General features: G+C 37.9%; 14 protein-coding genes and 1 long non-coding RNA gene across 30 annotated transcripts in view; 10 read left to right on the forward strand and 5 right to left on the reverse strand.

Annotated features, from left to right (window-relative positions):
* The first annotated feature begins 11,328 nt into the window (after positions 1–11,328).
* LOC124158672 (proton-coupled amino acid transporter-like protein pathetic) lies at positions 11,329–131,271 on the forward strand. Of its 3 annotated transcripts, none has more exons than XM_046533891.1 (10): positions 11,329–11,637; positions 113,317–113,405; positions 118,460–118,546; positions 120,034–120,184; positions 121,634–121,755; positions 122,220–122,304; positions 122,396–122,671; positions 123,924–124,111; positions 127,571–127,737; positions 129,936–131,271. In XM_046533891.1, the coding sequence occupies exons 1-10, from the start codon at positions 11,635–11,637 to the stop codon at positions 130,262–130,264; spliced, it is 1,497 nt and encodes a 498-aa protein (XP_046389847.1). In that variant the 5' UTR covers positions 11,329–11,634; the 3' UTR covers positions 130,265–131,271. The 3 variants fall into 3 exon arrangements, with proteins under 3 accessions (XP_046389847.1, XP_046389846.1, XP_046389848.1); XM_046533890.1 differs by lacking the exon at positions 11,329–11,637 and adding an exon at positions 112,769–112,849; XM_046533892.1 differs by lacking the exons at positions 11,329–11,637; positions 113,317–113,405 and having other exon boundaries at positions 118,459–118,546; positions 119,990–120,184.
* LOC124158674 lies at positions 65,773–138,784 on the reverse strand. 2 transcript variants are annotated; one of them, XR_006864853.1, is made up of 2 exons: positions 138,699–138,768; positions 65,773–66,324 (listed from the first exon to the last, which is right to left on the reverse strand). It is a non-coding gene; the product is annotated as an uncharacterized LOC124158674 (long non-coding RNA). The 2 variants fall into 2 exon arrangements; XR_006864854.1 differs by lacking the exon at positions 65,773–66,324 and adding an exon at positions 137,133–137,452 and having other exon boundaries at positions 138,699–138,784.
* On the forward strand, positions 134,243–135,314 carry LOC124158673 (cysteine-rich PDZ-binding protein). The gene is made up of 3 exons (XM_046533893.1): positions 134,243–134,375; positions 134,692–134,963; positions 135,041–135,314. Exons 2-3 carry the CDS (start codon positions 134,775–134,777, stop codon positions 135,152–135,154), a joined length of 303 nt encoding a protein of 100 aa, XP_046389849.1. The 5' UTR covers positions 134,243–134,375; positions 134,692–134,774; the 3' UTR covers positions 135,155–135,314.
* Positions 138,785–138,864: 80 nt separating the features above from the next.
* LOC124158671 (kinesin-like protein KIF23) lies at positions 138,865–146,844 on the forward strand. Its single transcript, XM_046533889.1, has 3 exons — positions 138,865–139,770; positions 140,572–142,368; positions 145,746–146,844. The coding sequence occupies exons 1-2, from the start codon at positions 138,954–138,956 to the stop codon at positions 142,332–142,334; spliced, it is 2,580 nt and encodes an 859-aa protein (XP_046389845.1). The 5' UTR covers positions 138,865–138,953; the 3' UTR covers positions 142,335–142,368; positions 145,746–146,844.
* A 6,581-nt stretch (positions 146,845–153,425) lies between these two features.
* Positions 153,426–160,408, reverse strand: LOC124158675 (kinesin-like protein KIF23). The gene is made up of 2 exons (XM_046533894.1): positions 157,739–160,408; positions 153,426–154,238 (listed from the first exon to the last, which is right to left on the reverse strand). The coding sequence occupies exon 1, from the start codon at positions 160,287–160,289 to the stop codon at positions 157,755–157,757; it is 2,535 nt and encodes an 844-aa protein (XP_046389850.1). The 5' UTR covers positions 160,290–160,408; the 3' UTR covers positions 153,426–154,238; positions 157,739–157,754.
* Positions 160,409–175,777: 15,369 nt separating this feature from the next.
* Positions 175,778–254,585, reverse strand: LOC124158676 (6-phosphofructo-2-kinase/fructose-2,6-bisphosphatase 2). 6 transcript variants are annotated; one of them, XM_046533897.1, is made up of 10 exons: positions 254,416–254,585; positions 200,084–200,209; positions 197,108–197,268; positions 196,434–196,568; positions 194,339–194,492; positions 193,305–193,408; positions 192,710–192,928; positions 190,577–190,811; positions 190,037–190,164; positions 175,778–177,728 (listed from the first exon to the last, which is right to left on the reverse strand). In XM_046533897.1, the coding sequence occupies exons 1-10, from the start codon at positions 254,489–254,491 to the stop codon at positions 177,651–177,653; spliced, it is 1,416 nt and encodes a 471-aa protein (XP_046389853.1). In that variant the 5' UTR covers positions 254,492–254,585; the 3' UTR covers positions 175,778–177,650. The 6 variants fall into 6 exon arrangements, with proteins under 6 accessions (XP_046389853.1, XP_046389852.1, XP_046389854.1 ...); XM_046533896.1 differs by having other exon boundaries at positions 197,108–197,271; XM_046533898.1 differs by lacking the exon at positions 254,416–254,585 and adding an exon at positions 246,316–246,459 and having other exon boundaries at positions 197,108–197,271.
* On the forward strand, positions 225,247–267,788 carry LOC124158677 (tRNA pseudouridine synthase-like 1). 3 transcript variants are annotated; one of them, XM_046533902.1, is made up of 9 exons: positions 225,876–226,058; positions 254,874–255,002; positions 255,431–255,568; positions 255,648–255,818; positions 258,487–258,730; positions 263,571–263,677; positions 264,132–264,255; positions 264,787–264,900; positions 267,645–267,788. In XM_046533902.1, exons 1-8 carry the CDS (start codon positions 225,985–225,987, stop codon positions 264,805–264,807), a joined length of 1,008 nt encoding a protein of 335 aa, XP_046389858.1. In that variant the 5' UTR covers positions 225,876–225,984; the 3' UTR covers positions 264,808–264,900; positions 267,645–267,788. The 3 variants fall into 3 exon arrangements, with proteins under 3 accessions (XP_046389859.1, XP_046389858.1, XP_046389860.1); XM_046533903.1 differs by lacking the exon at positions 264,787–264,900 and having other exon boundaries at positions 225,247–226,058; positions 267,645–267,737; XM_046533904.1 differs by lacking the exons at positions 225,876–226,058; positions 267,645–267,788 and adding an exon at positions 254,645–254,795 and having other exon boundaries at positions 264,787–264,896.
* On the forward strand, positions 267,667–268,392 carry LOC124159661 (dual specificity protein phosphatase 1B). The gene has a single exon (XM_046535569.1). It carries the CDS (start codon positions 267,667–267,669, stop codon positions 268,390–268,392), a length of 726 nt encoding a protein of 241 aa, XP_046391525.1.
* Positions 268,393–271,470: 3,078 nt separating this feature from the next.
* LOC124158678 (serine/threonine-protein kinase ULK2) lies at positions 271,471–310,998 on the reverse strand. 3 transcript variants are annotated; one of them, XM_046533908.1, is made up of 21 exons: positions 310,527–310,998; positions 309,966–310,058; positions 309,810–309,860; positions 309,486–309,518; positions 309,372–309,408; positions 309,045–309,095; positions 299,868–300,008; positions 299,230–299,303; positions 296,212–296,372; positions 294,906–295,255; positions 292,946–293,080; positions 291,241–291,310; positions 286,513–286,951; positions 285,495–285,587; positions 284,637–284,862; positions 280,034–280,318; positions 277,025–277,173; positions 276,161–276,500; positions 275,055–275,203; positions 272,687–272,822; positions 271,471–272,349 (listed from the first exon to the last, which is right to left on the reverse strand). In XM_046533908.1, exons 1-21 carry the CDS (start codon positions 310,614–310,616, stop codon positions 272,276–272,278), a joined length of 3,177 nt encoding a protein of 1,058 aa, XP_046389864.1. In that variant the 5' UTR covers positions 310,617–310,998; the 3' UTR covers positions 271,471–272,275. The 3 variants fall into 3 exon arrangements, with proteins under 3 accessions (XP_046389864.1, XP_046389863.1, XP_046389862.1); XM_046533907.1 differs by having other exon boundaries at positions 280,034–280,282; positions 291,241–291,379; XM_046533906.1 differs by having other exon boundaries at positions 291,241–291,379.
* An 8,215-nt stretch (positions 310,999–319,213) lies between these two features.
* On the forward strand, positions 319,214–353,513 carry LOC124158679 (active breakpoint cluster region-related protein). The gene is made up of 14 exons (XM_046533909.1): positions 319,214–320,869; positions 321,121–321,403; positions 328,115–328,408; positions 329,033–329,239; positions 331,761–331,880; positions 332,017–332,139; positions 332,778–332,960; positions 333,074–333,262; positions 333,860–334,052; positions 339,304–339,506; positions 340,155–340,321; positions 340,512–340,651; positions 347,455–347,716; positions 350,183–353,513. The coding sequence occupies exons 1-14, from the start codon at positions 319,503–319,505 to the stop codon at positions 350,484–350,486; spliced, it is 4,035 nt and encodes a 1,344-aa protein (XP_046389865.1). The 5' UTR covers positions 319,214–319,502; the 3' UTR covers positions 350,487–353,513.
* A 12,687-nt stretch (positions 353,514–366,200) lies between these two features.
* Positions 366,201–373,029, forward strand: LOC124158682 (derlin-2). Its single transcript, XM_046533912.1, has 6 exons — positions 366,201–366,578; positions 366,666–366,731; positions 366,806–366,973; positions 367,206–367,328; positions 369,522–369,685; positions 372,498–373,029. Exons 1-6 carry the CDS (start codon positions 366,486–366,488, stop codon positions 372,622–372,624), a joined length of 741 nt encoding a protein of 246 aa, XP_046389868.1. The 5' UTR covers positions 366,201–366,485; the 3' UTR covers positions 372,625–373,029.
* On the reverse strand, positions 373,026–377,329 carry LOC124158681 (protein phosphatase PTC7 homolog). The gene is made up of 6 exons (XM_046533911.1): positions 377,232–377,329; positions 376,902–377,142; positions 376,569–376,751; positions 375,814–376,012; positions 373,851–374,107; positions 373,026–373,724 (listed from the first exon to the last, which is right to left on the reverse strand). The coding sequence occupies exons 2-6, from the start codon at positions 377,125–377,127 to the stop codon at positions 373,675–373,677; spliced, it is 915 nt and encodes a 304-aa protein (XP_046389867.1). The 5' UTR covers positions 377,128–377,142; positions 377,232–377,329; the 3' UTR covers positions 373,026–373,674.
* A 154-nt stretch (positions 377,330–377,483) lies between these two features.
* LOC124158680 lies at positions 377,484–404,323 on the forward strand. The gene is made up of 5 exons (XM_046533910.1): positions 377,484–377,640; positions 377,744–377,938; positions 384,034–384,164; positions 399,290–399,838; positions 401,203–404,323. Exons 1-5 carry the CDS (start codon positions 377,585–377,587, stop codon positions 401,406–401,408), a joined length of 1,137 nt encoding a protein of 378 aa, XP_046389866.1. The 5' UTR covers positions 377,484–377,584; the 3' UTR covers positions 401,409–404,323.
* A 9,774-nt stretch (positions 404,324–414,097) lies between these two features.
* Positions 414,098–427,063, forward strand: LOC124158683 (probable cytosolic iron-sulfur protein assembly protein Ciao1). Of its 2 annotated transcripts, XM_046533914.1 has the most exons (8): positions 414,098–414,357; positions 418,840–419,002; positions 419,196–419,480; positions 420,242–420,350; positions 421,986–422,163; positions 422,663–422,798; positions 422,891–423,029; positions 426,645–427,063. In XM_046533914.1, the coding sequence occupies exons 2-8, from the start codon at positions 418,850–418,852 to the stop codon at positions 426,917–426,919; spliced, it is 1,275 nt and encodes a 424-aa protein (XP_046389870.1). In that variant the 5' UTR covers positions 414,098–414,357; positions 418,840–418,849; the 3' UTR covers positions 426,920–427,063. The 2 variants fall into 2 exon arrangements, with proteins under 2 accessions (XP_046389870.1, XP_046389871.1); XM_046533915.1 differs by lacking the exons at positions 418,840–419,002; positions 419,196–419,480; positions 420,242–420,350; ... (2 more) ...; positions 422,891–423,029; positions 426,645–427,063 and adding an exon at positions 414,776–416,758 and having other exon boundaries at positions 414,103–414,357.
* Positions 427,064–466,439: 39,376 nt separating this feature from the next.
* Positions 466,440–576,716, forward strand: part of LOC124158684 — a 141,067-nt gene continuing 30,790 nt past the window's right edge. For 2 of the 3 annotated variants that reach the window (XM_046533916.1, XM_046533917.1), the window contains exons 1-3: positions 466,456–466,678; positions 519,462–519,557; positions 576,712–576,716. The exon at positions 576,712–576,716 is cut by the window's right edge and continues 332 nt beyond it. The gene's annotated coding sequence lies outside the window, so the exon portion shown is untranslated. Of the gene's footprint in view, positions 466,679–519,461; positions 519,558–576,711 lie in introns of all 3 variants that reach the window. The other variant, XM_046533918.1, reaches the window with a different exon arrangement.

Raw genomic sequence — 576,716 nt, forward strand, 5'->3', positions numbered from 1 at the left:
GGATTGCCGTCACCTGAGCGCGATGTACCGCGGGCAGTCGCAATGAGGGAAAAAATTTCGGGTGACTAAACCTCCTAAGCTGAAGTTCACCCTATCGTATTTGCTGAGATTTGCAGAGGAAGACGATGACTTGGCAGCTTAAAGTGTTTACGCGAATAGGGTGGTTTCCCTTTTTTATTGCCTAAATCGAAAGATTATTTTTCTCCTCCTGGAGTACGTATTTCATGATTTTATATTTTAAAATGACGATATCTATTTTTCGCAATTAAATGAAAAGGGAAATTTTTCAAGCACGCGAAAACGCGACGGCTAAGTAGAAATGCTGAGAAAAGCCCGTGTGACGTCATTCTGGTTTCAGCTGCCGCCGTGTGAGGCCACCTTGGTGCGAGGCTATGAGCACCGTATCGTATTTGTTACCGCTACGATGCATGCTGCTACATAGTACGTAGCAGATTACCCTGCTAGCAGGTAGCGCTTGGCTTAAATATGGATTATTAATATCCTATCAAATAAAGGAAACTTACCGACCATAGGAAATTTTAATATGAGATTATTAAGAGATGTTTCCCTGAGCTCCGTGCCTCAAGCAGGCACTGGTAGATATGCGGCAGGCGGATAGATATGCGAATTCGTTTTTCCCCCGAACCATAAAGGACTTTAATAAACGCTAGTCCCAACTTCGTTTGAGCACTTAATTTTTTTTTTTTTTTTTTTTTTTTTAAGCTGTAAACGGCTGGTGTCCTAACACCCCCTGCCACACGCCTTTTAGGCGGCTTGCGGGGTATTATGTAGATATAGATGGTAATCTCAGACGATGTGAAACTCCTGACTACTCGTATAGCATCTAGGTGCCTGTCACGTCACGTGGGCACCAATCTGGCCTTTTTCAAATGATATTAAAATTGACCATTAGCACTCGTCTAAACTGGGATTTATAAAACCAAATAACTTGTATATTATGAATACATTAATGTTGGGCAACGAATCGCAATCAATGCCTTTCGTTTTCTTTGATGAAGGAAACTACCCTATTCGGAGGATCCAGGCTAGAATCCCGGAGGAGGCAAATTATTTTTCTTTTTCATTTAATTAACAAACTCTTTCCATTTCCTATTATCACATAGAATACGGGGTTTACAGTGCTCTTCATTTCTTTTGAGTATGGCGCAGCTACCTTGCGCAAGCTGTTAGTATTTTCACTAACGTTCTAGCAGTTTCACCTCAGTTAAAATGTTCAGCAAGGCTTGCATCCCCAAAGAAGTTACCTCATTTTAACTGATCCCCACAATGCGCTCTTCCATCACCTGCGTTGCTCTGAGGAGTGGAGGAACGAGTGGAAGAAAAGACAGGAGACGGCTGACAATGAGACATGAACGTCCTCTCGCGTCTGCCTGTCTCGCCACACAAAAGTTTGGTGAAAAGGAAGTGAGGAGCTGGTGGCACTGCAGGCAAGATGAAGACGGGGGGAGGAAATGTGGAGGGGAAAACATGGAGGGTTGGGGGGAAAAAGAGACGTAAGGTGCTTAGCGACAGTTAAGTCCGGTGCTCAAAAGTGGACCTGTATAAGATTATTAACTCTCTGTAAGGAGAAGGTAGATATGCTATTGAGTGAAACCTAAATTGCCCTAAATTGAATGTCAGGATCGCCTCTCTTTACAGTGATTGACTTCTTTTGCTGTGAGACTTTGGCATTATTAGTTCATTTTTAATGTGTTTTTCTTCTTATTTTATGTTGTTATTGTTTTTTTTTATTGTCACTTCTCACTGGATGTTTTTTTACATTGTCTCTTTTTATTTGCCTAATGATGTAATAATATTAAATAATAACTTTTGGGCTATGTCGCCGCGTCAAAAGTTTTTATTTAACATGACGAGTAACCACGAAAGTTTCAACGAAGAATGAAATCATAGTACAGGCTTTAGATTACAGGTGGTATTTACTTGTCATTTGGACATTAGCCTATTCGCATTATTGATTAAATTAAATTATTCATTAAATAAATAACTGATACCTCCATAAGCGGTCGATTTTCTCTGGAACCAAACTATTTCCTACATGAGAAACAATTCCTCCTATTTTCCAGCAAATATTTTTTCGACCAACGGCAACTCCCTATGCGATCAGAACATTTACTTCTTAAAATATTTAGGATATCGACATAGATATTTGTATCTCCTATTCTAGGAACTAAAAGAGAAGACAGTTCTAATTAGAATCGAGGGTATTATATTTCCTTAACCACTCATTATCCCGCTTCCTGGATAGCTCTATAGAAAGAAGACGCCCCTTGATGGCCGGCAACCAGATGTGCTCCATCCATTCCTTCTGGCTCTGGCATTCGCGAATGAAATTAATCGAAAAACTCTCGGCATAAAATCATAACAATAGCATTGATCAACGGCCTATTCAATGGGGAACATGCATGAAATTTGTTCATCAAGTCTCGCTGAATAGACAATTTTCTCGCGAGTCCAAATATATAAGCCAAAACTCACCTAGTATTCCATAATTGCCAGTAAATGCTAATTAGAAGTGCTCGAATATCGCTTGAAGTCACGTGACCTGAAACTGCTTCTGACGTCATCGGACGGTACACCATTCACTTCGCTAAGAGAGTGGAGCGGTAGAGCCTTGAATGCAAGATATCGAAGTAAAAATAGCAATAATTTTCGCCAAATTTGCGTTTGAGCCCCTGCAAAGACCGATTTTCTAACCACTTCCTATGTCTGTTAACAGTGGATACCGCACCGTGACGTCACGCTCCGATGACGTCGTGTTTTCAAGCCGCCGATGAAGATTAATTTTTAAAGACTCATAACTCAGCTAAAAAGCATTATTCATCTGCCAGATTTTCGGCGAGTACATTTGAGTAAGGGACCTTCTTATTATAGTACTTTTTAAAAATTGTGCATTTTCCCCATTATTACCCATTCCTGTGAACCCTATATCTCCATACGCCGCTAATTATATTTTACCCATTCGGTGGCTGATTTGGATAAGTTTCATTGCATCGCTATTTCAACCTCGGAAATTTTACGTGTTTGGAATGGTTAACTGCACTCAAATCCCAAGGGAAGCAAGAAGAAAGCGATCCGCCCAACTTGAGGACAGGTTACGCTGACACACTTGAATACATTTGGAAATCCCGCATATTCCATCATATTTTTCTGATGATCGTGCTGTTCTAATACCACCACCAATCACAATTATTACTAAATTATAACATTTTCTAACTCTTATTTGCATGGTAAATAAATGAAAGTCATTACGCAAGTTTCTGTACCACAACATGAAATTTGCTCGCTCAAACTCACCATACATTCCCAATATGTGAGCCTGACGGTTGAGAAGGAAGAGATTTCGAGGCGTTCCTGGTTCAAATCCCAGCGAAGCCGTTCAACGCCCTTTCGTAAAACTCCCAACGTTACAGCGCCGCAGAGGGTAAGGAAATGACCTCTCTAACAAGTACTATATGAAAAATATTCACGATTGAAGTGGGTAAAACACGCAACAATACTTTTGTTATATCCAAAATAATTGATATATTTTTAGGACATGATATCAAAGAGTAAAAATTCAAATTTTATTATTTCGTCTCGCGATCTGCTTATGGCATTCCACATATTTTACATTAGCTGTTAAAGAATGGCGTAAGCCATTTCAAACAAACAACGGCGAGGGTTTTGAATTGACACTTGAAATCACAGCGATATCACCATGTCTACGCAAATTGCGTCTCACTCAGATAAACACTGGAATGAAAACTGCTTGGCAAGTGGAATTCCTCTTGCGCACGCAAGCGAGTTTTGTCCTGTCCCGCGACTAAGAGCATAATGCTTACAGAAGTATGTAGAGACGAATGTGTCTCGCGTTCCTACTTCACGTGTTTACGGGAGTTGATACCACTTGCAAGCCATTCAAATCCATAACGTAGTTGTTATACTCTCACAAGCACCGAGCTAAGCGTTGCCTTGCGCAACAGGGATTGACTAATTTTGAAGACGAAAATATTCTACGCCCTTGGCGCAGACTTGATTTTCTTATTTACACTTTCTTAAGAAGGGCTGTACTTATTAAAGCATAGAATAGTTAGATTCCTGATTTAAATTAAATAAATTTAAGCGAACAAGATTTTCCCCTAGAACTAGGGTATCCTCATTCACAATACACAAGTGTGACCAGTGGCGTAGCCAGGGGGGGTCCGGGGCGTCCGCCCCCCCCCCCCCCCCGAAATATAAAAACACAATTATTTTCCTTCATAAAAGAAAACAAAATATTGAATAATCAGGAATTTACAAAATGTTTCTTTCACAAATTAAGTTTTTTCGATTATGAAAAGTGTTAAAATTAGTTTAAAACCCATTACTTAGAGCCCGGTTTTTCAAAAAAATTTCCCCCATGGTTTTGGACCCTCCCCCTCCCCCCGAACGAAATTCCTGGCTACGCCACTGAGTGTGACTCGGACGGGAAGAATTTTCTATGATAATCATAGACGAAATGAATCCTCCGTTGGTCCACTGGGTAAATTGCGATGAGCCACTCGGAGGTATGGTATGGCACATCATTGAAGGAAGCGATCGAGAGCTGAGGCCATTTGCACCACGAGATAGGGAAAGAAGGGTGGAGGGAAACCTGGCGTCTGCATTGGCCAGCTCGAGGGACTCGATAGGACACGAGGGACACTTCGATGACCTAAGTGATGTGCTTCAAGTGCCCTCCATAAAGCTTAAAAGCAGGAATCGGACATTCCGCGAAAAATCTCACCCATCACCGGTATTGGAACCCGGATCCACAGGATGGGAAGCCACCACACCAAACTGATCCCGAAACCGCTTGTTAATTATTTAAAAAATAAATAATTATGACCTAATTTTGGAGAGCAATTTCAGCTAGTGTGCGGCTCTTAATGAAAAGATTAGTTTTCGCTTGTTATATTATTAATTCTGGACCATATGCGTGACAGCTTTAAATTCGTATAACTGAATTTAAAGCAACATGTCAGCAATACAATCAAAGCCCTTACAGACTGTTAGCATGCTATTAAAGGAAAACCAATTGGCAAATTCTAGAATACCTTAACTCTCACACAGTGATTCAACCCTAAGGTTATAGTCATAGATAACCATGGCAGGGGGGCTGTTCCTTTTCCTGACCACACTCGCTTTGAGAGGATTTTATTTTCGAGGTGTCCGAAATGTAAACCCTTGTATTTATGGGCACGGAGAAATATAAATGAGAATAAAAACAGGATTTTACGATTAAAAGAAGTTGAGAGTTGAATTCCCATACGCATAATCGTGATAATTTTATAAATGTGGCGAAAATAATCTTTTAAAATTCACGTCAACTAACAAATTTTTTGACGTACAAAGGCCTCCTAAAATAACCATCAATATAAAAATTTGAGGCATGGCTTAATTTTTAATAAAAAAGGACACGTTTCGGTGGCGGAGTGTTTTTGATAAGTTATTTTTGCGCCAGAGAAGACGAATTTTTCCGCATTTCCACATTTATAGATGTAGATCTCCACGGCTATCACTATTTCGCATGCGAAAAGGGGGATATGACTCTATTTAAAACTTTGTAAAAACTTTATTGCCACACCACCAAAAAAAGCACAACTTGACCTATTTTTAATAATAATTATATCATCTTTTATTTATTAGTATTATTTAGACTATATAGATACTTTTATATTAGACTATTTAGTCCTTTCTTACAATTTACTTGTTTAAGCAATCACAACCACCCATGCTCTGAATGATGGTTAACCCACCCAAGCGGCATTCGAACCCGGGACCTCTAGGTTGGCATTCGAGGACGTTACCCCGGCTCCACCGAGGCCGGAAAACGAAAATTTTTCATAAAATTTAACAATCAAATGCATACGAACATCCATAACCTATATAAGGGCGACCTACCCGGGTGGGACTCGCACCCGCAATCTTCGGTTTGGCCGGCGGGGACTTTACCCCGCCGCCACCGAGGCCGGCTTAAACGACAAACCAGAGACAAAGGGACGCAATAGTAAGGATTCCGCGGAAATAATATCATTGGCTAGGGAGGACTTTATGAATAGGAAAGAGGTGATGAAGGGATCGCTGTGAAAAATTGTAACGAAGGGTCCGAAATGGAGCGCGACACTTCACGGTGCGGAAATGTGAACGGTGTGGAGGACGAAAAAAGACTGAAGGCGGTCAAGATGTGGGTTGGGTGGAAAATAGAGAAGATGGAAAGGTAGACGGAGAGAAAAAGGAACGTGGAGGTGCCGGACATGTGGGGCGAGGAGTCGAAGAAGTCCATACCTCCACTGCACAAACGCTCAACAATCGCCCACCGAATCAAATCCGCCCATCTAATAGCCCCAGTAGAGGACGGAGCGAGCACATATATACTAGTGGGGAGGATATACATAAAACCGTGTTGGCTAGAAGAATTGAGGAAGTTGAGAGTTCATTGAATGAAAAGAAATTTGGATCATTGTTAAGTTTCTGGATAGATGCCGTCTCCTGTTCCTTATAGTTGATATCACTGTGCAAAATCAACATAATTTTGTAAAGGTGGCGAAAATAATCTTTTAAACTTCACATCTAATAACCACATTGTGTTAAGTTCAAACCCCTCATAAAATCAAAATAACTAAGAAGATAATTGATAATAATATACTCATATTTATCGCTTCCTATTCATAAATCGGTCGGGGTAACTTGTGAACTGTTCCATATGAATCTATCTAAATCTGAAGGCTACCTTTAATAATGGTGTAAAATCAAATCACATCGGCACTCCTTCAAAGATGATATCAATTGCTTTTTTGGTAAATTCGTTGCAAATAACACATATATCATAATCTATGACTTGTTTCTTGCATCAACACAGAAAAATGTTGATTAAAACTTTTATATTAATGTCTTTTAAAATAGACCCGTATAAATGCCAACGTGGTGCTGAAAATGAAAAAAAACTCACCCCACATTAATGCACTAAGCGACTTAAGAGTTGATTTCAACAGAATGAAAAAATGCTGATACAAAAAGTACAATCAAAAAATCATCTTAATTCTATGTGCTCGAGTTTTGATTTTCATTAACAATGGACATTAAATAACAAAACAATAATTTCATATAATGTATGCAACAAATTTGAAAGGAATCATCAAGAACTCGTAGCCATGGCAACGCAACAAAACACTGCTAAAATCAAAACAAATTCTCATTTCCTACTTTTCATAAATATTATTTAAGAATACTGCTAAATGTACAGCACTGGTACTGTATGATTTTATGATTTCCCGGCGGAAAATGTGGGAAAACTCTTCTCGGGATTCCCACCGGGTTAAATTATCCACATTAGCCAACTTTCTAAGCTCCGACTCGGGGCTCATCTTCAGTGCTCATCCAGCCCTGAGGATGTGAAGTAATTTCATCTTCAGAGCTAAAAATTAAATTTTAGAGGGAAGTTCCGAAAAGAGAGACCAGCAACGGCCACGAATCACCGGGCAACAAACCCAAGTTCGTCCAAAAAAAACCATCATCATTACTACAAATTTCTTAATCAACTGATTTAAGCTTCGTGATGGCCACGTGCGGTCGGCTCCAATTTCATTCGCACCGCCACAGCTTTCACGAGCGATTGCGGGAGTAGGTGATCTTGGCGACGCACGCGCCCAACATTTTTCATTCGAAGAGAACGAGGAGAAGAAGAAGAAATCGCGCGAGCAACACGTGGCAAGAGCCGAGTGTAAAAAGTCCCCGCGCTCACGACGAAAACGTGACGGAGCTCGAGGTAAATATTTACGCCGCTGATGAATGAACGCTCCCACCGCGAGTAATATTTATTGCACGAGAGAGAGAAAGAGGGCAGTCACATTCAATTATGATAAGAGAAAATTTTGAGTTAGAGCCGTATTTAGACTGGGCGCTTAAGGTAGTTGGTTCAAGAAACTAAGTAGGTGTACACAGGGGCGCAGCTAGGAATTAAGGCTAGGGGAGGTTTCAGGAGCAACTTATACTGGGGGGTCTGGGGGTTTGGCATACCTGCCAGGGTAAGCGGGAGGTGCAGGGGCCCTCCGCCAGAAAAAAATTAAGATAAATGGTTCAAAATGGTGAGTTTCACGGCCTTCTGAGGGATATTATATTAATCCTCACACTATTCTATAATCCATTTAAATAAAATAGATTAAACTTATTGAGATAAAAATGTATGTTCGAAATACAGAAAAATGTAGATCAAGGGAATAAAAACACATGTAAAATAGATATTTTTTAATGCCTGCATGTGTCTCAAATATTAAATATTGCATCTGAGAAAATTATGAGGTAAATTCTACAAATTTGAGATACTGGTAAATATTTTTCAAGGTACACTCTCTATACCAATCAGAGAGCAAAAAGTGAGTTTTAAACGAAGAATACGCGACGAAATACCAGGGGAACGGTTGTCACTTAAAACGGGCGTGGTTATATTTATTTCCATCTGAATATCTGCATATTAATACCGGTGCTTATGGCGATACTTATATAAGCAGAGAGAAAATGTCGCTTAATGCCACAATACATTCGTCTTTTTGGCATAAAACTGATATTATGTACGTTATACTTCAGGAATCATGACAAAACAAACCTTAAGCTCATCACTGGAATAATTTGTATTGAAGGAACAATAAATCCGTGTTAATAGTTAAAATCATTCACCAAGAACTACAATATTTACTTTGGAATAATTAGAGGCGAAAAGGAAAAATTCATAACCTACTGAGGATGTTAAAATAAATAACAATGATGTACGTTCTATTGATGACACATAAATTCTTGAAATAAATAATTTATTCCCAGGATGCTTTACTGTCCAAAATGCTGGAGAGAGAATGGAAGAAAACAAACTCAATAAGACGGTATGGACAGCTAACATTACAAATTGGTGACAGGAACCAAGAAGACCCCATGATGCCTAACTTTATACCAAGACTAGACATAATTTTTACTATTAAAATATCAATTGAAGTCGGAAAGAACAGGAAATAATGTCACCCACTTCACAAGCAGTTTTATGACACGAAAATTCGTTGTCGACCTTTGCATCAATTGACGTAGATGAAATCCGGAAGAAAAAAAGAAATCGTGCACGAGGCGACAAAATAAATGAAGAAAAAAGAATATTGTGCGGGAACGCTAAAGCGGAGACCTTTCCAATTTACCACAAAGTAGATGATACACAGGAGGAGGAAATGGATGGGAATAGGGACCAAGAAGACCTAGCAGAGATGCCGGGTAAGCAATGACAGACGTCCAAACAAATACGCATAGAAATGAAGCGGGGAGTGTATCTATAAATATCTATTGGAGAAATGGGCTACAACCAGCTGAATCCAACAAGGAACGAGAGAAACCTCACGAATGAAGAAGATACTTTGGAAGGGAACGCTGTTAGCGATTACTATAAAAATTTTCTACCAAATAAATTAGGCTTACATCGAATCGACCAAAAGTGGCCACAATATTCACAGTGAAAAGAGGAAATACTAAGGTGGAGAATAATTCAAAATAATAAAGAAGAGGAAATTGTAATTGGCTCATGGTCCTGCTGCTATGTCCATCACGAAGGGAATTAATTATGCATTTTACAGACATATGGTGGAAATGGCATTCGCCATACCTATAGCCATGCCACTTTGAGTTTTAGACCAGCAGTCTCAGGAAAGTTACGGATCCATCGAGGAAGTAATCAAAAGGTGCTGAAAACCTTTCCTCCAGCAAAGAGCTGCTCACAACAGCTGAAATTTTGATCATAAAGATTAAGTGGTGCGGAGTAAAAAACAAACAACCCGGCGGTACCGGCGGCGGCGACCGGCTTTTCGTCTGAATTTATAGTCGCAACCCATAATACTTTATACAATCGAAGCCTTCAATCTCTCTCTCCAATCGATGAAGGATCACGAAAAGGTTCAGGCTAACATATAATCCTTGGCGCTCCTCGTCCCTCACCTGTTTTCAGAGCACCACTTGGGCTTGCTCGAGATGAATCTCCTGAGGTGCGAACCTTATTTCGCACGCCCCCTTCGCCCAGCTCCGAAGAGGTCCTCACAGTCTCGTTCGCATGGGGCCCAAATATGGAGGGCCATTTACCGATGGAAAAGGCAAAGGCATGGTTCGCGCCCTTTTTTTATGGCTTCCATCCCTACCGCCTCCAAAGCATTTCCCAGACGTGCGTCCGACCCCCCTCGAGTTCCAGGACAACAAAAGAATTGCTGCGACGTCAAATCCTCGACGTAACAGTGTTTAGGAGAAAGAGGGGTACGTAGGAGAGCGTATGCTTGAGTTCACATGGGCGGAAAACCAGGCGGAAAGCGGACGGCGGAAAAGCATCCACCAGATGAAGTGAGGCGACGGGGTTATGTCCTCACCTGCCAAACAAGTTGTCACTGGTTCGAGTCCCGCCTGAGTAGGTTGCTCCTACTCACCGAATGGTTGTTCGTGCACGTGTAATCGTTAAATTTGTTGAAAACCCCGATTTATGTGCTGTTTTCGGTGGTGTGGGAATAAATAAAAATGCAAATAAATAAATAAATTCGTAGGGGTAAATCCACACCAATTGCAGCCTATTTCATATCACAGAGAAAATTACAAAAAATCGGTAGTTGCGTCTCTTTCGGTGGAATTTCTACCTTTTATTAAATATAATTCGCCTGGAATTACTTAAATTACCTTCATAAACTATTAGAAATAAATCAACAAGATATTCAAGATAAAAACATTAGGCCATAACACCTAGATTCCACTATTAACTGGGTTGTAAATGCTACTCCTCGGTGACAAAAGTTGCATCACAATCATGCATGATACATGTATCTAGATATCTAGTTTCTGGCTGAAAATCCGTAGCAACAAGAATAACCAAACTTCATTGGACTGATAAAGTTACACCTGCCATCAATTAGAACAGTTTCATTATATACATGCATGCGATAGATATCTGTTTTCCTAATGAAAATCCATCGCACAAAGGATGGAAAGAAATCATATGCGACGAACGAACGGGTAAAAAACATCGACGGGACGCGAAAAATCAATGTTACCGCACTCACAATTATCAAAGTTTGTTCCGGAGTAGCGAGCGCGGAAGGGGATAAGTGTCGCACCGTCTAGATGTCGCGGCGGTCACATGAGGGAAGAGGGAATATGTATACAGCACGATCGCTTCGGTATATACATATATATGTACAACACGCATTCGCATTAGCACGCGTGAAAGAAGAGAGGGAGGTGGCAGTGGAAGTATATAAGAGCATAGAGAGAAGAGAGGGGGTGGTTTGAGGAGATAGAGAGAGAAGGAGAGCAGAAGTTGGAAGCGTTGCAAGGAACGGAGAGGGCGACAGACGAAAGAAAATCATCCGCGCATGCGCACGAGAGCAAAACTTCTTACGAGGGGCAGAGACGGCCGTGTGGTGCCGAAGATATCACTCTGTTGGTGGAAGGCGGCTGGGTTAGACCAGACTGTGGGGAAGGAGTTTTTAATAACACACAATCTCACACACCCACACCCCACAGACACGTACTACACTTTGTGCTCCATTTCGAGGAAGCAGGCAGAGCCGCCGCGTCTTGCTACAAGCGGGACGCAACAAAGCCGAAACCATGGTGAGTGTTCTTTTTTTATTTACTTTGTAACCCACGCCGAAACTGAGATATTAAGTACATTTCTAACACAATATAACGAGGAATAAACTTGAAGAAAAATACGCCGCGAGGCGCGCGAGGAAAAAGTTCGGCGACCGCAAGAGAGTTCGATCCCTCTTTTCTGGGTCGCGCAGGCGTCCCTCTAATTATTTTTTCTATACTTTTTCCTCAACCATCTTCCGGTCATACGAAAAGGGATTCGTATAAAATTTGGCGCGGTAATGGCGCAAATATTTTTTCACGACAAATCCGCGCGGTGAACGAGCTGGGCGAGGGAAACAGGTTTTTTTCCTCTTGAGTTCCCGAGCACGTGTTAAGTTTCGGGAGGCAAAACGCACCGGTCCACGCGCCACTATCTCGTCTCCGTTTCGGACGACGAATAAGGAGACGGCCAGCCGGCGCATGCGTCTCGCCTGCAGCCGGTTCCGCTATCGCGGAGGCTGAGGACACCGGCTAGCAGTCTCGGAGGGAGCACGAGTTTGAATCTCACCGAAAACTGATTGGTACTACATCACGACTATAATCAAAATTTGTTCGCTAGCCTGCATATCCACGTTATTTTATGCGCACCCGTTAACGTGAAGCAAGATCTAGGTTCAATCAATGGCGCCCGAAGTACACGTCGATTTGTTGTTCACTTTCTTCATTAAGTACGAAGTGTATAGTCTTTCCCCCTAGATCCGAGATCGAATCACGCGTGAAGTTGCATAATGACGCGTGAGTTAATGCCGATATAGCATTTATATTTCTTAACATAGGCTCATCATACGTAATGTTGGAGTTCAAATCCAGGCAGAACAAGAAATTTCTTTGCCATTCGATACCCTGCATAGTAATCAAAAGTGTAAAGCACCTCCAATCACAGAACCTAACGATTGGCCGTTTTCACCCTTGAAAACATTTGCTAATGAATGACTCGTTGACTACAATCTTTCCAAAACCTACACACCAGTTGTGACTTGATGTAATATGTCTCCCTAATCGGTTACATCCCGAAAAAAATCAAAATGCCGGGCATTCTTTTCTGAGAGTCTACATAACATTTCGACATAGCCATTGTGAGCTTTCTCGGCCGCTTCTCCCTTTGAACATTGTACCCTCAAGACACATAGTCAGCCATTCCACTGTCATTCCATTTCTCGACGCAACAGAGCGTTTTTCTTATTTATTTTTTTTTGTTGAACGACACACGATGCAAAGTGCTTTAGAAGCTGGACGAAATCGGAGCGAAACAACATCTGGATGGAGGAGGACACAACGGCTGTTGCGACATGACTAGAATGGAAAAGCAAATGTCCGCGTCCAACTACCGTGTGATTCCTATCAATCCATGCGATGCGTTGAATAAAATTCCTTCGCAGCTGCGGGTGAAGCCACTTCAGTTCTCTAAACCCTTATAGAGAGACTATAAAAGAAAGGGCATTGGAAGGGTAGCTCATACATCGGGAAATGGACGGAAACTTCTTGGGATTATAAATTAAGGAAAAAGTCCCCGCAGCATTTTGACAGGCAAAAAAACCTGACTCTACAGCAACCGAATCATGAGAGATTTCCGAACTCGCATAGCCTCAATCTGATTGGTTCATGGCCTATATTTATTTGCGATTCTGAATGAAAAATACAGAAAGGCCTCTGGAAGGTTTCTGTTATTTTCTTAATGAAAGACTCTCAGAGAAAAAACATAAGCCTTTGCATGATCAATAATAAAAATTATAGCAACAAGCCGGCACGAGAACTATTCCAGATGGGATATTTTTTGCATTTTCTATTTTAATTCAACACGTCATATTTAATAGTTCGTGAAGTGAATTCGTAGTAAATACGTCACCACGCGTTCCGTTTGATTTATTGAGAATCTTTGATATTTTGAAAACATCTACTGTGTGAATAGCTAGAGGGTATTGCCACAGCTTATTATTTCGCAGTACATTTTTTTTCTATTTATATAAAAAGCTCCTTTCTTAAAACCGCTAAAAATAATATTTTATCCCCAATTTATTAAGTGTTAGCAATTGCGTTGTGAAAATTTACTCTTTTTCACGAAAAAATATGTTCAACCTGAATCAAAACGCACACAACTGAGCTACCACGTACAAAATTTGAAAGCCCAAACCTTATTACAATGAAATCAAGATTCAGTGAAGATCCTGCGGCAATTGAGCAAGGAGTGATTACCTTTAGCCTTTGTAAAGAAAGGCGGTAAATACAGGGAAAAGCAAACAATTGACAAACGGTCGGGCGACGAAGCCATGCGCTTCTAGGGGCAGCTGACATGCTGGTCACGCATTTTGTTTCTTCCCCTTCACTTCGAAAGCCTTTTTTCGGCGTCCTGCCCGCCTACTCAGTCGGTTTCTTCAAAAATAGGTCAGAGTGCCTCCCTCAACACAAGTCCCCAGTTGCATCAGCTGGCATTCTGGCTCGTGGTATACACAGAACGCGCGCCAAATTCGGAAACGGAAGTAGTAGCAGCCACCCCGGCATTAGTTTTCCAGCTTATCGTAGCGGATGTACGGATTATCACGGAAGTAAAGAAAGACAAAGAATTTTAAACACGAAGGCTTCGTCCCTGCTGGAATGAAGGGGAGCAAGGTCTTAAAATTACCAAGGAAGCGAGGAATTTCTTTCGTAATTCGGTGAGCAGCCGTCTGTGAGTATATAATTATTTCCAAAATCGATATCTCGGTTGTTAAAATATGATTTAAACATCATCAAGCTCACTGGATCGTGTTATTTCTTTTATTTTTAATGAAATCGAGGAAAGACTTGGCGTCTTTTCAACAATAGTTGTACAGAATTTTACCGTCGGATCTGTTTAGCAAACTCTCATTTTTGATTTCTTAGAAAAAAAATTGTCCAGTCAAACAGTGATTGAATCCTTAACCATTAATTCCGAGGCGATCGCAATGACAGTTCATTGCAACCCGGTTTGAAACACCTCTCACAATGAAACTGGCTTTTTTACGATGCGTATATTTTCTAAAATGCCTGCACTTCTATTCATTTTAACACTGGAAGTCGCATTTACGTGCCCTTAATCCATTCGCTCACAAATTAGCGTGAAATGAGACATTCTTTAAACATATTCAATACCACATTGTTTCGAGCGCCAATTTTCCTGTTTGTAATTTCGAATTTCCTCCTAATTCTGGAGGATTAAGCACATCACAGTTGAAGCTTACTATTCCTTTTTGATTTGCGGCGTAAGTGGGGTTAGTAAAATGAAAGAAAGGCAACATTTACCACGAAAATACTCAGCTGTCGTCGTAAACAGCGAAGTTCCCGGGAGCGTAAATGCCCCTACACACACGCGTTTATGTTCCGGCACTATCCACGTGGAGGATGCAACCCCCGCGGATGCTGGCGCCCCGGAATAAGAGGGAGTGAGGAAGATGGCCGGTTTTTTTTACCGCCGCGAGTTTGGAGGGGAAGGAAGATGTTGAAAGGAGGAGTTTGACGGGCAACTCACTCGTGGCGGATGCACTTGTAGTGGATGCTGCACGTGAGGAGCTAGATCACCTGCGAGTATCGCCGGAAAAGCTACGATGATTCTCGGGAAAGAATCATTTTAAATACGTAACAATTTAAGTCTCAGATAACGTTGCCGAAGATACACAGCTAATAACTGGAAACGAATGACGTTTCCAGTTTCTTTTCTTTTTGGCATACAGTTTCGTTCATTGAGGAAAATACTTTCTCTCCTTGTCCAGTAAAGTCATCATTAATTCGGAAATCGGTTTACCGCGGGTATCTGCATCGTTCGGATGTTCCACTCGGTGCTCTACGACTTGTTTTTACAATTTCGTATCATAGCATTCGTCATAATTATCTTCTCTCATACTTGCGTTTTTTTCAAGCGAATTCCATATCTCCAACTGTGTGTAATGAGGCAAATTACTATCTTCTAGTTAGCTCAGGCTTAACGAAACAACAGTCTTTGCCCATTTGAGATATTATGAACTTGAGATATTTATTATTATTTCCCATTTTGCATTATGGCCTGCTGTCTGTGTCTCGATTTACATATTATGCCTGTATAACCTTCCTACACCCCCACAGTCTTCACTTTGAAGTGATCCCACAGAACTACCTATGCTTACCAATCAATCCGATACTCTCGTTAAAATTTTACAGAGGAATAAATCATTACATGAGGTTCTTTGTTGATAAACTTAGCAATTACGAGTGAATTCGGCACTCGAAGTCTAGGGAACTAAGCAAATTCCATGAATTCAGGGTTCATACTTGTATCATCTGTTGCTAACGGTTGCTAACTGTAAGTTATCGGTGTTCCATCAATATCCACTTCAATTCCATCAGTCAATCTTTGCTACCTATTAGCATTTTCTTTCGACACTTTTATCACTTTCCATTAAACAATAACGGGTGTGACGTCTTCATTCTATTGCTTTTTGCCCTCTGGGAAAAATTACTGTCGTACTCTTAGAAAAAAAGAACAACATACGCCCAATCCAAGATGCGCTCCCGAGAATGCGACAAGTGTTTTGTGCCCTGCCTATTGACCTTATTAGGCTTCATTCATTTTGCAAGCAAATTCATTTCAATGGAACTGCATCTTTCAGACTACCCGCGAAGAAATTCTCATCAAATACACGTCCTTACTTCAATGCTACAAACGCCCATGTCATTCGGAATAAATCCAGAACATTCAGTTTCGCAAATGAATAGTTAAAGCCTGAGTTACAAAAGCTCATTTGATAATATTATTTGAATAATGATTATTAAGAAGGTACATTTCTATGCAGATGAAGTCTTACATTTGAAGTTCAGTGATAGAAAAGGTAATAAAGTTAAGACTCAGGAACTGATCATCGTTTTCAAAATTCGAGAAGTAAAATTCATTTTCATAATGTGTTAGTTGCATGTGATATCTGAGCCTTAACCTGAATAATGAATAATCTAGATAGTAGAATCAGATAATATTACCTAAGAAAGGCAGGAGAGCTAAAAATCTCCCATTTACATTGGTTTAATCAGCAACTTCAGATCACTACATTTATGAACAGGGTGAGGACTTTCATTATTTTTTTAGGAGGACTTAATTACAGTTATACAAAATGAGAAAGGGCATCCAATTTACTAGGCACCTTGCTACAAATTATCTCTCCTATAGGGTCAGGAGTAGCTGCCATTACCAGAACCGCTTAATGTAATCGTAGTAATAAGTAAATCAAGTAAATAAGCAAAGCTACTTTGGACAGGTTTCACAATGCAAATCTCTCACATTATGGGATATTATGAACTCGAGATATTTGTTATTACCTCTACATATTAACTCCTGCATTACGACCTGCTGTCTTTGTTACATAAAGTTATACAGTCAGATATGCATGAGCGAAGTTAAAGTTTAATGCTGGGAGGACCGGCAATAATGCCGGGGGTTTAGGGGCTATAGAATACCCCCCAGTTTTCCGGAGCCCATCCCTGGAAAATTTGTTTAAATTAGTCCCTGAAAATAAACACGTTTAGGACTATCTAAGACTATTATGTTTTGGCAATTCTACATGTTTCGCACTTTTTTCTTACAAATTACTATTTAAGTTGGGGTCTCTAAACTCACTTAAGCTGGCCAGGCTCTCTCTCCCCCCCCCCCCCCAAAAAAACTCCGCCTATGCAGATACGATACCCACAAACCTATGTTTTGAGCACTCATCGAAGACTCTTATAAACTTTTTTGAAATCGTACGATCACAATTTTGAATAGAATGGAGAATGTCCATGCTTAAAAATTGATACTGCGAAGAAAATGAAAAAGATACGAACACACAACTTTCAAAATAAGCCGTCTCGACTTGAGTCACAATTTGCGTCGGGAAATAATGAGTAAGTCTGCGCATGTCCGGGACGTTTGGCGCGTAAAAATAGCGGGACTCGACGTTGAGTGGAAAAAAAGGAAGAGTAAAAGACCGCGCCGAAGCCGTTTCGCTTAGTGAAATCGCTGAGCATGGATCTGGGATGCTTTTACGGACTTCCCGACGGGGAGGATCTAGTAATGTGACGGAGCGGAAAAAGTGGATATAACACGCGCGCTCCCGTTTACATGACCCGACGAAAATGGAGCAGGGGTGAAGCCAGCCGCGAGATTTTATGCGATCCGTGCGCCTCCAAGCCAGAGAAATTTAGTGATGGTTCGAAAACCGCCAAAAAACACCAACTACAGTTTTCAATCCAAAATCGTAGAGAAAAATGTTGGAATGGTAAATATGTAAATAACGAAATCTTAGGAAGTACGTCACGAAAGCAGCTAGAAATTTAAAGACAACAAAGCGCCGAGTTGAAAAAATGTTAAGAGCTGAAATGCCAAAGGGAACGTATTATATAAATCGACTTTTAAGAATTGTCGAGCCATGTCAGATCAACATACTGGAAATGGGATGGTTAAATGTCCAATCGATACTTATGAATAACAGGCTAAAGAAAAATCGCTATTTGAATTTGAATAGTTGAATTTGAATAAAAATAGAAATTACAGAATTTTATGAAGTGCCTCACGAAAGCAGCTTTATACTTGAAGGCAATATAGCGCTGAGCTGAAAAAAATATGCAGAGCTGAAATGTCAAACTGAATTTCCGAGACAGATAAATTCACAGTTTTCCACACTGTTTTATGACGCGCATTTACGGAAATTTCATGTTTATAGCGATACAAATTTGCGAAAAAAAATGTTTGAAATTTCTTTTAAAATTGATGTTTTTGTTTCATTTGCTACAAAATCTTCTGAAGCAGTCGTGAGAGCGAAATCTATTTCGACGCTCGTCTTATGCGGCGGTAGAATTATGAGAGCACGTTGGAAGGTATATTTTTTTTTTTAACTGGTCAGGATGTTGGTTTTATCCATTTAGCCTTCGACGCGAATGATATTAGGTAACTGATTACGTCGCAGACTAAGAGAACGTCAGCATAATAGGATTACCATCACGTGCTGCTTCGATCGAATTTGTTCGGGGCACCGCCATTAACTTCGTTGAGCGTACTCTTCTCAAGAAAGAGCAGCAGAAAATTCCTCAATGAACGCATTCCACCTGCATTTACCCAGGAGCGGTGGACGTGTTTTTCTTATGTTTATTTTTCTCCTTTCCCCCTTCGTCCGTGCCACCGACCGACCACCTGTTGAAGTCGCGGTAGTCTCCGGGAACGGACCGCATGGGTCTGGCTGGTTCCTTTTACGAGTCCTCGGAACCGGAGCGGCGCGGCGGTGGCGGGAAAGATTTCTCCCGTCAGGTATTCACACGTACATAGGCAACATGCCAGCGGACGCAGTACCCAGGTACCTGCATCCATTTCAACGAACACATTTCCGCGCAACGTGACTCGCGAATGATATTGATACTTGGAGGTTAATCATTCCAACATTGAAGAAAGGGAAGGTACAGTGGGGAGATCTAGTGTTGGCGAAAAACCTGCAGACATAGATTAACGCCAAGAGAAGTTCATTAATGCGTCCAAAAAATGACTTTGCGGAGATTTCAAACCTGTCAATCGATTTTTTATATATTGCGATCGCTGCACCTCAAATTAAAAGGTTTTAAGTATTTAAAATGATTAAAATGTTAGAAAACATAAACAGTACCATAATCATTACGATTACAGCCGTACTGTAACTTCCTATTCTTCCTTCCTTTGATATGGTTAATCCATTTCGTTCTTCTTTGCATAACGTTAGCGATATGGTTACAACAGCTTATTAGTGCTGTAATTTTCAATGAGGATTGCAATTTACCCGGATCAACTCATGCTCCTATGGGTGAGAAAGGATTGTTCCACCCCCAAAATCTCACTAAAAAAACTCGTGTTACGAGGAAAGATACGCAAAAATAAAGAAATTTTTGCGTCCTGGACGGATCGGAATGCGGTTTTTTGCATTCGCTTGCAAAAATTATTTGTAAAAAAGTTACCATATTTTCATTTGGGAGAAACCTTTAGTTGCACCAGGTGTTCGGAGGGTCGTTTTCGACGTGGAATTGTGATTTAGCGCCTCAAAAAACACGCCTCCGATAATTTTCGGGTTGTTTTTGTCGATATTGTCAAGAAAGTTCTAGGGGATGACGTCCAGGTCCAGGTTCTGGTGCACCAGGTGTCCGGGGGAGGTTCGCCGATGCCATGTTTGAATTCAGCGACCCAAAAAAACCCCGGATGCCGCTTGTTTTTCCTTTCCCGCATGAACTCTGGGACAGTTCCACGGAGATGACGTACGACGGTGTTCCTGAGCCCCAGGTGGTCCTAGTGTCAATTTGAACATCATAATCGTGATCAGCGACCTCAAAAACCCCCGAGTACCCGTTCCGGGCCAGTTCTGACTCTTTTCTACAAAGTTATTACGTTTTCCAAAGGGCGTCTCAGAAAATGCATTTTCCGAGTGCATTTTGGCCTGCAGCAATGCAACTAAAGGTTTCTCCCAAATGAAAATATGATAACTTTTTTACAAATAATTTTTGCAAGCGAATGCAAAAAACCGCATTCCGATCCGTCCAGGACGCAAAAATTTCTTTATTATGGCCTTTTTTCGCGTATCTTTCCTCGACTATAGGTAGCGGGATTCATTCTAAAATTCCACCGCCGCACAGTGGTCTGGAATCGAAATAAGCTGGACAAAACCTGAAAATCGATTTTTTTTTGAGTGCGAAATTTGAAACTTTGCACAGTTGTTGTCAATACAATAGTGCATTTTTTGACGCAAACCGTTTTTCATAGATAAATTTTTTAAACAAATAACTTGGCCTCAAAGTTGAACAAATTTCGCAAAAATTGCCCCCATTGAATTGTTTTCGAAATTCAGCTTGTTAAAACTAATGCCACACCTTCTGTCGTTATTCAATAGAAACAAAAATGTACAATATTATTATGCGGTTTATTATTGTTAATTCTTGGCAACTTTCACGACTCACATTTCAATACTCTATCGATTTTGTTGCATATGTGGTGTAAATATCTCGAGGTAACTCGGTGATCCTTTTTTTATAATCCTACACGAACACAAAATTTCGACGAAAAACAGGGTCCGCCATTTTGTATCGTATCGACCACAAATAATAAAACTGAGTCGTGAAAGTTGCCAAGAATTAATAATAATAAACCGCATAATAATATTGTAAATTTTTGTTTCTATTGAATTTCGACATAAGGTGTGGCATTAATTTTAACAAGCTGAATTTCCAAAACAATTCAATGAGGGCAATTTTTGCGAAATTTGTTCAACTTTGAGGCCAAGTTATTTGTTTAAAAATTTATCTATGAAAAACGGTTTGCGTCAAAAAATGCACCAGTGTATTGGCAACAACTGTGCAAAGTTTCAAATTCCGCACTCAAAAAAATCGATTTTGAGGTTTTGTCCAGCTTTTTTCGATTTCAGCCCACTGTGCGCCGCCGATATTTAACCCAGACCCTCAAGAAAGCCGAAAAAATAACAGCAACGGAGTATCCTTCTCTGCTGGTTTTCAAAGATTACGATCCCAAAAGCTATTAACAAAAATCTAGGCAAATCACTTTCTGAGAAATCGTAAAACCTTGTATCTCAAGCCCAATTCATAACTCCAAAGTAAGTTTCAGCAGTTCGCAAGTTTTCTTTCCCAGCCAAAAATGTTATGCCGAACCAGACTTCCTTAAATTGATATCTCTACGACTGTATAATGTAAAACAACTTGCCAATCTTATCAATTCTAACTTGGATAAATGATAAGTTTGTTCGGGATACCTGTTATCAATCTCAGCGAATATTTGAAAAAATGTCTGAACCAAACCATTCTATGTGTATCTTCAAGGAGCTCATCACCAACTGTACCTGTATTTCGTAACGCATGAGTTTTTTTGATCTTAAGCTCTCACCTCTTGGCAGTTTTACGGCACGAAAAGAACATTTGCCTTCCTATCTCAAAATTGAAAATGTTTCCCCAGTATTTTCTGAGGCACAAAATTTTTGTATTTCCTATTCAATAAAGTATCCAAAATTGTCTACTCTATTTGCCGAGAAAACTCCACCATGATAGCATGGTTTTAATGCGGTGAAATGCCCGCATAAGTACAAAATACCGCCACTCGAGCGAACGCGATGCGCCCTCTTCATTGAGTAGACTTGGAGCGCTATCAATTACGGCTTCTTAATCCCGAGCAATTTCCAGCCATATCGTATATATTTCGTTGAATCTCTCTGAGGAACAATTCCATTGCTCGATAGCTAAAAAGGAATCGCACTTAGCTTGCTGTATTCAATGGAAGGAATATATCATTTACAGATGCCAATATATGATGGCCTTCTTAAATTTATGGTTACAATCAATACGAAAATCTTCCCAAGGTGTCGTTAGAGGTTATTTGCAAGGAGAAGTAGAGTAAGTATTCGCTCGAGGAACTTCTTCCATCTCTTTTGTACGCATTTATATTGGTACGCTGACCCAGTTTCTACATTACGGTTACAGATTCATTCATCACTACTCGCTTCATCACACCTCTATATTGAACATTGAATCCGAAAATTTAAAGCGTGCAAGGAGTTTTTTCAGGAGCACTACTACCAGCCGCGAAAATGCATTGCATAATTGCTGTGGGTAAATGTTTTCGCGATCTCATTTTTTTATTCCAATATTTTAATAAACCTCACAGCCAAGTAAGGACGAATGAACTAAAAAATCACCCTTCAGATTGTAGGCTTTTGCAGGTAGGAGAACTGCAAGTGATACCGCAAGTCTCAGCTTCCATCTCCCCTAGCTTAGTTTCCCAACAATTCAACAAATTGTCTTCAAATTAATTTATTTACGACTGCAAAAATGGTATAACTTGTCAATCTCATCAATTGCGTATAATATTAATTCCATTTAAGTTCATTGTCAATAAGTAAGTCAAAAGGAACTATAAAGCTGGCAAATAAGAATTGTCAATTAGATTTTTCAGAGAAGACGGATGACGTATTGATCATCTATAGTGAGGACCCTCGGCTTCCACAAAACATTCCGCACTAGCTGTTCTGCATAATGTATCCATCCCTAAGAGATTGAGGCAAAATCCTTTCTCGCAATATTTTCTGGAATTGCAAAATAGGCAGAATTACTTCTTTTTAGGAAGATGGAAAGAAATTTTAGCAGGATTTGCAGAGAATCTTTCAACTGTAGCTCTGCGTGAAAACTTTCGTGGTTTTTCGTCATTATAGTCAAAAGCTTGTGATATACAACTCCACGTCAATGTAAGGGTAGCCATTACGTTCCCGGCCAATTCTTGTCGCTTTTTCAAGGGAATGTAGATTCTCAGATTCTAAGATTCCCTGGAAAAAGTGACCAGCCTCGGTCGAGGAATGTTGGGGCCAACCAAAACAGCGACGGAGAGACGTATCCAAAAGTTTTTAACTGAAATATTTCAATTGATTTACCAACATACACCTAATATAACGTTAACTGGCAGAGGAAGTCGCGGGTTCGAGTCCCGCCTGGGTAAGTTACCCCTATACAGGGCACGGTTGTTTGTGTACATTAAAATGTTAACATATTAATAACCCCGATATAAAAGGTCGTACAGAGCTGTTTTCGGTGGTATAGTAAAAAATAAAATAAAAATCCACCAATGCAATCGAGACATTTGTCAAAACTTCAATTTACCAACGAAACACGTTTCCACTCAGGAGCATTGACTTAAAAAATACTCATTGCTCTTCCGAAATAATGGTGAACCAGGAATAAGTGAACCTGCTACGTCAGGGAGCAGACTCATTTTTTTCAAAATGCATTCACATCAACTCCGTTATCCATCCGCACGCGCTTCTCTGGGCAGCATTGGAACGGAGTCCGCAGTTCATTTGCGTGAGAAACCGAGAGAAGCGCTATCGCTCATCGAGATTCATTGTGTAACAAGCTTTTCCCATGCAAATTAAAGAACGGCCTTTCTTCGTCAATTTCCATAACGTCCATCCCGCATTCGAGGCGAGCGGTGACGCAACCACCATTGACGACGCTTCCAACGGCTGTCTTGACGTTTCTCGTCACTCTAAGCTCGGGTATTATGCATCCGGAATATTTTACGCCCTTAGAATAGCGCAATGTCACCTCACATAATGTAAGGACCTCTCCTGTCAGCTATAGCATGCACAACTGTCAGGACTCGTTTCTGTCAGGTTATAATAATCATGGTAGCGCTCTTGAAAACACTAATACGACAGCTTCAACAGCTCTCTTTATTGTTATAGCTCCGCCACAAAGTAGGGAAAATTATTCCTTTGGTACAAACGGTCTATATAATAGTAAATTTAAGCATATTGCTTCCACAACACGAGTAAATTTCATAATTAAAGAGGTAGATTTTTCATAAAGTTGAGCACAATTAAGAAGTTCTATATTAATTATAGAAAATAAAATAATAAAGTTACACTTTCAGGACATGCAGAATTTCTTAATTGTGCTCAGCTTCATATCTTTACTAATTATATAAAATAAAATAACATATTTATACCTGCAGGACCTGAAGATGTAAATATGCTATGAGTGGTGCATATTTAAGTTTACGAGTGAACCTGACAAATTTTTGTCTGAAGATTTTCGCAGCTTCTCTTATATAGCTTGTTAGTTCCTTTCGGAAAAGGAACCTAACAAAGTTTCATTTTCTTATTTTCCATTAAGGAAATTTTTCACCTATTTAAGCCTGAAGTTAACAGTTATATTATATAATAATTTTCCCTAATAACTGTATCTCAATCTCCATGTCAATGGGAAAACAAGCTCTGAAAATGGTACTAACTTCGGTCTTAAAACTCAAGGGAGTAGAGGCAATGGAATATTAGGTTCGCCGAAGTCCTTATGTCATAAAGCAAGAGCACTGAAACGAAAATTGAAGTAATGGAAATAGAAAGGTTGTCGCCTCGTTAACGACCATCGGCGAGAACGTGTCGTGATAATAGTGGTAATTAGCGGATAATTAGCATACACGCGATGGTGCTATTTATACACGCATTAGCATACATACGCTCTGCGAAAGGAAATGATTATGTAAAGAAGATGCTATCAGTGGAGACATCAATGGAGACGATACCAACATTTCCATTGCTGTCACATTCAACGCGTAGTGTTGTCCGCTCGACCAAATAATATCACTTGACCGATCTCGCTATTCGGTTGACTTGAGTTATAGCACTGGAAGAGACATGTTTGCTCCGACAGATGCAGTCTTTTATAGGCTAATGCAATAGGGAATGATTCACGAAGGAGAAAACACAAGCAAATCCAGAGATCATGCGAGCTTAGTCGGAGCCGTTCTTGTGGACGTACATCGACGAATAGACGAGAAGCCTGAGGGCTTTTGTAAGCATGTTAACCCAGTGACCAAGTGCTATTAAGTCCACTGAGACCCAACAGAGATGAACTCATTTCCCTCCAACTGTCATGGAAGAGATTCCCATACATACCATATAAAAATGTCCTGCTGCGAAATAATTTTGTGCATCTGGAATTCAACTGCAAATATCGAAATGTCAAAATTGGTTAGTAACCAATACATTACAACTGTGACAAATCATCAATTATTGCAACTGGTAAAATAGCGGTTAAGACGCTTACGTGGAAATTTTCTACTTAACCCTTTATAACCCAATGTTGCTTCTAAGCAACATCAAAAATGTTTAAACTTTCAGCTATATTCAGGAGATATCTAAACTAAATATTATTTTGTTGTGTAAATTTTAATGACGAAATAAATAGCTGCCACGATAATTATCATTTAGTGTAAAATTTTCAAGTTTTCAAAATGAAAAATCTTGAAATTTGATTTCTCCCAGAAACAGCTCTGGGTTAGAAAGGGATAACTACCTCATATACCCATTTTTGAACTGAATTTTTCATGTTAATGAAATGAAAAACTTAGTTGTATTCAACAATTTTTTTTACAAGTTTCGACGCAGCGGCGTCACTAGCTAAGATACCTAAAGATGGTACGTAAAAATAAATTGGTGGAATGCGACATCGTTTTTCATTTCATTAAAGGTAAAATTAACTTCCACAAAGCTGAGCCTGACAATAATGAATTTTTCATCATCAGGCTTAATACGATATTTTTTCCTCTATCTGTCCGTGAAGGTTAAAGACCTATATTTACCAGCAGATCGTTGAAAAATAAATTAAGAACTCGGGTGGTTACCGATAACTAGAGAAAAATGAATTTTGGACCCAATGTAAAAAAGAAAGATTAACCGCCGACGACTCTCAGACCTACGAAAAAGACTTATCTCAAGGTGAGCGAGTGTCGTCTGCAATTGAAAAGATCTTATTTCTCTTGGGGTGCTGAAAAAATTATGACTTTCGGGGGAATTTTTCTCAAGTTTATATCTCACGATCTTACAACTACACCCTTCAATTAGTAGTAGTTATACTGTTTCCCACTCTTGATTTATGGGCGAATAGCCAAAATTCCGTGAAAGCTCTGTGCCTGCACAAAGTGCCCGAAGAAAAATATTACTATATCAAAATTAGGAGGCCATAAATTGGAATGCGACGATCACTATAAAATATGTACGAATCAATTCTTGCTTGAAATTAGATTTAAGCCCCCGTGAAGTGGAAGGCATATAAGCCTGACGGCATTCACTAAAATTTGAAGAAAGAAAACGGAGACGCCTATTTATCTACATTTCCAGAAGTATAGATATGGTGAATATCACCTTAAATAGGTGATTAAAAGGGAGGCGATAAAGGAATGATATTTTCAAAATGAATGACAGCTATATTGGACGGTTGTGTCCCTTCTCGTACACCGAAAGGGCTTAGTCAACAATACCGATGATAGGCAAGGGATTTGGACGAAATCACCACATTGTCCTGTAGCAAGGGATAGCAACACCCATTGTCTTTTTTTTTTAGCACGCAAGCTCCAGATCCGGATTTCCCACGAGCATCGACCCATCCGAGGCGTCATCGAGCTGTCTCCGACCTCAATCGCTATAATCCCAAAAAATCCACGCGTCGCGGAAAAGGTACGAAAGAAAGGTGAGGGAGGAGGGGGGGAGGGTGACAGACTTTCACCCCGCGTCCATCTCGGGGAGGGATCTCCCTCCCTTCTCCCACCTGCATATGCCTTTCGCGGAGATCGACATGGGGCTCGCGTGTCTTCGCGATCGGGGAACCCATGAAGGAGCCAGACAAGTGATTTCCAATCGGGGATGACGTCCAAAAAAAAGCACACTCGCTGCCACGGAGGAGTAATGGCTGGCCTTTGGTTTTTTCAGCACATGGTAGGCCCCTACTGGTAGCATTTTGTCTTCCTTACGACCAAAAATTTCCCAAAATAAAACACAAAATACAGATAAATCATTTGATAAAACGAACCATATGAAGTTCGAAGAATAATTATGAATGTTAGCCCGAGTGCATCACTTGAAGACCATTGATTTTAATCTAATTCATCATACTAATTTAGTGCTGTAATAAAAATTACTCAACGCACGTGAAGTCAAAGGCCAGCCATTGCTCCTCCGTGGCAGCGAGTGGATGGAATTTCATCCTTAAGTAATATCAATAAATGTGGTGCTAAGTTAAAGGGTGGGATACATCCATGAATATTTCATGGTAAATTTCAATGCACCAAATAAAGTGCATATTGCATATAATGTTTTGTAGAAATTTGTGCGCTAATTTTTCTAGGTAAATGACGAATTCGCCCCAGCCTAATTCTGTTTAGCTTGCATAAGACATCTCTACATATCATTACCAAAATATACTAACCCTACTCTAATGAACCAATTTCAATCAAGAAATATCGATAATTTATAAGTAATAAGAGACCTTCATGAAAATAATGCCAAAAGAAACTAGTCAATAAATCTTTTCGAAGCTCATTTGATTGTTTAAATTACTGTTTTAATCCAGGGATGAGGCAGACTCTGTATTTGATTGTGTCTCTTTGATGTGTCACTCATTTGCAAAAATGATGTGAATAATTCAATTTATAAGTTTCTATTTTTTGCACAATGTGCATACCTAATATATGTGATGTGTTGCGAATCGATAGGTCCGAAAGTGTTGGGTACCCAAGTGCCAAACTTGGACTTTGGGTGGGTGAAAAAACCAACCTCATGGGTCGTATTGTGGGTCGTAGCACATGAGCTACACTTCATTTATATTGCACACTTCAACGCCACTGGACGTTGAGTACTCAGGCAAGGGAACGAGGGCTATCGGTTATGCACTGGCCGAGCCGTTTTTTTTCTCCAATCCAATCACCGAGCACCACTCGATATCTCGCCGGCCGATCCCATTTCCTCCCCCGCCTCAAACACCCTCCTGTCCCAGTTACCACGAGATTCAAGTCCCCCTTCTCATTTTTCTGAAAAATTCCATTTTTCTCTCCTTGTGCATGGAAAAATCCTAAGTGTCGTCGATATCGCCGCTCTAAACCATAGACAGCTCTCAAACTCAAAAGAACAGATAGTGGAATATTTGCGTCGCAGAGAGAGAAAGGAGATTTGCGTGGAGGGCATCCCATCATTTAAAAGTTCTCGATTACAAACTCCAAAGCATCCTTGCATATGTACTATCCCAATACTTTAACCCCATTATCATCATCATCACTGATCAACAATCCAAAGATTGTTTGACGGAGCTCTCCAGTGAATTCTCCTATCAGCTAATTTTTCACACCTACGTATTTCTTCTCTTTCACGTCCTTATTTACCTGTTCCATATATTTTATTCTAGGTTTTGCTTTTCTGTTTTTGCAATCTACTTGTCTTTCGACCATTTTCATCATCAGACCATCATGTCTAAAGGCCTGTATGGTTATTCCGTCTTCATATCAAGGTTTCCATGAGGCTTCTCTCCGACTCTTCTTAGAACAACACTCATTTTTATATCATGGCATGATGGAACTCTCTTGACTTAAAGCCAGCCCTCTATTAATGCATGGAATAATAAAAGTTCTTAAATGAGGATTTGGCCAATCGTAAAAGCTATTTTATTATCAATGTATTTCTGGTTAATTTTTGCATGTAGCATTTTGCGAATCATTACACCTGTCCCCCATCCCTTCAATTCCATGCACATTTCCTTTGGTGTACATTTTATTCACATCCTTCTCTTCCCAGCCTGCCAAGCATTCTTCCTTATAACACGGCTTTTTCCGTTCCCCCAACAACGAAATATGTTTGGGATAAAAACCTAACTTCACGGCTTAACTCGACTTATTATGAGCCAGAAAGATTAGTTACATATTCCTTCAGTCACACCCATAGGCGGATTTTGGGGGAGGGCACGGGGGCACCTACCCCCCCCCCCCCCACATCTGGCGCTTAACAAATAGAGAAGATTTTTAATACGGTTATCATTACATACGTTTTTTGTGTATTATGAAGCCTCAATCATTTAATTTCATATTAATTACTTTCATGTTAAAATAAAGGGAATATTTCCTTCAGTAATTCTTGTATGTTGTTTTTAATCTCAAATATGAGAAGACTGTTTGCCTGTCGGACCTTTGTCCCCACACCAGAAAGAAAATCCTGGATAGGCTCTTGGTCACACCACAGAGCACGATTCAGGATCGAAATCGGTTGTGGAGGAATTACGATAGTAGTTTCTCGATAGAAAAATCAACCATCCTTACCGAAGGTTAATTTCAAGAGAAATTTGCGCTTTTTCTCAAGAAACGCCGAGTCCTTATCTCACGTCGGGTTACGCTATTTAAATGTGCTGTTAACCAACGAAGGATGATTTCGAGTTTTTAACTCTATCGTTGCGACAAGTTAAATTGTCGTGAACAAGGCTCTAATCCGGTTATATTGGATACTTAACGCCTACGTCGTCGCCTCCGCATGAATGGTCCATTCACGCGGCACCGAAGCGCACTGCAAGCACTAAACACCAGTTAGATAGATGGACGCATGGAGTGGAAGTGACGAAGGGGGGTTCTCGGAGGTTAATGAGGGCACGCACGGACAAGCGAGGAACGGCTGGCCGCACTACACGTACATCGCGGTCCGTGAGGGAGGAGTCCACCATCGCGTGCGGGGTGGTCCACCACTCGACCTTATCGACTTATTCCTTCCTCCCCGCCCCCTGTCATCGCATCCTATCGCATTACGTCACACTATCACGATCCCCGACCCTCCCGAAACCTGTCACCATTAGAAAGTCACAACGCGTACACAGAGCTAAAGACGGCATTAATGACATAACGCTCCCCCAAGAGCAGAACACTGGTGAACAAAAAAGCAACACGTGAAAAAATTGTGGATGTGGCGGTGGCGTGTGGGTCGGTGGCGGATACATATGGGAAGTACAGGGGGCGCTCGCCCCCTCGCCCCTTTCGGGGTTGCCCGCATTGCCGAACATAACAGAACCACAATTGTAACTTTTTATGTCATTAGATGGCATTGTCTTGAATATGCGTATAATCAGTTTGAATAAAACTCTCTTGCATTTAACTCGATTATTTTTCATTACGATAAAAGTATAGGTAGCTCAAAATATCTTCTGCGCCCCCTCCCTTGACTTTTTCTTCTATCCGTTACTAGTGTGGGTACTATACGGATCATAAACATGTAAAATTAAAACATCTGATGGGTAAAGAATAGTACTGATACGGAGGGTTCCGCCGTGATTAAATGGATAAATGTTTTTTCCGGGTTAAGGCAGCGTTGATTCATTTTAGCGGACGAAAGGTAAGACCCCAAGAAGGGAGCTAGAATGCACCCGAACTGTCGTCCGTTAAAATGAGTCAAAGCGGCCTTAATCCGTAAAACATTTATCCAAAGAATAGAACTCTTTGAGGCGAATGCTAAAGATCAATGGACGGATAGGGTACAAAATGAGGAGGTATAGCAAATAGTAAGAGACGAGAGGGTACAGTGGTGTAGAATAAACCAAAATAGAACCCAGTGGATGGGACAGAGATGCAGTAAAGAAATGAGGAATGTTACGCGGACAAAATCGATGAAAATTCGTTCGAGAAAGCGCATATGTATTTCTCGTTCGCAAATATTTGTTTTTACACCATTCAAAGAGAGAAATAGTTTCTGTCGCTGCGATCTATGCATCCATTGATATTGCGGAAATAGTATTTTGGAAATTATTTACGCCACAATAGCAAATCCCGCAGAAAAATGCATAGAAATTCATATTTAATGCAATCTACGAACTATAGAGATGGGTACTCGAAGATTTATTAAACAAAGGAAGCTCAACGGCGTTAAGTACACATCAAAATTTCTCATTTGTACGCTAGTTATTATCGGCAATGACGAAATATACTACACTTGGAGTCCTCATACCATTACTTATTACTCTCCTCTTATCGCGATATGAAAATATGATGGTATTTTATTCATAGTGTTCCTAAGAGGAATAAGGTCAAAGCAAAACGAAGAAAAAAGAACTAGTAGAAAAGTAGCCCCAATTAAGGGCATTCATTATTTTATAACCGCCGAAAGACGTTATGAAATTTAAAAGAAGAGTAATTTAGAGAGGAAGTTTAATTAAACATGAATAAAATACCCACATGGGCTTCCTGTGTTATTGCATAAATAAGAAAATTTGTAAGTACCTGCTATGAATAAAATAACCCGTCAAGGGGCTCTCTCCTTAATCCGGAAAAGGTTTTTCGTTTCCCGAGAAACTAGGAAAGGCATACTCATTATTCAGAACTAAGAAATTCCTATTTTCGGCTGCTTTCAAGAAAAAAAAGTCCCTTCTGCTTGAATTCCACGCTCAAAATGTGTTTCGTAATCTCCACTCAACATCGCGTCACCGAAGCATGGTTGCTCTTATATTTGTCCAAGGTACCGCTCTTGTGACGCTATCACATCGGCAGCTGAATGGATCGGGCCTACGAGAAGTTCGAAACAAACTGGGAGTGGGAGGAAAAGAGAGCATTCAAGGTAATGATAAAAGGTGTTGCGTACAACGTTAAGGGTTTCGACCAAACGCTTCGACAGATGGTAACACGAGAGCATTACGACCGCAAAACGGTTGATGGTTCGAATAAATAGAAAAATGTGCAAAGAGATGGATACTTCTCCTCGCTTAATGATTTGCTGTTTATTTTAACAGTTGGTATTGCTGTAGATAGCTTATTAAGCTTAGAAAGTAATATAATAAGGGGTTATAAGTTAAACCTTAGAACAAACTAACGTCAAGTTCACTAAAGGTTGCGTAAAATCGGAAACCTTCCTTAACAACAAACAACCAAGGGAAATTTAGATATTATCTATGCATGTAGTAAAAAGACTAAGAAAAATTCATACATGTAGAAAAAATAATACGCACGCCACAAATTTCATTAACTTAGTATCCATAGATTACCTGTTCTCCATAGAATACGATCAGAATACATACTAATTTCCTTTCAAAACTTCGCTCAAAAGACATTTTTTACGACTCTTGCGTCAATTATGTGTGTCGATATAGGCGATAAAACTCGGTCATTTCGTAACTCAAATCGATTTCATAATTTTTGGATCCGAAAACATATTTTTCGTTTTCTACTGATAGATGCCTTCCACTATTTTCAGGCTAAAATAATTATCTCTTTTTATTCCTACGTATTTCTTGTGAGAGATTTCAGCCTTCTCAGTTACTGTCGATATTTATAGGAGATATATAATTTTTGTCGACGGTTTCTTCTTGCGAAACCGCTATCCAAATATAAACATTTTCTCCGAAGAGAGGCTATGACCCGAAATACACATGGCTGTAACAGAGATCAAGGAAAAAATGAAAGTATTGATTAAGTGTAGCGATATGCAGTTGATAGAGCCTTAACCGATGATTGCTAAATGATGATGTTTTTCATAGATACGAACCTCCTAAGCCTACGTATTACTAGTTAACCTACCAATTAGCGCACATCTCCATTTTTGTCCATTTTTCAAACGTCTTTAGATCAAAAATATCTACATAGAAAACGGGCAAAGACAGTTGGTGACACAAGTCTCTACCTACTTTCAATGGCGCCACGGAGAATTTCCCTTACATCAAGCCATCGTTGACATAATAATTGTATTTTCGAGTTGGTGGTAAAGTTCTAGCGACACTGTACTTAATTTTCAAGTGCGTGAGACAGATGTGAACATTTTATGAACCGTTTGAACCGAAAATATTTTTCTCGTCCGCTTACAGTAACCTTAAATTAAATTACGAATTTGGATCAAACTTAGTGACCGAAAAAATTCATTCACTGTCCCATCCTTGATTTCCGAGCATATTTTCTTTGGACTAAAAAAGGATGAAGAGTTTTTCGAACTCGTTTTCGGAGGTTGAAACCCTAGCGATCCAATCCCGTCTGAATTTTCAATAGTCGCACGACAGCCAGACAGTCGACACGACGAGAGTTCACTTGGGTTAGGATTGGGGGCCGCAAACCGATATCGGAAGGACCACGCGGTTTGTTCACCATAGTTACCCTCACAAGGCAAGGAGGATTGAGAGAGGGTATGGTAATGTGATGGCAAGAAATGCTTTCGTGGGCAGGGGGAATAGTTCGGAGCTAAATGAGAGAACAGCAGAGAAGATGAGAGGTCAAAGCTGTGGGTTAGTTCGAGGCTAACAAGCTTCCACATCTTGTCGCACACTGCTCAAGTTATCAGCGGTAAAACACAGATATTCTTAACCTTTTATCGGAGAGGGTTAAGGAATGGTGGTGACGTCACTCATTGCCCTTGACCTTCCATTGACCATGGGAGCTATGGAGGATTCCCATTTTCATTCATCTTCGGTTACATCATTTACTTTTCCAGTAGGGTGTAACTTTCTAGAGATATAGTATTATATTTCTGATTAGAGGGGCAAGTGGATGGCAAGAACGGAAAAGAAAGACCTTGAATGAAATATATGGAAAAGGAAAAGATGGATGTGAAAGAGAAGAAATACGCAAATGTAAAAACATTAGCTGATAGAAGAATTTATTGGAGCGCTGCCCCAAACCAATCTTGGGATTGTTGATCAGTGATGATGCTTTTTAAGTAGCTGAATATAGATACCTTAGCATGAAATACTTTTTTCACGTCCATTTTATCAATATATCCTTTCATAAAACAACGAATTTTGATCAGAGAAATTAGTGGCCCAATTTTACGACGCAAACCCATTCACGGGGGATATTCTTCACAACTGGGAAATTTTTCTGCGGACGAAGACAGGATGAGAAAAACTTCCGAAATAGTTTTAAAGGGGTTGAGAACCCAGAATTCCCATCTCGTCCCCCTGAATACTCAATGCGTGGAGACAGCGATACAGACGATTCGACGAGGAGTGCGTGGCGCAAAGCGATATCGGGAGAACCACGTGGTCTACCCCACAATAGGGCAAGGGAGAGAGGGAGGGTGATTGGGGGTGGCTTACTGCGACGACAAGGAATGCTTCGTTGACAGGGGGAAGAGAGTTCGCAGCTAAATGCGGTTGGGGGGGGGGGAGGTGAGAGAGAAGATGAGAGGTCAGAGTGCAGAGCGGGGCCGTGCGAGGCTAACGAGCTTCCCCATTGAGGGAAGAGGGAGGCAGCCCTTATCTCCTCGGTTGCCGCCTGCTTGGGCAACCCCCTCGGGAAGCCATCCGCCGCTGCGATAGATAGATTCAACCCAAAGCGTCGCGCCTTCTCCCGAGGAGGAAAACACTCGTGCTCTCCGCCTTTCCTCCGCGACAAGAGCAAGCAAAGAGGGAGGTCTCTCGAAGAATGTCGATTACGCTCTATTTAAATGTCCCGTCCCCGCCCATACAGACCTTTGCCCCCACGGTTGAAGACTCGTTTGTCGCCACGTTTTCCACCTATTTTCGCTCTTTCTCATTCATTCTCGGTTGTCGACGGCAAAGTAGGATGATTTTGTACACATTACGCGGGACCGATCTATGTTTATGAATCTAATATATTCAATGCGAAAATTTTATCACAAACCTTACCACTTGATATACATTTAGGCGACTGTTATTTCGTCACGTCACGATATGACTTCCAACAATAGTTTTGACGATACAAAAAGTTATAAAAAAACTTTTGTCTTTGACTTAGATCAAATTTTTTATTAAATCAGTCCTAAAATTTTCTAAAAAACGACCTCTGGAGTTTACTTCAATTTTAGGCCGATAACTTGAGGTTCAATTTCGTTCATTCTCCCATACAAAATAGGCTTGAGTGGTAGGTTTCTGTGAACACAATAGTCCTGCTTGATTCTACAAAAACGGAAATACCTTAATTTCCTCGCTGGAATGCTCAGGCCTCTAGTTGGGGGCAAATTCGTTCATATTCCAAGCTTCTGGCGTTTGATTAGGTATAAAAAACATAATAAAGTATTATAAAATAGCGGTCAATACGTAAAATGCAAATGTTAGTTCGATAAAAAATTCATATTAAGATAATGAGATGGCTTAATTTAATCTATGGACTTCAGTGTTGATGATGGGCCCTGAAAAATCGAACACTGCCGATAAATTGTTAATTTTCATTCTTGTAGAATGAGTATTGAAATAAATACGTGCAATTTTCCACGATTATAAAATTTATTACGACCTATATTTCAATGTTACTACATCATATTCAAGGTGCACATCACTACTGACTGTGCTACTGATCTGTACTACTCTACTGTACTGCTGATCATTGTTACTCCTCCACCTTGAAGATGTTTTTGTAACATTGAAACCTTTGTTGAAGTTATTTTGGGTTTCCCACCGGATAAGGTTCTCCATCTCTGCCGACGTTTCGATGGTCGTGTTGACGATGGACGACACGACCATCGAAACGTCGGCAGAGATGGAGAACCTTATCCGGTGGGAAACCCGAAAAAACTTCAACGACATCATACGCCGGGAAAATCTCAGATCTTCATTGAAACCTTTGTTTTAATAATTTTTATAATCGAGAAAAATTGCGAGTCCCTCTGTTAACATGGAAAAATTCCTCTCCATCACGCCTGAATCTTCGGATTTTATGTAGATGAGTACTTTCAACGGTTGACCCCTGATAATCGATGGAAATCGAGGACCATAGACAATTTAAAATAATCCATGCTTGCCAATGGCATCGGAATTATTTTCACGCCCTCGATGGGCAAAACCATGCCTGGCGTTCGCGATTAATCGAACCGAGGAACAAGCCAAGCCGAGGGAGGATAAGAACCCTCGGGCGAGCGATCATAATTGGACGCGGACGTGAGCAACCCCTTCCAATTCGTCCGCTACCCTCCCTTGGGATTCACTTCCACAATGCCCCACAAACAGTCGTAACAGCGCGCACGAGATCCACCCGCCCAATGATATCGAGTGCCCCCGTTTATTATTCATGGCATGCCCTAGTTATCGAACTGAATGGCAACGGAGAGCTTCAATAACACATAAAATCATTCCCACGATGTTATTGACGACGGTGGGGCGGCCGAGAGCTCATCGTCCGACTTCGAAGCGGACTTTAATCCTTCCGTGGATTGGCTCTTTTCCATTGACCCCTCCACCCCCCCCCCCTACCAAATATATCCACGACCATGACATCGACGTGCTGCTGAAATCGGGGACGCTCTGCATACTCCACACGAGGATAACAACCGTTTGACGCAAGTGCTTTATTTGCCATCAAGTATTTGCCCTCCCCACTTCTGAATTTTCATTTTTTACTCGAAAGTGACATTGGTATTGAATTCATATCGATGTCAGCAAGGATCGATTCAAAAGGCAAGATTCTTATATCTATCTACGTATTCGATGCAGTTCAATTGTCTCTTAACTACTTGAAATCTTGATTCTCATGTCAACCAAACTTGCGACCTATTTTTCGCATTCCCACCGAGATCTACTTCCGTAAAATATTCTTTAAGTACTCGCCTGCCAAACAAGAGGTCGCGGGTTCGAGTCCCGCCTGGGTAATTAGCCCCTATCCAGGGCATGGTTATTCGTTACGTGCAATTGTCGGATTAGTTAAATACCCCGATATAAAATGGCCTATGAGAGCTGTATTCGGTGGTTCGAGGATGAAACAAAATCGTTGTTGTTTTCACAATGCCATTTTCGAGAGTTGAGGGCCCAGTTGATTCATTACTCCAAATTTCAGTGTGCTTAATTATTATTTTTCCTGTTAACTTGATATTTCTTATTTCCAGTTGCAATTGATATTGACCCAAGTCATATCCAATATCATACGTTCCCACTATAATTGTCGTGCTCCAATTTTGGAACCAAACCTGGAGACACAAACCCATGGCAAACACGTGTCTACAGTTTGAATGGAACTTCAACCTAAAGACGCCAGGTAGAATATCGGCTAAAATGTCGTCAATCTCTGACAGACAACGCGGCGAAACCCCGAAAGATGGAGAAATTCACGAACATCTGCCATAATTTTGGAAATAACGAGCTAAACCCAAAAAGAACTGGACTCTTCATTGGATAAATACGGACATGGGATTAAGTACCAAAAAAGTATAATAACCCTGTAGAAATATCCCCATTTACGCGATTGATGACACGTCGGCTTAGAAATTAAAGGAATCCCACCCGATGCACCCTCTCCCATTGGCTGACAACGCTGGAAGCAGCCTCAAGCGATAGTTGTAACTGAAATTGCGTCACATCGCTTAAAATAAATACGGGGGAGCACCGCGATATTTTTTCGCCGACAATGCAAGACGGGGACTTGTACCTTAGAGAGCATCGAACCGAAATGCATTGACGTCTTCGAGCAAATTGGCTCCGGGCCACCTACCACCCTCGAGAACTGCAGCGTAGGGGGCGCCGCTGTGTCCTTTCCCCTCGTTCACTTTCCTGCTGGCTCGAGCGTGCAGATGCAGAGCAAAAGATAGCCCGTAATCACTGCACCATGAAGACTCTTATCTTTTCCTTTCCCTTCCGCCGATGCTACCTCCTAAACGGGCTTCCTTTTAACCCTTACCCTCTCGCCGGCACTCCTTCAGGCATTCACCTTATCAACAACTTTCCTACCTCCCGCCTAAACCAGAAAAGACTTTTTTTCTCTCGCTCTCCATCCTGCCTTTTTCCCCTTTTCTTCGAATGCTTCCGGCCAGAACCTCTCTTCCGTTAACACGTTGCCCACTTTTCCACGCCTTTTTCACGTGTATTTGATTCCCTTTCGGAATCCACGACCAAAGTGAGATACCGCGTTATCTCATCCTTTCGCGCCATATGGCGAAATTGGCGCGAAGTTAGCGTCATCCGGTAAACGCCTGAGTGCTTCGGACCACAATATGGAACGGTGGATAGCGTGAGATTTCGATAAGCCACGGAAGAGAGAATACAACGTGAATCGCTGTTGACGAAGGTCGAGGTTAGGTTAACAGAAGCGCTTAAGGGATGGTATGTATAAGGAAAGGCAATCGATGGGAAGTGCTGTCATAAATCAATACTTTGAAACTCAAAATGCTTTACCGGGTATATAGGGAATAAAATTTTGAATAAAATATCTGCAAGAACCACTTTACAAGGCAAAGCTTATTGCTAATACGAATGCATTTAAACGGTGCATCTATATTCACAAATTAAGAACAAGTTTTATATCTCATTAAGTTATTCAGAAAATCATAAAAGCTTTCTTGCGATTAACCATATAACAGAGCCCGATTTACTATACCTGAAATTCATGCATCAGTTTGTTCAAATAACTTCACCACGTGGAAGAGCCATACAAAGGGAAATTAATGAAAGGTCGATGCGATAAAATTATTGCGAGGATGATGTCAAAAAGAAGCCGGTTAACAATTAATCGGTACCATTGTTTTTCCGAATTCGTTAATGATACTAAGCTGAATTCGCTGGCATAGATGCCGCAAAGTGGCCCACCCCTTTCGAAGAATGTAGTGAAAGAAAATAGTAGGCCATTTTGCATGCACAAATAATTACTTTGCATTTATACTGGAATAAACTAGTAATTCTAAGGAAAAAAAATAATTATCATCTTCACTGGAGTCAACAGAGCAGTCGCAATAAATGAAAACAGTAAAGGAGACATTTTCCCTTTCTTAGGTGTACCCTATACACATTCCACTATTGCAGGTTTGAAAACACTTTCGCACCATATATTCCAACTTTCTAACCATTTTAAAACTCTATCGAGAGCATAAGTAAGAGCGGCTGGTGAAACATAATTGAAAAAATCATACATACGTAGGGTAATTGCTAAGGAATCCCGAAAACTCGTGAGTAACGAGGAAGCTTGTGGACTAAAAGGGATCATTATGACAACAAAGCAACTGGAAGAGAAAACGGATCACTCACACAAATTCCACAGTTTTAATTGCAGCCTTCGTAACTCATAAAAATTTTTCATTTAAGTTTCTCTTACTTTCATCCATCTCTGCACTGTTTCCTAGAAATTTTAATTATTTTTCCAACATATTTTCAAAATCCGTTTATTACGTGGCATATAAATTTCTCCCTAACGGCGGTATTCTATTCAATAGTCGGGCAAAAATAATTCTTTTTTCAAAATTAAAATGAAACTTTTAAAAACATAATTAAACTGTTTTATTCCTTCTATTACCGACGGGTACGCGGACCACACCTTCACTAGTAACATATGGTTGCACTTTCACTGTGCCAAACGAAGAAAAAATTGTCAAAAATCACTTCCTATTTTGGGCATTAGTTTTTTTGCGCTTAAAACGCGTATAAAGTAAAAAAATAAATTGTTACTGACGTTTTCCTGCATAAACCTGTACATAATATACGCGCCGTAAAAAAATATAAAAAATCTGATACAGAAATTGAAGGAAAAATTACTATCCTGCTTATTCAGCTAACCGAAGTCCTTTTTTTTTCAATAGATATCTACAAAATACTTAACGTGACACCTAAAATTACCCATAGATCAGTAATCAGAGTAAAATTGGGTAATACGTAAATTTAATTTTTATATGTAGATTAAGTCAGCTCAGATCTGAAACGGAACCGTTAGTGCCGCTCTCTTTAATGATTTTTATTACCAATATGTCTCGATTATCCCCGCCCGAATTGACAAAGCTTGCGTGATACCCATGGAAAATACATATTAGTACGAATTCTGTAAACATCAATTAATATTCCAATAGCAAAAGTTAAAAGTAATAGATAATATATTTAACTCCACAAAACGGGAAACTCGATAGATTTCTAAAGAAGAGTGGAATCCAACACAATAGCTTTCACTACTTCACGAATTCCTATTCAAAACAAGGTTTAGGTTCGTCCCGAATCACTTAATATGCTCTAGAGAGAGCTCAGCTATTGATTTCCACTGCATAGTTCGATTTCGTGCAGAGGAGATGATACGGAAGACATTCGCAGCATGGGACGTGGGGAGACACGTTGGTCTTGACTTGAAGGTAAATAAATAATCCCACTTTTTTAAGCGAGTATCTCTCACCATGGCTTTGCGAGTAGAGCTTTACTTCTTGATTTATGGCGACAACTTCCCTCACGTAAATAGCACTCTTCGTGCCATCTTCGTCTATCGTCCGACTATGAGGAAAAAATAAGATACAAGTCCTCTTCTATACCGCTCGTTGTTTATTTTTCCGCGCACGATGAAAACTTACCTACTCGAAACTCCCTTTCGTTTCTTTTTATGGTCTAATCTCATCCATTTCCTCCGTCACTCACTTCTCACGGTCGCACGGCTACTTCCTAACTCCTTGTCAGAGGATCTTTACGTGTTTTGTGCATCTGCTCGAAGATTTTTTTTTACTCATTTCCGACATTCCATCTTCCTCCTCTTCCGTTTTCCTCCTTTGGTATCCGCTTTCCTTTGCTTTCGCTTAGCCACACACGTCGCGTCGCCACGACCATTCTCTCATGGTCCGGTCAGCCCCTATCCATATCGGACGATGCCACACAACAAGCGCGACAACTTCCGAGACGGCAGAAGAGCGAAGGGGAAGGAAAAAGAAAGATCTTTGAAGTTTAAGCACATTTCCGACCGGTTCGCGAGGGAATCATCTCTTGCAGCGACCACCACAAACGGTGCGAGAATCGCTCTTAAGTTTCCGAGACAACTGGTCGTTTGTTCCATTCTGCTTTCGGGAAATTACCGCGTGGTTGCTTTAATTGACTACGTACCGTACACGGAAAAAAAAGTTTAGTTAGAACAATCGAAATCTGATGAAATTTATCAAACTTTTGGGTTCATATGGCACATTAAAAAATTCAGTAATCATTACCAAACCAGTTTGATAAATTCTATCAAACTGATTTGGTAATTGTTACCGAAATGGCTACAGCAGTTCGATAAAAACTATCAAAATCGAAAGGGTAATAAAATCGACGTAGCGTGCACATGTGAAAGATTTTCAACCCAGAAAACACTATTATGATTGAAAATAATAAAATTAGGAGTTTGGCGTAAATTTCTGCAAAAAAAATACAAAAAAAAAGTGGAAAAATAACAAGCCTGCATGAAGCATTGAACGTGGGCCCTCCGCGTGGTAACAACGGACGCTAACAACTAGTCTAAATCGGTTTTCATAATAATTGCTAACTTAAACGCTATAATATATTATTTTTGTAACTATTTAACCTTTGTTTTGAAATGTGAATAAGGTGTGACTACTGTTTCGCTTTGTATGCTCATGAGGAATACTTGATGCACACAATTGCATTACGTAGTTACTCCATATGAATATCTAGTGCAGATGCGCAAGAAAACTTTATTTGCAGGCTTATTACATCGATGTAGAGATGGCTTTAACGTGTTGGGTGATATCCTTAGCATGGATTGGGTCTAGTATCACGGCTTTTATCACATGTTATTAAACATGATCGCGAATGATTATACCTCAGGAATACCTCTAATTAAAGTTTTAATGTGTCGAAATACACACACATCTCCTTATAGCTTTAATATCTATGATAATATGCGATTCAATCAATGTCTTTGATTCACCAGCTAACGGGTAGTATTGCAATTTAAAGCAGGAAAAAACAGAAAAATGAACGTAAACAAAATTAAAACGTTATCGCCATCACAAATAATGAAAACAAAATCATTTCTACCAACTTATCTTTTATGTAAGGCCTGTTTAAGAATCTTTCAACTGCAAATGTGCATTGGTATAAACATAAGAGGAACGATAGACCGTTCGATAGATTACGAAACACTTGGTAAATTCTATCAAACAAAATTTGCATAGCAATGTAGAGTTTGATAATTTTTACCAAACAAGCAATCACCTTCGTAAAATTAATCATAACTTCGATAAAAGTTATCAAACTCAGAATCGTATTGAATTAATTCGGTTATTTTTACGAAACTCTTCCGTACAATTGACCAAATTATGCAATACCAAAATGTTTGATGAAATATATCAAGAGCTCACGCTAGCGTTTGGTAAAATAAATCAAGTGCTTAATAATTTGCATCAAAGTTTAAGTATATTTAACAAAAATACTCCCTATCACGCCAGTTCGATAGTTTTAATCAAATCTTTTTTTTCCGTGTAAGAAATGGCTTTTTTGAACATGCTTTCCATATTTACTGCAGGTAATTTTTTCCGCAGTGTATCACCTTTTGGCGATGAAATTTACAGGCAAGTCTACCTCAACTTCACCCCACAAGTTTTAATTATTTTTTTTATATAAGTGTCAAAGTTACATCGAGTGTGGGGTTTATTCGACGTCTTTGACGAATTTCTTGGTCACATTTGTTGAAAAAACATTTTACGTATCAGACACTTTGAATACTATCAAAACTCCGAATAAGTCTAATAATTTACTCTGTGATCAAAATCACCTTTAGAAAAAATTTGGGCAAAATTCCAAAAAATATTATTCTGTCTTCGTTTACCTCGCATTCAAAGGTAGAATTGATCTAGCCTGTCATCGATTAAATTGAGTTCGAATTAGAAAGTAATTTGAGGATATGATGTCTTGCAACGTAGTAGAGGCAATATTTCCCTAATATTGAATTCAAATAGAAGTTTGGGGTGAATTCAATAATTCAGGCGAACTTCCTCAAGCTAAACGCTGTGATATTTGCAATTTGGCACCATGTTAAAGTAGCCCCAAAAACTATTAAGTGACCCTTAATGCCAAAGTAAGTTTGACAGTACTATAGCATTGTAGAGACAGCAGTTCTGAGCTGGGAGAGCCGCTACTTCCCTCCCTTAATACGAGAGGCGACAGATGTTAATTAAAATGCAGAAAACATATTCACAGAGAGGACGAATATAAACGTGCAGCATCGTACCAAAGAGTTTGCACATTTTCGAAAACAAAAATAGATCGTAAAGTCCCATGTCCATAATGCTAATAGCCAATTAAAAGGCAACCTCCTCCAATATAATTTTCGAATGTAAGGCATCCATCACTGACCTGAAGGAGCTCCCAGGACGTGTTGAGAAACGTACTGGGTAAAACAAAAAACGTGCCATTTCCCCGTAAACTCTATGGAAGAAAGCGATCCAAGATTTTCAAGTGAATTGGAAAAAACGGAGGCCATCATGGACCTATGTGATCACCACCTCTAGAGACGTGACATATAACTACTTTTGTGGTCACGTAATTTAGGGTAAGCCATGCATACAATTGGTAACGTACGAAATCAATACACGTTCGACAACCGGTAATTACCAATACTGCGGTCGGGAAACGAGGACGATGCCGTTTGATTTGTTAATTTTGCGAACATCGATCGTAACTCGTAACGATAATTGAATCAATCAGATCGAATAATACACGCCACGAATAAAAAGCAAATACAATCAGAAAATCAATAAAATTGGATTAATAATAGATAAGATAAACAATCACTTCACGTGGTTACCGAGGGGGAGGGGGGAAATGCCTTTCCCTGGGCTACATCGCGCTTCCAAGATTTTTATTTATTTATTTTAGGGTGTACGAAAGCTTAACTCGGGCATTGAACCTCGGAATCTTCGGTCAGCGGCACAACTCAACCCCAACTTTCCAACACGCTCGCCGTTGTCGTCAGCACCATAGAATCATGACCTCCCTTTAGGGTACCTATTACCACCCATTGCTACCCTATACCCGTTAAGAGCAGGTATTGTGTGTTTTTGCGTGAACATCAACCGTTTTAAAAGTTATTCTATCATCTGGATATTTCAGAGCACTTGAATTTATTTTTCAGTGTACTTGGAGCGGGCTTTTTTCAACAATTTCCCGAGTCTCAAAAAATGAATATTTTACATCCGAGAAAATATTCAAGGAAAATTTTCAAATTTGTGGATTCGAATTCAACGTTTAGATGAGAATGACAACATAACCACTCTTGGAATGTGGAACCTCACCGGACTGATACTTCAGAACATTAAATTTCACAAAAATATCATATTTTATTCCATTAAAGCCCTTGAAAAAGATCGGAAAATTTGAAGAAGAACATCATAGCGGGATGGACAAGATGAATTCATGCAACTGCAAAGTTTCCGAATATTTTTTTCTGTACGCTAAAATTCCATATGTGATGCGGGAAAATGTTGAAAAGGCCCAACTCTGTTTACTCGGCAAATATGAAGAGGAGAGCGATAGCAATACGTCGTCTAAACTAACAGTACCTCAATGCGACTAGTTGCGATATAGTTTCACGATCTAGAACTGGATTTGAATCAGCATTTGGATGCACTCCAGGGATTAAGAATATTTATGTTAAAAAAACGACTGAATCATTGACGAGCGCGGGGCTCCCCTGGCTATTGTTCAAGGTCCTTCTCCCGCTCCTCTTCGTTCCACGTTCCTTTGCGGGCCAACACTTCCGGGTTGGGCCACACTTGCTACTCGCTCATTGTCAGGCACGCGTCATTTCGAAAACTCATTGAAGAGCGATGTACGATATGGAGGCGGCCTCCTCAACACGTAGCGTAATTTTAACAAAGAATCAGTGGTCGCGAGCTGACTCAGCACGTCATTATGGCCGGGCATACCTGTGCTTGGGAGAGTCTCGGGTTAATCAGCGTCAAATTAGGATAAAATTTTTGATCCACGTCTTTGCAATTTATCTAGCCCGGTGAACCTCTCCAAACTTGCTGCAGTAATTTGTGAACTAGATTTGTTAGCGGTGTGCGCATTGGCCCGGAAAGCCAATGGTCCGTGGTTCGATTCCCGGTCCAGGAAACTTTTTCCCGTGGTAATTAATGTGAACTTTCTGCACCCAAAATATATTCCACGGGGAAAGGAACTGGCCACCCTATCCTCAGCATGTATTATTCACGCATCTAAGACTTAGGCCAGTTAGTCCGGAGTGAGCTCTGCCCTAAAGTATCCAAAATAACCTAAGTATGGGCGGTATCACTTTAGTGACACGAACATCAAGGTGAGAATGACAACATAATCATGCTTGGCATGTGGCATCCTGCCGGAAAGATACCTCAGAACATTGTATACAAAAAATATCATTTTTATTGCATTCAAGCCCTTAAAAAAGATTTGTTAAATTTTTTTTAAGAAAACCGTCATAGCGGCATAGACAATATATGCTCATGCTATTGTACATTTTCCTAATATTTTTTCTGTACACAAAAAAACTTTGAAGTTTTGATACAAAGTATGTCTTCCATTACTTGCAAAAGCGAGGCAATGTAACCTGGAAATATAAAATAAAACATTCACCAGAAATGAAATAGATATAAAATTTTAAAATAACAGTTTTTTTCTCGGAAACTTGGGTCCTCTCTTTAAGCTAGCTTTAAAAGCACACGTACAGTTTTAAAAGCATTCCATACAGTTTCAAACTACCCGACCGAGGGCTGTTCTGTGAAAAGCAGAGTGCTGTAAATGTGATGCATAGCACAAAAAATTCTTAGCGAGATTCGGGTGCCATAACGTGTGTGCTAACTTTGCAAAACTTGAGCATTTCTGCACGCAAGAAAACACCGGGAAACGTTAACATGTCGGCCTTAATTACAGCCCACACGCGGTAGGTACCTACTCAGGCATTACAATAAAGATTTCGTTAGTTCCTAACTTACGATGATACTACTTCGTGACCTACTCCAAATTTACACAAGCGTTGCGCGTAATCTCAAAAGTAAGCCCTTAAACTTTGGAAGAAGCAACAACTTGGGCTACCCCTTAATCGCCAAATGCCCTGGTAACCGGATTAAATGCATTCTCCAAACGCCGGCCTGTGTTTCAGGCACTTGGTCGCCCTCGTAAAATTTCATTAATTCTTATTAATCTCTCGCAGAGCTACAGCACAACATTGTTCCTCACGACAAATCTCGTCGCATTCATTCGTGTAATCCAGTTTAATCCTTTGCTTTTGCCGGGAATGTTTTAACCATACGTGCCTAATTCAGCCAGCCGAGGGAACAGCGGTGGGTAAGATTAAATAAAAGGTCTTGAACAAATGGATCGATGCGGGGAAACCCAACACATGCCTCGCAAATGGCAGAGTTATAACATAACCTAATTCCACTTCTGGAAGCCGTATTATTTCGCCAAGTAGGATTAAATGGATGATAGCGGACGCCCGAAAACGCAGAATGGGATGGCGAACTCGACTAATGCAGTTGCATTTGCGGCTAACAGAACCACGAAAATGCAGTCGAGAGCTATTATTTAAGCTAGGTTTCAAGTGCATGGGTATAGAAAGTTATGGCTCCTGTTTTTCTTGGTATGTGGATCGATACGGTTTAACTTTCCGCTAAAAGCTGGTGACCCAAATTTCAAAAGATTTAAAAGTAAATATCTACGCTGAGTTACACTTGAATTCAAAGGAAAAATGAATCGAAAAAGGAAATAACCCATGCCAACGAAAAAAAGGTAGTGAATGGCATGGGTAGAATGTAATCACAATTAATAATATGAAAAAAATTAATAATTTCTTAGGAGTACTATACTAAAATATAAAGGAAATTATAGATACCTGTATATTATACATAGTTAGGAAAAGTAGTGCAAATTTTAAAGAACGAAATAATTAACGTCATCGAGCCGTTTTTGGTACGCCAAATTGAAAAATATCTTTTTTGCACCATGAAATACCCGGGAGGTATCTAATCAAGTAACAGCTAATCCGATGACCAACAAGTATTATTAAGACACTTTCTTGTCTTTCTTAACTTTCTATACACTTATCTTCTTCTATCAATAAATGAAATTCACAAATACACGATGTTACAATCTCGTACAAGAGCAGTAATTGGTTTGAAAACATTCTTCACGTCAGCGGTGAGAAAATAATTTCTATTTTCTTAGTCAAAAGTACACTTTGACAGCAAAATAATTTGATCAAAATTTAACCCTTAAATATGAAGAATAAAAACATAGCTGAAATAAAAATGTACTAATAAATATGCGCTTCAATTCGTGTAAAATACCGTTGAATTATCCACTGTGAGTAAAGTAATCAATAACGGTTAACGAAGACCTCAAGACTCGAATTTGGGAAGTCAAACAAGTCGAAAAGTTACGGGATCGTGGAACTGAGCCCCAAGTCCAGAGCAAACGGTGCAGGTCAGCATTTCGGATCAATGCTCGCGTTGATATAAAAAAAATAATAACGCATGCCTCGAAGGTAAACACGCTACATGGTCACGCCAACCGACAAATTGAATCGCGTCGTCCATCATTTTAGCCGGCGATCCAGAAGGGAACGCCCTAGCCGTTGGCTGACGCGATCGTACGTACATACATATATACTTTTTTTATCGCTTCATTGGCTCTATTGGGGACATTCTCGCCGACGCGCACGAAACGGAACCACTGTCACCCGAAGGTGACGCACAACTGGTGCTCGGCTAGATCAGATTACGTCTAGATGCAGCGAACATGGCCCTTCAATCTTTTACCCAGCGTTTGGCGTTCATGCGCACACAGAATTACTCCGTACATTTCTCGAGCGGTGGGAGGGAATATTTTATAGTTACGGCAGTCATATAGCACGCCCCTTCAATGTTTCATCGTGCCAATAAGGGTCGGGCACGGCGAGTTACACCATACCTTTCTCGGCGGGTTTCAGGGAGTAGTCTACAATAATACTCTCCCACCAGTCGCCTCAATAGGTGCGTTAGGCATCAAACGTAAACCTGGAAAATCTGTACCTGAGATTACTGAACATTTAGGTGCATGCTTTTAAGAGACTTGATGTCTTCACCACGACCCAACGTTAATAAAAAATCTTTTATTGTCCAGGGGAAAAATTAATTCCTCTACCAATCCGCTTGAGAATATATCTCCCTTACCTATTTCATCGTTTTCGTAGGATATGGAAATACAGCACGGTAGTCTCTGGTTACATCACGCATCCTTCAACCTTCCTTCCCGACTTTAGTGCTCAAGTACTCCGAGTCAGATCGCACCTTCTCCCACCTTGCGCCAAACGCGTACCCTGGAATTCGTTATGCGTTCCTGCGAAAGGCAAACGTTGGATCTGTCACAGTAGAGCAAAAAGATTGTTTCCAAGAGGAATGAACTGCAATACTGAATGCATATAAATGTAGCCGTGTAATAGACTCGGTTGAGGAAAAAATTATGATTCTGGAGTGTAGAATGAGACCAAATAAATGAGCATTTAAGTACCTGATGATGGTAGTAACATTCGAAATACCTTGAATTTTAAAATAGCTGAAAAAGGATGTATCTTCCGTGTTTTTGATGTAGGACTTCACGACTAGGAATGTAAGATATTATAACTCGTGGTTCGAATTATTTTTAAGTACAAGGAGATCTTGTAATTTTGACTTATACAAAAGGTGGACGGTTACGATGGAAAATATATGAGATCCTCGCCAGAAAATCGGCGGTCCTTTGATTTTTCCTTTTTCTCATTATTTGTTCTCATCAAAGGCTATGGCGTGATTTTATAAGCTAAGTCTGAAATTCGGTCAAGGTTGTTATTTTCGGTTTCAAAGGGAAAGAGACAATCAAAGAAATTTTACTTAATGGTTGTAGTTTCTCCATTCAGACAAAAGTTCAAGGGCAGATAAGAGACACGTTGATTCCCAGATGCTGTCACTCAACAGTTACCATGGCGCCAAGAAGATCTCGCACCTATTGCCTTCGGTGCATAATTGAAAATACCCGCCGTGCGCTGATAACGGCGACACGATCAGTATGAGACGCGCTTGCCACTCCAGTTTGAGAATCAATGGAGCTGCACATCGTCCAACGTACGTGATTCGCCGAACAAAATGTAGTGCACCAATTTGACCCAAGGACTGGCTATACCCTTAGGGAAAAAAAGAGAGAGATTTCATCTTAGACCGATGCAGCGAGAATTTAAAAATTCTGAAGACAATAAACCTGCGCAAGACTTCAACCTCTGCGTGACAGGGAAGGGTCATTATTCATTGAATCACCTATGATAGCAAGTATTCGGGGTAAATTGGTACACTCCATTATTTGAATGGTGCATGCGGTTTTATTTAGAGGAAAACTCTTATCTGCACTGAATTTAACTCTAGCGATGAAGAAAAAATGAGAGATGAAGAATTGAAACAGGCTTAAAAGAGGGTTGATATCGGTCAAGAAAGTCATTGAAATTTCAGGGAAAGCAGGTGATGGCTAGCTAAAACATCGAGAGGTGCAGCAAAAAGATGAAGTCCGTGTAGAATCTGAGTTTTTCCCGGCGTATGCTCTGCCGGAATATTTCTCGGGTTTCCCACCGGGTGTCGTATCGGGTTGTAGTTCCCAACGTTTCCATGACTAAGTCCGTCATCGTCATCAGGGGTTAATGATTATCCCCTGATGACGATGACGGACTTAGTCATGGAAACGTCGGAACTACAACCCAATACGACACCCGGTGGGAAACCCGAGAAATATTCCTGCATGATGTCCGTGCTTCAACGGGCGGAGCAGTGTTGCGTCCAAGCGGCGCTTGGTGGGCGTTTCCGCCGCCGGTACAGCCAACTATGAGCTACTTGAATTTATTTAAGGAACTACACTATTGCTTGAATTTATTTCTATATATATAGGACCCTGGAAACCAAGGGTATAACGGCAATTTTTATAATTCTTATCATCTTCACTTATCTCCATTTTTATACCTCCACTTGTGTCCAAATTATAATTATTTCACTCGATGAAATCAACCGATTCGGCTTTAACTTTGTGAAAATACATATTTAAATGAAAAATAAACAACCCTGGTAACTTTTCAGTGGAAATTTACCAAGATTGTTTATTTTTCATCTCATTGTTTCGCTTCCTTGTACGCACATGCCACAACAACAAAGTATTCGCAGTCCCGTGGTTCTAGTTTTGATTTTCATATAGTGTGCAGCCTCACGGAGCGCTCTTGTTATATTTACTCTGAGACTGCACCGAAGGAATAGAGTTAAAATAAATCAGCTAGCGTGAAGCTATCTTTCAGTAGAATCGGGGAAGGAGGGAAGGGCGTGGACTGTCATCTTTATACTCCTGGAAGAGGGATCTCATCGTGGGCGGAAGATATAAACGGCGCAGGGTGGGAAGGAGGCTGATGCAAGGATCGGGCGAGAGACACGCCAGACGACTAGACACAAGGGGGTAGGGGCGTGTCGGAATACGTGAAAGGGAAGAATACAGGAGAGTGAACTCGGCACGAGCGAGCTCAGCACACGAAGAATTCCAATTCCGGCTGCTAAGCATTTTTCCGCTCAGGGAACATGCAAAGCGTGCACATTACAGCGGCATTCAGAATTGAATGATATCTTTATTCCAAAAAGAAAATAGCTCCACGATGTCAAGGTGATTTGCATTGAAGTAACCCCGACACAATGAACTTGATGCCATCCGTGCTTCCAGGAGAAAAAATACTTGCCCGTTGTCAGACACAATCAATAAAGTCCTCGTTTCCAACCCTTGTACTACCAATTTTTTGGTATTGGTATTGACTAAAACCTACTGGTTTAAGGATAACCCTATGTGAGACATACATGTTTCGTTGGTCGTCTAAGTATTAGCCTACGTTTTTGACAGTAGTAATAGTTTCAGCTCTAGTAGCAGTACTAGAGGTAGGTCTACGGCTTGTTCATTTGCACCACTCATTTTTCAACACAGGGTCGAGAAATTGTTTACTTTGCAATCGACAAAATCGACTTTGATGAAGGTCACGTGTATTGGTTTCATAGCACTCACAATAACTCTGAGTTTATAATGAGAATAATGGTATCGTGAATAGAATTGGCGTTGCGACGCGTCGTTGCCTAGAACTTTTTCTATTCCTTTTCCCGTTCATAGCCTTCTCTTTGTAAACCAATATTTTACACGGTGTATAAGGATACGCCCAACCCACCACTTGCCGGTTTAATTCTTTTTTTTAACTCACGCTTACAGTTATATTGAAAGAACAATAGCAATGCAGTTAATGCCATGCTTATTTAAAGTAATTGAGATTTTCAAGCCTTACATCATGCTAATAATAGAAATCAGATATGAATTAGGATATAATACAATTTTTCGTTAGTTTTTCATGATGACAAATGTTTTTTTCAATATGCATTACAGATTTCTAATTTTCGAAAGACTAAATGAAGCGCAATTTATAATTGGGAAATCAAATAACAAGAAAAACAGATACTAACTCTCCAATTGGCCCAACTCACGACGATATATTCGCGGATTAATATCAGTAAGTACCATTGGACTTTTCTGTAGTTGTCTTTAATGTTGCAGCACAAATTTCACGTTGACAGGTTTATCTGAAAAATTCTAATGAAAAGGCAATAGCCACATAAAGAGATAAGTGCATACATTATTGATTCCTTTCCCTAATCACTCCAAAAGGATTAATAATAGACACCAACGTGAAATATAGAGCAATATTCAGATATACCCTTAGGAATCACTTGCATTTTTTCCGATAATACCAGTGTTTACGTACCAATCGTCAAAGTGGTATCATAATGATAGCCTACGCGATCTAATTTGCAGCAAAACGCTAAACGAAATGATACGCAGTTGTCAACAGAACGATCAGACCACGTTCCGAAATTAACACCCTCCATTCAACGCAGGCGACGTCACGCGAAGCTATTTCCATCCGAGACGAAGTAAATTGGTACCGGAAAATGAATTCTTCCGTTCACGTACGGGATAGAGCGACTAGAACCAACACTAAGGGTAGCTCTAATACAGTGGAACTTAAGTCCCGCCAAACTTAAAGTGTAACATTGATAAAATCTCGGATTTATCGTCAATTGACTCCAAAGCCTCGTATATAACGTCAACAAAATATGTCACCAAGCAACAAAGGACAGTCCATTAGAAAATTACAGATTTCCTTCAGCAGTGGGACTTCATTTCAACGTGGAATTGAAGTTTTGAATTTTTATTAACATACTGTATTGTGCCTACATAATACTGTATTCGTTACATAAAAACACTTGATTTTGATGACTTTTTTACATAAAATGTAAATAGCGCAAAACTATTACACGTAAATTTAGTTGTATTTACCAATAATCTGATTAAAGTATATAATTCATAAAAATCGTAAGTATTTAATTTCTCTTGTTTTATTGATCAATTAGCTAAATTAACCTTTCATAGTATCACTCTGATATAGCGCCGATAATTTTGTGGTCCCTGAAATGACGTCATAACCATGTTATACTGTAGTTCGTGTAGCACCGAGAGAATCGCTTATCTTAATTCAATTCCTTCTTCTTCTGGGACGCAATCCAAATTACCGTAACTTAAAAATAAACAAGGACACGTCCCCATCGTGATGATTAAATGACAGAGGAAAACGCCCATCCATGTTTTTTTTTTCTTGTATCCCACGCATGCGACCAGTTTCGGAGTGTTAGCCATTAATAATTGAGAATCCAACCTACACGACCACATCCGACGCTCTCAGTTTTTGGAAACAGGTGTATGTGTAATGAGCTGGGGAATTCAATTTCCTCCAAGTCGGGATGAGTCGAAATGAATCTAAGGAAGAAAACATTCAATCTCTTCATATGAAGGAAAGTTATCGTAATTATTTGACTTTAAATATTAATGAAGTGAGGGGTAATGAACCAGTGGAATAAGAGATTTCACTTTGATCTATTCAGGTATCATATCGAAAAAGCAAGACGTAATTCGGTTGAAGACCGGATAGTAAAGAAACTGAAAGATTACCTTAACGCTTGCCTTGTAGCATATACCAGCGAGTGAATGTGGAGTTTTAAAAGATTATATCGAGAGAAGGAATCAAGAAGACGCATCACACACTCCAGAGTGTATTTTCTGTTTTTTTTGTAGATGTTTTATTCGTTTAAAACTTAAGTCAAAAAAATTGTCATTCACCAAAAAACTTTAAAAGTCATCATCCTTAACTTTTCAGGGTACGCAGAGGAGACCCTTTTTTCATTTTCCCGGATATCAAATTAAAAAATTTACATCTAAAAAGATATCGAAAATTTCATGTTGAAAATTTAAGTTTTAAACGAGTACTAGGTAACTAAAAGCGGCAGGTCCAGCGGTAGAAGCACGTTCTCATAAAAGCATACAAAAATTTAAGAGATCACATCCCATTATGAAACGCTGCACCAATCATTCACCCCTAACAGCTTAATAAAAATTCGAACAACACCACGGTAGGCTCAGCTAGTGAGTTTATTGACTTCCCATTTAAAGCCACCGGCACGCCCGCTGAAAATAAGCCTAATTAAAAAAAACCTTCATCACGCGATAAATATTACGCTAGTTGCCAACGTAGCCTAAATACCCCTCTATTTCCGTAAAAAAATGTATAATTTTCTAACTGAATGGGCGACCGACATTTTTGACTACCCTTTCTATGGTTATTTTATTACAAGTCCGACGTACTTTTGTTTATAATTGCGTCACAATTTACGCATTTCAGGAGGAATCAGATTATGGTAAAACTTCATTGCTGTGAATGTAAAAGTAGTGAAAAGGCTGTTTTACGCGGGCACGTAATTATAAAATCTGACTTGTGTACGAAGGCCCAGTTAAAAAGCGTTGAATTGTTAGAGAGCATGCGATAATGCATGGACATGAAATGGAAAAATAGACACAGTCATAATTTCGTCGGTACATTCGCGTACCTGCACACCACAGTGAGAAATTAATGCAGTCAAACATGCGCAATTGTTGGCCCCGTGGAAAACAGAGCGAACACCTTTGACCAAATTAGTGATATGTCAACATATAAATATCTGTGGATGACTCACGACTAACACCTCCCCAATAATTAGCCACTTATTCCAATCTTCTTCTCTTTCCCTTCTTCCAATGCTTATTTTCTCCATTCTTTCGTTCATTATCGGCCAGTGACCTAACATCCTCGGTCACTTCTAAGGCGGCTCGCTGAATAACTTTAATTTACACGCATAATGTTATATCCGTTTTTGCCCACACCCATTTCCTGATTCTTTCGTGACTCCCGTAGGCGGGAATGAAATTAGCAGCGCGACCGAAAAGAAACAATAACTGCGCAGGTTGTCATCACGCCGAAGGAAAATAATAAACAAGAGATCCAACCCTGTTATTACATCCCACACTGACCCATATCCGCACGATCGGCCTCCTTTGTTTTTTTCCATTCAACTCCACGCCTCCCAGTACTAGTGAGGAACCTCCTTCCTACCCCATCCATCCACCACTGCCATCTATCCTTATCTAGAAAGGAAGGTATCGCAGTCAAAGTTACGCCTCGTAGCTAGTTCCCCTTGGATTTATGTTACCCTGGTGGACAGAAGGGGTTTTCGCCGCTGACGTCTGGAAAAATGGACGGACGTTAGGATGACACGTGGAGAGATGTCTCGTGCGGAAACAAGGGCCACATCTACGATAAAATGCCCGGGAGCTGCGACAGCATCCGCGGAGTGACGGAGGACCATGAGGCGAACAATTTTTCCATTTGTCGGAAACAAAAATAAGTTTCCTTCCCAGACTGAAAAACTCAAGGAAAAGTCTCCGGGAGGATTACGACTATTAAAGAATTGTCCGCAAATCAAATATTAGTTTGATTTAACTATACAGCCGACGGTTTAGCAATGACAGCTTTAAGCTCAGGGGTAGAACTCATAACGGGGGTCATATAATTTATATGCGCACAACTGGTCATGGGGCCCGAACCCGAAATGAGGAAATAATACTAAGCTGCTAACTGTCCTCTGCTTACAGATATAGTAATACTTGCTGTCTATATACTATCGTGCTTATTTAATTTCACATTTATTTCAAATGTAAAACGACTTAACCTGACCTAACTTTGATCGTATTTCCACCCTTATAAACCCCCTCTATATTCCTCGGTCATTACTGCCGATCTTGACCGCAGCAAAATCTTGAGATTGCGAAGGAAAGCCTTCGCGAGTCTTCCTGTCGGTGTCAAGGGCCTTGGAGGCGTTGTTGGCGCACCACGTGGCAGATAATGAATGAACTCACGTGTCATGCCCACCGCCTTCGCAACCTTCCGCTCTCCCAAGAGTCGCTTTCCTACACAAGGTTCCAATGACTACCCTGTGGTCTTGGCGCTTTAAAGTTACCGCCAATAGAGCCGGATGTACGATGGAGGGAATAACATTTACCTGGGTAGTGTGCAGGATATAACGGCCCAAGTTGTACTTCCACGAATTTGCACCCTTCGTACAAGCCGACTCAAGGGTTTTTTATTTGTAAGGAGTGAATTTTTACAAAAATTCACGACCGTGAACACTTCCTTTTTATGATTAAACAATAAGGAAACACTAGCGTGCCGATAATTTCGCTGCTATCTCTCACCAAGCATCATTCCGTGCATAACACATAGTTATATAACTGACTTCTGGCTGTAGAAAAGAAAGTAAATTTACACAAGAAAAGTGCGTGTGATTTTAATTGTGTATCTAAAGAAAACTGATTACGACATAATTTCGTTACCCTCCTCGGTAATTTCAGTATCACAGCGTCCGTAATGGCTTTTGCACCGTAATGATCACACTTCATTTTGCTTTTCCGAATTTTACTTGAATATTAGTTTAATTAGATCAATTAGGATTTAAATGGAAGCGAGTATCTCGTTTCTAAAGCATCATGCTACAGTGGGAATGGTGAATCAAGCTATGGTTTACAGATTATGTAAAAGTACACGAGTTTAACATACGATTTTAATTTTTCTTGGTGAATACTTGTGACGAATATTTCACTTGTGTGAAATTGGACTTCCATAAAGTAACAGAGACAAGTCGTCTCCCGAAACGTCGGCTTACATAAAAGTATTAACCTGGCTGAAAACCCGAGAAATATTCGTTACACGAGTTTAATTGGATGCCATGCAGCTGTTTCAATAAATGAAGGAAGCGGGGTCTTAATCAAATCTTGCGAGAAAAGCTTGTTGCCATGGGAAACGAGGAGAGGCGGTGTTTTGTTCAATTATGGAAGTCATTATGATTTCAATTTAATACAGCCAGTTGTACGTACAAGATTAATCGATTTATTGATCAAGTACGTAACTGCACAAAGAGTTTGGTAGAAGTCCATGCGGCACGCTCCCTCAGCCAGTTTATGTCGCACACAGGATCTCCGTAAAATGCACAGAAGAATGTTAAACACGTTTCGCATTCCTGCTTTTGATTTTCTCTATTTGGAGCGTATATCTCGGCGGAAAAATTTAGCTTTGTTCGAAGTGGACCCGTAATTGGAGCAGTCAGTCTCTCAATCATGAATGCGAGATATGCAGGAGAAACTCGTGCTGGTGATTGGAAAATATTTTCAACCATGCATTTTCAGAGTAGAATAAATGAACAACTAAGGTATTGAGGAACATGGAATTGTGGATGATATTATGGTGATATGACCGTTCTTAATGAATGCATTAAGTAAATGGGAAAGCGCTGAGTTCGAGTTATTCAACGATATGCTTCACATAGAAGAGTTTAAATGTATGAAAATTACATCCTAAAGTTAAAGATAAATATTTCATAATTAGAATTAGATGCAAGGGCATACCCAGGATCATAACTAGGGGAGGGCAAGCCACGGTGTAAGGGGGGGGGGGGGGCAAACCAGGTTGTGACATTGGTTTATGAGATTATTTCCTTGAAAAAAATAGCTTTATTTTAGTCGCATATCTTATACTAATACATATCATTTTTCGTGGGTTTAGAGAAAAATTGTTGAATGCTTTCGTTTCAATTCAGTACTGGTTTTGCTTAAAGATTTTTCCGATTTTTGCTTCTAGGGGGGGCAGCTGTCCCCCCTCCCTGCCCCTCGCTGAGTATATATGAATAGTTACTCCGTATGGTTACTCGCATGGTTAGATATGAATAGTTACTCCGTAATCACATCAGCCGTAATGATGATTTTAAAAATATTTTTCGTACGGAAATATCATTTTTTTAGAATACCGCATTCCGTTACATTTACGAATGATTAAGTATATTCTTCTTAGGAATCTATTCATTTTACGTAAGTACCTATCGATGCATTGACGGATCGACCTAACTCTTATTCCTCCTAACTCCTAACATAGCATTAAATGCACGTCAAAGCTCACATAAATAAGGCAACAAACGTTTTCACGTTTATTAGTATTTGGTATAAAATTGGTATCTTTGGAATGTCTTATTGAGATTTTTCGGCCGATTGATTCAAACTTGCCAACGTCACCATAAAATCCTTTAATAAACTTAATTTCAGTGGCTGGTACTGAATTTTGCTATAAAATTCTTGATGGATAAATTTCACAACTTCAAAGTAAACACGGGGAAATGAAAACCCATTCATCTCTAATAAAATGCGATAGAGAAAACTCCGAAAAATGGTCGTTTAATGCCACCCGTAATGCATACGAACTGAACTTCGTAAACCATTTTCATTTTCCTAAGCAGTGAGTGCGTGTCAGAATGCTTCTATAAAATATGCTGGAGAACCGCTGTATTTTTTCGCAATTACCATCTGCATGGGCTTTTAAAACGACTGTTTTTCACCGCATGATTTCCGCTTCGCTTCCACTGGAATGCAATTCGAGTGGGCAAGGGCGGAAAACAAAGCTTTGATCTCCCTCCCCACCTCCACAGACTCCGCCCACACTCCTCAGCACAATCGGGGCGCGTACGGGGTCCAACAAACCTCTCGGGGCAATGGTCACAAGAATGGGTAGTTGGCCCGTCAGACCTTCGGGGAAAACCCATGCACGAAAAGGCGGCCCAGGACACGCGGTCTTTTTCGTCTTTTATGGTCCGTGAGGTTCGCAGAAATCCGGCCAGCGCGAATGGAGGGAAAGGCGGGAACAAAATGAAAGAGCCCGAAAAAGAAAGAGGACACGACGGCGACGACGAAGATGAGGGTATTTACTGTTGTATTTCCGCCCAATTCTTCACTTTAAACATGTTCGTGGCGTTATAGGAATATGCTTTGGGGGAGGAGGGGATGGGATGGCCTGGAGTGACTACCCCTCGCCCAAGCACCAGGGGTGTCCGGGAAAATTTTTGAAAAATGACATACCTGGAAATGCATTTTACATCGTTTTGGTACTAAAAATTTAACTTTAAACAGATGCAGTTATTATACGTCAAAAATAGGCTATGTTTTTAAATATTTTTTTTTTTAATTTCTCTGAGGCTTTGGGGGGGAGGATCTATCCCCTCATCCCCCCCGAAGTTACGCCGCTGCCGTCGAGTATAAAAGATTAAAAAAACATGTACTTTAATAAGCTTCTCAACGATATTGTTTCAGAGACATTGATTTCGTTTAATTCGTTGCCTCGTATACCACCCGGGATTGGAGACGGAAAAAACTTGCCGCTTGAAATATTTTTTTTTCATGACTTCCACTCTATGATAAAAAAAGGAACTGAATAGTTTGAAAATTAGTAATAATTGCAAAAAAACGTCCAATTTTTGCTTACCATGAACTTGACGGACTCCAGACATCGAGCCTTACTCCATGAGAGAAAGCAGAGGATGTCATGAGAATTAACAATTACTTATGTCGTGTCTTATGGCCGACAAGGATTTCTTTCCGGAAACTTAAGTGCCAGAAATATTTTTAGGGCACGAGAAGCCGTGAGACAGCAAAAAAAAAGGAACAAAAAATGGGGCAAAACTCAATTGCAAAGACCATACGATAAGTATCTGAACGCATTATGGATTTAATACGCAAATATTTAATGATTAAAATATTTAAAAAATCAAAAGATGTCACCAAATTACATTTAAGTCGAATACCAGAAAGTTGGAAAGGTGATGCGTTCCTAATTTTTTGGGGTATCAGGTTCTAGCAGGCTATACACTGGGTAGATTTGATCTCCTGAATGAGAGAGATTTAAATACTAGTATATGAAGTCATTACTGCTGAGAGAGAAATGACTGCTGGACTCGTTTGTATAAAATTCCTTCTTTACAGCCATAGCAAGTGACTACTTGGCATAATCAAGAGCTCCAAAATTATCTTGCGCAAACTTAACGGTCGCTTTTCCCTCACGCAGTTCGTTAAATTCACGATAAAGTTTTCTTTTACGAGCCAGTAAATCTGCCAAAGTAGAAACGATTGTCATTCATTCAAACGCGATGACCTGACAAGCAAAAGCCGCGGGGTGAGAGAATAACGCCTCCGACGAGGGAATATTTCTCAGTGTCAAGGTAAAGGTCTCTGTCAGTGCGGCGCGAAAAGGTCGTAACAATTGCATCATCTAAAACTCGAGTCTGGGAGAAAAACTTCTTCCCCACGGCTGGAACTTCGAAGGCATGGTTGCCGACCGGAAGGCATTCTTCATTGCCATGGAGAGTGAGCTACCATGGTGTACCCGAGCGGACTACGACTACTTCATTTGGACGTTAACTCAGCGCATTTCTCAACAATAGAAAGATAAGTTCATCTCAAAAAAATGCTAGGTATTCCATTGATTTCTCGAGGAATTTTATCCGAGAGTTAGACAAAGGGAAGATGGATTGATAATTAACTGAATAATTCATGATGATGCTCTCTAGCAGTGGTCACTTGTTCCTAACATAGAGTTTCTACTCTCAAGTATTCTCCTCACGATACCAACTTGTTCAGACTGTCTAGTTGATTACGAATGTTCCATAACGCAGACCTTTACCTTAATTTCATCTGTTCTGAGACTCTGTTCCATCCCATTCCCTCATACAAAACGGATCGAGTCAGTATTTTTTTCTATTTTTCTATCGCCTACGGCGTAGAAGTTTTCCTTTGACAGTCAGTTCTGCTGGTCATATTTTAGCCATCTCAAAATACGTGACGCCCAAAGCCTGCCTACGTAAATGGTGGAAATTTTCTGAAAAATGGTGGGATGGAAAGAACTAACATTAAAAATATTAAAAATTCTTGATTGATGCTTAGATCAGGGGTATTAATTACAATACTATGAATCCAATAAAATGAGATCTCATTATCCACGCAGAAATTAATTTTTTCATCATTAACTGTTATCATCGCTAGAAATATTCCCGTTGCTCGGGGTTCCGATAGTTCTACCTATATGTATATATAGGGGTTCCGATAGGTAGAACTATCGGAACCCCTATATGATGTGTACTAATTTAATTATACCGCGACTAGCCACGGTGCATACCCGCAATGCACAAATATTGTCCAGTATAGTCCTCAAATTTCCACAGAGGGAATGAAACCTCGGTAGCTTAACTGGCTAAAGCACTCGACCGGAAATCCGGGTTTGAATACCTGTTTAGGCGAATGATTTTTTTTCTCTGTGGAATTTCCACACGCTATGATCTGGAATTAAAAAAAATAATTTCCAAAGGGTACAGATAAAATCAACAGATTTAGGCGTTACTTGGTGGAACGATGAGATATTCATGGTTAAATAAAAACACAGTACTATTCCACAACCTTACAGATAAAATATGAGCTGAGACCACAAGGACTTCGAAAAAATTCTCAAGCTTTCCTCAACACCGAAGAGAACAGCTCCGATACGAAAAGCGCTCTGGCTATCGGGAAACGAAATGCTAGCGGAGGGAAGACTTCCCAGAAAGCTTAGGGGAAGTTTTTAGCGCGGCCAACGGCCTTCCTGTCTCCGACCCCGAAGAAGCCCTAGCTAGTTATTCCATCACTCTCTCTGCCTTGTGATCCACTTTCTTGACTGGTGATTCTCAGTCAATATCTCTTCTCAACCCCGCAACCCCTTTTAAGAAAGTGACGACAATCATAGGCTCCAAAATCTCCCGAAAGCACAAGTTTACGATAAATGCCAAAACATTCGCAACTCTATAATGCACTCTTCGAACAAATTGTATTTTGGTTACTCATTACAACCATAACACATTTGATTATTTTTGGAAAGGTGAGCAGAGGGAATGAACTCATTGAAAATAGAATTAGGACATTGTTCTAAGAGATATGATTATAAACACCTCCACAAAATGTATAAAATAAAGAGCCATTCTCGCTACCACTTGTATGTGCTTCTAATTCGATACCACAGTTAAAATATCAAACACCGAGTTTTAACGGTTGCACATCCTCATGAGGTGATTTTTTAAGTAAGATATTTTCTCCAAGAATCTTGAGTATTTTAAAATTTAAAAATATAAATAAATACCAACGGTATCTTAACTCTGGGTTCTACTTTACCTATACAGCAATTTCGAATTTCAAACAATTATAGGGTAACCAATGATAGACACAAGGAATAAAGCTCAAATAGCCCGGTCAAAGTAGACATTGACCCTTGCATAAATTCCCATCAAGCTCAAATTTTACAGGAACGTTAGGAATACCACTCTAATGACATCCTGAAAAGTCTCCATCGATCCCGCGTGTGCAAAAACTTTTATTCAAGGTCAAAAGTCACAAAAATAGGTTTTTTACATTTTTTGGCCAAACAGGTAGTTCAACGATAAACATTACTCAGACCAAAATTGTAGATCAGGAAATTATCTAAAAAATTGTTATCGCCTTATTTTCTATAAGATTCACCATTCCTGAGAAAAAGCCATTCGAAAGTAAGCTGGAACTGTATTCTCCGTAATGTGCATTACTATATTGTTGCACTCTCCGAACATTATTGCACAGTTCCAGCTTACTTTCGAATGGCTTTTCTCAGGAATGGTAAATCTTTGAGAAAAAAAGGCGATGACAACTTTGTAGATAATTTCCTAATCTAAAATTTTGGTCTATGTAATTCTTATCGTATAAATAACCGTTTGGCTAAAAAAAAAGAAAAAAATCCATTCTTGTGATCTTTGACCTTGAATAAAATTTTTGCACTCACGGGATCAATGGGGACTTTTCAGGATTTCATCAGAGTGGTATCCTTAACGCTCATGCAAATTTTCAGCTTTTTGGGAATTTATGTAAGGGATCCCCTATTTTTTGGGCAAATTTGACCGGGCTAAAAGGCGAATTCCGGTGATAATGTTTTTTGGTGAATCTACCAGAACCCTTAGCCGCAAACCAAATTGAGGTATTGGTGGTTGCTGAGTTCCCTAGCACACACTCAATTATCCGCCCCCTAAGTAGACTCGTCTAACCCTACGGAGTAGTAGTCGGTCGGGTGATTCGCCCCGCAGCGGCGTCGCGACGCTCGGCAATGGCGCCATGCTTGGACCCGCGCCAGCAGCGCCACCGAGATGGACACATGCACCACCACTCCGCTCGCCATTGATTCACTTGACTCGGCGAGTCTGTACTCGACGACGAATCACACGGAGAGAGAGAGAGAGGAGATGTGACGGAATTTTGGCGCCGCGCAGTCATCGACGTGAATTGACCGTCCCCAGATGCGAAAGGCTGGATTGTGAGGGCGGGGATAAGAGTAACGAGAACTGTCGATAGCAAATGGGAGATATCCCGCACAGCATTCATCTTAAATCTACAAAAAGAGCAAAAAGAAAACCTTTTAAGAAATTAAACAATGAATATAATTTGATCAAAAGCTTTGTTTTGCTTTTGAAACAGTGAATATACTCGAAGAAAATAGAAGTAAACAGTGAATATACTTTGCATACATGCATGCAGCTGAAATAATTACTCATTAATGCTTATTTAAAGTAGTGAATTTAAGATTCCCAATGAAAATATCTCAGCAATTAATTCGCAGAATGTATACAATGTATACATTTTGCACAAATATATTTACGCAACTGACTAACCTGCATTTAGATGAGATCTTCTGTTCGCAGCTTCTATTTTATCACTCCATTAAAAGTCATCAATTAATTATTCAACCCGCAATGGTCATCCTAGAAATTTTTTATTGGATAACGATGCTAAAAATTCCTGAAAAGTACTGTAGATAAAGGATTTCCTCATATCCACTGCGTTCAACTTCATACCACTTTAACTTGAGAGTTTTATTATCTAACTATTACCAATTACGGATTCAATTACATGCCTCCATTGAATCCCAACTCATTTATGGAAATGTATTCCACTTTGGAATGGCCAAATGGGATCGAGAGTCTAAGAAAAAATTCCACGGTAATTTCTGCTATGAGGACTATAGAGAGGCAAGAACAGTTGATGTTAATAGTGACAATTGTGAATTTTTCGGACATGACTAACTTTTAAGAGAATGGCCAACTAGGAAACACTTTAAGTGTAGCCCACCCGAATGTTTGCGCTTCGCTCTCTTTGCTCTTGAAGTGCATGCCTATATCCGAGGCATCCTTACCGCACTTCCTGAGGAAAACGGTAAGTGTTATCGAGTTTGGCATTCGTACAATGTACGACTTTATCTGAAGTGCGCTAGGAAAACGACCGTAAACTCTTAGACGCAGGTAGGTACAACGCCCGAATTTGCGTTCCCAGACATCTCCACTCCGCCGCTGATGGAATAAAACAGAGGCCATAAAAGTGGTCGTAAAAGCATCCTCTTTCCGAATCGTCCCATTTTTTAAAGCACCGCGGAACCGGAGAAACATTTACAGCACTGAAACACCAAAGCAAGTAAAAAAAAAGTGGGTCAGCGAAGTATGAAATGGCAAACAGGCATGTCAATGTCAATTATATTAATATTAGTAAATATATTGAACACCTATCCTCATTAATTAACTCACTGCTGCTCCGCAACGAACGTTTTACTAATGTTATGAACCACCTGAATGTGACTGTTGATATATTTCAACCGTACTCTTGAAGACGTGAAATGACGAGAAAAACCGTTCACTTATTGCTTAAAAATGGAACGAGCTAATAAACATTTCAAAGCTAAAAATTCACTCTGACATGTTGGGAAAATAAAGCTTACAATAATATAAAAACTATAAATATATCCAGTAAGTCCTTCGGATGATCATGCGATTCAGAACAACAAATAATTCAAATAAATTGCGCCTTGACAAATGTGAATACCAGAAAGCAATAAATTAACTAACAGGAACTAAATTATGATGCTTACATTAATCATTGATCTCAGAGTGCGTGCAAATTTAAACCTGAAGTTAAACTACTACTGCTGACAGCGTTACTAAATCTGAACTTAAATATTGAATGCTGAAATACCTCCTCTCGAGCAAATATCCCAATGAAATTTTTAAAAGTTTGACATGGAAATTGTTTCTAGGAAAATAAATGCTTATATATATAAATAAAATATGCTTATATATAAATAAAATATGCTTTTCATGGAAATGAATTTTATGATTATAGTATTTTTTTCAAAAAGGTAGGCCTCTTTCACTGTTCAGAACTAATTTCAAATATGCGTAGCATTTATTTTTAGAATGAATCAACAGACAAATGAAAAACTAGTAAAAATTTCAGCACAGAGGAGTATAAGCTCCGTTACCCGGCTTAAATGTTGAGATATCAAAAAAGGCATGGCTCTAAGTGCGTGGGGAATGACTTGATAGATTTCCTCCGCAATTAAAAGCTTAATTGCACTATTATTTACATTATTAGTTAAATGAAATATAGTAATATTTCCTCAGGATTAACAAACTCTCCAATATTTCCACAAGATCCCCACAGCATATTGCAATGTTTCATTCAACTTATATTAAGAACTTCCACCAAATCGCGCCGCATATATACAAAATAACATTTACAAATATTTTAATCTATAATTTTCGGGATGCAAATTTTGCTTGTATTAAAAGAATTACAACGCTTTTCGTGAATAAAATTTTAGCATTCCATTTTAGTATTCCGTTCGCGGAATAGATTAATCCCTTTCGCCCTTTGCGAGGACAGAGGCGAGATAAGCGTCGTATCTTTCGCAGGAGGAAGGTACAGTGAAGGAAGAAGGGAGGAGTATGCAGATCTTTTTCGTGCTGCGTCTTGGAAACGTGTCCGCGTGATTGTTGGCGTGCGTTGTCGCAGCGGAGGGAGTCGCAAATGCGGGACAGCGTGGGTGCGGGTTAAAGCAAAGAGCACAGAAAGGGAAGGATAAGACGAAACGGCGACGCAGGAAAACTATGAATAGAAACGAAAACCAAAGTGCGCAATCTAGTGGGAGAATTCATCGCGTGCGTGTAGGATCAGGCTGCTAGGAGGCGTCCCGAGTCACGACCATTGATTTTAAGGCGTAGGAATCGAGCTAGATAGTTTTGACCGGTACGATGGATTACGACGATGGATGGATGGATCATGGAAAGTCTGTTCGCGATGGTATAACTACGTATTAAAATAACGATTGCATAGAAAAGGACTCCAAACAGAACAGATGGCGTCTTCCGGAATGAATCATGTATTCATAGTCCTAAAAGAGGTTCGTCTTCAATGTCACTTAAGTTTCACAATATTTTCATTCGTCTTTCTTATTAGTTTCCTGATGTTGTAGCCAAACTTTAGCAACCGTGCTTAGCTAACGTTTCGTATTATTTCCAGAACTACATCAGGGCCACACTGGGCTCACTATTCACAAAAATGTTTTGTTAATATTTGGAAATTGATGGAAGTAGGATAAATTATTCCCACCAAACCTCCAACTAAGTTAAACTACAAATTGAATATATTTCCTAATGCCTTATTAACACCATAGCACACTTAAAACAGTAAATATCAGGAAAATTAGACAGAGAAAAGCATGGATGTAACACGAGAAATATAATTTGGAAGCATCTGCCATTTCAACTACTAAAATTACCCTTGCCGTTAAATTAAAAGATTTCTATCCTCAGTTTTCCTCCAAAAGAGACTATATCGAAATATATCCAAATTTATTTCGAAATAGTCCCTCCTTAATTTTCCATAGAAAATTTTTACTAAGCTACGTATACGTTGTATTTCAATACCTTATAAACCACAATTTAAGTCTTTATTTCATAATTTGATTGATAATTTCATAATTATCTTGATGACATGTAAACAGTTAAAACCTGGGTTCATACATAAAAATTCTGCCCTGCATTCCACGTTAAAGTTATGTATTTCTAAGTATTTAAATGTGGTCCCACAAATTTAAATTTGTATTCATTATCCTAATTTCCAATTAGTCGTAATCCAATAGGTGTTACTTTGCCTAGGAAAATAGCAAGTTTTTCTGGATTCACGTGAATATCTTGATACTCCTCAATCATCGCCAATGATTCTCAACGGATCGTTTCGTGCGGATGACCTCTATTGCCGGTCTTCTTGGAACGAGCACTTGCCTAGCCACTGAACTGGATGGCTCGTAACTATTCATCATGAAGTAGGTACATGCAGTTTTCTCGCTCGAGCTTAGGATGGAAAACGATATCGTTCCCACAGCGTTTGCTCTAGAGGAAACTCAGTGGTGTAGTATTCATCTAGCTGCCCAACTACCTATGGCCTTTCTTCTTGTGTTCCATTCTTTCTCCCATCTTCCTCCTCCACAGCATTCCCGCAGCAGTCCAAAGGGAATTGCTCCAGGCAATCCAGACCGAGGCATTTCGGAAGTTTATCCTCCGATGCTGTGCCCCCGGGGGGTCTCCAAACTTCCTGAGAAGAAAGCAGAGTATCCGAACATGAGTTCACTGAAAATACTGCGAGGTCTCCATTCGGAAAGAATTTCCACCGCCCACCGGTAACTCTGGCGGTTCGAGATACTTTTGATCCCGATAAGCTTTTGATTGCATTAGGGTTCCCAGAGGCCATAACCCTGTTGTTCTCATTCCACCAGTGCCCTGAGGGAGACTTGAATCAAACCGCGTAGGATTTCAGGTCGCAGATCTAGGCTTGTTTACTAGGATATCACCCACCGCAAAAATGCATTAAACTTATGGGAAAAATGGTCCACAATTTGTTTGCACCCGTACGAATATAAATGGGCAATCGGAATAAATGTTTTCACGAATACATTACTTAATAGGTACTGAAGGGCACTATTAATGTAAAGGGGCGAAAAAACATATGAAGGAAAAGTGATCACATACAGCCGTCTATTTTTCTCGTAATAGAAAACAAGAATCTTGCATTTGAACGGAGATGACCGGAATATTAAGAATTTCCCCAGCATATAAAATCATGTAAAACATTTCGTCCTCAAGCAACTAAAAGTTGAAGTGAGATGAAAATATTTAATCAGAATAAACATGTATTTCAATTGCATCGAGAGGAGGTAAAAACTATGTACTTGTAACCACACTCATATCCTACGAAGCTAAAATACTCAATTACACCTACATACTACCTCGATAGGCGTGTGAAAGTGGGTGCTAGGAAACCATACGTTAAAAAATAATACTGAAATGCTCGAAAGAAGTTCCACCTAGTATTTATTAAAGTCCTTTATTGTTAGTGGAAAATACGAATTCCCATAGCTATCCATTCTTCAAAATATCTCTCCTAATTCATTCTGCCGGACCTGGAAATATAGTGACTACTATGATGTTCTCCGTGTCGCTCCGAAAGATATCTATTCTCAATATTGCTCAAGCAATCCAAGCCTAGCGCTTGTAGGTAACCTAGACTGTTGATGTCGCCGAGGGTTACCGTTGCGACATGAGGTACGATATACCCTGGATTCCATTTCCAAACGTAGGTGCAACTCATTTCCATTTAAGAAAAATTTGTTTTTCGGTTGTCGCTCAGCGATTTCACTGCTTTTTGATTTTCATTTTCATTAAAGAGTTGGTTTGGTCTTCAGTGAATCATTCTGGGCCTGTGTGTAAAGAGCAAATCTCGCCATAGTTGTGAACGCTTGGAGAGGCCCATCTTATGATCGCATGAAATACTAACATTATTAAATTTTATTCTAGAAAAAAAGTAAAATGGATTTGTTTTCCAAGAAAAAAATATTTAAAATATTTATACATTTCAAAACCCCTAAAGGTATTTGTAGATAATTCAATGTTTTCAAATCACTGCTAAATACATGTACGATGTTTTCAGCAAATGCACCATTAAACCGTTTTTTTTTTAATAATTACTTGGCGTTTTCTTACGTCATCCACGCAGTAAATTAATCATTATTTATAAATAATATTGTCCTGAATAATTTTATAATTTATTTATTTTTTTCATTTTTCAGGTGAGTGCTATCGATGACCCTTAGCCAGAGGCTGGAATTTCTTAAACGTGTGTGTAAAAAACGTGAGTAAAGAGAGGAAAAAAAGTAGCGAGTAAGGTAAAAAAAAGTGAACATTACACTCCGATGGATGGTAAAATTAAGAACCAGTGGCCATCGTATAAAATACTTTTAGACGGAAATATGCCGCGCGATCCCCACTTATTTCTATTGTTCAAATCCCTAATTAATAATGTTAATAACTAATTAGTGCACGCCAACACAAGACTGTCGACGAAATTGCAAATTGATATTGAAACTCATGGAATAAATTCTAGGTACCTGCCAATAAATAAAAGAGTTGTATTCGGAAGGACAACTCCAACTCAGTGCATCGCTTTCGCGGATAGAATTCTCGTTTTCGGATATCATTCGGACTAGTTAATGCCAGAACTACCTACTCAAAAATTCTGAAATAATTGGCTTATAAGAGGGCAGGTAGCTGGCATCCTCTTCAGTAAACACGTGTACCCATCATAGGCATCACGTGACGAGAAATTTGCACATCAATGAGCCCTGGAGGAAACATTTAGCACGTATAAAAATGAAATGCAATAAATTGAAATATTTTTAACCCTTAGTAACGTAGCGGGGATTTTGCCGTATTTTTCGAAAATTCGAAATAGCGCTTTTACTGCGCATAGATCACTGGTGGCATACTTTGGTATTCTCTTTCTGTACTTTTTCTTCGACCAAGAACACTACCGTCTGCAATTCCTTAATAAAAATTATTCAAGTAATTATCAAGAAATTTGCATGTTGATATGCTTTATTTTTGTTTATAAATGAAAGAGAAAAACATTTAAAGTGCTTTTAATTATTAGAAGTTATCCAAATGCGTTAAATACTCTAAAAATTTTAATGTATGTTTAGGAAACCAAAAATATTATAGTGCGGTAAAAAAGCCGTAAGCGTGCACTGGCGCTATCCTCGTGGGCGCGTGTAGCTAAGGTTTAACTTTATTCACCGTTGGGAGGTCACTGAGCTTCCTATGAATGAATTTTCTTGACACCCAAATGCTCAGCAATAGTGCACCATTTCGCTTATCGTACGGAAGTCACGTGACACAACACCCACGTTACCACCGAGACGCTCGAGGCACAGAATAGAGACCTACGGAATGTTGCTGTTAAGAGCGAAGATATAAAATGTTTCCCAAGGTACCTGGTTTCTAATTAGAACCGTGAAAAATACGTATACGTAATTATACGTTAAAAATACGTAATTATACATTGTCATTAGAAAGTTGTGAGAATATAAAAGCTACAGTGTCCTAACGCGTATTAACAACATTATATTTGTACAGTACCGATCGAAAAAAGTTTTTTTTGGCTTCCAACTGTGCCTTTCAACCCGTATCTTTGACTAATTCACTGCAGTGAACTATCTGGGAAGATGGCAGCGTTATTTCTTCAGGTTTCCGCTAGAGGGACGGACGGCCACAGAAGCATCAAAGGGACCGCTAGAAGTGACCATTCTGATTCCGTATGTCTCTATTCTGTGCTCGAGGTATGTCACTAAAGTAGTGACGTCACCCGCTCTCTATTAATCCTTTGTTTATGCAATTTACCAGCCAGTTCTTTCGAGATTCCTATTCCATTTTTCCTTAAGATACACTCGGGGGATAACGTTATCGCCCCTTAGTTCGCAAAAAGAGAATTTCTAGCTCTTACTCCCAAACCTATCGTGTTTTCCTTATAGCAACAACCTCCCCTACGGTGGCTTTGGTGGAATAACCCTCAAGGAAATGCTTCTAGCCGGCACGCGATTGCGTGACGCGATCCGGGCCGAAATGAATTATCTCGTCCCCAATTCCGGATTTCGGGAGGGCGATTCATGAGTATCTGGACACACCTTCGGTGTCGATATTGCATTTGTCCACCACTATTTCTCCCGCCACGTCTCTCAATTGCAGTATTTTATAGCATTAATCCACAACTCACTCAGTGATAGAAACCGAAAGGTATGTTTGGATAGGTGAGGGTATAGTTTCACCCAAGTCAGTGACCCAGAGTTTGTCACAAGTTTATGGTGGAGTGTTCTCGGATTTCCACCGGGTGAGTTGAATGTAGGCCGACGTTTCGATTGCTGCCTCAGCGTTATCGTCTTTATGCCCTGACGATGATGGCAGATGCGGCCATCGAAACGTCGGCCGACAATCAAATCACCCGTTGGAAATCCGAGAAGACTTCACCAGCTTCATACGCTGGGAAAGAACAAGATCATATGTAACTGGTGTATCTTTACACATCTAGGGTAGCGTTACAGGCAGAGTTATTTTATATGGGCCACCCAAAAAATGTGAGGATTTTTGTTTGTGGGTGTGCAAAGGAACCGAACGCGGGATCCAACATATCACCGTAGCAAACGTAATAAATAACTCATTGAAATAGTATTTAGTTTCCTCATCTGATATATACATCTATTAAAAAAAAAGTTTTTTTTAATTTTAACTCGAAAGGATTAACTTCACCTGCCCCACTAATTCAAAACGAACACTCTTATTTTCTGTTTTTACTTTCACCTCTGGTCATCCAATAGCTCTGATAAATCCCGTTTTCTATATTTGCAGTTAAAGTAAGGATTTTTTAAAATCCATATATGTAAAATGAAAATAAACAAACTAAAAGAGACGGTAGTTGATGCATAAATTACCATGAAATTATGTCGATGAAACGTAATTTGTAATTAAGATTTTTTTACGGATAATCTTGTAATTACTCCAGCTTTCCTGATGTTTTTTGTTGGATCTCAAGTTTATCCCATTTCGGGACGTATGTCTCTGTAAATTTGGGGTGAACGGCTAAATTCAATTTCATAGATCAAATGAAGATGGGCAGTTTCTCCACGAGTTGTCTCATTGATTTTTCACGACATAATCAGTTTTTCCGCTCCATCTGTCGACTTCATCCGCCCTACTTCTCCTCATTCCAGGGTACACGCGAACCCAATCTTTTCCAGACAGCCTCCTCTTCGCTCGGCCAAGTTTAAGGATAACGATAATGATATCTAAAATGACTGCTATCGGACGCCATCATTTTCAGGGATAGCAGCAACTTATAGGGATTGCCATCACTTTTCCCATCATCTGTGACGGTCACGTTTACTGTCCCTAAACTCGTTTTCAAAATGCCTGATTAGTTAGAAAAGTTAGATCGCAATGGCACGTTACATGCACTGTGTTGCTACCGTTATTTTGAATACTTGATACTTGAAATCGTTGGCATGGAAATGATGAGCCCAATAACAGCGGGATTGACCGTTTGATAAGGTAAATAATAGCTGTCGCTGTTATTTTTCACGTCATTTAAAAGCACCGGCTACCATGATCGCCGCAAATGGGTATGAGAAAATGACCTTATATTTCCCTCAAATACCAGCGGCGGCCGAAAATAAGAGCAAAAATTGAAATTTCTTTAAATTTGAAGGAATATTTTCGGGTTTCCCACCGGATGTGGTTTTGGACCCTAACTTAATTTTCTTGTTTAATTTACTTTTTTTGATTCTCTATGAACAATATTATAGTCATTACATTTTGGTAAGATTATGTGCTTAATAGGGTAGTTTCCTTCATCAAAGAAAACGAAAGGCATTGATTGCGATTCGTTACCCACCATTAGTGTATTCATAATACACAAATTATTTGGTTTTTGAAATACCGGTTTAGACGAATGGCAAGGGTCAAATTTTATCCTCATTTGAAAAAGGCCAGATTGGCGCCCATGCGATGCCACTCCACGTGACGTCACAGGGACCTAGTTTCTATACGAGAAGATAGGAGTTATACATCGTCTGAGGTTACCAATGCATGCATGAGGCACAGAGCTCAGGGAAACATGTCTTAATAATCACCTACTAAAACTGGCTAAGGTCGGAAAGTTTTCTTCGTTTGATAAGGTATTAATAAACCTTTTTTAAGCCAAGCGCTACCATTCAGCAAGGCACTCAGCTACCCGCTGGCAGCCTGCGACGTATCAGCGCTAAGCCTCGCCTCAAGGTCACCTCACCGGGCGGTAGGGGGAACCAGAAATACGACGTACGGAGATATTTCCCGGCATTCATACTTGAGCGTCGCGTTTTCGCGCGCTTGAAAATTTTCACTTTTCATTTAATCGCGAAAAATAGATATTGTCATTTAAAAATCTAAAAGCGTGAAATACGTACTCCAGGAGTAATAATCTTTCGATTAAGGCAATAAAAAAATAATAGGAAACCACCCTATTCTTAAAACGTGCTCGACTGGGTTGAGTCAACAGCTTTGGGCTGTCAAGTGAAGCGTTAGCGTAAATAAACGTCGACTTCCTGGCGTGAAATAATCAGTTTCATTAAATTTACGATGAAACTGTCTCCTGAGCCCTAAAAAGCATTAATCTTTTAAGAATAACTGCTAGTTAGATGCATTCGCCAAGTCACCCATACGAGTGGTGCAAAATCAAGGTCAATGTGTAAAATGAATGTGTACACACATTACTCTATCGAAGGACTTTAAATTTCGATTATCTTATCCATTTCAATTCGACAGTTATTTCAGCGGGTGAGAGTTTACTTAGAGCCAGCAAAACAGGTATTTAAAGGCCTACACTATTTACGCTATATTACCGTTTACAGGCTATTCAGTGGCAATTTACTTTTAATGGCTAACGGCCACAAAAAACTGTTTTTTGCAAGTTAGCACTTTTACAGCAGGCGTGCCGAATGAAAGGATAATACCACTCTATTTAATTGCCCACCAGTGAAACCAACCATACTTAATTTGTTTCAACGACTGACTAAACCAGACGGATTTCGCTGAATGGAGTAACCGCAAAAGAAAATGAGGGCTGAATTACAAAAAAATAAAATCTAAAAGCGAATCAAATCAATCGAAATTGAAATGATTACGTAAACAGGGGCAACCACAGGAACCTGTCTCTGACACTTTTCAAAGATGGCTTTCCGGCGCTGTTACCATATTAAATAGCCGGTTTTATTTTATGGTCACACACGTAATTGCTTTGGTTATACGTATTATTGCTTTTTTAACTGTAGGTTGTTTCTTAATAAAATAAAAGGTCGGAGGAAGGAACACGCGGGAATTGAATGCTTTGGGATAACACTGACATTGAAATTTGGCGGGCAAAAATGTAGGCTTAAAAGAAGTTTTATTAGGAAACTATGGATACGTGGCTTTGATGTATGCTGAGTGTAAAGGCAACACCAAGCGACGAATTTCCTCACTTTGTGCAGAACGTGATCCAATGAGTAGTACGAGGCAAAAGTACGATACATTAATGTAACTATGGAATTTTGATAAAATTACCGTGATTTTAATAACCGACCTTCTGGATCCTTATTTAGATATTATCCTCGTGTAAGTCAGACAAATGCATATTCTAATAAAATGCATGTGATCATGGTTATTTTTATTGTAAAATCCTGAAAGAAGAAAAAAATTAAGAAAACGGATCGATAAACTCAAGTTTGCATTTATATTTTATGGAAAATTTGACAAATAATGACCAAACAGTACATTAGTCACACTCTGGAAGTTTGATCAGCCTAAAATGAGACTAGATATTATTCAAGCAGCATAATACTTACTTGCAACATAATAATAATACTGAATGGGATTATCCTCGTCTTTTATGCCGTACGACACTCAAAATTTTGCCGAACTCAAAATGATTTTTTCGGACCTCTTCCCATTTTGTTTCTTAAAGATAATGACAAAAAATATCTCTCTCAAATAATCTGAGAGTGAATGAAGCCTTTCAATTCATCATTCATAAAATTTCGCGTCAAAATTCATCGTGGACACCCTCAACATCAATTATTAGTAAGGTTTATTTTTCATAGCATATTCCTATAAACCTTACACCGTGCAACGCTCACTCATGGATGATAAAGATATCTCACGTGTTTCCCATTATCGATTTAATATCTTAAAGCGCAACAGTAAGGAAATTCTCGCGTGAGGAGGAAATAACGGGTTAATGTATACCGATCTTCACCCGCTTTCATCAATTAATTAGTCATGCTCCAAATTTAAAAAAAAATCTTATAAAATTACAATTTTTAAACCAAAAAAACGCAGGTAGGTGTCTTTGATAATGCCGATAAAAAATTACCGTGAGATAATAATAGCAAAAAACGGGATATCAGAGATATATTCTTTCGGTGACCCATTCAAATCCATTTCAGCCTGATCAAATCAAAATCATATTTATATATTAAGAATACTGATAAGCATACTATTTCTGACTCATTTGATATGCCACATGATACCCAAAATCGCGTGACCAAACCTCTTAGCATAATTTTCTCATCAAGTTCCGAGCCAAAGAACTTTTTCCCCCCCGAATAATTTGCTCGTGAAACAACCGATTATACTCCTCACTTATACAATCCATTTCAACTTTCAACACCTGTTTATAATAAGATTAATCTAATTCTTCATTCAGCCTTTATTTGTTCTGCTAATACACATTATGGCGTGAAGGATACGATTTTATTTCTTAATCATACGATATCCTCCTTGAAAGAAAAAATCGCAGATCAACCCTATTTGCATAAATTTCCTAATTTCCTTTGACACCAAAAAAGTGTCAGTCACGTAATAATTGACGATCTAATTCTCACAGTATCCTTGAGACATGTTCTAATTTTTTCGTCAACACCAGTTTATGGTGAGGATCATTTATCCATTGTATTTTTTTACATATCCTTCAGTTGCAAAATCCGACCAAAGATCAATAGGACGCGGAAAATTGTAATAGGGTTTTAAAGTTCCAACTCTTATAAATGTGTTAATTGTCGCAAAAATTATTTAAGTAGTCTAAAAATAACTTGATTAAATTTAATTTTTTATTAGGTCTAATAAACCATACTTCGCCAAATAAACGAGTCCATTTGTAACGATCTCCTAGATACTTCAAACATGCATGTCATCGCAATTGAATAAATATCGAAGCTCATTTTATACATGATTCCCTAATGAATAAATTTAGTATCCATGCCAATCTCTGACATAGGCAGATGCAGCAGAAAATCTGTAGAAATTGAAAGAAAATTTATGAGTGTTGTACATTTAAAAAGTTACTGTCAATTTCAGAAAACAAAAAGCACTTAACAAGTCATAAATTATTTCCTTTCAATATACATATTACAAAAAAAACGTTGAAAAAATGATCGTTACTTAAATACTTTACTTCAATTTCCTCCCTCATCACATTATACAGACCTCCTTGAGGAAAGAATTCCTGTCGTGACCCCCCAATATCGATTTGATTTCATTACGGAAGAAGAGCATTCGCAGTGGAAAAAATGTATGCTAATATAACTGCCTGTTCTGATCCTTTGCATCAATATCTTTGAAGGGGATGTATGAAAAATATCTGATGAACTCTTAATGTCATAAATCCATCAGGTGCGAATATAAGTAGTCCATATGAAAACAGTGACAGTGGCGCGCGAGATTAATAATCGAGTGTCTGAAGAAAATTCAAAGGATGGCCAATGTATTTCCATAAAACTTTATACAACCACCGCACTATAAGCTGTTATTCTATGCTACCACTTTATTAATTCAAAGGATCATGCGAAGTACGCTGAAGGCTATTTTTTTTAAACACCCGTCACGGAACATCAAACCCGAAAACTGGCGGGATTAAATATTTTTCCACGTCTTTCTCACCGATTTCCGAACTAAAAATGTTTCACTCGGATAATTGAACCGAGAGAAAATAATATTTGCAAGCAATTCTCAAACATCTGTTCCAGCTTTGGCATCAGACACCTGTAAAAGAAACTGCGAGTTGGATTTCTTCTCTCTTGTTGTTCCAATTTTTGATCGTAATAATCACCTCCTGTGAGGAGGAAAGGAAGGGAAGGATGCTTAAACCGTTCCAACCATTAAATGCGCGCCACGGAGCATCATACTCGTAAAACTTGCGGGATTAAATAAGTTTCCGAGACTACCTCACCGAGCTACGAAATAAAAATGTTCCACTCCGATAACTGAACCGAGAGAAAATAATACCTGCTAAAAATTACCAAATATCTGTAAAAGCTTTAACATCAGACACCCGTAAAAAAATGCGAGCTCGATTTGATCTCGCTTGTTGTTCCAGTTTTTGATCGTAATATAAACCTCCCATGAGGAAGGGTGTATAACGCGTTCCAACCATTAAACCACTCGCCACGTAGTATCACACGAAAACTGGCGGGATTAAATAATTCCACGACTTCCTCTCCGAGTTCCGAAATAAAAACGTTTCACTCTGATAATTGAACCGAGATAAATTCGAATTTACACACAATTCTTAAATATCTGTTCCAGCCTTCACATTAGACGCCTGTATATAAAAACTGCGAGCTCGATTTGTTCTCTCTTGTTGTTCCAATCTTTGATCGTAATATACACCTCCCTTGAGGAAAGAAGGAAGGGAGGGATGCTTAACGTGTTCCCCAATATCGATTCTATCCCGTAAAGGCGTAAGGAAGAAGAGGGAGAAGGAATTCCCGCAGGGAAAGAAGATGTGTGTGTGTCTATGTGTGGGTTAGAGAGCTGGCGAAGGAATGGGAAAGGTCCCCACACCTCTCTCCACCTCCATCCCTCTCAAGAGTTAGGAGACGCGAAGAGGAAAATGAGAATTATTCATACAGGCGGGCCATAAGCGGCCGTCGGACCTGGAGGCGTGTATACAGTATAGCGGTGTGGGGGGCAAGAGAAGGAGGAGAGGAAATGAGCGTTCGCAGCGGCGAAGAGAGAGAAGAAAAAAAAAGAAAAACTAACTCCACAAGATCCCTCCTTCTCCTTCTACCTCCTCCTCACACCAGACGACGACACACTCCTTCTGCGATCCACTTTGAATGGAACAAAAGAGATGGCAAGAAGACGGGGGAGAGGGTGGAAATAAGGAGCGCGTGTGAGAGGAGCCCTTCAAGGAGGGAAGGAAGGAACTCTCCTCTTTTCTTTTTCGAGAGGAGACCCCCCGCCACGACATCCGTCCAACCGCTCGCCGGGCGAAGGAAAGAGACAAAGAGGGAGGCCGTGGAGCGAAAATTCCACTCCCAAGATTTTCCTAATTTTCACGAGAACATTTCTTGAAATTCCCCCTCGGATGGCTGACTTTGGCTGCAATGCAGTCCTCTCTCTCTCTCTCTCCGTTCCTTTCTCGAATGCGTTCCTACATCTATTATTTCAGTCCTTTCTAGAGAGCTAGAATCCCCGGTTTCAAATGATAGCAGTAACAGAAGTAAACACGAAAAAAATAATACTTTCATATTTTCAAGGAAACTGGAATACAAGAAGTTTCTTTCATCATTTTTCTGAAATGGAGAATATGATTTCCTCTAATGGACGATGTAATTTAATGTGATGCCGGCCTCGCTGGGGGCGGTGATGAGTCTTTAGCTCCTGGCGTGATAACTAAATCAAATTATTACTGTAATTTATATGGGGTTAGCCGATTGTATTCAACTATTCAATACCTTTAACAAACGTCCAGAAAAATAAATGATAAATGTATGTGCTTGACGTTGAGAAGAATAAGTGACAATTCTTATAAATGGAAAAAATATAAGATTTTCATTTAATCGACGAATGAAATTCAAGAACCTTTTTTTCATTATGTTTCTAAAAAGGATGTGATTTTTCTTAATGGATAATGCAATTTAATTCACTGCAATGCCGTCCTCTTTGGTGGCGGGGTCGAGTCTTTCTTAGGCTAGGTATCAAACCTAAATATTGCGAAGTCGAATCCCTCTTGGGTGAGTTTTTCAAGACCTTCATCATGGTTGTTTTTAATTTTCCACCTTAAGATGAATTTTCCTAAATTCACGAGGTTAAAGAATTAATCAACGCATAATGAATAAAAAACTGATAATGGCAAAATACTTAAAGATGTTGGTCCTTAATAGCATATATTGAGATGCAATTTATCCCAACGAAACGGGTGTTCAGGTGAATATTATTCGTAAAAAATTAATATCTATTCGTGAAAATATTTCGAATACGGCAATTGAGACAGTGCAGTCTAAACTCTAATTAAAATATTAAGAAGTCTATTTGATTATCTTTTCATCGGTGGGACAGCATTATAACTACTTTTAGTCCATCCTAGTTAAAATTATTTTTTGCAAAAATAACATTTCAACTGATTCATGATTAGGGGCTCTAGTTTTCGAAAGTTGAAGGAGATTGACTAAACAAGCGGGGGGAGGTGGTGTAGTGATTTCTGACATCAGAGAACCACGCTGGGGAGAGAAAAACCTGAGAAGGAAAAATATCCATTCATGGTTTCGTAAATTTTCTGGAAAATTCCTTCAAAACTCTACCACCTTGATGTTAAAAATGACGCTGGTATCCAGGCGTGTTCCTTTCCCGCCATCAATTCAATGCCTCACCATCATCTAAATTTTCGTTTTGCCCTCGTCTAGAGAATAAAAAAGAATTCACCTTAAATAATCGAAAATGAGTATCTACAGTTCACTTTTCACTTCGATTTTCTTTCACAACTTCCCTTACATCCCAGGGAAAGACATTTCACAACTACAGTTAGTTGGAGTCCGTTCAATGAAAACCTCTTCATTTTTTTCGTCTGAGCGTACGTTACCTAATTTCAAATTATCTTACCGTCAACTACCTCCAAAGTTTGCCTTAAAAACTCATTTTTAATTCAGTTCCTTCTTAAATCAACGGCATCGGGGTAAGGGAGGGAGGGGACTGAGGGAATTCATCGTCATTATCTCACCCCAGGGTAAAATGTTGCAACAGTCTTACCAGAGGGAAGAGTTTTCTCAGCACTGTTACTTCTTCGAATCATGGCTCCATTCATAATACAATCGAACATACAACCTTTATAGTGATGCTTGGTTTGTAAATAATGATCTAAATGTATTTTAAGTCCCCAAGAAATAGCTTTTTCTCGAAATGGACCCGTATGCGCCTTTAGTTGTCTTAAAATAGAATAAATAATATTGAAAAAATATTAATTGGATATTGATGAATAAAATATGGAATATTATTGACCCTTAATCCATTATTCTGATAAGAGATAACCAAGACCAATTGGTTCATATTTCCATTAAGGTCAGATTTTTTTCGAAAATTCTGAACGAAGTAATACGCAATACTACATAAAATGGAAATATACAATTTTGTGGGCACTTAATTCTGGAAGAGCCTGAGTAAGCAATGGAAATCATTGCTAAAGCTTCATTTATCGATTAAAATTAACTTTAGTGTCAAATTTGCTCGATTCATTATTAGATCCTCAGGATATTTGAATTCAATCCGAAAAATAATTATTTATTTATGTTTCGACTTAAATGTTTACTCAAGTGATGGTATACCCTAGGGTAGATTATCTCATTAATAAAAATAGTCTATAGAAGAGCGGATTTAAAGGTACATTTGATACTTCTGAAAAGGAGGGCAGGTTTCATTTTCTAATTTTTCGGGTGCCTGGGTGATACGTAAATACTTTCAACAAAACAGTATTTTTGAAAATTTTCTTTTGTTTTAATTATATGTATACTTAAAATGTACACGCTTAAAATTTAACTGGTGAAATGAAAACTTGTGTTGAAAAACCCAGGATTATAATTGTCATTTTCAATTCTCCCATGAACTCGAGGGGAGGGTCGCCATACCTCTAATCCCCACTGAATTCCTTCGCGACGAGTATGATTATTTGTTCGTTAATAAGTATGGCATATCAGTTCGAATGAAAATTCTCCTATTTATATTTTTTTCTAAACGCTTAAAAGAGTGAGAGTATTCACCGAAAGATTCAATAAATGTTTGCCAAAATTTCAGCCTTCAGCGATTTTCCTTCCTTCCACGCGGTCGTAATTTGCAAATATATGCCAAATTCCCAATTTTATCCCGGAACGAAAAGAAAGTCATCGAAATATCCAACTTCAAAGATGCAAAGAGATGATTCAGAGAGGTATCCAATTGCTAGAGCATAAAAACTAAGGGAATGAAGGCCTCGCTGTCTCATCAAAATGTCAAATTTGGAAATGTCAACGTCAGGATATTCCGAGAATGCAACGTATCACATACCAATTATGCCGATGCCAAAACATTCCAAATATTTAAAAAATGTAATTATCAGCGGATTTACAAAGGGTGGCCGGAAGAAGAAGTGGCAGAAATTGAAAAAAACTGGTATCTCTATCAGCGTGTAAGATAAAAACAAATGTATTGCCAAGGATAATTAGGAAGGATCCCTCGACAGAAGATGATTTTCTGAAGGAAAATTACTGGTGATAGCGATAAGAAGGTTAAGTGGTGATGGCATTTAAGAAGAGCGCAATAATGCAGCAGCTCATCCTAGACCCTTAATGAAATGGGAATGTTGGAATAAAGCAAGAGCTTGAGGAAGATTAGTTGATGCCTGGAATGGAATGGCGAGGGAATGCGATAGCGGGAGAAAATGAAGGCAATGAGAGAGGAGGTGTAAATGATCTGAAAGGAAGCTCGATTGAGACAGCGAAGGAACTGGAGTGAGGAATACCAAATTTAATGAAAGAACAGCCTAACTTCAGTGTGCGAAGTCTCGAGCTGTACACATCATATGACAGTATAAAATTTTATTGAATTTGTGTTCCTTTTGCATATTATATCACAAATGAATATAAATGCTTAGTATGATGAAACTATTAAAACGATAAAAATTAGGGGCATCAAGGTGAAGCTGGAGAGAATTAAAATGAAACTATATTCTTTGAGACATTAGAGTGACATTCAATACCCTGTTTCCACGAATGCATACAGTTTCGGAGTGACAAGGTGTAACACGGATGATGCATCCAATTTATGATTGAATCTCTTTTAATTTGATACTAGTAAAACTAAGACGTTATCCTAAATCATAAAAGTCCCAAAATTCCTATTCCTGCTAATGTAGTGATGCCTCTACTAATCTAGTGCTGCCAATGCAGGCGTTCACCAGTTGCAAACAAAATGGGCATCAACGATACCGTAAAAAAAGGATTGAAACTTGTCGAACCTCATAATTGTCGAGGACGTGACATCTCTAACACGAGTCTAAATTTGACAGAAAATGTTTAAAAAATTTTAGAACACACAATCCTTGTATCGAGAACAAGAGAGAAGGCTTTCCTGAGTGATTTCACACGTAATTCTAGTATGCATTGTGAAATTATCATCACTAACTCGTTATTGCAATGATTTAATTGACTGTGTCTCTTAATATCCACCAAAATGTCGTTTTAAGTGAGGTCTTTCTTCAAGTGATGACGTGGACGTGCTAATACGAGGTAAAAATTGCATCGTAAAAAAACAGAAAAATTGCTTGGATAATTTTCCAAATAACTGCGATAAATGATATCGCACATTAGTGTGGTTTGCGTGAAAATCCCTTGTAAGTGGAAACTGCGAAGGTCCTTCATTTAAATTTGAGAACCATTGCTCTTTAGGAGTGTCTTTGAGTCACAGCTACGGAGGCCCGTCACCAATGACCGAAACGCGTCGCGTATAACATCCGGACGCGTCGACCTCACGCCGCCGCCGTCGCGCAGACAAATGACGGACGTGAGTGGAACGCGTGTCGGCGACGACGCGAACGCGCCGTGGAAAGCGGAAGGGACGCAAAAGACCAACGACCGCCCTTTGGCTCTCGTCCCAGTCCGGAAAAATCGAAGGTAAATAAGAGAGGAGGAGGAGGAACGCTCCTTACTCACTTCACCCCTTCTCCTCCCGTACACACAACCAACCAACCAGCCAACCAACCTCGCCTTTTCATATAAGGAAGGGTTCGGGCCCGCAGCTGTAGGGAGAGGGGCCAATCGATATATTGCATAGTGGGTCACGGCGGGAAGACTTTTCCTAGGCGAGTAGTGCAAAAAAAGGAAGAAAGAAAAAAAATTGGACGCACAACATTCCAGGTGGCATCTCCAGGCGTCCTCATCAATGGATTCCCAAGGAGCTCTACGTTAGGGAATTAAAAAAAAAACTTAGAAAAGGCCGCGGAAAAAAATTCGTTTTACGTGCTGGCATTGAAACTCCATTGTCTCTTTCTTGAAGATCGGGCGTAAACTAGGACTGCACTCACATTTAATGTGGTCCATAAGACCTTTAGCAACGTTAATTACCCCTTACATTACGTCGTGGAAAAATAGCACTTAAGGAAATGGATGAAATGCATGAACTTCAACACATACGGTAGTATAAATTATATTAGTGAAAATATATATTGTTGTGACCTTGGCCACAACCCCCTTACGTATTTCTTCTCTCAATCTCCACGGTCCATATTCATGACATCTCTGTGATTGATAGACAGATTTAACAGTATCATAAATCGGTGGCGGACGTCGGCTCGTTACTGCATCAATGGAATAATTTAATATGAGCTTTTACTTTACGCAATTCGATTTTAAATTCCCATTTTGAGGTATAACGCGCATAAAATTTTATCAAGGAATAACATCAAAGCGGACGAGATGAAGAAAAGTCGACGGGTGCATGCTTTCAAGACATTATTCTTTCTGCATCCTCCACAGCACCGAGGCGGACGGGAACATTAAACTGCCCTGAATCACGCATTAGGCCCATGAAATTTGACGCAAAAAAGAACTGAATAGTGCCAAGGGTAACATCGGTACCTTATCTCACGATTACAAAATACGGTAATTTCGCGTTATTGCCGAACATAATGCTATTCACGTCGGCTTACCAAGAATTTTTAATAGGATATTATTTTCTGAATACGAATTCTTCTGCCCCAAAGCAATAAAAAATGCCGTGAAGATATTAATACGAACAAAAATGTATTATTTAAATATAAGCTAGGACAAAACTACGTCCTGAATACAGAGTCTGGATCCAAAATAATTCGTGAGGGGATAGTCAAATTTTGCGGCATTTTGGAATTTAATTTTTCCATTTTCAAGATACAACGCCATAAAATACAACTAATTACCTCCAATAATTGCGACATATTACTCCCTTTGACGGCATTAGTCCTCGTAAAAATATGATTCTAAATATTATCACGCAAAAAAAATCTCCTAAAAGGAAGTTATGTCACGTACTGACTATTTATTCTCCATGTATAATTATTTTACGCATATTTTATCGATAAGTTGACCAAATAGTTATATAAGGCCTACATAGGCCTTATATAACTATTTGCCTATATAGGCAAAGTTATCTCCAATGATTCCAGAGGTTTAAAACTGATTATAACTCCAGTTCATCTTAAATAAAATTAATTACTTTTAAGCCACCAATACGAAATGTCGTTGGCGGTATTCCAAGAGCAAATAATTTTGCATGTCATTCAGAAATTAATATTGTACTCTTAGCATCGTGGCGTTTAAGTCCGTCAAAAAATGTAGTCTAGAAACAGGCATTTAACTAAGAAAAATACGTTCCCGGGGAATACTCAAGCCATAAAAAAATTAATCCCATTCAGAGATCGACAAATCTCTACGATCATTTTAATAGATGGAGAAAACTTTACTCCGTGCAGCATTGTGACATGACATGCCTAGTTATTTATGACAGAGCTCCTCTCTCGTTGCGTCGTCGGGCACTGAGTTTTCATTATTTTTTTCCCGCTACAACATCCGAAAACCCTTCCGACCAACGGACTGATTTCCTTTCCGACGCCGACCCGCGGCGAAAAAGGGGAACAACAGAAGGTCAAAGGCATGTGCTGCAATCAAGGATGTGGGGTCGATAAGCCGAGGGGAGAAGTGTGCTTCCACCCTCTCTGAGCGAAATTCCTTACCCTTTCTCAACGGCAGGGGGGGGCACATGTGGCGTCTCTCCAAGAACAATGGGGAAACATTAAAAAGAGGGAGAGGAAGGAGTAGTTTTCTCGCAACCTTCTCAGTAGGTGCGGAAGCGAGATCTTCAACCATGAGAACCTGCAAATAAGAACGAGGAAGAATTCAAGCATTGTCATAGCTTTACGGTCTCTCTCCGGAGAGAGAGAGAATGAGAGAAAAGCGATTAATCAGAGAACCTTCTATTTTTATCGAAAAAAAAAGTTTTCGGGAGAATGTGCGCGTCTTCTATTCATTTCGCAAGTTTTCCTAAGACGAGATCATCTTGCATCTGTTATTTTTATTCCCAGAGTGGAAGCTTAATGAGTTCTCGACTCGCGATAGATGGTAAAAGACGGGAACGTTATTAAATCCGTACGGAAACGACGCAATGGGAAATCCTTGACCGGCTAACGACACTGCTCTGAACTCAAAACTATAAGAGATGTCGAAGAGGGCAATTAAAATTTTAAGGCCCAGATTTTGTGATCAATGCAAGCAATACACCACGTCAGTTTGCAGCGGATCCTGAGAGAGGCTATGGGAGTCTATAGCCTCCCTCCCTCTTATTAACCCACACCCTGCCGAGCATATCCATTTTAAACTACATAAAATGATAAGTTTTTTCAGATGTCGAATATACATTCAGGAAAGGTGAGCCACGAAAATCCAAAAGGTCACGCATAACTAAGTAGGTGCGCCGCGGGACCAAATAAATACGAGGATGCAATATATAAAAGAAACTTCGCATGAGATAAAATTACTAATAAGTACATTAATGTTTAAGTTAAAAACTAAATTCTTTGCAAAAATTATTAATGAGGCAAATGCAATCCTCGAAATTCTCAAAAATTTTGTAACCTCCCGGACCCCCAACTAGCCCACCCCCCTTGTCCCTATCCTGGATCCTCCACTGCACCACGTTAAAATGTTAAATCGAAATATTACTTCGCAGGTATCTGAAAATACGGGATCGCATCGCCATATTTAAAAAATAATATTTATCAACGAAAAGCGAAGTTTTTATAGTAGATTTATTTTTACTTATTGCACGACGGAAAAAGTAGAAGAATGGACGGAGGTAATTTTCTTTCCATACAACGAACCAAGTAGATAACCAAAGTTGGACTAGCAATCAGAATTCGGGATATAGACGCAATAAAAATGACGCCGTGAACCCTGGACAACCCTCATGGCCCTTCAAACCGCGATAAAACGAGTATCAGTCCTTCAAAATCCGGCAGTAAACCACAAGAAAGCTCGTAACGCCTGTGCTTCCTTTGGCCGTGAAGGTCGAAAACAACGATTTGGAGAATCCAAAGAAGCACGATATCGACCAGAATCAGGGAGAATGTGAAAGGTCAGAGAAATAACTTCTTGGAATCTCAGATTTTTTTATTCACCTCCTTTCTATCTGCATACATTTTTATTTTCGTGCAGCTGGCGCTTTGTTCATTACGAACTCGAGGTACGTGCCGAGTTACAAAATTCTTTACGCAGGGTGTTCAGCAGTGCGTTATTATGGGTGATTTTGTAGGCGCCATCATGCTTTCCGCTTTTCCCAGCCCATATTAAATCCCCTTCCACGTTCCCACCATCGCATGATGCTACGCTTTTCATCTTCCACCTCACACATGCATTCAAACAACCGTAATAACAAAAAAAAAAGAATTGCGCCTCGCGCTTGAGTTATCATCCACGGGTGCAAAAAGAATATACTTTTTTTAGTGGTTTGAGGCGTAACGTGGTGAATTCTGTAACGATTATTAAAAAGCAGAAGGACCATTGAAAAAATTTTAGGAAACAATCACGGATTATCCAGCATTGAATCGTCACGCAGTCACCCGCAACTTTGGTAGTTCTGTTGAGAATATTTTCGAATTACTGCCTGCAATATATACTTTTTCGGCTAACTATAATAATAGGCACTTAATGAAAACCATGTACCAAATACTCCACTTGGGAAACATTAGCTCATCAGGCCAAAAGAGGTCATGTTACAGTCACCAAATGGCACACTTTTACGCCCAAAAGTTTTTCATTTTCTGACCGAGGTTTTCGCGCTTTCAATAAGTCATGGCGAAGATGTACTTCCATACGGGTCTATTAATGCACTTATTAAGAAGTATAGTTGTCATCAGGTGGAAAGCCAACAGGTAAATGATTGGTTTTGAGTTCTTTGGTCATTGGAAGTTTTGGTGAGCTCAAGTATGTTTGATACAACGTATTCACAGAAACACGCAACAATCATTATATATTCAAAGTAACTCTTTGCCGGGAGAGAAGGGGATCATAAAGTTGGAGCATTTTATTGCCTAAAATATGTACTATCATTTGCAAAAGTCTTGCAACAAATCGAGCGGCGCCACTTTCGCTCCATTGTCGATTTCTGGCCACCATTAAGATTGAATGATCACTATCTAGGTATGAATCTTCATGGTAGCTCGGGAACGACTCACGAACGGGTCATCGTGACACGGGAGTGAGACGTAGGAAATCATTACGATGTTCAGTTGAGTAAACGAGCGTAGATGTTATTAAGTCGTCGCGGCGTTTGAGATTATTTTTGTACCCGTAGTTGACTGGAGTAGATAATTGAAAATATTTACCCGTTAAAAGAGTGGTGAGAGTTACCTATGACGCCTGGCTTCCACTGGTAAACCCCAAAAGGCCGGCTGGGGGCACGATTTCGCCATTAGGAACACGGAAATCAACTCGCTCGTAACCCTTTTTTTAGGGATTCAACGTCGTTCAGGAGACTTTATATTAAGTTGTTGAAATATTTGTTCGATATAGAAGAATTAATAAATGAAAAAAATTAACTGGCAATTTTCCGAAAAAAAACACGAATCTGTCGTCTCCACCATATTTAATTGATTGGCATTAAATAGTTCTTTACGTCAGCTAATAGGTCCTGCACCTCGTCTTGCCCTACATCTTTATCCCAAATTTATCAGCCAGGGATGAGGAAGTAGGTTACATGGAGTAAAACTTGCAGGCCGTAAGTGATTCTCACGTACTTCCAAAATAGTGAAAATAGGGCCAATTTGTAGCCCTATCATATATACATGTTGATGCCACAATTTGCTTGAAGAAAATACGCACTAGAAAAATAGTTGATAAACACCTCAAGATAAGCCTTTCCTATATTTAAAAATAAGGGCCGTGGTGCGTGCACGATTAAGGATTACCATTACATAGGTTATTCCTAGGATTGTACTTAGTAGATCAGCTGGTCTCACATTCTGTCCCTTTCCAACAAAATTACTGTATTAAAAAAACACTGATTGTAGAATACTGAAGCTTAAAGTTTAAAAGTAAAATTCTTCACTTAATTTATATCTTTTTCTATCTCTAAGAAAAGTTTCCGTCACTGCTCATTTACGAAACGAAAAAGGCCGTAAACTTGTTCTGAAAAACTTTACTGGAGAAATTAACTTGGTAGGAAATGGCGACAAGTTGATGACAAATAGGCAGCATACAACATAGGCGGGCAGCATAATCGCTGCAAAATATCATTCATAATTTTCTTTTTAATCAGATAAAATTGATCTTTTTAAGAAATTACGTATATGGAACCTTAGATTATTACGATAGTTCTCATTCCAAAGGTTAATAATGTTGAGCAGTTACGGACCTGTAAAGGAAACCATATAGCACTAGGAATTACATTCACCAGTGATTCTGAGTGGAGTTCCTTCAAGAAAACGCAATTGATTCGTCCTACCGCGCTAACTACGCATGATTCCCGTCGCACGGTCATTTAAATTAGAAATTGTTGCAAAAAATGCTCAAATTCAACAGCTGGTACCCTCTTAACACAAATTTCAAAAATAAAAAAACTTTAAAATAAAATACGGCTTTGCGGAGGATAAAAAATTTCGGCCATGGGAAGGAATGGAACGCGGGACCCTCCTATCATCAGCCCGACTGTTTACCCACTGAGCTATTACTAGCTCAAGGTCATCAGGTCGTAATTTTGATTATTTGTTATTATTGTAACACTGAGCTCCTTCGTGTGCTTCTCCTATGGCTTCTCACTTGAACGAATTTGATCAAAATAATCACTTTCTCGGTATATTAGTCTTTTATTCGTTTATATGATTATAACTTGAGCACGGAGGCTTTCGCATACTCTATGTTTCGGCTGGTTAGTATATACAATAGGAATATAATGATGTTGTCGCCTGCGACTTCGGTATGGTGTCGTCTTTTTAAGTTATTATTATTTGTTATTATGTTTCAAACTCGGTACTTGTATTTCTAATGAAGCAAGCGTATACATTCATTACAAACAGAAATTCTGTTAGGATTTGCTTACGTCCTTCTTACTCGACTTGAAAGGTTTTATGAAATGAGCTGCAGTTCCACTGATGCCTTAAACATAAAACGTATGGCCAACAAACACATTTCCTAATACAATTTAACCTACTTAATGCAAGTAGATAATTCAATTAATAATGCTAAGTAAGTATCCTACATTATCCCGAATTCATCAGTGTATATGTAAATGATTGCATCTAAATAAGATAACTTAATCATCAACGATATAGCAGCTTAGAGTTGTTATTCGCATTCACACTAATTCAGCAGTAGAACATATTATCAAACAATACCTGTTGAAATCCGACAATCATTAAAAATGGGACTTTTAGCTGGAATTAAGTTTTCCTCGTCATACTTTGAATAAGTGGAAAGGAATACATCTTTACCGATTGACGGACGTCGGAGAACTCTGTTATTACTTACGCAACGATTAATGCCGATCAGCTTAACTAATTCATATTTTACGTGTTTGCTCAGATATTTATATGATGAAACACTGGGAATTTCAAAGCTGCCTCGTATCATATGTCGTAGATATTGTATTAAAACATCAACCCGAGTCGATAGATGTAAACAAAAGTCTACCATGTTCACAGTGAACGACTCGTGATTTCCAGCTCTCTGAAAAGAGCTGAGATCACTCAAAAAGAGCCAAGCTACCAACTTTTTAAAATCTCTCCGAGGAATTACCTTCGATCTTTCCGACTGCATTAATTGCTACAATGTGTTTGGGGGAATATCATGAACATTAATTTCACTTAAATGGAAGCGGTCAAATCCCGAGACTGAAAAGGATGACAAAATACCTCAACCACCCAATGACCGGTTCTCCATGCATTGAACCATGAAGACTAGTATTGGATTGTTGCATACACTCGAAAACCATACAATTTCCGGGCACAATCTTTGTGGAGCGAAAGTGGCGCCGCTCGATTTGTTGCAAGACTTTTGCAAATGATAGTACCTTACTGTATCAAGATAAAGGAAAAATTAGGCATAAGTGTGCACGGCATGTTTCTTTCATCCTTCCACACCCTTTTCGAGAAGTCCATGAAACGTTGCGCGAAGGGCCGAGATCAAACTGAATAATGGAGGAATTATCGTGACGCTAAGTGCAGATAGCCGCGAGTATTTCCTTCTGATGCAGGCTATCATTTTACTCTAATTTTACAGCCTCAGCTTGAAAGAGAAACACAAATTACAGCGGAAGCAGACTGGAAGGGGAGGATTGGACAAAATCACAAAGCTGAAATTTAGGACAGAAAGCATTTTTGTAATCGGTCTAGATTCTTGGGCAGATGGCGTATTCCTCTCACCATAATGCACGCGAAATAATGACTGCAAGGCTGAGAGATATGAACAAGGATAAAGATTAGATGTTTTTCGAGGAAAAAAGTCTTTAATACGAGAAAAGTTGGTTTTATTTTTCAAATCATTAGGGCGGTTAATAAACTACCAACTTAAAGCGGTCCCAGCTGACCATATCAGTAATAAATAGCGAATATGCGTTATATTTTACCACTAGTTAAATGATACTAAGTACTACAATTGAAGGCCTCCTGTTTTATAAGCCAGCGATGACGGGCAAGAAAATTTACCGCCAATGGCAGTCCAAACTGAGAGGAGATTAGGTTCTTGGTGCGTGTCGGAATTGAGTGCATATGTGAATGCTCATTATCGCCAAACAAATAGAATGACACCAAATTTTGAGCTATTTTTCAAATATTTGAAGAAAAGTCTAGTACATTAAGACTGATTAGTGCGTAGAAAGCTAGTATGTAGCTTAGAAAGAAAGAATAAATCGTAGTAGCTGCAATAAAAAGATTCCTATTGAATTTAGTTTATTCCAAAACTGCCTGATTCCTTTAATTCATTAGTGCGTCACGTCGTTCGCAAAATTGTCACGACGAGCATTAGTGCCCTTTCAAAAAAATCTTTATAAAAAGACAATTACAACAGTCATAAAATTTGACGAAATTCCAAAAATATAAGTTCAAAGAATACCCATAATCAGAATTGGAAATGGTAGCAAAAATAAGTCTTTCCTAAGTTTATCTACATTATAGCAGAGCGTAAGTGAATATACAGTGACGACAATTGCACTGCGAACGATGGAAATTCATTAAGAGCATATCATATGCGGCACGATGTGGTGGAAGTTCTTAATATTAACTAAAAGGGACACTGCAATATTTCCACTGGATTTATTTTAACACGACGCGTTTCTGATAATGTTGTTTGTAACTACGAAACGCTTCGTGTTAAAATAAATCCAGTGTAAATATTGCAATGTGTCATTTAACTAATAATAAGAGCATATCACATTAATTCTTTAGACACGTCATAATACTCTTTTTCAACGAATTGCAATGAGTCATTTAAATAATAATACCCCTTTCTCACCCAAAGCTGTTTCTGGGATAAATCAAATTTCAAGATTTTTCATTTTGAAAACTTGAAAATTTTACACTCAATGATGTTTATCCTGGCAGATAAATATTTCGTCATTAAAATTTACACTAAAAATAATATTTAGTTTAGATATCTCCTAAATACAGCTGAAAGTTTAAACATTTTTGATGCTGCTTAGAAGCAACATTGGATTATAAAGAGATAAGAGCGTATCATCTTAATTCTTCAGACACGTCATAATACTCTTTTTCAACGAATCAATTCCTCCCTTTGTTCACACAGCAATCCCTTACGCGGTTATCTCCTATATTAGCTTGGCTGCGGTAAGGAAAGGGGCCGTACCAGCTCTCTTGGTCCGCCTAAAAGGCCGGAATAATTAAACCACTGGAGAGAGAGCTTCCCTTCAGACTGAACAGAAGTGTGGCGCCAAACGCTTGGGGCATAAGAGATTCCTTCTAAGTATTACGCCCGTCGCTCTACAGGGAAGTGCACCGCAAGCAAGGGAGCACAGAGAAGTTGTTGAACTGCGATCTCAGGATACCACAATAGCCGCACGGAGAAGGCAAAACTAGTCTCTCCGAAAAATGAATCGTCCGCACGAAGAGTAGAACGGCGGTCCTTCCCGCAGTCCCGTGGTTTACCGGAGAGGGCGCTGGTGGGCTGGCGGGGGTTGCGAGATTGGAGGAGGGGGGAGGGTAAAGCCCCGAAGAAATTGCTCCCAGAGATTTCTTCGCCAGATTGCTTCTCAAAAACTTCTCGCATATAACACTCTCCCGGTCGCAACCCACCCACGCTCAAAAAACAAAGTAATCTCGGAGGCCTTCCATTCGGAAAGGAAGGTGAGCGGAATCTTTTGACATTCTTGCACGAAGTCGCTCTTAATTGGAGGAACAAAACCCATGATTACGTCGTATCGTTTTAGTCACCTGTATGCGAACTTTATATAGCTACCTCCTACCTGCGTGAAAAATAATAGAACTTTTCTACTTAACTAAATTAAGTGTATCAATAACGGGGAATTTTTATTTAACTTCATAAAAATCCTCACAATTAAGGGCTATGTTTCATTGCTTAGGCATCATCTTCAAGTCGTCAAAAACGTACAGTAAGTTCAAAATGATTTAATAATATCATCTCCGATCGCTATACACATCAAGTACGAAATTTCTGTCATAAATTTCGAAGTGTAGGTACTTGAAACCGTGCTTTCTTATAAATTTGGAACCCGCCCTTATAAATTAGGAATCATAATACGATAATCTGATATGTGTTTCATTATTGAGAGAAATAATTCATAATTCCAACTGTGAAATCTATGAATGCCCAGTGCCAAAACTTCCATCGACACACATTAATCTTCATAATTTACCTTTTTGCCAGTCCACATACGTCATATATCCACGGAAAACTAAAATTTAATTAATTAGCATAAAATAATCCAGTTTCTGCGAAAAAGTAAAATGAAAGTAGTGATAAAAATCCTGAATTCCATTTTCAATAAACTAAGATATAAAATATTTCTCTAGCCCATTTTAATAGTGACCGAAATTATCTAGCTCTCTCGTAGCCCATGAACATGTCATTAGCCGAGTATTTAAGGCATGTCCTTATTTTTAAATTAATAAATCCGTCAAATAACTTTTTTTAAATCATTCAGGTGACATTATTCAAATTCGGCGAGAATTCAGACCATTTAAAAAAGAGAGGAAGTACCCAAGTCGAGATGTGGAAATGGAAGATATTTGAAAATGTAAGCAGGCCAAAGCTAAAACAATGAAGTACACCCACTACGAATATCGATGAAGGTAGAGAAGATTAAAGAATACATTTTTGGGGAGTATTTGAAGTAAAATGTTGACAGCATAAGAATTTGTTCGTCAAGAAGGTGGTGGGGAAGGGTCTAGGAACAAGATGACTAATATACCTTCCACAAATTTGAACGCTATGAGTAATTATGAAACAGCGAAAGGAAATTACTGCGAAGAGGGAAACGAAAAACGTTTAAATATTGCCAAAGGTCAGGTATTCACGGTTAGGAAGGCCCGATGAAGTGCCTGCTGTGAATTAGTATCGATCGGCGTTCCATTGCTACAAATCATATCTGCTAATGCGATAGCAACCTGAAAACGATTACAGGCATTCATTCCATTGCCGACGGTCCATATTAGATCACTTTCTCAGCAAAAGCATCGATACATGATCGAAAATGCTTTAGAAAACAACAAAAGAGTGACAGTCCTAGAGTGCCAGTGACCACCATTTCTACATTCGTTTTTCTCACTTATTGTTAAATTGTAGACCTTTGAGTCTAACAATGAGCCAAATATACATGCCGGTGTGATCAGTTATCCTTGTATACACAATGCATATATTCAGCGTTAATTTTAGCATTGGCGTCGCCAGCATCAACACTTTGGGGGGGACCAATGTCCGGGTGGCACCCCCCCGGGACAGGACAGCGGCCGATCGGGCGGGCTTGCGCGCCTAGTGTGTTATGTATGCAATTAAACAAAAATATTACGATTCATATGACATTTTTTAAATACAATTTAGGGAGAGGGACAAAACTGACTTTTCAAATACAGGGGGAGACGCGTCCCCATGTCCCCTATGGCGGCGACGCCCGTTAATTTTAGCATAAATTTTATATAATTTAAAAAAATTCCCATTGATAATCCTCAATCCGTAAGGCAACTCAAAACATCCCGATAAACTTTGAATTTCAAATCTGTCCCTCCATCTATTGCTAGATCCTTCTCCTTCCCATGTTTCAGGCTTCACACGCACTTTCCCGCCCCAAGCGTCTACACTGAGGACTAAGTTTAGATTTTAAGCTTCTTCGCAGCTGAGGGGATTAGGTGGAGGGAATTGGGTGTGTGGGGGAAGGGCCGGTCGAGTCGCACGTGCGACGGTGGCGCCTTCCGTATCGCAGGGGCAACTGCATCACGCCGGCGGCGGCAATTGAAGCTATTAACGTGCCCCAACACCACCGACAGCAGCTAGTATACACGAACTTGTCGGCCCGGCTCGGCGGCGAATGCGTAAAATCCAATTTAACTCACCCGTGTCTCCCTACCCTGACAACTTTAATTAATACATGAGCGCTCACATGAGCGCTCGACATCCAATGTATGTCGTCGACATACGAACCCAAATGCGCATCTCGTTACCGTTTAGATAGAAGCGGAACAGACAGACTCTTTATTGGCACGGTTTTGAGTACAGTCAGTGCTTAATTTGTAACATTTTCGGTACCCGAACGTATACCAACACATTTAATCCGCACAATTTTCAAATATAAATCCCACCCCCTTCCGATTTTTTTTAACTTGTACTAAAAGTTACAATTAGGAAACTTTTTTTCCAAATATTTAAATAAAGATGAAATTATTTGACACGACGCAATTTTCCCTGAGAGGTGCCGGAACGCCGAACGAACGAAAAGCAAAGCATTGTAGAAGAAAATGTTTCGGAAATATCTAATTGCTGTACATCATCGATTGCCGTTAAAAAAATGCGGCACACGTATTTGCTAACAAATTCTCTAATCATAGCAATGCCTGCCGACACGTAAAACAACCGTGATTTATAATTAGAATATGGATGTATTTTTAATAAAAATTAAATAATGGAAACAATGATGTTGCAGTTCTGACGTAAAAAACGAAATAAATGCGCCTCGTCAATAATATTTCTGAGCAATAAAGAAATTTATGCTGAAATTTGAATGAAAATAAGCAATCAGAATGGAGGAGAAGACAACTGAAATAGTTGAAGAATTGTAAATATAATATGTGTGTGCATAATAATTGACCAATCTTCACTCAACCTACGCATCATAATTTTGTTTTTAATATCTCAGAACGTCATTTTACCTTCATAAAACAGTATTTTTTATACAATATATTATGTAAGGAGTAATGTCGCATTGGTTAAAATAGCGTAGCCCGTAATGAACTCCTTAAGAGATTCGTAGGTATTTGTTTTAATAAGAGAGTTCATTTTTATACCACGAATACCAAGCTAAGGAAGGGAATACTCAAATAGAATCGTTATGAAGGCCTAGATCTTAACAGGTTCAGTACATTTTTAGGGGAAATAAACCCACTCTTAAACACCGATCGTAAAGGGAAAATCAATGGGAAAGGTAATCGATGATGGCCGGTGAGGAGATACCAGAAGGATCTTGGATGACAAGGTTAGGAATAATAAAGTAACATCAAGGAAAGCAAAAAATAATGGAAAGAAGGACTGAAAACAATAAATTCTCAGATAGTCGAGTGCTTTTAGGGCCTAAGTCATCTCACCATTGCGATACGGATCTTTTTTTTTCTCTTCGGGTCAATCCTTGCGAGGAGATGAAAGAAGTTTACAAGTCATTCTCCCATCTCCGTAAAAAGAAAGTGAATGGAGAAGGAACTCTCGCTCCGAACTTGAACGAGGCACGGAATTCGCCGCGCGATAAAAAAAAACTGATGGGACTTGTAAATGCTAAATTTACAACTGCGGGCACAGGTGTGGCAAGGAGAACAAATCTGCTTCAAATAGCCAGCGGGAGCGATTTCGCCCACTACGAGGTTTATCTTTTGGGGTAGGTCAACGGGACACATTACAGCGGTCTCTGAAGTTCACATATTTTTCACGCAGAATCTATTCACTTCCGAGAGTTTTCTTTACCACAAGTATGGCGGATGGAAATTCCTTTCATGAAAACTATTGTTTTAATGACTGATGTCACAGAGTAACATGTTTTTGGCTGTTTATACACTGTGCTTTCATTAAAAATGGCTCCCTTCCTGCTGCACTGAGGAACGAAATAACAAATCCTGCAGAATCTCGGGAGAAAAAATGGCTAGAAGTCAGGGAAATGAAAAAAATACAGAATGAAAATGGAGCCCTTTTAGTTAATACTAAAAACATTCTGAGGTTAAAATTCGCCCTCAGGTTCAAGGACGATTTAAAAAGCCAATATCTTCGCTTTTCTTCGCAGAGAACAAATTATTGAAAAAACTATTATTTTCTTGAATTATGAGATGCCATGCAAATCTTAAAGTATTGATGACTGAGGTCTAAATTGGTACCTTGATTTTCTCGCTCATGATACATAGCTGAGTGTCTTCAACTTCAAAGCGTCTAGAATCACACGCCTTTAAAGCTTATGCGAGGTTGATGTGAATGCGTCAAACAACTGGTCAGAACTTAATGATAACAATAATGATGGATAATAATAAAGAGTTAAAATGAATAAAGTTTTTATTTCCTTTTTCTTTGATTTATAATTTCTTTCTCGCCCCATTCACAAGAAGAATATTTTATTTACATAGAAATATTGAGCGAAAAGCAGAGAAAAGCCAGCAGACATCTAAAAAATATTCTTTCTTCCGTACATGATATAATATTTTACAATAGGTTCCGTATGAAATAAATGCGCAATATTTTTTTCATTGGTGCTAGGACGTCTTTTAAACAAACGTTTCTAGAAGCTACTTTCTGGAAGATCTGATCATAGGAATAGGTTGGTCTAGGATACAAGTTTGTCCCAGTAATTACTCGCAAAACAGTAGCTAATTGTAAGCCATCCCAGTCACCTTGATTCCTATTTTGTATCCCAAATATTGAGGAGAGCCATTTTCTAATCAAGTGCCGACGTTGGGTGAAAAAAGATGTGTCTTATTGAACTCTAGTTTGCACAGAATATATGGCCCACTATGCTGACAACAGCAAAAAGTCTAATAGCGATGAATCACACGAATCAAACTGAATCACACGAGTTGAAGCTTATAGAACTTGGGTCTAGTCATCAATTTCAATTCTGTACCCGCAAACGAGTTATTTTTTCGAGGGATGGCAAGGAGCCACGTTAGAATAGAATCCATCGCAGCACTGTAGCCTCCCCTGTCAAAATATCATCTTAAATGCGCACACTATGTACAGGCAAAAATCTAAATAATTAACTAGGTACTTGAATATGACAGTGACATCGGTGACCAACAAAACATTGCAGATGACCGTAAGAATATTAATTGCATACCATAGGCGTAGCCAGCTGGATGGAGACGATCTCCCCACCCAAAAAAAGCGATGCAGTTGGTCAAAAGACTGCAGTCTAAGTGACTGCATCGCTTTTCCATGGACTTTAATTATCTAATTCAGAGCCAGAAGATAATTATTGTTATCGGTTAAATGACCCGCCACCTAGGGGATCTCAATTCTGGCTGTGCTTATGGCACTGACCTAGATCACTCTAAAATTAAGTTACTAATTCACTTCAAGAATTTCATTATGGTCCTGTTATATAGAGCATCAGGGGTTTTTTGAACCATTAACACAAACTAAACGTAAAAATCTCCACTAGTAATCCTTATGAATCATTCTTCCCTCTTTCCCAATCGTTAAGAGCATTCAATGAATCAAACCTACAGGTGCTGTGAATTAATAGCCATGTTTGGTCCTCAGACCCAAAAAGCGATTTGATTTCCCGTGGACTTCATTCTTTTGGCGGCACGCGACAATGGACACCGGGGAGACACCGACGACGACGCGCCGTGGACGGCCACGTGCCTCCGTTTGGCGCAAGTGGTGCCGCTCCTCCACCACGTGGTCCCATTCCTTAATTCGCCGTCGTCTCGAGTGCGTCTCTTCCGCCAAAGATTCCTCCCCTCCCCAAAACAAGATAGCCAGGAAGGACTGCGCTCGTCACAAGTCCCAAAATAGGAAAATCATTCCTTTCTCTTTATAATCTGATCGTAAAATATATTGAAGCCAAATTGGCTTCAATCTTGCTGGGTATGACAACGCCGCGAAGAAAACGCATCAACAAGCTCTAGTCACAAACCACGAGTTACAGTAAAAACAAGATACCATGATTTTTAATGCCTTAGACACTATCATAATAAGGAGACAAAAATTCTGAGGAACGGCATGCCTCCTGGTTAACTTACACCAGCATCCACACATGCACAACATCATCCATGGGGATTAAAGTTTACTTCCACGAACATGCAATGCGCAACATGTACGCTACGTATGGCACATAATCTATGAGATTAATCTATATCCCACTGAAGGCAATCTGCCAATGATGCGAAAACATAAAAAAATACGCTGTTCGAAATACTAGAAAACTTCAGAATCATGCATTAAGGGATACACAAGTTAGTAAGCTACACTATCACTAAATTAGCCTATTTCTAAGTCCAAACGCTGCCGTTATAGTCTCTTATCGATCGCGGAAAAAACGACACTCTATATCTGTTCCAGATTTTATCTCTCTTATTTTATTTTTTTGATCTGATCTACCTTACCAAGTTGGCGTTCGTAAAATATAGCTAACTCCGTCGGAAAATAAACTGCTCTAGAATTTACACTATATTTTTAGTCCAGTTTAAAATCCAACGCACTTATCAGTGGTGAAGCCAGGATTTTGAAATGGGAGGGGGTGGGTTTACCGGAGATTTCGGGGCCCTTTCGGGATGTATGGAGAACACCCCAGGGCAAAGGAGGTCCAGGGATCCTACCTCGACATTTTTGGGACTCTTGATGTTGAAAACGTGATTTTTAGGACTCAAAAACAGTAATTTTGTACGAGTACTTAGTAAAGTAAAGAATAAAAATTGGATGAAGTAAAAGCTTTAAAGGTTCAAGGGGGTGGGAGGTTGTAACCCGGAAACACCCCCCCCCACCCCGAGGCTACGCCACCGGTACTCATACTTACATTTCAGCATATGGTTCGTGTAACGAGCCAATAACATTTATCTACTCTCTGATGGAGGAAAAGTTCTAAGCTCCATTAAAGGAGTAGGTACAGTCACTTTCAAAAGTCGGTCCACATACCTGGCGCAGCCGTCTCTGTCATTCTCCGAAGTCGACCTTCGCGTATTGCTTACGCGTTCCTTGTACGCTGGGGACCGATTTGATTTGATCGGGTTGTGAAAATGGTACACGTTGACTACTTAAACCCTCGCCAAGAGCCCAAAGCACGATTTCAGAGGTAGGAAGGTCCCGGTGAACCCTACCCCCCCCCTCACCAAAGCCAAACTATTCCACCATCGAAGATAGTGGAGAAAAAGAAGAATTTAAGGATTTTTCTGGCGAGTAACACATCGTCAGAGAAAGTGAGAGGGACATCCGAATCGTTTAGTGAATTTATACAGCACATATAGTACAAATAAAAATTTCAGAACATTTCGAGCATAATACTCCAAATTTTTTTCTCAACATGGTCTTGATAAAATACGAAAATATGTTACGCCAATGTTAATATTGTCGTTTGCGTCACCGCTACTATCATGCTCGCGTTCACCCGTTGCGAAGGCGAAGGATTTTCAGACATTATTCTATGTTTACAAGTTAAATATCAGTTACTCCCCAAGTTTAAGTTCATTCGGAGTGCGGGTGGTGCCTACATTTTGAATACCGTAACTTATTCCCACCCTGTTAATATAAAAGAAGAAGTATTTTAATTTTTTACCTAGAAAAACCACCGGCAAAGAAATTGTTTTATGAGAGAAGATAATTTTTTCATTATATTTTTCAGATTAGCAATCGGATTACCTTAAAATTGCTTTGAAGATAAATATAATTTTTCAGTGAAAGATGTAGCGAGATATTTATGGGCATTGAGAAAAATGGCAAGCTTTCACGCTGCAATGCGTCGTAGGAAATGTTGTCTTTTTCTTTTTGTGGAATACTCGTATAATAGTATTGTTCGGTGTTTTTTTAAGAATAATAATGCGAGCAACATCAGCCTGTCATTATGATTGTGAGTCAACCATTTACGGTGGTCATGAAAAAACAAAATTTACCCGCCCTTCTGAAATTATAAAGGGAGTATATTTGATTGTTATGAAAGGTATCTTGATAATGTTGGAGTACGTGAAAGAATTTACGAATCACCCCGCCTGCGCCCCTCCCAACTTGAACGTACCACTTAAATCAACAGTAACGGCCATTCGTACTCGGGCCCTTTCATCCTATCCATATCCTTACCTTCATCCTCCTCCTCCCCCCGTACCTCAAATCTCTCCTCTAAGGATGGCACTTCTTCATATATTTTCCTCTCCGTGCATCTCACCTTTTCCGTTGTTTTTCTTATACTCACATCTCGGTTGCCTTCATTCTTTTCTTGTCCCTCTTTCGCCGTCGTCTAAGTTTCCGCACCGTAAATCACTACATCACAAGCTTTATATTTGGTAGCTAATACATATCGTTTTTATTAATGCGAAGTCATCAGGTACCCGACGCAGTATATTATTATCGGATGAAAACTATGCATGCGTAGTTTTTTGTTTGTAGGATAATGATCAGTATTTGTTCACCCGTAAGACTGCCACAAGGTATTCATTGCGTGAGTGTAAGTTCTATTATTGGTGCGAAACCACTTATACATAATAATGTAGAGGACATTGACATGTATGATATCACCAGGCGCCAATTACGACTGACTCTAGCTGGAAAAAAGAAACAAAAACCGGGAAAGACTTAGTTTGACCTCTCAGTGAAAGGGTGAAAGTTAAAACATACACTAAATGTGCCTTAAAATGGTAAGAAAGAGGCAAACAAGTCATGTAATTAATGTTTCCGAAGGTTTTTTACCTATCGGAAATATATTTATGATAACTATTTAGACATTCCTACTTTCGATGAACACGAATAAATGTGTTAATTACTTACTAATACCTGGAATAAATTAAGCATTATTTAATCATTTTCTTAGGGAAATGTTAGTAACGACTGGAATAAATATCATAACGAATTAAACGTAATGATTTAGCGCACATAAGTATTTTTATTTCTCGTATGACAAGACGCGTATAAATCTGTGGGATAATATATATCCCAAGAAAATGCTTAGGAATGGAGAATGCGCCTATTAGTGCGTCTAAAATACTAATATATAGAACAATATGCATTGATCGTGTTTGGTAATAATGTGTTAAAGGTGTAATCTAGAATGTTATTTTGGAGGCAACTTTTAGAATACTCTTTCATACGTAAATTCCGATTTTCGTTTCTTCCATATGTGCGTTGCGACGCAGATACGTCTCGGTATTTTAGAGTACAAGCCAGACTACAGACCATCTGTCTCAGAATACTATCACGGTGAGAATCGCGTGACTGAGAACTTATGCTTCGCCTGTGTTCTGGCACCGGGAGTCGGGGAGGTCGGATTGGTAGAATCTAGGAATAGAGAAGAATGCCTCGGTAAGATTTTACGGATCGTGAGGGTAAGTCAAACTGGCCCATTCAAGGCACAGAAGGCATAAGCAATACCCGAAGTTCGAGCGCGGCGGATAACGTAGTTGCTCGCGCTGGCCGTGGGGACCGACTTTTGAAAGTGACTGTACCTTAAATGTCTTCCTTAAAAAGGCGAGCAGTCCGCGCGCTTTTATAACTCGCTATTGTGAAGAAAGAGCATGACAAACAACTTGATCGGCATGCTAGTCCGCTTGACCTAATTTTGTGGATTCTCTCCGTTGTACACACCATGCCGCTCGCTGGTAAGCTCTTATCTGTGTACATATGCGTTGCAGAAGTAGAAGGACCGATGCCCTCGCCGAAATGTTAAACCTAATTCATCATAACTATTTTTTTGCCTAAAATTACCCCACTACAAATTTCCGTATTCACGAACACGTATTTTTGGCAGGAGCGATTAATTGTTTGTCGTGAAAAAACTTTACCTTTTCCGGGAAACTGTGGATTTAAAACTTTTAAAGATATAGCAGGTGCTAGGAAAATATATTTCAGTAATTTGCGGAAGTGAGACCAATTACAGTCACTATTTAACAAAAAAAAACAAAAATAAATAGATTTAAAAAAATAACTGATCGAGATAATACGCCTTCTAACAAAAAATATACTCTTTTCCCAATATGTGCTTTCATTTTTCTTTGTTTTTGCTGTGAAAGAAGATGGACCACCTCGGGATCTCCCGTCTTAAGTGGTATAATAAAATGACATGATTACGGCAAAAAACTTTAATAATAAACTTATCAAGGAACTGGATGGTAGTTTCTTGATTGACGAACTACGATCGTAAGAGTAAAAAACAAAGAAAATAGAGCTGTCTCAACTGTGATAGATATACAACGGGGTGCACAGGCATGAAATAAATAATTAGACATTTCCACCTACGCCTTGTTAAGCAGAGGAATGAAGTAAATCACAGTTTGATTAAGAAATTTACTCTGAGGTAGGTTAAATTGTTTCTCTTGAAAATCGGAATCGTGGCTCGATTCCAATTTGCTATATCGCAGGTGAAAGTTCTTCGAATTTTGGAAAACAGGACTCAGAAATCCATTCAAACCTGCGCTGCAGTCCGCAAGTAAAATTTGCAAAGCTACGCTGGAGGGCTACCTTTTTCTTTTCTACGTGTTTTAAAAACAGATTTTTGAAGTACTTTTTTTAATTCAGCCTCTCCAAAAGCGCTTGCATTATTTTAAAAGATACGTCAATAAACCGATACTTGTAGTGAGGAACGTGCGATATTGAGAGGCGGCCGTATGTGACCAGCAGAGCTGTGTTCTAGAGATAAACCAGCCAGGTTTCATTAGAATCTTAAAAAAAATCTTTCCGTTGATCTATATCTTCTATATTATTTCTACTGTATAGATACTTTTTTCTCAACTTATACGCAACCAAACTCTACAAATGAGGTACCAAAATGCACAGGATTTATCAGAGAACATGCGACGGCATACCTTACTTCCTAAATATTGCTATTGTTTCCTAAAATTGGTTTTTAAATAATTTAAAAAAAACAAAAACAAAAACCGGTAAATATTCCTGACGTTAACGGCGCACAAACTGATACATTTGTTCATTTGCAACAATATCTCGCATTCTTTAAATAACTTTTATCAAAATGCGGATTCCACATTCAAGTCTCCTGTTGATACGCAAGTATGAGTCATCATGTGCGTTTAACAGAGGATAGTATAATTACTTCCAATGTTGTGTTTAAAGAGGTCCTCTGACCTCAATTTGTACATGAACATTCCAATTAAATTTGTACATAAGGCCCTGCCTTTTTTTTACATTTTAATATTAGAAACGCGCCTATCCCTCTGTGGACCTGCATTGAAAAGAGTGGGGGAAGCCAGCTGGGAGCGGGCGCATCACGCTCGTTATGACATATTCCGAAACACTTACTCCCGCTGGAAAGCGTAACAAGGCCAACCTTATCAGGACCCTTTGCTCTGAACCCTACACTTATCCCAAATGATTTATGAAATTTATGCTACGGTGAATATTACGAACAGGACTCTTAACAAACCTGAAAAGTCTAGGAAAGCCGTAGAATTTCAGGAAATTTTTTTTTAAAAGTCTAGAAAAATAAGTTTTCAGTAAAATTCATGCAGTTATTTCTCCTCACTCTTTTTACGCATGTGCATATCTTCGATATTTGAATATCACATTCTCGAAATCTCTTTCGGTCGGTGCTCAATAACTGTAATGATTAATTTTAACCTCGTGAATTTACGTGATTTATTTAAAGGTTATAATTTTTCGACATTGGACCACGTTCTTCTCACGAGATGATGATTATTCCACATTAAGAAATAGCAGCGTAGAGCCAAAATAGACAAGAAATATCGGGGAAATGCTGCTAAATGTATGAGTGGTCACTCGGTACGAGGAAAGGGGAAATCACACGCATATTTTTTTCACCAAAACTCCATATTGCCTCCCCTTCCTGCTTCTCTCTCTCAATTTCCTTCCTCCTGCGTAGCATAATCGGAATTTCCTCGTTTTATTTTTGTCTGCCCTACTAAACCTCATCCCCGCTTGACGCTCCGTCTTCTTTTTTTTTAATTTTTTCTGTATACTGTACCCTAGCGGGCATTAACACGGGGCTTCAGCGCATAGTGACGCCATGAAATCCAAAAAACTGTGGCCGTATCCTCGAAAAAAAAAGCTTCAACTGGGATTATCACCGAAGAGACGGCATATTCTTACTCTAACGTCTTTGGTGATTCACGTTATCGGTTTTTTCTTCACGCTCACGCAAGGTCGAGAGGCTTTTCTCTTATGTTTTTATTCGTAGCTCTAAAAATATAATTCCCCATCGTCTCGGCTATCCCTGAGTCAGACGCGTCACAGGTGGGTAAATATGCCCACCTCGCCGCTGAGAGAAAAAGAGGATCGGTCGAATTAAACTTGAGCTTTGCAAAGCATTGTTAATTAGAATTTTGAATGGATAAATTAACCTACATCCATTTTTAATTCAATAAAAAAAATATTTACTCTAAATTTTGAGCTTGTATTTTTTTTAATGTCTTATCAATATTTTATTCCTTTCGGATGAAAAAGGACTCACAATCCGAAAAAAAAGTTTTCCTTTTCAAATTATGATTGAGCCTCCCAAATACTAACTTCGATAGCGTACTAATACATACAAAAGTAAGCTATAGAGGAGCGGTATATGGAAAAGATGCTTCTACAGGAGCCGTAGGCATAAAATCAAGAATTAGATCCTTCCACCTGCACCTTGTGATCCAATTTAATGTTTAAAATCTTTGGAATTTACAGATTCGCAAGGACTTCAAAAATACTGGAGGAAGAATGTGTGAGTAGGCTTAGTGCAACTGGATAATTTACCCTAAATATTGGTCGGATAATTACATTACGCCCTAAAAATTTATTTTCCCCGTTTTCAGCACCGAACGTAACAAACTCGACTCCGGTAGTCAGTTTGCTTCACAAAATAATTTCACTACCGGGTTCTCTTTCCCCTTAACGATCACCGTTCATGAATATAAATTAGATGCAAATACCCTATTTGACTCGAAATTTCCCAATCTTTCGATATGGAAACAATTTCCGTGTTTAACGGCTCGTTAAAGCGTCCTCTTAGTAATCTTTTTGCGCACTTGTTTCAGATTCTCCTCCAACCAGTTTGAAAACTCCAAATTGCCTTTCAGGTATTCAGATCGTCATACTCACGTTTTCCCTTGATCCCAATAGAATGCAAATTTATGCTAATTCGAAAATTGTATCCAATGATGAAAACTAAGTGAAAAATAATAGATAAATTACTACCTTTGTCCATGCTACACACTGCGGTACTTAACAGGCATTTTAGGCATCCCTGACAATGGGATTATAGCGATTCCTAAAAATTTTAACGAATAAAACAGATTTTTTAGGGTCTCCAGACATACTCAAAGGAAAGTATTTCGATTATTAGCCCGTTCAGAATAGATACAAGAGAGTGACAAATGTTGCGCAGTAACTCAAAGAAATAGAAATTTATTTGTTTCGGAAAATATTTGGTCAACTGTTTTCTGGTGTTATCATAGCTCATTTTCCGTAATGGATATTTCTAGTATTTCCAAAAGAAATTTATCTTCTAGCGATACGCGATCTTTATCTTTAAATGGCACCCTTATAAAATTTAAAGCGTAAAACTATTGCATTAAGACCTCTCCGTCCGTCACAATTGTGTACAGAATTGAAAACTACAAAGAATGAATTATCTAAACCATAATAAGTGATTGCTACACATGGTGAAGCGTAATATTACGTAAACACAGCGAAAAAAAAATAGGCGAGAGCGTGGCTCAGATTGTGTAAAGAAAATAGCGGAGATGATAGAAAGTGCAGCTAACAGATCGAAACACAGCGTATCGCAAATAAATAAGGCTGAGAGATATAGAGACACCGTTATGAAGAAGATAAGAGCAATCAATCCTGTAACCGTTAAAGCGTTGCCTCCCCCTTACCGTAATCGCAGTAGAATGACTCAGAACCCAATAATGCGCTGCATCTCGGAATTTATAGCAAGGGTGGGTAGCCACCTCCGCCACTTCTGATAGGGGAACCTTTGGCACAATGCCTCAATCTCTTTATAGACAGACTACCAATGCATGTGCGCCTTCAATCGCAATGGTGGAAAGATTTACCTTATTGCTTTAAGAATTCCACCACGGTGTTAGAGTTCTCTGTTTTATGGTACCACTGAGAAACGAAGTAAATACGATTTTTTTAAATAAAAAATGTGTCCTTGAGGATCGTTCACCACAACTTGGCCCGTAATGACCCCGAAAAGTGAGTGAAATATACTGCCAATCACAGCAAGGATCGCTTATCCATCGAGAAAAAACTAATAGGACTTTCGGTAAATTTTAGGACCAGCGAAAGAAATTACTATCTTCATTTCTTTTGGCTTGCAAAAGAGAAAGTTGAGATTAATCAAATTCCTACCGGCAGCGTCAAGTCGAAATACGCCGCTTCAAGTTGTTGCAAACTACAAGACTCTCACCTCAAGTTCTACTATCTTACGTCACGCCAAGCTACGACAAGTAATTTTTTGCGAAGGAGGCCTCTGATCTTATGCGTTCAAGAAAGTTAGGGTTTCCACAGTGTATTCCTTGGGAATTTTGGAAACGAATTGGAAAATTTCTCTCCTGACGAAATTTGTTTATTCTCATAAAAATGTATAATAAAACTGGTACATAAATGTCTTTAAGACGAAAACAAGAAATACCTGGCCAATTCTCCTTGCTATTCTAAGAGCTATTAGATTTTTTAGAGGGCGCATCACTCCAGCTCAACTCATCTCGTTTCCTAGAATACTGCTCGTTTAGAACTTACGATATCTTCTCGACATTTCCGGGGCATATAGATAACAACCCTTGTCAACATATTCCTTTATCTCAAATATGAATACATTACCCCATAAAATATATTTATAGCACATTTAAATACAGAGAGGTTTTTCTCTAATACTCCGGAAATTTCAAGTAGATAGCGTTGAATTTTAACTGTATAGTTTTATTTATAGTGTATAGCACTACATCTGGACCGGTAGAGCGGAATCTTACTGATATAGCAGAGGTATACGATAGCTATGTAAGTTTGCTCCATAGCCGACCTACACTGCTGAAAAAGTAATAACTGAACTACGTATAAAATCGTTTCAGGCTTGACTTGGTGGATATGCGAGATGTCCTTGATAAAAACTACGCAGATAATTCGGCAGTGGAGTTTTATATTAAACTATGGAAATTAACATTTGCAGTTTTTATCATGAATAACTGAGAACAATTTCGTTGAACAGTCCCCAAACGTTTACATGTAAATGTGATTGATAAAACTTAAGAATTTCACATATTACGTACCTATATAAATCAAAACCTCAAAAAATTATTTATTATCAATATAACTTATATCTGGAAAATGGATTTCATACAGTCACGGTGGGTCCACTACAACGTAGAGTCTTATCTTGTTATTTACCTATCGCTATCTCCTGTTACGTTCTTTAGCTACATCTATTGATTGAAGCGACCGTAAATTAAGGTCATTCGCACGATCGAGAAAAGGTGGGCAGGTAGTTAAGAGAAAGTTATTTGAGAAAGGATGGGGAATGGAACGTATCATTGGCTATAGCTTAGCCATAACTAGGCAACACACAGCCTACAGCATTATGTCACAACCGATGCGAGCAAAATCTTAAGATGTAGGTAGGCTTTTATTTTACCACTAAAACTAAACTTTGTAACCTAAAATATTGGACCGGGGGATAATCGCTTGCCTCAACGGGATCCTAAATCATTCGAGCACAAACATAGTGAAGAAGAGGGCTTCACAGTATTCTGGGATAATTAGTCACACCATTGCTATGCCAAAACAACCTTACCGCCAAGAATATTTTCTCTCTCACATTTACCTTCACGTTTTCCTGGGCGTCATTCCTCTCCACCAGTTGTTTTGGTTTTATAATGAAACACCTCTTTGCGCCTACTTGAAATTTACAAAGTGCGTAACGGTAATTTGGAGTGCGTGATTTTCGATTGGAAATCATTATGATGAACTAAAAATTGAAAACGATAAGAGTAAAAATGAAGCAATGGCAATGGGGTCTTTGGCAATAATAAGTTGGGTAGTTTCTAGGGACTAGACATTTTGTTAAAATTACTCTTTTTACCTGTTAATTTCAATTAAATATTTCTTCTCAGATTCGATTAGGCCGAAAAATCCTTCGATTCCTCAAAACCATTTGGTTACACGTGTTCATGTTTCGCGCGGGTCGATATGCATGCATCATCGATAACCGCGTTTAGAAACGATCGTGCCTCTAAAGGTGCGTTTACAGTGTGTAGCATGTTATGTAAAACAAGATACATGTAACATGTTTTACGAAAAAGTTACAAATCCGTGTAACATTTAACATGCAACATTGTGTTATAAAACAAAATACGTGCAATACGTGTTTGGTTTCCCACTTCGTGTGGGAAACCAAAAACTTGGTTGTAACGCGATAACAATATTTTGTATTACAACACAATGTTACGTGCAACATGTTACACGGATTTGAATTTTTTTCGTAAAACATGTTATATGTAACTCGTATTATATAACATGTTACAGAGTGTAAACGCACCTTTATTCACTTATAGCTATCCGTTACTCTTTCATCGGGACCAAATCGCATGAAAATTTTATTCTGGAAAACTATTACTTAGCTATTTATAATCAATTTTTACTAAATTCGCTATAAAAGTACTACTGTCAGACCACCAAATTCTAACACTAGTTCTGAATCCACACAGCACCCAGCGCAGCACCCGTACAGATTCAGGAGGGGACGACTTTTCATCAGCCATACCATACGCTACACTGGGTTAAAAATACCTACTTTAAAAGCTTTTTTCTTGATATATTATCACATTTTGACCACATCAGCTGCGCGAAATATTCCCATTCATTCAACAAGCCCACCATTTGCGTCACCTTTATCATGACCTTTATCATAAGGTTTTTGATATCTCGGCGTCTTTGTGAACTCGAAGTGTGACCCTGCCGGCAAGGACAATATGCCATCTAACAATTCGAAGTCTCTGGGAGGAGGCGTTTCGATTCGTCACGTTCTCTTCGGTTTCTGGTAGCTGAAACTGGTTTACACCGGAATCTTACCAGCAGGTCAACATTTCGTCGGCCGAGGTGGCGCTTTTCTGAATTCCGCATCCCATTTCGGATTCACAGGAGATCAGATTTGTGTGTTGACCTTAGCACTGACTCCTAATCCATATGACTTGCATCGAAACGAAATAAACAATACTGAAGTACATTTTTAGGCTGAATCAGAATGTTTCCGAGTGTGTTTTCACCAGCCACTCGGAGATTTCTTATAGCTGTCTCATAGAAGTCCGAAGCACATTCCTCACCTGGGATAGAAACGGTGGAATGCGACATTAGTAACAGTCAGACAAAACTTGATACTCAAATATGTTCCTTAAATATGTTGCTTAATTTAATCTCCTTGGTCTTGTAATTTTCTCCCCATTTAATGTCCCTTTCATCAAGATAAACCATAATTCCTCTTGTTTATATAAGTTCCTCTCTTATAGATGCCTCCTGGAACATACGTTTCGAAATAGTAATCGCAATTCATTCGCTTAAATCGAACAACTCTCCTTCACAATCCGTCTCCTACCGAGGCATCTGTGCCTCAACATTATATTTTTCTCTGCTTTTTGATCCCAAGAGATGATTTATATTGATAATTAAACCTTTTACGAAATAAATACATGAGTAACTTTTCAAAAATATCAGTCAGCCGTTGATGAAACTCACCTAAGATATTTTCATTTTCAACTGAATATATATTGGTCGCAGTAATAGTAAAATAAAACTATCTCAGCTACATTTTATTCACTAATTTCCTCTATTAAAATTTGGCCGACCCCAACATGCTTAAGTTTTGTTATAAATTACCTCCCATATGAGCAAGTGGCATCAAATTCATCAGAACGGAAATATTTTAGCAATCACAGAACATACTTTGAACTCGCCAGCATGAAAAACTGCGAGGCTAAATCATTTATGATCTAAATTTGGACGCAAAAATAACTGAAAACAGTCGGCGATGAAATCACTAATCCAGTGAGGTTATTTTGTTTCAACTCCAAAAATCTGGCTTAGTTCTCTCGTTTCTTTCTTTAAGTGGAGTAAAACTCGATTATTGCTAGAAAAATATAATTGGATCATTTCATCAAAATATTCAAAGCGGCAAATATAGTAAAGAACCAAGCCACGGTTAGCATCAATCGATGAAATAATTACAATAAACCCTTGGTCCTCAAACCTCGAAATAACAACAAAATCAACTCAACGATGTTCTCGAGGTTGCAAACGTCAAAATATTCTACTTAATGGCTGTCTGTCATCGAAGTCGCTTGCTCCATAACATAGCGGAGCGAAAATGACGAACGTGAGTCGAAAATTCCGTTGGCGTGGGTCTCAAAAAAAATTTCAAATATGCCAAGACGAAAAGCCAACACGTGCTTGGCTGACCAGCACGGATGCCACGAGGAGAAATGACAATGAGCCAGATACCTTATACCCACGCTAGATTTTTCCGCGAGAATTTAAATCATCCATGCAGTACGCTTCGAAGTGATCCCAGCACATTTTTCTTCGAACCAAGATATCGGACGATCGTCCGGAGAATGCAACTAGGGAGGAAGACCATTGAGGAGAAGGCCCCTACAAGGTCTCAATCGGTGATTTATGACCGTGACGTACTTCTTTTGTTCTCTCCCACGCTACCCGGAAATTAAAAAAATAAACTTAGAACCAGCCCTCTCGCCTCGGGAGTTTTCGTCTCTTACTCCAGGGGTCGTCAACCCACCATTCCATAAGAAAAAAATAAGTTCAATGGCTTTATTGACGTGACTGCAATAATAACTAGACGTAACTTAACCTCAAACCTTGTCAATATGAATATTTATGGAACAACTTTGAATGAAAGTCAGCGATAATGGCCAAAAGTTCTCTTTCTTCAGACAGGCACCGCCATAAACTAGGAATATGGTATAAATTCCGGCGCTACTGTAAAGTGTCTCTCGGAAAATAAGTTACGGGATAAAAATTGTTAAGCAATGCTTTCTTTTGTGCATAAAAATCTGAGAAAACAACGATTTCGCATTTTCTTAGATATGCTCAGCTAGACTTATAATTACTGGTACACCATGGAATAACCACCTATTGAAATGTAATGTCTTGGTTATGTAAATGTAGGAATACTTCAAGAAAATTATACGCCGATCATATAAGCCAACAATCGAAAGTTTTCTCTGGATTGGAAAAAGGGTAAGAGAATCTTATCCAGCACATAGCCAGTAATAAAGGCAATGGAGTAAGAATTTTTATCTTCATTGTACTCTCCCTTCTCATCCTCTACGGAATCCTTTCGCCGTGGCCCCGGCCAGCATGACTCTGCGTCCAGCAGATGCAATAAAGCAATTTATCTCACTTGAGCTATCTCACTAGTTGAACTAGGAGCTGGATTCTGACAATGTGACGTTATTTGCAGCCAACGAAACAGCATTAATATGAAGAGACAAGGCTGAGTAATCTCGAACCAAGGAACGAAGGCAGCGATATCTGAGAGCCGCTCAAAATTATCAAAACACTCGTCATTAATATGCGAACTCAAAGCAACTGCAACTCGTTTTCGAGTGATCAAAATATTGAGCAAGTAAAATTAGGGAATATCGTAAATAAAATTACTAAAGCATATAAAAACTGAGTGCCCCTCCACATGGAGGCACGCCAATTAGATGACTGAGGAAGTTCGAAAGCCACTGATCTGACTTTGTTGGATTAGATACCTATTTTCAAACCCGTCATCCTGGAGATAAGGTTATTGAAAATTTGAGAAGGCGAGAGATAAGGCGTCACATTTAAGTACCAAGATATTTGACCCATATCCTTGGGTAGGCATGTTCTTGCACTATCAATCGAAAAGCTAGGTTTATACCCGTTATCTTCAAATATAAAGTGCAATGTAGAAATATCGAAACTACAAATGCGATCATGCGAAATGTTTCCGTAGGAATGGAATAATAGCCAGTCATATGCACCAATAGTAAAATTATTAAACAATCCCACGAGTTGAAAAAGGTGACATTTTTTTCCACGAGAATTTTGTATTTAATATTAGGTACAAAATTTTAGTCCGACAGTTGGGAGTAATATCAAATCAAATTCATAATCCTATAATTTGGCGGAATAGTTTTATGTAAAATTTACAGATAGATACGAATATCTATACAATGCTTAACAGAAATACTTTACCATGTAAAGGGATACGTTTCCAATTTTCCTTTTAACAAATGTGTGCTTGGGAAGATGGGAGAAACATTTTCATGGGAAACAGGCAAATGGATATCCATAGTTTATGAATATTCCAATCACTGCCAATCATATATTATCTAGAGGTAAACTATATAGGTAAAAAATATCCAAAACTATCCAGGTATTAACTATCAATGTACGCGGAACACAATTACTAGGGGTTCACTTCACTTATATCCCGTACTCAGTTTCTAATAGGTCCATAGATTGATCGGAAAGCAATATGAATTTCACAATACGACGATATCAAGTCTTCTGGTATTTCACCGAGTGTTTGTAGTCTGAGGACGACAGTTTCACAGACGATCCTGCCATCATCATTAGAGGCAGTAGTTGAGAATTATCACAACAACAATCTTCCGCGAGAGCCTCCGCGTATTCCTGAGCTTCTACAATTGGGACTTACATTTGAATGATGAGTTAAGCCTGAATCACACGATCATTTTTTTTCGCCAATCACTATCGAGATCACTTTTCCCGTCACGAAAAGCAATCGCTCTTGTGATCATTTTTCTGAATCACACGGTCACTCCCGCCGTCGCTTTTCGCATCATTTCCAATATCACAGCTCGTTGTCATAGGATCCACATCAGAAATTATATAAGCGTGTTTGTTTATTTATGTCGTTCTCACAATTGCCAAACGTTGCGCTACAAACGCTCCATAGGGGAATGCGTTCCGATTGGCTGATATGGGGTTTTAGTGACGGTTTTATCGACGGAAAAAGCGACCGGACGAGTGATGAAAAATAGCGATGGGAATCCTCATCGCGATCGCGAAAAACAATTGCCGCCGACGATCATTTTGCGCAGTAATCGCGATAGTGATCACTTTCGCGACGAAAAAAAATGATCGTGCGATTCAGGCTTTTAAGGAAACTCGTAATTTTTCACATAGATATTTACTTCAAAGGGTGTCAAAGCTGGTCAAATAGTCGTAAACAGTGGCAGTATAAATAAATCAATATTCAACCCTGAAGATGAGTGCTGAGACGGTACTTGAAACGTTGGCCGATATCAAAACATTAACCCAGAGTGGGAATCCCGAGAAAAGTTTACCCAGTGGCAGTATGCATTAAAAAAGTGTTTTCCTGTATTTATTTCTTCGATATATTGTTGTGTTGTCAACGAAACTCTGTATACGAAGGAAACAATTTATGAAATATGGCGAGCTGAGCTAGCTGTTAACCGCTGTTTACATTTTGTGCGTTTCGTGATGCTTGTAAAATAGAGCATTTCTACGCTCGCAGGTATAATGGAAGAAACAAGTTCCGGAATACCCGATTCAAAGGTTACTTACGATTTCATCTTTCATTGACGTTTGCTCTCGAATAATTTTAAAACTTTAATTACATTATATCTATTCACTCACGACATAAAATTGTTAAAGTTAACCATTATTTCATTAATCAGACTTCTCATGCTATAGAATATTTAAGTTCGCTTGGTGTAAATACTTTGGAAGGGTTTGATTTCTGCGGTAAATACAAGACAGAGGATACCTACCTATCTAGATTGCACCCTAGGATATAATTATAAAATCCTAAAATCCTTCTTTCCGCTCTAAACCTAATTCAATTATTTTCGAGCCAATGGTCAAGAAGACCAACCTTTCTCTCCATAAGCACTGGTTTCCTATGTATTAAACTCCTCTTTCCTCCAGTCGATTTTTACGAGACTATATCCCTCCATTCTATGGGATAACTCAATTGGTTCCCAGAGAAAACAACTTATGTCTTGTTCTTTTTTCTTTCGCAGGATGAGAACCATGCCACAGAGTTACAGACATTCCTTCCACAAGATGGGAAGATTACCATCGTTCCGACGTCGGGAGAGGCCAAAGCCAGGTGGGTATTAGACGGAGCTAATGGGGAAATTGGCCCGATAACCACCTCAGCATGAGTTTCGTATTCAAGCCCCGAGGGTTTAATAGTTGGCACACCCCACCCATCCACGTTCCGCTTTCCATCTTTACCCCGTTCATCTCATCATCTCAGCCGGTGTGAAAAAATCCTTTACCAACATCATTTTGAGAGAAACCTGTAGACTCAAATAGTATATCTTCTTAAGTACTTCTGTACACTTAACTTACCAAACTTAACTCTTAACACACTTAACTCATCTGTACACACTCAAAAAATTAATAACCTTATGTTTCCTTTCGGTTAGTTTGCAAGGTTTCTTCAATAGCTGATTAAAATAGACGGTAGATTTCAACATAATACTCTTAAGGTAAAATACTCTGATACATAGTAAATTAAACAAAGAAGGAAAAACTTATAGGAAAATTGAAAGATAAACTACCCCTTTTATTTAATTTCACGGAATTTCAAATTGGTATTAAGCCGTGTATATTGCATATTCTTCTCTTTAGCTTAACGTCGCTCTACTGTAAGATGTCTTTCGAATGTTTCCACCTCCGTAATAGTAAATTCACAAAAACTAAACCATTGCTTTAATCTCTCTAGGTCATTAATAAAGCCACTCTCGTCTCACCTCTACTATGTCCCCAACGAACACGGTAATCTTCAGTTATCCCCCCAATATTTTCTGGATCAAGCTCCGTCGACGAAAAAAATTCCGGGAGATTATGAGAAAATTAATCACCTGATTCTCGCTACAAACCCTCCTCGAGGAGATTAAATTTCGACCTCTAACCCCAACGGGAGACCCAGGGCACCTCTCTCGATCTTCGCACGTATCTCATTAGGGAAAGACCAATAAATTTCACCAAGGCCCTTAACGCACTCGGCCGGGGGCCACTTAGAACCCTCGTTGGATACGCGGAAATACGGCTAATGCGGCCCTAAAAAGCCTCCGTTAAACATCAAGGAGGAAAAGGTGCAGGTTACCCGAATCCCCTGACATTACTCAGGCAATTTTTTCTGCTGCCTTAACCCACACAATATTATCGGCTCAGCTGCTTTTCCGTTATCTCGAGAATTTCAATGAAACCATCAAGTTCAAGGGTAAATAATCGCTTCATGCGCCTTCAAAATATTTATATTTACGTGATTATTACGTAACGTGTCATGATAATAATGAAAAGTATTTCGAAAAAGAATGCAATATCATTTTACCTATTCAAAATAACTTCCACAAAGTGTAGCCTGAAGCTGCAAACAGGGACGCCGACTTATAAAAAATATTGGGGGGGCCCAAACCTGGAAATTTTATAAATAGTGAGTTTTAAGTTTTTTAAGCATTTTAGAAGAGTTGTATGATCAACATTATAACCCTTATAACTACAATCTAGATATCTGGACACTCCGAGGAAAATCGACAAGCCTGACACATTTTTTCCTCACACCCATAACGAATTATTGAGGGGGCTCGGGCATGACCACCTAGATACTCAGTATCTAGGTGGTCATGGCTCGGGCCCCCTCAAGCCCCATGGAGTCGGCACCACTGGCTGCAAATAAAAATCATCAAGATAACAGTAGCAATCGCCAGAGTGGCTTAGCCGTTGATAAAAGGAACAGATGCTGAATAACGTAAAAAAACTCCGGTGGGCATGTCCTAAAATGCATTCCTTCGACGACCTAGAATAAAAGGTTTATCTTTGTAGGCATGCATTGATTATCCCAGCAAATGGCTTCGAGTGTCTCAGGAATTCGACCAGCTCATCGCATATACATACATTATCAATGCTATGAGCGTTTCTAATTCATAACTCATGGTAACTACCGAGAAAAATACGACATTATAGGTCAAATTTAAGCCTGATTTTCGATAATCACAACATGACGGAGCATGCAGTCGAACTTAACGTTAAGTGATAGTTGTGCTACTGTGTATCGGAGACAAACGCTGAATGACCGTCACAACTACTATCGAGAGAGGTAAAAAAAATTGCTATTGGCAAAATGCTTAACCAATTTTTATAAATCTTGCATAAAAACACTTAATATTAATTTTACATGCGCTGAAAACTCATTCCCAAATTCATACGGGAGAATGGATACTCAAGACAGCTAGAAGCACGTCATGCCTTCTTGAGATAGAGAGCGAGGGGTTAGTTTGCTATCGATTTAAATTGATGGAGAATAATTAATTCAGAACCCTCGCAGGTAACTGAAATTCTCTTTACCGGTTTTTGACCCCAGAAACATGATACAGGATTCGATGATTTGTTCCCTAATCGGAGCGTAAAGTGGAAACCATATGCGACTGCGGCGCAGCGGCTTAGCTCGACAAACGACTACCAGGTGTCTCAGCAGCTCCATCACGCACTTCTTCACTCGTGAATTTATTTTTAATGTCTTTACAAATTTCTGATGTCGCAGTGGAACATTTCTTAATGGTATTACATTCGAACATGTCCAATCGAAAAATTAATTCAGGGCAGCACTACTGGCGCATGCACACTGCTTAGTGTGGGCTTAATAACATTGAAGAAAATGAGGAAATAAAAATGATGGAAAGAGCCCATAATCAGAGAGAAATACTCTAAATTAATCACATAGTTATGCGAGACCATTTCGAATTGTATTAATTCGAGATTCCTTGTATTAAGATCCTTGATAGATTCCTGCTATTCTATCAAGATTAATGTAAAAAATCTTCCCCGCGAGGACATAAAATGCTGAATGAGGGTTACTATCAGTGGCTAAAACCATGATCTTCCAGGTGAAGGTCGGCTTGATTGATGATGACTGAGCTGAGCACGTACTTAAGCCCGTGACGGGTGAAATGCGATAGGGGTGATCGCTGATAACCAGCTTCGGCTAACACATCAGAGAAGAGGGCGAATCATTTACGCAGGGTCGTTTTTAGCTTCCCAAATATTAGGGATACACGAGAAAGCATACATTCTCCTTTAGGAAAGATACGCTAAAAGTTTCATAAATATTTGGATTCATATCACTTCCTAGTCAGCGACAGATTAAAAGGGAAGAAAACCATCGCCCCCACCAGTTCCTGAGAAGATAAAATAACGATAACCATTAATTAGATTTCCGAAAGCAAGATTGTAATTTGCCGCTTTAACATGCAATACCTTTGGAATCCTCGTAATCATATCATCCCTCTTAATATTTATGGGGAAATCTTCCAGAACCCACGTTTCGTCGACAGGTATTGCGTACTTCCCGGGTGCCTCCGAAAGTAATGACCCCCATATACAACAGCAGTCTTTGATAAGACCTTCGGTCGACCTTCTGAGGCAAGCACGGTTCCTTATGCTTAAAATGAATTTCAATTTTTTTTTAAATTTTAAATGTTTGGATGCATCTGAAATCGGAAATACATTTCTTCAGAAAATCGCCTGACACGTATTCACCGACAAGAAAGGCTAGGGTTGGTCCTCCGCATTTTCATCGATTGATTTCCTCTGCGTGTTGCTTCGGGTTATCGAAATACCAAGTAAAATGTTTTTGAATTATTTTTAAGAAACAAATCTGCACCAAAATGTACCTTATTTCATACTCAGGTGCCTCATTTACGAGGGGAACTACCACCCACGCAAAAAATTAAGCATTCATTCTACTGTATCCCAATGTAATAGCACATAACTGTCAGTTTTCACAACCGGATGTGACTAGAATCTTTTGATTCAATTTTGTAACGCTATAATGGCAACTATCTAAAAATAACCCAGATAAAATGCTACCTGCCCATGTCAGTGTCTGTCAATCGCTCTACATATCCCATCCGAGTCTCTAAATGAGGCTTCGCGTGAAAAACTTAAAAAGTCAACAAGTTCTGATAAAAAAAGAATACGTATCGATTAGGAGTACAAAATTCTTGTCACCCACTTCCCTCTAGTCAGTTCACGTTCGACAGTCAATAAAGGAAGGGAAGTTACTCGCGACAACAGATTCCGCGATTCATCGCCGAGAACACAGGTGTCTACACGCGGATATCAAACGTGAACAAATTATAATTTACTTCGATATTCACGCGGTCGCCTGCTATGTAATTCGAAAGGTAGTAAAGATTGTACCACACGAAACTTTATGTACAAATTGCATCCCGTAATCTCCAGTATATACTACCAGGGACTTCCCCGGTGGCCATGACCGTCAATTCTGAAATGGTCCCAAAGGACCCGCCACAACGGAAACCTCGTATGTACGTAAAGATAATTAAATATATCAATCCAGTAAATCAACAAGTGAATTGATTACGTGCGCTTAAAATGGCGAAGCCTCAAGTCCTTACCACGTGAAGTGACGACAATTTTCATCGCAAACGCCCGTAATATTTTTTGTACTATCCAATTTTATTTTCTAAAACTTTTAATAACTAATCCATTTTTCCCGTGTGTCCCGTAACAATCAACTCCTTTTTCCATTAATCTAAAGGTGGATTCTTTATATCCTGCTTCCAATTACAAGCTTCTCCTTTATTCCTCAAGGATCAGGTTCTCCTCCCCATCCTTCACCAAGAATACGTTTGAAAATACAGTAACTATTGTTTTTCAAACAGACAATCGTGTTCTTTCATTTACTTTCAGTGCTTTGATTTTTGTGCGGCTGAAGGCAGCCTAGTGGGGATGTGCTTGACACTGATCGGAATCATTCCAGACAGTTGATTCCGAGTGGTTGCAATGCGATTGGAAATAGTTGTATGAAAAATTTCACTCCAATGGCTCATTAAGAATGCTCACTTAGTCGTAAAACTCTTTTCAAACATAACAAATTTCGTTCGCAGAATCCAATCAGAATCGACTGTTCGAAATAAAAACAGATCGGAGTAATTTCGACCAGAGTCAAGCAAAGCCCCCCAGGACAAGTTCATAATAACCCCTACTTGCAACTAAATTCTAAATTTTCATTAAATAGATTTTTAATATTCTAAATTATAAAAAAATCGATTGGTAAGGAGTTTCTAAATTCAATCCTAACAACCCTATTTTTGTTACAATTTTGCTACAATTTCATTTTTTCCTTTTCAGTGAACGGAAATCTCTAGCAAATGATGACCTCGGAGGGAGATTCAACCCATTCACAAGCAGACAAACTCCAATAAAATCCAGAACAACGTAAGTACAAACGACCAACTTTAATTCTGTGACGCTATTATACAAATTAATGAAACACCCACTTTCACCAGAATGCGACAAAAAACTTAATTTGTGCATGCGTAGTAGTGGAATTATTTCCGCAAATAATGCTTTTTGTAGGCAAAAAATAAGATTCCTTGTCACTACATTATGCTAGAAATATATTTTTTACTAGGAAGGCTAGAACTAAAAATCACATAAAATTGAGAAGCACCTTATCTTGTTCCAAACTCAGATTTCCCTATGCCCTACATTCATTCCCAAAATTAGGCTTCCCAAACGAACGTAGCCGATGTTTCTTTATGATAAAAATCATTTGACTTTTCATTTGCCATCATAACAGTTGAAAAACACGCCGATAGCACTCTCACTCGGCCTGGGAAACGCGCCCCGGTGTATTCAGGGTCACATACCCTCACGGCGGTGATTCCGACACCCAACACTTCCACGAGGTTCTTCAGGGACGGATTGATGACTCTTAAAATGCAGCGACCTTCGGGTGTGCAAAATACATGGTTAAATTGAGTTTAAATCGCCCAACAACTAAACTGCCTGTATCGTGCGATTTTCCTCAAGATTGGACCCTCAATTTGAAAGTGCATCATAAACACCTTTTCCATTACAATAGTTAGTACTGTTTCAAACTCCGCGAGGAAGGAAAACTATACATACGCGGCAAAAACACGGAAATCATCACTTGGACCAGAAGACGCCTGGTGGAATCCTGGCGAAAATGTCGCCACCTCTGACAACAAAACGCGGCGAAAACCCAGGAAATGAAGAGATCCACGATCTCATTTTTCTGTAGGCAGAATGAAAATAGGCGAATGGGTGGAATTAAGAAAAAAACATGCAATAATTAGGCGTGTAGAGTGATGAAAAGAAGTATCAGGAGGTCACGAGGGAAATATATAAGAGGATGGACGAGTATGAACAGTGGTTAAGGGGCGCTGTAATAGAAAGAGGAAAATATATGCACAAATTGTAAACATCATGATAAACGAAAGGAAGTCTTTTCTTCAGAAGGGAAAGATCACAGGAATAAATTGTGCAACATTCCACATGCATTGTTACAATGAATTTTTTTGGAATTAACCATTCCAGACATTCACTGCACCATAACATATAATTAATATCCTACACCCCTCATTTCGCTATATATTTAAATGTTCTCTTAAGCGTGTCCTTCCAAAGGTTTTTATTTGTAATCATGTACATTCACCAAGTTTGACACCCCTGAATTTTAATTTAAAGTAATCACCAACACTCCTCCACAAACTTTTTTGTACATAATTATGATGAATTTGTGCTTCAAAGTGACTTGCTTCTAAAAATAAATCAGAAAAAAAATGTTGCAAAAAGATTCAAATTAAATAAGTTTGCCAGGTGTAGTCACTGCCTGCAAACCTCCTACCATTTCAGGGGTTGTCTAACTGAAGCTTGGTGGGGCCAATGACTGCTTACAGAGACACTGAAACGCTGATCCACATACTCAAGGCAAGTGTTGGGACTGGGATCCTTGGAATGCCGTATGCTTTCATGAATGCTGGCCTCTCAGTTGGTATCTTTGGAACTGTTCTCATCGCCCTCATTTGCACACACTGTGCTTATGTCTTGGTAAGTAAATAGGTTCAGGAGCTTGGATAGTTCATTAATTGATGTTTTTATCAGTATTTGTGCAATCCAAGGTATATGGTGAGCTCCTCTTGGGATTCCAAGATAGAAAATTCAAAATTCATTAATACAAAAGGGAAAAATTAACTTTGATAAAAATTTACAATGATAAATTTTGAAAGACTAGGCTGTAGCTTATTCATTCTGGATAACAGTTAAATTACAGAATGGTTCTAAATGGAGATACTAATTATGCTGCAACAACAAAACAAAAAAAATTGATAGGAAACCTTTGTACTATTTTAAAATGACTACTTCAACAATTTTGAATATACTTTTCCCATCACGAGGTTTAGATTCCCAGATAAAAATTTGGCAACAAAAAAATAGATAAATGGATTTAACATACCATATTGCGAAATGAAATGAGAAATACTATTACAGCAGACTCCCGATTATCCGGCTTGCTGTTTATCCGGGATGCGGATTATCCGTGCATGATTTTTCACTCTCGCTCAATGTTTTCCGCGACTTTTATAAAAAAATAAATTATCGGGATGTGTGCATTAATGCTAGGCTACACCGGGCTCATTATTTCCGTTAGAATCCCATTCGTAAAACGGAAGCGATTGCGTGATAGCTGCATTCACGGTAACACCGTGTTCCTGTTTTCCAAGCCTTGCAGTGCGCGACCGCGCTCCGTGATCACGGATACATGTCCCGCAGCAGTTGCAAGCCGGGCAACTTGCGAGCATTAATGATACGAGTACAACCATGTTATCGCCGGTAAAAAGATCGCGAACTGGTGAAGAAAGGTCTCAATGAGTCCGGGAAGTAATCTAAAATAACAGATTAACTGCATAAATAATAATAATATATAGTTTGTTTCAGGTAAATCATGAAAATTGCTGGATAATTTAAATGAAAGTTTGGGTTATCCGTGTTTTCCGATTATTTGTGCCGTCTCTCCCCATCATTAGCCCGAATAATCGGGAGTGTGCTGTAATTACAAAATAATATCCCATAAAATTTCATGAATATCGAGTGCCTGTTTAAACAAAAAAAATTCTGCTAAAAAATTGGGGTTGGTAAAAAATTTCTTACATAATTTTCCGGGTCAAAGAATAATAATTACTCCTTAATTGGACCTATATGCCATATATTCTGCCGCTCTGTAATGAAATTCACAAATTTAAATGCTTTCAGCCGTATCTTAACATGTAATTATGGAATTTGGGGGCTGTCTTCAACCAGAGAAAAGCTGGGTAGCTGTAAATTTTATGTGGCCAGAGAACTCATCTAAACAAATAAGTTTACGAACAATGTAATTCTTACAGACTATAAATGAATATTATGTTCATTTCAGTTTTGAAAAGGTGGAAAAAGTCACATTTCAAAATTCTTAATTATACAGATGCTGTGATATACTTAATTATTTTAAAAAATTTCCAGGTAAAATGTGCCCATGAGTTATATTATAGGCATCAAATTCCTATGTTAACATTTGCTGGAATAGGAGAAACAGCTTTTACAAGAGGACCAGAGTCAATGAGGAAATATGCAAGGCTGTGCAAGTGAGTGTGAACATTATCCCTCAATTTTGTATCACCAGTAAGGAATTTTGTTAACCATGTACTAGGAAACTGACCAAATGTGTAAGAAGTAGTACGGCTGATGAAATTGCTAATAGCAAATGAATCTATTTCTCACTCACTTTATCAGTACCCTACATTGAGATAGCGTTCCCATAGGATCAATACTATAAAATAACCCATACTGGGAATATATATCTCAAACTAACTAATCAATCGATCTAATGACTATCATCTTACACTCTGAAGATTTAACTACAGTAAATGAATGATATTCAAAAATAAACTAAATGAATAATGAACATGAAAGAATCCCTTTAAAAATAAAAGAAGTTCATCATCAATATTGCTTATATCCACTGCTCTTGGTGAAAATTATAATTGCATTTGACTCTATTTTGCTTTTCCTGCAACTAAAATAAACATGAATATATTATTTTTTACAGGTTAACAGTAATGACGATGCTTTTTCTGACATATTTTGGAACACTGTGTGTTTACTCTGTTATTGTAGGAAATAGTATTCAGCAGGTACTTACTATTTGCTAATATATAATTAATATTTCCTGGGTTTTTATTTAATCCATTGATCACAGAAGAAATTTATGGCATCATATTTCAGGTCATAGAGCATTACACTGAGTCTGCTATGGATCCCAGGATTTACATTGCTGCCCTACTGGTTCCTCTAATGTTCCTGGGATTTACGCCCAACCTTAAAATGTTGGCACCAGTATCTTTAGTGGCAAATTTATGCATGGTGGTTGGATTAGGAATCACTGCCTACTACCTATTACAAGACCAATCAGCACTTGAATATACCCCTCTCATAGCTCCACTATCTGGATTGCCACAGTTTTTCAGCATAACAGTTTTTGCCATGGAGGCAATTGGTGTGGTAAGTTTATTTTTTAAGTGCTTCTTTACATTAAATCTGAACGAATTCAGATTTTTTAAATTATTTTAAGGAGAAAATATTCTTAGGCATTTGAATATAATAAAATGGATATTTGAGGCATGACTTCGTGAAATTGCTTCATGTTGAATCGGAAAAACTTTGTAGATTTCACATAGATAATCTATTTGACTATAAAGAAAAATATCCCACTGTAATTCCTTAATTAAGGTGGCAAACCTGTGGCACCTGGCACAAAGTGGCATGCAGAGCATTTTGGAATATAGTGGTGGGGGGGCACCAAGGGCAATGGGTTGGGTGGTCATGTAAGTCAAGTGAGCATATGTACTCCCATTTCATATACTTTAGCCCTAAATTGCCAAAAGATTCGCCACCCCTGCTCAAGGGTAAAAAGGAGGACACAAGTAGCCACAAAACAAATGTTTTCTCATCAATCAATGTGAATTTGCTTGTTCCAAGAATCAAATTTGTATATGAGTGGCTATGGATTATCAGCCAGAGACAGATCCAGAAAAAATGTTGCAAGGGAGGAAGAGCCAAATTAGCACTCAATAATGCATGCATGATCCCCAAGTGGTAATGCAAGGGTCCCCTAGTGGATATGTAAGGAGATTTTCTGGTGGCACAAAAATGAACACACTGAATCGGTGTGTCTCATTAAGAAGCTCTGGAACAAACAGCAGCTCATCAACCCCATCATTAGGAGAAAAACTTTCTTTTGGTTTTAAGGGTATAAATTACCCTTTACCTTTGATATCCAACTATGTCCACTGCATGGTAAGCACCTACAGTAAGTTGCATTTGCCTGCAGTTGCCTGTATTTCCTAATAACTTGGCGTGAGAGACCTTCATTTATTTTTGTATCAGTGATTGCATTTGAGAAAAAAACATGCCCAAATTCGAACAAAGAGCCCATAAAGAGAGATAACTTATACAACACTGAACTTTCAGTAATTTTCACTGCAAACCTTCAAATTGAAGTCCTCACTCTGAGGAAGGTGGCAAACATCCCAGACAATTAGTATTACTACATGTGTAAGAGTTCATTTTCTGAATCTTGTACCCACCATGGAATCCTAAATGTAACTAGAAATTTATTGGGAACACTTCTAAAACAATTGATAAAAGAAAAGTACAAATTTATATCATTTCTCATGAATGTAATGAAGACTTAAACAGTGTTCAACGTTTCCATACTATGTAGTTACAAATGATGTGTAACTGTTCATTACAGATGATGCCACTAGAGAATAGCATGAAGAACCCTCCTCATTTCCTCAGGATATGGAATATATGTGGAGTGTTAAACATTGGTATGACTTTTGTGACAATTGTGTATGCAGCAATTGGATTTATAGGTTATGTTCGGTATGGAGAGTTAACTCAAGGAGCCATTACACTCAACCTCCCCACAGAAGAAGGGTAAATATTCATTAACATCAGACAAATTTTCTAAAATTTTTGGAAAATCTAAGGGTGCATGTAACTTAAACTCAGGAGTCAAACATAATATAATCTTATGAGTCTTACATTTTGCTGAAAAAGAACTCATTATCATTAGTCAACTTACAGTTTTACGGTCAAGGCCTGGATTTATGTCACAAATAAACTATCAGAAGCTAATAACATCGCAGAGATTTAAACTAATTATGTATTCAGTTTTACAATAGGGTAGTTTCCTTCATCAAAGAAAACTAAAGGCATTGATTGCAATTCATTACCCACTATGTACAGGGTGGGGCAGAATGGACTCCCTGATTTGACGGGTGAATTGTGAAGAAACTAACAAAGATAGTTTTAAAACGTTTATATTTCCCAAAACTACATTCAATGCCATTTTATTTTTATTTGAATTTGAAAACTTGTTCATCCAGGTGACGACCTTGGCGAGCGATGCACATATTGAGTCGTTCAAAAAAGTTTTCGAAAACTCTTCTCAGCATATCTTCTGATATTCCAATGATGACATTTGCAATTGCCTCCTTAAGAGCTTCCAAGGTCCTTGGTCGAACTTTGTGAACCTCAGCTTTGAGATATCCCCAAAGAAAAAAATCGCATGGGCTCAAATCCGGGGAGCGAGGGGGCCACGGAACATCGCCTCGTAATGAGATCAGGCGGCCGGGAAACTGTCTTTGCAGGACTTGGCGTGAACGAAGGGCGGTATGAGCCGTGGCACTGTCCTGTTGAAACCAAAAGGCTTACGTGTCATATTGCTGACCATACTCTTCCATTTTAGGTTGAAAAAAGTTCTCCAGCATTTCACAATAACGCTCAGAGATAACAGTAACAGTTAAACCTCGAGATTCAAAAAAGTGAGGCCCAATATTGCCTATGGAGGACATGGCGCACCAAACTGTCACTTTGGGGCTATGAAGAGGTCTTTGGTGAAGTTCATGAGGATTTTCAGTTGCCCAGTACCGAAAATTTTGCTTATAAACTGTGCCGGAGAGGTGAAAATGCGCTTCATCGCTAGACCACAGAATAGCGTCGGGTTGCACAGAGGTTAAAATTGCATTGCAAGCATCCGTACGTTTCAGTCTTGTGGACTCAATTCTTGAACGACCATCATCTTGTAGGGGTGTAAGTGACAGTCAGTTTCTAAAATTCGCCTTACTGTTCTGGACGATATTCCAAGGGCAGCAGCATGTTTCCGCGCAGAGCGCGATGGGTACTGCTCAATGGATGCTCTCACTGCCACGATGTTTTCAGGTGTCCTAACACTTTTAGGTTGCCCGGCTGGTTTTCTAGGAAGTGCAGATCCTGTCGCCCGCACACTAGTGATCCATTTCCTAATGGTTTTTGCATCAGGAACCTTGTTATGATGAGGCAAACCAAACTGCCTACGAAAAGCCCTCTGCGTCGCCAATACACCATTATTGTTTATAAAGAACGTTTCTATGACAAAGCCATGATGCTCACCAGACCACTTCATGGCGATTACTAAAAAATGGCATCGCTTCCCCCACCAAACGACACTACTCCCACCCCGCTAACACACCTGCGCACTCTACAGTGATTGTCTGAAACTAGGGAGTCCAATCTGCCCCACCCTGTATTAGTGTATTCATAATATACAAATTATTTAGTTTTAGAAATCCCAGTTTAGACAAATATTAATGGTCAATATTAACCTCATTTGAAAAAGGCCAGATTGGCACCCATGCGATGCCACTCCACGTGATGTCACAGGGACCTAGATGCTATACGAGCAGATAGGAGTTTTACATTGCTTGAGATTACCAATGCATGCATGTGGCACAGAGCTCAGGGAAACCTCTCTTAATAATCACTTATTAAAATTGCCTATGATCGGAAAGTTTCCTTCGTTTGATAGGGAATTAATAATCCTTATTTAAGCCAAGTGCTACCTGCTATCAGGGTACTCTGCTACCTGCAAGCAGCCTGCATCGTGGCAGCGCTCATAGCCTTGCACCAAGGTGGCCTCACTTGGCAGCAGCCATGAACAGAATAACGTCACACGGGCTTTTCCCAGCATTCATACTTAGCCGTCGCATTTTCGCTGGCTTGAAAATTTACACTTTTCATTTCATTGTGAATAATAGATATCGTCATTTAAAAATCTATAAGCTAGAAATACGTAATCCAGAAGAAATAATCTTTTGATTAAGGCAATTAAAAAAAAATAGGAAACCACCCTATTAGCAGGCTACTTTTTCCCTAAAAAGGTCACAAATTATCAAATTTATTATTCTTAATAATAAAACAAATAGAGAAATTTGAAGGATTACACAAATGCTGTATGATTAATTGCCATTTTACGCCACTATTGACTGTATTAAGACACTTGCACATGTAAATTTCATATGAATTTCCCATGTTAACCATTCACCTTGACGAGGTTTCGAACCTGGATTTCAAATTTGATGGTCCATATACTTAAAATATCCAGTCCAGTAAAATCCATTGAAATGAATTTCAAAGGATGTTGACTAAGGGGTGAAGCTAGTAGATACTTACCAGTAGTTGGGATATTAAGTAGAATGATTATTTTCATAGCTAATGTCATCTGTTGGTGCAAAAGCCATTCATTTGCAAATATCCCATAGCAGTCAAAATAATCACCCCGATCAGTCAGTACTTTCTCATTTGTCGCCATATATCTTCAGTGTTTTATTAAGACGTTCAGTGCAATACGTGAATGTACATCCAGGTTGCAATGCTAAGAAACTGAGGAATACACTTTGGCATCTCTAAAAAGACCATATTTAGAGGAGCAGAAAAATTCATCCCCTTTTCATGAATGTTTGAAAAATAAATTCCAGGTTGAATGTGCCAAAATTCCTAATTTTGCAGGAAGTAACAGCAGATTAGCCAGTGGCATACATATCTTTGCCAAAATAATATTTACATATCTTTATCGAGTCACGCGTAAGTGCATACAATACATGCAAATTCTGTGCGAAACTAATTGCTATGACTAAGACTCAAGACTCCAAAAATAATTCCACTTAGTCAGCAGAAGCCTTAAGAGTTTTAAAGGTTTGATCAACTGACATGAGTATTGGGAATCTGGGTATGGCACTCAGTCAAGGCAAATTATTTTGCACCTCAGGATGTCCATGAAATTCCTTCAACTTATATTATAATGGCCACCTTAACACCCCATACTATTCCTAGATAAAATGGCCATCTAATTCATCATATTGATCTGGCTCGCTTTCAATATTCATACTTTTGCATTAGATTTGATGACATGAAATTTAGTTCTTCAACATATTTTAATAAATAGTTATGAGGAAGAATTTAATATTCCCAGCTTACACAAGTAATTATGATTGGTAGCTTGTGTTTCACAGGCTATAGAATGGGATTCATTTATGTATATGCTTGAAAACTAATGTCCTTTTTTTCTCTCTAAAGCCTGGCACAGACTGTGAAGATTATGGTGGCAGTGGCAGTGTTTTGCACCTATGGACTACAATTCTTTGTTTGCCTTGAGATCGCATGGGGGTCCTTGAAGGAGAAGTTTGCAGACAGGCCATTAATGGGAGAATGTATAGTTCGTGCCAGTTTAGTTGTGGCTTCCAGTAAGTATTTGGCCAGTAATGGGTTCTTGCAATGTGAAAGTGTAAAATAGACCATAGTACAACTTCAAGGAGCATTATGCAAAGAATAACTTTTGTTCCGGAAATACATTGAAATAACTATTGTCTAAGTTAATGCATTTGCCGCTGAGTTGATTTCCCTTCCTAAGTTCAGACTGGTGGGAGACGCTGGTATATTTCTTTCTGCATGGTGTGCCCACATGGTGAGTTTTGCATAGGCTCATATTCTAGCCACTGCTTTGAGGTGGCGCCGCATGTGGGGGCATTCCACTGACAAGCGAGGAGAGAGGGAAAGTGGAGGAATTGGGGTAGCCATCATTTGGATTCTCTAAGAGTTAGGGGCTATGCTGGAGGACCTTTATTTCAGGGTGCCCTCAGCATGGTGCTGTAAGACTTGGAAATCATTCGCCTTGACTAGGTTTCAAACCTGGATTTTAAATTTGATGGTTCATGTACTTAAAAAATCAACACCTACTCCAGTAAACTCCACTGAAATGCATTAACTGAGATTTGCCCACTGCCGGGGCTTGGGACTAATAATTTCTGGGTTTTTGCAAACTATATTTTGTATTAGACTGAGGTCTGTTCGATGGAGCCACCTTAGAGTGTCATCCAATCCAATTTTTTGTCAACTTTAATGCAGTTAAGAGTTTCACAATTGAGAAACTCTTTTCAGAAGTTTCAGAAGGTAATGTGGTGTAACGCATGAAATGTATGCATTTTTCACAAAATTGCAAACCTACGGAGGTAAAGAAGGGTCGAGTTGTGGATGGTCATTCATTTTATGTTGCACCATTCAGTTTGGCGAGAATGTGATCCACCGGTGGGTCACACTCAACTTCTGGTCAAATCACACAGGGTCCATATATTGTATGAATGCACCATGATTTATGTCTCCAGCTTCTCATTTTGCTATACGGCAACGAAATGAAAAAAAACTGTGAAATTGCTATTGTGCAGGGAGGAAGTCGAATGTGACCCACTGGTGGGCCCTCTGCAAATATGTTAAATACCCTTGGGTAGATATGGCTGTCACAGAAGTCAACATTTATCTATTCAGATAAGTCCTTCTCTCCTGATTATAAACAAATTGAGTTTTTTAACAGGCACTCCATGGAGCTCTGGGAAAACCATGAATTTATGCTCCCATATACCTGAAAGTGGTTCTCTGTGTACGTAAAAAAACTCAATTTTGAAACAATTAATGATTATTATGTTGATGAATTCTTCTTTGGTTCTCAGCCAGGTTAATTCTGTCGTAAAAGCTGACTTTTTGAGAGACGACTTGTCTCCCATCTTCAAGGCCGTGTTACACTTTGGAAGTCCAATTTCACACTGAACCTACATGACCATTTACCAAGGATAATTATCGGCTCAGTGTGAAATTGGACTTTCAAAGAGTAACACAGCCTTGAAGATAGGAGACAAGTCGCCTCTCGAAATGTCGGCTTATACAACAGAATTAACCTGGCTGAGAACCCGAGAGGAATATATGTACCAATAGTATTCACCAAAAGAAATTAAAAACATTGATAATTATGTTAATCGATAATTCATTGATCTAATGCGCAATAACATCAACAATGAAGCTTAGATTGATCACATATTAAAACAGCTTAACTTCAAATCTGGGTATTATGCTGGCAAGCTGACTGATCTATATTTTGTTGGCTCACCTTTCCCTAGATTTTGAAATTTTTCGATAATTTTGAAATATCATCTCAAATAATTAGAATTATGTGTATCCCAAAGTATCAGAAAATACTTATAAAGTATTTTAAATAGAAGTAATTTTCATCTTATAATTAAAATATGTATTATAATGCAACCTTAAAATAATATTTGTGTTCTTTACTTGTACACATAAGTATTACACTATTCATATTGTAATGCGTAAGCATCGCATGCATACATGTGCCCATTATGCCCTATATACCAGCATGGCCCCATACAGTAGTGCTTCCATAGGCATCGTGAGCAGTGGTTAACCATTACTAGGCTGTCAGACAGTTTTAATGCATTGAGCCATAGCCATAACTGCCGCAGGTGAAACTAAGTTTGGCCGAATCATGGCCATATTTTGTGTGTTAACTGGTATACATTTTGCCAATTAAAATAAATTTTATTAATGAACCCTTGACCTCTTTTCTAGAAAGTAATTAAGTTTTCCTTATTTACAGTTATTATAGCAGTAGCAGTTCCAACGATTGGCCCTTTCATGGGACTAATTGGAGCACTTTGCTTCTCAGTACTGGGCATTGTACTTCCCGCTATAATAGAGACTGTAATGTACTGGGACAAACCATCCTTCATTCCATACTACGAGAATGCAGATGAATTTTCCTTGCCATTAGATTTTAAGCCAAAAGATGGACATGGCCTAGGATATGGAAAATGGGTCTTGTATAAAAATATATTTATCTTGATTTTTGGCTTTTGTGGAATATGCACTGGTTCTTATACCTCCGTACTGAACATAATAGAAGAATATACAACAAAAGAATCTTAGATATTAATGATAGAAGCCTTTGCATTTTTGCAATAAGTTTTTGGACACTGGCAACCATTTTTAAGATCTTGAACTCAACTACAATGTGATATTTGGGATTAAGTAGGCCAAGGAAGTTGATTTCCTGGTTTATAGAAAATTACATAATACTGGAAATGATAATCTGAAATCTCTAACGAAGGATTCAGATAACCACTGCCATTACATCATCCACACAGTACAAGCAACAGGAATAAATAATACATTCACAGTGCCTTAAAAATTATTGACCAAGAGAGGAAAATGCAAAGGTGACCAGAATTACCACAAAGTGTGGATCAAGAAGTCATCGGAATTTGCAAAGATTCCTTTTGCTTAACTTAATACATTAAAGAGGAGTACAATAATATTTCCAAGGATGATATTAAAATGATCACTCCAAAGGTGAATTGTGGTCATCAACTAATGGCAATGTCTTCCATATAGGCATATTTTGAAGCCTAAATTAAAGTGAGATATGCAAATATTCCAATTGAAATCTAATGACTGAACAGAAAGCAAGCTTGGACATAGATTTTCTGCTTTTGGATATTTAGACAAAACATTTATTGGAATCAATTCCAATGTACTGTACACTTGGGATATTGCATATCAAGAAGCCAAGAAGATATATCATAGATGCTGTGTTATAATTTTTCATAAATACAAATTAACACTACTCTTCATGAACGTTAGTTGGGCAAAATTTCTCTCGATTGTTACACAAACTTTCTCTTGATTGTTTGACAAAATTTCTCTCAATTATGTGACTCAACAGATGGTTCTGAATTGAGAATGTCCAAGTCCTGTATTAGAAATACACAGCTCTGTAGAAAAATGTTTAAGTTTTTCATGTGCAAAGACAAAGAAAACCTTCAATCATTTGCTCAGGTTGAAGGCTTTGCTTAGGCTAATGTATTTTTGTAGAAATTAAGAGAATTTTGTTATGAAACTTTTTTGGAAAAAATAAATAATTTTTCTAAAAAATGCACGTGTTCTTTTCATTAAGTCGAATGCTTCAAAAACAACGCATTGATATGATATGCATAGGGGTAAAGTTGGCTCATAATTTTACATGGTTCTGATTCATAGATGTCTCCATTGCTTCTGCCTTACACTGCATTAAAATGTATTCTAAGACATTAATGTCACTGGCGTTCCAATCGACATCTACCACTCTTTCTGAAGGCGCTGATTGGTCTAGATTGGGTATTTCAAACAAATGAAGTTTAAATCCTGATATATTTTACTTTCCACATTATCAAACCACTTAAAAAATAACATCTCCTCATTGAAAAGTTATGAAAACTCCTTGAAGATGTACTTTGAATGCTGCATGAAATCTTGTCACCAACCATGGAGCCATCTTCATATGTAGTTGGCTAATTATATGCACCACTTATATGTACTTTTATGTACTATGGATACAAACGAGTCTTTCCAATTCTTGCTGCCACCTTTAGGTCAACGCCACAGGCACTAGCAGACAATTGCTGTACTACTAGTAAAAATTCATTAGCCACATTAGTTTCGTAAGTAAAAAACATCGTTGATGTTTGCAGTGACGTACTTAGAACACATCATCATTTTACCCTAAGTTTTTCACCCAATATTTGTCCTCAATCTTAATTGAGTTTATAGTTTACGAACATATTTTTCATGAATATTAACAAGGGAAATTAGTGGACTAATGCTCCAAAGTTGAATAAAACTATATTGTGCTCCCAGCCTACTTACTCAGCTCTACAAATGACACCTTAAAGCCATAGTTTGCTCTACCTTCTGTGATAATCCTTCTCACTTATGTAAATAATCAAGTATGTAAATTGTTTCAGTTAAGCATCATGATTATTTCAATAGTAGGTTAAAGTGTCTCTGCAACGAAAGGTAAAGGTAAAAGGGGATGTAAGTTAAGTAAGAAAGTAAGAGCTCAAGGAGAAGGAGAAAATATATGATTAGTTCATCATACTGGTTACAACAGTATGATTGCCAACTTTTTTTCATTTAATAAGAGATCAGGGGCTCAATTAAATTTATTCATGGAAAAACCTCAGATTAGACAGACTATGTTCACAAATTTTTTGTATGCATTTCCAGTGTTTTTATTTTCCAAAAGAAACCTGATCCTGAAACGACATTTCATGAGGTGTAGCACACAGGGGCGGATCCAGGATTTCTTTCTGGGGGAGGCACAAGCAAGGCCGTGTCCAAGATTATGATCTGGGGGGGCACAAGGATACCCCGTAATACGAATGAACACAATGATAACGGGACCGTATTAAAAATCTTGCATATTTTTTAACGTTGGGGGGGCACATGCCCCCGTGCCCCGCCCCTGGACCACCTATGGTAGCACACAACCTAAGTGAACTGAAAAGTAATGAGCAGCCTTCCAAAATATATGACTATCACAATAGCAAAGGGAGCATTAATGAAAAAGAAAGAATTGAAGATAGGAGCATGGATTAGGGGAGTACAAAGGCTAGAAAGGTCTTAAATGGAGTGTAGTGCTGTAAGAGGCAGAAACATGGATACAACTTGAGGATGAGGATAGGCTTGAGGAATTCCAGATACGATTTTAGAGAAGAACAGGTTAAGGTAACAAGGAGAAAAGGAATGAAAAGCAAGTCATGGTAGTTGAGGAGAAGAAACTGCTAAAGGAGATATAGAGACAGAGGGTAAGGATGGTACGTACACAGAATAGTAAGAGAATGCCGAAAAAACTGTGACAGAAGGAAGGATGTTGGGTCACTGAGGAAGAAGAGGAGGAAGAAAAGCAGCCGTGGATTTACCACTCTCCCCATATATGTATCAGAAAATAGGTATGTGCATAGAGTTTACTGTAAAGATAGCTCCAGATTCCTATGAAATTAAGCCATCATGCAAGTACAGATAAGCTGATGACTGTTTTGTACTCTGACCACATGGACTTGTCCACAGCTATGAACACCTCAACAGCTTCTATACAAACATAAAAAATATTAATAACAATAATGCTAATTGAAGGTGATTATCCGGCATTATTCGACCAAGTACTAAATGTGAAAAGAGATGGTTGCTCAGGCCCTCCAGTCTTACGGTGCCCACAAAGGGGGAAAACTGGGAAATGAAATACGACAGAAATGAACTGGGAAGACAGGGAAACATCAGGAATCGTTACAGAATGGACATTCAAATTATTTAAAAATTTATTGAAATGGTTGATTGTCATTAATGTTCATAAGCGTGGGCGCTCAAATTATTGCCTGTTCGACGCCTGAACTCAAAGTTGGTCGTCGTTAGCAAATCGGGATCGAATCCAATACCCTTAGATGAGTTCTGTTCTTGCTCTACTGATGGCAGAGCTGGCTGCAGGGGTTAAAATTGGCATTAGTGGCGCCCTTTTGGAATCCAAATTAAAATCTAGGCTCCAAAAATGCCTCCGGGAACGGCAAAGAGGTTATTCCGTCTGGGAATCTATCCACTGACAAGCTGAGTGTGACGGGGATTTTTAGCTGAAATCTTGTCATGCAATACGATCGCGGTAACCACGCGTGTTCTGTCACAATATATACATATAAGAAAATAAATAATTTTCATACTATATGACCATTATTTATTTATCCCAATTAAATAATGTCTATTAAAAATGTTTTACCCTCATAAAAATGTGAGTCTCTAGTTTAGGTATAATAACGAAATGAAAATGGCGAATTGAAAATAAAGGAAAGGAACGTCGAAAAAATTGTTTTTAAGAGGGAATAAATTGACAGCGAGTAAATTACATAATACCATGGCGGATATCTGCATCCTATTCTTAAATATTGTAAAAAATTGAAATATCGATAGATATCTTAACTTTCACACTTGAAATCGTAAAGTACACTGTTAAAAATTCGTGAGAGTTCCGCTATTTAAATTTCTGGCGGTTATTTCACTTAAGCGTTACGCAGCTGTTTAACATCAGCAATCTTATAAGCGCATTATTTTGTTTAGGACAAGCATAAATACTTTACTAGTAATACAAACTCTGTGAGGACAAGTTAAAAAACTACATCTGCAAGTTCTATTAAGAAAATATTGGAATTAAGATGGACTGTGGTGGTTAACGGAGGTAAACGCACATTCTTATTCATTAAAAATTATGAAACGTGATTTGCAAGTTTCAATTACTTCAGGATACCTTCTTTAAATGGAACCTTCCCTTTGATCTATAGTATTTTTTTCACAAATTTCTTGTACACACTAGTAAGAAGTAGGGTAATTCGACCAATTTTTAGTTCAGTTACGGTGATGTTATCATGACTGTGTTTCGGTCGGCGATGCCTTTTTATTGATGACAAAACAACGCCCTTTGGATTATTTTGATTTCCTACAGCCAGCCGTTACATTGAATGTGGAGTAATTACCAACCAATCTTTTTGTTGCAGAAATAAATGCTCGAGTTCGTTGAATTCTACAATTGGCAGTTAGGTCATTTTTTAAACGATTATATTCAATATTTGCATTGAAGATGGTTTGCGACAAATGTGAAAAGAAGCTTGGACGTGTGATTACTCCAGACCCATGGAAGTCGGGTGCCCGAAATACCTTGGAAAGTGGAGGGCGAAAAGTGGGTGAGAATAAGGCTCTTACTGCCAAAAAAGCACGATTTAATCCATACACCGCAAAATTTGACTGCTGCCGCATCTGCAGGCAAAAGGTAATGAAAGACCTTAAGAGTTTGAAATGGAAATTTACTATCACTGCATCGATATTAATAGTTCACTGTCTTTTTAGGTACATCAAGTTGGTTCACATTACTGCCAAGCTTGTGCCTACAAAAAAGGGATTTGTGCTATGTGTGGAAAAAAGTTAATGGATACGAAAAACTACAAGCAATCATCTGCTTGAACTATTATACATAGTTGTATCATTTGAAATGAAAATTCGCGCGAGGAAACGTGTAGATATTTAAGCCTATAAGAGTCGTACTTGCGTGTTGTGATGTGTGACACTCTTTCGAAAGTTCTGGATGATATTACATGAATTCTACTAGACTTCCGGATCTGCTGTCTTGGTTATTCTCTTTCTCACAAATGTTATTTCCTGAAAAAGTGTGGAGTGATAATTTACAATTAAGTATGTGGGCTGTTTCGACCAATAATTAGGAGTTTCAAAAATTTAGTGAATGGTAAGATGCAGCAAGGGGTGAATTTGATTTGTTGGAAACATTTTATGATGTTAGCTACTTGTGTTAAACACAACTACGAGCCAAATGAAAGATTATTAGAAGGAACATGATGGAGATAGAACATTGGTAAGAATCCCTGCAGAAAGATGTGAAAAAATGCAATCGGACAATTTTAAGTTATTTATTGTACATGAAAAAACAAGGCTTTACTTCCACCTCACATCATGAAGGCAAATTGAGCTTACAGTACTCACCAGTTGGATTTCAAAATATGTATTTGTGAGATATCCATGGCCAATAAAAAAGACATGCATATTTTCAAAATTCAGCCAGAGAAGGCATTGTAGAAGGGCATACTTTCAATAAAAATTTTGAGTAATGGAGAAATAGTATCTCCTTTATGAAAAATTTAATTTTGCTGCCACAGTTGACCACTGAATATTTTAGAATGAAATATTACTTAGCGGCAATTAAATCAATGCCAAATTAGATATATTTCTTTACATTGAATGTCATCTGGAGAAGCATCCACATGTATAATAAAAAAAATACAAAATAGATTAAGGGGGAAAAATATCCCACAATATAAGATGTTGTATTCAATAATTTTGTCATTTTTTATTTGACAAATTTTCCTACATCATCAACATTGGCACTTGATCTGTATTTACAGTATCACCAACTTTCCACATGTACAATGACGCATTTTTCTGGACATTTTCAAATCATTTCTCCTAATAAGCCTCAGTTCAGAGCATAGTTTTCTATTTATCTTGACACTAGAACAACAAGATTGAGCCAGTGAAATTTTATCCATCACTCGATTCACCAATTTCTTTAGAAGAATTTGGCCTTTTGTAGCGTTTAATCCACTTAAAAAGATCTTTACATTAGTCCAGTCAGGAATCTGCCAAGCGAATGTTTTAGGAATATTTATTAGCATAGAACCATGGCATGTCATAAACAAAATGGCTCGCTCTGCTGTTCTAGTGTTAAAATATCAATCGAACTTCACCATCTAACATAAAAACTTCTTAGTGCATTTATCACTGAACTCATAGTGGCGCATCTTAGGGGGGGCTGAGGAAGCTATATATTTTGGGTCGAAATACACTAAATAAAATCAAAAGTTTTGGAGGTAGCTACTTTTGAGGCTGTGCAAAAGTATTTAGTAATATTTTCCTATATATTTACCTACTTTAAAGAATTAAATACAAGTTAGCCCTAAACTGGCACCAATTTTACATGCTTTTGGTATGCTACAATCCAGTCCCATACCCAGAGAGGGGCTATAGCCCCCCCCCCCTTGGGTATCCAATTCACACTAGATAGAATGATAATTTTCTTTGGATTCCCACTACTGCCGGGAGGTTAGCCTCCCTTGTCCCTATCCCGGATCTGCCACTGACTGAACTCACAACCTCTTAATTGGAAAAGTCAACAAGAGATGCTGGCAATCATAGGGTTTCAATGATGGCAAGAATTTTGTGCCTTTATATATAATATCCAATTAACTTTCTTCAACCCTTCAGAATTTAGAGTAACAGCATTGAAACTGCCAAGAAAACCATGCAAGACTCCTGGAAATCTTGTGATCTCTAAAGGCCTATTTACATAATGTAATAATCCATATGAATTACTGTCTAAATGCAAGAACAATTTTGGTGGAAAAGCATACAATATATATAAATGCATAAACCAAATCCGAACATGTTTATTTTCTGTCTATGCATTCATACAGGTTGGGTGGCTACATCGTGCATTTTGGCATTCATTCCCACCTTCATACATTCAGACATTAAATCATATGTTTATGCATCAAGTAACCACGCCGTAACTTAGGCCTGGTAACATGATACATAAGACATACAAGCCTAGGACTTAACATACCCAAATTTTGTGAGAACTTGAGTATTGTACTGACTTTATGTAGATCATTTCTACATTAATAATAATATGCTAGAATTTCGGCAACTCTTCTTTGACAATATCTATTGCCCTTCTGGCATAGGTGGAACCTGTATTGAGAAAGGATTTGAAGGGACATAAACATTTGGTGAGAGTAGCTATGATAAAACTATGGCCCTAATATAATTACGTACATAAGGACCTTGGATAAAACTCAGGAATGTGAGCAATTACATGATGATTAGATTTAACTAATGTTAAGCCACAGCCTGCACTAGCAAAGCGGACCTGGGGAAACGCTTGGAGGGTAATCATAATGCTCAACAGCCAAGATGTAAGGTAACTGGTAGTCTTGTCATTTCCTGATCTTTTCAAAGTGTACCTCTAATTGTAAGATGGAAAGGAAGCCTCAGGAGTTAGCAATGGAACATGGTGGGCATACGTTGAGGCAGGTTTTCATACGATGAGATGTTGATTGGTCAAAGAAAGGAAGGTTTACCGGCAATGTCAAGCACACAATACATGAAATGAATATGAAAGAGAAATCATTGGAATGATTAAAATCCAAAGAAATAATATGAGGTCATAAGCGAAATTTTCCACAAATGGCATTTCAATATTCATAATATAACTTTCACCAACCTTCCAGAATTTAGAATAACGGCATAAAAACTATATATATAGTATAGCAGCGAATTTACCGCAGAGAAATTATCATTGTTGGCGAAGAAATAACCAAAACCAGTATTGACGAGAACTCTTTTCTTAAGTACTGATACCGAATAGAGACAAAAATTGCTAGATTACGAGTTCCATCCGCACATATATTCGTCAAAAAAATCACCTCTCACGTTGAATATTTCAGGTAACCCAGTCACGAAAAATATGTCTACCTTTTGGTTCATTATGCACCAACTTCCCACGTTGTTTACACTTTAGTGGTTGTTTTTAAATGAAAAATATATTCTCGAGATAAAATGCGAACGAAGTGTTATAATTAACCAATTACCAATCCATTGTTTCTCCCATTTAAACATAAATTATAAACGTTTACTGTAAATCGCATATGCAAAGGTGCGATTCCTCCATGGTTAAAACAAAAGTCGTCAGAAAACCCCAGGGTCTTCAAGGACAAAATCATGGCCCTTATGTACACCATGGACAAAATATTGCGGTATTAAAATTGCGTAGAAACTCTTTTCTACGATCTAAATTTGTCTATTTATCCGTAAATTCTGGTAATGATTACGACTTCATTAGGCCATCAAAAGTGGGGGGTTTCTAGAGGGGCATTGAACAGGGAGTTAATTTTTGAAACCATTTGAAACTACCAAATACTGAAAATATTACACTCACCATGATAATTGAACTCCTATTTCCTGGAGTTTAATCCTTGTCCTTGGCTTGGACATGTTTAAATAAAAATGATGTCAGTATTGTTATGCTTCTTACTCCTGTCACATGTTCCCTCCTCATTTTTGTAACAAATTACGCAGCGACAGTACCGACGTCCAACGGATAATTCTGGAACTAACGACATGCCAACCGCCAAATTGTTTTGAAAGTAGTATTTGTGTTCGATGGTAGTGTTCTCGTTTCGAGCCATCAAAAATGCATAGGAAGACACCTCGCAAAGCCAGATCGTCCGAAAAGGAGCCAGTTGAAGTTTTTTGTCGAATTAAACCTATCGACAATGGTGTTAAGTGCATAAAAGTGGTTGACACGAAAACTATATTGGTGACACACCCCGAATTACTGTCAATAGGTCAGTGTCCAGCACCCGCTAATTGCAAAGAAATTCAGTACGAATTTCGGCAGGTTTTTGATGAAAAGTGTTCTCAGAAAGATGTGTTTGACCGAGTTGCTTTCCCACTTGTTCGAGGGTTGATAAATGGATGCAATGGGCTTTTGTTTACTTATGGCGTTACTGGCTCCGGCAAGACATTTACTATGAATGGCAACCCCAGGGATGGTGGAATACTTCCTAGAACTCTTGATGTTCTGTTTAACAGCATAGCAAATGTTCAAGCTAGGAAGTTTATTTTTAAGCCGGACAGATTGAATGGATTTGATGTTCAAACTGAAGTAGAAGCAAAAGTTGAGTTCCAGAAGGAGTTGCTGCAGCAACAAAAAGTCCCGAAGACTCCCAGGAGAATACCATCAAATGAACATCTTTCAGATCGTGTGCCAGACTTGGCTCGAGTAAAGGAAGTAGATGAAGATTGTTTATATTCTGTCTTTGTGTCACATATTGAAATATATAACAATCACATCTATGACTTGTTAGATGATTTTGTGGGCGATGGTCGGTCAAAGAACCCACAAAGCAAAATTCTGCGAGAGGACTCGAACCGTAACATGTTTGTCCATGGTGTTAATGAAGTCGAAGTCACATCAACGGAAGAGGCTTTTGAAATCTTTTACAAGGGTAAGTTCAATACATCCTGCATGGATCACAGGTTGCATTGATATGTTCATTTTCGGGCCTAGTGTCTAAAGAAAATGCGTTCCTTTCATGCGGTCAATGTGAGCTGGACGACTTTTTTTTTTCAAAAATTCTTTTATCTACCTTCCCATTGACTTTTCCCTAACTATTTTTTTTACCAGTTTTGCACCCTTTAAGTTAAAGATTTATGAGGATTGGAATAGTTGAGTTATGAAACAAAATTATTACATATTATTTTTAGTGTTAAACTAACAGCTTTTGTGCATAATAATCATAAGATGGTGCTGTCTTTGCTTAAACTTGAGGTGGCTGAAATTTTCATTTAATAAGCATATTATATATTAAGCTGATTACTATAAAATGGGGAGTTATTTTTTTCAATCCGTGTAATATTTAAATTATATTGGCGTATAATACAAATGCAGATATTATGAAACTGAACTTTATATATTTAAGTTACAATCCAACAAGGTTTTTATCAGTCTTTCTACCAATTATGAGTTATGTCTTTGTAAATTAGTGCTGTGCACAGCACTTAATGGGATGCAAAACGTTTCTGAAGATCTGATTGAGGTGTAATAGATGTATACTTATAAATGAATGTCACTATTTTACTTTTAACTGGCCATTCAAAATCTTTCCTGATATAGATCTCTGATTCATGATTGATGACATGTACCAGAACCTTTGCTGTGATTATGGTAGCCACATGTAATACTTCACTTTCAAATGTATTTTGAAATAAATTAGAGCTGATGTCATGTTATTCATTTTGTTAATCAGGTCAAAAGCGGAAGAGAATGGCACACACCTGCCTGAATGCAGAGTCTAGTAGATCTCACTCAGTTTTTACACTGCGTCTGGTCCAAGCTCCACTGAACAGCAAAGGAGATGATATCCTTCTAGAGAAAAACATTGTGAGTGTCAGCCAGCTGTCAATGGTGGATTTAGCAGGAAGTGAAAGGACCAACCGAACGAACAACAGCGGCCAAAGGCTTAGAGAAGCTGGGAACATCAACAACTCACTCATGACATTGAGAACTTGTTTTGAATTTCTTAGGGAGAATCAAGCCAATGGTACATCTAAAGTAATACCATACAGGCAGTCAAGACTTACTCATCTTTTCAAAACCTATTTTGATGGTGAAGGACAAGTGAAGATGATAGTCTGTGTCAACCCTAAAGCAGATGACTATGATGAGACTGTTCATGTCCTGAAATTTGCAGAGATGTCTCAGGAGATTCATGTCACACGACCTAACCCAGTACGACACGATCTGGGCTTCACCCCTGGAAGGAGGAAAGCTAATAACAATGCTCGAATTGAGAATGGTGATTGCAGGAATGCCATTTGCCATGACCTGGGTATGGTGTACTCCCTTGGTCCAGCATTTCCTCCATTAGAATCTATTGAACCGGAAAATGCTGATGCAATAAAGAGCTTGATTGCCTTCTTGCAAATGCGCCAAGAAAAAAGGAGCATGCTGGTGAATGAGTTGTTAAACAAACAGCAGGCTTTTCGTAATAGGCTCATGAAAATAGAAACAGAAAGTGTTCTTGCCAGGCAAGAGGTGATGACTGTGAAAGCAACTTTGGAAATGGAGAGGAAGAAGAACACTGCTGTTGAAAACAAATATGTTGATTTGGAGTCATGTTGTTCTGACTTAGAATTCAAAATTCATGAAAAGGATGAAGAAATACAAGCTTTAAAAAATGAATTGGAAGAAGTAAAAGCAAGTTTGAGTAATAAAGTATTGGAGAAAGAGAAGGAGAAACAAAGAATCAAGCAGAAAATGCTGCAAGATAAGCAAAAGGCAAGCAAAGACATTCAACAGAAGCAGAAAGAGTTGCGGAATGAATTCATGACCCAAATGCGTGTGAAGGATGAAAAGCTTCGTCTAGTTAAGGAAATCATTGCAAGTGAGTCATTAAATATGCCTTCTCCTGGAAAGATTACTCCCAGCTCTTCAGAAGGTGATTTACCATCTGCTGCCTCGGCAAAAACTCCAAAGCCCTCCACCATCCCTCCAATTTCTTGGGCACTTCCTGCTGATCAACCACCAGGAACTCCTGTTGCCTCAACTGGAATGACTACAGATCGGCCTCACCTTCGCCACCGTCGCTCTAAATCTGCTTCAAGTACTAGTGGTGTTTGGCTTGCTCATTGCCCGGTTGTTAGTGCAGTTCCCTTGAGCACTGTACTACAGCCTAAGATGAAGAAAAAGAAGTCTGTCACTCAACTGACGGATATCAAGGATTTGTCAAACTCAAAAACTTCCAAGTACTGCCTCACGACTCAAGAGACTGATTCTGGAGGAGAAATTGAAACAAGATTATATAAGGGAGATGTAGTGAGCACCAATGGTGGTGGTTGTCAGGTGGTATTCAGTGATGTAGAGACTCTTAAGCAGGTGTCTCCCACAAGGATTTCAACAAAAAGGCGTAGTGGTGAAGAAATAGCAAAGATCATAGCCATGCACGATGATGCTGCTGCTGGAAAGCCACTGGTTTCTCGTGAGGGTCATGGAAAAAAACCAAGGAAGTAATTTTCCAGCCCAGGATTTGGAAAACTTTTTCAGGGTAAGATATGTTTTGATGATTAGTGTTTACTTTGCTCTTAACCCTTTCACTGCTGTTCGATATCCGAAAACCTTCTCCTCACATGCTGCAAAAATGTTAAAATGCATTTTGTTGGGCCATGGAGCAGGTACTTCCAGGATGGGCATGGTATGCCCTCTATAGGGTCACTAATCCAGAACCCTTTCCTCGACGAGCTGGCCCTTATCTTTGACCCCTCCGAGCGTGGGGTCTCCCTCCCGAAAAGTGACCGCTCTGACTGCAATTTGAAAATCAACCAATCAATCCGATCATCAAAAAATGATTGTTTGCATTGCACTCCTGCCAATCAAGTACGTCTTTGAACCGTGTTTCTGCGATGAAAAATAACGATTTTATTAACTTTACTAAAAACATGGCTGCGGACCACAGGAAAATGGCCATTTTAGCAAAGTTAACAAAATCGTTATTTCTCATCGCAGAACCACGGTTCAAAGACGTACTTGATTGGCGGGAGTGCGATGCAAACAATAATTTTTTGATGATCGAATTGATTGATAGATTTTCAATACGCAGTCAGAGCGGTCACGTTTGGAAAGGGAGGGTCGAAAAGAGGGGCCAGCGAGGGTGAGCTCGTCGAGGAAAGGGTCTCAGATTAGGGGCCCTTCAAAGTACTTCCGCGGAAGTGCTGAGTGCATGGTAGGGAGGAAGAAAAAGTACGTTCACAGCAGTGAAAGGGTTAAAATCCCTGTTTCTCCATTTATGGCAACTGAGCTTTGCTTTCCAAAGAAATTACTGAATATATACTTTATTGTGCTTGTGACTCAAAAATTTTAGCCAATTGATGCCCATACATTCTTATTTTACCGGCACTTGTGAAATGCTCTGACCTTTCATGGGATTTTGTTACCCCCTAAGTACGTGACATCCAGTTGTCCTGAGTTAGGAAAAAAGGTGAAGTAAATGGCTACAAGTTCAAAGCATGCAATATTATTGCAGTAGATGCCAAAAAATCTTATGGCACTCTGGAATTCAAATCTTTTATTGATTCAACAATATTTTGAATAACTTTAGGAATGAGCTTATGAGTAAGGGGATTTATATTTTGCTTTCAAATGATTGCTGTGTTAAATTAAGCCAAATTTTACTTTACTCAATGCCTGGTGATAAGTTGCTTAACTGAGGCAGTTTCTCTTTTTATTCTGTTGTTTAACCTTTGAATTAATACATTAAATGCCTAATTCTTGAATATGTAGAATCCTATAACTATATTTCAACTCTCCACTAGGAGTAATTGATAAGCCTGTCACTTGATCCTCATTAGGGTCATATCATAACCCCAAGAAAGTGAATATTATACTCCATCATCAGATAAATGAAAATTTTTTCATAGGGAAAATTTGTTCATGTTTGCATAAAAAAGAAAACAAAGCTATAGATTTGGTATTGTTCCCAGTTAGGGGATTTTGGAAATAAAAAAAAGGCTCTGAAAAACAAGTGATTTTTATTGATGTAAAAACCATCCATCTCTGTGCGTAAATCGGGGAGCGTTGCAAAATATTTTTCTTTCTCTGAAGGGTAACCCACCCCCTACACTAGAGTGCATGGCTTATTTTTTAAATTCAACTGGGATTCTTGATTTCAACCTTTTTAAATGCACTAGGTGGAGAAGAATCAATGTGCTAAAATATCATGTCGATTGTTTAACTTTTAGAGGTCGCTCAAAAGCTTTAATTGTCATAATAATTAATTTCCTCAAATCGACCGAGTATCATAAATTCTGAGAATATAATGAACAGTTACAGATCTTCTGTTAGGGCCAAAATTCACCTGTTTTTACATTTGAGCTACCATATTTTAGGAATTAAATATTTTAACATCCAACGCAGACACTTGGTCCTACGCCAAGTAAGGCATTCTCTTTGGCAGCAGTCACAGATTGTTAATTTTTTTTTCAAAAGATTGAATACACCACTTGCTACAATTTACTCCGTCTATATAGAAGTCATGTGCGTACTTCTATGCATTTATCATCTAGGTAAATTTACAAAATTATGCTCTGCTGACTGGGAAATTACGTTGAAGCATGACCTACTCATTGAAAAATTTTATTTCTTTTAGTCATAATAAATGCTCATAGCCTAATGGACTACAATTTTAATTCTTACAGAGTTGTTTCATGAGTCACAATTAAGTTACACCTTACCTTATGCTACATCCTAAATCTGTCCTTGTAAAACCCTTGTCCAGAATAGTGGATGCCAGTTAATGCATCTAAGACCAAATGTCCTGAATCGCAATATTCCCATTATCAATGTTAGATCAGTCTAGTGTCCTCAGGTTTCTCTCACAATATTTTTAGTCTGGTCATTAACAATAAATTTTAATTAGTTTCTTCCTCTCTATTTCCATCTAGTTTAACTTCCTATGAAAAGGAATTGATGTACATAGTTTCCTATGTTTTAGCATGCCTTTTTTGGAAAAATTGCTCCTCATTCATAAATACCTATATGTATTTCACATCCTAGATTAAAGGTCCATATTTGAAGCAATGCCATTTTTTGAACTGCATGATAGTTTTATGAACTTTATGCTCTCAGGTCTTTTTCAGAATTTCTAAATTACTTTCTTGCAATTTTTCATTAATACAGCATGATATGGGGCATAAAACAATAAGTAACAAATTTCCAGTACATATAGGAAAGTGGAGTAATTTACAGGGATGAAAATTGTTGAAGGTCACATTGTTTTTTTCTGGGAAACTTGTAAATCGAAATTAGATTGTTTTGAGTGTGCATTGTAAGATTTGAAGGCAATAGAGAAAGAATATTTACTGGCCAAAGAAAGAAAATAATGGACAGTAGTGCTCTGAACTTCATGGTTGAGTATTTTGTTAAAATCAATGTTAGAATACAATTAACATAATTTGAGAGTAAGAAAATTTATGAATTTGGTTTTTATTAATATTTATAACTTTTAACTAAGGTTAGATGAATCTATTGTTGGGGACAGTCAATAAAATTACTTGGTGCATAGGTATAATGTATATGCAATAACTTTAACTTACGTAATGCATAAATCAAATTAATCACATTTCTGAGAAATAGGTGTTTCATATACCTATTGCACCTTATTTGGGGATTTTTTTATGTAACTGACAAGATATATCACCACCCCCAGCCAAATGCTCTTGAGAAATTACCTTATGAGTGATTGTAACCTAGTGGAAGATCTTTCTCACTGACATAATACTCAGTCCACCGCAAATCTCCATTTTCCCCCATATTATCTTGAGTCACCTGTAATGAGCACTATGCATGACAATTTTATTTTGTTAACTATTTTTTAGCCCTTAATTTGGATTTGGAATGTTTGATGGTATCTTTTTCTATTTTTTGAAGGTTGCTGCCTTGCTATTTGGCTAAAATATACTCCCAAGTTTTGCATGGATGTCTTGCTATAGTTTTTGTATGACAACCACTGATGAATGGATTAGCAGTGGCCCACCAGAATATACTATGAGAAGAAGTAATGCATTTAGTTGAATATTATTTTTTTGGTCTCTCTTAAGTCCTGTTGATGGTGATTTCCCTCATGTTTTACCACAGATAAAAGTGCTCTCTTTTTTTATACATATTTTTTGCCGTTTAAGTTAAAACACCTAATTCCAATGGCTGTGAAGGATATTTTAAATATAAAAGATTTTAACAGAGTTGATGTGAAACATCCTAGTAATCCTGTTTATCTGTAGCTTAAGAAGAAGATTTATCAGATTTTATTGGGTGAATATGCTTAAGTGAAATTTGAAGGCTTGTAATTAGCTACAACCTTGTTAAAAATCATGAAAACTATTCTAGTATAATTTCTTAAACTGTCGAATATGTATTCTCATTCTGATGATAGTGAAACCTAGTGATATGTTTCATAGTAATTCTTTTGCTGTCTGTTTTTCATTATGGTGATGCTAGTTATTGTAAGTAACCTCATCACCACATTATTCATGTAATGTTGTATTTTATTAATGGTTACAATTTGCTTTTTACAAAGTGAGTAATTTGCTTCATATCATTAGATCCAAATCTGTTTCTTGATGTGAAATAATTATATTTTACCAATGGTTTGGTGATGGTATGCATAGTTAATGTTACATCATTAGTTGTTGATGGTGTAAAATTTAGTTTCATGCTTCTAACAGAAGTTAATGAATAGTGAACTACTTTCAAATTACCCATAATTATTGTTAAGTAGGTTCACAAAAATGTATGTTGCTGCTAAGGAATAAGAAATCCTCTATTTTCAGATTTTATGAAAATTCTGAATAATGTGTTACTCTAATTGCTCATAATAATATTGTACCTTTTACAGATTTTTATATGTTTCAAACTGTTTTTTACCATGGCTATTGAATGTTATTGCTAATGTATTCAATGTCCCCCATTGGAATTATCTCCGTCCAATAAATATTTTATTTAAGTTCTTTAATAAATTCTAGAAAAAATATGGAATGGGTGTGCAGTGATTGTTAAATCTTTACTCCTCTAAGGAAATACAGTCTTAGTATAATCTGAATTAGATTATGTAAGAATAGGAATAAAATCTTTCAAATATGTAGCAAAAAAATTACATATACAGTAGACTCTCGTTAATACGAACAATGTTATTACGAAGCACATCGTTGGTCCCGACGAAAAGGCCTATCCAAGTGACAGGAACAGAAACGTTATAAACGTTCCTGTTTATATATCCGCGTAACTTAATCGCTTTTATCACATCCGGTTTTTTTGACGATTCCTGAAAGAAACGTTCATACGAACTTCGTTATTACGAACCTCCGGTTTTTCGGTCCCGTGAACTTCGTAATAACGAGAGTCTACTGTATGCATTCATCAAAAATTTGATTAGGTTAGTATTTTGTATACATATTGTCATGTCCTCTCGTGGACAGCTGGACAAGGGGGACTCAGACTCGGGATCTTGACTGGCGCTGAGTGATTCCAGACTGCAAAAGGTGGTCCTCTCGGGGGGACAGTATCGGTGAGAAAATAATGATACAGAGTTTGCTGCAAGAAGTGTATTTTGAGATTGTTGGTAGTTGAACAAGAGTGATCTCCTCCCTCGGATACTCCAGGTCAATCATTGAGCTTCCCTTCCACGGCCCTGTGGGCATCCGCTATGTGAGCCCTGACTCTTGACAAAACGACTTTGAGTTAATGAAGCATGCCCTTTTTAAGGCATCGCGGCATCCGACTACCCTCCCCCCCTCCGTGCGTTCTAGAACTTTCTGCTGGCACGCCATTCTTTTCTGGAAAGTGATATGCACCTATAAACAAAAATGCATTCCCCACTATCAGCAAAATCAGCACAGCCCAGGCATAGTGGCATTTTTTCAGAACAGCGCACATGCACTGACTATCAAAAATGCATTTCCCGCCAGGGGTGCAGCTAGGATTTAAGGCTGGGGGAGGTTTAGGTGCAACTAATACTGGGGTGTGTGGGGTATGGTATACCCACCAGGATAAGCGGTAGGTGCGAGATTAATAAATTGAGGAAATTTAAGATGTATGATTAAAATGGTGAGTTTTACGGCTTTCTGAGGGATATTTTATTAATATATACGCTATTGTATTAGTAATATCAATCCAATTAAGTAAAGTGGATTAAACTTAAAAATTTCTCTGAGCTCTGGGGGGGGGGGTTTTCTCCTCCAAAACCCCCCTCGCTGAGCCACTGTTCCCCGCCTTCATCACAATCAGTACATCACAGGCATAATGGAAAATTCCAGGGATTCACACATTAACCAAGAAAGGTGAATAAGACGGGCCAGAATGAAGAATAGCCAGACATCAAACAAAGAGGATGCATAGATCGGGAATGGAATTAGTCAAAACAATAGACATGCATCAAAAAGAGTGTGAGAATTTAATCGGGATATCTTAGAAGGTAGGACATGGAAGCCATGCCAGTCAGGCTGCCTTCAATGAGGGACTCAAACAGTGGGTTAGCCAGGAACTTTGTTTGGGGGTAGGGGGCTCCAAGACCAGGGGAAAATATTTGAAAAGCTAGGTTCTAAGTAGAGGGTTTTAAACTAATTTTTCTTATTTTTAAAAATTTTTTTCATAATCGAAAAAACTTAATACACCAATGAAATCTTATTAAACTCCATGACTTTTAAATATTTTGTTTTCATTTATGAAGCAAAGTAAATACAATGTGCTTTTATATTTTGGGGGTCCAGACCCCCTCTACCCCCTTCGCTATGCCACTGGACTCAATTTTAAAAAGAGGAGATATTTTTAATTGCTGATTTTAATTATTGCTTCACATCAATTCTGGAACCCAAAGGCTGGTGTGACCATTATCTTCAACCAACATGTCTCTACATTTTCACTGTGAAAAACCAATCAAAGCAGTTAGTTCAAGGCAGTTAGCTAACACCATCCAATAATTAGTTCTCAGTTCTCAGCAGGAAAAAATTCAATTCCTTATATAATTCTCAATTGTCACGCATTTCTAAAAAATAGGAGAAGTTGAAAAATTTGTCATGAGAGGTGCACCACAACCATGGGAAGTGACATCCTTAGGCATACTGGATTCAAAGGATTTTCTCATCACTAGTGTTAAAAGAGAAGGCCATAGCACATAAGTTCAGGGGCGCAGCTAGGAAATTAAGGCTGGGGGGGGTTTTGGTGCAACTAATACCGGGTGTATGGAACACCCACCAGGATAAGCGGTAGATGCGAGATCAATAAATTGCTGAATTTTAAGATAAATGGTGAGTTTTACAGCTTTCTAAGGGATATTTTATTAATCCTTACACTATTCTGTTAGTAATATCAATCCAATTAAGTAAGATGGATTAAACTAAAAAAATTCTCTGAGCTCTGGGGGGGGTTGGGGGTTTATTCTCCAAAACCCCCCTCTCGCTGTGCCACTGCATGAGTTTGAAGGAAAAGTTTTGTCCAATACCTTTTGGGCACAGTCTCAATTCAACTTTGACTACCTAACTGAACAGTTAACATTAATTTATTTCTTAAGTAGGTACCATGCAATATGTTCTGAAAAAGGGCAAATGCGATTATTTACGTGAGCAAATAACTTGGAGGAAGAAAGTCGACAGAAGTGGTATAGTGTGGGTTGGAGAAAAGGAAGAATGGTAAGAGAGCTAAGAGTTAGGAAATGGGTCGGGAGGAAAGGTATGGAGGATGTCATGAATTATCTAGGTGTTTAGCCCGTAGTCACTACATATTTAAACATTCCAGTTTTCTTTTCTTTCAATTTCTGTAGTAGTTATGTAGAAAATCAGGCAAAAAATAATATAGAAAGCAATAGCTTTGCTTTCTATTTTTAACCCCTTGCTCTGAAATGAGTCGAGCTCATCATGATGCCAAATCGTGCAATGACAAGTGTAGTTTGTCCTCTAATTTTGATAATTTTAGAATTATTTAGGGGAACAATAATATGTAACATTTTTAAAGTTTTACAATGCTAAAACATCCATAATGTACATAACGAACTTTTGTTTCATGAAATTGAAAGGATTAAAGAATTTTATATGAGTGACAATGGCTGTGATATCAATGTTAAATAATCACTTTTTATTTCATTGTTCTACGTTGATTACAAACTACAAAATATCATTTCATTACCTTCTTTTCCATTTAAAAAAGAACCGCTGAAAAAATAAATAGAGGATAGGAGAATGATATTCAGAAAATAAATTTAAAAAAGTGGAAGATGTTAATCAGGCTGGAAAGCAAGCCAAGCTTTTTTTTATGTCACCAGCAGGTAAGAAAACTGGATAAAGTAAATAGTGGCTAAGGCTGCAGAAGACACTGACTTTTGGCTCCAGCTGACCACGAGAATGTTAAATGCTACTAAAAGTCATGTGAGTATTTAAGCCTAATCACCTCAAAACTTTTTTCCCTTAATATCACAGTGTGATAAACAAATGCACAGGAGCCATTACTGCTCATTTAACAAGAGAAACTGAACCTGATTAATATGAATCAATCCCTTATCTAAGTTTTCATGGCCTTAACAAAATCTATTAGATTAATTACTCAGTGGGAGCTTGGCAGCATGAATTCTTTCCATGTTATGTCTTCATGCAACTCAAAATTTGGGATTAAAACTCACTAACTATGATTCAACCTAATAATTCGAACATTTTCAATTTCTTTTCATGGTTCTAATTTTTTCATATTTGTACCTGTCAAGAAAACCCTCAAAATAACATAAAAAAAGTCCAGATAAATATGAAGCCATTGGCAAATTTTTAAACTTTAGCACAAACTTTACGAAGTTGGCTTTTATTTCACCAAAAGCATTATTATTTAATTGAAACCTGCCCTCTTTAGGTTAATGAGGAACATAAACTTTTCGAGTCTAATTGAGTGTATCAGAACAAGGTTTTTTGCTGGAGCAGTTATGTTTTTGATGGACTAAACTAAAAATTAAATCAACTAATGAGGCCAGATTAACATTAAAATTTCTAACTTCGAAGCCCCTACCTCATTCATCGAAAAGAATAGATTATCCACTTACCAGGCTTGCACTCACACAGATGCCATCATACCAATTATAGATCATGTCATCCCTGTTTTCATCAACACATCTCTTTTTAAACATCATCATTTACCACTTCATTATCATTCTCAAATGGGAAACTGAGTTCAAAGGAACTAAATACTGTCCAAAAAATTACCTGCAGCAATGAGTATGAGAAATCATTAATTTCCTGGATCTTGAATATGATGCGTAGTCTATGCTCAATCAAGGTACTTGCCACCCATGGAGCCCCAAAAGCCACCATAAATAGTGCAAAATACCTACCTCCTTGAGGCCCAATAACCTGTGATTTGACCAAGAATATTGCAAGAAATAACTATGCGTATGTTTTAGCATTAATATAGGGGACACTCTTGCCAAATGCATGTTTTTATAAATCCATACTTAAAATCAAGTGAATACAAGCTTAAGATACTTTTACAAGCAAAATGGGGAAGATTTGAAGAGAAGGACTAAAGAACATTGCATCTAGTGGAAAGGAAGAAGAATGGACACCTTGGAGCTAGACAGGTACATATTTGGAGGTGTCGACCAATAAGGAGCACTTCCCGGTGAGAACAGTCACTGAGGAAGGAGGACATGAGAAGACTGGAGGTGTTAGAGATGTGTTTGGAGATGTATGAAGAAGGCAGGTGAATAAAGAAGAAAATGAATGAGGAGGTGCTAGGCATGATTGGTGAGGAGAGAAAACTTTTGAGAGGAACCATGATCAAAATCATGAACCACTATCAAGGGTTAGGGTAGAGCAAGTAATAAGTGGAGAAACAATGCTGAAAACTATGTAAGATTTTATACTTTCCTGGCCAACAGAATATTTAAACTTTTCTCAGGATTCCATGCGGGTAAGATTTTCTAAGAGCCCCGATGTTTCGGGTTCCGACTTGTTACCCATTCTCACAGCTACTGAATGAATATTTGAAGTGACCATCGAAGGGCAGGATTGGTCGAGTCCACGTTGTTGTCGCGGAGGACTGTGGACCGACGTAGACTTAGCTCTGTCAATCATAATTCCTGTGAGAGTTCTATTCCAAGAGCTGCTGATCGAATATCCAGTGACTCCGTTGGCATTTTTATTTTCCAGTCTTCTCTATAGCCTCTTTAGTTAAACGATCCCAAAATTTATTTGATCGCCATAAAACTCTGGTATCATCCCATCCTTATTTTATGGTCCTAATCCAGGCTATGCTCGACCATAGCTGATTTTTCTGGTTGACCAAGTCAGAAATGCTTTTGGTGTTCTTTGAGTCAAGTAGATATTGTTCGCCTAGTCTCACCCACGTAGACAGCACCACACTCACAAGGGATTTTATAAACTCATGTAGTCATAAGGCCAATCGGATCTTTTACACAAATGAGGTGGTCTCTTAAACTTGACATAGGTGAATGGATGGTTTTGATGTGATACCTCCTCAAAACCCTAAAAATTTTGCCCATTATCGTAGAAACAAAGGGCAAAAAGGCCCTGGCTGTCGGTTTTGGTTGGTCCTCCTTCATAACCAAGCTCTTTGCTGTTTCGGAGGACTTTCTGAAGGCCAAGGAGATCTGCCGCTTTCCTTACCCATTCTGGTGGACCGTATTCTTGAGATAGTCCAATTCCGCAGGAAGACTCTCCGTGTTGAAAATTGCTCTCGCACTATGTATAAGAGTGGAAAGAACAGCTCCGCGTTGAGAAGGATGATGGTGACTACGGCCATTGAGATCTCTGTGAGGGTTTACAAAAGACACTATGACTCAGTTTGTCATTTTCTTTCTGATGGATAAGGACATCAAGAAAGGCAATCCTATTATTCTGCTATATTATCTCGCTATATCTTCAGCTTATTAAAACAACTTGTCTGTTTTAATAAGCTGAATATCAAAGATTTCCACCATATCACACTGAACACTGTATCTTTTATTCGCTATATCTACTCAACTCAAAGAATGCCAAGGGCATTTCCGACTTGGTCAACCAGATAAATTACCCATGGTCGAGCATAGCCTGGATGAGGACCATAGACGAGTCGGAATCCGAAATGTCGGCGCTCTTAAAAAATATTACAGCACAAAATCCCGGGAAAAGTTTAAAGATGCTGAAAACTTTTAAAGGGAATAACTTTGGTTGGCAGGGAAGGGAGAGAAAGATAATAGGGATGGTTAATGGATAAAATGGAAGGGAATAGACCTCATTGAAAATAAAAGAGGGAAATGCAATATGGGACAAAAGACAGGCTGGGATAATCAGCAAAATACCTCACTTGAATAATAACAGTGATAATAATCAATATTTTGCTTCATCTTTGGGCCAAAATTCATTCATTATGGTCCCTTCATCATCAATTAATGCTGTAATTCATTGATGAGCCAATAGACTAGGCTAAGTCATCGGTCAACATTCTCACTTACAAGGGGAGACCATGTACCTGGTTCCGCCTTTTTCAAGGCTATATTTTTTTAAGGCATTCGGAATATGTATGCGTATAAAGCTTGATAGAGTTGACAATAAATAAACACCAGAAATAAATCACATGAAACTTGAGTCCAGGCCAATAATTCCCATTAAATAATATTTTATTAAAAACACTCAATGAGGAACCAAGGATTGATCGATGAAAAATAGATAAAAACAATAAAAATAGGTTTAACATCTAACAATAGGTATTTACAATGTCTCCAACACTACAAAATCACAAAAATCATGTCAATAATATTTCTAAAGTCAGTGAGGCAGAGTGATACCTCTGTCAAGCCTCAGTGGAGAATTACAATTAAATGCCATGAATACTCTCAAAAAATATAAAAAAGAAGGCTGCTGTTATAAAAAATATATGGTTTAAGTAAGGTATGGAATTAATGCAAAAATTAAAATATTTTCCTTGGTTAAATATTTCACTCAATCAAAATTATTCGCTTGAAACTTAGGAAGAAAGCATTTATGATATCTTTAAATGAAAAACTCAGTGATGACTTCCAAATTACTTTAGCTTAGGAGTATAAAGCATTAACTTTTAGTGATGTAAACACATAAGTACACATTCTGAGCAAAGTAGGTATGGTAATTACCACTCTTTCAGGGAGGAAAGAGCTGAATCACCTGCCAAGAATACACCATGAATATAATTCATGCCATATGAAAACCACATTTCAAAAAGTCATGGCCACGCAGTGTAAGTATTTCAGAGAGTCCAATGTCTTTAAAAATGAATATATTAAGGTAAACTTGACACTTCACAGAGATTGTTGTGAAATTAACCTAAATACACTGCTCCAAAATCTTTAAGCTGAATCAGCAGAAGAAAGAGAGAGAGAGCTGTTTTTTCCACACAGTGGAAACACCAGAGACAATCCTGAAAAGGGAAAAATTTTATTCTCTTTAATAAATATTATTGATTCAATATTTTGGAAAAAAAATGCAAGGAAAAGACATTGCTTTCATATGCTAACAAATATTAAACTTTAACAGAAAAGAAGTTCTACTAAAGAGTTCATAGAAAGAATACCCATGATGATATCCATTTCTTTAGCGAGTTTTAAAAACAAACAATAGCAGTGACAATACCGCATTTAAAACCTGAACTTCTGACATAGATTCACAAAAAATGGAATACATACTAAAGTTAATGTGCAAGCTTTCATTTGAGAAACTGAAACTCCAGTAAATACGCAGGTATATTTTAAATATACTGACCACGACAGTATATACATATTTATATCATCCATAATTGTGTAAGTGTACTGGTGAATGCGAGAAAAACATACAAGAACTCTTGATAATCTCTTCTTACCTACTCTTACAAGCACTTTTTATCTTTATGGCCCTTACTCTTTCTTGAATCAATTGGACAATTGGCAACCCTCCCTTCTAACCCAAACTAGTCCCACCTAAGCTAGTTGCATTTTACTCCCTTGAAATAATAGTAGGGTTATGCGAGACTCTCAACCACCAGAGAATCTTAGCAGTTGAGACGAGACTTTTGTTTATCGGCAATGTTGGGACAAGTCACACTTTTGGCGCAGCAAGAGTCTTGCCTGGGTCAAGAGTCTTGAAGAGACTCAAGAAGTCTTGCTCCTTCGAGATTTCATGGCACCTGTGGAGACTCCCGGGTCCTCACAAAAAATTAAACACAAAGAATATTTAAAGAAATTATATATATTTTCAAAACAAATAATATTAGTAATAAAAGATCGACATTGACAATTTAAGCATTTGTCATTATTTAACTAACCAAAATTGACAGGTGAAACCATGAACGTTAGTTACCATAAATAAACATTGCAAAAGGGTAAATCAAAATTCTATAGAATTATAATATAGTCTCTTCTTTTTGTTAATTTACAACTGAATGTGTCTTTCTAGCTAATTTACAAATGAATGTTCCTTTTTTATTATACCTATTACTGTAAGTAATTAGAAACATTAATCTGTCGCCCTTTAATATGTCTATGTATCAAAATTATAAGTAAGATTAAGCCCAGATAATGGTTTGTAAATAAAGGGAAACGTCGGCAAAATTTTTATTTCAATTATAAGACATAAACTCCAAGATTCAGTTTTAATATTAAATATAGAGGTCAGGAAAAGGTAATAAAAAACTTTTCCCATCTCTTGCTGGGAACTCCATTAGCATCGTGCATACACATTTTTTTTTAATGGATGCAGGGGATAATTCATTAAATGAAATATATTTATAGTGTGTATAAATCCATAAAAGTCGTTAGGGATACCTTAATAAACTATATTATCGACTGATTGTGGTATTCATTGGAAATTCCTGCCTAGCCCGGAAGTCTTGACGGATGTCATGAAGTCTTGAAGGGGCAAGACTTCTAGAGTCTTGTCAAGACTCCCGACCCAGGTGAGACTCTCACCACAACAAGAGTCTCATCTCGACAAGGCCTAGAAATTCAAGTCTCGTCTCGCGACTCGCACAGCACTAGGTAACAGTCTATTCTTCCATTATTTTCTTAAGGCACTCTGGAGGCTCAACAAGAAATTACATGTGCAGAAGAGCGGGTAAATATCAAACAATATCCATGATGACTATTTTGAAAGGTACACGATAAATTTTTGTTATATAAGAACCACTTTAATAGAAAGATAATCAGGGAAAAATTATACATGGTTTCATTCCTACATGTAAGGATGAAAACTGCCAAGTTCTGTACAAATCTGTCAAAGTCGAATGCATGCGTAATTAGGCTTAGTAAAAAACTGACTTACATAACATTTGTAGACTTAGAAAAGCTTTTGATAGTGTGGATCGGACTGCAATACTTGCAATCCAGAAAGAAATTGGGGGGTGGTAATCCACAATTCACATACTAAGTAGCTGTGATAAAATCTTGGCCCAGCAGTGAGGCAAGAATACAGAAAGTAGTGACACATAGGTTTTGACTATCACCTGTAATTATCAATGCCATTGAGAAAGCTATCAATGAAACCAAAAATAATGTGCCAAGATTTAAAATCCGCACTGAAAAAATTAGCATACTGAGATCTGCCAATGACGTGACAATCATAGCTGAGACAGACTTGAAGAAAATTCTAATAATTATGGATAAAAGAAAGGTTAAGAAAAATCAGAATATAAATGCAAAGAAAATGAAGATATTGGTTCACAGTAGAAGAGAAGAGGTCAATACCAACCAGAAACTATAAAAACGTAAACTTGAAAAGGTAAAGGTTCTGCTGGTTGGGTAGCCTAGGGACAAGCGATGGATGAAGCAAGAACGAAACATTCAGTAGAATAGCCCAAGCAAAGAAGACATTCTTCAAAAAGAGAAAACTAACAGTTGGGAACGTTAGCATTGAAGGTAGGAAAGAATTCACTAGGACCTACACATGGAGCATAATTATTTAAGGTAGTGAGACATGGATGATTACACCATTTGGGAAAATAAGGTTGGAAGCTTCAAAATATAGTGCCACTGAAGAATGGCAAAAATAACAAGTATAGGTCGTGTGAAAGTTCTGAGAGGAGTAGGAGAGAAGGGAAGCCTTGAAGAAAATCTTGGGAAGAAGACATGGACAACACAGTTTAATGAGAATTATTGTAGGACAGGTGGAATGGAAAAATAGCAGAGATAGGCCTTGGATGAGATACATATAGCAGATGATGAAGGATATAAAGAATAAGATTCATGTAGGTGTTAAAATATTAGCAAATACGAGTGTTGAGTGGAGAGCTGGATTAAACCCATCTTCAGATTGATGACTGTTGATGATGAGAACGTTATGCAATTCATCCCTAAGTATCTACTAAAAACCTATGCTTGGTTAAACATTTCATGAAGATGTGATCCTTTTCTCTTATAGCATACAGAACTTCCTCTATCACCTCACCTGATAAGCTGGTTTAAGTGAAACCTTTTTTTTTATCAAAATCAAGCTTAATACTAACTGCAGCAGCTCATTTTACTGCAACGTAACACTTATATTTACACACTCATTCTTAAAAATGAAATCGTATACCGTCTTATCTTGACAGAAAAATTTTCATTACTAACTTCTGACTTCTTTTACATTTTTCAGAGTTTGACAGTAATACTGTCAATGATACGTCAACTAAACATCTTATTAAAAATTGGTAAATAAAAATGGAAAATCCTTCCCAGTAAAAAAAATTTTTCTAGCTCATTTTCTTCCTGAAACTTACTATTCCATTGAGTAATGCAACAGTAATCCCATTGATCAACCATATGCCTCAATGTCCATCATTTGCAGACCTATCAGAAGCTCCTAAAACAATATGATGCATTTTAAAACTGAATCCATTAATTATGTACTATTTTTCTTTTTTACTGAATAGGTAGTGAGTTTTAAGAAAATAATTGCACACATAAGTACCTTTCAAGAGAGGACTTCATCTTCTAAACCTTTTCCCATGGCCTTCGACTGCATACTTGCACCTGTCAGCAGCCCGTGGACCCCCAACCAGGAACGCAATATCCTCATCACTCCTCCTCTTAAGGGGGGTGGTCTTTGTAGGTGACACTTGGCGAAGAGTTTCAACTTCATTGAAAACCACCTGAGCACCTCCACCATTAGTAGCTATGATATCTCCCTTATAGAGTCTGGTCTCTACCTCACCACCAACATCAGCTTCTGTGGTAAGGCAATATTTGGAGGTCTTGGGATTCGATAAATCCTTGACATTGGTGAGCTGAGTGACCGACTTCCTTTTCTTTATATTCGGCTGCAGAACAGTGTTCAGGGGCAATGGTCCGGTGACAGGACGATGATCCAGCCACATGCCATCTGCATTGGGAGCAGAGAGAGAGCGGCGATGGCGTGTCATGGGTCCCGCATTCTCTGATGCAACGGGGCTGTCAGAAGCCAAAGCCCAGGACACTGGGGGAACAAAACCTTTCCGAGGGTTGTCATGGACAGAGTTTTCCAAGGATGAAGATGATGAATCATGCTGAAGGGGTGTGGCTAATGTCTCATTTGCAACTATTTCCTTAACCAGACGAAGCTTTTCATCCTTCATCTTCATTTTGTTTTTATATTCTGCTTTGATCTCCTTCTGCTTCTGATATATTTCTCTATGGGCACGCTGCTTATCTGAAAGCATTTTCTGCTTGTAAAGCTGCTTTTCCTTCTCCTTTTCCAGCACCTTCATGTTGAGACCAGCTTTCACTTCCTCCAATGCATTTTTCAAAGTTGATATTTCTTCATTTTTTTCCATGACTTTCCACTCCAAATTTGTGTTTAAGGACTCAAGGTGGACTAATTTACTGTCGATAATAGATTTTTTTCTTCTTTCTGATTCCAATGCTGCTTTGATGGTAGCTACTTCTTGTTTAACAAGCACATTATCATTTTCCATCTTGATGAGTCTGTTACGAAAACTAAGCTCCTTGTTGGTGAGCTCTTTTGACAATGCCTTCTTTTTCTCCAGACGCATTTGCAGAAAATTAGAAAGACTTTTCAGCATATCAGAATCATCATGTCTCTGCAACTGATACGGAGGATATTCAGGGCCAAGAGAATATACGATTCCTAGGTCAGGAGAGATGTCATTTCCACAATTACCGTTCTCATCTCGAGCATTGATGTTGGCTCTCCTTCTACCAGGAGTGAAACCCAATTCATACCTCACTGGATTGGGTCGGACCACTTGAATTTCCTGAGACATCTCTGCAAATTTGAGGACATGAATCGACTCATCATAGTCTGCTACTTTCGGGTTGACACATACTATCATCTTCACCTGACCCTCGCCATCAAAATAACTCTTGAAAAGATGGGTAAGTCTTGACTGCCTGTATGGAATTACTTTTGAAGTCCCACTGGTCTGATTCTCCCTCAGCAATTCAAAACAAGTCCGCAATGTCATTAGTGAGTTATTGATGTTGCCCGCTTCCCTAAGCCTTTGTCCACTGTTCTTTGTCCTGTTGGTTCTTTCACTACCAGCTAAATCAACCATCGACAACTGGCTGATGCTGACAATATTTTTTTCCTGAAGCACCTCGTCTCCACTGCTATTTAGGGGTGCTCGTACCACGCGTACGGTGAAAACAGAGTGGGATCTACTCGATTCCGCGTTAAGCAAAGTGTGGGCCATTCTTTTCCTTTTCTGGCCCTTGTAAAACACTTCAAAAGCTTCTTCTGTAGACGTAATCTCTACCTCGGTTACACTATGAACAAACATATTGTGACTGGCATCTTCTCGAAGTATCTTGCTTTGAGGATTACGAATCCTGTTGTCATCACCGGCACAATCGTCCAGAAGATCATAAATGAGATTATTGTAAATTTCAACATGAGATACAAACACTGAATAGAGACAGTCATCATCAACATCGCCAACTTTATTTACGTCTGGAATTCGAGCGGCTAAATTTTCATTAGAAGGAACTTTCCTGGGAGTTTTTCTTGTTCTCTGGCGCATTTCCTTCTGATAATCTAGCATGGCGTCAACATTACTCTGAACGTCGAATCCATTTAAACCATCAGGTTTAAATACGAATTTTCTTGCTTGAACGGAGGAAATGGAATTAAATAGGACGTCAAGGCACCTGGGAAGTATACCTCCATTTTCAGGAACTCCATTCATAGTAAATGTTTTCCCCGAACCTGACACTCCATAAGTAAAGAGTAATCCATTTTTGCCACTTATTAAGCCTTCCACCAAAGGAAATGCAACACGATCGAAAACCTCCTTTTGCGAGCATTTTTCATCAAAAACATGCTCAAATGTGTACTGAATACCACGAGAATTGCTTGATGAAAGACCACGATTGTTCACCTCAGGGGTTGTGACCAGAATAGTTTTTGAATCCAAAACTTTAATGCAGCTTAATTCACCGAATATGGGCTTCACTCTACAGAACACCTCCACCGGGTCCGTTTCAGAAGATCTACGGGCAAGAGATTTTTGAAACGGCTTGGACATGTTTAATATCAGTTATCACAATCACTTCGAAATACTTCCCCACAGCTTTGAATTCAAAAGCGAGTCCCCTCCGAATCTCTTTAACGACAAAATTCGTGATTGGTCGTTTTCGCCGAAGCCAGCGACACGACAGGGGCGTGGTAGAAGTAGAAACAACTTAAGAACGTATTTCGTTATCAATGGATGGCCCGGGAATTCGTGATTTGAATTTCATCCCCCCCAACAATTTCCTTAAAAATCCACCTTAAAATTGGAAGACATGTGATTTGATGAGTGTCTCATGGATCCTTCCGTTAAAATCCCTTCAGCATATTCATTGAGATTCCATATCGAATTCGCTCGAAATGAGGGCAGTTAGGCAGGTAAAAAATGAGGACAGCTCACTGAAAAGTTAAGCTATAGCCAAATGTTTGTACCCTACCATTTGGCCTTAACAAAGATTCTTTTTTTAATTGAGCTAATTCAGCGAATTTGAAAATAAATGATCCATGATATGCTTTTCTACTTCAATATTGAAGGTTGAAGACTATTTCTATTTACAACTTAAATTGAGAATACATAAATGTATATGAAAACAATGATGACACGCAGCCACACTATTTTTTACCGTTTACTTACGACAAGTATCTCACAATGTGCACTAAATCTTTTTGTATTCTCCCACAGGCTAATGGCTGGTGCACTAATAACTCTCACCACTTACATATTGAGGCAGCTTAGAGCTTCATGGGTAGAATGTAGATTTTTGACTGTTCCATTAGCATTTTCTATATTGAAATGCTTCACTTAAAATAATTACTAATACATTTCTGGAGTAGCATACTCTGCCTATTCTTCTATTGCTTCTAGATTTGACTCCCGTATTTTCATTGCCTAATCTGTTCATTATTACTCATAAACTTCTTATGTTTTAATCAGCTTCCTTCCCCATGCAAAACAACAATATAAGCTTTCAGGCAAACCCATTACAAAAACAATGGAACTAACAGCTAGTACTGGCATCTGCTTTCTACCAGCAGAGTTCATTACCAACTGCACCTCTGAAGCCACTAATCTTACTGTATATCATAAGCAGCTTCCATTTCATCCAGTGCAGATCCTCTCACTAGCTTTGCTGGCGTGCATGAAAACACATAGAAACCCAAGGGGCAGTGATGTAAGCAGGAATATGCTTTGGGGGGGGGGGAGGGGTTTGCTGGTGCGGTGTTGACCGCCCCCACACAGGCAACTCAGCCAGTCTGGGAAAATTTTTGAAAAATGACTTGCCTGGAAATACATTTTACATCATTTTGGCAATAAAAATTTAACTTCGAGCAGATGCAGTTATGTCAGAATGTCAAAACTAGACAATATAGTTTTAAATATTTTTTCTCTTAGGCTTTGGGGGGGGGGGATCTATCCCCTCATCCCCCCCCATAGTTACTCCACTTTTGAGAGGTATCGGGCTGTATCTGGGAGAGTCGGTCGAATATGGCCCCCACCAAAAACTTCGAAAGTTGAATTATTCTCGGTAGCTTGGTGGTCTGAACATCTAACCATAAAGCAAAAGGTCCATAATTTGATTCCCAGCTAATGTGAATTTTTTTCATGCTTTTTTGGCCATCATTTTATCACCATATGCCACCACTGGGTCAACTCCATTTTTTTCTGTTCCTATCTCTCTCTTTCACCTCCCAGTGAGAAATGGGTGGTGGAATCCACGTGGAACCCACGTGGAATCCACGTTGAGTGGTGGATATTTGGTGGTGGTGGATATGTGGTGGTTGGACCCACGTGGAATCCACGTTGATTTCAAGTGGATTTGTGGTGATTATCATAAAATGTTAAACAGAATTTCTAATTTGTGGAACTTAACTCTCTGGTGACATTGCGTCATTTATCATCCTCAAACCACGCTAGTTATGTGAAAATGTATCGCACATTCTATTTTTATATAATTCGTGGAAAGGCAGCCATGAGAGCACATGAAAAATCGTAGACACATATATAGAAGGTTTAGATATAGAGTGGTTGAGGTTTTAATGGTTTTAGGACAGCACCAACTGCTGTTTTAATTTTTCCACCAAATTTCCACGTTGATTCCACGACCAAAAACACGTGGTATCCACGTTAATTTTCCACGTGGGTTCCACGTTGATTCCACCACCCATTTCTCACTGGGCTACAACCCAGATAACACGGCATTTGTATTACATCTGTATTACATCAATAATACACAAAAAATACGTGCCCAAATACATATGTATAAGATGGAATACGATCGTATTACATCGGTATATTTCACGTAGAAGTGGTTCAAAAGTCCCTATGGATGTATGTATTCGTGCGTATTACAAATTGGAAATCTGAAAACCCATACATGAATTATACATATGTATACAATGGAATACAATCGTATTACGTCTGTATATTTCACGTAAAAGTGGCTCAAAAGTCCCTCAGGATGTATGTATACATGCGTATTACAAATTGGAAATCTAAATATCCTTACATGTAATATACATATGTATCTGCAGGCCCCCGTACACGAATTATACATGTTGATTTTCTGACCCACATCCACTTAATATCAATATGGATCAAACGGATGAATAAGGAAACCAGAACATACAGTAAATAAAACATTTATTCAAAGAGAAAAATAAAATAATACACACAAATAACAAGTGTGGCCATGAATATTGCTAACAAGCATTAAGGGCCAGCAAACAGTAGGTGAAACTTAGTTAAAACAAATGGCACAAAGATAAATCAAGTACAAACAATGGTTTGAGTTGGAAAATAGAAAAAAATGTTAGCACGGAACAAGCGCTGTAACCCATTGCACAAGAAGAAACCTGAATTCAGGAAACCAACTCTGCACAATTAGCCACTTTCTGAAAGGAGAAAAAAAGAAGTCAAGTTTAAAAGTCATGCAAAAATATATCTTTTTGTAAGATCTGAATAGGAGCTCAAGGCCTTTCAATTTTATTTTTTTTCAATTCATATAGGCAGTCGGAATTCTGTGAAGTCTGTAATTTTAGTTCTAATTCTGTGTTCTGAATGCAAATGAAAGTTTGGCTTCTCTGCTAGATTCCAGACATAAGTTTTAAATTTTTTCATTTACCAATTATGTCGAGGTCCCAGCTAGCACAGATTTGACCTTGTCTTTTGAGAAATCAAATATTTTGGGGAAATGCTTTCATTTTACAAAATTAATAGCCTTTCTCTTAAGAAGAATGAGAAATATGAGAAAAGATAATATGACTACTTTTAAATATAAATTAACTAGGAAAACGTGAATCCATTGGTATGCTTATTTAGTACATGATACTAATATATTAGTACCATGATTTAGTAGCGGATGACTCACACAGAAAAAATATAAACTTGTGATATCAAATTTTCAAACAAATAAATTTCATACATAATAGATAATTTCAGGCTTCACTTCAAGAAACCTCTCCGTAATCCATTCTCCTCTTGTCCAGGCCAAGCTATTTACATCGTCGCCTGCTGGGTATGCGCGAAAGAGCATGAAAAAAAAATTACAACTAATTAATTTGGCCCGTACGCACCTTTTTATAACATAACATGACAAACTTTCGCATGAAAATTACGTATTTATCTTGTGTTAATAATAATGACGAAATGAACCTTGATTGACTGCATTTCAAGATGAAAGAAATATTACATTTTGCTTTAAGGGAACCGATATTACACGACCAATACTTCTTGTTCGTTAAATAATTAGAAGTAGAGGGCAAAACCGGTCGGAACCTCGAGGAATCTATTAGCATAGAGTAAGTATATACTTACTCTATGCTATTAGTGACAAGGCTACGCTGATAAGTCTAAGGTCAAAGATGTTATGACTAAAGCATAGGATAACTAGGAATGCAAGAACTACAATACAGTAGGTTGTGGTAATAAACAGCGATAAAACAACTTACACGTGAACGAAAACATTCCCTTAAACAATTTTTTCTGCTCTTAATTAAGAGAAGAAAAAATGTAACTTCAGCCGCGAAGCACGGAATTACTATACGACGCATAATCTATTAATTTATACGTACAAGATTGACATTACTATGTTTACCATATAACTTCAATGGACACCAGTCTCCTCGATACATAACTCAACAAAAAAGGAAAACAATAGCCAAACATAAACAAAATAATTACCTCTATTGGCGCAATGTGTTGACCACATTGCGCCAATAGTTGTATTCAAATATACTCAAATAACATAATTAATGTAGTCTATGTAGGCGTACAATACAATAAAAGATAAATCATACCTTACCTTAATAATCCAGTGACAGGAAACTGCTGGAGCTGGCTTGCACGAATCGCAATAACGTGTGGGATTGAAGCACATTTCCAGCAAGACATAGCTTGGCTTCGGGTTGAGCACACCATCCACAGGCACCGGTTATTGTGGATTAAAACACTATGGGTGCTTTCCATTCATGCGACTCATGAGTCGACTTGTGTCGGCTCGCGGCATTTGTTTATTACTCTCCTATTCCTGTGCGTTACCGTTTGTTGACTTGTGTCACAACAGTCGGCGACACACACCGAATGGAACACGAAAACCGCGACGCAAGTCGACTTGTGTCGACGTGTGTCAATGAATGGAAAGCACCCTATGTCAATTCTTCCAATAAGTATAATAATACAAACAAATATAAAATTAACTATACATCAGTAGCTAGTTAATAACGGATTTCCTTTTGTTTATTAGCGTAGATGCCGGAGTTCCTCCAACAGCACGATCTCGTCCCAGATAACACGGCATTTGTATTACATCAATAATACACAAAAAATACGTGCCCAAATACATATGTATAAGATGGAATACGATCGTATTACATCGGTATATTTCACGTAGAAGTGGTTCAAAAGTCCCTATAGATGTATGTATTCGTGCGTATTACAAATTGGAAATCTGAATACCCATACATGATTTATACATATGTATACAAAGGAATACAATCGTATTACGTCTGTATATTTCACGTAAAAGTGGCTCAAAAGTCCCTCAGGATGTATGTATACATGCGTATTACAAATTGGAAATCTGAATATCCTTACATGTAATATACATATGTATCTGCAGGCCCTCGTACACGAATTATACATGTTGATTTTCTGACCCACATCCACTTAATATCAATATGGATCAAACGGATGAATAAATATAAGGAAACCAGAACATACAGATAATAAAACATTTATTCAAAGAGAAAAATAAAATAATACACACAAATAACAAGTGTGGCCATGAATATTGCTAACAAGCATTAAGGGCCAGCAAACAGTAGGTGAAACTTAGTTTAAAAAAATGGCACAAAGATAAATCAAGTACAAACAATGGTTTGAGTTGGAAAATAGAAAAAAATGTTAGCATGGAACAAGCATTGTAACCCATTGCACAAGAAGAAACCTGAATTCAGGAAACCAACTCTGCACAATTAACCACTTTCTGAAAGGAGAAAAGAAGAAGTCAAGTTTAAAAGTCATGCAAAAATATATCTTTTTGTAAGATCTGAATAGGAGCTCAAGGCCTTTCAATTTGAATTCTGTGAAGTCTGTAATTTTAGTACTAATTCTGTATTCTGAATTCAAATGAAAGTTTGGCTTCTCTGCTAGGTTCCAGACATAAGTTTTAAATCTTTTCATTTACCAATTATGTCGAGGTCCCAGCTAGCACAGATTTGACATTGTCCTTTGAGAAATCATATATTTTGGGGATATGCTTTCATTTTACAAAATTAATAGCCTTTCTCTTAAGAAGAATGAGAAATATGAGAAAAGATCATATGACTACTTTTAAATATAAATTAACTAGGGAAAACGTGAATCCATTGGTATGCTTATTTAGTACATTATACTAATTTATTAGTACCATGATTTAGTATCGGATGATTCACACTGAAAAAATATAAACTTGTGATATCAAATTTTCAAACAAATAAATTTCATACATAACCGATAATTTCAGGCTTAACTTTAAGAAACCTCTCCATCATGGATAAAAAAATTTTTTTCCCTCAAACCTTACCTCGGTATTAACAATTCCACCTGGTCTTCTGGCTTTGCTTCGTCGTCTTTTCCGTAATCCATTCTCCTCTTGTCCAGGCCAAGCTATTTACATCGTCGCCTCCTGGGTATGCGCGAAAGAGCATGAAAATAAAATTATAATTAATTAATTTGGCCCATACGCACCTCTTTCTTACATATAATGACAAACTTTCGCATGAAAATTACGTATTTATCTTGTGTTAATAATAATGACGAAATGCACCTTGATTGACTGCATTTCAAGATGAAAGAAATATTACATTTTGCTTTAAGGGAACCGATATTACACGACCAATACTTCTTGCTCGTTAAATAATTAGAAGTAGAGGGCAAAACCGCTCGGAACCTCGAGGAATCTATTAGTGACAAGGCTACGCTGATAAGTCTAAGGTCAAAGATGTTATGACTAAAGCATAGGATAACTAGGAATGCAAGAACTACAATACAGTAGGTTGTGGTAATAAACAGCGATAAAACAACTTACACGTGAACGAAAACATTCCTTTAAACAATTTTTTCTGCTCTTAATTAAGAGAAGAAAAAATGTAACTTCAGCCGCGAAGCACGGAATTACTATACGACGCATAATCTATTAATTTATACGTACAAGATTGACATTACTATGTTTTACCATATAACTTCAATGGACACCAGTCTCCTCGATACATAACTCAACAAAAAAGGAAAACAATAGCCAAACATAAACAAAATAATTACCTCTATTGGCGCAATGTGGTCAATGTGGTAGTTGTATCCAAATATACTCAAATAACATAATTAATGTAGTCTATTTATGCGTACAATATAATAAAAGATAAATCATACCTTACCTTAATTATCCAGTGACAGGAAACTGTTGGAGCTGGCTTGCACGAATCGCAATAACGTGCGGGATTGAAGCACATTTCCAGCAAAACATAGCTTCGGTTTGAGCGCACCATCCACACGCACCGGTTATCGAGGATTAAAACACTATGTCAATTCTTCCAATACGTATAATAATACAAACAAATATAAAATTAACTATACATCAGTAGCCGGAGTTCCTCCTACAGCACGTTCTTGACGTTCTCGTAGTCTCGAACGAAATGCCGAGCTAACTGTTAACGAGATTATCACTCCCACTCACTTCCCTAGCTTGTTGCGACAGAATTGAGAATTTAATTTTTTTGTTTAAACAGTTAATTTAAAATATTGTTTAAAAAATTAAACTTCGCTTTTACTTTTGCGCTGTGCAAGAACTATTTTTTGTATTTTTCATGTATTGTGAACCATTTTCCATGTGTATATTTCGCGGATGGAAACTGAATTTTACATATGTAATACGTCTGTATTTCGCGTGCATTTACAAATTAACATAAATATGGTCGCCATACTACCCTTGCTCACATCGATCAGTATATGATTTATTTTTAAGCTTCCTGGGTATAAATTCGAATGGATGAATGATCATTGAAATGAGGAAATCTGGCGTTTGCAGTGAACATATTATTTCTGCAGAAATGTTTCTGAACATTTTACTAGACGCCACGAAAATCCACCTCTCAAAAATTACAGGAAATATACATAATGTATATTTTGTGTATTTTTGACCACATTTACATATGTATTTCCTCTGTATTCATACATATGTAAAAGTAGCAAGTGTTACACGATATTTACATTTGTATTTTTGACCACATTTACATAAGTATTCAAATTTCAAAAATACAAATGTATTTATCGTGTAACACGTACCACTTTTACATATGTATGATTACAAAGGAAATACATCCAATAATACATATGTATTACACATGTTATACATAACAAAAATAAATATGTATGTGACCCATGAAAATACAATATAAATACATTATGTATATCCAAATGTGTGCTGTTGGGGGTAGTCTCGAACGAAATGCCGAGGTTTACTGTCAACGAGATTATAACTGTATCACTCCCACTCACTTCCCTAGCGACAGTGAGCCGCGGAATTGAGAATTTAATTTTTTGTCTAAACAGTTACATTAAAATATTGTTTAAAAAATCAAACTTCGCTTTTACTTTTGATCTGTGCAAGTACTATGTTTTGTATTTTTCATGTATTGTGAACCATTTTTTCATGTGTATATTTCGCGGAAAGAAACTGAATTTTACATATGTAATACGTCTGTATTTCGCATGCATTTACAAATTAACATAATTAGCCGCCATCTTTACTACCCTTGCTCACATCGACTAGTATATGATTTATTTTTAAGCTTTCTGGGTATAAATTCGAATGGATGAATGATCATTAAAATAGGGAAATCTGGCGTTTGCTGTGAACATATTATTTCTGGAAAAAATGTTTATGAACATTTCGCAAGACGCCACGAAAATCTACCTCCCAAGTATTACAGGAAATATACATAATGTATATTTTGTGTATTTTTGACCACATTTACATATGTATTTCCTCTGTATTCATACATATGTAAAAGTGGTACGTGTTACACGATAAATACATTTGTATTTTTGTGTATTTTTGACCACATTTACATAAATATCCAAATTTCAAAAATATACAAAAAATACAAATGTTTTTATTGTGTAACATGTGCCACTTTTACATATGTATGAATACAAAGGAAATACATTCAATAATACATATGTACTACAGATGTAATACATAACAAAAATATATATGTATGTGACCCATGAAAATACAATATATATACATATGTATATCCAAATGTGTGTTGTTGGGGAAGTTGTTTGCCTCCTCTGTATTAGAAGTGACATTAGTATACTGTATCCTAAGTTCTTGAAACCTGCTCCGAACTCGCCATTTGAATCTACACTAATATTCATCTATAGTATATATATGCTTTACATTATACCATGATTATGGCAATGATATCTTATTATTTGGATTATACCGGAGCAAAACAATCGATGAATTTATAATAGAGTTTTTAACACGACATTTGTGAAATTATTACGACTATCCTATGACTAATAAAACATACTTAAAATCAATTTACGTAATACGAATTTAGGACAATTCAATATTTCATACGTCCGAGGTAGGATTGCCCTGAATAACACCACTAAACTCTCACTCTCATTCAAGTGTAGCTATTTTTAATACATTTATATATTAAAATATCTACGCTCAGCAACATCTACAATTAGTGAAGCAGATGACGGGAAAACGTCTTGTAACCATGGTTTAAAAACAATATACGTCAACACATTTTCAGCCCAAGTATCCAATTAGATAAATGGTAGAAAATATGTAGCTTACTCGAGAGATAATATATTAAGCGGATGATAACGACAAATATGAAAAAAAACATTTGCACACAGACAGATAACATTACCTCCAACTCGAAAAGGTACATTCCGAAAAGAGAACCTGAGAATTATATGCTAGACAAGAACGATGTAAATTACGTGATATATGCAGTTAAATATGCATTAACACTACTTGAACGAAATTAAACTACGTCCACAACGATAATGAACATTACTGTTCGCACGGCAATGTAAATACATAACATATATTACAGTATGTTATTATAATATATATTATTCCGTCGCCTGCTGTGGTCTGCTGTTTACGCGGGGAAACTTTTCGTTGACAACGGTCGTCGTAGTTCACAAAACTCGCGGCGCGACCACGGGCGCGATATTCGAAATGGCTAAGCGAATAGCAACAATGCAATATTTTTCACCTTAGCAACCACGTCAACAGTTATAACTGAATTGCCCTACAGCAGTGTTTGGATTAACCAGATCAACGCTAATAATTTTCTCAGAACGTGTGGACGATCATTTAGCTAATAAAGTCTGATAGCTAATAAATCCAGAATCCGAAGTCATCGTTTTGCCTTAGGGGAAGGATGGAAAACGCTAAACCTGTGAGTATTAAATAATGAAATCATAATACCATTATGTTTTTTGGAGTACCTAAATTATTTTCTTATAAAGAACAGACAATTATACAATTTTCAAAGTTAATTAAGTGAGCAAGAGATGATCTGTTTTATTCCCATCAATCTACATCTACATCATGATTTTCTACGGTGGCTATTAATTATAACTTACTGTTGGGTATATACAGACAAATGACTTGAAAAATTACTAATGACTTTTAATGTGACCGCTAAGTTTCGTCTTTCCATGTGTTTTCTTGTTCCTCTGCCCATTTTTTTAAGATAAAGAAAAGTGTTGTTTGTCTTCACCATTTGTGCATTTTGAGGAGAGCATGAAGTGCTTGACTATCAGTACCATTCTCTCTTCAATTATTTTATCAGTATTATCTAAAAATATTGTTCTTTCTTGTATATTCGAGGGTTTCGAGCGAGCGCTAAAACGGCGAGCAGAAAAAATATCTAGTGAAAAATCTAGGCTAGTTGCTGCAGCAAGCAAAGTGCAAAGATGGGTTCAAGAACTAAGAAGAAATGAGAGGGAAGAATTTATCAATGAAGAGAGGAGTTTTTCATCCCACCTGGAATCAGAAATTCAAAGCGACAGTGGAAGTGCTAATAGTGCCGAATTTGATCCCCTTACCTCAGGTGAAAGTGAGCAGTTGAACCCACAAATCAGCAGTGAAAATAGTTTTGATAACATTGAGTCTCACCACAGCTCTTCAACTTCAGGTGGTTATAGTCATTTGCCTGAATCACAATTTTCTGGCATAAATATGCCTGACCAGAGTTTTAAAAAGGATGGTAGTAATGGTAATATGGATGAAGCAGGGATATTTCATGATGAAGATGACAAAGTAAAATATCTACTAGAATCTTTGAGAAAGTGGGGGTCATCGGGAGTTCCTATGAGGAAAATTGATGAACTGTTGTTTTATCTTAAGCCTTTGTATCCTATTCTGCCTTCTAGCTATAAAACTCTTTTCAACACACCAAAGAGCATCCCAATCAAAAGCATAGGAAATGGCAAATTGTGGTACAGAGGAATTCGTGAAAGTTTAAATAAAATTTTGACTTGGAAATACCTGCATTCACACCAGGAAATTATAATAGATATAAATATAGATGGACTCCCTCTTCACACCAGCTCTAGAACCGAGTTTTGGCCTATTTTGGGGTGTCTTGCTGGTAAATATCAGGTGCCTTTTCCAATCACAGTTTTTTGTGGTAAAGGTAAGCCTGAAAATTTAAATATGTTCCTGAATGATTTTGTGAAAGAGGCTGGGGAGCTCATGGAAGGAGGTTATGAATATGATGGAAGGATTTTTCCTTTTCGCATTCGTCACTATATTCTTGATGCTCCGGCCAGAGCTTTCGTTAAACAATGCAAAGGTCACACTGGATATGCTGCATGTGAAAAGTGTACTGTGATTGGTGAGTGGGTGGAGGACCGAGTGACATATGCAGAGCTTAATTGTCCTCTTCGCACAGATGAATCTTTTCAAAGAAGAGACCAACTAGAACACCATCTTCATGCCCCTGGTGCAGATATTGATGATCATGATAATGGTGAATGGAGAACTCCATTGGAACAAATTGGAACTGGTATGGTTTCTCAGTTCCGATTGGATAGCTTCCATTTAGTGTACGGGGGAGTTTTCAAGAGGCTTGTAGGAGCATGGATCTTGTGGCCAGGTCCATGGAAACTAAATAGAAATGCATTCTCTGAAATTTCTGACAAACTTGTGTCAATCAAGTCATGCTTTCCATGTGAATTTAATAGACCCCCAAGAAACCTTCAGGAGTGGAAACTTTATAAGGGAACAGAGTGGAGACGCCTTCTCTGTTATGATGGCATGTTAGTTTTCAAACATAGAGCATTTAATGTGAACATTTACAAGCAGTTTTTACTTCTCCATTGTGCCATTTTCATTCTAGCAAGCCCTTATCATGTCCAGCAAAATGAGAACATTGAGAAGGCAGAAGAATTGTTGGAGGCATTTATTAAGCATTGTGCATCAACCTATGGCAAACGTTTCATCTCGTATAATGTCCATTCACTAAAGCATTTAGGAAATGAATGTCGTGAACATGGCGCTTTGGAGGAATTTTCAACATTTAAATTTGAAAATAAATTGAAATCATTGAAAGAATCTCTCCGATCTGGCCACAAACCACTGCAACAGCTAGCATTCAGGGAACTTCAAAGAGATGATAGGAAAAAGATTCTGAGTGAGCCACAAAATGATGTTAAATTAATCCATAAACTTAAAAATCCCTTTGAAGATGTGCCAGGAATCCAGTACAAAAAGTTAAAATATCATAGGATAACTTACAATACAAAAAGAAAGTATGATTCATGCTGCAGAACAAAGTCCGGTGATATTATTATCATTAAAAATATTGTGCATAGTCAGGAAGGAAAAGTGATACTTGTTGGAAACAAGTTTCTTTGGCAGGATGATTTCTATCATTATCCTTTAAACTCATCTAAGTTGGGCATACTTAAAGTTAACAGACTTGATGGCAGAACATTGCACTTTGACTTCAATGACGTCCAATCCAAATGTGTTTTACTACCTGATGATGATGACGGATTCCTTTGCATTCCTCTTCTTCATTCTTTCTGACATTTATTTCATTTTGAGGTAAACTAACATGTATCATATTTGCAGCAGTAATTCATAAATGTATGAATGCCAACAAATTTAAATTATCTATTAATCTAATTATTACTTATGTCACTATCACCTTTTTTCAGTTTGTGGTGGTGAAGTTTCAAGGTGAGGATGTTGATGGTGTAGAGTTTTTTGCTGCACCAACTAAGTGGATTAATTTTTCTGAAAAAGATGGACGACCTTCAGCAAAAGAGAAAATACAAATATACTGGCCTCCACAAAGTACTCCTCCAAATCTTGTAACAAAAATGGCAAGGAAGGAGACTGGTCCGCAGAGTGACTGGACTCTTCACTCAGCAATTTTGAAACGGTATTATGGTAAGTCAAGGCTAAGGTTGAGTTATTTCTTTAAATCCTGTTTGTATTTTCTTATCTTTTAATGTCTGGATTTTAATTGCAGCCTCATATCTAGAAGCAAGGCAAGGGGCAAGGCTTGCTGAAGAGACGTCAAACCTTGAGAGTGACGAATGTGGCAAGAGGAGGAGACAAAGAAAGAGGAGATATGATGAATCATCCTCTGATGAGGATGAATATAGTCATAATTCAAAGAAAGTGAATCCACCGCCACATTTTTTTGACAAGGAAATAGCAGTTCCCAAATATCATAAGAAGGCTGATAATAACCAGCCGTCAACTTCAACTGCTAGTGGAAGGAGGAAGGCTGAAAGCACAATTCAAAAGACAGGAATTGGGTGTAGTAATGAAAAAAAGGGCGAATCAATGGAAAATGATGAGCCAGTTAATGCAAAAAGGCAGAAAATAAGAAGCAGTAATTTTCAGCCTTTCTCTGGTGAAGACGTAGCTGCATGCACAAGAAATTGGCAGAAATGATACTGGCCAACCCCTACAAAATGTTGATGATTTGCAAGGTAACCTTAACATTTGCTTTTTTAATTAAACGAATGCTACTTTCCACATGTAATTAATGAATAATATTTCAATTTTATGTTTTAGGTACTTTGGATGTTGTTCTCAGGGAACTAAGAAGCCAGAGAAAAATTATTAGTTTGCTAAACAGCAAAATGGACATCCTGGTAATGAATCAGGCCCAGACAAATAGAACATTAACTCCTGCATTGAAGAGAGTCGAAAGACCTCCTAACCTGCCACCCTTTCCAGTGACATCTCACGTCAAACTGGAGAAAATGGAAAGATTCCTGGACAATAAGTCAAACTTTGCTGCTACTGTATGTATAAATGTTATGTATTACATGATTTAATTTCATAGACCAAACGACTGAAAGTTAAAACTTAACACATGTTGCTGATGATATTCTGCTTTTTTATTCAATTTCAAATTTTAATTTTACAAATTTGGTGATATGAGAAGGTATACCTACTCTGATATATATATATACATATATATTTCTATTATTAGATGGACTACCTAAGCTGCTATGTACTGCAAAATGATGCAAAATCTATATCTGTAATGATGGGAAAAATTATGACAAATAAACTTGCAGTAGAATTCAATTATAATGGCAAACCTCCAAAAGAGGCATTTAATAAACTTCGCTTAAAAGAAGTAATTCTTGGTGAGTAGCTAAAGATGAAAGAGATTAAGTTAAATAGCTTGCTCATTATTGGGTAAATATCTGTTGATATAAATATTTAATGTATGCTATAGTGAGCTTCAGTTTATTTGATTATCATTTTTAAATCGTAACAATAAGATTATTTTTCATCATCCTTCAGAGAATATCTTACCCTTTGCATATCATCAGGATGCCACCATGATAATCAAATTTAATGATATTTAACCAGCATACTCTTTTCCTTATACATAATTCAATGGCATTCTTACAATATTCACCAATAAATTTAGAATTTAAAGGGACAACAATTCTTGATATATGCTGCAAGCTTTAAGTGACTCAACATATATATTCTCCTCCGTTATTCACTTCAGTTTTTATGGTCTAAGTAAAAAAAGGTTTTCTTTTCAGGTGCAATTCTGTTGAAACACCCTGAAAGTGATCTGGTTGTGGCTGAGTCAGCCATTAAAAATTGGCTGAAATACGCTAAGAAAAGGAAGCAGGAAGGTGACGACGATGAAGATGATGAATATGATGACGAAGATGATTATGATGATATTGAATTGAATGGAAGACTTTAAATTGTTATATTAAATTTTTTTAGATTGAAACTTTTAAAATACTTTACTAATAAAGTGTTTTCTCATTTTTGAAACATTTAAATTTAAACTTATTATTTACATTAAAACTTATTTAAAAATTGATTAGATGAACCAAATCATGGCAATACACATGGGTGAAATCATCAATAAGAGCTATCTAAAAATTGTTTGGTTAGAATTCTTAACTTCCTGACCATTCTATATGTATTCTCTAGCTTATACCATTCCAACTTTGGAATGGTATAAGGAAGGACATTAGCTATAATTAGCTCCTGTGTATTTGGCATATTTGCATGGTACACAGTACCAATACGTACAATCCAATGCAACAGGTACATAGTGGTCGAGGGTTTAATTGTTTTGGGGGAGCACCTACGGCTATTTTAATTTTTCCACCAAATTTCCACGTGGGTTCCACGTTGATTCCACCAAATTTCCATGTGGATTCCACGTTGATTTCACCAACTTTCCACGTGGGTTCCACGTTGATTCCACCAAATTTCCACGTGGATTTCACGTTGATTCCACGACCAAAAACACGTGGTATCCACGTTACATTTCCACCTAATCTCCACCGTAATTTCCACGTGGGTTCCACGTGGATTCCACCACCCATTTCTCACTGGGCTTATATTTGATATAGTATTTTTTAGTCTTACTATGACACAGTAAATAAGTTCAAGCTTCAGGATAAATGAAAAATTCAAATGACATCCAAACGTATGTAATTAACTTTGCTAAAATATACACATGTTAGCAATACAATGTTAAACTACAAAATGAATAAAATGAGAATTCTTCTTTTTTTAACCAAATACAAAGCACCCATGATTGATTATGTGTATAAGTTGAGAAAAATGATATTCTTCACTCTTAAATCATAGATTAAAATGATACAGAGATGAAGTATGAACAATACAATTTAAGTTGTTACACAACACATTTGGAAAACAAAAAATAGAACTTCATTAATTTGGGTATGATAACAAGTTTATACTCATGTTTATCATCACTCAAAAATGTGCACTTAATAAGAGGTGATAAAAAATAGATGACGTAAGAGTCAAAAGCATTACAAATACAAAAAATCACTTTTCAGCGTACCTCGATGTACATTCATACAAGGGTATGTCAATATTAAATAACTCTTATCACTAACAATTATTACAGGTTTCCACCCAGTAAAGAGGATAAAATAAATATGTATTTTTCCAAAGCCTCTATCTTTGATGGCCTTTTTTTGTGCATTTTATTGAAAATTCTTTCATATCAGATAAATATTGTACCTAAATTTAGATTGTTATCACAGAAAAGTAATACCCATGAAGCAATACTGCTAAAACCACTGCGTCAGACTGAGTCTTCACAGTGAGTAACAGGGAACATAAAGAAAATAATTAACTACGAAAGTATAGTACATAATTATAAACACAAAAACAAACACAGGCAACATAAATATATGCATATATATTGACTCTTAGATCAACGTCAAAATACATAAAAACATCCCATACCACTAAAATAACAGTTCATACCATGAAAACTAACTCTTCTAAACAGACAAAGTGGGTATTTTTCAAACATCAATGCTGAAGGAAACATTATAAAACACATAGGGAATGGTGTTCCGAGGCTCAAGTCATCTATCACAGCCCACATAGACAATTACAAAGTTATTTCCTTCAAACACAATTCTACCTAATACATAGTCTGATTGAGACTTACAAGAAGATCAAATTGTCAATGTAATAAAATAAGAGAATTTGGAAAAATGTCAGTAGAAAAAAATGGAAATTAGATCAATAAATAAAGTGTCTTTGCAACATAAAGGACAGTATTCTCTTCATATCCAGTGATGAAAGACACCTCAGGCAGTTTTGCCTCACCTTCAATTGTAATTCATTGGCATTTGTTAAATGTATGCATTACATAATTGAATGGTTAGACCAAAATTATACCATCAACCTTAGTAGCATCTACTGAAATAATAAATTACTTACTGATAAATATCATCTACTAATATGCAATGACATAAAATAGGTAAATAAAAAAACAATACCTAGTATATGATTTGATATATATCTATATGACAGAACTGAGTCATTCATAAAAAAAAATTCATCAAACTTAAATACTTACTTAGAATAAAACAAGCATGCACATTTCATCCTGAGATGCAGACGCAAGCAAGCACCATCATACACCATCACAACTTTTCCCAGAAGACAACATACTTGAATCACAAAGCATACATCGTATTCTCATTTGCGTCACATGCATCAGCTGTAAAACTTGATGACAGATGACACTACCCATATAGATGGGCAGCCATTCTTGGCACAAGGAATATTAAGAACTCAACCACGAGTCTATTAAGCTGGACAATCCAATGAAGCTCTAAACACATCACCAAGACATACAAATATGCACACACAGACACACACTGAAACAAGCCAGATTTCAATAATTCATCCACCCATTAACAATAAATAGCATCAATATAGTCTAATCTTCAAAAACATTTAATATCTTTGAATTTGCTCCCTCAGCTAAATCTCATCAAACTAATGTCATATTGTCATCAGTATCCATCACAGTTGTTTTCCACATAGTTGTTCTTTTTCTCCTTCTTGAATCTATCTTCCAAAGTTCCAGGAATCTGCAAAATACATTTTAAAAATTATGCATACATTATACATAATACATTTTTAAAAAGTTACTGAAGAGGGTAGATTAAGATTCAATTAGAAGATATGCTTCCTAAAGATAAGGTTTAGATAACATAGTATAATTATAACATTGTTTGGCAACCATATTAGAGTTTAAACTTAGTTTTGCCAATAAAAATAATAATACTTACTTATACTGGCCAGGAGTAGAGAACAATTAATACATCTTACAATCAGACTTCACATATAGGTGCAAAGTTTAAACTTTCTTAAGGCCTGTTTAAACAATACATTAACACAAACGAGTTAATGATAGTTTGCGTGAATGATTTATTTGGACCAGAACCAAACATGTACAAATGCATGAACCAAATTAGAATAGGTTCTATTTTCCATTCATGCATTTGCAAACGTTGGGTGGTAACATGGTACATTTTTGTGTTCATTCTCACGTTCATACTTTTAGACATTAATTCATATGGGTTAATGTAACGTGTAAACAGACCTTTAAGCATTTCTTCCTTATTTCTTCCCAATAATTTGACCAGCATTTCATATTTACTCACATGATATTTTAAGTCATTTTATTACAACCATAATGTCTTTGTGGCATTACTTTCCAAAACTTTGTTTCAATTCCTTAAAAATGGAAAATGAAAAGTGGATAAAATAATTTTTACCTTGCAAAATTTGGAGATCGGTTAACCTTAGCCAATTATATACTACATATCAACTAGGCACTCCAAAAATGTACTGAGATTTATATTCAGCTTTCTTATTCCATCCGACTGATCCATAACCACAATGTGACTACGGTGTTTAGACAATTATGCACCAAAATAACTTAACTAATTTATTTAGATATTTATTTAAAGGAATACCACAAAAAGCAGACCCGTGTCCACTTTTAGATAAGGGGTAGCAATACACTAACAATGGACTATCACTACTCACCAATTTCCTGGTCAGGGGTGCCTTACCCTGGTAACTCAAACCCACTATCTATTGGTGCCAAATCTCTTTGAGTTCAAAAATTATAAGGTTTATGTAGTAGCTGATACAGCAAATAATTTTTGACAGACATCGATTATGATAATTTTCCATTACTCTTAAAAAAACACACTGTCATAAGTTGAAGTTTACACTCCTTATATCGATAGTATGTGTACCTCTGGTACAAATACTAAAATTAAGCAGAACCGCTATTCCGAACTAACCAATCAAATGCATTTACCTACAATGCCATAATAGTTATTAGCAAGACAAACTTCCACTTTGTACATATATTTCAGGATATTCCTGCAATATCTGTTTTATTAATAAACAAAAATGGCTTAACTCAACTACTGTGTCTGTAAGGTTGCAGGGTCATACTACCCCAAAACTTGATCAATTACATACTTATAACAGGGATGCACCTTGTTCCCTTTCTTCTATATGATTCAACGATGTAAATAAGGCTATATACCACATTTCCATGGTTGAGAAACATCGGAACTATCCTGTTTGCATGAACAAAAATTCCTATATTATTACACGTAAAACATTTCATCATCTCAAAGCCAGCGAGTGAGCTACGCAGTGCACTTTTCTATGGTGCAATTGCCTCACTCTTGTTGGCAAGGTTGCACACCTGCAACTCCATTAGGACTCGCATATGAGGTGACAGCATACTAGCTACTGGGGGAGCGAGGGGCAAGAATGCGGAAAAATATACTTGTTTGCTGTACACCTTTACGTAGATTGCTGACCTGACTATTATCGTAAAAGTAAAAAAAAGACTAGTGTAGTATTTTTCTTGTCCAAAGATCTATACACTATATCTTTTCGTAAGTAATTCTTCAGTCTCATCTGTCCCTCCATCAGTAAATGATGGAAATACCAGTTCTTTGTTTACAACTAGAGTGGAGACCCTGACTTTGTATCATCCTGACTTAGTGCCATCCAAATTGTGTACTGCTGTTGGATTAATGATAGACATTTTTATGCTTTCGCCTTTGAGAAGTATGAACATTGGGGGCAATAGCTTCAAAACCTTCTTGGTATACCTAAACATTATTGGCATGGAATAAATAAAAAATTACAGAACATATAATCATGTTTATAAGCACAAATACTTATAAACAAGTTTTCGTGCACAACTAAAAAGGGAATTCATCTCGAATATCCACATGGAGTGAGGATAATGTTGCAGTTAAAAGTATGTATTCAATGAGAGATCACAGAGTTCTTTTACAAACAGTAAACTCCCAGGCTGACAATGGGGAGAGGCAGCATTAATAATCGGAAAACTTGGTAAATCCAAACTTTCATTTCAATTTCTTATAATGTTTATGATTTATGTAAATCAAACAATATATTACTATTTATGCACCTAATCAATAATTTTTCATTGCTTCAAGAGCTCAATGAGACCTTTCTTCACCCAATCACAATCATTTTAGTCTATACATAACTTTTAGTCGCACCCCCACTGCTCCGTTTACTTCAGGAAACTGTCTAAGCAGGCAATTGCCTGGCTGCGATGCAATCATGTAATCCCAACTCCCTTTGTCTCTTGACTTTGCCTGGTCATGGCATAAACATGCCAGACAAACTCTAGGGTTCTTCTGGCTGTATTTAACCGCATGAGAGGCCACAGCTATAATTTTTCACTTGCAGTACTACAAATACAATTGGAGATCGTAGGTAACATTTCCTTTATTTACAATTGGCTGACCTATGAAAGAATCTCCTAAACACTTAACCAGTGACGTGCAATTCTTGTTTCACTACCAGTGAGAGACCACACTGGGAGACCACAAAAGATAAATCAAAAATTCATAAAATCTTGCAATGCCATTTTTATTGCTTTGTTTAATTTTCTTTAAATTCTTAACTATTCCAAAACTTATATTAAAATTTTTACATTCCCAATACAAACCAATTTGTCAGTAAAAATTGTTATTTGAAGCAGGATCAAAAAACTGATGCCAAAAACACTTGAGTTATAATTATCATATTTATGTATCAATATTTCGCCAGATTTAAAAATAAGGCCTTAAATTTTAAAGTTGGAAGGCAAAGTAGTGCGTAGCCATGAAATTTATTCCGCTTATTTCTTTTCTTGATGTAATCTGCTGACGATAAATATTACAATTTTTCACGAAAGCACACACAGGCTTTTTTCATTGGAAAAATAAGAAAGTGGTTTTCCGTGTTTTTGTATGGCGTGAAAAGTCTACTTATTGTCTACATTTCAAACATTTCAACTTCTTCAGCCTCTTCCTACGGTAGATGGAGAATTTGTGCAGTAATTTATCCTACCTGTCTCAGGAGTCTTACATTTGACATTCTCCTTCCCATATGGAGTCTAACGAGATCCCCGCCATTGATTTAATGCAATTAAATTGTGTCATATCTCTCTTATCTTTCTCAGACTGCTGAAGCACAAAAGAGTTGACAAAGGAAATATATAATATCCTGAAAAATACTGCCATTGGCAACCTCCCAGATATGTATCTACAGTACATTTTGTCTAATGTATCTACTCCACCTTTAGTTGGGTTGTAAAATGCAATTACCACTGGTTTCCCTGACTCATCACCTACCCTGCAGTGCATAATTGAAACCAAGCAAATAGCCTTGTGTATTTTTGGGGAGATTGGATATTACAGTCTTGTTTGCTGAGAATCCGTAAAATGAAGAGCCCATTACGCGTCCTTTGGATGACACAAAATCACTAGGCCCTTTTATTTCTTTGATTGTACAAACGTATTACATAGCAAAATTCGCTCATCAAAAATCTGAGACTAATAATCAAGAGGCTCAGTATCCCTACCTAGTGATGTAATGTAATCCTTCGAACCAGGTTTCTGAGTAACGGTGTTATGGAAGGGTATACGAATTTTCCTCTTTGGCCAGTGGAGAAATTCACCACTATTTTATTCTAATTATTGATAACATCTATAAAAATTTTAGCATTTAAATAACAAAATGCGTGATATTTCCAATAAAAACTATATTTCATTTGTTTTGCATTCACCTTTAGTAACTACTTGAATGGTCATTCATTCTAACTCAATGAATTTTAGAAAAATTAAGAGCTTAACCAACATTTTGTGCAACTAAAGATGCTTCCTAACAAAATATTAATTATTCTTATGCTTAATAAATCACTAAGAATTGTTTTTAACAACTTTTTGAATCATTTCCACCAACATTACCTCTATTGATTTTTCTAATATTGTGACTCGCGGTCTCACAGACCGCTAATAGAATTCAATTGCAATTTTACAAAAATTAATGAAAGGAACAGTAAATTTTAAGAGTGGGATGGCCTTTTTATGCAGAAATATGAAGCTAACGAGAAGTATAGATATTTTGAAATATTAATTTTGAAAATATTCATATTTTTAGAAAAGCAGCGGTCTCTCAGACCGCACATCACCGGTTAAGGGTTTATTAATCAAGAGCTAATTACCACTGCTCATCTTCTTTACACTACAGCAGATGGCCACGTAAATTTGAAACATTCCTTTTCAGCAAGTAAAAAGAAAATAAATTTTTTGACGGAAATTGTAATGGAAATAATAAGCCTCGTGTATCTTTGCATCAAAATGTACAAATCTTGCCGCTTTTGCGTTGAATTTTATTTTTATAAAGATTGCAGAAAACATCAAAATATTAAAAAAAAAAAAAAAAACAAACTGATGGGATAATTCGCAACATAAATAATCTGCGCACAGATAATCAAGAGTTTTTTGTACTTGCTTTATGGTTAGTAGTTTTTCTTCCACAAAAAAGTAGTAACAATTTTTTAATCAATAAGAAATTCAATTCAATCTGCACCATAAGCTCTAGTGGGAAAATCACTGGCAAACTTTCACATGAAAAATTATCATGTGTGAATGCTTTCACGGAGAGGGGGTTAAGTTAGCTAAATGATGAATTCGTTATGTAAAATTGATTGCAACTCTTAAACTTACAAGCAGTTATGGCCCTAAAACAAGTCCATAAATTAAAAGTAATATGTACTGCCATGTTCACTCCAGTAAAATGTACATACATAATGACTTGGGTCCAACGTGCAAAAGAAGCCTTAATTAGTCATCAATATTGTTGGAAACAACTGGTGACAAGGCAGTGTAAACTTAGGTTTCGTTCACATCACCTCTAATATATAACATTTTTACTTTTTCTTCTCTTTCTGTGTCACTAATTTGTTTTTGCGTGGATTCTGTTAATTCATTTTTCACCAAATAGTTCAGCCAAGGAATTACAAAAAATGAAATGACCACTTCCTACCTAAATTATACCACCAAATGATATTCATGGTTACCATTTGAATAAAAATAGCAGTGAAGAAATATATGTCTCAACATTTTGATGAAAGCAGAAAGTACTCCATAACTGTATACAAAGTAAACAATTTAAATTCTTATGCTTGAAATAAAAAATAGTATTATGTATTCTTAATATGGGACATGATGGGGGATATTGTGTACAACCGCATAGTATACAGGTCAGAACACCACCCCAATTTTTGGATAACCAACCACAGGGATACTAACAAAGTGTATGAGGCAGTCCAAGTTCAGACACATTCATGGGTATTCACAAGATATTTCAGAATTCAACCTCTAGGGAATAGGGTGGTTTCCTATTATTTTTTTATTGATTTAATCGAAAGATTATTACTCCTGGAGTACGTATTTCACGCTTTTAGATTTTTAAATGACAACATCTATTTTTTGCGATTAAATGAAAAGTGAAAATTTTCAAGCGCGCGAAAACGCGACGCTTAAGTATGAATGCCGGGAAATATCTCCGTACGTCGTATTTCTGGTTCCCCCTCCCGCCCGGTGAGGTGACCTTGAGGCGAGGCTTAGCGCTGATACGTTGCAGGATGCTAGCGGATAGCTGAGTACATTGCTGGATGGTAGCGCTTGGTTAAAAAAAGTTTATTAATACCTTATCAAACGAAGAAAACTTTTCGAACTTAGCCAGTTTTAATAGGTGATTATTAAGACATGTTTCCCTGAGCTCTGTGCCTAATGCATGCATTGGTAACCTCAGACGATGTATAACTCCTATCCTCTCGTGTAGAAACTAGGTCCCTGTGACGTCATGCAGAGTGGCATCGCATGGGCGCCAATCTGGCCTTTTTCAAATGAGGATAAAATTTGACCCTTGCCATTCGTCTAAACCGGTATTTCTAAAACCAAATAATTTGTGTATTATGAATACACTAATGGTGGGTAACGAATCGCAATCAATGCCTTTCGTTTTCTTTGATGAAGGAAACTACCCTATTTATTTGCTTGTGCTCATAACCTATAACATATCGTATGAATAATAACATCCTCTTACTCCTTAGAGATTCCCCATACAACCTCAGAGAAGTAAGAATATATAATTATATGTATATGCAAGCAGTTGAGAGAAAAAAATCATCGAGACCATGATCATTATTGGCAATTAAAAAAACAACCAATTTTAGAATTCTATCAGCTAAATTTACGAAGGGGTTACATCATACATCATTCACAGAATATTCGATCATTGGCCATTGCTGAAGATGAGGATTAAGTAATGAAGCCATAACTCTCATTTATGCACAAAAAAACATCAGAATATTAAAAAAGGCAACACAGGCTATTTAAAATAAGTCATACGAAGCAATTCCTGTTTAATTGAAAACTGTTTCATGTTAATTGTTAATGAAAGGCAATATTCCCATTGAAAATGCAATGATGATCTTTGCCATAAAACATATTTAAGAGGCAATGGTACATCTTTAACATGACTCAGCCTAGAGGATCCTCAGTGTCAGGATTCCTTCTCATCTTAATTTATTACAGCTATGGAGGGTAGAAGAGAAAAAAAATTGAAAACTGCCTTCTAACTATGCCCAGGGTAAAAGATTATACCATTATTTTGCATTTATGTAAATTAATGCAAAGAAATTCATCTGAAATCGAAAATATTTCTCAAATTGAAATAGGAAATTTTCACTGACGAGCTAACAGAAGAACCCAAATCATTGAAGCCCAAAAATGAATATCTACTGAAAATGACTCCAGAAATTAGTTATTTCTTAGCAAATCACTTGCAAAGGGTATGGTTATATAAACTTTAGAAGAATACTAAATAACAAGAGGTATTTAACAACAAAATGCTTTAATAAGTACATTTCAACATCCTAACAGGCTCTGATAAAAATAACCATTTTGGAATGTTAAATCTCGAACTCTAAAATATAATATTTCCACAAATATCTTTCATAAGTACAAAATCCACGAACAGTTCAGTCACAACTTGTTTTGGCATACATCATAAAGGCCATAGTCAATTATTTGGTCAAAAAATTATTGCATTTGAGCAGAGAAATTGCAAATGATTTACACATCCCAACTCTCTCTATTGTACTACAAAGAAACACCTCTATCAGAGTGATATATCAAATACTAGTAAAAATAATAAACTCAGCCTAAACAAGATGGGGGACCATCACTACAAAAGAAAATATGCCTGAATATACATGCAGGCAAAAAATAAAGTGAGGCTCATGAACTAACACTACTGTGAAAAGATCTTTTTCCTCTTTCATTACAATTTTTATCCATGTAACTCTTCAAATTTAAAAGTGTAGTTAAACCCAAGCAATCTTTGTAAGTACTATGAGTAGCCTTAACTTTTTCTCTCTCAAATTTTTATGATTATGTTGATCAAGCTAAAGTGTAACTATATTTTCACTACATTTAGTGGTACAGACAGACATGTGGTTTTCAATTAATTTAATTGAACACAAAGTTCACATGATCCAAAAGTTTTCATGCGAAGAATTCAACATGATACCACAGCCATAGCATTAATAATCAAAGCCTGCGCATTTTGAAGTTTTAAAAATGGAATTTAATTGCCACTAACACTAAGCTAAATTCCGTAGCAAGAGCAGTCCAATTGGATAAGAAAAATTAACCACTTATTTTATAAAATACAAACAATAAGAATTCAACAGGGAGATATTTTTACAGGTAGTGAATAATCAAAAAATAACTTGGAAAAAATTTGTACTATGAAACATGCAAAATATAAAACAGATCATGCTATAATAAAAGATATTTACAATATTCACCACTATGACAACTAATTAGAGTAAATTCCATAGGCCATCATACAACCCACATGAGTGACTACAGAAAAAGTATATTCAACAACTGCTAACTACTTCACAAACATGGTTAGGAAGGAATCTAGCAAAGCATACTTAAGGTCAAGCTAACTCTACAGCTCTTGTTGATAAAAATAAAATAATTAGCTTACAGTGTTTATGCAAGCTTTCACATAATGAAGCACATGCTGAATTATGACAGCAAGTAAAAATGCATACAAAATAAGATAATAAGAGATCAAGAGGAAAATCAAGTTACTGCAATGATTTTTCAAACACAAATATTAACTAAATCCCAGCATTTTGCCTTTATATTTTACTTCTGCAACGCAGAAGAAATCTAAAAAAGTTGGTTTTTTCTTCTAAAAATTAAGTACGAGAAAGAGCATGTACACAACAGATTGTCTGGCATGCACGTTGTAGCAATATGCCAATGATAATATTTTAACAAAAATGGCATACATTAAGTCTTACTAAAATGGCTTATAAACACTTGTAAGCCAGGTACATAAAATTTTAACAAGAACTCATTTCATATGAGTAATTTATTCTGCAGGACCATAGCAATATGGACCAATTGCTTTGAGCTTAAAGCTATATTGCATCAGTAACAACGTGCAGGTGATTTTTTCCAACAGCTGAATCAACCGACTGCAGAATAAAGCAGATGGAAAATGTAAGTTAAATATATGCAAAATTATGGCAGGAAAAATTTCACATTATGCACAAAAGCATGTTGCTATATAATAAGAAAAATAGGTACTTAATCACAAAAAATTAGGCTCTTTACTATGTCATTTTAAAATTTTAAAGTCCTTTCACCAAAAACCCATTGGGAAAACCATACAACAAATGAGCATTGCAAGCACACTTATGTGAAGAATATTACAGAATTAATAGCACTGATGAGCATAGGGACTTTAAATAGACATAAATAACACATCAATGTCACAAACAATGAACATGTAAAAGATAGGTGCCACATTCTATTACCAAACAATTAGGAAAAGAGCACTACATAAAAAAATAAGTTATGGCTCTGGTTATATTTTCTCCCAAATTGTTTTTCTGTCGTTCACAAATTTTGAATCTTACCTAATTCAGCAAGAAAGACTCCGTACCAATTTGAAAAATTACAATCACTGGGTACATGTTTACAAATGCTTGATTGTAATGCAAGGAATACTGTACCAGTAACATGAAGGATTATCCCTCCTGTCATAACTGACATGATACTGGTAAGAATATATAGTTTTAGTAGGGAATACGGAAATTTGAATTATAAATCGAGATAACTTATTGATGCAAGCCTCTCACAAAATGCCAAAGTCTAACTAATTCAAATTAATCATATTAATATGTTTGAGCAAACGGAAATACAAAATTAATCCATAAAAGAAATTTTCGAAGCATCCAAGAGAAATAAGATTTAAAGCTGAAGAATTATAAAGATGTCAAAGAAGAAAAATGATATGATCAGATGGAATTTTCATGTTAGTAGGGAAGGGTAAATGTTCAATATCGCAGCTAGGCTAAGAAAGCTCTAAGCTACCGCCCTGTCTGATCTATGAATTAAGGTGAATTTTCAAATAAAATTTCAGTGTGGGGACACAAAGCTATATACACCTTCATTTTCTATCCTCAATTAGAAAAAGGATACACACAAATGAAAATTGTATTTCTAGACATGGTCAATGCCAATAATTTTCAAACCTTCAATTCTAAAAAAATTACTCCTCAATCCAGAAAGTCACGGGTTTTGGTTGCAAGCATTGCATTTCCTCATGGGCTGTAGTACCACAAACTAGAAGTTTTCAACTAAATATAGTTTTGCCTCAATATAACCTTTTTGAATAGCAGAGGAAAAGTAGAGTTAAACCAAAAAATATGATACTCTTTTTAGAAAACAATATCCTGTAGGTACGAGATGTGTTCAGAAAATAATGAGAACTTTTTTAATTTGAAGAGTCCGATTGTAAATTTTTAAATACGTATCATGCGGGTATACATGCCCTGAACTATGATAAAATTGTCAGCTGTTATCATTGCTTACTTTTTCTATGGCAGTCGTTAAAATTAGACGTGTTTATATGAGCTCAGCAATTTTTGTTTGTCAGAAAATAATGAGAACTTTCTTAATTTGAAGAGTCCGATTGTAAATTTTTAAATACGTATCATGCGGGTATACATGCCCTGAACTATGATAAAATTGTCAGCTGTTATCATTGCTTACTTTTTCTATGGCAGTCGTTAAAATTAGACGTGTTTATATGAGCTCAGCAATTTTTGTTTGTCAAAAGATACGGATTAACGAATTTGAATCAAATTATAAGTAAAAAAATGAAATAAAGTATTTCAAATGTTAACAAAGGCCTATAATGAGTCTGTAAGAGTAAAAGAAGGAGTAACAAGTGGTATAAGAGTTCCTAGATGGCCATGAAAACATGAAGATGACGGGAACCTTGGATACCCCAGCACATTAACGACCAATGAAAAAGTGACAAATGATTATGAATGATAAATGAATTACAAGTGGAGAAGTCACTGATGATGAAGGCAGCAATTGGCATATGCCAAGAAAATTTTACCAATATTTTGGGTACAAAATGGGCAGCAAAATTTGTTCCAAAATTGTTGACTTTTAACAAAAACAGTCGCGAATGGAAGTCGCTCAGGAGTCAATAAATGAAGTCATCCACGATGCTGAATTACTGAAAAATGTTATAACACATGGAAAATTATGGATTTCTGGATAAAGTGTCAAAACTAAGGCTCAATCCTCCCGGTGGAAACCTTCTGGCTCGGCAAGACCATAAAAAGCTTGACAAGTGCATCTAATGTGCAGGTTATGCTCAGTGTATGCTCTTCGATTTTAATGGCATATTGCATCATGAATTCTTGCTATGAGGTCATATGGTCAATACAGAATATTACCTACAAGTTCAACTCTGCTTGTGAGAAATAATCCGAAAAAATGCCTAGATTTGTGGAAAAACAAATCATGGCTTTGGCACCAAGATAATGCACCTCCTCAAACTTCATTGCTTGTTTGTGAATTTTTGGCCAAAACCAATACTCCCCAGCCTCCACATTTGCGAGACATGACACCCTGCAACTTTTTCCTATTTCCAAAAATATACGCAATCTTAAAGGGCTGTCATTTCACAAGCAAAAATAAGATTAAAAGCAAATCGCTGAAACAGCTAAGGCTGTCCCAAAGATCGAGTTTGAGAAGGGAATTGAGGATTGGAAGAATTGCTAGCGCAAGTGCCTTATACAAATCTAATGAGGACTATTTTGTTGGCGACGACAATTATATAGATAAGTAATAAATATTTTTTCAAAAAACTAAAATTCTTATTATTTTCTGAACACAACTTGTATGTGAAAATAGGAAGAAAGTTTAAACACAACCATTTAGTTTTTGAAATACAGTAGACTCCCAATTAATGATAATAATTTGTCCTAAATAAATGAAATTTTTTTTAGAAGCTTATCAAGCATAAAACCATATATTTCAGTAATAGAATTACATCGAATGCAATGAAGCAGAGATAGAATATTACAATCCTTGCATAAAATCATTGCAATTTAAAATTCAGATGACAAATATAACCAATCATGAATTGGGGGTCTGATGTATATTATGTTATATATTAATAATATATTCAAGGAGTAGTAGAAGCAACTAAAGGAACTATGAAGCTAAAGCATAGTTAATCCTAAAAATCTAGCGGTCCTTTCAACTCACCAAGTTTATCCTCTAAGGGTTTAAGTACGAGACAAATGTGGACCCAATTGCCTTTGAAGCACCACAACCATTTCCACAACAATATCTAATAATTTTTTTCAACACAAACTTGTATAATAAAAAATTTAATCAATAATGGATTATAGATTTTGAATAGGCATTCATACAGACAATTCGCATATAATTTCATAGAGAATGAATAAAGAAGACTATTTTCATACGGTAAACATTTATTCAAAAATTAGCAATGTGATTGGATGCATTGTATCATCATCAGGTCAATTAGACAGTATGAAAAAGTTCCATTAAATTCATTCACCACGTTGTTCCACATTTTGCCTAACACCATATAACTTATATCATGGAAATAAACAGTCACACATAATACATACCTTCGGCTTTGCACGATGGGTATCAACTGCCTCAACAGGTAACTTGATATGCTCAACACGGCAGCCATAAGCCACAGGTGTCAGCTTAATGACAGTGTGCAATGGAACTTGAAGGTATGGAAGTTCATCTGTTTTAAATAAAAATGAAGATAAGAATGAAAAAATAATAGATGACAACGGTCAGAGCATATGCATTGATTTCATTTCTGCACCGCCACCCAAGAGAATGCTTGTCAAAGTCCCTTGATTTCCAATAAAAATGGACAATTATGAATTATATTCGAATGAGTCAAACAAAACTAGGGGATTGAAAATTTCAGAAAAAATATGTACTAAGTCTCCTGAATAAATCCCAGAACGAATCACAAAACTGTAAATTACTGACAGAAAATAGTCCGTGTGCTCTCCAAAAATAACAGTCATATTTAAAAAAATTACTTTAGAATATTTTAGCAGGATTCTTCCATTCTGTGATCAGCATCATAAATTGGAAAAAAGAGATATCATAAGGAAAAAAAATAGAAACAAAGCTTCACTTACCAGCAGATTTATCCATAAAATATGCTAAGAGGCACCGCAGAACTGCTTGATGACTGACCACTAACACATTACCCTGACGTTCTAACTCCATTATTACAGGTTCTAATCTTGCTACGAGATCTTCATAGGATTCACCTCGAGGATACCGGTACGTGAATTTACTCTGATCTCTGGCAGCAAAATCCTCAGGAAATCTTTCCTGAATTTCTTCATAAGTCATTTCCTCACATATGCCCTGTTAGGGAGAAAATGATTACATATAAAATAAAAACCACAGCCTGCAAACGAGATGTTAAGATGCCAAGTGGTTGTGAATTGATTAAGTATTAAAACTTCCCACAGCCATAAAATTTGATAATTATTTTTGCAAGAGAATTAAACTGGATTTAAAATCTATACTACTATTAACTACCCTATGAATGCTCGTCAGTTTAAACTACATATCTCATCTCTTATCTATGCCAACATTTCCAATTTTGAATAATTTATTGTGCTAAGAAGGTGGAAACCAAGTCACAATATGAAACGGCACCAATTTGAGAAAATTTGGGATATTCTTTTTATATATACATATATTTTTTACAAATTATCTATCAAAAAATTATAAATACATCTATTACAAATTATGAGCTAACGAGGAAAAAATTATTTTACATTTATCTTAATGATAAAAAATTAACTGTCATAGAAAAACTGAAGAAACTGTAAATTAACCCAAGACATCGTAGTGAATTGCACAGCTTTGTAATTTATGATTAAGCTCCTCAAAAAAATTTCTCCTCTCTCCAAATTAGCAGATTATTAAAAAAAAAGAATTTTGAGTTGTCTCATCAATATTAGAATAGAAATTACAAGACAATTTGTAAAGTGAAATATCCAGTAAAAAAAACCTACTGTATAGATACTATAAAATGAATATAATTTGTAGCTTCCATCCAAATTTTAATACACAGACCTTATTATGAGTTCTCTGAAGACATTTTCAGGTAAGTGCTATCTAACACTATAAATTTGGATTGGTATATTAAAATTGATTCGGACTATGCAAAGTATGTTTAATTTACTTTACTACATATAAGGTAAATTCCTGAAACAGTCCAGTTTAGCACACAGAGGAGTACATTTTAATGAATACAACGTTGAATTGAGATCTAGCAGGTAAAACACCAAATTAAGGGAACTCTCTCAGGAAAAAGGCAAGCAGCTGATATGAGCACTCTTGTAAGGCCTACTTTCACATCAATTAGTCATGAATCCATCTTGAGTCACCTTAATTAAGATCAAAGATATTAGTAAACTGATATGTATTCTCATCAAGTTTCTCCAGCAAACAGATAGCATATAAAATCGTATCCGTCTCGATTTTGTGGAAGTTCTTTATATCCATGATAAAAAGAAGAACACAATGGTAATTTCCACACTTTTAATGTCACACCTCATCAACCGACCATGGTTTCAACACGTAAGTGTCATTTTCAAGACAAGACAGACCTTGAAAATGAACTTATGTGTTGAAACCATGGTCGGTTGCTGAGTTGTGACATTAAAAGTGTGGAAATTACCATTGTGTTCTTCTTTTTATCATGAAACAGATAACAATCATAATTCTATTCATCGGGTTGGTGATCTATACGGAAGCTAATACCAGATGACTTCAACGTTAACCAATGGGTAAATAAGTCATATGTGGCGGCTCAATGCTAATGCTAGGTTTACTTTTTCGAAGGGCAGTAGCTAAAACCAAGGATAGTTCCAGGATTTTTTCAGGGGGGAGGGGTGGGCCAAGGGTCTGACAGGCAAACAGTCTCCTCATATTTGAGATTAAAAACAACGTACAACAATTACTGAACGAAATATTCTATTTATTTCAACATGAAAGTTATTAAATGATGGAGGCTCTGTAATTCACGAAACAAGACAAATATAATGGGGACCACACCAAAAATCTTGTCCTATTTTTTAAGCCTCTTGGGGGGTGGAGAATGCGCCCCTGTGCCCCAGCTAAATCCACGCATGGCTGAAACTATATTTTTCAAACAAAAATAGGGAAATAATTTTTTTTGAACTTGACATCAAAACCAGTGATTAACCCCAATAATGACTAAAATAAGATTTGGTTGGACCAAAACTCACGGCATCTATTTCATTCAAGGCCTTCCACCGTTCTTGTGGAGCTGGAATGGCTTCCACTGTCTGAATGGTCCTCTTAAGCCACGATGTCCAGACTCTCAGTCCTGCAATATCTTGTTGTGCTATGAAGTTGGATAGAGCAGCAGCATACGCTCGGCCTCGCAACGACAGGTTTGAATCCCCTCCAATTCTCCCTTGGACATTCTGCTCACTTTCTCCATGCTGCACAAAGGTTGGAAGTTACATTAGATTTCAACAAAATTGTCAATGGTAATACAAAAACACATAGCAAAGAGGACTTGTAAGTGAGGAGTTAAAAATGAAATATTCAAATATGAAGAATGGCGATACAATTGAAAGACAAAAGTACAGTGAACTAAGAAATTTTCTAGGCCATTCAAAATTAGCATTTTTTAAAATCATTTCCATCACTGAATACTTAAAAATAAAATAACCTATCCTGAACTTGGGCACAAAGTATACAAATTTCTAAGAAATTTCAGCTAACTATTATATACATGAATAAGAAAAGTTGCCTCAAATTATTTACGTGACGCTAATAATAATAAGCTTTAGAAATAATAAACAATCTAGTTACCCTTGTAAGGTATATTGTCCTGGGTGTAATGTGAATGTTCATAAGGTAGTATACTATGCGGCTCTGTATATGACCCTCATGCTTGTGGACAACTACTTTTTCACCTGAGAAAGGAAGTGAAATAGCTTTAACTTAAGACTAGAGGCATCATCATAATACTTATTCATAAATATGATAAAAATGCACCAATGAATCAAAATCGACCATTCCCTCCTTAATAGGTACTAGCAAAGAATTTAAAAATGAGCATTAAGCCAGTCAAAATACTAGGAGCAATGGGATTAACAAGAGATTTCAACTCTTTGAGTAATTACATCAAATGAGCAGAACAGAATGGTAAGCAAAACAATGTTATGCTACTTATACATGATGGATATTAATTTTCATAAAAAATCATATCAACATTGGATTAAAAAATCAGTTTCTAGGCAATATATTTTCAATGAAATTAAAAAAATAATAACTACATTTTAATAATATCAAGAGATGCAAAATATATGCAACATCATATATGTTTTGCATTCAAATATAGAATCTAAAGGAGATATCTTAGCGAGCATACAATTTGATGCTTCATAATCCCACTAATGTTAATGATTATCTATTTTAGCATTAAACTGAAGCATTCTATTTTTTAAAATAGATAAATGAGAAAATTACAGTACTGTCATCATAATAGTATCTACACTTAATAATGGTACCACATGTGACTATCTCTTCTAAATTATGCAGATGCTATACCCTAACATAGCCTACAAAAATACAATAGTAATTATGAGAGCAGACCTTGGTTAAAGGTTAGTCTCCTAGCAGATTATCTTATTTTAAGTACCTAGTTCAGTTACCATAAAGTTTATTTGAAAGGGAAATTAATCCATCCATATATCTTACCCTATTGCGTATATTGAGATCATAACGTATCCTAAATGGAGATTCTTGCTGCTCAAAGATAAGTTTCCAAAAAAAAAATTTAAAAAACAGTATTTTTTCCATCAAAGGAGGGATGAATAGGAGTTTTTATACTGTTTAAATACCTGTGTTATAAATTTTCATGAAGCTCAGATCTGATTCTTGAGTTTCGTCTAATGGCTCATATTTTTCTTTGTAGTGTTCAATACGAAGAAGGAAGTCATTCAAAGCTGCCTCCGTGTTCATATTTTTATAATCTGGACTACTGACCTTCACTTCCTGTAAGAGGATAAATGACATTTAAAGAACAAAAAATTAAATGGTATAATAATGATATCTGAGAATATTATTAGTAAAATATTCTACCCATTGAGGTAGATTTTCATGGAGTAAACAACTAAGTATGTATTCTGCCAGTCTCCTCTCCCTTCATGGACTTCACTCTTCAATTCACAAGAAGTCCTACTCTCTTTCATCCTACCTAAAAAGCATTCTCTTCCTTCCCCTCGTTTACCCAACATTTTTCCCTCAAACAATATTCAACATTTCCTCCACACTCAGTACTCGCTCCATCAAAGTCTTCTGTATCCTCATATCTCAAATAGCAGCTACCTCTCCTTACCAACGCTTTGTCCTTTCTCCTCTCAGTCCACTTCACCTCCACACCCACAGCTTGAAGACCTCCAGTCTTTTCTCGTCTTTCTTCCAATTAGTCCATGTTTCTGTACAGTTAAGTATGTACAACAATTCAGATCAGTCTCTTCACAAGTCTTTTTTTTAACTATTACATAAAAATCTTCTCATAAGCTCCTTCCTCTTCATGAACATCACCTTAGCTAATGTAATCCTCTCCTGATGTCCTGCCCTTACCATTTTTCATCTAATGTACTGCCCAAAAAGTTGAGTTGCTCTACTTACTCAAGTTTTTGCCCATCTACTTTTATCTTGAGCCTCACATTCCCTGCTTACAATGCTTTAAAAAACCACATAACTAATATCTTCTTGTGACTGATTTTCACATCAAATTCCTCACGACACTTGTCTACCGCATCCACTACATCCTGCAACCCCCTTGCAAACTGGCTAATCAACACCTAATCATTTGAAAACCTCACAATTATTCCCCCACGTTAACTCCTGCTTCCTTAATTCATCCCACACTTGCTTTGCCTCACTCCTTGGCCAATGCTTCCCCACCCCGATTCTGCATCTGCTACATACACAGTCTGGGCCATACATAGATAACGAATCAGTAGCCTATCCCCTCAATCCAGATCTATTTTCTTAAGAATTTCTATTAAATTTACCCAGTCCACTCTATCAAAATCAGTCCACTCTCTCAAAATCCATGGCTGAGGCATACAATTCCTGGTTATATACTAGGTTATCCTCCACAATGTAAGTACCTCATTATCCCTATTACATCTTGAGTTCAATTTCCTTTTCTGATACCAAATTGACCACTACAAAAATATTCCTTTGCCCTCAACTCCACTCGCCAGTTTATAGTCCTCCGTATCACTTTTGCCGCATGCAATTTTAGGTAATACTCTTTAAACCACCACATTCTAAAGGTTTCTTTTTTTGGTACTGGGATTAGAACTTTTCACGAAATCCTCTGGACAACATCCCTTCTCAAACATTCTGCACACTAGTTAAAAAAAAAACCTTAGCTTTCCATCCCTCCCTAGATTCTGCAAAAGTTCACATGGGATATTTTCCACTTCCACCACTTAACTCCACAAAGGACTCACTTTGTTTTCACTTCTAAGATCCCAGGCCTGAGATTATCATCCTCCAATGCACTTTCTCCTCTAAATTCAATCTTTCGGGCCTTTTTTTAAATAATTTACAAAAGCAAATCTCATTCTCTGTCTGTTCTTTAACAGTGTATGAAGTTAGTTTGTCATTCTTAAACTTAAGAAAAAAAATACATTATGAACGATGCCAATTTTAAATCAGAAGAATGCAGGAATCTTTAAGATATGTATGACCAATTCTCAGACTCTAATAATAAGCTATTATAAAAAAAAAAAAATTATGGAGATGAAAATAGCTTCACTTTACAACTAGAAAAAATGGATATGTATTAGAGAGAAAAAAAAGAACATCAATAACCAGATTTTAAAATGAAATTCAAAAAAGTAAAAAAATTATAATGATAATCTATTAGGACACTTATATATAATTCAAATATGTATGCTGAAGAAATTAACTTACCATAATATTCTGCTCTACAATTTTAGGATCATCACAAACGGATTCCACAAAAAATAGCTTAAATCCCATTTTATTCACAACTATTTCCTGTATTAATCTGCGTCTATCCATTGTGGAATTTGTTGCATCGAACACCTGCATCAAAATAAACTTAATCAGAGCACTGTAAAATAAGCATTACTATAAATATGTCCAAGTACCTAATACCCCACAATTTTATGGAAAAAATATTGATGAATTAAGTTTTTACCGGTAAAAAGAAATATTTTCTCTTCTGCAATGACAATGTTTTTCATTTTATAAGAAAGAAAAACAAATTTGAAGAATTACTTGGAAGGTTATTCATTAGACCACGAAGAATTTATGGCTAATATTGACTATCAATAACATTTATCATTAAGCCAAGGTAAAGGAAAAATATTTTCCCCTAAAAAAATTAAAGAAAGGGGCAGACAGAGTGAACAATTCTCAAACTAAACTACAGCGCCATTCATTTTCCCACAGTGCAACCCACAACACATGATCTCTACATGAAAACTTGCGCTAATAGAAATGCTGCCGAATGAGCTGATATGGACAAAATACATAATTATTGGCAATTTTCTTTACACAAAAGAACTTGAAAAATCCTAATCTTTTGGCAATAATGGATTGAATTGAAAATTTCAACTCACAGCAACTTCACCACCACACTCCAGCCAGGAACAAACATCCTGTAAGGCATCTAGGCAACACTGAGTGCGTATTGCCATAGCTTCTCTGTTGTCTGGACGGAAGAACTCATGACTTTTGTAAGCTGTCGTCGCATGCCTCCTGTACTCTCCTAGATTAAAAACTGCTTTCATTTATGGGAAAGAAAAGAAAATTAAGGTAAGACAAGACAGATTCAAGGACAACTACTATGTTATGTACAATTACTGGAAGTCATTGAGAAAATACCAGTGATACTCAACAGGTCTTTGCATGGACTTTCTAATTTATAGAATAAAACTTTATACTAGAGCAAATAAAATTTATAACTAATTTATTACAACTGGCAATAAACACTAATTAAAACTAGTAGAATAAATTTCAGTTTATTGGAACACATTGGGACCAGTGCACTTTGCTGTAATTCAGTGAAAGATGGTCCATGGGCGTACCGAGAATCAAAACTAGAGGGGGCGGGAGCAAAACTAGCTGTGGTCGTTCAAGTTGTAACTTTTTTGCACAGAAAAGGTTAATGACACCAAAATTTTAAGGAAATTATAACAGCAATTTATTAGTTTTTATAATTATTTTCTTGAAAAAATAATGATTTTTATTTTAGTTCCATGTCTTATACTAATATCATTTTTCTTCAAAAGGAAAATTTGTTCATAACTTTTGTTTTGAACTAAATTTATTTTTGCTTCTGCGGGGGGGGGGGGGGCTGCAGCAGCCCCCCCCCCCCGCAGCAGCTGCCCCCCTCCATATTCCCACCTGGTACACCCATGAGTTGATATTGGACTCCTTTCCCTACTCATCTAACATTCTTCTCTCAAACAAATAATTTTCAGTATCATCCCACACTCCAATTTGACCATTTTCTATCCCCTCTAGAGTTTCCTCTCCTCACCCAACATGTCTAGCATTCCTTTTTCTTTCATCTCCTAAAAAGCACTAAATATTTAATGACACAGGGCAGGTTAACCAAATCCCTACACACAACTTATGATGTGGGTCTGTTGGGTGAGAAATTCAACCCAGACGAACAGGAAATCATTAGGAGGGGAGGGTGGTAGTGAACGGCGGGATATGATGAGAGCACACCCCAGGAATCTTTTTGAAACGTGTGAAAATGAAATGATGAGTGCCTTCCATCATCTACACGATTTCATGTCATACAAGTATGAAAGCTTTATTAATTTCAAAATTTTTAGATTTATAGTGATAGAGGCCCTTGCACACACTCCTTTGTAGTATGTGCTGAATAGTGCATAGAATAGTCAGTGGTGCCGACTCCATGGGGCCTGAGGGGGCCCGAGCCCCCTCAAAAATTCGTTATGGGTGTGAGGGAAAAAATGCGTCGGGCTTGTCGATTTTCCCCAAAGTGTCCAGATATCGAGATTCGTGTTATCAGAATTCTAATGCTGATCATTTGACTCTTCTAAAATGCTTAAAAATCTAAAAACTCACAACTTATGAAATTTCCCGGGCAAGATCCCCGGTTTGGCCCCCCCAATATTTTTTGTAAGTCGGCATTCCTGAGAATAGTGCAACCTGAATGCATTCCAATACAAAGAACCCACACGCAAAACACTAGTCTGTCCAATCACTAGGTGAAAATTTACAATTCACAATCTGTTTTGGTGACCATTTAAAATTATGTAAACATGGAAACTGATTATCGGGTTTGAGAAGACGATAAAATTCTGAAAACATTTTTGTTTCAGAGATGTCATGAGTGAATACCTTAAATTAAAATTACTAACTACCATGGAGAGTGGCCTTGATGGAAGTAGCCTATCCAAAAACTAAAAAAAATTGCAGGGGCCAGTACAAAATGCCCTTTTGTAAAATATTTGATACTTTTCAGCTCTCCTAATATACAACGTCATACGTTTCACAAGTAAAAAATAAAAACTTGGATCCTTACTTTACAATTTTGCATAAAATATAAGCAAACTTTCATAGAGGTTGAAAATCTATAGGTCTTCCGTCTTGGTTGGCACGTAGCAAAAAATTTTCATGGGGGAAGTGAGTGCTTCGGTGGTTTGCGGGTTGCCTATGCTGGTAATGTTTTTGTCAATGCGCACGCATCAGAACACCATGAATTTCATAAAATAAGCGATAAAATTCGGTTATATCGTGCTGAAGTTCATAGCAATCGCTGGTTTGTTACCGAAACGCGCATAGTTATTATCGCTTGGTCTCCATATGCGTTTTCTCCCAAAATCCGCCTGATTTTTCGCAAAATTGTAAAGCATTATGATGAACATTATTGATATGTATCGTCGAAGTGATTTTATGGAAGACATTATGAAATTTGACAATATCGAACAACGGAGAGTCAGAGGAGTGGTGCCCCTGGTCTTGTGCCCTCCTCAGTGGATGTATCGCGGGCAGTCGCCATAAGGGGCCATAACAAATTTCAGAGGGAGTGGGGGATATCCCCTCAAGTCCCCCCCGGCTACGATTCCGCGTCTGGGAAAGTTAAAGTAAAAAATAAAAACTTGGGTCCTGTCTTTCCATATTAAAGTCTGTCTTTCCATAATTCCTGAAGGAGACTTAATAAATGAAAACTTAGGCGAATTAGATAACCTCCACCAGAAAAGAAAACTCGAGAACTTTCCAACACACATAATTGACGGGAAAGTGTTTCCTTCACCACAAAAATACTAGACACTACCTAAACTTGTGACAGAGTAGAATAATATACTTCTAAGCATGATTTCACCAAAACCACCGCATCTGAAATAACTTAAATATAAAATTCGGAAAATTTGACGCGTCAAAACTTAATGTATTGATTTAAACGTGAGTCTCAAGCATTTTTGCAATTCCGTGAAGAGTCGAGAAGGCAGCCAAAATATATCTTATCGGTCAAGCCATTTTGCCGTCATAACGCAGACGCATGAAATTCCTCAACTGATAAGATGCTAAAAGTACGAGTAACGGTGAATCCATACCTTTTGTGTTGATACCAATCCAATTTAGGTACCGCGAGAGTTTCTTTGATATGTACGTCTTGCCCCTCGCGGGCAATCCCACCATAGCGATGACATGAGGACTGTTGACGTAGTTCGCCCGTTCACCTGAAAGAAGCAAGGAAATCAAGTTGAAACGACCGCCATTCAGGCGACAAAAAAACACACTGTCGCGCATCCAAGGCGAACCTCTCGAAGGACAAACAAACATTGGAGTTCTTGCATTGAACAAAGGCGCATGGGTAAACTCATTTACCTATGCGGATCGAAACTTTGCGCTGGTATTGAGAATTGCGGCGCTGCATAGTGGGATGAATGGGCGAAGCGAAGGTTGGCGGCGACTAAAACGAACGCCTAGCCAACGTCGTTTCGCTTTGTCAATGAACGGCCACCAAAAAAGCCGATCACACGACACACTAGGATCGAGATGGGACAAACGAGAACATCCATCGACCGGACTCACACACACACAAAAAGATAGCTTCTCCCCGCACAACTATTCTCAAACAAACTTCCCCTCTTTGAGTGCCGTCGACGCGGAGGCGGTGTACGCAGAGATAACGCGACCACAACACTGGGGCGTGCTTCGAGAGGTTTTTGGGCGGGAACGGGCTCCCGAACACGCCGGCGGGGATCACTGACAACAAACAAAGAGACACACGCACTACCGGACCGAGCTCGCAGCACGCATTCAACTGTCCCGCCTCACTGACCAGAGAAATGCTCCCGAATTATGAAGAAGGAAGGCGCCGGTGAGGAGAAGAAGATGTAAATATGAGGAGCGGGTGCGTCTGCCTTTACGATGATGCTCACTTCTCACACTCAGCACACACCGGTCGGGTCTCGCACAAATAACCGAGAGTCTCTCACACTTGTCGGTCGCTCTGCCCAGCACAAACTGCCGCTCGTTCTTCTGGAGGTCGCCTGGAGGGGAAATCCCTCGTCCCCACACGCACACTTGCTCGGGAAGGGAGGTCGCTGGGAGGGCAAGAGAAGAGGAGGATGAAAACGGGCGCATGGGTTGGAGGAGGAGGTGGGGGGGGGGGGAGGCTACAACACCATCCATTCAACTCGGGGGTGAGAGAGGAGGTGGGTTGGTTTTCGGGAGGGGGTGGGATGTGAGGCTATGGCGAAGAGGAAGGCAAGCGGACTGGCACGTAGGCCCTCCCTTTTTAAAACACCACCAAAAATCCGCCCACGCCAATCTCGAGCATAAAAAAATACGACCCGAAAGAGAGAGCCAACTGCACAAGGGATAATATTTTTTCCCAAACCCAAACAGACTTATAGCACGCACAATAAGGAGGGCAAGGATGAGGAAGACGGAGTGACGCCCAAGCTATTATTCAACCCTTACACAAGCTTCAATGAAGACATGAGCTCTAAAGCGCACCGCAAAAAATGCAGCCCATATCGGGTATATCTCTAAAAAAAAAAAAAAAAAAAAAAATTCGTCCGAAAGGGATCGCTTACTGCACCCACAAGTGTTTATGTTTTCCATTAACCCAAACAGATTTAAACACGCACATTAAGAGGACGCATTTCTAGTGCTCGAATAATCGTATTTCGTCTTTTATATCTCGACGTATTACTTGTTTGAAACTATATTGCTTATCATCATGGAATTTTCAGTGTTCAAATACAGAACCCTAATACAAAAAAATTACCCTTGTCTCAAATACGAAAATAATACCTCAGTGAAGGTAAAATTTTAACTTTTCATTCCTAATGTTTTAGATTGTAAACCTGAGTCAACTGCATATACCCTGAAAATTTCAAGAGGTTATCCGTAATGAAATCAAGGCAAAATACGACCGATCAAGCGGGAGTGATGCGTTTTCTTAACGAGGGCAAGGATGAGATGACACGATTACCCCGAGCTACAATACAAACCTCAGTAAAGTTTCAATGAGGATATGAGAACAAGTGCGACAAAAAACCTCCTGCGCCTATCCCATAGGATGCATAACGAACCGAAGAGAAAGCCAATTGCACTTGAGATTGTTCATTTTTCCCAAACCCAAATAGACTCACTCCCAGAAAGCAAGCACATTAACGAGGGCAAGGATGAGAAGACGGAGAAGACGGAGTAACGCCCAAGCTATCAGCATCCGACCATTGTAGAGGCTTCAATAAAGATACGAGCGCAAGAGACCCGCCCACTTTGAGCGCACTATACGGTATCAAAATAAAGGGCGTTCGAAAGCGCCTCGGCTGCAAGCAGCGGTGAAGACAAAGATCCTATGAGAGAACAGGAAACAGTACACGATTCATTACCATTCCAAGCTTGCCCTCGAATGTCTAGTGGTGCAATGTGACTTCAACACGTGAGGATGCAATGACCATGAAACTTCACTTACTATTCCTTGCACTCTCTCGCAAGAGTACGATAATTGTGAGGTACAGTAATTCCAGCATATTGAGATTACACGGAAAAATGAATCCCCTCCCCCCCCAGTGCGAGACTTAAACGCGTGAGCTATTTCTAAATAAATAAATAAAATTCTACAACAACTGTGGAACTATTTTCGTAAGGTTCTAAAAAGAGATGTGTAATGGAGATCTTAAAGCATAAGTTCCAGCCACGTCTGAATCTAAAACCGTGCCAGTGGGGGACAATTTTAGGAGCCCAATAGGCACAGCTGCGGTCCAATTCATTATTCCCAATATCTCGAGGGACCGCCCACCACCATTCAACACCCGAGAAAGGTATTTTTAAGTCCAATAAAAACCGTTACGTCATTCGTCCAACTTGGCCGAACAGACACAATACGTACGGTAGATTAGTTCATCACATGGATCATATCGAGCTGTTATCCTTCAAAACTATAAGGTTCTTCAAAAATGCAATATGTCGACATAACATGATCCGATGTCAAGTATATCGATATCCGATTTTTATATTATCTTGGAAAAGTAGTATGAAATAATAAAATATACCGAACACAAACCGTTATTAACTCACCTAACTCTAAACCCAATGGTGTGGTAAATATTTGGAAACAATGTAACATGATTACTTCATTAATAGAGTTCGCTGCAACACATAATGCGAAATTATTAGTGGAGAAAACAGTCATACTAAAAGAGGAACCTCAGACACACTTCTAGTTGTTGATTTCCAGTAATATTCACCAAAAAGGAACTCTTCGAATCGTGGAGAAAATTGGAAAAGGCGCCTTAAACTGAATAGCCATCATTAAGTCCGATACTTATTCGAGGAAAGAAATCAATAAAGTTTCTTCTTGTAAGTATAAATAGAAGATCCGAGTGAGGTCATTCAACCCAAATCTGGGCATTCCGCCATTAAGGAATGAGGTTCCGTTTTAAAATTTACATTTGATACACAGTTTGCATTCGGTGCATTTAGAGATTTCATTAAAAACATTAGATTGTTTTGATACTTTCTATGGACATAATTGAGGAGCCAAAAGTATGATACGGACAAAATTCACAACTTTTTTTTCTCTAGGTATATATACACATCATGAAAGATTGGATGAGAAGGATACTGACGTTGAATACCAGCGCGTTTTAACGAGGTTTTCCCCATGGTAGCTCGATCACTTTCGCAGAAAACTCAAATCTATTGCGATACATACCTACAAAGAAGACTACGAGAATGAGCAACTAAAAGCTAAAATTTGAACAAGAATTATTTATCTTTACTGTAGAACCCTTCGAGGACAGTGGCAAAGCAGATTGTTATGGACCACTGTCACACCTGAATCAATGACTATTATTGCTTATTGAATGAATAGATTTTCGAAATGTCAATGGTGGTTTTGACCCTCTCTTTGCGGATTTCCTTGATCTCAGGGTTAGATGAAATTAAATTGGCAATTCCAGGAGAACAAGTTTCACTTTCGCGACCGGTTGCGCCAAATATAGGAATTTTTAGGTTTTCACTTAAAGCGGAGCAACATCTGAGGGTGCCGATTTTCGGCGAAAACGGTGGCGAAAATAAAAAAAATTACCATGAGAATTGATGAGTTAATTCTTCTATCTCCGAAATTTTCCAAACTCAAAATTTCGCCCTGATGTCACATGCGATACCGACAGCCATTTACAACCGTAATTTAATGATTTCATAACAACATTAGGTTTTCTAATATATTCTACGGTATAGATTTTTGATATATCAATTGAGGAGATAATGGTATGATTAGAACAAAATCTAAAACTTTTTTTCTCAAAGTTTATAGTATATACCTTATGAAAGATTGGAAGACAAGGAAATTACTGATGTTGAACTCAATAATGGGTGCATTTGCTGTAATTCGAACTTAATGATGTTAACGAACAAAAACAAACGAAATACTTCTTTGCACCGAAATTCGGGGAGTACTTTAATTAACACTAGAATTTTTTCAGCGGCAAGACCTTGAAATCATATGCTTTTCGTAAGTTTCAAGAAGGAATATAACCAGCAATTCTTCGCGCCGGGTTCCAAAAAAACTTAACATCAACAAAAAAACAACTACCCCTGCATTCGAAGAGGGTGACCTACACCAGAGGGAATTCAACCCACAAACGCCGAACAGGAACCAACTCCATGGACGAGACTTGAGGCTACGGTGAAGATCCGAGGTCGACAGAGATACGGCCTCATGGCTGAAGTCCACTCTCTCATCGTGAATACAAACATTACCCAAATCGAAAAAAAAAATTGTAATTTTGAGTCATCGCGTTGAGATAAGGGACCCGATGCTGTAATTCAAGCAAAAAAGTAGCAAAGCGGTGCATAACGATTCTCTCCTACAAAGAAAAGAAAAAAGATCCAGGATATGTGATAACGCAAGGAAAAAAACACTGAAAAATTCCTCCCCTTATGAATTACACCAAAGGCTTCGAGACCGACTTCTTTTAAAGCCGTATGCTAATAATAAAAAGAAGTTTGGTGAGAGGTTGCTTCAACAACCTTCACAGCAGATACAGGGTGAGGAACACATTTTTTTTAATGACACACTCATATTTTACAGCAATATAAATGCATTTAACCATCTTACAAAACAATACTGAACGTATTATATCTTAGTGTGTATCTTCATATTTTGAATTCAAAGAAAAAAGTTCATCAGCAACGTGGGCTAACCAATTTGATGGCGCAACGAACAGTGAATTATGCAGATACGCATCTGAATCCTCCAAGAAGCTCATCGGTAGAAACAATCATTTATCAGATAATTTAAAGTATAAGGGTGAGGCGTGAACTGTAAGAGTTACAATGCTTACTGGGAATATTTTATTTAAAATTATGAACATCATTCCGAAGGTTGCATTGTAATATCAGAGAAAATCATCACCTGACGGTTATTGCTAGCAGGGATGGAAAATTGTTAGGGATAGCCCTAAGTGTTAACGAAAGAAGTTAAGATAAAGGAAATCTTCAAACAGACTGAGGGGGTGTGAAAAAGTCTGTAAAAAGCTTTTCAGCGAAAAAAAAAACGATCAAATTACAAAATTGCTATTGCTGATATCTTGATCAATTTAATGAAGCATGGGTAAAGAAATAAATGTCTTCTATGTATATCATGTGAGATTGCATCTTCGATCCACCCCTGGTCGGATATGTTCTCTTCTTTAAAGAAAACGTTACGGTCCAAGTTATCGATTATATGGAGGTAGGAATAATATTGGTCTCCACTGCGGCAGAGAGTACATCACCTTTTGGCCCCCCCGAAATAGTTTTGATATCCCATGGTACACTTGTGAGTAAAGACTTCAATCGTAAAACTGTATGAAACTCCATTGGACAAAATAAAATAATCCCGAACACAAAACACACAAATAAAAATAACTGCAGAATGTTACACTCGAAAGAGATGGCATTTTAAAACTGTTTAATGCATCAAATCAACAGATTCAGGCGAAGTAACGAAGTAATATTTTTGACAGTTCAAAAGCAAACACAAAGAATTGTTCCACAAACTTTTTTAAATTTTTAACACATATGTTTCCCTCGATAACGACACTACAGCCGTTGAAACTGGTCGACAGCATTAAAAGTCTGTGATTACTTTTTCTTCCACCATTAATATTGTTAATGCATTCTAAATAACCCAGAACAGGCCAAAATTGATATGTGCACTAAAAACTGGCAAAATTGATGTGTGCACTAAACAAATCATCGTCATTAATTTTGTAATGATAAAAAATCGTCAGGATCGAGCAAGGACCGCTTCCCTTCGGTGTATTCCTCGGCATGGGGGCGCAATGTTACATAAAAAAAGTAACTCACACAGACGAAAATAACTCAATCATCGAAAGGTCACGCGATGAGTGCGCGATACCCTCAGGAGGTAGGCCAAATACGAGAGCAATGCCGACTGGGAGTCAGCAAGGTCATAACCCCCAACTGCGCGAAGCAGCTGGTAGGTCCCGACCTCCGCCAAGAGAAAGAAAAGTAGCTCTGAAATGGAAACCATTTCAGCAGTTCACATACGACCACCACTGGTATTTATCACAAGGAATTCTGATCGTTATCAGCAGTAGATAAGATTACTTAAAACAAGAACCTCGGATGATGATGTTCCGTTTCTAACATCGCATATGAACGTAAAGGGGTCGTTATCTCTGACCCTCAAATCGCAATTTGTCCTATCGTTTGTGTACATGGATAGTAAAACGAATTTTCGGCGGGGATACGTTCCTAAATACAGTCACCCTCTCATGTACTAGAAACAATGATTTTGGAACGCTTTATCGGCAAATTGGAAAACCCGCGACGTTCCAAGAGATGCGTTCCAGCTAGATGACTGTGTCCACTTGGATTCACAGGCTGAAAAGCGCGGGAAATGTTCTCTCAAAAAGAAATTCCGCATAGCGCTCTTTGATTGGATGGATATCAAGAGTGACGTCAGAAGCTCGCCCTTGCCTTGAAATGATTCATAACTTCGATGTCCCACCAATTTATAATTATAAAAGTAGATGTAATGGAAGAAAAACCGGATGTTTTTCCCCTAAATGACTTAATAATTGTGGGCAGTAACGATTGGTATTCTATCCAAAATTATTCAGGCGAAGTCGTCACGAAAATGAAAGCAATCTCTCAAAACTGAATGGCTGTTCATTTCTTACATTCTAATGCGACACCCTGTTTTCAAAATAATTGCTTTCATGTTGGCTGCTTCATAAATTTCCTAAAAATAATCCTAAATTTCCCGAATATAATGATCCAAACGAAATTACTACTCTGCTTTAGACCAAGAAAATGCAGTATTGAAAATGCACTTTTGGGAAAAGCTCCCATATTTCATTCATCTTTTCGATTATATTACGGCTATTCGGTCCGTGGGGGGGGGGGGGGGGGGGGCGTGGTATCCTGATTGGGAGAGCAGTACCGCGTTAAGGGTCGAAGGCTCTGGGTGCTCCCTCTTGCATGGATGTGTAATTTTCAAAAGCCATGCAATACGTACGACTTTGAATTACGCGTTAAACATCCATGTGACCGCACATTGCGTAGTCATATTTATGCTATGAGACGCATCAAAAACTTGAAATAAAAATTCGACTGTATAAAGTGTGAATTTAAAACTACGTATAAGAGTTCTAGATTTCGCTTAAAAGATTATCGTATAGAAAAAATCTAATTTTCCGACCCCTATATATACTTCATCGTCCCTTATAATAATATTTTTAGAGACGAGTCTAACTTCTAACAAAAACGATTTAGGAAACGAAACGCAAGTACAATAACCCCTTATGCATAAAAATTACCAGTTTAATTTCACAGGCTATAATAATGTCAACAGTGTTCAAGGCACATCATGTAGTTGCATCCATATGTCGTTTCGACAGAAACCATCAAAAAGTAGATATCCATAATGACGCACAATAATTAAGGGGGTGCTAGACCTCTTAACACCCCAACCTCTACATTAAAACCCAAGATCAGCAATCAATCAATGCCATAAACTCAACTCCAACTGCTAAGCAAAAAATCTGACTAGATCATCACATTTTTCCTGCTCAACACACAACAAACTAAGTGGTGGCTAACAGCGAGTCACGCAATTCATTACAAAAGGAACACCACGCGGATGATTGATCAACGCCATTCCCCACTCACGAGCGCGTAAAATAAAGATACTATGGCGAAACAATACCTCATATCAATGTCGTGGCAATGCGCCCTATAAACAAACGATATTCAAGACAATGGTTTTCCATTCATTTACCGATAACAAATTATTGCTAAGTACCTTCAGCACCCTACTATTCACTTCTGATGGCACCGCGATGAAGCAAAACACAGAACTTTGGAAGTAAAAAGTACTAAATTGTGACCAGAATTTCACAGAGGAAGATGGAAAGTTTTCATTTCTTTAGACTTACGAACTCACGTTGGTGACCTATTTAAGATTAACACAGGCGTCTAATAAATATGAGATATAAATTTAAAAACAAATAAAAAATACATGCATACCTTGGAATACATCAGCGGTAAATTCTTCCGTCGAAGTGCTATACTTTTAAGAGTTCCAGGTTAAGCTTAAAATACACTCATATGGCAAAAAATCTCATTTTCCGACTCCTAAAGACACTCGTCATTATCCCAAGTTATATATTTTTTTATTTACGTAAAATATGTTCGCAGCACTAAATAATGTAACGCAGAGTACTGCAGTAACAATATGCCTGTATACTCATAGAGATCCCTCTAAGTGTATACTCCTCCGTCAACTATTTCCTATTGACGCAATCTGCCCTCTATACGCTTTTCTCACATAAAACGACTAGCGGGGAAATTAAATGCTTACATTTCGCGCATCAAAGGCAATGGCTTTCAGTGCAAGAGGGGATGGGGAATAAGATTGGACGATAAATCTCGAATGACATTCAGAGTTGAATTTAAATGAGGTAAATGCCTCAGAATTTCCGCATAGAGATATAAAGCGAGTCAAATTTCAAGGATATCCATGCCGCAACTTTCTCGATAGTTCACAATCTCTCAAAAATTATTTGCATGCTGCTACCACCGTGAATAAGCAACAAATACGCCCGTGAAATTTCCAAGTTGTTCATTAAAATCATAATCAATTTCATGAAAACGTAAAATTAACAATTTTATTAGCAAGAACACATCAGAGAATATATCAAGTCATTCAAAATGCACCGGAAATCTCAATATTTACTCGAGAAAGAGAAACGAAAAATGAAACGCCGATTAAATTAAAAGCAGAATCTCAAAAGTAATTGTAAGCCAAATACGAATAATTTTTGCATCTCTATCATATAGAAATTGCGAGTTCATTAGTATACAACGAAAACATTAAAGGAGGCAGACTTTTATTTTGATTACTCACAAATGTCCAACCAATTTAATTTCACTCGCCGCTTGGTTATTCACACTGTCAGTAAATATAAATAAATGCTGTAAAATACAGTAGTTCTATTTTATCCACTAAAATTAAAAGAATATCGCTGTAACTAAAAAAAATTCATCACACTCACTAACACAAGAGGCCGACCAGCTTAGCAACCAAGATCACGGAGAGGTTAAAGACTTCCGGCGAGAGATACAAGTGCACGAAACAGCAGAGGCGAGGGAAACCAAAGGTATCACGCGGACAAGAGCTTAAGATAATGTCATAATTGCATTCGCTGCACTTTTCAGAATTGCTAAAATGGCGGATGTGGGAAGATAATACTGGAACGACTCACCGCGAGCAATGTCTGACTCCGGAGGGCTCATTGTCTCGACGAAGACTACTGCCACTCTCCGGCAGACTTCCTCTTGGCCTGCCCGAATACGCACGACGTCCGCGGACCCTCTTACCCTATCGCCTTTCGCGTGACTAAGGTCAAAGTCTGATTTCTACATCTGACCGAGAGCTGGCGACGCTAGCAGTATCAAGAAAACGATAGAGCGAGGTGGCCCGCGCGAGCACAGCGTTCTACGGCGAGGAAAATCAATATGGCGAACAACGGTGGAATACCGCCACAGTTTGAAATATATAATACATGCCATCCAAGACCGCATGAAGATCCAGCGTCCCTGGACGTCCGCAAAAGCAATCATGTCGATGTATACTAAATTAAAACAGTTCTACAGCAATTGACAACGACATGCAGAGAAAAATCAACTACAACTAGTCCATGTTGCTCCTAAGCCACGGTTCATTACGCTAAATTAACTAATTCATGTATAATTACAAGCGTAAAATTATAGAAAATTATAGATTAAACAATAACCAATAGCTTCGATGATTACCTACATTCCATCAAACGCGAGAATAGATAACGAACCTGAGTTAAGGATATTGAACAGAAATGATACACAAAATAATTTAAATTGCGCGCCTAACCACAAACGGGAACGAGTAACTAATTAAATAATAAAAAAATTAATGTGCGTACCGATAATAAATGTGTGGATGCTATAAATCAATACTTAAGCGCGACAAAGATGCACCCTCTTTAATTCAACCTTAGCCGCTGCTCGGGTGCGGCCTTCATGCATAACCATTCTCAGTCCACGATATGAACGGCGCTACCGAACGCATAATGCATAGGATCGCTTTCTTTTCCCAGCAGCGCAGCCAACTTCTTAGATACCCCATGTTTTTTGCAAAGAGTTGAAGTTGGCTAATCAATACAATATGCGAGGAGTAAGGCGGGGAGCGGTCTTTCAGGCATTCCGAAACAAACTCTACGACAATAGGATAAGAACCTCAAGAAGTTGGGGATAGTGATTACCACTAAGCGCCTCGACTCGTTCTGCCGTAACTCAGTAAACATGCGACTTGCTTTGGCTCAAAGCATTAGGGTGCTTCTGGGAGTTTTTTAAGCAAGAAAATTTAATTTACCACCGAAGTCAGAAGCCGCATTCTCTGGGTTACCCTGAATCGTTGGCAACAAATTACTTCAAAACATTGAAATCAAAATGACGAATTACTGCGAGCAAATTCTTATGACACAAAGTATTTTGAATCAAAAGCTGAGACCGTCTCCCAATTACGATTAGGTGCTATTTATGCACAGGGATTTTAGGCCTCTAAAGACATTATTCGTATTCACACTATAATAAATCAATATATGTGAAGTAGATTAAAAAAAACAGCAGCGATAGGTTGACCCTGACTCTGTAACGACGAGAATTCTAAATTTCCCTTATTCCCCCCACTAAACAACTGGTCTGACAACCACGGTCAGATAACACTATCATGCTCCATGCTGCAATGGCAGATATTGGCGGCTACCCCGATTCTGACTATCTGTGGAAACAACCCGTCCGTCAAGAAGCCTTTTGGGGAAAGAAATTGTACGAGTGGAGGGGATAAACTCAATTAAGAGAATCATTACCGAACAATTAACCGAAACTTGACGGCGTGAAATTCATAACTAGAACATCTTCTTCGGATTGATTTTCTCTGCATTTTGTGCTACCAGCGACTTAACGCGAATGCAACATTTAATCCCGCAATTAAAGTTGAAATCGACACGATTGCATAATTTTTGTTTTTCCCTAACAGCGAATGGACCTACGGAGGAGCGAATGGACTACCTGAGAATCGAACCGGGTGTGAACAAGTGCAAACCGCCCCGAAGGTTTATCTCCGAAACTTTCAGAATGCATTGCTGTCGCAAGATAGATAGATGATAGATAAAATTGCAACTCAAGCGAATGAAAATTAATTTTCCTTATGCAGTATTAATTTCAGGTGGCAGGGGAAATTTTAAGCGCAAATTAACGTTGATGAAGCTTACCAAAATTCAATCGTTACTATCACTGAGAATTAATGAAACGACGACATAATTAGAAATATGCCTTTCCATATTGTCATTGTCGGCTTCGTTGGCGGCAGGGGTAAAATCTTCGCCTGCCAAACTAGAGGTCGCGGGTTCGAGTCCCGCCTGGGTACGTTTCCCCTGGCCAGGGCATGGTTGTTCGTGTCGTTTCATTGTTAAAATTGCTAAATACCCCGATATAAAATGGCCTATAGAACCTGTATTCGGTGGTTTGATACTAAAATAAATAAATATAGTTAGGGTGCGTCGTTCACTGACTAACGCATAGACCTTCGCCTTTAACAAAACATTTCCGAGACAGAACGATTCTTCCTAGCAATTCCCGATATTCCCTCACATGTTCTTCATTTACATGATTTGCAACATTCGTGGAATACTGAGACTCCACGGGCGAAATCAGTTCGAATCGGTGCGGAAGAATGAAAACTACTCAGGGTCGCTGCGGAGCATTTATTGCGGAGCTCCGTCGGTCGTTGATAAGTAATTCACTATCAAATACGGCGAATTCTTCCGATCTTACTTTATCAGAGAAATGCTGAATGAATGCATATACACGTGCATGAATGTAAAAGGTTCTTGCAAACGTATACTCTCTCTGGTAGCAATATAAAAATTTTGGACTCATAAAGAAGTATGGAAAAATAAAGTTTTGTTTTCGGATACGCAATGAGCACTTTAAAAAATCTTATTACAACAAAATTAACATTCGCTCAGGGACAGCATCCATTTTTCGCCAGGTTATTGGCGTTCCGGATCTTTGCGACCTGGGCAGCTGCCTATCTATGCGGCAATCCAGTAGTCACGAATATTACAATAGCCAAAATTCAATCATTCCCCTTGGAGTCATCATGGAGTCCCCTTGCCAGTAGTTGCCAGTAACTTCCGCTTGTGCGTCTCCTCTACTTGTGTTTCTCCACGCATTAACGCTAGAACATCCGATGCCTCGTGCGGTAGAAGCCTTATAAAAATAGAGCAAAGCTCCTATAAACAATCAATTCCATCAGTTCTTCTTCCCTGGTCACCGACCAACGAGGACCGAGCGCGCAAACGGCTCGGGAAGTGAAATTTCAAGGGAAACAAACACGTGTCAACGCCGTTCAAGCGTCTTGGAGGATTGCCGGCAGCGTAGCCGTCTGGCGCTATTTGCAGCCAAAGGGTGGACGGAGCCAAGGGGACCGTGATCAGTTGTCCCTTGCGTGCATCGTCGGACCCCGCCGACTTATTTTGACCGTCCCCTGAAGCTCTCCACGCGTACCTTGGCGCGAGATTCGCGAGTTCTTCGGCGGGAAGGTCGGGATCACCGAATGCTATCTGCCCGCTATTTCCTCTCGGATGTCGCGTTAGAAGTGCTGCTGCTGCTGCCAAGACAAGGGCTTCCATCACTTACGAGGACGCACACCATGTGAAGAAAATAAAGGAAACAGACTGCAAAGTACCTCCCGCACGACCCCTCTTTTTGAAGGAGGTGTTCCTCGCTAAAAACTAGTTCTATCGCTTTGTAGTGTTCATATCAGATAAAGTAGAACCCTAGTTCAAGAGAAATGTGCCTACGTCTCAAACTTTTACCTCACTATTTTCTCAGATGCATTTTTTTATACTTGAAATATAGACAAATGTTATCGACGGTCTACTAAGTATATCTACCCTGAAAATTCCAAGACGATAGAATACAGAATTAGATTGTTAGGGATGGAGGTATGCACCCTGATAATCACGAGAAATCAGATTTGGAATAGTGGTCAATTGAATACTATCAAGTTAAACTACGGGTGAAGCTAAGAGCAAAAACAAATATACTGACAATGAGTATGCAGGCATGGAATCACTTTCACAGTTAGTACATACCTAATACTCAATAAAATTGACACTGTTGAGTGTGACATCGTGGAGTTAATGCATGATAGATGAGAATGCAGTAAGTTTTCACTTTCCACACGAGAATTTATTAACACAAACCGGTACCACCAGTCAATGATAACCATGTATCAGCAGGTGAAATCGGTTACATTGATGAATTATTTCTCAGCAACCAAAATATCCCAGCATTTTAGCATATAAGGACACAATATTTAAGTAAAATAGACAGGCTTTCTAACAGAGAACTGATCCAGGCTGTTTTTAAGGATTTTATTTACTAAATTGAATATAATGAAGGTGAAAATAAATTGAATAACAGGATATCAGTTGTGTGCCTTGGTGCACAAGATAAAGTGAAAAACAAATACAAAATCGCAGATGACCCAAAACTAAGGGGTATGCATCAAAAATTTTATTTTACAAAATGTTCAAAGGCAAGAGTGAATTCCAAGGTGAAACCGGAGGAGAAATCAGAGAAATTTGACAACACGGCTAGAAAATCCTGAGTGACAGCACTAACTGCATGGCCTAAATGCCAACAGAGGGTTCAGCCGGAGACACAAAAGGAAAAGAAATGGTATTCTTCCCGATGGTCATCGGCACAGTGGGAAAACCTTACACTAGAAAGAAACCCCAGAGGAGCTTCCTTAGCGTGGGAAATTTTTTCCGATCTATAAGATGTTCACGAGTATGTGGGAAAATGATGGGCTAGAATTCATTTGTCAAAATTCCAGTATATTTGCACGAAAAATTGTAACTCAAACTGACTTTCATTATTCATCTCCAGTAGGTTTGCGATTCCGCTACTAGGCAACACCAAAATAAGAAATACGTAAAATTAATGACGTACTATGTGCGAGACGTAAGAAGCATGATTTTAGAAGATACTTATACGGATAATACTTTTCAAATCGGTAAGTGCTTTTGGTACACACAATAGGAAACTGAAACAAATTAAATTTAAATAAGTATTAAAATCAACACATAAAATTAGCAAAAAGTAAATACATGCTGAAAAACAAAAAATACTCGACTCGAGCAGTATTTGCATTAATTACTAACGGATTTGCGGTCGAAAAATATGTAACAAAAGGAGGTTTAAAAAATTTCCGTGTTAAAATGACGCACATAAAATTAATTCATCGCTTCCTCGGATGTATTCAATCAGTGGCGTAAATAGGAATATGTTTTGGGGGCGGGGATTGAGGGTTCGGGGGTAAGACCCCCACCCCAGGCAACGGGGGATCAGGGAAAATTTTGTGTAAAATGACATGCCTGGAAATACACTTCGAGATCATTTTTTCACTTAAAATTTACCTTTAAGTAGATGCAGTTAGTATTAGGGATGTGCGAGTACTCGAAAATTCGAGTCGAGTAGTTTCGGTTACAGAGCTGTCGACATCAGTAGGTTCAGAAATCTGCCGACAGGAGGCGCTATCATGAAACTCATTAGATAATATTGTTCTTGAAGTCGAAAAGTCGCTCTTATGTCCAGCCACACAAGTGTGAAGCGAAAGACAATTTTCTGCTAACAGTAATACTGTAACTTGGAGATTCACAACCTTATCCTTCTCTTGTAGAACAATTGGGTTTTCTGCATGAGAATTTGAGAAGATGAAATATTACCCGATCATTACTGTATATAATGTTTATTACAATTGTGCAAATGAATTTACTCAAGGCTCTTCGTAACAGTTTGGATACGTCATATTATAAGAGGTTAATTAATTTCGGTTGTGCTCATGCAACTCTTGAAGACGCATTTTTTAAATTCATCTCCTAATTCTGACACAATTACCATCAAAGATCCCCATTATCTTTCGAAAAAATGAGAATTTGTTGGAGCATGCATTGTAGCACTGCCGGCTTTTAATTTTCTGAGGCTTTGAGGGGGGGATCTATCCCCTTCATCCCCCATTGTTTCGCCACTCTATTCAATTACAAACAGAATATGACAAGACTGTGTGCATTTATAGCGACTGTTTATCACTGAAAATAGTAAATAATTATAGGAATTGAGTTTTTCCATCTTAAGCCGGCCTCGGTGGCAGCGGGATAGAGTCCTCGCCTGCCAAACAAGGAGGTCGCGGGTTCGAGTCCCGCCTACGGAAGTTTCCCTTACTCAGGGCATGGTTGTACGTGTACGTTTAATTGTTAAATCTGTTGCATTTCCCAATATAAAATGGCCAATATGAGCTGTATTCGGTGGTTAGGAAAAAATAAATAACCGTGACTGAAAAATAAAATTTGGGGTAAAATAAATGGAAACTCTCTATAATGTATTCCAACGTGGTCAATGCGATAGAACGCAAGACATAAAGCGGAGATTCTGCGTATACTTCCTCGATACTGCGTACGCCTTCCAAGTGCCGGTATCTATGGTTAAAAGTTTTATAAATATGAAAATAACATACGGGCAAACGACTTAAGTAAAAAAATGCAGAAATATGGTGAAATCAGTCAGTAGATAAACGTTATGATAATTCTTCATTGTAAAAAAAGCAACACATTTCAGCAAAGCAAGCGCCACCACAACTATTCAAGCCTAATTACTATTTAGAAATCATCGAGAAAAAACGGAACTGCACTTTAAAAAATGGTATTTACGACCAAAAAAATGGTGAATAGTCAGTCACTTCCACAATATGAGTGTGATCGAAAAGTGCGATCCACTTGAACGATAAATCCAAACATACTAATTGCTACCTTAAAGTGGGTTACAAGTTCAATTAAAAATGAATACTAATAAAAAATACAATAATAATAATTATTGATGTTATATTAATTTTGATTAATTTCGTGGTACGAAGCGTAGGAATCTTATTTACAGCCCATTTTTTGCATTAATCATGCACTTGTTACCTAATTCCCGTATTGCTATTTAGCTCGTAACAATGCCTCGACGATTGATTTGCTTTAGACATTATACAAAGAGGTATATTCCTAAGAAAAATTTAAAATGTAAGTACAGCCATACTAGCGGAAGGACACAAGATTTAAATTTGGAATTTTAGCTCGAGAAATTGGAAAATTGTCATTTCACGAGATAAAAAGGTGGAAAATTCCATTGAAACGAGTTACAAAACTCAAGTCGAAGCAATGAACTCGTGATCCGTCAAACGAAGGATATCAGCATGGAGAATTAGTCGACGCTGGTAATAGAGTTTAGCGATAAGAAAAAAATGCTATTTGTTGGGCATGACGAAAGCTGACTTCATAAATCGTTTACCGGGAAACTGCGAAGTATATAATCAAATTATTAGTTGCACAATAATACGACGCATGATTCACATAAATAATCTGTTAATTATTTACGAAAACCATACATCGTAACTTAAAGAGAAAACCAGAAAGGGAGAAGTAACACGGGCACCAAAAGAGTAACAAAGTGAATATTGTGTTAAGTTTTGAGTCGACGGGCAAGATATGATTCTTAAATACTCACAAGATTATTAACAAAGATAAAATTAAAATGGATTCATTTACAAAGTTCCCCATTTCATGAAATATTGAGTAAGTTTCCATGGGATAAGGAGGATGAACAAGAGTTATCCAAATTTAAAAATAAATTAAAATCTAGTCGAAGCATTCCCTCGAAAATAAATAAAAAGTGTGAGCAAACCTGTCGCGGAAGTAACTACCCCAATTCAAGCATAAAGCTTCGAGGAAATTATAGTTTAAAAGAACAAAGTAGAATGAGCCCTGTCGAAAATTCATCACCAATATTCGCTCGAGAACGAAGTTCCCTTCAGTACAGAAGTAAAAAAAAATTATAGCATGATTTTGGAAATCTGTTTCTAACATAATTACTTCCAAAGACCACCTCAACTAAACTAAAGAAATAAGTCAAACATCTCTAGTTTCACCACGTCTTCTACGGATTATTTCAAGCGTGGCATTTCTTAACCGGTGATAAGATCTTAATAACGTCCCTTGGAGATGACTATAGTGCTGGATGAAGCGAATGACTTAACGGTTGATTGAAGGAAGCTCATAAAAATCTGCTTGAATTAAGAAGTAAAGAAGCGCGATTTTAAAAATCAAGTAAAGGGAATAGTAAATATAAAGACTCTCACGCCGCACATCGCCACATCCGATCGAAAAATTCGAGGGGAGACAGATGGGTCGTTATCTGTAGGTCGGTCCCCATTGAGTTTCAGAATCGCAGACGCGTAGGTGGACAAGGCAAAGAAGTGGACTTCTATCTGGCACAAATCCAGGGAATTCAGGAGTCGACTCAGACGAATAAATTTATTCCCAGAGGGATACTCGGAGAGAATTCGCAGACACGAGAATTGGAAAGGTGAATAGGAATACGAGTCCACAAAAATAGAATAATATATTATTGCGACCAAAAACTTAATTCAAAACGAAATCGCTCTTCCGACAACGTTGAAATTCAGGGGACCAAGGGAGGAAAGACAGCTGAAAGAAATTTCCATTTGAAAACACGACTAAGGAGGGCTTTTGAACTCAACAGGTTTTTTTTTACGTCTGAAGCCTGGAATTGCTGAAAATATGAGATAAGATGTGGACATTGGCGACAACAAAAAATATGGCAAAAAAAAACAATAGTGAAAGTGAAGTACCATCTGGAAAAAGCATAAAAATACGGGATGGTAAGGGATGAATCAAGCTAAACACCTGCATGAAGAACAGATTTTATTCGATAAATAAAATGAACGGGTCACTTTGCTGAACGTCTATACTATGATCTCAAAAACATTTTCACAGCGGTATATTACAGGGATAAGGAAAAAAAGCAACTTTGCTTTTTTTTCCTCTAGAAGAAATGCAGAAAATTCAAATCATTCCATTTTGAATGACAATAAAGTTAGTATTCACATTATGTCTTTAGGTATTATACACAAGAAAAAAAAATGAATATACAACACCGTGCAGATGTATAAAATAATACATCAATTTCCTGCCAACCAACACAAACTTCAGGAGTCGATGGAGAATGGAAACAATGATTGACAGATCGATGTGATTAATGTAAAAAATTGTACGTTGAAGCGAGAAGGGATGGCGGAGGTAGTCCGCAGAGGAAATGCGCCTTTGTAGTGCAAGTGGCAGAACACCTTGCGCTGCACATACTTCCCTTCTGGTTGTTACACGGAGAGTAGTGCTCGCCGGATGGGGCATAAATATACTGATCCTTGTGGGCCTATCATTAAAAGAAAGCTAAATTTCACATTTTAAAGCATACCAAAATTTCATATTTTAATAATTTATTAGAATGAATCATCAAAATTAGTTTTTGGATTTAAAGCTTGTAAGCTCCCTTCCCCTGTAAGGATAATGAGCACAAAATTTGATTATACAAAAACAACTCCAGTAATGGTTAAGCACAGAAAAAAATCCAAATACAGTTACTTCAATATGCCACAAGTGCTCAAAATAACTATTGCTTACGATATACAATAAAATAACATTCGATTATAGCTATTTTCCGAATATAGAGAGTACTCTCCAACCTTAAACTTAATTACTCACAGAAACGCAGCCAAGAAATGTTTTTAAAGTATTAATCAAATAAATTGTAAGCTAAAGAAAAAGTAAGAAGCTGAAAACAAGTCGCAATTGCATGATTAGTGGCAATCAATCACCCCCAATAACCTTCTAAATACCAAAGCTGACATTTCGCAATTTCAAAGTACTAAAATTATTATTAGTTCGCCTTGATACAATAAACACAAGAATAATCGCTCACAGGATCAGTCCTTCACCGACTTCTCAATTGACAATTAAATTGCGACAGATAATAAAATGAACGACGGTAATCAGTGAGCTTAAGAATACGAGCTACACGCACCTCAGAGAGAAAAGCTTAGAGGGGGGAAATATCCTTGGCGCTAATAAGGCAATCCCCTGAAGTTAGACTATAGAATTGACCTCGATTAACAATGAAAAAAATCAAATGCCACATACCCCTTTCAGCCCTACCGACATTTAATGCCCGCAGACGCAACACGAAAACCCGTGACCCCGCTACCATGATGCTGCGACGCTGATGGCTTTTAATGCATGCTGAGAGTACCTAATGTGGCCACCTCCCGCCGATAGATTTATAGCACGTGCCCGAGGCTGGATTCGAACACCCATGTGCGTCGAGTCGTGAGGGAACTACGGGGGGGGGGGAGTAATTGGGTCATAGATTTCGGAGTCTGATTGAATGGGGTTTCTCGAATGAAAATTTCACCGTCCTTAACCTATCCAGCGAGACGAAAATAAATGAGGCAGTATAGTTACGATGACTAGCGCTAACCTGAGAAATTCAACAGTGACGGTTTACCACTTGAAAATAAACATAAAGGAAAGTAATGTGTGGAGATAATTACGACATTTCAACAGAAAATGATAATAAAAAATGGAAAAAAATGTAATTCCAGGGTGAAAATAATTAATACGGGTAATAATTTGTCATTTTTTACTCGTCACGAATCAGGTAATTGAATTGACGCGACATCTTTTGGTTATGGTCATGAAGTGTTCACTAGCATTCGAAATTTATAGGGGCGACTACTCGCAAAAAGTGAATGCACCGGTAAGCCAAAAATTACTGCTCAAGAGAAACACCTCAATGTAAGTGATAACCAGATAAGCAGTTGAAAATCCACATCAAATTGGCATGAAGGATTCTCACAAATGTATCTTCTTCTTCTTCTTCTTCCTAGCGTTTGTCCCGCGCTATTGCAGGGTCCGCTTTTCTGCAAAGCCTTCTCCACTTGGCTCGATCCAGGGCGTCTACTGACGTGGCGTTGATGGTCTTCATGTCCGCCTTAATTTTGTCGAGCCAGCGCATCTTTGGTCGTCCTCGTGGTCGGCGTCCTTCAGTACTCAGCCGCATTGCTGTTTTGGCCACGGAGTTCTCATCACTACGCACCACATGCCCATACCACCGCAGTCGAGCCTCCCGCATCTTGTCTGTGATCGATGCAACTCCCATTCTTTTCCGAATGTCTTCATTCCTGATGTACAAATTTGATTCTCACAAATGTATAGTCCACACTATACTATGTTCAAAATAAAAGTTCAATTTTGATAACGTTATCAGCACCTTATCTTTGAAAATGCAATGGATATAAATTTCAAAGCAAACCAAGTAAAAAAATCTGTAGATTTCACACAGGAATCACTATTTTCGGGGGGGGGGGGGGGGGGGGGGGGGGAGATTATTTTCTAAAAAATAAGGCATTTAAATAGATTGCTCAGCCTTTATTTTCAGTCTCCATTGATAGGATTGACACCAGTATAAAAATAATAAGACGAAAATTTCAATCGTCTAGGCGAGTAAAAAACATAGTATGAGATCTTACTTGTCCTCTATATATTTTAAATATCTATTTTTTACATTAGGTCAAAAAATAAATCAATGAAGGCCATTATTCATCCAATATTTCAGGCTTATACTTATCATTTTACCTCAATTCCGTCGGCATGGTTAACAAGGACCCTGAAAGGCCAGAAGCAATATGCCAGTATTTATAAATGATGGCAAACTCGAAACCATGCATTACGGTGACGTATGCTTCCATAAATCTTAACAAGTGACATAACACGAGTATAGGACGGTCCCTCTCAGGACAGTAATTTACAGCGTATGGCCTACGAATGTATACTCAGCGACGTTCCACGCAGCAAGATTTGGGCGTTGTCTTCATGTACTACTCCCAGATCAGAGAAGCAAACACGCCGTCAAGGTCCTGTGGCAACAGCCCACTTAATAATCCCTCCCAGCCCTCGTCAATATTGAACAATGCGTTGAAGGGAGAATTACTGCCGACAGCCGAAAACCTAACACAATTGCTGATGGACAATGGACACTGCCGGACATTTTTTGACGAATCTTGAACTCTATTGTGGCATGTATTGAGTGTTCAAGTGCCTAATTTGCACTGATGGAGAACGAATCTACGGAAAAACGTATAAATTTCCTTTCTCATCGGAATTTTTTTCTTTTCTGAAGAAACATTAAATCATGGTTTCGCTAGTAGAGGGCTTCGTAGTTCCCATAGCGGCGAGGTTATTCCCTAACCTTCCCTTAGACACCTACCCCTTGTACGGAGGTTTCGTCGGGCTCTCATGGCGGTGATGCCTCCTATCATTCTTTTACCCCTCCCCACAGTCAGTCCTTCCCCTCTTGGGATGGCGCGGGCGTAAAAGTCTCGGACTTGGTTCCCGGTCTTCAAGAGTGTACCTCATGCGGGCCCACCCTGGGTGTCCGATTCCAATGATGGAGTAGGACACGAATGTTACGATAGGGTATCCACAAGTTGGCCTCTAAATGTGTTGTCATCCAGCGCGGATCCCATTGGGTTTACAAAAGTCGCCACTCGCGCCGCAGACGGACTAATTGCCCCGTGTTTCACGGGGAAATAGGGAATAATTAGGGGTGTTAACCGAAATGTATACGCATGATATTGTGATCTATACAATTCATAACTTTTCTATGCTATTCCTCGCAATAACAAACACTATACTGCAAAATATTGAAAAAAAGTGGATCGCATAGCACTCGTCAACGCGCCGCGGACATTTTTAAAACCGATTAAAGTGTCACGAGAAATCAGCCTTCTGTGGGTTGGAATTGGGCCACCTCTATGCTGTCCCCTAAAAGAGTAGGAGATGGATTGTAGGGACTAAAGGCCTGCTTAAAGTAAATAATAACAATATCATCCATACAGAAGGTACACTTAGAGTGGGATTCGAGTACCCATACCTCAATGGAGGCGTTCGTAGAAAAAATTAACACGAATCCTGGTGAAAACAGCGGGAAAATTAACGTGGAGTTAGGACGATTTAGAATTAAGGGTGAATTACCATGAAATTTTGGAACGCGCAGTGTTGCATTTACGTTTTTCGTCGGTTAGTGTCTTGCAGTGTACGTCTTTACAAAATTTTTTGGCCAATGTTTCGGTATCCTCTTATACCCTCTTCAGGGTTTGGTGCAATAAATATGATTCGTTCACAATTCTTTACTGCAAAATTACATAAAAATCATAGTCATTGCAGGCAAAACATATTCTTTGCGAAAAAGAAAAAATCCCAGGAAAACTTAGAAAATTATACCGAAACGTTGGCCAAAATTTCAATCAACGTTAAACATTGAGGTCAAAAGAAAGAAAACAAAAACTCAATGTTTTTTGTGCGTTTTGCAACCGTTTTATATTAAATCTAACCGTGAATTGTGGATGATTAAAAATCGGAATGAAAAATAAAATGGATACAATATGAAATTGATAAACTCCGGAAATGAAATCGATGTGGCTAAGAAACTGCTCCATTCAATTACAAAATTTGTTTGCAGCTGAGTGCAGTTATAGCTCTACAGAAGAATAATAGATGGCATCCAGTCCAAGATATTGTTTTCTGTCCCGAAGCAGTGAAGCTAATTTTGTGTTAATCCTCACTCATATTTACTACCATTTTTTTCTTTAAGCCACCCTTTAGTGGATTGGTATGCTTAAGTATTGCATCGGAGCTCGGACGCAAAAGGACAGTTAGCACTGTCAAGTTCTGTTTTCAAGCCATTTCATTACACACGGCGAAAAATACGACGGCAATAAAGCGAAATATAAGTACGAATAAAATATGTTTATAGATACATTGCCGGGAATTTTACGACGATGCTCGAAACGCAATCATTGGTTGCAAAACATATAAGATTTCTTCAGAGAATTTACGAGACGGTACGTTTAGTCGCAATGACGAGTATTTCATAAATCGTGCGAAACGATGAATTTTCATTGCGAATTCTAACAAATGGAATATATTTATAGCGACCTCGAGTCCCTTTTTAAGACTCACTCCCAACTAGATGAATCTAGTGCCCTCACAAACAATTTCCAAAGTTATTAATTAATTATCTCAATTGTCGAGAGCCCACCCTAAACAGTCAAATATTCGTCGTGTGAAGTACCCGAATCTTGAAATTCTTTAAATTATTATTGCACACATCCCAGAAAATATGGATAACTCATAAAAAAGGCGCCTTTAAAAATTCGTTTTAAAATTAAGGAATATCGAGGGATTGAAGTAAGATAGATATTGATGTGCGATAGCATAAAGTTCCAAAGCAGGGCAGAATAAAAGAAAACATACAATTACCGTGATCGAAGAATTATTACCAACATTGATTAAGCGTATACAAAACGCACCCACATGCTGCAGGTAGAGACTACTTTAAACCTATATTCTCAGAGAAAAATCATATAAAATAGCTAAATAAATTATTATATCTAAATTAAGACCATTACATGAAATGTCGAATATTACGGGCCAAAAAAAAAACCAAGTGGGCACTATTTAGAAAAAATCTCATTACCCACCACAATGCCTTCGAGTCTCAACAAGAATTATCCATATCTTCTCAAAACGATCACAAGTCAAATATGTCAAAGAAAGGGTCATGTTCATGTAGGAGAATTATCAAAATTTTCCCCGCAACTAGTATTTCAGGGTAACCATTCATTGATCACACTTATATCTTCCCAGAGATTTCCTCGAATTCGAGACTACTTCCACATTTTTCACACATTCTGACACAGCGTATTTCACAAAAGACTCGTCTTCACTAAACATACAACTGCAATGAAAAGAAACCTTAATAATCTCAAACGATTTAATCAGCAATCATCACAAAGTAAGAATTTATAAAATCATGAAGCACCACCTGAACGACATGTTGGAATAGAGGTGCTCAAATATCATAGTTGCATGAATGGTAAGAGAATTGAGAAAAGTCATTTTTTGATTTCAACAGCCAAAATGATTTTTGCAGAAATTGTCGCAATTTTCTCCGAAACATTACCCAGCTTTCCATGATTTCCAAAAGAGTGACCACACTGATCTTACATGTAGAAAAATCTCACTAAATGCTTTAAAAATCCCCGGAGAAAAATGAATAGTAATTAAGAACGATAAGAAAAAAATATTTTCACACAAGGAGTCCGAATGTAAAATTAGTAAGCAGCTGCAGTGGGTCTCAGACAACCGCCAACTGAGCTGAACAAAATATCAAGACTGCCAACGATATGGATCGTTTAAAAAGCTCTCTGCACTCCCTGAGAATATCTTCACACATGAAAGTAAAACGGAAGAAACAAGCTTACTCCCAAGAGGCTCAGAGGGAGTCGAGGGAGTAGAATTTATCCTCCCAAGGACAGAACAGCTCTAGCGATACAACCGTTGACGTAGCAATAATCAAGGCCGAAGAGCTCTGTGGTCCGCATTCAAAAGATGAATCTCGGAGAATCATCATGACGGTTACCGTCTCACGATATTAAATCACAAAATCGTAAATAATTTTAACTAATCAGGGCGAAATGATGCAATATAACTTAACAAAAATGAAAAAAAAATCCACATAGTTTCATTATAATTAAAAGGAAACTTAACCAAGAGTGACGATAAGAGTTTCTTTGGACAAAAAAGCGCAACGTAGCATTACTAGCAAAATGTCAGTGACGTCAGGGTAAAAAATATCACGCAAAAGACGATTGTCGGCTCAGTTATAAGACATGCAGCAACTTGAATGGTGTAGCTTCATAAGGAAAAGTTCGTTTTTGAGTTAGCCTGATGCCATTGGAGAATAAAAACGAAAATTCCCAAAGATCTGACGAACTACATTGGACCACAGATCTAGTGTCTCATTTTAAATAGAGGGAAAATTTTACACTGAAATCACGAAACTTAACATCCTGAAGGAGTGAAATGAGGTGTCGTTCAGATCTGAGCGACGGACACTCCAGACCAAAGACTGCAATCGCAACGCAAACCGCCGCCTCGCGAAAAAACGTAAAACGAGAAATTGGCAAAAAGTGAAAAGGAAAAAAACAAACTGCATGTTTAGAGTGAAACGGGCAGAAATTGGACTCAATGTTAATTGGAAAGATAGCAGCCATCAAGAAACCCAGCGTGGAGTACAGAGGATTTGAGCAGGTGCTGCAGGGAAGTATGTGAAGATGTGGTCCTTTCCCGTGTAATCGAAGTGATGAATTTTCTCAGATTTTCAACCGGTGACTGGTCCATTAAAACTGGGGTTTCGGGTGAACACACAACCTGATGACGATGAATGATACATACCTCACATACCGGCAGAAATCCCAGAAAAAGCCAACCACAGTTACGGCTACACGGATGACTCCCCACAGTAGGTTCAACGGCGTGATGAGGACTATTCTCGGATTTCCGTCATCAAACGTGCTGCTGCATAAAACCAAAAATTACAATATTCCCTACAGCCGCAACTGGATCAAGAGCTCCTCATGGACACAAGTTGGAACACAAGATTATTATTCAAGGCCAAAAGTAGAGCTTCATTTTGTTCGCAAGACCTGGTGTGAGTAAACGTTTCTTTAATTATTTTAACCAAAATTTTGTTTACACCATCTCCTTCGATAAACTAACAACTTGCCATAATATAACAGATACGCCACTAGCATGCTCATCGGCTTTTAACTTTTCTGAATCTCATAACAATTTTGAAAAATAAAATGCTAAAGTAATACTTAGCGAGGAATCTCGTTAAAAGTAGCATATAGAAGTAGTAGTATAGATATTGCATAGTATATTAAGACCTTAAACCTAATAAAAACGGGAATAAAAACTTTAAGCCTCCGTCTGTTAAACCATGAGATTAAGTTTGGCATTATTTATCTCTTAAAATCGCTGAGCGCGGAGAGGTGATGAATAGACAAGGTAATTGCACGGTTCCAATGGACAAATGTGAATCGCACACACTTCATTTCTACCTCCACTTTCTTAATTCCTAAGGGAAGAGGAAAATACCTTTGCGGAAAGCAGATAAAAAGGTGTTACCAAAGCGATTTCTGAAATTGATACTTCGAAGCTGAAGAAATAGCTGAATGTACCACTACATAACAGAATCATAACATTCGATGAGCATTAAAAGAGGTAAATTTGGACTGACATCTAATAATTTTTAGGAAATGGCGTCTATCGCACGATGCACCAACCTGTAAGGAATCACTTTGACACACGAATGTTTCACGCAAAGGACAAATCGAATGAGAAAAAGATCAATTCCATGAAATAAATATCCTTAACATACTCCATATATATTAAGAATAAGACAGAGCCTCTGTCCTAGGAGAAAATTCCTAAATTTATACAGGTATTTTGGGACTTTAAAGAATAATAATAAATATAATTATTGAAATATAATAACTCATAATTTATTCCTGCGTTCGTCTAATTATTATATCATATAAAACTCACGTAATAAAGAGAGGTTCCGCATTTAGATATTTTCTCATACACAGGCACGAATTAACAAAATGGCATTTCTGCGGCGTAAAACGAAATAAGAACACAATTTATTGAACCTCTGACAGAGAACACGAAATAGTAATCCATATTCATGTGAATCAATTCGAAATAAAGAAACACTACGTAACAAAAAAATGCCAACGGTAAGTACGAGAATGAGGTGATGATCTGTTAAACTTTCCCCGCCCTGACTCTAGATAAATCCTACGAAATAATCGAACCTTCTAATTTTGCCAATCAAACACAAGAACGGCATAACAGAATAGATTTTGAATATTAACTCTAAGGAAAACCTCTTGTAAACAAAATTTTTCCGGCATAATACAGCTACCAATCTTGTGAATCAAGGCTTGCAGTGTATATACCCCCTCAAATATTTTCTGCTAGTTCTAATCGTATGACATGCGATCAACAAGATGCACACCTATTCCCAACTAAAACTCCCAATAGCGCAATGGCTTATGAATATTTCTGCAAATTTAAAATTCGCAGTAACAATAAATCCTCTGTTATTTCCGCATATTAAAAGATTAAGTACGAAAGCAAAAAAATCGAGAGAAAAGGTTGAAGGTACGATTACCACGGAGATAAAAGTCTCCACACATTTATCTTCGCGACAGTTTACACGCCGTTTATCACTCTGAAACGCAAGAGATATTTGAAACAAACGAGCGATAACGGCTCCCATTCCAACTGGAACAAATACAAAATCATCTTTACGACCCCAACGTGAAAAATTATCGAAAATGATTGCTCCTGAAACAAAAAAGTAGATATGAGAAACTAAAGTTGTTTACCGCAAACATAAAAACGACCTAAATCCTACTTCGCAATGACGTCGGCGCCAAGAGTCACCTAACAGGCTAAAAACTGAAGATTAAAATTTGGATAGCAATCTAGGAACCCAAAACCGCTGGCTCTACGTTAGAAGTGGAAAAACAGTAAAGCCCTCGGCATTAATTACTAGTTTATTTAGTGTCTACAAAGAGCACTAATAACAGCTCCCCAAAAATCCGACTAAAAGAACAATTACCACGAAGTAAGCATAAGCACAGAGTATACAGAGAGGACAGAGGGCGCCCCAAGCTGTAATGGCAAAATGCGCTTCCGGCCATGTTCTAAGCGCGTTAATGATCCCAACCATCCCAACCATCGAGCCTTTTAGCGTGGTTTGAAGGGTTAAGGCGTGAAATCCAGGATCTTATTCGTGTTTAAAAGTGCGAATCGCACACAAATTTCATTATTTGGTGAGCACTAAATGCGATGGCGGATAATGAAAGGCGAGGAAAATACACTAGGTGTTCTGCAATTGATTGCAAGAATAACTCAGGAATGCACAAAAACCGAGCTAAGTTTTTTCCGTTTCCCGAAAGATCTCGCAAGGTAAGTTTGAAATTATTTATGGTATTAATATTATTTATGTTCCCATAATTGGACAACATCATGAGATTCGATGCCATTGCTATATTTCAGTGCACCATCTAATGCTGCCTTGTAAAAGATTGGTATCGTTGAGATATCAACTAACCTATGGTGAGGATTAAGGAGCAGAGTATTAATTTCTTGAATTTTTACATTGGATTTCTACATTACATCTGAATTATTGGTTATGGATTTCATCATTAGAAGCCAATGTTAAGCATAGTAGAAAAATGGCAGACCTGGTAAATACAGGCTCTACTCATACTTCAAGCCTCATTAGCTTCTTTGTAGCATAATTTTGTGTAAAAAATCGACTTTGCTTCAAGTCTTCTGCTTACGTAAGATTTTAAAGTCTGATAAATACTCGGAAGACCACGGCTATTGACGCGTTTGACACCCTGCCACTTGTGCAAAGGGAAAGGTATATTAATAATGGGGGAATAACTTTCCGCATATCGGGTTCAACTCCGAAGGATAGATGGGCGTGGGAATAACGATTATGATCGGGAAATAAAGCACAGAGTTCCTCACTGTATATTCAGGGAATCGGCCGTGGACGTGATGATTGCGAATCAGTGAATGGTATATTTAAATACGCGCCATCTTTTGACGTGCTTAGAACATGGCCGACGCGCGCATTCCGCATTACAAAATTTAAAGGGAGAAAGTAGCTTTTGTCCTCTCTGTATACTCTGTGGCATAAGTGTTTGCGATAGCAAAAAGACAGGGAAAACTGGATAGGAAAATCGTGTTCCAAGAGTACGCATAAGACCTCTATGCCAAATATTTTCAAAAACAATACTAAAAAATCGTTGACTAGGGAGAAAATTCTTTAATACTTTTTTCACAAACAAAGAGAGGAACTTCCGCGTCGTAACATATCAACCAGTCTTCGCCTGGTGGAATCGGCGTTGGTGAATGTAAACACACTAAAAACACCGCGGTCAATAAACACCACGGGTGCTGCCATCTACCGCCTTCGTCCCGAACTTCCAAGCGCCTCACGATTGTGACTGCGGGAACTATTTTGAAACTCACTGAATTCGAAGTTGACTTAGAATTGATAATGTCGCCTTTAAAATTGGCTCAGCGAAGTCATCTCTGTCTTCGCTCAATTCTGGGTTACTGCGCAGGAATGGGAAACATTTATGACATATCAGGTGACTGCCATTGTGTCGAAACTGCCCGTGAACACGACTGCCGGAGTAGCAAATGGGCGTGAAGGTTTCATAAAACAGAGATCCAGGTCTTTCACCTCAAACCTTATACCTTCACACACGTGAAATACGCCAGTTATAATAAAATAGTATACAGCAATTCGTGGTAAGAAAGTAAATAAACCAAGAAAACAAACAGTTACCACTAAATGAACTCCATAAAAAACACTACTTTTGATCATAATCCTGTGACAAGTAAATAAATCAATGCCAAATACCATAAAATGGGACTGAAAAAATGCGTTGACAATGAAAAAAAACATTGAATAGTCGTGCAACGGAGCAGTATAGAAAGGTAAGAACCTATTTCGACCGTGGAGACATTGAGCATTCTTAGAACGATGATGTCCAGTAACAACTTGGCCCTCCCCGTCCATATTTGCTGGAATATTCTTTACTTTTTTATTATGTCGCGTGTGAATATACACTTCAATATGTTACCAGCGCTTCTTTGTCTAGATCCGCCCCAGAATCTGAGTTACAAATTAAACGAAGGTGAACTCGCTTTCACACTCTGAAGCCGTCAAATTAATTTTCATAGGCCAATGAGAAGAAGAAAAGCATTCACACTTTAAAGTCATCATCACCATCTATATGCAACTTTCATTCTCCACAATAGTAGAGCTGTGCAGCGCAAAATAAGCCATAGGAAACAGAAAGTATTAAAAAGTCTAATTTCACCATTACAAAACCAAGGAATATGAGGGACGTAGTCGACATTTATACTATTTCATCTATTTTATACAGGTGGCATCATTGACATTTTCTACGAAACGCACTCGATAAATTCTCTACACTAAAGAATTTTTATTCTAGCAGGACGTCAGCGATTACGGATTCAGTACATCAATGTCTATACTTGTAATTGCAAGTCAAACCTGAACCACAGTTGAATACTGTTCACAGAAAATTATGTAAAATACTTGAGAGAAAAATATCCTTTTACATTTGCCATCCCACAAAAATCTTTAAATTGGTATTTCACTAAAATTCGATAGTCAATGCACCAAATAATTCCATCGAAAACTGAAGTATTACGAGCAATAAACAGATAAAGATTTTAGGAAAAATGATATTTTTGCAAAATTGCATTGCCACCAACAAATGAAGCCCCTCCTCCCCTTTACAAGAAATCATGGTTTTCCAGCAATGAGTTCCAACAAAGCTCAGCAGGCATTGTTAAAAAGTTTTACTCTCCGGGTGCTTAAACCATGATTTTTTATTTTTCTCGAAACTTCACCTTCGGTAATTATCTGATTCTTGCACTCACGTCTTGACGTGTCATTTATTATGAATGTCACATTACAGACCTTTATCATACTGCCGCAAGCAATGCAGACACGGTGTTATTAAGTTTAGGTTATCTAAAACAGTTGATTGATTCATCACAATGATCTAAAAATAACAGAATTCGCATAATTAGACAAAACGGTAGCTTACACAGCTCTTTCAGACATTCCATTATGTATGCTCTCTATAATCACGTTCAATGGAAGACTTTGCACCAAAATTGCGACGGAATAAGAACTTCCGTTTATCATGAGACATAATTGCACAAGGAATTCCATCTTATGAAAGTACACATCGGAGAATAACTAATAAAGTTACCAAGGAAACGAGAATCCTGAGACGGCTTGAACGCTATACCACCTCAATAATTTCTATAATAATTATAAACAACGATGCAACAAACTAGACACTTTATGGCGTAAATTTACAGTCACCAGCTGAAGTAAATGGCAAATGAGGAACCGAAGGCAATTTCTAAACACATACGAACGACTAATTAGAACATTCAAATGCAAAAGATACACGAAAAAAGCTGGGAACACAGTTCCCAGTCGAGTAATCAGCTGTAAGGAGATAGGAAAGATAGAAGAGTCATGAGCTAATACCTAAAGAGAAAAAATATATCAAGCGATAAGGAAAACACAGTAAATCACAACCACTGGAACAGAAAATTTTCACACGGTCCACCGCTTACTCCGACGTTTCACAAGGCAGATAGGAAAATACTCCACAAAACCTAAAGTCACTCAGTGGTCCAAAGTATTTTATGCAGCCTAGATTGAATATGCCTTTCTCACCGACTCTTCGGCGATCGCCATGCGAAGAAGAAAATCAAGTGTCTCGAAGAGATCGGTGCTCAAATAACCGCAAGAGTGTTTTCTGATTCGTTGCATTGCCCAAAAAAATCTAGGGCTACCCTGTGCAGAGGCATATGACACATTCGCACGAAAGCGAATGTAGTTCATACTTTTTTTATTTCTCACAAAACCTTGCGTCATGAATTCATTCATTTAAAAGATAAAATTACGGTATTATACGTCATTTTGTCAAAACTACACCACTCGTCCAAACTCCTGAAAATAGATTAACCACCTTAGCCTTTCTCCGTGTAACGAGGACGATATAAAGCCTAACGGCAATGAAATCGATATTCCTTTACTATTTTTCCTCATAGCAAGTGTACGATTACAAATCTACAGGGATAGAGAACAATCAAAAAATATTAGAAAGTAAAAACCATTCACATTCAGCCGATCGAAATGTTATAATGCTATACGAAAAAACATGAACCTATGCCACTAATAACTTCTAACAAATAGTAACAGTAACAAAAATAAAAATTATTGGAGATGACACGGAAAAAAATTCCTTCCCAAAAATTATGAACTAAAACTGGAAGGGTATAACATTCCTGAGTACCATCTATTATCTTAGTCACATAAGGATGCAAATTAGACAACACTAACAGTTAATAAGTCGAAAAAATATGAAGTCATTCTACCAAGTATTTATTTAAAATGATGATAGCCATTAATGCTGGCTTGGAGGTAAAGCGCATAGTCTGTTTAAAACAGCATATTCTAGCTCATTTGAGGCAGGACATTTTTCAATAACGCCTAACTGGATGCACCACGATACTGTATCCTTTGCGCGAGTACATATGAACTAACGACAGGCATGCATAAAGAAAATTGACAACTTGTGAGACAGGAGTGAATCTATATCTGACGACAGTTGAAACCAGAGAGACGAGCAGAAATATTTGCCGAGACGGAGGGAAACTGATCAACCACAAGCTCGGAAGACTGACCATATACCTATCGCCAAAAAGATGAGACTGCGCTCTCGAAATCTACTTGCCATAGGAGGAGATTGTGCAAATCCGCTAAAGACGCTTTCTTAGCCATTCCGGGCGCAAATTGGGTCAAGTGCGTCCTCCGTCAGTGAGGAGTTGAAAATGAAAACGCGGGACGGTAGACCTTCGCAGAAAAGCAAGCACACGAGCCTAACCTCACCGCCTTGTACCACAGAGCCCTCTCCAAGGTAAACTCATTCAGGAGTAGGCCCTCAAGCACCCAACAATTGGCGAAATAGTCATCGCCACCGATGCCCACGTAATCCGGATGCCAATCCGGAAAGGTCACAGCGCGCCCGAAATAATTAGGGGCGTAGGGAGTGGTGTATCAAGATTCACAAAAAAGCCCACACGTAAAAAAATGCTCATAACCCATATCTACCCACCTATGAAAACCCATTGAATAATTCGTACATTCATCTACCTCCTCATTACTATACAATAGTTGGCTTTACGTAAATAATCACCAGGAGCGTCTGTCATTTACGCTATGTTTCGACGGCCAAATTCAATAATAAAAACACTAGTTTTCTGACATCAAGACATGAAAAAGAATGAAATGAACATTCTAATTGTAGTAGAAAGATGATTTAAAATATGCATTCAGATAACTGCATAAAAATCCATGGATTCTTTATCAAAACTACACGCGTCGTCGATTGTTTTCACGTGGCCCATAACGATTCATGATTATAACTAACAAGGATTGAAGGTTTTAAGTAAATAACCTCTTTCGTAGGTTCTCTAAAAACTCAAAAGCGCAATAAATCCTAATATGCAGTCTATGCGACGCTTACTAATGTGACGGAAAATTATTTGTGGAGACAGAAATGAGAAGGTCAATAAGCAAAATTGAATGACTTGGGACCAAATTGAATTACCAGCACACACTCATAATTAGCCTTGATGATCTACCAAAGGGCGGCTAATAGGATAATTCAAAATTTAGAAGTTAATATACAGCGAATTTTCCTTAACAAAACGAATACTCATTCCCGTAAAATGTTATGGAGACAACCGCGAACTATACAGCGATGAGCCAACGGAGTGTCCCGCAACTGCACTTGAAGTGCGAACATTCAACCTAGGCTCACCACTTGCCCTCGGAGGATCTTTTGCACTCCGTCTACTTAAAACTGAAGTAGGCGATACCTGACGAAATATTGAATTACGGAAAAAAGTGCAAACGCGTTATTTTTCATACGATTTAGGATGCACTCGAATTTCAATACTGGATTTGACACGGAAGTCAACATCAAGGGCAGTCAAACATTCGCTAGTTCGAAGTCAAAATACAGTTAGGTGTGAAATAAATAAATTTTGTGAAAAAAATATACATCACTCAAGTGTCTTTGAGCCAGAACCGCGACCACTGACTCCATGGAAGGCGAAGAGCATCGGACATTTGCCAATCCGAGAATAAATAATTTAGATATTTCATCAGGAAAGCATTTAAACGTAAGTTAATAAATAGGGGCGATATTGATTAATAATAAGTATTGGGGAAAACATTGATAAGTAATAGAACATTGAAACTAATAACAAGAAGCTCGTGGGTCCCAATGGAACCAACACTTGGAAAAATCCCTCCGTTGTCAGCACCGACGTACAAAATTTCGTTGCTGATAGGTATGATTGCGCGGGAAGAGGCGAGTTAAACTACAGTCAGCTTCACTGTGACTTAATTTATAAAACTATTCGACCAAATAATGTCACAGTGGGCGGTAAAACAATTTTATGATTGAAAATTTTATGATTGAAAAACGGAGTTTCCATGAGACTACTAGAGCGTAAGAAGACCTTTGAAAGTAAGAGAATACGAATTGAAATTAGTCAGAGAAAAAAACACGAGGTAAAACGTCGTCAAAAAAAGAAACTCCAATCTCCGTCTGAGTTCAATCCACGTGGTAGGGTGGATGGCTTCCGATGGAAAGAGCACGTGGAAGCGGTGTGCGACTCAGATAACCCCGGGTAAAACCGCGAGGAGCGAAGAACGGAAGCATTCGCTTAGAAAAAGAACAATCGAACCGAGGTGATTAACCGGAAATTCCGATGTGCTTATTGGCTTGAACGACACCTATCAGTATCGACAGATAAGACCGGTTTTTCGCCGATATGCTATCTTGAAAAATGCGGAAAGCATAGCAATTTCAACCAGCATAACGATATATTGACGACTGTCTCTCCACTCGAAAAATAAAGAAGTTGGGAAGCGATTGCATTTGCCAAATTTACTCAATTAAAGCGTTTTTAAGTACTTCGACGAATACAGGGCCTTTGGGGTACCTTTATAGATACAATAAAATACATGGGTTTACTGTAAGGCCTGGGTGCTATCCATAAAAGTCCATCAATATACTGTAAAAGACATTTTACAAACACGGTTTGTGTGTATAAATCACAGATTAAAAGTCATAATTTAATGAAAAAGAGATGGCAATTTTCCAAAAATTCATTTAACAAAGCACGACACGTTTCGACCGTCAGCAGCTCGATTCTGTAAATGTGATATGGCCGTCACAAGCGGATTTCGTCAATGTATTCACGGCTTTGACGCTGGAGCGATTCTGAAACTTTATAGTGACGTCACTCTCACAGCCGCGTCCGTGGAAGTATTCACGCCCAAGAGGGCCCGTGGTAGCTTCGTCGCGGCAATGCGCTCTAATTTTTCATTATGAATTTACGCTGTGATTGATAATTAATAGCACATTATTAATTAATTACGATGGTGGCTATTTCATATTGTCACTTCCCATAAGTAATATGTATTAAAAACAAATAAAAGAAATGCGTAAAGTTAAATTTACATTCGCGTCGTATTTAAATTGATTGGCCTTCATTGCGATTGAAGTTGGTGGGAAGTTAAACCTTGCGCTGAGGGTTTGACAATTATCTTATAATTGTGCATCTTCTAGAATGTACAAGTAAAATACTCACAACTTAATGTTCATAATAATTTGGAGTAGAACCAACGGTAAAAGTATTGTGCGGTACTGAATGTTATCAGATTTGTTTAATATTTGTTTCGTAAGTTCAAGCCTTCGATTTGTTTTTATTAACGAGAATGGAGGCTCTTTACATACCTCCGCTACTGTTTCATGAGCACCAATGTCGACGGAGGCAATAGATGCACATACTTCGGCGGCAGATACGCGATATCAACAATCCCTTCGAGACGTGAGATTGGCGATGGATCACTGAGTTCACACCACGATTAATTCGTAGACGTTTAGATGGCTTGCCGGGGCATACTTTAGTACGTTAAGATAAACATTGATCATCTATTCCATCACTTCCATGCATTATTGCTGCCGTTCAGTAACACGACCAACATGATTCGTTTTTCTGTTGACATTATAGAAATACTAAGACATGTAAACATCTCGTCCTCTAGCAGAAACTGTTGATAATCTACTCGTATTCGCGCCAGAAACATTTTCATCAGTTTAAATCGTGAATATAGTGGCATGTGCTTGCATAATCAGACATGTATGTATACGCACCACAGCGCATTTAAAATTATGTACTGAAATGATGAGAACAGCTCAAACGCATACGAGAATGAACCATAAAATAACACTTGCTCTCATTACGCGTAAGCATTAGCTCCATATTATGAGGAAATTAGAGCTAATTGTGCAATTACGAGCCCGCTACGTGATAACTGACTTTGATACGCAGCACTTGACAACATATAAAAGAGGAAATGTCCAGTTTATAGCTATATACTAATTAAACAACCGTAACTTATCATTAATAGGTACTTTTAAAAGAAAATACCTCACTCAAAATTGAGTAAAGAAGTATTATTTACTTTGGGAGTGAATATTCCAAGGCATTGTATATGTTTCTCTATGGTAACTGAAGTTGCAGTTGGCCGCTGAAGTAAGTTTGTATCGGAGATTCTGATTCGTTCCTCGCGTCCGCACAGCTACCAACATAAGAAACTGAAGTGATCGTTCGCAATCCGTCAAACATCTCACGACACAGGCTTACAGGATCGCTTGAACGTCTTTCACGGTGAGAGGCGTGAGAACTCCACTGTGGTTCGAACCACGCGAAGCACAGGTATGACATTTACAGAATCGAGCTGCAGGTCATTGTAAAGTACAAAATCGTACTTGACAATGACCTGACGGTCAAAACGAGTGTTATACTTTATCATCTCTCTTTTTCATTAAATAAGGATTTCATTCCACAACATCTCTCCTGCCTCAGTTACTTTTAAGATTCATAAGATAAAATGATATTAATAAGTTATCTGGATTGTCGCGTACGATTGGCATAATCCAAAATGAGGGCATTTTGGAATCTAGGGTGGGTATGGGTATGGGTAAAAAAGTACACAGAAGCATGATGTGAAGTCGGCGGCATAAGTTAGGCAGAAAGATAATCTCGACTAATGACACGCGAACCCATGTCAACATTTTCAGTTTATCATCGTATCTGGATTGCAATACGATAATAATTCGTCCCACTCGAAGCAACGAGGAAGTGGTTTAAGAATAAATGTAATGGCTTTTTCAACGAGGGCTAACATAAAGATGCAAAGATAACACGAGTCCACATGATCCGAAACAATATTATCTACTACGCGCCAAGCACACGTAAAGCCTGAATAAATACAAAAAAAACTAGCCAACCAAGAAGGACGATAACAACGGCTGAGAGAGACGGAAATCTCAATTAACAAACACGACTCGAAATAATCAACGCAGCCATAAAGGTAAGGAACTTGTTTCGACATAAACAACTGAACTTGTGATATTCTACGCGGATCAAAGTCAATTCTCATGAAGAACATTCTGCAGAGACACTGATGCCTTCGGAATTCAAAGACATAAAACTGAAACGCCTATCCCGGTAAACATTTTAATACATCGGCCAAGTTTAAAAATCTTAAAAATTGAAATGCGATACAAGAAAAAAGGAGTATCCAATCGCAGCGAAAAATCAATGAAGTTACTCACCGTCATGATTATTGGATACGCCTAGCGTGAATGAGATAACCAGACACTTGTTGATGACTTATGTGAATGATGGAGTGAATACAATAATGAGATCGTGATGTATTACAATTACGTTTCGCACTTGAAATGATAAAAGGACAATGCATCAATCGGGACTGAGTTAAAAAAAAAAACAAAACCAACAACATAATTTTAATAAAAATAATGCAGGAACATTTCATAAGGGAGCCAATAAAGTTATTAACCATCAATAAATAATTTCAAATCAAACATAGTTACATCGTATGTGGTGTGCATACAGTACAGTTACACTCGAGTAGCCACCGGTTCCCCTAGAACAGCGTTGCGGTGTTCTGGTTCCCCTAGAATACCGCAAATACAACTAGACTTTTAATTTGACTTCCAGCCAAGTTCGTCAAAACAATGCGAAACAATGTACCATAAAATGAATTGTACGATTATACGATTCTAAACGTAAAGCAAAATATCCCCATGGAGTAAATAAGAATCATTGCAAAAGATAATTAGAGCGACTGATCGGATCGCATCATCTATTTGACACTAAAATTATCACTCCCGTCACTAAACAACACTCCTTATTATATGAAAGTCCCCTCACTCTTCGAAGGGTGATATTGTTGACTACTGCACAGTTGCACATCCCTAACCACTCTGCCCCTGATACAACGCAACACTAATCACGACCCATCAAAGTTTTGTCAAGCGAACTCCGGGGCAACTAATTACGACTTTCGAAAAAGAAATCATGATTGTTCTTGAATGGATATGAACGTGATACACGGGGAATTCCCGTAAAAAATCGGCTGAGGCTCGCGTATTAGCTCAAAATATTACCTCTCCCCTACAGTATAACTCATTAAATGTGCAGCATCAGTTAAAACAATGCATCTACACAGTACCCAGCAAGCCACCAATAAAGGTGTGTGACGGAAGGTATTTGGACAGCAGCCGTGAACAAAAAAGGAAATACAGGTACGAAGTTCCTAAGTCCCTTTCTTCTTTTCGGAGGAAAAACAAATCCCTACATTACTTCATCAGTTCGGCAAAATGTCTATTTTCACAAATAGTAAATATTACACATTTGACACCAACGTTATATAAAATACAAATTTAACCCGCGAGTATGAACTCAAATTGCACCGTGCGAAAAATAAGACGTTACATACATAATGCCCCAACCGGGGTACCCGCATTTATGAGTTAGGGCTTTAAAATACAAAATCTTTACAAAAAAGTGTCCTTCAATAAAGTAATATGTCGTACGTAAATTCCGATAACAAACAATTATTACCAATACAAACACAAATGATGCGAAAAAGGTGGTAACTTTTGAAAATAGAGGCAGCACTGACTTCACCGCGCACAAAATCGCTCACTCCTCGCAAGCATAGGGCATGGCATTTAATGGCATTAAATTTAATTTAATTAAAATGGAAAGTCGCTTGAATGAACGTCAATTTTAAATTTAATCACCGATTCCCATCGCTTCGTATCCATTGCACCAATTATATTGTTTCTTCCAACTTCCTGGTGAGATGAAAACAAACACGTGAACCCGTAAACATGTTAAAGCGTAAACATTCTGGCACCACCTTATACGAGTTAATATTTGAAAACTGATCCATGGAAGAATTCTACCATTGAGAGCTAGGTAGAGTACGAAAATATTGGTTGTTTATCATTGCCATGCGGCAATGATATTATGATTGGTGTCCAAAGAGACTAAAAATTCGTAAATTTTAACAAACACGGTATCAATCACATTTTTGGCAGCCCTTGTCAAAATGTATGAGATTAATGATTTAATTTTTATCACATAAGATAAGTGTAAACCTGGAATAATAATATTCGCAGATAGGGAAGAAAACCAATTATCAGTAAAAATAGATAGCCTTCCAACTAAATCAATTTTACAACTTAAATGGTGCTGCATCAATGAGTTTATTAATGGCGAATAAAATAATAACATCAATAAATCATTTTGTAGAGATATGCACATGCATAAATGTCCTATTCTTTAACTGTGTGTCAAACTCAACCCAAGAAAGCCACAAGTGGATGCAATGAGGTGAGCATAGACGAAATTAATACGATGTGACTGGCCAATGAGTGCGTCAATTGACGCGATAAGTCAAGGCGAAACGCTTAAAATCACAACTACAGACAATGAACTACGAAACCGCATTTTTAAAAAATTCCTCAAAAATAGTGGATATCGTCACGCAAATACGAACAAAACTATATCCCGAGTGAGACAGAAAACAAGGAAATGACACCAGCCCGTAGTCATCACGACGAATAAAAATTCTGAGAAGCACATAAAAATCGATGGGATGGAACTGCAATTGAAACCATAAGTCTAGCAAAGCCTAGCGATCCGAAGCGAAAGATAGGAATAGAACGCAGTTGTCTGAAGAGTACCATGACCGTGAAGAACTCACCGAGCCTGCACGAAACGTACGCAAAAAATATCCGTAATTGCGAATGCCTTCATACCCAGCGATGCGAAGATTTCAGCCGCGAAATGCATTACCTGAACCTCATAAAAAGAGTCAAAACGAGAGAACCAGTTCCTCTCCTCAATTGACAAATTTCAAAATGAAATAATAAGAAAAAATGAAATGCCATTCATTAAGGCCGTTCTACACGGTACACGGAATTGCGCAATCTGACGTATATGCGAAGGCGCAATCAAAATTGCGTCGTGTATAGCGGTGAATTGCTAGAACACATGCGAGACGGCAAAATAGCCCGTTCTAATTTCGTTCATGCATTCGCGCAATTCCACGCAATTTTAGAAATTAATGCAGCTCTGACTTGCGCAATTCCGTGCCCCGTGTAAAACGGCCTTTATAGTTGGAGTTGACGTTGGTCAGCAGACCACATCCCTAAACACGTTACCCCTGAAATCTCGCAACCCAACTTACGCCCCTGCACAGTTTTGTCTAGCACTCCCTGGGGCAGCTCATCGCGACTTCCGAACATATTAATAAATAGTGACTGACTTTACCAGAACATGATGATTTACGAAGTTTAGACTCAAAAATCAGTAAAAATGAAAGACGGTCGTCTACATCAAGCACAAATAACTCCATTATTAATTATTAAATGATGAACTTCAAACTTAACTACAGAAACGCACCAACCTTGTTCTTTTTATCGTACACTTCGACGTAATTTCAAGCATACACGGAAAATTGAAAGTCAATGGTAGTTTCAAGACCAACGACAAAAATACCCAGAAAACTGAGTAATGGGGAAAGGGCGGGCCTCACGGTGATACAGTTTTTTCGATGACGTTATCCTTGTTAGACAGTTTTCCGCGAACTCCAGACTCAATTTTCGACCAAAATATCATTTCCTGGTGAGCTCGTATTTCCTTGCGGATCGCATTCGAACCTCAAAAGATCCGACTACCCCCAGAATACTATAATCCCCATGGCAACCTAGCACGACAGCGAGCGGTATGTCCCCCCACCGCAGATGAGAGTATGACATCGTAGCAGGATGTGCAACAGAGCGCTAAACCGAAACCGCGGCATAGACCTTGAAAACTCGGCGGAATTGCGCCCGCAAACGAACTGGTTACGTGCCACAAGTAAGAGAAAATAACATGTAAGAAGAGATGAGGTAATTTACTGTGTACGTGCGCATGAACACGATATAAGATTGCCACAACCACAGAACACATGTCGACCGACGGATTCTAATTTTTTTGGGGTTAACGGGCAGGAACTTAATAGTCGAAAATCTTTCTAAATACTACGTATTACCAATAAAGTTGATTCTTCGTAATAATCACCAAAAAAAAGTTTCAAAAATACTATTCAAGAGAAAGAATAGTTTGGATAACATTTGGGTAGATTTGAATTTAGAATTGTGAATTGAAAAATTATTTAAAATAATACTAGCGACATCTGACTGGGCAAGAAAACTTAGTATCACAAGGCACGTGTGCGTAATTAATCGACTACCGGCATTAAAACTATCTCGCTGCCGAAGATAATGTTTGCTCAGCAGAGCACTAATCCACCAGTCACGAGTTCAACGGGCTTCCGTCCGAAGATAGTCCTTGGAAACAATTGCCACAGCTCAAGTCAAGAAATTAACGAAGCAATGCAAATTCGCGTTGGACTAGAGCCGAGAGATCCAAGCGAAGCAAAACCTTCCCTTCCGATCCTTCGACTACTGCGCACGGCCGCCGGTGTGAAGAGAGGAAGGCGGGACCAAGGGAATGCGAAGAATGCATTCCGCGTCCACTTATATATAGAGAAGACGCCTCCCACTGCTACCGCGGACGCCATTAAAAATTCTTGGGTACGGCGATGGAGCCAATGAAACCCTAACCGTGCCTCTTTCAAGGCCGGGAAAGATCAACTCACAATAAGTATGGACCAGGGACGCTAGCAAATTCAGTCTATTCTATAATACCACCACATTACTATCCAACTATTTTACGAGTATGTAATGGTATTTCGAGAAGGCGACCGACAGCTGAGGTCATTTACGCCTTATAGAAAGAGAAACCCGTTTCATCATGGATCACGGAAGGGAGAATAGTATTCTATTCTACCACTGCTGTCCATCCCATTATTCTAACAGACATGGAATGGAATTTGGAGGAGGCGAGCAACAGCTGACGCCATTTGCAACACATACAGGGACATAAAGGGTGGAGAGAAACCTAGCGTCGGCATTCTCCTGATCTTAATGAAAGGTACCAAAGAGATCACGGTTTAACATCCCGTTGACTTTGCAGACAGATAGCCATGGAAAAACCTTTGCGCTGCGTATGTAGGATGGACCACAGATGCACCATAAATCTACGAAACATTTACTTGGCATCTTCATGCAAAGCAATCAAGGAGATTACGACAGAATTCCACCCAAATGTGCACTTCATACAGATGGGGTTCATAAGACAAGGGCACATTGAAAATTCAAAAATGATAAGGCTTTCGCCCAACGATGCACACAAGTATCGATTTAAGCAATCATAAACTAAGTGATTAGACTGCGAAGATAAACCACAATCGCAACAGAAACGCTTCAACCAACTAACCCAAGATATGTACATAGATATATGACCAAAAACTACGAAGGGAAAAATGTTGTAGTTTAAAATTTTTAGTACACCCCTCACCCCATTAATAATTACGAATTAAACTTAGGAGTATATAACATCACATCCACAAGTCGAACCTCAGGTGCGATCCAACATATAGTCTCCGGCTACATTAAACATGAGATAAACTTAAGTGAGTAAGAATTTTTCAGATTAAAGATACATGACGCTACGAATCGTGACCATGACCAACCTAACATTTGCTCCGACTGCTGATAAATTCTTGAAAAGAAAATATTTTTCAAATGAATCATACGAATTCACAGTTATCTTAAATGTCTAAAAGCGTTCGTAAAAATAAAGTAATTACGATTGAAAAACGGAGACCGATGGCTGTTTCACTGGCATGATTTTTTTCCATTTAGACGATAGTAAAATAACGAACTATGTCGATATTTAGCATGAAGCTGTAGGTAGAAAGAAAGATTGGGACTAAGCAGGAAAACGCCTGATCGTGACAAACACAGGAAATGGTCTAGACCAGTCAAAAACGGTACCAAATGAATTATCACATCATAAACTGCCGTCTGCCGATAAGGGACCAACTGCCGAACAGGATGGAAACGAAAATTGCGCTCGGAGGGCGCCTCTCAGAAGAATTTGCAGTCGCAAGGGCAGCGCGTCCCCAGATATAAACATCCGCGAAATTACGAAACCGGATTACGTGACGTTCCGTAACTCGAGATATTCCATCACGCGTACTTAGCAACCTATTTGTAAGTCCATCGTGGAAAACACGCCACAGGAAACCATAGAAGACGCGGTATTCGCCTTGTACTTTCCATCACATCTATCAAAACGTAAGGCTGGCAAACCCGGCAGGAATTTCCGTCGCCAAAGCTTGCTGGACTTCTCTGACCACTAAGAGAATAAAAAACTCGCGCGCAACCTTTTCACCAAGGCAGTGGCGCCATCGGACGATGGAACATGAAATGTTATCCCTCCAAATTAAATGCATATGAGTATAAAGGCAGCCGGTAGCAGGCGAAAACGAACTCCCAAGAGGCGAAACACGCCTTAATAGATTTAAAAGAAAGCAGCAAAAATATAATTATTGCTGATAGGACACGTTACACCGAGTTGATGGCAGCCACTTTAGCACTATCTTCAGATAAAATATTTGGAATTTTGCAATGATAATTCAAAATTCATCAGGAGGACATTCGGAAATCTTGACATCGGTGACATTTCATCATCAATTTCCACATTTGACTGAATATTACTGAAAGGCTTTCAATAAATATGGGATTCGGCAACAGACCTGCCTTGATCACTAGTATGGTGGGGTTAGAAAGAATATTAATTTCAACATTTCTCATTCACCATTACCCTATAAGAGGGACAAAGCACCATGGCTGTCAGTCGCATACCCTGAACCACCAAATATCGATATTAATGAACACCTTTGGACATAAAAGGGACTGATTGCGCTGATATACTTGAGTTTAAATCATTATCAATACACCATCTCCTTGAACGTTAACACTCGCGTATCTACCATAATCACCTGATGTTACCTTCCAGTGGATGGGAATAGAACAATGTCAAGTGCGTGATTCGAGAAACAGGTCGGAGTACCAAGCACTTCAGTCGGATGACGCAACGAATCAGAGGATCGAAGATCCCTTACCAACCGCGCAAGAATTTATTGTTCCGCGACCGCTCCTTGATCGCTTCACCACGCTAATCGCTTCGATACATTTCCCGCGCCTCCTGAAAGACCGTTAACACCGACGTAAAAGCGAACTCTTTTCCCTTTATTTCTTAAAAACAAAGGTAAGATCCCAAAGAAAGCGTTTCGATCCCGCCCGAAATCTCTCTCGATTCCCTGGCATATTGCTACATCAAATATATGCTGTCATCATGAAATATTCGGGGTAAAGAGAGTAAAACGTTTTCAAACTTTATTTGTAAGCGCAAAAAATTTACTTGAGCATCTATAGTTATTTCAGTACTTGTTCTGATGAATATTAAAAACGACTCTCGAATGCCTGTTATAATTTTTAGAAAAGAAATGGAACATCGATAAAAATGTTCAAAAGAGAATAGGCTAAAATATACCAATAACTAATGCAAGAAGTTTAATTATCACTCAAACAAAAGCCCGTAAAATTCAAGGAACTAGTACGGAAACAGTCATTCCGAATGGAAATCAACCAAGTCTCCTTTTCATTTTCGATTATTAACTTCCACATAGTTGAGCCTAATACCATTGAACGAACCATTCCGAGGTTAGTTATTAAATGTTTGAGTTTTAGTGCATTGGGTATTGAAAAGCTCAAAGAACATTCAGAAACAATGCAATCGCGCCATGAATCATACCGATTAAGACTTCGATCTTGTGGCCTAATAAATTCCCATGATTAAAAAAACAACACCTATTGCCTTTACTCCGCATATCATGTCGCCCTGATAAAAACTTTATCCTCTAGACCCCCAATTTCATCAAAGCTATGATCCAGAGCATTAAAACTTACAAATATTGCACTCACACGGACATCAGAGCTCATAGGACAGGGATTAAATCACTCGACCGAAATGATTAAAAACAAGATAATTAGGAACAAAGAACGACAAAAATACGTAAACTTGAAAAGATTACCTGATTTGAGAATTGAGTGGAGATGTGCGTCAAACAAATCTTAGAATTGCTGATTAAGATAACACCACAAATACCAGGAAATATTTTCTATAACACAAATTCAGAGGATATAATCATTTTTGAGATAACCGCCCGTTTCGTAATGCGAACTAATGGACCTATCTTTTGTTTTAAGTGATGCCAAGAAACCTTTTTATCTAACTTCCCAAAAATGCTCACAACCCGATGCACTGAACTAACAATAAGTATTAAATTACTACGCCCAAAATCAACATTGATATTTAAACTATGAGGATGTATAACGAGCATGAAAGAATGATAAAATACAAACACAGAAGAATTCACCGGACAATATGCGGAGTCACAATGAAAATATGGGACACTGAATTATTACAAAAACAGGAAAACAAAAACAAAGTAACCAAAAGGACCACTCTCTGAAATCACATCCAAATTGAAGCCAGCTATAAAGTTAATGTGCGATTAGAGACAATCGAGATCCGTCAGCAACACGTGAATGCCGGCGGTACTTTCTTGGGCAATTGGATATCCCTCATAAAATGAAACACCGAAGAAAAACAATTGAATATTCCGCTCCCATGATGAGGAAATACACTCTATTTTCATAAGAGAGAAAAGAGGAAAAGACATTCTGCCCTCTAGAAACCAAACTGACACAAACAAGTTCCAGAAAAAAAGATCCTTAGAACCACGGCACAAACAAACAAGCTTATCTAGCTTTACTAATGATCACTGATTAAAGCTTAATCATAACACTAAAAACACAAGAAAAACGGTACTGAACCTAGAGAATATGTTCCAACAACCTGGCTGGTAAGCTTCATCTCGTACGGAGCACCACGAAAAAGGAGCATTGGTGGAGAACTACGATTCCTGAGAGAGACCGTCACCAACCAAGCACACCGGCAATGCCGATCTCTCCTCTATCAACTACCAAGACGGCGAACTAGGATATTAAAGCGGCTATAGGCGAAGAAAAAACCGAGTCGGCAAGCGGCCAGCCAAACGACCGTCAAAATTCGCCTAGGTGACGCATCCGGACGTTATGCACCGCAGACCTCCACGGCCGTCCGAATTCGTCCCAGGGATAATCAAGTGATAACGGTCCATTCTTCCTGAATCTCCCTCGCAGGGTATCTTAAACGGGTTCCGCTGTGACTACACAATTCAAGACAAATACTTTTCGTATATGACACGGTCTCAGGCGTTACTTTGTGGAACTGCTTCATCATAAAATTTAAAAAAAACATATTGTTCTATTCCACACTTTATTTACCTGATGATAGCATGATATGCGGAAACCCGGGTCGTACTATTTTAAATAAAAAGTGGAATGGAACGAATTATTTTTATTTAAAAAAATACTTTTCGTATTGGTGGCTAAGGGGATTTTATTTTTCTAATTGGTGGCATATTATCTCACAGCCGTATTTGGTCTTTTTTTTGTAAGGAATGACTCTTTCAAAACTTTAGCTATCACCTGAAAATGATCAGAGCACATCGTTTTTTGTAAGCAATTTCTATAAATCAAATATATCAAAGGTTTTCATAGAGGTAAATTACAACAAGGCGCTATACTACCGACAATAAAAATTTCAAAAGAATAGAGCAAGTTTTTAAAGAGTTTGTCGCGAAAAAGACTACTGGTTTTGTCTGGGTAAGAAACGCCCTTAAAAAATGACTTTTCAAAGCTGATATCCAGGTAAATGGTAAATAGAAAAACTGGTCTCATAAAACTAAGGTAACTCGATGCAAATGAATTTACTTGACACATTACCATGACAGCTAAAAGCAAGAGTAGCGCCATTGTTATTCCACTTAGGAATTTTTTCCTCTGTTAGGTAGGTACCGCATAAATTTGCTGACAACTTGGAAAGTGCACCGGTGAAGATTCCATGTGTCATATTTGTCACGTTTCTCTTTCATAATGCACCCAATTTCAGTTTTCTGCCAATTCGACAGCTTAACTATTACCGCAATTCATATTTTTTAACGCCAAGTCAATCGTCACAATAATTTGCGTACTTTGAAACACCACCAATGAAAAATATAGCACAAAGAGCCTAATTACATTTTCCGAGAATCGATGGAGTGCGATGAGCAATTACTTGAAATTTTGTTAAAATGACATTTATTTGATTCCTCGACTAAATTATCCGAAAAAGCGATGAAGACGTTTGATCTTGCGTAGGTCCCCCCTTCACGGGGGACAAAAACCCTCTCGCGCTCCATCTAGTGGTCGGCTCCAAAAAGTTTCTGCTGTGCCCAAAGATGCTTCCTCAGGCGTCACAAGGGCGCGACATTCGGATTGAGGTCGCGCGGTCATTCCCAAAAATTGAAACGGCGCGCGTCTCCGTGGAAATGCGAGAATCGTATCTACGCAGCAGACATCAATCTGAATGCCAGAATCACACGCAGGCCCGCCCAGAGAAATTGCGGGCCCAAGGGCAAACGTTGTGTCACAACGGTCTCTCCTAGCTTTTTTCATAGCGATGGCATTGACGAAAAAATATGACGAGATGGATGATGAATGCGAACGCAATAGTATCCATCACCAAAAGACTCAAATAATACCCACAAAACGATACTATTTTTGAAACTCGTATCCTATCAAATTCTTGGATTTACTGCATGTTGATAAATATTATTAGGTAGGTAGGAAATAATTATGAATATTAGGGTAATACGTGACAAGACAGAAACTGGAGTACCAAACGGCCAAGAAGCTCATCAATTGTAGATTGTAACTCCGCATTGGATTAATATCATAGGAAATATTTGACCGAAGAATCACTAAAAACACCTTTTACCAAACGCTTCCGCGGATGCAGACGAAATAGACAACTAATAGAAAAATGAGGAACAGCCTACCACGCGAAATACCCAGCACACAATCATGCCCCATCCCAATTTTGTTGCCACTACTATGGGACTTAACTGGAACCAAGAACCTATTCAACAGGTCAACACTTTCAAATTAATCATGACCTGTAATCCCTACAATCTAACAATTACACCAATGACTGCGGGTGCAGAGTGCTGCGCGACGACCACTTAGAACGAACACAAATATATAATTTTTTGTATTGCATTTTCAATAAAGCGAGTGAACTATTCCATATCGATCTAGGATTTGAACTTAACCCTGATTACAGGATGCGGACCGGCGAAACGTCTTCCTTCCATTAGAGACCATACAATCATTGTTCACGGATATGCAAGAGAGTAGAAAATGATTGTTCCAAAGTAGGCTTCCATAACCACGATTTTTAAAAATCACAGAGAAACTTAACCATTTTTTTCATCTCCTGTCTAGGCCTGGTTAAACGGTTTATTAACACGTGTGAGGTGATGTCAAAATGAATGAAAAATTGTGCTGAACCAGAGATGCAAATGTACAATTGCATGAAACAAATTACACCTAGTACATACATTCACACAAGTTGGGTAGTTTCGCGGTGCATTTTTGCGTTCATTCACGCGCTCATAGATTTGGACATTTACTCGTAAGGGTTAATGCACCGCACCAGACCTTGACACGCATTTTGAGATGTGGAGCCTCTACATACGAAAATCCAGCAGCGTGAATGAAAACAAGCATTGCATAGTGAATAGAAACAAATTAAATGGACGAGGCAGGATACCATTGAAACAATCATTTTTCTTTAACTCAAATCAAAACCAAGGCTCAAATTCCACATACCTCCTCGTGATACATTCACTTCATTAGGCACATCATTCAACCTTGATAATACACCCTTCGTTACGCTATTTTTCATAAATTAAAAGATGTTACCTGTAAAATAATTACTGTAAGTCTCCGACTCTCCACGCAAACTGCGTTGACAAGTGGGGAAAAAATATACCCATCCCCCATTTTTTGCATGCGGTAGGATAAGAATACTTATGCATATAATTAAACATACGCTCTTTTTTCAGAGGTTTTCGTGTTCCTAGTAAATCAATAAAAATGTACCTACGTCTTTAACTTAAATACTAAAAGATGCTGTAATATACCACAATCTCGAAGTAATGAGGCACCGTATAACGAATGAGTAGTGTAACATTTCAAGCAGCAATGGGCGGGTAGCTAATACCCCGCTATTGAAAATAAAAAATACACGACTCACGCGGTTTCTAAATGCTGTATTACCACAGGAAAGGACCCATGATAATGGAGACGTCCACAATTCAAATACCTTTCCTACCAATTTTACATGTACACTATATCTCGTCCAATCACGCGGATAATGGTTTAAGTTCTTAGCTATGGTCCAACTTACACCGCGAGGAGTTTTATCGGTAGAATGGTAACCCGAATATGAACTCTGGGATCTCAAGTAATTAGCCTAAAGCTTTCCACCACAAAACTTCCTTCCTTGTCATATATTTTTTTAGTAGACCACCAATTGTTGGCATGGGACCAAGCAACGTTTCTACAGACCTCTTCCCTAGAAAATCTGTACAATGTTTTTTCTATAACGTAGGAAAATCAACGGAAATCGCTGTTCCTACCTTAGAACAGGTCCCATAAACGAGGAAAACTTTGTGGTTGAAAGTTGAAAAAATATTTAATAGGTGTTTTCAGTCTTCACCCGCATTAAAACTCATGGCAATATACAAAGGATCCATCCGAATTTATTTTATTGGGTAATACATCCAAACGCTCTGTCCACCACAGAACTTCATTCCTCTTTATATGATATTTGATGGCTCGAGTAAAAATTGTTGCCACAAAAAGCAGTAATGTTTTTTCAGACTTCAATGTTAGGAAATCCTGTAAGATTTTTTTAACGTAGAAGCCAAGGGATAAAACGGAAATGGCAGTTGTTTCCGTGGAACAGATTCCTTTTCAAGGAACCAGCTGGTTCCAAAAATTTCTGGTCCGAATACTTCCCCCTGATATGAACCCAGGACCTAATGCTCCACCCACTGAACCAACACACTTCTCGCGTGCCTCCGAATGATCAGACTTCATGGCGACGGGAATACATATTTCCATACGTCAAATTCGTCGTCGCCAACTCAGCATCTGCGGGAGTGGTCCAGGACCTTCCTCATCGATTCGTCTGAGAACCACGCGCTAAGGGGAAAGTAGGCGGCAAGCGAGAGCATGAGGGAGTGGGTGAAGCACTTTTTTCTTCAATTTGCGGCGCTTTTCATTCAACAGCTCCCTAGCCAAATCAATCGATGCACGCATAACGAGTTGACAAGCCGAGACCAAATGGGGGGGGGGGGGGGGGGCGAGTATAAGGGGTTTTCCAACGGCAAAAAAAAAGATGACATAGGGAACGTAGATGAAAGCAGATCGCGACGTATAAAAAAAGAAGAAGAAAATGAGCAGCAATCGATTTCCTCGCGGAATTATGAACTAAATATACCCGCATGGTGGCATGCCCACATCATACAACGGCAGCATGTAACCGTCGTGATAAAAAAATTAAGATAAGGGGATTATCCACGAGCGTAACGTTCCGCATGACTCTAGATAACATTAACGCCTGCAGGCGCATTAGCAGAGCTTCATGCTAAGGGAGTCAACGTGCAAAGCAGTGAACCCTATATAGACCAAACGGCTCGCTGCGGTAAGTTATTTTCCGTACGAAAAAGGATGGGTCGCAAAGGAGATAAAAATGCACACATTCATTCAGGGCACTATGGAAAAGGGTAACAATTAATGCAAGCTATTAATAAAAGGGCGCAGAATCAATACACATTTCAAATCTACGACGCTCATATACGTAAAGATTACCTTTGACAGGGGTTGTCCAGCTAATTCCTATATACTACTAAATGCCATACTTTAATACTACATTCTTTACGATTCATATTTACGATAAAAGACCACTTCTCTGCACGACACTTCAGGGCAAAAAGATCAAAATCTGAGAATTTTCAATTGAACGAGACATCCAAAGTTTTATACACGAAAAGCCAGATTGCAGGGTGCGAGGACGAAATGCACTGCCGGATGCAAGGCCGCCTGTAACATACCCAGTCCAATTTTGGCACCATCCCAAGTAAGCCAACTATGATATTGATGAATGAATCGCAGAGCGAACTCACACCGCTAATGCAGACAGACAGTCCCCAAACGATGATTACGGCAATAAAAATGAAAACGAGAAAAACACGGCAGTCGTATATAAAAATGAGAAACTGAAGAAGAGTTCACAAACAAACAGGGTGAGGCTCAATTAAAAACAAAACTTCCGAGCGTTGAAGAAAAAAAAATCAACAAATGTTTTTTTCCGACAGCAACCCTCTTCGTACACATTAAATGTTAACCTTACGGAAGCAGAGGAAAAACTTACCGATCGACGCTAAGACGACATGTGTTCCGCGCGTATTGAATTAGTACCCACATCATTTCAGAACACACATAGGGGGGTGAGATAAGACCAGAAGCTCATAAAGATTAAAAGATGGTAAAGGATTATTTGACAGATATTATGGGATATCATTTCGGCAGCTCATATAGGATCATACGTGCTCGAGATGTGAGAGTGGATTTACTGATCTATCAGATTGTTAGAGTACACCTTCAGACAATATTAAATCTGGGATTTTGGGTTAAAGATGAAATAAAGCAAAAGCCTATCCCTATTAAACATAAAAAAAACTAATTTAAACCAGTGATGAGTGATCTTTCACCCCCTGAAGGTCAAAAACTGCGATATATAATATTAATGTGTGTACGGAAACAAAACAACGTATTGATACCCGCAGTAGCATGTCGAATTGAAACTAAACAATGATTTAATGACAGTGAACAAATTGAAATTACGGTAGACAAATTATAAAATGAAAAAAAGGAACAGCATACGGAAACTGAAAATTACTTATCTCAATTAAGCTAGGAAACCTTACGACTTTCGTATCTTCAACCCCTTGATTGGAATCCCTACATTGAACGATGAACGTCGTTCGAGCGGTGGCAAGTTCAAGAAGCCCCAGAAATCTTCCAAAGCAACAGAAGGTTACGACGCCTTGACAATATAAATAATCTCTATGGATCTCGCTAAAACCATTTGTAGCAAAAACATTTACATCATTTAATAGGAATTCGAGGGTCTTCATTTCATAATGCCATGCTACCCCTGAGGAATTATGATAGACAGGTCCGATAGAAATGGAAAATGAACTTGGAATTAGTAACAAAAGGACAAGGTTATCTCAGCTCGAAGATCATAGACAAAGGTAAGCTTGGAAGAGCAACCAAAAGCCACTAAGATATGTACTACAAAAAAAACTTTTGGAAAGGTTTCAGCACATTCAAGATCAGAACGCAACGGAAGGAGGAGCAGGGTCGCCAGAACCCTCACGAAGGCCAGCACTAGAAATAGATCGGAAATGCAACCGAAAGCAGAATAATATTACTTCCTCAAACACGCCAGCATGAAAATAATATTGAAATCTAATGCAATGTTTTTGTAACCAGATTTAATCTATAACGTATCGGCTTGTCGGGATCTTCCGTCCCTTTTGTAAACAAATATGAACACCAGAAGAAGAGTCATGAATTGATAGAAGCAGGCATCCGTCGTCATTCAGAAAGTAAAATAGCTCATGAAATTACATGAGCACCGAATACATTTGAATGAAGCTCCAGCAATACAATTGCCGAATTCAGAAAAATAATTGGCTGTTAAACAAAGAGGTAAGAATCGCAGCAAAACATGGATTACTAAAATCTCGCATCACTGATGACAGCAAGGATTTCCAAGTATTGCTGCTCGCGTAAAAGTTCCGTCCAAGAAATTTACGCCCAGGTGTGTCACAACGTGGCCTGCTATGCATTACGTGCCGTAACCCTCGCCTGCAGCTGACTCAAGCGCCCACTTCCTAGAAAATACGTGATTCCAAGCAGGAAGGGGCCAAAGGTAACCGGTGATGACAGGCGGTGTGAACATTACGACGATTACGACAAAAATGAAGTTGGCGATTTCGTAGAGAATAACCACATTGAATCGATATTGAAAAATTGTTTACATGGTGAAATAAATATTTTGGCAAAAATGAGCGACATAGATATAGTAATGATGACATGATGCAATGTAAAGACAATGCGGGTACTGGTCTGAATATCTACCACGAAAAGAAGCCGGTCATAGTCTGATAGTAAGGATTCCTATCAAAGTTGCAACTTCAATTAAAAAGTGGTTGTTAATTAATATGCTAGGATGAGAGAAGAAAAATTCGACATTAACCACCCTGCACAAAGAAGAAAAAAATACAACACAAGGGAAAATGCAATAAAGTGGAGCAAGAAAGATTAATTTCTTCCATATCAATACTTAGAAATTTAGCAATATAGGGTGAAAACCACAAAGGAAATCAAAACGTGCGCCGAATACGAAACAAATGAAATCGCCAAAAAAACATCATTAAATACGCAGCTCCTTGATTTACAAAAACGCTTTCCGGTTTCTACGCGCATATTTCTACCAGAACATACGAAAAAATAACAATTAATTTCAAAATTTTACAAAATATAATTGAAATCACCACACATTTACGGTGATTTTTTTATTATTTTGCAAACCAAGGAATTGCGTAAGTGCAAATAGGTCGATACCTATGATTTCTATCATGTTTAATCCCAAAAGATTACCCATTAACTCTGATTAGGAACATACCCAATTGCGGATTCTAACACTTGAATTGAAATAAAATTCAGACCAACAAAAACCAAGGGAGCCGACGAAAAGGGAAGAGATGTCTACCGGGTGTATAAGTGACATATCGTGCAACAACATACAATGAAACGTAAATACATGAATCGAGTAATGACCACAGTTACCATTGATGGGTATTAAGATGCAGGAATTAGTAACTATTAAAACCCTATGGAATACAAAATAATAATAAATTAGGTTCATACCTCTGATGGGAAAGGGCTTCGTCTGAATCGTCTCTGTGGCTGGAGGAATAGCACTTCTTCTGGTCTCTGGAGACATTGGTAATAACACTCACTTCATAACCTCGTAAAAGAATCACTGGACGTATCGTGTGTGCCTCAGAGAAAGATGATCACGCGAGTGCCTCATGTTTGACAAGTCTTCCCACTTGCCATTCTCCAATCTGCAGGAAGATATTGGAATAGGGGAACAACCGGAACAACCAATGGGAATCGTCGTTTGAAATTCCACATTCGAATAGCAGAAAAAGCTCCAGCGCGGACGAAGATGGAAACTTCAAATTAAGAAGAAGTGCGATGAGGCGATTTTTGTTGACATTTTCGTACATAGGGACAGGTTTTAGGTTAGATTTTTTACTTATATCTTAATCTCTGTACTTTTAGATAACGTTCTTGCTCACATATTTTTGTAAAAATTTCAGGGGCGTTCAAAAGAAAATTGATCTTGAAGATAAGCTGAAACCGGATCCTGAGTCGGTACAAGGAATCTTAGAAATTGCCCTTAAACGATTTCAACCAATTAATTGCCCTTCTGTTTTTATTTCAAGCAGGTTAGTAGATAAAAATCAATGTCGTATGATTTCTAATTAAAATTTATCATATCAAGATTATGAGGACCCCACATGAGTTTAATTTGCCTACCTTTTATCTTGGTTTCCTGATAATGCATTCCTTTACAAACAACGCGGTAGCTCTCTATTTAAAGGTAAACATATATCGTGGTTACTATGTCTAAGGTGTGAAATACCATTTCACTTCAGTTCAAAACGATTTTGTTTCAATAAAATCACATGAATGGGTTATTAAAATACAAAATCCACGTATTCTCCTCATTGGAACGTACCGGGTTGTTTTTATGAGTTGAGGCATAAGCAATAAGTGTGGGCCACCTTTCGTGAGTAGAGCAGACAATTTACAAATCTTTGCCGTTTTTCCTTATTGGCATTTCCTCTCATACTTTTAATTTATTTTTCTAAAGGACTGACAAAGGAGTTCATGGTCTTGAAAATGCTGCACATGTTGATTTTGAGCACCCCCAAGGCGATTCCCCATCATGGCCTGAATTTATGATTCATGGGTTAAATAGATACTTCTGCAAAGCTCATGCAGATCTCCGGTTGGTTTTGATTATCCGACCAGCTTAATTTTAATGAACTAAAATGTTCTGTAAAGTGAAAAATACCTTTACATTTCAGAATTAAAAATATACTGCCAGTACCGGATACGTTTCATTCACGATTTAATGCAAAATCGCGGACTTACCTTTACCGAATAGCAGTTCAAAAATCTTCATGGTCCCAAGATTTCTCTCATGAATATAATATTAAAATTCCAATGGGCGAGTGGAAGAGATGCTGTATGATTGGGTAAGTAGTTTGACAAACTGCATACTGATGCTTTGCATGCAGCTCATTTTCTGCATAACTTCGATGTGTGAGCTGCAGTTTTGACTCCTAGGATTTTGTTTTGATCGAGCTTCGTTATGGATTTTTAAGGATAAAATCCACCCTAAATTTGAGGAGAGCTTGCCAAAAATCATCCTAAAATTTTGAGGGTTGTGAGAGTTGAGTAACAGCTTCCCAGAATGTAGATTCCAATTTATCTGGTCTCCAAATTGATACCTTGGTTCGTCAAATGCAGTACTATGCTTTATTTTCATGTAGTTTCAGTTGTAGTTGTATAATATTAATGTATGAAAGAAATCAGATTAACTTTTTCTGGTGCCTACGAGACAAAAATGTTTTCCATTGCTACGGGTAACATAAGAATATTTTATACCTCTCTCTACTGAGCTCTTTTTTGTGGCGGAGTTGCCCAGATTTTCTCGTCCCTCCGATTTGGGACCCAACTCAAGAGGATGCCAGACCATTACCCTGGCCACTGTTCTAGCCCCTCTAATCCTATGTTATCATGGGTCCATGGTCAACTTATATTATTACCAGTGTTTTTTATTCAAATATTAATATTTATTTTGTGAAACAGCTAAGTGTTTTCTTAACCTTTGTGCATCATGAAGGAGTTTCACCATGTTACGCCAACCACCATCGCATTTAATAATAATGTCGTTTATTTTCGTAGGCACTGGGGCCCATGAGAAAACAAAAGTACAGCTTTCTACATTTCCAACTTGGTAGATAAATAGAAGAAATAGAAATATTGCTTTTGATTTTCAATAATTTACGCTCCTATTAGGATAAAAAGCATATTGAAATGGATTTATAGTATAATAAGTAAGTTATTGAAGATAAGTTACTAAGTCTGTAACTCAAGAGAAGCATTATTAGGAAAGCTAAAATTTTGTTTAAAAATTGCTTATGCGTATTAAAAAAACAAGCTATTAATTTCAAAGTATCAAATATTGGAGTATGCAAAAAAATGCTTCTTTGCAAAAACCATTGACAATATAACCACTTCTCAACAGATATCTGCTGTGAGAAAGATCATAAATGAGTGGGAGGGTCGGGACCAATTGCCGAGGGGTGGCCTTAAGGTCTCTCTAAGCTGGGTCTCAGGCAGGGCAGGAATGCCTACGACTATAGCTACCTCTGCAGTCATTTCCCTTCCCCTGCACCAAAGATAGCTGACATCCATTCATTTGCATTGACAAATCAATGCCAGCTATGGCCGAAATTAGGTCTTATTCGTCTTCAAATGCTCGTCAGCTACTGCTGACTTTCAGTGCGAAAGGGTTAAAAACATTTTACTTAAAACCTTGTATTCAAATTCTTAGAATATGGTCCCATCATGGTACGAAACTCCCAACTGTCGGGAAGCTTCACACCATCAGTTTTCTCTGGCTAACCTTCTAAATTCCTCATGCTGTTGAGGGAGCCCAATCCAAGTATTACTCTCGGCCCCTAATGGAAAATTTGAGATTGGGTAGTCAGTTAAACAAAAATCATACAGGTAGGATTTCAACTTGATACATATTTCCTTTTAGCATGATTGTCCCACCCAGTATCAAATGATTATTACTCCTGCATCAATAATAATAATAATTTCTGCTGGTATTGCTATTGTCCTACAGAATGTGTTATGTTCCTTATGCAGGCTTCTGCGGGTCGATGAGTATGAAGATACATCTTTTTCGGGTAATATACCGCGTACGAACCTACGATAGGACAACAATGGACCCACGCGGTGTATTACCCGAAAAAGACGTATCTTCAGAATGTGTTATGCTCTATCCTTTTCAACATAAGGCAACCCAAGGGAAACGACCACTCATGTAATGCAGTGCTATGAAAATACTTTCTTCCTCAAATCAGCGATTCAACGTGAAGGTTGTTTTGGATAGACGAGAGGATAGAGCCACAGGCAAGTGAATGCCACCACACATTTGGGGTATGGTGGGGATCAAGTTCCTTTCCCTGAGCCACCTTGCACTTTGAGGATTTTATTTTAGGGTATCCAAAGGTTTTGAACCCAGGACCCTTCAATCAATAGCAAAGCACTATACCCTTCATGCTAGATGAAAATAAAACGATGCTGAAATGGAATGGCATTTGGTGAAGGCAATTGGCAGGTATAGGTCATTGGCACCATGAGAGAAATAAAATTCCAGGCGGAGAAAAACCTGGCATTGCTATTAGCTTGGTTTTAAATAACGGTACGAAAGGGGAAAAGGGTTTTACAGTGCATCCATTATATAGAGTGCTGTTCATGCTATGTGCCCTCCACACAGCACCCAGTTGGGAATCAGTTTTTCATTGAAAAAAAAACACTATGACAGGATTCGCACTAGGGTCCTCTGGATAAGAAACCAAACGTCAGCATGATAATTATTTAATGTGATAAATGTTTATGTTGTGGATGCTTACATATCTATATTTACATGGAGATAAGTACATATTGTTGTATTGTTGATCTTTCTAATAAATTCTATAGTATTAAATGGTGATCGATGCGAGAGCTATATATCTTCTTACTTACTGGCCATCAGTCACAGCATTATTGTTGTACTATTTGTTCTGCTTATTGTTTTTACGCCTTTTGCCAATTTAATCCTAAGTATTTCCACGTTTTCGCCTACAGGGATCCTAACTTTGACATTGATAAAGTAAAGGAGGCAGCATCATATTTTGTTGGTCTCAAGGATTTTCTCACATTTACCGGACGAGGAAATAAGTTACCTGAGGGGTACTCCACTGTGAGGCGAATCAACAGTCTGACCATCTCTCCTGGTCAACCACTTATTAACTCGATTTATGATCCAACAAATCATATGTACGATTTCTGGGACGTAGTAGTGAATGCTAAATCATTTAATTATCGACAAGTAAGTAGAATGAACCTGAAATATTGTTAAAACATGAAATTTCTTATTTTTATTGAGGTCTGCATACATATTATTTTTAAGAATTAACTCCCCCTACCAACCATAATTTGTGCACCAGGGAAGCACATAGCCTGAAACATGCTTTAAGTTTTGCTTGGGAGGTATACAGATTGCCTGTATTTGTTGTCAATTCACACTCATCGGAAAACCATGCATTTTAATAAGGCAGCTGTATATTTCATTTGTGTAGTGGTGCATATTTAATTCATGGCTCATTATAGGCAAAAAAAGTTAAAATTGCAAAAAGGAAAAAAGGAAGAAAAGTTATAAAAATCAAGGAAAAAATATATCTATGTTAATTTGAAATTTTTGTTGCCTGTTTATTCTGTCAATTCCCATGCCATTTTTTCATTCAGGTTTCTATCTTCTAAGATTTACTGTACATTGCATGTGTTCCCTGGAAGCCTGTCTTCAATTTTTTCTTTAACTTACTCTGGAAAGGTAACATGGTTGGTAACCATTGTATTGCCACATTCCCCTAAGTGCTCGTAGGCCAAATTATACTGCTGTAGAAGTGAAATATTCTCATTATGCCAGAAAAATGTTACTGGGTATAAAATATGGGAAGATTTTTGATTTTTCTTCCTCATAGGAAAATCCACTAGGATCGCTAGAACATTGATTGCATATGCTGGGTTTCGCTAATAGTAGGGCCTCCTTCGCTTCTATAGCGTTGGGGAGTTTTTCCCTCGTCCCCTCCCTTCCAATCCCTTCCCAGAGGCGTCGGCGGGCTCCCATCGCGGCGGCGCCTCTATCCTTTTTCCTTCCCGTCCTTCCCCTCCCCGGGTGTCGGGGCGTATAAGCCACGGGCTTGGTTCCCGGCCCTGGTGCGTTGTATCCTTTGAAGGGTTCACCTAGAACCCTCAAACTCTCTGTCTGGTCAGGGTCTTTAGTGGCAGAAATTATGAAATGTCTCTGTATTGAGAAAATGAGTATCAGATGATGGGCTAGTGTTCTCTTCAGCATATGTATTTATCAATCCTGAAACATCTAGAATGTCTTTATTCATCCACGGCGAGGATTGGCCCTCGCGGATGCTATATACAACACATTTATGAAAACATTCAATACAACGAAACATACAAAACATGTACATTGGATTAAAACATTAGAAACACATAATTAAATTTACATTTAAAATAAAAGAGAAGAAAAGTCCAGCTCAAAATACTCATGAATTGAGTACAGTGGATAATTGCACAGCCACTTTTCCAGCACATTTTTCAGTCTAGTGATGCTCACTGATCTGGCTTTGCTGGGTAATTTATTAAATAATTTTACTCCCAAATTGTCAGACTGGTTGTTGGTCTTAAACAGCCTACAGTAATTAGTATTTAGGCTATTTTTAGCCCTAGTGTCATGAGAGTGGATGGTGGATCGAATGGGGTAGGTATCTAAGTTATCTTTAATGTGCATAATGCTGCGAAACACAAAGAGGCTGTAGATGGTGAGGATATGAAAGTTTTTAAAAATTGGCCTGCAGTGGTCACGGGGCCCAGCACCACTCAGAATCCTCACTGCTTTTTTTTGCAGTTTTAGAATTTCTTTGGTTTCTTTTGCATGTCCCCAGAGTCGAACACCATAGGCAAGAATACTATGAAAAAAAGCAAAATAGGCTACTCTCATGTACTTTACATTGATACAGGTTTTAAGTTTCCTCAATAAGTACAAAACCCTAGAGAGTTTTTTGCTGACTAGGAAAACATGTGAATTCCATGTCAATTTAGCGTCAATATTGAAGCCTAGAAGCCTGACAAGATCATTGTTTAGCTCAGTACTTTTAAGACAGCATGTAAGATGTTGTGTCTTACCATTGTTCAGAAAGAGATTATTGGCTGTAAACCAGAGTTGAGATTCTTCTATTGCCTTTTTTGTAAGAAGTCTGACTTGGCTAGGAGTATTGCATTTCTGCACCAGAGTGGTGTCATCTGCATATATCATGCAGTCCATAGAAAGATTGTAAGGTAGGTCATTGATTAGAATAAGGAACAAGAGAGGACCAAGGACGGACCCCTGAGGAACTCCATGTTTCACTGGAAGAAAATCGGATTGGTTACAATTTACTTGTACCATCTGCTTTCGATCAGTGAGGTAAGAGGTCATGAATTTCAGCTCACTGTTATGAAAGCCGTAGTATTGGAGTTTTTGCAGGAGGGTAGCATGATTGACGCAGTCAAAGGCAGAGGTTAAATCACAAAGTGTGAGTGAGACACATTGCTTGTCTTCAAATGCCCTTGATAAATTTTTTACCACTGACTCAACTGCCAATTCAGTGGATTTCCCCGGGCGAAATCCAAACTGGGAAGGGGTGAAGAGATTGTGTTTCTCAAAGTGTACTAGAATTTGTGTATAGGCAATAGTTTCTATTATTTTAGCGATCACTGATATAATGGTGATGGGCCTATAGCTGTTGGGAAGAGTAGTGTCTCCTTTTTTGAAGACAGGTATGACCTTAGAATATTTTAAGGAGTCTGGGAAGTATCCAGTGGAAAAACAGGCATTAATTATAATAGATAGAGGATGAGCTATAATATGTATTATGGACTTAATCAGATCATTGGAAAGCCCATTGATGTCACGACTGGTGGAGTTTTTAAATTTTTTTACTACATTGAAAATATCCCTCGTACTAATCCATTGCCACTGAAATTTAGGAGGGGATATCAGGTGTTTATTGAGTAGTGCTAAGGCATCACACCTGTTATTTGTGATTTTTGATAATGTGGTGTCCACGGTATTGACAAAGTGATTGTTGAAGGTATCGGGATCAATTGTAATAGGAGATCTGTTTATAGAAGTGCCTTTTTCCCTATTGATCACATTCCAGGCAGCTTTGAATTTATTAGAGGCACTATTAATGAAATCCATGTTCGCATTTTGTTTCGCTTTTATTGCTGCGAAATGATACTCCTTATTCAATCTTTTATACACTTGTTTCAAATCCTCAGTGGGTAGTCGCTTGTACTCATGATAGGCATGTAGTACACTTTCCCTGCGTATTTGGACCTCGGGATTGTTTGAGTGGCCACGTGATTTAAAGAATTTTCGGACTGGGACAGCTTTTCTGGGAAAGGATTGATTAAAAAGGGAGATTAAGGTTTCAAAGAACAAAGAGAAATTTGAATGACTGTCGTTGAGTGAGAGTAAGCTAGTCCAATCCACACCACCAAGCAGGCCTTTAAAGACTTCAAGGCCGTGAATGGTGATTGGACTTATGTACCTAGTGCTGGATTCCCTAGGTGGACTATTGTTAATTGCAATCAACTGAAAGAGTATGGCCATATGGTCTGCAACAAGAGGATCGATGACAGTAAGGTTATATGCATGAACATTAAGAGTGGTTATCACATTATCAATACATGAATTGTTCCTCGTGGGTTCACTGTTTACACAATAGAGGTTGAAAGATCTCAGGAGATTAGACAGTTGCCTGCTACTCTTAGAGGAATATCTCATATCAATGTTTAAATCAGCACCAATTACAATGTTAGCATTAAACTGCATTAAATGACATAGTACCTTTTCAAGCTGTTCAAGAAACTTTTCAGGGTCGCCATTAGGTGACCGATATAGGGAGAGAACAATGAGATTGTATACACACAGAATAACAGCTGTGATTTCGAAGTGCAGTTCAATGCAGTACCTAGTAGTATCGATTACTTTAAATTGAAGGTTCTTTGATAAAAATATGCACACACCACCATGTATATGATGAGAGCGACAGAAAATTGAGGCAAGATTGAAACCGTCCACCTGATAAAGGCTACCTTCATCAACATGAAGCCAATGCTCACTGATACACAGAATATCACAATTTACTGAGTTGAGAAATAGTTCTAATTTAGTTATTTTATTTCGGAGACATTGTACATTCAGGACAGCAAGATTAATGAGTTCCTTACCAGCTGTTGGTTCAAGAGGAGCACTTCTAGTGATCGCCAAGTTGGGATTCCCTAGTCACAAAACACACTTAATTATTTCTGAGCACAGATGATTTTTCCCTTTACTGTTCAAATGAAGACCATGACGAGTGTAGAATGAATGGTCAAGGCTATTTGTATCAATCATTGTTACATGATCGAAGTTGGTACTAAGTTTTAGCAGATCCTCATTTACCTTTTTAGTCTCAACATTGATACATGAGGTAGCAGGAAGGTCATGGCGATGACTCATCGCCGATGAGGAATGTTGGCAATTATTACGTTGGTATTTGAAAGCTTTGACATCAGATTACTCATGGTGTGAACAACAACTTTACCCTTATTGAGGTACACATCATTCGTGCCGGCCATGATGATTATGTGGTCATTTTTGGTGAGGTTATGTGAGATCTTTTCACAGGAGTTCGTGATCTCTTGATTTGTGGGTAGTTGCCTCAAGGGAAAAAAATTTGGGGTTGGGGGGCCTACAGAACCCATTGCCCTACCCCTGGCTATGGTTGTTACTCCTTTGAAACTTGAATATTGTGTATTTTTTTGTTTTTCATGAGTTTCCTATCATAATTTACGTATTTTGTTTTATCATAATGTTTATTTAAAATGCCTTTTATGTCATCAAGTGAGAATGTGGTATAAGTTTCTGTTAAGGCTTTTTATCTTTGCCTCCTATAATTTGCTACCTTGACAATATATTTTTAGATATTTTGTTGAAAATAAGACTAAAAAAAAGAAAAATATAATGTAGCTTTCAAGGTTGTACAATATGTTTCGTATGTTGTCTCCATTATCTATTTCATAATTGCAACTAAATTACATCATTAATATATAATTCTTTTTTATAGGTACGACGAATGGTTGCAGTGCTTATTGCTGTTGCCCAAAATAAAATTGAAGTCACTGAAGTAAAAAATATGATTGAAGACCCCAGCAATTATGGATGGAATCCAAAGTTAGTAACAAGAACAAAAGTCTCCTCAATGTTTACTTAATCATTTCTCCAATTACTGCTACTAAATCTGTATATATAAGGTTATGAACAGGGGTGCCGACATACAAAAACTATTGGGGGGCCCAAACCAGGGATCTTGCCCCGGAAAATTTTATAAGTAGTGAGTTTTAAGTTTTTTAAGCATTTTAGAAGAGTCATATGATCAACATTAGAACCCTGATAACTCGAATCTTGATATCTGGACACTCCAGGGAAAATCGACAAGCCTGAAACGTTTTTTCCTCACACTCATAACAAATTTTGGAGGGGGCTCGGGCCCTCTCAGGCCCCATGGAGTCGGTGCCACTGGTTATGAACCTAATAAAGACTATTGAATATGTGATTTAAATCACTCTGTTCATACATATTTGTTTTAATCTTCAACTTTGTTCATTATTCTTATCTTTCCTCACAGAGCCTGTACTGCCCCACCATATGGGTTATATCTACTCAAGGTTGAATATGATCCTAAGGATTTAATTTTTTCTTCTCAGTCTGCAGATAATATAAACCTTGACATGGAGGGCAATAGTGAAATTGTGAGTTAACCTCTGTTATTTAAATGACTGGTTAATTTAGTTCCAAATACTGTTAAAAATTTTATGAGTGAAAGATATTACCATATTTGACGGCATATAAGATGCACCCTCATTTCAGTATGTAACGAACCAGAAAAAAGTGTGTGCAAAGGCACAGCACCATGACAACTTCAGTTAGTTCTCTTTGGATCTTACACGATTGTTCATAGCAAAGGGAGGCGATGTATTTAATGTATAGTGCATCAGTATCATAGAAGCAAGCAAAATAATAGTATTGTATGTATAATACAAAAAATAAACGATAAATAACATCACTTAATAGCATTGAGCTTAATAATAGCAATAACGAATACAACATTCTTCAATTGAATAATGAATATACATCAGTAAATATAATGGAGTCAGTTTTGAATATTTACCGATGGAGTTTGAACCTTCACGTATAAGACTTGGGTGATTTTTTTAAGCAATTATTATGGAAAAAAGGTGCATCTCATATTACTGATTTACACTGTCTGAACTGTATTTCAGGGAGCAACTTCTGGAGCCTAGGAGACATTTCAAGTGAACATTTTAATGCCTTCTGCAGGTGTGAAAAGTTGCCTCATTCCTAACACAGACTAAAGGGAGGACCATCTGTCATAGGTATCAATAATTGTATATTCTGGCTTCAAGAATTCTTTCTTTTATCATTGGTGATATAAGAAAATACCTTTCTGAGAACTTGTACCTATTCTAATGGAAATACATATTATTTTTGATAGCAGAGCCAATTATGCACTTAACACACTGACTGTGGCATGATCCACCAGTAGGTCACACCTAGCTTCTTTCCCTCACAAAGGCAAATTCACTGTTTTTCTTCATTTTGCAGCTGTTGCCTTTTAGCAGAATGAGAAGTTTGAGATATATAACTTGGTATGTCTATACTATACATGGTAACGAATGTGTTGCAAGCAGAAGTCAAGTGTGATTCACCTGAGGGTCACACTCTTGCCAGTCTGGATGATTCCCAGGAAAAAGGGCCGACCGTCTGCAACTTAGCCCACCAATTACAATCTTACAAAAGAAAACCTGTTGTTGCACAATTTTGCTTGAAATGTACTTCTGTGTGTTACTCCATCCCACTCACATCACTTCTGGATAGATTTTGACGACTTAAGTTCTAAAAAAGGGTGATAGGCACCCCCTGGGTGGCAACGGATAGAGGCTCTGGGCAGACCCCTAGAGGTTACAACCGTGAGGGCTGAGAACCAAGTACACCTGGTGGCAGTCCATCTTACACTGACCTCAATCTAATTCCCAGGTTGTGGAAGCCCAGAAATTAGCAGTGAAGAGTCTCAGCAGTGGGACTGTGAATGGGATTGTGGGATTTTTGAGGGCATCAAAATAAAGGGCCTCCATCATAGCCCCCGGCAGCACTGGGTCCAAATGGTGGCTGTCTTATATTCCTCCATTTTCTTTTTATCTGCTTGCATTGGTGGAAGGCCCCTTAAGTGCTGTGCCAACTCGTAGCAGGGGCTAGAATATGAACCTAAGTGTGACCCAGTGGTGGGTCAGACTTAGGTTCTTGTGTACGCAGAATGAGGCATACTCGTGGCCCACTGGTGGGTCCCACAGCAGTCTGAACATGGGAAGGGAGATTCAGTGCTGCAGCAAACTTGTCAAGGTTTATTTGGTTGGTGTTAAAAAAATTCATGCAGCCTATATAAAATTGGGTTTTTCAGCAATTTTCAGACAATTGCATTATAGTCAGAAGAATAAGAAGTTTTATTTTTCAATGCATCTCCTACTTCTAGTGCAATGAAAGGCAAAAAAATCTTTGGCCTTAACCCTTTGGCATGAATTCATGATGTTCTCTTGGCAAGCAGATCACATCTCAGCTGCTCCTCACTTTGGGGCATTCATTTCTCTTGCATGGTTTGTATTTGTTAACACTCTAGTGATAAGGACATCCTCCCATTAAGCTCTTCCCCATGAGCGATTTAATGAAGCGAAACTTGACATCAGCGACCCCCCTCGCTGCACCACTGCCTGTGGTAGCATGTGGTGAGCTCTAACCTTGCCTAACCAAACCAACATTCATAAAGAATCTTACTGAGCTGAAGAGGGGAAAAAATTAAGTCGGTTCAATTGATTCTTATTGAATAGGGTGGTTACCTATCAATTTTTTATTCCCTAAATCGAAATATTATTACTCCTGGAGTACGTGTTTCACGCTTTTAGATTTTTAAATGACAATACATATCTATTTTTTGCGATTAAATGAAAAGTGAAAATTTTCAAGCATGCGAAAACGCGACAACTAAGTATGAATGCTTGGAAAAGCCAGTGTGACGTCATTCTGATTCTGCCTGCCACCATGTGAGGCCACCTTGGTGCGAGGCTATGATGCAGGCTGCTAGCAGGTAGCAGAGTACCCAGCTAGCAGGTAGCACTTGGCTTAAATAGGGATTATTAATACCCTATCAAACGAAGGAAACTTTCCAACCACAGGCAGTTTTTATAGGTGATTATTAAGACATTTTTCCCTGAGCTCTGTGCCTCATGCATGCATTGGTAATCTCAGATGATGTAAAACTCCCGACTACTCGTATAGCATCTAGGTCCCTGTGACGTCACGTGGAGTGGCATCGCATGGGCACCAATCTGACCTTTTTCAAATGAGGTTAAAATTGACCATCAACATTGGTCTAAACTGGGATTTCTAAAACCAAATAATTTGTATTTTATGTATATAATAATGGTGAGTAACAATCGCAATCAATGCCTTCCATTTTCTTTGATGAAGGAAACTACCCTATTTATGGAATTGTGAATTGAGCCAATACAAAAATATATTATCCGACCTATCAGTAGTTAAGATTAATCTGAAAAAAATATGGCTTAGTTTCCTTTCTTGATCACATCAGTTGCCCCATGTTGCATCCTATGCACCTATACTTATTGACAATTTCAGGAAAATTTAATTTTACATATGTTCGAGCCTACCAGTAAATTCATTACATCCATTTACTTTCATGTGAATCAAAGTCTTTATTAAGTTTTTGTTTAAGGCATTATCCTATTGATGTATGACAGTACTTTTTGTTCTTGGTAACTTATAATCAGGGAAATCCAGTTTACCTTAATTGATGGTTAGTTTTTCTTTTTCAAATTTGTATGTAATTCCATGTTCATTAGATTTTTTTATGTACCCTTACACATTTTGGTAGATAAAAAGTTATCTGATTGCAGAAGCTGGCCTATTAGCATGAGTAATTATAATGGATGATGATATTTTCAATTAGCTTTGTATTCATTTAGCAAAAAATTTGTTTGAAGATGTAATCAACATTTTGTACTTATTCATTAGATCTTTATTTTCTCATGTTTTAATTATATTTCAGTGGCAGTGAGGAAAGTGTCAACATGAGTTTTCTGAGAGAAATAGCATCAAAAAGGAAGGATCTACGTCACTGCCAGACACTAATTACAAATACTTTGGGCGAAAGCTTTCTGGAAGATACTGAATCAGGTTCAGTTACCAAAGTATCTAAGTCAAATAGTAGTCCAGGATATGTAATTGACTATAAACCAGATCTACAGTTGGCTGAAATCATCCCTGGCTTGTACTTAGGATCTCAGGACCCCACTGGAAATAAAGAATTACTTCAAGCTAGTGGCATTACGCATGTCTTAAGCCTTGGAGTAAAACCACTTGATGTGCCAGAAATTTTTTTTGATAGTGCCAGTGATGCGTCAGGGATGAGCAGTGTTGTGGATCCCCAGACTAATATAAGTTTTGTGTTCGTCCCATTTTTAGATTTACCTGAAGCATCTCTCTCTCAAATTTTACCAGAGTGCATTCATGTAATCGATTCTGCTCTGTCTGAAAGCGGTAGGATCTTTGTACACTGTAATGCTGGAGTTTCACGGTCTCCATCAGTTGTTTTAGCATACATTCTGCGTAGGTCCCACCATAGAAAACCGTGGGCATTTGTTTCATATAACGGGAATAGTGATAAACCTTTGTGTCTTTTTGAGGCAGTAGAACTTGTAAGAGCAAGACGACCCTGTATTAAGCCTAATGCTGGTTTTTTTGACCAACTTAGGCAGTATGAGTGTGGACTAATGAAAGAAAATTCTCAGGAATGAAGAATTTGTGCTGTACGGCATTCATGTTTTTCCCTTATGCTATATGCTTATTGAATGAATTACCATTTTATGAAGGCATCACTTTGAAGTTTAATTTTTCAGTGAGTGTAAATTTCCAATGCAATAAGTACATATTAGATTTTGCCTTGAGGAAAAAAAGATTGAAAAATAAACTTCAATTCGTTTGTACATTTTCTTCTATTCATGTGCATTTTGAGTAGGTATCTGAAAATCACCTCTTAGTTAAGGTTTCTTGTTATATTTCTTGGTGCTCTGCTCAGTTCCTGGAAACCTTTAATATTTGCTTTGTAGGTAGTAGGAAGATGATTTTGAAGATATGTATAAGTTTTTATACATCATTGTTTTTTACAATAAACCAAAATTAAAAAGTTTTTGTTAATTTTCTCTCTTAATTATTTACTTTAAATTGTAATCTATTGCAGTCATTTTGTAAAGATAAAAATGAAGTAGAGCCCTCGCTAAAGCACATTAGTAAAATGCTTGTGGGGGTTAATATAATCTGCTTAAGGTAGGGGACTAACAAAGGTCAATTTTGATATATAAATCATGCTGGTAATAGACAATTGGCATTACCTTTTTTCTTGCATTAGCTGGTACAAATTCCAGTATTTAATGTAGCTTGCAGTAGCACATAAGACATACTTGTTTTTGTATTCAGTTAGTCCACAAGCAGCTGCAGCAGTAACCTTTTTTTTGCCTAATTAATTCTTTTAATATCAATATCTTGGTTGGTCCAACATTTTTCCCTTGGAGAAGAATGTCAAATGCTGTTGAAAAGTATTTTTTTTTCATGAAATTTGATTAACCGTAATAATCATTTTTCCATTTCTTTCATAATGGGAAATTATAGCAGTTTCAAAATACTTGATGCACAAGTATGTATGGTAGGCATTCATACATGTATTCTAAATGTGGTTTCTTGATGTTTATGGCTACTAAAAGTTAGCATATAGATATACTTTACATGTAATTACGTTACTAATATTTTTTTCTCAAGTGTGCTGGGTGGTGCCCGTTAATGGATTAAAAAGTTGCAATGCAAGTAGGTCATTATTACATAGGGAAATTAAGGAGAGAAGCCCAATCTCACATGAGAGAGGAGGGTTCTTGGGAAATATCACATGATTTTAACCACAAGAAACTAAAATTGTGATGAAACTAGGTTTTAAAGTAATTAAAATACACTGCATGCGAACAAATGGAAGATTCGCGCAACCTGCTGTCGTGAAGAACATACAAGAACCAGGACTTCACATCACTTCCACTGATCTCAATTTGAAAAAACACTAACAACCACAATTAGCTTAAAAAAGTTTACTCCTGCATCTACACTGAACAAAATAATGAATAACGAACAAGGGATAATTAACATTAAGCTCTTTCACACAAACAAACAACTATGCAAAACACAAATCAGCAGTTATTGCATAATCACGAAAATAGTGGAATTTTCGACTCGGGGGGGGAGGGGGGGGGGGAGGGTGGTCTCACCAAATCTCAAACATCTTCCCCACCCTGCGTTCAGCAATTCATTGGGACACTAGGCCATAACGTCATCACACCAACACTACATGTGGCGCACCCTCCCCACTCTTACGCTGTCATCGGTTAGATTAAGACATTCTCTTCCCTGATGATTGTTGCCTAGCCAACCGAAAAAAAACCTGTTTTGGAGACTTGAAATCCCATTTTAATTAAGGCAAATTAAAATTATAAATTTCAAGTAAAACATGTTTTTATGCTAAAATACGGCTATATCCAACACAATACATATTATTTATTGCATTTATATGAATGCCACCCAGTATCCCCTTGTTTGTTCAGCAACTGCCGCCCAGCAAAATCTGTTACTCGAAGAACAGCAGCATATGAGCCAGGTGGCAGCGATGCACACACAGGTCCTAACCTGCAGTGTTTATGCCCATAAATATTTCATTACTCAATGGCTAAGTCAGTGTATTTACTCATTCAAAATGATTTATCATGATTATTATTTTGATGTGTACATGAAAATAAAACACATACAGGACAAGTGCTCCCAGGAAAAAATGCCTTAAGTTATGGAACGTAACAAAGTATAGGCTATTGATAAAGTTCGAGCTGCACATTAACAATGAGATTGAATATGTACTTAGCTAGTCTTAAGTTAAAACAATTAAGCAAACTAGGTTTTATAAATAAAACACACATAATGAAACACAGATTGACATATGTACATAATATAAATGCTTATTGAAAAATCACACTTGAGTTTGGGGGTAGGGGGAGGATAGTATCAAGCCAAATCTCACAATATGTCTCCAAGGGTGGAGGGCGGGTCAAAATATTATCAAAGTCACCTCATGTAATTAATGGATGCCTCCATATGCTTCACGACTCTTGGGTTGGATCTTAAAATGAAAATGAATAAAACTGTATTTCAACAGCATAGGTACCGATGATGGGCAGACGAGAGAGTATTGGGAGGTCAGAGCCAAAAATATTTCTATGGAGGCTTACTATCTCAGTCTACCATCAGTGAGAAAGGCCATCTGTTCTTCATCACTGACCACTTCAATAGAATTCATCAAAGCTATGGCCAAAACATTATTTCCGTAATTAATTCAACGTTAATAAAAACTGTGCCCCAGAAATTTTTGGAATTTTTAGAACCCCTTGACCCTTCCTCCCTACAATCTTCACTGAACCCAAAGTTTCAGAGCTATTAGAAAATGATCATGAGCATCATCTTTTATAATCGACTGTGGCTTCTCTCTCCATCATCATGGAATATTGAACTCTCTCTTCTGGGCTGGAAACCCATTTTCAAAGCTAATATTGATTCCTGGAATATAATGCACTGCTTACAAGAAGCTTAATACATAGGATGCATTATTTAGCACAAGGGATTGTTAATAAGAGCAATGCATTAATGACAACAAAGGAATAAATGAACTAAATACTCCATGATAAGTACCAAACCAACCTTTGGCTTGAATCACTGAGTCAGTTAAGTACTTGCGACCACTCTGTATTTCATATTTATTGTTCATTGGTAACAATGATAATAAAATTAAATCTGTTTGAGGTACATATATTTCAAAATAGTATTTTACATAGTAAAAAGAAACAAATTAGCAGATAAATACAACACTTCACTATACTATTGCACTTATTTGATTCCTAAAAAAAATCAAATTACTTGTCATTCATTCTACATAACACACTACTCGTATGTTTTGCAGTTGTTTAATATCTTATTTAAACTGGCCAACAGACAATATCAGCCTTTTATGACCATTCCACACATATGGTTATTATAAGTGAGGGAAGAACATTTGAGTCAAACTGCACTAGGCACTGTTCATAGCAAACACTTTTATATTTTCATCCGGACAATGACTTCTCATTATCATGCTGCATCAATTTTGTCCAGAAATATACATTCTATGAATCTTATAAAAATTCTGTTTGGAATAACTGTTCATCTGTGCTCAAGAATGAGTTTTACATTTCTAAGTTGCTTATGAGAGAAGGTATTGTTAGCAGTCTCCATCCGAGCATGAAATATAAAAAGCACAATTTGAATAAAATAAAAGGGTGATAAATTTCTTCCAGGAGTCATTTTATACAGTATGTTTCACTCCTTGGCTAAGCTAAGATAGCTCTAACAGAGTCATCCATTTCACTCGCAGTTTTTTTTAACTCACAAAGGCTGTTGATTGGCAAAAGGAGCATCTATCATGTACTCCAGCAATGAGATTAAATAACAAATGAGAAACTGCTGACAACACCATGACTTAAAGTGGCTTCAGTTAGAATGTATGGAATGAAAGGTAAAAATATGGGAAAAGGGGTTGCAGCCAGGCTGAAATATTATTAATCAGGTGGTGTCATAAGCGTAGATGTAACCTTGCTGCTGTAAGACATACAGACGTTTCTCTACTGCATCCTTGTCTGAAATTGAGAAGGAAAAATGGTAAGATATGCGTAACCAGCATTGATACCTTGAAGAATACGTTAAAACTATGATGATGATATAAAAGAATTATAAAACAAGGAAAATATGTTCTTCTAAAACATGAGGCCTCACAAATTGCAGAAAAAACTTTGAACAACCACATCAATATAATTTTGTTTTCAAAAATTCATTTTTGGGAAAGTCCACAGAATTTAAGAAATTGCACGAATTCGAAAATTCACAAATAATTTCTGATATCTCAATATTTTCTGCATAAATTACATTTTTGCCACACACACACATAAAAAAATTCTCATTAAAAAATCAACTCACACTTTGTAAGTAGTGCCTTATCTTGCTCATGATGGACATGCTGGGACAGGCTGTGCAACAATATTTGCGCTGTCTGATAGCGCTGGAAGCACTCTTGTGGATTTCCAAACAGTTCATCCAAAGCTGCAGACTGACACTGCAATATAGGCACACTTCTTAATACATGTACAGTTATCATCAGACTCACTTATTCAGGGTTCCCACTCTAACTACATTATAAAATTCGCTGTTTTTCCAGGTTTTCACAGTCTAAATGTAATCAAATTCACGGTTTGTAGAAAAAGCATTTTAGGCAGAAATATTGATTGCGTAACAATCATCGGCCCCACGTCAACTAAAAATGTAACAAATGCAACAGATGCCTTGAATGCAAATGCAGCAATGAAAGTGCTATCTCTTATAACGTCACCTATAGTTAGCAAAATTCAGGTCCGGCTAAAGGTTGTGTGTGGGAAAATGGAGAGAGCATGGTGGCAGGGAAGTGAAGAAGTGCCTGATTTTTTGCCAGGGTTAATCTCTTCCAATCGCAGGCTTAAGGTCAATGAGCTGTCATGACACACGGACCAATTAATAATTGCACTTCGAATACACGTGTGCAGAAAAACCTATAAACTTTGAATTGCACTATGAATTAAGGTTACTGTTGCAATATTGTGACAATTATCTTATAACCTCATACAGGAAAGGAAAAAAATGTTTGAAAGTCTTTAGAGAAAGAGCTCCCATCCAATCGACCATAAAAACTGTTACCTCCCTTAATTTTGTGTTCTCCCTTTCCCTCGTCCAACTTATTCCTTGCTCCTGCTTCCTTCATTCCCAACCAGTTTTTCCTTAGACATTGAGAATGAAGCTATTGGCTTCGAAAGCTCCAAAAAAAATTTCTCATGAGAGAGTTTTTTTGCGTGTTCCTTATTCAATGCTAGTGACTCGCCACTATTATTAAGTACATATGTAATTGACGGGAGGGGAGTGAAGCACTGAACGTGAGGGGAGTAAAACAATGAATGGAGGACTTATAACACAAGTAGGGGAAGTAGGTTGACTGAATGAAAGAAAAACCCTGCCTTGGATTTTGTGACACAAAGTTGGTAAGGAAATGTGAATGTTTGGATACTCTAATTTTTTTTTTATTAGGAGCCACTTAAACACAGGGTCGTCAATATCTGCATGCTTAGAAAGGTAGATTTCTTTCAATGAGCTCCTTAGGTGAAACACTCACTATATTTTTCCATTTTCTCCCCTTTCTTAATCTACTGCATAAAGAATTGCGTGATATCTTGTCCTTTTTTAGCGAATCTTAACGAGCATGCTCATGAAAATTTCAAATTTTGCATTCAAACTTAACACTTTTATCTTCTTTATCCCCCCACCATAGTGATCACTTCACAAGACAGTCTGTAAAATTGCCCACTTGAGCAACGCAGTACAAGATACAGAAGAAAACCAGAGGCTGACAAACACAGGACATGAAACTATAAATTATGTACATTGAAAAACCAACTTCTTTATCAGCAGGAGTCCTTTCTGTCTACCATTGTTGAAAGTGGGATTTTTTACATGGCTAAAAGACCTTTTTTATGGGAAACAGCTTTCACTTCGTTAGAAGGCCAACTTTGTTATAAACAGGTTCTTAATAAGTGGGTTCCACTGTGATACTGAACTGTTGATAATAATTGTTTTTCTGAGGTGTTTCTTATTTCTGTCATTGAAAGGTAATTATGGCTTTCATAATTTTCTCAAACCCTCATCAATCAACCAACGTATAACAAATTCCAGCTTTTAACGAAGTGAAAGCTGTTTCCCAAAGAGTTATGGGCTAAAAATGATTCATCAAGGTATTTAAAACATACTATTAATTTGTAATGGAAAATTTCAGAACTATGTACTTCCATGTGCTGGGCCTGTTACCAATGTATAGGGACAGCTTTGGTATAGGCACAAAGTGAAAGAAATAAATGCTTAAGGGTTTAACTACCTAATAGATTGTAAGTGATACAAGTATGTAATAACACACTATGGGAGTAAATGCAGAGGAAAAGATAACTATCAAAATTACGCACGAGTCCCAGAAGTATTATATGTAATGCTAAGTAGTAGCAGACTTCAAAATTTGTATGTTACAAGCAGCATGCTGTAGCACCCTTTATGAACCTATACCATGAAAATTTCAATTTTACAAACAAAAATAACTGAAGGTGGGTGAGAAACGAAACTAGAAGAAGTATATTTCACATAGGATATCAATGCTAAAATAAGGCAAGTTAGATCAAGGAAGTCTAATTAAAAATAGTCTGATATATTTACATATGTGCCTTAATAAACAGATAGAGGAGGTAAGGAGTAGTTCATCAATATTAGTTAAGCTTACCATTTCAATAGCATGATTATAGAGTATTTTATCAGCAGTAATGTTTGTGGTACTTGGATCAACGCCTGCTCTCTGAAGAAGACCCGTGCTATTCAGTTGCTTGCACGTTGAAAGGCAATAATGAAACCTTTCATTCAGCTGACCAACAACTGAAATATCAGAGAGTACATTAGGACTATTAATGACTGAGATAAAATTGTAAGAGATAAACTATATCTTAAACAATAAAAAAAATTCATCTTCATCATCATCAAAATTCATCATCATCATATGCATAATTTAAGTGATCCAAATATCTGAACCGTGCTTCCATACATGTCTAAACGTTTTATAATGTTATCAATTCAGAAAATAATACCAAATATATATTGAAATTACCAGAATGTTATTATTTTTCAACATAAAAGAGGTCTCAATCAAAAGGTAGAGAAGATTTTGACAAATAACAAATTTTTTTGGATGAGTTCAAAAAGTATATGCTTCTCTTGTCTTCTGACTAATGATATTTTACATAGCAAGAAAAGGAGTGCCATTTAATTCATTTTGCTGATTCATTGAATACAGACCTACAATGTAAGTCATCAGTCACATCTTCAAATCCACAATTCTCTCTACCTAATCTTGAATTAAAAGTTTCACTACCAAGGAGTTGTCTCCAAGACAGAATCACAACTCATTATGACTATGAAAAATTCAAATAGATACTTCATATTAGTTGGATAAAAGAAAATTGAATCATTCAACATAAGCCCTAAATATAAATATTAATTTTGAAATCTAAATTAATTCATATTTACAGAAAATCAACTAATAAAAATCATTAATTGATATCACTGTCTGTCCATGCAGAAGCTTGTATTGATATCTTGATGCATTAACTACAGATATTCTCCTCATAGCACTAATCCACAAAATGTTACAGCATTTTAATACCAAGAATAGCATGGAATTTAATAGATCCATAATAGTTGGAATTCAAAATGAAAAAAAAATTAAAACAAAAAACTGGAATTTAACACTTTTGACCGAAAAATGTTATTCAAATACACATCCTTAATTGATCAAATTGGAAGTTTTCTTTAGCACTCATGGATACCATCAATTACCATTTTTCACTGTGGCTGAAGGCTGAAGTTGTCCTGCTCGCAACTGCTGCGTCGCTAGATTAAGTCCTGACGACAGCAACTGAAGAGCACGAACAAGAAGAACAAGTTGCTCTGCTTTGCGTGCACCTTCGCTCATTGGCACTGAAAGGTTTAAACTTGCAGATGCTCCCTCCGAACTGGGACTTGATCCATTCCCAGTGGAGGAGGAATTACTTGATTTCCTCGAGAGGCTCTCTGTGAGAGCTGTGAGAGGATTCGCCCTCGACTTGGCCAATTCAACGATGCAGTCCACCAAGGCAAGGACAAAATTCAACTTGGCCAGAGTCTCATTGTGCTCACGCTGGAAAAGGAGGAGATAATTCTAATTGCAGACTTTTTATTATGAGCATTGATCTATTGGCTATGACAAGCTCCATAGTGAATGAGTTATCTCAGCAGACTTTCATTCTCAAATGATTGCAATCTCAGTTTGTCAAGCGTGATGAATTCAACATTTTTCCTCCACCTTAAGAAGAATATATTTCGATACCTCCACTACACAAAGGCTCAGCAATCGCCCACCGAATCAAATCTGCTCATCTGGTAACCCAACATTACGAATGCGCTCAGCTGGCAGTAGCCGAAGCATATACACTCACCTCCAATTCTCTAAGTTTTGGAGGTGATCGATTTCTTTACATAATATCATTATTTATCTAATAATACATTCTAAAGGATGATAAAGCACTGATCTGAAAATGTTAATAGGTTATACTACGAGGTATGCGATCACCTATTTAATTCCTATCTCAAAAATAATAACCCATTCATGCTGAAAAATGCTGCCAAATTGAACGCTTAAAATCAGATGTAGTTAAATCTCACCTCCAGAAGAGTTTCCTCGGGAAGTTCTGGGGCTACAAACATAAGTGGTCCCTCAAGGGCAGAAGGCGAGCTGCCAAAGGGCAAAGAGTCACCAAAGGTCTCGTGGAATAGGCCAAGGCTAGGCCTGCGCTGGAGACATGCAGGTACATCTGCAAGCAATAAATAAAACACAATAAGTTATTCAGATTTTTATTTACATCTTAAAATTGGCACCACTTCATTAACGCTATGCCTAAATCCAGAAATAGCTGAATTTTCTCTCCAACCAAATGATTTAACATGTGTACTACAGTGAAAATACTTCAACCAAATGTATCTATGAGCATCACAATACATTTAGAGGAATAAATTTAAGATAGCATCATTTGTTTACCATTTTAAATAGACTTACTTCTACAGTTAAATGAAAAACAGCATGCAGGTGGACCCAAGAGATTGACTTAATTCTACAGCACAAGGCAATATTCTGTGAAGAGAGCCATTTGATTACAGCTAATATTCGAATTTACAATTATAATCCTAAGATTGAAAATTCACCAATAAAAAACCGTAAAAAGACTACAAATACATATTAAAAGTTTAACCTATTATTCATCTAGTAATATCTCCACATGGTGAATTCCCATTCATGGCTGATGGTGGATTCCCCCTCAAATCAAAACACCCATGTCTCGTATAGCGCAAGGGATGCGTTCCTTGGGGTCTTTGCGCTATACGAATTTGCGTTATACGAGAGCGTTTTAACATTGGGAAGATAGGGATGCGTTCCTGGTAGCATAGGTTTTGGGTATTGAATTTCCTCTAAAACATATATATTCCCATAAATAGCCTTAGAAAACATTATTTATATAAATGTTTATAGTTTAAAACATCTTTAAAGATAGTATGCACGCATTTGAAGACTTTTATTCACGTTCAAAAAAATTCTTACGTGCTTTTGAAATTCCATCCTGTCGTGCGGGTGGGCTAACATCTGCTATCTCAGGGGTTCGTAATGCATTGCCGGCAGTTGACGATTTTTCAAACCAGTCGAAAAACAACTATTGTGTCACCCGGGACCTTTTGTCGCTCATTGAAATGACAGGCAAATGCTACTTTGAATGCCACTTCATAGCTAGCGGAGTTTATGAATGATAAATCATTTTAATGTGAAGTCCTCCGAGTCTTTAGCAGCTACGTGAAACAGTCTTTAAATGCCTTGAAACCTGATCCAAGTTTTCCTTCCCTGAAAATGAATGAACGAGAATGCATTCTTTTCCAAAAGAATATTGTCTCGTCAACACTAAAAACTAGTTGAGGGGGAAAGGAGCCACTTTCAAACACAGCTTGGAGTTTATCAGAAAATGTTGTGGTGACTGTGCTATCAACACTTGCAGATTCACCTGATATCGCCGCATTTAAAATACCAGCATGCCGTTTAAATTCTGGAACCAACCGGAGCTTTCACTAAATGTCTCGGAGCGATTACCACTCTCGTCTTTTTGTACTGATTCACCATGAACTTTCCGTATGTGTAGACCGCTTGGTTGAAGTGGGTGCGGCTGAGGTCACTGATGTTTTAACTTCGTCTTTATTCAGAATAAGGCATCGTGCGTTTAAACTTCCGCGCAATATCGCTTTGACGTTCTCCATTTTCAAAGCAATTGACCTATATCAATTTCTCTTCTAGGTTTATGGTTTTTCTTGATAAATTCTTGATTTTTCTACCCACATTCCTATTTTTTGCCATTTTCTCTTGGTTTTTACTCTGCATGGCGCTATCGAAATCACCTTCTACTGCTGAACTGTATTCTTGAGATGCAAGAGGGCCTACGACTGCAGGGAGGGAACGAAGCTATTGTGTTTGAGACTCTATAGCGGACCCTCTTATATGTTGATGCTATTCATGCTCAACTCGACCACCGTTCCATTTCTCCTCCGTGAATACCGATGACCTTGAAGGCTTTAGCGTAGACCCTCTACCTGGAAGTCAACCGTCCGATAACCTACGACGGCAAAAATTACGTCTCAACCAGTATTGCTTAAAAAAACTCATTTCCATTAGCCCCACGCTTAATTAATGATCTAAATTAACTCATTCTGTTAAGGAGACTAGATAAATTACTTCGGTAGGCCGGCTATCTGGACCCAATGACGAGTAATACTTTTGGCCATTGCACAGCAATGGATTTCGATTAATATATAAACAAAAAAGAAAATTTGAGGCAAGCAATAATATTAATATGCGAAAAATGATAGAAATTTCGTGTGTACTTAGCGCAAGTTCACGCTTTATCACAAGAGCGTTTAATTTTTTTGATTAGGCTACACTGCGTTGCAATGTTTCCCCGAGGAACGAAATTGCGCTAATCGAAATTGCGCTATACGAGACATGGGTGTAATTCAATCCATCCATCATAACAAAATTTCATTCCAAAGTAACCGATTGGTATATACTTAATCCATAAGTGGACAAGGAAGGGCTATGTGACATTCAATAACTAAAACTTATATTCTTTAAAAACTGTAGTAATGAGTTAACCATGTTATCTCTTAATTTACTGTTTTATATTATTTTAATGTATCCTAAATGCGTGATCAATCATAATTTTATGTTTCTATACGATGAAAGCATTGAAGTCACGACATAATATATCAGTGTCAGATAGAATGTGAGTGCTTAAAATTGGGAATGTTAATGTTCTCAACGTCAATTCATGTTTGAAAATATGGGGTTACATGGAATTGAAAATAACAGCATTAAATCTAAACAGATTTACTTAGTTCTTTGATGAAACTGATGCTTATCTAATGATCATGTCATTATTATTATATGTATTGGCTATTATTTTAAAATTAAAAAGAACGAAAACAAGCTTTATACCAAAAAGTTATTATTATTTTAGTAAAGGCATTTTAATAATTCCAAATGACCTAATGGGAGTAGCTACATAACTAGGTCTTACACATGACTACTAATAAAAAACCAAAATGGCTACCCAGACAAACTGAGAGCGCTGAATTATTTACCAGTGATCTCTGGGAGAGTCATTGCACGGGTTCCAAAGGGTACAAAAGGGGGTTGACGCAGATCTGGTGCAGTAGGGAAATTGCCACAACGATCGCGATCACTTCGGGATCCACCGAGGGCAGCAGCATTGTCGGCCATGGCAAAGTCCATGAAGGCAGACGTGGGTGAGGTTGGGAGCCGAGATGCAGAGGGAGATCCAAGGATGGGGGGGAGCGTGCCCCCACTGCAGCATACACCACCGGCAGTGGCTGCAAACAGAGGTCCAGTGAATGCAGTGGAGGCGGCTGATTGGAGCAGGACAAGAGGTGCAAAAAGATGCAAAACAAATGTGCAAAATATAAGCATTATAAAAGCATTCCAAGCTCAACTAGAAAGAAATTAGGAGACATTAAAGAAACAAAAATAAAAAGCAAATGATGAGCAACTAAGCAACCAAACATAGATATAGCAACTAAGCGACAACTACAGGAATGAGCTGTTCAGAGAAAAGATTTGTCAGAATCAAGTTGAGAATTACTGAAGCCATTCTGAGAGTAATCAATTGCAAAAAAGAAACAGCCAATTCCTAAACCAACCAAGAAATTTAAATGCATTAAAATTCTTAGAAATGGGTGAAAAATTCATTTACATAATTTTCTGATTTCACTTGTCTGTGGCTAAGCCTGGGTTGAGCTCAACCCTTACCTATCCAAACCAACCTTCGAATTGGATCATTAAGTGAGAGTGAATGACTGAATATGTAGGCAAAAACTTATTAAATTTTGCTAAATATTATTACCCCACACGAAGTCTTCTTCTTCATAAGAAATCTTACAGTATTACTCGGTAAAAAACAGGAGGAAACAAGGTCATATATAATTCTAATCATGAAAAGTTATCATTTCAAGAATTTATAAAATACCCAGAGAAAAAAATGAGTCAAAAATGCAAAAAATAAAATATTTCCAGGGAGGAAAGATTAAAAAACTGAAAGAAATATTTAAAACTGCAAATTGAATATTATCAATTTCTCTCTTTGCATAAAATCAATTTAGGTGATATAATACTTGAACTTAGCTAAAATCACTGCAGTACATGAGTAGCATAAAATATACAGTGGAACCTTCATCTATCGTATTTCGAGGGGATGGACGAAAAAAACGATGAATGCGGGAAAACGATCAATGCGGGAATGTTTTACTATGTTGCCTATGTAGCAGGAAACACAGGATTTTGGGGAGTAATTGTGATATTCTTTAAAGGATTCGTATTAGAATTTAGTTGATTAAAGGAATAGTTGAATTTTATGGATTCACTTAGGTCGTATTGTTGATTTGCCTAATATCTCTTCAAATATCCTATGGGAACACACCACCTCGTGAAAAAATGTTTGCATGCCATCTCTGCATTTACACGGCTACCATGGATTTCTGTCAGATGTAAAAATTCTTATCTATCAAATGCCATTTCAGAAGCACACCCACCCGATACTCAGCTCCATCCAACTTCTTGATCTCAACAGGTAGCTCGCTATACCTCAACTCCTACCGTCACGTGCTAGTGGACAACCCTATGCGTTATGCAATACTCATATGCTTCTACCCTGGATCTTTTCATCTTTTCCTATTATTTTCAGTCCATCTTTTTGAGTTCTCACCTTCTTTGGGACCATGGTCCCAAGATGAGTAAAAACAATATAACAAATAAAAATTTAATCTGACTTTATTAAACCCAAACTGAAAACACTAGCTGGTTGGAAGTCAACACACACTGGAAAGCATGGAACCACTCATACGAGGTGAAGTTCGAAACTGACACTATCGCGTATGGCGTACGCAGAACCAACTGCAGAGGGTATGACCATATGGCTGCTCCACAAAATTTTTTGTCCTAAAGAGAAGGCAACTTGCCCACTCTTTTCCAAGTAGAGTATCACCCAATTAGCATACGAATTCAAATGGCTTGTAAGGAGAAACAAAATATCCTGATAAGATATTCCTTCATAGGTGACTGTGAAAAGAGAGATTTATAGTGTAACTTCAAAATTGCAACCTGATATGTTTTGGGAAAAATATGCCACATCAACTTCTGAGAAGCTGAGCTGCGAGGATGTTGATTTTTGCCAGAATGCTGAGTCTCCGTCCTATTTTGTCAACTATTTCCTTGCTTAAAACGCTTAAATAATGTCAGAAATATGTCGTGTTTGGTCTCATTCTTTTTTAAATTACATGCACATTTCTAAAATTGCCGTTATAAAGGTATAATAACAATTGCAGAAAGTCATTGTGGGACACCATTTGGACTAATAGGAGACCCTTGCAGCAGTTGACCTTGGGAAACTGGGAACTTTGAAGCATGTAGGCTAAAAAAGGTCTTTGGGTGAGAAAGAGGGAGGCGGGAAACACATTTCATTATCCTCCTGTAACTTGATATTTTCTTATGAAGCTAATGATTTATGGCCATCATAATATCATCCCTTTGTGAGCCATAATGCGGGGTGTTTGAAGCCTTCTCGTTAGTTTTGGAGAGGAAAAAAGCCTCAGAAGGGGGCCGGAGGGCTGATAGGAGGGGGATGGCGAAGAAGCATGTTTCTATTATTCTCCTGTAATTTGATATTTTCCTTCGAAGCTAATGATTTGTGGTCATCGTAGCATGATCCCTGAGGGACTAATGATCTGGGGAGTCTGAAGCCATATTCAGAAAGGAGGAAGGCATCCAAGGGGGGCTGATGGCTGATGGGAGGGGGATAGCGGATTAATATCATAAGGCACTGAGCTTCTCCCTATGGTAATTCTATCTCTTGGGGGTGATTCAACAATGTGCCTGTCGTTATTATCCATAAATGACACATTGTAAATACTTCCTTTCATTTTTGTCAAAGGATGGATGTGGGAAAATTATACATCCAGACCATGATCTTCAAAGGATCAATGCAGGAAAACGATAATTCAGGGAACAGTAAATGTGGGGAAAAAATTACATAATCTGTATGGGTCTTCATTTGGGAGCAGGGACTGCAAATGGTGAATGCGGGAAAACAATCAATGCGGGAACGAAAGATCGAGGTTCCACTGTATACAGTTTGATGAAAAATTGCCACCATGCATTTTTCATGACACTCTTTCCTAAAGAAAAAATCATGCATAAAGAGTAACTCCTTTGTTATAGTGGAATGTCTATTTCTCAACAGATTTTGTAACAGTATTACTAAGCAAGGTATAATTCCAGAGTATGTCAATTTTGGAGGTAAAACTATTCACAGGAAAAATTTATTCCAAGTAAAATTAATACCATAAAATTCTTTGATTACAGTAGAAAAGAATTCTGATCTGTTTATGCTGTCATATGAAACCACAAACAGCAAATGCTTTGGCTTAATTTCCAACACAACATTATGACATATAAAAATGAACAGTGAAAATTAGTAATTCAGGGAAACTAGGCATGCATGTTGTGGATCTACATTAAAATTTGTCTTATGCACAGCATGAAGAAAGCAGCATATTTATATACACACTTAAAAATTTATTAGATTATTAGTAGTTACTCATTGAAACTTTGAAAAAATGTAAGAAAACTTAAGAATAAATTAAGTGAAATATTTCCAAGCATTGATAAATTATAAAAGCATAAGTATTAGTCTGAATATAATCCCCCTTTTTTCCAAAAATGCCAATGGTAAAAGTAGAGAGGGGACTATATTCAGACGCATTTTTATAATTTTTCCTGACACTGAAGCCTTGTAATTAGGGGGGACTACATTCAGAAGGGGACTATATTCGGAGAAATATGGTAATTGAGGTCCTGAGTGCTAATATGATATTTATATGACCCAACTTATTACCTTGATTAAAAAATTCCACTGAATTTCGGGGACATACACATGTACACAAGTAAATAATCACTTGGAATTATAACATAAATGATGATAATGGTAGAGGGCCTAAAGCAGCAGTTACCAACATTTCATCTTGAGAAATGAGGACTAATGTTAAACTGCGAGAGGTCAGTGTTATGATTAAGGCCTCCATTATGAGCTTTTTCCGTAAAAAGGAATAAAAATTTACCCCTGCTAAAGAGATTAGTAACCAAGAGCATTTAAAATATAATACTTAACTATCTATATTTTATCATTTGCTATTACCATATGCTTACATAAAAAATTCATTTTAGGATATTTTAGGAACAGAATTTTTTCACTGAAAATGAACAGGGTCTTGGAACACACCCTGTTTGTATGTTGAGGACTCACTGTACATATAATTTTGGACAACCAGTTACATTTCAGTACGACATCATCTGGAGGTATCACACTGCCAGATGATGTCTCACGGTGATGAAACTGCTAGTAAAAAATTTAATAGGTTAAATTTACAGTTTTTTTTCAAATGAAGCAATTTCACCAAGTGATGCCTCAAAATATTGATTACACTTGAGAAGTCATAAGATTTTTTTAACATCCTGTTAATTACTTCTAAAAGAACAATTATGCTCCAATTTTGGAACGTTTAGTAGGCTGATATCAATCTCTAGTAGATATCAATATCCCACTCAAACCCTCAATTACTTTTGCACAAGTTACCTAGTAATTAAATTGACTCCATTTCTCTACTAAATGAATACCTGATCGACGCAGGGGGGAGTTATTAGGAGTTTGTCGTGCTGTAGCTCCCGCACCAGCAGCAGGCATGCCTCCAACACCAAGACCAGATGCACACTGTGCCACAGGGGAGACTTGCCATGTGGTAACAGGAGGGGGAGTGCCACACGAGCTCCCAGAGGCAGACCTCCGCCTACCTCCATTGCCACTGACACCACCTCCGGGGGGTGTTCCAATCATGAACTGCACCTGAACAAAATATCAACATGCTTCATATTAACGTGCTGCCTTCTCAAATCCAACAGTTATTGAGGATTCTACATTGAACTTTTGGTTCAATGTAGTCTTCAATTATTCTCTTGAGAGATTTGGAGTAAAAAGAGACTAATTCATAAAAATAGAGCAATACATGTATTATAAAATTCCAACTTTCTCAGACAATAATAGCCACAAAAATGGAACCAGACTGATGAATGAACTGCAATTGGTTAGGCCAAATATTAAAACCAATGAAAGGAACATTAATTACTGGCAAGTGATTACACTGTCAGTACATAGGACATTTATCACCAAATGTTTTGCTTTAAAAGGTGGACACCAAGGTTAGATGCCTGGGAAGAGCCATACACAGCAAGTAAAAATGAATCAAAACAACAAATATTACAAGGGGTACATGCACATATTTAACAATAAAATTCTCATTGCCACTCAGTGATGAAGTCATTGGAGGGTATTACAGAACTTTTTCAACAACTCATTTTGTGCCAGTTGCTACAATAAGACTAGGACATATTTTTTGCTCAGAGAATGAACTTTAATTAAAGATAGTTATGAATCCTAGCTAGCAATAGTCTTCAGAGAAAAAAGAGCTATGCACTTACAGCAGGTGGCGACAGGGAGCTTATATCAGCAATGTTCCGATGAGAGTCATGGGTCCGCTTCATGCTGATAGGTTGAGATCTAGGCACTGCATTCTGCAAAAAAGGGAAAGGTAGTGTAAATTTCTAATAACAACATGACCACAGACAGATAACTTCAAATCCAGAAGGTCTTCTTCTCTTTCACATTCATAGATATTATATGTTCTAAACTCAAAAATGATTGGTACAATAAGACAATAAGGCATTGATAAAACTGAATATCATCAATGGTTTTCATGATTTGGGAGATGGTCGCATAACTTTTTTCATTTACCTGATCATCACATATGTCGTAAAAAATGAAATACCTTTCAAAAATCATGCAAAAAAAATCTCCTTCAAAAAGCATAACTTGAACTTCATATTTGTAAAACATATAGCAATTTGCAGGGCCTGTTTTGTATTCAACTATGCCATTTTAGCAGAACTGTGAATGAAGTACATATGCAAAGCCGTAGATTGAAATGTAAGAGAGGAGTAGTTTGAGTGATTCATAATAGGTAGGTTTAATTTTTTTTAAATATGAAAAAAACATGTAAGCCATTTTCTTTACTCACAAACTACTCATTAATTTGACTTTAGCATGATTTTTTGATAAAGCTGTAACCTGACACGATGGGGTTCAGGAATTCACTGATAGAAACGCCACCCTCTGTTCTCCCCTTTCATTTGAATGAAAACTCCTCCCAAGTAAATGTTTGCCCCTTTACACCTTATTCTCTAGACTCCACGTTCCTCCTACTTTCCCTCCTTCCAACTCCCCTTTCCGTCTCCCGCCACATCTCACCTCTTACGGCTTTGCTTTTCTTTCCATGAACCTCAGCATCAGCAAACTCCCAGTATCATTACACTTACTGGGATGTAGGAAGAGTAAGGTAAGAGGATGCTGTTCCCACGATGAACCCATGCATTGCATCTGGTGCACTTACTGAGTCTATATTTTGGCTCACAGTGCAAAGAGGGTTAAAAATCCTCATACCTTTGTGGGTGATCGAGGGCTGGAAGATGGGCTCCTATGCCTCACGGTAGCCTCATCATTGTTGTTCTCATTTTCCTTCAGAGATCCAGGATTGTTGCTCAAGGCAGCTGCATGATGAGTCCCTCCCTCGCGAGCACAACTCCCATGGAGAAGGTGATACGTTTCACGGTGGGTAGGAACAGGGATTGGTTCCGATGAATTGGGGACAACTGGCTTTGGAGAGCGGCTGGGAGAGGCTGGGGGTGACTCTGCGGAAGGTTGAGTCATCTGCCGAGATGTGTGGTGGGGCCGAACTTCGGCCTGACCAGTAGCTGGTGAAACTGGAAGAAAGCTTGGCCGTGGTGGACTGGCAAGAAGAGGACACTGCTGGTTGTTCTTTGACCCGTGTTGTTGGAATGCTGAAGCCTTTCCCCGTGGTTGACCCCGAACAATAACAGGCCTAGCAATAAATAGCAACATATACCTATTAGGAGCACAATGAATGCATGGACAAAAGTAAAGAAATTCACACCATGCCTTATCATGACAAGTGTCATAAAGTAACCAGCAACAAAAAGATAGCAATAAAAGATAATAAAACCTGCATTCCAAATACATACACCAAACGTACAATCAATGAGCCAAACCAAAGACAATACCACCATTTCCGAATACAGAGAAAATATACTGAGATGATAACATTACAGAGAGATCCAAAGTTCCCACATACATGCACAGTTGTTAGGTAATTTTTTTCAGAGGATAAATTCACTCAATATTAATCATGATAATGATTCCAAACACACTAAGTTCAATCAACAGGTGAGCTTTCCAATGTTGGTCTTCACATGTAATGCATTTCCAACTAAAAATTTTTAAAGAATAGCGAACTTATACATGCCATATTGCATTTAACATCCGATATGAAAAAGATTAAAATTATAAGTTAAAAAAAATATTTTTTTTGGAATAGTATCAACCTACTTTCTTTCCTGAATAAGTATGATTTATGACCATGAAGGTATTATGAAAGTGACGATCTAAGGATTATATAAATATTTTAGGTATACCATTAGCTTAAGATGCATTTCTAATATTAATTATTTGGATTATATACTGAGTGACACAAATGCAAAGATGTATTCTATGCACTGATAAATAAAGGATATTTTTTCATCCATTCAAACCTACCACACAGCTTCACCTTCCAGCTTTCAATATACATTTTTAATTCCAAATACTGAGGACAAAATGATTTTATTCATTCCACTTTAACGTTGATATTGTCTACCATTGTGAGTTATGTATTTTGAAGGAGATAATTAAGTTAAATAGCAAAAAATTCATCCAGCCACTTGCAATCATACCAAAGATCTGCATTTATCCACAATACAGTGGAACCTCGTTAAAGCGAGTACCGGCTATAGCGACACCCCCGCTATAACGAGAGATAGCCGATGCACCGTCAATTGACCCTATAATAAGCGTGTTAAAAAATTCGTTTTTACGAGACCCTTTCGGTGTTGGCTCTCGCCATAGCGAGGGTTTCACCGCCGGAAGACTTTCATCAAGACTCCTTAACCTCTGTAATTGCTAGCGATCTGTTAGAAATGAAGTTAATGGAGTGCTCAGTCTCAAATTTATTTGGTAAACTGTCGTTTGATAAATATAATGATTGACGAAAGAATGCTTACCATGATATTTATACAGTGCGGCGCTTATAAATTGTTTGAATAGTATTTGAGTAAGGAAATTTAGTGATGCAAAAAAACATCGCCTTTCGCCTGGATTTATGCTCACGTTTATCGGATAGATGTTTATCTGTCGCCGCACCACTCCTGTTCCTGTATATCTGTTCACAACAGGTATATTGGCTATTATTTGCTCCACCTCCGGTAAAGCGACAATTCGCTATAACGAGTGTTTATTAGTGCACCGTGGGGTATCGTTATATCGAGGTTGCACTGTATTTAATTCAGGACTGGAGGAGGTAGGATATATGTACTTCAGAAAAAATAAATCCATCAGCCCATTTATCACCCCTCCCTTTCACATGCGATATTTATTTAACAAATCAAATTATTCCCTTTTTGTGCACTAAATTGAAGTACATTTTATAAACCAATAAATCAAACTAAATACTATAACCCTATTAATGATTCCTTTGAAAGAAAAACAGGCAGCATGCTTAAAAAAATCATAAGTCCCAAAGGCAATGAATTGATATAAGATTTCTGCAAATCAGCAATTGCAGTCCTCTTAACACATATGAGATGATTTCCCAATCATTGTGCACTATCATAAAAAACAGATTCCAAATACAGACCAATACACACACAAAATTCCCACTGCACATTTAAAGAATAATATTTGAGATGCCCTTCATAAGAAAATCCAAACCTAAGGTACTAAGAAATAGTGATCAATCAAATCTATATGGATCAATGGATCCAATTGAATACCAAATCCATAATTCCATGCAATTAGATGGAATCTTTGAATCCCTTCCCTTCTGTTCGTAATATCCACTAGATATTAATGCAGTCTTTGGGAGTCTGATACATTTCTAACATCTCAAGAGCCTATGCAAGAAACAGCTAGTGGGGGCTGTCAGCACTATAAAAAAAGAGGGCTTGGCCTTGCATTTAAGATTTAAAAAATCAACAAGACAACATGAAAATCAATACCAATTGAAATAACAAAAAAAAATAAGTAAGATTTTTATGCACTGCACTAAAAATATATGAATTACCTTTCCATATCATTCCATTCCTATAAAAAATTACCTTGAATTCATACAGATGCTTAAGATTGAAACTAAAGGATCATAGAAACTTCTAATGCTACACCTGAAAATTAAATGGCCATTTTTTTTCAAACAAGTTATGTTTCCAAAAAGAAATCAATAGCAACAACATCTCATAAACTCTGTTTCCTCAGACTTTTGGAATTCTGTTATGGATAATGCATTCTATATGCTGATGATTGAAAAGTTTCAAGGAGAGTTGACACCTATGCTGATAGCTGTAGCCTCTAAAATTTTCCATTAAAGTGGAAAATGGCCGATGTTACTTCCATATTTCAATCAATATGTAAGAATTCCATAGATAATTATCAACCCATTTCCATTCCACCAGTTGTACCTATTGTCCACGAAAAAATCATTCTTAAATTTCTCCTCTAATTCCCACTTCCCTACTTATCTCCTCAACAATATGGGTTCCCTCAGGTGGGCCATGTCTTAGCAATCTCATATTCATACACAATCACATCAGCATTTGATCAATCTTCCCTGCTTGACGCCAGCTACATTTCTTATACAGTTTGATACAGTTGACCACACCCTCTAGTCATTTAAGCTAAAAAACATTCACGGCATCTCTCTTCATCTTCTCATAGACTTCCTGTCCTACAGAGGTAATTCTTGACAGTGTAGTCTCTACATCCTTCATAGAAGCCACCACTGTCCCCCAAGTCGGTGTTCTTGTTCCCCTTCTATTCACCCTTTATATTGACGAGCTCTATTTTGTTATGTTATTGTGGAATTCTGATAAGGATAATGGATTCGGTGCGCTGACGACTAAGATTTTCAGAAGAGTTGACAGCTATGCCCTAACTACACACAATTGAGTTCCACCCAGAAGCTGAAGATAAATCCATTTAAGTCAAAACCCTGACCATTTCACTATGCGTTAATCCTATAAAGTGAATGTATAGCTTCTCTAGTCATTCAGTCCCAGAAGCTACATGTGATAGTGATTTTGGTGGGCTTTTTGACCCCAAAATAACCTTCCTCTCACATAACACACATCTCATAGAAGATTTCTTTCAATGTGTTATCTATGTACTTCCTAAGTATTAAAAAAATTGTATTAAATGTCAGAGAGTCTACAAAGAAAAATGATAAGCAAAAGTTGTCCCTAACTGTTACAATAAAAAATTATTATATGTACTTTTAAAGTTTTCATTTGAATCACCCAGATATTGATACTAATCTAATGTGAAGTCTACATAAAACTCAATTGATGGTTTAAATATTTCTGCTCAGAAATTGTTTATTGCATAATAATAATAATTAAAAATTAGTTACCTTCTTCCAGCACCTAGCACTTTGAAGCTAAGGGGTTATGCATAACCTCTGAAATTAATTCTGTTTAACCTTAATCATCCTTTCTTTGATAACCTAAACAATAGTCCAAATCCCTTCCCTTGTTAAGTAGAATAGTGACTGGAATTAACTTCCATCACACAGGTTTGCCACAATATCTGCTGCTTTAAGTGAGTGAATCAAGGAGCTTTACCAGAAAAATACAGCGATCCCTCCCCGGTTAATGGGGAGAGTTGCCTAAATATTGGTCATACACAACCCCTTACAAAGTACATATTAATGGAAATATGAATTAAAGAACTGTTCCCAGAAAAGAGTTAATCAATGCAATCCAAAATAAAATTATACAAAGTCTTCAACCCATAACAATTTTTTAGACAATTATAGAGCACATTGGCAAAGTAGATGGTCAATTAGAATTACAAATTTATTCCATTTTAATCAAGATTAATTTTATTCCACACGAAGAATATTGATAAATTAGTGATCTTACTTTGGAAAAGTAGAACCTTGCACAAAACAACAACTTTTAATTATTAGACTCAAACCAGAAGCTCACATATAAATAAACACAGAAAAGTAAGAAATGGAATAAAATTCACAAGAGACTAAAGATATTACACATGAGATTAGCTACTTACTCGCCATACTCTCCAGAGCGGTGTTTCTCAGAGCTATTGCTATCACAAGAGTTGTCCGATGGAATGTTTGCTGGAACCAGAACAAAGTCATCTTCATGACTAGAGGCACTCTCATGGCCTGCAGCTGACATAGGAGAGCCTACATCAGAGATAAAGATAAGGGACTCTATGTGGATGGGGATAATACGCCTAAGCTGTCATTGAAGAACTTCATTTAATATACCAATATTAAAATTGAAGAAAGAACTACAGGGAATATGACACTCTTGCCCAGAAACAGAATTTAAAATTCTCTTCAATAAATTTACTAGTTCCAAATCTAAATCTTTACTATTATTCTATAAAATATTTTTGCTAGCTAAAGGAATCATAGGTCTTAATGCAGAAGTAAAATAGATTTTTAATTATGAATGAAAAACTTCAAATTAGATATTAGTTTTTCAAGGAAGTGATAAAATATGGTTATAAATTTGAAGAAATTCAATTTCCATAATTACATAAATACCTCTGATAATTACATAAAGCTAATTGAGATATACAATATGACATGGATTGTCCATGGAAGTGGAATATCTAACTACACACACATGGAATTTGTATTCTTTCAGCCTCTATTTTCAGGTCAACTATTATTCACAATTAATATGGAAAAGAAATAAACATCGAAAGAAAAGAACTAATGTCAGTGAAAAATGAGCGATTTTACCAGATATTTAGCACTTGAAATCCCATTTGGTTTCCTATTGCATTGCTCAAGAGCTTGATTTAAAAATATGAACTGTAGAATAGACCTTGGAGAGATACCATAAATAGCATTAAGATGTGTCTAACAAATTTCAACAGCCCTAACTTAGAAAGCTGCTGCCCAAGAAAAATGAGGAAGTAGAAGAGTAATTTTTCAAAAATTACTCTTCTATTTAATCAAACAATTGTTACTTGAAATTAGAAATTATCAAGGTGATTGTGTTTTTTTTCCATTCATGCATTTTTATTTTTTACTAGCCAAACATGCACATATTGACCACTGAAAATTTAATTTGGCCAGTACTATCAATGATGTACGATAATAGTGGGAAAATAGAATAATTTTGAAAATGAATATAAAATACTGTCAGAGGTAATGATACAAATTGAAGGTTTGATGGAATTATTCAATCGAAATTCAAGCAAAAATGGAATGAGCCAACTTGATGCTGGTATTCCCTAATAGCTTATTTTGGAAGAAGTGATGAGTGGGTACTTGAAAATTCGAATCCAGTCGAGAAGTTAGTGCTCAACTCAAGTGCTTTGAGTTCTATTACAAACGCTGAATCAAGTAGTTTTGGTTACAGAGCTGTCTAGGCTAGTAGGTTCAGACAGGAACCCTTCGTAAAATCAATAGATAGTTTAATTGCTTTGGTCTGGGAGTTTCATCTGGCTTTGCATGTAACAGTCAACTACTATGTATATAACAGCCGACGTGGGCACCAAATATGTTTTTGTTGGCAGCAGCTGCTTACCCCGAGCAAAATGACATCGTAGCATATTTAAGAGTGACTTCCGCACAAATGAAAAAAATATAGGCAAAAATTCAATTTCCTAAGATTGGATATTTGATAGTTGATTTTTGACTAGCAGGGGTGGTCAAAATATTTCAATCCCTGAGAGACTATATGAAAATTTGTGGCACTGACATCTTCTGATTAAAGCATTCCAGTGAACTTACTGCTTGGAGGCGTGCTAGCCTCACAAAGGAGTAATTGCTGCTCCTCTGGTGGTTCAGCCCCTGCAACTGGTTGGCTACTTGGTACATTGGCACCACCGTGAGCGTGAGCCAACCCTATGCCAACTGGAGCATTGCCTGGAATTAAGTGACACAATTTGGGGATGACCAACTTGAAAGCATCTCCTTAAATTTCATGCCATAATTTCATAAAATAGTTTCACATTATTACTCATTTTAAAACATGTGACACTTCCACCAGATGAATATTTTCACCAAAAAAGACTATGCAAGCAGCTTAACTCTTGATAACGAGATTTAACAAAGTTGACTATAGTTTAAACATTCAGCACACTCAATGCTCATAAAATATGTGTCATGATTACTGAGAATTTCCTCAGGGATGTCTATTGGATATTATTATAAACATATGTTACTATTGAATGCCTGCATGACAAACCCAACATAAAAAATATGGTTAGAGTTCCAATTACTTGGGAGTGAGTGCATTGCATTTCTAACTCAATATAAATTAATATTACTGTTGTAAATAAAAATTAACATTGTTTTTATTGTGTCCATCCACCCCTATCCTTGGATTATGTTTTTGCAGAAACCTAACCTCAGCTCACATAATACCCTATTCAATCTACTGCCACCATTTCGCCACAGTGACTAATAATCAGTGGATGCTGAAGTCCAGGTATTATCTCCTTAACATAGTGGATCTCAACTATAAGTTTGAGTAACAGAGGTGGCCCACTTGAGCATTGTGAGTGACCCATAGGACAAACAAAAAAAATTACAATGAAAGAGGTTATCAAAATAAGTATGCGTACTAAATTATTTAGAAATAATTTTAGTCTTAAAAAATTCTTTGCATGCTCTCATAAGCTGCTAAATAAATAACAAAGGAATTTGTTATTGAAAAGGCACAAAGGAGAGGGTTAAAATTGACAGCTGATTTGGTCAGAGTGGTCCATACCAGATTGACTTCCAGGCTAAGTTATTTGCATAATTGCAACATTTAATAGACATTTTCCTATTAGAACAGAGAAATGTATCTGAAAGCTATTTATATGAATACTGATTCTTTTTTACTTCGTTTGTATGTACATTGATACCCTGCTTGATTCTCTTGCACACAATAGGGTAGTTTCCTTCATCAAAGAAAACGAAAGTCATTGATTGTGATTCGTTACCCACCATTATTGTATTCATAATATGTATACAAATTATTTGGTTTTAGTAATCCCAGTTTAGACGAATGGCAATGGTCAATTTTAACCACATTTGAAAAAGGCCAGATTGGCACCCATGCCATGCCACTCCACGTGACGTCACAGGGACATAGTTTATACACGAGTAGATAGGAGTTTTACATTGTCTGAGATTACCAATGCATGCATGAGGCACAGAGCTCACGGAAACGTCTCTTAATAATCACCTATTAAAACTGCCTATGGTCGGAAAGTTTCCTTCATTTGATAAGGTATTAATAATCCTTATTTAAGCCAAATGCTACCTGCTAGCAGCCAGCATCGCAGCGGTGCACAATATCCTCGCCCCAAGGTCACCTCACATGGGGGAAGCGGGAACCAGAATGACGTCACACGGGGTTTTCCCAGCATTCAAACTTAGCCGTCACGTTTTTTGCGCTTCAAAATTTTCCCTTTTCATTTCATTGCAAAAAATAGATATCGTCATTGAAAAATCTAAAAGCATGAAATGCCAACTCCATCTTTCGATTTAGGCAATAAAAAATAATAAGAAAGCACCCTATTTCCATACTAAGACCAAGGCAAATTTGAGTTAAAGTTCAGCTGAGGGATTTATCGTACTTCCTTGTAAGAGAATTCAGCCAATTAGGTTATAATATGGAATGCAACACTGCATTGGGGAAGCCTCGCAATATTCAACACTTTCATTGAGCCAGTCAAAAATTTACAGAAGGTGTTATTACCTTTGAGAGAAACAGGAACAGCAGCAGATGGATTGCCCCCTGTTCTTGCTGATGGTATCCTAGAATGCTGATTGCTACTGGGAGGGCGAGCCTGTGTCTGACACGTGGTGGGTGGGACAAAGGTTGGATTGGAGCGAGGCTGAGGGGTGGGGTTTGGAACAGCTGAGGATGCATGGTGGGACGAAGGGTTGGGAGGAAGGTTGGCGACGCCTGCTCCACGGTAGCCACTCGTGGGCCACTGGAGGAATGGATGGGAGAAGAAATCATCAAATTCCATTCTGTCACGAGCATTCCTTCGAAGAAGATGAAGTAAGAGATGGGCTAGCTCTGCTGATGTTCCTGCAGGAATCCTAATTTAAATGAAGGAAATGAAACATTAGTCAAAGAGCAACAAAGAGAATACATTTTGTAATCAATTATCCATTTTTCATAAAAACAAACAACATTATAGTAATTTTAAAATAAAATTAATACATTCACGGTAGCTACACACATGCCATTTCAGAATGCAGACTGTTAACTTACTAAATCATGGGAGAATTAATAACACTTAAAAATATTCCGCAACAATTTATTTTCCCCCGACCAGTTTCAACTCTAACTCAACATCCTTTTTCAAAGTAGATCCACCAACAGTTGAAATACATGCCATTAAATCTAGTTCTCATTCTACTACTGGTGAAAAAAAGGTAGAACACTGGACTTTAATGGTGATTTTCGTCCTTGCAGTTATTTTAAGTAAGAGGAACAATATAAACATTTCCTTACATGAGAAGTTTGGGAATTTTATTTTTTCATACAGAATACGTAAATTTGATATTCATATACTTTTCTTCACCTTGGAAATTGAAATCTACCTCTAGGCCATTTAAAAAATCAAAGAATGGGTAAAATTTAATTTTAAAAAGCTATATGTAATGCGAAGATAACATTTGCTCTATAAAAAATACAAAGAAATGTACCAATTAAATATTTTGTCCAGGAGGAGATGAAGAAAATGACCGTTTCACCGTCCCCTTAGATTGTCATGTGTTCTTCTCCACCCTTTCGACCGTTGGAGCTAAACTTCAACATTTAAGCAATTTTTGATGGTTCATTGTTGAGTCGAATAAACAATAAGTAAAATGATATATAACAAGACCCTAATGAGCTTCCACAGAATTTCATACAAATGCATAAGTTTAGTGTTCAACCTTTTTTGCAGCAATAGTAGTACAAATGGATTTCATCATTTCCTTAACACGATGAATTGGCATTCAGATTACTGGCAAATTTAAAACTAGTACTTACATACTCAAATACTTACTTTGGAGCAAGGTTTGCATTCTTTTCGTAAAATTGCTTCAATGCCTGGGGTGTCTGAGCTTGAAAAGGAGCCTTGCCAGTGAGGCACTGGAAAACAATTGTCCCAAGACTCCAAAGATCTGCTTTGGCATCATACTGGAGAGACATTATAACTTCAGGTGCCTAGAAACATGGAATATAGTTTGTAAATTACAATCAATAAAACACTAGAAACATTTTTTATTGACTACAAAATGAACAAGCAAAATCTGGGTTTGTTAAAAAATATTAAAAATTGGGAGTAAATAATAATGATCTTATATCAAAGAAAATACATTAAAATGCATTTTTGATAAGAAGTACTGTAGTTACATTCAAAAATTCACCTTACATTTTGATAGCATTCCTTAATATATAACCTGTGATTCTAAATTCCAATCATACATAAATTTAGCAGTAGGTCTATCCACAGAGAAACTTCACTCAACATAGGCTGTACTACCAAACGCTAATACCCAAATAGGGAGGATCACATTATCACTAAGAAATTGATCAAATGTATTAGTAGCTATGAATCAGAAGATTAAACAGTATGGAAAATCCAGTAGAAGAGTGAGTACTGAGGAAGTTAGTATCATTTGGAAGCAATGAGAAAAATTGAATCCGGCCATTAAACAGTTAGTCGAGGAAAGATACGCAAAAATAAAGAAATTTTTGCGTCCTGGACGGATCGGAATGCGGTTTTTTGCATTCGCTTGCAAAAATTATTTGTAAAAAAGTTACCATATTTTCATTTGGGAGAAACAATTCCGAGGAATAAACGATTTCGATTTTACATTGTCGTGATGGGCGAATTTTCAAATTCGGATTTCGGCCTTGAGACATGTGCTATATGAAAATGTGGAATCTCCTAGAAAAACCGTTTAGGAAAACCTCATTGTTAATTCATATATTCTAGGGCAATTTTGATTTTGAGTTAAAAATTTGAAATAATTAAAGAAGAGGATGATAAAACCATGTATTACCTATCTTAAGCTTCATTTCAGTGGGTTGTGGGCATGCAGCTTTTCCCCCAGTACCCACAACATTGTGGCTTAAAAGGATATTTTGCGGTTTCAGATCTCGATGAACAATTAAACAATTAATAGGTTTGCGATGAACCGTTCTTCGAACCCTAACGTTTCAGCCTGCTTTCCCCGTAACCTTCTTGGTTAATTCATAATTAAATTCCGAAAAATATCCTGCACGCGAAAAATCATTGTCGCCATTTTTTTGTGGGGCATACAATCTTGAATATCTTAGCAACCGTTCAAGCTAGATTAATGAAATTTTCAGGGTAATACTTTAATCAAAAAGGTCCACTTTTGAAATTATGTCCATTCCGCTCGATCAATTCATGTGCGAGCTATATCGATACTAATCTCCTTAGTTACGCTTTAATCGCTAATAACTTTTTCGTTAATCAAGTTTTGAATATGAAAGTCACATATATAAAAGCTGATAATGTGTTTTATCCGAAAAAAGTTAAATCAAGCGGATCGAATGATTAGGGCCGAAGTTATTATCGATACAAATGTGCATTCGATAGATCCCTTTTTTATACTTATTTACATAGTTACGGGCATATAAATTTTAATATTTTGTTAAGATAGAAAAGGTCTATGCACATATGCAAATAATGTTGATGGGTAACGATTCCTAATGAAAATATATCGATATGAAATTATATCGATAGGACTCATTTTCTCCTTTGCTATTGACCGTACCTCTCCGATATTTTCAGGTTAGTACCTGATCGGTAATATAGATGTTTCGTTATAATAAGGGCTCCATGGCAACCATAGTTTTCATTTTATATCGACATTTAATTTCAATGTAAAGTAAATGGCGATACACTCATATCGTTTTTAAGTACGATTTGATTCAGGATTTCGAAGTGGTTGCTAAGGCTGGAAGTGATTGTTGATGTCTGGTAAACTAACTCTACTACACGTAAGCGTAACCAATTCATTATTTTTGTTTATTTTTTGTAATGGTTGGTTTATTATTTGGTTTGGTGTAAAATTACATACTACATTATGCATCATTGAAATACGAAAAATTCAATATTCAAGGCGCATCCTTACCCATTGAATCATAGTAACCGGTAATACTGACCATTATATACCAGGGTTGCTTTTTCCCGTGGTAATTTAACCACACGAAATTACTGATAGTTTGCTACTAAAGAAAGTTCTTGGGGATGACGTCCAGGTCCAGGTTCTGGTGCACCAGGTGTCCGGGGGAGGTTCGCCGATGCCATATTTGAATTCAGCGACCCAAAAAAACCCCGGATGCCGGTTGTTTTTCCTTTCCCGCATGAACTCTGGGACAGTTCCACGGAGATGACGTTCGACGATGTTCCTGAGCCCCAGGTGGTCTGGGTGTCAATTTGAACATCATAATCGTGATCAGCGACCTCAAAAACCCCCGAGTACCCGTTCCGGGCCAGTTCTGACTCTTTTCTACAAAGTTATTACGTTTTCCAAAGGGCGTCTCAGAAATTGCATTTTCCGAGTGCATTTTGGCCTGCAGCAATGCAACTAAAGGTTTCTCCCAAATGAAAATATGGTAACTTTTTTACAAATAATGTTTGCAAGCGAATGCAAAAAACCGCATTCCGATCCGTCCAGGACGCAAAAATTTCTTTATTATGGCCTTTTTTCGCGTATCTTTCCTCGACTAAGTACCGTATTCTGCAATTATTCCAAGGGGATATATGAATATGTGATTTAATTTTAAATCTGTAGATCAGGTCTTTTTACCTTACTTTAAATAACTAAATGAATTGGCTCTTTGGAAGTCCACAACTGACATATTGCTGTGACCATGCAGTGGTAATTTCTTAATTTTTTTAATTCCCAATATTTTCCAATAGATACTTCAATATGAAAAACATAGGCACCTGGTGGTTTCTCTTAGCATCAATTGACCAAATTTCCTGAAAACCTATTCCTCAAACATACCATTAATAAAAATAGGATGGAAAAATTACACCCACCATGTACATTGGAGATCCACAGAGTGTAGCTGCCATTACTCCATCCTGCAAGAATCTTGCAAACCCGAAGTCAGCTGAAGAGAAGAAATAAAATATTCAAAATTTTATCAAATTGATTACAATAAAAATTTCGTAGCAATAAGACGCATATCCAAATTGTAATGGTTTAAATAGATGTTAGTTTAGACTATGAACGTATTTAAAAACTTTGCGATGAATATTACGAAGCTATTGCAAGTCTTTCTGACTGACAATGCAAATCGTTAGTCCTGAAGTAAAAAAATTAGAATAGTCTAATCAAACAGTCGGCCCGACTTATTTTACTTTTTTGGTGATTGCGGCCTTATCAACAGCTGTAATTTAAGTAAACCCCCATAATCTATACATGGTTTAAAGATGTAAATATATCTTAAGTATTGGGAAAAAATCTAGATGTATTAAATAAAATTAAGTAGTTGAAATATTTTAAAATCTGAAATGTTGCAAATTCCGGAAAATAGCCTTGGCAGTCTTCGCACATCCCACCCGAAATGGGCTGGCAGTAAAAAGGGTTAAGTTGTAAATATTCTAGGGCAATTTTGATTTTGAGTTAAAAATTTGAAATAATTAAAGAAGAGGATGATAAAACCATGTATTACCTATCTTAAGCTTCATTTCAGTGGGTTGTGGGCATGCAGCTTTTCCCCCAGTACCCACAACATTGTGGCTTAAAAGGATATTTTGCGGTTTCAGATCTCGATGAACAATTCCTTTGGCATGCAATGCTTTCATGGCACCGGCTAGAAATAAATGAAAAGAAATGCATCAACATAGATGTGATATTCAATGTTCTGATAATGACTCACCCTTCACTGATCACAGTGATAAAAGAACGTCCATTAAATTAGCAAAAGAAATCTACATGATACTAAAATAGTATACGTGTATATCATGCTAGGAGTTACTCAAATTAAACACCGAGAAAATATGCTTCAGATCTTTGATCCAATATGCATAAGTTACACACAGAAATGAGACACCATACCACCAATGGTGACTTGAACTGTAGTAGCATGAAATGACTTAAATTTTAATACCAAGTTTTATGGTCAAAAACATACCGACAAACTGTTCATTTAAAAGTACCCTTAATTTTCAAGTGTAAGACACACTTCATACAAGGTTTGCTTGTCAAATTTTCGGTGTGACTTGATGCATGTTATACACTAATCCAGTGAAATGATGATATTGCTTGAGAATTTTTATGGTTCTGAGAATAAGAAGTTCAGTGCTCAAGGTTCTGCAGCCATACTGCAGGTAAAATATGAGTACACATTTTACTTGAAATGTAGGAGATACACATGTGGATAACATCCAAAGGTTAACCTGCCTGTCATGCATGAGTGTACATCATACTTGGGAATCAAAAGCTTTTCCAAGTTGATAGGTATTTAGAGGATCACTAGTTTGTATTTTGAATACTTTCCTCCAACCTCCCATTATCAGTTTCATGCCATCACTCATCAGCTTGGTCAAGGGCAATCTCAATTGCTTTTATTATGCACCAGAGACAGTCCCAACAAAACATAACTACAGTGAATCATATCAGAAGGCCAATAGTGAGTATGCAGGAAGAAATCAGTACCAATTCAAAAGAATACAGCCAAGTGGATGGCTTTATCCATTTCCTTTTACATTGATATTTTATAGATACATTAGGACTTTAGAGGCTTCATACCAGCTGACATTAGAAACCAAATCATGTACAGGATCATGTTGTATAGGTGAAAGATCCAGGATTACATTTTTTGGGATTTGTCTCCCATACAGGAAGCTTCTTAAGAAACAACAGATCTGACAAGAGTTGTTATATTTTATGTACAGGAAAGTCTAGATCTAAAATATTTAAAAAGATAGTATGCACCGACATGTTACCATTCAGAAAGGAGACATTATCTGCTTATTGTGGCTAAGTTCCTATATCCCTTTCAGAGTTCTACTCACTAACTGCTATCAAATGAGTTACTAAGGTAGCATTTTATGGAAAATTTTTACAAGAAAGCAACAGGTTTAATCGATATTTTTTCACAATCTGCCTCAAAAATGCAACATAATCATGATATGAAATTATTTGATACAATAAAAATGCATTAGAATTTGTAGACTTGAATTAGATGAGCAATGATCATCAGTATCCCAGAAAATTTCAAGTCACATGGCAAAGAGATTTTACAAGGAAACTGAAGACAAAAAAAATTAAAAAGAAAGTAAGCATATAAGGAACAATGATTGGAAATAACTGGGAAGCAAAGCCAAATTGTTAACCCATGAAACGTTATCAAAGCCCAGGAATTGATTAAGTGAAGAAGATTTAAAGAACCATTTTGTCTTTGAATGATTATAATAAATTTTTATAACATTGCTATTAATGAAAATAAGTAATGAAAAAAATGCTTGGCCAGAGTTCAACCGTATCTTCTGCTAAATAAGCTATTAAAATTGTAGATATAATATGTTAGCCTATGATGGGAGTCTCCATTTAATTCAAGTGCAGGAGGATGTCAGGGGAAAATTAAAGTAATGCACTTCCACAGAATAAGTTATGGTAACCTCATTGAAAGAGAATCTAAAAAATAGGGCTTTACAGCTCCTTCAGGGTTTTTTAATCATCTTTCTTTAATACTATGTGACATTACTTTGACATAAATATATATCACTTTTCAATTTTTTTTGCTAATGCCTGTTGCCCTGCTCCATGACACAAAGCTATGTCTAGGTTGTCCATGGATACCCACTTACACACACTTAAAAGTTAGAAAACAGTCACAGTAAACAAAATCTGTGCCTTTTAAGAACCACAACAGGGTGGTTTCCTATTATTTTTTTAATTGCCTGAATCGAAAGATTATTACTCCTGGAGTACGCATTTCACGCTTTTAGATTTTTAAATGAAAATTCTATTTTTCGCGATTAAATGAAAAGTGAAAAATTTCAAGCGCACAATAACGCGACGGCTAAGTACGAATGCTGGGAAAAGCCTGTGTGACGTCATTCTGGTTCCCGCTACCACCGGAAAATAATTTGTATATTATGAATACATTAATGGTGGGTAACGAATTACAATCAAAGGCTTTCATTTTCTTTGATGAAGGAAACTAGGCTATTGTGCAAAATATATTCTCCATATCCTTAGTAGTACAAAATTAATTTTCTCTTTTTATACAATTTCCTCTCGACCTGAGCCATTCTTCTATTTCTTCATATTGATTTTCAGCTAATACCTGGTCATCATCATTCCATTTTTACTAGTCATATTGAAATACCTTTCCCACCTTCAGCTGTGATAGCTAAGACAGAGAGATTTGAATGTAGGGAGTACCACACCAGTTGTTAGGTCTACGAAAAGGGTACCCTACGATCTATAAAGTTCAGTTTCCCTTTCAATTTCATTTAAATGGTATCCATTCCATGTGGTACCACTGTCACCTTTCTTCACCTACGCAACATGTGCTCACTCAAGCAGCAGAGAACACCCCACGAAATGATTGAGCACTCACACTGAGCTGATACATAGTGGTCACAAATCCCCAATTCAAAAAAGTGGTTCGAATTTGGAGCAGTGGCGGATACAGATGGGGGGCGCACGCCCCCCCCTTGCGGGTCCACTTGTATTGCTGAACATTGCAAAACCACAATTGTAACTTTTTTATATCATAAGATGGCATTGTCTTTTACATGTTTATAATCACTTTAAATAAAATTTTCATATACTTTGCCTGTGACTTGATCATCTTTTATAGCGTTAAAAGTAAAGACAACTCAAGATATGTTGCGCCCCCCCCCTTGAGTTTTTTCTGTATCCGCCACTGATTTGGAGTGAAATTCCCTAGGTGTTGCAACAGTGCTATGAGTGCCCAATCACCCTAAATGCAGCCATCGTAGTCGTGGAAGATCCACCAATAAATACTGAAAGTAGCCCACCTCTTAAGCTTATAATTCCATCTATTCCAGGCTTCCTCCCATTACAAATTTCCTAATTAATGATTGAGTAACTCTATTACTTAACTTAATCCCTACCCTACCATGAAACACAACTTCCCTTTTAAAACTGCCAAATTCTTGTTAAGATTTTAAATTATATGTCAAATGCTTTCTTCATCTTGGATTAATCATGCTCAGGAGCTGAAATGTGCCTAAAAAGAGTGGGTAACACTATCTGTTATTCTCAATTTTAATTTGCATTTCTACCACATAATGTTTGATGCAATTAGGTAATTTCATTCCTGCAAATTGATTTGTGCCATATACCAAATAAATCGTTGCTAGACTTCAACTATTGACCCTACTGCTGAGAGACAGCTGGGGAGAGAAAGCTGTTTCTGCAAGGAAGAAAGATGCTAGGTGTCATAAAAAATGCAGGCTATTAAACCACAAGATGGTAACTGCATATTGCACACAATTCAGAAGGCTACAGATACAGCTTAATTCCTGACAAAAAACATTGCCATTTAAAAAAAATGATTAATGTAGGAGAAAGTACACAAGAAGGTAATAAACTCGATGAGTACCAAAGACGATGTGTTGAAGGCAGATTCCTAGAAGTGGATAAAGTCCATGATCAATAAAGCCTTCCCTTGATCTGATTGCTAGGTATAATGCACTAAATCAAGGAGCTTTCTACACCACAATCATTGGAAAAATAAATTTAAATAATAGGAGTGGCAAAGATAATTGTCTTTGGATCTATTTTCTGTAATGGAAACTATCTAAAATGGGAGAAAAAATTACCCCAACAAAATGTGTGCAGCCACTATCACTAAGCGGAAAAATAGGTTTCCTTCACAGTGGACTGTTACTCTTTGGTCAATGAAGATGTTTAAATAAGGAAAATCATAATCAAATAATATTTTTGTCATCCAAATCGTGATGGAGCAGGTGGCCCTTGACCTGGGTGTGTCTAATACTGGTCCTAACTCTGTGGAATGGATGACACATCAGATGGCATCATGTGAGCATTGGAAGCATTCCCTTGATTTCTATTTCACATGTCTCAACAAAACGACAACACCAAAGGGATATTATTCTCAAAAGACTGTATTGAATACCAAAGGATGCTTTCTTCTATGAGAAAAATACAGTCAACAAACAGATTCCATGGGTTATGTATTTGAAAACAGTTTAATTTGAAGAAATTATGTTTATTAGGACTAACAAGCTCATCACCAGAGCACTTTTTATTTGCATAAAGAGGGAAATGAGTCCTTTCTTTGAAAAGTGGTTGACTTCAGGCAAGAGGGGATAAGAAGTAGGTTTAGGAACAACAGAAGCTGAAATATCTGGGAAAATGACTTTAAATAGAAAAACCATGTACCATTAGTACAAACTGGTAAGAAAATAAGAGAAGAGTAGGGAAACTACTATCAGAGAGAATTATGAGTCCTCAAGTCTGTATACTAATAACTAAATAATACAAAGGAATACAGAAAAACTAATTACACCAACAATTTTCTGGTTCAATTCTGCATTGTTTTCAACTAAATGTTTCCTTCACAACCATATTTGAAGAGTATTAAAAATGTTGGTAACAAAAAATATGTACCAGTTTTTCGGACAATTTGAGTGAAGTACCAAATTTGGTAACCCATACCTTGGAAAAATTCATTTAATTGTAACCGAACTTTATTAATAGCTAAATGCACATGTTAGGTATAAATTATTTAAGCATCAATGACTTGTCTGATACAAACAGAGAGCTATTATCAATTTGTAAAATGCAGGAAAAACAGAACTGTGGCATGACAGAGTTATGCTCTTGGTGTCTTAGTAATCCATAAGTCCACACCCTAATTGATTTATAATTGAGAATTAAGTCAGCAAGGGCTTATACTTAGTGTCAAATGATAATTATACAGACCAAAGAGAGTTTTTAAAGCAGGCAATTAGTACAGCTGTGGCATATGAATTACAACGATACTAAGAATGGCAAAATTACAACAATGACTCTTTAACAAGAGGGTTTTAACCATGAACTCTCAACTGGGAGATAATTACTTATGAATAAATAAGCTATTTGTTTTAGTGTTCTTCCTCTGACGACGAAAAAAATACATTCCACAATCCAATTAATGGATGGTAAGCTTTTTAAAGAATTTTATAGTTAATTTAAAAAACTGTGTCCTTACATGCAATGATTCACTTGAGAATTGAGTCAATATTTCCACACATGATATAAAAAAATGACTGATCATGATGACATGGTGATGCTTTTTGAGGTATTCGGTATTCTTCATCTTTTCTGATGCTAAAGGGAATTTTTAGCCAATGGTGCTTTTTGTTTAAAGAATTTTGTCCTCAAACTTTCTAAGACAAGAGAACAAAAAAGTGTAGGGATGAGCTGGGTGCACATTTGCACAATAAAAATAGTACATAAGTGTAAAGCTTCGGAGGAGAGGAGGGCATGTGGGAGATGGTGGAGAAAAGAAATGTGCGAGAAGGAAATTGAGGGAGTCAAATAGAATGTAAATTTAAAATAATATGGAATGCACCACCACCATCTCAGTGACCATAGTGAGTTCTGCTTGGTGCACGTGGACAGGCAATATTCCTTCACAGCCTAGGTTGCTGAAAAAATACCATATTACAATTTCCCTTGCCTTGTTCCTAAGAGTAAATACTGTCGGAAAGGAAACCAAGTCTCTAAAAGAGCGATAGCAGCGGCACAAATTTTGTTGGGATACTTTTTTCGCCATAGTACATTGACAGCATTCTGTTTCCTTTACAAGTTTACATTCACAAGCCATCAGTGGTAGCCCATCTTTGTCAAACTTTGTAACTATAAATTGCTTTTTTACACCTCAGCTGTTCCTGCTAATGCCCCTTGATAGCATCTATGTTCACCCCAATATATATGGCTCTCCAAAAAGAATGATTCAATTTGAAATAAACTTAATACATCTACGTTTAATCCATTTTTCTCAAGCTACATACAGTAAAAGAGAATCCTCGCGTTTAATGCAGTCACTAATGAAAATTTTCAAGTCACCTGCATATTTCAAAATAATGGATATAATAGGGTAGTTTCCTTCATCAAAGAAAACAAAAGGCATTGATTGGGATTTGTTACCTACCATTAGTGTATACATAATATACAAATTATTTGGTTTCATAAATAACGGTTAAGACGATGGTCAATTTTATCCTCATTTGAAAAAAGCCAGATTGGCACCCATGCCATGCCACTCCACGTGATGTCACAGGGACCTAGTTTCCATACGAGTAGATAGGAGTTTTACATCGTCTAAGATTACCAATGTATGCATGAGGCACAGAGCTCAGGGAAACATCTCTTAATAATTATCTATTAAAACTGCCTATGGTCGGAAAGTTTCCTTCGTTTGATAAGGTATTAATAATCCTTATTTAAGCCAAGCGATACCAGTTAGCAGGGTACTCTGCTACCTGCTAGCATCCTGCATCGTATCAGCGCTCAAAGCCTCGCCCCAAGGTCACCTCACTTGCGGCAGCGGGAACCAGAACGACGTCACACGGAGTTTTCCCAGCATTCATACTTAGCCGTCGCGTTCTCGCGAGCTTGAAAATTTTCACTTTTCATTTAATCGGGAAAAATAGATATCGTAATTTAAAAATCTAAAAGCGTGAAATACGTACTCCAGGAGTAATAATCTTTCGATTTAGGTAATAAAAAAGAAATAGGAAACCACCCTCACCACCCTATTAGTGGTGTAAACCACTTGGGTGAGGGAGCATTTGCTAAGGCGTGGGATGAATTTGACGATTGCTTGAAAATATGCCTTGCACCCATAGGGAGGCAGAATGCGCACTTACAACCTGACACACAAAAAACTACATATCAAGAAAAACCTTTAAAATACAAGTTATGGTTTGTTTTTATATGCTGCATCATTCAAAATAAATGCAAACCATTGGAATTCAGTAATAGTTTTTATGGGTTGGATTAGATCAGGTTGCACATAAAATATTCATGCTTTCAAACAGGTCATATTAGCTCAGAGAGGATTATATGCTCCAAAATATCTGAAACATTGGAGAAAGCTATATTTTTGCACTGCATTTGATTTAATAACTGATAAGGCTTATGAGGAAATGGGCCATTCAAGATATAATTTGAAAAATGGTAACACTGAGGGAACATCTGGAGAGGTACACAAACCTTACATACCACCACTGGTATGGATGTGATGAATATTAGTAATGTTTTCCAATGGACATGATGACCTATCATCACTGAGTGTAACCCAAGCATCATTGCCAAATAATAGAATACAATACAATCCCCACCACCTTCTTCACAAGGCAAGGATGCAACAGAGCTAATTGTTTAGTAGAAAGGTGGTCACCTAACCATATGGTCATGATTGGTTACATATTTTAGCATGGGAAGAGACAGACATTCTCTCATGTAAGTAATGGAGCCAGCGAAGGATCAACAGTGTTTCGAGCCCATATGCAGTCCTTCGAGGAGCCAACAGCAGCCATTGATCACTTAGGGAGGTGTGTAAAATAAAAAAATCTTTGTAAGGTTTACTTTATATACTTGTTCAATGGACAGGACTCAGGTTTCAAAACACAGTTATATCCTCAGGTGACTGATCATGATTATATTCATATTTACACTACATTGAATCCAAAGGGGAGGGATTGGGGAAAGCAATTACACCCTCACCTTTTCCCAACTCCCCTCTATAAACTCAATTTTCATAAATACAGATAAAATCATGATCGAGACCCGAAGATGTAACCATGATACAAAACCCAGGTTGTGTCCATTAAATAAAGTGTATATTACAAAGTTAAATACATTTATTTTCCACAACAGAAAGGTATCACAATGAAAAATCCAATAGTTGATAGGAATATGTAGGAACATATTCTTCAAAGCAGCTGCTACGCTTAATTGTCATCTACATTTGGCAATCACCAAAAATCAAATGCACAAAGCAACCAAAGAAAGGATAACTGATTGCAATACATTTATGTGGCACAGATTATGTAAATATTCAACTACCTCTATATCTTGCTGCTATAGTAAGTAGTACAAACAACATTTTTCAAGAGCATGATGATTTTAAGGATTTTTTTTAATTGCAATACAATTTTAATCATATCTTGGATTGCCCATTTCCACAGAAATTATAACCTTAATGGTTACATCCAAAAAATACTATACCACGCCTAACATGCCATTAATGCCCTCAAGGTGTTGCATAATCTTTCCAACATTAAACGATACAGGGTTTGAAACAAATTTTGTAGTTTCTATCAAACATTTTGACTGTCAGCATGATCACCAAATGTTTTCTTTATGTAGAATCAGCAACAGTGGTGCACAAAACAAAACAATCTATATTGTCAAAGACTATTAAAAAAAATAAAAGCATCCTCCAGATTAGACCATAATTGTCATCATATCATCTTGCCCTCATTTTCCACTGTGACAGAATTCTTCCGCACATTATTTCAATAAATCATCACAAAGCTATCATGCTTGAAAGATAGCTTGTCAATTCCAGCTCAAGTGAATAATTTCTCTTTACAATTCCATTTACAAGTGTAATCTCTGACTTACAAATGATTAAGAGATTAATATTTGGACTAACACCCTAATTAGCTATTCAATATGGAACACACAGAAGATAACGCCATATGCAGCAAATTAATCGCCAAGAAAAAAACCAGAACACATAGAATTTTTTCAAAAATAATAATTAATAATAAAATAATAAGGGTAATTAATTCTGTGGTAATAATCTAAGCAATATTTTTTTAATTGCAAAACTTTAGGCTTATGTACTCACCCAGCTGGCGTAAGAACAGGCGTATTGTATCTTCACTGAGGGTCCCTTTAACTGCAAAATATAAATAAACGAATGTCAGCCTAAGTTCAAAAGTTTTACATAATGAGTAAGAATAGTCTTCCTTGCATTCTCATGCTTCTCATTCACATGCCATTCATTGTAAAATAAAGTAAGTATTATAATAACAAAAAATAAAATATCAAATGGATATTGTTTCAAACCAATAATGTGATTGTGTAAGTGACATTCAAATGACTAATAAACCAAGCCAAATATGCATATTCTTAGGGAATAGCAGTCCTAATAGATATCAAAAAGCTCACTCACCACTGAGGTAATCTGCCAAATCTCCTCCATTGCAGTACTGAAAGTGAAAGTCAAAGTAAGAAACAACTTCACTCAGAATTAACAAAAATATTGCAAAAATGTAATAGCACTTACCTCCATGACAAGGTAAACATTGTGAGGTGTCTCCTGCAATGAACAATTAAATACATTCAGGTAAAATTCATACAAGCTAGCTTTATCAGAATTTACAGGGTAATCGAGGTCAGGCATTATGCAACTGCACGAGAATGTTACACCAAATAGAAAATGTAAGAATTTCAAGATTATAAAGGTTTGAAATGGCCAAAAAGCCAACGAAATGACGCAGTGCACAGTTCTGACGCCTTCAAGGAAAGTATAGAAAACATTTACTGAAACCCTGGGAATGTGCCAAAGAAGTTGTACTTGTCAAGATCTATTTATAACTTCTAATTATACCTTGCAGTCCAAAAGTTCCACAACATTTTCGTGGTGCAGGGCAGTCAGCTCCTGGAAATTTAAACGTTGTATTGTCACATTGAATCGAAACTGGCACGCGAATCGCCAACTCCCACCGATGTTGAAATTCAAAATTAAGTTCCAACATATACAAACCTTCAATATTTTAATTTCTTTCCCAAGGAGATTTTGTGATTTCGCAAGATTCTTTTTTGTGATGCTCTTAATGGCTACTGTCAGATTGGTTTTCTGAAATACGAAAAAAACTAATGTTTACATATTGGCATCTCTCCATACGGTGCAACACTATAATATACTTGTCATTGATAAACATAATCCTTGGTTTCCACATCTCAGTTGGTAACATTTGGAAATAAAAACCATTACAAACAAGTGGGTAAATAATAACATTCTTTCACATTGAATCACGACAAAACCAATGACGAAATCCACCATTTGAAACTGATTCACTCAATCAATGAAAGCAACGAAATAAACATAATTGACGAATAATTTTAGGCCACACTGAATTTAATCACATTTCGTCGGCAACAAAAGCATTTAAATGCAGTATAATTAGGAGCATCCGTCATTTACCTTCCCCTCCAATAACTGTCCATCGCGACAAAATACATATCAATGTCCACAACTTTTTGCTTTAATACTGTAAACTTTAGTTTAAAAGAGTCAATTTCACGTTTAAGACTGTTATCTTACCTTCCTGTGCCTGCCTTTGAAAACAACAGCAAAGGCGCCATGCCCGATCAAATCTTTGGTATTATACTCAAAATCCCCGACGACCTCCATCTGTTGTATTTATTTTTTCCGGATTAAGTAAATCATCGTCGAAGACAAAAACCATCACTATCGAATTATACGAGGAAGGAGCACAGCTTGAAGCGATTTAAAGATATAACTAGCACATCCTTAGAATCGCCAAATGACAGGATCAATAATTCACATATTCAACGCTTTACTTTCATCTTCATTTGCGATGGAGAATCCCCCGTGATTTATTCAGCTAACACACAACAGTTTCGCACTGCACACAATAAGCTTCGTCGGAAACTGTACAACACTTCAAAATATGAATCCTGCATAACTTAGAACATTTCACATACATCCTTTTAAGCACAATGCTGAACTCAGCAACTCAGCTGTTGTCCGAGTTGCGTTGCTATCGTTGCGCAGTGAGATGGCATGAGGAGCATGAGTGATCGCGGTTGTCGTAGTGAATGAGATGGTGGGTGGAGTTTTTAAGAGTGATTTTAAGTTTTTTTTCATCAATATATTAAACTTATAATATATTTGCACGGCATTGAAGTGTATGTTTTTTTGTCGGCGTTGAAAGGGTTAATACAACGGAGGTAGACATGTCGTTCTTTCTGTTTATATGGGCAACAGAATATTCATTTCGTGGCAAATGTTGCTATCCCCATAAATTCGGGCGTTGCATTTGCCCCCAATGATCATAGCCTTTATTAACATTGGTAATCATCATTTTCACGATTATTTGGACCCTCCTTGCAGATTTTACAGTCGTCAACGTTGTCACATAAATCTTTCTGGGCCATTTAATAACTACCATCTTGGCTATGCCAAGTTGACTAGAAAAAGAATATTTTTCTTGACACCAAAAACTTCGCTCGCGATTTAACTCTTCTTTAAGCTAAACGAATGGAAATGTGCTATGTAAACGTTGGCAAGATAAAAAATGCATGACACTCCCAACGAGATTAATTATGATTTTTCGTCGCCCAAATAAATTGGAATAATGTTCATTATTTCAATATATTTGGGTGTTGTCATCGAGTCTTACGACTTCCATCTTGTCGCGGGTACAATATACGGCAATTAATACATAAACCGTCGGAAATTAATACATAAACCGTCGGAGAATGCAATGTTGTAGCCAGGAATTTCATGTGGAGGGGGGTTTCCAAAACCAGGGGGGGATATTTTTTAAAAACAAAGTACTAAGTAGAGGATTTTAAAATAATTTTAGTACTTTTCATTATGTAAAAAACTTTATTTGTCAAAGAAATTGTTTGTAAATCCATGATATTTCAATATTTTGTTTTCTTTTACGGTGGAGAACAATTTTTTTAATGTTTTGGGGGTGGGGTCCGGACCTCCCCCCTTTGCTACGCACTGTAGTACACCTTGCACTGGTTCTGTCTTACGTGGATGGCATTAAGGTGGGGGCTGGGATTAGTGTGGTGGCTTAGGTGTTGGCTTCCAACCCGTGGGTTAGGGTTCATAGCCCAGCAGTGACGGAGATTTTTCAGAGACTGCCCGATCCCTGCTGAGTGCTTTGTGGAGGGTACTTGAAGTATGGCTCTCCATCTGTCAAATGGGACGTTAAGCCATAGTCCTCTTAGCAATTTTTGTCAAGAGCAGATTAATGTCAATGCCATGCTTCTATCGATCCTACCGTCTCCTCTAAACTGTCAGTCGCCTCCTCCAAAAACCATTCCATTCACTGCTGGTGGCACTATGCACATTCTAAGCACAGCCACCCATAAATAGTAGGGGTAGGCAGGTATTGTCTCCCTGCTTATGTTCCAAAATTTCATGGCACTCTGGACGTGTTTCTTGACAGGAAAACTTAGGGGTGTATTTATTACTCTCTCAGAGGTTCAACCTGAAGATTGGTCTTGTTAGGCGAGGGTAGAGCTCACCTAAAACCAATCTGCAGGCATGTGAAAATCACACAGTCAGGGCAGGAGGGCTTGTTCCTTATCCAGGGCCACCTCACGGAGCTGGGAATTTTTTTGTATGTTCTTAGGCTTTACTAAGGTTAGTTAGCAAAAAACATTCTTATGGATTTCTGATCCATCTTCCCTAGATCTTCCACTTCTCAGAATTTTCAAAGGATGGGGCTTAGCCACATATATAAAGCACATTTTTCCGAAATCTCCAAATAACTGAGCTCTTATTTGTGAAAACTTATGGAAAGTAATGAAACTGCATTATTTTGATGACTGAATTTTCCTCACATAATTATGCTATTGCATTAATTTCATTTCCAGGTCATGCATGCACTTCGACTTTGCAGTCTATTTCTTTTATTTTCTCCTCATGATCACGTCTACCATAGCACGATGGTAAACAAAGGATATGATTTACGTTGTCTGAGAAAATATCTTCTTCGAATTTACTATGTAAGTTAACCCTATACTTTGATCCACGCTCCTCTAAAGATCCCATCCTAACTCGTGTAACATACTTGAAACGCTCCACTTTTTGTAGTAACAACTCATCATAAATCTGGCCGCCCTGCACTGTACTCGATTGATTCCAGCTATCAGTCCTCTTTCAAAAGGGTCCCATATGCTAGCTGCATATTCTAAGTGAGGCCTCACTAGAGTCAGGTAGCTTATTTCTTTCACTTTTTTTGGGCATTTACCGAGTATTCTTTTTACATCCCAGTTTACGGTTAGCTTTCCCACATACTTCACGTATGTTTTTACCCCACGAAAGGTCCAGTAGTGGGGGTCCGAACAAAATTACCATTAATTGATAAAATTTTATCTTGTACAAATTGGATACCACTCTGAATTCACCACTGAGAGGTGTTCCATGAATGACAATAATGTTGCAATTTTCATCGCTGTGAGAGGCTCTACCTGGATAATTGTCACTTTTATAATCAGAACTGTATCAGACTGGACAGAGTGAGGGAGTAGCATGGGTGGCTTAGCAATCCACTCTCTCAGGGCAGTTCTTCATATTATTTTCCACCAATAATAGCATGATTACAGGCCACTGACCATTCCACAAATCATTACAGTTACATCTACTACCTTTGCTAGATCATCAGAAAAGATGAGGTATCCTTCATAGTGCCTTTCCCAGCACTGCCTACTTGTACTCCTTGATTGTGAGATTATATCTGTAGACTCTGGACTGTTAAGAGTAGTATAAGTGCAGTTTAAAGTAATATATTTTTATGGCATGCACAAACAGTTCATTTTAAGATCAGCAATATTTGGTTAATATGAGAATACCTGAGTCGAGTTCTTGAAAAATAACTTCTAGGATTTAGACTTCAGAAAAATAACCCTCTTCTACTGACGCCTAGAAGAGGAAAATGTTTTCCTTGCTACAAGTAGCATAAGAATATTTTAAACCTCTCTCCATGAAGCTCTTTTTTGGGGAGGAGTTGCCCTGGTATTCTTGTCCCTCCAATTTGGGACCCAACTCAACAGGGTGCCTGGCCATTACGCTGGCCACTGCCCAATTCCTCTAATCCTATCTTAGCACAGGTCCACGGTCAACTTATTTCATTACCAGAGTTTTTTTTATTCAAATATTGCTTTAGATTTTCAATAATTTACACTTCTATAAAAGTAATAAGCAATTTTTTAGCATTGTGGAATTTTAGCAGCGGATTTCTAGCATTGATAATAACTAAGTTATTAAGCATAAGGTATTAAGTCTCTAACTCTAGAAGTGTATTATTAGTAGTGCTAAAACTTTGTTTGCTTATGCAAATAAAAAACAAAGAATTAATTTCAAAATATTAAAAATTGGAGTATGGTACTAAATGTCTATTAGCAAAATCCATTTATAACATATCCACTTTACAATGGATTTCTGCAGAGAGGTGGATCATAAATGAGTACGATGGTCAAAGGCACAGTCCAGAGGCAGTCTGGCATTATTGGCATACTTTGGTGGAAGCTAGATTTGCATGTTTAGAATCCATCGGATGGGGTCTCTAATGTCAGTGGTGATTGTGGAATGCAGGAAGAACAGAGCGACCCACTTGGGACCTATCAAAGCTCCCGTAGGCTCTAGGTAATCATTGATAATCCAATTTTATCATACTGCTTCTTGGTAGGCATATGAAATATGCCTGTATTGCTCATGCTCAAAATTTAAGATGTGTATGGGTACATGTATACTGCTGGAAGGGCTAAAAGATAGATAAAGCTGTGGTTGCACAATTACATATTAGTGCCCATGAATGCAAACCTCTTATTTCTCATTTTATTCCTTTTTTCTTTGTTTACTACACTATCAGCAATGTATAAGGAGCCTTCAATGCATTGATTTTTTTCATTTTTTTCTAATTATGATATTGAAGCATTATGGCAAAAATCGAAATTAGCCTAACTTGTGGATGTTGACAACCATGTGTACATCATTTACGTGAAGATGCCAATCCATGATTTACTGCCCAGTTAGATTGAATTACAATTGATAGGTTTCATTCTTGGGCTCAGAACATCATGCTCTCTCTGTGGATGTAAGAGCATACACAAAAATCTCACTAATTTGACAAAATAGCTCTAGAAAGTATGTGTTACTATTATCATTGCCTTATTAGCTAATCTTTTTCCTTGGGCCACAACCTTGTCGTAGTGGAAAGGCTTATGCATTCCTATGATCCATAGAGCTTCTCTGGTGAGATTATTTTGCAAGTATATATTCCCGGTAGGGCCACCCACGTCAGATAGGTCAAAGAGAAAGAGCCAGACAAAAGGTAGTCCATGTGATGGTGTCACACAGAAAACACTGTTGGAATGGAAGTGGGAAACCCTACCAACTATGTTTTCCCTGAAAACATGGAGCTTGGTCAAACGAGCCTTGGATGGAATCGTAGGACCTGGATCTTAAGGGCAGATGTCGTAGGTGATCCTTATGGTGGTTCAAGTTTACATGCCCACTAGCAATAATAGGAGGGAAGAAGTAGATGAGGTGTATGAACAGCTAGACAAAATAATTAGAGAAACCCCGGGTAAGAAAAATCTGGTAGTAATGGGGAACTGGGACGCTTCAGTCAGGGAAGGGAGGGATGGAAAGGAGAATAGGAGGATTTGGATTAGGAATGCAGAACAAAAGGGAAAAGAATGCTGCAAAATTTTGCCGGAGAAACAAGTTATTCATAGCAAACAAATGGTTCAATCGTCATAAGGGGAGAGGTACACATGGAAGAGTACAGGGGATATGGAGAGATATCAGATAGACAATATCATGGTAAGACAGGTTTATGAATCGTGTGGAAAACTCGCATAGCTTCCCTGCAGCAGATGAGAATTTAGGCCTCAACCTAGTGCTTATGAAATGTAACTTCAGATTCCAAAGACTAATGCCAATTAGAAAGGCGAAGAAATGGAACGTAGAGGTGCTTTAGGAGTTTATGAAAAGAGAATTCAGCAACTAGTGGAGAACAATAACTGAGAGATTGAAAATATGCAGACTGTAGAGTAAGGGTGGGATAGTATTAAAAAAGGAACAGTGAAATCGTTCGAGAAGTCAATTGGCTATGTCGACAGTAGAAGAATTAAGAAGCCAATAATATTGTTGGAAATCATAAAAGAAATGGAGAAGAGAAGGAAATGGAAGAATGTGGACACAGAGCAGAGTAAAAGGATGCATAAATTAAATTAAAGATGCATTAATAAATTAGAGATTATGGCGTGAAACTAAGAGGGCAAGGGAAGCTTGGTGGAAATTACAGTGTTGGGAAATGGAAAATTTTCAGAAAGAGGGAGAGGTATGTGCATTGTACACTCAGGTAGTCGCCATCGAGCAGCAAAAGAGGGCAAGCCATGTCGAAAATTAAGGCTAAAGATGGAAGGATGCTAACAGCACAAGACAAGGTACAGAGTAGATAAGAAAGAATACATAAAGGATCTATATGACAGCAGGAATAGGCTGGAAAGATTGAATTTATAGGAGGAAATTGCAGAAGGGGATGATATTATTGTGCTGAGAATCTAAGACTTGGAAATTGAGAGAGCCCTCTGTGATATGAAGGCTAGGAAAGCAGTGGGAGTGGATAAATTCCCATGTGAGCTTATGAAGAATCTAGGTAGGGATGAAAAGGTTTTTTTAAACTATAATGTAGGATCTATGAAGTTGGGCATTGGCCAGAGGATATTGTGAAAACAGTTCTATTTCCACCTCCAAAAAAGAAGAAAGCTTTAGAATGCGTAGATTATGGGACTATTAGCCTAATATAGCATGTGTCATAAGTGGTTCTGAGGATATTAAACAGACTAATGGAGGCAAGGGCAAACGGGTACATATTTGGGTGACAATCACTTTGGGTTCAATCAACTCCAAATGCAACTGCGGTAATGAGGTCCGTAGTGGAGAGAAACGTAGAATATAATCAGAAGGTTTATGCCTGTGTCGTGGATTTTGAAAAAGCATTTGATAGAGTGGCCTGGGTAAAGCTAATGCATATGCCAATCTCCATCCCAAGAAGATTGGAGGGATAGGCGACCAATTTGGAATCTGTATATGGCCCAGAATGCACAAGTGAGGGTAGCGGACAGAGAAAATGGGTGGGCAAGCATTGGCCAAGGAGTGAGGCAAGGATGTCCCTATCACCGTTGGTTTTTAAATTATTCGCTGAAGAGATGAGGAGAGAAGTGTGGGATGAATTGGAAGCTGTAGTTAAAGCGAGGGAACGATGTTTAATCAGTGAGGCCTGCGGATGATTTGGTGTTGATTAGCCAGTCATCTAAGGAGCTGCAGGCCTTAGAGGATGCGTTAGGCAAGCACTGTGAGGATTATTGCATGAGAATTAATTGCAAGAAGACCAAGGCTATGCGATTTTGTAAAGCATCGCAAGTGAGGAATGTGATTCAAGATAAAATTGGGTGAGGAAAAACTTGAGTAGGCAGTGCAATTCAACTATACATTTGGGCAGCACATTATAGGAAAATGGATAAAGCAGTAAGGACATTAGGAAGAAAATTGTGTTACCAAAGGAGGCTTTCATGAACAGGGAGGCGATAGTGAGATGATTGTTGTGTAAGACTTTAAAAGAAAAGTTTGTGAAGACCCTGATCTAGAGGCGTTCGCGATATGGGTATGAAGAAGCAGGCCCGTCGCAAGGGCAGGGCAACAGGGCATTTTGCCCTGGGCGTAGCAATTTGGGGGCGCACCGTGTTCGCCGACGAAAATTTTTTTAAAAATATCCTTCTATGTTTTACTTTAATAATCGATAAAATATCTTTATTACGAAAAAATGTTTTCAATTATATTTTCAACTCTCCCGATTGCAGATATATCAATGTTATGGGGCGGGGGGGGGGGGGGGGGGCGCACGATCCCAGTTCGCCCCGGGCGCCAGATCAGCTAGCGACGGGCCTGTGAAGAAGAGTAAGTAAAGTGGACGGAAAGGAGGATTAATGAAGAAGTGCTGGACATGGGGGTGTGTAGCAGCAATTTCTGGATGAGATACGATGGAGGCTGAAGGTATGGATGGAAAGAGTGCTTAGTGCAGAGGGGATGTTGAAAACGGTGTCAAAGGATAGAATGTTGGGTAAACGAGGGAGAGGATGGAAGAGAATAGGATTTTTAGACGGAATGAAAGGGAGTAGGCCTTATTGTTATTGGTAGAGGGAAGTTTATGAAAGGACGGGAGTCTACTAGAATACTTCTTAGATACTCCATGCAAATCTACCTAAATCGCTTGAGTACTTTAGCATATTAAGGCATTAACCATAAACCCACCCACATTAACTCCACTGTTAGAGTTTATTGAAAATTGTGGAGCATTAAGTATGCGATTACGTATTAATTAATAACTTCAATCCTTTGGATACTTAGGCAACCTCACTTCAAGTCGTTTTTGAGGAAGTGAAATGTTGCGACTTGTCGCGAAGACGAATGTTAGGAACTGAGAATTTGAATTCGCGCTCTTGCGCTCCGTGCTGTTTTTTTATTCTACAATTCGTAAAGTGTTTGTAAAATTCGTAATTAAAAGTCTCATGAGGCGTGCGTTAACTTTACCAACTATTGGTATCAGAAGTCGTCATAATCAGTTCATCCTTTTCTATTACGATAGCAGAGATTTTGTTATTCAACCTTGAATTTCACTCATTTGCAAATTTTTGCCATAAACCGGAATAGGCAACATTATTATCGTAGCAAAACAAACTGCGTTATTATGCATCATCATCTTTTGTCAGTTTTTGCTTTATAAATAAAAAACGAATTTAGTAAATTTTCACACATCTTAACTTGAATGGTGATAAATTTGTTGTGAATAGCGGAAAATGTACTGGAGGAGACGTACGAGACGTTAAGGTATAAGTGCTCCTCTTGTTCCGTTGGCATTTATCATTCATCAAAAGTTATGCCTTAACTATGCATTAACTGAATTAAAAATGGAAGGTATTCGCGTATTAGTCTGTGTTGCCAAATAAATCTCCGAGATAGATACGGATATTTTTCGAGTTCGAAAATGGGACTTCATAAGATTTCGATTGAAATCGAACTCAGAAGAAATAATATTGAGTTGAAGAGATTGAATTGTCTAAGACACCATGATTCACTTGACAAATAAATAATCCGCCTTGAAAGATAAATAAGCCGTCAGTGTTAACGTACTCGATGTCGTACTTGATAAGGTATAAGGAAGCACCTATCAAACATGAGCGTATCTCCTCACATTTACATAGATTACATCGTGATATATTTTTATCGTATTCATTAGTATAACTTGCTGCAATTAACGAGGAATTACATACGAATAGATTTTGGCTTATCTGCTAATTAATTCACCTTATAGCGCTTCATTTTTTTATGTTGGCCACACCTACTTCCGTTCACCGACAGCGGTGGTGTAGGAAAATAGGTATGGAGATCGACGATCGGTACCTGTAATTGTGGTGTGATGTAGCTACATATTTAACATGCCCTACTTGATAGTGTTACTAAGGTGCAATGAGTGTTTTTGGTGATTTTAGACGAGTTTGGGTCCAAAGATTCCCTGGTAGTGATTTGCCAGCAGCTTGGGAGGAAGATGTTAGAGCTAATCTTGCTACGCATAAACAAAAGGTAGCTGTATTAAGGGAAGAATTAGAGAAAGAGGAATTTTACGTGGAATATTTAGAAAGATTGCTTGCTGATGTAGAAAAGCATAAAGTGGACAATGCCTCAGACCCTGGTTCTTCTGGGCGGGGGTCGCAAATCTGTCAGGAAAAGGAAGATGTTACCCGCAATGTTATTCAAAATGGCGAGAAAGAAAATCAAAGTGTTGGAAGTAACTTAAGTGGGCAGAATGTCATTTCTCAGTCCAGCGAAACACCTACAAATGACTCTGCCAATCAATGTGTCAACGAACTCACCGTGTCGTTGAACGATAATGTCGCAGAAAAGGCCGACTCCGAAAATTCCGAGAAGACCGTCAGTGATACAAAAGAGCAATCCAGGGTAAAGAAAAGTATTCCGAAGCACGTATCGAACTATATTACTGTGATAGAAGTGAACGCTGCTAATAATAATAAAGGTGGGGAGAAGGATAAGGGTACTGGGAAAGGTCAAGGTGACATTGGTCCACCGAAGTCTCCTCATAAAAAAGTACCACCCTTACCTCCTCCCAAAAGGTTCTCGAAACTAAGAGATAAGGAAGACAGTGAAGGTGCTAGCAGTATTTTGGAAGCAGTTGATGCCACAAAACCCAGCATTCCTAGATCAGCTATACCTGATGGAAGCGAATCGAATGCCAAGAAAAGTGATGCTGAGGATCTGCCTTCACCCAAGGATGATCCTCAAAGTGAATTAAGCCATTCACGATCACCAGGTGCTGCCAGTATTATTGAGGAAAGTGTTGGAAGTAGTTCATGTGAAGAGCTTAAAGATACTGATGAACTAAAATCTGATATAAACCCTGGGAATGGCGACGAAAGTAGTGTTAAGTCTTATGAAGATAATATATCTCAAGAAACTGAGGAGCATTTATATGATACTGTTCCACCAGACTTGGATGGAGATTATGTGTATTTATCTGCTGAGACAGTTGCTGCAGCGATGGCTGCAGCGGGCACACCTTCAAGTGGCTCGGTTGGGGATGCCGGTAGAATTACCCGAGGAGGTAGTATGGGCCGAGAAAACGAAAGTGGTGGAAGTGTAAGCGATTTGGATGGGGAAACGACTATAAAATCCTTAAACTCACTTCATTCTGGACACAGTTCGGTTGGCAGTTCTGGAGGAGCGACGACAGACACAGAACTTCATGGCAGTTTATCTGGACTGGCCGCCCACGATCCTCATAAGCAGTCGAATTATGTCAACATCGACTATTTTATCAAGTGAGAAATTCTTCTACACTTTTTTTATGTTGAACTTAATTTCTCAGCTGCATTCAGTAATTTGAAGACTTATATCATAAACTTCTATTGCCATGGTAGCTTAGGAAACGGTTGTTATCAGCTGGTGTCAACTGTTTCATGAATTGAATTTTGCGCAATAATGATTTTATGATGTTTTAGGTGAAATATGGTCATTGTGGTCGCTGATGATGATATTTAATGGACGCCTGTAATATTTTTTTCTATTGAAGGCAAAAGGCTGCTTTGAACTCTCAAGAACGTGCAAATTCAGTTGAATCCGATGAGGATGTACCGCCCTTGCTCAGAACCATATCGATTGACCAAGAGGAAGAAGGGGAGGAGGGTGTGGATGAACTCTTTGGTCATCCAAATTACACTCCAGAAAGTGGGGATAGTCAACTGCCCGATATGAGACCTATGAAATATGCTAGTAATTCTTCTCTAGAATCATCATCAACTCCTGCCAGCAGTCGCCGTTGGGAGCGGGACTCTTCAATTGCATCGGAGCCAGAGGTGAGGTTGTGTTAATTTCTCAATAATGTCTTATTATTTTTTAGGAATCTCTTAACGTATCACTCTTGTAGTCATTCAGTTGAACACCAAGAGTTAGTCAATGTTATGATTTTCAACCTCATAATTTTGGACTCTGTCTTGGTTTTTGAAATGGAGCCAGTGGCTGCAGGGATGAAGCGCATCCTCTCAATCAGTAGGCCTTGACACTCACTAACACATGATAAATTGCCGGGAGTATTAGCTCAAACGGTGCAGGTCAAGATGCAAACTAAGACAAGTAAAGACCAAATTACACTATTTCGACCTCCACGAGTCCATTTTCTATGCATTAAGTTAAAGATCTTCTCAAGTTGATGTGATCATCACTTCAACTTTATGTTGTTGTGAAGATGTACCAATAAGCCTGATCGACTTGCAAACCCTTCCCATGAGATTCTGTAGAGCAATCAGTTTGTATGACTACTCCTCCTGGAAAATGAAGGGGAGGGAGTGATTTTTCTGAGTATTTACGAAGATTCACATCACATGCTTATGCTCCGCCCATGGAAAGAAAGAATGGAATACACCTTGGAAATTGTCCTGTCCAAAGTTTTTCAACAACTAGCAATCCAAAAGTATCGATATTCTAATGAGGGTACTTTGAAAGAAGAGGAGTACTATGAAAATATTGTTCATATAAAAATATCACTCATTGAAGGACTCTCACTCATTACGTTTGATAATTAGTGTTAATTATAATTTCCATCACTTGCACTTATAATTAACTGTTTCATGCCATGGAAGGTAATTAGCCCAAGCATTGATTCTTTGGTAATTGATTACGTTATCGTTTCAGGAAAAAGCCCCCTTTTTGAAAGTCTTTATGGCTGTCATGTAAGTCTGAGATTCTCATAATGTTGTACCATTCTCTGAGGTAAATAAAATATATTGGTTTAAACTACAGTGGAACCTCGTTAAAGCGAGTACGGGCTATAGCGACACCCCCGCTATTACGAGAGATAGCCGATGCACTGTCAATTGACCCTATAATAAGCGTGTTAAAAAATTTGTTTCTACGAGACCCTTTCGGTGTTGGCTCTCGCCATAGCGAGGGTTTCACCGCCGGAAGACTTTCACGAAGACTCCTCTGTAATTGCTAGCGATCTGTTAGAAATGAAGTTAATGGAGTGCTCAGTCTCAAATTTATGTGGTAAACTGTCGTTCGATAAATATAATGATGACGAAACAATGCTTTGCATGATTTTTATTCAGTGCGGCGCTTATAAATTTTTTGAATAGTTGGTCGTTATTTGAGTAAGGAAATTTAGTGATGCAAAAAAACATCGCCTTTCGTCTGGATTTATGCTTACGTTTATCGGATAGATGTTTATCTGTCGCCGCACCACTCCTGTTCCTGTATATCTGTTCGCAACAGGTATATTGGCTATTATTTGCTCCACCTCCGGTAAAGCGACAATTCGCTATAGCGAGTGTTTATTAGTGCACCGTGGGGTGTCGTTATATCGAGGTTTCACTGTATATAGTTGCTTGGTAATACAGTAGACTCATGTTATTACAAAGTTCACAGAACCGAAAGTTTGTATGAACGTTTCTTTTAGGAATCATCACAAAAAAGCATGCTTTGTCAAAATTTCTTGTCTCTTAAATCTCCTGTACTTATAGTCGCACTGCGGAATAGTTTCAGAGTCATGAGAGTAAAATATGCGATTAAACTACACACAAATATATAAAAACAAGCACATTCGTTTGATTTCATTCATAAAAGTATGAGGCATAATGCAATTGAGGGTCGATATCTTCCCAATTACAGTAAGTCCTCGATGTACCCATGAGATGTGTTCTGAGGCTAGCTCATAGGTTCATAAACCTTTGCTAGGCTTGAAGAAGTGCGGTTATCCTGCATAATGCAGCACTGCATTACAATTTTGCATGAACTCGTGGTTGCGAGGAACAGATCTAGTGGGCATGTGACGGAACCAGAGCGAAAGAATAATTAGTGAAACACTGAACAGTTCCTGATTTCACACAGGATAAAATGATACTTTGTTCAGATTTTACCCTATGCACGAGTTCCTCTATGCCACGTCGCTTTGCATTTGCAAACTCCAAAGGCACCAAATTTGAAATTTTGGGGGTACTTGAATTTTTTGAATGTTCTTATCTCCGAAGGTTCAATAATAGAATGTGCATAGGAAGAGGACTAAATGTACTTTCAATTTACGAGTGTTAATGAGTGGGTCACCATAATTCCATAGGAATGAAGCTTATTATTTGACGTTTCGTACATATTGAAGTATATCCTACTGAAGAAAGAACCAAATTAATGATCTTGGGCACAGTACAAGAAGAGAACTTAAATGTAGATCAATGATGATAACATAGAGTTGAGTATATCCACCTAAATACCGTTGCTTTTTCGCGGAACTTCGTATTAACAAGAGTTCATGTTGTAACCGCCGGGACCGGTATTGAGGTACGTAATTTTGTTATAACTGTTATTTAAGAGGTACAAAGGTTCAGCAAAATAAGAAAGCCGCGCATTCCAGTCAGACAACAATACCCAGACTGCCCGATACACATGTATCGAACCTTTTTATTTATATTGGAAACGTCCAAACAAACAGATAGAATTGCATACATTCCAACACTCCACCTCAATTCTAGCAATGTCCAAAAATGAAAAAACAAGCATTCAAATATGGAAACACACATTACATAAATTCTTTTAAATGTTATGCAAGAACATAAATATCTTTCTTTCTGAAGAATAAGAAAAAGAACAACAATAAATGTAAACAATTTAAACAAGGTCTAGTTTAAACTATTTGCTTCACACCCAAACCAGTGCGATGATTGAGAAAAGATTCACCAACTAGTCCTTTAGTTAATATGTCTGCCTTTGAATAAGTTTCTTCATAATCATACCCCTTGCGCTGAGCACATCCTTTCGCAACAAGACGAGCCTTGTAGCGATCAACATCCCCATTTTCATTCCGCTTTACTTTGAAAAACCCACTTGCAATCAATTGCTCTCCTTCCAGGGGTAGTGGAGTTAAATACCAAGTTTCGTTTTCATTAAGAGCCTTCATTTCTTCATTAACTGCATTGTACCTCTTGTCTTGATCCTCTCTCCCTTTGATACTCGAGAAATTCTCAGGTACATCATCAAGAAATGCTTCAGCACTCATAGCACAAACTGTTCCATATCCTGTATCATAATCTTCTAGATAAGCAGGTCTTTTCCTTTCTCTGACTGACCTTCTGACTTGATCATCTACTTCCCATTCTCCACCTAAATTCTGCTCTCCACCTGAATTTTTAACTCTCTCTGCTGGGTAGTACTCTTCATTTTCACCTTGATTTCCTTGATTTTCTTTCCAGTATCCTAATTCCCTCTTAGCTTGGAACTTCTTTTCATCAAAAATTACATCTCTTCCTCTGACTATCTTTTTTAGTTCTGGATCCCAAAGTCTGTACCCATTAGTGCAGTACCCTACAAAAATGTACTTCTTACATCTGGATTCTAGCTTACTCCTCATTAATTGTTTAGGAGTGTGCAGGTAGGCTGTGCATCCAAAAATTTTTAATTTATTTAGATCTGGTTGTTTTCCATACCAGAGGTAAGCTGGAACTTCCTTTTCCAGAGCTTTTGTGGGAGTCCTGTTGATTAAATATACAGCAGTAAGTACAGCTTCCGTCCACAAAGCTTTTGATAAACCAGAGCTGTGTATCAAACATCTTGCTTTTTCAAGTATTGTATGATTCATTCGTTCTGCCACCCCATTTTGCTGTGGCGTGTATGGTATTGTGGACTCAAATTGTATACCTCGTTCTTCAAAGTACACTTTAATTTCATTGGTAACATACTCCCTGCCATTATCACTCCTGAAACGACTTAACTTTGTACAAAAATGAGATGTTGCCATTTTCTCATAAATCTTCAGATAATGAAAGGCTTCTGACTTTGTTTTCAAGAAATACACAGCAGTAAATGAGTATAATCATCCACAAATGTCATTATATACTTCATCCCATCATATGACATTGGAGATACTGGTCCAACCAGATCACTATGCACAAGTTCCAATGGACGTTTTGCTCTGAGTCTTCCGTGCATGTGTGGTAGTTTTGTTTGTTTTCCAGTCACGCAATGCTCGCATATACTCTTGAACTTATCTTCTTTAATTCCATCCACCAGTGTGGTTAATCTCTTTAAACCATCTTTGGAAATGTGTCCTAGTCTTTGGTGCCATAAATGTTCTGCTTCCATTGAAAGGCAAGCTGTGTGTGCTCTCCGAAAAACAATTTTGTATAATTTTCCACAGCGCCTGGCAACTGCTACTGTTCGACCACCTTTCAAAATTTTTCCTATTCCATCTGCAAACAGCACACTATAACCATGAGAATCCAAATTTTGAACTGATAGGAGATTCATCTCAAGATCAGGTACCCTTAACACGTTTGCAATGTGTAACTTAACCCATTTTCCGTTATTAAAAATAACACCATCAATATCCCCTTTTTCTTTGGCAGTCATCAGCTGTCCAGTTTTAGCAACTTTAATGTTGATGGGTATCTTCAATGGAGTAACATTGCTGAGAGGAGTTAGTTCCCCAACTAAATGCTCGGTAGCTGCAGAGTCTAAAGTAAAACTTATTTCACCTTCAGACTGTGAGCTTGTTCCCATAGCAGTTGATTCCTCCTCCATTGTCATCTTCTTGTCTTCTATCTCCGCATGTGCTGCAAAGCTGATTCCGTAGTCGTCTGCTGAAGATTCTTCATCGTCGTTGGCTGCATGAGCGTGCCCACTTTTATTTTTACCCTTCCAGCATTCAGCCCTTAAATGACCTGGTTTACCACAGTTGTGACAGCGAATATGAAATTTATTTTCATTCTTTACCTCCGCTACGTCATTCTTCCGTGTATTCCGATAGTTGTTCTTTACTTGTTTGGACTGTGTAGCGAATGCCGTCGTAGATGGAACCTCAGAATTCATAACCTGCTCTCCGTTAGCCAAAAACGATCGCTTGGATTCCTCATCAAGTAATCTGTTCTTCACAAAAGCTAAGGTTAGTCTATCAGTATACATAGTCTCTATGGCTGTGACGACCACGTTATATTCTTGCGGCAAGGTAAGCAACAAATGACAAATTATATCCGGCTCACTCACATTGGCGCCCGTTGACTTCAGTTGACGAATCAGTCGATCGAAATGAAGAAAATGATTTTCTAGATTTTCTTTCTTCGTGTTATGTTGACAAGCCGGAGATAAAAGCTGTCTACTAATTTGTAACTGAGTTGCTAAACCTTTCCTTTCAAAAGTGTCTTTCAGCTCCTTCCAAACGCTGTATGCTGATATTTTTCCTTTTGCGTACTCCAAATGACTGTTCGCTAGCTTCCGAATTATTAGTCCTTTGCACCTTCTGTCTCGATTCCGCAATTTAGCGTTCGCTTCTTCTCGAGCTGTACGTTCCGACGCTGCTTCATATAGGATCGGTCCTGGATAAACTGGTTCTTCCTCGGTGAGTGTCAAGAGATCCAATTCATCCAATAACGTTTCCATACGAAATTTCCAGTCGTCGTATTCTTTCCCGTCGAACAAGGGAACTTTGAATCTGTCGTCTTCATATTGCGCCGCCATTCTTCAGCGTAAATTTTTTTCCGACAGAATTTCTATGTTAACTATTGCGGAACGTCGTTGTTAAATGTATCGCGAAAAATGATGATTATGATTCTAATTGAAGCTTAATGACTGGGTGCCCATAACCTGTTATTTAAGAGGTACAAAGGTTCAGCGAAATAAGAAAGCCGCGCCTTCCAGTCAGACAACAATACCCAGACTGCCCGATACACACGTATCGAACCTTTTTATTTATATTGGAAACGTCCAAACAAACAGATAGAATTGCATACATTCCAACAATAACGAAAACTTTATAATAGCGTTTCTTTTACTATAGATTGGATAGGCATTCTTGTTGGAACCAACTAATTGCTTTGTAATAACGAGAACTTCATAATAACGTTCGTGTTAACGAGTCTACTGTATTGACTCTGTGTAATGTATATCGACAGATTCGTATTTTCATATCGACAAATGTGTATTAAGATTTTTAAATGACGAGATCTATTTTTTGAGATTAAATGAAAAGTGAAAATTTTCAAGTGTGCGAAAACACGATGGCTAAGTATGAATGCTGGGAAAAGTCCGTGTGGCGTCATTCTGGTTCCAGCTGCCACTGTGCTAGGCCACCTTGGTGCAAGGCTATGAGCATGAAATACAACGCAGGCTGCTAACGAGTAGCAGAGTACCTTGCTAGCAGGTAGTGCTTGGCTTAAACAAGGACTATTAATACCATATCAAGCGAAGGAAACTTTCTGACCATAGGCCAACTCTGCGAAATATAATTTAATAATAATGGCATATGATATAATAATGCTAATATATGTACATGATAATGGCATATGCTACAATTATAAATAACATACAATTGCTGGAGAATACCCAGGTTTAGCCAGATCATTGTATCCTTATGGTCATGGTGCTGGACTATGGCAAAATTATGCACTCATAATGCCATGCTGTGGTGAAACCTAGGTTGTGCGTTAAAATTATGTAGAATTGCATTGTTTTTATTTATTTTTTCATGAATCTCATGTGTACTTTGTTTTATGTAGCTCTTGATTTTAAAGTGAAGTTTTTACTTTCAGAGTGGCAGCAAGGCTGAAGCAGAGAGGCTGGCAATGCATCGCTGTATTATTATGAGCATATTGGAAAGTGAAAAGGTGTATGTGGAGTGCTTAGGTGTTCTCTTGCAATACATGAAAGCCATTAAAGCAACGATTGGCACTTCACAACCAGTCATCTCTGAAGAAGAATTTCGCACCATTTTTTACAAAGTACCTGAGCTTCATTCATTGCACAGCAACTTTCTTGAAGGGCTTCAAAGTTGCATGCAGCACTGGGATGGTTGTGTGTCCATTGGGGAACATTTTTGTACAATGGTGAGAGACATGTTGGTGCATAAAACCCTGTTAGTTTGTACTAAAGGAAGTTGACTTAATTAATGTATCTGTAGCATCTTTCCTTTGTTACTGGAAATCATGGCTTGTATAAAAACCTCTTGAAAATGGCGAAGCCATTCCCACTAAGTTTATTTGATCTAGTTATTGCTAGATAGGAATTCCTTTCTATTATTATTCTAATTTGTGCTGGTGATGTTTGGGTATGAATTAGTTCTGCATATAATTACATTTGTCCTTCTCATTATGTAATGCAGGACCAATTTTTGAGAGAATCTTCTTTTTTTAAGTCATCATCTGGATATTTAAAGAGTATTTTTGGCTAAGGACTATGCTGAATTAGTTTTGCACTAACTTTAGCATTTAAGTTCATCATTTAATCATCAGTTATTGTTTTTGCTATGAAATACGCACGTGTTTATATCCAAGTTGATTTTTAAAATTTATTGTTATAAGATGTTTGTTTATTCAACCCTTAATTTTGTTTAATCTGCAAATATATGCTTAACTTTAACCTCCTCAGCTATGTAGGATATTACTCTTTGTGATGAATGAAGTGAGTTTAACAATTTCTTATTTTATTCTGGATTTTGTTCTGTTTTGTAGGCGAGCAATATAAACATATACGGTGCATTTCTTCATAATTATGGTCATGCAACAGATACTGTACGGAAATGTAGTGCAGCTAGCCATCAGTTTGCTCAGATCACCACAGACATAAGACTCAGGTCATTGGCAGGACAGAGTCTGTCGCTTGAGGATCTCCTGCACAAACCTGTGGCCCGTGTGCAAAAAAATGCTCTAGTTTTACATGTAAGTAACAGTGATACTTTCTTTCCTCTATGATTCATATTGCATGTTTAAAGTTCCCCAGTAATGGCTATTGCAGTGGAAGTGATTTATGACTGGTATTCACAAAATAAGTTTGAAGATGTTTTTATTCTTTTGTCACCTAAACGTTACCTGATTTTCCCTCTTCACCTCAACTGTGAGGTTTTCAATCTTTGCCTTCTACTTTTTCATACAGTTAACCATAATTAATAGCGTGGAACAAAATTTATGAAAATGACCATTATTAGTATTGACAGCATATATTCTGCATGGAAGTTGTGCATCTTCGTTGCGAAGGGTATTTTTTTTTTAATTTCTTTACATTAATTCTGCAGTTTGAAAAGTTCTATGTCACTTTTGTGTTACCCATTATGTACCAACTCGGTAGTTCTGGGCTAATAAGTCTGCTGTTATAAATTATGTCTGCTATCAATCTTATTTTATTTGCAAATATAGTGGAACCTCGATCAATCGTTTTCAGGGGGATGGATGAAAAAACGATGGATACGGGAAAACGATCAATGCAGCAATTGAATGTTGAATAGGTTGCCTATGTCCCAGGAAACACGGAATTTTTGCGAATTATGATACGTATTCATTAATGGATTCAAACAAGATTTTAGCTGATTACAGGAATATTATTACTTTATCGAAACACATAGATAATATTTTTGATTTGACTTATATCTCTTTCAAATATCCTAAAGGAACACGCCACCTTGCTAAAAAATGTTTGCACTCCACTCGGCATTTGCACTGCTATTATGGATTTCTGTCTGATGTTTAAATTCTTATCCATCATATGCCATGTCAAGTTCACGTATTTATGAGAGCAATGTGCATGTTATGCCTAAAACAACTGTTTTCGCCGATGCAGTGATTGGTTGTGAGATGGATCAAAAAGGTCAAAAATAGTTTATTATTTGAAATGTTCTTTCTAACAATTAAATTTTTAATATGATTGAGTCAATGTGTAAAGCGTTACCAGTGTTGCGTTAATCGTCAGCGGCACACCCACCTGACCCTCGGCTTCATCCCACTTCTTGCTTTCACCAGGTATCTCGCTCTACCCTCACCCCTGCCGTTATGTGCTAGCGGACAACCCGAGGCGTTCTGCAATATTCACGCGCTTCTAGCCCAGATTCTTTTCTTCATCTTCAATTATTTTCAGTCAATCTTTTAAACCTCTCACTTGTTTCTTCTGAAGGGCCATGGTCCGAAGTTGAATAAAATAAAACTAATAAAAATGAAACCACACAGGAAAAACTCGCTGGTTTTTAAGTCAACCCACCCTGGAAAGTACGGAACCACTCGTACTAGGTAAAGTTCGGCACTAATGCTATCGTGTACGGCATAAGCAGAGTTTACTGCAGAGGATGAAGCATGACCATATGACTGCGCAATGAAATTTTTAGTCCTATAGAGAAGGCAACTTACCCACTCATTTCTAACAATAAGTAGTGTAGCTCTAGATGAGCAGATGAATTCAGATTGCTAGGAGGGAGAAACAAAATATCCTGAGAAGACATTGCTTTGTTAGCAACTCTGACAAGTGAGACTTTAAGCATAACACGTTAATTGTAACCTGATGCCCTGTTTTTGAAAAAAATGCTGCATCAACTGCCGAGAAGCTCACAATCAGCTGTGAGGATATCGAGATTTGCCAGAAATCACCATCGTATTATTCCAACTATTTCCTTGCTTAAAATGCTTAAATAACGGTAGAAATGCGTCATGTTTGGTATCATTCTTTTTTTAATTACGTGCTTATTACTAATATTCCAGTCTAATAAAAGCATAATACCAATTGCCGAAATTCATTGTTAGACACCTTTTGGGCTAGTAGGTGATTCATACAGCAGTTGACCTCCAGAACTTTGAAGGAAATAGGATGAAAAAATTCAGTGGATGAGAATCGGAGAGGCATAAAACACGTTTCTATTGTTCTTGTGTAACTTTGTATTTTCTTTCGAAGCTAAGGTCTTTGTAATACGATCCCTGCGTGAGCTCTGACCTTTTTTTTTTGATAGTGGAGAAGAGGAAAGCATTAGAGGGGGGGAGGCGAGTGCTGAATGGAAGGGGATAGCGGATCTTGGGAAATGCGCTAATGTAACTATCTCATGGCAATCAGCTTCTCCCTATAGTAGTTCAATCTCCTGGGGAAGATTCAAACTATGTGTCTGTCGTTATTAGACAAAATAACACGTTGTAAACACTTAGTCTCATTTTCGTCAAAAGAGGGATGCGGGAAAATTATATGGCGGGACCGCTATCTTCAAACGATCAATGTAGGAAAATGATACTTTGGGGAATGATAGATGCAGGAAAAAATTACATTGTCTTTGTGGAACTTTATTTGGGACCAGGAAAGGCGAATGATGAATGCGGGAAAACTCTCAATGTGGGAACGATAGATCGGGGTTCCTCTGTATGTTAAGTTGACTGTTAAATTTCATGCTCTAATAATTTGGGTTTACTCAGTTTATTGCCTCTTACCCTTCAGGATTTGCTCAAATATACCCCTGAAACCCATCCAGACCACAAAACTCTCAATAAGGCCCTGAAAATGACACAGAACTTCCTGGACGAATTCAATATGATCACTGCGAGAACCTTATTTCCTGTAAGTATTGTGATTAATTTGATTTTATTTAGTATCTTAATGAAATAATATGTTAATGATTTGATAGGAAATGCTTAAAGGTCTGTTGTAGGAAAATGCATTTATCTGGATTTTAATGTTTTTTTTTTTTTAATAGTCTCAAGACAGAGCTCAAAGGCGCTTAGTTAAGAACTCATTTATAGTTGAGCTTTCTGATGGAAATCGTAAACTGCGCCACTTGTTTCTATTCAATGATGTTATTGCCTGTGCAAAATACAAGGTAAGCATAACATTTTCTTCATCTTACCATTTATAACTTTTTTATTTGTTTCCTTTTAAAAATGGTATTTTTTTTATTTTATAATACACAAAGTGATTCATTCTTCAAAAATGTATTTTTTTTTGTTACCTTAAAGCAGCTTTTTACAAAAATTTTTTTTAATTCATAGTTTCATTGCTAACATGTGGGGGTTTCTTTGAGAATAATATTTTTCCCAAAATTTTAGAAACATGTATATTCTACCTCCATGATGCCTTAGATGCCAAGTATGATATGGGAATGTAAATTTCAGTTCTATGAAGCCCCAATGAAGGAAAAAAATTGCCCCTGTATTGTAAGCATTTAAATATGTGTATCATTGAAGACCTTAACTCCGTGAGAAACTCCAAAAAATACATTTGTGTAAAGTGGAGAAATAATGGGAACATGCGTGTATTAAATAAATTGTTTTTGTTATTCATTATGATTTCAAGCTACTAATGCTCATGTATGCATTATTATTTGTCTCTTGGATGTGTTTACTATATTGCTGTCAAGGTTAGGTTGTGTAGTAGTACTCAAGGTTTGCATTTTAATTCTTTTTTTTTTCATCTGCATTTATTTTTATGGTTTATGACAGTAATCATGTTAATTTATAGGCATCAGGCCGTGAGAAGTTCACATTTGAATTGAAATGGTACATCCCATTGAGTGACATAGTCATATTTGAAGAAGCAGCAATTGAGCCCAGGGAATCTTCTCCTGCTAATATTGTTGCTCTGAAGTCACAGGCTTGTACAGTTCGAGATCAGATTCTTTGGGAGGAGAAGCATGAGGAAAAGGTATGGAAAAAATTTATTTGTAGAAGAATTGGATTAATGTGTATTTTGGTGACTAATTGCTCTATTTGCTCAAGTGATTATATTTTGTCTATAATTATGCATATTTTTTGCAGCGTCTTCGGCTTGGAAGTCGTACAGAAAAGCAACGGAAGAAGTTGGCTGATCTTGAAGCACAATTAGTTCTTGCCTCTCCAAATCTTGTCTTTCGCGTTGGAAACCGTTCAAGTGCTAGAGCGTACACATTCTTTTTGTCGTCAGAATTTGAGCGTACACAGTGGATTGAAGCAATTCATGCATTGCAGGTAAATGTCTGGGGAAAAACTGGCAATCTAGCATGGCATTACCATTTTTTAGTTACTTCACTCTAAATGAAGTGCTTGACCAATTTGTACATCAAAAATTAATTTACTGAGAGGGTAGTTTGAAGAATTACCCCTTGTTTTCTTGCCCCTTGCTTGTTTTCAATTGTAGAAAATGGCCTAAAGACTATGTGCTAACAGCTAGGTTCCTTTCAATTTGTAAAGAAAAGAATTTAATTTGATTTAGAATGAATAAATCTGTATAAGCTGAATAGAATTTGCTGCGTTGAACTTCTATACCCCATGATGAGATATCACCATAAGTCATACATAGCTAATTATGCGGTGGGAAATAAGTTTCTTTCAATGTATTTTATATTAAATAATCTTAACTCATCATTCTTATGCATGACAAAAGTCCTTTGCCTTGAATGGTATTTATTTATCTTTAAGAAAGGCCAGTGCTCAATACGTACTTAATAGTGACCTCTAATTGCTCTTTTAAAGAATTAATAAGCTAGCTTGCTATTCTTGTATTAATCTTCTTCTTTTATTTTTTTACATTTACAATATATTTACACTATTTGATACTTTTTTCAGTGCTCTCAACTACCTGGGCCAAATATTTCTGTCAGTATGTATGAACTCCAAGCATGGATTACTGCCTGCCGGACCTTTTTAAAGACTAATATGGGATCGTACTTGATGAGAACTGGAAGAGATGAGTCTTTGCTTGTGGGTGATCTCCATTTAACAGTCCATGGATTAGCTGCACCAATGGAAGCTCCTGCTGGTACATATTTTGGATTTCTATTGATATATTCCAAATCTTGTCATCCTAATCTCATTATCAAATCTTATGGATTATTGTTTCATCACTGTGTTAGCAGATTTATTGTCATATCCATATTCATCCTGGTACAGTAAAACCTCTTTACATCGTAATGGAGGGGACCAAAATTTGGGCAATTTGATGTATGGAGGTTCACTATAGAGAGGTTTTAGTGGTAGGCACCATTTTTTCATATCCTTGGGAAATGAAAGGTGCTACTGTCTTTTAAGCCATTATATTAATATATTTAAACATATACGTATGCATAAGTGAACTTATATTTACAATTACACAAAGGTAAAAGTAAATTGTTCAAGAGGCCTTTTTAGAAAATAAATTAGTTAATGGGTTTGCTTAAAATTTTTTTCAAACTCTTTCGAAATAATGTTTTCAATTCCACGAGCACTTTTTAATGCCATTTTCACTGTAAATAAATCTCTGGCTGTTTTCGTTAATGCATTTTGACCTAAGAAATATAATTCCCTGTTCACTGCCTTCTGCCTGTCCTCGTTGATGGCTAGGAAAATTGCCAATTATGTGGTAATGTCAAGCAGTCGCCTTCTTTTATTTCTCGAATCCATCATCAGCCTATGATTAATTAAGTAATTTTCATATTTTTTCATATTTATGGCAAATGATTGAAAATACTCCTTATTATATCTTTTAGAATTGATTTATCATTCTTATAACATGTGACTTGTTTAAGATTATAAAAAAATAAATAAACACGTGACTATCGCAAAAAATAGACAAAAAATTGAGCGTAATTTTGAAAATTTTGTTGAATTCCCTCTCTCCAAAATACAATGCACGTAGCGTTCCGAAGAAAAACTCTGTCGAGGGCACACAGAAACGCTAGGTCTGCGAAAGGACGTGATTTCCCGGTGAGAATGCTGGGCGAACTACTTCAGAATGCGGCGGCGACGGTAAAAAATTTCATTGCCCTACCGCGTATCAGCTAATTAGCTGCCTCCTTCACCTAAAACTGCCGCGCATGGATTGATGTTCGTTCAGTATTGCTAGAAATTGACGTCCCGGACTCCCGACGGAATAGTCAGATTTCGCGGCATAAATACGCAGGCAAGATATATGACTGTCGCTAAGCGCAATAAATTTTAAACTACGATCGTTCACGAAAGCATCGAAAAAATTACCAAGGCGGTAGTAAGAAAGTGCTACACCGGAAAATATGGGAATAAAATAATTGCGAAACTGTATTTGATTTATTTCAAGTCGCGGAAAATTCTCGAAATATTTTAATTTTAGAAGCGGAAGTAGCAATGCGGTCGAGTAATTCAGTCTCCATGGATGGGAGTGAAGTTAGTAGAAATATTTCCGTCAGCTAGTGATTATAGGCTGCGCTGGTCGCCTCTTTTATTAACTGAACTTAGTATGTAGGTATGTAGGCACTTACAAGAAAATAAAGTCATCAGTAAAAGAAAGCGAGTGTTATCGCGCGATTTTGACCGTGATTCGAGAGAAAACGATGTGTTCTGTCTTCATTTACCGTCACTTAATATTATTAGGATAGTTGGATGCCCTAACTAATGGTTAACGTGAAAATTATTTAAGGTGTATAAGAAAATAATAAGCGTGAAACATTTATCGCTGAAAATGTCATTCCATGTAGGTAATCGCGGCTGCATTAATGGTCTCTAGTTGTCTCGGTACGATTTGCGGAGGTAGTTAGGCCGTCTCGGGGCTGCCTTGTTGGTACGATGTATGGAGGTTTTACGAGATAAAGAGTAGGGATGAGTCGATTCCAAATGTCGATTCTCGATTCCATCGATTCTCGGGCACGGAATCGGAATCGAGAATCGATCGCCTAAAGTCGATTCCGATTCCATCGATTCCAGGAAGATAAATGTTTTGAGCATAGACTATAAGTTTGGGGCACAAAGGCTGCCACACTTCTAAGCGGTCGCGGTGTCAGCCTTGCCCGCGCGGAGGATACGCCCGGCACGCGGGTGCTGCGACTAGCATACCTAAGCGGCCTCGGAAACATGAAAATGTCGGCAAGAGCGACAAACCGACGAACCCTGAAAGGGCGCGTGATCATGAGCAACTCTAACAGAAAAAAAAATTGGAAACCTAGGGATCGGGAAGCAATGCATGCGTTTTCCGTTCTTTTATTAGCCGCTGGTCACGGCAAATCAAAGTATTGCGATTACGAATCACATTCGAAGAATTCATCTCGACCACCAATTTTAAAGTATAATAGATCGAAATATATTTTTTATTATTTTCAAATGATATTTGAAGTCTGATGATAATAAAAACGTGCAGAGAGCGAGTTTTCCTGTGAAAAAAGTTTCTTATAAATACGCGCTGAGAGCGGGTTTTTTTATATACGTAACTTTTTTAGACTAACACGCGTCTGCGTCAATAATAAAAAAATTAGACACATTCGCGTTTGTATAGCCCAGTTTCATCAATGCAACTCTTGAGGAAGTTGATACTTGCTTGGCATAAGCCGCCGCGGCCTCCGGGCGGACTCGACAGAACAGACATAAGCCGCCACCGCGCACCCGCCAGGCTGCTCTAGTGTGTATGGACGCAATGAACGCTACATTCTTGTTTAGCCACCGCGGCCAAACGAGAATGTAGCCACCGCGGCTATTGTTATTTTTAGGGATGGTCGGATCGGATACCTCGGATCCAAATATCCGCGGATATTGCCCTTCATCGGATACATCGGATCCAAAGTCGCGGAAAACATCGGATCTGGATCCGAAATTTTAAATAATAGATTCAGTGAATGCAACGCCCCATCAGAGTGGAAAGAGTTCCGATTCTCTCTTCGAATGCGTCGTCGCATGCGATTCTTGTCCTACTCATCAACCGTTTTGTTTGAAAGCTCTGGCAGAGGTTGCGAGTAGAATTTCAGCCGTGGCCAGGATTTTCAGCCAGAAAATAAAAAAGGCAAAATACGACTGGCACATAGTGTGACTCTTCCCAAGAGATTGAACAATCATCGGAGGAATTTCAGCGCCGTAGGATAATAACCACGTCAAAAGTAACTACGTCGCAGATTTCAGAAAACCACCCTCGGCCGTCCACCAGCCCGTGCCTCTGTTGTTTTTTTTGTATCCGAAATCACACGGACCAAAAATCATTGTCTTCTAAGGAAAATATCAAATCACATGAAAACAATTGAAGCGTGTTTCATCCCTAACTCGCCTCACCAACTGACCTTTTTTGGGCTACCTGCTTCAATTCTCTGTTTCTATACGAAAAATGCTAGGAGAGTGACTTTTTGGGGCCGAAGATATCTTGATAACTTCGACAATTAGATGATATGCACGGGATTTAAAAAAGAATTAGACCAAACGAGACGCATTCCTGACGATATTTCTGTTTATTTTTCAGCTCTTATTAATTGCCACTCAGTTTTCTATCTACATTTCTACAATTACACTTTACTGATTGTCCAAACAGCATAATTTTCAAAGAAACAAGCGCAGCATTAACCCCTAAAACAATTAGAGACGGATTGGAAACGCCAACTACGTATATCACGTAGCGCGCCCGGCTTCGCTTTGAAGGCAACGACGTCACTGAAGCAAGATCTGATTTCTTCGTCCGACTCCCTCATTTGTAGCCTTGTTGTTTGAAATACGGAGGGAGCGCGCTCCTTCCTCTCCACATCTCCTTTAAGCGCTCCTTCCCAGTGGCGTAGCCATGGGGATGGTCCGGACCTCACCCCCCGAAATATAAAAACACAGTTATTGTCCTTCACAAAAGAAAACAAAATATTGAAAAATCAGGAATTTACAAAATTTTTCTTTAACAAATTAAGTTTTTCGATTATAAAAAGTGTTAAATTAGTTTAAAACCCATTATTTAGTGCCCGGTTTTTTTTAAAATTTCCCCCCTGGTTTTGAATCCCCTCCGAGCGAAATTCCTGGCTACGCCACCTCCTTTACGTGCTTCTGCTGCCCACTTCTTCCTCATGCTAAGTGGTTGAGCACCTCGTCACACATGACGTTAATGCCGTTTTAAATACTGTTAATTGTTTTGCTATTTGCACAGTTGCAATTCAATTTAATGATACGCCGATAAAAATGTCTTGCGTGTAAACATTTCCACTGAGATAAGGAGAACCAATGAATGCCATGTGCGTGCACTGTGGCGTAAGTTATCCCGAGGATGTGCTAAATCCACCTCATCATACTGAAGCATTTTCGGATGAAACACAAATCCGTAAGTGATGAGAAAGTAAAATTCGGGGGAAACGTGCATGAGGAAAATTGGAATTAAGTCGATGGCAGGGGGGTACCAAGGAATTTTGTTAAGGGGGGATCAAAAACCAGGGGGAAAATTTTTAAACAACAGGGTACAAAGGAGAGAGTTTCAAACTAATTTTAACGCCCTTCATAATAGAAAAACTTCATTTTTCAAAGATTCTTTTTTTTCATTTTTGTAAATTCATGATTTTTAAATATTTCGTTTCCTTTTATGAAGGAAAGTGATTGTGTTTTTTATATTTATATTCCTCTCGCTACGCCACTGGTCAGTGGTTCATCCTAAGATTTTTCCTATTTTCATTTCCAAACCCAAGCGTAACAGTTTAGGCCCTGAGTATGTGAAGATGTTTTTAAAAAACAACTTTAAAGCCCATAAAATAATTTTTAATTTATAAAAATATTAGAATGTGAATGAAAATCTAAGAAGCATTCCATTGATTTTATGTACCCACAATAAACTTGAATAATGACTTTGTTTAATGGCAGGAATTTGAAAATGCATTTGGATTCGAAAATATCCGATTCGAAAGATCTCGCTCCAAAAATCCTGGATCCGTCCATCCCTAGTTATTTTATTCCATTCAATTCTTAAATTTTAATGACGGCGATGCTACAGATAAATCAAAATCCCACCAGTTAGAATGAACAAGAATCGATGGAATCGGAATCGAGAATCGGGAATCGATTTGAAGGAATCGAAATTGGAATCGGAATCGAAAAAAAGTGGAATCGACTCATCCCTAATAAAGAGGTTCACTATGTAGAGGTTTTCCTATAAATTTACATGTAAATCTGACGGGACCAGAGGGTTGGTACGAAGTATGGAGGTTTACGATGTAAAGAGGTTCACTACATAGAGGTTTTACTGTAATTATTATTATATACAATGAACTTTTCTCAGTACTGTGTTTAATTTTAAGTTATCATATCATTTTATAATTTGGAATATTTCTGTTTGCTTTCAGATTTGTATGTATGCATTGAAGTGGATTCTTATGGCCACTATTTCCGTAAAGCAAAGACCAAGTTAGCTTGTGGTAGTGCATGTCCTGTTTGGGAAGAAGAGTTTATCATTGAACTAGAAGGTTCCCAGAATTTACGAATTCTGTTGTATGAGGAGAATTCTAGTTTACCTCGTGCTACATTGAGAGGGAAGTCCACACAATTGGTAACTATTGATTTTGCTGTACATCGTAAGACATAAGTGAAATTTTGATGAATACCATGTGCATAGTATTATGGTACAGTTGAGTTTCCTGAATCTGGCACCGTCTGGACTTGGGTGATTCAATCATTTTTATTCATCAGAAGTCTAGGCAGCAATGAGAATGTATTTTTTTAAACGTGCTGATCAGCACTTAAAACTTACTACGCATCACTGAGACTTTCACTTCTCAATTTACAAAAAAAAATATTTTGTACCCACTGTGATAGAGCGTGATTCTAGGTAAAATTTTTGGAAAACCGCTCCATTTATCTTATGCAAACCTATGTGATTCTGATTTATGTTTCCTGAACACAGTGGAATCATATCTAATGTGAACCTCACACCAAGGCAACTGTCTATGGATAGTGGGAACATTTTTAATTCTTAATCATGGTAGAATTTGTGCATGCTTTTATACCTGAGCGATTGCTGTTTTTCATTATTCATGGCAGACACCAAGGCTCTTAACTTACCTTACAAACCCAGGTTTTTCCCTTCATATTCTATTAAGCAAAAAATAGTTGGTTGCAATACCATAAATTTGATTTTATAATCACTGATGTCCAGCTGTATGTGGTCCTTCTACTCACAAAGAGTATTTTATTACAGTTGAGTCGATCATGGCTTGATGAGAGACTGGTAACGAAAACAGTCACCCTTCAGTCTTGCGTGCTCAGCGTGTCTTTGAAGTTTGTTCCTAGTGAGGTGACCTTAAGGAGAGTGCCAACTGCTAAGACTGTTGGACTTTTTGGTGCCAAAATTCAAAATGTTTGCAAGTAAGTGCATATAATTATTAGAGTTGTCTAATTACTTGTCCTCAAATTCTTCTATTCATTCCAATTAGTGGTTTTATGTACAATGTGTTGAATAATTTTCTGTAACTTTTAATAGTATCTTATCTGTTTGGATTATGCATTTTCCTTATAACATTGTTAATGGTGTGTCTAATTGGCATATGTTTTTTAGGAGGCAAAAAAGAGCTATTCCATTCATCATCACCAGTTGTGTGAGGGAAGTAGAGCGTCGTGGAATGAATGAAGTGGGGATCTACAGAGTATCTGGATCAGCATCTGACCTCTCTAGACTCAAAAAGTCATTTGAAACAAGTAAGTGGTGAATTAATGGCTATTTGTTGTATTGTGCGTGGAGAACATGACTGCATACAATGATAGTGCGTGTGATCTCTTTTTTGGTCACTTAATTTTATCCAAACCACATAATTTTTTCTCAACTTTCGTGGTACAACTTTTAATTCGACTGTGAACTAATTTAGGCTGTAGAATGTGTTAGAATTAGTATGAGAATGGTGCTGACTTATTTTACAAAAACCCGTATACAATGGGTGGTACTCAATTCATTGCCTGGCTTAGCACAATTTCGATATAGCAAAAATTTGTTCCTCAGGGAAACATCCCAACACTGCTTTGCCTATACACAATCAAATAACCTTAAACACACTCTTGATAAAATTTGAACTTACGCTAAGTACACACAAAATACTCTCATTTTATGTATATTAATTAGAGATGGGTCGAATAGCAGATTTCTCGAATTCGAATATCGAATTCGAATATTAAATCATTGCTCGAATATTCGAATACCTCGAATTTCGAATACCTCGAATACTAAATGATGAATGCTGGAACGTTTGACTCGGTTGCCTATGCAGCAGGCAACACAAGATTTTGGGGAGTAATTTTGATTTACTTTAAAGGATTCGAACAGGAATTTAGCTGATTAATGAATATTTTAATTTTATGGAAACAATTGGGCATATAATTAATTCAACTAACATCGCTTTACCCCCACTGCTGCTGCCAAGTGCTAGCTGACAATCTGAGGCATTTTGCAACATACAAGCTCTTTTCCACCGGATTTTCTTCAATTATTTTCAGTCCATCTTTGGGAGTTCTCACGAGATAAGAAGATGAATTGGAATTGCTATCAGGGAGAAACCAAATATTCTGAGAAAATATCCCTTTGTCTGGGACTGTAACAATAAAGATTTATAGCACCACTCATGAATTGTAACTTGATGTATGTTTTCGGAAAAAAATACCGCATCAACTTCCGAGAAGCTCTGCTGCTCACATCGAGTTTCGCCAGAATGCTAAGTCTCCGTCGTATTTTGACATTTATTTCTTTGCGTAAAATGCTTAAATAAACTCAGAAATACGTCGTGTTTGGTCTTATTCTTTTTGAAATTACGCGCACATTACTAATATTTCAATTCAATAAAGGTGTGACATCAATCGACGAAAGTCATTCTTAGACACCTTTTGTGCTAATAGATGACTCATGCAGCGGTTGACCTCCACAGAAATGGGGAACTTCGAAGCTGGCAGGAAAAAAAAGGTCAGTGGGGGAGAAAAGGGAGGGCCCGAAACACGTTTCTATTGTTCTCGTGTAACTTGGTATTTTTTCGAAGCTAAGGTCTTCGTAATATGATCCCTGCACGAGCTGTGACCTTTTTTTTATTTCGAGGAAGAGGAAAGCCTCAGAGGGGGGCTAGTGCTGAATGGAGAGGGATAGCGGATCTTGGGAAATGCGCTAATGTAAGTATCCCACGGTACTCACACAGCAGTTGACCTCCAGAAATGGGGAACTTCGAAGCAGGTAGCCAGAAAAAGGTCAGTGGGTGAGAAAAGGGGGGAGGGCGTGAAACACGTTTTTATTGTTCTCGTAACTCGATATTTTTTTCGAAGCAGGGGTCTTCGTAATGCGATCCCTGCGCGAGCTGGGACCTTTTGTTTGATATCGGAGAAGAGGAAAGCTTCAGAGTGGGTGAAGCGAGTGCTGAATGGAGGGGGATAGCGGATCGTGGGAAATGCCCTAAGGTTGCTATCCCACGGCACTGAGGTTCTCCTGGTGGGGGGAATCGGGGATTTTCGGATTTTTTCACCCGACCATTTTCGGTTCCCCTCGTCGAACTCTTTTCACCGCTAAAATCCACGAATTTGATGTAATTCGTCAACTTGCGTAAAACGGCGCTGCGAGCACTAAATGACTACAGTTCTCCACATTTTTCCGAGTCAACTACCAACGACGTGCGTGCGACAGTGTATGATGCGTAATTCAAAGTATTCGAGGTATTCGAGGCGGTACTTTTCGCATAACTATTCGAAACCTCGAATATCGAATACTTTCTAATATTCGAGGTATTCGAGTATTCGCGGATACTATTCGCACATCTCTAATATTAATAGTATTGCTTGCCTCAAATCTTATTCTTTGTTAAAATTTCGTATATTATATTTTAATATAAATATTTATATATATTATTGTTAATATATTCGTCGAAATCCATTGCCGTGCAATGGGTAAAAACATTACCCCCTGGTCATGTCGTCTGGTTAGCCGACCTACTGACGTAATTTATCTCGTCTCCATAACTGAATGACATTAGTTAATGCAGATCATTAATTAAGTTTGGAGCTAGTAAAATGACAACCACAACTTACCGTGGAGTTATGGAGAAAAAGTGTTTTTTTGAAAGCTTTTGCTGTCATAGGTTATAGGTTGAGGTCCGTGAATTTCGCGAGACGCGATATCGCGAAATAACACGAAATAACGCGAAATCGGTTATTTAAAACGAAATTTCGCGTTATTTGCGATTTTAGGTGGATTAGCGAAAAAATCATATGTAATGAGTCGTAATCTATTAAAACATAAGCCTTCATTGTTTAACGCTGCTGACGTTCATTTGCTCTATCTCATTACGATTCCAAGGTCAATAGGCTCGTTTAGTCTCGCGCATCCGCGTAATATCGCGCACTGTGGTGATTTATCCACCAGAATTTGCCGTTAAATTTATCACTGCCTCTTTCTTACCTGAAGAATTAGATATTATGAATTAAAAATGCGCGGAAAGAAATTTAGCGCGGCCGCGGAGGAGCGGAAATACAAGCTCACACGCCTGATACGCGTCAATGCCGAGCAGTAATTCCGGCGACTCACCGCGACGCATAAGACTGCGTTATTGGATAACTTGTTGCAGGAATACCTTGAGTATGGGTCTAATGTAACAATTTCGTTGACTTAAACACGGCCGCTGGCTGGGACCGGGCCGCCGTTCACGGCACGGCCCACAGCGTGGCAGAGTCGTCTCATCTGAAAGCGGCCTGAATTTCACGGCGTCGTGACGTGAGCGGCGGCCGGCGAAAAGTCGTTTCGTCAGAAAGCGGCCTCAATGTAGCACTGCCTGTATTTCGCGCCGTATACGGCGCACCACCGGGCCGGATTGAAATGGACGCCGTGGTGACCATGGCGGCCGTCAACGGCACCGTGCGTTAACTGCGCGGTTCGATTCGTTTTAAGACATCCATAGACACGTAAGGTTATTTGAAAGCACGAAGCGCTAGCAGTTGGGAGAAGGGAAGGAAGGAACAGAAAGGATAGGAGGAGAGGGAATTCTCCTTATTTGCAGACGAATCGTCGAATATTCAGCTCTCCACTGAGCTACAATGCAAAAAAATCATTTCGACATTGGCCAAATCTAATATCTAATTCTTCAGGTGAGAAAGCGTCTCATTCTAGATGCTTCAGGATCGATAAATGGGAAATAATTTTTCAAGTTTCTTTGAATCCGATTATGTTTTGTTATGTGCGCTTCTTTCTCTGCCTTTCCTGACTGATAGGCAACAGCTGTAATCAAAACTAAGCGACTTTGTTGTATCTAGCTGCTGTCCCATCTTCCCTCAATACCTGGGTGAGGGGTATCGAAAGGGAACCCACGACATGAAACATTTCAGACAATTTGTAAGTTATACAGTACTGCAGCTACCCAGCACTCAGTTTGAAAACACCACCGTGATAGGTTGTGTTTTGGGGTTAGACTGTTTTTTTTATCGTAGTTCCAGCTTTCAATATTGAACGAAGGATAGGAATTTGAAAATGCCAAAAGCTAGTGATACTCTTCACACCAGGGTAAGTGAATTTAGTTGAGAAGGATGTTATGTGAAAGACAGAGTATTACTGTGCAAAGTTTGTGATAAAAGATTTTAATTCAAAAGATGTGGCACTTTGTTAAAGCACATCAGTAGCGATACTCATAAATGTGCGAAAGAAAGGGGACCCACAAAACGACAGCTATCATTTGAACACACAGTCACTCACTCAAAGAAAGGAAAGGAGGAGCTTGTTGTTGCTACTACAGAAGCATTTTTAAAGGCTTCATTTAGTGTAGAGAAACTTGACAATGCAAAAATCCCGGAATGGCTCTCGAAGTATACACATATAAGGTAGTGGGGATTTTGCCGTTTGCTGATTGTATTAGCTAAGACTACATACTTGAACCATTCATATACCTTAAACCAATATAAATTGAACCACTTCTTTCATGTTGTTTTATCAGAAATTTTGTGCTATCGAAATTGTGTTAAATGTTAAGTAAAATGCTTAATAAAAGTATAGGTATTAATGAAACAAGTACCATAAAATAATAAAATGCCTATACACCGGGAAAAATGTAACATTATAATAACACCGCCAAGATTTTCTATAACACCGAAATCACATGGTTTTAAAACGAATTTTAGCAAAAAATAAAACCACTTTCACGGACCTCTAGTTATAGGGTGAACTTTAAGAGCCCACCCTTAAACCTTCAAGGTCATCGAAGTTACGGGGGAGAAATGGAACGGTGGCCGAGTTGCCTATGAATAGCATCGACACAATGAAGACGTAAGATGGTCCGAGAGAAAGTCAAACACATTGGCTCCATCATTTCCCAGCAGTCAAAGGCCCTCTGTGTCTCAGGAATACAGTGCGACAGTTGTTCAGCAGTAGAACGTTATTGTGATAGAGCTATACCGAGTAAAAACCAAGTGAACAGTGGCAAAAAATAGGAGTGCGGATGGAGAAGTCTTCAAGAAAAAGCATAAACCTAGAAGAGAAATTGAAAGTGATCAATGGCTTTGAAAATGGTGAGCGTCAAAGTGATATTACGCGTAAGTTTTAGCTCACGATGTCCACAGTCCACACTTTTATTTTGAATAAAGACGAAGTTAAAACGTCAGTGACATCAGCCAAGCGCTCAACAACACATGATGGAAGTTCATCGCTGAAAAAAAAAGAAAAACTTCTTATTACCTGGATTTATCGTAAACGGTTAAATTATGTTCCTTTATCAAAGGCTTTTATTTGTGCAAAAGCTGTGGCTTTATTTTAATCTATGAAAGAAGGTGAAGGTGGTGATTGCAATCTCTGAGACATTTAGTGGAAGATCCGGTCGGTTACAGAAATTTAAATGGCGAGCTGGTGTTTTAGTGCAGCGATATCTGGTGAATCTGCAAGAGCTGAGAGCACAGTCGCAGAAATATTTTCTGATGAACTCCAAGCTTTGAATGAGAGTAACTCCTTTCCCACATTACTAGTTTTTAATGTTGACGAGACGGAATTGTGTTGGAAGAGAATGCAATCTTGTTCATTTATTTTCAGGGAAGAAAATTCTGGGTCAGGTTTCAAGGCATTTAAAGACCAATTCGCATTGCTGGTTGTTGGCAATGCCTTGGTTCAGTAATGATTTATCATTCACAAACTCTGCAAGCAATGAAATGGTATTCAAAGTAGCATTTTCCTGTCATTTGGATGAGCGACAAAAGGGCCTGGGTGTGAAACAAGAATTGTTTTTAGACTGGTTTGAAAATTCATCAACTGCCGGAATTGCATTAGGAACACCTAGCATGCATTTATTTCCTAGATATTAGCCCACCCGTGCGAAAGGAGGGAATTTCAAAAGTACGTACGTATTTTTTACGAGAAAAGCATTTTTGACGTGCATACTATCTTTAAGGATATTTTAAACCATAAATGGTTATAAAAAATCAGGTTTTATTAGGTTATTAATAGGAATATGTATGGTTCATAGGAAATTCGATACCCAACAACTATGGCTGTGGGAACGTATCCCTATCTTCCCCATTTTGAAATGCTCTCATATAACGCAAATTTGTACAGTGCAAAGACCCCAAGGAACGCATCTCTTGCGGTAAGCAAGGCATGGGTGTATTATTATTTATGCTATCTGCAATTTTTAAGCATCCATTTTATGTATTTTTTAGCTCACAGTCATGGGTTGAAATTTTTAACGGCAAAATGTTTGCCCCAAATATAGTGGGATCTTGGTTTGGACTGTGATCAACTTAGTCATGATCACAGCCATAGTGTATTCATGACTTTGTTGATGCCAATAGCTGCAGAGTGTTTTTAATGTTGTCATTTTAATGGGTCTCAAGGCCTCAAAAGCTAATGCATAAATCTAGGCACTGAAAATTTCTTGTGAAACAGCCTGTGAAGGTTCATGAATAAAAGCATGGTTGATTTAGTTTCACCCTCGCATTCGCAGTCTCCAAAGCACCTCCGAAGTATTTTATGCTCTGATGTAATAAAAAATCAGTGATTGGATCTCCAAATCTTTTTTGATGTAGAAATGTTGTGTGGTTGCTGGGCAAGGAATATGCTATCAATTACTGACCTAAGATTTCCATTGATATAGGGACCTTTCCTATTTAAAATTTTCAAAGTCAGTTTAGACTATTTCAGCTGTATTTCTAACCTCCATATACTCACCAAATACCTGAACTATGTATTTAGTAATCGATGATCCTAAGTTGGCAACAATGGAAGGATCAAGCTGAAGGTGAAATAAAATGTTGAAAGTTTGGTGCCTTTCTTGAATCTTATAATAATCCTGATATGAAGCTATGAAGGATGTTGAACTGTTGGCCATGGCAATATTGAATAAATATAATTCTAAAGTCTCTTCATGAACTCTTGCTCTGGAAGTTGTTTTCTCTATGGTTTTAATTTATCCTAACATTCAGAGTGGTTGTTGTGAATAAGGCCTGTATGTACTCATATTTTGTGCATTTTAGCTGTGGTCATTTGTAAGCTCCAATTTTTGTTTCAGACTCTTATGAAGCAGAGCAGTTCCTGAAGGAAGTTGATGTTCATTCTGTAACTGGAATCCTGAAACTTTATTTAAGAGAATTGCCGGAAGCTCTCTTCACTGATGAGCTGTATCCCAAATTTTTTGAGGCCTTCAACAGTACAAGTGGTGCTGGTAGTGGCAACAGTAGCTCCAAGAGAAAAGCAGCACTGCTGGCTTGTTTTTCATCATTACCACCTTTGAACATAGACATAATTACGTATCTTCTTGCTCATATGATCCGGTATGTATTAAATGAGTACATGATTTTTTGGAAATTTTAGTTGTGGTTTATGTATTGGAAGGGCGTGGGCAAGTGTAGACGTGAGTACCTGTACTGATATGTGCTTAGACCATGGCCTGTAATGATTGGTTTTATTCTGAGGCTGCCTCAAGCAGGAAATGCATATGGCAGTGAGGATGGGATATTCAGGCATGAGTTGGAGGCAACTGAAAGCTTAGGTCATTTGCCCCTTAGGGAAGGGAGGGTGGGGAGATATTTGGTATTGGCATTAAGGCCGTATCACACTAGCGACTGCGACCGTGATTTCGGCTGCGACTACACCCCATCACACATTGCGGCCGACGCCACGGTCACGGCGTTACCTCACAACCTTCTTGAACTTCCTTCGCTACGGTAACCAAAACAAACACGTCTGCCGCAAGCGCACGAGGTTGAAATGGAGCCCTCTGATTGACTGCGACTCAGAAGAATAGCCGGTCGGCTATTCTTCTGAGTCACAGTCGCAGTGTCAACTGCCTCGCTTTGATTGGTCGACGGGCCAGTCGCAGCGCCGGCCGCAGTCGCTAGTGTGATACGGCCTATAGTCTGCTCTTAATGGAAGGAATCAAGTGGACCACAGATGGACATCCTGGAGTAGGGTGCGAAAGTTGAAGTGCCCTGTACAAAGCATTCTAGAAGTGATTTGGTGGCAGTTTTTTCAGCCTGGACAGAGAAGGATGCTGAAACCCAAACCTTTCACACCAACCTGTACTCCCACTATTTGATATGTATAGATTTTTTGCTTAGATTCCCTTATTTACTTGATGTCAAGTGTTTTGATTGCAAGGACATCTTCAATGTAGCTGTAAGATAGATAGAAATGTTCACGATCCTCATAAATTCAAGTTGCAAATTTTATTATTTACCTTGTGATTATTTTGGTAAGTATCTTTATTGATAGGGTTAGATGCTAGCATTACAATCTTAGAGAAACACTCCAGATGGCCCTAGAATTTGGATTATAAAGTTGATAGAAAGGAGTGCAAGAATAATTGTGAAAGAGGAATGAACATATTTCTTGTCTCTTATGCAATGAGAAATTTATTTCTCATTTGAGGAATAAAAAAATATATTTATAAGGACAACATTTGCTATATCTATCATAGTAAGATGAAAAAATGAAAGAAATATGTGCACCATATAATAATTGATCTATGCCATAGGGAGTTGGGGGGTCAAGGTATCCTAACTCCAATCAAAATGTTTTGGTGGCGCGATCGTTAGACCAAATTAACAACCACCAAATATTTCCTGGCTATAGACATGCAAATCATAGATATCACTTGCATACCGTATCATATGTCTATATCATTCAAAACTTGGCTCATATTTTAGGTAATTTTTTACTGCAGTGATTGTGTTAAATAGAATATATCGTAACTGAACAGCTCAAATAATTTTCTCAAAAATTTGCAACTGTTTTACTTTTATGTATGATTTCTGTTAACACATTCAATCCGGGCCCGATTTTCATGAACATTGTTAGAATCGGCCGATAAAATTAGAAAGAAAAATAGAGAGTGGTTTTTGCGTAATAACTTCCGTTCAAATACTGCTATTTTCAAAAGGCGCTCATGGGTCAAAAGGGGAAGCTTACTCCCCCCCCCCCCCCCCCCCCCCCCCCCCCCCCCCCCCGTCCGACTGGTAGAGCACGTCAGTTGACGTATTTCGGCTTGGACTGGACCACGTCAATTGACGTGCTCCGCGCTGAATGTGTTAATAATTTAAAGAAAGAATGTGGACAATTCCACACTTTTGTTTGTAAACTAATGCTTGCTCAAGCTTGGAAGATGATTGTAGTGACATTTAAGTTAACAGAAATAATTAGTCTTCAATTACAGCTGTCAGTTGCTTATACTAAAAAAGTGGTATTATGCCCATGGGCTTACCCAGCAAGGGGCTGGAGGGGGACGGCTGCCCCCCCAGGAGCAAAAATCGCAAATGTTTTTAAGGAAATAATATTTTTCAAGCAAATAATTGTAAAAACTAATAAAGAGGTGTTACAGTTTCCTTAAAATGTTGATTTCATTTGCCTTTTCCATGCTTAAATCTTACCTACAGCTTGAACAACCATGGCTTGCCCCCTCCCCCCCCCTAGTTTTGATCCTGGGTACGCCCTTGATAATGCCTATGATTTTTTTATCATGATTCCTATGATGTGATAAACTTTGTCTAAGTTTTTGTCATTATGTAGTTAATTGTGTAGTTGTAAGCAAACATTTCCCTGTGTTTATACCATCTGAGTTTATTTAAAAGTCTGATTTGCTAAAACTATTTTCAGAAAATAAATCATTCAAAGCCCAATTATATTTTTATTTTTGTGCAAATAAGTACACTCAGAATAGCATGTTTTGGAACTTTTCATACCAGTTGAATTTTATTTGTTTTTGGTGGGATCTCTGTAACCAATGGCATGTATTTTTTCAGGGTGAATCAACATGAACAGCATAACAAAATGTCTCTGCATAATCTTGCTACTGTGTTTGGGCCAACTCTTCTCCGCCCTGGTGGTGGGGGATCGGGAGGTGGCAGCCGAGGGCATTCGCGGGACCCCCTTGCAGCAGGGACTGTGGACGTCATGGCACAGGCTGGAATCCTGCACTTCTTCCTCCAAACGTATGCAGTAGGGGACTTAGGCACAAAAGGATCTCTGAATCCTACAGGTTCTTCCACTGCTGCTTCAGGTGCTGTTTCACAAGGGAGTCTCATATCTGGGTCTGAGCTCAAATAAAAAGTCCTTCCATGGATCTTGTACAAAATAAGATAGGCATTCCTCTTCCTTTTGTGTATTTCCTTGTACATTTTTTTGTACGTATTTTCAAGGGTTGAAGTTGGTCGAGCAGCTCTTTGACTCCAGTTAAGTATTTGGTGCTCAGATTCCAATTTTTAATTATTTTTGCTTATTGTAAGCATGCAATGTGGAAAGGAGCATAGTTATATGCCTCTGTATCCATCCTTATTTCCTATGTGGCTGCTGAAAAATCTTATTGACGGAAAGCAGATATCCATGTACTAAGTCATTATCTTTATATACAGGGATGAAAATTATTATACTGGATTTGATTTTGATACTTCTTTTTTCTGTATATTTTACTTAGTTTATTTTTAGTCTTCATTTGGCACTTGACTGTGAAAATTAAGTATTTATTTTCATGTAATAAATTTTCCAGTGATGACATTTTGAGTTCTTCTTTTGCATATCAAGTACATTACTACACATGATGTTCCAGCAAATAATTATTTTATTAATCATGACCTGCAATTTTAACAAATTGTGATTGTATACATTCATCTACTGACCCATTCTCTTATTATCTCCAAAGGACATAGAGTTAATGAATTAATGGCTTACTTTTCAGTAGGCAAAGAAGTAGGCATTCCTCTAAAAATTCACAGTAATGTGCACAAAGTTAATAAGAGTCCGAATTTTGTAAAGAAATATTAGTGCTGCTAGCCAACTTTAAATGTTTTAAAGCTGGCTTTCTTGAAAGGAAAAACCTATTGATAGCCAGGTTTTTCTTAAACTTTCCGTCTCCTATTTTCTAAGTAGGTAATTTGTATGATCTTTTATAATGTGCCAAAATTTTGTTGCATCCATTTTTAAGGAAAGGAATATTTGCTATGCCCTATGTGCCATTTATGCTGCTGATTTATATTTTTATTGATGTGTAGTACTTTTAAATATACATGGAAAGACTTTGATCAGTTTGATTTAATGCTGATGGTGACTTCACGTAAGCCAACATAACGTCACTAAGGAAAATATTAGTTTTTCCTTAAAGCTGCCAAATCCCTGTCTCTTTGGGATCATTTAGCATAGATTTCTTTCATAATCTCTTGGTGATATCTGTAGACTTCATATCATGCTCTCCTAGATTTGTTTGAGATTTTGGATTAATGACACAATCCTGTTTTTGTTGCGCATCAGTTTGCAAGACCACTCCTATTCTCTTCATCAACTAAACACAAAGCCTTATATGCTTGAAAATTTATGCACATTATTGGAAGTTAAATAATTTTCCATTAATAGAGGTTTCCTATGCTTACCTAATGATTTTTTATGCATAAAATCGCTTATCTTTTCAGCCTCACTAGTTTATATTTTTTGTTTCTTTCAACGCAATGCTTATCTACTTGAATTTGATCTTGATGCTTCCTATATTCTGTTTTTCTAAAGTTGGACTTTGTACTATGAAGTGTATATTTTTTTATTCCTCTCAACTTCTAATTGCATATATGCCACGTACAGATTTATTTGCCGCAGCTTTAAAAAGTCCTGGGCCAAAGTGAGCTTAATATTTTAATTAATGGAAATGGGTGCTCAAATTTTTTCTAGTGCATGCTTTAATATTTTCAAAACCTTTGGTGGGTGAAATAAACCTCCTGTGCCAGTTAGGTTTTATCAGTAATCAGGTGATGTTGTCTTCTGCCATTTGCTAAAAACTGATAGGGCTGAGGACATATTTACAAAGGGCATCCCAACCTGGGATAACAGTATTTTGTATATTAGTTTCTATAACTCAAACTTCATTCCTCATAATATTTGTTGTCTTCCCCTCATTATATTGCCTTCAATAAGATAAAGCTGCCCAGTTTTATGGATACACCCTCAATGTTTTTACCATCTGATGGATTATATTTGTAAATAATTTCCAGAAAACATCATAATCTGAAGAGATTACATTTTAGCTGTTTATTACTTCCTTCAATATACCATGATAAAGATCATACCATTTATTTTTGTATATTTGTGTGATTCAATTTTATACTCTATGGCATTATAAAACTATTGACCTTGAAGGTAATGTGACAAGGCAATGCAGCTTTTTTAGTTGCGGGGTAACCACTGCCTTATAGGGCATAAAGAGATGTATTCCTTATGGCTACTATATTTTACATTTTTATACAGCCCTGAAAAATGTGTTGTGTGCACATTATATGTGCAAATATGTTAACTAATACTAATTAATCTAGTCACAAAAGTTATATTTCTTGAAATGTTCTATACAAAAGGCGAGGAAGTATGCAAAAGCTAGTAAAAGATAAAATTGTCGTGACATTCATTGTCAATAGCTTTGGGTTAGCCACAGTAAGGTTTTCAGTTGTGTCTAAAATACCAAGTGTTTATTTGGCTACCTTATGGTTATATTTGCACTTTTTGGCTTCAGATGTTTATGGCCACTCATTACAATTGGCCATCTACCCATCTACAGTTAATTTATATCCCTGTAAAATGTTTGTGGAGACTACTTCAGCTGAATACCATGGGACCAATATTTTTGTCACTAAACTTTGTCCTGATCTTGAATTGTTATCATGTTTGAGCATTTGTCTTTATTGAAATAATTGTATTCTAGTGTATGATAAATGTGGAGAACTAGCACAGCACATTTGTGGGCAAGTAAGCTTTCATACCACTTCCACAATTATTTCTTTAGTACCATAATGTAGTTGTTGAACCTTCCAGATACTGAATTATTTAAGAAAAGTGCTAGTTGTTGACTATGTGAAATATAATTGCCTTTATTTTGGTATTTATGGTTCAGTTATTTATTAGAATATACTGAACATATATTAAAACTATAAATCTGTGTAATTTTGTATTAGCAGCTATGGTTAAATATAGTTTTCAAGCAGTAAAATACATTTTTATTTGTTTGGAATTGTATAATAAAGAATTGTCTGGTCAGTATGCTTGGGATGTATTGTACAGATGATGTTGGAATATGTGGAATAATTAGAATTTTACTTTGTTCAATGTGACTTTTATTTACCTTGTCACATGAAACCCGATTGTCGGAGTGTCAATGCTCAAATTTTGGGCCACTGATACCTACTTCGTGTGGCGTTGATTTTGCAAATATCTACCCATATCGAAGCACATTTTTACCCATTGGTAATCGGTTGAGAAATTAACTTTTTAGAATGATTTAGAATGCTGACTATTATTTTTACCCGATTGCAAACAATATGATTAATGTGAACGTATACTTTTTTCACTGAAGAGACATTTTTCCAATTATTCCAAGCAATCTCGAATTTTATTACCCAATATTTTGTGAGCAAAGATTGTATGAACAATTTATGACTTCCTTATGGGATTAAGTTCTGAGTCATTAACTTAGGCTGTCACCCAATCATACCAAACTGTGTTCTAAGCAAAGGCTTAGAAGTGAGAAGTTATGGATAATGATGAACTTGTGGAAATTTTATATTTTGGCTGCAATGATCTTCTATGAAGAAACTATTTTAATTTCAAGAATGATGTAAGGCTGCCTGGTCCTATTTATTCCGTGACTACGTAGTTTTCCATGGCGTCGAGGTTCCAATGACTCCATTCTTCCAGTGCTACCATGTCGGTTGTTGGTTTAAGACAGCAGTTTTGTTGGCACTGCTGCCAGCATCTTCAGGTCGAAGATGCCGGTCCATGATTCTCGTCCTTCTTTCATATGGGCTGTCCTGCTAGTTTGTTTTGGCTGCTGCTCTCTCATTGACCTGTTTAATCAGTCTTCAAATTGGCATCCAAGTGGTAACCATCGTTCCTATGGAAAGTGTCCGTCCAGGCTATCTCAATTGATTCTCGGATAAGTCTGGGATAATACTTGCCTTCATTTACTGTTATCCTAGCTTCATTTCATGCCGGGATCGGAGAATTGAAAATGAGGACTGCAGCGATTGTAGAATGCTAAGTTGAAATCGTTCATTATCTGCATTAGGGCTTAACTCTGTTCAAATCATCCTCAATGAAGTTTTTGGTCAGGTTTAATTACATGTTCAAAAATATGCTTCTGAAAATTAATACATACAATGCCAGCCATGCACCACTGTAGGGTGTCTCACATCGATTCAAATGCTATTTGACGAGCCACAGTTTGATGTCTTGCTCTACTGTTACATAAAATGCTTGGGAAATGTGTAATAGTAGTTCGATTGCAGCTGGGCAGGGAATATGCTTATTCATTGAATTTTTCCTCATTGTGCCCAAAATTATTTATAGAACTCCTGTTTGATTATAGAAGTGGGAATTATAGTGTTATAATCTGCATTAGAGTTTTGCAAAGAAGTTTTATTTCAACACAGGCATATGACAATGATTTTTGAATGTGCTCACCTGAGAATATACGACATTTAATTCTCTTGGTGAAGATACCCGTGATTGTGCTAAAGAAAACAAAATAGTTATAATTTGAAGTGAGAGTAAAAAATTCAAATTTTATGAATGGGAATTGCGATAAGAAGTGACATAAACCTCTTCAGTTAATAGAAAATGGGGATGTCCATTCAGACCACATCACTCATTTGGCCACCATTTTGAGCACTTGACTGGTGATAACACAATCATTGCACAATTAATGCTTATCTGTGGCCATTTTCACTTGGAATTTGCTTGGGTAGAATAAATAATAGGTCCTGGAGGGCAAGTCTGTAACTCTGTTCTCTCCCGAAAATGGGAGAAAGGAGATTCGTGAAGCGCCTGCGCGAGAGTTGTCGCCCGCCCCAAGTCTCTAGGGCGCCCCGCCGGAGAAAGGAGACTATTTGTCGCCTGGGAGAGTACTAGTCTCCCGACCCAAGTCCGTAAGCCCCCTCAAGCGCCTTTGGCGCCCCAGACGGGCGCTTCAGTTACGTCCCCCTTAAGAGCCCGACGTATCTCTTTCTCCCATGGAGAAAGTGCGTATCTCGACAGTGTTTTGTTGTATTTTCTCAATATGGCGCGTTTTCTTTCAAACCATAGAATATTATTGCTCGTATATGAGGTGCATTTAAGAGAAGTGGGGCAATTAACACCAATGAGAAATTGTTGCGGGATATTAATAAACCGTTTGAGGCGAGGGAGGAAGATTTCCGGCCGCATTAGCGGAGAAGGTTGTCCTATCCGTCCTTCGATGGTCCGATTCTCTTCCTGCTGAAAATCCATCACCCTCAATAGCAGACAAAAACACCGCAATCCTATGAAATAACAATTATCTGTAGCTCTGAATTCTTTTCGTGTAAGTAGCGGGGTTTAGAAAGCTAATGCTAATTCAGAGAGCGCAAGAAAAGCACTTTAAATAATGGAAAATAACTTCTAAACAGTTACCTATAGAGATGGGCAAAAATAATCGATTATACGTAAAAATCGATTATTTGCTTTCGATTATTGCGATTATTGAATCGATTATGGACATCCGATTATTTTGCATAATCGATTATTTGAATATAATCGGCGGGAATAAGAAGCGATCATATGGAATACAGGGCCTAATTGGTCAAGGGCGAACAATTTTTTTTCACCGCCAATAAGTAATAAAGCTAATTGGGCAACTCTTACCTAATAATCAATCGTAAATAAATGTATAACACCTCGTAAGTGGAAGAGCCCAGACACCTCATCCGAAGCCGATTCACCCATAAGTCACTAAAATCCTTTGTTCGGTGTAAGCTCAGAAATGAAAGTGATATGGCACCAGTAAAGAGTCACTTGTGGAAGTACTTCCACAAAAATTTGAGTGAGAGTAAAGAAAAACAATCTCCTAGTCATGTACTATAATGGCATGAAAAACCTATTGACGATATCACCGTCAAGAACAAGACAAAAACTTAGCTACTTTATTACTACCACCAATGCCTTCTTAAGCTTAATGCCTTCGTAAGCTTAAGAAGGCATTGCTACCACTCATCATCCGGATCTAAGTATGTCAGGGATAAAATAACTTAATATTACAAGTTAAAAAACGAACTAAATTATTCGACACGCATCATGACACCCACCTTCAAAATACCACCATTACAGCATCCGCACAATCTCAAAATACGACAATAAAACCGATTCTTTGCATTTTATTTTTCACTCAATACAAATGAGACGGTGCGCGCCGATATCTTTAGGTCTTTAGCGTTCCTACGAGACGATTATTCTACCACGCCACAAAAATAATCGCTTCACACTCAAATAATCGGTAGCGCACGGTAGCGATCGCTTCAGGACAGAATAACAATCTTCCTAGCTTACGCAAAGAATCGGTGAATAATCGAATCCAGCGCACGATTCTTGAGACGATTATGCACCGATTATCATCATACGATTATGGGGCGATTCTTTGGGCAAAATAATCGTGTGCTGAAGGTTAGGCGCTTCCGATTATTTTGTCCATTATTGCGATTCTGTGGGTGGGTGAGTTCTCCTCACCCACAGAATCGCAGCGTCATTGTTGACGATAATGGACAAAAGAATCGGGAGCGCCTAACCTTCAGCACACGATTATTTTGCCCAAAGAATCGCCCCATAATCGTATGATGATAATCGGTGCATAATCGTCTCAAGAATCGTGCGCTGGATTCGATTATTCACCGATTCTCTGCGTAATCGATTATTTCGGCCCGATTTTTTCCCTGAATCGATTATGCTTGAATTTTATCATATGATACGATTAATCGATTACGGAAAGTTTTTCCCCATCACTAGTTACCTATGAAAAGCAACAGATAGTTAATGAAACACAAGACATGCCCTTATTGTTAAAAGAACTTATTCCACGACAATGTAACAGAGTTTCACCATTTCATTGGTTTCACGAATACGACTGCTCAGCAAAACCGTGTGCACACAACATGAGATCGCGAATCGGTTCCGCTGTCAACACATACAGAAGCTATAAATGTACTTCAATAATAAATGAATATCCACAAACTAAGTACTAGCACACACCGTAAATATAAAGTGAGACATAGGCAAATAAAATATAAAAAAACTGGATATCACTTCCACTCTTTTATTCATCACGCACAACTTACAATCACTAAGCTCGTTATGATAAAAACAACTATTAATTCACTGATTTAAAGCCAGAAATTAGCCCACGAAAGAGGAATAGGTGACTTTTCTGACTATTATTCGTTAATATACTAGAAAAAGAAACTTCACACACAGCTTTGATCTTGATAGCTTGATCGTGAAATGTCAATGTACCTATACGATGAACAACGGAGGTGAACACGCCACTGGCAATGTTTACATTGCTGTCAGACATTAATCGATATGGTAATAACACTGCTTACAATTCAATCACGATGGAGCACTGATAATTACAACTCTTAGCCGATATTTTTGTACATTGCAACCACTGGCACTGTGATTATCAGCAGAAGATTTACGGCAGTTGTCACATTGACAATAACACAATTTTGGCACAAAAGATGTTTGCACAAATCTGCAAGCAGCGAGCAAAAGCTGTATTCACATTAGAAATATACTCTTAATTTTCAACTTTGGTGAGGTTGTAATTGATACGAAATGAAGAATTTACATGGTGACAAGCAAAATTTACCGGCACTTGGATTTAGCCTTGCAGCCGCTTGCAAGCGAGGAATCACTGCGCGCGGTCAAAAATGTAGTCCCGACTTTAGTAAGTCATAATGAGGTTATTATGCATTCAATTTAGAAAATATTTGCATGGATGAGTTTGACATAAAATTAAAAACATTTTAAATTGCACACGGTTAATTTTTCGATAAATCAAGCTCCAATATCAGATTCGCCTTAGAAATTTTTCATACAACTCATCGGAGCGAGTTTTCTCCCATCCGAACGGGAGAAACAGTTCTCTCTACCGAGTTACGGACTTGGGTGGGGAGACAATTTTGGGCGACAACTCTCTCTCCCAAACGAGGCGCCCCAAGTTACCGACTTGCCCTCCTGGAGGGCAAGTCTGTAACTGTTCTCTCCCGAAAATGGGAGAAAGGAGATTCGTGAAGCGCCTGCGCGAGAGTTGTCGCCCGCCCCAAGTCTCTAGGGCGCCCCGCCGGAGAAAGGAGACTATTTGTCGCCTGGGAGAGTACTAGTCTCTCGACCCAAGTCCGTAAGCCCCCTCAAGCGCCTTTGGCGCCCCAGACGGGCGCTTCAGTTACGTCCCCCTTAAGAGCCCGACGTATCTCTTTCTCCCATGGAGAAAGTGCGTATCTCGACAGTGTTTTGTTGTATTTTCTCAATATGGCGCGATTTCTTTCAAACCATAGAATATTATTGCTCGTATATGAGGTGCATTTAAGAGAAGTGGGGCAATTAACACCAGTGAGAAATTGTTGCGGGATATTAATAAACCGTTTGAGGCGAGGGAGGAAGATTTCCGGCCGCATTAGCGGAGAAGGTTGTCCTATCCGTCCTTCGATGGTCCGATTCTCTTCCTGCTGAAAATCCATCACCCTCAATAGCAGACAAAAACACCGCAATCCTATGAAATAACAATTATCTGTAGCTCTGAATTCTTTTCGTGTAAGTAGCGGGGTTTAGAAAGCTAATGCTAATTCAGAGAGCGCAAGAAAAGCACTTTAAATAATGGAAAATAACTTCTAAACAGTTACCTATGAAAAGCAACAGATAGTTAATGAAACACAAGACATGCCCTTATTGTTAAAAGAACTTATTCCACGACAATGTAATAGAGTTTCACCATTTCATTGGTTTCACGAATACGACTGCTCAGCATAACCGTGTGCACACAACATGAGATCGCGAATCGGTTCCGCTGTCAACACATACAGAAGCTATAAATGTACTTCAATAATAAATGAATATCCACAAACTAAGTACTAGCACACACCGTAAATATAAAGTGAGACATAGGCAAATAAAATATAAAAAAACTGGAAATCACTTCCACTCTTTTATTCATCACGAACAACTTACAATCACTAAGCTCGTTATGATAAAACAACTATTAATTCACTGATTTAAAGCCAGAAATTAGCCCACGAAAGAGGAATAGGTGACTTTTCTGACTATTATTCGTTAATATACTAGAAAAAGAAACTTCACACACAGCTTTGATCTTGATAGCTTGATCGTGAAATGTCAATGTACCTATACGATGAACAACGGAGGTGAACACGCCACTGACAATGTTTACATTGCTGTCAGACATTAATCGATATGGTAATAACACTGCTTACAATTCAATCACGATGGAGCACTGATAATTACAACTCTTAGCCGATATTTTTGTACATTGCAACCACTGGCACTGTGATTATCAGCAGAAGATTTACGGGAGTTGTCACATTGACAATAACACAATTTTGGCACAAAAGATGTTTGCACAAATCTGCAAGCAGCGAGCAAAAGCTGTATTCACATTAGAAATATACTCTTAATTTTCAACTTTAGTGAGGTTGTAATTGATACGAAATGAAGAATTTACATGGTGACAAGCAAAATATACCGGCACTTGGATTTAGCCTAGCAGCCGCTTGCAAGCGAGGAATCACTGCGCGCGGTCAAAAAAGTAGTCCCGACTTTAGTAAGTCATAATGAGGTTATTATGCATTTAATTTAGAAAATATTTGCATGGATGAGTATGACATAAAATTAAAAACATTTTTAAATTGCACACGGTTAATTTTTCGATAAATCAAGCTCCAATATCAGATTCGCCTTAGAAATTTTTCATACTACCCATCGGAGCGAGTTTTCTCCCATCCGAACGGGAGAAACAGTTCTCTCTACCGAGTTACGGACTTGGGTGGGGAGACAATTTTGGGCGACAACTCTCTCTCCCAAACGAGGCGCCCCAAGTTACCGACTTGCCCTCCTGAAACTAATTCAATAGTTGATTGGCTGTTACTTCAGATGTGCACCACAAGGTGGTACTTTTTTATGGTGGAAAACCATTTTGCTCATAGGCCAATAGAGGTGAACATACAGATCCCTGCACCCAACAGTCTATTGCATTAATCCAGGGAAAATAGGAAGAAGCAGGACAATATAATTTATCAAGGGTTTACGAATCTCCCCTTCTCTATGTACCCCAACAACACACATTTGGATATACATATGTATATATATTGTATTTTCATGGGTCACATACATATATATTTTTGTTATGTATTACATCTGTAGTACATATGTATTATTGAATGTATTTCCTTTGTATTCATACATATGTAAAAGTGGCACTTGTTACACGATAAATACATTTGTATTTTTTGTGTATTTTGAAATTTGGATACTTATGTAAATGTGGTCAAAAATACACAAAAATACAAATGTATTTATCGTGTAACACGTACCACTTTTACAAATGTATGAATACAGAGGAAATACATATGTAAATGTGGTCAAAAATACACATAATATACATTATGTATATTTCCTGTAATACTTGGGAGGTAGATTTTCGTGGCGTCTTGCGAAACGTTCATAAACATTTTTTCCAGAAATAATATGTTCACAGCAAACGCCAGATTTCCCTATTTTAATGATCATTCATCCATTCGAATTTATACCCAGAAAGCTTAAAAATAAATCATATACTGGTCGATGTGAGCAAGGGTAGTAAATATGGCGGCTATTTATGTTAATTTGTAAATGCACGCGAAATACAGACGTATTACATATGTAAAATTCAGTTTCTATCCGCGAAATATACACATGGAAAAATGGTTCACAATACATGAAAAATACAAAACATAGTACTAGCACAGATCAAAAGTAAAAGCGAAGTTTGATTTTTTAAACAATATTTTAATGTAACTGTTTAGACAAAAAATTAAATTCTCAATTCCGCGGCTCACTGTCGCTAGGGAAGTGAGTGGGAGTGATACAGTTATAATCTCGTTGACAGTAAACCTCGGCCTCGGCATTTCGTTCGAGACTACGAGAACGTGCTGTAGGAGGAACTCCGGCATCTACGCTAATAAACAAAAGGAAATCCGTTATGAACTAGCTACTGATGTATAGTTAATTTTATATTTGTTTGTATTATTATACTTATTGGAAGAATTGACATAGTGTTTTAATCCTTGATAACCGGTGCGTGTGGATGGTGTGCTCAACCCGAAGCTATGTTTTGCTGGAAATGTGCTTCAATCCCACACGTTATTGCGATTCGTGCAAACCAGCTCCAGCAGTTTCCTGTCACTGGATTATTAAGGTAAGGTATGATTTATCTTTTATTGTATTGTACGCCTACATAGACTACATTAATTATGTTATTTGAGTATATTTGGATACAACTATTGGCGCAATGTGTTGACCACATTGCGCCAATAGAGGTAATTATTTTGTTTATGTTTGGCTATTGTTTTCCTTTTTTGTTGAGTTATGTATCGAGGAGACTGGTCTCTATTGAAGTTATATGGTAAAACATAGTAATGTCAATCTTGTACGTATAAATTAATAGATTATGCGTCGTATAGTAATTCCGTGCTTCGCTTTCGTTCACGTGTAAGTTGTTTTATCGCTGTTTATTACCACAACCTACTGTATTGTAGTTCTTGCATTCCTAGTTATCCTATGCTTTAGTCATAACATCTTTGACCGTAGACTTATCAGCGTAGCCTTGTCACTAATAGATTCCTCGAGGTTCCGAGCGGTTTTGCCCTCTACTTCTAATTATTTAACGAACAAGAAGTATTGATCGTGTAATATCGGTTCCCTTAAAGCAAAATGTAATATTTCTTTCATCTTGAAATGCAGTCAATCAAGGTGCATTTCGTCATTATTATTAACACAAGATAAATACGTAATTTTCATGCGAAAGTTTGTCATTATATGTAAGAAAAAGGTGCGACGGGCCAAATTAATTAGGTAATTGTAATTTTCTTTTCATGCTCTTTCGCGCTTACCCAGCAGGCGACGATGTAAATAGCTTGGCCTGGACAAGAGGAGAATGGATTACGGAAAAGACGACGAAGCAAAGCCAGAAGACCAGGTGGAATTGTTAATACCGAGGTAAGCTTTGAGGGAAATTTTTTTTTACCATAATGGAGAGGTTTCTTAAAGTTAAGCCTGAAATTATCGGTTATGTATGAAATTTATTTGTTTGAAAATTTGATATCACAAGTTTATATTTTTTCTGTGTGAGTCATCCGCTACTAAATCATGGTACTAATATATTAGTATCATGTACTAAATAAGCATACCAATGGATTCACGTTTTCCTAGTTAATTTATATTTAAAAGTAGTCATATTGTCTTTTCTCATATTTCTCATTCTTCTTAAGAGAAAGGCTATTAATTTTGTAAAATGAAAGCATATCCCCAAAATATATGATTTCTCAAAGGACAAGGTCAAATCTGTGCTAGCTGGGACCTCGACATAATTGGTAAATGAAAAAATTTAAAACTTATGTCTGGAATCTAGCAGAGAAGCCAAACTTTCATTTGCATTCAGAATACAGAATTAGTACTAAAATTACAGACTTCACAGAATACTGACTGCCTATATGAATTGAAAAAAAAAAAATTGAAAGGCCTTGAGCTCCTATTCAGATCTTACAAAAAGATATATTTTTGCATGACTTTTAAACTTGACTTCTTCTTTTCTCCTTTCAGAAAGTGGTTAATTGTGCAGAGTTGGTTTCCTGAATTCAGGTTTCTTCTTGTGCAATCCCTAGTAGAAAAAATTGTGTTCTTTTGGTGTTCTTTATATGTTCATTCAGTGTTCAAGTGTTCTTTTGATGTTCTTTTGGTGTTCTTTTATGTTCACCAATTTCTTGGTGTGTTCTTTTGATGTTCAATTTATGTTCATTTTATGTTCACTATGTTGAACACAAAATGAACATATTTCTTTATGTTCATTTTGTGTTCCCTTTGAGTTCATTTTATGTTCACCATGGTGAACACAATATGAACATTTTTTAATGCGTTCATTTTATGTTCACTTTGTGTTCATTTTATGTTCACCATGGTGAACACAAATTGAACATTTTTTTATATGTTCATTTTATGTTCACTATGTTGAACACAAAATGAACATTTTTCTTTGTTTTTCTTTAAAATAAACCAGTATAAAAATTCTCATTCCTTGGAGGTGATTGTGGATAACTGCAGTTCATGTGTCATGACAAGTAGCTATTTTACATAAAACAAGTAATACAGATGATTTTGGAGACTTTGTCTATAAAATGAGTTTGAATTTCGCCATCTTGAAATCCACAAAACTGTATTTTTTAGCAGTTTTCCATAATATTTCTAGAAATTTAAAATAATGAATTTCCGGGAAAATTATCCCAAAATGAAGGCATATCATCAAAAAATGGACATTGAACGATCCGAGAATGCAATCAAGGAACACCTGAAAACACTCTCAATATGTACTTTATTGCATACTAAACAGGGATAAGGCCTGAGCATTTGGCCTCTACTAATAAGTTCGTTTCTAATAAAAAAAGCTGGAAATAAAATGATTTGAAATACATCCAAACACTGACATCTGATTCACAAATATGTGAAAGTGTTCATGGTAATGATGGGACTTCCGTGAAAGCTTTTTCTTTGTTGTTCAACAAAATGTTCTTTTTATGTTCATTTTGTGTTCTTTTGATGTTCAAAAAAGTGTTCATTTTGTGTTCAAATTATGTTCTTTTTATGTTCACAGACGAGTGTTCATTTTGTGTTCTTTTTATGTTCTTTCTGTCACAAAACACATAAAAAGAACATAAAGTGAACATTCGGTGAACATAGAAGGAACACAATTTGAACATTAAATGAACATAAAAAGAACACTGAATGAACACACTTTTTTCTACTAGGGATGGGTTACAACGCTTGTTCCGTGCTAACATTTTTTTCTATTTTCCAACTCAAACCATTGTTTGTATTTGATTTATCTTTGTGCCATTTTTTTAAACTAAGTTTCACCTACTGTTTGCTGGTCCTTAATGCTTGTTAGCAATATTCATGGCCACACTTGTTATTTTTGTGTATTATTTTATTTTTCTCTTTGAATAAATGTTTTATTATCTGTATGTTCTGGTTTCCTTATATTTATTCATCCGTTTGATCCATATTGATATTAAGTGGATGTGGGTCAGAAAATCAATATGTATAATTCGTGTACGAGGGCCTGCAGATACATATGTATATTACATGTAAGGATATTCAGATTTCCAATTTGTAATACGCATGTATACATACATCCTGAGGGACTTTTGAGCCACTTTTACGTGAAATATACAGACGTAATACGATTGTATTCCTTTGTATACATATGTATAATTAATGTATGGGTATTCAGATTTCCAATTTGTAATACGCACGAATACATACATCCATAGGGACTTTTGAACCACTTCTACGTGAAATATACCGATGTAATACGATCGTATTCCATCTTATACATATGTATTTGGGCACGTATTTTTTGTGTATTATTGATGTAATACAAATGCCGTGTTATCTGGGTACCACTGCCTTGATATTATTACCAAATGACACCAAGGGATCATCATTGAAATTGACATAGGCTTCAGCAGATGCTCTGGAGCACCTCTGGCACTCAGTGGACAGAGGTGACAGAGCATTTTTGTGTGCACAAACATGCTATCTTGAGACAATGTGTGTCTGGCAAATATATGACTAATTATATGGTCCAGTGAAAACAGAGAAAGTTGTCGAGGAAGATGCCTTGGTAGCTTGTAGTAGAGTACCGCACACGAATAAGCGTTCATACCCCATGCTAGAAAAGTGATTCTTCCTCTCAGAATTTTTTGTAGCACTTGTGGGTGACGAGTTAAATAAGGTAAGCTGCTGGTAATGGAGTCCCCTTGGCTGCTGGCTAGTCCATATTAGAACAAATGACAAGCAAAATTTGACACCTGCTTTTGCAAATAAGTGAGTTTCTTATTAATCTCATCAGAGGCCACCGTGGACCTTCACCTTGACAGATTGATACGGCCTTATTCAGTGAGGAGTGAGGCATTGATGTCGGGTGTAGAGCCATTTCCAAATCGGTGGGGGTTGCACATGAATGGGAAGGGGCTTTGCTTAAGGCTGCCCCACTAAAATTTCGGCCGTGGAGTTTTATGAACACCTTGTGCATGAATAGGGACTGTGATCTCCGCTAGCTATGCTCTTTGGGTTAGAGAAGTAGAGGTAACCTCGCATCTGCATTGGTTCCAGCTGGAGTAGCAAGATTATGCCCATAGGGGCATGGATGTACGGCACTTTGATGAACATGCCAAGAACGACTGTGCTGCAATTATGGCTCCAAAACTTAGGGAAGATGAAGAATTTAATGCTCTATTCTTTTTAAATAACCTTCGCACAGTCAAATAGATTATTTGCAAAAACTGTAAACATTGCGGTTAAAATTAAATGATAATTGAACAGGGGGAAAGAAGCGCGCTAATCCCGAGCAAAGTCATAACTGCTCCGTTAAGTAAATATTAAACATCACTTTACTCGGAAATTATGATTTCCGGCTACTTTCTACCAAAATGCAAATTTGTACTTTTTGTTGCAATCCAACTTCACTTACACAGTCAGCGTAGGAAACATAAAAATGTTTCGTAAGGTTATTAATTCGTTTTTTGTTGATTTTAAATGTGAAATATATTTGAGACTAAAAATATTTTCCTGAAATCCTGCCTTTTTTAATGATGGCAAATAATAATATTTGTCGGTAATTTGGTATTGTGGGATGTGTTTACATTAAAAGTTTTAACATGTGTGTGTGGTCACACTGTAACGCAGAGTTTTTTTGGGGCTTCAGATATGAAAAGGGTGATGTGGTAAATCGACATTGGATGCAGCGAATTCGCGGTAGACGTGTTGGCCTGTCTAAGGTTCTAGTTATTGTCGAGAAGAAATGATTCGCAGTTGAATATGATGTTCGGTGATATTCTTCGTGAAAAGGCTTGTTTTTCTGAGTGTGCCGGTATTGAGATACTTCTGTGAAACCTAAGAGAAGGCGATGTTTTGATTCCACTTGGATATTGAGTTTCACGCACTTAATCGTCGTACAATAACACAGAAATGGCTTATCAAACGATACGTCAGGAGTACATGCAAATGCCAGTTGTAACGAGAGCGTACACCACAGCCTGTGTTCTTACAACTTTGGCGGTGGTAATGTCGTGTTTACAGTTTTTATTTGGTAGCCTCTGCCTTATAGACGTAGCTTGTATAGTCTGAGAAATTATTCTTCTGTTTCAGCAATTGGATTTCGTCTCTCCGTTCCAGTTATACTTCAATCCTATCCTGATAGTTAAGCAGTACCAGGTCTGTAACTATTCACTTTTTGCTGCATACCCCCCTGGCAAGCTTACTTATCATTCTGTTTACTCTCATTCCAGCTATGGAGGCTCATTACGGCATTCCTGTTTTTTGGGACAGTAGGTTTTAATTTCTTCTTTAACATCATCTTCACTTACCGATATTGTCGTATGCTGGAGGAGGGGTCATTCAGGTCCAAGACAGCTGACTTCGTTATGATGTTCCTATTCGGTGGGACTTGTATGATTGTATCCTTCCTAGAGTGTATGTTCAACAGCCATTTATTTTCATTCGTTAACGTTTTTATATTAAGTTCAACCAAATCATAGTCTGCGACCAAGAGTAAGTAGATTCCCTCGGATTATTCTAGTGATATATCTCCTCTTTTGCTAATATTTAGCAGTTTCATAATGTAATTTTTATTTTTAACTCATTCTGGACCAATGATGTAGATCTTGAAGTTTCCTTAACGTTCTGTAGGCCATCGCATTCTTTGTTAATCTTCTTTTCTTAGGTCAAGCCTTTACCATCATGCTGGTGTATGTTTGGTCGAGGAGAAACCCATTTGTCCGTATGAACTTCTTTGGTCTGCTCAATTTCCAGGTATGTAATGGTGACAGAAAATTGGTAAAGTGTGCTTCTATGACTCAATCATTTAATATTTTGTAGACCTGTCAGTTGATAACAATGCTGATATTAATATTACCAAGTCAAATGCTACAGAGTTACTTTCTCTCATTGATCCTTTAATAATTCTAATTAAAATTGTCAGAAAACTTTCAGTATATTCAGAACATCATAGAGTAGACAGTACACTGTTCGAGGTAGTCCATAGATATAGATGGTCAGGAAGTTGGTTCACATTTACAACACTGCAAACTTAAGATGTTAGCTTCCATGTATTGTAGTCAGGTGTGTTATTGTCTATGGTATTTATGATGAAACTCATTTACTCAAGAGCTTTTTAAGTTGTGATTTCGTTGTGGGGTCAGATGATTATTCTTTTAGGTGATAATTGCTTGAAAATTTTCTTGTTGCAAAGGATTTGGATTTGCAGGTTTGGGCAATATCTCAAAAATACGAATGCTTTTTAATTCAGAAATAGTTGCAAACTACGTGCTACCATTAGTTAAATGAAATATCTAAATATTTCCTCAGGATTTATTTGAGCAATGATGCGATTCGTTGTTACAACAACACCATCAAGTGAGTCATGTGCCTTAGAGTTCTTCCTTAAATCTGTCCTAGTGCTCAACGAGTAAGAGGGAGAATGGGGTTTGGGTGACAAAAAGTATGAGTATGGAAAGTTGTGGGAGAGAGGGTCGTTTTTTTAGGCTCTTGGGAGAGTAAGATGGGGAGAAAGGTTCTCGAGTCAGGGTATCACACACACCCTCACTATCTTCTTTAGCTCTGTGGTTGTCGGGATGGAGTCTTTAAACCAGATGATCCTCTTCTCTTGAGTGTTGACCCTGTGTCCTTCTGTTGGTCTTCTATGGTGTGGGGGCGGAGGAGGAAGTGTTTGGGCAAGGTTGTGTATAAAGAGTTGGTAGGACAATTTAAATAACTGTTGGATTCCAAGGATTTTCTTTAGGTAAATGGAGAAGATTGGAAAGATAGGGTCCAACCTCACATGTGGTGGAGATAGGGATTGGCAGAGAACTGTGTTTCAACATTTCATGGATGGTTCGTTGTGGTGAGGGAGAATGATTTAGATTTTAATTTGTCAGGAGATTCTGATTTTTTAGTTTCTGTGGTTCCATTATTTCAAGAGCTTCTAATTTTTTTCCTTTCGTTTCCAAGTGGAGGATTTCTATTGTGAACTTGCAATTAAGTATGCCCTATTTCCCTGAGATCTTTGGCTTCCATCGAACGATCATCCCCTTTATTGAAGGAGAAGTTGTGTTTATTTACCCTGATGGTGAAACTACGACCTCTTTGTCCCGTGCATGCCGCACTGCACAATCCATAGTTGACCTTGTACTTCTCACTATTTAAAAATGAGTTTTTGTCTTTTGGGTTTGACATTATTTTTCCCATATTAATCGGTGTGTAGAACGATACGCTGTATTTTTCCTTCAGAATAAATTTTGCATTTCGCTTGGCTAAGGAGCGGAGAAATGGTATTTTGCACCATCTGTGTGTATTTTTCTTGGTGGATGATTTTTCTGTAAGGGTGATCATTTGTTCTATATTGGCAAATTTTTTTCTTTCTGGAACTGTATATTGCAGTAAAACCAATAGAAATGAACTTAAAAGTTCATGGCAATAGCATTCCCATCAACTTAAAAGTTTATTTTGCATCTGATGACACCACCTCAATTGCGTGTGAAACAGTTGTCACAATTGAACAACCAATCCAAAATATTTTATGTTAAAGATTTTATGTTACATAAGCTTCTTCTTTTCCTGGTATCTGAAGTGTTTAAGGACCCTAGCACAAGTATCCAGTTTTGAATACCAGGTTTTATTTTTTCCCCTGACTTGCATTTATCAGCTTTTATGCATTTGCTTAAAGGCTTGGTACTGGATATTCTGTTTTTATTTTCTAAAAAGTAATGTTTGAATTTTCAACAACATCTGTAACACATATTGCATCGTCAATGGTGTGGAAAGATGCCATATTTTAGCTAAGCCAGTTGCATGCTCAATATTCAAAATCCTCTGGAATACACAAAGTAATGTAGATAATTCTAATCATGGATATACTTCCCATCAAGTAATGCCTGAAAGCATTTATTTCTCGTTTTCTTATTTGACGGATAACTTGTTGTGATTACTGTTATGTTCTCTACACAGGCTCCATACTTGCCCTGGGCTCTGCTGGGCTTTTCCATTTTGCTGGGAAATGCCATTGGTGTGGATGCCATGGGAGTAGTGGTGGGGCACATGTATTATTTCATTGAAGATGTCTTCCCTAATAGGAGAGGAGGTTTCAGATTGCTTGCAACGCCACGTTTTCTGTAAGTGAATGTTTTTTCTGTTAGCACTTATTTACTTGGGCAGATCACATTGCTACTCTCACGTATAACTTATGTGATTTTGCATCAATTATAGCATTCATTTGCTAAAAGTTCAAAAGGCAGGCCAGTGGCCTACTGCTGTTTTATTTTTATTGTTATTTAAAGTTATAAAAAACATCCATATTTTTTTCCAAACAGCATACAGTGGAAGCTTGGTTTAATGAGTGCTCATAATCCCTAGAAAACCACTTGCTATATCGAACACTTGTCGTATCCGAAAATGAAGGGTGAAGCCCTTCAGTTCCCTTGTTCATCTGTGATTAACTGCTTTTCTTTTGTATCTGCACTATTTCACTGAGAAATATAGATAGCATTTGCCTTTACTTACCTATTTTTATGTAATTTTGCTGAGGAATTATCGCTGGTTTAAAAAAAGCATACAACTCTGGCTCTGCGTGCACAATCTGTAGCGTCATGATCACAGATCTTGTATTGTCCGGGATTGGTAAGATGTATGAAATGGCTGCGTGATGGTAGACCAAATCCTCCCCATCCATGATATATAGAAACCATGTTCTAGATACCGCTCAAAACAGTCTCATAGCACAAAATGTAACATAGCATTTATTACAGAACACGGTTCTATGAGCATATAGAGCAATGGCACCATCCGTGACATTCGAAGTCAGTGGCGTGCATCTAAGTCACATTTTGCATTTCACCTTGTAGTTGACTGACAGTACTGCTAGAATATATCAGTTTGTTGTGAGATCTCTACTCAGCTCTGGCACAGCATTGATCAGCATGATGTGATCAACGAACCCTCAGCACTTCCCATGATTGAAGACAGGCAGCCCAGTGTACAGACTGAGTCTTCTCCCCGCATGAATGGCCTTAATGCTGCAGATCTTTCGAGAAGACTCCATGCCCCCAAGTTGGGTAGTCATGTGTTTGAGTTATGCCTAAAGATTCAATTGGTATGGTTGCTGCATTGTGCTCATGATGTATAGATATTTATTGGCTGGTGAAATACACATCATACACCTGTTTTCGGAGGTACTATTTTTGCCCTTACTGGTAAAATGGGTGAACCACGTTTACTTTCAAATTAACTAGTTATGCACCGTTCTGAAGGGATGTACCTCATTATACTGAGTGCAAATCGTAGCTGAGACTTATGGACTTGCTATGTCCGTATTTCTTGCTTGTTAATCTTAAGCCTATTGATGATACACATTCAATCTTTTGTTATAACACAATTCTTGCTACATGCCATACTCACTAAAATGAGCTTTCACTGTATGTATTCTAGCGTTGATCAACACTTTTCTTAGGATTAGAGTGGTATCTAATAAGAACTTGTATAAAAATGTGGATTTAAAAAGAAATTTCCATAAAATATGGCTTGGATCATATCACCTGGGGCCATCTGTCGATGAGCTCTACCTACTTAAAAGAATGTATGTATTTTGAAATTTTCATTAAAATGACCAATAATTTGTTACTCACCCCAGCCTAAGACAGTAGAACTAAGGGAAAGTAAGTGAAATTTTCACTGCTATAGTAAATGATCTTACATTTTTGTGGGTTGTAATGGTATAATTTTGGTTCCTTTTAAAAGGTAAATATTCGTGAAGACTATACAGGTTTTCCTCCCTGTTGGTTGCTGCCTTACTGCTGAAGTTTTGATGATCAAGTCCTCCATCATCCTCAGTGCTTAAATGATACTACTCAACTATCAAAAGGTCCTCTGTGATACAGGGATGAACGAATGGAAAACCTTATATGCGTTCTTCAGTGGAAGGCATGAGATGTAATTTCCAGATTTAACAGTTTGTGTTTATAGTCTTCCATAAAGCAATTGAATCTTATTTTGTTCTATCAAACAGTATGAAAATACCAGAATTTCAATTGGGTTGCGCATATTATTCCTGGCTGTGAATACACTAGCCAGATGATCATGGAATTTAAATAATTTCCTCAAATTTCTCATAAATTTTTTTGCAGTATTCCAAAGTGTCATTTTATCTCTTTGCTATAGTATATGTATTGGTAGTTATGTAAAAATGTAAACAACTTCATAGATGTTAGGGGCAAGTTATGATGTAGCACCTGTGTGAAATGAAAAAAAAGTGTAAGGTTTAACTTTTCTCACAGAGAGTGAGCTCCCCAAAGAGGGTAAACTTCAATAAAATAAGTTGGGAAGGGCTTAAGAAATTCCAATGGATATAGAGGGAATCCATTTTCATTAATAATACACAACTTTCAAGTGATCAGCATTTATATTGCTGGGGTGTTGTACATCATACCGATGGCAAATCTTAGCCATTGAAATCCCATCATTGATATTAATACTTAATGATGCAATAGCTGCTGTTAAGCCTTGGTGATCCTGACCTTTGTGACAGACTGCTTGCTACAATGCTGGTGACCTTGCCTCAATCCATTTTTCAGGAAAATAAACTGATTATTGATTGATAAGGGACCTGGAAGGCTGTATGTGATGATCAAAATTGTTTACAGTAATCCATGAGATGGTAATGTCTCAAAAAATCACAACTACTCAGTGTATTTAAGATTTGTTTTGGTTGTTTGCAAGTAAGGTATCCGGGCAGGTTCTTTGTGTGTGATTAGAAATGTTGTTTGCTTATTTTCATGGAATATTTTGAAAAGGTTTTCATCCTATTCCCTTTGCCCTTCCCTATTTCGTATTGTCAAATTCAAGTCTCCATCCTAATTGTTTATGATAATTGAGGTAATTTTTCAATAATGGTCTGTTTTTCATCATTGTAATTTCTCTGTTATTTATTAGTAAGGCCTTGTGTGACCCACATCCTGAAGATGTTGATGTGGCACCACTTCCTCCAGAGGATCGACCAGGAGGTTTTGAATGGGGACAGCGGCCTCGTGAAGGGAATGAACGCCCTGAAGACCAGTGAGCCACTAAATGAGTCACATGAAGATAACTACATTAGTGAACGTCATGCTCGCCCTTAAGTCCAAGGCTTATGAATTAGTGTGTGTGGTGTAAGTGGTGTATGCAGTTCGACATCCATCCAACTGGGGTATCCAGCAAAATGGAATGACATTGTATTTATTATACAAACATTCAAAAGAGCTGCTGGACTAACACTTTATGTAAGCTTTAAAAAGCACATTACATTTTGTTTGTCGTATTGGGTTTCCCAAGGTTTTCAAGAGTTTTGAAGAATCCTGATCATACTGACAATTTGATGATATGAAACTATTTTATTGGAATCTTAAACATGAGATTCATGTTGATAATTATGAAATGTATGACTACAGTAAGTAAATCATGTATCATTCAATGGAAAGCAACTGAAGCTAAAATGGTTTTTATTTTAATGCCATTGCACAAATTTATTGATGATAAAATGAAAACAACATGAACAATAAATGTTGGGAGCACCATGATATATTGAAAATTATGTGGCTGAATATATGAACCAATTGAAGGCAAGCTTCAAGGTATCAATGAACATGGCTATTAGAATGAGTCCTGTTTATTCTATCAACACTAGTGCTTCACATAACCTGTGATAAAAATTGCATTGATAATATTCCTAATGCAAGGTCATCTGACATATTGCATTTTGGAATTGTTGGTGTATATTATTCAGCACAATATTTTTCTGCTGTGATCAACCTATTGGACAGGTACAGTCCAGTGCAAGCTGCACTGAGGGGTATATGAGATCGAGCTGTGAACTTAACACACAATAAGTCTTGAGTGATCCTTAGGAACAGCCCAATCAATGCACACTTTCCCCTTCAACTATGCAGACATCTCAGCAGAATACCATACTTTATGTCTTCAAACACTTTGAGCTATAAAGTCTACAGAAACCACAACGTTGACACATTCATTTGGAATTCCTATATACAATTCTTCAAAAATATTAAGCAAGTAAATGGTCACACTATAGAACCATGGTTTCTTCTTAATTTTGTCCTAATTTTCAGAGTCTTCATAATGCCACTGTTGCTAGAAGAACGGTAATATCATCAGGCTTTCCACCTAAGGAGAAGAAATAGGATACCATTATTCATCACGTCACAACACACCCATATTAATGAATTGCATATTGTAATGAAAAAATTGAGGCAGTAAAATTTAATGGGCCGTAAAATAGGGAATACAAACCGGTGGCATCAATTCCATTTTCACGAGCTCTTCGTGCAAATGGTGAGAGGAAGTGGGCATCAAAGGCAAGTGACCGAGCCATCAAGGCAATAGTGTTAGCAGTGCCTTGGAGCCGAAATGGATCTTTCTCGCCTTGAACTTTAGCAAGTTCAACAAGCAACAATGATGGTGGAACATTGTCAAAAACACCATCTGTCGCCACTAAAATTACATCACCATCCTCAACCTTGAATTCTGAAGTATCAGCAGCCTCGGGCCTAAAATAGAAAGGAATAAAGCGTTAAAATCTCCATCAATTCATCCCCATATTACCCTGTAAAAAGCCCCCTCTTTTTGCCCATAAACTATGGGAAAATAGAGGGCTTTTTACAGAATATATATGTTCCTGGCACCTAAATATGCAGAACTGAAGTGGAAAGAGGGCAAAGTGATGACATTGCTTTTGAGGGGAAGGGAAAAATTCTCCTGAAAAGAGCGTTTGTTTAAGTACCAGGAACATTTATTCAAACTCTATCTCACTATTCGTGATTGAAGGTCATCAAAGTTCTTAGGTAATTGGAATAAGGCTATAATGGACTCAAAACCCTGGGGTTTTAGGTTGCAATATCAATTTGAATCCTGAAGGTGTTGCAACAAGGGAGAAAACAATGGCAGTCGAATAAAGTGGAAAACAATTATTGTGGTCAACACAAAAATAAACAAAAAGGGAGTCATGTAATGAAATAGTGGTATTCGGTCATAAGTGTCGTTGTTCCAGATTTTCTTTTTGTGTAATTACCCAGGACAATTGCATAGATAATTTGTGTAAATTTGATTTGTGTGATAATGGGTAACGTTTCAATGTGCAAGTTGCCTCTATAATTTGTGTTAATTTGATTTAAGAAGTACTGGTACATGTTGCTCCTGATTTTTCTTTGTTTCTAATTACCCAGAACAATTGCTAAAACAAAAATAAGTACTTTTTTTTATCAAAACTGTGATTTAAAAAATACTCTCAATTATACAATTTTATTTTTAGGCTAGAAAAGTCAAGGGACAATAAGTTTTCTGTACCCTTTTTCCAGTGGCGCCGACTCCATGGGGCTTGAGGGGGCCCGAGCCCCCTCAAAGATTCGTTTGGGGGGGGCGGAGCCCCCTCAATAATTCAAGAAAATAATTAAGTTACATTATGCCTTGTGAAATCACAAAAATATATTGGTAATTTTTATTTCCCATGCTTGACGATAGTTACCTTTTAAAATAAATTCAACAATGAGTGTTAAAACAAATAATTATAAGGTTAAGCAGGTTAACTGTATCAAGTGTTGTGAATCATGGTGGTGTTTCGGTGCTGCGACACACTTTCAATTTACCTCTTCCTGGGGCAAGACCTCCGATATGGGCCCCCCCAATATTTTTTATAAGTCGGCGCCCCTGCCTTTTTCATATCCAAACTCAAGGAGATAATTTCTTCCACAACAAATATCAGTGGAGTTCTTTAAAAATTAACCCTTTTGCTCTTGGAGCAAAAATTGGGGTCAAAAACTTGAATAAATTATTAAGATTAAAAAGAAATTCGATGATGCATAAAATAGCTTTTATAAAAAATTATTTTTTGGAAACACAGCGATCATCACGGAAAAAATTTCATTCATCAAGAAACTTCCCCCAAGCCAAGATTTTTCAAGCTACACTGGAGTATAACATATAAATAAAAAGAGACCAACACTTACAATGGATATCAAAGTATATATAGACACCATAAAAATTATTTTATACTTTTAAAGATTTAACACAACATTCTATTATTATAATCACTCTAATAATACATAAATCATGCCAATTTACTCATGAAATAACCCATAAGATGAAACTTAACTAAAATACACAAATATTCTGCAAAAGAAGGCTAATTGAACATGACTAGAGTAAAAATATATCAATATACTATTCATATATTTTCTCAATAGAGAAATTTCCTTGCCTGTCACTGAGAACAAGTCCACTGTGTTGAGGAGGAGCTAGTGACAGTTGAAAGGGAGTGTTGAAATAATGGATCTGCTCCTCTGAGCGGTGGACAACTCGACCACCTCGAACTATAACAAAGCCACTGTCTCCAATATTAGCTGTATGAACAGAACAGCTGTCCCTGTTCAATACTATTACACATGCAGTACTGCTTCCTGAAAAACAAAGAAATTTATACATGTTAAATTTAGGATATACATATAATCAGCAAGTGTTACAATATCATATGATTATAAGCACAATAAGCAACACTATGAAGTTGAAAAATTTTTTTTAAAAACTTGAGAAATTGGGAAACTGTTGAGGAGTAATATTTTTCAGACACCAGCTGACAACCGACAATAACACGGCATCACACCGAAGTAACGGGCCAATTACTTTTCGACTACTGCTACTTAATTTCTAATGGAATACACCTAGATTAGAAAGACCATATGCGTTAATTGCGACGCTGTCAAGTTTAATTATTTATATCTCGACGACAGATTTCAGGCTCTGTACCATGTTTATTAATATCCTCACAAGATGGGAAAACCATTTATGCAGTTTAGCAAAAATATGTATTATTTTTTACATGGATACAATAGGATGCAGTGATAACATATTTACAATTAGCGTAATGCAGGCTCCTATGAGTATATTTATGAATCCCCGTTGTTTCCAAGTTAGTCAACCTAGAAAGCTAAAACAAATAGATTTACATGTAAGTACCTAGAATAGGATGTTTACTTTCCCGAAGCTCCTCATAACTCCGACCAAGAAGGGTTGATGCAGGAGCTGTCGGTACAAATCTACCTGACATGACGAGACGCTCGCATGTACTCATAAGAAATGACGAAAATTCTCCAGGGTCGATTCCATAATGCCGCCATCCACCGACTCCATCAGCAACACCTATGCCCAACATTAACGTATCGAAATATAATTTTCTCAAATACACTAAATTACACCATTAGTATAGCAGAAAAGACTAAAGCGCTGATTATGCGCTGCAATTCGAGTGTATGACTGAACTGTCAAAATGCACAAAAAAACGAATCTCACCTATTGCATCAGCAGACTTATATTTGGCAGAAAACCATGCATCATCACCAAATTGTCCTTTTTTTAACCTTATATTAGCGTAGTCTTTGGGAAAACCACACACAGCAGAAACTAGATGCGGTTCTCTTTTTCTGCTCACGTTTTGGTCTGCACAGTTAGAATAGTTACAGATTCCATTCCATAAGGCACGAGACAGTAGCCTCCCAGACCAAACAAGGGACTGCATTATAATCACAGGGCACTAAATTTAAAAAAGTATCATTGTGAAATTTCACAAATTGAGGTTAATCACAACAAACACGCTTCTCAGACACTAGCTAATTAAATAACCTTGTTACGCCCAGACTCAATAGATGTCGTCGTAATTTTTATCTATTTTTAACCTTTTATCCAGTGCATTGTTGAACTAGTTTTGCTAAATATTGTTTTTTTTACAGACAATATTTGTTATTTTCACTGTAATTTCATCGGAATTGTTAATGCACAGCAGTTAAATAGCAGAAAAAGAAGATAAGTTTGCGCTGTCAATTGAAGGCCGCATTTCGTTATGTGTTTGTTTAAGTTTGTTTTTAGATGATATCTTTTTATACAACATGCTCCAAAGTTGAGTTGCAGTGTTAACCAAAGTGCATGAGTGGTATTTTGGGATGTCACTCTGTAATTTTGTAATAATACTTTGAAAAATGAAGGCAGAGGTCAAAGACGTATACGACTTCGATTGGTCTAATGCATGCGATGAGTAAGTTATTCACCACACCTCACTACTGGCTTCTTTAATTAATTAGGATTTTATTGATCAACTACTGACGGCTGCGTTAACTCTTTCTTTCCATGTTTTCCAGGGGGAAGGAATCATTTATAAATTTGTTGCTACCGTTACTAGATTCTGGACAAGAAATAGATCTGTATAATTGGCTCAAGGAGCACCGCCTGTTACTACGATCAGGAAAATGCCCATCCAAGTTTTGTGGTGCGGACATGATTTGGTCAAAAGCTCGAGTGCGAGATAAATACAACTGGAAATGCTCTATGAAAGGGTGAGTTTGTGAGAGACATGCCTTGCTATCAGTCATAGATGCCTTTGTCGTATGTTGCCTACCGATTTGCAGTTTTATGTACTTACCATTTTTTTTGCAAATGGAGATGGACAAATTTACTTTTGTCAGAGTATGTGAGGGTACCTCATTTTTTGAAAATGTTAACCTCATTTTCTTCCACACTGGATGGTAGTGCCTCTTGGCCCTAATGATGTTGTTGCGGGCATAGCGATGGCATAAATATTTTAGTAGTTTCATTTTCACCATTTAACTATTTATCCTGGGAGTTGGCTCAAGGATATTCGGCTGGGGATTTTTTGACCAGTGTTATTTTATCCAGGTTATCATTTTTTTAAATACTGCATAAACGCTTATATATGTGAATTAACGGGATTAGAGGTTCACTGTTGGGTTGGAGGTGGTACCCAGGTACGGCTTACAGGGATGACTTGGGATTTCCGTTCCATTAAATAAATATAGAAAATTATTTATTCAAGCTTGACTTACTTATCATCAATACGACGGAATTATCTTATTAATATTAGCTAGAAAAAGAATAATGAATTGTGACTGGGTGGGTGCTTGAGGAGTCAACAGGCGTTTAAACCCTAGAATCGCATGGTAACCAAAACTTGCTTTAGTTGATCACTCAGATAAAAAAATTCCATCTGTCACCACACATCGTTTAGGATTTTTTCAGCCCTTATCCGCGAAACGATGAAATGAAAAGAGGAGCTTGCTAAAATTTGTTTGGCTGCAAAAGAAAGAATGGGGTCTGTCAGTCAGACCTGAAATCTTAATTGATCTGAAGAATTCAGTAAGTGGTAGGGAAAGATATGTCATAAGAAGAGAAGCCGTCCACATTCTGCTATTCTCTCATCATTTTTATTTAATAAGACACTGAAGTCTTCTCACTTTCCATGAGTTGGTATTGTCATTATTCCCTGGTTCACTAGCTTAGTCAAAGAGATCCACACATTGGAGGAAAGAATGTCTCACAAGAGTGTAAACAGCAATGAACCACTGGTGGTTGAGGAGTAGCTGAGAAGATGTTACTATTTAGGCCTGGTTTACAATGGGACGTAAGCTGTAAGATAGTCTCCAATTGGAGATGTAAGATGTAGGGAAAAATCGATATCAAGGTGTTAATGGAAACAGTTGTGCATAAATATCATGTCTGGCACTCAAGACCTGTTTTTTTGTGTGATAGTGGAATTTGCCGTGCCACTTTTTGCAAAATGTATGTATTCTTCCACCTACTCAGTGCACTTATTTTACACTGTTCCTATGTACTTAATTTTTCACTGTGTTTAGTCACATAGAGTGACTTGATACATATATGATCAACATTACCTCCTCAGAATGTTAATATTTTTCCTTTATTCTTAGGCACTAGTTAAAATCAAAATAATTAATTCATTTATGCAGTATGCAATATTTTCATGTAGCAAGTGCAGGCATAATGTTCACTTGGATATTAGTTTATTTGCATTATAAACACCTTGCATTGCCTATTCATGGAGGCTTTTGCGGTCCATGGCTGATAAAAATAATAGTTTATTATTTTTATTTTTATCAACCTTACCTTTCCCATAGTTTTACATTTCTTGGGCGTAATGGCTATGGTCAAATGAATTACCTACCTCTCACTTCTGGTTTTGCTAGTCTGCACTAACAGCAGTCATGCTTGAGATGATTGGCAGGACATAATACCGAAGGATGAACATGGACCGTTTTTCTTTCAGCTTAAACATCATGGAATAGCATTTTGGCTCCCTTACACCTGTGGCAGTCACCTCCTTGAGAGGTTACTCTTCTCTTTCCTGCGTGGTGGGCTCATAAGACAAATTTTATTGTTAATCATTTCATTGTGTATTTCAGACCAGACCCCGGGAAAAAATATGCCAAAGATTTTATTTTCTTAGGATAGTGATATGCATGTACTTAATTGATAGACCACTGTTTTATACTAGAAATAGAGCCTGGCATGAGATGAAATTCATTATTTACATTGTTATAGATGGATAAGAAGTAAGGATGAGTCGGTTCTTATATATTTTCGGTTCTCAAAACCAGTCCGGTTTTCCACCATCAGTTCTTGATACTTGGTTCCAAGGATGAAATCTTATTGTCTGAATTAATGCAAATGTAAATGAACAACCACAAGAAGTGAATGAAAATAATTTCACGAAATATGTAAATAAGCAGGAAAGCTCTGTAAAAAAAACTTAAGATAGTCTCCATAATTTTGTGTACTGAATTGTTGAGGCCTTTACTTTGTAGAATTCCTATATATGGTTGGAAGCAAAGTAATTTTCTTCCAACCATATCCATAATTTTATTTACCAAGTAGAAGGGTTTTAATAACAAATTAAAGAATGTATGATCAAACAATGTGCCACATTACATCAGGCAGTCTGTGGTTTGTTATCCAGTATCTGTTTTAAAAAAATCAACATTTTTACCCTATGTGGGTCTAATCTATTCTTTTTTTTGACAGAAATATCGTCTGCATTGCTGAACGGGCAATCACTGGAAACAGTATTAGTCGATAGTTTGAAGGGTCGCAGGAAATATGCTTGGATCATGGTTTACGTGCTGCATAGATAGCATATCACCAGGATCAATAGTGAAAGTACCCCAACTTCTGATGACATCATCTGTTAATTTGTTGTGACTTGGAGTTGTTGTAGTCAGTTCAAAATATATTCTTGATGCTGTGATGTAACTTAAATTCTTACTTTAGTGGCAGCCAAGCACTGCACAGGTCGCAGTGCCACCTGTCAGGTCATGCTGGTGCATACGGATGTACCGATGACTATATTCTTATTTTGCCACGCACCACGGCTGCTCTAGTGTGTGGCTGCCTTCATTGCCATCTGATGACATTACATTGCAACAACGAAAATTTGATTGAATATATATAAGAGTTTTAAAGAATTACTGATAATGTTCACTTGCAATATGGGATTTTAAGTTATGAATGAAAGCTGAAAGAATCTCGTGCAAGACACTGGCCATGGCCTTGAATATGCTGCAGACAATCCCGAATTCGGGTGCCAAATTCAAATCCTCGCCACCGTTCTGAGCTGGTTCGATAGTACCGACTTTATGCGATCGGTTCTCGATACATGTTCCACAGGCCAAAAACTGGCAGTACTGAGAACCTGGTACCGGAACCGACCCATCTCTAGTGAGAAGGCTTTCAGCCATTACACTGTTCTGCAAAAAATAGTTAAAAAAATGCCTGGCTACAATTTATGGTGTTTCTGGCTAATTTTGGGTTGCTGAATCCAAAAATGACCTCAGTTTTTTTCTATCACCCTCCATTTCTATGAGCAACGCCTAAATTGGGGAAAACAACCCCTTATCTAAACTTATCGCTTTTCAAGGGACTTTTACTAATGTTATCTGCTTCTGATTGAAAAGACGTTTTAAGGCTATCAGGGTCAAGAGAGACAAACTTCACTGGGGTTGAAAATATTTTGGGGGGTGAAAATAAAAAAAAAAACTTTAACATACATTAAAGTAACCATTTTCATTCGTTTTTTATGACATATGATATGGTAGCTAATGGAAAAGTTTTTAAGCGATGAATACACTGTTCACCCCCCATTTTTTAAAGGATTAATATAACATAAAATATAAGAGGGGATGGGGGATGTAGGAGGGGGTACAGGAAGTGGTATATAAGGAGCTGCCACAAAAATCTGGAATATAGGTTTCCTTTAAAACAGTGGCATATCCAACAGGAACCGAAGGTAAATCGTGGCCGTTGTTTAGTAAATTAACCCTTAAACTTGTCTTCGACGAGTCAATGAATAACCTCGGGATCTCTGGATGGTCTGGATCATTCGTAATCGCTAATTCCCTCATCAGTCCTTCAATAGCAGTGCAGAAAATCAGATTATCATTTTCATCATCCGTTGAAAAAAATTAAGGGATTGGGAAAAGGGATTGAGGGTTGACTGTCTGCCTCTCTAATAAGACACATTCACCAAAAGATTCCACTGCTGCAAATGCGAGCCAAGAAGCTGAGCTTTACACTTTGGTCAAGTCTAAATCTTGTGTTAGATCAGTTAGGTCCTCTTGTGTCATGGGATGAGGTGCCCTTTTTGACTAGTCTGGGGTTCTTCCACATCAGGGATGTAATCTTCATCTCGGCGGCTAGGACCTGCTTCCACTTCCGGGGTAGTTTCGTTCATTAAGACATCAGAATTATCGAGGGTGTTAGTAGCTTGAGCTTTAGGGATAGGAATAGCATAACTATTCTTCACCGGGTGAATTGCTGACGGTAAATTCGGATAAATCATTTGAGGATTTTTTTTTAACCCAAGGTAGGTTTGGCAAAAAAAAACAATGGTAAGTGGGTTCAACTCAAACCATTGGCACTCCGAAATTTAGGGAACAATTTCCCCAGTTTAGCCATTCACAAAGACTTCTATGACCACCACTGCAACAGAATTTAGGGGCCCACGATTTGCCGTGGTCACCAATTTTACACCTGAAATAAAGTTCATAAGATTATTGCACAATGGCAGTCATTGCTTTCCTTTGGTCTTTTAGCACTAAATCTTCGCAGGTGTTACAGAATGAATTGGGATGATTTTTGCAAGATCACGGAATGATCGCGAGAAAACACTTTATCGCTCGCAAAATAACACCCTAAATTGAACACAAGCTAGAAAAAAAAGATCTTGGAAAAATTATAACCCGACACGTAGGAAAGAGTGTGACGTACTGAATCGACCACTGATTTATTTCATAGATGAACATCAGCTAGTGCGACTGCCAAGACACATGAAAACACGTTGAAACGTGTCCTAGCGTGTCAAAGATGTGGTGAATAACTTTTACAGTGTATTTCACAATTTTTCCCAATGTGTTTACAATGTGATCTCTCCATTCTATTTGGGTTTTCACCGTGCCCGTTGTGTTTTAGTGACAACAGTTTTGCTGACATTGCAGTCAGCGTCTTCAGGTTGAAGGAGGAAACTGTTGTCACTAAAACACAACGGACATGGTGAAAACCCGAATAGAACGGAGAGATCATCTAATCAACGCCGCGAAAATCTTCGAACCTACAGTATTTACAATGTATTTCTTAACGTTTTCCAATGTATTTAATGGAAAGGTCTCACCTATTACTTTGAATGTAAGGAGGACAACGAAGTCAAATCATGAGCCCCCAAACGCTGTTAAAATAATATTTTGACAAATCTGATGTGATTAGATTTTTTTGGCTGATCTTTACACCACTTCCTAAAGGGGATGGGGGGTATACGAGTGGTATCACTCATATACCCGCTTTCCCCTCTTATATGTTATATTAATCCTTTACAAAATAGGGGGGTGAACAGTTTATTCATCCCTTAAAAGCTTTTCCATTAGCTACCATATCATGTTTCGTAAAAAACGTAGAAAAATGGTTATTTTAATGTTTTTTATAGTTTTTTTTTTTTTTCAATTTTCGTCCCCTAAATCTTTTCAACCCCAGTGAAGTTTGTCTCTCGCTTGACCCTGATAGCCTTTAAACATTTTTTCAATCAGAAGCAGATAACATTAGTAAAAGTCCCTTGAAAAGCGATAAGTTTAGATAAGGGGTTGCTCGTAAAAATGGAGGGTGATAGAAAAAAAGGGAGGTCATTTTCGGATTCAGCAACCCAAAATTAGCCAGAAACAACGTTAATTGTAGCCAGGCATTTTTTGGAGTATTTTTTTGCAGAACAGTGTTATTTGAGGGTGTCCCTCATATCCATACTTTGGCACAGTGCATCTCTACCTCTCAGTTTGCTGTGAACACATAAATAACATTAGCACATTATTTTGTTGGCACCAGTGTCATGCAGGGTCAAGAGTTAACTTGTTATGTATCATGAATGGTGCTGGAGAAATAGGCTAGGAAACATGATGGAAGGGGTAATTTGGATGTATGTATAGAGAGGAAGGAAGTTTTTCGAAAGTCTCAGTTTTCAAAACTATCTTGAAAGCCTGGGAAGTTATGGTTTAAGGTTGATTTCAATACCCTTTTGCCTCTTTTTTAGGTGTACTCTTTCTGTCAAATGGTACGATTTATTTTTCTCTTTGTGACACAGATGTGCTGGGAGATTACCCATTCGTCATAGTTCCTTCTTCAGTAACATACACTGTGAGATGAGGAAAGCTTTGGAGACCATCCTTGGTTGGTGTGAACGACAGTCTGTTGAAGAGTGCGCTTCCCGTTTAGGTAATAAATGCTTAATGGTTTCTCTTTTATTTAACCAAAAAGGGTTAATATTCATTTCGGTGATTTAATGGTGATTGGGGCTTACTTTTATTAGTTTAAATTTTATATTTGTTGTAAAATTTTTGTAATTAGTTGGTCATTAGGGGATATTATTCATGTATATATGTATTATGAAATGTCAAGTGCATACATTTTGAATTACCACTGAGTGAATTATTTGGTCTTGACTCAAAGTGCGATCAAATTGGAGCATTACTCCTAGACTAAGGCTTATGTGGCTGTTTATTGAGAGGTTAGCTGAAAACGAAGTAAAAAACTATTTGGGCTTCAAATATTCTCATAGTCAATTGTAAAAAATATATCTTTGTGTACTACTTTTTGCACTGTTTATTATTAACTTGAAATTATTCCTACAGTCAAAAATTAACTTTCATTATAAATAGTAATATCTATCAAATTTATCTTGAAAGCCAGGGAAATTTAGTAATTATTTTTGGGTGTTGACATCCTGGACCACTTCAGAACTTGCCATCTTAGAGTAGGAAAAATAAAATGGTTTCCAAGACTGTAATTCATTTGAACCGGTGAGGTTTCTAAGGGATTCAAGATATCTATTAAGCTCATGAAGAATGTTTTTATGACAGATTATTGCTCATGGTGTCTAGAAGGCAACCACAAGGATAAAAAGGCCTTCAGAAGACAAAAAACAACTCTTCTGATGAAAGCAAAACGTAATTGATAGGGATACTAAAACATAAGCAGCAATATTCTTCCTGAATTCAATAATTACTTTAACCAGGAACTCGATGAAAATACAAAACATATTCATACATGAACACAGAAAAGAACATCTGCTACCATTTCATTATTTCTCATCCGTGCGAGAAATTTCAGTTAATCCTTAATGAAATGATACTAAATACATACTAATATGCATTGTACCATCAGGAAACATATCATTGGCGGCTTATTTTCTGCTTTGTCTGAAATGAAATTGGTTAAACAGAGGGTGGATGATGGGCAACCTCCACTGGGAGGGGTTTCATTGAGGTGAGGAGAATAGCCTTTCAATGTCTGAGAGCAATATGCATGACTACCCTCTAAAGATACCACAGGGTATCATGCAATAAATAATGCTAAAAACAAGCTTGAAAAAGGGGAATGCATCTATGTCTGCTCACAGTTGATTGAATGAGGATTATCAGCGGATTTTAACCCTCTTCACTCACTGAAAGTCGAGGATCCACAATGAAATCATGAAATAGTGCACTGAGGCACATTTAACCCTTTCGCTGCTGTTCAATCTCCGAAAACCTACTCCTCACATGTGGCGAAAAGGTTAAAATGTGTTTCATGGGCCCATGGAACAGGTACTTCCAGGATGGGTGTGGTTCACCCTCCAAAGGGTCGCTAATCCGCGACCCTATCCTCAACGAGCTCATCCACGCAGAACCGTCTCCTCGACCCTACCAGCATCAGGGGGCCTCCCTCAGACCCAGGGGGGCCTCCCTCCCGAAAAGTGACCGCTCTGACTGCAATTTGAAAATCAATCAATCAATCCGATCATCAAAAAGTGATTGTTTTCATCGCAATCCTGCCAATCAAGCAATCAAGTACGTCTTTGAACCGTGTTTCTGCGATGAAAAATAACGATTTTGTTAACTTTGCAAAAAACGTGGCTGCGGACCGCCGGAAAATGGCCATTTTAGCAAAGTTAACAAAATCGTTATTTTTCATCGCAGAAACACGGTTCAAAGACGTACTTGATTGCTTGATTGGCAGGATTGCGATGAAAACAATCATTTTTTGATGATCAGATTGATTGATTGATTTTCAAATTGCAGTCAGAGCGGTCACTTTTCGGGAGGGAGACCCCCCGCTACCCCGGTAGGGTCGATGAGACGGTCCTGCCAGAGTGAGCTGGTTCTAGGATAGGGTGATGGATTAGCAACCTTTCGGAGTGCTTTGGTGAAAGTGCTGACCACATGGCAGGGACGAAGAAAAAGTATGTCCACAGCAGTCTGCCGTGCGGACGTACTAGGTACGTTCACAGCAGTGGAAGGGTTAAGGCCAAGCTAACGAGCCACACTCAGTCTGGAAAAGGAGATTATTATTCTTGTAATAAATATATTACAATTTCTTATATTTAAATTGTCAGGCAGTAAACATTAAGTGAAATTTAGTTAAATTACCCTTTGTGCTCATTGCCTGCTCTCTGAGTAAACAAATCATGGTTACAGTCCAGTTCAATTCCAAACTAAGTACTTGAATCACATTTTCAATTTATTGTTCTCTGGAGGGATAGTGTCAGTGATAGCTTTCCAGGAAATTTGAAGATAATAAATAATCGTCATTTTCTGGATCATGTAGGCATATTTGCTGTTCTTTCAATGTTCTCTGCACTCATTTAATTGAAGGCTAAATGTGGTGTTCCAATTGCTTTTTGCGATGGCTCTTGGTTGCTTTCATGATGATTTAGTGAAATACCCACCCTTAATGAAAAAAAAATTTTTCTTGTGATTTAAAAGATTAAAGCTTTTTTTTGTCGTCATAATTTAGTAAAAAAGAAAAGCATTCTTGCCAATATTTTAATTTTTATCACTTTGTGCAAAAATCTAGCCTATTAAATGCAAAAAAATGATGAAAATGTCTAAATCTGCCATTTTGGTAGGAACAGGACTGTGTGAGGTAAATGATGATATCTTCCATATTATTTTTTTAACTATTATATATTCAGTACATTCTGAAATGTCCTGTAAAGCATGAAAGTCATATTTATTAGGTCAATTGGTGTGGTATACCCTGTGTCTCTGATAGAAGGTAGCTGCTCACAAAGGTTTTGAAGCTATGATCTCTTAAACAAAATATTCTATGACGCAAAATTTAAAAGTATGTTGTGTTATTCTAAAGGTAGTGAAATTGTAGAACTGCTTTTTATTACGTTTTGGTAACTACTACTACAAATGCTACTCGCCTTTTTCTATTGCTAAAACTTTAAACAATTATGCTGTCAATGAGTTCATGTGTCTATATGTGAAAGTGTTAGGGCCGGAACAGCCTTATGCCTTCTTTTCTTCCATTTGAATTTCCCTCTTTTCTTCTTTTTCCCGCCTGCCTTGGTTTTTTTGTTTTGTGCCGTACTTTTTTGCCATAGAGTTTACATTACTAAGGAGGCCCCACTAGGTGGCGGTAGCAGTCATAATTTGAACACGGGTCCCGCGCATTAATTCAAACTCCAACTTTTGCCACTTGTGGCGCGACCGACACTACCATCCCCTTCATTTGGCTTGTTGTCAGTGGCGGCTTATGAGTGATCGGCTGTTATCATCCTCTGTGAGCCGAGAATTTCACCGATTTTGGTGTTTTTTTTTAGTATTTCTCCACCGGTAAGATATTTACGAAATATCATGGGTAAATCTCGGTGTTTTGTGCCCGGATGCAGCTCCGGCTACGATTGGGAGCTGAGGGAAAATAAGCGGTTGGGGATACAGGACCATAGCAAGAATTTTTATCATACAGACTGTCCCAAGGGTCGTGTGTCATTTTTGACCTGTAATTTTACTAACTTTGCATGGAGCAATATTCATGAAAAATGTCACACTTATGGGGAAAGGTCCTAAGTTTTGTTGAGTGTAAGCAAAATTTTACAATTTTGACCTCACAAAGTAGGTCCAAACCAAAAATTTGAATTTGCCTTATGGGGTTTCAATGTTAAAAAAATCGAAATAGACAAAAGTGTGAATTTCATTGACCAATATGTAAATTCTTAGGTTTTCGGACACGAGAAAACCGAAAATAACACTTTTATTCACGAATATTCAACCGTTGACCCAGTAAGGTCACCGTCAAGGTCATAAGGGTGGCAAATGGAATAGCATACCAACAAAGGTGTCGATCCATGGGTTTTGTAGGGTGCCCAAGTCATTGTTATGGTCCAAATACCCGTATTATTCACTAATTGACCTCCGAGGGTCACCACGGGGGTCAAAGGTCATAGAGTTAAAAGTCGGGCAATCATAAAAACCAAGGGGTCAAACCATAGGTTTTGAAGGGTGCCAAAGTCGGTTAGGCTGTTCGTAGATCCGTATTGTTGATTTTTTGACCTTCGAAGGTCACAATTGGGGTCAAAGGTCATAGAGACAAACGTCGAGCCATCATGACAACCAAGGTGTCAAACCATAGGTTTTGAAGGGTGCCAAAGTCGGTTAGGCTGTTCGTAGATCCGTATTGTTGATTTTTTGACCTCCGAAGGTCACAATTGGGGTCAAAGGTCTTAGAGTCAAACGTCAAGCCATCATGACAACCAAGGTGTCAAACCATAGGTTTTGAAGGGTGCCAAAGTCGGTTAGGCTGTTCGTACATCCGTATTGTTGATATTTTGACCTCCGAAGGTCATAATGGGGGTCAAGGGTCATAGAGTTAAATCGGCCCACCATGACAGTAAAAGAGTGTAACAATGTGTTTTAAAGGGTGCCCAAGTCAGTTTTGCTGTTTTTAAATCCATATTGTCGACTTTTTATTACCAGCGAGGGTCACAATGGGGTCAGAGGTCATAGAGGTATGTTTTTAAATAATAGGAAAACTAATGTCCCCAACCAAAGGTTGTTCGTCGTGATGGCTCGACGTTTGACTCTATGACCTTTGACCCCAATTGTGACCTTCGGAGGTCAAAAAATCAACAATACGGATCTACGAACAGCCTAACCGACTTTGGCACCCTTCAAAACCTATGGTTTGACCCCGTGGTTTTTATGATTGCCCGACTTTTAACTCTATGACCTTTGACCCCCGTGGTGACCCTCGGAGGTCAATTAGTGAATAATACGGGTATTTGGACAATAACAATGACTTGGGCACCCTACAAAACCCATGGATCGACACCTTTGTTGGTATGCTACTCCATTTGCCACCCTTATGACCTTGACGGTGACCTTACTGGGTCAACGGTTGAATATTCGTAAATAAAAGTGTTATTTTCGGTTTTCTCGTGTCCGAAAACCTAAGAATTGACATATTGGTCAATGAAATTCACACTTTTGTCTATCTCGATTTTTTTAACATTGAAACCCCATAAGGCAAATTCAAATTTTTGGTTTGGACCTACTTTGTGAGGTCAAAATTGTAAAATTTTGCTTACACTCAACAAAACTTAGGACCTTTCCCCATAAGTGTGACAATTTTCATGAATATTGCTCCATGCAAAGTTAGTAAAATTACAGGTCAAAAATGACACACGACCCTTGGGACAGTCTGTATGATAAAAATTCTTGCTATGGTCCTAATACCGGATCTGACCCGTCCCCAAGTGTGCCTAGGTGGTCTGCTAATGATGTCAACGAGTGCTCTTCTTTATGAGCTGCGCAGGAATCATTTTTAATTCTCTAAAACATAGGTGCCGGAAGTTTAAAGACATGGTTGATATCTATGGGCCCTCAAACTTAATTCAGGCTGGGGAAAGTTAACAGCGTTTCCTTACCCACTTATTCTTCCCTTCTCTCAACGTGAATTAGCGTACCGATTTTGTGATTACGTACATTTTCACCACCAGGAAACTACTTAAACTCACGGTGATAGTTATATTTTCGTGGGCAGTTGACACGAACTTTATTTTTTAGCAATGAACGATTGAGACATGGATTCAAATTCGCCACAAAGCGTGCCTCTCGCGGCCATATTAGGGTGCCTTCACAGCTCCGCGTTGCGTCGACGCCACGAGAGCTCCCGCTCCGCCAGCAAATTTTGCCCTTCACAGCACTGCGTTGCGAAACGTGGATTCAAATTCGCCGCGTAGCGTGCCTCTTGTGGGCGTGCCGCTTTGGAACAACCGGGGCTGGCTACATCAGCGCCGCTATTTGATGCGACCGGTGGGAATCACAGGAACCAAGGGAGTGGAGAATCCTGTGTAGAGTATTTATGTTTTTTGCCTAAAGAGGGCTTGAGCAGCACCGGAAGAACGGTGCTGGCCTGCGGCACCGGTATTCATTCATTCGCTTGGGTCCGGGCGAAGACGACAGCTTTCGTTCGCCTGAGTTCAAGGCGAAGAGCGTTTATCTCGTCGAAGCTCTGACGAGAATCAAGTGGTGGACGGACGCATGGGGTGGAGAGTTCGGGCGGAAGCCAAGGTAAGGCGGGATTCCCTTCCTTATTTTCTTCCACCCCCGTCATTTCTTCCTTTCACTGTATTTAAATTTTGGTTTCCAGTCCCTCATTTCTCTTTTCTTATTATTTTCGTCGTAAATGTAAGGCTAGTTCCGGCCCTGCATGCATTGCATTTCGGGCGGAGCACAACGGCCCCGTGACGCGACATTTTTTGGTGCCGAAACCCGGGACAGATTTGGAAATCATTAGGCTTTATTTTATTTTATTTTAATTTATTTAGTGCGTTTAGTGCAATCATGCCAGAAAGTGAAATAACCACGAGACAGAATTTCGAATCGCGTCTATCCCTTCTGCGATTCAAACGGGACCAGTTCAAAGCCACTCTTTCGGTCGCGTATGATTTGGCACGTCAGTTGAGTGAATACCAGGGGCGAGTCAGGGAGCATCCTAATTTTGGCGTATTTTCTGCCAGGTGTTCTAGTCTAAAGGAGGTTTATCGTGGTTTTTTAGATGAAAATTTGGCAATTTTTGAGCACTGCAATAATTGCAATCGCGCGGACGTGTATAAGATAGATTCCGTTTTGGCAAAGGAGTTCGAGGAGAAGTATTATTTTATTTTGTCTGTTTCTGATGGATTGAGGGCGTCCACGAGCGATGTGGACGGGGAAGCCCCTGTGCAATCCCAAAAATGTAAACTCCCAGCCATTGATGTTCCGAAGTTTTCGGGGTTGTTTTCTGAATGGCCCGCTTTTCGCGATATATTTAAATCGGTGGTGCATTACCGGAATGATATATCCGCCATTGAAAAATTTTCTTATCTTAAATCTTCTCTCCAAGGTAAGGCATTGGCAATAATTGCCTCTGTACCTTTTGGCGAAGCTCATTATCCATCCGCATGGAGAGAATTAAACGATTTTTATGATAATCCTCGCATTCTTGGATTTTCATTTTTGGACAAAATGTTGTTTCCAGAAATTTCTAATAATCAAGCAGAGTTACAACAATTCGTGAAAACGTTTGCAGAAATGTATGCGGCTTTAGGGACCCTGAATATTCCAGATTTGGGAGAATTTATTTTATTCCGCTTAGCCGCTCGAGTTTTGAATTCTGAGATATTATCCCAGTTTGAAGGATCGCTGAGTGGAAACATGTTCCCTTCTGTAACAAATCTAATTGATTTTGTAAAGAAAAGAATTAAAATTCTGCAAACATCAAGTGGATCGGTTTCTAAATTTACCTCCACGAATTCTCGAGGTAGGTTTAAATTTTCTCTGCCAGTTTCAGCCAACGAAGCCTCTTCAAGGATGTCTAATTATTCAGAGAAACGGGATAATTGCCCATTGTGTTCTTCTTTGCATCCTTTATTTAAATGTCCACGTTACATTGAAATGAGTTGTAATCAACGTTCAACCTTTGTGCGGTCAAAAGGGCTGTGTCTCAATTGCCTAAGGCCGGGTCATTGGGCTCCCAAGTGTCAAGCAAGAGGTATGCGCTGTCAAAGATGTAAACGCTATCACCACACGTCTTTACATAATTCTGCCGAAGACGGGAACTCAGTCGGCGCGAAGGACGCAGGAAAGGTTTCCACCGGATTGCGTGACGATAGTCAAGAGGGTATTTCCTTGTCAAAAACATCTACCACCTCATCCATACCCCCTGCTATCATATCGTCATGCACTCGGAGTGATCGGCAGCATTCGACTATTCTAGGCACAGCGGTTGCCTTGATTCAGGCTAGTAATGGGGCGTGGGAGCGTATCAGAGTTCTAATAGATCCGGGCTCACAGTTATCCATTATTTCGTCCTCGGCGGTAAGGCGATTATCTTTGCCCATCTCCGCTTACGAGGGCGAGCTATTTGGCTTAGCGCATGTTCCCCTGCAGCAACCCAACGGTCAGGTTTTATGCTCTTTATCTCCAAGGCATACGTCATCCCCCGTATTGACCACGAGGTCGGTTGTAGTATCGGAGGTCTTAAATGAACTTCCAACAACTCCTATCCCACTCTATCTTTTCAAAAAATTTGCACATTTGCGTCTCGCAGATCCCGAGTTCGATAGACCGGCCCCCGTAGAAATGTTATTGGGCATGGATTTATTTCCTAGGATTCTTCTTGGTGGGCGGAAATCATTGTCTTACGCAAATGTGATAGCTATGAATTCTGTGTTCGGTTGGGTTATAATGGGAAGTTATCCAACCATTTCCCCCCAGAATCCTTCTCAGGTAATTTCGCTGGCTATTGGTAAGAGGGAGACACTTCTTCTCAATCAACTGAAAAGGTTTTGGGAAGTGGAAGAAGTGGAGGTCGAAATTCTACCGAGACCTGAAGACGTGCAATGCGAAGTAGGGTTTCAAAATACGCATCGGCGTATGCCTGACGGTAGATATCAAGTTATGTTGCCATTTAAGGCATGTCCTCCCACTCTGGGAGATTCTCATGGATATGCTATCACGCGCTGGATGAACACGGAGCGCAGATTGTCAAGGAACTCGCGTTTAAAAGGCGAGTACCATAAATTCATGAGCGAGTACGAGTCGCTGGGACATATGTCCAGGTCTACGAGTCCCGGATCGTATTATCTGCCCCATCATGCCGTGTTTAAGGATGCTTCTCAGTGCGGTCAAATACGTGTTGTTTTCGATGCCTCGGCGAAGACATCACTCGGTATTTCACTAAATGACGTCTTAGAAACTGGTCCCAAACTTCAAAAGGACATTTTTGACCTTTTAATTGGATTTAGGACGCATAAGGTCGCGTTTATTACCGACATTGTGAAAATGTATCGACAAATATCGTTACATCCCGACCATCGCACCTATCAACACGTTGTCTTCCGAGAGGATCCATCGTCCTCATTATTGGATTATGAATTGAATACGGTGACCTACGGAGTTGTTTCTTCACCTTTTCTAGCGATCAGAACTCTACATCAGCTCGCCAGTGATGAAGGACAAAATTTCCCGTTAGCCTCAAAGGTGCTTCTTCATGACACATATGTTGATGATATCGTCACGGGAGCGAGCTCGATTGCAGAGGCACTAAATTTGCAAAAGCAATTAATTTCCTTGCTTTTATCAGGAGGCTTTTCTCTTGGAAAATGGGCAAGCAATGCTCCGGAATTGTTAAGTCATATTCCCGAGGAGAAACGGGTATCAATTTTAAATTTTGATTCGAGCGATGTTTGCCTTTTAAAAGTTTTGGGAATGTATTGGTCACCAAAATCCGATACTTTTTCCTATCATGTCAATTTTGATACGGTGGTCAATTCAAAAAGAAAGCTGCTTTCGAACATTGCCAGAATTTTTGACCCGATTGGGGCTTTGTCTCCCGTAACTTTATGGGCTAAAGTTTTGATGCAATCCCTGTGGAATGAAAAATTATCTTGGGATGATTCCCTTCCAGAAGTCATTAAGAATCAATGGGATAATTTTGTCTCGCAGAGTCAGTTGTTGCAGCAGATAAAGTTTCCTCGATATATATTTCCACGGTCTTCTTCAGAGGCGCAACTGATCGGATTCTGTGATGCATCGGAGCGCGGCTACGGTGCGGTGGTGTATATAAGAACGATCGCAGAATCAGAAATTAATGTTCATCTAGTTGCAGCTAAAAGTAAAGTTGCTCCCTTGAAAACTTTATCTATTCCAAGGCTTGAGTTAATGGGAGCGTATTTATTATCTAAGCTTCTATCCCGTTTGTCATCTTTATTGGACAAAAGACTTCAGATCCTCAAAATATATGCCTGGACCGATTCTCAGATTGTGTTGGCGTGGTTGCGAATGTCACCTCATTTATTAAAGACCTTTGTTGCTAACAGAATCACTAACATTACGGCTTCAATTCCCAGTTCTTCGTGGAGACATATTGAATCATCCAACAATCCAGCGGATTGTGTTTCGAGGGGAATGATGCCAAATCAGTTGCTGCTATGTGACTTATATTGGTCAGGTCCGGAATTTCTAAAGGAGGATGAATCAAAGTGGCCATCTATACCTTCGGAAAGTAAATATGCAAATGATCTACCGGAGGTTAAGATTCAAGCGCAATGGGCAGGGGCCATCCAAGATGAAAAGGGATGTTCATGTCATTGGATGAAGGCGTACTCCTGCTACTTGAAATTAATACGAACAGTTGTATTTGCGCGTAGATTTATCTCTGGTTGTAAGGGAGTGCAGCGACCATCCAATCTTCTTATTTTGGAATCTGAATGGACCGAATCTCTTAACCTCATCATAAAACTGGTTCAGAAATGTCATTTCAAGGATGTCCTCCATTCTATTTCTAGAAACAAGTGTCTTCATTCTACTTTTGCTCGTCTATCTCCTATTATAGATGATCAAGGGATCCTCAGGGTGGGCGGCAGGCTCATTAATTCCGCATTGCCTCAATCACAAAAACAACCTGTTTTGTTGCCTAAAGAGAGTCATCTCTCTAGATTGATTGTGCGACATTATCACTTTGCATCTCTGCACGGGGGACCTCGAATGGTAGAGGCATTAATAGTCAGAAAATTTTGGATTATATCTGGTAGAGCACTTGTGAGATCGGAAATAATTAAGTGCATTGTGTGTGCACGTTATCGAGGAGCTCACCTTCAGCCCATTATGTCACCGTTACCATCGGCGCGGGTTGTCCCTAACCCACCATTTTCTTTAATTGGAGTAGATTATGGGGGTCCTTTCACCTACAAGTTAAGTAATAGGAGAAATGCAGCACATGATAAATGTTATTTGTGTCTATTTATCTGCTTCACCACTAAGGCGGTTCATTTAGAGTTAGTGACATCTGTCAACCATAGCTTTTATAGCGGGATTTCAGAGATTCATATCCCGACGCGGTATCCCTAAAGTGATACATTCAGATTGTGGCACTAATTTTGTCGGGGCAGATAGATATCTAAAAGATCTGTACCAAATGATCCGTTCACAGGACCACAAGAAGGCCTTAACGTCATTTTTGCCCGATTCAGGTATAGTTTGGAAGTTTAATCCTCCTTCTGCTCCTCATTTTGGGGCACTATGGGAGGCTGGCATTAAATCAGTGAAATATCATTTGCGCAGATTTCTTCATGGTCACGCTCTAAACTTCGAAGAATACGCGACTTTATTTAGTAAAATCGAAGCCATTTTAAATTCACGACCGTTGACTCCAATATCATCCGATCCTTCGGAGATTGACTGCCTCACGCCTGGTCATTTTTTGATAGGGCGTCCACTAATAGGACTGCCTGCTCATATTACAGACGAATATTTTCCTCTTCCCGTTAGGTGGCGACTGGTAGAGCAAATTTATCACCACTTCTGGCGTCGGTGGTCGTGGGAATATCTGCATACATTACAGCAGAGATCGAAATGGACGCAAATGTCCCCAAATATAAAAATCGGGCAATTGGTTTTAATACGTGAACCGAACCTTCCCCCGTCTCAGTGGATAATGGGGCGTATACTTAAAACATTTGCCGATTCCACAGGCGTAATTAGGGTCGTGGAATTACAGTGCGCATCAGGTACATTAAAGAGGCCCGTGGTTAAGTTGGTGCCTCTACCAACAGCAGAATAGATTTTTTGTTTATATTTGTGATAGATCGGATGTAAGATTTTTTTTTTTCTCGCTAGTTGCGCGTTAGTTTCGTTTTTAACATTCTTATTCCTTCTAATTCCCTATCCACGGCCTAACCTGAGTCCTGTAGTAAGTCTTCCAGATGGGCCTCTGGAAGTGAAGCTATAGTATCCCAAACCCAACTCTTAGGATAGGACTAAGAACGCAGCTTATTTCAGTTTTCGTTATAAAGAGGTGAATTTTTGCTAAATTCAGGTGGGCGGTATGTTCGGGCCGGAACAGCCTTATGCCTTCTTTTCTTCCATTTGAATTTCCCTCTTTTCTTCTTTTTCCCGCCTGCCTTGGTTTTTTTGTTTTGTGCCGTACTTTTTTGCCTAAAGAGGGCTTGAGCAGCACCGGAAGAACGGTGCTGGCCTGCGGCACCGGTATTCATTCATTCGCTTGGGTCCGGGCGAAGACGACAGCTTTCGTTCGCCTGAGTTCAAGGCGAAGAGCGTTTATCTCGTCGAAGCTCTGACGAGAATCAAGTGGTGGACGGACGCATGGGGTGGAGAGTTCGGGCGGAAGCCAAGGTAAGGCGGGATTCCCTTCCTTATTTTCTTCCACCCCCGTCATTTCTTCCTTTCACTGTATTTAAATTTTGGTTTCCAGTCCCTCATTTCTCTTTTCTTATTATTTTCGTCGTAAATGTAAGGCTAGTTCCGGCCCTGCATGCATTGCATTTCGGGCGGAGCACAACGGCCCCGTGACGCGACAGAAAGTGTGATATAAACTATTTAATGCGAGTGTATAAACTATTTAATTTTTGGTGTTCAGCAGTAATCTGGCATTTTGGTTCAGCGTTGCTTGAAAATTAGATGTTCTTTGCAGCTTTTATCATTGAGAATATCAAATGAATTAAGCACTTCATCAGAAATATACCCTGAAGGTGTGATGCCTTTAGTCTCAGTTACATGATGCAATAACTTGTATGAGTACTTTTACATATTAGTGTATGGTTTTAACTGGAAGTTGTAAGACTGCAGGAACCATATTAGAGCTGGATATACTTCTGTTAATTCAAGTTGGGTTGTTATTTTATGAATTACTACATTCATTAATTTATGCATTGACCAGTATATGTTAATGTATCATGTGAAATGCAAAGGGCCTGATTTGAAATTTTCGAAGTTCATACTAGTATTTCAATAATTATCATGTGCATAAAAACTAATTTATTATAAAGAAGTTGAAGGTTTGAGGTGTTACTTTATGGAATTTATTCGTATTTAATGAAAGTTAAACTATGTTTTTCATCCTGAGGATGACGCAGTGCGTTGAAACCATGGTTGTGATCTAATAAATATTCAATATCGAAAAACATAGTTTAATTTTCATTCAATTACTATAAAGATTTAATTTTATGTGAGTAATCCTACTTGAAAGTAATTGTTTTACTTCTTCATTTAAAATTATTACATTTGGAATCATTCAGAGGTGAGTAAAACTATTTTTTTGTATCATCATGCCATTTATGTTATCTATTTTAGCCTTATTTAAATCATTGTATTGTAATGTTGGATATGATAATTCACAGGCATGTGGAGGTGTAGAATGCTGCTCCGGTATTTCTCTGTGTCAAAACTTCCATTATTGCTGACATTTCAGAGCATGGATTTGCTAAAACATCCTTTTACTGATATTTTTGTTATGCCCCTCACGCAATTCCCTCCCTTTGAAATACAGGAGGAGAATTTTGCTGTCTTCATTTTCTCTCCCCTACCTCTCTCTTTTTGTTAAATGCTTCATGATATAAGGTGCCTCCTCAGAATATGTAGTGGTACACTCCTTCCTATTGGCCTCTTTTCTTGCTCCATCCTATGTGTCCTTCCTCATATCATTTCCATGAATTTTCCTCCACTCTCTTTTCTCATTTAAGTTTTGTTCTGAACAATTAGATTACATAGCTACACATTCCATTCCATTGGGAGTGAGACGGTAGCCATTGCTGTCTGGACTTTAAATTTGACTTTCAAAACCCCAGTGATCCCTATGCCTCTCAAAAATCCCCTCAATGGTGTCTCTCAAAAATATTCTACTCCTCAACCTTACAGTTGCCCTCTTATCACATCCTATGAATATTCTCATTCCCTTTTTTCAGATCTTTCCTCTGGAAACATGTACTCTGCTATTCATACTCTCCCTCTATGCAATTATATTCTTGTCAGTTCATTTCCTAGTGGAACTTTCTTATTTTATATTTTCCAGTTTTTTAAGGTTTCCTTCTTTTTACAATTTATGTTCTTTTTTACGAACAGTATACCACAGTTAACCATTGTGCTGTATCTGAAACTTTTCAAGTAAAGAAACAAGTCCTGTATTCTCAAGGCTAATATTGATGTATGTTTTGAGGATGGAGGTTGACTCATGCTCCTTAAGATTGTGATGATGGAGGTTTCAATGCAGTGGAAAAGCAGATAAGCTGTCATCATAGCTATATTTGTTTTTTTTTATTTTGCAAAATTTTTGCAACAATAAGCATGAAGAATATTTAGTTTTACATGTTACTATGCTTAATGGAGTTTTATCTGTGAATTTTTTGTTTTGCCAAGTATGTTCTGATGTTGTATTTTGGATTGCTCATGTTTTGGTTGCATTTTATGTTCCAATGCAATGCTCTCCCACAATGTAGAACAATAAGCAGTAGTGTGATATTTCAACAGAAGGCTTTAGAAAGATATTCTGTTTGGATAATTTCACCGCAGTTCAGCAAGCCATTGACCCTCTGGGTTTTAGTCTTTGATCTACATTTTTGAAAGGGCATGTATTCACCTGAAAATAAATATGTATTCTGCATCTGTTGTGAAAAAAATTGTGCAGTTTATGCCCATTTTAATATTTTCACATTTTTTTCTAAAAAATGCATTGAATCACATTATTCTTTATTCATATTATCTCTCAATACTTAGGTGCAATAATAGTTTTTGGCTTATTTAAAACTGAAACTTTGCTCCAGACATTTAATATCAATTAAATTGCTGTATGATATTTATTATTTTTTAAAACTTAAATCCATCTAATATTTTCCAGAACTTTGATGCTATAATACACTCATATCTAAGTTACTATGGCTTAATTTAATTTACAAGTTAGTGCCAACTTATGAATTCAATTTTAATTAGTACATATTAAAAAACTTGCATTTTTTTTAGCACTAGCAACTCAAATATTTTTCTTCATCAAACTTCTCCAAACATTGTACTTAGAAGTGTATGCACTCTTATCCAGGAATTTTGATCAAAATCTGAGACCACAAGGGAAAAAAATAGGTTGAATTAAGCTGGAATGATTGAAATACCATTATTGTTGAAACCCATTCATTCACAGAATGTTTGGAATTTTAGTATCCACTGTTGCAGAAATTTAAAATACATTTGGTTTTTGGGTTGCTCTCTATTTGTTTAGGCTAACTCATTTTCTCATTTCTGCAGATTTATGTCCAAGAGTGGTCACCAGGATATACAAACAGTGTATCGATGTGGCAGCTGAGAACATTGCAGCACATCAAGAGGAATGGGCTCTCGGCGGCATTGGCGGTGTGGTCCTCGTTGATGTTTTTCCTAGTGTATACATGAGCCCTAACTACTTGGCAAAGCAAAGTCCCAATGAAGCAAGGCCAAAAAGAATCCTCTGCATTGCCGACCTCAAATGCTTGCCTCCACGGGTGTGGATGACCTTGCTGGATGATAAGTTTGAGGATCTGAAGAAAGTGAAAGAGGAGTGCGAGGAGCAGCTGAGTGAGCCTCCAGTCAAAAAGAAGCGAATCAGCTGGAAGGGAGGCGGGGACCGGGAGGAGAAGGGAGTCGGTGCTGTCTTAGCCCACCTGGCCCAGATCGTTTTGCCTGGAACCAAGGTGGTCGGGACATCTCGTTGGGTGCCACAGCAGCCTCTGCAGCGCCTCACTGGTCTATGCGGGGTGTCGGTGGAGTCTCTGGTTGCCCTCGACCAACCAGACACCAAGTGCATGTTGAATAATTTACGTGAGTAAATTTTTATTCGAACAGTCTCCTGTTTCATTTGATGAGGGCTTATGTTTGAAGGAGGCAGGAATGGCAGTTTCTATGGAGAAGGGCCATAATATGAGATTGATGTTCCTAAGTTGTAGTTGGCTTACTTTTGTTGTGCTGCAGTCATTAATAGTTCCCTGGGAAAGTCCTGCTAAATTTGGTCTCTCTTATGTCTTCACAAGTTATCATATTTGCTACTATACAAGGGAATAGGTTTCTTGTTTATTGTGCCCACTGATTGGTCTATCTATCTAATAATTGACGTGTGAGGTATGCATGTGATCAGTTTCTTGTGATATTTAGAAAATATTCTACCTTCCTTTGTATGTCAGTGTGGGATGTTTGAGTGACCTCTGTGGCGTATCAGTATATCCAATAACTCTTCACAAACCCATGAGCTGTATACATTTATAGTTTTTATGAAAGATAGTATTTTAAAAATGCATTTGAAACGGAATAAAATATATGTAGTAGAAAATGACTTGATTGTTGGGCTGAAAGGACAGAATTAATGTGAAAAATAGTGTCCTTGCAACTTGAAGTGTGAGTAATAGTGAAAGTAGTCATTTCAAATCTCATACTTTTGTTAAATTTGGTTGTGTTTTGCAAACAATTTTAATTATCCCATTGTAACGTTTTTTTATTACACCTTAAAACACAAATGTCACTGACACAAAATTAAAACACATTTAAAAGCTTCCATGGCAAAACTCTCGGAAGTGAAAACACACCCGCACGCCACAACTTTTACAACCATACTCCCCTTCGCCATCCACAACAATCACTTGCCTCATTGTTCCTCTTCCACCAATTGTCACATCAACACTTAACTCACATATAAGGCAAAATTAATTGTTACACCATCAGTATTTGAAACTGCAACAATTTTTATTTTGCTATGAAAGAGCAAAATGTTAATGTATTTTCTTCAAAGATGTGAAATCCATTCCTAAAAAATAACATGCTGTTGCTATAGAAGTAGGGGTAAAATTTCTGATTGTTTGACCCACTCATTAACTTCTTTCTTTCTGCATGAAAAGTGGAATATCTCAGCACAATATTCTATTTTTTCATGGTTACACTATTTTCCAGATTAGAAAATTAGAAATTAGAAATCTTCAAACATTGCTTAAATTTCAGTTTGAGTAATTTTCACTTTAACGTTGATCAACTTTCTGGGTCAAATTACATGCTGAAAATAGTTTTGGTCTTCCGACTATTCCAAAGCTCGAAATGTGCCCTTATGATTGGACTTCATTCATTTCACTCAATGGATTTCATTCCTTTCAGGTTTCCAATAGTTTATACCGACTAATGATGAAATTTCTTCTTATTAGGTGGAATTTGGCGAACCACCTCTGAAATATGCGAAGAAGCCCAAACATTGCCACGGAGGGATGCGCGCCAGTACATGCTAGAATATATGTGGCGTCAAATCAATGGATCCTCTTCATCTGCTGCTTTAGAAAACATCCTGGGGCATATAGCCAGTCACTATAGTGATGCAAAGGCTGCAGTGAAAGTAGAGACTATTGACTTGTAGTTTCAAAGGCTATATGCTTAGCCTTCCATATGGTGCTCATGTTATGGCTGCTATCAGGTATTTTTACCATAATTTAGGGGATTGTATAATGTTTACCTCTCTATATTAGTACCTGTGAGTGAAAATTCCTGGCAGCTATTTTTTTATGCATTTTGTGTTATCCATTCTTAACATTAATTATTAATGTTTATGGTGTAAAAAGTATACCTACTCCATCGTGAAAATCATTGAGTTAACTGCCTTTGTCTTGAATTAAGTCTTATAGCATGCCTTCCCTTGCCTATGTTCCTAAAGTGTTAAAATAATTATTGTTAGCATCATTTACCAAGCAGTTGAAGGTCATTCAGCTACAAAACCCAGGATCTTTTGTATAAATATTCAAGATCACCTTTAGGGATCTCAGGGCGAAAGGAGTTAAATAGAATTTGTGGGCAGTGTTCTCAATTACTTTTCGATTCATTCTTTCCGGGTAATTAGCAGAGTTTTTTTGTAGAATGGAGAAGTTTTTCAGGATTTTTCTTGTATACCTGAAATTCCTGTAGCTTATCACATTTTTTTCCTCAAATAAAAGCAATGGCAGTGTTTGAGTTTGATCGTTAGAAAGTCTGTTATCCATTATAGGAGAATACCAGGAAAGATTAACTCTAAGTATTCATCATTTAGTTATATAATTCATCTTGTTTTTTGTTGTAAGAAGTGTTTTCTTTTGCGAGATGCTAATTAGCATTATAGCATTTTCGTCACCTGTGTTCTGTAGTTAATCGTTTATTTCTAGGATTTCTTTGCTTTCGCTTTGAAATTATTAGTGTTATATGCAGCTAAGGATCCTTTTTGAAGATAAAACCTTAATGTATGCGGTGCCTTGCTTGTTCGAAAATATTTTCTTGTGCTTGAATTCGAAAATATTTTTTACTACACAGTTTTTCATTTCCTGTGTTTGAAGTTAATAATTTAAAGAACTCTGCTGGAGTTTTGTTAGTGTAGGAATTGCCGAGATTGATCTTGTTTAAATGAATGCATATTAAGCAAATTGAAACATTTTGCCTAAAATGATTTCATTATTTAAACTCATCTTCAGCTCTGGGTCATAAATTTATGAAATCAATTCAAAAGCCAATAACGTGTTTTGTAAAAGTTAATTTTCATCCTCAACATTAAAAATGGCATTTTTCTCTGCACTTTCTTACTCATAGAAAATAATAAATAAGGCTGTCATAAATTATTTTATATATAGAGCCCCCAATAAGACCTCTTGGATTTATTTACTTAATATCCATAATGAGGTGAAGCAAGGGTTGTTGAGTAAAAATTTATAGCATCTCTTAGTCTTTTTCTGGGATATGTGGTAAGTTGGATGATCTTATTCTGTGTTAAATATGCCAGCAATATTTGTAGACATGATATTTTGTTTAATCTGGTTAAAGTTAAGGCTGCTCAAAGGTCAGTTGCTTTGTTCGAAAAAATTTGAAATTATATACATCTGTTTATTCATGAATAATGCATATTTTTTTATGAAGTGTTGGAAATGTGTCCAATTCTATATAAGCAAGTACAAAGTTTGTTGTATTAGTGTTACGGAACACTGTGTAATGGATGAAAAGTTGATTTGATTTCATTTTATTAACCATGGACTTCATTAAAATTTATTTTGAGTGTTGTAGTCCTCTTAATTTGTTGTAGTTACTGGGATAAAAACTCTTTCAACATAGCTCTCTTGTAGAAATAATGATTTTAGTGTAGGTGTTGATGCTTACGTTTGTTTTTCAAGTAAACTCTGACAGTGTTAATTAGTGAGGAATTCTTAATGTTATTTGCTTGGGCAAAAAAACTAAAAGCCGCTATTTTATTGTGACACCTTCAGCTTTTGGAATGAGCATTATTGTATTGCTGGTGTTGAAAAATCATATAGCATATTGAGCTTTGCTGTTCATGTAATAATTTGAGTGATAACCTAACCTTAGTTCTTTTTTTCAGTAAGTATTTTTTGGTCTGAATGTAAAGCTAAATTTCTTCTAGTATAGATCTTTGTGGAACTCTGGCTCTGCCAATGGAATTATAATGCCTTTGGTATGGATGGACTATGATGGTACTCTGTTGTAAATGTACCTGCATAATGTATCTAACTTTCCAGGAATAATGATTCCTTGCAAAATAGTTAATTTGTTTTAGTAGCCCCTGTTATTAAGAAATTGGTGGTGAACATGATGCTTATTTGTGTATAGTGTCGTGAGGTAGACCTAGGTTCAGGGGAATTTTCGAGCTAATTTTTGCATTAATAATGAGTACATGTATACCATATCTCTTGTTGCATTTTTGTGTTATAATCATTTAAAGGTGTGTTAGAATTCTATTATAAGATAAATGATATTCTTCTCTAGGCTTCTGAGGGTGGTTGTTTATAAAGATAGAGGCCTACTGGGCCCGACTCTGAGTAGGTCCATTTCTTCACAGGTGACAGTTTCTACAGGGTTCTCTCAGCTTCCTCACTTCACAGAGTTGCTGAGATGCATATTTTTTTGCCAACTTATGTGTCGTAATATTGATTAGGATAGCATTAGTTTAGCTGTTGGTGTAAGTGTATTTTCTTCAATACTTATTTCCATGGACTGGAAAGGAAATGGACATCTTCTCTTTAGAAATTGACCTCATACTTCTCTATTTCTATGGATCTATTGTATCACCTGTGGAAAATATTGATGCACTGGACATGATTTTGAAGTGGCTAATCTAATAATGGAAAATACTTAAATACTTTGAATAAGAAATACACGAGGCTGCACGAGGTTGCCAAGGATGATCATAATTCCTACAGAGGAGATGGTTATTCCCCTGCCAACACATGGAAACGAGTATTGAAGGAAAAGGTGAACACCAATGGCTGATCTAGTGTTAGCTGAACCTATGTATATGATATACAAATAGGCCAAAATGAATGCCTCAACAACTTAGTGACTTGAAGCATCTAATTTTGGCATCCAGCAAAACTCTAATCTGAAGAAATAGGCTGAGTGAAGCTTGCAAGAACTGGTTCTTTATGAGATAGGGGATTATTAATTTTTATGGATCTGAGGAGAATTATGGTCATTTGTTGATTCAGTTGTTTGATGAGAAATTCACTTTTTCTGAAGTGTTTTGTATTTTTTGTTCTGTCTTCGTCTTTTGCAAATTTTCAATCTATGACATGATTTTGGTATTCGCTGGATTTTGATTTAGCTTATCATAAGTCAAAATGGAGAATAACGTAATGACCTGTTTTTTTGCCAGCACTTTAATGTTACGAATGTGTTTAAAACATTTCATTTTGATGAAAATTTTTGGGTTTTTACTTTACTTTGTGGTAGAATTACTTACTCTGCACTTCACTAGGAATCCATAAACATTTATTTACTTCACATATATAAACATTATTGTTGTCAATCACATAGTAACCTGAGAACATATTTACTTTACTCAAACACAAACAGGTTTTTTTTTTTTTTTTTTTTTTGTTATACAAAACATAGATAAATTTAATTCATCAGCAAGAGAACAAAAGATATATGTAAATGCATTTCAAGCACAGCCAGAAAAAATAAAGGCTCTCCACATGGTGGTCGACTGCATCACCGTTATTTGAAAAAGCGCAGAGCTGCTGCGCTTTATGGTCACTCCTCCTCGCAGCACCCGATCATCATCATCAGAGCGTGAAGAAGATTGACCGATGCCATCTCTTCAGCTGCACTCTTGTCAGGACCTTCACCAAATTTCACCAACTCCGGAGTGGTACCCAGACTAGCAGTGCACAATGCATTCCCAAGATTAGATTTCATGAACATGTAATCAAGAGGAAGGTCATTCCCTTCTGCAAACTTCTCCAAAGTCTCCTTGGGTGTGTGGCTCAACGCAAAACCTCTCAAAATTGACAGCTTTGACTATTATTTTTGTTGTTTGATGAGAAATTCACTTTTTCTGAAGTGTTTTGTATTTTTTGTGCTCTGTCTTAGTCTTTTGCAAATTTTCAATCTATGACATGATTTTGGTATTCGCTGGATTTTGATTTAGCTTATCATAAGTCAAAATGGAGAATAACGTAATGACCTGTTTTTTTGCCAGCACTTTAATGTTACGAATGTGTGTAAAACATTTCATTTTGATGAAAATAAATTTGTTTGCAGCAATTCTAGTGTTGGCTTGGATATGGCAATGAGAGAATTAGCACTTTGTGCATTTTATATTTATTTTCAGTCTTATTTTTGTGTGTGGCTCAAGCTCAGTCCATATGGAGATCCACTGAGGTCATTTATGTCCTTCCTTATTTAAAATTCTCATCAAATTTCCCCTCAATTTATATTCAGGAGAGTTTTCACTACCTATATAGTTACCTATTCTTTCCGTAAAAACTGCCGTTAGGTAAATTTTATGGAGGAAGATGAAAAAGTGCTTGGTGGTATAAATTTAATGAGTTTGAGGCTCCTCAGAGGTTTAAATATTTTTTTACCAATTGCGTTTATTATGGTATTAGTCTTTCTCCGATTAAATAGTCTGTTTTAAAATTCAAAGATTGACAAAGGAAGAAAATTTATTATTAATTCTTAGTACAAATTAAGTTCAGACTCTTTGGAGAAATATGGATATAGCAGTCATTGCAAGAGAAAAAAAATCTATTCTAGGAATAAAATTCAATCGGGTCTTACAATGCAACGTCTGAGTATGTTTGTTCAAAAATTACTACTTCATTTTGTCTTAAGTTTTAAACTTGAAAAATAAGCCCTGTTTGACCCAAAGAAAAGAAAAAATCCTTGAACGAGGTGTTACCTATATAAAATTTACCTATTGGTACGATAGGCTATACCCGGAGAGACCTTTTACCAAAACTGGTAACTATGCATGTCATAATAATGATTAATGTTAATTATGTACACTTTTCCCTGTCACTTGTGGTTTAGGCTTATGATATATTGATATTGCTATTTTTGAAAGTTAAACTTTAAAAACCTGGGGTTGGTGTAGTTGTTCTTGCTAATCCACTGTGACTTGAACTCTCTTAGTTATTCAGTATTTATTTGGGAAACTTAATTTACCATTGTATCTCATTATTATTTTTTCAGTTTTATGTCTATATTGTTCAAGCTATAATTTCTTTATTTTTTTTATTTTGGAGTTACCTTGGAAGTGGCATTTTTCAATGCCAGCTCAAATAATCTGCTTAGTTTTTTATGTATTTATTGTAATATTTCCACATACGCAGAGAATTAATATAGGTATGTGTATGTGAGAAAGGTATTTGTAGCTGTGATGGAAATTACAGCTTTGGGTGCATATACTGGATGACCTGTGGTGAATTTTCATGAAAAATATATTAATGTGCTTATTTTGAATGTCATTTATCTAATATCTGCCTCTCTACTGTGAATAAATTAGACTTTCAAGTTTATCGCAGTGATTAACTTATAATCATGTCAAGTTTCCTAAGACATATTCATGTATTACATAATTGTAGACTTTAAATCCAAAACTATATTTTGTATTTTATTTTGTGGAAGATCAGTTGCAGTAAAACACTTTCCTAGTTATCATAACTCAAGTGCCTTATGATTCTCGGCTACTCCCGAAGACTGATTTTGTGCCCTATGTTTTTGTGCTAACCACATAGATTTTAAAGGCATTTATTTTTTGTTGGTGTGTAATTATCGAGTCCACTTGTTGTTTGTTTTATACTTGTTGCTTCTTAATTGTGTAGACTTTAATGTGTGTTGAGAGAATTGAAAGAGTATAGTTTTTCGTACGTCATGTTTAACCTAAGTTTTTGCCTGAAAATGAGCTCTGCATTGTTGCATAACAATCACTTTTAGTCAGTGTGAAATTTCTATTAAAAGCATGGCTTTTCAATGAATGTAATGATTTTGTGAGCTTTTAGGCTTGTGTGTATAATAATAGCAGTGAGGAATTAAAATATGAAGAGTGAATTTCTTCGTTAAGGTTTTATAACTTTAATATCCAGATAAGTTTTATGTGAAGCAAATTGAAAGCCTTGTTAAATATGTGTGATTGAAAAAATGGATGGACAGAAACATTATTATAACTTGATACAACACTGTACTCGTGCCTTGGAAAAGTTGAATCTGTGGAGAAATTACTGGGAATTTTTAAAATAAAAGTTTTCTATATTCTAATGTTTTGGCAGGAACTGAGAAGTTTTTCACCGTCTGTAATTTCCTCCTTCATTTCCTCCCTCCCTCGCATCATTTTGGGCTAGTGATCATTGTTAAGGAAAGATTACTTGCTTTTCAATTTGCACATTATCTTGGATTTTGTAGTATCCGTTATGACGCTTGAAATAAATTTAAATGTCTTTATTGGTATCTTATTTTTGGCTTTGCTACAATTTCTGCTTGTAAAGAATAAATACTGTTATCATACATCTATAAACTCTTGTTTAACATATTTTCCTTGTGATATTCTCACTTGTGAAATCGTGAAACTCGTCTACTACTGGATAATATTTATCATTGAATTTATTTATTTTCATGGTAATTCATGTATATTATTTAATTTTTCTCCAAGTATTTAAAGAAGGAAATTTATGTGCTTGGGTTGTAGTATTACCCCTTGTTTTTATGGAGCATCAAGTAATGTCATTGTTCAGCCATGTATAATTTTAATGAGGATGAATAAATTTCACTGCAAAAAAAATTGAAATGATTTATTGTGGTAATTCCGGGTGGTACCATTTAGTTTGGCTGGCATTGGTGCACTTAAGATATGCACAATGTGTGTATGATCAAAGGTACAGGTCAAACTGAGGATAAATGATTTATAAAGTTGACTAAGTTAATTATTAAGAATGTTGCTAAATATTTAAATATAATTACTTTTCATGAATGTTAATTTTTTTCATGAGTTGGTGATTTTTCATTTCTGCATTTTCCACATTCTTTAGTCATTCAAGATATTTCTTTAATTTTGTTTTGCCAAGCCCCTATCCGATGGTTCTGTACCACTCATTGTTTTAACAATAATATCTTTATTTGACTGGAGATCTGATACCTTGAAATGAAAAGATATGGGGCACGTCACACTCATGCAAACATATGTACATACAGTACATTCCCGATTATCCGGGCTAATGATGGGGAGAGACGGCACGAATAACCGCAAAACACGAATAATCCAAAATTTCACTTTAATTTCTTGTAATGCTCATAGTTTACATAAAACAATATATTATTTTTTATGCCATTATTCTATTATTCGAGAGTGCTTCCCGGACTCATATGAGAGCTTTCATCACCAGTTCACGATCTTTTTAGCGGCGTTAACATGGTTGTAATCGTATTATTAATGCTCCATGTAAGGCCTGGTTTTGAAAACTGCACATCCATGGCTGGGTGATCACGGATACAGTAAAGTGGTTTGCACGAATGCTTCAAAAGCACTGCTCAACGTCGGAAACTATACTCTCAGGCACCACCACGTAGTTGCGTCTTGCAGAAGTTGCCCGGGTTGCAACTGCTGCAGGACGTGTATCAGTGATCACAGAGTGCGGTTGCGCACTGCGAGGCTTGGAAGACAGGAACATGGTGCTCCCGTGAATGCAACTAGTGCATGATCGCTTCTGTTTTACGAATGGGATTCTAACGGAAAAAATAAGCCCGGTGCATCCTAGTATTATTGAAGTAATTTCGTTAATTTTGCGTCCTATTTTATTTTTTTATAAAGATCGCGGAAATATTGAGAGAGAGTGAAAACATGCACGGATAATCCGCAACACAGATGTACTGCAGCGGGATAATCAGGAGTCTGTTGTAAATATATTATATACAATTATAAGTTTTAAAAGGCAGTGACATTGAAGTATTCCTCTACAAAATAGAACATTATATGAGTCTTGGCTTCCGGGCGTTCCTCCGCGTTTAGATGCCCATAAGTGACGACAGTTTCTCCAGCTATCCTGCTGGTGTCTTCAGGTGAGAAGTAGCGATGCATAAAATTTGGCCGTCGCTACTTCTAACCTGAAGACGCCGGCAGCTTGGCTGGAGTAACTGTCGTCACTTATGGACATCAAAACGCGGAGGAGCGCCCAGAAGCCAAGACTCATATGAAGAACCACCGCGGAAACCTCAGATCAAACCATAGAACAGATTAGTTTGTAATTACATTCTCAGTTCTGATTTAAAAGCGTTAATGATTTTTATTTATTTTACACGTAGTGGTAATATATTGGACAGTTATGCCTATTTCTTGTGTTCCATTTAGGAACTCTTGTATGCATATAAATGTAAGGGATATAATTTTTTGTACTTGGTATTAGTGGAATGCACTGTTCACATAAAACCTATGTTATTCTTCATGCACAAGATATGTAGTTAGAAATAAATATGTGTACATGCCCAGGAAGAAGATTCCAGTCCTTAGAAATTAGTTTACTGTTTATCTATTACACTCCTGGGCAATAATTCTGAAAGCTTGTTTCTTAAGTCTGAAAATTTTTAAAGATGAGTGGGTTGATTCCCAAAAGATAATGTTGTATAAAACATGAGTAAAAATCACCAAAATACGATCTTAGTAAAGTTTCTTGAGTTAATGTTTAACTAAGCTGTCTAAGGATGTATGCTTAGCTTGAACTTAGCTTACTGCTAAGGAAATTGACTTGCTCTGTCCAAGAAATTTTATAAAATAAACCCAAAAACTGCAGGTGTTAACTTGCTCAAATGATTTTTATTCCATTTTTATTTGGGTGCTTTTGGATAGCTGACTGCTGGTTAAAAAGTGTGTCAAATTTCTTAAACGATTAACAATTATAGAATTATCTTGAGCCAATTTGCTGATTTTTGGTGATTAGTTAAGCTTTTTCATATAAGGATGCATGGGATTTGGTTGATATCATAACTTAAGTGTCATTAGCATAAAAAATAGGGTTAATGTTGTCAATCTGGATGACGCCAGTGGTAAATCATCTATGAATATATAACAGAGGATGTCTGTTTGTCTGTCTGCTATGCGTTTTCATACAGCAGCATGGATTACAACCAAAGTTAGTATGTAGGTGCATGTCATGCTCCAAAAACCCGTAGTACTACTTTTGATTGCATCCATTACGTAGTTTTTTCGTTACCGTTTGTTACGTCATGTAATGCAACTTCTGCGGTTGGACATCCTGCTGGATAAGCTCACCTCTTGAGGCACTCAAAGGGAAAATATAAAAGAGTCTACTCTACACTAAACTATTTAATCCCTTTGGTGCAAGCCTTTTTGCTGAGTTATGCGTTCACCAGACGTTTTTGGTCTTCGAACATACAGACACACATAATGATCAATATTGTGGAGCAGGGTATAAGCTGATCCAGTGCGTGGTATACAGAAATGGTTTTTTTCCATTGTTTGCTGTTACAAATTTATATAATCATCATACCTCCTTTGTTCCTTTACCTAAAAATCCTGTCACGTGAACATGAATTCCAAGTTTCCCACTTCTATGGGTACTATCCTTCCGTAGCAATGCCGGGTGGCTTGTTAGTTTATTATCCCTTAACCGGTGACGTACGGTCTGAGAGACCGCTGTGTTTCTAAAATTATGAATATTTTCAAAATTAAGATTTCAAAATATCTATTATTCTCGTTAGCTTCATATTTTTGCATAACAAGGACAACCCTTTCTTAATATTTAACGTTCCTTTTATTAATTTCTGTAAATTTGCAATTGAACTCGATTAGCGGTCTGTGAGACCGCATGTCACTTACTAAGAATGCATCAAGAAAAGGAATAATCGGGATAAATTTCATGGCTACTTACTACTTAGCCCTCCAACTTTAACATTTAAGGCCTTTTTTAAATCTGGCGATATTTTGATTCATAGATATAATAATTATAACTCAAGTGTTTTTGGCATCAGTTTTTTGATCCTGCTTCAAATCACAATTTTTTATGACAAATTGGTTCGTATTGGGAGTGTAAAAATTTTAATAAAAGTTTTAAAATAGTTAAGCATTACAAGAAGCAATAAAAATGGCGTGGCAATATTTTATGAATTTTTGATTTATTGCAGTCTCCCAGACCGCACATCACTGGTAGTGTAACAATAATGGCACGTCATGACACAGTCATAACCAGTGCACTGGTTAAGGGTTATATAACAAGAATAGAAGCGGACCCAGGGTAGATCCCTGAGGCACATCCACATTAAAATTATGGAAAAAGATGCATGGCCGATGCCATCAATGGTTAATGTTACTGCATAAGATATGTTGTTCAGATATGATTTCATCCACTAAAGTATTTGATATCCCTTTGATTCCCAATATTTCCAGTTCAAAAGAAAGATGATCATGATTTACCAGATTAAAAGCCTTATTGAAATGAAAAAGTAAAGCAAGTGCTTCTTTCTTTTTATCTCTAGAGAGAGATTGTTATCTACTGTCTGGTACACATTTATGCAGTGGCGCTGACTCCATGGGGCCTGAGGTGGCCCGAGCCCCCTCAAAAATTCGTTATGAGTGTGAGGAAAAAATCTGTCAGGCTTCTTGATTTTCCCCAGAGTGTCCATCTGACAAGATTCCAGTTATCAAGGTTCTAATGTTGATCATAAGACTTCTCTAAAATGCTTAAAAAACTTAAAACTCACTACATACGAAATTTTGCGGGGCAAGCTCCCCATTTTGGGCCCCCCAATATTTTTTATAAGTCAGCATCCCTGCATATATGGCAGAAATGGTACAATTCTTTACTAGGGTTGGTGTTGCTGTGTATAGTGCTTGTGTTTTTTTTTGGTTAAGATGGTATAGTTGAGGATTTCTTTTGACCAATACCTCAGCCTCTTGAATTAAAATACAGGGGAGGGTGAGGACTCTATTTACCTTAAGGTATGGCTTGCAGGAGGTCAGCTATGATATTCATCCAATGCACCTGATGGCTTCCTTTGGCATTTTGAATATGCATAAGCTATGGTAGGATATGACCCAAAATATGATGCCGTGTTTGATTTGGGAGTAGATGTGGGCATAATATAACAAGAGCAATATATTTGAGAAGACTTACTTGAAAAGGTTGTGTAGTGTAGTGAAAGTGAAAGTGATACACAAGTGAAAGTGGAGTTTATTTGCTGTGTTCAATATGGTTTGTCCAAAAAAGAAACTGAGACAGGTGAGAGTTTGTGGAATAACATTCTGATTTAATAAAAAAGTGAGATGGCAATTTTCCGCAAAATTATTTAATATTTTACGATGAGTTTCGATCATCAGGTCATCACTATAGGCGACTTTAAGTGCTTAATAGGCACACAATGTTTTCATTTACTTGTATAAGGTAGTTATGATTGTTTCATTTATGAGTGACACTATTTAACATAACCCTTGTTCTATGGAAACATTCATTGGTAGTACAAACTAAATCATACTCATCAGTGGCGTAACTAGGAATATGCTTTGGGGGGATAAGATGGTCTGGGGTGGTGACCCCCATACCCCCTGGCAAATGGGGGATTGGGGAAAATTTTTGAAAAATGACATGCCTGGATATTATTTCTCTGAAGCTTTGAGGGGCATCTATCCCCTCATCCCCCCAGTAGTTACGCCACTGATACTCATTTTCCAATACTTCTTCGGCACAAGATGACTTCTTTAGGTTTCTAGTACCTGCATGTAGAATTATCATGTCAAGAGAGTTTGCAGTGAAGTCCTTGGCCAGCTCTTCAATCTTCTCACCGGGTTTTACCATTTTAATGACACAAAGAATAGCCTTCTTCACTCCATTAATTTCCACATGGTAATAATTAAGTCACCAAGCAATAGAAACTTACTCTTGTCAGCACTATCTGGGATTTGAGAATCTAGGATTGTAACTTTGGGGTGCATGTTATTAGTAGGCAGTTGCGTAACTTTGAAGGGAGATGAGGGGATAGATCCCCCCCAAAGCCTAAAGGCCTCTTTACACAGTACATTAACAAGTACGGGTTAGTGTCTAAATGTATGAATGCCAAAATGCGGTGTGTAACCACCCAACTTGCGCGAATGCATGCACAGAACATAGAACCTGTTCAAATTTGGTTCTTGCATTCATACATGTTCTGTTCTGATCCACAAAAATCATTCATGCAAACAAAAATTAACTCATACGTGTTACAGTATCATGTAAACAGGCCTTTGCGGAAACATGCGGAGAAATAAAAAAATACTAAAAACTATTGTCTAGTTTTGACGCATAATAACAACACCTGCTTAAATTTCTATTATCAGTGCCAAAATGATGTAAAAGGTATTTCCATGCATGTCATTTTTCAAAAATTTTACCAGATTTTGCCTGGGGGTGGGGGTGGGAGAAGTCACTACCCCAGGCCATCTCATCCCCCCAAGGCATTTTCCTAGTTACGCCACTGTTAGTAGCTATTGAAACCCCCTCTACCTTCTCCCTAGGTCACTCAACTCCTTCCTCAAGACTTGATTATGGACCTGCTGCACTGTTCTTGAACTGTGGCCTTCTTGGCATCTTTTGGTTTAGGCTGTATTTATTCTAACTTTTCCATTTATTTCTTCAATGATATGAGCTTAAATCGTAGTCACTTTCTCCAAGTACTGTTCTTATAATTACTTAAGAAAATACGGAGGCTAGAAATGTATGTTATCTGAAAAAACATAACTGACAAGGAATTCATATTTCCCCCCAGAGAATCGGTCGTTCGACGATCGATCACCGATATGACCAATATTTTCGATAGAAATCTGAACAACGCGGGCGCACTGAAATCGGTGATAAAAGTTGTCTCGGCAGCCACGGTTAGCGAAAGGGTTTCCGTCGAATGGTGGTGAAGTTTACGAAAGGTGTTTTATTAAAATTTTAAGAAGCATCATCCATTGGAATTGAATTCCTTGATGAAGATAGTGTGAAAAATCTGGTCATTTTTCAAATCCATTCGTCTGCTAGAATCGGCGTCGGGGTTCAATGGTTGTGTGGATAAATTACCATTTTTGAAATCTGGTGAGTTTAAATATACCAAATGTTATCATCTGTCAGTGTACGTATGATGTAATTATGTGTATTCGATTAATTAATATTTTTATTGATGATATATACATGTATGGGTTTATAATTCGTGATTGTAGGAAGGATTATTCAGTATATCACTATGCTTCACGGAACACCATTCCTTTTCTTGATTTTTAAGGAATATCGTCACATTATTCCACATTCAGAAAATTTCGGTATCCGCATTTCCTCTCATTGTTACTCGACGTATAATTAGTAGTGTTCAATCGTTAGGTCATTAGCTATATTTGTTATGGCCGCAGATATTGATATGCCGCACGCAATTTTTTTCTTGTTTTTTTTTTTTTGGCCAGAGAGGGGTAATGCTGATTTATTTTATAATTTACCTAAGCCTCGATCTCCTTTTCAGGAGTTATGGGGAGGCTTGAATTACTACAGACACTCACTGGTCATCAGGGCAGGGTTTGGAATGTAGCATGGAATCCTCAAGGGGACATATTAGCCTCCTGTGGTGAGGATAAAACCATACGTCTATGGACAAATTCACCCTCTAGTCAAGGGGACAAATTGGGAAATTGGACTTGCCGGTCTACGTTGGTCGATGCTCATCAGAGAACCATACGAGCAATTGCGTGGTCCCCCTGCGGTCATCGATTGGCTTCAGCCAGCTTCGATTCGACGACTGCAATTTGGGAACGGCGCCAGCAGCTAAACACAGGTCGAGGAGCGGATTTTGAATGCGTAGCAACTTTGGAAGGCCATGAAAGCGAAGTGAAAAGCGTTTCTTGGGCTCGATCTGGCCGTCTTCTAGCTACCTGTAGTAGGGACCGCTCTGTTTGGATTTGGGAAGTGGAGAATGGTGAAAATGAAGAGCTGAATGGAGAGTTTGAATGCGCCGCTGTCCTTAACTCGCATACTCAGGATGTGAAGAGAGTGGCTTGGCATCCGGAAAGGGAGCTTCTGGCCTCTGCCAGCTACGATGACACTGTTCGTCTTTACATGGAGAATCCCTCTGATGGTGAATGGGGCGAAGTTGCTGTTCTCTCCTCCCACTCATCCACAGTTTGGGGTTTAGCTTGGGAAAGCAATGTGTCTGAAAGAGCAAGTAAAGGGACTAGATTAGCCACATGTAGCGGTGATGGCACTGTGAAAATATGGCAAGAATTTGGGCCGAATAATGAGGAAGGGGTGGCCCCTGGACCAGATGGCCATCCAGCGTGGAAGTGCATTTGCACCTTATCTGGTCATCATGGGGGCCGGCCTGTGTACGATGTAGCCTGGTGTCCCTGTACTGGCTACATGGCTACTGCTTGTGGTGATGATGCTATCCGTGTATTTGGAGAGGCTGAAGGAGGAGATTCAATGGAATTAAGTGGACCTTCTATTGACATTTTGGCTACTCAACGATCAGCTCACTTACAGGATGTAAATTCTGTTTGTTGGAATCCCAAAATGCCTGGGTTATTGGCATCTGCAAGTGATGATGGGGAAGTGAAAATTTGGATGTTTCACTCTGATTAATGATCCACTTTTGCATTGCAAATATTCTATGTTCAGTTTTTATTTTGATTTCCTTTATTTTCCCCTCTCTGGCATTTAAATGGGTTACTTAAGAAAAGTTGTAGGATTTTGAACCAATAAATAATTATTTTTACTAACCAGCATTCAATTTCATAATATGTATGAATTAGTTCCCAATTCTTTTGAAATATTTAGATTGCTAGATATTGACACTTTGATACGTGTCTTCAAACTTGATTTGTGGCTTGACTACGTGAATTTGGTACTAGAAGGTGAAAAACTGGATTCATCATGAAAGTACCACAGCTGAGAGACACCACCACTTTGGTCTGACCTACTTGTATCTTATATTTCTTCGTGACTGTTTGTGAATGAGAATTGTGCTCATTTGTCAACATGATGTCTAGCTTCTGCTAGACAAATTTTTTTCATACTTTCAAAATATATATTTCTTTTTATGCTTACATTACCTCCTTCCTAATGTCATTGACTTCACCCAGTCAAATCTCAATACCTGTTCCAACAGTCTTATCTTTCTCTTCCATATATATCGTACAAGTTACCTTTCATTGCAGAACTTGTGGAGAACTTCGTTTTTTGTCACCCTCCTTATCCATCTCACCTTCTCCATTAACATTCTAACCTATATTTTGAGCACCTGAAGCCTATTCATCACACTTAGTTCTTGTTTGTTGTGAAGGTTAAGTGCATCTATATGTTTTATGCTGTCTTTCTTGAGGTAATTTTCATGTATGCTTTCTTTTAACTCCTTTGCTAATGCAATTGTACAAACTTTGTCATGAAAGTTGGTCATTTACTCCTACTATGCTTTACCAAAGAAATAAAATTATTACAATTTCGTTTTAATGTATGTAGTCTTTCTTTTGGTCTCCTGAAGAATTTCGCCTCCTTAATATAGATATTGTTATTGCAAATAAAAGCATCAGTGTTCCTTAGTTGCTTTGAATCCTGATAATTGGTAGTCTTAGGAACAACTCAAAGCTTGTGTTCATTAAAAGTCTGTCCTAAACTATCCAAAGAGCCAGACAATCTTGTCGACATTTGTGGTAGAATCCTTGGTGGTGTCCTCTCTTCTGGTTGATAATTTCAAATAAATAAAAAGGATCTGTTACACTCTATGAGGGCATTAGCAGGGTTGTTATAACCCTGACTGGTAACTCTTAGCTGGTATTGCCCCGTCACACTTTTGGAGGAGTGGTGGAGTGTATATACAAACTATGTATAACACATTTTTATGTATTTTGGTCACAGTTTGAGATTTAAAAAAATGTTTCTGTATTAAATTTCTGTCTCTAGGCTGAAAAAATTTATTACAAGAATATCATTGAATTTCATGTCATTGCCATGGCCACTATTTTAGGTGTTTGTGTCGTGTGGTGTAGTCTGCCATTCTATAGTATTTCTCTACTTAAAAAAAAATTATTATCCATGTTGGTGTCACTATATCAATCAATCTGTGATATAAGAAATAATAGTTGGAAAGACAGGAGTGGGAAGCCACCCATATATTTATTTGACAGTGGGCGAATTCCGTGGCAGAAAAATCATTCACTTAAGCCTGGGCTCAAACTGGGGTCTTCCAAAGTGATGATGAGTGCTTAAACCTATTTAGGTACAAATATGCCCTTTTCTCTGTCTTGTGGATTATTGGGTCATAACCGGTGACTCTCTTGTGAAATGGAATACAAACTTTGATTATACATTCTAATGGAGGGGAAAACCTTAGCAGTTTATCGGAAGGGAAAGGTAATCCATTCACCATAATTTTCTTGGCAATTTTTCGTTTGCTTTCTGTTTCACACTGTCTGCTTCTTTTGCATCCATTACTGAGGAAAAGTAGTTTTGAGGTGGGGAAGGGTATATAAAGGAGGTAAGAGGAGACTAGGAAATGGAGTATTGCTGAGTGTTTGTGGGACTGGCTAGAGAAGTATACAATGAGTAATCCAATGAATTGTTAATTAAGCAGTGGATAATGAATATTCTACTGTATTAAACTTCACTTAAATACCTCATTCATTTTAAACGCGTGTAGAATTAACAAACCAATTGATTAAACTATCATAAAAGAAATTCATATTCTGTCAAAGCAATCTGTTTAACTGGAGGCATTCCTTGTCCTAGAAGATTTTGCCTCACCACAAGTCACAAAGTAGTGAACATTCAAGGGTATAATTTACAAAAAGAATAGGGAGTAATTTCCTTAAAAGAAAATATGATAAATATTGCTGCACGCAACTAATTAAGCTTGCAGTTTTTGACATTTATCAATCCTCACGATGGAAAGACTTTTGGCTAAGTAAGAGGTAATTGTATTCATGGAGAACATGGAACTAAGAATCATGAAAATTACCCTGAAAAAGAAGATTATGTTAATATTTAATTCCTACAACAAAGCTTTGGGAAACTTATTTTCCCATGATAGACAACCCTGGATTGTAAAAGGAGCTGAGAGTACAACTTAAGGTGTGTGCTGTGGTACTGTAGGTGGAAAGTACAAATAAGAGTGTAAGCTGCAGATTGTTGGCTGTTGGAGATAGAAATTTCAAGTGAAAGAACACCAAGCATACTTCGCAATCATTAAGTCTGTATTTTCCAATCTAAATATTATTTAGAAGAAGTCCACAAAAATGATATCATTTTAGAGAAAGTATCACAATTTTCATTGAAGGAAGACATTTTAACTATGCAGATTTAAAGTTCGATGTGGAATCATTAGCTTAAATTTTCACTTTGTTATTTCTTAAGAGGAAACTCATTTATCAGGATCAAGTTATGTTCAAATAAAAATTTTTACACTGTATATTCAATTTTACCACTGTTTTTGATAATCAATGGCACATAATATTTGAGCTTCTGAAAAAATTTGTTGAAAACTATTTGAAGTTACAAAATACCTGAAGGTAAAGACGTACATGAAAATATCTTTTTCAGAAAATTTCTGATGATAGTTGCAGTTGCTGCATTGACAAAGGCCTTAACCAGAACATCAAGTCTTGCGAATTTGACTGCTCCATTGATCAGATATCCTCAAATTGCTTCTTTGCTTTTAAGGAGGCTACCTTCAAAAATGACGATGGAATTTGAAATCATGAAGGTTGGTATACTTATGTTTTATGTCATAGCAATTATTATGTCAATAGCCAATGAAATTTATTTTTCAATGCCAATGGATGGCATTTTACTCAGTACTCAATGGATATATGACTTCCTTTGCTATGCGTTTGTGTTAATGCCTTTTTAGTATTTGTTATGTGTTAATGCCTTTTCATATTTGTATGCTTGTACAGAAATTTTGTTCAACTGATGATGGTAGAGAGGGTCTACCAATTCGTGAAGTGGTGAAGAAGCTGGAATCCTGGGCTCCTCTCCATCTAGCTGGCTCTTGGGATAAGGTTGGACTGCAGGTTGAACCAAGTGGAGATTCCCATATAGTGAGCCGTATCCTCCTGACCAATGACTTGACTGAAGCTGTTGTGGGTGAGGCTGTGGAAAGGGGTCCATTTGGAATGATCTTGTCTTATCACCCTCCAATATTTCGACCCCTGAAGAGCCTCACCAATCGAACATGGAAGGTTGGTTGGTTACTACATTAACATTGGTTACTACATTAACATTGGTTACTACATTAACATTGGTTACTACATTAACATTGGTTACTACATTAACATTGGTTACTACATTAACATTGGTTACTACATTAATATTGGTTACTACATTAACATTGGTTACTACATTAACATTGGTTACTACATTAACATTGGTTACTACATTAACATTGGTTACTACATTTAATCTAATTTAATTTCCTCAAAGCTAATCAAAAGTCATTCAGAATCCAGCCTTGTCTTGTACAGAGTGGCCACTCTTCTGGAAAATCTATAGGGTCAGGGAATTTAGTTGTGTATGGGAAGTCATGAAATGTGTGTAAAAATGAAGAATCTACCCTTTTACTGTCAGCAACAGTACATAACTACTGGGAAGGGGGAATTTGGAGGGAATGAGGGGGATACATCCTCCCAAAACCAATGAGAAATTAAAAAAATATTTAAAATTGTTGTCTAGTTTTGAAATGTAGTAATTGCATCTGCTGAAAGTTAAATATTAAGTGCCAAAATGATATAAAATGTATTTCTGGTCATGTAATTTTTCAAAAATTTTCCCGTTGCCCGGGGTCGAGGGTCCCCCCAGGGGCCCTCCTCACCCTCCCTAAAGCACATTCCTAGTCACTCTGGTCAGCCTTGTTGGAGGTGCAAATATGCCATGTCCCTCATTCAGTAGTGATGGCTGTTGACTAGTATGGTTAAGCCTCAAATTTCTTCTCCATTATTTTTAGGAGAGAGTCATTACTACCTGCATTGAAAATAGAATTGCTGTGTATTCTCCTCATACAGCATGGGATGCAGTAGCAGGAGGCGTTAATGATTGGCTGGCTTCTGCTTTTGGTAAGTTACCATCTGTCACCCTTATTCACCCATATCACATGAATTTTATTTGTTTGATACATTGGCTGGGAAAGTTGAATTTTGATTACCAGGTTCAGGCTGAGGCAGAACACACTGGTGGGTCATGGGTATTTTTTTCTGCTCGGTGGCAACCACTGGTGGGTCATGCATAGCTCATAGATTACCATGTGTAATGAAAAGGCTCTAAGTTTTATACCTCTAACTTCTCATTTTGCTAAATGATGGCAGCTTCAAAATAAAGAAAAACAGTAAATTCGTTGTCTTGTGAGGAGGAAGTCTGGTGTGTCCCTCCGTTGGGTTATGCCACAGCAAATGTGTTTGACTGAATTATTTTTATTGGCCTGCATCAACCTTTTCTGTGATACAGGTGGGATATGGGGTTAAAGGATATGCAATTGTGGCTAATTCTTTACATCCAAATTTAATTGTTGTCAATATAGATGCTAATACCGTATTCTTCCGAATATAGTCCCCCCCCCCCTAATTTTGAGGCTTAAGTTTCAGGAACAAATTAAAAAAATGGGTTTGAATATAGTCCCCCCCTTAACTTTTATCACGGGCATTTTTGGAAAAAAAGGGGGGCGTATATTCAGACATATTTGCTTGCTTATTTTCCATGTGATGGAGCATTGTGCAACAAATTAGCGAATTTTTAGATAATTTATCTCTAACTTCATTGCATATTTTTATAAGAAAATGTTTGCTGTGAAGATGGATTTTTATATTCAACAATGATCTGTACATTTTTATTTTAACCCTTTCGCGCCGGACCTTCGTTGAGGGAAATTCTTCCTCAATACGAGTCTCTTGAAAGCTTTCTTTACTCCCCTGTACGAAGCTTTTTCTAGTCGACTGTGGGCAGTGGTTCCCTCCCTAACCATTTTTGGACCCAACTCAGCGGGGCGCCGATCCCTTCCTTGGCCTCTGTCCCAGATCCAAGAAAGATTAAAAGCCCCTTCCTAGCACGAGTCCGCGGTCAACTGGCTAAAATATTAATGCAAAATATATGCAAATATTCGTTGCTCGCATCAATTTTTTTACATTCAAAATGAATTGTGTGTTTTTTTCTGTGCGTGCAGAAATTTTAAATGAAGTTCTAACGTTGATATAGACGGATTTAGTATATTTACAAGTTTATCTGTAACTCCATTGATATTAACGTTAGAATTTTGTTTGAAATTTCCATGTGGTCAGCAAAGAAAGGAGAATTCATTTATAGCATTGGATTTCAAAAGTAAACAACAAATATTTTTTTGGAAAACACACTGCAAATAACAGTAGTTGACCACATGGAGAGGATAGGAAAGGGTCGACCTGAGCGGCTGAAGAAGGGACTGGGATCGCACTAAGGCGGATCTCGAAGGGCGACCGCAACCGTGGGTCTATTGTGTCCGCCACGGTCACTTTTTTCGACCTGTGCTGCACAGGCGCGACATTCGTTGGTTAGGGAAGGAAAATTCACGCCGCACAGGTGTGGCATTCGTTGTTTATGGAAGAAAATCCTCGCCGCACAGGTGCGGTATTTGGCGCGAAAGGGTTAAAGCTAAATTATTATTCCCCCTTTCACAACTTAAGTGGAATGCGACATTGGATTCATTTTCTACCTTTTTGTAGTTACAGAAAAAGTGGTGCCTCTGGTTGTTAGCAAGACTTGGACTCAACCCAATCCTGAGGAAGCTAAATTAACTCACCACGTGGACATTGTAGTTCCCAATACGGATGAGCAGTTGGGGAGCTTCATTGAACTCCTTACTGAGTGCGCAGAGGAAATGGGAACTCAGATTCATGACTTGTGAGTTCTTTTGTTTCATAATTTTTGACTGTTTGGTCTTGACTTTGATTTCATTGTTGTAGATTGTTTTTATTTGGATGAGGGTATTATTTTTGTCTTCATTGGTGATAAGTAGTCCACGATGAATTAAGCATAATCTTAATTTTAATGTCCTATAAAATCTGTGGTTGAATTTATTAAAGATTCCTATATAAGGTATTTTTCTTCACACTATTAAATGTGCTGGATATGTGTTTATGTACTTTTGATTAAATTTTGAAAATTAGTCAGTAGTGGTCGCCCTTCATTCATTGAAATTTGAATTTTTTCCTTTTGTATTTGGCTTCAAGCAGCAATAGTCATAAAAATAGAGTTGATTTAAACTACATGGTGTTTAGAGCCCAGCATCTAATTAGCTTTGTAATTGCTCCAGGTGGTATTTAATGCAATCAATGGTTAAGTTTGTCTTTTGCATTTTGATTTTATCTTTCTCAATATTTTAATTGTATTTTTTATGTAGGAGGGATGCATCAGATGGAACTAAAGTTATTACATTTGTGTGCGATGAAGAACATGTTAGTCGTTTGGTGAAATGTGTCAATTCATGGCCTATGAAACCTCTGCATTTACAGTTTCGGATAAACAAGCTGACACAGGTAAGTCTGATTGTCTCTAACAAGTCAATTGAAAGTATAATAGTGTGCTGTTGTATCTTTTTGAATTATACTTAGGCATTCATTTCTTTTAGATACCTCTGCCAGATTTTGGAGAAGGAAGATTGTGCACTTTGAAAGAGCAGTTGACGCTGAAAGAAGTTGTGGATGCTGTCAAAAGTCACCTCCATCTTCACCATGTGCGCCTGGCTGTTGCCAAAAATCACAGTCTTGGTTAGTACTACATGTTATGGTTTTACTTAAACTACAATGACCCTTGACAAACTGCCGGCTGCTCCAGCCTCGATGTATACAAAGAAAAGGAAAGGCAAAGATTTTAGAACTTGAGGAGTATAAAGAAAAGAAAGGCAAATGAAAGGTTCGATTTGTTAAAGAATGATAGAATGTAGGAACAAAGCTCTTTTACATGTTTAGGGAGGGAGTTGATTTCCAAAAAATGGAGTTGGAAAAGTAATGGAAATTTATATACAGTAGATTCCGGTCAATTGGGACATATCGGGACTTGTGCTCTTTGCCCCAATTAAGTGGCTGCCCCAATTAGGCGCACTATCCTGTATATGGGCATAAACAAACGTGGCAATGATAGAAACAAGACTGAAGAATGTTTATAATACAACATATGTTTATTAAACTATTAATTTGATTAATAAATCAGCGAGTTTAGTTGATTTCTGACAATTTAGTCAATATTTTTCATAGCCTTGGGCGACGCTGAATGAATGTCTTTTACTAATTGTAAGTCCTATTAAAGAAAAGTCCTATCCTCTTGCGGATAGTATAACAAGAAGAGCTTTCAAAATAGGGAAAGAATGGGATCATTTGTGAAAAATAAGAGTAAATCAAAGGAGGAAAAAAAATAGTACTCTTGAAACAAAAAAATTTTAATTTCGTCGCGAGTATAGAGTCTATGTCGCCGACTCATGGCCCAATAAAGTGGCATGCTGTCCCAATCAAGCGGAGAATACTCTGGGATATTCCTCTATTGGGTTCTGTTCTTCAAGATCTGCCCCAAGTAACTGGTGGACCCATTAAACGGAATCTACTGTACATATTTTATGGGAATTTTCGTCCATTCCAATTATTAGAATCAGCTAGTACTTGCATCCTCGCTTTGACTGCTTAAACATACTCACGGGGAGGATGGTAAAATTGTGAATGAACCAGAATGTAATAATGCCAGTCCTGCTGTCTGCTAGGGATAAAGCCTGAATCATACGGTCACTTTTTTCCACCCTTTCAAGGGACAGCTCCAGCGATTGTTTCAATGATGGCGGAAAAAATGACTGTTTCACTCGATCATTTTCCACGACGGCTCAAGGGATTGTAGTCCCATCCCTTTTTCCATCACTTGGCATGTCCTTTTTCCATCATTGAAACCATCACTGGTACCGTCCTTCGGCCCAACAGAATGCATTGCCGCCAATAGCGGTTGTAATGCCATGCTTGGCTTTTGATTGAACCACAGTCGTGAATACTGAAGGTGATGGAATTAGTGATGGAAAAAGGGACAGTGAGAATGAAAATTTAGTACAGAAAATGATGGGTAGAGCAATCACTCGTTTGGTCTCTGAAAACCTATGGTCACTGGAGCTATCATTCTGAGGGACAGAAGAAATGATTAGGTGATTCAGGTTTAAGAATTTTGGATACATTGTTTAAGGCATATTTTTATGTTACGTATACTAATAAAAATTATGTTGCACTAGCAATATGTTGCTAATCACCTAAAATTGGACCTTTTTCATCATGTATTGGCTGTTCCAAGCCCAAAATTTTCAGTTTCCCTGTATGAAAGTTGTGTGTGTCCCACGTGGAACCAGGTATTCTAAAATACAGAACTTTTTACAGGGGGGGGGGGGGGGGGTAAGAAGATAAATACGTAGTGCTGTGTACCTATGTGCCATGCTAAAATTATTATTATTACATATTACCAACTACATATGTACTTCATTTATTGTTTTCTGTGAAAGTTTCATTTGTGTAGTTAAATATTAGCAATTTATAGAATTATGTTGATATCTGGCTAGGTACACTTTGTGTTATCCAAAAATTGTCCTTCACAGAGCTCATCTTTTACATCTCATTTCATTTGCAAATATCTACATATTTGCAAATGAATGAGAATTGGCTAATTGATAGTTAGTAAATGCTAGTTGGCTAGCTCTTATAGCCTCTGCTGTAATTCTAAATTGATTGCTCAATTAATTACAAATATAATGCAGTTAGAAGATGTGAAATATGTACTGCATTTTTTTATTCCAAGATGTTGGCAGAATTTGGGCACAAATTCTCCTGCGACTAGTTTCAGTAAAAATATCTGCCCATGCTTGCCATCGAATTAATTCATAAAAATCCTCAACTTTGTATGACCTTCAATCTTATTTGACTGATGTTATTTTGTACAAATTTGCTTAACGTGGTTTTATTATAACACGACTTGGTATCAACATTGCCATATATATATATGCGTGCAATATTCCTGCTTTACCTCAACTAAGGAACTTGCCAAAACTCTCTTGTCACTAATTTTTAAGTTTAGGAAAAGCAAAGAATTTCCCTTGATGTATTGGTAATGTAGTAATTGGCTGTAGGCAAGATAATAACTACTTGGATTTTTGATTACTGTGCCGTATCAACTTTATCGATGCCCATTGATGTGAAATAGGCCATAGATATGTCAGCCTATGGTACACTACGTGTGTGATTATAATGCCTGATATACACCTATTACTTAACACGACGCTTTTTGGGATCAAATTTTTATTGTTAAGTGAGGTATACTTGTACCTTGAACATTGAAGAACATTACCAATTGGCCTCCAATCATGTCCATCAGTTTCATGATTCATTTTCATGATGTGCGTGATAAAAATCAATGTTGGTAGAGGTTTTTATGGATGTTAGATCAAGGGATGGATTCAGCATCAAATTTGGGGCAGGGTCATGACATGGGTCCTGGGACAGGGGGCCCAAACCGGGGATCTTGCCCCAGAAAATTTTTTAAGTAGTGAGTTTTAAGTTTTTTAAGCATTTTAGAAGAGTTATATGATCAACATTAGAACCCTGATAACTCTAATCTCGATATCTGGACACTCCGGGGAAAATCCACAAGCCTGACACACTTTTTCCTCACACCCATGACGAATTTTTGAGGGGGCTCCGGCACCCTCAGGCCCCAGGCTCCACTGTCACGGCGCCACAGGGAGTATAGAATACCTCTTCCGGGAGAGAGGGGGTGATCTCTGTGTAAAATATTTTGCAGGGAGTGCTATGCTCTGCGATATATACCACTCAAATTTCTCTTACTTATGGCACTGTAGCAATGTATTTGCATACGCACTCCCTTACTCGTTTACAAGGATACAAAAACTATAAAACTAATAAAAATAAAAATTTTTTGATCAAATTGTGTGGAGGGGTATGGTTGTAGTTAACTCCGACCCCCTGAATCTGCCAGTGGTTATATCCGTGAAAGCAATCCTGCTTTAAGGTGAAACTGATTTCATTCAATCTATACTGTCATGCAAAATCTATCTACAAGTGACCATGAAAAAAATGGAATCTAAAATTGCAATTTATTCACTGGGATTATCGATGAAAAAGTCAACAATGGGGGCATGGAATTACCCGCTGTGGAGAAAAATTTCCTTATCTCTTAGCCTGTGGGGACTAATTATTATTTATATAGTACATACACAAATACAGTCACTCCCTTCTCATTAGTTATTGTCAACAAATTATGGCTCATGACTATGGTCACCCCACGTAAAGTGTTTAAGATTGCTCCTGCTTTTATGTCTCACTCATAAATGTTATTCCCCACCACAGGTTCACTCGTCCGCTCTGTGGCACTGTGTGCGGGGTCTGGTGCATCTGTTCTTGCTGGTGTAGATGCAGATGTGTTGCTTACGGGTGAAATGGGACATCATGACATCCTCGAAGCAGTCCACAGGGGGTCCCATGTAATACTCTGTGACCACTCAAACACCGAGAGAGGTTTTCTTCACCATCTGGTTGAAGACAAAGTCTTGGACAACCTCTTTGATGGATTGATTGAAGTGGTGATGTCCACTCATGACAAAGAGCCTTTGCATGTCCTTTGAATTGAAGATTGAAGAAATGCTTTTTTTTCCTATGTGGTGATTATTAATAGCATTTTTGTTATTTGTGGTGCTTTTACAAATTTTTCAGCCTATATATATTCCTATATGAATTTATTGCATTAAAATTGAATTTAATCAGTGTAATTACTTCCTATATTTGATAGGATTGAGGAGATCCTGCGCATAACTATAAGAATTCTGTTTGGAATATTTTGAAAATGTCTTAAGAGAAGAGCTGCTCGAGTATTATTGCACATCTATGAAGAATCAAAGAGGTAAATATGATTTCTTTCATTTGATGTGCATTGAAAACTTCATCCAATACTCAGTTATGGTGGCCTGATGGCTAATGCAAACTTTGTGCAGAGTAGTATTAGTGAGATTGTATATATGATGGGAGTTGTAGCTGGGGATATGTCCGTACTTGAGATTCTGATTTGAGTGGGAAGAGTCTGCCTTGATGTAATTGATGATATTGCATCATGATGATGCATGGTGTTCATGGTCTGTATCATTAAGCTGACAGCGGTCAGGCTGAGCAAATAACTGTATATGGTACAAAGAACTACAGTGGAACCTCGTTAAAGCGAGTACGGGCTATAGCGACACCCCCGCTATTACGAGAGATAGCCGATGCACCGTCAATTGACCCTATAATAAGCGTGTTAAAGAATTCGTTTTTACGAGACCCTTTCGGTGCTGGCTCTCGCCATAGCGAGGGTTTTACCGCCGGAAGACTTTCATGAAGACTCCTTAACCTCTGTAATTGCTAGCGATCTGTTAGAAATGAAGTTAATGGAGTGCTCAGTCTCAAATTTATGTGGTAAACTGTCGTTCGATAAATATAATGATGACGAAACAATGCTTTGCATGATTTTCATTCAGTGCGGCGCTTATAAATTGTTTGAATAGTTAGTCGTTATTTGAGTAAGGAAATTTAGTGATGCAAAAAAACATCGCCTTTCGTCTGGATTTATGCTTACGTTTATCGGATAGATGTTTATCTGTCGCCGCACCACTCCTGTTCCTGTATATCTGTTCGCAACAGGTATATTGGCTATTATTTGCTCCACCTCCGGTTAAGCGGCAATTCGCTATAGCGAGTGTTTATTAGTGTACCGTGGGGTGTCGTTATATCGAGGTTTCACTGTATGTTCTTTCTCATGTTTCCTCTTAGTATAAAAGGTTACGTAGTGATCAGGCAAGTCTATGGAAAACATGAATCTCCAGATACTTCACCTTACACAAGCCTCTCGCTATATTTAACATCCAAGGACTTGCACATGGCGAGGGATCTGACAATTTGAAAACTAATGAAGAAAAGCTCAGTCTTGTTGTGCATTTATGAAGAGTAGAAGAAGTAAATATGATTTCTTTCATATGATGTGCGTTAAAAACATTATCCAAACCTCAGTGGTAACCATTGCCTCAGAAGTGACAGTCCCGTAATAGGGAAATGAAATGTTGCAGTGTCTAGGATCTCAGAATAGTTTTTGAAATGTGGAAGTCAGTAATCAGTCAGCGCCATGTACAGTGCTGCACAGTGTGCCTTTGGTGCTCCCTTTGTACGTTCACTTGTTCTCCTTGCCCAGTTTGACAAAGAAGAGATGTATGTTGGTATATCTGCAACCTTTGCCACACTTTCTAGCTGTAGGAAGACAAAATTGATGCATTTAGGAATCACTATCCAAGTGGAACACATAACCGCCACACCCCCTGCATGGTAAGCAAACTTGAAGAATTTATTGTTATCAAGCCATCCTATGACGCACTATCTCATCTGAAGAAGACACCATTTGTGTCATATCATAGCTGACACTATGTTGAATCACCTTATGGGTGGACACTGGACATTTTACCCAACCAAGTACCACACCCCTGTAAAACAGGCAAATATGTGTTTTTACCTTGGTAAATTTGCGATTTTTCAATATTTGAAGTTGATGTGCGAAATCTTAACGTTGTTGGATTGAACCCTTCTTGAGATCTTATGCTGGCAAGATTTCATTTTTTTTGTGACAATAACAACATCTTTTGGGCCATTTCTCAAATTTTATCAGATGCTTAAGCCTGGCTTCTCATTTATTTATGGTGATATTGGTAATAATCTTTGAGAGATGTTTCTTCCATTTGTGAAGTCAAACTTCTTAAGCAAATCTAAGGTAGGCAGGCTACCAGCTTAACAATATTGATGTCGATGATGTTGTGAATGGTTTGAATCGGTTCTAAATCATTCTGTGTGGGCAGCTCTTGCTCTCTGTGACGCAAGAGTGAGAAGCAAGGAAGAGGATAAATTTAGGTTGGAATGTAAGGAGTATTTGGTCATCTTTGTAAAGTATATGTATAGTTGAGAGAAGCCTAAAAAAAGTACAAATTTACCAAAGCAGCATTATGTCTGGACCCTAGTATAATTTTTGAAAACCTTAGCAGTGTAAAACAGAAATGGATGTTTTAGGGTTCTGGTATCTGCAAACTGCAAGACCGCTCTTCAGGCAGACCTCGCAGGTATTCAGTTCAAAAGGTTTGTATCCCAGGTTGATGAAGTACAGCTTGCATGTACTGGGATACTGATAGAGTGGACTCATTCTAAACGAGCCAACAGTGCAGCTGTTATAATTATCCTGACACTGTAATGTCCTTACTGTGAGTGGGTTCTCTGTGAGCAAAGACATGTTAGTTGGGAACCTACATGAAGACTCTCATGGGATTTTTCATGCAGGAGTCATCTTTGGAAGTTGATCAGATAGCACATGGAGCAAGTGCCAAGTACAGCGATTTGCTTCAGAAGAGGCAAGAATCTGAACCAGAAATATCAAAAGAGAAGATTTTAGGGAAGAAGAGAGAAGGAAGAAAAAGAGGAATTTAAGTTTAAAGTGGCGAATCAATACCAGAAAGAAAAAAAAGAGGAATTAAGGAAAGAAATTCAGGAGTTGAAGAAATGAAAATTTTTGCCTCATTGTAGTGGAATTGCCTGGATTTTTAACCCAGAAACCTGCTTTTGGTGTGGACAGTTTTAATATTTTCAATGGCTCCCTGCAGGGTTTTTTGAGGTGGTGGAAACAAAAACGGAGCCTACAATCATGTAAGTTAAGAAGTATGTGATGCTTTGGCATTATATCGCTCCCAAAATCCAAGGCTTTTCATGAGGGGTTTGGTCTTGATTACAGTCGTTACTTTAATGGTCTGAGTTGATGTAAGGAGCAACTGCCTCAATGTTGAAGAGTATGAAAGGGTGCAACATAGGCACACCTATACGATCAAAGTTTTGCGTTAGTTGTTTTGGGTGGTAAATGCATGGCTTGACTCGTGAGACATTAAACGCTAGTTGTTATGGCGAGGTCTGCTTCAAGGAATTAGTGTTGACACATAGACTAGACCTCCGTTTGTTGGATGAATGTTGAGCCATAGTCCCCTTAGCACCTTTCGTTAGTAGTTTTGATAGTTCTGAGTAGGCTAATGCTGATGTGGTTTTTCTTTTTACCCTTCATTCCTTATCCTTCTCGTTTATTAGTTTTGTCCTCATGAATTAGTTTTGTTGTAAACAGTTGTACCCCTTTATATCTGTGCCATTAAGGTAGTCAATCTCAACATCAATCCCAACCACTGGTGTCATGCTGTTTATATTTTCATGTTAGGAGCCCATCAATGGCATGGCTTTGATTCAGTTGTCATGGGTTGTGCATGCCCTGCATAATTCATGAGTCATGTGATTTTATTTTTGGGACCAATATATTTCCCTAGCAACGCATTTGCTAACTTGTATGTTATGCGGCACGATGTGGTGGTGTGATGAAACATAGCAATATTTTCACAGGGTTTAATGGAACACGACGTGTTTCCTTGTTACTATTCGCACTTGATAATGTTATTGTAACAACGAAATGCGCCGAGTTCGAATAAATCCTGTGGAAATATTGCTATGTTTCATATATAACTAACCCATCTAATGTTTACACGATGGGAACAAAACAATGGCGCATACATAAGCCCATAGGGTTTCGTTGATGGAAAACGAAGAGAAAAAAAAGTTAGCCAAGCCACGCCTCCCATCATACCCGACGGACTTCGGAGGTGGAAATCAATTGAGCATCATCCTCGTGTGCGTTTACCTATCTCGCCTACGATGCGTGGAGAGGGCGGGCCGGGAGAGAGTGCACCATTACGCAGCGCTCGGAATGAATACACCTCGTGGGCGTGAGCGATACGCCACCAACCTTCCCCCGGGGGAACCCGTGTCGCAACACTACATCCCACTTCGATCGAACGAGTGAGGGGAGAACGCCGCTAATTTCCCCCCTCTCATCCCGTCAACCTCATAGTCCTTTCCGATACAACGAACATTTTGTCCGTTGTCGTTCATTTCGTTTAAATGTTACCGCCGAAAAAGTTAATCAGGCGTGATATAGTGGAAATTCGACGTATTGAAATGACAGTTAGTTGCACATTTTCCACAATAACGCGTTTCGGCTCACAAAGCCATCATCTAGTCTTGTACCTGATGATGGCTCTGTGAGCAGAATTATTGCGTTTAATTATTGTGGAAGAGTGCAACTAACATTCATTTCAGTAAGTTATCACCGCTTGAGAGTGCTATTGGAATTTTTTAAAGAAGTATTTGTTCCAAATTTTAAGAAATTAATTATATACTTTTGCATAAGATCGAAGTTTGACACTAAATCAATCATTGTTCGTTTTTTTGTTAGGTTACATGCTCGATAATTTCGTTAAAAATGCGTATATTTCATTATGTGTTAATTCGAAAATTGTATCATGTGTTTTTTCGCCATGTTACTTGATCGATTACTTCGACGAAAAACGGACCACTCTGCAAATACGCGTTATCATAATCTCTGGTCAACACAACCGAGATTGGTTTGACGCAGCTCTCCACTCAATTCTCCTATCAGCTAATATTTCGTATCTACATATTTCATCTCTTTCACATATTTCTTTTCGCATACCATATATACACAGTGAGTGGAAATCACTGAAGCAATACGGGTGTCTAGAACGGGTGTCTAGAACGGGTGTCTAGCTTCAAGTACCTTGGAATAACCCTGGATGAGTGTTTAAAATGACGACAAACTGTTGAAAATGTCGCAAGCAGTATGACGGAAACTATAGCTAATTTTCATCTCTTTGGGAAGATTTCATCTCTTTGGGAACGAATTCCCAAATATTTTTTGAAACTCATTTATAACGCTCTAGTTAATATTAGACTTAGCTACGGTGCATTCTGTTGGGCTGGAGCTTAAGAAAATTCTCTAAGATACATTGTCGTTCTGCAAAAAAGAATTGTTAGAGTGATTCAATAAAGGAGCTGCCTAGAAAGTTCCTTCCTTTTTTTGGTGTCGGTGTGCCCTTGAGACAACTTTTTAATTACTAAGTTTTACGTCGAGTTTTTATTAGAAGCGGGCATACTGGGTTATTATTGTACAACCATCCTTCCTCCACCCTAATTTTACTTCCTCCACCCAACAAGAGCCCGTATTTCATTACTTAAACATAACGTTACGCTAAATAAACGTTGTTTCTTGTATGTAGGCCCAAAAGTGTGTAATGCAAAACCAGATTCTTGCCTAAAATTGAAAAATCATAGCTTAAATTATGAAAAATATTATTCAGTCTTGGTTGTATACAAGACAAAGTATGGAGTATACATTCCCTTGATGTAATACATTCCCTTGATGTAATACCGTGTAATACATGTATGTTCTGTAAATTCGAATGCTGTGTCCAAAAATGTTTCCATGTGCGCATGACCTTTCTGTAGATTACGGTAGTCATAAAACAGGTTCTCCTTAATAGCTGCCTAAAGTGACTTCAGTATGTATGTAATCAAGTTCCTACACTGTACCTTTTTTTCTTTTTTGGAGTAATAAAACAATTTCTTATAATTAGTTCATTATTATTAATATTACTTGAGTATTCTACCGATTAAGGTAGGTTTCCATGGAGTACTTAAGAAGCATTCTGGGAGCCTTCCCTTCCTTCAAGCACTGCCCTCTTCAATTCACTTTAAGGCCTACTCCCTTTCATTCTATCTAAAAATCCTATTTCCTTCCTTTCTCTCCATCGTTTACCTAGAATTGTACCCTCTAACACCGTTTTCAACATCCCCTCCCCACTCAATACTCCCTCAATTCAAACCATCAGTATCCTCCGTATCTCAACAAGAAGCTGCTCATCACCGCACACCATGTCCAGCACTTCGTCGTTCCTCTTCCTCTCCGTCCTCTTCACCTTCTCCATTCTTCTCCGTACCCATATCTCCAAGGCTTACAGTTTTTTCTCGTCGTCCTCCCTTAGTGCCTCCCTAAAATCGTCAAAGCTTCCACGGGTGTGCAGAAAGCGTTACACAGATGTTAATCGAAATAAGTTGTGAGCCGCTGGAGACTTGGAGGCTGCGCGATAGACTTAGATTGCTCGAGCACTTGAGAATGGATATCTTTAAGAGTGACATGGAGGACATATTAGAACCCCGCTACATTTCCAGGTCCAACAGAAACGATCAATTAAGAGAGATACTTTCCCGAACGAATAGGTATGGGAATTCGTTTTTCCCCCGCGCAATGGTTTTCGATAAGTAATAGGCGCAATTTCATTGGAGCATCTCATTTTTATGTGTAAACGGCTGGTATCCCAACAGCCCACGCCATACGCCTAATGAGAAGGCTTGCGTAGTAGTATGTAGATGTTGATGAAGTGTCCGTGTATTCGCGCCGAGGAGCGCTTCCCTCCGGATCAGCTTGGCTCATTTACATGTTCAGGGAAGACCTTTTATTAAGAGAAAGAATCGTTTGCAAGAGTGTAAGCAGGAGCGAATCTCTCGATGCCTGATCCGCACGGCATGAGTTTGTGACGTCAGCAACTTATCTGCGAAAGGGTCAAGGCCGTCGATTTTTCGCCGCGAATATCTCGAGAATTCGGCGACGAATCGAGAAACGGAAAAATATGGGTCTCTTCAATTTTCAAACTCGATCACAATAGGCATTAAAATTTAGTGAACGAGCCCACCGCTGATATAGTCAGGCGCAGTGGCGCCGACTCCATGGGGCCTGAGGGGGCCCGAGCCCCCTCAAAAATTCGTTATGGGTGTGAGGGAAAAATGCGTGAGGCTTGTCGATCTTCCCTGGAGTGTCCAGATATCGAGATTCGAGTTATCAGGGTTCTAATGTTGATCATATGACTTTTCTATAATGCTGAAAAGAACTTAAAACTCGCAACTTATTAAATTTCCCGGGGCAAGATCCGCGGTTTTGGCCCCCCCAATATTTTTTGTAAGTCGGCGTCCCTGGTCAGGCGGAGGAGGGGCGGGAGTTGGCGACCGGATGAGGGGTTTGAGGCCGCAAAACAGGAGCGGATTAAGGTCGGTGTTTTGTCGGTTCATTACTTTCCACGGCGCCTTGGTTGTAAGCAATGTCTCTCAGCGATGATGCGTCTGAGGTCGTATGTGCGTAGACAAATAGTTTTTTGATGTTCATCAAATAGTTTTAAACATTATTTGCTAAGCTGGCGAAATAAAAATTTCCATGGGAGAGCCACATTAAAGATTACTATCTTTTCAATTTTTCCAGAAATTACGAGGGACCGCACACCCCGACTCCCCTCAATCCGTCACTCTATTAGGGCTTAAGTGTTCTCCGAAATATTTTCATCTTACCCATAAATTTTGTATGTGAGTTACTTAACACGACGTTTTTTTTAGCGTATTATCATTTGATAAGGGAGGTCGCAGAGCCACCTAAACGATTACCATGTTTTCAATTTTTCCAGAAATCAAAGGGTAAGGAGGGGGGAGCGGCCGTCTCCCCCCCAACCCCCTAATTCACCCCTGTCTTGGGGAATGAGCATAATATATGCACACAATCCGAAATATTTTCAGCTTTCCCAAAAATATTGTGTGCCACCGACTTAACTCGACGTTTGTCAGCGTATGATCATTTGATAAGAGAGATTGTAAGAGCTATCATAACGATTACCATATTTTCATTTTTTCCTGAAACTACAGGGTAGGGGGCGGGGGAGCTGCCGTCCCCCCCGCAACTCCCCTGTAATCCGCCACTGTCTTGGGAGATGAGCATCCACCGAAATATTTTCAGCTTTCCCAAAAATATTCTATGCGACTGACTTAACACGACTTTAGTTAGCGTATGATCATTTGATAAGGGAGATTGGAGAGCCACCTTAACGATTACCATCTTTTCAATTTTCCAGAAAAAAAGGAAGGGGGAAGTGGCCATGCCCCTTCCCATTAACCCGCCACTTTCTTGGGGGATAAGCATCCTTCGAAATATTTTCAGCTCTTCCAAAAATATTGTATGACTTAATACGAATTTAGTTAACGTATGATCATTTGATAAGAGAGATTGGAGAGCCACCATTTTTTTAATTTTTCCAGAAATGACGGGGAGGGTGGTAGCGGCCATGCCCCATCCCCTTAATCCGCCACGTTCTTGGGGGATGAGCATCCTCCGCAATATTTTCAGCTCTCCCAAAAATATTGTATGAAACCGACTAAACACGACGTTGGTTTGCGTAATATAAATCGAAACTTGAAGCTTGTACGTGGTGGAAGGGCTTCATATTATCAAATACACTTTGTCTTCTACTTCCATAATATATTTTAAAAATTTCGACCGGTTTTGGCTGTCACACCATAAGTAAGTACACCATTATCAAGTAGTTATAATGTCTGTACTTGATAATGGTGTAACAGCCGAAACCGGTCGGAATTTTTTAAATATATCTTGGAAGTAACAAAGTGTCTTTTATTGATAATGTAGCGTGTTATAATTTGTATGAAAAGATTTGGGAGCTACATCAAAGATTAGCATCTTTTCAGTTCTTCCTGAAATTACGGGGATGAGGGTGGTGGGTGGGAACGGCAGTCTCCCTGCTTCAGCTTTCCCAAAAATATCGTATGGGAGCGACTCAACTCGAGTGAGTTAGTTATCGTATGATCATTTGTATAAATAAAGATTGGAGAGCTACATGATAAAGATTAACATCTTTTCAATTTTTCCAAAAATTACTTGGGGGGAAGGAGGCCTCCCCCTCCACCACTCCTCCTTTATCCGCCACTGTCTTAGAGCTTTAACATCCTGGGAAACATTTTCAGCTTTCCCGAATATATTGTATGCGATCGACTTAACATGACTCTAGTTAGCGTGTGATCATTCGATAAGAGAGATTTGAGAGCCATCTTAACGATCACTATCTTTTAAATTTTTTCAGAAATTACGGGAAGGGGGGGGGGGGGGAAGCGGCCGTCTTGCCGCCCCTCTACCGTATTCCGCCGCTGTCTTGAAAATATCCTCCGAAATACTTTCAGCTTGCCCAAAAGTATTGTGTCAGACCTACTTATCACGGCGCTTTTATCGTATGATCATTTGTTTAAAAAATGATTGGAGAGCCACATTAAAGATTTCTATCTTGTCAATTTTTCCAAAAATTGCAGGGTGTGGGTGGTAAAGGCTGCTTCCCCACCCCTCCCCCTTAATCCGCTAGTGTCTTGCGGATTACGGGGGAGAGCATCCTTCGAAATGTTTTCAACTTTCCCAAAAATATTGTCAGAGACCCAGGCCCGTGCTGGATCCCTTCTTAGGGCGGTTGACGGCCATGACCAGAGGGCGCCAGCACTTTGCAGGGGGAGGACTACCGGAGGGTCTGGGGACATGGATATAATAATAAATAAATTTTGAAATTTAAATCCATTCCCTCTTGAGATTGAATTGAATCTTACCACATTGAGTTATATTAATTTAAATGAGTTTTGTTTACTCAAGAGGGTATTAAAATTAAAAAGAAGAACTTTGTGCATTCACATTAATATTTATTCACACATTCACACGACCATGGTTTCAACATTAAATGTCATCATCTGGTGAACTCTACAGAGGTCCATCACATCCTTTAATACCAGGCTAAGAGAAGAGGGAGGAAGGTAACGAGGTTGAACGGATTGGTCAACAGAGATGAGGGAGGGGGAAAGAAATTGGTCATACGGTAGGAAGAAGTTAGGGGGAGGAGGCTCCATTAGGGAGGGTATGGAAGGTGGAGGGGAGGGGTTCACCTGAACCATAGGATGTGATGGACCTCTGTAGAGTTCAGTGGCGGAGCTAAGGGAGGGTTTTGGGGGATAAACCCCCCTCCCCCCCCCCCAGAGCTCAGAGAAATTTGTAAGTTTAATCCATTTTACTTATTTGGATCAGTATTACTTATAGAATAGTGTTAGGATGAATCAAATATCCCTTAGGAAGCCGTAAAACTCACCATTTTGAGCCATTATACTTAAAGTTTTTCTGGAGGAGGGCCCCCCGCAACTCCTGCTTACCCTGGTGGGTATGCAATACCCCACACTCCTAAGTATTAGTTACCCTAAACCCTCCTAGCCTTAATTCCTAGCTGCGCCCCTGGTAGAGTTCACCCGATGATGACGTCTAACGTTGAAATCATGGTCGTGTAAATGTGTGAATAAAGATTCATGTGAAAGCACAATGTTCTTTTTAATTTTAATAATGAATCTCTTTCACACAGTTACGCCTCAAACAATCAATTTTACTCAATACGATGTTAATTATGCTGATAAATGAGACATCATTGAAACCAAGTTAACTGCTCAATGTTGGTATACTGACTGACAAAATTGTCAGTTTCGGAACAGGAGGGCGCCAAAGATTTCCAGGCTGGAGGGCGCACCGGGATACGACCCGGTGTCCCGATTCCCGACGGCCCAGCACGGGCCTGAAAAGATCTGAACACGGCGTTAGTTAGCTCATGATCATTTGTATAAAAACTATTGGAGAGCCACATTAGAGATTTACCATCTTTTCAAAATTTACAGAAATTACGGGGGGTGGTGGTAACGGCTCACCCCTTCTCCCCTTCCTTAATCCGCCACTGCCGCGAGATCCCCGACTGGCGATCCATCGGGGACTGGGGAGATGAGCGTGGGCCGGACCCGCGTCCTCCGCCCGCTGAGAAGTGTTGCGTGGGCGAGGCGTACGGAGGGCAGTGGGCGTACTGAATGCCTTTTCCCTCATCCCCACTTGTTTCCCCGTGTCTCTTTCCCTGCAGCCGTGTACTCCGTGGAGGAGAGAGAGAAAGAGAGAGATTGCCTGTAGTGCTACGTCACCGAATGCTTGGAGAGCCCCTCCCCGAAAAGAAAAAAACACTCCGAAAGAGCGACGCAGAGCTCGCGCACACCAGCAAAACAACACTCACACGCCCATTGCCATTTTAAGCGATGGGAGAAGAGTGTGGAACTGGTTTTTAGTTCGGGGCCAACACCTCGTTACCGTCCATACGTCACTCGCTCTATTCCCTCATCTCCCCCATCCTCTCTGATTCGACCGTTTAATAAACAGGTGAATGTGTTGTTCAACGAGCGCAAGTCTGCAGTTTTTTTAATGATTAATCGAATTTTCTAAAAGTTGATTAATTTTACCGTTAAAATATTTGTCATATCATATAGGCTCGAGAAAAAAACATTTATTAAATGGTTTATGGCCTAAAGTGGAGTAGTTGAAATATGATCGTAATGATTAATATATATCTCAATTCTTTTTTAAATAATTTGTCATACGGCCAAAAATAAGCGTTTATGAATATGATCATTTAATTCATAAGGATAGTAATACCAGTGGGATAATTATGACTTCTGACTAAAAATCATGGTTATGATTTTTAATGGAAAAAATATCATTGGAAATGATGGTGTTAAATAAATCTAACTTGTGTAGTTTATGTTATTAACTCGCTAACAGGTACATTTATATTATCACTTACTAATTTCACATGATTGCCATCAATTTTGAAGCAGTGAACATTTTAAACTCGAATTCGGATGTACTAGGTTGGAAGACTGGGAAAGAAAACGCCTCCAAATTGGAACTGACGATGAGGGAGTAATAGGCTTAGGGGAGGAAGTGGAGGGAGAGAAAGTTCGGGGTAGCGTGAGGATATGGAGACCAATGGTTAGTGAGTCCATTTGCGTACCGCGGACTGAAGGCCTCCGCCAAACCGGGAGCTTTTGTTGATTTTTGCCCATTCCCTCAAAACGCTGTTGGAACTCTTAACTGTTCGGCCCCTTTTAAGGGGTCAAGCTTGCGTGGTTGATCGGAGTGTTGGCTACCCATTACATTATGGTAACTGCCCACGATATATCTGCTGAGGAGACTACCAACTCAGGGGTACATAGGCATCTATCCTCTCACACTCCATTTTTCGATAAAGTTATATTTCACAACAACGAAAGATGAATTTATCTTTCAGCATTATGGTCACGAAATATATTGCTGAGTAATTGAAACGTATGGTTTTCCGCTGCGTGTGAATTGACAATAAAACAACAGTATAGGCGACTCGCACACATCCCAAGCACCCCTTAACCCCGAAGCTAATTTGTGGCTAGTTGCCTGCTTCCCATCCCCTTTGTTCGGGTTCAAATCCTGGCTGAGACGGAGATTTTTCAGGTTGCCCGATCCCTGCTTGAATGCTTTGTGTAGGTCACTTGAAGTTCGATGCAACGTCCGTCGGATAGGACGTTAAGCCGTGATCCCATGGCGCCATTTGTGAAGAGTAGGTCAATGACGACGCTGTGTTTCTCTCCTCTCTTTCTTTACTAGCAATAACATGCGCTCTTGGTCACATCTTTAAAATACCTACCTACCTACGTGACCAGCTACCGGCTCTTGATTTCGAATTTGAAAGTTGCTAATGTCTCAACATTCTGTTCGTTATTTTCATAAGACTTCCGCCGCCGAGGTGCAATGATGGTTGCTGATAGAGCTATCAGTTATTAATCAGACGGTTTCGGGATCTTCATCCGATTGAATGACTGCACACTCTTATAATGTGAGGCTTGCAGCGCAATTTTATGTTTGTAAAAAGGGCATTGTCCTCTTTGTTTAATATTTACACGCCGTCCTCTTGGTAGTCTGGGGTGAGATCTACCCTCACCCGTCAAACCAGCCATTGTGCTGTAGCGGTAAAGGAGTAATGAGGTGTATCATTCTTGTGTAAGTATTCATCAGTCAGGATTGGCCTCCAAAATATTATTTATCAGTCGCATATTTTCTCATATTAATGATTAGGTACACAGTTTTATTTCTCGCCTACCCAAAATTTCTAAAAATCAGTCATAAATTTGGTTACCGATCAAGTGTTATCTGTTTGGAGTCTATAGTTAATCCCAGTAGGTATATGACTGAAAAATCGTTGGTGTCTAAGGGAAATAAACTAGTTCTCCTAACCTGGTTTTGTGAAACTCATACGCCATGGTCTTTATCTGGTCCCTCTCCTATCAATCCGAACTGCTGGTTGTGACACTCAAGCACTTGTATTTATCTGTTTAAGACTATATAAACTGCTGAATCTGTCCATAAAAGCTTAAATAAAATGAAAAAGTGGATGCATCAACGGTATCTCCTTAAATTAAATGATAACTATCGCGCAATTATCCGAAGGAACAGTGCTTCGGGCTATGGGAATTCTTTCTTCTGACTGAGTAAGTGAGCCGTCAAAGAAAACTCCACCCTCGATAACAGAGGCCTTTCGTGGCGGACCGTGAACTATTTTTCCTCATTCGAGAAGGTATTTGAAATACGTGACGTGTCTCTGGCTTTTCGGTCCGAATTCTGTAAATAAATGCTTTTTCTTTGCGGACTTCTGGATGAAGATAGGTTTCGGTAGAAGCACAAATTTCCTCCATTATAATGTGATACTTTTATATTACTTGATTGACTTATCATTTACATCGTTAATAAAAACATTAAATGCATTATTTCTTTTATTTAAGAGGAGGAGGGGGAGGGGTAAGCGCGGGAGTGTTGTAGGTTACTTACTAGGTACTTAGTAGGTACTGATCGAAGGGTCAAATTCCTGGTGAAGCTTTTACACAACTTAATTATCTAACGGTAATCTTTCCACAGTACATCTCGATTTTTTTGAGCATGAAATAAGTGAACCTAAATGCTCATGCAGTCACCAAGCGTTTCTTGTGGTTCACAGTCTCCATCGTGGCGAATTTAGGGTGAAATAGTTCATTTTCGTTATTAACTTTGTAATTATCCTTCTATACTTTACATTCATAGATTCAATCCCTCTAAGAATATTTCAGTACTTTTCAAATGCAGTATAGCATTTAAACCTAAGTATAATTATTTTGCAAAGCTTTCCATTTTCATGTTTTTTTGACAAATTTAGTAATGCATGGAATTTTCATAATAATTTTCAGATTATCGAAATAAAATGTATCCTAATTCACCTATTTATTTTCAACACTGTAAGCAGTAAAATTTCAATGCTTACTGTAATTTAACCACATGTTTTTAGAGACTGCGGAGTCTCGTTTTGTCGTGGAGGTATTTTTAAAATCATTTTTGTAATTAGTTATGTCAGTACATTAGTGAATTCTTAAACATTAATTCTTCCCCGAAGAGATTTTATGACTGGTTATAATCATTTGTTTTATTATATATGTAGAAATTTTAGGCAACGCTAACATTTTTTCCAATCAGAAAACGGAAAATAACACGTCTTAATGGTCAGCTAAAGAGATCATTTTCATGTAAAACGTGTTTCATCTCTCGTAGGCATAAATAAGCAGTTATATAAACATTTCAGAAAAATACATTAAAATTTTACTACGCCGGTCAAATCCAATCTGCGGGGGTTCAGGAATAACGAGTTTGTTGTCCTCGTTAAATTTTAATTGCGGAAGTGAATAATAATATTTTGCCGAAACGGAAATCCTGTTGTTCTCTTATTGTTGCCGCATTTGTTCTGGTGGTGTTGTAACGGTATAGCGTTATTGATATTTTCGAAAAGTAAGACGTCATCGAAGTGTTTTTTCATTGCATTTTTGTTCAGAGAGGTCGTTTTCCCTTCACAATTCTTTTGCATTCCTTTTGCTCTGTCAAATGATTTAACTGGTGAATATGTAAGCATCTTTGAAGTGATTTTCCTATCGATGTAAGTTCATTGTCTTCTAAGGTCTCGACGTGAACGCTTTCGATTTAATGACCGCACACAATGAAATTGGAATGTTTGGAGTGAATACTGGCAGTATTTCAAGGCGTCAAACAATCGCTCGAGAGAATGATTTAGATTATTGTTTTATCTAGCTGATTTTATGAACTGATATGGAAAGTGCAATTTTCGTTGGTGGCACCATAATATTTTTTCGAAGTCAGGAGTTATTTTTATTTAATTCCGGTTTTTTGAGCTTGAATAACATCGATAAGCTCTAATGTCATTGGTGTACGTTCAACAATATTATCGATCACTATTTAAATTTAATATGTTGCCCAACCGTTCACTGTATACAACATTTTACTTGCATATTTGCCCCTTGTAGGGGATAAATTTGGAATACTGAAACCGAATTGCGATAGCCATAAATGTGTTTGAGCCTCTCGGATGGTTAGGGAAGTTATGTTGCATAAAAAAATGCTCTTTATGCAAACACGCCTTGGAAAATAGATTTGGGTCTTATTTGAATGCAAGCATTTCGTAGCAATTTTTGAATATTCGGCAATATTTAATCCATATTAAATATTAGAAATGGTGGCATTAAAATTTTGGTGCTTAGAAGACAATGAATGAATTATTTGACACATGCTCAGGAAAGAAGAACATTCGATAAAAGTTATCTCGCGTTAAATCGTACCGATATTGCATCGTTTACTCAGACCTTATATTGTTATTTCGTACTGATAACGGTCGTCGGTTAGACTGGAGGAATTTTTACGCCTGCATTCCTTTGCCTCTTGCTTGTACCGTTGAGATGACAATCATCGCATTCCTTCTACCTTCAGACGACGAAAGTACCTGATTATTCAGCGATAAGGTCTCATTATTGTTTAGCATTAGCCAAAGAACCTTTTGATTCTTATTAGGTTTACCAAAGTATCGTGCGATATCAGTCATATGCAACCAAAACTGAAAATAATTAATTTTTTTGTGTAATCTCAATTCATTTATTTGGACCATTAACTCTTAAAGCTGTTTAAGTTCCTTAAAAAGGCGGTATACCTAAACTTAATTTACAAATAACCAGTATTGTTACTGAAGGAAGTTGAGTTGCAATGCATTGGTCCCTTGTCACTCTGGTAAAGACAGTCTATACTAGTCAGACAGACTATTTCAGTTTCTGGGAATATTTCATTTCCGGTAAATTATTTATTTTTAATATGTTTGACTCGTATACCGATATGTTGCTTGATGTCACCGTTTAAGCAAAGGGTTTTTGATATAAATAACTTAAGAGTGCTTTCAGAAATGGACTACACGAAGAATTCATTGAAAACTTATTACTCGTGAGTGGAACTGTACACAATAGATGTGTGTATATGTTTCACTTTTTTTTTGAAATCGTCAAATACATTTTTAATGAAGGTGTCGTTCACCCAGGCCCGCCAACGAAATCAGTTAAAAGAATTCAGTAGATGCAAGCGAAAGATTATTTACTATGAATAAAATCATCCTTATTCATTGCCTCTCTCGTAATAAGTTTAAAAAAACCGTGATAGTCGCCGCCCACTTTTCACGAGTCGGTTACGTCATTTGAGTTCCGGTTCAATAACTCATCTTGGGCGAACCGCTCATTGAGAGAAGGAATCGCTGACTTGAACGTAAACAACAGCGAACCACGCGAAGATAGCGAGGAGCTTATTGAAAGTGATGGATACGTTTGAAAATAAACAAGAATGCGTGACGTCATAAAATCATCTGCGAAAGGATTTAAGTTGTCGTTCTTTCACCAAAAATAACTACAGAAAAAGGCTACGGATCGAAGATTAGAAAAATATGGCTCTTTTAATTTTTAAAACACTATCACAATCGTCAATTTAAAAAAATGGTGAATGAGCCCGTAGTAAATAAATTAAGCGCTATCTCTTGTGAGTCCTCACCAAGTACAGCCAGCTCATACCTACCGCAGACGACGAAACTGATTGCTTATTCTGTGATGAGGTTTTATCGTCTTTGAAATAAACTGCGACAAGTCTCCGCCACGGCCAACTGGGTTTGCTCTTCTCTCGCCTCCTCCATGTGTTCCATCGTGCTGAATATCTCCGCGGCTTCGTCGTTTACCTTTGACCGTCTGCGTGGGCTACGGAACCAATCATCCCCACGGCTGTTTACGTCCTCAGCATATTTGTTCAAAAACACTCTCCAGAGTTAGATTTATCTGTTGTCAGACCTTCGTTTTCATTCACTAGTGCGCTTGGCATTTAAAGCCTGCGGGAAATCTGTCGCTGCCAACGTAATGTCATCTCTTTTCATCGGCAAATAATTCAATATATTCCGTTTACTTTGGCCACCGGATAATAGGAGAAATCGCTTATTTGGGACTAGTCTCGAAGATTGGAATGCAATTGAAGTATTGCCTCGTTTTTTTCGGTTTAAAGCCGTCTAAACGGGACACGCATCAGCAATATCCAAAACTTTCGTGAAGGTGTACATCATCATCGATGATCAACAATCCTACGATTAAACCCTTTTAATCTTGGTGAATACTATTGATGAATTCTTCTTGGGTTCTCAGCCAGGTTAATTCTGTCGTATAAGCCGACGTTTCGAGAGACGACTTGTCTCCCATGTTCTAGGCCGTGTTACTCTTTGAAAGTCCAATTACACAGATTGGACTTTCAAAGAAAATTCAAAATACTAAGATTGGTTTGACGCAGCTCTCCACTCATTCATCCTAACAGCTAATCTTGTCTTCTCTTTTGAATCCTTCTTTACCTGTTCCATTTCGTATTTCATTCTAGGCTTTCCTTTTCCGTTTATCCCTCGATGATTGTCTTCATCAGATCATCATGTCTGAAGACGTACAACCGAGAATAACTAATTTGAGCTGTACAAAATAGTAGCTTACCATAAGAGACTATTAGAGAATCAAAATGAATAACTGATGTCACCTTTCAAACTGTAAGGATGGAAAAATAATAAAATTTTGGATTGCTTTCTGGATCTCTGAGAGTAATTTGAAAAGTAAACACATTTTTCTCGGCATCTACGTTTGTTAACGTTTAAGTAGTGGTTAGAGAGACGAAAAAGAGGATGTGTTAAGGAATTAGTTCAATAGAGGAAAATGTACACACAATAGGTTTATAAAAAAGCAGTTTTTTCAGGTGAGATGTGGTTGAACCATTCCATCATGAATGAAAAATGCTATACGGGTACAACATAAAAACTTAATTGACCACAATACGCGTTTTCAATGTGGTTACATCATTATCAAGTGTATCCACTAGGAGACACTCTACAACAGGGGTTGAGTACGCGTGGATTTAAAAAAAATCACAAATTTTTGACTCTTGACACTGTTTAGGATCTTATTCTACTGGAGGCCTGTTGCAGTTTGTCTCTAATTTGGAAAAAATATTTTAGCGAAAATTCTTGCTCTCACCCCCCATATTTTTTCCTTTTGGTAAATCGGACTCAAATATGAAATTTCATTTCAATCAGATATCGTTTACGTGTACCAAATCGAAAGGCAAGTTTAAATGGGAATTTTTATAGGGAATTCGAAGCCATTGAGTTTTAATTTTTGCTTGCGTTAGGGCGAAAGTTTGCGATTTGATAATTTTTGACCTTGTTTTCATGAATATCTGATGAACTGATGTCGTTCATTGCATAAATGCTCCTTTCTTGATAGCAGATAATATTTAAATCAATTTTTAAATCGCGGGAAATCGTTATTATTCTACGGCTCTGACCTCGGCACAAAGGAATATGATATGCCACTTTGCATCACAAAAAAGTAAAAACCTCTAAAAGCTGTCAAATGAGTGCCACGCGTACAAAGTTATTATGCTGAAATAACCGCTGTAATCGTGAAACCCATAATTCAAGGGTTTCATAACTTTCTTACGCTAACCTCTTTGAGTATACTAAAGGCGCTATTTAAATTGATTGCAATTCTTTAGCAGTTATGCCTCAAGTAATTAACTCAAGTTGTGAACTTGGAAAATGCTTAATCAACGAAGATTTGCTTTTGATCACCGTGTTGCGCATTAACATTTGGTGTATAACTTTAAATAAAATGTAAATAAAAATTTGGTATACTCTGCGCCCTTTTTTTCGTTTTTTAATCTATATTCTAAAAATAACAGAGTCTCCTATCATTTCTTGTGTGAAACTCCGTTCGCAGCATTAGGAGTTGAGTATTCATGGATTTTAAACGATTCACTAATTTTTGATTCATTGAGATGCTTATAAATACGTACGTCACCTCGCGACATGTCTTTTCCAACTTCGTTTTTTTCAATGTTTGAAGTTCAGAAAACTTTTCAATGCTTAAAGGGGCATGTTATGTGAGGTTTATAGCACCTTTAGGACTATTTTCCTTCCACGTCATGTAAAATAATTAGACATAGGATCTTTTACGCACAATGTTAAACGTGAATTGAGTTTAAATTTTTGAATCTCCTGTTTAAAATGAAAATTTTATCTGGTTGTATTCTCTTCTTCATACGCCCATTTCAGTCGAGAGTAAGTAATGTACTCCTAATTTTATATACTAGCCCGATAAAGAATTAGTTTTGCAATGTAATATTTGTTTTCCGATCTTTGTTGAAAATCCTTTTTCCGGCCATGTTTAGGATCTAATTTTACTGAAGGCCTATCGCAGTTTATCCCGGACAATGCCCTTTTGATATATTCGGCATGCTTTTGTCATCGGGAAATAGTACTGTCTCACAAATCATAGTATAAGGATATAATGTACTTAAGTATTTCCTCCCTAACATTAAAAAATAGGTTTTATGGCATTTTTCTAGTTTCCTAATTTTGTCTTAGTTTTAGATCATTTCATACGGTTCAATTCTCAATTATATATAAATTATATGAGAAAATTCTTAATGAATACACTGGATTGGGTACCCCAATACGCGTACGAAACAATTAAGAGCTACAAGTTGACTAACCCCTACAATGACTACCTATAATAGCAGGCCCAACCGCGATTCACCACTACAAATGTGAGTACCTACGTTTTTCGTTGAACTTCGCGTTTCATTTGGCACGGGTTGGAATGATCCGATATCATTAAAATTTTGCACAAGCATGTTTTATAGGCACTGTAACGGAGTTATGGGGGTGAGAGCTCAAAATGTTTCTCAAGAAAAATTATCTCAAGAGCTAAAAAAAGTCGATAAGTAAGGGACACCCTAATCTCCATTCTATTTTCTTTTATCCATGTATACCTGCGGTATCGGAGACTTCTCTAACTTCCATCAACCATGAAACCCATTCCACGTACCCCTGACTACCCCTCACTACATCCAGATGACTGTGGACACCGAGGGAAAGACAATGAGACCTCATTGGCAGAAGACCTTATGGACCTAATTTGCCTCAAGGAAGGAACCACCCTTCTCCCACCCTAACCCTAGTGCATCCTTCCTCAGCCAAGTGCCACCTCAGTTGAAATTTTTGTAACAACTTCAAAACGCGTCGTGTGGTTAATGAAGTTTTTAAGTGGGACCTGAAAAGCATCTTTCATGCATGATGAAACGTTTCAACCTCATCTCAACTGAAACAACCTGTTTTAATGGAAACCTATCTTGTGTACATTCTCCAAATCCATTGAACTAATCCTGAGGCGTATCCTTTTTTCGTCTATCTTCCCACTGAGATATGAGCCTACGCTCTCAGATTTATGTGCAGAGAGAAATAGGCATAGTTTTCAGTCTACTGTCAGAGAATCAGAAAAATCATAAGTTTAGTATTTTTTCATCGTTACGGTTTAATAAATTACACATCAATTATTCATTTTGATTCTCGTTTAGTCAACTGCGTTCCATTTCCAGATCCATGCATGCAAATTCACGGAATTTTTCGGATAGAAAGGGCAGCTTCTTAATCGGGGCAAATTTCAATGGTCCCGATGTGTCTCTGGAATGTACTTTTTTCCAGTGCCTGAAATATTATTCCGTGGTGCTCTTGGTTTCAGCCTACGTTGGTTCGAGTTTTTTAGTGTTTATATTTTTCCATTTCGTTGCAAAGTTGCTTTCAGTTTCATTATCCGTGCCGATTGCTTCCGGTATTCCTTTTTAGTTAAAAGTGAGGGTAATTTATTGTCTCCAGAGACCCTGAAATTGCGCATTCACGTTGAATGAGCGAAAGCACCTATATGTTTTTCCTCAAAGTCATAAACCGCAGCCTCGATATGGTAGAATCGTTTTCCATTTATCATCTGAAAGTGTTTTTTTGTGAGCAAAACCTCTCAAATGATATGCCCTTGAAGCGTTTGCCTGAATTAACTCGGTGGTTCTCGATATCTTCAACAATGTTTATGCTAAGTGGTGTATTAGCGTTTCACGAAATTTTCGTTTTTATTTATTCCTTGAATATTATAAATGCTATTAAAGACATTTAAGAGAAAGGCAGAAAAAATATACATAAAATGTTACTGTAATACTTTATTGTCTACTGATGCTGGACTGGGGATATTAACTTTTTTCAAATGTCACGCCTATCACGGTAGAAAATTGGTGTGGAGTTCCTGCTTTCATGTAAACTTATAAATGCTCCATTGTTATTTTACTAGACCGACTTTTTTCGGCGAAAATGGTGGTCTTTTACGTTATATTTTTGAAAATTTTATTTTTTGAACTGCAGCCGCTATTGAAATGACTAACCCTCAATGAAAATGTAGGTTGTGGCCAATATAACTTTCTTTTTGAGAAAAAATTGTTAGGTTCTCCACAACCCTAAGAGAGTCATGGCATTAACGAAAGGTGTGACCTTTTCTGATCACTTTTTTTGTCGGTAACTTTATAAGGACCTTGAATTCATCTTGTGAAATTGAATAAATATAGCACCGTATTCGGCTGAAAAAGATTCTAAAAATTCGATTAAATAAATGTTCTCGTCTACTAATACTGTGCTCTTCATCACAATTTTTTGTTTATAATGTAACGGATGTCATTCATTCAAGATTTATTATTTACAATACATAAGAAAATTTGTATTTGTTTTGGATCTCATGGTCGCTGCAGAAACGTCGCTAAAGTAAATCATATGTTTTTGAATCGGCGCATTATTATAAATGAATGTATCTTCCAATATTTTCTTATCGTTTAAATATTTATTTATTTCTCAGATTTGGATGTAATTCTGATGTGAAAGGGACCAAAATTTGTTTCGCTGAAATTTCCGATGAAATGTGATTAGCTGGCTCATAAGTCCATGAAAATTAGTTATTCTGCCAATCCGTCTTATATTTAGTTGTTATAGATAAGGCAATTAAGGTAAAACTTTTGAAAATGCAATACCATGCATACACTTTGGGTCGAAACAAGTCGTTGTATGACAATTTTTCTGGCCATATGGAATAAAATTGTCCTTTAAAAGCAAGAGTCGGTTCTCGAGATATACTGAAATTCACTGTGATAACATCTGGATCCAACTGCGAATAAGCAAGAATAGGTAAAGGAGTGAGACAAGGGTGCGTGCTGTCCCCATTTATCTTTAATATTCACATCGAGAAAGCCGTCAATTAAATCAAAGAGAGGAGTTCAGGTGTCAGTATCCACGGAGAAAGCATGCAGACATAGCCATCATAGCCGAGAAAGAGAATGATTTGAATATCAATTTGGTAAATATGGTAAGGAAAATGGGTAGATATTAGCTGAATATCAATAAAAATGAAAATAAGTTTGCAGTGAAAAAGAGGAGAATGGATATAATATTAAACTAGGAAAAAAACATTGAAGAAGTGAAAGAGTTTTGCTACTTAGGCAGCCGATTGACCAGCGATGTGCGAAGCGAGTAAGAAATCGTGAGTAGAATAGCGTAGGCGAAGAGGGCATACTGTAAAAAGAATACTCTACTTACAGCTGAAATTTCCAACATAGAGGTAATTTATCAGATACTACCTATGATGCATGTTTCTCCACGGAAGCGAGTCTTGGACGTTGACACCAGCACAAAAGTCAAGGACGGAAGCATTCGAAATGTGGTATTACTAAAGAATCATGAAGACAAAATGGATCGACCGAGTAAGTAATGAGGAAGTTCTAAGAAGAGTGGATGAAAAGAGGTCTTTTAAGAACCTCAAGGAGAAGGTTGGACAACTTAGTCGGCTACATCATAAGGCATGATGACCCGATGAAAACAATCGTTGAGGGACGGAAAGAAGGGAAGGGGACGTTCCTGAATGAGTCACATTGAAGAGATTATTAAAGAAGGGAATTTAAAAGATAAAAAAGAGAAGAAATACGTTACTATGAAATGGCAAGTGGAATGGATAGCGGAATGGAAAGCTGCATCTAACCTCAGACATCTAACCAATCTTACGATTGTTGACTTATGATGTTGATGACAATCATTTATGTGGTATTCCGATTGTCTCTTTGCTTTGAATTCCCTTAAGTTGCCTCGAAGGCTTACACAGGATATTGAATGAAATGCACTTTTAGGAGCAAAGGAAATCACTTTAAATGTGATCTTCTTGAAAGCTCTCTATAATTCTAGTAATGTTCTCCTCGAGGCGAAAAAAAAAATTATCCTGGAATGCTGGCAACCAACAACAAGTGTCCCTGAGCAGGTGGGACCATGCATCACTTCACTCTGTAATGATAAGAATGGATATTTATTCACCACCATTAGACATTCACCTGCCCCTTGCTCAGATGATTTTAACGCATAAATTTACCCTCTAATTTTCCATGTTCATAAATATGTACGGATTTTAATTTTTTAGTGCTGCGTATTTCTATTAAAGGCAGTTAAATGAGGAAGCTGTTATTCTGATACTAGCTGTGGTAGTTCTCTCTATACAAGTAAGTATACTTTCGGCTTCCTGATGAGTGTTAATTCAGAAATCCTGGAAAACACACCACTTTTGATTGGGTATTCTTTATCCAGCATTGTGTTTTACGTCACATTTTTTTCATTTTAGAGTGGCGTTCATTATATTCAATGAGTTTACCTCTTCTTTTGTTGCAAAACACTCCTCAAGGATGTTATTTATTTGGGAAAAAATTATGCACGTTCATAGGATTTGATTAATGTCAATTATGTTTCTGGCAATGGCAACACGCTTATCTCATGGTAACCCTTAATGATCTCCATCGGACCTATCTAATCCCGAATCTCTTTACCATCCCTAGGTTTCAGTCTCGTGGTAGTCATTCGTCATCAGCTTTTGTTCTTCGCTACTTTAATGACCTCCTCCAAAGGAAAAGTATGTGCACCATCGCAATCTATTTCTAACCGTCTTGCGTTGGATTATTGGCACGTGGGCATCGATGAATTATGGACGAAATGAAGTTCTCAGGGAGAGTATGGTCGTGTAAAAAATGTAATAGTTCATTTTAACTTTAAGGAAGACTAGTCAACTAGAAAATTGAGCGCTTACTTCAAGTCTTTTTAAAGTAATCGTTGACTCGAGAAAAATATTATGAATAGATTGCGGCGTGAATATGTTAAATTGCTTCACGTTGCAATGAAAAAAACGTGAATTTAACGCATATAACTGTAATCGACCGGTTTTGTCGAGGTGCGACATAATATGTAAAATATGATGCTCATTTTTTTTTCATTTTAGCCATAGTAAAATGACTGTGTGGAGGTAAGGGAGTGGGAGAACTTGATATTTTTCCGAATATTTGGCCGAAACCGTTAAAGTGATCTGGTTGAAGTTGTCGCGAGCGCCGGGATACCATTTTTGGTTGCCTAAAATTCCAATCATTTCGGTCATATTTATATTTGGTCGTACGCTCCCGGCAATAAAAATAAATTTTCCTATGATAATCTTTGATGTGGTCATATTTATGTTAAATTTCGAGGATAAAGTTTTCATATCGAGCGGAAACCGAAATATAATGAATCTCTGATTGCTCATCTCTCCTAATTTTTATGCTAATTCAAATTTTCGAGCTCAGCAGTTTCGAGTGTCCGGTTTTCCTCGCAAGGTCACAGTGGAGGTGGCATTGGATGTGGAATCTTATCAGGCTTGGACTGATCCCAACCTCGCCATTTTTAGAAAACGCGTTCCTTCGTGAGAGAAAAAAATGGGGTCGTGACTCTCGCTTTAGAAAACGCCGAGTGCATATATATTCTCTATGGACCTTTACAAATATGCAAATTGAATTGATTTGTTATTTTAGAATTGTCTATTTATGTTCCTCCCAGTTGCAGTCTAGCATCGGTCCACAGTGCGCTCTCTATTTCTTCCCTGTTTAGATGTTCTATTCCATTTCATATTATTAAATCCTGGTTACACGATACATTAACACGTACGGGTTAATGTCTAAATGTACGAACGCGAGAATGAACGCCAAAAATGCACCGTGTTACCACCCAACTTGTGCGAATGCCTGTACAGAAAATAGAACCTTTTATAATTTGGTTCACGCATTCGTACATGTTCCGTTCCGGTCCGCCAAAATCATTCACGCAAATGTACATTAACTTGTGCGTGTTAATGTAACATTGTGCGAATGCCTGTACGGAAAATAGAACCTTTTATAATTTGGTTCATGCATTCGTACATGTTCCGTTCCGGTCCGCCAAAATCATTCACGCAAATGTACATTAACTTGTACGTGTTAATGTAACATTGTAACCAGGCCTTTACGCAGGAATTCTTTCTGGTTATTATTGGCGATCGATAATTCAAGTTAGAGAAGATATTAAGGACTCCATAGGTATATAGCCCGGTCAAATTAGCCCAAAAAATAGGGGTACCCTTGCATAAATTGCCAACAAGCTGAAAATTTGCATGAACCTCAAGGATACCACTCTAATGAAATCCTGAAAAGTCCCCATCGATCCCATGTGTGCAAAAAATTTTATTTAAGGTCAAAGATCACAAAAATTAGTTTTTTTTGCATATTTTGGCCAAACGGTTAGTTTTATGATAAACATTGCTCAGACCAAAATTGTAGATCAGAAAATTATCTCTAAGATTTACCGTTTCTGAGAAAAAGCCTTTTAAATAATAGTTAATAATGTTCCAATAATGTTCGGAGAACGCAACAATATAGCCAAGCATATTACGGAGAATACAGCTCCAGCCTACATTCGAAAGGCTTTTTCTCAGAAACGGTAAATCTTAAAAAAAATAGAAATGACAATTTTTTGCACACACGGGATCGATGGGGACTTTTCAGGATTTCATTAGAGTGGTGTCCTTGAGGCTCATGCAAAGTTTCAGCTTGTTGGCAATTTATGCAAGGGTCAATGTCTGTTTTGACCGGGGTAATAGTGCTATATTTTTATGGCTATAGGAAATTAGCCGTAGTAGGAGGAGATAACCGGGATTGTTGCCATCCTCTGTTTCTCGACTGGATTTATTATTATCTCTCAGCATACCAACCTCTCTTTTTTGTGTTTACTTTTTTCAATTTCCTCCTTTAAAAAAATTTGAATTATTTTCTCATCCTATGTATGGCTTTTTCTATCTTCCTTTTTCCAGGAATTCTATTACGTTTGCTTCGACTCGGTTACCCTGCGAATTTGCACGCTCATTAGCCTATTTCATTTTCGTAAAATTTCGTCTTCGCCATCATACTGCGCTATATGAGGTCTGTTCAATCTTATGTTGCTGCATTCATCCATTTATAACTCTCTGGCTTCATTATACCGTATTTTTTTCACCTCATTAATCAGTTTTGTTTTCTCGCCTTTCACTTTTCACCTTCCCTTGATCCTTTCCTTGAAGTTCTAAAGTCTCTTATCGTTTGCAGCACCCGATTTCTTTTTTTCATTCGCAATTTTTTAAAGTTTTTTTTTTCTACTCTTTAACTCTTTGCAGCAATTTTTCTTTTATTATTATATCTGGTCATTGCAAAATTTCCAACCTTATCTTTTGCTAATGCTATCTTTCTTCTTCATTACTCCCATTCTGTTAAAATACGCCTTAGATATTTGAGCCTTTTCACTTGGTCAAAGCTTCCATCTTTCGTTATAATATTATATGATCTTTGTAATACGATCTCATCATGTATGTTTGCAGGAAGTTTTTACTGAGAACGTAGCCTTTGGTTTATTTCAGTGATTTCGTTTAAGACTCACTTAATTTACTGACACGCATTACGATGGTTACTCCGATTGGTTTAGATGATGCTGAGGAATTCACATCCCCTATGCTAATCGCTATTATCTATCTTTTCCGTTGTATATTTAGTATGAATGGAATAGCATAAAGCATCATGAAAGGTCGTATTTTATGTATTTAAGTTATTAGCCGAGGAATACGTTGCAAAACCATTTGCTTCGCTGAGCGTACGGCAAGGTTTATGTTCAAATTATTTTAGTTTTGTTATTTAAATCGACTATTAGAGCACTCATGATTGTTCATGCCGGAATGTTACAATTTTGAACTCATCGAGAAACCTTGTGAATAAGGCGTTAATATTTTTATATATCTATATTGATGTGATGCTATTTATGATTATATTTACGGTGATGCGAAAATGGGCTGAGAGTTCTAAACATAATGCACCGTTGTTAATATCGGTAAGTCATGCCTTGAATGTGGCGTAAATGTTTCTATTAAGAAGAAATAGTGGCCTGCAGATTTGCATAAGGGTAGTGTGATGGAAAGGTGTCTATATTTATGGCTAGAAAATGGTTATTGTTTCCCTTTCGAATGTGAAATGTATCCAATTAGAGTCGTCGTGCATTCTGTAACCTAGGCGTACTCCGTCGATGGAGGCCACCTGCGCTTGTCGCTCTGTTACTGATGATTTTTGCTGCTTTGTGGGCGTGTGCTCTCTCATTTAGGGCTCAAGGCAGATCACGCACGTGCTTCGACCAGTGCGCAAGGTGGGGGCGCGGGCGTTGAAGTCTCCGCGCATGACCTGCGCGCAACTTGGGCTAAATTGGGCAATGTGCATTTGTCACTCGTTGGACGTGTTCGTGGACAACTCAAATTTATTAGTTAATGGGGACAGCGTTTAGGGGAAGAGAATTACGGCAAGCACTCGGTTATTTCACGATCGGGAATTTGCGACGAAGTTGGGAAATCCTCTTAAGACACGTAATAGACATCGTATTGTAATGTAAGGGGAAGTATTACCCTCGACCTTTTTTAATTTAGTCCTTTTTATGATGCAGTGCTAGCTATAGACTTAAGAGTATAATCTTGAAATCATACGAAGATAGAGATTAGACTTTACTGTATATCGGAACATGGATGTATGACCGGGGACTGTAATGTAAGAGGAAGTTTCACTATCTGTTGACCTGTAGAATTATGTCCATTTTATGATGGATTACCAATTGAAGGCTTAAGTTATCATCTTGGAATCAATGGAAAATGTAGATTAGGCCTTTCTCATTATTTTACTGTCTCAAATCAACAATGTTATATCTTAGAAACTATTTAGGTAAAATTGAAAATTTGAGACGTAGAAAAATGTTAAAATTTGTCTATGTTATATTCCATAAAATTTTATGGTGATAGTATAAGTTTTAAACGAGTACTAAGCACTCGCTATAAGTTTAGAAAGTAAGTTAAGTATAAATAAGTCGCGGAAAAAGCCCTCGAGTGGAAGTGATGCATCCTCTTCTGGTGGTCCTGCCGTGGTTACCATTCAAAACTATTTTTTTTCCGATTTTTTAAAAAGATTGTTCGATAATATCGTTTCCTCAAACGACGCACGCCGATGATAAATACTCAAGCTATATTACATTAAATGGAGGTTATTCGTTGATAATTTTACTTGTTATTTTTTTCCCTAGCAATTTCACCCGACTGCGGTGCCATTTTATTCCAAATAACAAGTTTTAACTCCAGCTATCGTTTGATTTTGCCATTGACTCAGAAAGTAGGAAGTGCAGGGTTAGGCTCTTACGCTTTATATTTAATCATTACTCCAGTGTTATGACATATTACATATCAAATCGTTGATGAATTAAATTGTTTTTTTAAGAAACCTCTTTTGTGGCTGTAACAGGTTTCAACGATGTCTGATCGTAATTAATTAAGATGGTAAGAAAGCAGTATTTTAGTTATGCAGATTGGTGGAAGATTATGTTTACAACGAATGTTTATTCATCCAGTTAAAGAGAATACAGCATCATTTCCACTGAACCAACTTATTTTTTACGAAATAGGATGCGCCATTCCCGCTCAACCAGTCTTTTTTTTATGACTTATTTCTTGTTTAAGACTTTCACTATCATCTTGGAATTTTCAAGGTAATTTTGTGTTTTTTTCTCGTACCTCTGATATGAAAATTTGACCCTAACATTTTCGGGGGTTAATCAATTGAATTTGAGATGAATTTAAGTTTGGAACGGGTTTACATTATTTAATCTCGAGATTTTTTAGGGAAATTACATAAGTTTAAATGAATATGACGCAAAAAATACAAGCAGTCAAGCGGAAGTGATGCGCTCTTTTAGTATGTAAAAGAATCTCTCGTCAGTTTTTAACGCATTATAATCCAATGTTACGTCTAAGCACTCTCAAATATATATACATGTTCAGCTTTATTCAGGAAAGATTTGAACTACGTGTTATTTTGTGCTTTAAAGTTTAATGAAGAAGTATGTAGCTTCAGCAATAATTATGATAGACTAGAAAATTTTCACATTTTTATCATGAGAAGTCTTGAAATTTAATTTTCTGAGAAGTAGCTCTGAGTTTTAAGTGGTTTTATACATTTACAAAGAAAATCGACCTTAGGAGCTCACCATATTCGTCTCGAAAATTTTCGACTACCTGTGGGTCACTATTTCGCATTTCCTATATCATTGTTGTTGGGGTTTGCCCTTGGTGTGGTCACGAAGGTCCTTGACGTCACTCTCAGCTTACCGGGACGCTCCATAACCCCGTGTCACCTTACTTCGGGTGGATGGCTCTCCTGTGACGTCATCGGAGGGATGAATACAAGGTAATGCGGCCGGGGGAGCAGTATTGAAGGGGCGGGGTGCAGTGCGTCACCCACGCGCCATCTCTGCGGGAGAGCGTGACGATGCCTTCTAGCGTTCCTCTGGAGAATCGCTTTCGTTCACCGTCGCGAATTATTTCCGGGTTTCTACTAATCGGGACGATTTCGTATCTACCCATTTTGTCGCGTAGTATCGACAAGAAAGTTGCATACACTTCAGGAAAGTAATTATCATAAAACAATCTCTCATACACTTGTGAATTATTCGAGTTGTGTTTCTTAATATGGACATTTTTTGGGATATTTACTCTGAGATTCCCGGTCATTGGTGAGGGAGTATGCTTTTTTACACACCATCCTTAGGTAATTTCAAGGGGCATGATATAAATGACTTTTATAATGGATGGAATTCTTATAATGCTTTTTACAATGATTTCTTATTAAATTATTTCTTACAATGATTTTTCACCTGACTTTAAATGAACTCTCCAAGATAATGACCTATCGTTTTCAAATGTCCGTGTGTACCTATGCTGCACATACACCCATGCCTCGACGCTTACAGACTTTTGGATACGACAGTACCAGTCTTACAAACGAGAATTTTGAGACCAATAAAACCACATCCCGACTCATTGGTCAATTAAGTCAGGATGCAAAGAAATTTTAATAATTATCAATAATTTAAGGCACTAATTCTATCATGAATGAAGCAATTTATGGAAAAAATTATAATGTGGTTATTGTGCCCCCTGAGTGATCATATCTTGTGCTCGATTGCTGACGCCAGTAAATGGGTGAAATTCGAGGTTTCTATAAAAATTGAATCAGCTGTAAATGCTCTTTATCTGCGAAATCTTCCTCATTCATCTCTGTACTATTTATCTCCATTTGTCGAAACTCAAATGATTTTTATATATTTTTTCAGCCACTTTTAATCCAGAGATTGATTAGGAAAAGCAGATTAAAGAGATGGCATTAGTACACAAATGAAGTGAAACTGTTTTTGCAAATACGCTGATTTTTAACTGTCTCTCTCTCAGAGGATGTTTGTGAATCACTCGGTGGAAATTGGAGCAGCAATATATTATGAGCATGATGTAACTGAAGTTTTATTATCGATTTTGCCGTGTAACTCAAGCGTGAAACTTTATTTTGGTGTTAATTTCGACAACTGAAATTTTAAAATTCCACGCATCAAGCTATAAGTAAAAGTGGCTCCATTTGGTGATTGAGCTCTCAATCGTCGTAACATTCTCTCTGGTGAATTTCTAAGCATTTTATTTCATTTTCCGACGGCTTTTATATGTTGTATCTCAGTGAAAACTTGACGCCCATAATTATTGTAGTTTTCTGTTCAGCATGATTTGCACATATTATTGGGTTTCAGTGGCTTTGAGAACATTTGCCCGGCCACCGTGAAAAACATTGCTTGAGTTAAGAGCATATATCAATGGATTTGGCTGAAGTCAATTATTCTCGCAAATGCATATTTTCTAAATAATAATGATGCATTATCTGCCGAAAGGAAAGGATTTACAATTTGTTCACCTACAAAGGGAAAAATTGGATCTCACCGTCTATGAAGCTGACGTGAGTTTAGTTGAAGTAGGTACTAATCTCGAGGAGCGTGTGAAATTCGCACGTATGGGAAATGGTGCCAAATGCTTTCCCTGCCCCGCTTTTGTTTCTCCTGAAAAAAGGTAGAAATAGGTCTTCCGAAAGAAGCACGCATTTAAGTTTCATTGAACAAACGAGAGGTATCTCCGAGCTACTACAAACTGGACTGCATTCGTTTGAGGAATATTGTCACTTAAATCAAGCGAATGAGTAAATAATGTTCCTACTTGAATACAGAATTCATGACAAATAAGTCCATTATTTATACAAATTGATAAATACTTAAATATATATGTTTTAATACGTACTTTATTTAAACTACTGGTTCCCGAGACACGTTTTTCGATGATAAAAAGGAAAGTTTTGGTGCATAGAATGTCGAATTGCCGATAAATGTATATTTTTATTATCGAATTTCCATATCATTAAACAATGAACCTTTGAATGGATGGTTTTTAATTTCATTGAAGATTTTTTGCGTCAAACTTCGATTAAAATGCTAATTGTGTCATTACTAAACCAATATCTAATAAAGTAGACTGTTAGGTTTTACCAATTCTATTTCAAGTCGTATATCTTGGCATATTTAATGCCAGTGTTATTTTCAGTACCACGTAAATATAAAACATGTGATCAACATTTTCACATCTCCTGTGTATACGTGGCTGGATTCAGTGGTATAAATTTTTGGATTTTTAATTAGTGATATAAAATGTAAAGTATGTTATTTTGAATGAAATTCAGTAAAGGTACTAAATGGGCTGGGGTGGAGTAATGTTGATGCATTGGGATAGGAAGTTTACTACATTTCCGGGTGCCTGAGTGGTATGCTATTCTCTCAACGATACGGGGGAATCTCAGTAAAATGAGTATGCGAAGCGCAGAAATGTTTCTGGTACACATAAGTGCTTTTATTATACGAATAAATAACTACCTGTTTTTTTTTGTGTTTGAGCCAAGCGCTGTAGTCGCATGCGATCATATATTCCGACTTCGGTTAATGGACAGTCCTGAGAAACAAGTTTTCCAGCATTAAACTTCATCCTTTATCAATTTTTATATAAATATATTTTTTAATCACCTCTCTCTCCCATACCGTTGTAAAACTTCCAAAAGTTTTTTTTTCTTTTCCCAGAATATCGCAGTACATGAAAAACATATGCATTTTTTATTGAACTTGTGGAATTGAAAACTTCTAAAGAAATATTTTGATATTTTATCGAAAGATGCACGTATATACTGTTTTCAATCGAATATCCATAATATTGACCAAAAATTACTATATTTCGTTATCTCAGGCGTGAATAGATGGAATAGACTTAATATGTTGAAAAGTAAAACTTTGTAACTCCAATTTAATTTATCGAAGCGCGGTCTAGATTTATTAATCTTTTTTCTCATTTTTTGATTAATTTAAATGTACCAGACGATGATGTGCCATGTCGAAACCGTGGTAATCCTTTAGATAATTTTTGATGGGGAATTACTTTTCATTATAAAAATAACTATATTATATATATATATACTTTATATAGTTATAGTATATATCTATATATAGTATATCTGTATATCTATTATATCTGTTTACTTCATCTGCTTCACAACTTTTATTTATACATCCCCACTCTCGTTCCCTCACCGAATGAGGCTACTTGGTCTCAACTCATTGCACGTGCTTCACTTGTTTCTCTTCTCCTCCTCTAGTTCATTTGAGAATTACGAGATCGAAATAAAGATATTTCATCTCAGTATTTCATTCGCCACTATTTACGTTTCACTTTTCTGAATGCAGGCCATGTACGATTCGTTGAAAGAAGCGTGGGTGTTGGAGTGTCTTTGATAGAAATGGATGGACGGATGAATGGGTTTGCTTATGAAGCGCAATAGAAAGATCCACAATGTCATTTTGACTTGAAGGTCGTCACGAAATATATTGGCTATTGTTCGGCAATGACCTGTTGTGCTTGTGTCTAACTCGTTGGCGGGAATTTTTTGAAGATTTCTAACTCTACTTTCCTGAATATTGCTTCGTTTTTCCCTATAAAACATGTATTTTAGTTTTTATGCCTTATTTCCACGATAAAAGAGTGCCCTTCACGTCTCCTTTCGTGTGATATTTTATCTCTAGCTTGCGCATACTTGCAATTTATCGATCTGTCTCTATTACTAATAAACTATGGTTGTATTGTAGCATCTCTCCTTGTGAAATTCTGATGGAATATGAGGTAATTATTGCGATGATATAAGTTGCAATTTGAATCTTTTGTCACGGTATTATTTTTTAATTGTATTTACGTACTTTGAATTAGTTTTGCTGCTGTGAGACCGTAGAATTGTAATGAAAATAAGATGTTTCTTAATGTCGGTAATACAATACAAATTATTACACGCGAAGGGTATGCTATTAAGTTCATTGATAATTCTGGATAGGTATACCCATTGCAGAGTGAAATTAGATGTTGGCACACCTAACTTGGTTTTATTATCTTAACTCACATGTTTTTAACTTCTTATAAATGAATTATGGAGAACCTGCTGATGAGCCTGTTTTGGCTCAGAAGGTCTCCTAATTGTAAAAATATTTTTTATTCTAAAATATTGTAATATCAGGGTTTTTCTCTTTTATCTTTTCTTGCCCAATAAGTCAGAATATGTGTTGGTTATATAGTGAAAAGCGTGTTAAGAATTTGTAAAGGGAATGTTTTTAATGTATTATATATATTTTAATATTTGAGATATGTATTTTTGATGTATTGTAATGTGTTTATAAACAAAAAAATAAATAAATTAAAAAAAAAAAAAAACGTATGATACCGGGGCGAAGCCGTAGAGTGCTATTGCGAAATTTCACTCTTACGCTGTCTAAAAAATTATTTAAAAGCTCCATATTGACTTTAATATATATGCGAAAATAGTAAAATAATAGTGTATAGTGCATAAATAAAGTTGCTGTGACATGAAGGTTTTTGAGAGCCTACTTATTGAAAGTCAGACGTCACGTTTTCTCTGGATTGACTATTCGATCGACTTCTATGATCACAGCATCACAGTAATCGTTGCTGGGAAAATGAGAAGCATACCTTACTACGCCTAATTACATTGTAATTTGCATTGTTACTGACTTTCCTTCTTCTTCCAGTTTACTCCTAAAAACTTCTTCATTCTTGTCGCAGGAAATCATCGACCTGATCATTTTGCTATTACTTGTCATTAATAATTTTGCCATTTATCTGCCCCTTCTCATATTACGAGAGGTTGCAGCAGTCATACCTATTATATCCACGTTGGGTATCTTTATTATAAGTATTCATCTTTGAACTTTAAATTACAAACCTGTTGTACATTCGGAATTTTTTTTTAAGTCTGGAAGTTCGTTACTGAAGAAAGACTTGGAAATTCAAAATGATTTGTTTTCTAATCAATGAATATTATCAAGAATATATTACGTATCAGTGCTTCTGATAGCTGTTTTTTCGCACGAATTAAGTGCAGAGTCAGCACACTTCTTAAAAAAGTGACGTTTTTATTCTTATTTTTGTTGTACATTTGAAATTCTTGCTGCCTCTCTCACTCCGTTTTATGCGATGTATTTTATAGTATTTTTAACAGCACCTCATGACGTCTTAATGCTCATCGTTTCAAATTGTCTTCCTTCTTTCAATTACCTCCCAAGACCCTCCGTTTCCTCGTATTTTAGGGCTCATCTTTTTGCTCATTTGCCGTGTTATCTCTCCTGAGTGCTTTCTCCCACATCATTTCCGCCTATGTCGACAAATCCTCTGACAAATCTCATCTCTAATCCAGACAACCCAGCTTATGAACCGTAAATATTCTACCAGCAGCAAATTTTTTTATTTCCGCCTCAAATTTAATCTATTTTCTTTATCCCGTCTTCCAGATTTCATTTTCATGTCTTGATTCCATAGCAACGGGAAAATTCTCTTATATATCTGCGCTGTTATACCATTTTTTTCATATTTTCTCCTCAGAGAATATTATCTGTAAGTTCGAATTTACGTTCGAAGTACATTCAAATTTTCCGCGGGCAATTATTTTAGATTTACGAGTTCGGAAGATTCGTTCTTTTATCAACAATAGGATCTAATTTCTTAAACGCAGAATTCTTTATCAACTTTTTGACATCCTTGAAATTATGGAATTGTAAAATTGAGTTTCAACTTAGCCGGGAGGAGTATAATTTCGGAATGCAAGTTGCTGTAAAATGCATTTTTTGTATTGGCTGTTATGTATTGTATAAGTATCTACTGTTTACATTTTATTGACTAGCTGATTTTGTCAACTTGGGTTCGTGATGATGGTATAATGCTTGTACTGTGTTTACATGTTGATTGTTTTCAGTATCCGATATCACTATAACATTTTACTTATGATGTTGCTTTATTTTGTCTGTGTGGAGCCGTGGAAATGTTGGAGTAGCTTACACGACGCTTGCCAATGAGTGCGGCTAACTGCATGAACAATTCAATGTGACTGCTTAAGTCTAACCACTCTCGTGTTTTTGAATGCACCGTTAAGTATTGAGTATTGAGCAAATCATTAAGTAAAAATTGAGGTCGGTTTCTCAGAAATTGCGGTAAATTGAAGGAGGGAAGGGTCTTTTTTTGTCCGTCACTGTTGTCGACGCTCTTCAGAGAGCATTCCTAGAATGCTCGATATTGGTGCGTTGAACTCAAAGGATAACAGTTTTCATTTGAAGGGACATTTGCGGGGATACAGAGGAGAGATTGATGGCAATGGGAGACTAGATCGCGAAGTTTTCTCTTGTAATCATTACTCAGAGCCATCCTATAATCATCGGTAGCATTGAAAAGAGCCGAGCGAATCATCAGGAAGCTGGGCAACTCCCTTTTGGGAAACGGTGACCTTAAACGACAGGCGTAAAAAGAAAAGTTCGTTCTCGAAGAGGAGTTCTTCCTGTCCTAACGGGGTTTCCATCGAAGCTAACCTGTCGATTGTTATCATAAACTTGTTTAATGTGATACACTCGACGACCTTTAAAAAGTTAACATTGCTAAATGGAACTGCTCTTACGAGTTAATATCTCTGAGAATTAATTGAAAATCGCCCAATTAGGTCGTCGTTTATGTTTCCAGTATGTTTAGTACCCAGCCAGGATACCGTTACTGCCTCGAAGTAAGACGGACGAACAAAATTTATTGGCGGCCGTGTGATGGAAATGTCCCAATAAAATATCAGTGGAACATCATCAATTCTTGGAAATATTCGAAATTGAAAGGCAGGTTAGAACTTGGAATTTTACTGCGGTGTTTGCTAAATGTTTATTCTTTCCAGTGAAAACAGGCGTCCATTAATTTTGCCTCTGAATTTGATTACCACTGGATTCTTCCTGATGTGTCGAGTGTTCAAATATAAAGAAACATAGGTTCGTAGTATTTGATTTCATTTCGTTCATTTTATCCCCGTCATCTTTTCGGGAACGGCAATATGAGTTTAACATTGCCTTACTTATGATGCAATTGAAAAAATATTTTGAATTGCAAAATTTCGCGATGCGTGGGTGTACTAACAAAGACATAATTTTTCATCTCGCTTGAGGTAATCGAAATCTGCGATCGGGATCGTGATACACATATATTTCCCTTGGATCAATTCCATGTCATCGTCGTAGAGTGCGACCCTTGGTTTTTGTTATTTGTTGGCGCCCTTCTCGTGATAGCCCGCGGGATGGGCTTGGCGCGTCTAAAAGTCGTGGCGTACTTTTCACATTCCATGACTTTGGTGTCCGAGTATTGGTTTGCTGTTTCATTCACAGAGAGAATTTGCCAATGCTGACTTTTCGCTCCTTAGTCGGATGTATTGATGATCATCCTTATCCCGGTGGGAGGACAATGGCCCAACACCGTCTTCTTGTGAAACCGTTTTGCTTTTAGGACATCTGCGATTTGATTACGGCGCCCAGTGGCGTAACTGTGGGGGGGATGATGAGGGGATATATCCCCCCCAAAGTCCCAGGGAAAAAAAACATATTTAAAATCGTTGTATAGTTTAGACATATAATAACTGCATCTGCTTAAAGTTAAATTTCAAGTGCCAAGATGATGTAAAATGTATTTCCAGGCATGTCAATTTTTAAAAAAATTTCCCGAAAAAAGTTACCTGGGGCACCTCAGGCCATCTAATTCCCCCCAAAGCATATTCCTAGTTACGCCGCTGACGGCGCCTTTTCTTCCCCCTACCCTTAATCCGCCAGCTCTCAGCTGGGTAGGGGCTTAATAGGGGCTTCATAAATCCTCTAAATTTCTTCAGGTTCCTCAAAACTTGAATGGCCAAGCTTTTTGCCAAGTTAGCGCAACATTCCCCAACGTCTAATCAGAAATGATTCTCGGGTTTTATACCGGGTAATTGGCTCCATGTCTGGCGACGTTTCGAGGAACGACTTGCGGCGGATCCCTGAGGATGAGGTTCAAGTCGTTCTTCGAAACGTCGGCAGACAATGAGAAAATTACTCGGTAGAAAACCCGAGAATCCTTTCTGAACTTGATGTAACGGGAGAATCTAAGACCATACAGCGTCTAATTACTTAAACCTATTGTTAAAATCGAAGCCTGTTTTTGATGTGATATAGCAGAGTTCTCCACAGACTTAGCCGCATGAGTGTTAGTTTCAGGGTAGGGGGGGTTAAAGCTCTAGATTCTCGAACTTCAGAAGTGGCAGTTTCATTTCTTTCGGCACTCGCAGTGTTCTCCGGGGGTGTCCACATGGGATATCATCTCCCAATTGTAATAATACTATTTAAATTAAATTAATTTTTCCGCATCGATAGCGGAATCTCACGTCACTGGTTTATGCGTCAAGGGACTTAATTCACTTTCGGCTCTCTAAGGGGACGGCTTTTAAGCAACCAGTATCAGTAGACTTATTTTCACTAGTTAGTGGACTTCATGTTGTTACTAGAGTGGAACCCAACTATCTTCATGTATCCCACTCTCAGTCCACAACTTTTCAAAAATCACGGAACAACCTTCCTAAACTAATCGGACTCTTCATCCCTGCGAAAATTCAGATAAAAATGTACTTATTTCTGACTGGCTAAACCTAATTGACCATTTCAACGCTGAGGCCATTTCATAGCCATGCATGTATGCTCTGCATTGTTTTTGTATATTTTCATTCGTTAATGACTTCAAATTATTTACTTTACCAAGGCATAACTGATAAGGCATCCAATACTCCAGGAGTATTGGATCATAAGGCATTTAACTGATTGCTTAGCTTTAAACTTTTAAAAACAGTGTTCCAATCAGATGTAACAATATGAGAACAATAAATTATATTGTAATGAGTTCCCCCCTAGCGCGTGGAACAAATTTCTGGCTGCGCGCATGGGTTCTGGAGTACTAAGGCTCCATCTCTTTGCAGGTTGCTCCCGCTGGGATGCGAAGTCAGGACCATGCGATCCTGGACCACCCTCGCCATAGGGACGGTGTATTGAAGAGAGAGAGGGAGGAGGCGGAACCTGAGTCGGACGGGGTAAGTCTATAACTACAGGCCGCCCGTTGAGGTCGCTGGAATTAAAGGGGCTATTAAATGTCGTGCACTTTTCCACTCCTCTGGAGCCACGGGAGGAAGGCCCCCCTGATTCCTCCACCACTTACCTCCCTGCCAATCTCCCCTGCAGATCTGTCCTTTCTCCACCCCACACCCTGCAACTGCAATCCCTCCCACTCTCTCCAGCTCCTCTCCATATACGTTCTCCGTTCTGCGGTGCCGTGGGAGGAGGAGGAGGAGGCGCGGAAAGTGGGGGGGGAGGTGGAGAAGGAGAAGATACTCTGTGAGCAGTGGAGTGAGGGCGTGGAGGTGGAGTTATCGGTGTAGGGAGGTGGAGAACAGGTGGGCCGCCCGCGAACCGGGAGGTGGAGGTTGAATATTCGCCGCCGCCGCGCCGGGGTAAAACTGGCAACGTCGCCTGCGGCGGCCTCCGACGGCGTTGCCACGTCTACGCTCCATCCGGCGGCGGCGGCGGCCAGGAGGAGGTCTCGCGAGTCGGTCATCGACTGTCGCTGAAGCAGGAGGTGGGATTTGGGGAGTGCGGAGGTGGTGTGGTGGTTGGCGTTGGGCGTTTCGCCTTCTCCCGGAGGAGGGATCCTTCGCAGCCTCCTCCCTTGCCGGAGGAGCGACTCCGGGGGCGCGTGTTCATGTGACAGGGACCGCGAGAGGCGCTGCTGCTCTTGCCCGGAAAGAGGAGACGCCGACGCCCACACCCGTTCGCCGGCGTTCGGAGGCACCCATCTCTTCAGTGAGTACAGTGATGTTGGACGAATGGATTTATGAAATCACGGAAGTTTAAATCCCTTTGTTTTCTCAGAAAATTTTTTGGAAGTGGTGTTCTCGGGTCTTCATAACTATCTGAAGTTGCAAATTATCTGATGTTTCGATTGCGAAGTTAGCCATTTTATTTAGGGTTTTGCCAACGGGAGTTATTCACTTTATTCACTAAAGGCTCCTTATCACTTGCAGTAGAATTAGCCCCTTTAAACTCCGGATACAAATATCCGACGTTTCGCTAGCGATATTTTTTATTTAGAAGCCATTTCATTTAGGGGTGCGCCAGCGTGAATTATTCACTTTCTGCACTAAGGCTTATTACCACTAGAAGTAGACTTAGCCACATTAAACCCCTGAAACAAATAATTGACTACGTGCATGGCCTCTGGATTAAAATTCCATTTGCTTTGAAGCTACGATCAATGAGATACGAAGCTACGATCGTTTGAAATCAGGAACTATCCCTGAAGACGGTGGTAGAATTCGCTCCTGGAATATTGGATCAGACTAAACTTTGGACGTGGTACAAATGCCTAGAGCGCCTTGTCGCACTGGGAGTCGTTGGTAATTTTACTCCTTCCAGTAAATATAAGAATATCCGGAGAAATTGTTAAGCTTTAAATACGTCTCGTGCTTGCCTCAAAAAATATCAAATGCTCGCGGGATGGTTAACCTAGGATTACCATCTTAGTAGTATCATCACTGTCTCCTGCCCTACACCCGTATTTTCTGGGATTGGTTAAATTTACAAAATTGGCTGTGGCTTCGTGGAAGTATATCCTTTTTGCCGATATTAACGTAACGGAAGCCGTTTTCAGCACGTTAAACCTGAATTCACCTCTAATTTTCAATATTACTTGTAGATGATGAAGGGTACCTGAAAATTTTACGGTATTGTATATTCCTAGTCATGACAATAAATATTTGAACTGCGTACAAAGCACAATATTAAGATGAAAAAAAGTTCAATTCCAACCACAAGCTTCGGCTGCACCAATATTGTGTGAGTGCTACCTGTGGCAACCAATAAAAGCAATCTAACTTGATAAATTCGAATTTGTATAATGTGTAGTTTTAAAGGAAAAAGAATTTCGATTGTGTCGGAGGAACAAGAGAAAACTATTGGAAATCAGCCAAGATTTCCACCCTCGGGCTATCGTTGTCAGTTTTGGTGCGAGCTGTTGGGCTTCAGTACGAAAGTAAAAATGTTTGTTTTCGGTTCAATCGCCTCTGTTCACCCCGTGAATGTTTTCTTTTTGAGCATTCTTCCGCTGGTGGCATCAGCACGGCGGAGGCAGAGCGAAGCGCCGTGTGTGTGTATGTGTGCTGCGGGGAATGGCCACGTTTATTCGGTCTCATTATTTTTGTTTTCGTGGGGTGGGCCAGCGGGCGGGCGGTTGGCTGCGCTGGAAACATTGGAGGATTGCGAGTCCAACGCTCGTCTGCACGGTGGCGATCCTCCTCCTCCAGGGACTGGCGCCTGCACTCTAACACTTACCCCAAGCCCGAGGACATCTGGGAATATATATTTTCTGCCAGGAACCCGAGTAGAGCTCGGGCTGTCGTATTTGATTCCGTGGAAAAGTATTCCTTGAGTTTTTCTCGGACCCGAACCATTTAGCCTCTTCCACCCGTCAGCGCCCAAAGTTTTTTTTTAAATCACATATCTTTCACTTTTATAAAATACATATGAGCTCAACACAATGAAAAAAATTTAAACTAAGTCAATAATAGAGGGAACCTTCTACTAAGTATGGGCACCGAAATGTACGCAAAAGCTCACATATTAAATGCATTGCAGGAGTATTGGCTCGGCACTGCACTTGGTGCCATATAGCACCCGTGGGCGTTGACGGGGCTAACTGGTGTTATTGCATGGAAGGTGGTGTCATTTAGCGGATCCTAAATGTACTTGTTTGGATTGGGAAATGATTTTATAAAAAAAACAGCAAAAGCCCTTTCTCGCAACCCGCACATGAAGACACCACGGGCTTCAAGGTGTTAATGGGGAAGAAAGGAGAATTTAATGGTGTAATAATGAAGGATTTTCATTTAAAAAAGAACCGAATCCATCTCCGAGTACAAGTTTCGAATAAAAATTAAACGAATCTCGACAATTTCGAGGGCATTCAAATCAAACTGCAAATATTTCTCTAGTCTTATTCAGGAAAACTTGTGGAAGTGTTACGTACCTAGTTGGTGAGTAAAAACTATGCCTTATCAAAACGATAAATGTTGAAAGTAAAGCAATTCATTCTTCGGAGGATTCAACCATCCTCAGGAACACTTATAATGTGATTGCAGTGGATTTTGCGTATACAAAAATAAGCCATGCTGATTCGAACATATCTCATTCGAATCATTACAGTTCACTCGCTAAAAGCCTTACGAGAGCTATTTACAAGATAATCAGCAGGCTCTGTTTGTGAAGAGGATTGTTTACACCGAGGGTAATTGGAAAACATAATATCTGTGTTGGATAGTTTCCATTACTCATTTCGTTGTTATTACTGCACACTCAAGTGTGGCCATGTTCATTATGTGGTTCAAACAAATCGCATCGTGCTAACCAAATTTATCTGCATATACGTTTATCCTTACAATCTGCCTCAATAGGAGAGTGGCGGGTGTTGTTAGAACACCAACCGTTAACCTGTGCAAGAATACTAAAAACTTGAGGTGAGCTTTACGGGATTCAACTGCATGAGTTCTACCTAGCATTCGTAGTCATCTATTGTTCGGGTGAAAAAGGAATTAATAACCCATTTGTACGGAAAAATATATCTTATTTGAACGGTTCTGTTGGACTAGGAAATTAGGCGAGGTTTCATAATAGTGTTCCCGCATCACTCTGAAAGTTATCTGTTTTTAGTTATTCAAGAAATCTAAATTATCTCGTAGCCTCCGAGTCTTTAGCGACTTCCAGCCTAATTCGTTATAAAGCTGTGTAACGCTCTCTATTCTCTCATGTTGCACACAGCAATTTAAAAACTCATGAAATTTAATTTCCATAACCTTATTTTACCCCTGCGTACGGTGAAATTAGATACTCAACAAAGTGCACATAGGGATACAGGTCAACATATTTAATATTCACATCACAAATGGTGGTCGCAACTGGTGAATCGTGCCGATTTCCTTTAAGTACGCTATTTAGTTCAAATTATTATTATATGTAATGTAATATTATGAAAATATTTTAGAGTTCATTGACTATGATTCTCTACTTTAACCGAGAAAACAATCCACGCCGCCGTGTGTATAACTTCTCCCTCTTAGCGTCTGCATGTGCATTGTTTAGTTTCAAGTACTTCTTCATTATTAAGCGTATTCATGTTAATGTGCTTCATGGTGAGTAAAGAAATATCTTTTTAGAAATCTGAAATGATATATTTTACAAATATTTTAGACTTTATCGATGACTGATTCCCCCCGCCCGAGAAAAAAATATAAATCCAAGCCCTTGCGTGTTTAAATTCTCCTCCTTTGCCTTCTGAGTGTGTATTGTTTCTGTGTGTAAGCGGAGATGCATGGTGCGGTGGCGTGGTGGTTGGCAGAGTACACATACGAGGGCGATCCGTTGCTGTGGGGCCGTCGAGTGGGAAGCTTTGCCCGTGGTGGGATGTCACTGCGAGGGCGGCGTCCGCCGCTCACTCGGCTGGATGCTGCTGTTGTATGCATTGTACACGCACTGGCGTGCCTCCTTTTGCCAAACAAAGTGATGTGGGAGGCTAAGAGGTGCGGGGTGCATGGGTGCAGGAAATTGAATCGAGCGTGGGAGATGGAGCGGAGGATGGCGAATCCTATTTTCTTTCCTGTTTGGTACATCTTGTGTATGTATATAAAGGATCTTTCTCTCACAGGCTGAACAATTAACTTTTCGTTACGTGACTTTTTGATTTCCCGCGAAGTAGCTACAACAATATCGTTAATACAACAATACTCCCGTTAGTTACCATTTATTTGTGAACAACTGTGAAATTTTGAGCTAGTTCCGTCATTTAGTTCGCGTTTGATAGTCATTGAAAGCAGAAAATCAAGCGAATTCTAACGAACATGGAAAAAAGTGAATTTCGCGTTCTAATTCAACGTTAATTTTTATTAAAAAAAACTCTCACCGATAACAAGTAAACACGAAAGTCTGTGTTCATTACTCACCCTCGATGAAATCACGTGAGGACATCCATATGCAATCATACCACGCAGATAACGGAAGAGGTTATCTGTAAAGGAGTAATTTACTTTTCACAATCCCACAGTGATCGAGTGAGCTTATCGGGATTAAACCCCCTTCCAAATGCAAGTGTGCATTCATTGTTTTGAAACCTATTTGGCAATTCACGCCTCTCAAAATTCTTCTTCACATTGGTATATTTTTTCCGATATCTGATATATATCGAGGTATCCGTTGAAATATATCATATTGTACGTATAATCGTCAGTAATTTCACATCCCCTATCATTTTTCCGTTACCCACCACATTATTGCTTGGCATGATTGGACCTTGCTAGCTGGAAATGTAGTCAAGTTCAAATTTTTAATCAAGTTTTAGTGTAATTGTTGAAATCTCTTAAAAAACAAATTCCTGTTGTATTCTACATCATGTGGTTGCTTATGTCAATCGTTACAGGTCATTTATCTTCAATAGTCCGTCAGCTTTGTGAGACGTCGAATTAGTTGTTTAATAGATTAAAACTATGTAAATTCCATACAGTTTTTATTTTCTTAACTCCAGATATTAGGAAACATGGTAAACATTATCGATGATGACATGCGAGTGTTGATATTGGTCGGAATTAAGCAAATAAAAAGTTGTGTGGAATTTACAAAGCTTTTATCAGTGTATTAAATCATGAATAAACATGCCATTGTTAATATCGAGCTGCCCTATGACGCAGAGAAGTATTTTATTACCAACTGTTGGAATTAATACCAACTGAACATGCCTATATGCAGATGATTTGTAGCTTCCATAAAACCCGCATTGGGTTTGCTTCGGCACCAGTGTTGACATCGGTTGGTCGAAGATGACCTTGATAATAATGGAACCAAGAATCTGAGACCACGGTCTGCGGTTTTGGTGAACGAAAGAAATGGAGTTAAAAAAAAGGCCCGCCACGTATTGCTTGGTTCATTAGGCACGAAAGTCGTTCCTCTTTCCGAGAAGCAGGAGGATGAACCGCTCCGGTGGATGGGACGCGGAATCTATTCGTTCCAGCTGGAGTCTTCCTCAAACGCTCCCGTAGCGGCGGGGATGGAAGAGATGCCGTGCCTCTAGCGGATATGGGCGGCGAAGGGGTTGCAAGACGGCCTGCGCTCTATAACTGTTGAGCGCGATACGTGGGAGGGGGAGGCGTAGCAAGGTAGCGGACATCGCGCTATGGTTGAAGATATTACAAAAATAAGTTTTTTAATCCTCTTTCACAGACATCTGATGGTACTAGCGATAAGAGCCATCGTAAATTTAAGAATTTTGTAGCACTTTACGAAGGAATATTTCAGTATAAGAATATTTTTTACGAAAAACGTTTTTCCCGCGGTTATTTTTTAATAAACTTTGATGTCATAAAATTTGATTTCATGTTTTCTATCTTTTTCCTTCCTTTTAATGATCGCAGCGCTGCCATCAAAAATTAGTGGCAATTTTTTGATTTAATCTTCATGGTTAATTTTAACCCTTTCCGGTCCAATTTTTTATTAAAATATTTTTTTTTTCAAAATAATTTTTAGGAGAAATATTTACAGGAATGATTCCCTCGAAATGTTTTCATTTTATTTTATAAATTAAAAATCCACCGGTTTTAATATTATATATGTTCTATTAAAGAGTGTATTAAAAATCACTGTCTATGTGAATTGAATAGCTGTAAAACCAATTTTTAATGATAGATCGCTTTGTTTATTATGAATTAGCATTAGTATTATTATGCATTAGCATTGTTATACATATTTTGTTTATAATTTTCATTCAATTATTAATCAGTCGAACGAATGCGCTGCTAATGGCCTTAGTTGTCGACTCACCCAAAAAAGTCATAACTACTCCTCGGATATCTCATATTTTGAAAAAGAATATTTAAAAAAATTTGGGTCCAACTAATGGTAAGTTGCAAATTGCAAATATTTTGGTAGTTCGTTCCTCAGTCTAACAAATAATAAGAGGAAGGTGATATTACATTCTATATTGATTCTATAATTTCTTCGAATGTATTGTATCTCGGCATATTTCGAAACAGTATGGCTTAATAGGTGATGGAAGCGCTTTACCTCATATCTGACTATCGCTAGCTGATCAGTAGTTAACTAAGTCATTCGGTCATTACCAGTTACCTTTCTACGAGCGCAGTGAAGTGGCTTGAAATTGTGGGATTTTCATCTAATAAACTAAAATGGACATTTCAAATGTCAATGGAAAGTCATATCCAACTACCTGAGTTTTTGTGTTTGTTTGTTCGGGTTAATAAATTGGTCTGAGTGACCCGTTTTAGTAAACACATCAACACAATAGTAAATTTTGTTATTGCCTTTCTGAGCGCTTCATATATTTCTTCAATTTAAATTTAAGGGATGATAATTTAAATGATAGCCCTATGATAGGAATTTAATCGCTGCACCAAATTAACACCACTCCCACTTATCGTCGTAGTATAAGTAGTTGACGAAGTCGGTCATAGCCATTTATTACAACTTTTTCAAGCTGTGGGTGCAGTGAAGTGGTCATGTATGCGAAAATTTTAATACAATCAGCTTAAAAAAGTTATGAAAAATATCTATTGTGACTTATCTCCACTTGGTTGAATTCAAGCGTCTTTTTTGTCCGGATAATACTCGACATATGGATGATAAGTATGCATACGGTCGTAGGAAAGAGTGTTCATAGTATGAGTTTAAATTAGCAGTTGCTTGGTGAATTATTATGTTAAATTAGTTTTTTAATATCATTTTTCATGCCTGGTAATGGACTCGAGAGGGTGTTATTGGGTTCGAGCCCCGGTGGCGTCACCATCTCGCCTTGGACGCTCATCTGATCCGAGAGGATCCCTTCGTGCGTGCGCGGGGGATTTGCGTGCCTGCTTGTCTTCCCGACAGCCTTTGCGTGCGCTCGCGGAAGAGTTTGCCAGGAGATGTGGATGATACATGATATTTTATCACTCGACCGGCTTTTATTTCTCTACGACAAACCATCTTGCGGAGATGAGTTACGGTGACGATAAATGAGGAAGCACCTCACGGTCATGTTGTCTGCTGTAGGTACTCACATCTACGCAAAAAACTCAGAGCCCTTTTCATTAGAACAACCAAAAGATCGAAGACGGTTACTCGCTATGTATACTCTGTGGTATAATTAAAATAGTATCGTCTTATGCGGAATCCGAGTGCATGTAAGAATTTATATTGTTATTTCTAGTTATTGGTAGTCGTTGATATGGTTGAATTTGTGCTATATTCCCATTCATTTATTTATATTGCCCTAGACCTATTGTTTTAATTTTTTAAATATGAATTCTTGAGATTTAGGTCCTTTCATATATGAATCTTATGTGCCGATGTTTCGAAAATTTATTTTTCATTGTATCAACAATCTAAATAACTACGTAAAAGCCTTCAAGTTGAAAATTTACTTAGGCATATGTTTTGAATATAAAAGGACCTTATCCTCAATTATAAAAGATATTCCCACTCTTATCAAGAGGAAATCTTAGTGTTTTATTCAGTTTTATTATACCCAAGCAGCAAGCAATATCCCTGCAACGTCCAGGCAACATTTTCAGCATTAACATATGATATCCGTGCAATATCCAAATCCAATTGACATTGTGTGGATCTCTGTCAAATATCCAAAGGACGTGCCCGACAACGTTGCAGCGATGTCCAATAGTGGACATGGAGTTTCATATAACAGCATCTCTCACATATCTTCACAATATCTAATGAGGAGATAATGGGTGTGCTTATTATGGTTGTTGGTAATCCCCAGGAATGCAAACAAAACATTTGTGCTCTTCAATTCTATACAGAACATATGTTTCTCAATGATACTGTAAGCAATAACAGTGTTTTAATACCACGGATATCACAAATTGTATATCTATTAGTCGTTATTTTTACAACTCGTCGTGGATGTTACAAATAGGATATCTATGTTACGTTGTCAGAATATCCATCGTATAATTACAACGTGTTTTGGATATATCAACATTATTTAGGTATCCGATGAATATTGCCAGCTGCTTGGGTAACAAGTTGTCATTTATATTTTAATGGGCCGAAGATTAAAATTACGTGACTCAGTTCAAGTTCGTGCGTGGTGACAGGTTTCAACTTGTTTGGGTAATGGATGTGGTGTTAGTTGTCGATCGAAGGCCACAGAATGAACTGGATCTAACGAACTGGAACACTTGAATAATAAAAAAATAGCCAAGAAGCACTAACTAACAGTCATAGCGGTAGCTGCTTGATTATGGCTGCATCGGCACGAAAGGATTAGGAAAAAAACTGCCCCCGCGGCTGGGGTGACCAAAATAGTCATTTTACATTGAATGGGATAACTGTTTGCTCTTTTAATTCTGTCGGGGGTTGGAAGGAGGGTGGTGGTGAGTTCTTCGCTAATTTAGTGCCGGTCACCGTGTAAGGTATTTTTTTCTCATCCTTCCCTTTCTTTAAAAAGAAAAGCGACTCCGCGGCGGGGAAGATGCGGTCGCTTGCGGATTGGACGTGAGGCGAGTGCGAATGTTAAGGACAAGCTGGGACGGGGTGGTCGGACTAGGTAGAAGCCCTCTCCCCTTGCTTACCAACTTCCGACCCCTTCCTGCTCCTTCGTTCGCCTGCGAGTGATGCAAGCGATACCACATCGATATATCGAATAACTGGATATATCGGTACCACATCGAAATATCGAATAATTTGATAATATTGGTCGATAAAACGGAAAATAAATTGCAAGGTCAATAGGAGAAGCGAGTGATACATGCGATACTAAATCGACTTCGATATATATCGAATGACTCGATATTAATGGTCGATAAACCGTAAATTCAAGTGGAAAGTCAATAGGAGAGGCGAGTGATAATGGCGATTCCACATCGACATCGGTACATCGAATAAATCGATATCATTGGTCGATAAATATTAAAATCAAGGGGAAAATCAATAGGAGAAGCATCGCCTCGGTGTTTTCAAAACACTCACTACCCGATACAACCTCTGAATTAAGTTTTTTATCCCTCGGTTTATAGAAGAATGGATGATATACGAGAGTTAAATAATAAGCTAGTAGAGAATCGGTGCATTTACGGTAAAAACTAATGTTGACAGTTGTATTGTAGCAAATAAGTTCAATGCGCAAGCGGCAACGTTGATTTAACGATGGTATTGACGCTGCTGAGATCAAACGAAATGGTCAAGATCAGAGTTTAAAAATCGAGTTTGGATCGAAACTGCAAGATCATGGCTCGATTTCGATTTTCTCGATCTTTGACTATGTATTAAAGCTCGATTTTAAATTTTAATCGAAATCGATCTTTAAATCACTATACGATTCCTCCGTAAATTTGATGGTGGACGACTATTGTATTCCATTTCGACTTGCATAAATCTAGCTGTCCTCGTCCTCCGCATCTCTTTCCGACGACATCAGACCGATCCAACCGCTCATCCTCCCGGGACCTCGAACCCTCCTCCTCCAGCCATTGCTGCCGCTGCTGCTGCCCGCGGCGTGACTCGGAACAAAACCGTTTTGCAGTCTCCTCTCCTCCCTCTCTCTTCCGCCCATTGATAACCAATGCCCCCTCCTTCTCTCCCCTCTTTCTCCGCCTCCACCGACGGACGACCAGTTCTCCGACCGACCGTTGAGATCTCCTGCTCCTCTTTCGGAATGCCATCACCGTGCCGTGAACTAGAGATGGACAATAAATACCGGTATTAAGTGGATTACCGAGTACTGTTTTGTAAGTCGCTCGCAATACCCAATATATATTTCAAATCGGTACTACTAATAGTGCCGAATAATGGGAATCTAAATAATAAATTTATCTATTAGAACAGATATGGCGGCGGGGATAAGTCCTTGCCTACCATAACGAAGGTCGCGGGTTCGTTTTCCGCCGCGATAGATTTCCCCTTCTTGGACATGGGTGTGTGTGATCGTCTGTTGTTTATTGTTTAAGCTCCCGATGTAAAGGTCACATTGTGCTGTTTTCCGGGGTAATGGAGATAAATAAATAAAAATATGCTAATTTTGACAAAAATTTTGTGGAACCTCTTTTAACCCTGCGTAGGGCGCTGCCGATCTTAGAGGCACAGGTATCGGTTTTTCTGGTGCTCCTACCTTCAGAGGGTCAAACGAGACTTGCGATTTTTACATTTTGGCTTGCTTTGTTTTTGTGAATAAATAAATACTCAGAAATGAAAGAAAATATTTTCCCTTATTGTCTACATCCTGTGAATCCTACAGATGATTTATTGATTGGAAAATTTTGGTTAGACTTGTTACGGCGTATTAGGGATTTTTTTCCGTCATGTGCCTGTCAGACTCACCTCGTCCTTCGGAGAGTTTAACGACCACCCCTCTTAAAAACCATTATTGTACGGAATCGATTGCAACAAGCCTTTTTGCAGTGAGCAGGTTTATGGCATTTCATATTCCTATTCAAAGACCACCTTTTTGAAGGAAATTTCCCTCTGTTCCACTATGAAAACGCTGAAACGCTGGAATAGAATAATAATCCATGGAAAACTTTCTGCGAATTTGTGGAAATATTTTTACGAACACGATTATCACCCTTTTCAGCATTTCCAAGTCAGTTTTTCAACTTTCCTGGAAATCCAATAAGTTTTCATGTTTTATTTTTCGATCTAGCTACCTTGTAATTAGCAATTAAATGTATGACAAGATACTATAACCTATCCAGACCTCTCCACCTCTGTCAAACGACCATTTCACAGTGGAACCGTCGGTTTTCGCTCAGTGTAGGATTCGTTGTACAGAAAAAGTAGTGTTTACCGTAAATGCACCAATTCTCTACTAATAGACCTATTTCATAACTCACGTCAGTGACTGTAAAGCGGTATCTTTAATCTTATTTATATCTGTTCTTCGATAAAAATGGTGGTATCCCCCTTTATATAGAGTTACAATTCCTCCCATGCCGAATAGTGAATTATTTGTCCGCGATTCATGACCAAAAATATTTACCACTCATGGACGCTGATTTAAAGTGCGAAATTTGTTGTAATATCCTTAAAATTTGATTTAAAGATAAACCAAACAGAAAAAATTATCGATGGAAAAAATTATGCCATTCCTTGAATTATGTGCTTTCTTTATTTTAAAATCATATCGCCATATATTTTTGCTTGTGCTCAACTTATTTCCCTGACTCACTTATGAATGAAAATTTGGAGAAATAGTCAACGTAAATATAGAGTTGTGTCAGGCTTAATCTGGTGGAATTTTATAACAACATATTGTGAATTAAAACTCACTGGGGTATTTTCGCAAAATCCTATATGTGTACCCTAACACAATTATTATCCACAAGAATTTGTGAAAAATTGTTTGTAAGTTTTAATCTATATGTAAATACTTTTACTTATACATTCAATGGTAATATAGTGTGCATATTAAAATAAAATTGTTGCAATTTTCCACAAATATTTAATGCGTACGATGCGTTGGAAAAGTGCAACTACCTTTCATTTAAATATGTCGAACTTCCACTATATCACGCCACAATCGGTTGAATTTACATATAAAAGTGTGCATTTAAAAATACCAACAAGGTTAATCCCCCCACCAAATTAATTTCTGCGACTTGCTCCATACTTTACCACTGTGATCGGCCCTAATGAGAAGGGTATCTCCCACGGCTAATGTCGGGATGGCGTTTCTGCTTGCATCCCCGTTTTCTTCTTCCCGTTGCCCAAAGAAAGAATGCGTTTGCGGATATTTTCACAGGCATTTGTGGAAAATTGCCGGTAAGTTTTTTTAAAAATTTCAATGCAAATAGTTCTCTTTATCCATTTACCGGTATATAATGTGCATGTTGAAATAAAATGTAGTTGTTCTTTTCCATCTTATTTTATAATTTCCATCTGATCATATGACTCTGGTCTTGTATCACATGATTGATCTGTGAGCCGAAACGCGTCGTACGTATAAAATAATTTTAGAAAAATGCAACAATATTTTATTCCAGTAGGTCAAACTTCCACTGTATCACGCCTAAATCGTTTGAACTTATGAAATAGTTTGCATTTGAAATATACCAACAAGGTTGTTCCCCCGCCTCCCAAATTAATTTCCGCAACTTGCGTCATCCTTTCCCACCGAGTTTTGGCTTTTGTACAGAAGGGGATATCTCCCATGGCTAGTGTCGGTATACCGTTTCTGCTAGCATCCCCGTCTTCTCCTTCCCGTTGTCCAAAGAAAGAGTGCGTTTGTGTGTTCAAGTGAGGTTAAGAAGGGTAGGTGGTGGGACGGGCAAGAGGAAAAGGGCGAAAGCACTCGAGGAAGGAGGCATCCTTGTCTTGTGTTTGTCAACTGTAAACTGCAAGTGTTTCGCGTACATGGAAAGTTGGGTGGGGTGGTTGGGCTCGGCGGGCTACTTTTACGGCTTCGATGCGTGGTCATCGCCTTGCGGAGTCGTGTTCCCAGAGGAGATCACTTGAGAATCTACGCGTATTCTTTGCCATTCGCACGACATTCCCGTTAGAAATAGTTTAAAAGGAAACTGGTCCACCATTTACATTCCTGAGTTACTCTTCATTTCTACGCTACATCAACTATGGTAGCCCGGCAGTCTTCATTCCGAAGAATGGTTTTGTTTGGTTTGGATCGTATTTTTTTCACCCCGCGCTATCCCGTTAGAAGCATAGTCTCAATGTTGTCTTCCGTGTGGGATTCTGTCATCTTTATCAGGTATCAATTCAAATATCAATGGCTGTGGCTTCTTATTGCATTCTCAGATGATCTAGCCCAGTCATTTATTTGCGATTTTTCAAAGTCATTAAATGCCTGATCTCCGAATGAGTTAGACTGTACAGATCATTAAGAATGTAAATGAGAAGGAACTCGTCAATATGGAAAGGCTTGCAGATAGAAGAACGGAAAGGTGAGATGCATCAAACCAATCTCGCTATTGCTGAATTATGATAATATTGAGAATAGAAGGAATAATAGCATTGCTATTTCCACATGGTAATTTATTGAGACCGACCATGGTTTCGTTACAGCGTGACCTTGATAATATTAAACCCTGGTCGGTCTCAATAAATTACCATGTGGAAATAGCAAAGTTATTTTTCCCTCTATTCCTACTATTATGGACTTTCACCAAGTTTCGCCCACTACTATTAATTTATGATTATATCATGATGAAGTGCCTGATGATTCGCTTCGTGTATTCTATCCTCTATCATATTTTTTTATTTATCTCAATTACCCCCGAAAACAGCACAAAGAGGCCTTTGCATCGGAAGTTTAAACAATCAACAACAGGCGATCGCACACATCCATGTCCTGGCAGGGGCAACCTATCCAGGCGGGACTCGAACCCACGACCTTCGGTATGGTAGGCGAGAACTTATCCCCGCCGCCACCGCGGCCGACGATATATTTTATAATTGCTAACAACTGAATAGGTTTTTATTTATTTTGTGGCCCACCTACCTACAGATACGAAAACCACCTTTTTCTTGCGTTTCGTATTTAAAGAAATCTCAAGGTTTCGGTCATTCAAAAAAGGTGTCCCACATAACGCTTTCTGTCAGTTACTGGTAACGATTCATTGGCTGGAATCTCTTGAAATTCATTCAGCGAAACCACATTTCCGTTAAAATTCCTTTACAATTTCCTTCCTTGCTGATGTCGAGAGAACGAGAGACCATTGCACATCACATCCGTGTCGTGTATTTGCAGGCAACTGTAAACCGAGGATGCTGCACGTACATGGAAGTGAGTAGCTATTGTGCGGAGGCTGCTTTTATGGCTCTGCATGAGACACCATTACCTTGTGGAAGTGTAGTCTCTGAGATCATCGAGAGTTACTTGCACTCTTCGGCATTTCCGTGGAATTCCCGTTAGCAATGTCAACAAATGCTCTCTTTCTTCGCACACTCTTCATTTCTACAATCTCTCAATTGCGGAATTCCGCCGTCAGCTGTCGTCAATCTAAAGGTCGCTTCGCATCGTCTCTCGCAACTTTGTTCTCGTTTCAGCATATGACTTCTCTCCAATATTCCTTGTATTTACTGTATCGTGCACTGTTTAATTAGGGCGTTCCATCTACGGTCTTCTGCGGTGGATTAAGTTTCTCCTCTTTCGGGTAGGAATTCGGCCTCGTGTAAAATCTCTCCATCTGCTCTGAAAGTATATTTAAATTTTTACTTAATTTTTGTCAGCTACTTAGGTCGAATTAAGCAACGCTTATTTTTAGTTAACATATATCGACTTGATTTTTAGCATTTATTGTGTACTACTCAACAAGTGGTCCGGTGCCTACGGCTTATTTTTGTTATGAGCCGTGATGCATTTTCCTTATTTCTATGTTCAAATTAGATGTTGATTCTACGATAAATGAATTTATATTACCGTTATTATTATTATTAATTACAATCATTTCTAATATTTTGTGATTACAGCTGGTCTCAGTTTTTAATTCAAGACAAATTATTTATATAAGCATTTTAATTAACATTTTTACGAATAGGTACATAGGGTATAGATATCTCCGTAATGAAGTACAACAATTTCTGAACTATTTGAAGCAATGAAAAAATGAATAAAAATAACGTAAGAATCCCAATTTTTTAAGGGAGATTGCAATTTGAAGGTGATATTTTGAAAATTTCACGGAAATGGCATTTACTACTTTTCTCGTCGTCGGCGCGCCCTTTAGCGATCCTCTTGAAGCCTTCACTTCATCTCTGATGCAAGCTCCATTTCCTTCGTTCATCATAAGTGCCATTTTCTTATGTCACGATCGTTTCGTGCGATCGGAAGGAGTTGCAGCAAGTGCGATGTCTCAGACGAGACCTGGCATGTCCGACATCTTCTCGTCGCTAAGTCAACCGTTCGGTTTTCAACATCCGCTCACCGGAAAAATATTGATCGTGGGCGGATGAGAGCGGGAAGAATGTCTCCCATCCTGTCCGCTCATCTCTCGGGGACCGTTAAAAGGACAACGATGCCATCTCCCCACGGCCAGTTGACCAGAATTTCCTCCCCCTCCGCATTTAATTATGGTCGCCTGTTGACCGGTTATAGGAAGTTTGAGTGATGATCTCCGCGAGATTGAGGACTGATGCTGAGGAGTTCATTTAATCTCTTGACACAGTTATGTGACCTAACCTTTTCCATGGAAATTCATGAAAAGTTAAGTAAAACTTTATTGCATCAAGTGTCGTGATACCCGCGGAATTTTTGCGAGCTCGGAAATGAGGACATTGTTTGGAGAGTAGAAATACCTAGTATTTCTCGGGATTCCCACCGGGTTAAAAACTCAATTTTTGCCGAAGTTTAGAGCTCTGACTCCGAGAGCTTCACGCTGCGAAATGGAGAGCTTCACTGAACTTGAAGAAAAAACCAATTTGAAACACCTTGTTTGCAGGAATATAAGAATTAATAATCGTAAACGGGTCATTTTTTGATTAGACAATAGATCCTTATTTTTCCGTGCTATTTTTCGTATTGCATCCATAACGAATCTCGCGTAATTCGTGGTGAATAATCTCTTTCTGTCTCTGCGATTGATAAATCACAGTTTCTCATAAGAACGTGCTTAAGTTTCGGGGGGAGGGAGTGTGTCTTTTTCAAACCCAATTCACGGGTATCCCCAAAAACCTATACAGTCTGTCGGACAACGGAAGTTTCAAAACCTGGCACTTTTTCCTTGAGTTTCGCACTTTAATTTCTCCATTAGGTGCCGCAGACATTATACTTTGAGTAGTGTTCACGCAGAATATAGTAGTCCAAATTTAATTGCCTGAAATTGGAATTTTAATGTTTTTTTATAAAATTTACGGCAAGATATGCAAGAAGACTTACGGCAAAATCTCCTCAAAACCAAGTAAAAATAATCCCGGTCAGGATGACCGGTATCGCGGTTATATGTTAGACCTGAGGTTCCTGGTGTCGATTTTTAACGCAATAGATGGGCACATAAAACGAATGTAACGTAATTTTATCGAAAAATTAATCAATTTCATTGCAAATTTGCTGGTATAAAAATTTCTACTCGCTTGAGATGAAGAGCTAAAAAATCTGCTCAAAAATTACTCACACTTCAGATCCGTCCGTGGTTCCCTTCTAGATTGTGTTCAATCAAGCATTGATGGCAGAAATATTGAAGATTTTCTTTTTTTTCGGCATATGCTAAAAAAACGGATGTTGAGATTGATAATTTCGTTTTGTCTCCTGGATTAAGAAATCACAGTTCTCCATAATAGAATTTGCTTAATTTTCTGGAGGAGGAAGAGCGTCAAAATTTTCAGAATTAATGAATATAACATGCATTAAAGTCTTAAGATGAATAATTTCGTTTTGTCTCATCGATTGATAATCACAGCTAAGCATTAAAACTTGCTCAATTTTCTGGGGGGAGTAAGCGTCGAATTTTTTAGAACTATATATATAAGTTTCTATAAGACTTGGGTATCCCCAAAAACCTTTACCAGTGCCGATGGACCGCGAAAGTTTCTGTAACCTGGCACAGTTTCTTTCGCACTTAAACTCCTTCAATCTTTTTGCTGGGTGAAAAAGACCGCTTGCCATTGTGGCCCAGTGAGAGCAGCGGCGCCAGACTGGGGAAGGATCACTTGCACAAATCTGGGTGATGTCTCGGGACACCTGCGCTCAGCAGCTCTTGTTTCCTGGAAAGCGGAAGTCCGTGGGAAAACCGCATTGAGCGCAGAGAGAGAGAGAGGAACCTCTCACTCACTGAGAGTGAGCCAATTTCACTTGCTTCAAGGCTTAGTACCAAGTGTCGCGAGTAAAAGTATCCCTTGGGGTTGTTGCTTTGTCTGTTCTAATTGCCTAAAGCATACATCATTATGTTTCTACATGGAAAAGGTTATATCTAGGCTTTATGACGCTGATAGCACAAATCGGCAGACGTTTTCGTGTGCAAATTTATTTACTTTATTTAGAAAATATGTAAAAACACTTAGCGACAGAGGAGTAGGTGTTTATGTTAACTTCCCCCTCCTAACGCATTGAGATATGGAATCAAATTTTGCACTCACTTACTGATTACTAATACCCATAGTACCATGGTAATACCATGTTTAAATAGCAGTAATTATCCTTATCTGTGGTTGATAAAAGTGATACACATGCTATGGTCGATTACAGAGAAAAATGTAATATTTTTATCAAAATAAATTATTTTTTAGATAATTACAAAGAATATCCCTCGCAAGAATTGAAAAAAATCCATTTAAAAGCATTCCGGTAAGAAAATCCTAGCCCTTTATCATATTTACCCCATGAGTTGAGGTGCATTATTGAAAATCACAAAATTAAACCAATGCACTGAATCGATGCTCACCAGGACCCTGAAGGTCAGTTACAAGTATGCAGTGTAGAAGCCCTCTTATTGAAGAAATAAATAAATTTGCCTAGTTCCATGGTGATATATTCCGAAAAGAGAGAAAAGCCTTCAATATATCTGTCATCAATGCTTTGAATTGAACACCATCTTGAAGGAAACTAAGAACGGATCTGAAGTATGAGTAATTTTAGGGCTGATGATTTAGCTGTTCATCTCAGGGGAGTAGAAAGTTTTAGCTCAGCAAATTTTCAGTGAAATTGTATTATTTTTGGATAAAAATCAGAGTAAATTTATGTATACACTTGTATTGAATCCTTAGGCGGGAAAAATATCACAATTTAGTAAGAACTATCAAGAAATAACTCGCTGGTTTTCGATTTATCAGTTAAGGGGCCACCCTCTTCGTGTAACAGTCAGAAAATTATCTCTTCTGCCGCAGATCACTGTCGCGCCTATATCAATTTGTGATAAATGGACAATTAATAAGCATTAATTGACGGCAGTGCCCTGCTTTGCTCTTTTTAAATAGGCCCACATGCCATCTTATTTAACATGTACGTTATAAATACAGCCCTGCAAGCCACCTCTATAGGCGTGTGGTGGGAAGTTTTGGGACTTCAGCAAGAATACTAAAAAAATTAGTCGGGCATTGTGAAAGGCTTGATTTCCTGAGTTCGACCGAGCATATATTAAAATCCTTTGTTTATCTGAGAAAAACGAATTCCTAACGCTATCCTTTCGGCAGTGAATATCTCTCATTTATAAAAATGCTATATAATATTTCCTAGTCATCTCTTTTCGCAAGTGGCTATCCTCCCTCTTTTCTCTATAAATTATCATTCTGATCTCCTTTTTCATGTTTTTATTCAGATGATCGGGTGAAAAATAAGTGAGCAGAGTGAATTTCATTCAAGGTATTTGTTATCCTTCGAGAGGAAGCTTGAACCTGGGAAATTGCCCAATAGGTTATTGCGAGTAAACGATATGCGTATGTAAATTGCTATGATTGTGTGGTTTGTTGGAAATAAGTTCAAGTAATTCAGCCTCACACTGATGTATGTACTTAAAGCTCAAGGTGGTTTGTAAAGACGCGAAATCTGGAGAAGAGTGGGAAGGGAGAGGAATAAGGTGGATGTAAGGAGACGTGAAAGAAAAAATATACCAGGAAAATAACCATGTGAACTTGAGGTTTTAAATAACCTCTAAATTTGGAAGTGTTAAGTTTGTTCTTCAAGGTAAAATGTAATTGCTCAATCTTTTTCGTGAACGGTTACATGACGAAAATTGTGACATGTTAAAATGAAAGTAGTTTACACATGCGAATATCTGAATATCTGATAGAAAAATGGAATCTATTCTTATTCCATTCAAATTAGGATGCTGTTTCAGATTCATTCGTTTGTACCAAAGTTGCTTCGTATGGTTTTTTAAAAACTATTTGGGATACGCTTCCAAGTTATTTGACCAATTTTCGCGGAAAAATGATTCGGTACCATATTAGGAAACCGTTCCTATCCATTATGAACACGCAATTCCAACTTTTTTTTGACTAATTCTCGCGGAAAAACGATTAGCTGCCACGCACGGAAAATTACGGTAAATTTCATCGGTAGCACATTTTATGACCGTCGTTACACAAATCGACACCAGTGATAAAGTTATTCCAATTCAGGCTTACCAGGTGAAAAAGACTTGCTACCCAGAGTGCATTTCAAGCCCTTTCTGGTGTCTCTTGTCTACCTTTTCGGATATAGCGGCGCCATATAGTTGTGTCTGGAATCCTCGAACGCAGCTTCTTGCGCCGTCATGCGTGGCGTTTCGCGCTGGGCGTTGCTGCTTGTTTCGGCGGAGCGCGGGGAGAATGATTGAATGCTTCCTCTGGCCACCACCGCTGTGGGTAGACTTATCTTTTTCTGTATTTTCCGTCGATTACGGCCTCGCGATGGGGAGGTAAGCCGCGGCAAGTAAAAGGAAGAGTGTATTAAGAACTTAAGAACGGATATCAAATAAATAAAATAGATTTCTGAGACGTGCACTTTTTCCAAAATCTGTATAAAATCTACTAAAAGGTAAAAAAAACAAAGCTTTTTACCACTCGGAGAATAAAGCTTTGGGGTGAATGGGATTACTTGAAATGAGTGTAGAAGAGCCTAATAGGTAGGAATTGGCACGCAAAATAAGTACCTTAAAGCTGAGGTTATCACTTAAACACCAACTTCTAAATTATTATCATATTATCATGAAACATAAAAAAAGTTCGTAAATCAAGGCATTTTATTTAGGTTTTGTCATAATATTGAGATATATCCTTTTTTGTAAGTGGCTGATTTAGTAGAGATTTAAATTTTCAGTCGACATAAGGAATAAGAAAACAAATCACCTTTGCAAGCTGAGAGGAAGCATATACAAGGCGCTCATGGTGGCTTCGCTGTTGCCAAAAACCGAGGCTAATGTTTAAACCCCAACCTACGAATGAGGAAAAGTATCATATGAGGGGAATGGAAACTGAAAAGTAGATACATAAAAAAAACAATCATTATCCTGCCGTCTGCTCAATGACAGGTTCCAAACACCATCTTTGGTGTTTGGACCTCACCATCACCTTCTCCTTTCCCAGGCCTCCTCCTAGGCTTTCCTGTACCTCCTGTTTATATTCACTTCGTTTGTCAACTTCAGGCTTCTTCTTCATCTTCCCTTTTATCCTTCCACTGTCCCCTCGACTGATGATTTTAAAATCCCCTTCCCTCTTGAAATATTGTATTGTATAAAATAGCTAAGGGTATGCATGAGGGAAGAGTGGAGAGAAACCCGGCGTCGGCACTAGCATGTTCTTAGCGAAAAGCGCTGAGGGGATCATAGCTTAACGTCCTAAGCGATGGAGGGAGTGCTGTAATTGAAGTTCCCATCACAAAGCACTTAAATAGGGATCGGGCGACCTCTGAAAAATCTTTGCCACCGCTGGGGTTTGAACCCAGACCATCTTGATGGCAACCCAACACTAGCCACCATACCAATCCGGTCCCCTTCTGAAAGATGCTCGATCCAATCCCCATTTCTCTTTTCCATGGGTTTCAATTAAGTTTTTTCCTCCCCAGCTCTTTCCCCAATGCATATAATATGATTTAACTGATAAATGATACTTTTTCTTCCTCGTGACTATTTAATTTAATGGAAATAAAATTTACAATGAGAACAAGCCACACAATAGCAAATGTTGTAGTCGTAGTCAGCCAATCAGACCCATGAGAATATGCATCGCAAGATTTAATTTTTACATATTTCGATCGTGGTATAGTGCGCATAAGCTCATTCGTGCTCTTTTATATATTCTCTCTAAGGGTGGAAGTTAAACGATGCTACCGACGGAATTTGTCAGTGAGCGAATTTCCCTGAAATTGGGTTGGTGATCGCTCGAGATTTTTCATTTCTTTCGTTGCAGCCAGCTTTGAAGGTTCCGAAAATCGCATTCTTCTATCCTGATTCTGGGTATTATCATCATCCTGATTAGTAATCAATCCAAGGATTAGTTTGACGCATCTCTCCTCTCCACTTTTCTATCTGTTAGCCTTTACATATTTACGTAATTATTCTCTTTCACATCCTTAATACGCTGTCCTATGTGATTCATTCGGGGCCGTCTTCAGCGTTGGTAAAAATACTGAAAAAAAGTAACTAGGCTTAATCACAGTTACTTAGTTTAAGAAGGAATCACTTACGAAAACAAATTACTGACTTTAAAAGTAATCTGTAAAATTACAGTAACAATTGCAAAATACTTTTACTAAGATTGTCCACTCTAGAGACTACCCGTAAGCTGTCAAATGCTGCAGTGGAAATGTAGAATAAATGAGTTATAGGAATTACTGATTGAAATTTAACTTGTGATACATACAGTTGTGACTGTAAAAATACAATAGGTGTCATAATTTGTACCCATCATAATTAGGGAACAGCATAAGAGTGGCTGAACCTAAAATAGCAAATTATGGTATTCAGGGACTCGAAGTTATCTGTTGGCCCAGGTAAATCACTGAAATAAGTAAAGTAGTCGTCGATTACGAGCAAGTGACAATTACAACCAAAGTAACGGTTCCTTTTTCACCGCGAGGAGTAAATTACAAATAAAAATTACACTTTATAAGAAGAAATCCTTGCATGTAAAAATTACTGCAAAAGTAATTGTCACAAGTAATCCGATTATTTTTCCTCGTTGACTATCCAACGCTGGGCATCTTTTACCCTACTGTCCGTTCACTATCCCTCGACGAACGTTTCAATCATACCACATGATGTGGCCAATTAAGATGTCCCGTCTTTTCATTAGGATTTTTAGAAGACTTCTTTTTTTTCCCCACTCTTCGTGGCACTTTCTCATCACCTATTTGGTCGATCCAATTACTCTTCATTTCTCTCTGTGTCTTCGTAATTCGAATGATATAATCCACTAATCCACAATGAACGAATCCACTATAGATTTCTCTTCTCTTGTCAACGTCCAAGCTTAGTTCGCACGAAGAAATAAGCTCCATGTATAGCATCTGATGAATTTTTCTCTATTTTTATGTTTTTATTCTCGTTCTTGCATGTAAATTCTTCTTTAGGTAGAATGTCCTCACCGCCTGTGTTAATCTTTTACTTAATTATTACTTGCTTCGTCCTCTTCTCTTCGTAGATTTCTCTGGTTACTCGAATAAATAAATAATAATTAATCGTCGCTATAATAATTAAAGATAATATGAAAAATAAAAATAATTTTATTAATTTATTCGGCGCTATTTGAGGGATCAAAGAATACTAATTTATCAGCAATTTCAGTTGGACATTTTAGCGTTTTTATTTAACTTATTATTTTCATTAGGAGTATTTTGTTACTTTACTATGGCTTCCGTGCTAGCAAATCCCAATCACTTCATGGAAAGACAAAAATGATAGAACCGAGCAACGCTCTCCGGATGCCCCTTCTGGCATTCGTTTTTGGGAGTTTTCGCGGAAAAATGTTCGTGCAAAGACCTCGGTCACGCCTGGATGCCAACTCCTCCTCCTCTTTCCCTCCTGCTCGCCCCTTATCCGAGATGAAAATTTTCACTTTCGCCACTCGGGAGCCAAGATTGGCAGCGCCACCGTCGTTCTCAAGCGGTGACTCACAGCTGCACGCTCGGGTGTTTACGCCCTCGCGGTCCGAAGGTGGGGCGAACTGAAATCCGCGCGAGTGCGTCGCGCGGACATTTTATTCCCTTTTCGCTATTCCACGTGCAGTGGCTCATTGCATTGTCACCTCTGCAGCGTGAGTGCTGCAGGGGCGCAACAACCCTCCGAATCGTGAGAGAGAGACAATCCCCATATTTGTCCCTCATAAATTTTTGTTATTTATCAATTACGAGCTCTATTGTATGGTATAACAAAATTATGCTCATAATGGAGAGGTCCATGAACAATAAATCATATTGTTATTATTATTACTGTTACCTTCCTTACCCCCTCTGTAGTTGCGACCCTTACATGGGAAAATGAAGCATTTTCTTGATCTCTGAGGGGTTGGGTGGGAAGTTTACATTCTCAATTTAATGTTTTTCGCAGCGTTAAAAACCAGAGCCCAGTCGTTAGGTTTGAAGGGTCGAATAATTTGTTTGATGGGGTAGTCATTGGAAAATAATCTACAACATCTGATATTCGTGCTCCACCCCTCCATCCTCCGCTGTTGTGCCCCGGGAGTGGTGTGAATGGCCTCTGTGCATGGAATCGCTGTATGTAAGGAATGAGGGTTCTGGGGAGGATTAGGTCACGTGGAATTTTAGGATTATAACTGGGCGATGACTGCCATTCTTTGTATTTATTAATTTTCACTCCTGATATTTATATCATCTGTATTGTACACTAAATCACCACTGTCTTGTATTGCTCTCTCTAGAACTTTTCACTGTCGTGACTGGTCATAAGTGTGACTGGTTTGAGCTCTGACTTCCCTTTCCGAGGATTCAGGCGCAAATCCCGGAAATTTGTCGCATTTTTTAAAAGAAGTATTTCGTGTTTTTCCGCCCACCCTAAAAGGTGACTCAGGTTTTCGGGCCTCCCCTCAAGTAATCAACAGGCTTTCCTTGTGATAAATTCACGAACATCGATAGAAAAAACTATAATTTACCAGCTTACGACTCACGCAGTTAAGCCCACGCTTAGAATTTGAGTATCATTGTGATATGAGTCCCTCACCTACTCAAAGATCAGAAAAAATGCGTCCCGTTGCTTTGTTTGAACAGGTGTGAGCCTCGTTCTCATTGGAATTTCCTCAATAGTTGATACATATTTGGTCCTACTTCGTCATTAGTTTGTTCCAAAAATTTTTCCTTGTATTTCACAAAAATTACTATTATATGGCATTGTTTATAAAACTCTTCGCTCCTTATTGTTTTGGAAGATAACATATATGTGATGCATCTTTAACAATTATTGATGGTAATTTTTGCTTTCATCCAATTGTAGCATGGACGTAAATCGTCAAAATTACTTTAATAAATCAATACTATTTTCATTACATTTGAAACTTCATTGCATCTTTTCATTTAATTATACATATTTATTTGTTTAATGGGGTGGTGAAAGTAACTATGTCTTATGATATTCGTGAAGTAATGAGTTACGAGAGTAGTATATTTATTTCCATAGGTTTAGCTTCTGAGAGGGTAAAGCAAGCCCACGCTAAGAAAAATTCAATATCATTGTGATAGGGGACCTTCGCCTATTCTATCATCAGCAAAAAATGCGTCGTGGTGCTTTGTTTGAACAGGTGTGAGCTACTGCGGCAAGTGCTGTTCGCAAAATGATGCGTTAATCGCTGGTTTTAGTCTTACCTCGCTCCAGCGTTGCCTTTATTTATTTTCTATTATCCGTGTGGACGCTCCCTCGATGCCACGTTTAAGAAGTTTCCGCTGCAACTGCGTAATTTATATAAATTATTTATCGCCTGAGTTGTTTACATAAAGTTTTGTTTTCATAGATGCAATCCTAAGGCGTTGAGGGATCCAGAGCGGGAGAGGTGATTATTCCCCCTACTACAAGAGATCAAGTTTTTTTTCAGAGGCTAATAGTTTTATAGTTCGAAACCGATAATTATTTGTAGATGACATCGCATGTATAACTTCAGGAAATGCTACGACGAAAAAATATATTTAGAAATACGAACTTCTTCCTCTCGGAAGACCATATCTCATATACTCATATATGTATAAGAATACATTCAACATTTAATTACGAATTGCTATTTCCATACGCTCGTAGGGAATTTCCCCCTTCCAAATTACCTTTGAGACTGCTGATATCGTTACACTTAAAAAAAAAGCAGAATGGAAGTACTCAATGTGAAGAATTCAAGTCATGTTTTTTAAATAGCCACTTTTTCAAGCTGTTTGAGCCATTGGTTTCGACAATTCATTCGACTAATATATTGTGACTCCAGGTATTGCATGTAATTAAAAAAAATAGTGAGCCGGAATGCCTATATTTAATTTTTATTATGAAGCGAAATACCACTGTGTGTCTAATTCAGTGATTTTTCTGAAAAAAACGTAGAGTATAAGTATTCAGTTTTTTCTATTGTGGAGAGAAACTTTGAGAAGTACCAAAGTATCGGGGAGGAATGGGGAGTGAGGAACGCAATATGTTATAAAAGGACCGTAGGATAGGTCATGCCACAAGACATAGCATTAAATAAGATATTAAATAAAGGGATAACTTAAAGGAAAAGTCTCCCGAGGAAGACCAAAGGATTAAATTTTGGGCCAGATAATGGGGTACTCAAGGAAAAATAACATCAAGAACCCAGAAAATCTACCTTTGGATGGGGAACAATTGAGGGACTCCGAATACCAATCGTAGGGTTGAAATACTGTGGATGAATTAATCTAAATCTTCATCCCGTAGACAAGCACTTCCATTGCCGTAAGAACCTGTGGAGTTTCTGATTTTGATATACTATCTTCAGAGATAACATTAAAACGACACTTATCTCCCATTTCATCCTTGTTTTTTGGTGGCGGATTACTCATTTCAAACTCATGCTATCATCTGGAAATTTTTAGGGTAAATATATACCTGTATCTCAAGTTTAAAAACTTGCCGAGTAATTTTTTCAGGTACAAATTTTAACATTTGAGAAACATGCAAAAATGAAAAAATAGCTCTTCAATTCACTTTAAAGCCTACTCCTTTTCATTATAATAAAATATCCCATTCTCTTCCTTCCTCTCCCTAGCTTACTCAAAATTCTACCCTCTGACTCTGTTTTCATCTTACCATCCCCGCTCATTCTTCGCCCCATCAAAACATTCTGTAACCTTCGTATTTCATCAGAAAGATTTCTCTCCTCACCCTCCATGTCCAGCACTTCGTTGTTCCTCCTCCTCTCCGTCCGCTTCACCTTCCCCATTCTTCTCCATACCCACATCTCCACGGCCTCCAGTCATTTCACGTGGTCCTTCCTAAGTGTCCATATTTCCGCACCGTAAAGTGCTACGCTCCAGATCAGACTCATCACTATCCGTTTCCATAAACTCTTGCATAACGATCTTCAATGTACACCCTCAAAATTCTCAAGGTAATAACTTTTAAAATAATAAGTTTTAAAGGAGTTATTATTATTATTAAGGTTTCTACCGATTAAGTTAGGCTTGCATGATTCCTTTTCTATTCGTAAGGACAGATAGATGACCAAAAAATCAAAATACGACCGGTGCAGAGAAAGGTATGACTCTTATTTACGAAGAAAGCCTAATATTTTGAAAAAATAGGCTATGAAGTTCAGTTAGAAGGATTATTTTTTGAAATTTTTAGTGCAAATGACGTTAACCTCGTCCCGCGTTGGAATCTCCTCAATCCACGCAGCAGCGCTGCCGCCGCTCCCAGTCGCCGATGATTTTTCGTCCGCGCTCCATGTCGACATCGGATGCAAATGCCGAGGGGGCGTCGCGAGGGTCGTGGGCGTCGTCTCCGTCCGCGGGGTGACGCCGCGGATTCAGCCGAGGCCGCTGAGATCGGCCGTGGGGGAACAACTTGCGATATCGCATCACGTCATCCAGAAAACCCATAACCCAAAAACCAATACGAATCATAGATGTGACCGAGAAAACGAAAATCGATGCGATTCTTCGGATTTTTTGCAATGGGTCCGCGATGATGACTGCTTGGCAGTCAAAACTAGGGTTGATTAGTTCGAGTTTTGTGGAATTGTATAAGGTCTTTATTAGGGATGGTCGGATCGGATACCTCGGATCCAAATATCCGCGGATATTGCCCTTCATTGGATTTATCGGATCCAAAGTCGCGGAAGACATCGGATCTGGATCCGAAATTTTGAATAATAGCTTCAGTGAATGCAACTCCCCATAAGGGTGGAAGGAGTTCCGATTATCTCTTCGAATGCGCCGTCGCATTCGATTCTTGTCCCACTCATGAACCGATTTTGTTTGAAAGCTCTCGCCGAGGTTACGTAGGAGAATTTCAGCCGTGGAAAATAAAAATAGCAAAATACGACTGGCACATAGTGTGACTCTTCCCAAGAGATTGAACAATCATCGCGGAAATCTCAGCGACAGGAATTTGAAAATGAATTTGGATCCGAAAATATCCGATCCGAAGGATCCGGCTCCGAAAATCAAGTATCCGATCCGAATCCGGATCCGGTAAAAATCCTGGATCCATCCATCCCTATTTTTATTGTCAGTGTCAAATCTGCAGTCGTTTTCTATAATTTGAACATTTTTGGGCTTGCCTAAAAATTAGGTTTAATCTGATTAGGTTGGTAGACTTTGATGGCATCCCCATCGCGGTAAGGAAAGCCTCCTAACTGCGTCTCGGCAGCCAACTGACTCAGTGGGATGTTCGGATTGAATACCGAGAAATCCCATTGTTATCGGAATCAATAACAAAGACAACGTGTCTTTCATTTCAATTAGTATCACGGAATGAAAGATTGCTGAACGTGATTTTGTTTGGTGCATTGAATGAGTCTTAAGAATATATATTTTGGTCCGCGTAGATAGGAGAGGTTTAGTGAGAATCACGATAGCTGTGCCTAATGATGATGATACTACTGTAATAATTATAATTTATAATTTTTTATTCTTATTATTACGGGCGTTAACCCATTGTACAAAAATAGTGTTACATAAATACGCATATAGACACAGTGTTACATAATTAAGTATATATAAGAAGCATATAAACATTAATAAGCATTATTTAACACGTTAAAAAAGTAAAAGGTAGCAAAAGGTAACATTTGATGAATATAAAAAGCTATAAAATAACATACAAATAAGAAATATACAAGCTTTCATAAGCATTATTTAAGACGTTAAAAAAGTAAAAGGTAGCAAAAGATAACATGTGATCAATATCACGTAAAGAAGTTTAAAATATATCAATACAAAAAATGATCAAAACATGGATAAGAAGTACACTCAAATTATTCAACTAAAAGAGTCTGGAATCTGCATAATAAAAAGACATCAATTATTGAATGAGCAATATGAACACATTAAATGGCATGTCTGAGGAAAGGGCAAGGAGGAAAAAGGGGGTTGAAGCAATTGTATTTCAGCGGGGGCCGTCACTTCCAGAAAATTATTTAGCTTGCGTTCTTACTTCAACGTCTTGCATTACAATCAGGAGGCCTGGGCGTTGGAGGATGGTTATCAGAAGGAGGAGGAAAACAAGGATGGACTTACTTAGCTTTTTGGGACAGGAAATGAATTTTAATCCATCTGGGTAGTCCCCGCTTCACTCCGTTTCCTGCCAACATTTGTATTGGGCGGTCTATTAATTACCGTGACACACGGAAACTTGCCGGTCTCAATAGTCAAAGACGTCATTTGTGCTTGAAAAGGAGTGACTTGCCAAAACTGCCGGCTTCATTAACACATTATCTTACTGTATATCATCCCTCGTCTTTGTTTTCCTTCATCCCCATTTCATATGCCGGTGGTCTGCACCAATCCTTCCATTGAATCCACTCATCTTCTTAGTCCATCGCGAAAGTCCAATTGTAGCTATTTAGAGACTTTTTTTTGTCATTCTTACTTGATCCCTTCCACTTCAATTAATTTTCTGAATATCGTGCTCCTATCCTCTATTTATTTTTCCTGTGGTTCTTTTCAAATGAAATGGTAGTTCATGGTATTATGTAGCTTATAATCAACGTAGAACAGTGAATTGAAAAGTGATTGATAAACATCGAGAACACAGCTATCGCTACTCGTATAAAATAATTTTATTCCCTATTATACATAATTTACGAAATATGAGTTCTTTATTGTACATTACAGATGTTTTTAACATTGTTAAACTTTCAAAATGTTTATTTGTTCCACTTAATGGTTCTAAAATTATGAAAATCTGATGACGTGATACACTCGTCACTGCGCGATTTGGTATCGGAATTTCATGACGAACTAAACTCGTTACTTCAGTGCAAGGGGTTAAGATGGAGTAACTTCAACTCAAACATACTTCCCACTCTTTATTTACGATGACTATGGTTTTCACAGTACAGATCTTCAACAACCCAAAATACGACTTGATAATAACCTATTAAGTTTTAGTCATTATCCGGATAGATAAGCATCGAAGGTGCAAGTGAAGCTTCTTGTCATGAAGTAATTTATTAAGTGACTGCGGAGACTGGAATTCTTATTCCCTTGCTTCTACAGCCCATGGTGGAATATCGCTTTTAGCGACAAAAATTCATTCTCATCGTACTTCCAGCGAAGCGTGTTTATTTACGCGTAATTCAATCAATACATTGTTTACTTTTTCTTTTAGTAGTATGCTTAAGTTTTCTCGATGCATTTGCGACTTCAATTTTGCGCAAAATCGTCCCGCGGTCCTAATAGTTATGGTACGAATGAAAGCATTGATAGTCCTTGAAATTGCAGAAAAGCTACTTGCAAAGTTGTATAAAATAAATTCTACGTATATACATTCAAAAATTGATAAGGGTTTGATAAAACCTGTGAATATTTAGTGAAGATTACTGTAGAAAGAAGCGCGGTGTATTATAGTTGTTCATGAGTAATAATGAACCCGCTGAAAGTGTTATTATAGTTAGTATGGGTTAATTCCGGAATCGTGAATCAGATATTTAGAAAAATTTAGGGGTGGTGTCGTTAAAATTGACTTTATGTGGTATCCAGCACGTGGTTATGGTCCACGTAAGTGTAGCCAATACGCAATGGTTTTGGTTCTCCCTGGGAAAGGCCCTTGGCAGCCAAACGGAGATCTTGAGTTCGAAGTAGCACATCCTGGAATGCTGGGGAGGGCGACTTTCTCGGTATCAGATCTTCGTGAGACACCATGGGAGGTTTTTAGAGTAGGATTCTCACCCCTAATCCTTAATGTGTGAATTTCACACGCCATTTGGGACCAGCACGAGTTAACGCTCCACCCTCGCCGTATAAATGACCGTCGAGGTTATCACGCATCCCAAATATGCAGCGAAGGACTTAAACATTTCTAAGAATCCAATATTCGCTCTCTCTTGCTCGTACAGGTGAGATAAACTGAATTGGTAGTAATTACGAGGGTGAAATAGAATGGACTCGTGAATGCATCCAGGGATGCAGGTTCCTGGTATCTTGGAATGGCTCTCCGGCCAGCGAATAGGAAAAAAAACATGGGAACATTTGATTCATCCCTTAGAGGTTCGCCTAAGGATAACGCATCTTCGATCTTGATTCATGGGTTCATAAAACATAAGCAATTGGTGCAGGTTTTTGCAATGATAATTAAATGAATGATTAGCTCCTGGAAATGCTGGGTCGCCGCTACGGACCCTATCTGAAGATGTGGCCTGCATTGGCCACGAAAACTCAGAGTCAAAATACGACCATGCCTTATTGGCTAAAATCCATTGATATACCTTTGTAATAGCATTGGAAGGAGCTCAAGGGGGAATATGTATATTTTTTTTTATGTTAAGTAAATGATTTAATATGGAAGTTGATCCGAAAATTTGTATAAAATAAAATTTTACCTCCAAACACCCCCTTATAGGCTTGATGAATGCACATAAATAATAATTGATTCTAGTATGGTTATGAGAACAGGTGAGCTATATTAAGTATTAGCAGTCCTCATAGTCAGATGTAAAATTTTCACTTTAGAATTACTGGCTAGTGCTGAAAAAAGTCTACTGCATATCCTCTAAACTTTCAAGGTGTTAGCCACGTTTTAAATGAGCAATGCGTCACGTAAAAAAGACAAATACGACCGGCTGAGAAAAAGCGTTTTGTCTTCGTAATAGAACCATTAAGTTGTCGTTACCCTTAGCTAGTTTAAGTAAATCAATCGTATGTATAAACTCTTCTTGGGATCGCTATAAACTCTTCTTAAGAGCGCTTACAAAATCTTACCCGCGCGGTATCCCGAGAAGAGTTTATACATATTGTTCGCCGGGAAAGTGTAAAATCTTACAAAGCAATCGTAGTTTTCTCCTATTTCTTACTACCTCAGATTTGGACGTTATTACATCATTCTCCACTGAGACTTCTGCTTTTCGGCTAACGATTTCGGTGCTCACGGTTGATTGATGTCAAACGCCTGCTAATATCCCTCCGCATCTGGGTACTCTGTTCCTCTCACACCTACCTGGTTCACTAATCTTCCAGTCGGTCCTTGTTCTTTCATAAACCTCGCCTACACGTTTGTGTCTCCTTTTTAATACGATCTCATAAAGAGGACCCTGCACGAAAAGAATTTTTTGCCATTTTCATTATATTTGGATAACCTAATAAACATGGTTTCGGAGATAATATGAGAACGGAATCCTATTCAATTTCCTTATTTGTAAACTAATTGAAATGGATGAGACTGACATTAAACTCGAAAAGTTTTCGAAAGTAATGATTAGGCTATGGTTTTATACTACTCACTAATCGAATTAGTGTGTGGAAATTTTATACATGCATTCATTTAGGTGCTCGCTATGTCTATAGCTTCACTTCCTGCCGTTAGCCACTGCATGTTTTCCTCATGAATTTTTTGTGTCATTGAAGCGCGACTTATGAAAATTGCTGTCTTAGATTGTTAGTCTGCACCTTTAAGGCACATTAATACCTAGGCATCATTTAAATAAAAATTTTTGGTGCCAAATTATAATTAATTGTCTTATAAATATCAGCTTCATCGGCATTGCTCGATGGATGATGGTCCATTGTCTAGAAATTACATGATTTTTATTCATGTCAGTTGATTTAGACTATCCGCGAATGTTGAATAAATACATGATTAGCGGTGAAAATATTTTAGGCAATGACCGTAATAATTTTTTAACTATTTATCCTGGAATATTTTTAAATCTCTGTTTCTTCTGTGAAAAATTATTCAAAAATTAACAATTAAAACCAATTCTTCTCGCAAAGTAATCTGTCCTACATGTCATAGGAAGAGAAAACTTGAACTTTTAATGTATCCGCTCCTTAATTAATTTATACGACCCAAATTTACGAGTCAATAAATTTTTATTTATTAATGTTTAAGTTACATATTGCCGTCACAAAATGAAACGCTTCCACATGATATCGACTTCCACTATTTTTAAAAATGAGGTTGGAGAATATAGTATTGCATAAGAGAAGCGTTTTCTCGCGGCGTCGGATGAACTTGGGCCCGAAAGAAAATAAAATTAGTTTGATTAGAATGGGTAGTATTGGATTTCCACGGATAGTCTTATGATTATTTAGTTAGCATTGCTTAGTTGATTGGTCGTTAATTGCGAGAAAAAACTAGGCCAATCTACACTTCAATATCGATATGGGAGTGTGCCAATGGAAAGGGGTGAGGTAGTCATGGTGTTTTGAATTATATTGATGGGTTATTTATCCTTGGGTCCAGATGTCATGCGTGGAAGAGAAATTGTGAAGGCAACTTCGAGGAAGCGTTTTCTCGCGGCGTCGGATGAACTTGGGCCCGGAAGAAATAAACGATTCCAGAGGGCGTGATCGAGGTGTTGGTGCTCTTCCTGGGAATGGTGTGCTCTTGGTCGGAAGCCCCGGGACGGGCGTGTCCGTCTGGCGAGCACTAAATGTTTGTGAGCTCTCTCTCTCTTTCCGTGAAGGGGGCGATAAGAATTTCGGGCCTGCAAGGACAATGCATGTGTGGAGGTCTGTTGGTTTCCAAAAAGGCCGATGCTCCGCCCTGGGCATTGCTTGGCAAAGGCTGCAGGTATCGGGACTCAGTTCTCGTTCACAAAAACTGAACTTGGAGTTACTTGACTTATTAGGAACCAGACCAATTGAAGATATGTTATTTCAATCGCAGAAAAAAACTCGCATTAATTTTGAAATCAATTTAAGAAGACTAAAAAAGTTAATATGTCTCTCGATAGATCACGTTTTTCTTGCTATTTGTTAGTTTCGAGAAAAATTGGGGCTTTTCTAATCCAATAACTATCCTTAGCCGAGCTACGTCATTTTGAGTTGTGAACCAACAGAAAATACTTTGAGTGTTCGTTTTCCTTATTACGCCGAGTTAAGTGAAGTTGTTGTGAACAAAGCTTAATTCTTAATAACCCAAATTAACTTGGCATAACTCAGGAGTTAAACACTCGACAACATCGTCTATCTGTTCACTGCATCTTAAATCAGCGTAAATGGAGTTGGATAAGTCATTGGTTGAGAAAATACCTAATACCCTTTGAAAGTAGCGTTGAACAAGGAAGATAGCAAAACATTTCTAATGGTGTACGATCTATCAAAAGGTCTCTTGAATCGACTTCTTGGTTATTACACGGTATAAGCTGTGATTGATGAAGTATTTCAATTGTATTTCAAGGTGAAGTCACTTATTATAACCGGGGAGAGTGCATTTAGCAACTCGTGAATGTTGTTACAGTGGGTAGCCACTCAGTGGCATCCCCAAAACGATAAATAATATTTATTTATACCACATACTATCGAGGTGCTGAAAGATGAGGAAACATGGTATTTGTTCTGAATTTCAGCCGGTTTCCTGAATTCGACACTAAAAATACGAAGCATTATTACTTTTCCTGTTACTGGAGTGAACAGGCTAATAGAAATACATGACAGCTTAGTTGACATCCGCTGAAAAAATGTAGTATATTCAGGGTCGGGTTTAGAATTAGAAAGTTCTTTTAATTGTTTTTGCAGGTCATTGTGTAGGAATACGGAGCGTATGTGCCTTCAGGGTCAATTGAAATTTAACGCTACTCCATTTGAAGGAGAATGGCGATCAACGTATCCAACTGCTCCGGAATTTGCTGTGCTTTAATAATAATTAGTTACCATTCACGCAGTGACCCCTACATTCCCGCGATGTAGCAAATCAGACTTCCGGGAGAGAAATCTTTGTGTGCCTCCGCTCCCCATAATTCCTACTTCCGCAAGACCAACACCCATCAACCCCAACCCCTACCCCAGCATCAAAGTGCCTCTAACTTCTACGATAGTTAATTTATACTCTTGTGAGCACATTTAGTTGTCATGCTCACTCTTACATCATCGCCGTAACGATACCTTATGTTCGTTGCGCGTTCGATCCATTTACCACTAACAACAACCACAAAAACGGCCAAACGAAAAATTAGCTGAGATTTTAAAATATATGTCATTAAATTGAGTGTAATATTTCAACCCTTTAAATAAAGTCATGAATTGGTTCTGGTCTGCTTATTCGAAGTTCATTAGTACACTGCTCGAAGCTTTGGTACCTCATGTCACCTGCATTTAATCAACTGGCGGGATTTGCTTGGTGATTACTATCAAGAAATGCTTTGATAATGAATACCGTAAGATGATGTGGAAGATAGCTCACCATTTAAAAAAATATTGTCGGCTATTCGTGTAATACCTTGGTTAATTCTTGAAAAAGGTGATTCATTTTTGAAGGATCGATGAGGAAACGGCTTTACCGCTGTACTGTAGAGATTTCAATGCACGACATGAGTGTTGACGTCGAATCGAAGAGCAAACAGAGACCTTAGTGAGCATGGAGCAATGAGGATGAGACCACCGAGTAACAGCATGAGGTGTATTTTTATGGCATCATTATTGCATTCGCGGATTTCAATAGAGATTTTATCTGTGCCTGTAGCTGCTGGAAGGTTTGGCGCTGGTTGAAGGCTACATATTTGCCTAAACGCTTGGAAAATTACTCTAATCACTCCTTTGGACATTCTGAAATAATATTTTACAAGATATTTTGTGGAAAACGCTGAAAAAATCATTCATGCTATGCATACTGCCTCAAAGCCTAAAGTTATTCTCCCTGATATTCGTAGTGGAGGAATCCTTGAAATTGTAGGATAAACCTCTTACATTTCTCCATAATTGCAAAGTTGTTTTTTCGGTCAATTAATTTTTCAATCGTGAAAACGATGTTTAAAAGATTATGATAGTTATTGTTTCTTGATAGACAAAACTATCTCCCTTGATACTGCTTAATTTAAAGAGAAACTTGGGCTTTTCTCAAGTAACTATTGACTGCTGTAAGTCGAGTTACGTAATTTTAAGTTTTTGCAACCAAAAACTGCTCTCTTTGAGTTCTTAACACATTAAGGACCGGATATTTTTTTTCGAACCTACCCCAGTGGCGGGGTATCTTTCAAGGCAGGCTGTTTTTTCGCATGCAACTTTAATTTGGTTTACATGTGAATAACTTTTCACTACATCTCTTTCAAATTTTTAGTGTTTAAAGATAGAACCTACTGTTATAATATGAATAAATAATTTTTAATGCATACTTAAAATTAATACTTTTTATGACGTTTTACCTCGATAAATTTATAAACTTCATGAAGGCAGCGTGTAGATAACACGAGTTATCTCATGATCCGTCCGTAACAGATGGCTCGCGAAACACGAGTATACTCGTGATCCGTCCGCAATGTTTTAAGTTCATAATTTCGCCAAGTCAAGCCCAATGCGCATGGCTTTACTATGGAGAGTAATTTTGCTCTTAGTTAAAAATCCGGAAAAGTTAACTTCGACCTGGAACAACCATTGAGGCCGTGAATTGAACTCCTCGAAAATATGCCAGGCACCCTGATGCGTTAGAAGGCTCGAGGAACAGCCTCGTGTGGAGTGACCTTAGAATCGGAGCGAAAGGAAGTGAAGAGGCGACTGACTATAAAGAGCTCTCCTGTGTCTCCGTCACGGACCGATGCCCTCTCTTTCTCCGCATCGTAATGGAGCCGTGCAAATCGGCGTTTTTAAAAACCTTCCACCAATGGCATCACGCTCCCATCACTCGAGCGGCTGAGCTCAGCGGTCGTAAAACTCTTTTTTTTCTCATCATTTCACGCGAGTCGCAAATCGGCTGGAAAATGGGTGACGCCGAGAGGAATTAATTCTGTTTTTTTTTATTGCGGCGACCTATTGTTGCATTTCGAGCAAAATGGCTCCTTTTTCAATTTTTTTATCGTAAAGGATTATGACGTCTTTTACTGTTTTTTTTTAATACTTTTAAATAAGTCAATTCCATTTGTCATTTTGTGTGTGCGTGCGCCTTAAAAACTCGTTATCTGCTCGCCCCACTTTAATAAAGTGAGGTGTCCGTCTAAATTCCCGGGAGAGGTCTCGAGAGAAATAAAAGCTTTACTCGGCGTGAAGGACACCGGATCTTTGAACTTGTACATCTGTGGCACTTAAGACCCCAGTCGTTCACATGGTTGGCTATGTAGGTGCTCACGCTGCATATGGTGAGACGTTTTAGTGGTTTCGGTGAGGTAGGGGCTTCAGCGTTGTGGCTATCTTATTGGAATAAAATATCTGTGAATAAATTATTTGATGGAAGCTTAGGTATTGAATATGTATTGGGACAAAAAGCCAAGAAACTCATCCAGTGAATGCTTCGGAATTCCATATTCGCATTTGAATGTGTAGCACATAATATTAAAGAAATATGATGAAAAGTGGGCCTTGCATATAGTAAAGACCAATAGCCAATATAGGGCTTTATAGGCATAATTTTTCAATGAATTAATTATATTCGATTGAACAACGAATTTGAATTTAAATTTGTTTAGGAGATGCATTGTAACGGATTTTAGGATCATGACATTTTAAAAAATTAGCTTTGACTTACAATGAATTCTTCTTGAACACAAATTTGATGATTTTTAGTATAATATTTCCATCTCCTGTTAGCACGTTTCGCAAAATATTGTGCCAAATAGCGATGTTAATGAAATATAATGTACCGATGTATACTTGTACTCATTTTTTTAACGCTGTAGGCACATGGTCACGTTCTTAAAAACCGGGCTTTTAAATGATGTCCATATGTCCTTTACATTTTATGGTTTAATTCCTGAAGTTTTAATAAAAAACAATGCCCAACTTTGAATAAGAATTTTTTTGTATTTTTAGTTTAGATCTGTATTTGAAATACATTTATCCAACGTCCAATGTAGGAGGCTTGTCACTTCTATGTGCAGAAACGATTACAATCTGTTGTGCTTCTACCTAGCTTATCACAAATAGTAACCTAATGAGGTAGGAAAAAATATTTCTCCATCAAAATGAATCTTTTTGGGGTTTTCCGTTACTCTCTGTGAGAGTATGGGATTAATAAATAGTAGGCTTAAGTTGTAGGCGTGGAATTACTAGGAAATAAACTGCCTTTAATCTTCCTCGAATGACCTTACAATTTGTGGGATGGATCGATCCGTTCGCTCTGAGTTTGCAGTGAGGCCGTAAATTTTCAGATGACAACCTTGCTTTCTTCCACTGAGCTAGGCCTTAATAATAGGCGTGATCGCTAGCGTTCCTAGAATTCCGAATATGGTAGAAGCAGATTAAAGGGAATAAGAAAGTTTGAAAGAACTTGGAACAAAATGGGAATTCGCGGCAAAGTTAAAGGAAATCATTAATTGGTGTAAAATTCGGAATAGAGGAATGGTGGCAATTCTCGCTACATTAGACGTGAGTAAACACATTGTTGAAAACCTACATTTTCCTAGCCCGCATCTAGTCAGTTGGTGGAACTCATCTTAAGAGTACGATTCCATTATGCTCTTTTAGTCTTTTTCGTGGCGAATAACTTGTTTAAAACTTACGCTGGCAAATGATATTTTTTTTTTATAATTACAGTAAGATCATATAAACATTTTCCTTCATTTAATATGTGAAAAATTTAACTTGGTGTTTTTCCTCAGATGTAAAATTGACATATTTGAGGCACGGGTAAATTTTGAAAAAGGTTCATTTTGTGTTTCCTGAAAATTTCAAGGTAACAAATTAATTTTTCGACAAATAAAATATTACGAAAAACGACAGAATTCTACCGGTTGATTGGGATTGATGTGTTTTCTCAATGGGTACCGATTATATTTTTCAAGTACATCACATGTTTTTTAAATCAATGAAAAAAGATGAAGAAAATAATGCGACTGGGGTGATTTTAAGTTATACAGTGGTAGGTGCATGTGTTAGACTGCTCAAGAGTTTTAATCTCTCTCTGAAGGCCATCGCGGATTGGAAAATGGGCCCAGACGTTACAAAACGCGTCGGTAGATTGTATCTGTAATCCGGTTTCAGTAGTTAACTGGCTCAAACCTCTCGCAGTCATAAAAATACAACTGAGAGAGAACGCATTCGTCCCACCTTCTCCACCCACAACGCAGACGAGATTTTCTTTCCGGATATTTTTCGTAATTCTGAAGGATGGAAAAAAGATCAGCTAAGTGAGATCGTTAATATTTCTTTCGTGTAGATTATCGGATTTAACAACGACAAGGTTTTGTGAATGGAGGGCGTTACTGTTCAAGGCTTTATTTAAGATTCTTTTACTGCATGAGATCAAAAGGAAATATTCTGAATTCGAATGGCAAAATTCTGAAGGGAGTCTGGTTGAAAAAAATATCTCTCGCCTTATCTGGGATACTAGGGACAGGTTCTTCTCGATTATAAGTGGCACTTTTCAATTAATTTATTGGAAAATTTTGCGTGGATGGTATTATGTCTTCAAATTTTCACTTGAAGATGATGTGGGAATCGTGAGAATAACATAATAAAAGTACCTCATATTGGGCATGAAAGTTAATGGTGATTATTAAATAGCAAAGGAGTATTATGTGCAAGATTTACACACAGAAAATGTACCTAAGTCCTTGTCGTATTTTTCCTTACAAAAAATCAGTTTTCTCTACGTTACCTTCCACTATTGCTATATACGTATATACTGAATAATCGTATGTATTTTCGGAAAGGGTGGTAAACTTTAGTCAACAGTGTTTTAACATGATTTTTTCACTGCATAGCCTGTAATTGCTGATTTATTTCTTTTCATCCTATTCATTTTCACAAGAATACCTTATTTTCTTTTATTAGTGACCAAGTATGCACATTATTTTACTTAATAGTGGAATATATTTTACGTATTTAATATGAAAATCCATATCATTCAGTAATCTCAAATTATCCGTCTCTTAGTTAACTACGCAATAAAAATATCAGAATTCCGCATTGTCCGCTATTGTCTCATCTTTAGGATTCATGAGAAGGTTGTCAGATAACCGTTTACTTGCAGTTTTAAGCATTTAATCTCCTGTATATTATTCATATCATTGCCTGTATCTACCTTATGAAGACGTGAATTGCGTACGCAGACATAAAGCAGATCATATGAAAAGTTCATATGATGTCAAGAGTTACATTAATACGAATTTTAGTGATTTTACCAGGTTTTAATTATAGCTTTGCACGAATTAGCGGTTTCATTAGTTAAACAATTAGCGCCTTCCGCTTGATTTCCCCGTGAACGTAGGGGGTGTGGATTGTGAGCGGTGCCAACAATCCGGACGCAATGGCTTGTCCGCGTAGGCGGTCGCGTGGGTAAAGGTTACGGCCTCTAGCGCAGCCCTCCCTCTTGTAGGATTTCTTCGAAGGAGTTGTAGCCGGAATCGTTCGATGGGAAACCAAATGGTCCACAATGGATCGACCATATGGTAGCAGGGTGGTCGTTTAAGGGGTTTCACCCTAGTAGAGTGAATGTAAACCGTGAGGGCTCGATGTGGCAGCTCAGTAACCTAAGGCTGAGACCCACGCTGAAACCGCGTGACTAGTGTAAATACAAACATTGTATTGCAAGCCTAATATTTGTATACTGCAGCCCTACATTTTCCTTTCCCAAGCTAATTTATTTTGTTCATAAGTTATGCTTTGTTCTTTGTATATTGTAAGTTTTCAAACGAGCATGTATTTAAAAAAATATCTTGTGTGCTCATGCATTTATCCCTTCAGATTTGTTTTCACATTATTTGTTTTGTCACGTATCGGATTCATAATGATAATGTTTCAGAAAATTATTTATATTTTATTTGTTTTCTGGCTGGCCTCTTATTTAATTTTTAAGAATGGTAGCTTCCATGTTGGTTTTTTTACCAATGGAGCTACCTGGAGCTCCTTTTATTTGTGTTGTTAAAAAAATGTGTACATTTAAGTTTGTAGTAATAAATTCATTCTTTCTATTTTACTTAACACCCTGAGGCTCTTCTTTCCCCGTATCCTTCCTAATCTTTCCTTGGTCCTTGTCCCTTTGTCTTCCTCTCGGGACTTTTCCATTAATTTTTCCTTCCATTATGTTTCCCAGGTAACTGCTGTGTGTCTAACATGGCCTACCCACCGTGTTCTTCTTTGGCAAATAGTTAGTTCTGCAATATTAGTTTTCAGTATTGGCCGTGATTGCGGTAGCCAAAAAAGTCTCTTTCCTATTCTATCCCTGGGAGTCATCAGACAAGGGCGGCACATACAACTGTTGAGTTTCCAATCAAACAGAGAAACTGTCACTGGGATTTTTATGGCCCTTAACAATGTATTCAGAGATGATAATCCTCCCGTAAGTTTGGAAAAACTTGAATTTATTTACTAATGGTTTAGAGGCGTTTCAATTAACCCAATAATATTTTATTAGTGCGTCTTCGTATACATGGAATTGTTAACTGGTGGATTTAATACGAATAATTTAATAATAATAGACGATACCTATCTGTGTACATTTTGTAATTTCATTTCACTTTTTGAAAGCGGTGGTTGCGAAAATATCCATGAAAATTCTCTCGACAGCAATGCTTATTTCCATGTAGATATATGGAAAGTTTCTGAAGTGAATGTGGAAAATGTGTTTAGTGGAAAATTCTGGAGTTATTTGGGGAAAATGTGTTGTGCGGCGTAATTATTGATCCAAGGTGTGCTTTGTTATGTGTAATTTTCGCTTATTGAAACTAACTCATAGCTGAACGCTGTATAGAGACTAAATTATTGATTATAGCTAGGTTAACTAGTATTTTGGTGAAATGAATTACCGTTAGAGTGAAGAAAATTGCCCTAAGATAAGGTGGTTTGGAGTCGTGAAGTCCATAGAGAGAAAAATAATTCCCATCCACTCCCCGTCCTAGCTGTGATTTATCAGACAAACTCGCCTAGACCTAAATTTGATTTCTATTTGGGCGATAGTTCAGCTGAACCCAATAATTGGGTTGGCATCATTATTCGGAATGTGGGCTTAGCAACCATACAAGAATTGGAAGCGTTGGGCATTGATAAAGAGTTCCGCGAAAGCTAATGCCTTAAATTTCCCACGGGTTATGTTTGAACTGTGTTGTCTTTGGAGAATAGCTCTTGATGGGGAACTGTTTTATTTATTTTTTCCATGTGGTACAAATGCAGATTAAACTGTTAAGTTTTCCGTTGCTAAGAATGTGAGTGTGGGAGGTTAAAAGCCTGGTCGGTAGAGCGTTGAGTTTCTGACCGAAGGGCCCCAAATTCAAGTTGGCTTAGACTGGAGTTAAAAATGGCAAATAAAATAAATTTTCATGTATTAAAAGCTTTATGAGTACCCCCACGATTTAGGGCCATTTTCAAGGGGGGGAGCATCTCACCCTACATCACTACGAAGTATTACCGTGATCCATTAATTTAGACCGGGGTGATCTCTACCCTCACTTATATATGCCTACCTTCGAGTTGAATCTTTGAGTGTAAGTGTGAGGTTTTCTTGAATCAATGGCGTATTCAGTTATTTCGTAGCTTTATTTTGTTCTAGTTGCTACCAATATGAATTTTTACACTACTAATTTTACTTTTGAACTTATATGACATGTTTTCGGTTTTAATACAGATGACCGAGAGTGTGAATCGGCACTCTCATTATATCAAGTGAACAGCGTGGAAAATGGAGTATTTCGCTTTATTGAGAGTTTAAAACCTGTATTCGGTCGAAATTATTTGATTTTACTAGTCTCGTGGTGCATTTTACGACACAGTTTTGTGTGTGGAAACAAATGATGATGTTTGCTTCTTTTAAAATCCATTAACTTGCTAGATAAGATATGAAATCGTCCGAGAAAATCCTTGAATTTCCGTCCCTGGCTTGCAGAATTACTTCAACGAGGACAAATCTATCTCTTATCGTATTATTTCATTTACTTTCTCCCATTGTGCCTATAAGTCGTCAAACATATCTTGGGGAGTGTGAAGGATGGGAGTTGCCCTTTAGAAGATAATATTCAATCATTGCGGTCGTTACTGGAAAACCGCCGATTGGAATGACCTTCTTCTCTAGTTTGGTTAAGAGAAACTCATCGCAAGTTTATCACAGCAATTCCGGAAACATTCCAAGGTCTAGCTCGATGGATAATACGTGTCTATCATGTTTCAGACTTGACTGGACCAGTATCGCTACTTCTATGCTTTGACGTAAGTACGTTAATTTTTGGTCGTAGGTGTTTAACTTGCGAATGCTGCCAGATGCTATTTTCATTAGAAAAAGTCATTTAGTTTTTATTATTGATCATTATGCTTCGCAAAGGTACGTATGACTCTGTTGAATTACTAGAGCTGTGTTTTCAGAATCTATTATCTTACACCTTCGGAGTCATCATGGGTAAAAATGTAGAAAATTGCATTTTTTAGTGAATACAATTGATCTTCTTTAATCTCGTGCTGTGAATTAAGCATGCAAAATGCATAGGTGTCACATATTTTATTAGCCTCGTGCTGAATGGTTTGATGTAAATCTATGATAAGACGTCGCATGATCACCATTATAAGATGGATGGCGAAACTGTTTTTAACCCTACAATATAAACAAAAAAAACGAAATAAAGAATGAGCTATTCGCATGTTTTTATTCACTTCCTTTTCTTTATTTGACTCTTTAGTTATAGTCAGGTTATTGGGCAGATTTTATTTATCTTTCAGTTAGAAAACGAAAGGAACACCGTAAATTCATGACTTCACGGCCACCATTCTGGTATTCAAAATCGGTAATCCTTTCCACGATCTTGCTATTTACACCCACGCAGTAACGATATCCTCTCTTTTGCGGTTGATTAAAGTTTAAATTAATAACTCTGTTGAACCGAAATAATTTATTGCTGATTTAATGCACTTCTGACCTTTTAAAATTATTGCATAAGAAGATATCTTCAGATATCTTCTTATGCAATCATTTCATGTCGATTACAGGTTTCTTTTATTAACGTTCCTATGTGGAGGAAAATGTGTATTGCCAGGGAAAAAAGCTATTAGAGTAAATGTAAAGTTACTATAAGTATTCATTAAAAATTCACATAAAAAGGTCATACGTTTGTCTTTTTATCGGAAATCATTGGTTGGCGTGAATTTCGCGGCGACAGTCTTCTTTTCTGCGATTGACGCCTTTACCATGATTTTTATCTTACTGTAGACATTTTTATTTCGCAGTCGATGTGCGTAATTTTTTGTCATATTTTTTAAATTTGGTAATCTTTTTTACTCTTTACTGAGTAATGAACAATATTCTGCCGCCATATCTAAAACTAGAGGCAGAGTTAGTAACGATGTTAGTTTCTTAATCATCAACTGGTTTTCTATCGATTGGCTGGTCCCAAATACCAAAGCTGTCTCCACCTTCTCCTGTCCCTTGCATCCGCCTTGGTTGCCTTATATCTTCTTTTTAACATCGCTTCGTCTGTTAACTTTAGCCTTCTTCTTCCTATTCTCTTTTCTCCTTCCACTCTTTCCTCGACTGCTGCTAAAATCCTCTTCCCTCTCATGACGTACCCGATCCAATTCCCCCTTTCTCCTTTGTATGTTTCTCAATAATGTTCCCTCCTCCCCAACTCTTTCCATCACCTCCTCATTCCTCACTTCATCCACCCATTTCACTCTATCCAACCTCTTCCACACCCACATCTCAAAAGCGTTGATCCTTTCCCTATCCCTTTTTCTCATGGTCCACTATGTGATCATACTGTGTGATGCTGTCATATTACTTTATCAACATATATTTAATCTTTGTCAATATTGCATTGAAATGGCTGGTATATAAAGGGGGAGGCCACTTAATATTAGTCGCCGGAATATTCGTGAAATTTTGAAAATTTTTAGCAAATTGAATCGGATGTGTAGTTTTATTTCACTATTTTATATGTGAATTGCTAAGAGGTATTAAAAAAAAACATTATATCCTTCTTTAAGCGATTTTTTAAAGCTGATCCCGGCATAGCTGGTAATTACTTCCAGATTGGAATCAAATGTAGCTCAAAATAATTTCAATTTACCGACTTTTTATTAGAGCGTAATAATATGCGCTATGAATAGTTTTTTTTTCAATTTTTTTTGTTTGATATAAGTTCCTTTGACGACGGATCACACTCAAAAAGGAGTTCCTGTCAAAAAATTCTAGTGAAGACTTTCTATTCACAGTCAATCGATTTGAAGGTAGGATAGTAATGTAATCCCTTTAGCATCGCTTTTCGTTCCTCTCCTGCGTTCTAACTCCCGCGATGAAGCTATTAGATCAGACCGTATGATGCTCGATGCTGTCATTTTCAAGTGATAATTATCTTTCAATTTTCCCTGTACCAACGGCAAATCAACTTCTCTCCATCCCGCGATAACCCTATTAGATCATACTGTATGATGCACAATGCTGTCATTTTCAGGTGGTAATTATCTTTCAATTTGAAGAGTTACTCTGAGATAATCAAAGGCCAAAGCTATTATCCGTATTTATTTAATCAGGCATTGGAATCAATAAATAGCATTTGGTTTTTAAAATCCCTGATGATCCAAGGTGTAGTTTTAGATTGCAGTATCATGAAAAGATAGATATTTACAAAAGTAGGTGGTAAAAAATAACTTAGACCATTCATTCCGAATTCAACCTTTCTTATTTCATAATAGTTTTAATGTATGAGATTCCTTGAATTTCAATATTAATGATGATTTTATTTTATTGTATTGTTCAAAAATATCCCAGAATTATATGGATGAGTGATCCTCCGCTACTCTTTTGCTACAATCTTCCTCAGAAACTGGGATCTTTAAAGCTAAGCTATCATCATGAAAATTTCATAGTTGTACATAGCTACACCCTCTTAAACATCTTTCTATGCCTCAAATATGACCAAACATTTACCTCAGTATTTCCTTCAGGGTCAGATTGTCATAGTTCAGATGAAAGAAAATGTTGGCTAGTCTTTTCTCTATTTTATTGCAGGGTGGTATGTAGATGTAGATACCCTGAAAATTTCAATGTGAGAGCGTAAGTTTTGAAATAGTAATTACGTGGGTGAGGAGGTAAAAATACGGTGTGCTGAGCGAGAGTGGTGCGACGCATTAAGCTCGTTCACAACATCTTAACTGAAGTTAGCGTGATTACGGAGTTGAAACATTAAAATGAGCGTCTGCTGGTTCGCAATAACTTAAAGTGTTGGTAATCCACTTGGCATGGTCACTAACACAAAAAATCACGAATTTATCTTTGAATTATCCACTAGCAGCAAAGTTGTTAATATCTATCGATAGTCATGAAACAATCGAAAGTCATCACTATCTATTTCGTGATCAATGGGCAGTCTGTGGGTCTTTGATATGTGGAACATTTCAGTCGTCGCCGAGGGAAGTACGGAGTTAAGTTACGCCAAGTTAAGTTGTCGTGAACGGGGCTTTAATTGACTCGCTGACCACCGCGATTGAGTCACCGCAGTCTCGAGAGCCTTGCCATCGCTGCCGAGTCAATGGTGTGCATCAAGGACTCTTCCACGGGTGATGGTGTCGTACGCGAGCGGGACGGTGACTGTGTGCCTCGGCGCTTCCGAGATGTTCCCGGGCGACCCGATCCTCGGCATAGGCGGCGATGATGCATAGAGCAATGGGGTGGAGAGGGGGAAAGCCTTGATCTATAACTGGCCTCTCCTCCGTCGCGGTCTCTCCTCGCATCATGCGGACGCGCTCGAAGAGGAAGGTCATACACACTTACATTGCAGATCAGATCTTCGGCCAATGGCGCGCGCGCGAGGGATATGTACTACAACGGTGCTTCGTCAGACTCTCCCTCTGGGGTGCCTCATTACCCGTTAAATATTGGATTGTCGATTTATTTGATTGAATTAACATTTGCTCTGTGGTGATCGAAGAAACATTGTTCATCATTGTCTGTCAGTTGGTTAAGGGCATACTGTTTTACTTAGAAAACTTACATGTAAAAATTACGTCGCCTTTGGACCAAATTTGGGAAAATACTGACATAAATGCTACTAATAGCAATGAAGAGTTTTTTCGAAGAGGAAAGTCGCACACACATACATTGCAGATCAGAACTTCGGCCAATGCCGCGCGCGCGCGGGCTGTACGCAGCAAAGGTGATTTTGTCGGCATTGATTTTTGTCGGGTTTGATTGTGTCAGAATCTCCCTTTGTGGTACTTCATAGGCCGTTTAGCATTGGGTTATTGATATCTTTAATTGTAATTGAAATACGTTGGTGGCGGAGAAAAACACTGTTCCTCGTTGTCTGACAATTGATGAAGGGCATTTTGTTTTGCTTAACAGACTTGCATTTAAAAATTACACCGCCATTGGACCAAATTTGAAAAAATAGTCATAAACAACGCTAATATTTCCAGTTCGTGTTCTCATTAATGGAATAGTAATATAAATGTAATAATTCTTTTGAGTTCACGTGGTTGTTGGCAATACATTATAATATAATGAAAGTAAAGAAGACATTGTTTGAGGATTCCAGCTTTTTTGCCTTAAATTAAGCGTTGGAAGTTGTTTACCAATAGAAAAATTTTAACTTGTTCTAAACTCCCGTTCACATTGTAAATGCATTGCTAACAATTACTCACTAAATACTCAAAATAAGTGAGCAAAGAGAGATAAAACTGTGAACCCAGTGAGTGCTTATTTGAGAGACTTCAACGAATGATTTCTGTTTCATGGCATTGATGAAGTATAATAAATGCAACACAAGGGTATAAAAATGGAAAGCTCTATATCGATACTTGTTTCCCACGCAAGGAATAGCTGAGATAGCGTTCTCTTCATCTCCGACCAAACGCTAGCCGCTATTCCGTTTTCGTGATGCGTTTATTAAATACATGCCTCTTAGTTCGCTTAATGATTATCATAATTCGTCATCCATGAGGGATGAAATGAGAGAGCGCACTTCAAATTCCATCAATAATCGGGGAAACTTCTGTTGTGATCTTCTGGTTTTTAATCCGTGGATTGGATTGCAGCAGTAATTTATGTATCGAGACGACCTTTTGATCCCCAAATAGGAACGACAGCCGATCGCATCTGAAATTTATTAAATAGGTCTCTCTCACGCATTTCTGCCCTTAACTGAGCGCTCTGTAACGGTTCCTAATAGTTCCTCATGGCATGCGTTGTGGCACGAATTCATGTATAATATGAAAATATACGCTATTCAGAAGATGATCCGCCTACCACTACGTGATGGTTCTGGAATTTCCCCCACCCATCCCCTCTGCATCACCTCACGATGTTTATTGGCGTCCACCTTTCTGTTTCGTTGCCGCTCGATGTTTCCCATGCATCGGAGGAAAACACCGCGAGTTCGATGCATGGATGTGGCATTTCTCTCCCTCGCCTTCTTTCCTTCCGCCTTGTCGCCGCTGTGACCGGCGCGTGGTCCTGTGGAGGGTGGGTGGTGGCGACGCGCGTCACCCGGGAGTCCTTTCCCTCGCGTTGACGGTCGCCGACGAAACAATGTAGTCGGGGAGGAGAGAAACCCAGCCCGAGTCGGAAGTGTGCCGTGAAGGAAGGGAATTCACTCCTTATATGATGGTGGGCACGGGTTCCTGGAGATCCACGCTGAGCATACGAACGGATTTGTAATTCTCCCCCGGGAATTATAATTTTATTGTTTTATTTATTTGCTCATCCCTAGCTTTCCAATACATTGGCATCGAATTTCATCGTTGAAATCTTGATTAAATGATCGACCTGAGCAGCTATTTTGATAATTATTGCGGTCACTAAACTACGTTAGGAAAGACTTAGCGGCTATCGCTACGATTGTTGTATTATATTCTTATTTTTCGCTAATATTAGCTGTAGTAAACTCTGAGGGTGAAAGAACCAGATTATACATTGTGTTTCTAAAAATTTGATTTGATTGGATGGAACACTGAGAGCTCAGCGATTTTTCTAGTTTTATCGTCGCTATGGGTTACCTTTAGACATTATCATTTATATTTAGCTAGAATCGTGAAGAGAGTCGTAAAGTTCTTCGATAATGTTGGTTAGCGACCGATAGCAATAACCAGAATAAACTCCTGTTCTCCAGCTAAAGCCTTGCTAACTTGGTAATGATATCTGGGCACCCAATATACGTGTATTTAATGTTTGCTGAAGCTAAGATACGAGAGACAAGGCTTGCGAGCCAGCACGAAGACTGTTCTTTTAGCTGCGAGTCCTCCTCACTGTAAAAAATGAAAAAAATTGGGAATTGAGCGTAATTAAAAAAGGCCAAAGTGGGTAAACTCTTCTCGGGGTTCCCGCCGAGTTAATCTATCCATTATAGCCAACGTTTAAGTTCCGACTCGGGCTGAGGATGGACTCCGAGTCGGAGCTTGAAGCGTTGGCTATTATAGATAAATTAACCCGGTGGGAATCCCGAAAAGAGCTCACCCACATTATTCGCCAAGAAAGCATCAAATCATAAAGGCCAAAATGTTTCAAAGGAAGGTTTTTTTTCGGGAGGATATTGAAATTCGGGAGGAGGTTAATGAATGTGTTATCCTGAAGTTATGCAACCCAATTACCTTTAGTGCCAAGGTGGCCCTGTGAATCGGCTCGCTTCTCTTTTCTTCACCACTCATGGGGTCTAGATATCATGGAACGAGTGGCCAAGATACCGTGAAAGCACTGTGCGTTCGACAAAAATTGTAAAAATGAAATTATATGCTCGGTGGGTGGCTTGTTCTTGCGATTTCTATAAGAGTCATTGCTTATATCGTATTGTAAATAAATCTGGTTGGAGGGCGAAGTTCAGCCGCCATGATTTTGGAAACAGAATTTCAACGCTCACCGTATCCATGAAAAGCCATGAAAAAGTCGTGATAAACGTTTCAATCACTTTGGAATCAAATGAAGGCTGCCATACTTAACGAAGTGAGCTTTTATCCTGAAATTCTTCCATTTACAATTATTTTTAGCGGTCATTCGTCTCCTGCTCAGTCGAAGATTACAGGGACCGTAGGAGGGGTGACTGTCTCCTCCGTAATTTCTGAGAATACTGACATTAAAATCTATTTCACGATCTAATTGTATATAGGGCCTGAATTGGGATCGCTTTTTTAATTAGTGTTTTTTTAAGTGGTTAGTAATCTTGTCCAAATTTCTTATCCGACCACTTAAGGAGTCATCAGGGATAACGGATACGCTCACGATGTTATATAACTTTTATTCTTTTTTATAATTTTATTAATAAATGAAGGAATCACTGTGCAATAGTGTTGGTTCGTTATAATGTCCTGTAGTTTTAATAGTGAATCTCTTAAAGACGTATAATATTTGTTAAGTCATCAACTTCCGTCATAAATTTAAGTTTTTTTTGACGCATCTCTTAACTCTGTTCTCTTTTAAGCTCACAGTTTCTCACTAGGTGTCCCTCGGCGATATTATGTATATTATCTCTTTATGTCGCCGATAAAAATTATTCCGTTACCCATTTTTAAGGCATTCATAAGTCCTCTCTTTTCTCCAACTCTACTAAAAACATTGTCAATTTTTTTTTAGCAGAGAGATTTCATATATTGAAATGTCACATTTTGTGGATTTGTTGATATTATTACGGTTTGAGACGCCGGCATCTTGTTTTGTTCGACGCATGATGCTTGGAGGTGACGCGACGGTGCGCTGTGACACTTTTACGCGGAGAATGGAGAATTGATGCCTCTACTTTTAACACCGTGTTTCATCCCTAATCGGATTTCCATGTAACTTCATCTTCTGATTGCGAGAACGATATTCCCGGAAAGAGTGCATACAATCGACTCTAGCCACAGTTTTCTCACCGAAGGCCGATGCGATAGCTACGGATTGAAGTCACGTGACAATTATCCCTGTGGACGGTAAAAAAATCAGTCATTCGAGGTAGCTGCTTTCCTTACTCTAAATTAGATTTCCTGGAAAGGTCCGACTTCAATAAAATTTCTCAGACAGCTCTCATTTCACAGATTAACTTCATTTGTGATGTATAGAACTTTTTTCCGGATTAAAATTATCGTGTTGCTGGCCTTTAAGGAATCATCGCTTGATGCTGCTGGGAAAAATTCATGACGAAATTTGTGGTGCTTTATTGGAGATACGAGATATCCTCAGGAGTAGTAGGTAGGAGGTAATAAGGGATGACAGTGAGTAAAATGAATTGATTTCCTTTGATAGGGGCACATGCCTATAATTATTAAGTATGAAATGTCATAATAGGATGGTTAAAATCTGTAAAAACTGCTGTAAATGCTGTCATTTCTATAAATGAAGCATTTATGGTTAGAATTGGTATTGGGAATTCCGAAATGGAGACTTCGAAATCCAGCGCTACTAAACTTTATAAATTAGACGAGTCTAATAATATGAAGAACACCGATGATACCAGTTGTATCTCGATGTACTCATATGGGGGTCATTGGGGACATATAATAGAGTTAGGGAAAGTGCCGAAATGGTGTAGATATGAAATTTTATCATTATTATAAAGGTATTAGCTTTTTCATAAAAGACGTATTCTATAGGCGCCGTATTTCCTGTATTCTCTCAACATATTTCCTCGATTAACGGGGCTGGCGTTCATAATCCTTTTGCTGCTCGCCTATGCTGGTAATATTGTTTTTTTTTCAGATCATATCTTTAATTTATTTCACCATTTCATTTCACCCATAAGCAGTGGAAATAAGTTTAGCGCAGGTTAATTAGCATAAATTCGTGCATCTCATTCTCATCCATTAATCGTATGATTGAAAAACCGGTGGTAGAAAGGGTGCATGCATCACTACGGGACTGTATTTTCAATTGTTTTACGATGATATTTTCGGTAATTTTTTCTAACCTTTCTGTTGATAGGTGGTTTGAGGTTGTGTTTTCGTCTTGAAAGTGAATGCGTCCTGGAGTTATTAAATCGTTCCCGTCGTGTTACATGATTATGATATTTCGTCGCGAATGTATGCCGTATTGTAGAAATGAATAAAATACAATGCTGCTTTAATATAACACCTTAATATTACTGGAGTTATTTACGTAGAAATAAATTAGATAAATACATTACGGTGGTTCAGCTGCAGCTGTTAAAAAAAACTGCATTAGGTAGGCGATTACCAAGTGTAGAAACCATCACGAGCCTCTGAGGTGTGGAATAAGAAAAACTTATCCTCCCTGTCCTGTATACCTTTGAGATTTGTGTGACGATAGCCGTAAAAGGGAAGAATATTTACGATTTTAGGCGTTCCATAGTGCTCAAGATTAAGCTTTCAGGAAGGGCGGGCATTATATTTTCTTGAGCAAGCCCAAGAAAGTGATTTATATATTTTTGATTTATCGAAGGTGAAAAAAAATAGTGTGGCAGCGCGCGTGGTGTAAGGATTGGCGCCCATTGCCAATTTTGGACGAAAGATTCCGTTCGATCATTGTCCTTCGCGAGGCGTTAGTCATGTGTTTGTGGGTCCCTTAAGTCAATCGACGAAGAGATGAAGGAGGAAACAAAGGCGCCACGGTCTGCGTGACCCTGTGATTGCCATCACGAAAAAAAACACTCGCGGGTCCCGAGGGAGATTGGTTAGCCCCTTGAAAATGCCGGAAGAGGTTGCTCCCTCCAGCGCTAATGGTATTTCCCTCTCGACTCTGTTGTTAAGATGACTTCATACGTGGAAAATAAACGGAAGCCATTCTGACGAAAAATCGTATTAAGTTCTCGGCGCACTGTACGTCGCGGCGAGGCTAATTATGGTTCCTGCAGTGGGTACGTGCAAGAGCTTGCCTTTATGGCTTGGTCCTATGTGAGACGTGAGGTCATAGCTTTGTGGTTTCTATTTTTTCATCATCGAGTCATTGCATGCTACCATGTGCCCATCGTAGAATGAATGCCGTGTGCAATAATTCTACGATGCTTAGAATCATAAACCCTCGTATCGTATAGCTCATCGCAATTATCCCTTCTCTTATTACTTCATTATTAGCTTTCCACTGTGGGTCAAACGTGGAATTATTAGGCACGGGTATCCTGCAAAGATTTATGGGATTTTAAATGTATGATAGTGTTCGCAATTTTTTGCACCTCATAGTTAATAATTGGTATAATTTTTCTTATTTTTAATTATGTATATCCATGCAACCTTAATCATATACGGTGTATAATGAAGCTTGTGTAATTAATAACGTATATATCAATGATTTTTACATTCTCCATCCGGAACAGTTATGTGCAGCATGCTCTTAAAACACATATGCTATAGTTGTCTCTCTTGCCTCTGCCTCTTTCTAGTTTAAATTATCAAATGGATTTTAATTAGCTCTGGTAACTCTTTGAAAGCTTTCACAAGTTATCGCTTCTCCGTAATTAACTATTGTAATTATCTTTTCTAGCAATTGCTTAACAATGGCGTGTACTATCATGCATTATAAATCCCAGAAACCCCTGTAGGATATTAGTGCTTCATAATTCCACGGTCGACCCATTATTGGAAGGCTTCTAATGAAGAAACATAGAAGAGACAATTGCAACCAGCAAGTACTCCTGTTCTTAATCTGCAATGTCTTTTATTATTCACTAATCCAATGTCTCGTGAATATGCGTGATGTATCACTATTTAACATTACTTACGAGAGAAATAAATTCAAGATTAAATTACGAAGACATGGAAAATGAATGCATTTAATATTCAACGGTATGTTGTCTTAATTTACAGAGCTGCTGAGAAAGCTAATTGGAGTCGTACGCCAGCTTCCTCGCTAATGCTTATGCTGTGCCAAGGGAATGGAGTACTGCTCATTTTGAAAGAAAGGTAAGGAATATTCTTCGTACTATTTTCTCTCATATACCTTCATTACGTGTCGTTTTTGTATGAAATGCATGAATTAGATCTGGCTAAGTAATCGGAAAATTCCTGATCCTGATTGATTCACTTGTATTTGCGGTATCATTGAATATGTAGCCATTTACTGCTCATCAGCCGTAAATGCTCCATTGTGTAATTGGATACCCCATTCTTTTTTTTAATGAATCGTGAAACCCAGAGAGACAAGCCGGACTATATAAAATAGATGTGATTTAAAAAAAATTCATATCTTCAATGGTTTATATCTTAAACCTCATAGTTTCGAAATCATGACTAAAACACCAAGTTATCATTCTCGTTGTTTGCAGCTAATTTTGAACATGCAATTCGGAACAATTATTCGTCTTTTTTCCAATCTCTGCAGTAAATGACCCTGTTCAATTCTGACGTATTATGTTTTTTTATTATATTCATCGAAATTACTTATTCGTGAGAGTTGGTTAGTTATTTCGAAATAGCTTCACTTTTCAAATGCTCCACAAAATTATTGAATTTGCCGATCTAGGCTTTTACGCTTTACTAGCCATTATCATGGTAGACAACCTAAAGGAGAAAAAATATTAGAGTATTCTGCAGGCATTTAATCTTGATAATAACTCGTGAAGACTTAAAATTTTCGGTAAATGAAACAATCCTGTGTTGAATTTCGTAGTGAAGCTATAATTAAATATCGCAACTCAATTTTGCATAGTGAATCCTGTGAAAGTATTATTTTTTTATAGTTTTAGAATCAATTGTAAGAGGATAATCAATTTGGGGTATTTCTCAAATTATTTGAGTTCGCCCATGAATTGCAGCGCATATTTTAATTTTTCAGAGGATTTTAAGAAAAAAATCACTTTCTCGTGTTTAGTGTGTTATAGTTCAATTAAAGGTTTCTTCGATGAATATCTATTATTTATGCCACTTCTGTTTTTTTTAATAATCGAACCGGGCTTCGATGAATAATAATAATCATCAGGCATAAAATTTTTGCTGTTTATTAATTAATTCCGCTGAAGTCTTCTTATTTCGTCCTTCCGCCTCATCAGCCTACGTAAACGAAATTCGAATAATTTTTAAGAAGAAATTTGCGCGAATTTCACTTATGATCTTTCAGCACGTTAAACTGTTGCAATAACTTGCTGTGCAATAACTGCGTGTATAAACGGATTTAGGGGGCACGGGTGCTTCGAAAATAGACAAGATTTTAGTACGGTTATCATTACGTTCGTTTTATTTTGTGTATTACGGAGCCTCAATCATTTAGTTTCATATTAAAAAATTTCCTATCAAAATTAATAGAATATTTTGTACAATAATTGCTGTATGTTTTTTTAAATCTCAAATATGAGATGACCTGTCAGACCCTTGTGTTTTCCCTAGAAAAAATCCTGGATTCGCCCCTGATTGTGAGTTAATTACAGATTTCCTAAAATCATTTATTGCCAGTATTATACATCCGCTTTCATCCTTAAGGAATCCAAACACCTTAAAAATTCTTTTTTTTAATCCCAGTTATTTATTTAATAATTTACGCCTGACGACGATTATTATTCATCGAAACCCGAGTCGCTTTATTTAAAAAGGGAGGGTCATGAGTGATAGATATTTATCCCAGAAAACCTTAGATTAGAAAAAAATAAAAATATAACATCCATATCGGTGGCGTAACTAGGAATATGCTTTACAGCCTGGGGTGGCGACCCACCCAGCCAACGGGGATCCGGGAAAATGTTTGAAAAATGACATGCCTGGAAATACATTTTAGATGATTTTGGCGCTAAAAATTAACTTTAACGATATTCAATTATTATTTTAAAAACTATAAAATAGTTTTAAATATTTTTTTTATTTCTCAGGGGCTTTGGGGAGGGGGGCGATCTATCCCCTAATCTCCCCCATGGTTACGCCACTGACGCCATATTATATGCTTCGTCCCATCTCACTCTTTCATCTGTTGCACCCATTTCTTTCCCTTTCGATATCGCATATCCCGAACGCTTCCGTTTTCGATTCGATTGCGCTAATCTCGAGGCGGTCGGGTGAAATCTCTCGTGCACTCCCGCGCTTCGCGGAAGCAAGCGCGCGCTCCGACAGTTGAGTTTCCTCGGCGGGGGAATATTGAGAGTGAAGATCGCTGCCCGGCCATGCTTCGCCGAGCGCTCTTCACTTTCGCTTTCGGGCTTCCCCGTTCCCGAATTTCGGTTGCGCTGCTTTTCTGCTCTGCTTGTCGGAGCGAAGCATTCGCGCGAGAGCATCGCGTAACCGTGCGACCTGCGCCGATTTCCTTTCCGATTATCGTTTTATTATTTTTTTAAATTTAATTTTTAATCTTTCGCGATGCATACTCGGGTGATTCCAGTGCCCTTTACGTACGGTGAGTCCCGTGATTTCCTCCTTCCGCCTAATCAGCCTACGTAAACGAAAGTCGACTCATTTCTAAAGGCCTGTTTAGACGCTACATTAGTTCGTACAGATTTGTGTCTAAATGAGTGAATGCGAGAATGAACGCCAAAATTCACATCTACTTAGTCAATACCCAAATTGTGAGAATACATCAACGGAAAATAGAATCTGTTCTAATTTGATTAATGCCTTTGCACATGTTTCGTTATGGTCCGCAAAAATCTTTCATGCAATCAGAAATTAACTCGTATGTTTTAATGTATCGTTTAAACAGAATCAATTGAACAGAAGAATCTTTGCGTGAATTTCTCTTGATGTTTTCAGCAGGTTAAACTGTAACGATTACTTCCTGTGCATTTACATTGAGGTAACAGCAGATTGCCAAAAACCATTTATTGCTTATGTTTTAATCCCAATATCCGCTTTCATCGTCAAGGAATGAAAGCGTTTGTAAAATTCAATTTTGTTTTTTGAAACCCAATTATTTATTTGATAGCATATACGTCCATTTTTTATGTTGACACCTTTAAAATTCTATTTTGTCTATTGATCACAAATAGTTTTTTTTGACAACATTTACAATCTCTTTTATGTTCAGGGTATGAATATTGCCTTGCCTGGTTAAGGCGTAAGTTTCCAGGAAAAATCAAGGCGAAAGCAGTGTTCCGGCGTACGTTACTGCCTACCATACATATTTCACCAGCGCATATGGTGATTCAATACCAATGTCTCACTGTTCGTCCTAGTAGTCCTGTCTATTCAAAGTGGATAGCAAATCATATGTATATACTGTATTTCACAAAGCAATGGGCGTATGTAACGATGGCGTGGAAAATACTGGAATTTATTTACAGAATCGAATAAAGGTAATGCCAGGACATTCTCTGAGGATGATGATGGTGGTTGAATTAACCAGAGAACTTTCATACTTAATTCGCTGTTCAACTCACCTAGAGACCCGTGAGATTCTTAAGAAGAAAGTTTAGAAGGATCAAAATTGGTACTTTTTGTGAAATTTGAGCGTGTCAGTCTATGTATAGGCTTCCATAACTATATTTTCAATACTTAAATACAGAATTTCATTATGCATATTTGAAAATGGAATAACAAGAGGTTAAACCTGTTATACAACCTGGTCAATTAGTATGAATTTCCAGGCCAAAGGTAATTGACTCTATACTCAGATCTTGACTGAGTCAAAACACTCCCCGTTCAGTTATTTGAGGGAACATGTATTGCTCCAGTGTTGTGCTATATCTTCCATAAGCATCAGAAGAGCAAATTAGGGAAATCGCTCTGAGAAAGCATTAAAAACAAATTCAAATTAAAGAACTTTATATTCCTTTTCAAAAATGTATTCATGAGTACTGTACCTTGATTAAAAATTGTCTCATGTTACCCCTTTGCTTAACTTTCATGAAACATTTCAACTTTGGTTTCCCTTTAATTTCATGTGAATTTTTTTTATAATTTCACAAACTTGTATGTTTCACTTCTTGCAAGGATAGCTAAAAATACCGAATTTGAAATTATTTGATAAAATTGATTGTTTGAGGCGTAACTTGGTGAAAGCGATTCATAATTAACATTAAAAAGAAGAACTTTGTGCTTTCACATTAATATTTATTCACGACCATGGTTTCAACGTTAGACGTCATCATCAGGTGATGATGACGTCTAACGTTGAAACGTTCACGTGGCCTGATGATGACGTCTAACGTTGAAACCATGGTCGTGAATAAATATTAATGTGAAAGCACAAAGTTCTTCTTTTTAATGGAAATTATTTGATTAATGTGTTGAATTCTAATAGAATGACCCATCTCAAAATAGCCCTGATTATTTTATGGAGACTTTTTCTCTCGTCACACACTGGTTGTCACTCGATAGAGAGAGCGGAAGTTTGGACTCATTAGCACTTATGGTTGTTCAGAAACCATAGACGGGGTAAGAGTCGGGACCATATGGCAGCATGACTCAGGAGATCATTGAAACCCTTGAAGTCTATTTCGGCGTAGTAAGAAAAAAAACGCGCGTTGATAGCCACTGCGCTGCGAAAATCCTTCCCCTTTATTAAAATGTATAATTCTATCATTAATTTAAATATTTTATGTTCGATCTCCTTGTGATTTGGCCTTGAGATAAAAATGTCGATAATATTCGGCGGACCGCATCATGATGCTGGCATTGGATACTCGGCGTTTTGTAACCCTAAAATAAAGGGGATTTTATAGAAAAGGAGATTCATAATCAGAAGAAAGTACCCATACTTACCCATACACTACCCTGAAAATGATGTAGTAGCATAGAAACCCAGTAAAGTAATGTTTGTGAAAATTTTCAACTCATTTTTACATCATGAAATTGTGCTTCGAACGGGCTCGTATCTACCGTAGCCAAATCATGGCTCATGATAATCGTTCTCAAATACTCGTTCGCCGGGTTCTCGAAAGACGGAATGGATACATTTCCGTAAAAAAATTCGGGTTCCGTAGAGGTGAATCCAGTGGGCTGAGATTTTCCCAGTAGTAGTTCTTCGTTGGAAACCGCTGGCGAGGAAATTTGTCCGAAAAGGCCCATGGGCTTAATTCCCATCAGCTTTGCCCACAATATCGACCTTGAGACCTAATTGTGCGGTTGCCTTATCGGATGCGAGGTGGGCGTCATTACTTTCACCTACAATGGCCAGAAGAGAGAGAGAGAGAACTTTCGGTAGAATTGATGGGAATAATGGACAACATCCGTTGAACTCCCTACGCCTCTTTCCAGGAGAAGAACAATGCGATGGAGGGGGCATGGATGCGTTGAACCCTGGGATTGGTGATATTACTTGAGATCATCGATATCGTCTTGGGGAGGAATGAACTCTCCTGGAAAACCTCAGTCTTTTGTGATGGTCTGGTCTCTGGAAAATCAATTGAAGCGTACGCTTTACGCTTTAAGTTATGTCATGCTGAAAAAAGCGAGGTCAATTATTGCTATAATTGTTTTGAACATCGGAAATCATAATTGCAAAATGAATACAGCATGAATTTAGGAAATTTAATGTGCCATAAACCAACAGAATGAATACTGCTAATATTGATCCATTAAATAAAATTTTTCTGTTAATCATCCCAGGAGTAGAACGCTATATCGTACAGAATTCAGTCCAGCTAAACCAGATAGGTTTGCCTAAGATTCCGTCAAGTAAAGTCGTAAATATTATTGGTATATGACTCCAAAAAGTAACAGACGTATAGAGTAAATAAAAAAGTGCACAATTGATTATGGCTCTATTTCTAAATTATCCCATTAAGTAACATAATATTCTGTTTAGGACGTCATAATGCTCATGCATTGAGATGACTTTCATGGAGACAATTTGAAGACTTATTTTTGTGAAAGATAAATGAGTCATTGTAAAAATAGTCATTACCGTCCTACGGTTTTTGTAGAGGCATTATAAATTTGCATAATTAGAGCGGTAAAATATAACGGTATTTAATCAGTTTTTCGTTTTTCGTCCAATATGTCTTAAAATAGGAGCTTGTAACAGAAGTTAACCGTATTCGTCTAATAAATAGGAGTAAGAGATTAATTAGAAAGATGGAAACTAGAAAAGATGCGGTATTTTCAGCAATGAAATAGTCCTAGAGAAACAACTTCTTTGATTGGTGTCAACGAATTAAATGTTCTTACATGATTTAAATTTTTACTTTTTTTTTCAAGGGTAAATGAAGATCGTATAGCGTGGTAGAGGACGGAGTAACTGAGAAAATATGTTGTTGTAGACTGGGAAAATATGTTGTCATGGACGACAATTTTTCTCTGCCTGCGAAAGTCCCAGTTTAACAACTGATGCTACTGCGTTAAATTCTACCTCTGATTTGATAGGCATTTCAGTGCATTTTAAAAGAAGTCTACCTCCCTTCAAAACCTTCGATAATTGTGTGAAATATTCCTAAATCACAGCCTGTAACAGTGGAAGAAATGGTTCAAGGAAGGGTTTATTGAAAGGGTGCAATGCAAGGACTGGGTTAACTTTAGAAACTTTTTTTTTTGAATTTGATAGCTAAAATTACACGATAATGTTTATCCCCCTGAATTTGATTCGCATACGATGTATTTTCGAATTCTATGCCTAGGGACTTTTCTGGATATTTTACGGTATCTTTTGCGCGTAAGGATGAATTATCTTGCAGCTTCTGTCTAAACCACCTGACTGTTGTAAAGATTGTAATTTAATATGATCGCCTTGCCTCAAGCGTGTCATTTACCCGCTTGAACATTATTCCCTCCTCGGTTTAGTTTTTGGGCTTGGGGATTATTAGAATTTATGGTTTTGGGACGCCCCGTGAATAACAATAATTCCCTCCGTCTTTCCGCCCACGAGTCTCTGGAGAGACGTGAAGAGAAAAAAATCGTCTTACGGAATGTTCATTTCACGAGGGAAGGGGACAAGTGGAATTTTGGGCGTCCAATTTCCACCGCGAGAGAATTTAATCCGAAGCCCATGCCCGGTCCGGGGAAGCCTCCATACTTATGGACCAATCAGTTTCCTTCAACCCGTCTCATAGCTGCCTCCGTCCCAAGGACCACGGCTTTCCCGGGGAGAGAGAAGTCCACCCGGGTCACGTGAGCGTCGCCTGGCCATGGCAACTCCAAATATGTCGCGAACATAGAGACGCGACGGGTCTATCGAGGCAAATGTCGGGGTGTATATTGAATGGTCAAGGGCACACACTGTGTATAGGGATGAGGTGACCGCTCAGGTAGCTCGCCACAATACAGTTCGGAAGGGTCAACGCGACCGTCAAAAATTTATGGCGCCCGTCAGTTGAGTGTGAGGCATCGTTTTCCTTCCGCGGAGATGCGAATTGATTCGTAGCGGTCCCCCAAAGGAGTCTCGCGTTTGTAGTGATATTCTCTAGAATGTTCTCCAATTTGTGTGGTCACACTTCCTCATTTCATCCTGATTGTATCATGCGTTGTTGCAAGGTCATATTTGGAGGAGGTTAGAGATTAAAATACTCCACGAAATCTTTTTAGTCGCTCAGTAGTTTGTTGTTGCTTGGAGTCCGTAGCAAATCTTCTAAAAATGATCTTGACCACTGCCGATATTTGACCGTTGAGGTAGCTCGCACAATACAGATCAGAAGGGTCAATGCGACCGTCACAAATTTGATGGTGCCCGTCAGTTGGTGAGTGAGGCATCGTTTTCCTTACTCGGAGATTGGAATTGATTCGTTGCGGTCCTCCGAAGGAGTCTCGCGTTCAAAGCGAGGCTGTCTAGAAAGTTCTACAATTTGTGTTGTGACACTTCCTCGTTTCATCCTGATTGTCAAATGCGCAGCTGCAAGGTCATAGTTGTTGGGGGCTAAAGGCAAGGTTAAAGGTTAAAATACCCCACGAAATGTTTTAATAGCCTAGTATTTTGGAGTCTGAAGCGAATCTCCTAAAATAATATCTTGGCCACAGCTTTGATAAGCTATACCAGTGATATCAGTCGCGAAGAACTAATATTATCAACAAATTATCTCAGTCGAGCCCCTAAAATGAGCTCCCGAAAGTGACCCCACATATAAACGTCTTGCTACAGTCTAGGATAGAAGAAAATCGAGGTCATCCAGGACATCGTAGACTCAGTCTTGTTAAAGTCCGGATGTAATGTAAGTCAGGGTAAATAATATGGATATATTGCGTGGTAAAAAAATTATCGAGAAATATTTCTGGGGGTATTGTATAGCCAAGGGCATTGCGTAAAAGGATGAGGTGACCGCATAGGTAGCTCGCACAATAAAGATCAGAAGGGTCACGGCGACCGTCAAAAATTTTATGGTGCCCGTCAGTTGATGAGTGAGGCATCGTTTTCTTTCCGCGGAGATGTGAATTGGTACGTGATGGTCCTCCAAGGGAATATCAAGTTAACCGCAAGGTTCTCTAGAATGGTTTGGCTCTTGTATAATCATAATACCTCGTTCCATCTTCGTGTTCTCATGGATGGTTTCAAGGCCATAAGGTGAGTGCTATAGGGAGATCAAGGGTTTTTATACCCTCCAAAATGTTTGCAGTTTGTGTCTGAAGCGAATTTTATAAAATAATTTCTTGGCTGCGGCATTGGAGGGCTTTAACGTTGATATTAGTTACGAAGAATTTGTGTAATTTACAAACGACGGCAGTCTAGCACATTCAGTAAGCCTCCAAAAATGACCTCTCATAAATTTTTTTAAGCTAAAGCCTAGGATAGAAGAAAATCGCCGCCATTCAGGCCATCGTAGACCCATTATTGCTAAATTCCGGTTATAATGTAAATCAGGGTTAATATTATTGGTATGTAATGTGTTAAAAAATCTATCGAGATAAATTTCGGGGTGCAGTGGATGGTCAAGGACTTTCAGTATAGGGATGCGGCTACGAAATGTGACCGGGTCGGGGGGAGGGGGTAGTTCGTATAATACGGATTGGAAGGGTCAAGCGGATTTCCCAAAAATTTGATAGTGCCCGTCAGTTGATGAGTGAGGCATTGTTTTCCTTCCGCCGAAATGTGAATTTGTACGTGATTGTATTGCAAGGGCAAGGGAGTCTCGCGTCATCCGTCAGGTTCTCTATAATTTTCTCCTTGTGATATCACCACCCTTCCTCGTTTCATCCTCATCTTCTCATGTATGTAGTTGTAAGGTCATAGCAATTTTCTATGCGGGTTATAGACGGATAGTTGGATTCAAATCCCCGCGAAATGTTATTTTGAGAGTCTGGAGCGAATCTCCCAAAATAATTTCTTGGTTTAGTCCTTGGTGGGTTTAACAGTTGATTTCAGTCACAAAATCCAAATGATCTTTATCAAATTCACGTCAGGAGCAAAGTCCGCCCTATAATGAAATTCCCAAAATGTCCACTCTCAGAATCTGTAGCTACGGCCACGGATGCAAGAAAATAGTGGTTATTGAGGCTATCAGTGGCTCAAATATTCTTCATAAATTTCGGATATTTATTAGTAAGGGTTGATATTTTATGCATTTATGTATTTGATCAGGTAAAAATTTTATGTAAAAATAAACCGAAAAAGTCCTTCAATCGTCAACATTATGTCTACTTAAATTTTTAAAGTGATGCGTTGCATTCCATGCCACGAAATAATTTGGTTATTCGTGACTTAAAAATGGTTGATTTTTTTCTGCCTCGCTTGAGTTTCCTTTTTTATTTCATGCTGCTCCTTTCAGAAAGTTCGGCGAAGTTGATGTAATTAGCTTTTAGTCATTATTTTAATCACAATCGGATGCTTTAAAAAAGAATTGGTCCCATTATTTTGACTATTTTCTCAGGTTAAGGATACCATATTAAACATGTATCAATTTGGCAATAACTCTCCTATTGTTATATTCCCGGCCCACATTACTGGGATGGAAGGAAAATTTAAGTCTGAAATGGAGGAAGAAAAATTGTGCCTTATATGAACGAAAATTCATTTGCGGTTTTGGGCTTTGGGTTAATCGATTCGATCCATTAGTTCCCTTAGGAATGTGAATTAGGAGGTGGGCTTCAATCAACCAAAGCTAATTGGAAATGTAATCAACTGTGCGCAGTAATTAACGATTAATTTTGCTGGTGGCCATCACATTTTCTATGCGCAAATTGGTGAGAATTTTACAGTTGAACTCCGAGGCTCCGAGCAAACACGGAAAATTGTTCTATCATATCCGGGCTAATTGAACGATTCAATGTTTCAAGTGAGGCTGTGTTTTTACCTGACGAGTACAATTTGTTAGCTTATTTTTACAACGTCCGGTAAGGCCATTTTACGTATATATTACGCACTTGTATTGGGATTTTTTCCATTTATATTTCCTAGTTTGTAATTGGATTTCGTAGTAAGTAATACCATGGCTCATCAACTCTAAAAATCATGTTTGATTTGGAAAAAAAATATTTCCGCTTTCTGTATTAATGATTCTAGGACAATCGTGTTATTTTTCAATTGGTGTTATTTTTAAAATTTAAAAAATGTGTCCTTTCTTGTCACAAAAGTTCTTTCTTTATCCGAGTTTCTTCAAAGCTTGTTAGAGCTTTTATATTTTTCATTTTTCTTCACCATTTACGAGTGCTTATTTCAGTGCATGAAAACCTATACTTTTGCAACTTTTTAAGCATAGCATTCCATATAGGTTATTAAAATTCTTGGATGATGGCATTCTTTGTAGGTAATATTTCCTTAGTGGATCAATTTAACTCGTTATTTTAGGGAAGCGTCGACGCTTTCTTAAAAACCAACCGGAGACTTATTTGGGAGCCTGGAAGGGTATGCAACACTTTTAATCTTGTGGGGTTTCTTGGAAAATTAATAGGTGTGAAATGCATTCGCGGAACGCTTAAGGGGACGAAACTCCCGTTCATCCTGCCTTTTTCCTTTCACATTTAAGCTGCCATCTTGAAAATTTCATCATTAGCTAAGACCACATTAAAATTACCCCTTATCTAAAATCTGGAATTTTTATCTCATTATATTCTCATATAATTTTTCTGTATATTAGATTCGGTACAATGACTACAAAGGTTATATCCATATACTGTCTTTACTAGAAAATTTCAACATGACAGGTTAAATTTTCAATGAGTAATATACTGCAAAAACATTCTTAATTCGGTTGAGCGTGAGTGATGTCAAGCAATTCAAATTGTGATGTGGAAGCTTTTGTTAGAAAACCACTTTGGTGACTATAGTTCTTCTTATTACCCAGGAATAATGAGGAAGGGGAATATAGTCGTCTCCCTGTAATTCTACCCCTTTGATCTGCTACCCGCTTAATTCCACGCCAGTATTGATTGAAGCAGTCGGGAGACAGGATCCTTGATCTAAGACGGATCAATTTGCCATCGAAATTGCGTATCAGAATAATGACCTCTCTGCACGTGGTTTCAGATCTCATGGAGAATCGCGAGTGGACTAAGGAAAAGGAAGTAGTAATGCTCTCATGCGATCTAAATGGATCGGGAATGGTTTTGCTTCGCTCTTCGTCCATCAGGCCGACCTTGACGTTGAAGGCTGTGGTTTTGGTCGGCGGTTTTCCCAATTTGGAAACATAATTTCACGGCGACATGAGCCTCGCGTAATTTTCATTTTCATGCTCGGCATTCGCTTTCCCTTCTGATAATAATCATCAGTCGTTGGATAACATTATATAACGTTAATTAATTGAAAAAAAAATGTTCTCTCCGAAGTCAAATAATGTTCCGCGAGGCCAAGTCAGGGCTTTGTTTAGCAATAAAAGGCTTAATAGGATTCGCCGAGGCTTACAAAAGAAGCTCCCGGGGAGGTCTCGCGCCGTCGCCCGACGATGGAAAGTGCTTCGCTGGGGAAAAAAAGGAGTCGGGGTCCCCGGATCAAGAAGTTACCGTCTCAGGGCTTCCGCCCCAAAGGGAAGTCGGTTGTGACGTTATTGGCGTGATTAGCAGAAGGGAATGAAAAAATGCGGAAGGAATCCATCAAGATTGTTCATTTGAAAGGAGCAGGTGCAAGCCTAAAAGAGCAATTGACGGGGTTGACAACTGCCGTTCGGGGGTGGGCGCAAAGAAAAACTGAATATTTCAATGCTTACAAGAGAAATACGCTCGGTTTGTAGGGAAAAATAACTGCTTATGTAGACAATACAATTTAAAATTTTTAATACCATGGTTGTTCTAGAATACTATCGACATTAAGCTGTTGGAAAGTGCAAGGCAAGGAATAATTATCGTATACTAGAGAATAGGGTGGTTTCCTATTATTTTTTTATTGCCTTAATCGAAAGATTATTACTCCTGGAGTACGTATTTCTCGCTTTTAGATTTTTAAATGATAATATCTATTTTTCGCGATTAAATGAAAAGTGAAAATTTTCAAGCGCGCGAAAACGCGACGCGTTAGTAGGAATGATGGGAAATCTCTCCGTACGTCGTATTTCTGGTTCCCCCTCCGCCCGGTGAGGTGACCTTGAGGCGAGGCTTAGCGCTGATACGTCGCAGGCTGCCAGCGGGTAGCCTAGTGCCCTGCCGCCTGGTAGCGCTTGTCTTAAATAAGGATTATTAATACCTTATCAAACGAGGAAAACTTTCCGACCTTAGCCAGTTTTAATAAGTGATTATTAAGACATGTTTCCCTGAGCTCTGCGCCTCATGCATGCATTGGTAACCTCAGACGACGTATAACTCCTATCTTCTCCTATAGAAACTAGGTCCCTGTGACGTCACGTGGAGTGGCATCGCATGGGCGCCAATCTGGCCCTTTTCAAATGAGGATAAAAATGGACCATTGCCATTCGTCTACACCGGCATTTGTAAAACGAAATAATTTGTATAATATGAATACACTAATGGTGGGTAACGAATCGCAATTATTGCCTTTTGTTTTCTTTGATGAAGGAAACTACCCTATTCGTGTCGGAAAAAAGTTACTTCTTTGATGCATGAAATCGATACTATTTCGATATCAGGACACATGAAGGGAATTAAATTTCAATATTTTTTAAAATTGGTTTTTCGAGAAAAATGTTGGTATAAATCCGTTTGGACGTGTCAGGAAATAAATAATATCGAATGTTTGTGATTTCAGGTGGAAAAATTTCTCCATTGATGAGTAAATCCAAAATGAAAAGAGAAATCATGAATATGGGAGACAAGTCGTCTCTCGAAACGTCGGCTTATACGAAAGAATTAATCTTGCTGAGAACCAATTTCAATAGTATAGAACTTCATCAATAGTATTCACCAGGAAAAATTAAAATCGTTTAGTCAGTCCATAAGTTGCGATTACAAGGATTCAAATTTGCTGGAAGTTTACTCCCGGAAGAGGAAATGCGACTCTCAGGAAAGAGAATTAAAAATGGTGTATCTTTCACTCTGGCGATGCTTACTTTGAGAAGTGTATCCGGCTATTAAAAAGAGCCGACATGCGAATATTTTTCGAATTGCGGTAGGCTTTCACTGCAATGTGACTGTCAAGCCGTCTTCTCTTCCCTATTCCACCGCAAAGCTTCTGCTTCCTAATAGAACTTGTTCGCTGAGTTTTATAAAAGAGAGGAATATACCAGCTCTGCCTCTTTTTCAGTTTTAAAAGCTGTTTGTAGCATAAAATATCGCGGCTATGAATTAAAATTTACTGCAAATATGAAATTTTGGAGGGAAAATATAAACAAGCATCATGAATGCGAGACAATTTCACGAAGTTGCATAACATGTTTGAATATATGCAAAATTTGAAGTTACCGAAGAAGTTAAACAGAATACGTAGTTGTGATAAAAATGTGTCTCGTCTTACTCTTTATATTTTTCGAACGGATGTGAAAAAATAATGAATTTTAATATTAAAAATTATCAGAGTTTGCACTGACGAATGTAGTATCATTTTAGGCCCTTATCTCATGATTGTCTGAGAGGGTTATAAGATTGATCTATATTTTTAAAATTTCAAACAATCTCCTGATCTTAATCACTTATATTGGACATCATTATTCCATATTTGAAATTAGCTGTTATATAATTTTATTTTTTGCCGCTAACAATGAAAGCTACATGATTTATTTCTTGATGCTATAGTTTTCAACGTAGCCTGACACAATAAGAAAGAGCTGTCAAATATCTCAATAGTTACTCTTGTTACCACATAGTGGAGCAACTGGAGCTGAACCTGGGATCTAGTTTAGATCAAATTCTGGTCGCTGGTGCAAGGAACCACCTTTTTTTACTAGAGGCTTCGTGATCGTTGGTGCTCGTCATGATTCGAAATTGTCTGCACTGAGAAATGCTTCATTGCTCCGCGGTACTTTGAAACGAACGAAGTTGGAGCAATAGTGACCTGGACGTGCCTTGCACGTGATGATCACAGATCCCATTCGCGATCCATGCGTTTGATTTGACATCGATCGGACCGGAGATGAATTTCCCACGGTGAGAAATCGAAGTCTAATTGCACTTTTGGTTAAGCAGCATTTTTTGCTACTGTCATGGACACGAAAAATTTGGGCTGCATTGCCCTTTCGTATTTGTAAAAGCTTCTTCACGATTGGTGTATTGCATTTGCCGTGTATACGAAAATGAAAAATATTGATAGGTACCCCTTCTTTTCATTGCTCTAATAATTTGTTGAACTTGAATCAAGTGATAATTATTTCTCTTTTAAAAGAATCAAGTGATACCTCCCTGATAAATTTTTTCTGTAATTAAATAGGTTTTAACTGCTGTTCATAAATCAATGCTTAATAATAAGAATTCACAAGCAATATTTAAAATATGATGCATAGTACTTATAGTCGTACATGGTATGATTGATTTAATGATAATGACCTTTATTATTAGGGATATAGGGTAATTTATTTCTCTTTTAAAAATGTTCTCAAATTAAGAGTGATAATTGCTTTATGTATGTTTAATAATTTGAATAAATCTGTTTAAATTAAAATACCTATTATAGTATTCTAATTACCTGTTCTAATGGCTAAAATGCATCATTATTAATAGTTGATAATAATTCTCAACTTAATTCTTGTAATAACCCTTCTTAATCTAAGGAGGTATTCAAGACGCCTCCCAATTTGAAGAAATTATTTTTATAGTATAGTTGACTGCCCATGTACTGGCAATCCAGAACTTTTTGTACTTATAATCCAGTCCGTCAAGTTGCCCAAGTTAATAGTCACCGTGGCCAGCATCTCCGTCATGATGCGTATGTAATGGAATACGTCATTGAGTTTGGCCATTCCTATCTCATTCCTCCGTCTTACATCACTGGGCGTACTGTTAAGCGCAAGTTTAAATTTTTTAATCTCATTCCTTGCTTTTGTCTACATCCGTTCCCATTTTTTTTAAGGTCATCCTTATCTATGGGTAATCGACGATGCATTTCTTATCCTGCCGAATGAGTAATCTTTCTATTTGCGCAGAAGTGAGTTATTTTCTGTGTCGGAAACTCGCCTCCCGCAACTTTCCCTCTTTCGAAAACGGTCGCGACTCATTGCTAATATTCATGGCCAACGAAGGGCGAAGTATCCACCGCGCGTCAGCGGAGATCTGGATCATGTACCATGCGATTCTAGCTCTGACGCCTTGAGTGTGAAGAACGAATGCTCCATTAAATTGATAATTTGTCAATATCCGGAGTCAGTGGGTCACTGTAATACAGGGTTGCGTGATGCATTGCCGCACCGAATCTTGGATTTATCAATAGCTCAAAATGTTTTGCTATGTGATGTATTAATTGATGATTCATATGCTGGAACCTACACTCGATTAAGTTGACATCCTGCTTTCGTAATAAATGCTTTAAAGAACTCATTTATATAGCGGAATGAGGCATCATCCACAGCTGACATGTATGACGCGCTTCAATGGATAAATTGCAGACATTTGGGAAGACATTGTCAGAATAAGTGGAAAAATTGGACTCACTGATAAGTTTTGACAGCTTTAGATCGACACTGCTGACATGTAGCTGTTTACAAAACTACCGACGTCGAGAAATTTTAAACGCTAAAACATACTTAATTACCGTATTTTAATAAGCATTCATGGTGATCAAAACATTAATATCAAGTACTTCGAATTTCCGTGCTGCTGTGGCTGATTTCTAAACGTATACAGTACCATATAAGATCATACACAGTTCAATAAGATTCATAAATTTTTCTCGTTGCACCAAACAATAAGTATGAATCACTATGGCTGGTGATCATTTAACATATTTTTGCGTATGGCGTGGTCAATCATGGCTTCGGAGTTTGTATTCCAGTTTTTAATTTTCCTGTTTACATCATGGGATTTTGTTCCTCGAAGCTCAGAAAATTTGTTTACAAATTTGATCGATTTTCATTTGGATCAATACAATTATTTTGGTCTCTGAAATGTTTTTAATGAATCAAATAGTAGCTTCCTTAATTTAACAACATTTTCATTATACTATTCCTGCGTTAGTATTATAGAGGGAAAAATTAATCGGTGGTGTGATTTCATACTTAAATATCGTTATTATTTCATCCATCAGTTTTTTAATCTCACTTTTGCATAAATCTCCTATATATATTATTTTATTCACTGTAAACTTTCCTCTCCAATTCACTCTCCTCATATCATTCTTTTGGTAAACCCCTTTTCTCACCCTATTCATTGATTATGTCCTCAGCAACCGCCTTCAGTACCAGTTTTCTGGATTACTAGCTTTATTTACTGGATCTTCTTTAAAACTCACCGAAAAAGTAGTAAATAAACTAGTTGCTATACTTTTAGTTTGGTCGAGATTTCTAAATGCCTCCTCTGCGACCGCATTGAACGAATTCCTCGTTCTGGAATCGTGGTTATTTTTATTTCTCTTATCTCGCGGCAGCACCGAAGCGATATAAAAACAAACAAAAGACGACTACGGCGCGGTGGGTGCGACCCTCTTGAAGGCCGCGGCACAGCACCCCGTTCAACCTCCCCTTTGGAATAGTCCCGCGACTCGCCGGCTCTACACAGAAAGATGTATGTCCCTATTTTTTTTCTTTCTTTCCCAGTCTCCGTCTTTCTCAATGCCCTTCCCTTGATCCGTGGCGTGGCTCTCTAACCTGAAATTAAACGGCTGGTTAGCGTGGGCGCTGGGCAGGTCTCCTCCTGGCTGTAACGCGAGTCCCTCAAGGGAGTCTCTTGTGTCTCACTTCTTTATTCCACGGGAGAAAGCTTTATGCGCCCATCAGAGCGGATCCATTTTAATTTCTCATCCCCCTCCCCTACTTCCCCTCCCCTCGCAAACACACTCCCTCCCCTACTCCACCTACTTCCCCTCTTTTCTCCTCCGCCCTCCCCTCTCCTGCCTCACCTCGCATGTCGACCTCCGTTATCTCCACGGGATCTGTTCTCTCCCCCTCCCACTATCACCGCGCATCTCACCTTCCTTTATTCAGCCTGCCCTTTCATTTATGCTAATAATTCTTATGACACGGATTTTCTTGCCAATGGATACCATTTTTTGGGATTGTTTTCGCATTGTTCAGTATTCATTTCTTGCTATTCCCCGGTGCCGGTTACCGTCGTTCATTGTTAAAATTTAGAGTGCTCCGGGAATTACCACCATTCCTTCTATAAGAAGAGTTTTCCATTTTGTCAGACGAGGGAATTTATTTTTCTTATTTTCCGTGCTCCGGTCTTTTCCTCTTTTGGTCACTTTTGATAGGACAAGTTAATATAGATATCCTGTTTTGTTAGTGAAAATTTTAGACTCCTCACTAATTGACCTTATTATGCCCGATCCCACGTAGTTTGCATCCATCTCTTTCACGGTATTCATTTGAATCCAACCATTTTAGAACCTTAGTTAATAACTATTACGTAAAGAGTGGATGAACACTTTTAGTTTTATTTTTACTGTTTTGAATTTTGAGGTTCATTTGCGTGAAAGGAGGTTTCCTAAAAATTGTCATGCTAAGTCAACACATGTTGGATATATATTATACAAAAATTTAAACTCCTTAGGCATAAATGATTGAGGCAGTTTTTGCTTAAGCTTCCGCCATGAATGGAGTTTTCGAATAGACTTTAGCCGCGTATTGAAATTGGCTACTTTTTATAGTTTAAATGCAACATCAATGCCGAGATGAGAAATTTCTCTCGACAATACGTAGACATTAATGTAATATTTTGTTTTTGAGAATCTTTATTCCTTATCTTATTCTCGTTAATTTCTGTTTGCTTGTTTGCATTTTCTTAGAGTTCCTGCTGGTGAGGAAAAATAATGAAAACGTTATTATCTTTCACGTCTTTCTATCTTTCTTATCAATCCTAGAATAACAACAATTATTACGGTATCGGTTTGAATATTTTATGTAAATACGGAAAGAGTTTAATTGGAAATTGAGGATTTCTCCTTCACTGCCAATGGATTCCCTATAAACCACCAATATGTCTTCATGTGAGGGAACACCATGAGACACCGAAAGGACAAGAGGTTCTCACGAATTACCGTGCGAATTATTCCACGAAGTGCCTATACTAAGTAGCTTTTTGCGTCCTGATCCACGAACTTAGGACCATTAAACACGTGCATTTACCTTTGACAAATTTAAAGTATTGCAGGGCTAGCGGCCACCGTAACTTAAGCTGAGTCACGAAATCGTGCTCTTCTCAGCGGAAAACTCTCCTTAAGTTATCGATGCGGCTCTCCCATTCCTCGCACCACTTTCAAAGTTTTATTCGACCTCCTATACATCTGTCAACACGGGAAAACTAAGCGATCCTTTGGTTGCTATGTTGAGAAAGAACATTTCAAGCAACCTCAGATTCTCAACAATGATGTATACCTGAGCTTTATCTACTTTCAGGCGGAAATTTGAACATATGAGTTAGGAAAAATGTATCAGAAATAACATTTTTAATTATACTTCTCTACGAAAATGAGGCATTGACAATGACAACAACGGAGAAATCAAGGGTAGAGGCCTTTGAAATGTGGTGCTTCAGAAGAATGATGAGGATCACATTAAATGGATCGACCGAGTTAGTAAGAAGAAGTTATAAGAAAAGAAGCCTCATTGATATCTTGATAAGATGATGAAAAAACCTAATAGACTATCTGTTGAGACATGATGGCCTGATGAACACAATTGTCGAGGGACAAGTAGATGGCAAGAATAGGAAAGAAATACTTCAAATAAAATGAATGAAACAGATAAAGAAGGATGTTAAATAGAAGAAATACGTAGGAGTGAAAAGAGTTCTCTAATAATACAAAAAAGAGAATATAAATTGAAATGGATATTTCCTTCGTTATCTAATTCAGCCATCGCAATTCATTCCTTTAGCCTGGATTTTAAACAGTTTATAATCGTTGACATCTCCATTTTTGTTGGAGTTAAATATTTGAAAAATACATTCTCGTGCTATTATAATGGAAAAATATTTTTGTAGTTGTTTGAGTATCATTTTCTTTTGGTTCAACTTTAAACTCCCACAAAAGAGACTCATTACAAATTTTATTTCCTTTGATTCCATTGTCAGGACCGATTTCGGCTCACGATGAGTGAATAATTGGGGATAGTGAATGGTAATTGAGCCTTTTTTTCACCAATAACCTTGAATGGCGATAAAATGCGGTACGTGGAATTTCATCATTTCGCGCGCCGCAGGAGCGTTTCAGCTGTACCGGTGAACCATGTTCACCACAACAAGCCAGTTCACATTACCATAATTTGGAGTACATTTGTTGAAGTTGTGTGGGTAGTCTGCTGTTTGAGGTAACGGAAACTTACACACAAAATTGAGGACATTGATGGCATAACGTTCATGACAGAATAATTAATTTTTTTTCAAATTGTATTGTATTTTGTTCTTTTCTCCTTTTGTGAGTAATTTTATTATTTTCTCATTACAGACAGTAATTTTATTACCATTTTTCATGTTAAATAATATTTTGCTACGTTTTCTCTCTTTTTACAATTATATATTATTATTTTTGGACATGTCCAATAAAACAATAAACACATTCAACAATTGAGAACTTTAAAAACTATAAGATGGAAAGGCTCTGCAGCAATTTATCTTTCTTACGGAGTAGGTATCACATATTTTTTATGCAATTATTTAAACATGCTTTCAGATGCACAGGAAACATTTTCATCCTCCGTCATGGGAGAAGTTCCAAATCCGGAGTGTATATAGTTTTTGCGTCTCATTCAGAATACCGTTGAGTTTATTTCCCGTCGTGTTTTTCTTTCACGCGCACCCCGTAGCTTTATTTGCATTGATTTTTTTACTTGGACGCAACCCTCGAGTGTATAGCATGGCGCATCAGTTGATGCCCACGCTTTCCTGTTTGCCATTTGCATTCGCCATTGACTCTCCCTTTGGGTTTAGGATGCGTGGTGGAAGTCATACATAATCATCTGTATTTCTGTGGCGCTGAAGGAAGAGGTTGTCCATTGGAATACGGCGACCTCGATATCCCCAAGTTCGCTAGCGAGGAAAGGAAGTTTCAACTCTCAATTTCAGCCCGAGTCGCATGCGAGCACTCTTAACTCTTGTTTTTATTTATGAACGAATGTGAAAAAAATACAAAACTTATGGATGCTGGAATGTAGTTTTCGAAAGCAGGCGATAATATATTTTATCTTGTGTTTGGTTTCACATTTTATAAAAATACATTCATTTGAAGTGAAGGATACTGCTATAAGTAACCCAGCGGATGTTCAGGCTGTTATCATCTGGAACGGACCAAATAATTGGCTGTTGCTACTGAAAATAAAATTTTCAGTTAATTTAAAAAAAAAATATTTTACTTCCAACAGGTAGTGCAAGACATTAAATGTGAAATCCGCCCTCCGCTCGTGGTGAGGGTATCTCTGTTATTAATTTCGTACTACTCCATTTTCCCTCATATTCGTGCCACTTTAAATTGCTGCGAGCAAGCGGAAATCACACAACTTGACCTCAAGGAGTAAAAACAGGATGTAAATTACTAGTCACCAAACTTCAATTATTTGTTAAAATATGAAAAAGTGATTGGACAAATTAAATCGTCTGAGATTAACCCATTATAACCCAATGTTGCTTTTAGCACCATCAAAAATGTAATAATTTTCCGCTCAATTCAGAAAATATCTAAAATCATGAGCCCCCAAATGCTGAAACAATAATATTTTGACAAATTTGATTTGTGTTCAGATTTTTTTTGGCAGCTCTTTATACCACTTCCTAGAGGGGAAGGGGGGTATACGAGTGGTATCACTCATATACCTCCCTTCCCCCCTTATATTTTATGTTATATTAATCCTTTACAAAATAGAGGAGGTGAACAGTGTATTCATCCCTTAAAAACTTTTCCATTAGCTACATCATGTGTCACAAAAAACGAAGAAAAATTGTTATTTTAATATTTTTTAAAGTTTTTTTTTCAATTTTCACCCCTAAATCTTTTCAACCCTGGTGAAGTTAGTCTCTATCTTGACCCTGATAGCCCTTAAACGTCAGTTTTTTTTTCAATCAAAAGCAGATAACATTAGTAAAAGTCTCTTGAAAAGCGATAAGTTTAGATATGGGGTTGTTTTCCCCAATTTAGGGGTTGCGTAAAAATGGAGAGTGATAGAAAAAAACGGAGGTCATTTTCGGATTCAGCGACCCAAAATTAGCCAGAAACACCCTAAATTGTAGCGAGGCAATTTTTGAACTATTTTTTGCAGAACAGTGTAATCACTACTAGAGCCATCCGTTAACAAACAGCGAGAACTTAGCTGTGCACCTAATAGTACTACGATAGCGATTTAAGTCTATGATTTGTATAAACTTTCCCACTCTGGGTGGCAACGTGTTTTCCACCAAGAAATTTTTTCCGATGGAATTCCATGCTCCTCCACGAATATTTGTCGAGCGAATCATCTTACTCCCTCCAATTATTTTCTGAATTTGCATATGAACGTTTCGTTGCTTCTTTTAAAATAAGAATTCTATATGTATCTCATTTAAATGCAGAAAGCTCTCAAAGAGTTTTATTTGTCAGCCTACTCTAGTGTGACTGGAAATTTCTCCTGTCGCGTTTCCGTTTTCTCCGGCTCTGATTTTTACGGTAAGAATGGGGACTCGAACACGCGATCAGCAGGGCGAAGGCGCGGCAGGAAGTCCTAAACTACTTTCCTCTTGAGTTGAGATGTCAAGAACCGCCTAACGCCTCGCGCACGCCTGCAGTTACACTTTGCGGCGATAAGAACTACTTGTGACCGCCAGTTGTATCTATAGATTGCCACATTTTTCTCCAGAGATTGACATTCGCGTAAGTGGACAATTTAGCAAAAACTGGAGATAGTAAATGGGAAATCTATCACTCCAGCCGACAATAGAGTTCACATTCTCTTCCATCAGCCTTTGTTCTATTAGATCTCCATCACGCGAGCACGCAGATCGATCAGTAAATGAATAGTTTAAGCATGACGTATGTTATCGCAACTTTTCAAAAACACCATGTATTAAAGAATTTGGTATGTACCACGATTTCATGGGAATTTGCGCTATCAATTACTACACAATGTGCGGACAGTGTTGATGCATACTTAATATGCTTTCAGCTACATAATATGATTATGACGAATTTCGTGCAAATTGAACCATTCACAAATGCATTCAGAGAAATGTAAGTATAAAATATTATAAATTAAACATCACTCAGCACAAAAAGACCATCATATTTTTCACCTTACGAAGACCGATTCTGGCATATTTCTTTCATTAATTATGCGTTTTATAAAATTTTATGGAAATAATCGATGAGTTTACGTAAAATTCAAGTCATTTCAGTTACCTAAGGGATTTGTTTACGCAATTATCAGGGTATTAGGCTTAATTTCGTATTTTATACTCAGTTTTAAATTTGATTCTGCATGTATCTTGTCTTATGACTCTACATGTTTTCCACTTTGTCTGAAGTGTTCCCCGCGAAAACCAAAACGAATGAATTCTTGTAACATTCATTACTGCACTTACAAGAGTAAAATGTAACGAAAGAGAGGTTTTCTGAGACTTTTGGTTCCAAATTGATATTTACCTGAAAAAACCTAAAAATAAAAAATAAAATGTCTGACCCCACTTTCATAGCCTTAATTAAATACAACGGAGGAATTGGAATATTTTCCTTTTATTCAGTTCTTAGTTTGTTAGGACCAGGCTCTGGCAAAAAGAATTCTCCTTTGTTTGGCGAGATGACGTGTAATCAACGTGTCCCGATGCGATTATACCGCTGCCTCATGAGGAAGATGGGAAACATAAATTATCCGAAAAGCACTTAAGTTCCCCATTCGCTTAAGAGTTTTCGAAATGGGGGCAGGAAGTTTTCCTTTTCGACAAAAAAAATTGAAGCCTTTTGCGGGGGACTCGCCTAGTTGTAAACGTCTGTCATTGACTCAGCAGGACCGATTGGAAAAAAATCCAAATCCCGAACGGATAAGTGCGATTGTCTGCGTGAGCTTAAGGTCGTCGGGTCGATTCCCGCTGAGAGCGTGGGTGTGGTTTTGTTGTCATGTGATATATGCTAGTCGCAGTTTACGTTGCGAAACTCACCGCTGTCGTGGGTGGCTGAGACGCTTAGAAAACACCACAGTTGCTGCTGCCAGCCTCAGTATGTAGCTCAAGTCCGGTTTTATAGGGAGCACACCTCCACCTTAAATCGCTCGTAGTTCTTGCTCAAGCGCAAAGCTCAGCGAATCCGTTTCATTATATAACATTTAAATTTTATTATTTGTAATTATAACACTAGGGATAGTTTAACTCCATGGAGGAGCTTAATATTCACGTTAAATTATACGACCCCTGTGATAACTTCCAAAAATATTTATTGAACCAACCTAGGATCCAACGCAACATGCTTAATTTTTAATGATGCATCTTTATAAGGACATGTTATGTTGAAATTTGGTCGGCTTACTTGGAAGCCTGTGTGGAAGTTGCTATTGAATCTTAAATATACGATTAACATTATAAATATTTTCAGTGGTATGTTGTTACGGGATGAAATATGAAATTTTTTAAAGTATTAAAATATATTCAATGCGTAGTTATGTTTTTCGTTTAAATGTACTAACTATTTTGGTTGCTAAGAGAGTTTTATGATAGAGATGGGACAATTAAAATAAAATAGAGAAAAGGATAAAGGCTCTGTTATAATAGGAAAAACAATCAATTAAGAAAATGTGGAATTAAGTGTTTATATGGATATGGAAGCGGTACGGATTTTAGTTAATGCTGAATTTTTTTGTTTTCTTCGATTATTATTTTTCGTTTCGTGCATTCTTCCAGTGCCATTTTGAATTTGATGTGACAAGCATGGACATAAAACTGCTAGAAGTGCTGAGGGCGGGAGAGGGTGGTTTCCTCTGAGGCTAATTAGTTGAACCATTATGAGAATCGACTAAAAAGTTAAATTAAAAAAAAACTGCCAGTAATCACAAGAAGTGAAATTAAATAAATAGTTATATTTTTAAATGAAAATTTTAAACGGAACCTTTGTTGAATTTGATTTAATCAAAAAATCCATAGGAAACACATTTTACTGAGGGAGATGATTAAACACTCTAATCTCACTGAAAAATTCCCTATAAATTCATTTGTGGATCCTTGACGAAAATTTAGCAGTTTCTCGCTAGAAATGATATCTTTCATTGCTTTGTGGCGCAGCCTCGTGAATAATTGTTAGATGGACCGCGATAATCAAAATTATGTTAGCAGCAAATGTGTATGAAATATCAGCGTAGTATAAAATTGTATTTCCGCAACTGTTGATCTTTTTCTTATACTCTAGCACAAGGCGTGTAGTTGAATCGTCGATTTTATTGTTTAGGTGGAGAATTTGTAAAGACTAAGAGAATTTAAGACTGGTATGGAGAAGAATCGAAAATATGAGGCGAAGAGAAAGAAAGGTGAAATAGGAATCTCTTAGCATGGGTGCAGAAAGAAGAAAAGAATTTGCCAGTGGCTAATGTGAGGATATCGGGAGTAAGGGATAAGAAGTGATGATTTTTTAAGGATATATTTAGTGTGGAGTGTGAATGAAGAAAGATAAAATGTTTACACAACTGTAGAGATGAAAGAAATGTTTAGGGAATACAGTGGATGAAAGCCGCTTGAGAGCTGTGAAAATATTCCCAATTTGGCCAAATACCATCTTAATAGGTCAATTTACACATGAAAAATGACATTGAAATAAAAAAATCATTTCATGCTGTTGAAGTGATCATTTCGCCAAACATAATTTTCAATTTTTCACTAATTTTTAATGTATCAAATGAAGCCCTCCAAGTAGAGTTTATGTGTTCTTTTACCTGTAAAAGATGAAATGATATTTTGATTTGAGGTGGTTGAAAATGTTGCATTGGTTCCAGTGTAGGTATTTAGACGTACTCACTATTTTGTTATTTCATGACGCAAAGAAAATGTTACATCTGTTGAAATTTCTCGAAGAAGTTTCTTTATCCTTGACTTATTCGAATAATCTCACTAAATACCGCTGTTGCCAGTTTCAGGAAGACGTATTGGCATTTCTGATGAAAGGTCGCGGGTTCTTAACCCTCCTCAATCATAAGTTTTATGTTTGTCCTCAGCTGTAAGCTCTTAGTCAACATGTGCACGTAACCTTAGCATTTGGAAATCGTGAAACCTCTTTTAAGTTTTTGACCCCTCTCGACCTCAGGATTAGATGGACTTATGGATGTGTACATCCACTTAAGTTCCTCGCTCTGTGCAATATTTACTTTTGGAAGAAGACAATTTGGTTGGAACCAGTTTTATCAGTAAGTCAGGAATTTATGAAGGAATTACAGTAGTTTCTTGGCGATATCAAAGATCATATATATTGTAAATTTGCCAGAAGTTAGCAAGTAGTAAATTCCGAACATTAACGGATTTTTTTGAGGAAAAGAAACATAGGTTGAAATCTCAAGAAATCAAACTTTCTCGATTGAGGGAATTTATTGAAGACATGGACTGAGCTTTGCTATTGTAAGATTGTTTATAAATTATTTTACCGTGACAGGTGCAAATCTTTTGATTTTCAGTGGCAGAAAGTTTTGCAATAAGCTATCGTGTTAGGCACTTCCTAGTGTTAGAGACCCAAAGTTAATATTATTTCACTCTAAATTTCGCCATGATTCCTTAATCTTAGTGTTAGGATTGCGGCCAATTCTCCGAAGGTGGATGAAATATCTGCTTGCAAGTGTGGCTAGTGTTTTTATAGCAAATTCAATTCGCTTTTGAGACCTATATAATATTTTTCCTTTTACTGGTAGTAATTTTTCACGAATATATCCGAAGTCAAGTATTGCACGTGATTTCGGGTGAAGATGCCATTCAGCTCGTTCCCGGATATATGCTCCAAATAATTAATAATCGGTGTTTATCAATCAGCCTGCTGAAGGTATCGTTTACAATACAGCATTTTATTTAAAGGCTTATTTGATCAAAGTAGTAAAATCACTTAACTAAACACAAGGCTGATTTATTTGCCTAGTCAAGGCAATGAAGTTCTTTAAACAGCGGGCTCAAAAGCAAAACTCGTTCGTTCCGTGAAAACAGATTTTTTTGCCGGTTACCAGGAAAATCTGTCATTTCCTTAGGCCTCGTATTAGAATACCTTTTTTAATAAACAAAAATATGTGTCTTTGTATGTCACTTTAGAAAATTCCTTCTTAACTGAACATATAAAGACAAATATTTTTTTTTCAGAAAAATTTTTTCCACTATTCTTTTTATAACATCAATTTTTTTGATTTTTAAGAGAAAAAGGTTGGTTCTACTAAAGTTTTCAATGCGTATATTTTTAAATTAGTAGTACTTTTCAAGATTTAGGAGCCGACCTATGTGCTTTTTTGTAACTTATTTGATTTGACTTCAATTTCCACTTTCATTCGTTAATAACTCAAAAAGAAAAAACCCAGTGGTTAAAAATTATGATTAACCAGGGCAATTTACCGAAAAAAAGTTTGGAAAATCCAATTAATTCTGCCCTGTGGCTTAAGATTGGGCAGTTTAGACACGACATGATTTGATGAAGCAAGCGCATTTATTCCTGATAAAATGATCTTAACTTTTGTGGAACCTAGGCGCCGTTTAATATCTACTCTGATCCAGGATCTCATGAGATATCGTCACGAGTGGGAATGTCTCATGGCCTACCCTAATCCTCGGCTTTAATGAATGCACTCAATTTCTTGGAGCACGCGAGTTGGAGTCAGGCCTGCCAACTTGCGTGGCCCTCACCCTTTCCTCGTCGGTTCCTCAGAGTTCCTCTTCACAGTCCCTATCAAGGGGGCTGCATAGAGGAGGCCCAATTCCATCCCATAAAAGGATTATTTCTGTTGCTGCTTCTGTTGCATTATAATCGGTTTTCAAAAATGTCAGCGGCGCGGTGATGAGTGCGGTGCGATCCATTTTTCTCCAAAATTTTGCAATATAATGTTTTTAGTTGCGGGAAAACAGGAATGAAATATGGGCGTACCCAGCAAGGGGCGGGGGGAGGGGGCAGCTGCAAAGTAGAAGCAAAAATCGCAAGTATTTAAGCAAAATCAGTACTGAATTGAAACGAAAGTATTCAACAAATTTTCTTTAAACCCACGAAAATAGATATGTATTAGTATAAGATATGTAACTAAAATAAAATTATTTTTTCAAGGAAATAATCTCATAAATCCCATGGCTTACCCCCTCCCTGCCCTAGTTATGATCCTGGGTACGCCCTTGAATTGAAAAGTTGTGAATTTGATTAATCACATCATCACGTATATACTTTCTGTTTAAGACCCCCTAATTATTCTTAATTATCCCGTGAAATTCAGATCGATGTTTTCCATCAGCGACGCGATTGGCGACTTTTGTAAACCCATTTAAATGCGATGTGGGTGACAACACATTTAGAGGCGGACTTCAGGATCTTCTTCTGTAATATTCGTGGTCGTTGTATACTTTCCCCTTGTTGCTCATGCACCCCTCACCCCCACCTCACACACTATTCTCCCCCTGCCTGGAAACGATGCGCTCTGCCGAACCCGCTGTCGGAATCTTGTCTTCACGCGAGGGTGCCAACATAGAAAATTGGTGTTTTTTCACTCTGTCTCGCTATAAAACCACCTCCATCCACCGCTTCCCAGCTCCCGTGCGTCATCATACCCTCTTAACATTTGCGAATCTTGCCTGCAACTGCTAGCTATCGTCCATACTAGCCCCAAGTCACATATTTAGGCCATGTCATTTTTTATTACGCCATATTTCCACGGAAGTTATAAATACGTTTTTTGACGTTGCAGTAAAAAAAAACCCTGCGATATTCACTTCTGTATTGTAGGCTTTAAGTCAGGAAAATATTGCCAGCCTGTTTTAAGGCAGAGGTTTAAGTGAAATGATAAAAAATAGAATTAAGTACCTCAATTTGAAATGACATAAACTTGTCAGATTGATGGTAAAAATTAACTTGAATGCTCAAATTAAATTTCTTTGGAGTTTTTTAGTGAGACAATTTAGCTTTATTTAGCATGGAAACAAATTTTACTTGAAAATTAGAGATCTGAAAAATATTTCCTCCCCTACCACTGCCAGGACTAATGTCATTCAAGTCCGTAGCGAGCGAGGGGGGATTTGGTGTTACACTCACCCACGAAATGTTTCGAAGATGAGCTTGAAGCGTGCTTTCTCCAAATTAACCCCCACAAAATTTAACCAGTTTACTAATGTACAAACTCAAAAAATATTTTCTGGTTACAACCTTGATTTCACTCGAGCGTTGAAACGATGCTTTTAGCTGATAATTGTGTGATTGGAGCTTCCTACGCTTCGTAAGACCTCCCTCGTACGTGTTCGAATGGTTAAACGCATGCAGCCACGTGCCATAGTATTCTTGTAAACAATCTACTCCTAAGTCTATTGGCGTACCCATGGTTAACCTCAAATTGAGCCCGGAGGCGTGTGAAATTCAGCGTTTTTATTGTGGAGGCAAGGGAGATGGAGTTGAGCGGTTTCTTCTTGTGGTTTCCCGCAAAGGTCTGATAAGTGGAAAATCTCTCAACTTGGATTATTCTAGCTCTGCAAATACTAAAAGTCATCTTCCGTGTTCGAACCCAAAAAATCTTGCATCACAGGCCATCCTTCCATCCATGAAATTTTCATCCCCTCGACGTAGGGAACTGATGATTAATATTAAAAAAGAAAAATGAATTTAAATTTTTAATATTAATATTCCTCTTGATATTTATAAATTCCCTATGTTTTAAAGCTGGTGCACCATTAGCAAGCGTCTCAAAATGTGTACGAATTGTAATATGAAGGGAAAAGACTCCTGAAAATTCAGAGGCTTTGTGAGACCTTTGATAGTAACGCACCAGCTTTGAAACCCGTCGGCCACTTATAAATATTTTGTGGGAAATAACTAGTAATAAATCGTATCTTTTACGTCAAAACACCGCTGAGTTTTGAAACCATCTGTTTAGTTTCACTGAAATAGTTATTACTCGTAATCATAGAAGGTCCACAGGGTCCTCGCTTGAAGGATATTTCATTAAGGATTTCCTAGTCAGCCCAGTGTATAAATATATATTTTGTTGATATGGAGAATACAATGCTTTTGCCATTGCAACAAAACTTATCCAAATTCGCTGGATTTTATTTTCTTCCTTTAGTGAACGCTCAAGTCGATGTGGAGTTGAATCGATATATTAAAATATCAGGTAATAACTCTGTAAAACAAATCAAAAGAACTTTTTCCTTTATTAATGTAAAAAAAAGTGTATATTCTCCCCCTTATGTCGATTTGGGGTGTAAAATGGCCCCCTTCCTTAATTGGAAAAGTGGTTAAACTATACCCTCTTCTGCGTAAAAATGACTGTGCATATCCTGTGCTTCCACATAATAGCCTCTCAACAGTATATTAGGTTTAACCATAACGACGATAACCTGTTTTCGCATCTTCGAAACGAGCAATTTATTCGTGGTTCGTCACTCAACCCTGTTATGGGAAAGAAGGAAGATGATGGATCGTTTTGGCATTATTGTGCCGCCGCTGGTGAGTCAATGAGGTCGAAATTCATTTGTTTCTAAAACGAGACGCCTTGCGAAATGTATAGGGCGACATTTTTCATTGGAAGACGTCGGCGCAGCGTTTTCATCTCGCGGCGTTTCGGCGGCGCTGGGCGCATTCTTTGGGAAGATTAACGCCAGAGGAGAGCGGCCCGGGATGAACCGAAAGAGAAATCAGTCGCTGAAGGGGAAAAAATAACATTTCGTAATCGCATGCGAGGGGTTAGGTAACGCTATAGACCTCGCAAAGTAATATTACCAGAACGTTATATTCGGTGTTCGCCAGGGTGCCTTGTTTTGCCCTGTTTATTTCTCTGAAATAATTATAATGACTGGAAAAAATTACCCGCTCGCATACAGGTGTGGTACATACATAGATAAATTGGTTATCGCCATCGTGGTTACAATTAATGTACCTTTTAGTGTACTGAATTGTTGTTGCCTTTATCTTGAACCACTAGTCTTAAAAATGATTCAGTGTATTGAAAAAAGTCGACGATTAAAGGTTAAGTTGTAGGAAGCTAAGTTGTTATTTCTCCTAACTTACTCTTTCGTGGCTGTAAAATAATGCTCAAAAAAGGAATAGGTATTTATGCCAGAAAATATGGCCCAGGTATGCCACTTAAAAACAATTAGGGGTGGCCGTATAAATTCTTCTAATTAGCTGAACTGGAAGTGTGCGGAAACAGAAAATGGAATCCAGGTTGAAGATGAAAAATATTGTTGGCAAATTTCCCAGACTTGTTTTTCCATTGAATTGGCTCTCATCTCCTAAAAATCTCATATTGGTGGAGAATGAACACATTCCTTACATCATTATTGTAGAAATAATTTCGAATATTTTTTCATAATTAAGTATCACATGGCAGTTTTGCCCATATGGTCTACTTAGCACTCGTGATATTTTTTTAATTCGATGAACACCTTCTACCAGAATGTTTGCCTGATTTTTTTAATTGGACGAAGAGCTACAAATTTAATAGAATAATTATTTTGAGCTGTTAATTGACACACGGAAAAATGTCCGAAGACAAGGAAACCGCATGCTAGTTTGAGTTCGCAAAAATAAGCGCCTTCTAAACCTGTTTTTCTAATAACCTGGCTATCATCTACCGAGGAGAGTAGTCGTTAATGATGCCGACTGACGAGGGCTAGTAAGTGGCCCTCATTTAATCAAATAATTATTAAATAAATAAATTAAACTACTATCGGGGCAAAAAAGCTAGAATGCTGAAATTTATGTATTTGTATGACATTTTGCCCAAGCTCCATGGGGCCATGTCATATCTAGTTTTACTCATTGTATATTCGACTTCAACAATGAATCATTAAACATTGTTTAAACTTAAACGTTTAGTTTTTTCGGTCAAAAGAGTTAAGAAGAACACGCGAAAAACTACGAGAACGGCGAGACGGTCGTCTTCCTCACCTCGTCACGTGCAAAATATTTGATTTGTACACTTCATTGTTTTTTATATAAAGAATGACATCTTCGCATTACTAATTGCTTTTTAAAATTAAACTTTAGCTTTTATTAGATTTTTAAAATGGCCGAAAGGTAGATTTCAATGTCCGAGGTATAGAATAGTACTACATGGATCTTGGTGTTGCGTATGCTATATGAAAAAAATAACTTTTCATGTAAGGAAATGTTGATATTGTTCCTCTCGCTTAAAATTACCCAAATTGGTAGTTGCATTGCCGCGGGCGATTTTCGTCTTTGTGCGTGTAAACAATGAACGCAGCGATATATAACATGACCCTATGGAGCGTCGGCAGATTTTCATATAATTTCTTCAAGTTGAGCGTTCTCCTTTATCTACTCCGATTACTAGGTGTCTCTTCTGTTGCAAAAAATGAGATGGCTACGTGCCCCCAACTCTTTTGGCTGATTTTTTAAGCTATAAATTGATCTTCCTTCCTGATTGTGGATTTATGATTATTAACGGCGGGATTTGGCCTTATTTTTGAGAAAATTTAGTATTTTAATATGTGTAAAATTGAATATTCTTAGTTGTACTAATTTTTAATGTGGCATATTTTTCTCAATGTCTTTTAATCCGTCAAGGCTCACTGGTTTCTCAGAACAGAGCAGATCTCAACCTACAGGAACTTCAAATATGTGTTTTTTACAATGCTATTTTAAAGATTTCTTCGCTTAGTAAATGGTTTATTCACCTCATTTAGACTGCAAAAATGTTTTCTTGCGACAGAAGATCCTCGTGTTTCGCAGATAGTAACTTTTTATATGAATCGGGCGAGAATAAAAAAAAAGTTATACTTAGTTAACAATTTGACAATTGTTCGGCTTTGTTGTAGGAGTTAACTACTCCAAGTTTTGAAATTCTATTGTGACCGAGAAGACCCCATCAACGCCCAGCGGTACCGTATATCACCGGCGTGTATTTACGGCTCTATTGATTACGATGCGGAAAGTTGCGTGCTTTATCTTGACCATGCCATTATACATCATCATTATTATTAAGAAAAATGAACGATTTACAGAACAAAAAAACAGTGTGTGCAGAAGGGTGGAAGTAAAATATTTAAAAAATTATAAATTTCGTTTGAAAGTCTAGCTATTGTGAATATTTAAAGACGTTCTAAAAATATTCATAATTCCGTCGTACCACCAATTTTTCTTAAAATATCAGCCGACGGCATGAGCTCTCCTGAAGATTGGCATTGTCTGGCGCGTATCATCCCTATAATTATCATTAAAAATTGAACTTGTACACATGCAGCAGAATGCTGAAATTATCTTTAAATTCGAGGCATCTGAAAATAATTAGGGTATTTTTTTGCAGCTCACTATTTTAGTAGAACATTCGTTTTATTAAAAAAATCTATCCCTGCAATTTTTCTGAATAAAATTGCTTTTCAAACCCTCGCATGAACCATCATATTATCTTCCCCTTTCAAAAAGAGTTTCAGACAAGCCTCGGACCGAACGCTGTAATTACGCCCGAATATGTATGTAATCGGAATGAAAAATACCTGGGAAAACTCTATGTCATTACAAATATTGTTCAAGCCTTGATAGGTTGTCGGAAGCTTAGAACTTTAATTAGACGTTTTGCAGTGAAGTCACTGTCATGCACACTTAAGATTCATACTTGGGATATTCCTATCATTATTCAGAATTTTCCATATTTAGCGTTTGTAAAGCTTCCATTTTTTTCATTTTCAGTTCTTTTCCCCTATAATTAGTTGATGTAGAAAAAATCGGTTGCACTTGGATGATTGACATTTTACTTTGCGTTTGCGTTTTTTTGACCTGTATGGGGTATACGCGTACATCTAGGGAGGGTTCATTCAGTCGTTTTAACCGTGAATAATCGTGAATATGAACTCCATTTCCACCCAGAGCTCCACATACGCTGAAAGTATTGTAATGGGATATATAGTATAATTTCTGTTTTATGAAAACATCTATTTAACATGATCGCTTTATGTGTTTCCGTCGATAATTATAACAAAACCAGCTTTTACTAATACCCACAACCTATATGCAGCTGTTAATGGAGTCCATGGTTTCATATTTGTTTGAAAACCCTTTCCTTGTGATTTTGCGACAATTCTTTTTGGTGAGCCTAAAATGGAGGAATATGTGTCAGCTGTATGTCTGAGAAGTTGCATGCTACTCATGTATGCATGATATTTTTCGCAGTCTAAAATCGGAAGTTTGATTTTGATTTGATTCCAGGGCTAATTTTTATTTTTCCTCGACATTGGGTAACTATGAGTTACAAAAAATAGAAACCATTACTATTTAACTGCCGCAAATTCCAATATCAGCTCAAATATTTTATCTGTTTCATGTTGCTTCAATTTGGTAGAAACTAATTTGAAAATGTATATACAGTGGAACTTGGTTATAACGGCATCGGCTGTGACGTCAACTCGGGTTTAACGTCACATCTTATACAGACCAGCTAAAATTGAACATTTTATGTTGGACGAAAACCCGTTTATATCGTCAACAAATATTGCGACGCTCGGGTATAGCGTCAAAAATTTTGCGATTCTTAGGTTGCAAAAGTGGTGGTGTGATTGTATTATATCCCAAAGTTCATAGAAAACATGCGTAGATACATCAAAAGCAAAAACAGGTCACAAGCTGGTCGTTGAGCTGGTGACGGGATGCAACTCTTTTGTTTAATAGGTGTCTGGAGGGGGCGGGGGCTGTCCCGCATACCTGGGTCTTATCCCTTCCCACCCCTACATTCTAAAAGGTCACTGACACAGGCACACTGTATTGTATTGTTTGTTTCGTTACTTACGGTAGATCATCAGTCACATCACAGTAAACAGTGCTGTATATAGCAGAACATTTGCGTTTTTACTTTGTCTTTTCACTCATATTTAAGGCTGCTTTTTCATAACGTCACTCGGGTCAAAAATCTTCTGGTCCCTTTGATGACGTTCTAACCAAGTTCCACTGTATTTGCACAGTCAGTTAATTTCTCTCCTTAATTCTCATTCGGTAGTTGAAAACCCGAGTTGAGTAGTGATCGAAAGCAGCCTTGAAGCATTCAATGATTTAAAAAAATTTTAATCTATTAATTGTCTCTCTGGTAAAATTTTCAAAACATACCCTGTCATTTACATACTGGAGATCTGTAGTCATCGAAAAAAATTGAGCCTCGTCATTTTACTATGGTTCTACTGGTACTTGCAAGTATGGGAAACACTCCATTTCGGTCGTGAGAAAAAGTTCGGGGACGATTTTTCATGAAACCAGAAGCAGGAGGAAGCGACGGATGAGGAACGACTTTCACGAATCCGGTTAAAGGTGTTGTATGTGTTATTGCGGGTAAAAAATGAAAAATGAGATCGTTGCCTGAAATCTCGCCAAGCTTGGTTGTGGGTGAAACTTGCGGCGAGTAAATCCTAGGGTCCTGGGTTCCAGTCCAAGTGGAAGACGTTGTGGTATCTCCCGGAAGAAAAAAATAAACCAAAGGGGTAAAAACTAAGCGATGCTTTTTTTCTGGCCACCAGATCTCCGTGGGAAACCGCAGCTCAGTGAGTGAGTGAGAGTGAAATTGGGTTTACTACCGTATATGAGCGGGCTTCACATGCCACGGGATCCATTAGGTACATTGCTGCTTGGATTAATTATGGAAAAATTCCTACAATTGGGCTTTTTCGGAGATTGTTTTTTTTTAAAAAGGGACGTCTTTCGGTTGTTTGGTTACTCCTTAAATGTTTATCCTTCGGTCTTTCTTACTGAAGCGTTCCAGAAAAATTGTATGGTTTCAGGAAAGATGTGATGAAGACGTATTTATTCGTAAAATTTTAGGTTTTCCCGGCGTATAGATTGATGAAAAATTTCCCGGGATTCCCACCGGGTGTGGTTCTGGGTTAATTCTCCCGACGAATGGTAGGGTGCATCTCCTCCACGTAGCGATGTAAAATTTTAGGTTGCTAAATTTTATCTATGCGCCGGGAAAACCTAAAATGGTGGGAAACCCGGTGGGAATCCCGAGAAATTTTTCATCAAGTATTTGTTTATTTTCATACCATCGAAAATAGCACGTAATGGCCTTTTAAATCGGAGTTTATTTAAAAATTACTCGTGATTGAACTCCCTGAACTTGAAATCCCCTGGATTGGGCAACCTATCCAGGGTCTCGAACTCATAACTTCTTGTTTGGTTAAAATATTCGATGACCTTACCTCCGCCGCCACCGAGGCCGGCTAGGTAACTTAAAAAGTAGCATTGGTAACTTCCATAATTTTTTTGAGTTCGATAATTCATTTTGATGCGTAATTGGCCGGATTAAGCCGTCATTAGGTAAATTAATGAATATTTTAAAATGTGGTAGGAAGTTTTTGTTAAAAAGTAGGAAATGTATATGATACCTAATCAATAAATAATTCTTTGAGAGCGTGAGGAAATAAGCTCAGTGAAGTTCAGTTATAGTTGTCAAAGTGAATGAATTGAGTAGTTATGAATTTATCTGATATGTATTATATCACTACAGATTATTGTATCGTCTTCGGAATGCCTTTATTGTATAAAATTTCATAATGAATGACATCAGAAAATGAGAACACTTAATGCCATCCAACTTCACGGGTATAATGAGGTTAAGCCATTTTTAGTTAAAAGAAATGTCGCAGTGAGAAATAAAACTCGGTTTAAAATTGAATTATAATTCAGCAATGGAGGGGACTTAGTCTGTATGAAAAAAAACTTAGCAAAGATTATTATCTACCATTTGCTTGAATTACGTAGATTGAGGCGTGTGGGTGAGCAATAGTCCCCATATCCTATTGGATCGCGACTTTACACAAGCCAAAAGGCGAGAGGGCACTATCCTTTTGAAACGGGACGAAGTGTCATCGTTGGTTTATTATGAAAATTATTGGTCTTTCAATCTAGGTCCAAAATGAACTCCATAAACTTTTTATGAATAAAACGACCTATCATATGTGCAAAGTAATCTTTTCAAACTCTGTCATTGATACCAAAGAATCAGCCTAAAACCCTCGCATTTCGAGTGTTGGAAATCCAAAATTTTCCCAACCCTTCTTTCGGTTCCCTCTAGATCAAACATAGACCCGCAACTGCCCTGCTTTTCACTTTCCTCGGGCCAATAATTAGCCCGCGTTCCAAGATTTATGGTCGAAGAATAGTTTGAAACGGAACTTGAAGTAGTATTTTCACTTGTGCTCGCCCCTTTCTTGTTTGCACTTGTAATCATCGTCTCTTCGTCGGCATCAGGCCACTCTTATTTACCCCAGTCCTACATCGGACACCCACGCTCAACTATCGGACCGCTCTTGCCCAATTCACCGCGAATGTCTTTCTTCTATTTCCCGAAGCACTGACTGAACCAAGTGACTTCATACGCAGTTACGCGCGCATGCGCAAATTAATTACACCAAGGGTGAAATTCGCAAGGAAGAAGTATTTTGGTTTGACCTGGATTCGAACCAGGGTCTCCTTTCCGATCAAGTATACTACCAGCTTTACCAATCAGCCATGGCGAATATCAATATCCAATTTCAATATCTTTGTTTAAAATTCCGTCTTGTTTACTGCGGCTTTATCCTATGTGCACACATGTTTTTATATTGATGAACTTGCACTTATTACATTTTCAAGTTGAAATCACGGAATTGTTGGACATTTGTAAGAATGAAATGAAAATTTCGGTATTTATCATACGAAAAGATTTTTCCGAATGAAATTTGAGGATGTTCAGAGTGTGTTTATTCATATTGATCAACTCTCGTTGTTTTTAATTTTGCAATCTGCTGTTGAATGGTTGGCATGAGTGAGGTAAATACTGGACAGTAAATTGTTTACTTCGCGTTAATAATGAAAAAATTGTGCTGTCAATTAATACGTATGATTTTACTTCTTGAACGAATTTCACTAGTGAGATGAGTATTGCACGTAACAAGTAACTTTGTATGCGGTCACGTGCATGGGTACAAAACAATACATACCAAGGATGAGATTCGCCATGATAAAATATTTGGCTTAGCCGGGATTCCAATAAAAGCCAAATATTTTTTCATGACAAAATTCATCCTTTATGCATATCGTACATGGGGTGAATATTCATTCAATGTGATACCCAAATGATTATAAGATTTGATATTTAAATAACGTAGCAAATAAAAAATAGTAATGATGACAATTTACTGTGATAGTTGCACATTACAAATATTTAATGATTGCATTTGCTTTAATTGAGATGAATTCTCACTCAATATGATACCCATATGCGATATGATTTGATATTTAAATAACATAGAAAATAACTTATAGTAATGATGAAAATTTACTATCATAGCTGGAAATTACAAATATTTAATGCTTGCATTTGCTTTAATTGAGATGAATGTTCATTCAATGTGATACCCTTATGATAATGTGTTTTGACATTTAAATAACGTAGCAAATAAATATAGTAATGATGAACATTTACTATTATAGCTGGGAATTATAACCCTTTATATTGCATTTGCAAAATTGCATTTGATTAGTCAGCTTCATAGTCTTAAACTAAATGTAGAACCGGAATCAGGAAGGAACGAACAATTTCGCCTAAAAAAACGAAGATCATATTTGACCCACCCACTCTCCTATCTTTCATTCTTCAGCATTATCTTGTAGATATGCATCTTTCTCAGAGAAAGTATTTCTCGCTTCTCTCTTTTGTTTTGATAGGTTCGCTAGCTTCCGCGTCGTTTTCACGCGTTACACAAACTTGGAGTTCATGCACTAAAGAATTCTCACGTATTACGTCACTGGAACGGATCCATTAAGAGTAATTATGTTATGCTTTCAAGGATTTCTTGTGAAACTTTGTTATGGCACGGCGAAGTGGTAATAAATGTATCCAAACTTGTTATGATGAAACATGCGAACAATAACGTGGTAGTATTTGAAATTAAACTCTTGGTACTTGCGAACCGAATCGAGAAAGTACCGTTCATCTCCATGCTTTGACTATATTTTTAGTGGCTATCAATTATTCTTGACGATTTTCATTTAAATTTATTTTGATAATGGATTCTAATGCGTTCTAATTATCTTATTATTAAAGAAATATTTTTAAACAGTCGCCTGTACTCATAGCAGTTCTCACTTAAAAATAAACCGCTCATGTTTATAAAATAAATGATCACAGGATTTGATAAATAGAATTTATGTCACTCTTTGGAAGTTAAAATGTGGTGTACATTAAAATTTAGATCGACCATAATGTTAGGACTCATTTTCAGTGCTCGCCTTTTTTGTGTGTTTCAAATTCCTTTTTCATTATTATCCAGGTTACGAATATCGAATTTATGAGTATGATACGCTTTCAAAGATAGAATCAACCTTTAAACGTTATAAATTTAATAATAATTAATTAACACATAATAAATTCGTCATAATTCTTCAGATTTTATCGGAAGATTTAATTACTCGTGGTTAAAGTCTTTTAAATATTGAAGAAATATATATTTAAAAAGAAACACCTAGAATAATAGTTTTTTAAGTACAAATTAGCAAGAGTAAATTCACTGTAATGGAACAGTGTGTAATAAGAATCCTTTGAATCGAAAAAATTTTCATTACAAAAGCCATTTATTAAATTATGTAGCCTGAATTATGCCGGCTGAAGTTTCTCACAGATGGCACGCGATGAGAATTGGAATGCGGGTCAGGTGAAGGTAATAGGCCGTTAAGACGACTGACATATGGCTTCCCGGGAAGACATATGTCAGACAATGATGACTTCACTTTGAGTGTCACATCTCGGTTTGATGCTTTTACAGGTCAACCTTGTAAAATTAAGTCAAGAGAGCTAAGAAGCCGAGAAGCTTGAATAGAATATAATTTTTGAATGGGCAGTCCTAGAAAGTTTTAGTGAATGGAGAAACCTTACATTTTTTGCTCGCATCAAAACGTGATTAGAAATCTATGATATTTCCCCTTAACCAAGTAGACCAGGAGAAAAACGGTGTAAGTAACTATAATTTGTCTTTTTCATTGCGACAGAATACTTAGTCTTAAGAGATTCGGAGAAAAGGCTCCGTAGTATCTGATAGCTGAGCAGCTTAAGTTTTGTCGAAGATTATATACCTGTTAAGTTTTATTTTTAACTTTTATTTTCATCCATCAATGTGTTTCAACAAACACGATAAAAAATTTTCTCGTTTTTTATGACAATGGTGAATAACGTAGTTATGGACGTTTTTCTTTCAAATTCCGTAGTTTGAAACTGTTTTCATTCTTAAGCGAGTATCATTTCAGCCCAATTTACACCTCTTGGTGTTTGGCCAAATAAGGGTATTCGATGTGTGGTAACTTATTAAGACACTTCATTTTCTTGGATTGCCTTCATTTATTTTTTGTCTAATCTCTTATGCCATCATCCGTCGCATGAGTAATTCGTCGGTACGGTGACGTTTCCGTTATCTTTCTCGTGTTTACCAATTGATAATAAAAGTTACTAAGGATAAATATGTGAACTATAGACATCCCCATATTATCTTTTGAAGGAAGAAAAAGGCTATCGCTGACTTAGTAATGGTAAATATTTATATTGATTACGGTAAATTACGGTTAATTATGGTAAATATTTATATTTATTACTGGAAATTTACTCCCAATTACGGGAAATGCATTCTACCCACGTAGTACTCGTTGTCTTTCGTATCAATTTTTAATAATGCATTCTGACTAGTGGGCGTTTTCTGCGCATTTGCAAATATTGCTTCGGCGCTTAGTCGAGACTTAAATGATGCAATAGTATCATGTAATCTTAAATGAGACATAATATCGCTCAATGCATTGTGTGCCTGTGATTGTTGACGCGGGATGAGTGATGAAGAACAAGGCTCTAGAAAATTTTTGCGTGGAGGGTTCCACTTGGTGGGGTAATATATTGCGGGAGGGATTACTACCCGTAAGACGGGCTCACCTTTGCCTTTCTCAGGACTCAGGTGCTCCTTTTCGGGGATGATTTGAACCCCCTATCGTCCCTGCTTGCCCATGCCCTTGGCGAAGAATACAATGGAGGCATTTAATTATGAAAGAAGTCATTAGTAGTGCAGAGTTGGCAGCATTTTGAAGGGTTCTGGATAATTAAATACACAAACTTAATCGTATACTTGATCCCTTTGTTCTTTCATCTGACGAATACAAGGTCGATAAGTGGATCTAATAGCCTGGATGATATTCCGGGTTCAGTGTAAAATGCACGCTATAAAAAACAGGGCGAAGAACATAGCGGCGTTCGTAAAATATACCTTCACAGTTAGCAAAATTAGCTCTTTAGTTGGTCATATGACCAGTGTTCTAAGGGTAAATGATTACGTTGATTCGTAATGTAGCATAATTTTCTTAGGTAACTTATTATAGAAAGGAAAACCCGAGAACCATAAGTAAATTATAAACAAACAAATTATAATCGTGGATTTCCAGAGCGATCCGGTATTAGTCAAAGCTGATGAATGTCAGGCAGTTTTATCCAATGAAATTCCTTTGATAATAATTCAATACAGTAATGTCGAAGAATCATGGATATCTGTAACAATCGAGTATGTTAAAAAACCTCTTCGACCTTGGTGACTTTGATATTGCAGAGGAATGATTGTACGAAATCACACGCCCACCTTAGTACTGATCTACTTTGGGTCATTTTTAGCTCTCTACGATTTTGAACTTATTGGGGATATTGATCCCAAACTAAAAGACCCCGGTATTTTGTCGATAGTGTCGTAATTTAGCGGGCTACTTATTGAAGGGTGCCGGGTTCAAACTCGGTTCGAATTCAAGTCCCAGCTTGAGGACCCTGAACAAAGATGGAAATAGACTGACCCCTCCAACTGCCCGGAATGTGTGATGTACAAACGCTAGTGGCTTAATGTGGAGTTAGTCGGGCCTTTCCAAAACTTTCTAATTGAAGAAGTAAGTGAATATTTCGTCATAGCGTTCCTGAAGTACTTAGATACGTTTTTCGGCAGTGGATTAAACAGTTTCCATCGTAATTTTATTCTTTCACACTTCTCTACCCTTTCATCACTTAGTTTTTCCAATTTATCGTCCAATCGCCTGTGTGAAACTATCCCCTTCAATGATTTCATCCGTCATGGCTACAAGTGCTCCGTTTTCCTTCGGATCGGTCCCAGACCCGCCCTCCATCTGCTTCTTGCCCGCCTCACGTTCCGTTGACTTCACTATTCGTTATTTGCGCCGTCGGGGATTCACGGTACCACCTACGAAATCGGTGTATTGGAAACCCATGGGGGTATTAGGTCACAGCTGCGATTGGGGCTACTTTGTCCATGTCATCTAGCTTTGTGTTCGAATATAGTTCCGCTGATTAAATATGTAGTAATGTAATGGTTATGTTTGCTAATGATAAATACGATTACTACATTAATGCGACTGTAATTCAATTACTACAGTACACATGGGCAATATTTATTACAATTATCATTCTTTTTAATTACTTTACTTATTTGATTTTTATTTGATTAAAGTTAGCATTTAATTTTTGGGTAGTCGTTTGTGAGGCAATTATATGAATTGATTTATATTTTCCTTAGATCATATAAACTATTTTTAACGTATAAATGAACTATTTTTTCTCTTAATCGATTGATGTATGTCCTAAAATCTTTAATCGAGCTTTTTTCCATGCGATCAAAATAAGAATGCTCATTATTCAGTTGAAATCGTTGTGATTCGCTAAGAGCGGACTTTTGATCCAGTTATAAGCTATTTGTCTGGATGTAATTTTCAATTCTATACATTTTAATTAAGTTATTCTGCTTATACATTTGAACTATTCAAATGATAACCTTTGGGTTTTGCTCCATACTGCGTGAAACACAGTAATTTTTATGATCTGAAATATTTTTTTTCAGGATAGTTATGCAGTTATTCAATAATGTCATTCATTTAGATGATGTATTTACTTTAAAAAATACATTTCTGCTTGTTACTTCTCAATGTATGAGCAAGATTTCTAAACATTTTTAAAATGAAATATCTATTCTTCTAATCATTCACTTGTTCCTTCCATGATCGAGTGATGGCATTCACTTGGCTTTATTCTCAACGTGATTTTGATTTTTCCCTCATAGCTATCCTGGCGAGTGCCATATGTACCTACTACGTGATCCTGTTTCCATTTCCACTCTTCGATATCTTTCGAGAGCAAGGACATGGGCTGGAATTATTGGGACGCGATTTGCAAGGATGAATTAGCTTGGAATTTATGGTGCACCCACCGTCACTTACTCTCAAAATCTCGGCTGGCTTCATGGCTGAGTTAAGTTGTCCAGCGTGTGGAACGACCCACGGGTCACGGCACACTTAATTTTCCGCGGGCGGGCGTCAGGTGGGTGCCGGGAGAAAAATCGTGGAAATTGCGGGTCGACCTTAAGGCATTGAAAGTTCTCTCGATGCGCTTCGGAATCATTCTCGGTTTGGCGTACGGCGCTTCGTAGAAGGTTTTAACCCGAAGACGAATTACGATTTTTCAAGGCGGTCAAACGTTATTTGACGCTAAAATCGTCGATTAGAGTTTTGTTCACACACCTATGTCGATACAGTATTAAGAATCGGTTATCAACTCAGATTTCAATGTGATCATATTGTGTCTTTTTGTGAAAATTTTCAAATTTTATAAAACTTTCAGCTTTCACTGCCTGATAAGCATTCATCAATAATGTTTTCCATTACTGGCGATATCAATTCATGTAATAAATACTACAGTCTACCTCCAAGCTGTCATTTTGATGTTAGAAATCCATTTACTCTAAATTAATCGTTAATTTTTGTCTTTTATTCAGGATGGCAATGTACGGTCATCCAAATTTTCTATTATAACACCAAAACTTACGAATAACTTATCACTCAAATACCACTTATCGCACTTATCGAATCAAATTATTTTTTCATTGAACCCTGCATATTATTTGTTTCGATTCTTAGATTATCAGTCACTTTTATCCAACAATAGTTCCATTTTTCATTGTATCAGTGATGAATATAATGAATTTCTCTTCGCAAAAAAGTGATCTAAATTGACTACGCTTTTAAGCTATTACTGCTTTTTTTATTCTTCTCTTCATTTGTTATATTTCAGCGCCCTCATTTTCTCACGTGAAGATCCGATTTTTTTCTGAAAAAAAAAATCGAATTAGCTGTGGCAGACTTGGAATACAGATTTAGAGCAGTCTTTTGGAGAGGTTTCATGTCTATTTTCACTATTGTTACCGTTAAGAAAAAGACATTTGTACTATAATGTTTCTAGAAAAATTAAATTAAAAATCCTATTTTAAGAAACTGGATTACAGCCTCCGCTATCCGCATCTTGATGTATTTCGATTTTTATGGTCCTGCACGATTACAAAGCAAGGTGTCGAAAATATATGTTTGCATGTAATAAATACCCCTTTCACAATTAGCGATTAAATTTATGCCAAAAAATTAATTTTTCAGAATCGGTGAGGATTATCTGGTGGATATTTCTACTTAATCTGATGGAGTCGTGTTTTTATCAATTTGAAATGCAATCGAAGAACCGTCTTTTACAGCCTTAAAGTTTCCAATTGCCGCATGAAAGAATCGCCAGTCGTTTAATCTAGAGCATGTGAAGGATTTTTTAAGTTAGTCATGACTGTCATGAGTCACTCTTTCGAAAGAGCTTTGAATTGTAGAAAGCTCGCTGAAGTTGAGGTACCGCAGTCGGTAATCGGGTTTTTCAACGTCACCAGTTGAAACTGAAAGTACTGGTGGAACAAATAAGTGAACGTAGGTGTTCCTGTTTCATTTTTTATGCGGAAAAAAACGCGACGGAATTGGTGGTGCCATGAATTTTATTCCATAATAGATAGAGTTTATATTTTTCGATATTTTCCCCCATATTAAAACCTCGTTCATGACATTGAAGTGTCGAAATCTTGATCGGGAATAATGGATTATTGTGGATTGAGTAAGTGCATTTTCATAGCTTATATCTCCGTTCTACAATGCAAAGCGAGAACTCTCAACAGTTCTCTCTAATTGAAATTTGCTTACCGATTAAAACGTTGATGTTGACGCTTGAGAAGACTTTGCGTTTGATGAAAATGTTGCTTTAGCTAGAAAAAGTCACCTTATGCGAGAAAAAATACTTTTTACTATCACAGCTCACGCGCAAGTCATAAATGCGCGTCAAAATAATTCAGTGGTCACAAGTATGAGGCAATGGATTGCTTATAGACCGTTCCTATGCCTCGGAAGCTCGGAGGCTCTTTCCTCGCGAACGTGTCACTTGAAACGAATGGTATATCTTTTTAAGGAGCTGAACCCGTCATTGCATGCGACTACCTCGGAAGCTAATTCACTGTCAAAGAATTTTACCTCTCTCGGAATGAAGAATGGTTTTCATTCATCTTGGGCGTGACGCGTAAAATCAATGTCGATATGTGTTCTTAAAGAGCATACCCCAAGGCGCAAAGTTCTCCAAATTTCCATACTGTAGTGTATTTCATGCTATTTCTCGCAAGAAAACGGTGATTGCACGTTTCAACACTATACGAACGAATGTGGGGGAAATGTATCTTTGAGAGTTTGTGCGAAAATCAAAATACCGTCTATGTTCAATGAAAATCCTTAAATACTCCAGTGAGCCACAGCTCCCTGTGGTGGTTCTACTCATCAATTGCTTGGGGTAGTTTCCTATCCAAAGAAGCGGCTGCATTAATGTTTCTTATGGATATTTGGCGGCTCCGGGGCAGAAGGGCTATCCGCATTGGAATGCTATGGTATTAGGAGGAGACAACCGGCAGCTTAGTTCATTTGCGTCGCAGTAAAGGTAGGGAAATAAGAGCGGAGAGAAACCTGGCGTCACCAATTGCCTCTTCTAAACGAAAGGCGCCAAGAGGGCCGCTGCTTCACGTCCTATCCAACTGACGGAGTATTGAATTTGACGTGCCGTTTGCAAAGACCACAAACAGGAATCGGTCTGATGTATTGTAGCCACTCCTCTGGGAATACAGAAAATTATGTAATTATATCCCCTTTAAAGATAAACATTTTAGAGACAGAAAACAAAGACATTAAGCAATCTTTTCTCCCACGTTTGAATTTACAACAAATTGAAGGGCAGAATTCTATTTCCTAAACTTTTGTTTTGTATTTTCGTTCTGTCGTAAGAAGATTACCCTATGAAAACTAAATTATTTTTTTCAGAAAATGTATTATTTTCCGAGCCTGAGGGCCGGCGTAGTTATATCTCCATATTTGTCGTGTATTACTTAGCTAATCTTTGTTGAAAGGCTTCCTTTATAAGTGTGTAAAACACTATGAGTGAGTCCGTAGTTAAACATATTTGGGTAAATTTTGAAAAGCCGAACAATTTGGGTAGTCTGAAAAATATGTTTTTGCCTACTACTACACTGGGCCTAAGAATCTAAAATTTTACAATGTATCATAATAATATCTATATATTCCTTGACCTTTTTCATCTGATTTTTGGGCAGGGGAGAAACAAATGGGGTAGATGGGAAAGTATCCTTGCGTGCCGGAGAACATCCCGCGGCCGCTCGAGGAAGCGAATGATCTCGTCGAGTGTCGAGAAAGTGGTGGATGTCGTGTGCCGATCTCCGTCGACCGTGAACGATCCGTTTCCCTCATTTTTAATGAAGGCTGTGCATCGCGGCAAGAAAGCCATCGCTTCAATCTCGCAGCGCAGGTTTCTCTAATACGGCAGCCTTCTTTCGTTATTGAATCGCGTATCACGGGAATCGCACGATTTCTCAAACGCCATACAGGTTTCAATTTGATTTTATAAATTGATTCTTTACCATTGCAAAAAAAGGCGACCACGAAGTGGCGGGTGCCTGTGTAGTTATATCTCCATATATGTCGTGTATTCTTGAGTTACTCTTTGCTGAAATATTTCCTTTATAACTGTTTGAAAAACTATGAGAGAGTCCATAGTTGAACATATACGTGGGTAAATTTTGAAAATTCGGACACAATTTCGGTAGTCTGAAAAAACATTTTTTTTGCCTACTACTATTTTTAATGCTGTGAGTGTAATACATCATGCATTGGCAGCGTTGAGTCTCCGAGGAAATTGTTTTGCGCCACTCTACGATAGCGTGATGGTATTTATGCTCATAAAAGGATGAAATTTGTAATAAAAAAAATGGTCTCGACCGGGAGTCGAACTCGGATCTCCCTTCTCTGACTCGGGTGATAGCCTCTTGGCACGACCATGCTTTCTTTTTCACCCTCAGGTGCTGCTTAGATGCTTATATGATGTAGTGCTCAAGGCAAGATTAGTTCAGTGCCGTGCGTAACCCCGTCTTTATACATTCCCTCCTCGTCTGCGTGCTTGGGCAACCAATACTTCTCGTCAAAAATGTGAAAATGCGTTACTTGATTTTTTGCGCGATCAGCTATCGGATTAATTGTTTAAAAAAATTCGGCTCCTCCGCTCCATTTATAGCTTTTTCACTCGGGGAGTAACTGACTTTTCTTTGCGAGCCGTTGCTGATGGCAACAGCCTCAAGGAATATCTAGTGAAAAATGACCTTTAACATTTTTCTTTTGTGGAGTATGGACTGGACGTCAAGCTCTGCCTTGCCGTATAAGGCCGTAATGTAGGCTTCGGTTCTTAGAGTATGTGGAATTTGCGATCGATTCGCGTGAGAAACATGTCTGGGAGGAGAATCATGTGGAATGTGGGCATCGCATTCCGGCAGGAGGCATACAGACGTTCGATGATTTGGTATGTTCATGCTATGCGGAATAAACATGATTTGAATTACTATCATTAGGCATTAATGCTTTTTAGTAATTATGTAAATTATGATAATTTAGACCTCTGAATATTTGGGGCAGCCGATTGCTTTTGGGAGGTCTCCTAGAAAATGACCAAATTGAGAAATTACATGCAAGGTTTCTCTGGATAATTGTTATAACGCAGTTTAAACGGGGGATTTGCATGGAAGATTCAGTGATGGTGATTTCCCAAATAGTCTTTTCTGTTACTTTTAAACGTTCGTGTTTGCATTTTAAGGATTTTTTTCGTATGAAAGGAAAAACGCTACGATGGGATATATATCAGTGGTCCCAATTTGTCCTTTGTATCAGGAATTTACACTATCCGGAGTTTGAAAGCATGGTAATGCATCGATATAACCAGAATGGCAAGAGATGGTAAATATTCTTATACCTGAGCAAAAATGGAGTTTTTATCGAGGTAATGTTAAATTGGTTCAGGTGGTGAAAATAATCGAGTTTCGTATTAAAATTGCAATATTTATAATTTATAATCTACTGTAACTAACGTCAAACCTAATTTACCTAAATAATACATCTTGGGGCGGAATGAACATGAGAATTACAAATAGTCTGAGTTGTTACCAATATTAGTAAAGCATTGGCCATGTTTGCGTTGAAATTTTCTACATTATATTTTAAATTCAAGGCATAGAAATTCTAGTAATGAAATTTCGGATTCATTCATGCAATATAATGTAATTCACTGCATTTATTGTAGTCTGCAGATTAATGAAATTCTTCTGAAGTAAATTAATCGAGGTGAAAAAAGTTTTCGTAGTCTTTGCTGAATACGCCACAGGATAATTTATTTGTTGAGGAATTTTAATCAGTGAATGCGGGGGCAAGCCCCTCAGAAGTGAAAATTTCGGAGGATTTATGAACAAAAAAAATGCTTAAGAAGCTGGTATTTAATGTAAAATGGCGGAATGTGTTGAAAGACGACGAAAAGGAGTGAGAATTCTAAAATATAAAACCAGTCTCCCCCTTTTACTGATAAATTGACTAATTTTACGGATACTTTTTCCAACATTCGGTATAATCTGGTTGATGGTTCCGAATAGCAGGTGAATGGACGATATATGTCATATTTATATATAGGTTTAATCATAATGACGAGCACCCGCGAAAGTTTTAACGAAGGAGATATGTGTAGTTTACCATTGGTAACAAAGACAACTACCAACGGTGAGAGGGTTGGTAGAAAGTGTGAATAGTTTTCATGGGTTTAAGGTTGAATATTTTTTCAAGCCTTTGATTATTTGCTACTGTTAATTGAGAACTTCTGTGGTGGGTTTTAAGGACTACCAGTCAGCTATCAGGGATGGATTCGGTGATTGATATTTTATCTCCAGACGGTGACCGAAATTAACCGAAACATGATTTTCGCATGGAAATGGCTGGCACAGCTGTTCATTAGCCCCATGGATAAAGATCGAATCGTTTTCTTGCCACTTGCCGGCGATAGAAACCGGTCGAGTTTAATGCGGGCAAGTTTGGAATGCCACCCGGTCGGTATCATTTCATTTTGTTCCCTGGCATGTTTGAAGACTTTTTGCGAAACATCGCCGGTCGATTAGACAGATCCCACTTCCATCTCCCGCTTCGCTGCATGTAGCTGTCCCAACCAGAGTCTTAAGCGCTCAAGATCACACGGATTGATAGCTGTCGCAAGTGATTGCTGGTACCGTCAACGCGGGTGAATTTTTCTCGATTTTGGGGTTTACACAATGCGCTCAATAAAGCGTTTTAGTTTCCTAGAATATTTAAATATTTTTCCACGTAGAAGGAACCTAGGAATTTACATTTTGGGTTGATTTTCAGGATTTGTTCTATTTTTTGCAGTCCTTTATACTTCTTTTTTGAAGTAGGGCAGTTTCACCTTCTCATGGGATGGTTTGTGTAATATATAAGCTGCATTTAATTTTTGATTAAGTACAATATTTAGTATCCAACGATAACGGCACATGTATGATATATCATCCAAGTTTAAATCCGAAAACCTTTTTGCGTGGCACAGAACGAAATTTAAAAAATAAAAGATACAGTTTCCGGCGTGGTTCGGTGTATATCTTTGATATTTAACATAATAAATGCACTAAATCTATTTCATCTTATTCGTATGTATCATCTTTTACGTATTATATTTCATCTCCCTTTCTTCTTATTTTGTTTTCATTACTGTAAATTAGCAACTCAATGAAGGTTGTTATCTTTTGAAATCTGTAGTCAGGCAAAATCTTAAATCTAAGATATTTTGGATGCTGACTCGGTACTATCTGCATTAGCGGATAATGTCCTTGTGAGGTGGGTATGTTAAGCTAGTAGAATATTGGAATTTATATTGAATTTAAGCTTTCATTTTTATTTACTTTTGCTTTGATTTTTTGTGTCGAGTCCAACCAAGTGTTTCGTTGATTACATGCATCGTACTGCCGTAATTTATCCGTTCTCCTGATTTTTCTGCCAGACAACTGCTGGAATTAAACCCTGCCTCTAAAAAACTAAGGAAAGTAGCAAATTTTGGCGCAGTCGATTCTGCAAATTAACTTCCTCACGCCTTGGTCGCGCATGATTATAAAAAAAGTCGAAGCAATCACATGCTCAAGGCTGCTACAATTCCGGATCCTTCTTTCAATACTCGCAATAACTCCACCCAATTTTTCCGAACGAAAAATATTCCCCGACTCCATCCGAGCGTAAGAATTGGAAACGAAATAATAAACGAAAAGTCGGCGGCAGATCGAAAGCAGACTGATCGATATCTCAGTCGGCGCTGCTGTCCGACGGAGTTGTCCCCAAAAGCAGGAGAAGAATTCGCGTGCTTCGGTCTCGCTATTCGCTTTTCTTTTTTTTTCCATCCGACCTTCTTGCATCCGCGGCGCTCGCGTTTCGTGCGCCAAGATGGAAAAACTTTCACTCTCTCACCCTCTTCACCCTCCACCCACCCCTCTCCTACTTTGGGGGAGCAACGTAAATGGCGTGACGTAACAACCTTAAAAGACTCGGGAGTTTTCGCCCTCGAAACGGCGGCAGTGGAGGCGAGCTCAGGAGATGTCACCCTTCAGCAACCCATCGCCTGCCGACTGCCTCACAGTGAGTCGATACCTAGCAATTCCTGGGAGATATAGAGGAAAATTTCTCATATTAAGACAGGGTGACCGAGAAAATCCGGATAATCGGGAATAATGCGTGAATATTTAGTCATTTAATCATGCATGAATTATTCACGAATATTTGCTTGAACCTGGAATTTCAAATTCATTTCTCATAAAAGTTTGCCATTGCAACTCACATTTTCTGTCCTATTTTGTGTACATGTATACTTTACTATGTACTGATTACATTTGAAAATGCATATTATGAAAACATATTTATCTACATAACTCTTCAAATAATGGCGAATGTCTTAAGGTGTTAAGTGAGATATTCATGAATTAAATGTAAAATTTCTGTTAAAAATTATAAGTCTTTAAATAAGGAACCTAAAATAACACATAAATATAATTTTATTTAAAAGTATTGAAGTAAATTTGGATTTTTTAATATTATTATCTTTCGCTATAATCACATGAGATTGAACTGGGATTTTCTAAATTTTTCCCTGGAAAACCTGGAATTATGCATTAATATTTCAGCTTGGATTGGTATTCAATGGGCAAAGTAGAAAGAAATTAAAATTATTTTAAATCTTGTGCATTGAGTATTAATCACATTTGGAGATGCCATTGGAAACCAGAACGGTGGATTGCACCAGAATTTTATTTTTAACCCCGCGTGAGCCATCTAGTTTGAGCTTTTGCGCATAAAATGGGGCAGGCATAAAATTCTTCGAGGGTGAGAGTGTGTTAATTCCCGGAGGAAACGACAGGGGACCGATGTCGCAAGTGAGTCATCCGGTTTCAGAGACTCGTCGGTCCTTCTTTTAAATTGAGGTGAAATTTTTTCGCGGATAACCAAGTTCACGGTCATTGAGGAAGAATGTGTCGATATGACACTCTCGTCCCACGAAATTGCGTGAGCTGTTTTTAGATTTAAAAATATATTCCTAATGTGCAGCGAAAATTACCAGAAGGGTCGAAAATGCTTTAGCAACGAAGGCAGTGGTAACTGTGTACATATTCTGTTGAGGTATATGTATGCATGACTTTTCCCTACTGGACTAAGTGAATGAGTCAATGAATGGCTTTCTAAAGAGCGAAGGCTGAGTAGAGTGGCTATTAATGAATGCGCATTTGCGAATGCGTTTTTTCTATTGCGCCGTTTTGAAAGAAAATGTATTTTAGCATTAATTCTCGTAATTGTATTCGTGACTTTTGCGTAAATACCTTGAAAGGTAAGGAAAGTTACTTTGAAAACCATAAAGTAAAGTATTCATGGAATGTGAAAAAAGCTCAGCTAACTTTTCTCAATATATTTCAGTGATTGCGAAGTAAGGGAATGCGTTTGGATTCGAAATAAACAAACTGTGAATTTATCTTTTCCGTCTTTGGTAATATGCGCGGTCTTTCTTTCATAGAAAAGTATAAATTAAAAATGATGAAACTGTGTGATTTATTTACTCAAATAATAATAATAATAATTACTGACTTATTGTTTTAGTCCTAAGTGGAAACACGATGGGTGAGAGTAAAGCTCACTCCGAACGTAACTGTCAGTCTGCGAAATTTTCTCACTTAGAATGGAGGTTATAATTTTCCTGGATCATACGTGTTACTTCATTAAATTACGAATGTGACCAGCAAAAAAAATAGCTAGTACAGCAGTCGGGCACTCCGAGATCGAGTTTTTATCGCTCGTAATTGTCTAATGATATGACAACTTTTAAGAAAAATACCCCATTGAATTAATAGATTTTTTTAAAGATCATGCTGATGAGATATTATTTTTTATCACGCTAGGAATTAGTAAGCTTTTGCGTTTAGACTATCGTCATCTATTTGACTGCGACGAATCTAATGTGTCACGCTCCGTATTTGTAGGGTATGAGGTCACGGAATTTGTGGCACGTGTTCATAGGTTTCTTTAGTAATTTGATGAAATATTACGCAAGAAAATTAATTATTAAGAAATCAGCACTTATTCCTGAAAATTTCAGCCGAAACTTTGCTTCCGGATTTTCGACCTAGTTGGAATAGTCGTCTACGATTCGATTAGAGGCTAAAGCAAGAGGAGGCTGGCAGAATTTTAAGGATTTTTCTTCTCAAGATCTACTCCCATATGACTTTTTGTTGGCGTGGGATAAGTTTTCTCTGAAATATGTGAATCTATCTGGTGAATTTGGTTGCCACCTTGGTACCTTGCCAACCAATTCCACGACGATTGCCTACATTCTCAGGCAGCAGTAATTCTTATCATTTGATTTATGTTTTTTTATTAAGGTCTCACGGTTTTTTCAAAGGTTAGGTATCGTAAAAAATGAAAATGTAAATTCGAAGTGAAAGAGTTTGCTGCCATTTTAAGCTTCGATAGGCAGAATTAAGAATTAAATTTGATGATACAATGATGATAGAAATTTGATAGGGCTTAGTGTGTTTCCCATACCTTTCCGAGTGTTTTAATTTTGGTAATTGTGATTTCGGCATCCACTGTCGGCACGTTGGCGGAAGGAGAGGGGTTATAAATTGATGTTCCATTTAAGAGACTGCCCTAACAGCCTCGTCCATGGCTGCCTTATACGGCTCTACGGAATCCCTATCGATTGATGCTATTTGCCGTCTTAAAAATGCGCACGAAGGATATTTCGTTTGGCTCGATGCCTTCACCCTGATGATGGCTAGCGTGGATTCCTGATTTAATGCTTTAATTTTTTTGTGAAAGGGAGCATGTTGGTAAAAGTCACTCTTTCAGTCACGAATTTTATGATAGGAAATTGGGGCCCATGCATTCAACCTCAGGCCTAAAAACATATTTTACGGCGTTTAAGCGGGAAAGCTTGCCAAGTGAAACTAATGTAATCGTTCATGAAGAGGCTTCCATAAATTAGTTATCGGTTAAGTAATCGGCAGGGTTGGTTTCCATCAACGGTGTAAATGCGTAGAAGTTAAACTATTCTGCCCAAAAACTAAACGTCCTTTTCTAAAAGTTAATGCGAGGAAGTTTTATCATAAAATGGTTTCATCAGTTGTTAGTATCGATCATATTAGCTTACTATCTAGAGTTAAAAATTTACTTTTGGAATGTTTGACATCCAGGTAGAGATTGATACAATGATGATAGAAATTTGATAGGGTTTAGTGAGTTTCCCATACCTTTCCGAGTGTTTTAATTTCATCTTGATAATATTTCTTATGCTCAAATATAATTGCTTTCCCAAGGATGAATTGTGATGAGTCTATATTTAGACGTTCGTGAATTAAGTATAGTAGTTTCAAAATTATTTTCTCATCGGTTACTACTCCTTTGAAGACTTGGGTGAATATTATTTGTTTGTGTCCCACTGAATTGGAATGCAAATATAAAAAATGGCATCTCATTTATACCAGTCAACATTAAAACTCTACATAATATTCTGTTTTTTCTCGATGAGGTCTCATATTATAGTTTTTGAAGGTTCTCATTGCTCTACCGTTGGTTGCGGTTAGACTTAATTACCGACGCTCGCCCAATCGATAAAATTTCATACCGCTGGACTAGGTTCGTATCACTCGGGGTCGTTATTGAATGTCATTTAGTTTCTGCACATTCCTTCGGCATGAGACCTGCTGTACGGGCGCTAATGTTCATGCCTATTAATTATGAATAACGATTTTACGCACTTCTAGATGGCCAAGCTTAAGAGTGAGGAGGTTCATCCTTATTTACTGAGTAAATATTCTCAAGCATTTTGGATTTTATTGATTAGAAAATGCTGGAAACAATATTTCATTTCTTGAAACATCTTTTCTTTCTACAAGTTCCCCTGTAAGAAATTTTAATTTATTTTTTTTCACTAAAATGAATTTTTCTTCCAAAAACTCTTATGTTTTTACGAGATATAAATTCTTCTGTCATCATGATGTAATTTATGGCTTAATTCATGTGAGGAAATTATAATGTCAAACGCTCGATCCACTTTTTATGTCGAAATAATATCAAATATCTTTGTTGGCCATGTTATTCTAAGAACTGTTTTTTAGCCTAAGATTATTCGTGAATTTTTATTACCGTGATTTATACATTTGTGAATAGTTAGCGTAAATTTCAACCTTGAAGTTATTCGTAGTTGTACGGCCAGTTCCTCGATGAATCTTCGCCCTCAGTAAATCCACGTTTTAAAAAACTTTCGGGATCAAACATTTTCATTCTGAGAACATTGTGTGGGTATTATTGTCGGAACAAGTTTTTGCAAGCGAATTAACTCCGATGTGGTTGGTTCCTTTCAGCGAAAAGACTCCGGGGCCTTGACATTTCCTATGGTGACGATGCTGGGATATACCTCTCGTATTTTTCGGAACGGTAACCCCGATTAGAAACTCTCTGATGGGAATCCCTTTAATGACCGCAACTCCTTTCAATCCCTCGACCTGATCTTCCTCGTGAATTAGTTAGAACTAAAAAAATGGGTACGGCCACTGTTATGGGGGCTTGGACACCGCGTGGTGGATTTTCCCCAGCATAAACCATTTCCTCCTCCGTTGAACATTATTATGTATTCCACCGTCTTCCTCCCGTCCCAGACGCCTCCACATCCACCGCTTGCTACATTCACCTGTCTCCGTGGTCTTCCCCTCACCATACATCTTCCTTATTCCCCACCTCATCTTTTTCCTTCCGCCGACTTCCTCCGACGTTCGTCGTTTGTTTTAAATGACCGAGGCCCTCGGCCGGCGCTCGCATTGTCATTCCTTGGCCGTTGTCGTATGCACGAATACGAACGCTGAATCTTCGTCGGAAGAGGGTTCTGTCTGTGAGTGGCTGATTCCCAAACATCTCCGCACCTAGTACACGTCTCCTAAGTTTTCCCAGTTACTTTTGCTTTCTCTACACGATTTTTGCAGTGAGCTTTATTTAGGAGTAATTTTCGGAATCGCCTTAATATGGGTGTAGGAAATCCAGTGTCAAGTGTGGAGAAATAAGAAATAGAGGACACAAATTTCGGTTATAACCCAGTCATTTGGTGCATTGTTTATTTTCTTACTCTGCACTATTTGTTGTAGTAAGCTTTATTTTACGGATGGATATGAAAAAGAACGACTCTTCAGTGAGACCCAGAGTTCTCCAAGTTTCTTCTGCTTGCTGTACGAATGTTGTTGTGGTAAACTTTGTTTAGCTGGTGGAAATTTAAAATACGTGTTCATTTGGGAGAATACGTTACTGTGGCGGTGCTTAATTTTATCAATTAATTTCAAGGAGTTATAGGTACATAAGGGTGACCTTTTCATTGGTAGCATACTGAGGATGCAACTGTCTCCGTCGTTTTGATTCGGTAGATTCAATTTTTTGGCCTACGAATGTCGCTTGCCCTTGCCCAAATTGCCCAGTTGGCTAGTGTATGTTGTTTATCTTCTTTGTGCTCCTCCAGAAAGGACCAAGCTTTTCGAGTTGTAGCTAGAGCAGTAAATCTGGAATTTTACCATCAGACAGCGATATATTTTCGTGCGTAATTATATTGAGGTTTAAGGGTTGCGAAGGAGGTTCAATAAGTACCAGTGTAGCTCAGTAAATATTCATAAAAGCATTCTTCGCCAGTGTCTATATTTGCGTTCGTGTGGTGTCGCGCCCTCCCCAGCCGGTCTTTTGTCATCCTTTAGTTTCCTCAACCGCCGTCCGCGGCGTTTCGTCGCGACCGAGGCCCGTGGGTCGTGTGGGCGTTAAAGTCACTCGGCGAGGAGGAGAGTCGAGCGGCCGATTGAGCACGCGTCCCATTCCCACTCGGAGCGGCCGTGAATCATGACTTATAGGCGTGCTGCTCTCCCCACGGACTTGGAGCCAGACGCGGCGATGACTTCGTATGCGTTGCCCTCAAGGGATAAGGCGAGCGTCGAATCCTGTGTGTACCAAAGTGTGATTTGGACCGGCTGACAGTCGCGTGCCTCGATATCAGTGGGTCCTGATTCGGTCAAAGCCCGCGAACCCTGGTGGAAGTGTCATTTTGTAGACAGGTGTACCGGAGAGCGAGTGCCATGACTGGTTTTCGCAGGTCGCTCTCGTGTAGGATCGACTTAATCAGTGACGGTGTGTCCGATTTTGTGTGGCTGTGAAACTGACTGCGATTGAAATTTATCGCCTAGTGGATAAGACAATTAACAATCGGTCCCTTTTGCACGGTTCATGAAGCCTTGAAGATCAACTTGTAATTTATGATGCTTGATCTAATGCTCTTACCGTCAGTAGTTTTTTTATATCAATCGTCGGGTGATAATTAAGTGACAGTTCTTCTAGAACAACGTTGACCTTTTTGATAGCTATACGGAGCTTGAGAGATAAAAGCGCATGACTACTGGATTATGGTCTCCACCTCAAATTTGGGCCAGATCTCTTCATACTTGTGCTTAAACCTAAGCTCATACACTGGTTACCTCAAGCAATTTTTGGGAGACCGCTGGTCGCTAAAGGAAAGCGCCAAACTCTATTTCTTGTGATCTGTGACATTTTGTGCAAATCGAATCATCGATTCCCCTAATCTTCGGATCGAAGACTGTGATTTTTTTAGTTTTAATGCTCACTCATTACATTTTTATTTAATCTAGCCGATTAACTAGTCTTAGTGTAAGTCAGGCGACCTTCCAGGTGATGCAATCCGCTGTGACGTTTCCCCGTCTTACGCGTCCCGATTTCTCGAAGAACCAGAAAAGTGACGTGTGTGTTAGTCGGCCGTGCCCGGGAATTTAATTTCATTCACGCCAGAGCGTGAATCTTACCTTGGCACTTCCCTGGCGGATATTATATTCCGCGAATCTTCTTTACTGCTCCCTCCAGGGAAA

Source organism: Ischnura elegans, chromosome 5 (genome assembly GCF_921293095.1).
Source record: "Ischnura elegans chromosome 5, ioIscEleg1.1, whole genome shotgun sequence".
In the NCBI taxonomy this organism is placed as follows: Eukaryota; Metazoa; Arthropoda; class Insecta; order Odonata; family Coenagrionidae; genus Ischnura; species Ischnura elegans.

Bases quoted from the DNA above. Each gene is read 5' to 3' on its own strand.
- LOC124158681 (XM_046533911.1), bottom strand. From the start codon at position 377,127: ATGCAGTCCCTTGTTTGGTCTGGGAGGCTACTGTCTCGTGCCTTATGG. The intron at 376,752-376,901 runs GTGAGATTCGTT...TGTTGGGCATAG, and splicing joins TAAGTCTGCTGATGCAATAG to GTGTTGCTGATGGAGTCGGT. The intron at 373,725-373,850 runs GTTTGTATTCCC...TCTTCTCCTTAG, and splicing joins AAATGGAATTGATGCCACCG to GTGGAAAGCCTGATGATATT.
- LOC124158680 (XM_046533910.1), top strand. From the start codon at position 377,585: ATGAAGGCAGAGGTCAAAGACGTATACGACTTCGATTGGTCTAATGCA. The intron at 377,641-377,743 runs GTAAGTTATTCA...CATGTTTTCCAG, and splicing joins TGGTCTAATGCATGCGATGA to GGGGAAGGAATCATTTATAA. The intron at 399,839-401,202 runs GTGAGTAAATTT...TCTTCTTATTAG, and splicing joins GTGCATGTTGAATAATTTAC to GTGGAATTTGGCGAACCACC.
- LOC124158671 (XM_046533889.1), top strand. From the start codon at position 138,954: ATGCATAGGAAGACACCTCGCAAAGCCAGATCGTCCGAAAAGGAGCCA. The intron at 139,771-140,571 runs GTAAGTTCAATA...TTTGTTAATCAG, and splicing joins TTTTGAAATCTTTTACAAGG to GTCAAAAGCGGAAGAGAATG.
- LOC124158682 (XM_046533912.1), top strand. From the start codon at position 366,486: ATGGCTTATCAAACGATACGTCAGGAGTACATGCAAATGCCAGTTGTA. The intron at 366,974-367,205 runs GTATCCTTCCTA...AACGTTCTGTAG, and splicing joins TCGGTGGGACTTGTATGATT to GCCATCGCATTCTTTGTTAA. The intron at 369,686-372,497 runs GTAAGTGAATGT...GTTATTTATTAG, and splicing joins CTTGCAACGCCACGTTTTCT to TAAGGCCTTGTGTGACCCAC.
- LOC124158678 (XM_046533906.1), bottom strand. From the start codon at position 310,616: ATGGAGGTCGTCGGGGATTTTGAGTATAATACCAAAGATTTGATCGGG. The intron at 309,096-309,371 runs GTGAGTGAGCTT...TATATTTTGCAG, and splicing joins TTTGGCAGATTACCTCAGTG to TTAAAGGGACCCTCAGTGAA. The intron at 284,863-285,494 runs GTAAGTGCATAG...TATTTTGTTCAG, and splicing joins GCTCCCTGTCGCCACCTGCT to GTGCAGTTCATGATTGGAAC.
- LOC124159661 (XM_046535569.1), top strand. From the start codon at position 267,667: ATGAGTTTTCTGAGAGAAATAGCATCAAAAAGGAAGGATCTACGTCAC.
- LOC124158675 (XM_046533894.1), bottom strand. From the start codon at position 160,289: ATGTCCAAGCCGTTTCAAAAATCTCTTGCCCGTAGATCTTCTGAAACG.
- LOC124158673 (XM_046533893.1), top strand. From the start codon at position 134,775: ATGGTTTGCGACAAATGTGAAAAGAAGCTTGGACGTGTGATTACTCCA. The intron at 134,964-135,040 runs GTAATGAAAGAC...CTGTCTTTTTAG, and splicing joins GCCGCATCTGCAGGCAAAAG to GTACATCAAGTTGGTTCACA.
- LOC124158677 (XM_046533902.1), top strand. From the start codon at position 225,985: ATGGACACAAGTTGGAACACAAGATTATTATTCAAGGCCAAAAGTAGA. The intron at 263,678-264,131 runs GTTAGTAACAAG...CTTTCCTCACAG, and splicing joins AATTATGGATGGAATCCAAA to AGCCTGTACTGCCCCACCAT. The intron at 264,256-264,786 runs GTGAGTTAACCT...ACTGTATTTCAG, and splicing joins TGGAGGGCAATAGTGAAATT to GGAGCAACTTCTGGAGCCTA.
- LOC124158676 (XM_046533896.1), bottom strand. From the start codon at position 254,491: ATGTCTCCAGAGACCAGAAGAAGTGCTATTCCTCCAGCCACAGAGACG. The intron at 194,493-196,433 runs GTAAGTTAATTT...ATCCTCTTACAG, and splicing joins TTGTAGAGCAGAATATTATG to GAAGTGAAGGTCAGTAGTCC. The intron at 190,165-190,576 runs GTAAGTGAAGCT...TATTTAAAACAG, and splicing joins TTTTATGGATAAATCTGCTG to ATGAACTTCCATACCTTCAA.
- LOC124158679 (XM_046533909.1), top strand. From the start codon at position 319,503: ATGAGTGTTTTTGGTGATTTTAGACGAGTTTGGGTCCAAAGATTCCCT. The intron at 334,053-339,303 runs GTACATATTTTG...GTTTGCTTTCAG, and splicing joins ACCAATGGAAGCTCCTGCTG to ATTTGTATGTATGCATTGAA. The intron at 339,507-340,154 runs GTAACTATTGAT...ATTTTATTACAG, and splicing joins GAGGGAAGTCCACACAATTG to TTGAGTCGATCATGGCTTGA.
- LOC124158672 (XM_046533890.1), top strand. From the start codon at position 112,814: ATGGAAGAAACAAGTTCCGGAATACCCGATTCAAAG. The intron at 120,185-121,633 runs GTAAGTAAATAG...AAAAATTTCCAG, and splicing joins CACACTGTGCTTATGTCTTG to GTAAAATGTGCCCATGAGTT. The intron at 122,305-122,395 runs GTACTTACTATT...ATCATATTTCAG, and splicing joins TAGGAAATAGTATTCAGCAG to GTCATAGAGCATTACACTGA.
- LOC124158683 (XM_046533914.1), top strand. From the start codon at position 418,850: ATGATAGTTGCAGTTGCTGCATTGACAAAGGCCTTAACCAGAACATCA. The intron at 419,003-419,195 runs GTTGGTATACTT...ATGCTTGTACAG, and splicing joins TGGAATTTGAAATCATGAAG to AAATTTTGTTCAACTGATGA. The intron at 420,351-421,985 runs GTAAGTTACCAT...ACCTTTTTGTAG, and splicing joins TTGGCTGGCTTCTGCTTTTG to TTACAGAAAAAGTGGTGCCT.